The sequence below is a fragment of the Haemorhous mexicanus genome, chromosome 1, assembly GCF_027477595.1.
Source record: "Haemorhous mexicanus isolate bHaeMex1 chromosome 1, bHaeMex1.pri, whole genome shotgun sequence".
Lineage (NCBI taxonomy): Eukaryota > Metazoa > Chordata > Aves > Passeriformes > Fringillidae > Haemorhous > Haemorhous mexicanus.
This window is the reverse complement of record NC_082341.1, coordinates 10,786,955-11,363,670: the sequence shown is the minus strand read 5'-3', so window position 1 is coordinate 11,363,670 and position 576,716 is coordinate 10,786,955. Positions and strand designations below refer to the sequence as shown.

Below are 576,716 nucleotides of genomic sequence, written 5' to 3'. Positions count from 1 at the left end.
CCTGTCCATAGTTTTAGACTGTTTTTTTTGGCTTTTTGCTTATTCAAATGCCAGTTTTCTTGGCTGTAATTTCAAGTGTGAAGTGATATAAGGCTATCTTCATAAAGATTTTTTTGTTCTTGGAAGCAGCCATGATGTTGTTGATTTGCTAGATCAAAGCTGGGTAAAGGGCACTGCTCTGTCCTTGACAGGCAGTCCTAGAACTTCATACAAAATAAGTTCCCCAGGTAACCCAGTTCTCTGAAACAGGATCCTGACCTGTGGCAGGCAATAATGACAGGGGTATGCAGCTTTTTTGCCAGGCTTAAAGAAACATGCCCACAATAGGTCTACACATAAAGATTTGAAAAACACTGAAGAAGGAGTTCTACTTCTGATTCTGCAGTCCCATTTACACCAAACTCTTCACTTTAAAGCATGAAAGGAGCCACCCACCCGTTGGGTGTAACAGGCTGTGGCATGCAACAGGCTGTGGTTGCATGCTACACAAATGACAGCAGGGACACTTGCCTTTGAAGGTGCCTACTGCCCTATTCCCATGAATGGTTACTTTTTTCCATCCACGTCTTCTTGTGGCCACATTATCAGTTGTAAAAATTGGATGCCTAAAATAATCTGTGTTAAAACAAACAAACAAAAACCCTCCAAAACAAACAAACAAGGGGAAGGGAGTGCAGCAATTTTTATTTTAATCACTACTTATCATTGTGAATACAGGTTTTGATATGAATCATGATTTAGAGGTTGTACAACAGTCTTGCTAGAGCTTCTTCTCTGTGGAACATCCACAACCATAGGTATACCAAACAAAACCAGCTCTGAGCCTTATGCAATACATACCCATATAAAGCAATGTACATTTAAATATGTTCATATAAATATGTACATGTCCTTGTAGCTGTGTCCATAAGTCCTGATGATTACTGCATTGTTTCCCTACCTCAGGAGAGCCCATAGGCTTTTCTTATTATCTGCTCTCCAGACCCTTGACAGCAGCAAAAGTTCGTGGCCTATCCAAGATTTATGGCTGATATTTATCCAAATACATGCTAAATACACTGTTCTTCCCTGGCTGCATGAAAGAATGCCTAACTGTAATTATCTCTGAGGCATGATCAAGATAGAAAAAGTAAATCATAAATTTATAAATCATTTGTTGGTAAGTGAAGAGCTTAGGCAGACTCTTCTACACAAGCAATAAGTGAAATCTGCCACTTAGTCTATGCATAGGAAATACTATCATTCTCCTGGCAATAAAGCATAACAAAGATAATCAATGCATAAAACAAAACCACTCCACATAATACCTAAGGCTCAAAAAATGTAAGAAGAAAATCTGAACGTATCATTCTCCAAGCACTTTGCCTACACTGCAAATTAGAAATGCATGCAATTCCTGCAGCCAGAAAACAGTTTAATTATGAGAGCTGAACACAAAATCTCCCATTGGTACAGATTGGCTTTGAAGTGTTATCACATAAGGGAGGATTTTGAAAATACCCTTGACCAGTTTTGTTGGAAATATATCACACTTCTATTTGTGTCAGCCTTAACCATGTATCATGTCACTCCTTTTCATAACATTAGAGAACCTGATCACAGTTCCAGAGTATTAAACTAATCGTGCATATTTTATGCAAACATTAACCTTTAGTGTTAATCCAACAGCATTAAACCCAATCTATAATGAACCATAAAGGTGGTTTATAACATACTGTGGTTGCCTATTATGAGTATTTTCATTTCTCTCACCAAAGTATTTTAAGCCTTGGAAAGAAATAGTACCCAGATTTTTACAATGGAGCTTTATGTAAATAATACTTGGCCTCTTTTCTGAAACAACTGAGTTATTATTTTACCTGTAAGCAGAGTAGATGGACTTTCAAAATAATGGATTCCAAAAACTTTAGTACCTCATAAAAGTGAACATTGTTAAGCTCCTTTCTGTGAGGTTTTACTTAATTGAATGTTTAATCTGTCATGTTGCAGTTCATTCTAATAAGAAAAACAGTTGTTCCTGTACAGAACCTTTCATGTTACACATCCCACAGCACTTCACAAGAAATGCACATCTCATATCAATTATGAAAGAAATAAATTAGATGCATAAAACAGAAACATTAAACTGAAAGTACTATGAAATGTTGCAATAATATTATGGGGCTGATCAAACCATGAGAATTATAGTTATCTAAGCTGCAAAATAATAATAATAAGTTTAATTTTCATCAGTGTCCAGCATCTAAATTTCTACATCATTTGGCCTATAGACTTATTTTGGAAAACAGCTAATAAACAATACTCCTATGATAATTACTTTGAAACCTGCAAAATAAATGTAGATAATCACATCAATGGAAAGAGTGCAAAAATACTGATGTTTCATCTCTTTCTGCTTAGACATTACCATGGCTTCCAGCACCGCAAGGTTTAAGGAGCTCATTTGCAGAAATTTCCACACCCCTGAGAAGAACTGTTCCTTACTTAGTAGTGGGAAAAGGAGAAAAACATAAAATCCTTGTTTTTTCTGGGTCAAACAGAAAATCTGCAACCTAAAAATGGCACATAAATCCCAGACTAGACAAGATTTCATTTTTTTTGTGATTTTCCATACAAATGAATGGGAAGGAAAGAATGGTGAGGGATGTATGACACTTTAGGATATAAAAAAACTGACCCTTGCCTGCCCCCAACAAAATGAATGAAACCTTCCTCCCATTGTCTTCTGGGTTGATTTTGGGGCTGTACTGTTAAAATAAATAAAAAAGTCTCCAAAATTTCTATTATTGGGTGCAAATTCTGGAATTATGGAACACTTCCTATTATTTCTTCTGAAACACACAAAACCCCATAATTTGAAGAGCAGAAAACATATCACTCACCTCAAGTAACACAAGAAAACCTTCACACTTCCATACTTGTCCAGACTGGGAAAAGCCATCTCACTATAAACATAGTCAAATTGACATGGCAGTGAGCTGATGTTCCTCTAAACAATGGAGAACTGGGACATGGGATGATTCTTTTATATTCTCTACAATGCCTCTTTTACCCTCAAGTGATTCACTAACAAGTTTTCAAATGTTTTCTTTCCTTACCTCATTCATAACTGTCAGATTCCCTCAAAGCCCCTTCTGGCAATTGATGGCCACATGCAATGTGTTAGAAGGTTAGAAGTCTAATACTTTATTTTTGAAAAAAAGATAGGTTAGGTTCAAAAGATTGTTGTTGTGGTGAAATGAAGTAGCATGTCAAACAGACTAAGCATTTTTTAACATTTTGCTTCCATAGCTAGACACCACCATGTAAATAAATAATATGTCTCTAGGACAAGAACTCCTGTTCTAAGGAGAAATGACATTTCCAAGAAAAGGAAAAAAGAACAAAACAAGCAGAAACTGGATACAGATTTTGATGCAAGGCTGTAGCAAATAGCACAGAAGGCAAGATTATTTTTTATGGGAATTTCTTTCCTTTCACTTCCTGGTTTCTTATCTCATAAAGAAATTGTAAGTCATTTCCATGCTTAGCATACTGGGAAGTGAAATGGAAATCTTATAGATTTCTATAGAATCTACAGTATCATATGGATGTGCTTGGGCAATGTAATATTAAGTACTGCTGTAGTAGCAGAGGAAAAAATTGTGACTAGCAGAGTTGGACTGATGGCTCACAGCATAAAGTTTAATCACTCAAACACGCATAGAAGAACCATTCTTGTCCATTTATCCATTACCACCTCTCTAAAAGTAATAATTTAGAAATACTCAAGCAATCTAGTATCTGTGACTGTCAGATGACTGGAAAAAAAAAGGAGTTGTGGAAGATATGGCATATTTTTTGTTAAATGGTATCAAATGGTTAATTATATTTTGTTCCTAGATACAGAGTACTCATCAGAAAGGCATGTGTGATACTCAACCTCACGTACAGGTAGCATGAACTCCTGCTACCTGGAGAATCTCAGATTGGCAGCCAAACTCTTATACAGAGGTATTTTATATTTTCAAAATATTCATCCACAAGAACTCATCAGGACTGCTTAGAATTAGGGTCAAAGACCAGTTGCAGGAAAAAGAGTTGGTTTTGTTTTTTTTAAGACTGTGGCTTATGCTTTGCCCTTCTAAGTGTTTACCTTTATTTGTGCTTACCTTCATTTACCTTCCTCTGTGTTTGACACACTGCTTTAGCTGTTCTTTGACTTCAGGCTGCAGCCCTGTCCCTTTGGTCTTTCCTTCTGTCCACTTTCCACTGTCCACCTGTTATCTAAATCCTCCTCTGCTTTTTTCATGTCATGTGATGGTTCAGTCTCATCACCTCCTTGGAAGTGTTCTTTTCCTGTTCTAAGCAGCTTTCCTGGACTCAGTGATAAATTCTAAATGACAAAAATTTGACTTTCGGGATGAATTATTGGTTTGCAATAAAACTAGGTTCAGTATGAGATTTTCAAAGCAAATGATCTCTCTGAGTAACATAAGATTTATATTAATATTGGATATCATTAAATATCTTGCTGACACTAATTTAGCAATTTGGAATATCCATAATGTAGATCAGTTAAAGCACTCTGATTTATGAGCAAATTGGCTTGAGGACCTAATTTTGTGGTACTCAAAGGTGAGATGCAGTAGGCAATATGGAATGAGACTGTGTGAAGACTGAGACCAAAATTCTATGTCTGAGCCATAGCTACTTAATTTCTCACATCTCAGAACAGAAGATCACAAAACAAAGTGAGCTTACAATGCAAATTTAGGGGCAAAATTATTCAAAAGGTATTATCAACTTTGAAATATACTAACTAGTTCCAAATATCACTTTAATTCAAAACCATTAACATTTCCTATTTAATAATTTGTAAAGACACAGTTTATCTGATGGACTAGAAAGCTGGAAGAACAGTCAAGATTTAGGTTATTTTTTATTAAATAGATGATCCTGCAGATAAGCAGACTTGGGTGACTACATAAATTCATAACAGACTAGCTTGGCACATTCTGTCTTTGGACTGCTGTGTACACGGTGTTTGAGCCACTGATGGCAAAACAAATAATCATAGCAATAACATCCTCTCCACAGGAGGTGATGAAAGTCAGCCAGAGCTTTCCACAGAAGCAAAAAATGCACAAAATCAAGGTATAACCATAGATTCTTGAGAAAAAATCCCTGAATTTTATAGGCTAAAAGATGGTCACCTGAGTCCCTTCAAGAGATGAGAATTTTGTTCACTCTGTAAAATGAACTTTTTTATTGCCAATATTTGATAGCTGTATGCTTAGGGCATTGTAACAAAGAAAAAACTCTTAAAAACATGGAAGCTCATAAAAGGAAATAGATTGAACTTTGCAAAACTTGGCAATATGGTAATCAGAGGCAGGATAGAGGGGAAAATTTCTTTAGAGGTAAATGTCTGTGTTCCCTTTACACTCATTCAAGACTAAACATGACTAAACTTTATGCAAAAGTTTAAAATCAGCATTTTATGATAATTGGAAAAAAAATTTATTTCTTTCAATTAGCTATGGACATTTTGACTATAAATATCTAAAGAGTGGTAAAAGTGTGACCACTCACAGCTTTCTTATATACATATATATATATATGAAAACCAAAGAATCTGAAATACAATTAATGCTGTAAGGCTGTGAGGTCAAGGCAAATATAGTCTCATTAATATTAATACATACATTGTTCTGTCACACTTAATAACCTATGTCTTGCTCTCATTATGAATTTTGTATGTGGGTGAAATGGCAATAAACCAAGTTATTTGAGATATCTGTATATTCATTGCAAACACTGATCTCTATGAGCACAGCATGCTACTTTTCAACCTTCAGCATTTGAACATTTGAAAGGCAATTACACACAGGAAGCTGGGGATTTCAGTACCAGATCAGACTGCTAATCAGCTCTTATTTGGAGACCTGAATCCTTTTCCAAGCTAGTTTTATTTCATTCAGAAATCAACTGTGAGAAGTCCAGACAGGTGTGTCATCACTTCTAAAATGATTTTTTTGTATTCTCACCTGCTGGCTGAATCACTCAATTTTCCACTTTACTTTTGTGGGGTCTAGAAGTCTCTTGAACTTACATAATTTACAAAGTAGTATCAATTAAAATTTCACAATATCTTCTCAGAAATCATTCAAAATAATATTAAATAACAGCTTGCTTTCTGTGCGAGTAAAGTCACTTCTTTCCCACCTCTCTGAATCCAAGCAGGTAGTCCTGGGCTTGGAATATGTGAATGGTGTTTGAATAGAGAACTAAAAGTTGACTCAGGCTCCCACAGTTTTCTATCTTAATATAAGACAAAGCAAGTGAGTATTGGTAAGAAAAAAGAATGAGGATGGAAAACAATCCAAATGTTTGATAATGATCATAACATATCTGTAAAGAATGGTTCTGCAGGATGTTGAAAACCCAGTTTTTAGGTGATAAAGGGAAATTCCTCCCTAGATTTAGGAGAAAGCAGCATTAAACAACACAAGAAGATGAAGAACATTGTTTCAAAGATTTATCAGAATTGTTGAAGGAGGCTGGCACCACAGTCCATCCAAATGACTGAGAAATGATGGGTGGAGTAGAAGCAGGCCAGGAAGGACCATTACTTGTGCTTAATGAGCCAGAAAGCAGAGCCAGTGGAAGGAGGGAATGGGATAGGCTACAGGAGCAACGCTCACAGCAAAACTCTGAATTGGCATTACCAGGAATGTCCAAATTTGTTAATCCCAAAAGAAAAAGGAACTATAGCGAGATAGGAAAGGATAAAAGACTGTTAAAATTTTCTGTGGGCCTTACCTCACCAGTGAAGAAGTAGAAATTGATCGGCTTGAGACAGAACCTGAGAAATTAAACAGGCCAGGAGGTGCTGCAAGTGACATAGGTGGGAGTGGCCATCACGATGAGCCTGCTGTCCACAGAGACCAACAAAGAATGTGAGACAGAAAATCCTGAAGGGAGTCCTAGCTATGGACAGCAAGGCCTATATTTAACAAAACAAATGGGACTCAAGGGCAGGACATTCTCAGGATTTGTCAGAAGACAGTTTAAACACAGGGAAACAGGACTGAAAAGAAGTGTAGGTCCATGGATTTTATCCTAGAGGTGGCCATTGAATACTAATGCTTTATGTCTCTCCTTCAATCTGCCCATTGCTCAAAAGAAAATTTTAGCTTTCATCCTGGTACCGCTTTTTCTCTCTAAAGCTTCTAGTCTGGATTTTAGTTCAGTATCTAAATAAATTAATGTTCTTCATGTGCTAGGAAGTCTTTATCATCCAGGAGGAACAGTTCTAAAGCATGTTGAGGAGCACTTGCTCGGCTCATGGTACAGGGTGCTCGCATATCCCACAGTAATTAGCTGAGGCAGCCTCAATGTTTAACAGGAATTGCTACTGAGCTGCTCATGAAGGATATGGAGATCAGGAATTAACTGCAGAAATTATTCAGCAAATAATTTTGAATAATACTAAATGAAAGAAAAGAGTAAACTGTTTGCAGGCAATTTGCAAAAAGAAAAGTGAGGAAAATTCAAAGAATAAATTTTGCATCCAGTTCTGGCAGGCTGGGTCTGCATTAACCCTCTCATCCCCCTTTAGGTTTTCATTATACAGAGTGATGCCCAGAGTTTTAAAGGCAGAAATGTTTTATTATGATTGTCTAATTCACACAATTAGGAGAAATATGAACCAATGGGCAGTCCATGGTCCTTCCTTGTATTGTAAGGACTTTTTCTGCACATTTCCTTGCAGAGAAGTCATTTTCCTAGCTCAGGTAAAATTGATTTGAGCTGTGGTGGCATTGCCCTCCTGACCCCACAGCTGAGAGGATGGATCTGCAGACAGAGGGGCAAATCTGGTCTTCTGGGAGCAGAATGGTTTTAAAGAAAATACAAAAAAGAAAGCCTCAATTTTTATTCTTTCAGACTCAGGCTTCAGAAATTGGGTTTCAAAACACTTTTTATCCTAAAGAATAAATTGTTTGGATTGCTTACTTAATAAATGAAACTGCTTGGTATTTACTGCCTTAAAATGTTCCTTGACACTTCCTTATTTTGTTGAACCTAGGAAAGTAAGATGGCACAGGGCATAACCCTGATCTTTTGAGATACCATGAAAAAATTGATGATTAGTTGTATTTTTCCTTGAAATGTTTTGTGTCTCTGCTTTCTTGATAAGGGCTTTATATCAAAATAATAGATAAATTTTGCTTTTAATAGAGATTTTAGACAGGTGTGTTGATGAAACAAGTATGCAGCATTTATCCAGGGTAATTAAAATGGTTAAGCCTGAAAAGACAGCTCCTTATCTTAGTATCATATGTAGAAACATTACTGCTTTTCTTAGTTATGTGTATAACACACCTAATGAATTTTGGGTTTGGTTGTTTGGGTTTTTTTTTCCCTCTTTCTCTTTTTAAAATGCATTCAAGAATTGAACAAAGCAGAGAACCATTAATGATATAAAGGCAACTACCTAAACCTGCACTCCAAAAATACTCTGGTCTTCATAGACCATATTTTAGTGTGAACTGTGTGAATGGAAATCAAGACATCAGAAACATCCTTGTCTTCCCTTATTTTCCAATCAAGAGAAAATAATTCATGCAGTTCATGGGGACTGAGGGTAGCAAGGATATGTTAAAAATGCAAAAACACTGAAAAGATGAAAATTCAGTTATAAAGTATTGTTGTAGAAAAGAAAAGACAGGTAAGAGAATCAGGGAAACTTTTGCCCTCGGAGCAGATGTGATTCTAAAAGAGATTATTCTGTCTGCCTGATCCAGAACAAAACACTGTGGTTGTATCTACTGAGATAAAGTAACAAACCTGCATCCAAGCAAAATTACACCAGGATTTATAAATTCTGTACCTGAGCTTCCTAACTGAAGTGCAGCATCTCCCAAAAGCAGATAGAATGTCTCTGAATCAGGCTGGGTGACACATTAAATTCAGAGACAGGAAGGCAGATGGAGGTTCTCTGCATCAACAGTCCAAGTTCATCTGCAACTGAGGTAACCTTTTCATGAATAATTGATGGCCAACTCTCTCTGAATTTGAGGCTGCAATATGAAACAGTAACATGTTTCACAGGAAAGGACACAAATCAGACACTAAATTTACAAAGCCTACTATACAAGGTCTCTGGATTATGGTGCATGTGTAGGTTAATGGACAAGCACAGAGAAAAATTACTTGCCTTCACTTTTCAAAGCAGTCAGAGGAGCCTTGCAAACAGTGAGGTACGATGAGCCACACTGCAGAGTTGAATCTTTGCAAAGCAGACAGCGTTCTGACTGAAAAACAGATCCTTTCCAAAGTGATTTTCAAAGCAGTTACTCTTCCTAGGTTACCCACATTCCAAAGTACATTGCTCATTGCAGAGAATTTTGTTTGGTGGATCCCTTCTACCCCCTGGTGCAACTGCACAGCCCAGGAAGTGTTTGAGTGAATTCAGTGCTTCACCATGGGCTCTAATTGCCACTTGCTGCTGAAGAGCTGCTCAGGTCAGCCTGTGTGCTAGTAGAACCTAATAAGCAGCAAAACTGCAAAGAAAACAAAAATGGGGGAATTTTCATCTGTAAGATTCTTACTGTAACTCCAACCACACAGCCACACAATCACATGCACCACTCCAAAGGATGATACACTTTAGGGTCTAAGAATTGTCTGAGGTAACAAGGAGAAAAGTCTGGGCTTTCTCAAGCTGGCATTGGCAGAGAAAAGTGTTACTTAGCCTTGTAGGAGATTCTTCCTTACCAAATAACCAGTCTCCATTGGATCTGTAAGTGAACTGATGTTTTTTTTTCCTGGCAAGTAAATTCTGATAGCAGAGATTCCCCTCTATTAGTGCAATGTCAAATTGAGTACTTACATTATTAGGGATAAAGCACAACAGACAACATAAGACCAGAATCAGCCCTTCTCATTTTTGTGTGATTTGCAGACACATTCTGAGGATATAATTAACACTGATTTTTTACCATATGAGAACAAAAAAAATAAAGTGTAAGTTTTATGGAATGTGTCTGTAAAGAGGAAGCAGTATTGCTGTTAAGATCAAAATTTTCTCCACATCAGGCTTTTCTTAGGGGAAAAAAAAAAAAAAGGATAATTAAAACAGCAGAGAAACATTGTTTTACTCATGAATGTAAACCCAACTTCCATCAGCATCCAAACTATTATCTCTCTTAATTACCTTTCTCTTCTCAGGTTCATACCAAAAATCATCTCTGGATGTGGCTGAATTTTCTGGTCTTCATGCATGTTTCCTTGCTCACAGCATGCTCACAGCAATCCAAAACCAGCACTTTGGCACCTTTCTTGCACTCACACCACAGCAGAGCTGGCAGAAGTCAGGGCTCCTGAGTTGGCTCATGGTTTAAGACACTCTTGTGTTGTTTCAGCTACTTCAAAAAGAGAGAATCCGTAATTCACTCTTTCATTCAGCCTGAGAGGACTAAAATGTGATATTCACCACTTTTGAGGAGCTTTATTGTATCTCCAGGTCTAACAATATTAATTGCCTATTGCAACTCTTCTGTAAACAAATAAATCACATGTTGCAAAGGCCATAGTAAGGAAGGGCTACATCCTGGTTTGCCAGTTCACTTTAGAGCTGTCCAAATCATATATGCCTATTTTAAAGTTCTGGTAAGTTGTGTGCACATTCATTTAAATGACTAAGTATCTAACTGTGAACATAAATCATGTGTATTTTAGGGTCTCTACCTGCCAGTGAACCTCAGAGAGAGATGTGTATAATTTCAAAAGTTTTGGGTTTGATTTGTTCCTAAAGAAAGCCTTCATTTGTTGCTAAACAGTAAAACTGTTTCAATATGTTTTTTTGTACTTCATATCCTGTGTAACATTCTATAAAGGCTATAGATCTGATCCAATCACTGCTAATGTCATTGGCAAAACTCCCATTGATTCAAAAGACTCTGACAAAGTCATTCTGAGAGTAAAAGTAATGAGTGAAGAGCAGGAGTATTAACATCATTTGCTTTGTAAGTACTTCTCATCTCTTTTATTTACATAAAAAGTTAACATTTCCATTCTCATAAATAATTGAAATACCAACACAAGCCATGGGTTTTACAGCAGCCTCCAGCCATATCTCTGTATGTGAACTTGCTCTTCTATGGGGAGATTATAATTTTCTAAGGCAATGTCTCCCCTGACTCTCTTTACTGAAATGAATTGGTCTTGCTGTTTTAGCAGTGACCAAAAAATGATAGTATCTGTCAGTCTTCATGAAAATCTCTGTGTTTTTGGATCCCACTAACAGTAAACAATTTTCTGAGAAAAGTCACTGTGGGATTCACAGCAGGGTTTGACAGCCACTTGTCTTTCAAGAGATTTCCCTCTATTGAAGTTAACAGTATCAATGCCCACAGAACATAAACATCTCCCATTAAAGAAGCCTCAGACATCTGGGTTTATTTCATCAGAAGGGCCTTCAGAATGAACTTCTCTATTTATTTATAAGTGCATGACTGCTTCAAAACAATATGTTGGCTCTGCTGATTCCTCTCTTCATGTGCCACTTTCTTCTAAATTATGTGAATATCAAAAGGGATAAAAATGCATACTTGCTTTTTTATTGATTTCCTCTTCAAATTATTTTAAGGTGTGAATTATAATAGTAATGTCTTCTAAATAACAAAGTAGCAGCAAGCCATTAATTACCTGCTGCAACTCAATAAATCATTAAATAGATCCATTTCAATGACATGATACAGTGCAATTATTATTATTATTATTATTATTTTGTTATTAATATGATTATAAAAACCTACATAAAACCCTGGATCTAAATAAATTTCAGATCCCTCCACTCCTTTTACAGTGCTTACCCAGTTCTAAATTTCCTATCGTTCTTTGCTCCTTAACACACCAAATATTTATTTTGGTACATTTTTTGAAGAGCAAGGTTACCTACAGGATTTAGACAGACCCAGCCAAGTTCTGGGTTTGATACATCCACAAGCAATTTACAAGATGACCAGCTCTCATCAAACATACATGAGATTTTAGAGCTTAATTTTGTGACACAAATTCAAGAATTTCAAGCATGGTAAAGGACACCTGATTACCTAGTTTGCATTCTGACAGAAAGCTTATAGACATCAAAGGTATGTCAGGAACTTTAAATAGCTTGCTCTCAAAACATTGGATAATACCTGCCTCCCTTACTTAGACAGTCATAGTATTGATGAACACCAGATGAAGACCCTGTACAGATACAGCTAGAGAAACAGAGAAGATCAGGGCAGAATTATGCTAAATGCCAGTTGAAAAAAAAAAAAAAAGAGAGAGACAGGAAAGCACAAGAAAATGTTGGGAGCAGAAATATGAACCAAATAATAAAGCAAAACCAAAGGTGATCATCATTTGTCAATTCTGTTGAAAGAAGTGATGCACCAAAGTGTTTGCATGCCCAAAGTGAGCTTTAGAGAGAGAAAAAGAACCTCCCAGATGATGTGCCTGCTCTGACTCTCCCTGACTCTCCTGTGACACCCAGCAAACACAGTGGAAATGAGGCAGCTGCCACAGAAGAGGCTGAACAAGGGAGGCAAGTTCCTGACCCCAGGTTTTTACATCCCAGTGCAGTGAGGAGCCATTTGTATCTTCTGGGATTGGTCCAGTCATTCATTCTTAAGTGGATTCTGTAAAAAAGGAAAAGTCAAGCCTCACATCTGTTCATCTTTTAAGGGAACAGTTTTGTTCAGCCAATCACAGTAAGCAACAGAGAGAAGCCTGAAGCAGGAGGTGAGCATTTATCAAACATGTATCACATTTTCTTTTAATCTTTCTCCAAACCTTTGTCTAGGTCAGGTGAATTAGCTCTTAACAGCACCCTCAGTTTAAAAAGGTAAGTTTCACTAACATTGTAAAATATACATAAAATACAGCTCCAACACTTAATCATTGATAAAGAGAATGAAATTATTCCCTTATAAAGGGCTCACTCAGTAATTTTTACATCAAGTATCTAGACTGTCCCCTTCTGTTTGAATATACTGCCATGCTGGCAGGGCAGTAGGCAGTGGTTGTTAGAATTTAACTGAGTTTTCCAAAGGGAAATATTTATTTCACTCAAAGAATTTGTTACTACATTTACCATAAGAGGTTTCCATCTAGTCTGTATTTTGAACCAAGCATCTTTGCAACATCTCATCAATTCAAGCCACATTTTTTCAGAGAACCAACTGAATTAAAGAACATGGCAGTTTTAGCTTTTAAAAGGGAAATAAAATACCCAGTCAAGGGACTTCACAGAGATGTAGAGTGATTAGAGGGACAACTTAATTCAAATACAAGGGAAAAACAGCTCTTTGCCCTACAGATTAATTTTAAGGATGAAGACTTCATGTTTTACATCATATTAAATGCAGTTCACTGCACCATAGAAAGCAGAATTTCTACATGAAGTATCTACATAGATTAAAAACTGCTGGTTTACTCTTTGTATCTATGAAAACTTTAAAAAGCCCATCATAGTTCCTTTGGATGAAAATTTTAGCCACAAACTTGCGCAGAACACTTTCAATAAAAAAGGGTCTAAGATTCCACCTAAAACCACCTGATGTGCCTGTGGTATAAAATTCAGGAGTGAGTAGGAAAGCAGGAAACAGAAAAAATAGTCCTGCAAACACAGGGGTTAGTGTGGAAGGAGGAGGAGGAGATACCCCAGGCTTTGGAGCAGAGAGTTCCTCTGCAGCCCAGGGTGCAGATCGTGGTGAGGCTCAGGCTGGAGAAGTTCATGAAGGGAGGAACCCCACACTGGAGCAGAGCAAAAGCCTGAGAAGCCCTTCCCCTGAGGCAGAAGGAGTGGCAGAGACAATGTGTGATGGACTGACCACAACCCCCAGCCCCTGTCCCTGTTTGCCTCTGTGGGGGAAGAGGTAGAGAAAACCATGAGTGAAATTGAGCCTGGGAAGAAGGGAGGAGTGAGGGGAAGGTGTTTTAAGATTTTTGTTTATTTCTCATTATCCTACTTTGCTTTGATTGATATAAATTAAACTATTTTCCCCCAAGTTTTCTGGTTTACCTATGATGGTAACTGGTGAGTGATTTTTCCCTGTCCTTATCTTAAGTCTTTCATTATTTTCTCTCCTCTGTCTGTCTGAGGAGGAGACTGATAAAGGGGCTTTGGTGGGCACCTGGCATCCAGCTAGGGTCAGCCTACCACAAAGTGATAAATGCCAGGTGTTTATTTCAATCCTTCCAGGATCTTTCTGTCATGGTCATATTTTCTGAAAAATCCCTTTGCCAGGATTTTCTCCTGAGAAGGCTCAAAAAAAATGAAAACAATAATTATCTGGTTACTTCTCCTGTGTTTGCTGCTTTGGAATGTGTTTGGACATCGTTTACCGACAGGTGGTTCTTTCATTGGTTTCATGTGAATTGTTTTAACCTAATGACCAATCCCTGTCAAGCTGTGTCAAGGCTCTGGCGAGAGTCACAAGTTTTTCATTAGTATCTTTTAGCCTTCTGTCTGTATCCTTTCTGAATTCTTTAATATAGTTTAGTACAGTTTTAGTATAGCATTCTTTAATATAATATAGATGATAAAATAATAAATTAGCCTTCTAAGAACATGGAGTCAGATTCATCATCCCTTCCTTTGTCTGGGAACCTCAAAAATACATCTTTCCACTGTAGTGCTAAGACTGCACCAACAATAAAATAAAAAGGATTGGATCTACATTACTGTAACATCCCCCAGACTAATTTTAGAAAGTGGAAGTCACCCAAGCCTCTCTTCAGTTTGTATATTAACAGTTCAGACAAGTTTGATAAGTACAGTTAAACTATCTTATCAATGCCAATTATATTTTATGTCTGAGAAGATTAATTTGGCTTTACGGGTTATCTCAGAGCTGCTGTTTTCTGAGGCTGTTATTATTTAATAGGCTTCATACCAGCATGTTACTGCAGCCACAGACATGTTGCCACCTCAGAACAACGTGTACAAGAGAAAAGAAGGCAGTTTATCAGGTGGAGAAATGGTCATGGGACACACTGCTCTGCTTGCTGGGAATCACACCCACTGTGATGCTGGGAGTAGTGCAAAGCAGATTCCACTTCAGTCCCAGGACAAAATATAAGCTAAAGACACTGGAAAGACCTCACATGCTCTCACTGGAACTGGCCTATAGACTGAAAAATCTGTTCCTTATCTACCAGACAGAATACTGCTTTTATGCCTGATAGAACTTCAGGCATTAATGCACAGCAATCATCAGTCATCACCATCAATCAGTCATTTAAATGGTATACAAGAATTTGGTTAATACTTCTGTACTTGAGTGATTTTGTTCATACACAAGTGCCCTTGCAATCAGATCTGAGGCATCTTTTGTGACAGAAAGTATGACACTTCTTTTCAGACAGATGTTCCATATTTTGAATAGAAGTGTATTTCTCAGTCTAGGGGGAAAGGGAGCCTTTTAATGGTTACATGAAAATAAAATATCAAGTGGTGTTGTCATCTTATCCCAAGGCTCAGTGGAACAGCTGGAACTCAGAAGAAAGCTTACCATTCATCAAGAATTTCAGTGAGAAACTGGAGGAAGTAGTTTGAGACATCTAACCTTTCTTTACCTTTCTGAATACTCAGTATGGCTGGGATTTGCATTACTCTGCTTCTAGCAGTGCAGGAAATTATTTGTACTTGTTGGTTTTCTCTTCCCTCTTGACAGGAGCCAGGACAGCATCAAGAGCAGAAGCAAGAAAACTTTCCTATTTTTTATGATTGATATCAATTTCCTGGGGAAAGGCAGAATCACAAGAAAATCCCCTGTCTACTCAGTAGCCTTTACCTTAAAGGTGTTTGTGCAGAGGTGGGAAGCTTGTTTGCCAGAATAAAAAATATCTTCAGTGAGTAAATAGGAACAGTTTAAACAGCCAAACATCAGCATCCCAACAAGACATCTAGAAAATATCATGCTCCCTTCTTACTTGACCATGCCAAATTTCACCTCTGAATCTGAGGTCACTGCTTGCTTTTCCAGAAAAGGGCATCACAAGCACCCATCCTGGAGGACAAGTCCTGCAGATGCCAGGTGAAGGTGAGATCTCTGCATGTAAGCTGGAGCCAAACAGAAGTAGCATGACAGCAGCTATCTATAAATACAGAGAGAGGATTTTCTGACTTCCAGTTTATTTTCAGGACTGTTCTTCTACACAAAGATAAGAGTTCAGGCTGTGGTTTGTACACTTCAGGCTGTGCCAAAGGAGTAGAAGTGCTGATTTAGCTTTCTGCAGAAGGAAAGTGGCTCTCAGTCTGGCCCAAGTGAGACCATGTCCAGAGACTCGAGCACTGTGTCCTTCCTCCTCAAATCAGTGGGGAATGCAGGAATATAATATACAGCAATATCTGAATTACCTACTCTTCTTCTTTACAGCAGAACTACTGTATGTTTATATTCTTTTGTGACTTTTAACTGTTCCTCAAAGCAATAAAGTTCCTATTGAACTTGGGTTTTTTTTCCTCAGATAGGAAGACTTGCAAAGATGAAGGCACAGAATCTATATATGACTTGAAGATGGTTTCTGGTAGGCTGTTTCTGGCCCCAGATATTAGCAGTGTTGTGGGAAATATGGAAGGGGAAGGAGTGGATCCATTACTTAGACCATGTGTGTTCAGCAAGGAGCTGGAGTTTCCCTCCCATTGTGCAGTTAAAGCAGATTTCTACAGCAAGGTTCTTGCCTTGCACCACATGCACACAAGTCTTACCTCTTGTCTGAGGTGGAGAAGGGACCAAAGCCACTGCGTGCCACGTTTCAAAATCTCTTCATTCTGACTGCAGCAAGTTATTTCTGTGATTCATACTTATGAGACAAAAAGGGCACAATGTAGTAGGTGTCCGTGGTAAACAGAGAAAGTAGAGAAGCCTGAGAATTTTTCTAAAGTAACATGTAATTTGGAAAATCTTGATTTATATCAGGAAGTGAAGATAGATTTGGGCTGTTGTCAGCCTTGTGCGGAAAGATGTGGGAGACATTTCTAACTTTTAAAAGAATTCAAAAGATGCAACTGAAATGCATAAAAACACAGCTATTGAACAGAAAGATTCTTATTCTTAACCTATTATTTAGTTTTATGCAGAAATATATTCTCTATGTATAGCATATATACCTATCCACCCATTTATCTTTCTTAGCTATCAAATTACATATTTAATTTTATAAAACTCGCATAAAGCACCAAGAAATTCCTAGCCTGCATTTAATATTTTAGGAAAAAATAAAAATAGATACTGGAACAAATATAATCTTTTTACTGTCTTTATGTTTCCTATCCATAAATAAAAATAGTAAGTTTTGCCCATAGCCATTATTTCATCTTCTCCATATAATTAACTAGAGATTTGATATAATTTTGAGACTAAAATTGAACTTTCTCACTGTTATTTGTTACTGTTATTCATACCTTCATTATATTCATCTTCCAAGTTTTTGAGAACATCAAGTGAATATCTGAATATCAGACCACAGAAATTGATTTATCTTTATCTCTAAAAATGACAATAAAATTTACCATGATAAATGGCATATGTGGACTTGATATTTTAAACTTTGTATGCTTGCATGATTTTATTCATTAGGAAGATAATTTCAGAGTATTTTACAGGAATTAAAAATTGTGATACAAGGGATAAAGAGATGAAAACTAGTTATTTTCAAGAAAACCCTCCAGCAATACAAAATAGAGGGTAGAACAGGTTCCAAAGATTTCTGCAGAAATGATTTTATGAAAAAATATTTTATAAATTATACTTTCTCAAGTAATGTAATGGCTGAGTATATGTAATGATTTTTCTTTCCACCTTGAAAATAGGAAGAAAAAGAGAGTTGGAAATGCACAGAACACGAGAACTTTGGAAAAAAATAACTCTCAAGAGATGGCCCATGTCCTGCTCCTCCTGCAGCATCAGAAGAAGTGTGCCCACTCTTTTTCTACTTTTTTTTTTCATACACAAGAAGCATACACCAAACAAGCTGTGGAAAACAGTAGGAGACATTTCAGGACCAAAATGTGGTCTGGGTATATGGGCAGAGTTCTAATGTTTTAAGAAGGAAAAAACAATTTTAATCCAATAACGACAAAACTACTTAATTATAATCTCATTTACTGAGATTATAACGCAAGTCAGTTAAAATACTTGGTGCAATTTATTTTCACTGTCAGGCCAGATTCTGCTAGTTGAGCTATTAAAAGTAGTCAAGCTAAAAATCCAAAACTCTCTATGTGAGCACAGAACAGAGCAGTCCACAGCACAGGCAGTCATTGTAGGGAAAGAGAATATAATTTCTTATGCAAGAAGGGTAGAGATCAATTCACAGCTTTTACAATCATGGTGTCTTCTGTGTGAATTGGCACAAGATGCACCTCATGGAATGACTTCCTGGGGCTTTCCAAGTGTAGCTAGCATCTTATCCAAACCAAAACTGAACTATCTTTCTACTTTAAAAAAGTCTCCAGCAAGACCAACCAAAAGGTCAAACTCAGAAGAAGCCACTGGAGAGCGCATGTGTGTGAGAGCTCCTGGAATTTTGCTGCTCAGTTTGATTGCTTATCTTTTTTAGTAGGTTTCTTTTGTAGTCACTGCTTTAACTACTGGTCTAGGTAACTTGTTGTCTAAAATATTTTTTTCCAAAATAAACACAATTCCAAGTTCCCTACATCTCTTCTCAGAACTCTCACACCCTCATACACAGACACAAGCATTTTTTCCAATCATCTAACTTAAAATATTCAAATATTCTCCCACTGTCAAAGCCTAACTCTCATGCTCACATAAAATATCTTTTATCAATTCTGTAGTTTTGCATTTACTTCTAAGCCTACCTTGTATTTTGACTGCAACAGTCAAAAAAACTTTCAGAGTGTAGGAATCCTAAAAAAGCCAATGTTTTAAACATTATGCTTGCAAGATCATCAATGGTTAAAAAAAACCTAAGGAATATCCTATGCAGTTAAGATGTCTATAGGGCAAAAGCCCTACAGATTCACTTAGATTTACATTTGACTCAAAGCTCTTTAAAAGTACATGAGACACAAGCTCAAGCTTGTATCTGACTTAAATAAGCACATTTGAAATTCAAACATGTGTCTTGTCATGATTTTGCTTCAATAGCTAAGTGTCTGAAAAACTGTATTTGCTTTAATTTTGTAATATCATCATGAACTTCAAATGGAACTGTTTCACAATATTTAAAACTTCTTTCTAGAGTTTTTATGAGGCAGGTAAGATCTTTCAAACTAGAGGTGGAGATCCCATAACCAAAGGTCTACTCTGTTTCTAGCTAAGCCCACAGCACATTCTTGTGCTAGCCTCATGGTTCATGAAACTGCTGTTTCTGCCTGGGCAGAACCAGCACACAATGGCCTGCTTCACGTGTTGCTGTTGAAGAACAATTATTTCTGAGGTGTTAATGTAACACAGAACTGTGTGCACAGGTGAAATAGGATACTTCCAGTCCCAGCACACCCACCATCCCAGCAGAAGGCGAGGCACAGAAGGCCAGGACTAGCCAGACTTCTTTACCAGCAGCATAACATGTATTTCAAAGTGCAAAAATCCCTGAGGCACAAACTGTTTGGGAGCAGAGGGAGCCAGGAGTGCCATGAAAAGGCCAGCTCTTACAGAGTCCTATCCCTCCACTGCAGGAAGCTCTGGGAAGGGGCACCTCTAGATACTAGTGCCAGCCTCAGCAAGGAGTGGGTATTACCTACAATACAGGCACTGCTGCCGTTCATCTTGTATGACTGTTATATTTTGAGACCTCTAGAACCAAACATTTACCATCTTTGGCATGCAGACTGTAAGGGGCATTGCAATTGCTGTTGGTGTCCAGAGAGACTGTGTTCCATTATTCTGCACTCCACAGAAAGAATGCTGAGAGAAGAATATGAGAAGGACACAGGTACATGGTCATGTCTCACCAGTATGTTCAACATTTGACCCTTGTGAGCACTCTGCAGGGTAAGATCAACCTCAGCTCTTCACAGAGTTCTCTACCTGAGGTTCCTGCCCCAGGTTGTCTTTGCACACTGCCTTTCTCCTGACCTATTTAGACATTTATTTTAGGATGAGATGAATTGAGCCCTCACTGGCCTATTTCTCCCCATCAGTTGTGACGGGTGTTAAGATGAGTGTCTCAGATGTCATTTGATTAGATGTCACAACCCATTGTGCTTAATAACCCCAAGGTTATGAGGTTATGTCTTTCTCAATTCAGGCAAAACTATGGTTCCCACAATTTCCATAGCAAAAAATTTCACAGTTTAATGAAAGACTGTGTAATAAGGGACTTCCTTTTACTTGTTTATCAGTTTGCCTCAGGTAGAGAACAGGGAGAAAATGAGATAATATTAAATGATAACGACTTCAACATACCAATAATCAGCTCATCAAGGGTTTTAGTCATTCTAGAAAAAAGTTTGAAGTTTCTTGTAATAAGCCAGTGGCATATAAACTGAAGAGCCATAGGAAAGATTAAACTGAAAGATAAATGCTAATTGAATGCTAATTATCAATGTTATTTTTATTCTATAGATTATTAATTATTATCATGCAACAATTTAATTTTAACCATTTCCATCTAGGTAGAACATCTGCTTCAAAGATTTCATCCTTAAATGTAAAAAGCAATTTTTAAAATTTTAACCAGTGGGTTTCTCTTTTCTCGTCCCTCCCTTAATTATGGAAGGAAAAATATATCTTAATACTTCTACAAACTCATTAAAAAATACTCAAAGTAAGTAGTGGGCATAAAGAAAAGAGAGTGCCAGGGACATACTACTTCCACATCATCTTTATTAGGTAATGATCCTGCATATTTGAGTGGCTGTAAAAAAATGGATTAAACATGGGAGGATTTCAAGCATTGTAAATGACTATGGACAGATTGTACCTTAGTGAGGGAGCAATTTAATAGTGAGCACATGAAGAGCTGAAATTGAGATTTAGAAGAATTAAGCTCCTAATGTTTATTTTTCTGTCTCTGGATGGAAGAAGTAGATGTTATTGCGCTGTTTTATTTCTTTTCACATATCCTATTCCATATGATTCATTAGTTGAGTGCACAAATTGTCATGTTGACCTGCATCATTTCACAGTTTCTTGAGACATGGGATGTTACCCTGTGAGTTAATATTGACATAGACTCAGGCCAATGGCTCAGCTGATTTTACCAAGAGAAATTTCATATAAAATTCAACAAATTTTGTTCTATTTAATACTTTAAATTTGAATCAGTTTTTATTATAACATCATGGTCTTTAACCATTTGGGTCATAGTAGACTAATTATTTTACTAGGTAAACAAAATTTAGAGTGACAATGATAGCCTTCTGTTGTGACACACTTCCAGTCCTGTCATCTACATGAAACATTATCCACAAAAAAGCCTTTTTAACTGTTTATAGTAGCTTTCACACCCCATGCTTTAACGTGTGCCTTCTTTACCCAGCTTACCAGCTGTATCTTCTATCCGGGTGCTCACCCACTTCAGTGCAGCCCTGGAATCAGCTGGGATAAACAACAACTGTTTGGGGACAGTGGGAATTGTCTGTATGGTTTTTTCTTTGGTTTGTTCTTTAACATCTTCTTATCTGACAGGAATCTCCCAGGTTTGTTGCTAGTATATCTGCAAGGAAATGCCCACAAGCAAAGCTTTCAAGGAGGTGGTCAAAACTCTGGATATAGGATTGCTGATCCCAGAGAATGTCTTCCCTAAATATATCAAGAGCCACCTTAAACCTCACTACGTTCCCAGAATTTCAATTAGGTTTTTCCAGGCCTTCCTGACTTTGCAATAACAAAGCTTTTTATTTTCAAGCTAATATTAAAATCAGCCAATTAACACCCATTTGTTCTTCTGCTACACTCTCTGTTGCTTCAAATCCTCACATCTCCTTCTGGGAGAATTCTAATTGTTTTTGCTTTTTGTTCTCTTTTGCTCTGAAATTAATGCCTTCTGATCCAGAAGAACTGTCCTTGATAAATACACTGAATTTATTTCCAAGAACACAAATTATAACTGGAAATCTCTGAACACACTGGACAGCTGCTTCTGCAGTGGCGATGCACGGATAAACAGAGATGGGTCCCATTACTGACTAAAGTGCAGACTCAGGTTGCAACAACACAGATTTAATTGTGCAGTGTCTCAGTTCCTTGATTCAGATGCTGAGTAGACATAGATGATCAGTGGCATCTACAGTGCCTGAGGGAGGTGGGCATGGGAGATGCCACTGCAGATTTCTGTGGCGTGACATGAAATGCAGCTCACATGGCACCAGGGAGATGCAAGGCTCTGGTCAGCATAAACAGAGTTGAGAGAGTTATTCAGTAAGCAGATAAAAGCACAAATTTAAGGATAAGCTAATTGCTTTCTAATCTGTACTGCCTGATCTCCATATATGAGCTTACAGACAGATGCTTAATCTTAAGCAGAGAGCTTCTTCTAATACTTCTAATTCAATGTGACTCTGTGTGATTTGGACCAACCTCTATGTGCTACCAAAAGTCAAGCAGGCGAGAAATTTATAAGCTTAGCCTTATTTTCTTAATTACATATCTACTCTGAATTTTACTAATTGCAAATGAGTTCTCTGGTTATAAGCTTAATTACACTGCCTTTTCAGGAGAGGGTGCTTTCCCCTTTGAAGGTCTTATTAGAAAGGCCACAGTGATGCAAGCAAGCATCCCAAGGGATGAAAGCAAGTTAGGAAGCTCCAGGTTTTCTATGATACATTGCCTCCAACCAAAAATGCTGTGCATCTCTTTCCAAGAAACTGTCATAGCATAGGCATACATGGAATGGGGGAAGATCCAATGGCTCTGGAACCAAATAGGTTTAAACTGTACTTGAAGTCATGTGGAAAGCAGAGCAGAATTTCAACAGGTAGGTGGAACACCTCTGGGAAACAGTGTGAATCTTTTTATTACAAGAGCTGAGATGAGAAAGCCACCGGCATACTATGGGTAAATTGGGTACGTAATTTAAAAGATAAACATTTTTCAATCTTTTCTTCTTATACTTTTTCAGTAGTAATGTAAATTAAAAGTAACACCATCATCTGAGTTACATAAGGTAGAATCCAAACAAGGAAAGAACACTTTTAATTTCTCAAACGATTTTGAGGGCATGGTTAAGTTTATAGAAGGTTTAGTTGGATACCATTGAGAATGGCAATGTATTTTCTTTGCATATTTAGTGAATTTAAAGACTAAAAACTTAGTAGTTTCTAGCTGATTGCAACCAACACCCCTCTTTTTGAGGAGCTGTACTCTCCATACTCCCTGTGTTCAGCTACTCCCTCACACACTGTGGAATGCTCTCCAGTCAGCTGAAGCATCTCCGTTCATGTACAACCTACTTAAACTCCTTAGTGAAATGTTCAGAACATAGTCAGGTTTTGGTTAATGCTTTCTAGTAGTGCTTAGACATTTATCTCACTTTCAAATCATCAAGCTGCTCCAGATCTGATTATCAGCCCCCACATCTTTCTCTCAACAGCTATTCATACTACTTTTTCTAATGTGTATAGTCATGGAAGTCTGTAATAAAACCTGAGATGCTGCATATTTATTTCTATTTTTCATGGTTTATTATCCTGACATTTCAAATTGCTCTGCTTAAACTTTAATAAGGACTGTATGATGGAGAAATCAAACTTTTACATAAGAAATTGCTTCAATTAAATGTCAAAAGAGACATAAAAATTAGTTTTAAAGCCGTCTATGCTTCTTTCTAAATACCCTGTGCAGAGGCAGAGTCAGGAGGGAAAGTTCTGCTCAACATCTCCTTCTTACATTTGAAAATTATTTTCTAACATGAATCTTCACTGCAAGATTTTATCATTTGCTGTATGTTGAATTTTATTTGTAAGACCTACAAATTACTGTTGCCTTTTTTTTCCAGTGTCAAAGGTTATTTAAATATGCAATAGAGTGTGTAAAATCAAGTTTTGTACGGTGCCTCCTCCAAATATAAATGCTTTATCTGTTCCTTTTTTTCCCTTCCTCTTTTGCAACACCATTCTTTTCCCCTTACATTCCCTGTGATGTATCCACATATAAACTGCCTGCCTCACTGCATAGGGACATTAAATATTTATTACCTGTATAATCTTTTTCAACTGTGTTTCTTTGTTTTGATTTGGATATCTAAACTATTCATAAAATTATTCCTGCTACAACGATATGCTTCTTTTTACCATATTTCTATTTCCTATCAAACTGCTTTGATCTTCTTTATTTTCATACATTTTTTTCCTAAGTTTATATCCTCTGGCTAATGGCACCTTCCCTCACAACACAGCACTCCTCTGGCTGATTTCTTTCCCCTGAAGCTCATTCCCAACATTTTTCTCCTTTTCAAACTCCTTTGTTCCTATTCACTGCTAATCCCCTGATTCCCCCTTTAACTCTCCACCACATATTCTCCAGTCCCTTGCTGTTTTACCACATCCCCTTCAGCAGACTGATAATGCAATTTTAAGAGAAACTAAGAAACTTCAATACTGTTCTGATCCTTCTTGGATTAAGGCTTATGGATAGAGCCAGAAGCAAGATGGGAAGGGAGCTATGGTGGGGAGGGGTGGGAGGGAAACAGCTGAGAAGAGACAGAAATGCAAACTTGATAGCACTTCACAGGCTGTTTATTTCCCAAAGACTGTCCTCTCAGCTGGGTGGCAGAGCAGTGTGAGCCACCAGATGTGCAATTTTAACGCTGGTGTCAGCAAGAGCTGCTCAAGCAGCTTTTGGCCAGCAAATGAAGTGGGACATCATTGCCTTTCTCTGCAGCCAGGATGCACCCCAGTAACTTAGCAATGAAAGGAGCTAGGAAACGGAGCAGGAGAAGCAAACAAAGAGGAGAACTGTCGTTTATGAGGACAAGCATACTGGGGAAAAATCCACCAAAGCTAATATGGTGGCAGAAAGGTGCTTGTCAGGCTTGCTTAAGGGAAGCCAGGTATTTATTGCAGGGCCAGGCTGCAGTGAGTGGAGCTCTGCTGGCAGACCCTCCTCAACTAAGTCCAGTGCTGAATGGCCCTATTTCTGCAGTGCCCTAACCCCACCCACAGACACAAAGACAAAAAGCCAGGCAGTTCAGGACCAGCCTCCCAATTTTCTGCCTAAGTTTGAATTTACCATGAGCATCACCTCAGGTATTGCTTGCTCATGTTCTAAAACACAAATGGCATTGAATTGTAGATTTGTCTTTCTGAGTTTCTAGGTCTTGAGCATGCACAAGTGGTATGGACATTTCCAATAATCCATGGCATGAAAAATAAGTTTTTTATTGTATAAAATGCTGTTCAGTGCTGGTAGGAAGTTGTTTTCCCTGAAAATAAAGTGCACTGCAAGAAAGGAAGAATATATTTTTTTCTTTTATGCGGGTGAATAGTACAGATGAGAGTGTGGCCCAGAAAGAGGCTTAACCCCCATGCAAGCTACTAAAATTTAAGGATTACATTTATTTAGCAGAATTCAGACAGAGTGATTACCCACCTGTTCTTCCTTTCAAAAAATTGGCCTGCTGTGTTTTATGTGACACAATTAGCAAAAGATTACAGCCTGTTTCAATGAATCCAGATATGTGCAATTTTCTCCAAAGTTTGATTAAAAAAATGATTGGAGGGCAAATGGAACAGCTTTTACTGACACAGATAACAATAAGACATATTGGGCTCTTATTATCTGCTATTAGCTTTGGCTTTCAGGTAGGAGAAAAGCATATTTTAGGAACCATTCAGTGTCCTCTTATAATAATTTCTGAAACACACCAGTTGGTAAGAAAGTTGACTTTTTGTTTTATCTTACTTAATATTTTCACAAAAAAATATGGAGCCTGTGGAAGGCTGTGACAAAAGCTTTGTTTAAAAGTTCAGCTCAAGAGAAATCTCTGTATATTCCATCAAGGAGCATGTATTAGCAATACATGGAGCTGGCCTTAATGCCCCAGTTTAGGCCTTGAAAGCTGGGATCTCATTTTGACATAAGAGTGAGACACTTATAAAAGTCTTTGGTAAGTCTTACACAGCTTTAAATTCTTTGGCAGCTGAGCACCTGCTTACTTAGTAGTTCTTAGTCATTGTTTTCTATCTGCATGGTTTTCCAGGGTCCATTTTGAGTGACATGTGAGTTGAGTGCTGAGGGCACTGATGTCCCAGCCAGTGCTGTTCACTGAGGATTAGATGGCCAATTTCCCCTATGGCAGTTTACCTGATGTTTTATGGCAACTATTACCATTTCCAGATGGCATTCAAGGCTTTCTTCCTCAAATATAAGAACCTGAGCCTGTTGGTAGGAGCTCATAGGAGCAAGGAAGCACAGGCTCTGCTGAGAAGAAGCAAGCCTCTGCTGAGCAGCCATGTCACATTTCTGCTGAACTTGGACCTTGAGGAGAAAACCTCTGTCTGCCTGGTCTTTCACAGGAGCTGGTGTCCCCCAGCTCTGGGCTGACCCAACCTTACACCACGGAAAATGGACCAGCCTGTGGCACCAAACAACAGAGAAAAAAATCTATCCCAGATCCTATCGTAACATAAATCACAGGAAATGTGCTGTGTAAGCTGTGATGTGATCTCCCCCTGGAGTGCTAAAAGCCTTTTGCTTCCCCACATTTTTCTTGGAGGTGAGTATATCCAAAGTACAATTCTAGACAATTTGCTCTCCATTTCACTCCTGTTTTGTGAGAACACTTGTCTCTCCCTGCTTTCAAAACTCAGCTTTCTATCTTCCCTTCTACTTACTGACTGCACACTACTTTCTGTTGAGCTGAAAGCTTTTGTAGCTGACTGACTAGAGCTCTGTATTGGTGATAGGCCTGCAGGGTTAAGGACATTTCCCTCAGGGAAGAACTTAATAGTATCTCCTGCCCCAAAAGAACTTGAAATCCTCTCCAGGAAATTAAAACTGTTTATTTTGCAGCACTGAAAAATCTGTTGTCTGACAACAGTCAAGAGCCAAAAAAAGAGAACCATTTCCCTCTATCTAAAATCTCAGCCCTTCTCCTGGAAAAGAAATCAGTCCTGTTTATTCCCCTGACCCATTAAAGAGACTACACTCAGTCTCTATCAGCTTCTTCTTAGAACATTTTTTAGCCTTTGTTTAGTTTTTCACTACAGTTTTCAGTATTAGAAATAGTATACAGACTCCCCACAGAAATCTAGAGGGTTTTAGCAAAGTTCTACAAGAATGAGACAGATGTAGGTGTGTTAACTTCCACCAAGTATGTCAGCTTTCACCTGCTGAGTCCAGCAGCTATTGATAGTAGCAAAGAACTTGCTTAGGAAGAAGCGTCTGCAGCTGATAGTGTGTCTTCCAGACAGAGTTAGGAATGGAAGATTACTGATGCTCAAGTTGCCAAGGAAATCAGATTTTTTTGTTTCACAGCAGCCAATTTCACCACTCTGCACCTATGGCTCTGTCCACACCTATCTGCATTTGAGATGTCAGTTTTATTTGCATTACCCTTGCTATTTTCATACAGTTAAAGATCCTAAGAAAATCACAGGAAAAAAAATATGACTGGAGAAAACCATATTTCTGTACAGGTCACACTCATTGCCTGACTCCTGGGTCAGAAATTATATCTTCTACAGAGCTGGTTCACTACCACTTATCCCACCATTTCAATGACTACTGATCATTTTTAAAGCTGCCTGCTTTTTGTTGGAATAGCCAGCAGTGGTAGAGCCACTGGGCTTTGATTTCCTCTTGCAGGGAAGGCTCAGGTCTCAGTTGCCAGCTTTGATGTTTCCTGCACTACTAATGACTTCCGTGGAGCTCTTCTCTGTGGGAGCTATGACACAGAGAGCCATTTCACTACTGCTGTGAGACACATTCAGTAGAGTTCCTTGAGTGTATATATATATATATACCTCACTGAAAGAGTGAGCCCAGATAGAGCAAAGCACTTAATTCCATACAGATTTCAGAAAACATTTTCTATTAAGCTGTGTAAAAAAATGCATCTGAAAAGCTGCTGGTTTAAGGGGGGAAAGTAGCAGGAGCCATTTTATGTATCAGCTTGCTACCAAGAGAGCCAGGGAGCACTGCAGAACTACACTCTCAGACTCATGCATAAATTAAAACAAGTGAAGACACCTATTATAACATTAAATACAGATTTATATTCTCAATAATCAATTATGAAAGCTTTTTTGAAGCATTTCCTTTTTGTATAGGTGATCTTAATAGTTATCAAATTTTTGTAAACTCCTATTGTCGAGAAAAACTTACAAAAGTACTATAACAAAACAACTAATATCTCAGGGCTGGAGCACATATATTTTTAGATGCATTACAAAGTCAAAAGTTTTACTTCCTGGCAAAACCTTCACTATCACTGACGTCCTTTTTTTAATATCAGAATAGCACTAGAGGTGCTGAGTAGTCACAAAGCAGCAAGAACTAGACATTCCCTTCATGAGCTTTTGGAGCTGGATTTAGGTGCCCAACTGTAGACACATGTGACAGCTTTAACCATCACTTCAAACTGGTTATTTTAGACCCATCATCTCTCTTGGATACTGTAGACCATGTGGCTCTGCTGACACATTGTGCGAATGTTCTTGAAATAGATAGATACACTCTTAAATCATTATTTTCCTTTCATTCCATATGGTCTAGGTGCCCTTGACATAATTTAAAAATACAGTGCAGCAGCACAATTTAAGATAAACCACTACCAATAAGCCAAGCAATTTAAAATCTCATATCCCCTTCACCTTCGAACAAATCCCCCCCAACTTACCATTCCTCTCAACCTTCCTGAAGGGAAAAAAATAAAATAAAAAAAATGAACTCAGCAATGTAACTCAAAAAAACATTTGAAATTTTACAGTTATTCAATAGTAAAACAGCTACTGAGACACCAGATCTATAACATCCTGTATCATTGCAAACAAGTTGCAGAGACAACAATCTTTCAAATGCAGATGAAGAATTAAAGATATAATTTTGGATAAATACATAGCTGTGCCATTCTGGGTTGTTGTCTCTTCCTTCTGCCTCCCTGTACCCCTCCGTAATGGGCCCTATATTCCAATCCCTAAATCCAGATTTTTTCCCACACAAAGTTCTCTAGGAAGCTGCTTTGTCATTTTTTTAAATCTTCAGCTTTACATGAATTGTGTCCTTATCAAAAGTCACTTGAGAGGCTCAGAGTGTGTGCACAGGACGGGCTCAAACCAAGCCCTTCCTGGGGAGTTACACACTGCAACTCCTGCATCCCCTGACAGCAGCTCTACATTACTTCCAAATGGCCAAACTGCAGCAGTCAATCTGTTAGCACTTTACACTTACTTTTCCTAGGTGCAAACACCAAAGAATTGGGCCTTCCATCACTTCCAGTTTTTATAAGGCTTCAGCAAACCAAGCAACGCTTTGCCCCTTGTTTCACCCCTGCCACAGGTTGACAGCAGTGTAACTGAGCACAACACCTGGCAGAAAGCCCAGAATTTGACCCAGCAGGTTTATGGCGTATGGAGATGATATTAACACACACCATGAGCCAAATCTGCACTCTGGGCTGCCTAATAAAAACCCTACCACCTCCATCATTGCATTTAACCTCTTATATTAACAAGAAAGCAGGCCAAACTGACCACTAAGAACAATTTAGCCTAGAAAATTTGCTATTTATCAACCACAAGCATTTGCATTTTGTAACCCTTTTTCACTATTAATAGCTTTTTGAGTAGCAGGAACTGAACAGTAACAGGTTCACAACACTTCACTGAACACCTAGAGTATTTATTAAATTCACCATATGATTGCAGATGCACTTGAAAAATATAATCACAGAGTAAAATTTTCACTCTAAGTTAATACAAGGAGTTTAGCTGAATATAGACATCTCAGTAAACAACTGGTTATCAGTACCATGACTAACACATATTTTTTCTGCATAGCAATATTTATGAACTAATTTTCTCACCTGAAATACTAAAATAAAATAAGCTAAAATTTTAAAGAGCATTCCATTAAGATCAAAGGAAAATATTTCACTTTCCTTGGGACTTCTTAGCTGTTCCTGTCATTAAGCCTAAGCATTTTCATAAAGAATGTCAAGATCTTTTGAGACACAGGCAATGTAAAAGATGGAAAATGTCATTCATTAAATGTGTGGTCAGCATGCAGTGGCAGAATAGTCACAATTCATTTTCTTGCCTGTATTCAGCTAGTTGTAATTACACATGTAATAATAAATGAAGTGAAACCAGCACACCATACATTGAATTGATCCCTGAGTTTATCTATACTACCCTGCCAAGCCTCTACTGCTATTCCTTCAGCCAGGTTACAGTATATGACTAACAGCTGAACACTACTGCTGGGCTGAATTAACATCAATTAGCATTTAAATTGCATGTTTAAATGAGTGCATTAATGGGTGCATGCAATTTATAATTCTCTCCCCTCCACCTCCAGTCTTATCTAGTGCTAGAGATTTGTCAGACAGCTGGTATCAATCTGCCTAATCTCAGACTTAGAATGACTGCTTGCCTGCATACATTCAGCTGGCACCCACTGATTAGAGGAAAATTCTCCTAGGTTGGTTTTAAATTTACAATGTGGTGTGACTTATATCTTCTCATCTGTATCTGATTTTACAGCCAGCTTTCAGGGACCAAATAATATCTGATTTACAATCACTTCCCAGTGCACTTAGATGTGCTGCACTTCATGTTAAGCTGGGGCAAATCTGGCCCTGTGTTTCATTCTCTATCAATAAAGATATTGATAAATTGCCAACTGTGCCATGTCATCTCTTCCTTCCCAAGAGGTGAAGCTCTGAATATCAAACCATGGTTCTTCAAGAGTGGTAAGAGTAAACAACAAGGGAAAATTGCCTATCACTAACTGCTAGTGCCCTGAATGAGTTCATTCTGTACACCAGAAGTTTTAGTCAGGGATATTCTGGAGGCTTAAATTGTTCCGAATTTCTCCTCCCTGAAATGAATTGGTAAGATTGCCATATTATGAGAAATAACTAATGTGATTTATGGCTTTTATTATTATTATTATTATTATTATTATTATTATTATTATTATTATTATTATTATTATTATTATGTTTACTTTTATTATATAATTATATTAATATTTTATGTAAAAAAGGGATCTGTGAAGCCTTAGGTAATGAGACAAAGTGTATGTTGAGGTAAAACAAAAATCACTTCAAAATCTTTTTCTGTTTTGTCTGTCAAGTCTGACTCCAAGGTTAAAATCAGATCAGTCTCACCACAAAGACTACAAGCTTGGGAGCCCAACTGGAGGCTCATCTTCAGTGCATGTGTGCCCCATACACCCCCACAGCTCAGGCAGCAGACCAAGCCTGCTGTCCAGGGATGCCCAGAGACAGACTAGAGGGTGTCTGCAGGATTTCTGCATGGCAGCTCTGGGAATCAAAGGCTACAATAAATGTTAGAACAATAAATGTTAGAACATGTAATGCTATCAATATCAGACATAAAGGTCAATTACATAAAGATATGGATCCAGCTCTGGACCATACCTATACTGAAAAAGTAACAGTAATACCATATCAGGATAAAATTTCAAAAGTAACTTTTCATACCCGCATTGAAATATAAAGCATCAGAGAGAGTAAAAGCCATTTCAGACAGTTTTTATGGGAATCCTCTTAAACACAGTTAGCTGAGAAACACCCCTTACCACAAGGAATTTACAGTAGGTAGAGACTTGTAGGTATAGAACAGCAGCAATTGTGTGATAATTTCATTTTGTTTTGGGGTCTGCCCTCAAAGATGTGATGCTATTCTTTAAATATTTCATGTCTATGTACTGTCTTGAGATTTATTATTTATGCAATAGATGAAAGATCCTAAACTTTTCCTTGAATAACACACTACTATGGTAAAACGACTCATCAAGGTTAACCATCCCTCTTGCTTACTACCTTCAAAAATTACGTCCTCAAGAGGGATTGCACAACCAAGTCAGATAGTGTGGGCAAATTTAATTAACTAAATGTCAGAGTCCACAGTTGTTACAGATGACATAAAGAGAAAAAAGAGATAGGGCATAACCTTGAGGTACTGGTTATTGCTGCCAAATGCTTTAAAGAATTGTTCACTTGGACATGAAGCCTTCAGTCTGTGGCACAATTAATATATATGTGGATCACATAGTGTCACTCAAAATAAAATTCCAATATGATGTTTCTCACGCTCACTGAAGAAAGTCCAGAGTGTAAGGGAATAAAATACAAAGGCCTCTGCCAGAGCAGATCTGACATCCACACACTTGTTAAACAGGAGAGATCTGGACCCAGTGCTGCTCTTTAATTGCAACCACAGCAGGGAAGCCCAAGATTTCCCCAGCTCAGGCTTACACTGGCAAAGGGCCAGTGACCTTGGGCTGGCCACATGTTTGTATAGATGGTGCACCTGAAGATGTCCTCTGCCTTACATCTGAGCAGGGCTGCTGGATCGCTGGGAGCTGCTGCCCAAGCCAGGAGAAGCTGGGCAGCGAGACCCCAGGCATTGCAGGGAAGATCTTTTTGTATAGTCTAAATACTGATCAAATCTAACATTCACTCTTCCATCCCTACTGGTTTGGGGAAGAAAATTTACTGGAAAATATTTGTTCATTCATTTTTAATCCCAAAAGAGTGATTAAAAAAAAAATCTGCCGCCGACTGAGCTGTCATATCTTGTCTCTGTTCTTATGGGCCAGTGAAAGGTTGAGGTGTGAGCATCAAGTTCATCCCCTCGATTTGGGAGAGTTAAAGAAGACAACTAACTTTAGGCTTGCCAAATTTCAGCAAGAGGGGTCCTTCCTGGTCCCTTCTGGGAGCCCTTGGTGTCCATCCACTGCCATCCCATGGAAAGGGACAGAACAAGACTTGAACTTGCTATCCTTCATCTGTGCACACCCAAGGGGGTGCAAAGGTTTTACAGGACTGCCAGAGAAAAGAAGAAAATCTACTCTTCCCATGATGTCATTAAATAACCCATCAGCTGAAATGACCCAATGACTTAGCATTGTGAAGAAGAAACTTTTATGAAATTCCCAACAAACTTTTTTCAGTGCATCCATATTCATTTAAAACTGGCAGAAGGAAGCAGCAAGAGTAAAGAGCTAATGAAGCTTTCAGAAACAGAACAAGAAATGAAGGAGAAGTCACATAGAGACTTCTAGAAACATTTAATAGTACTTCTAAAAAGACCTGCAATAAACTAACCATCTCACAATAAACCCAAGAAAAAGATGAAGCTAGGGGAAATTAGATACAGTGGCTTATAAGAATAATTCTGCCTTAGCAAAATAATTTTAATGCCTATAAATGAGACAAATATATGAATTCTCAAGTATGAGCTATCATAAATAAACAGGAAAACACCCTTCAGGCTATTAGTTTTTGGAACCATGACATAAAGCAATTTTGTTTTCTTTTAAGATAATACTGGATATTTATAGAGTAACATAATGATTACAAGATAGTTATTAGTAAGGTTTAGCAGACAATATTCTTTATTTGATATTTCAATGAGATGCATTGGGGTAGAGGGATTTTTAGTTGTTGAAAAGTCCATAGAGCCATCTCTAAGCATTTATGGGGAATATAGGTGCTATTCCTAGCAGAAACAACCTTCAAAATTTCCCAGGCAGCCTTGAAATGAGAGAAATTTTCCCATACTGTAATCACTGCTGGGAAATTGCCCTTTCTAGACATCCTTAGGCTTTGTTCTGATAGGAATGAGCTAAAATAAAAGCATGAGAAATGAATGTGCACAAATAGAATTTGTTGTTTGATTCACATTCCCCAAAGAGTGTTAATGCCTTCAGAGATGTCAAATCATAAAGGCTGTACTGCACAGAAGCACTGTGTGAAAGAAGAGATGAACATTGTTAGAATTCAGAAATAATAAAATAACATGGTTGGCTGGTACAAGTGACGCTTGTGATTTACACCAGCTTAGGCTCTCTCACTGCTGGCACTTTGATATGTCTCTTGAAACACACTCTGGTTAAGTAGCCTTTTAAGGCCATTTTTGTGTACACATACCTTGCTTAAAGTATATTCTCATATGATTGACCAAAGGGTTATCTAAATTTTTTTTCCTGAAAATTTGGGCTATATATTAATGAGGAGAATCAGTTACTGCAGAGCTGGATCCCACAGTGGGCTCTGCCTCTGTTCCCTGGTAGTTTCTTCTCCTAGCAGTCTTACTACTTCCCCGATTTCTGCTATTCCCTTTTCACCTTACTTAGAAAAACAGAAAAGAAGAAGAAAGGGAGGACCTTTATCCCCATCTGCCTCACCTGGATTTAAAGTATCCTGCTGCATTGGAGGGAAGGTGCTGGAAACTCTTGGCTCTACAAGGATGTGGATGTATGAGTAGTACTGCACAAAAATACAGTCATTTTCTTGTGAAACTTTTCTTTTGTCAAATATTCTTAGAGATAATTATAAAGGATCAGAAGGTTGTTCCTCTTCCTGTTCAGAAATCCTTTTGTTTGCTCTCAGGCTGAGGTGCCAATCATCATACAATGATGCCAGAGGTGGTGCTGCAGTGTTGCTGGGCAGAGAAATTCTTTTTGCCAGTTGTCAAAGTGGTTTTGACCAGGGCATGTTGAAACCTGAGCACACAGAAGAGGGGCTGTTTGGGAGAGGGGTCATTAGATGGAACAAAAATCACACCAACACCAGGCTAATATTTAATGTGGGCAGTCAGTTTCAGGTGCCCTGGACAGTCAGTTTCAGGTGCCATCATATGGCACTTTTAAGCTACTACACCTCCTAGGCCAGGATCCTGTTCCCTGCGGTACCCATGTGAGTGACACTATAACTCTGTTTTACAAACCAACAGTTTACTACTGATGCTGTGTCCAACAGCCATGTTTTGAGGGGTTTTTTTTGAGAATTTTTTTAAATTAAAACAGCTCCAGTTGGGATCCACAGCACAGCAAAGTTATCCCAGTCTCAGCTTGTTGAGAATGAAAGTGAGAAGAGGGCACACTGCCTTATTGGACATCCCATCAGCCTGGGGTAATTGAAGGGAAAATTCTAGGTGAGCCTATCTGTGGACCTCACTCAGCAGACCAAAGCACAGCCAATACTTGATGAGCATTCCCAGTTAGGGATGCACCCATCCTCTCTAGGATGAAGAACAAGAAAATAACCAAATCCTGACTCTCTGCCACAGCCCTGCATCCCACGCTGCATCCTGGCCATGCTGGGTTAGGGGTTAAGCCTAGTGAATAGCACTGCAAGTGGATTTTAAGACTACATACTGAATGTAGCAAAAAGTCTAATTGGGATAGAACCTCAAGTCTGAAAGGGCTGAGTACTGAGCACCTCCATTACCCAGAAAGTAATTTAAACAGAATAAACAATTAACCTGCAGTCACTGATAGGCAGTGTCAAGCACTTAAGCACTCTCACAGACACTGTTCATCTTCTTCTTAAGGGAAAAATAAGTAAACCATTAAAACAAGAGATACATGTTGTGTTTAGCAGGGAAAATCAGACTTCATTGAAGTTGGGTATGGCAATCTCATTTCCTGCAATTTCTCTGTCCAAAGGCAAAATCATTCACTACTGCATCCCGAGTCCCCAAAATACAATATTAACAAAGAAACCCTTTTTATTACTGCATTTTGAAAAGGAGAAAATTCCTGAAAGATAAAACCTGAATGGGAGGGAGGAAGGAAGGAAGGAAGGAAGGAAGGAAGGAAGGAAGGAAGGAAGGAAGGAAGGAAGGAAGGAAGGAAGGAAGGAAGGAAGGAAGGAAGGAAGGAAGGAAGGAAGGAAGGAAGGAAGGAATTTTCATATCTCAAAGTACATTCAGGCCGACTTTATTTCCATTTATATTTTTCTACAAATTCAAATACCTGGAAAAGAAGTTTTATTTCTTTTTTAATGCATCTCTGCTGTTGAAATTAACCCTTCAAGGAGCAAAGAGACTGGATATTCCTGCATGCACTCAATGCCAATTGTGCTACTTACACCTTTAGATCAACTTCAAATCAAACCATAGTAGGCAAGCAGTTGCTCATTCCTAAGTGCTTATGTGGTTCTGCTGTTTAGCTCTCGTGAGACAGCTAAAGCCATCACTTCAGGCTCACTTGTAAGAGCGACGTCAAATTATTTTGTAACAATTTGAGCTCTTAGATATCTATTATTTACCATTTCAGTGATTTAAAACACAGTGGAAATTTCTTTGGGTTTTGCTGCTGAACTGAGCTAGATTGACTGGAGAATGGGGGAGAGAATGATGTGAGCAAACAGTGCCACCATACCAGTTAAATAATGCTGCTGATTATTGTGGTGTTGGACAAGTCTGCCACAACAGCTATTACTTGTAGCGAGTTTTGCAATATTGGTAAGTGCTGCTTCAATTATTTTTTCCTCTTAATCCTTCTCCTATACATTAATCCTTTTTCAATATATTCCATCTCTTTTTTTAATTGCTGTTTTGTAAGTCTCACAAAGGACAAGTAATACATTGCAGAAGTAAAAACTCAAGCCCTTTCCTGAAAAAACAGTGGGATATATTTGTAACTGTGCAAGTCAGAGAGGGACTTGGATGATGCAGTCCTCTCAGCCTCAGTCCAGAGCAAGATTTCCCTTCGCTGTAGGCCAGTCTACTCTTAGAGACCTCAAAAGATTCCTCCTTCTCTTCTGCCATAACCTCATCTTCTTCACTGAATGGATGCTGTCCCAAAAAGCTTAACCTGAGAGTCTTAACCTGATTTTTTATTGAATCTAACCACCTTTCCATTACAGCTGTGCATAACCTCAGGGTAGTCTGAGAGCAATCAGTGACTATTACATATAAATACCACTTTGTAGGAAGAGGTGCATGTGCTGTTAAAGTACATAATTGGCATCCTGCAATGCCCTTACCTTGCACCCAGGTGAATTCCTGGATATGCTGCAATAAGGCACTTCAGGAGGTATTCACACATCTCACTTCAGCTGCTCTGTGCAGCCAGTGATGGCAGAAGGGAGCCCCTGACTCAAGGGCTTCAGATTGCCACTGTTTCCATGAACTGTGTGAGGTGTTTAGGTGCTTCCTTTGGGTGTTTCAGCTAGATTCATACAGTTTGAGTTTTGAATACCCTATTTGTGACTTCACTATCTTAGATCTCTGCTGGCTATGCTATATATCATACTACTTGACAAATTTGGGCTTACAGGATGGTAATTACCAAGCTCACCTCCGTTCTTTTCAGACTTTCTCACCTAAATTGTCCTTTTACAGCAAAGGGCTGGGACTTATTTCTTGTGAACAGATTTGCCCTTCTCTATTGCTTTATCTCTGTTCTCCATGCTTCTGCTGTATTTCTCAGCCTATAGTAATTGTTTTTGTTTCCACTCAGTCTGATGTTTATTCAATTTGCATAATAACTTTCTCATTCCCAACCTGAAGCCAACAGTGTTATGATCTATGAGATTTGAGAAAAGTCAAAAAGACAAATATTCCTTAACCCAACAGAATATTAATTTTCTGTCTCATTAAGAATATCATACATGATAATATACTTTTTTTTCCAGATCGTGTAATTGTCATAAGAAGGCAATATTCTATGCTTAAACATATTTATCACCTCTGTTACTTTCCTGTCAGTGTTAAATACTTTTATTACACTGGCTAACTAAAATCTTATTATTTGCTACAGATCTTGCAGAGATGCTGACAGAGGTAATTGCTAAATTGCCACTGATTGTACTCTGGGTAACTTTATTACCAGGTTTGATGTCATCTCCAATCCTTTTGCCCAGAAGCTTTATAAGACTCTAACATTTATTAAATTTGACCAAACAAATTGACCATCCTGCTTCATGTGAGAACAAGGTTTAGTAATTTGACTGTATCTTTTACCTGGGAAATTTCAAACCAGCACATCAATTTTCAAAGGTCACTCACTTTGCTCTATTTCATTTCACTCTCCTTAACCCAATCTGTTTGCCTTCCAGTAAGTCATTCCTGCTTTTCAGTTCATTCTGGGGTGACAGAGCCCATTACCTCTCCAGAACTCACGAGAAGAATACACTGAAGTGTCAGGTAGTAATCCAGAATCACTAATGATATTCACCAGCATTTCCACGTGCTCAAAATCTTGACAAAACAGAGCATTCCTGAAGGCCAGCATCATTCTTCACTGCAGGTACCATGCAGTCAGAAATAATGTTTGTAATGCAGGCACAGGCAGAAACCCAACAGAGCAAAAAGATGGGGTCCAAATAATTAGTTATTTAAGTCCAGATAAAAAAATAAATTGAGAATTTATGACCTAAAATGATACAACTTTTTAGAGGCTGGGTTACACACTTTCTTTCTTTTCAGTAAAGTTACATTTTGTCTGGCTTCTTCCCTTACTTTCTGCTTCTTCCTAAGCTCTTCAAGTGATATTAAGTTTGTTATGTCAGCATGTTAGTCAATCCTATTGCAGCTTTTATCAAACTGGCAGACTCTGGCTCTGTGGTGTTTTTATGACATGGTTGCTCTGACAGATTGCTCCCACATGACACCGGAAAATACAGAGACTCAGAGGAGCAGCTGGGAGCACACACTTTCAGCCAGCTGCTTTGATGGATTAGGAACTCTCCCAGAGCCTATCACAGGGAGAGGTTTTAATGCTGCCTTCCAAACACATTCTCTTGCATCACACCTGGACTGAGAGAGTGTGCAAATCATTGCCATACTAATTTCAGAGATAATTAGGAAAAGCATAAACCCCAGGCTCCTCTCTGTTTTGGTGTCTCATACAAGCACATATAGGAAGTTTTTTGATCAGTACTCCCACAGTCCATTACCTTGTCTTTTGATAACAGACACTGGATGTTTCAGAAGACATGCACAAGTCAGTCCCAAAATAATGGGTCTTTAAAATTACTGGAGTAAGTTTACTGCAGCCCTCACTGTCTAAAGGCAGGTTTATGCCTTGAAGTAAGTGAGATTGCAATCAATGAAAACCTCTGTTAAAGTTTACTGTTCTTCCTATTGTAGATTCTGGCCATTTTGTTCAGTATTGAAAAGATGTATTTAAGAGTTCAGCTAAAATCCAAAGTGTCAGTAGTAGCATGAAGGAATCAAATCAATAGACTGCTCTTTGTGGGGAAAAAACACCAAATGTTTCCATCCAGGCACTTTGAGTTTGCCAGTTTCTAGGCTTGTTGTGTGCTTCTCTAACCATGAAAAAACCCCTAATGGTTTGCCTTTTTGCCTTCTCTAAACTCCTTGTTACCATGAAATATTTTTTACATGAGATTTCTTATTTCCTTCCTTCAGAACGAAACAAAGTTTAGCCTTCTTCCTCTTCTTCTTCTTTTTTTTTTTTTTTGTCCCTGTGTCTATATTGTTTTCCATTGCGTGTTTTCACACTCTTTTTTTTTTCTGCATGAGATTTTTTGCAGCTTTTAGCCATAAATCATACTCATACTGAAGGCTGAAGGTCATAAATCCCCATATAGACACATATGACAACAATTCAGACAGTGTCCATGCTCATACAGGAACCATTGGTGCTGCTTCTAGGTAAAGGATGTGGCAGAATGGGAAGGTGCAAGTAGGAGGGGGAATGAAACCAAGTGAGGTTCTCTGGTGATGGGAGAAAAAATGAGCAATAGAAACTTCTAAACTCTCTCGAGGCTGCAGGAAGCCCAGGTGCCTCCTCACAGGTTCCATCCCTTTGCTGCCTGGGCATTATTAGCAATCTCCAAAGGCTGATTTGAGTTGTGGTTAAGTTCCACCCCAGCAAAATTTAGTATTAAATTTGAAAGGAAACCTAAAAATAAGTTCCTAAAAATAAGTGTTTTTCCTTTTCTCATCAAAATTCTTTCCTTTTTTTTTTTTTTTTTTTTCTATGTCTATGCTGTTTTTTATGCAGTGTTTGATCCTTCAGAGTTCAACATGAACATTTGGTTTGTGGGAAAAATTATGTCTACATTTCAGGTAGCTATTAACATATATAGTGTATTTTTATATGTTACTTTTTGATCATTTTTACCATGAAAAAAAAGATGATCATTTACATTGCCTTCACTTCAGAACCCAAATCTTTTTTATTCTTGAACTCAGGCAGAGTAATACAAAGCATATTGAATTTTTGTAATGAAAAACCCATTCATTAACATGTTGGCCCATTAATGATTAAAGATTAGTTAGCACACCTTACACTTTGCTGTGTTTAATTGCTAGAATTTAAAAAATCAATGTGAATCATTTCAAGATTTTAATCTCCTTTATGTTATTATATGTACACATAGCATCTATGATCAATTTTCTATCATACTGAAAAGGGAATTTAAAAGTTTGGCATGATCCTTGGGCCAAAATGTTCTGGACTAAATTTTCTGAAATCAGTTTGGTGAAATTGAAGGAACTTTCCTCCTTAATACAGGAATTTCTGCTGTTGAATGCAAAGATATCACATTTATTTGTAAGTATTTGTCTAAATCACAGTATTAACCCTTTCAAAGACAGAATTCTGTGCATGTTGGTGACCACTTTAAAGCATTTAGGCATCTCTAATTGTAACCTGAAAGTGTGGCTCAGAATTTTTTGTTGTTGTTTCCTTTTTCTCCCTCCCTCTTCAATGTCTATCATGGCAAACGCCAGGAAAAGAGATAAAAAGCAGGTTTCCCATTATAGGACTTATGGCTTTGGGACTGCAAGGTGCACCAAGAGATAAGAATTCAGAATTTAAAAAGAGCATGATAAGGCTCCCTAAGACCATTTCACTCACTGAAACTACCTGTTCTAGGAGACCTTTTCTGGGTGTGCATTTTATTTATCAGAGAGCTGTGGTCACTGAAACAGTGGCAATTGGCTACTGCAACTAGACTGGAACCTGCAAATAATACATCTGCAAAGAGCTGTTCCCTGTGAGTCAAACTCTGGTGAACAAACTGTCATAAGTACTCCTCAAATATGTGAACTGTGAGAGGAAAGGAGAGAATCAGAGCATTTTTGATATCAGTGCTTTTTCAGGTTTAGGAATGCATTGTGAAAGTTCAGCTGTACACCAAATTACTCATATGCTAAGTGAAGGCTGGTGTTACTACAGTGCATCATTTGTAAAATGTTTAAATATGGATCAGAGTATGAATGTAAAAACCATGTACAATCCAGGCTGCTTCCCACACATACACCAGAGCAAATAATGATGTGATTTGAGAGACATAATGACAATATTGTGCCTATAATGCATTTGCCCAAAGGTACACTTGTGAATATGTTTTCTATTCATTTCTGTTCTCCATTGCACATTTCCCTCAACTTAATTATTCCATTGATTGTAATTAAGCTCCCTCTAAGTCTGTGAGTGTGGAGTGCATTTTCAAAATAAATATGAGCAAGCTGACTTGCTTCTGAAGCTTTTTAAAACTCTGTCAGCTCTATAAAGTGCCTAAAAGGCACTTAATATCTGAGAACACAAATCCATTTTAGAGACTTTCTATGACTCCATACATTTTAAGAGAGAGAGAACATCTGTTGATATACAAACAATTGAAATTAAAGCTATGGCAATCTTAAAATTCATTATTTCTATTATTGGTATAATATTAGCACTTATTAAAATGTGAGCACCCCTGCAGAGAATAATATTGCTTCACAGTAGTGGCTGAACAAACATGCATTAAGGAACACTCACTGGCCAAAAACAATGCTTGAACATGGATACCCTGAATGGGCTGGAGAGAAGAGCAGAAAGTATGATAGTAACCAGACAGTAGCAGAACTAACTGTGAAACTAGATATATTTTTGGCATAAAACTGTAGTCTCAGTTTGCCACCTGTCTAACCATCTCAACATTGCAACCTATTTTCATAACCTGAAGAAATTCCTAGGATTCTCAAATGTTTATATAATATTGATCTGCCTGAACTGCACTGTAGTACCCAATATCTGTTTTTCTTCTCTCTGCCTCTCCCTACTTTCCTAAAGCCACGATCTGTCCCAGAAGAGCAAATGGTGCTGCAGCAGCTTTTAAATATAAACAATAAATTATATGTATGTTTATTTGCTTCTGAGATGAAGGTGCTATAAGAAGCTTGTATGTAGTCTATTTTCACCTACCTTAATTAATGACCACTAAAATTCCCTAATACCTTAGCATTACCATGTCCACTACAGTGCATCAAGATTATGCAACTGCAATATGTTCTAAAGCAGGATAATTTGAAATCCATAGGTATTTAAAGATTTCTGGTTATTACAGATGCCAGATTTGAATTAAAAAAAAAAAAAATATTTAATTAGAAACAGCTATCAAAACTCACATACACAATAGGGTATAGATGTGGATACAATATATCATCAGATGCAGCATAACATATGCAAGACCATATTGCAGCAGGATGAAATCAGTTTCTTACATTAAGCCCTTTTGTGTTTTCTTAATATATCCAAAATAGAATGGTTATCCAAAAATATATTATTACAAAAAAATTATGTTTGATAACTCTTAATAAATATTGGTTGATACTAGTTGTGAATTTTTCACAGCATTCTTAATATTTTGTAGAGTGTTGCAAAGGTCCAACATGCCAGGTGGTATGGTTATCACTCTGAGTTCCCAGTTTAAGTTCTCAAGTTTCATAAGTTCAGTGCTTAATTTCATAAAAACTGGTGTCTAAAATAGATCAGGTGATCTGCACCACGAGCATCTTTCTTTATCACCTCTCAGGGGAGCATAGAGCAGCTGTCGAAACCCAGACTGTACAGATCTAAAATAAGGCAAGATAGCTCCCATCCTTTGCATCATTTGACTTGATCTTTTCTGGTCAATCAAGATGGTAACTATGAGGACTTAGCTCTGCATTGAAGCACATGAAGTAGTGCAGAAAGAGGGATTTACAATAAAATGATAAGAAATATGGCTCATCATTTCATATGTTTTTAACAGTAGATGAAATAATCAGAACATGAATTTTGATGTATCTCTGGTGAGACACATTCACTTGTAGCTGCCTGGGGTTCTCTTTACCGTACTCCAGCTGTTCATTTATTTCTGTTTATTAAGTCTGAGTGGAGGAGGATATGATGCTGTATTAGAGCCCTGTTCACTACTCACCTCACATACTGAAGTTTTTGAAAGAGGAAAATTAATGGTTTGCTCTTCCAGTGGTGATATTTTCACTGAATTTTAGCTTTAGTATTCCCAGAAAAATGTTCAGTTTCTCTTTCTGTTGCAGCCAGCAAGAGTGAAGTATCACTGTTATCTGATACACCACCTTGCACAAGTGGGTGTTGCAGCAGATGTAAGAGGAGCAGAAGATCATCAACCTGCAGTGACTTTGTGTCAAGATGGAACAGTAAATAAACTGCCCACCCTCAGTATTTAGCATTTCTGGGATGATGTGGGAAAGGTAACCAAATTTATGGTGGCAGATGCAGCATACCTGAATCACTGTTTTGGCATAAACACATTCAGCATTTTGCAGACCATATGGTAAGTAATGTAACAGCTTAGATAAACTGATGTTGATGCCTTGCATTCACTGCACCGTGGTGTCTTACAGACAAACTCATGTTGTTGCTGTGCTTGGATCAGTTGGTGGGTAGATGTAGGGAACAAGGGGAGATTCTGTGTCATGAGAGCTCTAAGGTGTTTCATTTCTGTACTGCCTTTGGCTGGGAGGGAGGTAGGTTTCTGCTTAGCAGCATTTACAGTGTTTCAGATTTGTGGCTAAAACAGTGCTGATAGCACACGGATGTTTGGGCCGCTGCTGAGCAGTGCTTGCACATTGCTGACATGTTCTCTTTTTCCCACTCTGTGTCCCAGACAGTAAACTGGGGGAGGGCAAAGAGTTATGAGGACAAAGAGCAGGGACAGCTGATGCAAACTGTGCAGAGAGGTAACCTATACCTGATGATATCAGAAATAACAGACTGAATTAGAGAAAGAGGAAACAGGGAACTTTGGCTTTCAGGGTGACCATTACTGAGAGTCTGGCTTGACATCAGTCCTCTTGAGGCAGGTGGTGAGAGATTTCTTTGTTTCAGCTGGTTTTTTTTGCTCTTTTCTTGGCCTATTGAACTGGTTTATCTTTACCTACAAGCTTTCTCCCTTTTTGTTCTTGCTGTTCTCTCCCCTGTCCCCTTGCACCTGCTACGGGTATGACATGCTTTCTTTAATTTGGACAATTACTCCAGAAGTCTCAAGTGATCAGCTTGGGTAGCTACTGTATGGTGCTGTGGGAGCAATCAGGGTCCTTGTAGGGACACTCACAACAGAAGGCCAGGATACTGCTCCAAATGCCAGCAGTGGTGATGCTCCTTTTTTCTCTGGTTCTGAGTAGGTTTCAGACACAACACAAAAGTGGATCATGTCTTGAATGCTCAGAAACACTGGCTAGAGTCCAAAGTGAATATCAAAAAGGTGGGCTTGAAAACCTGTGTATTTGTCCTAGTGTAATTATTTCCCAGTGGTGCCCACACGATTGAAATGAGGAATAGGATCCAGCCACAAACAGGATCTCTGCAGATTTTTTACTAGAGCCTGTCCTCCAACATTATGTCACATTTTTCTGTGAGGTTTTTCAGTTTGCCACTTTTTAATCCCTTCAAAATGGAATACACTAATTTGGTACAGTACTAATTTTCACCATTTTTAATTAAACCAAATATTTTCCAACCGTAAATTCACTAGGTCAATATGGTTACTTTAATCAGCTCTACATGTAATCTCATCAAAAGCAAACCAAATTTATTCAAAAGTAGTTGGTTTCATTAAAACTATATTCCCTGGTATTAAATGTATTAATCTCCTTCAATTCTTTATTGATCGTATCAATGTCAACTCCTTTATGATTTTTCAAATGATAATTTTTTGCTGACCATTTTAACACTTCCCCAGAAATCCCATTTTCTGTATTTTTCAATTACTGATAAGTAATTTTGCATTTTTTTGTCTTATAATATTCTGTCTTTTAATGTTTGTCACAAACTGATGTCAAGATTTTAACAACTCCACTATCTTTTTAAAATAATTCAGGCACAAGTTGTTTCATACTGAGAATACCTCTAAATATGACAGTTTTGGCCTGATATTAATCTAACCACTAGCAATAAAAAAATTAAATGTTGCATTAGCATCATTTGTCAGATATCAATGTGCGTCTGTTAAATATAAGACATATAAGTATTTTATCGGGACATTTCTATGTTTTTCCAGTAGGTATCTTACCTTGTTTTCTCTAAAAAAATGCTGTAGGGAAGTAACTGATGAATATTTGAGACTTTCTTCTACTGTGACACATAATTTAACATCTTTTTCTTGGGCTCACACCTGTATAAGACATCTTATGCTCTCTTGATATATTTAAACATTCTTTCTCACTGTATTTGCGAAGAAGTCAGTGAGAAGGGTGTAAGGGTAGAAAATCCTTAGAATATTTAAAGATACAGGCCTTAAAATCACCTTGGTTTTATGAGCCCTGGGCATGCTACTGCTTCTTCCTCTGCTTCTTCAGCAGATCATATCCTTATCCATTTACATCCTGAGGCTTTCATGCTGAATTTTTTCTACACTCATCCATGGTCTGCATTCTAACCTACTGATTTATTCCATTGTCTTCACAATTTCTCTATTTTCATTCTAAAAGCAATTCAAATGGGCTTTACACCTTTTTTGTCAGGCTTGATTTTTTTAGCAAAAAATAGCTTTTGTGATTGCTGCATTATGCTCTGGGGCAAAGGTTCATCATCTATTGCATGCAATGCCCAATTAGTATTGACACGAGTATATCTCATTATTTTTTCCTTTCAGACTGTGCTTATTTCTTTCATTTCGTAGAACTGGCCATTCAAAAGAACAAACTATCAGTATTACTGGCCAGAAGTAGGGTTTTGTTTAACAGTAGCAAAATAAGTCCATAAGAACCACCAGACTTTTGAGCAAGGATCAATTCCTGCTCATAGATCTACTGTAGAATTACTCTGAACTCGTTTCGCCAGCTTTTCTTTTAGAAAGTTTTTAATGTCATTGATTAGGAAGATATATTTCTTTTCTAACAAATAAGAAAACCCTAACCAACAAAACCCTAAAACTGTCAGTGATCTGGGATCAACATCTCCTCTCCTGGATCAAATTCTGCTATGACCAAGCACTTTCTCTCCACAGGTGTCACACGAAAGGTGATTATGCCCTCTAATATATTAATTTGTTCCCTAAAATTAAATTTAATAAATATATTCCTCTGTGATTTATTGCTCTTAATACTACTCCATACATTTTCTGTTTCCTGTCATTTAAAACTTTTGATTACTTTGAAGTTGAGAATACCTGTACACATTTCATTAATACCAACCCAGATATCATTTTTAAAATGATTACTTATTATTCTTGTTTATTAGTACTCCTAGATAGTAATAATTTAAAGACCACAATGAGAAAGAATTTATCTCTCCATATCCTGATATCTAGACTATTTTTATCAACTTAATTTATAGACCCAAGAGCAGAAGATTGCATTTTCACAGTTCTTTGAAGGTCGCTGCAAGCTTTCATAAAATGAGTTTTGATTTGATAGGAATTATTTTAGATTAAAACCTTCAATATTGTTGTATATTAAAAAAAAGGAGAAGTGAAATTGAACAAATTAATTCATGTTCTGCAACAAAAAAAAAAAAAAAATCAAGTGCTACTAATATTGATAATTGAACCTACTATAATGCATTATAGTTATAGCAATCAACTTGCCAGTCTGAAATAGCTATAACATTTTTAACATTCATGAACAATGATGTAAATTATGGTTCCCTAGTTATTAACTCTGCAGAAAAACTAACTCCCTTTCAGAATTCACTATAGTTTTTCAGCTGCAAATTAAGGGAGAAAGCAACATAGCAACAATTTTTCCACAGCCGAATTTAAATGTTTGAATAGTCTAGAAGGAAGAAGTGATCAAATCAAAATTTAAGTGAACACATTACTGTGAGAAGTCTGCTCACTTCAGTTCATATCTCCCAGAAGATCACTTTTAACATCTTTTTTTTCAAATGGATTGCTACAATGAGAAATATTTTTAAAGGATTTTAAAAGTTCAGCATGGTAGGTCTTCACAAGACTGAGATCTGGACATTCCCAATTGCAATTATTCTTTTTCAATATAGGCCAGTGGATTACTTAAACATATAGTTTAAATAGTAGGTGTTTAAGTAGCTTATTTCCTCTTAAACCAGAGGAGCAAGTCTTAACAGTGTATTACTTTTAAGAGGATTTTGTTTCATGAGTTTCAGTCTTGCTACCTGTTAATTTTCCTTATTTAACTGTAAAGGGAAACAGGAAAAATGCTGATCTAAATGCTAAAAAAAATTGAATACAGAAGTTTAAAATGACATGACATAGAGGTGAATATTTAGAGAAAGTCTTTCACAAGTCTTCTTTCTCTTCAACTCTTCCTCTTAAATCTCAACTTAAAGGACAGGCTCAAGGGTCTGTCAATAATTTGTATTTCATAGTAGAATAAAATTAAGGAATTAAGAAGACCTTACCTCCCCCTAAGATCAGCTAAAAATAAAATAGATTTATTTGGAATTCTAAATATGTTTCAAAAATCAATTATCTCCAATCATGTTGTGTCTAAATGACTTTTAATAAGTGTCGTCTTCTAAAAATCATGATATTATGGCCAGTACTTCACACTGAATGTCCAGAGGTTATTTGACTTATAATTGCCCAATTGCATGCATAGCCAGAAAAGCTCCTGTCTTTCCACACCCATCTACTTGTACATCTTCCCTTTAGAGATGAGGAGACAAAGGAAACTCTCAGAGTGTGTAAAGAATCAGAACTTGTACACTGACAGTAGTCCTGCTGTGGGATCACAGACTGGCATTTCCTCTATGTATCATCCTGAATGAGCTCTTCTGAAATTCTGAAGGAGCTAGCAGATGTTATGGAAGGATCCCTTGCTATCATCTTGGAAGGCTGGGGAGGTTCCTGCTGGCTGGAAGCCAGCCAGTGTTATTCCCTTCTGCAGGAAGAGTGTGAGGAAAGACCCAGGGCCTGTCTGGTCTGGTCTGATCTGGTCTGTTCTGTAGCTTGGGATAAATTACAATACTTCAGATCTAAACACTGTCTAAATACAGAGTTGGGGGTAAAAGGGGGAGGTGGCTGGAGACAACAGAAAAAAAGAGCTTGAAAAAAGCATATGACTGGATTGCTATGAAGTCAAGATTTGATAACCAAATTTCCTTTCAATCTCTCATTGATATGTGCAATAGGACTAATGATGTCGATTTCTGCAAAATGTTCTTATGATGTGTCCGAGGCAAAATGTTGCTTTGTCTTCTTCAGTACATTTGTAATCTGCTAACCTTGATTTAAGGAGTGATGTGCACGACAGAAGCTGTGGCCAGGATGGCCAAGAACTGTTCACTTCCAGGAACAGAAACTGGTTTCTGTGAAGCTGAGTGCCCAAGATCATAAGCCATGCAGGGTGATGATCAAGAACTACATAAAGGAATTATCCCACTTATAGACCCAACAGTAGACAGGACCAAAATGTAAAAAATGTGATATTTTAGATAATGTCAATATTTAGAAAAGATTGAGAACTGAATTCTTCTGCCTTGTTGAACTCCTAGCAAAGTTGATATTCATACTTTGTAGGGGGAAACAATTTTCACAAATTGCAATTCAAGCATAAGAAAGTTTGATCTCAAAGAACTGAGATTCTTACTCCCTTTTCTTTTACTTCTCACTCTTTCTTAATGTTCTTAATAATAAAGGTAAAAACCAGCCATATCCATGTGCAAAGATGTATTTATTTTTTTCCTGTTGAAACTTAGACCTCCAAAAAATACTCATGCACTCTCCTCTCACTTAGAGATTTTTACAGAAGTGTAAATCAGCTGACTACACACAGGTACTTTTACCTATTTCTATATATAAATGAGATAAAATCAGTGTCATAGTTTCTTACAGTGGCATGCAATGTCCCATGTTTGTGAATGGGAGACTGAAAAAGTAAGAGCAAATATTTTTCATTTTAAAGTATGCTTTTTAAATGGTAAGGAATATTTACACATACAAATGTACGTTCAGGAATCATACTGTAGTCGTCACAGAATAGCAGTAATTAAAAAAAAGTGGGTTTGAATTATCTCATATATATATCACATATATAGGCTAGGTTTTGATCCGATTGGGAGACTTCTGGTTTTTTGTAACCTTGAGAAAGTAGCATCATGCTTTTCTTATATCAGATGCGAGTGAAGTTCAACTTGAAACATACCACTTTAAAGGAAATAACCATCAATATCCACTAGCTACAATTTCAAATTACTGACTATAATGAGGTGATTACTATCCAGGTTTAGAAGCAGAACAGTTTACAACAAAGCTGTCTTTTCAGTACATTATTCTCAAAAGAAGATGACAGAAAAAAAAAAAGATAAAATTCTAGTTTTTTGGAGAGTTTTTATGGTTTAACAGGTTCACAGAAAATAAGTTGGTGTTTCATTGCTAGTTCTTCTCCTGTCCTCCTGATACTGAGAAGTTCAATTTCCTGATTTTTTTTTTTTCCAGTTAAAAATCTTAACTGTCATATCTATATAGATTTAAACTTTTACATGGTAGGACTTGTCCTTTACCCATTGCTGACCTCTGCTCATGTTCTGTAGTACAGCAGTAACAGCAGTAGCAGTGGCTAATTTGGGTTTAGTGGCAGAAATATAATGCCAGTGTTGCAATCTACTTCAGTGCAGTCAGCAACGTTTGTCCAAACAAATGGATCTCCAGGTCTGAAGCATTTCTCATTATTCGTGCACACTGCCAGTAATTTGTTATGCAGCAGATTCCGGATGAGAGAATGAGCTGTGCTGCTGGTTTTTATATGATTTGTTTTTTATTACAGTAGCAGTGACTGATAGAATTATTCCCTTATCTACAAAAACATGGGCAGATTTATGCAATATTAATATCTACAGCTAAGTCCAGGCAGGTAGCTCAACAGAGAAGTCCAAACATTCTTATGCAGCTCTAGTTATCCAGAGGTTTAGAACATCCCTTCACTGTCAACAGCAACCATAAAGGTAACATAAAATGTTTAAATTACATTTAAACATTTACAGGCAATAAGAACCAGCTTTCCTGACCAATGTACACCAAGCAAGGTAATAAATTCCTGGGAATTCAAGCTAGTACTTTGTTTTTGCTCCTGCTGCTTTGTATTATCCCCTCACTGTAAACCAGCCAGGCAACCTGCTTACTCAAGCTCATGCTTTATCCTGACCCACTGCATTTCTTAGCAAGACCCATAACCTCTGGCAACAGGAATCAGCTGCAACTGTGCTCTGCACACTGTGCTGTCATCACAGTACTTTTCCAGTGATGTAAGGAAAATTCCATAAAGACCTCAACAAGCTTTTCTGAGTTCATCCACCTACTTCTGATTTCTCAGCTCTCCTTGGTGTTAAATTTGTCTTTCTTAACGTCTTCCTTCCACCATCCTATTCCTTCCTATTCCCTAGCCCAAAATCAGTTTTCTAAATGCTTGCATGATGCCTGCAATAGCTCTGCTTATCCTTGCTCACAGCTCCAGCCAACACCATGAGCATAGCAGCATTTACATAATTGTACTATATATACTGCAAAAACAAATGTTTTAAATAATTGTGAGTAAGATTGATTAGATCAGAGCAAAAAAAAAACAAAAAGAAAAAGCCAAAATTCTCATGATAGATTTGAGAGAAGTGGTAAAAACATAATTTTTTATCTCAGTTTTGGATGTGATACTGAAAAATTATATAAGAAGTAATAAAACATACTTATCTACTTATCAATCTGGATGTTCCCAATCTTCTCAAATACTTTTTCTATCTGTGGTTCTAAGACTTTCACAGTACATCAGAAACAATTTTTCAGTACGAGATGTAACTGTGCAATATAGGGCAGGCTCTATGCATATTTAAACTTTAAAAGGTGATTGCCATTTTTGAGGGAATGTCAAATAAAAAGACATTTGGTTTTCAGTACTATCTTATTAGCTAATAAATTATATTGTTCTTGTTATATATACTGGGGTTCTTGTAAGAATCTTTTGTGCTGTGTGCAAACTCATACACAAGTTTAGGAAAAACCCTCCTAAAATTTCTCAAGAACTTCAACAAACAAAGGCATGATCATTTCAATTTTCTCTAACAGGGCCAGAGATATCTGGCTTCACTTTAGATTTTCAGTAGATACCCAGTACCTGTCTAGGACAAACTTTATTCTTGAACTCTAGCTAATGGAGAGAGATAAATAAATTCATCTTGGTTTATACTTTCTAATTAATTAAGTGCTAGTGCCTATTATGACTGATAAATTTGGTGGAATGCTATGGTATGTGCCTATCAACCAAAGGTTTCTTTTCTCCATTCCTTCACTGATGTATAAATAGTTATTTTTATTAAATCAAATGGTGAATATTTCATGAAAAATTAGTATTTTCTTTCATGTATTACATCTTGATGATATATTGCATTAATTTATTTTTTCCTAGATAAATCTTCTAATCTCAAATAGTTGTTTGAGATCAGTACTGAGTTATTAAAGATCAGCACTTTCAGTTATTCACTTTCAGTAATTTTTGCTAACAAGTGTGATTTTAAATCTTCCTTATATCTATTCCTATCTTATTTATCCTTTATCATAAATAGCATAGCAGTCAAATTAAAAAAAAAAAAAAAACAAGTCAAAGCATAATAGAAATCTAAAGATAAATAGTCTAGTATTTCGCTTCACCAACTTTCTGGTAATGATAATGTTTGTTCTACAAGTTTAGGGGTTTTTTTCAGGCAACCTATATAAGTATTATTTAGCATATTCTTCAAGTATTCTTTAGCTTTTCATCAAGGCCTTTTATCTATTACTTTGCCAAGGAACAAGGAAAGAAACAGGCAGAATGTTTAAAATTTGAGAAAATGAAAATATCTCCTCAAAGATTCTTTATCTTATTAGACATATGTGGTACCACAAAGGAGATCTGTTTTCTTAAGGAAAGTAATTTTTTCAGAAAAAAGTCACTGTTACAAGACAGAAGTTGTGTGCCACATCGGAAGGTTTTTGAAGATGGGAGAATTAATACTTTTGGCAAGTCCTTGTGTAGCTTTAACTACTGCTGAGTGCTGATTTTGACATTGAATAATGTTTATTTAAAAAAAAAAAAACACAACATTTTCCTTTCAATACACTGCATGATAACTGCACCCACTGATGTAACTTCTGGTGTGAGTGAGAACTTTGAGCCACTCTGCATTCATACACTGCCAAAATGCACAGTAATACCCTGAATTTTGTCCATTTACTTACTAATGGACAACATCTGCATTGTTAGGAACTTGCTGTGATTTATTCAACTGAATTAATCAGTGTTCCCATTTGCTTGGTATTTAACATAAAGCCATTCTGGTTTAAAATAAGAAGGGGAAAGACATTATGTTACATATGTGAACAGGTTAAAATAAAACCCAAACAAGTAAAAAAAATCACCATAAAATCAACTCTCATTCTGTCTATAGCCAAGATAGGGATCAGAAGTGATCTGAAAAGCTAAATGTTTAAAAAAATACACTGTCTGAACACTATCTGACTGACCTTTTAAAATAATTTCTGAAAGCATATGAGAGTCAGTGCTCTTCACATATGTTACTTAATTTTATTATTTGGTCTTCTTAATACAGGGAGGATTCAGTAAACTGCAAACTGTACCTGTGGATGTTTCAGAGCTTTATGACTATCATAATATCTTTTGCAGAAAGGAGAAAACAGAGCTGCTTCTCTGCAGGCACTGATACAGACAGGAAACCTATTTTCATAAATAAAGTGTGCCAATATTCAAAATGATAACAAAAATCTGTCAACTGACAGGAACAGGAAGTTTTGAAGAATAATCTGCACATCTGCTAGCATCCTTTAAAATAAATGCTTGGTTCTATTAACAAGAGAAAGAACGTGCTCAAATAAAAGGATAAAGAGTATGTGGAAAAAAATCAGTGAAAACTAGCTTCTCAGTTTTCTAATTGCAGTTGGAAATGTTTATATTCTTTTTGGGGTAGGAAATATGAAGACTAATTACACCATAATATGGACAAATCACTTTAAAAAAACAGGAATATAGTCCTGAATTAAAGTCCTTGTGCTTCTCTTAGAAGCATGAGAAAATCAAAGAGGAAAGAAGATATAAAATTGACCAGTCTGATATGTAATAAAGACTTCTCCTTGATCACGATTAATGTCAATTTTATTATTATTACTGTGATTTAATTAAAACCAAATATAATTTTATTTATCAATTTTGTTATCATCATCATCATCTTCATCATTTTAACCCTGCACATCCACTGAACAGTCAAGAAACTGAAATTGGTTATCAAGAGCTTCTATAGTCTATTTACATGGAAAAGATTCATTCTGTTATTTTCAAACATAGTCCAAGGAACTTTCAAAGAAACTGGAGATGCTCATAGACCATTCTTTTAGTTTGGGATGATGCAGAGACAACTTCTGGAAGAGTTGCTCCAGAATTGATAAAGGCCACTCCTCACTTACACAGATTTTACATTCTTCCCCCGCACAAAATAATTTCTGGCACACATGGAGCCAAGGACTGCTGGAGAGAGGATACTGACATTGTGTTGGACTTAAAAAAGCTGTCCTTATCTTCTTCTGTGATAGTTATTCTTTAATAGAAAAATGTGAATTTTAACATCTTTTCCAAAGACCCCAGTGTTAAGAGACTGATAAATTTTCATACAAATACTCTGGTAGGTTCAAAAATGAATTTATAAACCATTCCAGTCGTACATATATGTAATCAAAACTAATTCACCACTATATTAATGGACTTTTTATGTGAGAATTCAAGTTCTTTATAACTGTTCTTTAACCTGAACCTGGTTCTTGGATTTCTCTGTGCTTTATATGAAAGCTTGAATATAACCAGAAAATTGCTCACGATGATTCATTTGTTTCAAAAAGATATTTCCATCAACACAGATTTAATATTGCTCTATGTTCATCAATAACAGCTGTATTAAACTCAGTCAAAAAACTCTGCAAGCAAATGGTTTAGTACAACCTTACAATCCTCAATTTAGTAACAAAATCCAAGGAGAAAATTACAACAAAATTCTGAACCTTGAATATGTGCTTTATTACAACAGACAGTCTTTAGAGTCCCATTTTTCTCCTTTAAAGGCACTAAAAATATGACTTTGAGGAAGAATAACCTAAGTATGCACAGAGATGTGAATAAGAAAGATCTTCTCAAAGGCATTCTTAATGTGTGATGAAAGAGACACAAATCAAAAACAGTCACAGAAGACAAAGGAGAATGAAATTTTAGACCAAGATTATAGTCAACTTTAATAAGCATAATTGATTTTTCAGGAGTGGGAGATTGGAGGAAGAAAACTCTAAAAAAAGGTTTCCATTACACAGAATCAAACAGAAGAGTAACTCAGAGAAAATCAAGGTGACTGCAGTGTCAGAGAGCAAAAAGGGTGAATGAGACACCATCACTTGTGATACACAGGAAATCACATAAATATGGGATATAAAATTTATCTCACCTTATTTAGATATCTCAAAATTATTTACCAAGTCTAAATCACTTTATCACAAAAGAATAGGTGGGCATCTCCAAAGACAGATTGATACCCTGAGGGGGCTCAAGAGGTTTCACAGCTTGTAGAGACTAGACTTAGCATTTTACTTCTAAAATAGCTCGGTTTAAATGAGGAATTAAAAAGTGGTGCAGTAAGAGAAGACACAATAATCAGATAAGTAACCAAGTATTATTGGTTTCTTCAAGGCCAACTGCAATTTGTCTCTCCTGCTGTGAAAACTGACATTTCAAAGGCCACTCATCTTTTTGCATACTAGCATTCTCCCAGCCAGGCCGATCACTTCAGAGCCTGTTTCTCCCATTAACAGCGTCTCCCAAATATTTCAGTCCTTTTAAAATACTGGTTTATGTAAAGATCAAGTTTGCAGCTTAAGGTTCCTTTATTCCAAATTTCAGTAAGGATCAGACAAAAAAAATCTTTAGTGAACTTTAAATTGAATCAATAATCAATACATTCAGCAACCCAGTTCCAGAATCCCCAAAAGATACCAGCCTTCAATCCTAACTCTGTTCTGTTATTAGCTATTATCTGCCTTTTAGTCATTGGCAGTTTACTGCGCCTTTAATTGACCATATGCTAAAATCATAAACATAAACAAGCTGGACATTTTTTTTTAATTCATTAAATTAAATCATTGCTATATACCAGTTCACCTGTAAGGCATTTTTTAGTACACACATCTACATCATAAAGTAGCACCACCCAGCTGCAGACTTTCATTGACCTTGTGGAGGATTGCAGACACCCAGCTTGTTAAGGTGTGTCCAGCAGTTTAGCAGTCCCATTTTCAGCATTCCAGCACTCCATTTGCACATTCACACTGAGTTTGAGGGGTATATAGTGGTATTTCAGAGATTAATCACAGCAAATATATCTGAGTGTGTTACAGTGCTCACTAAAAACCAAATTAAGTGAAGAGGTCTTTCCGTGACTGATGAAGATGAATCAATAAATCAAGACAAAAGAACTCAGAAAATGAAATAAGATTTTTGCATCTACAGACCATCAGCATCAGTGCTGAGATCAACACACAGGAAGGAAAACTGAAACATGGGAATCATAGAGAGGGGGTAGAGAGAAAGAAAATATTGCTGGAAGATGACAATGATAGCAGATGTATCAAAGGCAAATCAATGTACAAATTAGGAGAAAGCATAACTAAGAATGATACAGACTAAGGAGATTTAATCTTAATGTCATTCAATGTCAGTACAGGATTCTGTGTCTAAACATTATTTTGAAGACTTTTGAAAACATGTATTTTTATATTTGATCATTTCCAGAGCACTAAATTTGAAAGATATTTTGTTTACTAGAGGTTTGAATAAGGACTTGACCTTTGAGCTTTGTGTCATACAGAAGCACTCCACAGAGCTTTTCCTTTAAGCATTTATCACATGGAAGAAGTGGTTTAAATTAAGTCACCTGCTCAGTTTGAGTACTTAAGCCAAAATAAGGCTCATTATAGGCGACAGCTGAGCTAAGAATTTCACAACATAGACAATTGGCAAGGTCTCTGAAATATCCTTCTCTAATTTAGAAGTAATCAATAAAATCTATTGTGAGAATTAAAATACAACTTTTCAGCAAGAGCACAGAAAGATGATAGTGAGTCCAAGCAAGAAAACAATTCCAAGCAAGAAAAATTACCATGTTGCAAAGCTCCCTGCTTTTCTAATTTTCTAAACTCTAAGTTCCTAATTTCTAATTTCAGATGTTGCAAATATAAAAGAAGGGAAAAGATCTCTTTGAACAATTTCCTATATTTTTATCAGCTCTCCTGCAGTTGAAACAGCTTTGGAGGAAGCAGTTGTGTCTGTCAGTGACAAATAAATGTGGTTTGGTCTGCTTACACGAGTCCTTATGAAGTGGAAATTATTTCAATGTGATAGAATAATAGGTTCTAACTAGATAAAACCTGACTTATTAGAATCAAGGAATCACAGATTATGCTGAGTTGGATGGGACCCATCAGGATCATGGAGTCCAGCTCCTGGCCTTGAGCAGGACACCCCAGAGTCACACCATGAGCCTGAGACCACTGTCCAAATCAAACTCTATCCGGCCCAGGGCTGTGACAACATCCCTGGGCAGCCTGTTCCACAGCCCAGCAACCCTCTGGGGGAAGAACCTTTTCCTGATATCCAGCCTAAACCTCCCTGACTCAGTTCCATGCCATTTCCTTGAATTTTGTCCCAGGTCATGAGAGTGAAGAGATCAGCACCCGTCCCTCCACATCCCCTCTTGGGATGTTGAAGAGCACAATGAGGTCTCCCCTCAATCTCCTCTTCTCCAGACTGACCAAAACAAATCTTAAAATATGTATCAGATTATGAATTAGGAGGGTTTTCATAAACTTATATTTCTTTCTGTGAGGTCTTAAGACTGCTAATTGCTGAAATCTATCAGAGATCAAAGGTGAAAATAAGCTCATTTTTTGATAATGTGGTCAATGATTTTTTTGAAGGGGCAATTTTATATTAATGGTTCAGTGAAATCTAAGGAAGCCAAAGGAGTGTTTTTATTGAATCAAGCATACAGAAAAAAAAAAAATAAACCATTTAAAATAAGACTGAAGTTTGCAAGATTTCATTTAAAACTCTTTTTTTTCCCTTCCTTTATAAATTAAAAAAGAACAAACTATAATAAAAGCCAAAATCAAAATACTTCTATTTTATAAAAAATAATCCTCTTGTATTGACCCAAGCTGAATTACTTCTGAATACCTTGTTTCCTAACAAACTTCATATATAATTACATTTTTATGATGTGAGGGGAAAAAAACCGATCAAAGTGAAGAAATCAACTCTGTGATGGGAACTCAGTTACAGCCAGTTCTCCTGCTTACCTTCTTCTCCACCTGGCCAAGCTCCTGATCAGCTTCAAATGAAAAGTTTTCTTTCACTACACCCCACTAGACACCACCTAGAATATTCCATTTCTGGGTAAAGAACTAATGCTTCCTGGAAGCAAGTCTTCAAGGTTCCCCTCTAGAGTCCATGGGCCACCATTTCTTACTCTGCCAGAAGAGACAAGTGTTAAAGTTTTGCTTCAATTCTCTGAGAACACTGTAATGGCAAGTGTGCTTCTTCTGAGGTAAATATCAGTATCTAAATGTTTTGGCTAGTCATTTTCTTCATGTAAACATGATCCTGTTCGGGTCCCAGCCCAAAAGAACTCCCTCAGAAGTGGCTGCAATAGGAAGTGGATGATCTTTCTTTAAATTGGATCATGGAGTGAATGTATAGACTGAGAAGCAGAAAAGAGATAAATGATCCTGTTGCTAGTCGTCCTTTGCTCCTAAAGGCAGTTGTGACATGGACACATTTAAATCAACTTGAGATCTAATGTAGTGGGTGGATGAGGGTTAGGGGCAGTTACATTCTGGCATAATTTCAAATAATCTCTGTTTGACAAAACGGAGATTTTTGTAGATATTTTCATTAATAACTTGGTTACCCCAATAGCAGAAAATAGTGTATAGTGCTTCTCCAACTGTTTAGTATGTGTTGGATTTGTTCAGGTCCATGTTCTTAACTGACCTGAGAGCACCTGGCTGTTGCTTGCTTGATTAGCCATGCTTATTATGCAAATGAGAATCATGGCTGAAAAGGTCTGAAAAATCAGAACACAGCAAAATACAAAATACCGTAGAAAAAACACCACAGAAAAAATGTGGTGCTCCAGAATCTGGCAATTTCAAACCAAGAGGTTGACTGCAACTAGAAGCAAAATTACAAGAACCTGGGGCCCCTTGTGGACGCCAGGCTCTCTCCTTTCTTGATCATAATATTCCTTATGCACCAATCATTTCCCTTCTGAGCAGGTCCAGATATGTCCTGGACCAGTGGAATTTCCTCCTCGCACATGATCCTGGATCTCAGAAGCCAGACCTCTCTCTCTTCAATTCACAGCAGGGTATTAATCTTCTGCACATTCCTAACAAATCCACATAGGATTGGATTTCTCACAACCGCAGTTACAAGTTCCCACAACAGAGCCCATCTTCAGTATAATTTCTGTATGTACTATGTGCTATGTTCTGTTCTGTTCCCCCATCATAACAGGGAATTGCTGGTTTCAACAGTATGCTGAATTCATTTAATAATAAATTATATTGGCCAAACTGAAAAACATTTCTAAGATTAGGGGACTAAACTCGGGGTATTTCCAGCTGAGTGTATTGAATTAACCTCTTATGTACTCCCCCATGCCCTCAGACATGTACTCCAACAGAGGGCTGAAGAGCTACACTCTGAGTAAATCATTGAAGCCAAGTCTCTGAACTTTGACTAGTCTTTAGGCATGAAACAGATGGGCAAATTATAAGCACTATTCCAAACCATGCCTATGCTCAATATTCCCCACTGTCTTCTGACGTGGTTGATCTATCTCTCATAGGAGGTAAAATAACTGTATATATTAAAAAGTGAGTTTTGTCCTAAGATGATATTAAAATTTTTTTTAAAACCACCCTTATTACAGAAATATTTATTATTATAAAGTTACTTTTAATTATATGACCAACCAATCCTTTGCAAGTGTGTGTTACAAGTGAATTTTACTTTTTTTATTTCAATGTATGTGCACTGCTAAAAAAGGCCATAGAAATATTAAGGTTATTTTCCTAACATTTTGGTCCAAGACAAAGTCCATTACAACACCAACAAAAAGATTCAAATGTTTAAATTTCCTCTAGACTGAATTCCTATCACCATGAAGGATTCATGAGGCAATTGCATGGGGGCAGAACCTAGCTGTGCTTCATTCCAGGCCCCACTTCATCCACACTCCCACTGTGGAACCAGATTCCTTCAAGTCCCCAGACTTACCTGTGCAGGACAGAAATCTTCAGATTTTCTGTTATCTGTGCTGAAGTGAACACTTTCAAACCCTGTATTAGTGAATACAGAAATTAAGACTATAATTTACTGTAGGTTTGATTATAGAGTCGCTTTGCTGATTGATGGAGAATGAATCCTCTCAGGTAAGGTATAAAACTCAATAAAATTAGGGGAAAAAAATCCATCATAAAGAAGGCATAGCAAATCTTCATAGTGAAAAATATGTTTGGTCATAAAATAACATTTTTTTTTAATTTCAAAACACTCGAGATTAATATTTTCACTTTCGAAGACAATGTCAAGAAACATAAGGGGAAATATTTTCTTTTAAGTTTTGTTTTTGTTTTCAAAAATTTGACTACTTTTATTTCAATTTTTCTTCTTTAAGTCATAAATAAAATGAAATAAATTAGGATTCCCCTCCTTTTTTCTTTATACTGTCTTCCATAGAAACTTCTCAACATTTTTCTCTTTTGCTAAAATCTAAATGGTAAAATAGGCACAAAAAAATTTCCAGACATCTCAGATTCTAATGGAGCTACAGATAATGAGGAAAATGTTTTTTTGTGACAGCAATCTAAATTTTTTTTAATTAGAAATATAAAAATGTATTAGAAAATCCTAAAAGGAAAGAAGTATGAAAGGAAATTTAGAACCATTTCCTAAAAGAACATCCTTTCTTCACAGCTTTTTCAGTGAGTTGTTAATTATTCTTTGCAACCTGAAAGTCACATATTTTTCAAGCTTTTAAGTGTGAAAGGGTACAGATAAATCAGCAGGTGCCTCTTTGCTTTTCCAATAATATAAATAGCTTTAGAAATCCACCTATGTGTCCCAGGGACCTTCTCAATTTTTTGAACATTCAGACCGTATCAGTTTTGACGTATGTTTGAAGAATGGGCAAAGGTTAGGGCTTGTTCCTATTTCATCTGAGTTAGTTTGGCCATGATGATTCAGAAGGAACTCATTCGTTCCCATGGCAATACAGTGAATTCTGTAAAACTCTGCTTCTGTCATTGCAAATAAAGCTCTTTTTTTTGGTGAAAACATATCAGTTGAAAGAAAATACCAGGTAACAGACAAACCTAAGGTCCTTGAAGATAAATAATTAATTTCAAAGGGATTTGCAAGTAATTCATAAACTGAAAATAGGTCACAAGAAATCTGAGAGGACTCCAGTATGAAAAAGTGCAGAGGAACTCCAGATAGGAATTCTTAATAAAATTAGAATTTGAAAAGTTCTCTTCTGGGACAGATTCTGTCATGTAGCCACCCTCGGGTATCATGAAGGGTTTTCAAAGCCAAAACCAAATAGCTACCAAAGAAACAGCAACTCAGGTCTTTGCACCTCCATCTCCTCCAGGGTGCAAGACTATTCCCCAAATTTCGCTTTGGTAGGACTTTAGAGAAAGGAGGACACACCCCTAAAAGGGTGGCCTGTCAGGGAGCATGAATCTTCTCAAAGAAGGCAGGAATAGGTTTTTGGTGGAAGTACTAGGTAGGAGGGCATTTCTCTCTGTGTAGTGTTTCCTGACAGCATGACAGGGCATTACCCAGGTCATTACACCAAGAATTAACGCACTGCAGATCCAATTCTTTAAAAAACATATTTTTTTAGGAAACCATGAGCTATTCCTTACAGTATTACATTTTGGCTAAGTTGACATGACCCTTCAAGATTTTAGAACAGTGATGAATCTAGTTCTCAGTTATCTCTTTATTTATGCGCCCCCAGGAAGAAAAATCAACAAACAAGTCCAAACCAAACAAACAAACAAAAAAAACCCCACAAAGCTAAATTCTAAATTGTCACCGGTCATACAAAAACAAAACAGTCAAGACTTAATTGTGAATATCAGCAAGTCTACTGGTTAACACTGACATATCACATTTCATGGGGGTAAAAGGAATTTTCACTCTATAAAGTGTGGAATTATTAGCACTGTCTTTCTTATTCTAGAGCAAATAAAAATAATTGCATTAATCAGAATAAAACTTTGCCAAATAATTTTTCTTCCAATTCAACAATAGCATGTTAATAGAAAAGAAAAACATATAGGGTTGTGTTTAGGGGGATTGTCTTTTGCCCCCTCTCCCCCACGCAAAACTACATTAAGTTTATTTCGCTGAAAGTGATTTAAGATGGATATCAGTCCATTACCTGCTTTGTATCTTAGAATAAGGGGCTTATTAAACAAACTGAATATGCCTTCATGGTCTTCCTAATAGCTAACTAATGGCATATTCAAAACTGTTACCATCTCTCTCATTAATTCTATCTGAATATTTATGTTTTAGTCACTAGTGCTTGATTTCTGTTTACTGTTTCAAGCATATGAAGAGCCATAAAATCATGGAGTCATTGAACTATAGAATGGTTTGGGTTGGAAGGAACTTTAAAGATCATCTTGTTTGAGCTCCCCTGCCATGTGCAGCAACACCTTTCACTAGACCAGGTTGTTCCAAGCCCCATCCAAGATGACCTTGAACACTGACAGGAATGGGGCATCCACAGCTTCTCTTGGCAACCTCAGGGTCACCATTAGATAATCAGAATTTTAATTTGCTAAAATATAGCAAACATAGACTAGCATATGACATGAAGACAGTTTTCAAGTCAAATAGCTTCACTCTAGATAATTCCTGCTTCAGAATCACACCCCGCTTTTAATGTTAGTGGTGAAAAAGAGGGAAAAACTATGCAAACTCACTCTTTTTTTTTTTTCTTTTTTTGGTTTGGGATGTGAAATATAGGCAAGTTCTCTGCTGTACAAATCAGAAGTGAGTTAATCTAGGTAACGTCTTGAATCTTCAGTTATACTCTCGTTCTTTCAGGATTTGAAGATATGTGACTGGGCCAAAAAGATCATCAATAAAATGTGTAAATTCCTTCTCCACCTATATAATCTGTGGATTGATATGATGGACCTTTATTTATTATATACTTATAAAACAATCCAGGGAAAATCTACTTTCTAGATTTCCTCCACATTTATCCTCATGCTTTTGAAGCTCTGCATTAAGGGTTTGGGGTTTTTTACCTCTGCAAGGATGTTTTATCACTGTAGACGGACAAAACATGATAACAAATGTCTCTGAGCATGCTGTGTCTCAATTTCTGGATCATCTTTCCAGACCCAGTTCTCCCCTGCTCTCAGAGGTTTTAGCACCTTTTGGAAAGCAGCGGAGGAATTTTGTTCCTGTAGCTCTTCTGCCTCAGCTCATCTTGTAGTGAGTTAGATTCTGCTGTTGAATAAAATGGATCTCCTGCTGCTACAGACTGTGACTTTTTCTCTGTGCAGAGCACAGATTTATTTTACCATCCTTGTTGCTGTGGGCAGGGAGAGGTACAGGCACCTCATGGCAGGTGTTGGTGAACCACCTCAGTAAGCTCAGTCAGCTGTCCAAAAATTGAGTTCTTTCATTTTTTTAACCACTTCAACAAATTGCAGTGTCTTAAGGCATAAGCCTGAGAGTGAAGCTGCTGCTGGGGAACCCAACACAGACAATCCTTGGGCAGGTCAAGGTAAGCTTTGCTTTACCAAGGTGTGGAAGCAACACAGTTCTGCCAGTACATCCACACAGTAATGATAAACTGAGGGTTATGTCACTCTCAAATGGAAAGACTCTATGTGGACCCTTCAACTAAAACTACAGCCAGAAGGAATTAAGCTCCTCAGCCATGACAGATACAGCCAACACTTATTTTCCGGTAGGGAACAAATGGTAACAAATTCTATATGCCATGAGTGCAATTCCAATGTTCATTTATTATTAAAAAAAATCTATTTTAACACTGTTTGCATCCTACTGTAGCCCTCATAAAGCAAGAAGACTGGAGAGGTTATTCAGACAGACCCTACACAAAGGTGTGTAAGATATACAGCACCTACACTGCTCAATAACTCCACCAGTGAGAGCAACAGTCCTCATGACCTGGTGAATATTTGAACTTAAAAATGACATCTGGTGTTGGCCTTCTCTCAAAAAGCAGCACAGATGAATGTCACAACAGTTGCTCAGAGGAAGAAGCCATCTCACATGCAGATTTATGAATTCATGAATGTTTCACACATAATGTCAGAAACAGGAATCCAAGTAATGGCCACTCAGTTAGAAGAGCTCTTTGGGAAAGTTCCCCTGACATTTAAGAGAAATGCCAATCTTGAACTGAGATTCTTGAATCTGTCAAACGTCATTAATAGATTTTTTTATTTTAAGCTTAACAATGACCACATTTCAAACCTTGTCTTGACTCTTGCCAGCACAAGAAACAGAGTGCTCAGACACACCACTAATCTGAGTCCCTTGCAGCACCTTGCCATAGCACTGCTATATGGCATTGTGATAGCGAGAATGGGGAAAACAAGCTGGAAAGTGAACAAATCTTAACAACTTCAGGTGGAAGCACATTTTATCACACTGTTCCCAATTTTATCACTAAAGATATTGATCTTGTTGTGGAGTCCTCTGCCTTTTTAACAGTTTGTCCAGTATAGACCGTACGTGTGTTTCTATGCTCTGACAAATAGGCCAAGTTAGCATTGCACCATCCAACTGTTAGAAGCCAGTTTTATATACAAATAAAATAACTTTTATCAAATAGCAGTATCTGCTTGGGGGAACATGATTTAGTTTGTCAAAGGGAGATTGGAAAGCTATCTGAGAAGAAGGATTTTAAATACTTTTGCCAGTATAACTACCTGGCAAAACTGTTTCCCATAAGATTTTCATGTTTAGTTAAAAGGTGTCTAAGGCTACTATAGAATATCCATCTTCCTAGACAAAAATATCTGTATAACAAAGAGTGTTTTCCTAATAAATGTAATGATAACTCATTTGAAGGTGATCCGTATTGTTTTTTCATCATTGGATTAGCCGAAGTTAAGATTGGATTAGATTTTCAGTTAAGATTTATATTGTTTATTTAAATAAATGGTATGAAGAGAGGCTAAATACAACATACAATGGTTTGCAAAGTTGGTATTTAGTTTCACTTGAATTTGAAGCATCACCTTCTCACCTCTGCCACATTTTTAATGAAAAATTAAAACCAGCAGACTACAGTTCCAGGCAACTCCTGACCTAGAGGTTCAGGGTAAGCAGCTGAACTCCAAACATAGAAATTTAGAAATGTCTGTGCCCATGATTTTTGACTCAGTATGACAGAGAAGTGATAGCCCAAAGACCTGACATTTTTTGTTAAGTGAGCTGCAGAAGACCTGAGCCTGACAAACTTTCAACTTTTTCCATCTGGAAGATTGGCAAAACTGGATTATACAATTTTGCGAAAAACCAAACATTAAAAATGGAACCCACAACACCAGTAGAGTTCAGCAAGAACAATGCCTCACGACACCCAGAGATTCAGCAATATTAAAATATCACCGTGATCACTATGCAGTGTTTCATAGACTGTTGGAACTCATGAATTAAAGTCCTTCAGTAAAATCATTGTCAGTGAATTTTCCTTAATATGCTTGTCTCCAAGTCACTGATGTCCTTTGAAAAAAAAAAAAAAGAGAGAGAGAGAGAGAAGCAGTTTGGATCATTCATTGATTTCAAAGCAGATATGAACTAAAAGTGAAAACCTTCCAAAGTCAGGTTGCTGGTAGGAAGGTAATGATTCATATGGCTTCTATTATAGCTCAGAAAAATGAACCTATCTGGATATGAAACAGAAATAAAACATCAAGACATGTGGGTTCTACCAGTGAACTATTAAATCGAAGTTAAAAAGTTGGCAACACAGCACGTAAAAATCTGGAATTGTTAGATCTGCTGCCTGATTCTGAAACCAAATCATTTTGGCCTAAAGAAAAAAAAAAAAAGTGAGAAGGGGAGAAAGAAAAAACAGGAGGGGTTGAAGAGGGAGAGACATTTTAGCTGAACCACCTTCAAATCCATCTGCATTTATCCAGATGAAACCACAAAACTGCAAAACCTTTTGAGGTCTGCTAATTGTTACCCTGCTGCTCAAGTTTCCCTGTGTCATCCAGCAGAGATTTTAACCTTAGTAAGTATAGGATAATGAGTGCTTATATGGCACAAAGGAACTACAGTGCACACTAAAAATAACGATTCTGTCAGTTACAAAAAAGTATTTAGTCCATAAAGTGATTTTTCCAGTGTTGCAGTCAACTGCCTTCAATGTCTGTTGTCTCCAAGGCTGAGTGAATCACCTTTTAAATATATTTAAAGATCTCCTGCGAAATCACTTTGTCAGTCGCTCAGCTGCACAAGGTAGAGATAACCTACATCAAAAATTCCTGACAGGGACTGTGCTTCCTTACCAGGTCTTTGAAACCTTCCCACTCAGTGACCTCAGGCTCCAATGAGTCACTGTAAAAAAGTCAAGCTGCTCTATGTAGGTAATGAATGCACAGATTCATACTGCTGCTATTACAGCTATGAAAAAAATGAACACTTCTCAAAATGAAAATCTGTGGAGTTTATATTTGGAAAATGAAATGTAACAAAATCTCACTGATTTCACAGTGTGCGTCTATACTGTCAGATGAGTTCAGCACCTCTTTCACTCTGTGACACCAATCTCCAAGTCATCTGCACTGCATGTGTTTTGCAAACCAAGTTCTCTTCTTAGCAAAAGGAGCCAGAAGAGATTCTTGGTCAGGAAGTTGCATTGCCCAAGCAATATGGATGCGGTGAGCCTTGCCCATTGCATAAGGCTCTCCCCTTGAGTGGGACAGATATGTGCTTGCTTGTCTGGAGAAACAAAGCCACAGTGAGTGTATTTGTGCTGGAATGCAGCATTAAGAAGAAAAGTTCTTTCATTTCCACTCTAATCACTATTTGTGGCATCATTCCACTGTGACAGATACATGGAATTGCTCCTTCTACCAAGGTCTAGCATGGAGCTTTGCCAAGACACCGTGGCCAGTTAGAGGAAAGGGTAGAATGAGGTTTTCTCTTATTGCTTTCCTTTTTTTTTTTTTTTCCCAATATAAAACCTTTACAGCTTAGATTGTAGACTAAATGTAGTCTTAGGTGCCAAACAGCACCTGGCATTCATTGCAATGCATATGCTCTTATAAAAACTCAGTCTACTATACAATTCATTATATAGTCTTTAATTTAAAAAAATCACTAGAACCAGTGTATTAGAAATGAGCTCTTTCACTCCAGTCTTTCTTATAGGTTTTCATAAAGAGAAAAAGTTGCAGATGCCTTTCTTAAAATTCAGCCAGTGGCCAAATTGCAGGGCTGCATAAGTGAGAGCTGAATGAGTTCTCCATTTTACTAATTTAATTTGAGCCCATATCCACCTCACCCAATCACACCTACCAAAAGGCCTTAAATCAGGAGTGCAATCTCCCTGAATTTTCCCTTTGGTTTTTCTAAAAACACAAACACTACAGGGAATGATTCACTCCCTATAATTCCCTATAACTGATCAGTGGGGGATCAGCTGTCTGAATTCAGCAGCTGCACAGAAGGGGCATGGCCCATGAGGCAGCAGTGTGTCTCCCTGGAGGTGTTTTCAGTATCTTACAAGTGATTTAATTGGCTTCTTCTGCTGTGAGTAAGGCTGAGGACATACATCCATGTTGCTCCCTCACACTTTTTTGAGCAGATGCCCACATCCAGACCTGGCTGTGCTGAAAGCCATTGCTATCCCCCCCCTGCCTATGTACACAAATACACAACTCACTCAGAGTTGTGCAAATTCACCCCAGTAGCACGTGAAGCAAAAGCCATGTTCCCTCTGTGCCACTTCTTTTGTCTAATTAGTACTCCATATGGTCTCTCAAGGAGGGAACAAGAAATCATGAGAGAAATATATTTTTATAAACCCTCCATGAAACTTCAGAAATGGTCCCATCTTCTAATAAACATCAATTTTGTTTGTATGCATCTAGATAGGTACTTGCACACACGTAGAGATTTCTATTATCAATCACATCTTGGAAAAGCACAAAACAGGGATTTGCAGTTAATTACAGGTCCATCTGGTCTCTGTGGGTTGTTAGCAGGGTAGTTAGTAATATAGTCGCAAACTCAGAAGCTCAAATTCAAATCCAGCTTGTGGGTTGTGGATCACACTCCAGTGTGTTGTCATTTATTGCTCTCAGCCTCAGGGCCATCCTCCAGCTCCAGGGCAATTCTGAAGCACACTCTCCAGTTTTAGGGTGTGGTTTTCCTATCTTTTATTTTTCCAGATATGTGTATAGGATTTCTTTTTCTTTGACACCTGCTAATATGAAAACCACATACAACACACAAGGACGTATAGTTTACATATTACCACATTTTATGATAGAACTTGAACTCAGTCAGATGAAATGGAGTGACTAAGCTCATTCTAAAGTGCTAAATATATATATAGGTACACATGGCACACATCACTATCAGGACAACAGGCCAAGCAGGATAAAGTCTGCTTTTGCCATTTGACAAACTGGGAATTTTTACTTAAAATGGATGAGAATTGTATGAATAACTTTGGTTTTTTCCTAATAAACTGGTCTGTGTTGTCATCTGTTTTGAGACATGTCCCGATATAAAATATTTGTCCCAATATAAAATAGTTGACAATATTCCTGACAAAATTCATTAAAAGTTATGGCAATTGATATCACAAACAATGAAGCTACTTCCTATTGCCCATATTCCCCATAGCAATTGATCCTCTGTATGGTCTGGATGGCATGGCCTTCAAAACCTGAAAATTGTAACAAACTAATTTCTAACAGAGGTTTTACTGGTATTCCAGTCATTAAAATAGGCAAGGATACAAACAGGTCAATTTGAGGGAATGCATTCCTTTAAAACTCGTAATTTCCTGGGATTTTTAGAGCAGCCCATAATTCCCCCTGCTGTTTTGTACATTGACTGATCAGAGTGTGATCTGACTGCTTTTTAATAAAAAGTTATGGCTATGTCCTCACTGCTCTGTAACCAGTTTCTAAGGTTCTGGACAACAAAGACAGGGGATGAAATATCTGAACCCATAATTTTCTTGCAAGCTGCTTCATGTTTGCAATTCCACTGACATTGTTATGCCAGATTATCACATCTGTCAAATAATACTGAAATAATACTGATTTGCATGAACACAGCAGTTTAATTTCCAGGAAGACAGTCCTGGGGAAGGGAGAGCAACAGTCAAAGTTTTGCTTATTAGTGTATTTTCTCAAGTGCAATGCAAGCAGGTCTGCTTGTTTTATTCTGAGACTGGTCATTTCCATTTTTCTGGCCTTGTTTTTTTGTTTAATTTGACCAATATGTTTTGCTAAACAATGAGGTTTAACTTTGCCTTCAATGCTGTTATTTACATGAGATCAGTATAAAACATTTCTGTGCTTTCCCTACATTTTGCAATTCTGACACAAGGTGTATGTTTATCCTGTTAATGCCTTCAGAATGGCTTGTACATATCCCTTTGGAATTACATTTTCAGAAGTCCTGCATAATATTTAAATACAATTCCGACTGAAAGCATGGCCTTGGAACATCGTGTCCCAGCAATATTGTGTTAGCAGATCTGCTCTCAGTGTAAAATGTTGTCTTCAGCCATTTCAGTTCAGCTTAGAAAGGTGAACATTTTCTTCCTTGAGAAGGCAGGTAGATACTGCAGCTCTTGAACTGACTGCACCATGCTTTAGCCAAATGATAGCCTGTATTTTAAAAGGAAAAAAAATCTGTCTGTTTTGTCTTCAATTAGGAAAGCATTTACTGTAACTATAAAAGTGATCCCAGTGTGTTTGTGAAATGCACTGGGACTTTTAGAAGCAAAATTGGAGCTCTGTAGTCTCTTTTAGATATTTTTGAAACAAGAAATTAACATTTTTCTGACATACAGCCTCATTAATCTTGGATGGCAGCAGATATTTGAAACATAGAAAAATGGTCTGGTATCAACCACAACTCAAAAAACTTCTGTCCCTTTAGAGTGAAGAGCATTCCTATTTTGCATAATTTAGCCCTAAAACTCTGCTTAAGAAGTATTGTGACACCTTTACTGACCAATGTGGTTTTTTTCATTCCAATTATACTTATTCTGCAATCTTCAGAAAAATATATCAATTCAAGATTCAAATTTAGAAGGTTGATAGTTTCTGAAGTTCCGTTGACAGTTTTTCTACAACCATCTTGTAGGGCATCTTGTAGTCTTCTTTAAAGATTTGGGATTTCCACCTGATTGCACCCTGCCTTTTTCTCACCTGCACTGGATTTTTCTTTTCTTAATAGTGAAGAAGTAAATAGATCTTTTTCAATCTATTGTTTTCCACATTTTTTTGTACTCAGATTAATTCCATGTGATTCCACTTCCTAAACTTCACAGAAAGATCTGTGTGAAGTTTCTAACCACCTAAAGGTTCATTCACAGTTAAAGAAAGTAAGACAGAGCAGGATACTCTCAAGATCTGACTTTACATGAGCCTAAAGATTAGGAAAGATTTTTACAGAGAGAGGACATCTGTCCTCCACTTAGACTTTGATTATTTGTCTAAATTTAGACTAATTCAGTACTAAAAACTGAACTCCACCCATTTACCTTCTTGGTATGACTGTTTCTTCATTGTTTTGACTAGCAAAGTTCTGTTAGAATCTAAATCTATATATTTTCCATGTTAATTTAAATTTACAGTGTATTTACCTCACATTGTGCCAATGTTGATTTTGCTGGAAAGGGTTCTTCAGAACTGACAATATTTACCATTATCTTCTTTGTTTAAGCTCCTGTCACTTAAAAAGTCTTACATACTGAGATAGTTCACCAGAGTAGTTTCTGGAGTCTTCCATCTCCTGTGAGCTACCATTGTACTCTTAATTGTGAACTACTGCACGTGTCTTCATGCCTGAGGTATCCGTCCTTGCAGTGCTTCAGATCTTCCACCAACTCATGTGCACACCCTGTGGCTCAGGGGATTCAGCAGACAATTTCTTTGGCCTGGAAAAAATTATTTTGTCAATGGTGAGCTCTGAACCTTTTAGTAGCTTCTTTCTGAGTGCTTTGCCCTAGATGGTCTCATAATTTAGTCAGATGTTAAGGACCAAGTTAAATCCAAAACTGAAAGATATCTTTGTATAGCTTGAAATTGTACAAATTCCTCCACAATTCTTGCAAACCCTTTTTTTCTGTCTGTCTAACAATTGTTCTGATGATTCATTTTTATGTGAAGTGTGAAGTACTCCTTGAATTTTTTACTTCACTTTCAGAGTTGGCCTCTCTGCTTGAGTTACTAAAAACCATTTAAAAATCAAGCAGTTCAAAACCACCTACTGTCAGAAACCAGGCTGCCTTCTGTCTTCCTTTTTAGTCGCTGCCCATTCCTTGTAGTTCCTTTTAAACTTCCTCCAGTTGTTCTCCAGGTTTTCCAAAGTGTTTAACTCTGCTGGGGTCTTGAACAGCTCCTTTCTTCTATTCAAACATAGCTCAGTTGATTTTATTCCTGTTCCACTGTTTGGCTCAGCAGCCACAGAGAACAGGGAGATGGCAGAGACCACCAGCTCTACTTCACAAAGGCATTCTTAAAAGGCAGAAAAAATTAAGTTATCCTTCCTTCACAACTAGTCATTTTCTTCCTATTGTCACAGACAAACACAGCTTAAAGGGGGAGTTTCCCAAGAAGTGAAGGGGTAGCAAGAGACAGGACACAGAGAAGATGGGATGAGAAACTCTGTGGAGAACCCAAAATTGATGTGGCCTACTGAGAAATGTCAGATTTATTACAAAGAGAATCAGACACTGATGAGCCTAAAGAGCAAGCACTACCTTTGCCTTTGCATTCTTCCTCTTGTGTCTTCCTAGCTGCTCGTGCAATTAAGATCTTTTGAGGCAGAAAAGAGCAATGGTATCTCAAGGAAGCTGGCAACCTGAGCTGAAGCTGTTGCTCTATTCAGGTTTGTTCTACCACCTTTGAAGACCAGCATTAGAGAAAATGGACATATCTGAAAGAGAGGAAATGGTATCATTTTTAGCAAAAGTATAAAAATAAGTTGGTGTTGCTATTCTCATCTTCACCTTTTTATTCTTCTGAGAGTTTAGAAATAGCTTCATTATCCATATAAAAACAACTCCACTCAACTGAATTTTTTTTTCTTCTTAACATTTGGTTTTGTACATTATTGGCATAAAACCAGAATATTCTAAGTTTTTCAATGAGGGGAAAAAAAAGAAACAAACCAAGAACAAAGAGAGATGGAATACAGCCAACACTCCAGCTAACTAGGTCACTTAGTAGGGATAAGAACTCTCCTTGCATCTCTTTGTATGTTTCTCTCTGTATAAATAACTAAACATTCCCTGCTTTACAAAAGGGTGGACTCACTATCTATGGCCTGATACAAAGTGCCATGGCTGGGCTATAAGACACTAATTGAAAAGCCTCTTTTCTTAATTATATAAACCAGAGATTTTATCTGCCCATACGATCCAAATAAATCTTGTAATGACTGGCATATTGTTGTCCTGTAATGAAGGTCACACTTTTTGTGTCCCCAAAAATCCTTCCCTGATGCCAAAAAAAATTATATACATCACCTAGAAGACACTAGAATACCTTGAAGACATTTTTTTTCCTCTAGAGATTTTAATGGCAAGGCTATTCATTAAAAAAATTGCAACCAGTTTTGGAAAAAGCTGGGATTTATGTGCAGGTAACTGATGAAAATGGGCAAATGTTTCATGAGAGGAACATTTTTGCAATATATATATTTTCTTCAAATGTAAATTTAATAAAAGTTAATCACCTTCCACAAATTACAAAACTAAAAATATTTTAGTAAAATAGATTTTTTTTTAAATTCAGAATTGTAAAAAAAGTATTTGCAATATTTCACTGAGAAATATTTCTTGACGTTTATTTATAACCTTTCCATCTCTTATTCTATTTACAACATATACTGGACTTTTATTTGAAATTTTGCTAGTTTTTCATTGATGGCAATAGAGTTACTTCACCACCTCAGTATTTCAGTTGTCTGCTGACACGGTTCAATGGAAATAACATAGGTAGGCATTGGAAAAAAAATGGAGTTATGCAGGAATAATCAAGCTTCCATAAATGGAGGAAACTTGTTTGCATACAATACATTTTTTAAAGGGTCATGTGAAAGAAGATTAGATTTGCTTGCGAGGAATTGGCACTTAAAATCACTATAGAGGGTTCAGTGCTCACTCTTCACCACGGTGCCGGGCTGCAGAGTTCCATGCAAACCCCTGACCCGTGTGCTTTGGATTCCAGCACATCACAGTAGCCTGTGGTTGTTTTGATGGGAAAGAAGGAGTGATGAAACAAACTGGGCATTTCAGTCTCTGCTCTACCTCAGCTTAAAACACAAGATGCTGTGAGTGCTGCTCTGTTGTACGCTGATCAATGTGATTGCACCTTTGAAGCTGGCTGTACATCACGCAGCAAAGATATCTTTGATTAATCCCCTCCTGGTTAGTTTAAGTGATAGAAAGCCCCCTGAGGACTTAAACTTGCTCTCCGTCTTTTCAGAGATCAGAGACAAATAGTTTCTTCCTGTGTTATTCTTGTCTTGTGTAAAGAGGATTTGTACAAGGAAATCCCTGGTGTAAACAGTATTGAAAAATTGTTCTAAAGGATTAAAGCTTCTCTAACGATCTGTCCCAGGGAGTGTGTCTTCCAGCAGCTGCTCTCATGTAGAGAGGTTTGGGCTTCAATAATGAGGCAGTGCCCTATACATAATGTTTTAACAAGATGTGAAAGACAGAAGGCTCACCCTATTCTATTTATTAGAACAAAAAATAATGATAATTCTTGCTGTTTAAAGTCAGGTAATTTTGGTCAATAAATTATACACTCAAAAGCACACTAGTGTAGCATCAATTTTTTGCTGCTTTCTATGCCTTGAGAAAAAAAAGCAGGTGAGTACTAAGGAAGTAGGATTAGGATGAAATCCTACAGGATCATCTGAATTCTCAGACTTCCCCTGTACTGTTACTTTAAGATGAAAAGCACTAATTTTTTCCCAAAATCAGAATGTTGTCTGATTTCATTTCTAATTCAATAAGGAGAAATGCTTGTACGACTGTCAAAAAAATCTCTGCAGCTCACTAACCTTTCAACAACTTTATCCAATATTAATTTCTCTTCTCTTTAGACACTGCCAAACAGACCATATTTGTACCTGAAGTAGAACTTTAGTCAGGAGTTAATGCTTTGGATATCTTTGAATTCCTTGGCTTTCTCTTCCTAAATGGGCATTTATTAGTTTTTCTGTTAGACCAAAGTTTTTCTGTTTACCCTCAGAAAAGGTAGAACAATTCCATCTCATGGGTAGAATTGTATAAACATCCTGCCAATGTCTTATTTTTGGAAATACAGAAGCCAATGGAGTCAGAGAGCTATAAGGTTATATTTGCTTAGAGCATAATCTGTGTCAAAGATTTCTGTCTGCCTATAGTTATTTTCTTACAGCAGGGAGACTACAGAGGAAAGGGAGATATAGACTGAATGCCAAAACAACAATATAAAGAATTCTTTTTGTTCCACAAAACAACTCAGAGAGGAGACATAAAAGGAGAAGAAAAACAGTTGATGTTTCTCTGTATAAATTGTGACTCTGGAAAAAACTACTGTTTGCACACATGTATATGTACACTGAGATCAAATTAAAATGGCCTTACAAACTCAATTCTTTCTTTTTTTTAGATCTTCCTAAATATTGACTGAGCAATTTGAATGTTCTTTATTGATCCATACTTGTTTATGTGTGAATGGGAAATTTTTCTCATTTTTCACCAAAAAAATCTATATGTGAAATATTTATGATGATATGAACCAAAAGAGATGTAATTTTTAAATTTACTACGATCTGTCATGTAAGTCACTGGAAGAACAGATAACATCAGTTATCTTCTTAATGAACTACTTCTTTAGTCTGTTTTAGTCTCAAAGTTACAGAAAGAAATCCAGATACTTGGGTGTACATCTGCCCCAGCTCCAGGGAGCGTGGCCTGGGTCACAGATCCCTTGTCCCTCTCCTGGCATCATTCAATCCCCTCTCCCTGTGCTGGATCTGTTACCCCCACAGCTCCAACTTCCCTCTCCCTTTCCATGGTGTCACCTCTGCTGCTCCCTGCCTCAGTCCACACTCAGGAGACAAGAGCTCTCATAGGGATATCCAATTTGAATGCAATATAGCAAACTGATAAATTCTTAACAATGACACTGAAAGAATTAATTCCACCTTTTTACACTTCCCATTTATCTTACTCCTCTTACTCCTCTACACCTTGCCAGACTTAGAGCCTGAATCTGCCTCAAAGCAGTCCTGATTGCAGCCTGCCCATGCATCTTTGGAGTCTCCAACTTGCACTCCTTATCAGGGTTTTGCATCCTGGTCTGACCAGCGTCCTTCCCAAGGAGCAGCTGTTGTTTCACAACTCTTCTCCCAGCCCATTCACACCTCTTGCTCTCCCCTCTGACCACATTGTCTCCATTTCCATTCTCTACCCTACTTTCACTGCTGGCTGGGAACCAAAGTGACTTGCTGCTGGGCACCAGGGGCAAGTGCCAAATTAGTCCAACATAGTGAATCAGAGGTGCCTGCAGGATATTAATATGGAGAAATGCAAAAGAGAAGTTCCTTAGTAGAGACAGAGGTGAAACCAAGTAGACTAGACAGGATCTTTAGTTAATAAAAATCAGCATAATTCCATTATTTTATATTTGCAAACTCCCCATCCCTGTGTATGAAATGAGAACATTGCTAACACAGCCCCCATTTCATCAGGGCACTTAAGCATATATTAATCATCTATATTTGTTCAGCAAAGTATTAAGCAGATGTTTTACTTTAATTCTCACAGAGGTCAGCATATAAGAGCATATTTAAATGCTTACGATAATAGAATTAGGATGGAGCATCTGGGCCTAAGAATAAAACCACTCTGCTGCACAAAAACTAAAAAAAAAAAATTTAAGAGATAAAAATATCAGATTCATTCTTTTTTACACAACACCAGCTTATCAGATACATCATCTAACTTCAGTGTACTTCTGTAAATTTGTTACCTTCCATAAATTTATTTTCTTAGATGCATTTCTTGGTCAGCTAAAATTTTTCATATAAAGATTTCATTTACTTTTCCAATCTATACTTCCCTACCTCCCTTTTTTTTCCATGCTTAATATATGATCAAGAGAAAATTAAAAAGAGAGAAGGACTAAGGAAAGCAATCACACATTTTTCTAGTAACTGCTGAAATAACTCCCTGAAGATGTTGTGCTGTGCTTCCTTTCCATTTTTAGTTGGCAATGCTCAAAAGCACATCAGATGAGTGACCTCTTTTGTCCTCTCCTTGTCCTCAAACATTAATTAGTTTATGCTTTGTGACTGACTCCTGCTGACTAGTATCTCTGAAGTTAATCATGTCACTAGGGACATTTGTGTTAGCTTAGGTTCTGTGTAATAGCACTAATTATGAAAGGAGATGTAAGGTTATTTGGCTACAGAAGTGTGATTTTTCAGAAGGTTACAGAAAAACAAGAAACATTTGCAGATATCACTGGTAAGAGGAACCAGTCAAATATGAACTGGCTTCGTGTTGCTCACCAGTTCATTAACACCTCAATTTGTCTTTCTTCACTCTCCTTTCCCTCATCCGTGGCAATGTCCTATGGAATTAGCCAATGCTGGGGGAAAAGGAGTAAGGCTTTAGTGCAAATTTCTGCAGAAAACCTTAGTGCAAGGAAAAGGTGAGATGGAGGACAGGTTGTTTGAGATAATTTTTATAGGAATAGAAGAATGTACCTACCCTTTTTCATTTATCCTTTGAGAGGGCCATCACATCACTATGAGGAAGCTCAGTATCCTGCTCTTTGAAGTGAAATTATACTCTGAAAAGCTCCTGAAAATGTAGTTTTGTATGTGGATTTTATTTTGGAATGGAGAGATCTGGCTTTTAAAAGGTTTCCATTGTCCTGAAAGGCTGAGTGAAGTCATCTTTTGTCAAAAAACTGCAGTTTTGACTGGTAAAACCATTGGGAATTCTTACAAAGTTAACACTGGTTGTTCTAGCAGTAAATTACAGTGTTTGTCCCTGTTCTCTGACTCTAGAGGGATCTTCATTTGGGACAATAGTACAAATACAGATGAACTGAGAAGCAGTTTGAAAGTTTATCTATGATAGTCATTACATTATTTTCACTTTGTACATACAGCAAGAAACCGAAAAACAAAACCACTAGAAAGCAAAAGTATCAACCACTGGTATGAAAGGAAAATGGCATAAAATTTTACCAGTGTTCAGTGGACATAAACTAGAAATTCTGATGTTTTTATTTAAGTAAAGAGGGTAAAATTAACTAATGTACAAAATTATGTCTAAAATTAATGGATGATTCTATAATATTTCAGATAGGATGGGTGAGGACAGGACAGGACAGGACAGGACAGGACAGGACTGAATGTCTGCATTTTATGTTATATAATATGCCACTGGAAGTATGAAAGTGCCAGAAAATATGTCCTGACTATAAAAAGACTGCCAAGGAGGATAAAGATACCTATTGAAATCAGAATAATTCTGACCCTTGCAGAACACCTCCTGCAGTAAATGTGGATAACAGAACAGCTGTTTCAATAACTAACACTCCCCACAAATGACAGCTTGAAGACTTATGCCAATGTCAATCATTCCTCCTGATGCTAGATCTTAAGTGCAAATGAGATAACCTCACTTATCCTGCCCTACCAAGAACAGGAACCAAAATGTCTTCATTTGCAAAGCGCTGGTGGCGCGATCCAAGCCCAGCAGAGAGCCTTTTGCAGAATGGCAGCCAGTGACAGGCTGCGAGACTGAAATGTTCTTCAAAGTTTCAATCACCCAAGGTGAGAAGAGACAGCATTTCACCCATATGTTCCCACTGCACACATTTTAAAGGGACAGTTCAGCAATTTAAATCAGGGACAGTACCGATCACATAATTATGCCTAAATATTTTCTGAATATGTGCAATGAAAATGTAATTTCTGCCTAGGACACTGGTTAGCCTATTACTTCCTCCAGCTATTTGTTTGAATGCAGAACAGACTGAATTTCTGGGAGCTATTGTGTTTCAGTATGCTGCTATTTATTTTGAGTAAAATACATAAAAAGCTTTATTCCAAGGTAGTCCAAAACTATCAACAAAACTAGGAGTTGAACCAAGCCCAGCTCTGTCAGCCTTTCCTCATAAGAGAGATGCTCCAGTCCCGTAATCATCTTTGTAGCCTTCTACTAGACCTGTTCCAGGAGCTCCACATCTCTCCTGTACTGAGGAGTCCAGAACTGGACACAGCACTCCAGAGTGGCCTCACCAGGGAAAAGGAAAGGGGTAGGATCACCTGCCTCAACCTCTTCCCAATGCACCCCAGGATCCCATTGGCCTTCTTGGCCCCAGGGTACTGCTGGCTCATGGACAGTTCATCACCCACCAGGACCTCCAGGTCCTTCTCCACAGAGCTGCTTTCCTGAAGGTCAGCCCCCGACCTGTACTGGGATTATTCTTCCCCAAGACCCCGCATTTGCTTTTGTTGAGCTTCAGATTGTTCTGTTCTTCTCTACCCATCTCGACCTGTTGAAGTCTTTCAGAATTGCTGCCCAGCACTCCAGGGGACCAATTCCAGCTTTGTGTCATTAGTGAACCTGCTGAGGAGGCACCTGCCCCTTCATCCAAGTCATGGATGAAAAAGTTACACAACACTGGAATCTTGGGGGACACCCACAGTGACAGGGCTCCAGCTAGCTCCTGTGCCATGACATCTCAATGCACCTCACTGTCCACACATCCAGTCTACACATCCTAAGCTTTTCTATAAGGATCTTGTAAGAAATAATGTCAAAAGCATTGCAAAAATCAAGGTCGACAATATCTGCTTTCACCTCTTCTGTCCAGGTAGTAGTTTCATCAGAGAAGGCATCGAGGGTTTTTTGGTCACTCTGTTCTTCACTTGATCCTACAAATCCTAAAATCACTAACCTTTCACCAAACTGTCTGTAAGAAGAAAAAGGTAATGTCTGACATCCTGGAAATAGAAAATTCTCAGTCAGGTAGAAATGGCATTTTGAGGTGGGTTTTATCTTACTCAGTTTTAGCTATGTAAAGAATAAGCTTCTCCATTATCTGTCATGAGAACCGGCAACAGACAGCTATCCTGAAACAAATATTCCTGAAGGTTTCTGTCACTCTTTATTGACTGTTGGGAAAGCCTGTGAAGAGCCTTGGCCCAGACATCGAGGGTTTTATGTCTAAAGCTTGGATAAATTAATTCTCTCCATGGCCATCATAATAACTGTCACAATAATCTTTAGTTATTACAATAAGTCCTTCAGCATAGGAAATATCTTCGTGGATCAGTTTTCCTGCATTTGATTAATCACCCTTTTCTCAGTGCTGTGCTCTGTCTAGAGCGCTGAATAATCTCCAGCAACGTAAATCACTGTAAAACTTCCAATGCACCTCAGTGTTAGAAACCCTGGTATTTCAAACTCCCTATGTTTTATATGAGATACCAGATTCATCCCATCAAAAAGAAAGCTGCTTCTGCAAGGGCACTGTACTGATTCAAAGAGAAGTGTTCAGGAAATAAAACAGAGTGACACTAGCTACCTAATAGGGTTCAACAGAAAATTAGATTTAAAATATTCATGATACTAGTAACAATTAATAACAGGAATTATCTATTTGAAATCAAGCCCAATCTACAAATATCTTTTATAGAACATCATTCTTGGTAGTGTAATGACAAAGTGATTTCCACATCAAGACAGGAGAGTAATACACCCCAGGGGCATTAGCATTATTTTGTCTGTGTGTCTTCTGGTTTTTATATTGGAATGAAAAACTGCATTTACTCTTCTTATTGGAATAAGGAAGGCAGGAGAAGTCTGTGTTTTCTTGAATAAATCCTTGCTCCTGATAAAAACAGGGGTGTTATAGACCAACAAACTTGAAAAATAGCAATGCTGGCTCTTCAAAATATTTGTGAGCTGGGACATTGCAAACAGGGTTAGACATAAGCTAAAAGAATTTGTAAAATGATGGCCACTTGATGTGTCTTTCACAAAAAGCATCAATCTCTGAGAGATTGTACTTATGAAAAATCTGATGAGATTCATGATTTTTAAATACAATATAGCATAATCTAAACTGAAGACACTCTAAAGGAACTGTTCTATTTCTTACTGACTCCAGCAGAATCAGTCCATGTGCTATGATGGCAAAAATGTCTTTAAAAAGACAAACACCTTGAGGCAAATGGTGCTACTAAGTCTTCATCCCCATTTACAGGATTTATTAAAATAATATAAAAAGGCAATAATAGAAACCATCATTTTATCAAGGTGACCTTCAGAAAGGACATTCCAAAAGAAGAATCTGCAATTTTTTACACATAATACACAAAGCACACAGTCTGCAGCCTCCTAACTCTGAACAGACTGCACTTAAAGCTTTCAGCATGTTAGTGGAAAGATTAGGTATGTTAATTGAATAATTGAAGCTTTATATAGTGGTATTTATTCTAGATGAATTTATAATTTACTATTACAGAATGTTGTAACAGATTAATATCCACTTACCAGTCTCTGAAGAACCCTGTATCCCTTACAAGGAACTCACTGAAAGATGGAATAATCACACTAATAGAATAAATGTACTGTTCACAGGGCAATCTTTTTATTCAAAAGAACATGTGAGGCATCAGCAAGGACAGAAAATCCTTGGAAGGTGCATCTGTCCAATGTTAGCCCAAAGGACATAGCTGGAGATGTTCTAGGCTTCCACTGAAAGCCAGTTTTAGCCTGGACTTCAGTAATAGGGAAAAAAACAGGTAATATGGTTTGGTCTTTTGGATTGCTGAGCATCAGGAGTGAAGCCTTTCAGTTTCACAGTCCACCTGAATAATGAGTGTGAATAGTCAATTTAGTTAATAAAGATACAGGACATCAGTACATTCACATCAAGGTGATGTATAAACTACTATCTAATGAATTTCTGATAGGTATATCTGAACTTAATTAACCCTTATCCTGTTCAAAATGAGAGTTTTAAGCACCTTACTGCTAGACTGCCTGTATTTGTAGCAAATTGTCAGTTATCAACACTTACTCTCCTTCTAACTAAGCCTAAAATGCAAACAATGCAAGAATACTGAAGCACAATACCAGCAGGAAGTAGCTTCAATTTATTAGATTTAAAATAAAAACCAAAACCAAAAACCTATTGCATAATTCTACTGTACTATTAATGTTTGTACAGAACAGCTCATCATTTTCAAATGCAGATTTCCATACTGTATCACCCCAGAAACCAGGGTGGCATGCCATGGTTTGGTCCTCCAGACTGGCTCTGTGGGCACACTGGTACAGGCACATGAACAGATTGGTATCATATAATGGGAGATAGAGGGACTGCACAGGGGTTCTTTTGTAGTTTGTCTACAAGAAATTAATTCAGCACTTTGACTTACTTTGAATATTTGAAGTCTAACAACATGATGCAAATACTGTGTAGGACTAATGTTTGAGATCTGTACCTGAGGCAGCTGTGTCTTTTCCTACCATACTGAGTGGGCAAAAATAGGCACTGCTTGGTTACATTCATTTTATTCTAAAATTGATATCTAAAATATGTCACATCTGTAACATTTATAACATATATAACACCCAAGAATTGTCTATGCTCCATCGACAACAAAGGTAGCCTAAAGCTAGATCTAGAATACACATTTTAGGCATTTCTGGTTTTATTGAAATCAATTGGAACTTTGATGACTGTTAGATATCCAAAAAGTGCTGATGGTTTTTGTCCTGTTGTCTTTGGTTACAGGTATATTTTTTTTTAGTCAACATTGAAAAGAAACAGCAATTCACAGTGTGAATAAGCTTCCAGCTATACTGACGAAGAATAGGGGCCATAAGAAGTACAAGTCACACTTACAGTGCATGAAGATCACAGAAAGCATCAGCAGGATAATCCAGAGAGCATCAAAAATGTATTTAGGATCTAGCCCCAAGTGCATTTCTGGTGTGTGCGTGGGATTTACTACTGAGATGACAATTTGGTTTGTACCAGAGCAGAGCCCTGGTAAAAACAAGAGTTATGCTTCTAAATAAAAGATATTTCTATGTCTTAGAAGACAAATCTTAATCATACCTCTTTGAAATATTAGCAGCAAATGCTGGCACTACAAAGAATAGCACTGTCACTATCTATAGGTGTCCTAAGATGAAGACTTACCACATTTCAGTGGTGCTGCCTACTGATGTGGCTTTTGCTTCTGTATGCAGATATGAAGAAATGGGGCTTTAATAATCAGTATGTGCTTTTTTAGTTTAGGAATGTGTTTTATGAGAGATTATGTATGTGACAACCCCTCTGTTTTTACCTTTATATGTATTTGAGACAGGCACAATCTATTTGTTTGATAATATAAGATTAGTTTTATGAATATCCCTTCTCAGTAAAAGAGGTGAGGCAGAGACCACACCTCCTGGCAAATTTTGTGCATATAAATAGAAACATTTTGTAATTTATTTTAGATTGTATTTCTGTTCTGATGTGCAGTCCAGGGATGTAGCGCCTGGGAAAATACAACTCATTTAACATTAGGCATCACATTCTGATATCTACAGGATCGTGATTTTCTCCACTGAAAACATACTAGTTTTCTTCTCAATGTAACAAAATATCTCATCTGTGCAGAATGCATGAGTTGGTCAGAGTAACTTGAATAGACAAGGTACTAGACTTGGTCACACAGTGCTATTTTCATGTCTCATTTCTATTATTAAGCAAAATTGCAGCAGCAGTTCAAAGTTCAGACATACCTAGGAAGGAAGATAAGAGAAAAAAATAATAAAACAAAATGCACTTTGAAAGTGCAAAAGACACAAAGTATTGATCAAGAAAATAGTGACTGAATGAGAGTAGCTATAGCTGAAAGCCCTCTGCCAGAGTAGCTAATGGCCATTTATGCAGGAAAATAAAATTTCTGTATGCACACAGAGATGTCAAACACAAACGTAAATGTGAAGAAATTCTTCAAACAGCACTATGAGACCACAAGCTTCCATGTCTGGGCACTGTATTTTAAAAGCAAAATGACATAAATAAGGACTGAGAAGAGGAGAAGCACAACAACAGAGAGACTCAGAAACTCCTTTGGCAGCTCAAAATGTTTAGAGAAATTGCTAGGTAGGCTTTTAAGAGAGACAAAACTGTACTGAGTCTAAGAAATAACTCGTCCAGAAATTAAAGTGTTTGAATGGAAATTGCAGTCATTCTAGCAATGAAAGTAAAACCTACAGTATTAAAGTAGTCCAGAGCTTTATGGCTTTTTATTTTTAAGCAGAGAGAACTTCTTCCATACCTGCCTCCTACTCCAGCTCCTGCACACACAGAATTCTTCTTAGCAAAGACAAATATTCAGAGACAGAAAGAACCCCAAAACCTAACAAAAACTTCATCCATATAATTCAAAGTTAGGTTAGACAACTGAAGTTAAGCTGTTATGATTTACATGACTGGCAGCTCCACAGAGAGCAGTAAACCACACTTGACATCCATGTGTCCTGAGAACTTGTCCATACACATGCCCTAAACAAGACTGAGATTTGCACCTCTGGTTTACAGCAGGATACTTTAAATGTGCTGCAGGCACATGCCCACAGTGGGGCCAAGTGTGCCATTGCCTGCCCCTCAATGCTCAAATTATTGAGGAGCAGGCAAAGCCTGGACATAGCTCAACTTCCACAGGGACCACGTGGAGTGTTTGCTCATGCACAGAGACCAAATGACTTACAGTGGCCTTCAACATCTGATTTGTGCTTTAAAAGTGAGTAATTTGTGTTCTTTCTCTCACTTTAGACCAAGACCAGATGCAGTTATTCTTTTTAGAGTATCACATATCTGAACTAGGGTAAATGAGTAAATTTACCTGAACTAGGGTACATTAAACGGGTTAGTGATGCCTGTGAGATGCTACCATGGAAAATAAGGATTTACAAATTAGAAGTTCCTTCAGAGGTAGTGATATGTTGATAACAGAAGACAATTTCCATCTCAAATTCAAGGAATGAAAAACTGAGTAATCCTGTGGATTAGCTGAAAGCCCAAAGAGTCAAGGTATACCAGGAGAGGGCTGAAACTGGAAAAAAACTCCAAAAGTACCAAGGAAAATAATATCTATGCAACCACTGTTAATATTTATTTCTTAAAAGTAAAATCACTGCAGTGTTTCCTAAATTAGGAATAATTTTTAAAAAAAGTACGTCTCCAGCCTTCATTTTAAATCAAGTTTCAAAATCTCATCTCATTGTAAGTTTGTGTTGCATCAAGAAGCACATTCATGACTAGGCCAATATCAAGTCTTTGAAATTTTTATATCTTATTCACATAATTTCTATATGTTATTCACATAATTTTATATGGTATTCACATAATTTTTATATGTTATTCACAAAGTGTAAAACAATACATCAAGGAACATGTGGAATATGCCCTCTGCCCCAGCCACATTTTTTTAACAAAGGTGTAGGGTGTAAGGACATTAACCATCCCAGAATGTGTTCTACCTTCTCTACTATCTAGTTTTCTGAATTCATGCAGACATCTCCAAAGGACCATATATCCCACCTGGAGATAGGCCTGCAAGGCTGAATTGCTCTTCTGAGTTACTTCTGACCTCTCACCAAGATTAGTCTGGACTAGCCAGTGAACCATCAGATGACTCCCTTGAAGGCAGGGAGGGCCTAAAGAGAGACATGAACAAATTGGAGGGCTGGGCAATCACCAGCCATATGAAGTTCAACAAGGGAAAGTGATGGTTTCTGCACCTGGGATGGGCCAAACCTGGATGTATGGACAGACTGGGGAATGAGAGGCTGGAAGCAGCACCAAGGAAAGGGACCTGGGGGTCCTGGTTGATGGCAAGTTGAACCTGAGCCAGCAGTGCCCTGGCAGCCAGGAGGGCCAACCCTGTCCTGGGGGCACCAGGGACAGCAGGGCCAGCCAGGCCAGGGAGGGGACTGTCCCCTCTGCTCTGGGCTGGGGAGGCCTCACCTCGAGTGCTGAGTGCAGTTTGGCATGCCACAATATAGAAAAGACATTAAATTATGAGAGAGTGTCCCAAGGAGGGCAGCAAAGATGGTGAAGGGCCTTGAGGAGAAGCTGTGTGAGGAGCGGCTGAGGGCGCTTGTTCTGTTCAGCTGGAGAAGAGGGGACTGAGGGCAGACCTCCCTGCAGTCACAGCCTCTTGTGAGGGGAGGAGGAGGAGCAGGCACCGATCTCTGCTCTGTGGTGACAGAGACAGAACCCAAGGGAATTTGGGATCTGAAGTTGTGTCGGGGAGGTTTAGGTTGGATTTTAGAAAAAGGGTTTTCCCCCAGAGGGTGGTTGGGCCCTGGAACAGCTCCCCAGGGAAGTGGTCACAGCACCAGCCTGGCAGAGCTCCCGAAATATTTGGACAATGCTCTCAGACAAATGGTGTGATTCTTGGGGTTGTCCTGTGCAGAGCCAGGAGTTAGATTTGATAATCCTCCTGGGTCCCTTCCAACTCAGTATATTCTCTGTGGCTAATGAAATCAGATCCCCATATCTACAGTACACACTTTCCATGAATGATGCAGAAAATAAAGGCAGCTAAAGATTCCAGGGCTAAATCATAACTTCTTAATGAAAGTGTAGGAAAAGATGCAAAGCCTTCATTTTTCCTGTTACTAAAAATAAATTTTAAAAATTACATTTTGTTTAGCAACAAAAAATGTTCAGTTATAACAGGTAAGTGAATACTTTAGTTACCAGTAAATACCAAGAAAATGCCAAACAGAGCTCCCTGTGTGGGTCCTAGAGAAAGTGTAAAAGAGGCAGGATTATCCTAAACCTTCTTATTGTGCTGGGATCTGTACTGCCTACTCACTCTGACTTTGCAGATCAGAAACCCAAGCAAATGAAGAGCAACTATTTCAATTTGTTCTTCCAGGTTAGGGTTATTTAGGGTCTTAATGCAAGACATTCCTGAATAGTTTGGTAAATTGACTTAGGAATGAGCACACATTTTCAACAGGTTTACTCAGCATTTAGTTATGTAGATTGAGAGAAAAAAATATAAGTGGAAGTAGTATGAAGAACATATTGTTTCTTTCAGATAAGAAATGTTTTATGAATTCCTATGAAGTGTAGGAAAATGCATAATGAAAAATTATGTCATCAATAATATAAAATGGAAGGAGAGAAATAGAATAAGTTAGGCCTGCAGCACTGTATTTATGTAAAATAGCACTTCTATAACCTTGTCCTGATAAACAAAGAAAAAATATGTAAAACTTTTTTTATATAAGTCTTTATGGTTTTGCTCTACTGTTGAAATAAGATAGACAGTAATTAGTAAAAGATACTGACTGCAGCACCATGTCTTTGAATGCAGCATATATGAAATATTTACTTTGAAAGTGCTTAAGTCAAGGGTGTAAAAGGAAAAAAACCTACAGCTTATTGCTCATTCCATTATAATACTTCCTATCAGTAGAAGCACAGTGGGAGATACTTACCTTTACTTATCTCTAGCAGTAATACTGTTTGCACAGGTGACATAACAATTTTTATGCTCAAAGGCACACTTAGTGATACAAACAATTGTCTTAGTGCTATGTATGAACCTGCCTGTAAAAATTGTACTCAGTAAATGTGCAGGAAAAAAAGAAATGAATAGAGGAAAAGTATGATGTGGTCACCTTCTGCAGCAGAGTGCAGATGCTCTGTCATAGTTATTAGGGAATTCAGTCTCAGCATTGTCCTGCCAGAGTCTTCTATGAGATAGGAGGCAGTTCCCTGGGTGTAACAGCTGTTGTCCTCAGAGAGGGATCATTTGAAAGGAAGGACAAAACCTGATCCAAGGTCATCAGCTCAGAAAGGTTGAACAGGGCTCTGCCAGCTTGTAAAAGCAGAGGATCAAATTCAAGGGAATCCCAATTATCTGCCATGGCTGTATTTGTGCAATGGCAAGCTACAATAAAAGTAAAATTAAGAAACATAAGGCAGAAGTATTCAGAGGAGGAAAAAGCTTTCACAGGGTTTAAAAAGAAAAAAAAAGGTGCTGGCCTTCATCACATTTAAGGACTGTTTTAAGAGGACATTATGTTAAAGGACACATTGGAGTTACTCATAATATGATAAAATTAATGGTAGAAGCAGGATCTGGCAGTGAAGACTGAATCTTTCTTGAAGCTAGGAGTCAAGAAGATTTCAATAGTTCAGAACTCTGTAGTTATTTATATACTGCATTTTGAACATCACTTTCTGTCTACAGGAGCAGAGAGTGAGGCAGTCTGCACTTTGGATAGGCCTCCAGAGAGCAGGGGAAATGGCTGGAAGCTGTAGATTTGTAAATCTAAATGTGGTTTGCACCTTTATTTTGCTTCCTGTGTAAGATGGGAGCGATCCCTGTGAGCTAAAAGCTGTTTTGTGCACTGCTGTTTTGTGCATTGCTGTGCTCAGGTAAGGGGCTATGACTAATGCTGCTATTGACCTCTCTGCATTGGAGCCCCTCATGGGGGGCAAAAGGCATTTTTGAGTTCTGTGGAGCAACCATTTTACAAATGTAACCTCTTTATAATTAAATAAATAAACTAAATTTAAGGTATTGTCTAAAAAAACAGATGAATTAAAAGGTGTCTCAGTATTAGCTGGACTTCTACAAGTTTAGATAAAGGAAGAAAACATTTCTTGGAACTGTGAGGATGCTGTTAAAAATGGTCAGTCTGGCTGCAAACTCCAGATAACTGCCCAAGGACAAAAAAACTGCAACACAGTTCCAATGCTAGTGTTTAATATGAAATTATATATTTGGCTGGAAAAGAGCTCTTTGTCTGACACAGAGCATGGAGCTTTTGTTTATGATGTTTATTAGGGCTTACCAGGAAAGGTGGCTAATGTAGGGTGATAAGAGCATTACTAATTTTCTTTGACAAATGGCTCTCAGATATTTTCCATTGTACATTGGTACATTAGACTGCAATTTCCTTCATGAATTTCCTTTCCTTACAGCTATGCAATACTGATTCCATAGCAATTCTAATGCTCATACACAATGAAGTAGTATAAAGAGTGCTAAGAAAACAAGATTATAATAAATAAACATAAGGCTAAATATTTTTGCAGTCGTGCTTCTTCAAACAAGCCGTAGCTATATGAAGCCTGGAGTAATTCAAAAATGCATACCTAATACTGATATGTAAAAGAAATTATTGTCTTATCTTACCAGTATAATTTTCAGTTTCCTCTTATTATAATATCTACCAGTATTAAAAATACTGCTTTCAGCTAAGTTAAAGCTGAAGGACCTGTTTTTCTGCATGAGGTGAGACCAGTATAGGCTTCTCTGCTTTTGCTCTTGGCAGCAATTTCCTGACTAGAGTGAAAGACGGACAAGTACTGAGATGAGATACTTTTGTTAGAGAAATTATCCCCTGTCATTCTCAGAAAGGACATTTGAAACTGTTTAGTTGAAAATACCTATGATAAAATCTTAATTTCGTGGGCATTTCTAGCTGTGATAACTAGTTAGAAAATCTCTAAAACATGAAAAACTCTCTGGTTTTAATCAACTAAACCAAAAAGTCTTGAACTGAGCATAACCAAACCATGGAAGCTGTAAAGGCAAAGCAGATGAAAACTGAAAGCCTTAGGAATGTGGGGTTACGGTTATTTTTCAACTTTCACCAGAAAATATTACACAATTGTTTTTTGGGGTTTTCTTACTTTGACAGAGAGTCTTGGTCTGAGGGACTGTGGCATCTTTCACAGTGATCCCTTTCACCCAGACAGCCTCTTGACAATTTTTTAAAACCTAGAGATCACATAACTGGATATGAAACTCTGTGTCTGTACCATGTTCTCCCTGAAGACCAGCAGCTTTCCCATGTAAGTGCTATTTCCAGCTGCCAACTTCATTACTTTGGAAAGAGAGACTGAGAGTAAGGAGTAATATCATGTACCCCTTGAGCATCCAGCTCTAATCCCCAGAGCACAGCTCTTCATTACTAGGTTTAGTTTAATGGTACAAGCCCTTCAAGGTGAAGGTCTTCATTGTTGTGTTCAGTGCTGCAGGATCTTTTAAGAAAATCAAGTTCATTCAGCTCTATATGATCATAAATTATTTAAGCCATGTGTATTAGTAACTGCAGTAACTTGGTCCTGCAGCAAGAAACAATTCATGTGGATGTCATATTGAATTCTTGTGAGAGAGGTATTGCTTGTGTTGTGAGGCTGGACAATGAAAATGTCCAACTTTGTTATTTGATATGAAGGAAAAAGCCTTTTCCCCAGCTCCAGAGAGGAAAGGCACTGAAATGGTCTCAGGGTTTGGCAAACCTCTGTCTTTTCTCTTTGAAGCCAAAGACATCTCACCTTTCACTTAGCAACCCTGCCAATGTCCCCAGGCAAGACTTTTCTGCTGCTGGCATGGCAGAAAAACTCTCTTGGGCTTGTGCTTCCTGGAAGTAATAACAAGAACAGGACCAAATCCTTTTTGTTCCACAAAAAAGCATAGTAAAGGAAGAGAGATTCCAAGGATTCAGGATAGCAGAAGGGAGTCTTTGCATCGGAGAATATGCAGAGATGGAGCAATTCTTGGTAATTAAAGCCAGAAAATCTGCCTTCAAGGAACAGAAATGGGAATCATCTGCTGTGGAGAACTCTATTCATTCCTGCCCGAGAGATTGTTATTTCTCAATGTCTGTGAGTCTGGGGATTTATTCCCAACAACTAAGGCCTTCTTTCACAATTTGAGTTGATTCATCACTCAAGGATTCAGTGCCTTTTAGAAATCAATACAGGAGCACATATGCTCTTGAGCACTTAACCCCTGCATAGTTTTCATGTCCCTCATGACTTCTTTGATTTTTTGGCATTTCTCTTCAATGTCTTTTACTTTTGACTGCAAGAGAGATGATTGCTTGAGGTGGAACAGACAGTTTTTCAGTATTTTTCTTTTCTACTGTTCTAGTGTAAGTATAAAGCTTATCTTCATTTGTGGCACTTTAAAATGCTGATCTTCTGTTTTTTGTTACTTGTAATTCAGGAATGATACTGGGAATACCAAAATACTGAGTGCAGAGCACTGAACTAAGTGTTCACCCAAGAACCACAGTGTTCATGAAATTATAAATTTGGTAGGATTTTAATGAGTAAATTCTGGAAAACTCCAATCATTGGCATCACCCTGTCACCTCACTATATGTGTCCCTACAAAAATAATCATAATGTATGGATGAAGGAAGGTGTGGTGGGTTGACTGGGGCTGGACCCCAGGTACCCACCATGGACTTCCATGGGCTGCAGGGGCACAGCTGCCTCACCATGGTCTTCACCATGGGTTGAAAGGGAATTTCAGCTCTGGCACCTGGAGCACGTCCTGCCCCTTCTTCTGCACTGACCCTGGTGCTTGTTATTTAGTATTTCCTTTGGTCCAGGGGTTTTCCAGATGCCTTCTGTCCCTTTGTGGTTGCCAGAAACTGATGCCTTGAGAATGCTGACCTACAACAGAGTTAAATAATAAAGTAGGGATTTATTAGAAGGCCTCAATGGATCCACCTTGGGCAGTACCAGAGCCCAGCCAGGGCTACACCCTAGGTGAACATTAAATTGTCACAAAATGGACAACCAGTCCTGCGGTCTCTCACTTTTATAAGTCCTGGTCTGTTAGCATATTGGAGCTAATTGTCCATTTACGCTTCATTAGCTTATGAAGTCCCATCCTTCTTGTTTTCCTCTCTTCAGTGCACATTGTATATGCTCTTGGGCCTGAGATTTGTGTGGTTGACCTTAGTCTCAAGCTAGGAAAGGAATTGTCTTGTCTAGCTACTCAGTGAAGAGAGCTTACCATCCCTTAATATGAAGCTCAGAACAACAAACTAAAGCAGTACTTTTCAGAATCAGAATAATATAAAAGCTAAAACCTAAGGTATAATTGCATCTGCACAGGGATATTTTCCCCCCTTTTTAAAAATGCCATCCCAGAGTTGCTACCGCTGTCATTGATGGGTTCAGCCTTGACCAGCAGCTGGTCTACCTTGGAGCTGGCTGGCACTGGCCCTGTTGGACATGGAGGGAGCTTCTAGTAATTTCTCCAAGAAGATACCTTGGTAGCCCCTGCTACTGAATCCTGGACACATAACCCCATATCCACTTTTTTAACCTATTTTTTGCTTTAGTATTAAATACAACATCAACAAATCAAACAGAACCTGAGCTGCAGCCACAGGAGTATTAATAACAGAGACAGAGCTGTCATCATTCCAATCAGGCAACACCTGGAGTGATGTGTGCAGTTCCAGTCCCCAGACATCAAGGAAGGCATGGACAGACTCTCAAGGAAACAAAGGGTCACAATGATTAGCAGAGGTCCAAAGAATCTGTTCTACAAGGCAAGACTGAAGGAGACAGATTTTTTTTCTCCCTGCAGAAAACAAGGCTTATGGGCACCTCATCAAAATGTTCCAGTACCTGAAGCGTGGCTACAAAGAAGATGGGAGGCTCTCTCCCCACGCGTACCCACATGGAGAAGACAAATACACCAGGAGGGGTGATAACTCAAAATAAGAAAGACTTTTTTTTATACTTCAGTGAGAACAATCATTACCTGGAACCTCTCCAGGGATATGGCAGAATCCCCATAACCAGAGGTTTTCAGTGGGCAATTGGAGAGGGTGCCAGAGATTCTCACATAGTCTCTCTTTCCTACAAACAGCCAGATAATCTTTCGAGGTCCCTTCCAACCTGGCTGATTTTATGATATGGCAATGATATAACATTTCTGTGGCATGTCTGTGGCAATGATTCTATTATTTTACCATGCACAGTGAAAAAGTATTTATTTTTGTTTGCTTTAAGATTGTTACCTGCTCATTTCACTTGAACCTCCTTTAGATCTTTCCTGAAGCAATGAATAAATATTTCCCGTTTACATAACTTATGAATAATTCATGACTTTATTGATCTCTGTCTTAATCATTTTTTTCCTGTACAGAGAGCTCTAATCAACATAAGCCATTCCTTACCTTTGATCTCATCAGTAGCCTTTCCATCTACTTTTTCAACTACTCCATAGAGTTTCCTATATGTTTTTAGTGATAAGGGACACCAGAACTGTACTCAGATACTCACAGAGTGGGAAAATCATTGAGCTGCATGTGACTCCATAATGTTTTATGGTTGGTGTGGTGGTCATATTTGTTTGATGCCTCTTAACAATTCCAAACATTTGTTTTGCTCTTTTGACGGGCTGTTCAGTATGGAGCTGTTATTTTCAAAAAACTGTCAACTACTTCACTGACATTTTTTTCCCACATTGCAATCTGCAATATAGAAACTGAGTTTATTTATAATGCTGGGGTTTTTTTCTCCACATGTACTACTTTGCATTAATGAACACAGGATTTCATCTGCCATTTTGTTACATTTTATGCATTTACTCAGTAACATAAGCAGTCAAATTCCTTTCAACCAATCTGTTCTCATAAAACACACATTTTGATAACATAAAAAAAGCCGTTTCTGCCCTCTACACCCACTATGTCCTCTGCCTGGGGGATAAGAGCAAGTTGAGAAGACTGTAGGAAAAATATCTTGAGAGACAAATATGTATGTCTAGGTTTTTCCAAAGTTTCTCTTCATAGAAAATCTATTTGTGACTCCCAAGCTGGCATAAAGATAACCTGTCAGTCTCCCTTGTGACTGTGAAGATGGAACTACTGAAAAGTACAGATTCCTTCCATTAGGATCATCCTATACAATATCTGAAAGGTATTTTTGGATAGAATTTTATATATAATCCAAGTATGAGAAACCATATATATATATATATATAATTTTAAGACTTTGGATCACCCAGTTTTACAACACCCATTATGTCATTGCCTGCCAGGCCTCCAAAATCCTAGATTTAATAGGCAAATTACATATCTGTGGTGAGGTTACTCTAATTGTTTATCACCATTAGGAATATCACAAAGAAAGTGCTAAATTTTGCATTTTGACAAATTTTAAATTCATGCTAAGAATTATGTTTTCTGGATTAATACACCACAGAAATGGATTAACCTAACCCATTCAAGACATTCTTAGAGTTGCCCAAGATGGTAGAATTCCTCTCACATAGTTTTAGATAATTCCATTAAAGAAGCAGACTTTAAAAAACACCAGCAAATGTTATTGTCGTGAAACAGGTGCATTTTTAAGATATGAATTATCTGGCCTACTTTAGCAGAGGGTGAATCACCCTTACCTTCCTTTAACTATACTGAGCAGATCTTCAGTGATCATAAGGGCATTTAGGTGATCAGCTGGGTTGGACCACATCCCAGAGTAAAATGAAACCAATATTCTGCATTCAGATGTTATAGGCTGTAAAGTATACTGAAGTGCATTCAAAAATACCATATTTTCCAATCAAAATAAACAAGACACTTAAGAAAGAAAGAAGCCACTGAAGCAAGAGGGAAAGCTGTCAAAGAATTAAGCACTCTAAGAATGCCACTCCATTTTGCATTCAGGCAGAAATCTGAAATGCTGGCAGTCCTGGGCTGGAGTTTAGGATGTATTCATTTCTTGATAGTTCTAATGTGCTTGTCTTCCCTCTCAGAAGGAAAGACATTACTGAAAAACATCAAATGTGGCCTCACTGGAGAATTAGTAAAATTAGTTTATACAAAGATCAAATAATATTGAGGGACTAACAAAGACAAAACCACTATTGGAATAAAGTTTCATTTGGTAGGCTGGGTAAATTACAGGAGGATTTTACCTCTTTATTTCTGTTGCGTAGATTTTGCAACTTTGATTTTGTGTTACAGTTTTGCCTCTGGATTTTCTGTTTGACTGATTTTGGTTTTAGCATGGCTTCTGGAAGAATAAGGACATTTGTGTTGACAGTTTGTTTGTTCTTTCTTCCCACATTTTTCACATAAATATAATTGAATGTAATGAAAAGTCAGTGAAGTTCCTAAAATCTCTCTGAAGTCAGAGAGAGAAAAGAGAGACCTTCAATGCTTGAAACCCTGCAATAAGATTGCAATTCTCATTAAATATGAGAAAACTGATACAAAAAAGAAAGTACAAAAAAGCGTCATAAGACTTCTTCTTGTGTAACCACTAATATGTGTTTAATTGTTTCATTATTTTGTTTAATATATTGCTTTTGTAACTGATATGAAATGTCTATGGATTTTCTGTATCCAAAGTAAAGTATTTTTAAAAAATAATAATGCTTGATATCATGACCATTTTTAATCCTGTAAAAACAAAAAACTGGTTTCTGTTTGAAACATTTTACCAGCAGTCTAAGATAACAATTAGAAAGCTGAGAATGATGAGCTGACAACACATTTCCCAATTTCTTGGGAAATTATGCATACACATACACACAACAAACAAATCTCCTACCCATTCTATAAGACCAATGCATATGTTACTGTAAATGTTCAAAAGCTGAAAGTAGTACACTACAAATCACAACTGGAGAAAAATTAGAGCAATGTGACTTCCACAAATTCCTCCATAGTAAAATTGCTACACAGCTTGTTTTAGGGCTTTTTATTGCATATATTGCTTAATTGCTTCCAAAAATCAAAGTGACAGATTAAATTTCTCTAAATTTTCAAAAATCTCTTCTAACTCTTCAGATGAGCTTCAGTGTCTCTTGTCAGATTAAAATTTCTTAAAGCTTGAAAACCATGAAATAAAACTGAGTGACTCTGTCACTGTGAGGACTTACCACAGTCACTAACATCAGTCTTGGTCTGATAAAAATTCAGACAGGCAAGGACACTGAAATATCACCTGCTGTTAATTTTTAGTCATTATAAAATGGTTTACATTTTTAATTTTCATTTTTGTAAGTATAACAAGGCAAAGCTGATCCAGAAATAAGGAAGAGGCCTCTTGAATTCTGATAATTTTTTTTAGTGGGGAGATGATGTATCGAAACCAGCTCAACAAGAAGTACTTTCCCAGAATGAAGAACATCTGCTCACATCCCCAATGCTTAAGGAAACCTGCAGGACTACATCAGTGTTCAGTGCCATTAGTGCAACTCGAAGTATCTGAATCTGTCCAAATTGCATCTCCCTTCTCTAAAGAATAGAAATTTGGATGGACTAAGATGCAGAAGCAGAATTGTAAGATTTTATGAGAATAACTCAATGCTAGTTTTCCACTGCAAGTGTTTAGTAGCATATCTGCAGGCTTATTAAGCTCTTAAGATCCCATCCCATAGTCACTGTAAGACTGCATTTCAATGAAATCTTCAGTGGAAGATACAAAAAATGGAAATTTCATGTGTTTGTGTTTCTTCTTCTGTCCAGCTGAGGACAGCAATCAAATCAATAATCTGTAGTTCAGAAGAAGTAGATGAAATTTCTCTTCACGGGAGATGGAGAAACTTTTACCAGCTAAAGATCTGACCTTATGTCAGACGACATGGTAAAAGTAACAGGGAAGTTGGAAGCAGTTGAGTCTGACACAAGCCCTGTTACCACAGAAGGTTTGGGTGTCTTGTGGGCTCTACTCCTCCATGAAGCCAACCCCATCAGTTGTTTTAGTATGTGACTTTGTGCCAGCCCAGGCTTACATCATGCTTGCTTATCTTTAAGGTTGCTTTTTTCTCTATTATTTTTCAAGATTCCTACTGAAGTGCCTGCAGGATTGATCCCCTTTTTCTATTTGAAATGCAAAAATAAATGTAAGAACAAAATCAAACAGGTCATGGCAGCTGACAGAAAGGCAAAACCACAGTCTGTATAAAAATGACTGGAAGGATATTTCTGGTGTTGTCACATCACCAAAAGTCTCATAAAGCTTTCAGATTCACAGTGAGCAGCACCATCTGATGCCAGATAGATTCCTGGGACTGCTCTTCCTTTTTCTGGTGTAATTCAGAGGCAAGTTAGGCATTGCTCAAAAGATGCCAATTTGCTCTATAATTAATTGCCTTTCTCCAGCCAGCTTCAATTCACAGCAGACAAGGGCCTCATTCTTAACGATTTTGCACATTTTATCCTCTCCAATTGTTTAGCAAATCCTTTATTCTGTCATAAGTTTTCCATTTCCCCCCTGACATTTCACCCGCTATATTATAGGCATCATCTGAGGATTTAAATCCAAAAGCTATGCTGTGTTTCCAAAGCTTCAAATCGACATTGAAAGATGTAGTTCAGCTGCTCTTCTATAAATATGCAGCAATTATAAAGAAATAAGGGTCAATATAGACTCCCAGAGCGCTCTGCATTAACCTGCACTCACTATATTTAACTAGAGACATGAAAGCTACTTAGTTTCAAGGAAGCATTTAAGTATTACAAATTCATGAATTTACAAATTCATGAATTATTGATGAAATTGAAACCTCTCTGGAATTTGAGCAATTTTTATTTGAACATATTCCCCATATTTATGTACAGGCATCTTAACAACATTTTTCAATTTCAGTTTTGGGTTTTGAATATACAGCAGGAGGCTTTCATTTTTTAAGCATCTGGTGCATTTGCATTACAAGTATGGTTTGTGCCAAGGGTTGTGAGCTTGTTGTCACCACAGCCTAAAATTCAACTCACAACCACATCCAGTTTCCCTCTGTCCTTCCTGCTCTGCTGGAGAAGGTGGCATTTGGGATACAGAGGAGTCCCAGGGGTGTGCCAGCATGGGATTCAGGCAGGTGAGACAAGCATCATTTGGGAAGGATTATGTGGCTTACTGTCAGTTTGTCTTTCCTCTGCTTTATTCCAGAAAACACTTCTGTTACAATTTCCATCTACAGGATTGACTGAAGCAAATCAGGCAGCTCAGAAATTGCTGGTGTGATTGACAAAGTAGCAGGCCTAATTAGCAAATATCAGCAAACACTTAGAAATTTGCAAATGAAAAATTATTCTCTTTGCAGTACCTACTTAAAATATATATGATTCATCACTCTCAAAAAAAGATACATCCTGTGACTGCAGTTCTTTTGTCAGCAGAATTTGGAAACAGATAATGACCCTGAGATTAGGTCACTTGGTAAAATGATAGTGCTAATAACACCAAGATTGTAGATGGTGCTAACACCAAGATGGTAGATGCACAATGCCTGCATGGGCCATTTAAGAGCTGGACTCAATGATCCTTATTGAGTTGGTCTCTTCCAACTCAGAATATTCTGCGAATCTGTGAAAACCTGTCCCTTGTTAAATTATGAAAAGAATTCTGGTTTTGTCCTCCTGCACAAAAATCTCAAGGTCAGATTTAGAATGCCATATCTAGGGAGGTTTGGGGTCAAGATTTCCTCTGCTGAAATAACTTCATACGTCTTCAATTTCATAGAGAGGGAAGGTGAAGTCACTCCTGCATCAGAGACACTGCACTTCGCATCTCAATGACATGACCACAAAACCTGGACAGAAACAGGTGGCCCATGAGGAAGTTCCTAGATCCTAGAAAACAGTCCTATTCATGATCAACACACATTGGTGCTGGTCCCCAGTCACCCTTCCTTGCTGATTTTCTGTAAAAAATACTCTTTCTGGAGATCATCTTCTTCTATTGGAGGAAGTGACCTGAAAGGAAAGTGAGATAGAGATCTCGCAGCCAGTGTTTTAAATAATTATGGTTTCAACCACATGAAATCAGACAACTTTATCAGCTCTGATTTTCTACCATCTCTCTTCATCCCTGGTCATGTAATAGTGCTTCTTCCCAAATGTAATTTGGAGCTTTAGCCATTAAAATGCAAGACCCATACTGTCTGTAACAATTTGGACATAACAGTCTTAGAGCCCAGATTTGTATGTTTGTCCTGTCAGGCCAAAGACAGACAGACTCTCTTTGATTGGTGATAATTATCATAAGTGAGTCTGCAAATCTACCATCATTGTCATAACAGGGGCATCACATGGGCAGGTATCAGTTAGATTTCCAATTGCAACCTGCTGTACACCTCCCAGGTTAATCTTTGACTGAGTCCTGAAGAGTCTGCATCTCTTCCCTTCTCTTCAGCTTGATATCATTCCATGGAGATTGTTTTCCATTATTTCTTCTTCAATAGGATGGTTTCTCCACTGATTTTCTTTCTGTTTGACTTCACTGCATTTTTTAAATCAAGACTGATGTTTCCATCTAGGATTTTCACTGCTGAGTTTCTAAACTGTGTTTCTTTCCCAAGAGAGAAAGAAGCTAGGACAGGAAGACCAGGACTGCCAGTCCAGGCAATACTGGTTTGGTACCTTTTCACACCTACAATCTTTACTATTTTATGAACCACATGACACCTCAGACTCTGCCAACCAGATGGAACATGACTGCCCAAAGCTGCAAGGACACTCAAGGCTACAAATGAGTTGTGCACACCAAGGGAAGAAACTGCCTCTTCAATGCCAGGGCCAGTAGCACTGGGACATTTTTAATAAAAAAAGTGCAGTGATACGCTGTAAAATCCAGTCTTAACATTTTTCCCAGTACAAAGGTCTGCTTACAACTCCTGCCTGTCATTTCTGGTCCCTTTCACTCTCCATAACAAAACTCTTCTGAAGTGGAGGATATGGAGATTGTCCTTTGTGTCCAAAGAAAACAATCTCACTGACTGTACCAAAGGACTTCTTTTACTGCAACATAAAGACAAAAGGGAAAAAGATGGGTTTTGTGTCTGGTTTCACATTATAATTCTAACTTGACGCTTAGTAGGAGTCTTAGTGAATACTTGCTGTAAAATGCGAACAACCTCTGCATTAATTCTGAGACAACTCTCTCCCTTGTGTCTTTTCATCCTCATTGATGAATGGACTGGTAAAATTTCCCAATTTTCTTTTGCATTACATGTTTCAGCTAGCATGTGATGTATTTCTGTTCCACTGGGGCAGCCTGAGCATTTGACAGCTTCCTAAACTGCGAAGGAAGACCAAGGTTTTCACCATTCCTTTTGTAGTCCCTCAGTCCACCCTTGCCAGACATTGGGAGCAAAAGAGATGGTGTTATTTTGGTGAGTCTATTGAGACATACAACAAAAACTGAGGAGACATACCCAAAATAAAAAGATAGTGCTTTTGGAACATAGCAGCAAAGTTTTCTTGACAGGACAGAATGAGGACAACAGGAGATGTGAGAAGGGGTGCTGTAAGGAGGGGAGCAGAACATTGATTTGGTGTCTCATTTCTGTCTCCCAAGAACTAGAACAACAGTTTGCCATTTCCATCCCATGAGTACCTGACCACCTGCAGACCTCAGCGATCTCAGGACTGGCTCAAACTATTTGCAGAGCTGTAATTCTGTAATTCTGACCAGCCAATCTGTAAAGCTGACTGCAGGTTGTAGAGCTTATGTAGGGCAGTGGCAGCAGGCACAGGTGCTGGCAGAATGCATCACCTGAAAGGTGAGTCCTTCAACTGTCCCTGTTCTATATTTTTCAATTATTTACTCTGCTTTTAACATTATAAGAACTAAACCTTACAGGAAAGTGACCTGTTTTCAAGTATTAATTAAGAAGAAGAAGAATGAATCGAAGAAAACCAGGTGCATTACAAGGGTTACTTCTTGAAAACATGATGGCTGCTGGTCCATTCATTCTTTGGTCTAATGATGTGCAATTTATCCTTTTGTCCCTCATCCCTTTGCAAGATGATTCCCATACTGTGTTTACAGAGGAAAACAAGACTCCACTGCATCACTCAGTCCAAATTGAAAAATTTCCAAGCATTCAACTTTAAAACCCATCTTATTAAATGAAATTTACACTGAGTACTATTTATGGAATAATGTTTGCTTAATTTCTGGTTTTATCATATGAAGAGGAATTCTGTAGTTCTGTTCATGATATCAAATGCTCTGATTTTTCATAATTAAGAGCTTTGTTTGTCAAATTGTTGATGTTTGCACATCACATTAATGGAGAGAGCAGTGTTGTGTACACATGGAAGATGTTCACAGAGAATGCAACTGCAGGCTGTTGGTGTTTGTACAAGCTGTAGCTCTCAGCAAAACCTGTTGGTGTTGTGTGTTGGGACATCATTGTATAACACGCATTCATCTCAAAATTTCTTCTCTACTTGCACTGGGGAAATCTTTCATTCAAACAACGACCTCAGAACTATAAATCCATTTCCTGCTTGACTTAACACTGTGGCCTCATTAATCTGGTGTCTAGGATTATCCAATTTGCATGAGAAGCAGGAGTACTTTCATTCTGGCACCTGGATGAAAAGTTTTGCCTGTGAAGTGAAAATGACCTTTCCACTCAAAAAATACCAAAACAGATCTGTTTAGTCTGTTACCACTCCATGATCAGGAGAAAGGCTTACATACTTTGCATGATTCTTAGTTCTTTACAAGGAAGAGTGGTTGATACCTTTCTGCTCCATGCTCTTAGAGAGAGAAGTTGCTTACACTGATGTTTTTGTTTTAGCTTCTGCATGTAGAACTCCTGAAGTAACACTATTTCTCTACTGGTTTCTAATACAGAGAGTTGTATGTATGTATAAAGATGTGTTGGTTACAGTCACTGAACAGCACAGGATGTTCCTATTGGTTTTCTTGAAATGTGGCAAAAGTCTGCCTAAAACCTTTAAGCGTCTAATTAAAGAAAATTACTTTTCCTTCCTGCTATTATGGAAGAGATCTGGTGAAAAGTACAGTTGGTTACAGTCTCCCACGCATGTGTGACTGCCTTCAGAACTGTCCATAACAAAATTCTTACTGTCTGTCAAAGTTTTGAAGAATGTCTAATTTTTTCTAGATTCTTTTCTGTCAACGACCCTTTCAAAAAATTAAACAGCTTTTATCATTTTCTCCAACATCTCTTTGTGATTCTTGTCAATGCTTATTGTGAAGACAGCATTCTAAAACAGAAGTCAAAGCTGATCAATCTAATCCATCCTTTTTTTTCATGCTAACAAAAAACAATCCTTTTTTCTTTTTGCATATTTCTTTCATGTAGTTTTTAAATATATTGGTGCACAGATCTCTCATTGTTCATGGAAGACAGATCTGTGGTCCACTATCTCAAAAAATTGGAGGGCTGGGCAATCACCAGCCATATGAAGTTCAACAAGGGAAAGTGATGGTTTCTGCACCTGGGATGGGCCAAGCCTGGATGTATGGACAGACTGGAGAATGAGAGACTGGAAGCAGCACCAAGGAAAGGGACCTGGGGGTCCTGGTTGATGGCAAGTTGAACCTGAGCCAGCAGTGCCCTGGCAGCCAGGAGGGCCAACCCTGTCCTGGGGGCATCAGGGACAGCCAGGCCCGGGAGGGGATTGTCCTGCTCTACTCTGGGCTGGGGCAGCCTCACCTCAAGTGCTGGGGGCAGTTTTGGGTGCCACAACATAAGATATTAAACTGTGAGTGTGTCCCAAGTAAAGCAACAAAGATGGTGAAGAGCCTTGAGGGGATGACACATGAGAAGTGGGAAGGGGTCCCAGCACCAGCCTGACTTCAGAAGTGTTTGGACAATGCTCTCAGGCACACAGTGTGACTCTTGGGGATGGTGCTGAGCAGGGCCAGGAGTTGGACTCGATGATCCTTGTGGGTTGCTTCCAACTCAGCTCACTCTATGATTTTGTGATTTTTGAATAGCTAAAATTTACTAAATTTCTGGTTTTATAGCTATGACTCAGTGAACAAGCTTTGAAGTTCCTCATCCTTCACTGGAGCATTAAAATTCTGATCCTGTACTTTATCTGACGAAAACTTCACATGGTGTGAATTTAATTTCCTTTGGTTAAAGTAATAATAATTAGGTTATAGATAGAATGAGTTAAGCCTACTAAAATGTTTATGTGGGAAACTTGAATACTTGTGTTTCAGAGGGCTGATACATAACACTACTCTGTTTTACATTTGGGGACTGAAAGAAGTTCATCAGGGAGAAACACTACTTGTCCCTGAGATGATACACAGAGTTTTTGCAGAAGAGAAAATCAAATCTGCTTTTACAGACTTTGGGTTAGTATTAGAAATAGCTCAGTGTTTTAATTTGGTATAAAAATTCACTTTTCACTTCCGCCATAGAGATTTTCTGTTAAAAATTACTGATTACCTGAAATAGCAGTTTTTTACTGATTTTGACAGCAATGGCTGTCGTTGCCCAAACAGTTGTCCATGGAATAATACTGCCTCAATAAAGTTTTTGTTTCTAACCTGTTGCTCAGACCAGAGTATCATCTCAAATAGCTGAACTTAAAGTATAGTGCCTTTATGTCGGAGATGTTGCCTGTGCTGCAGTTCCCACTCTCAAGTAAGAAATCATTGGTTGACTGATTAACTGTTCAAATATATTTCTTATGCTATATTACTCTTGAAGTTTTGTTTCTTGGAGATAACATTCTGAACTGATGTGTGAATAGTGGCGGCACAGACATGGTATCACAGATATGTTGAATTTGCAGTAAAGATTCTTTGCTGCAATTACTCTAACAGCTTTGTCATAGACATATGCATTTTGTAGTAAAATGTCTTTTCATAGATACATTTTAAGAAAATCACTTCATTATTTTTTCTTATTTTGCATTCCATCCTACATGTTATCTTAGTTAATAGGTCAAATTTTATAATAAAAAGTTGAATCAATTTTATAACTATAATTTTAATGTTAAATTTTTGGATTTTGCAAAAGTATTGTTCTGTAGAATGTGTATGGGTATATTAAAATGTCAGCATAGCTGTCCTGGAAAACACTCTGACTTTTTCTCCTTCAGTGGACTCCCTATCTCCTTGTTTTCTGTTTCAGTAATCTACTGTTAGAAAAATACTTTAAAGAGATGGTTTTATCTCTGATAATCACTAAAGCATCACTCTTCAGGAAATTATTGTTTAACAAGCTTGTCAGAAGGACATGTGTGAGGAAGTTTAATTAGTCAATATACAATGTATTGATATTCAGTGGTGCAGAAATCACAGATCAGAGTTTTACCTTCACCTACCAGAATTTAAGGCTGATGGTTCTGAAAAAATATGATGCAGTTCTGTTCTGCTCTACATGGGAAAGACAATTTAATTTATTTTATTTAAAATCTTAATTTGCCATTTAATTTTTTTTTTGATTCTTCAACGCTCTTCCCTTTTTTCATTAGTTGATGCCCAAGTGAGTACTTGACTGAAACCTGAGCTATTTGAGCTGCTTCTGAAGTGGCTGGCACACTTGTGCTACTTTGTGCATCATGAGTGATCAGACACTAAGGGAGAATGGGCTGTCACAGGGGAGGAATTTGCTCAGTGATTGCCAGTTCTCTGGGTGTATTACACTAACTGCTGGCTTTTGCATTCCTGTGTAAAGTGAGCCCTAATTAATCCAGCCGTGAAAGTCCTGCTTCATCTTCTGAACCTAGCTCATTATGAAAAATGTAAACAGCTCTCTCAAAGCACTCTGAGTGCATAATAATTTCTGCTCTAATGATGCTTATTGTCCGATTTGTCTTATTTTTTACTGCAATGCACTATTTCTATTTTTTGTTCCATCTTCATCTTTAGCATTCAGATTGGTATTTCCCAATAACATGCCTTAAAGTAAACCTTCATTTTTAGTACTTCAAACAATCGGCATCTCCCTGGTACACTCCAAAATGATTGCTCTAATACTGGCATGGAGTGCTCCTCCCATGGGCATGCAGTACAGCAAGGATGTGGCAGCAGCTCCCAGTGTGGGAATCAACAGCCTCAGGGAAGACCCAAAGAGCAATTTACTTCTTCATTGTTATATATCTTTAGATTAAGTCATTTATCTAATAGAAATCATGCCTAGGAAGCAACTTTAATGGAATCAATACCAAATTGTCCTTGGTACCTCCAAACTCCTTGAGGATGTAGAAGCCAAGTCACCAGGATAATTGAAGCCCCTTAGAAAAGGTGGGGGCTTTTCCCCTTTTTGCCTGTGAAGGGCTGAGAACACAAGGTATTTATCAGTGCAAATCAGGATACCCAATCCTTTGACACACATTTGGTGGATCTCCTTTCTATCCCATGAAGTAGGCCTATTCTACTGCACAGCCATGTAAAAAATAATTCATGAATGGAAGGCGTGGGAGCAGGCATATCATCTCTTTCCACAAGAATAGGTCCAATGTTTTGACTCCTTCATTCTGTGATTATTCAAAAAAAAAAAAAAATTAAGAGAAAGATTAAGGATGCTAGAGAAAAGAAAATGCAACTGGGAGAAGGAAGGAGGCAGCACAAGGTCCCCAGTTCTAGCATGACTACTTGCTATGGCCTTCATTTTGAGCCCATCCACTTGCCTTTTCCACTCTCAAGGATGGAAGCCACTTTCATCTTCCTTCTCTCTTACCCATCTCTTCTAGAGCTTGTTTGTCCCAAAAATATAAAGGACTTTGATTCAGAGTGTTGCCAACTATATGCTGCATTATGGATCATTTTGATCTTCATTTAGCTGTACCTCGTTAGAGGAGCATGTTTTTGTTTAAGTAGTGATGAGGTTATTCATAACTAATTCAGTGCCACTTAGAAAAAATCAATTGTAGGAACATTAAATTTTCACTAAACATTTAAATACAACCTGACAGTCAGCTGGTTTCCAATCTTACATGTTTTACTGCAATATTACTGTGAGTAACAGACTGAATGCAGGATAAGGTGGTAAAGAATACTTTGCATGCTTCAAGATAAAGGATAAAAGTGGGGTATTTTTCCACTAGCATTCACTCTGTAGGGATCCTCACTTACAGGACCATCTGCACTTCTGGAGATGCTGTGAGTTTGAAGTGAGTCGTGTGTGCAAGATAGCAGATTGGAGCTGTCTGGGCAAAGAAAAATCAGACACACTGGGTTTTGTGGGAATATGACACATTTTGTAGCTCCTGTAGGCCTGGGAACATCACACACTGCAACTTCTTGCACTTCATTCTCTCTAATCCTCACCTTTTTCTGATGATTTTGACATGACTTCCATGTCTTCCTGTCCCATAACATTGATCTCGTCCCCCTCAACACAGAAATTTCTATCTGTTCTATCCCAAACCTCTTTCTCATTTCACACCAGTGTTTTGCCTTCCCTCTCCCATTTGCTACTGCTCTAACTCTCTGCTAACATACCCAGTCATCTAGTCCACAGTCCATACTTCCCCCATAGCTGATACACAGCTCATAGTCCTGTGAGAGAGCCATCCTTAGCCCACATATGCTTGCACCCTGGTCCCACTCCTGCCCTCTGACTGTGCCCTGTTTTGCTCTCCTCCCAGCCCCTTCCTCCCTCCCATGCAAGTGCCCATTCTTCCCCATTCTTTTTTCCACTCCTTGCATTTCTGCCTGAATTCCAGACTTCTCCTCCCCATTTCCCTCTCCAATCCTTTTCTTTGCTGTTCTTGGTCTCCAACTTAACCAAGTCTTTTATTTTTTGCCAAAGAGCAAGCTGCAGGTAATCCCTCCTGCTAGGAAGTTATGATGAAGCTGCTACTGGGCTGTAGCAGGGGGTAGTGAAACTTCTCCCCAGACTACAGCATAGAGGGCTGTGCCAAAGTCACACCAAGAGAGCCTTTCAAACAGAGCTTTATGGATGGAGCACAACCATCATTCAGCTTGTGCTGACTGGTATTTATGACATTCTGAGAATCTCACAGCTGGCCTTTCCAACTTTAGCATGTAACAACAGCACGGCACAACCCTATTCATTTAAGTGCAAGGTTCACCTCAGCTGTTTCTGGTGATGTTTCATTTCTGTTTATCTATCACAACTAACTGTCTGCTGCTCAGAATGGGATGTACATATGTGACACATCTTTCTCTGGTTCCTCTGATAAGCCAGTGTGTAGCAGTCAGCTGGGCACTGGTATGAGAAGAACCTGAATTTTACTTTACAGTTGCTGTCTGTCTCTTTTGTTCTGATACATCTGTCTAAGCATAGAAAATTGTGCTGTAGAAGTACAGAAAATCTGATTAGATATATGACTGCTTTTTCTGGTGTCACAGATAACTACAGCAATGCAGCTATACCATAGGATAGCATTTTCACCTGTTCCAGCCTTTGGAAAGCATCAGCTACTGCTCTTCAGAACAAATCTATACTCAAGTTTGCTCTTGAATTCTATAGCAGAGAAAGCAAATGCATATATTTTGCTGTTAGTACCTTTAAAGACTTGTCTGCCTGGAAAGTGTCAGGAAAAAATATTTGATCTTGATCCACCAAAATTAGAAAGAAAATCTTAATGCTATACAAAAGACCTCCACTGGCTTATACCACCACTGGGCTGTGGTAAACACATCTCTTTGCTTCAGAATGGTGTATATTTAACACCACTGTCACTTTAAAAAAAAGATGGTAAAATGACAAAACAGGTTGCTTTCACAGAAAAATCACCTTCAATTAACTTTGGAATATAAAAAGCTGCAGTTCAAATACAATAACAGTGCAATAAAAGATGTTGATCATTGTATTTTCCAAGGTTCCACCTATAAAAATATGAAAGTAATTTTCAAAAGAATGGTCTCTTGCACTGATACCTAAAACTTTTATGGAACAAAAAAATTTTATTTGTATGTGAATACTGGCATATTATCAAGATAAGTGGTCTGAGGAATTCAAACTAGATTATTGTCCTTATGATGGTGTTTACATCTACCTACCAGGCTGTTTCTCTTTGAAAAATATAGAATGATATATATATATTTTTCTATGTATTTCTAAGATGTTCCAAGGGTTCCTGAGAATTAACTGTTTCCACTGAGTAACAAACCTTTGAATTTCAGAGGACCTCTACAAGTCAACAAACAGCTGGAACCTGAGTGTTAGGTACTGTACTTAAAACACAGGAGGATATGTGGGCTCATATCCTTCCCCTGCTGAGCACCACCTCAGCTGACCAACTGAGTAACACTATTAATGCACTATTGCTAAGGATGATTGCATTTACACATTAAAAATAACTATTTTATGCAGTCACCAGTTTGAACAGATTTTTCAATTCAGGAATATGTTAGTTTGGCTCCTTCCAGCCTGTTTTAATGCTGACCTCCCTGGGGAGTTTCTAAATAGCTATATGATTGGCAATTTAGGAAAGCAACAGAATTTCTAGCATTCTAGAGGCAAGAAAGATGTCACAGCAAGTTCAATCATTAATACTTCAAAAAATGTTGCTAACTTTTGATGGATGACATTTCAGAGCATGGGGTCATGCCACTTTAATTTCTTTTTAAGGATAAATAAAAGGGGGCTTGGTTCTTGTCCCCTTTTTGCTGTTGTTTAAAAAGTAAGCTTCTGGTCACGTGCCCTAGATTTCAGTGTATTTCTCTTTGCCTTGGTGAGGTGATGCATAGATAAAAGCTGATTTCTTGCTTATATTCAGAAAAAATGACTTAGTTCATGCAGTCCTCAGCAGAGAAGAACATCTCACAACAGAGAACAGTAGTGCTCTTCAGTACCCTCCAATCAGCAGAGCCTTTGTGAGGCTATCCCTTTGTCTGCCACAATCTGGACACGTAGATTAGTTCACAATTAGTTTACAAACTGCAGCAGCTCGTTCCTCTGTGATGAGGGGAACAGAAAGGTGCATTGCATCCATCTTCTGTTAAGATAAAGAACTGCTATTAGTCAACTCTTCTGAATATTTTCTTTTTCAATGTGCTCTAAAAGTTTTTACAATTCTCCTAATTAGGAAAATATTTTCTTGAATTTCTATGGGCAGTGAGTAAAAACTGAGTGATGGTTGTGAGATCTGACTTGCTGTGGAGAATTAACTACTCCTCTACCAAAGACGTACATAAACTGTGCATGTTTTGTAATGCCAGAGAGGCTGTTTTGATAATAAGAATGTTGGAGAGTTTTTTCCTAAGACTAGACAGGCATAAAAAGGGGCATTTTAGGCTGCTGCAACAGATGAAGCAATTTCATTTGGGCTGACAAAGCCAAACAACAGAATAGCTGATTACAGAACATGGTTTTAGAATATACAAAATATGCTGGAGCAAATATTTGTCTGCATTGGTATGACATCAAATAAAAGTATAGTAACATTTCTTCAGATTTATTTATAATTTGAGTACATCCCAACTCATAAAATCATACATGGTACCTAGATATTTTGAACTAAGCCTTTTGGCAATAGCTTTTACTTGAGTACAATTGAAATGGGATTTTATTTCCTGCTTGATAAATTCTGAACTATTTCAAGCTTTAGAGTGAGATATATGTTCAAAAGAATATCTATGGTATAGTTTCTCTGTTACCTTTAGTTTATATTTACCAAATAGTGCTTAGGACAAATTTACAAATCCTTGGAGATGTATGGCTGTGGGAGCTTGACACTAATCCTTCACATTAAAGACCACTCTCAAAGAAAGCAAATTATTACCACCAGGCTCATATTTGTGTACAGTGAGGGTGAGGGTGTTTACCAGCTGTTGTGAAGCCTTTGCAATTGCAAGGTTTTGCTCCAAACTAAGTGCAGGCACAAGGGATCCCCGTATGAACATTATCAGTAAGTCACTCAGGATAGCAGAGGATTTGACTTTAGTCTATTACTTTGTATTTCCCTGTCATGTGGATTTATAATTCAACATTACTATATGTTTCAGTCAGATTCATTGCAAAGACTTAGCTTTAATTTTTTATATTAAATTGCTATAAATTCATATGGAAAAATTAGACTAAGCTTTAGAGAGGTGATCTGTATTTAAGAGCTCAAAACTTTTACAATGACCATTTAAAATTTTGATACCCTAAATTAAAAAATGCATTGTAGAAGTTAAACTTAAGACTTGCTCTAATACAGGAAACTGCAAGAATGTTTTGTTCTTATTATGTGTATTATGTATTACTATGTGCAGTTATGAATATATCTGTCAAGTCAGATCACACTAGCAACACTTTGTATTTTATGGTAGAGATTTATGAGATTTTTCTTGTCATGTCATACTTTTGTGAAGCCTTAAAGGGTTTGGAATTTAAGTTCCAGTGCTCCAGAAGTGCCTTTGTCATCTTCAGGGATTTCCAAATTGGAATAGTGCCCATGAGACAGATGGAGGGTAGAATAAAGAGTGGTTCTGGGGTCTTCCCAATTCCACTTACTTTCCTTCCATTATATCGTTCTGCTTAGGTTTTGATTTAATTTTGCATTTAATACATGAAAATGAGGTTGTCTTCTTGGGATGAGAATTCAACAGGGTATTTTTGTGATTCTCCATGGAAGATGGAGGGCTGGGATCTGGACCCTATAGACTTTCAAATCCATCTCTTTTACTGCCAAGAAAACTGCTTTTGCTGTTTATTGTGACCTTTTCTATTGAAGCAAAGATGCTGTGGAAAATTCAGGAAGGACCTTTAAGAAGAAAGGAAATCTACATCCCAGCAGATAAGGTGGTTCCTAGGGAGTTATGGGCTTAATTTTTTTGTGTCCAGCACTATTTTCTCTCTGGTAAAACCCTCTGTCCAGGACATAGATGGTGTAACTCAGTCTTTGGAGTCCTGCATACCTCCTCTCTTTTGGTGAAGACCCTTATCTTGTAGGTCTATACTTCTGTCTTCCAGCTGCCTTTTCTACAGCAGGTATGATGAGGTCTTACTCTGCTAGTGTGTGACAGACTGAGCCTGAAAGTATGGATCTCCCTTCACACTTCCTGTCTGCATCCTAATGAGGAACAGAGACATCCAGAGCCCATCACTTGGGGCTAAACTTGTAGGTCCCAAATAAGCAATGAGGGAAGTTTGAGATCAAGAGGCCAGTTACAGTAAATACCACCTGGTCAGTCTATATTACACTGCTCCTGAATATTTGGGTGTTTTGGGCAGGGTGGGGTTTTTTCCTCTACGTCAATTCCTGTGTAGCAGCTCAGACCAAACAGAAACCAGATAGCCAGGAGAAAACAGTTTTGAGGAGTGAAACACTGTCAAAACAAAATTTTTTCGGAATTGCATTAGATTATAAAGTGTAATTACTGGAAATTTCTCAGCTTACTTTATTTGGCCCTTGATTTCCTTTCATTCGGAAGCGCTGTTCTGACACTACAGACTGGCTTTAATGCACAAAAATCCTTCTAATAAATTTCAGTCTTGTTTCAGATAATGCTACTGTGCTGGAACTGCTCTTGAGAGAGTTTGTAATGAGGATCTGTTGCTTCAAGCTAACTGAGAAGCTCCTTCCTTCATTGTCTTGATTTATCAGCTGCCTTTGATGCTGTTGATGATGGGGCCCCATTACATTGCCTTCAGCACCTCCTGGGTTTTCCAGGCTCCACGCTGCCCTGGTTCACATCTTACTTAATGGAGCCCTGTCTCTACAGTTATATACTGCAGTTCTCTTGTCATACTGATGCCTGAAGCTGGGTTGTGCAATTGGATTTTGATGGTGCAATTTGCCATGACAGCATGGCAGTGTAGTAAAATTCTCACTTCTGTTTGTTAATTTTTTATATATAACACACACCAGGTGTGCAAGAGCGATAATCATTTGAGAAATTATGCAGCTGCTTGTTTATGGGTCTGTATGATAATGTGATCTGTAACAGTACTTGACACTTCCATGTAACTGACTTAGGTTCTAAGACCATATGGTGTTAAACTTGCAGGTCTTGTGTTCAGGAAAAGCTATTTTAAAACAATTTTAAAAGATTTATTATATTACTACATTAGGTTTTTTTCCTTCTCATTACCATGCCTTGAAAGAAAAGTGTTCTTCCTGTTATCAAGCAGTGTCTGTTACATACAGACTTTCCTATTGGCATCATTCATTGATTTTAATGTGGAGCCAGTAACTTGGCAATGGAGCTTGGACATCAGAAGGGTAAATATGGAAAATGTCACAAGGTGAAAGTTTACTCTCTCTCCCTCTGCTTCTTACATTCATAGGCCAGAGATACCTTTCTTTCTCTTCTGGATTTCCTGCCATTCATCCATTTCATGCTGTCCTGTGCAACAGAGCAGATTTACCCCTTCTCTGATGCACGGCTTTTTCCAAAATGACCAAAAAATGCATGTGGAATCCTCCTCATGCTCGATGTGGAAGTTTCTCCAGTGCATGAAGAACAGCCTTCATTTGGAATGCCAGCTTCAGACCTTCTTTACATATTTTTTTCCCATATAAAGTCTAATCTCTAACCTAATGGGGTATTATGCTCAGGAAGCAAGATGCCTACTTGTAATGACATGATAAAATTTCCTGCTGCATGGTTTTCTGATGGATTCCTACAATTTTTCTTTGCTAGTTTAAAAGCCAGTGGCTGTGGAAGGCTGCTTTCAGTGGACCAATAGGTATGGCATGCCTGCACTGCTAAATAAAAGTGCCAGATAAAAAACCTGAACTCTGCATCCCAGACCACTTACTGCCCCAGTGTTAGCATTTCTGAGCTGGAGCTTGGCTGTCCACTCCTAAGCACTTGGGAGGACTGCATGAACACAGGACACTGGGCTCTGAAGGGATGGACACAGGGACAGACCCAGCCACCCAGTGCCAGCCAGCCTCAGGGCCAGTGCATGGCTATCATTTATGCTTTGTTCATTTTAGACACAACTAATGAAGCTGAATCTTACTAGAAAAAAGCCTGAGGGGACAGATGGTAGCTGCTACCAGAGAAAGCCAAAGGCAGTTTAGGGTTAATAACTGGAAACTTGCTGAGTCAGACCCATTAATGGGTATCTGCTAGAAAAAGAAATTGAGCAGATTAGGGTGTATTTCTGCAGCACTGGCAATTGCATTTGGTTTTCTCTGAGAAGGTGTAAACAAATGACACCAACCAGCCTCTTCTGCAATGACCTTTGCATCCCTGTGGGCAGAGCTTCCACCCTGGTTCCTCACCCTCAGCTGGGCTAACTAAGCAACTGCTGAGCTTATTGCAAATTAGCCCAGGTTTCTGGTTCTTTGGAATCCTTCTTCTGTCAATCTGACCTTCAGCATGCTAGGACATTATCAACATCAGGGTTTTTTCCATATTAGAGATGCACTTACAGGATAAAATTCAGTGAGATTTGTTAAGGTATGTAGCTCCAATGTTTTGGTTCAGCTTCATTTCTGCTGCATTATACTTTGCACTTTCCATTAGGTGAAGTGTAATTTAAAAAAGTGGGAAGAAGCCCCTTTTTGAAAGCACTTGCTATCATCTTTGCATGGCCTTCACTTCCAAATGTGGCAAAGTAAGGCAATGTGGAATCCATTCATTAAATGACACATTAAGCAGCCAATGCCTTTTTTCTATATTGCCTGCAATAAAATATATTCAAAGCACTTCATATTTCATTAAAATTATCAGTGAAATGATTTTCATCTAATGTTATTTCTGCTTTTAATAAAAAGGCCCTGCAAAATGAATAACTGAACATTTTTCCTTCCTTTCTTTCTCTTTTTACAATTATGATATTGAAAATATCCCACAAGTGAAGGAATGACCCATAAATTGAGTTATGAAGGTCATATTCTACGAAGAGCAGATATTTTCCATCTATCTTTAAAGGCATAATCATTGTGTATAAGCTGGTTTAGTTCACAGTGAGTCTTTAACTGTGCTCTGAACATGATATAACTGTTTACAGTAGAACATGCTGACTTTGAAGTGTGTTTCAAATACCTGTATGTACTCTATTGTTGCTCTTTTTGCATGCACTGTGGCCATTTAACATTCTAACAATAGGTTTTGACAAAATTGTCAAGTTTAAAGCAGTCTTGAAAGCTTTTCCTGAAAGTCAGAGCTGTGACAATCAGATTATTTCACTGTGATGGTGTTCATTGTTTACTGATTAGAGACTTTGAAATCAGAAAAATTATTAAATCTGAAATGGTCATATATGAAAAAAAGATTTCACAGACAGAATAATTATATTTCTTTTGATCTTAAGCTTATTGTGAATATAGATAAATGAAAGCTTTGCTGCAGGTGTCTCAGATGGGTGTCAGATGCCCTGGAAAGCTTGAAAGTGGAAGTATAGCTCACCCAGGAGTTACAAAGAATATCAAATCTATGGGGTTATTGGAAATAATCTGTATTTCTAGAAACAAAGATAATTCATAGAAATGTGTTTAAAATAATCGTACAACAAATAAAGGCAATGGTTTCCATTTAAGCAGTTTTAATGTTACAAAAGAAGTACTTTGGAAGATTTCAATAAGGCAGTTAGTTGTCATTCTCTCTAATTTTGAATGTTAATGTAATAAGAACAGGTCATAACATAGAAAGGAAGTTATGAGAAACTGTTTGCCCTGAAGCAGATCAACAAGGATTAATATAATGCACGCAGGTTAATCACACAATAATGCACTATTTTTTAACAGCTTTAATATGATCTTTAATTATAAGTATCCCATCTGCAGAATTAGGAAAGAATGCTCAGATAAAGACAGAAAAGAAATTAAAGTTGGGTCAAGGAATTAAAAGAAAAGAAGCAAAGAACAGGCCATTATTTCTTTGCACTACAATTTGGAAAGTCACAGCTATATTCCATTCCAGATTCCTGTGAGGAAAAGCAGACAATGCAGTACAAAGCTGAAGTAGTACAGAGGAATTCATGCACTGGAGGAAATCGTACAATGAGACAAATTATTTGTTGGCTTCTTCTTTTAATGACCAGAAACTAAATCTTCTGTGTTGAATGGTCTTTCTGAGCTAAAAGATGATCTTCTCCATGTGTTAGGATTTAGAACAGCAGCACTCCAGGGTCAGTGAGGCTGATGAGCCCCACACTTAAGCTGCCTGGTTTGTTCTGTTTGAATGCTGTTTATCAGATTTTTTGCAGGCCACTTTAATTCCTTTCTCTTAGATCAGCCTGCTTAGCTTCTGCATCTCACATGCTGCAGGTGTCCCCTTAGAGATACCAGGGCTCCAGCCTCATCAGTGCCCTGCCGGGACCTTTATCAGCTGCAGGCAGAGAGATTTCTGATTGGATTAAAGATTGATTGTACACTAATCACAACATCTAGACAGGCAAACAGGCAGCTTGTGGTCAATGGAATCTTGTAATCAGTGCTGGGATAATAACATGCATGGAGCTGAGATTGTTGAACAGCAGGTTTCAACACACAACCTCCATACTCAGGAAAAAAAGACCATTTACACCTTAGACATCTTAGAGAAGAAATGGATAGTCAATTTGCCAGTGGAAACATTAGTTAAAAGTATTTCCCAAGCCATTAAACCTGCTATTCTAGTAGTCTAAGTACCTTCATTTCCAAAAGCTATCTGTAAAGGTCTTCACAAAAGACCTTTACAGACAGCATTTGGAAATGAAAATAGCAACAAAAATAGCAACAGCCCCACTGGCTGCACGTTTGTAACAGCCTCAGAGGGGCTCAAAATCTGCCAGTTCCCAACTCTCTCAGCCAAACACTACAGTGAAGTTTTACTTACCTTGGATTGACTCGATCTTCACTTTTGAGAGCAGCACATCTCCTTGAGGTGAATGTGCCCCTGATGCCTCAGCTCACTGTGGAATGCAGCCCCTGCATAAGAGGACAGGTGAGATAAACAGAACCACAGAGCAAATCGTCTCGGGGGTTGAGTTAAGCAGACATGTGTTCATATGCCTCTGAAAAAGAAATCATCACACATATAAACACATGCCTCCAGAAAATAGATGGTTCTGCAGCTGAGAAAGTGTGCTGGTGGCTCGCTGTTTGAGCGTGGGGAGCAGTGATGGATGAGTAGCCACTGGAGTTGTCTTTTTATGCCATTAAAATCAGAGGTCTAAACGTGTTTTGACACTACTGACTGCTGTTTCTCACACACATGTTCTGTTTTGGTGGATAAAGGCTTCCTTGCTTTTCAAAAGGGACAAGGGTGAGCAGGAAAGAATCACCTAGTTTTGTTCCTGACTGGATTTTTCACAGAACAGGTATTCAACAAATATGAGAATTAGGGGCCACTTTTGGAAAAGTCTGTTCTGCTCACACGTATTTTGCAACTGCACTGATCAATGAAGCAAAACAAGGCAAAACAAAGCAAAACAAACAAAACACTTTCTTTCTCCCCCCCTCAAAAAGGATGAGGAAAATTACATCTTCCTTAGGGATTCTGGCAGCATTACCCAATGTATAGGCTCAAACATATCAGGTGTTTTAGGATTTTGTCAGCAAACAGTAATAGGGACATGGGCAACTGGATGGCATTTCTGGAGATCACTTTTTTCTTTCAACTTCAGCGTGTTAAACAGAGCCATGCTTCAAATTATGTGCATTTGAAAACACCAGCTAGAACTGTAAAAATTTGCCTTGCCTCTGCTTCAAAACCAAACAGAACTATATGTTGAAAAACTTATAACAATCCATAGCATGGCTTTTTCTTACCTGCATATTTAGGAGTATCATCTGATTTTTCAAGAAATTGCACAAGAATGAGTTTGGATGGGAAGTTGTGGAGCCACAGCAAGTATCACTATAGTGCAGTGGGATAGCAAATACACATTTGAGAACATTTACACTATCAGGGAGGAGTGGTAAAATATATTTCAGCATTTTCTCTAATGTGTAAACATGTGCAGATAATGATTATCTTGTGCTCTCAGTTTGCAAGTTATAATTACAATACCTGAAGAAAGGCAACAGTGAATAGAATCCTAATCACAGAGGATGGCTGCTACCTAGCAGAAATTCAAGTAATATTTATTTCATTTTTAAAATTGAGCATTTCCTTAAAAATTTACAGTATGAATACAATTCAGAGCTAAGGGATACTCTATTTTCAATTTTTCATTATGGAATAGAAAGCTTTAAAAAATTTGTCAAAAAACTTTAACATTTATGTTAAAGTAAAGAACCATTGATTTTTTTATTTTACATCTGTTTTTTTCTAGCCAGCAAATTATGAATTTTTTTCTAAAATTAAATAAAAAAGAAAGCAACAAAACAAAGCAAGAAAAAAACGCCAATACATCCTATAGGTTTAACTAATTATTTTGAGTAAAACTTGTGGAACTCAGGCTTGACAGTAGGTTTTGTCACAATTAGACTCTCTTTACTACAGGAAGATTGCATGCAGTGCCACCATAAATGCTGTATCATTTAAAGACTCAGGATTTTACCTTCTCTAGGTAAAGATGGGTGAATCAGACAAGTTTTGCAAATATTAAAAAAACTTAAGAGTTCTAGCAGTTATTATCTACATGTAAACACTGTCTCCATTTTCTCTTCACCTAAAGCATAGTTTGCATTTTATTTTGCAATTTTGAATGTTACCTGGTCAATAACATTTAAAATTGCAAAATAAAATGCAAACTATTCAGGAGCCCTCTTTCCCCTATCTCGATGACCAAGTGGCAACCCTGGTCAGAGCACAGTTGCTACATCACCTGCTCCTGAGATTGGGCTGAGGCTTAGTGCTATCAAAGGCAACTTAATTAACTTGATGGTTGAATGACATAGTCCAACAGTACTTCTATATTTATAGTGTGACTGTGAGAAACCTGTAGTTTTTATAATGTCTGTCCATTGGGAGTGCAAGTTTTAGATCAGTACATCTCTCCTTCCTTCCTTCCACTTTCTGCGCTCACTGAAGGAGAGTTGGATTAGACAACTTTTAAGGATCCCTTCCCACCCTGAACTTTCTATGATTCTGTGATTCCTTCCAAAATGGGAGGGAAGACTGTCCCTCTGAAATGTAAAATTTCTTCCATCCAGTTCCCTGTAAGGAGCTCTGCAAGGGAGAACACAACATCCATTGGGTCTAAAGGCAGAGACAAGTGGCATCTCCTCCTCCCACATGGTGTCCCAGGTATAAGTGAGGATGAGGTCTTCCTTCCTCAGGACCATGGAGACCAAGGCAGAGAGTGTAGAGAGGAGATGACAGAGCACCAGCAGACTTCCTGAAGAGGATGGCAGAAAAAAAACTGGTGTTAATCACATCCTCTACTTCCTGAATGATGACACAACAGAACTGAAAATCCAGGAGTTACCAGTGACACTAAACCTCTCCTGAAATATTTAATGTCATACGTGGATACTATACAGAAGGGAATATATCTAATAAGAACATATAGAACTGCAAAAGCTTTTAATTTCACTTATTATTTTAGTTTTGCTTCAGGAAAAAAAAATCCTTGTCAGTTGTTTCACATCTGGAAGTAATCTCCAAAGTGAAAAGAGGCATTGGTTTTGAAAATTAAAATAATTGATTTTTCCTTTTGGCATTTTGAAAAGCCTGCATAAGTTTGTTCACATTCTTATTTTCTTATCCATTTCTGTCTCCCTTGAATTAACTATTCTTATATTATTTTGTTCTATTCTCTTAAATTGCAAATCCAAGCTTGAAATTAAATTAAAATTTTTCATCCTCCTTGTGGTTCAAATACTGTCAGTACAACTATTGCAGACTAGTAAAATCAGGGAAAATCAGACTTTTTGCCCAGTTTGTGTTCTACCCAAAAGCCATAAATATGCATGACCTACCAAACATTTCTAAATAAGGACAGTTTCACTCTAAACTATGTAATATCATGCATACATCCTATGTTTGCCCAGGTTGCTCCTACCAATATTAAGTTCTAATAAATCCCATTGGGTAATTTCAAAAAAATCTAATGAAATTCTATATAGAACATTTACATTAAAATCTCATCTCCTGAACAGAAATAACTCTGATGGAAATCTATGTGAAATTCCTTTACACAGGGAAGGTACTGTCTTAAAACAAGACCTGTCTATTTACCCTCATTTAGTTACAGATTGCCATAAAGTAATTCATATTTAACACTTAAACTCAAGTTAAGGGGGAGAGGGAAAGTTGGAAGTCAGCATAAGATATGAATATATGTGATAGAAATTCTGTGGCAATGATCACTGCCTTCTAATAGAGTCATTGAAGGCAAAGGTTGTCAAAAAGAGAAAGGTTTCCCATCATTTAATGTTCTGCTGATTAAATGATAAAATAATAGTTTCACTCTGTTGTGAAATTGGTATGAAGTTGGAGAAAGAAGGGAAGATGTTCTTCAAAAGAATAAAATATCCATTTCACTGCTAAAGATGGAAGGGCAAAGGCTTTCAACTCAGTGGATGCTGAAAGTAAAGTGGCCTCTAAGCATGAACCCAGCAAGGAATAAAATTGAAGCCAATAAGGAGGTAAGTTAACAAGTCCTGAGAAATCAGGGGAAATTCCTGAAGTGATACTGAGAGTTGGACAGGATGAGTGAGTGAGCCAAGAGCTCCATCAAATATAAGTGGAAAAATTCTGAGTAAGGAAGGGTAGTATTTATGAAGGGAAAAAAGGGAAGTTTTGAGGGTGAAATGAGGTTTGGACCTAGGGTGATATCCTACAAAGAAAAGTCATAATATCTGCAGGTTTGGATTTGAAGTGGGCTAACTGAATAAAACCCTTAATGCAATTCTCTTTAAAAAGTAGATCATACTCTGCCCTCAGATTAATATCTCTATGTAACACAATATACTTAGTAAATACAATGAATAATTTATAGTTTCATTTGTTTCTTTTATATCTGAATGCAGTTTCCCTAAGCAAATCACCAATGGTCATGGCTTTTTTTAATAAAGAAATTGCTAGCTTGTACACCTTGTGAGGAGTTCAGAAATGCTTTTGTTCCCTGGGAAGAAAAAAAAAATAAGGCAAGTTCAGAGTCAGGATGTTATATGTCTTATTTCAGACAGTTAATGTTTCTTGATTATTCCCTACAGAACTGAGAGCAGAATAGAGTTTGGTCCAAGGGAGGCTGAGTGCAACTGGGAAAATATCTTTTATTATTCTTAAGGAGAATTTTCACTGGAAACAGAGTGCTTGGGGTAGGCAGCATAGGAAAAAAAAAAATAGCAGGATGCTGTTTCAAAACAAAATCAAAATATGTTGTAAATAAATAAATAAATGCCATAGGGATTTTTTGCTCTCTAGAACTGCTGGGGGTGTTGCAGACAAGAGGATCTGGTGTATGAATTTGTTTCTTAGTATATTTGTTTGTTGTCTTGTTTTTAAGCTGAAAAATCTATTTATATCCCTTAGGACTTCACGGAAAACTCTTCTTCCAAAAATTTTTAGAGAATGTCACAAATGGAGCTCTACAGCATAGTACAGGGATTCTAGAAGCCAGAGAAATTTCTTTCCAATCTCTAAACACAAACGACATTAACTTTCTATGCTTTCATTTTTCTCCTGTTTTCATTGAAGGTTGCTCTGTGCTACCTGTAGTAATCCCAGCTGGTTTGTAATAGGGCATGCAAGGTACTAACTCACCAGGGCAGGGGGGGGAATCTCACTGATGTTGAGCAGCTACATTAGGAAAGACTTCTCTCAGCTAGAATACCAAACTGAAGAGCTTCTTCTTGGATAAAATCCATTCCCACACTAGATAAACAACTTTGAGGAATAAGTAGTTCATTTTATAGTTTAGTGATAAAATGGAGACAAGCTAACTTTGTTTACTTAAGGAAAAAACACTCTAAATTTTCAATGTTACAATTTTCAGCATTATCTCCTGCATTTGGAAATAAGAATAGTTAACTAGGGGATTTTTAAAGATCATGGCAGTTTCCTAGTGCAGTCTGCTGTGATTGTAACTTGAGAATCCACAATGGCCATCAATAAATATGTAGAACAATTAAATGAAATAGAAAAAATTAATTATAGAGACCCAGATCATGAACTATGTAGTTCTTACTGGATTTGGACCATTATGCTTACACAGCACACATAGCTGACTAATTAATTTAGGGTTTTCTTCATTGCTTTTTTTAAAAGCAGTTATGACACCTAATTATGTACCATTTCCTCTCTTCACTGCTGACATAAATATTGTTACTTGTCCTACAGGATGGCATGGTTGTGCCTTACTAAGCAATCTCTGACATTAATGGAGGGAATCTAAATAAATATATAGGTTGCATGGAAATAGATGTGTTTATAATCATGCAGCAAATGACAGTCTTCCTTATCAACAGCATCTTGAGATTATTGCTGTGTTTCAATGAAAGAGCCAGCTTCTACTAATTTGGAATCCCATTTTGCAGGTACTCCTATTTGCCTGTATGTTTTGGTTCAAAGAAACACACCAAGGTCAGAAAGGTTTCTTATATATAAAAATATATATTAAAGGACTGGGATCCTTCAATCTCTATTATATAGAGTATATTTTAAAGGACTGGAATCTTGCAGAACTATTGCACCTCTTCCTGTGGGAAATGCTGCCTCAGTTCCTGTAATGTAGGAACAAGCCCTTCTGCAAAGGTATGTGCTTGTGCATAAATGCAGATAATGTTGTTTATGTCTGTGGCTGGATGTGACTCAGATGATGATCCCGGGTTACATGCAACAAGCTTCTGCCTGTTCAGTCCCTGTTAGGTCCAAGTGACTGCTCAATTCCCATCAGTCCTGACAAAGCCTGCTCCCTTTCTGTGCCTTTTGAGTGCTCAGGCACAAGATGAAACCCTGACTCCACTCCTGCACACAGGGCACAAAAGAGAGCTCACATGTTGAGCCACAAGGCTCCAACTGATTAGCTGTGTGAATTCCCATGTCTCCTACATGAATTCCCCTTTCTGTATCACTTAAGACAGGAGAAATAGCCCAGCAGTAAATATTGTTCCATAGATGACCTTAACCTAATCAAATGCTAGGGGAAGTAAGGGGCCTTCAGTGGGCTGTGATTCAGGATTGTGCTTTTGTTGTAAATGAGCCATCTTGAGCTCCAGAACTGGTCTTGTTAAAAAAATCTCAAATTATTAAGTCTCTCACTTAGCTCCTTCCCCCTGAGACAGATCTCTAATGCTGAAGTATTAACTGGTAGAAAAGATGCATTTACTGCTCTTCTCTCAGCCTGCTCCTTCAATAAAAGTTTTGCCCATTGAAATGTAACTGGAAACACTTCAAATGTTATATCATATCATGGGATCTAGATCTGATGTCAGATGCTTCACATTTCTTTTTCTTCATTGAATCACTGCAAATACTTCCATTCTTTCAATGTCAGGAAATACATATTTTTGGAAATAGAACTATATGATGTGGTAATCCCATCTCCAAACAATAAGATGACTACAGAAGACTTAAAACTAGACCCCAAGAAGTCTTTAGGGTCGCACAACCATGAAAAAGACAGAAACTAATGGGGAGCCATGAGTGCAATTAACAGTGATTCCTTATATCATGGCATTCTTTGACTACTTTATTAATTGATCTTTTTTTCCTATTGGGTGAATTTTCTCTCTAGAATAAAATTGCATGGGCCATAAATAAGAATGATTTCTTCCTAAAATCTGGACATCTGTACGTCAGGACAAACACAAACCTGTAGTCATGCAGACTGCCAAAATCAGTTAAATGCACTTAATTTGATTTTGGACATCTCAGACTCCAATGAACTGAACCCTAATAGCAATGGATTTTATGAGCAACCCTATACATAGGGTTTATAATGTTGCCTTAAAAACAAGACAATTTGCATGAATCCCTTTCCTTCAAAAACTTTGGATGTGTTTCCCTAAAATCAGAACCTGGCCTTTATCTTTCCTGCCCTACCATACATTATCTCTACTTAAAATTGGTTGAGAAAGACACATACAGAAATAAGTCTGTAAGCAGCAGAACAAATTGTATTGGATTGGTTTTATTAATGAAAAGGCTTTTCAAAAACAAGCATTCAATATTATCATTTTCAACTGAATGCATGAATAGGCATTTAACAAGATAATCAGATTTTATTAAAGAATAAAAGTAGTGTTATAACACAGGCATCTAACCTTTTTTTTATGTGATAATTATAAATGAAGATTCTATAACAAGCACCAATAAAGACATGGAAAATTGAAGTGTGATGGTGGAACTTCAATATAGGAGCCCACCGTGTGACACAGGTAATCCTTGTTGGTTTTAATGCACTGTGCAAACATCAAACATAGCAAAAATTTGATTTCCTCTGGGTCTGTGACTCATGGTCAGAAATATACTCTGCTGTGCAATAAAAGGCTCATATTGCTGCCCTTTTGCTTGCTAGCACAGTAGTAAGGTCCTCGAGCAGTAGCAGCCACCTTTTCCCATAAAATATGTAGGTACAGAATATCTTTGAAATTTCTGCCTATTAAGTTCGGCTGAAATTGGCCAAAGAATCCCAGAAGTTTTAAAGGTGACAGTTAAAGGAGTAAATACATACATAATTCTCGGGAAACTGGGTGGAAGAAATGACTGCCCAAAATAGACTGGGTCATACAAGAACGAGATGAAGTTTGTGCCAGTGTCAATTACTACATAAATTTAGTGATATGATTCACACTGACACATTTTATATTTGTACTGGTGATTTTCACTGACATTTAACTCAAATATGTAGCTCCATAAAGGCAAAGAAAACTTGCACATGTAGAATAGTGAAATCCAGATTATTTTTTTAATACTGAGTGATAAGTCTGAACTACTTATTTTACTGTTAAGGATTTGGCACAATCAAATTCAATGTGATAAATCTATCTCCCAGACAAAATCCATCACTGGCACAAATTCCTCTTTACTTTGAACTCATAGTTTTATTTATGGCTATAATTTGATCAATGTTTTGAATAGGAGGCTTTATACTCTATCTGTTAAGCAAAAAAAAAAAAAAAAAAAAAAAATGGAACATGATTTTCACTGTGTGATGCATGTGAGGAGCTAATACCAAATGCTGCCATCTATTACTCAAACACAGCTCTGCTCACTGAAATGCATATGTGTAAATTTAGTGTGCAGTTCCATTTCACAACTGAGGTATACTGCTGCCAAAAGGGGCTGCTGATCCACTCTCTGCTGGTCACACATTCTTCTTGTCCTTGCATTGGATGCAGAAGTTAGAAGATAAATGCATAGAAATGAAATATATGTGTCACAGGTTATTTTTACGTTGTGTAAGCCAGTCAGCCTCTCCTACAACATACTAAATGTTGCTTTCTGGCAAAAATCCTCAACGCTTCACTGAAAGTAACATGTAACTGGAAGCTGGAAAATAATAATAATAAACTCTTGCTTTCTTTCTGTTCTTGTTTTCAGAAGATAAAGGAAAGGGAAATATCTTCTTAGAACACCCAAATATGAGACAATTGCAGTTCCTGTGTCTGAGCTCTGACAAATTTTCAGCTTGTTCTATCAGACCTTTTTGACTTAGCAGAGTGTATCTACCTTGGTGTGGCTCTGTCCATATGGAAATAAAACCTGACCTGGTCTGGAGATATGGCTGGGTCTATACATAGGCAAAGCAAATAAATGTGTAATGCAGCAGACAATTTGGAGAAAAGGGATAAGTTGTAGCCTCAAGGACAGAATTTCCCAGACATCCTTTTAAGGGAATTTGATTCCCACAAATTTTAATGAGGTCAGTAACAGAAATTGAGGACTATCATGTGCTGTTGAGTTTTAAATAAATGTAGAAATATGTATGTAGCGATACATCAAAGCATGTGAAATCCATCACTGGCTGAGTTTTCTGTGTGTGCTTGTTTGTTTGCTTGGATTTTTTTTTTTTCTCCTGGAATTTAAAGGCAGATTGTGCACTGTTCATTTTTGTAACTGAGATGGAAGAATATGAAATGTAATATTGGCTCAGGATCTAACCAAGACTCAGTTTGGTGGGAGCAGCATTGAGAAGGTGTTGCTGTGTGCCTGCCCAGTTCAGATATTCTTCTTCTAAGTATCTTTACTGAAGAATATATAAAAAAGGGTTTGAGGAAATCCATACTGAATAACAAAGAGCCCTTGAAAAGGAAGTGGGAGTCAGAACTAAGAATTGATACAAAAAAGGACAACAACAAATGAAGGAAAGGACAGAAAGGATGTTCAAAAGAAGGAATCAACAGAGTATCCCCAACTAGACAGCACTCCCTGAGAGCATCTAAGGATCCTGTGGGTGCCACCCAACAGAGCTATGCAAAGAGCTATGATATCATTGAGGACCAGAATTAGACTGAAACCTCCCTATTAAGTTCCCTCTGCATGGCTACAGATGGAAGGAGAAAAAAGAGAAGTCCTTTGCTTTTCTGGAAGAATCTTTAAGCAGAAAGCTGCAGCAATAAATTCATCTAGAATATCAGAAAATCCAGAGAAATGTAAAAGGGCTGAAGTCTGATGGAGGGAGCCTAAGTAAGTAAAATTTCCTCTTGCTACAAGATGGAGCAGAAAAGTGCAATGAATTCAACCTGACCCACGGGAACATTTTCCAGTGGAAGAGTTTAGAATTAAAACAGAATGAAGTCTACCCAAGGAGGACTTTTTTGAGCATTTTTGGTGATAAGATGCCTTGCTCTTTGGTGTTTAGGTGGGGCAGAAAGCTGTAGAAAATGAGAGTGTGAATGATGCATTCAAAATGCATCTGGAGTTATCTGGCTGAACAGTGTTTCTGTCTCTGCTAATTGCTCATGTGACCTTATGGGATCATATTAGAGTGATCTCTGTTGGATTGGGAACCAGGAGCAAATGAAGGCTTCTCTTCCACAGAAGAGCATCATTTGCCAGTCATGGTCAGAAACAGGGCATAGAGGTGTATTTTGCAGGTGGCACACTAGGACAGTTCCCCTTCTAAGTGAGAGAAAAACTCAGAATGTATCTGACTAGTTGCCTCCTGGGCTCCTCATATCACTGCACAAATCATGGGAACATCCAACATACATTAGGGCTCTCTAAATGAAACATCTCCCACTAAAAGCAAGCCTTGGGTTAAAATGATTGCTCCTAGCGAGTTCTCATTTTCTTACACTGGATGGGAAAAGGAGTATTTGATGCTTATTTCTTTTTAAGACAAATCTGTTGCAGAGACTTGAGTGGCTGAAGTTGCAAATCCCCAAGGAAATGAGACAGGAGAATGTCAAGTGTACAGAGACACAGCCATATTTGAAGGCTGTCATTAGCTTTATCATTAGCTTGAGATTTATCAGAAGTCAAAGCAACCTGAATACAACATGGAACTGTTTAAGCAGCCAATAAAGCACAAGTATGCCTGCCAGTGAAAGTACAGATTTTTCACTCCTTGAAACATTATCTGAACGTAACAAATATTTCTTTTAACTTCCAATGAAACTCTTTTCACAAAGTATCATGATAAAAAAATATAATCACCTTATTGTTTTGAAATTCCTCATTAGCTTACTTAATAATAATTTCCACAGACATTTCAACAATGAGTTATGTCCCTGTTGAACCCTGGAACAGATGACCTTGGAGTGCAAACTGTCAATAATAATGTCTCACACCATTTTTTTCCTCACTGTTCTGAATTACAGCACTGATTTGAGAAGGTGAACCACCCTGCTGAAGTGCACTGATGCTGCAGTGCTGAGGATCTGAGTGTTGAGGAATGCACTCAGCGCAGGCACCCCAACGTGCAGCTGCTGTGGAGCTGCTGGTTGAGCTCTGGGTGGCAGAGCCCAAGGCAGGGGGCCATGAACTGCTGTCCCTTGCACAACAAAGGCACAACACAAAGGCACAAAGGGACCCGTGGCCAGCCAGGTGAGGGACACCCAGAGATGCAGCAGGAGCTGAGAAGCACAGACCTCCACTTATTTAGACTGTTAGGGTATAAAACCCCAGGGGTTCCTTTGTTCAGTTTCCTCTTCAGAAGCACCAGCTTGAGCTGTTACTCAGTTGATGCACCATTTTAAGGATCCAGACAGCTAAAACTCTGATATGGGAAACCTGGAGTGGAGCCAGTAAGAAAACCTTGTCAAACTGCAAGAGATTGCGGGTACGGCTGCAAAGGAACCTCAGTCTTAGCTCGAGGGGGTGAGAGTGTGACTGTCAGAGCTGCTCCCAGATGGTCAGACAGGACACTTTCCTTAACATTTACTCTTGGCCATGCATGTAAAATAAACACACTGTTCAATATTTTGATCCCAGTTTTAAAGCAACTCTTTGGTGGCACCTTCTGCAGCTTTTTTTTATTTCCTTTTCAAGATTTCTTCTAAAACTTCTAAAGGAAGATTACTTGGAAAATGAATTTCCTTTAAATAAAGCAACACCTTTTGTTAGACATGGAGTGAATTTAGACCCTGTGTGCATCCACATTGCTAAGCATGTGTTGTGAAAAGAGCCCTCAGCAGTGTACCAGTTTTCTGGGTCTTGTCATCTGTGTGATACACCATCACACTCAGGGAAAAACAGTTGTATAATTTTGCTCAGAAAAAGTCTTCGGGGATATTTCATATAAAGAGATTTTATTCACTGACTATGATATGAGTCAAAATCTCTTAGACTTGTTACCATAGCTATTCTTGACTGCTACTGCTGGTATTTTCTATACATATAAAATGTACTTTCGTTCAGAATTCAGGGATGAATTCTTGTAAAAAGCTTCAATAAATGATAGAAATACATTTCCTGCCTTTACATATAATTATGCAAAATAAGGATCTTCAATTTTAAACTTACTCTTCATTCTAGCACAGAAAATATGCTCTAAGAAAGGGTAGATTATATCATCAGTTGGAGTACTGCTGTATAACTAAGAATAAAAATTGGGGTTTGAAAAGATGTCTATCATTTATTGAAAAAGCAGGGATGTTCAGGGACTCAGTCTATTAAAAATTTCTGTAGATAGTGTTATTCTATGCTTGTAGCAAACTCAAGTTTTTGCTGCCACTCCCACATCTCTAAACCAGGAACAAGCTGAAATATGGAGAGATTCCACAGATTGGCTGGCAAAAGGAAGCAGAACTGCCCTGACAGTCTGCAACTTCATGAACAGTTTGCAAGGGAAGCTGCTCCATCAGGTAGTACTTATTGAGGTCTTAAGATGAGCAGATATCTGGATAAAATACTTCCAATAAGAACAAGAGAGTTTGAGTTTAATTTAGACAAGAGTGAAAGTGGGTTAGAAGAGCATATATGCTGAAACAAATGCAAGGATCCATTAAGTCAGTTAATGTTGTCCTTAAGGTTGCCACTACTGAGACTCAGCCTGAAAGATTACAGTGCTTATCATTCAACAGAATTGGAAAGAAGCTTCCCCAGATACTTACTATAATCAAACATGAGCATCAAGATATGTTTTGGATTGAGTGCTCGTATCTTTCTCCCAGTCTCTGATGGGACTGGTGCTGTTTAACATCTTTGTCAACAACATGGACAGTGGGATTAAGTTCACCTTCAGCAAGTTTGGCAAGGACAAGCTGAGAGGTGCAGTCAGCACTCTGGATGGAGGGAATGCCATCCAGAGTGCTGACTGGATGGCGTTCCTGGACCTGGACAGGCTGGAGAGGTGGGCATATGCGAACCTCTTGGAGTTCAGCATGGCCAAGTGCAAGGTCCTGTACCTGTGTTGGGGCCATCCCAAGAGAAAATACAGGCTGGGCAGAGAATAGACTGAGAGCAGCCTTCCCTCAGAGGAGGAGGACTTGGGGGAATTGATGAACATGAACCTCAACAGGCCTTGTGCACTTGCAGCTAGGACGCCAAATGTGTCCTGGACTACGTCCAAAGCATCATGGTCAAGAGAATGAGGAAGGGGATTCTCCCTCTACTCCACTCTGGTGAGATCCCTCCTCAGTTCTGTGTACAGACCTGGAGAATCCCAGCATAAGAAGAATGTTGAACAGGAGTGAGTCCAGAGAGGGTCACAAAGATAGCAGAGGGCTGCAACACCTCTCCTATGAAGACAGGCTGGGACAGCTGGGGCTGTTCAGCCTGGAGGAGAGAAGGCTCTGGGGAGAACTTATAGAGCCTTCAGGTACCTAAAGGAAGCTACAAGAAAGCTGGAGAAGAACTTCTGACAAGGCAAGTAGTAATATGTGAAGGGCAGATGTTTTTTAAACTGAAAGGGTAGGTTTAAATAAGATTTAGAAATAAATATTTTACTGTGAAGGAGTTGAGGCACTGACACAGATTGGCCATAGAAACTGTGGCTGCCCCACCCCTGGCAGTGTTCAAGGCCAGGCTGGATGGGACTCTGAGCAACCTGGTCTAGTGGAAGGTGTCTCTGCCCATGGCAGGGGACTTAGAAAGAGATGATCTCTAGGGTCCATTCCAACCCAAATCATTTTATGATCCTGCAATTCTAAGATCTGGGTTTCATTTAATGCTGCTGAAACATTTCTTGTGGTTTAAATCATAACAGTTTTCTCACTCTGTAAATAAAAATGTGAAGAGGGAAAAAATAAAAAAATCGTTGATGAAAAATAGGAAGAGAGCAGTGGCAAGTGTTTCATGAAACTTCAGGAAAAGATGATATTGTAAGGTAAAGGAGAAATTTTATCTTTGGTGGAGCTTCTCCTTTGACTGTTACATACTTTTGACAAAAATCTGTCCATGATGAGAGACTCTGGCTGCTGAGACTTTTGAAACTCAGTCAAGTATGCTGCTTTCTGAACTGTTTTGAGCATCAAAGTGAGCTCTCTACCATTAAACTCATTCCTCTGCTCACCTTCCACCTTTCCCTGTATTCCTGACCTGTCCAATAATTTTTTAGCCCTCTGGACAGTTTCAGACAACTTGGAGATTGTAGCTGAAGAAAATTAAGTTCCTACAAGTACTGTGAAAAGCAATGGCAATATGACACTTTTATGAAACTGCTGCCACACACTTCTAAGAAAGCCCTGCTTTCTAGGAAGCTTTATCTGATTTTGTACTAGACATAATAGTAAGCAAAAACCCCTAACTGTTTAGGATGCAGATTTGTAAACTGCTGAAGGAAGTATCTGTACACATCACTGTGCTGCTGTGCTGTCTGCTTCTCTTCATGTTCTCATGTGAGAGATTGTAATCTCATTGGATGAAGCCATGCTGCTAACATAAACAGAACTGGGACCCCAATTTGCTTTGATACAGAGCAAAAAGCTCTATTACACAAAGGCAAGAAAGCAGCTCAGAAACAAGAGTGCTCAGGCCCAGCTTAAATAACTCTAAAAAATTATGATGAGTATCCAGCAGCCCGCTCAGTAATGTGACCATTTATTTCCAACTTCATAACGTAAAAGAAAGCCTGTTAATATCAGCAGCTAATTACAGCGCCTCCTTCTCTCTCCAGACACATAAAAGAGGCTGTGAAGTGCAGAAGGGAGAGACTGCAGCAGCGGCAGATTGAAGCAATTCTGGTTAAATTAAATCTGGCTGAAGATGGAATGCGTTAGAGTGGACGGCAGTGATAATGGGTACTGTTTCTTCCGTGTGTCTGTGTATAAATTAACTACCTTTCAGTGCTATCTGGACAATAAAGCTTCAGCAGTTTTCCTCCTAGTCTCACATATGCTGCAATAATTACAAGCATAACTTTATTTACCTCTGGCAGTAAAAGTATGAATAAATGATGTCTCATTGCTGTGGTCATGTTCTTTTTGGCCTCTTCTCTCATTCTGCTGCATGGCAAATCATGTCCTCTACTCTGGTAATGCTAAGAAACACAAAGCTGGCAGATGTCTTGCTGTGTGACATATTTCCCTTGCACTTAGGTCTTTAAACATTCAGTCTATTTTCTGAAAGGAATGTGAAGCTGTGATAGAAAAAGAGAGTGCCTGTAGTGCTCATGCAATGCACTGGTGCTGTGTCATGGCCCATGTTATTTCCAGATGCTTTAAAAAATTGCTGACTTTTACCTTTTTCTTACTTTATTTGGCTTCCCTTTAAAATCATAGTATCTTGCCATCAGTGCTGAAACTAATTTGGCTGTGACCCTTATGTTTGGTGGCTAAATTGATTTTTCTCTTCCTGATTCTTGTTTTCCCTTCCATTACAACACACCACCAGGATTCCCATATGGGTAATGCATCAGAGTTTTTGGACAACTGGGTAAAAAAAATCCAGTATTCTCATGACTTGCAAAAAAGTCATTGAAAAATAACAATAACAAGCAGAAAAAACCCAGCCTGGGAGTAAAATTTAAATAGATTATGTCTTGCTAATTCTGCACAGGGAAATTCAGAGAGCTAGTTGCATTCGTGTTTTATTCCTGTAATGCCTCCAATTATGTTTTCAGTTTATTTATAAGATTCGCATTATTTAAGAAGCATGTTAGGCCAGCATTTGCAAATAAATGAATTTTGACATGAATAGACAAAATACAGGGGGGAAGATACTATAATGCCAGTAAAATTGTAAAGCCATCTTTATCTGGAATACTCAGGTACTATAAAAATTAGATAAAGGTATTTCAATCAAGGCCAGGGTTGAGGTTCTGGGTTCTGCAAGTGAGTGTGTGTGTGTGTTGCATTTTCTGCTTTTAATTCATAAGCTCAGAGCTTTACAGAAAAGTATTGATATATTTTGACAGCAGCAAACCTTGATTTTCAGATATCCTTCATATTCACAGGTTGAAGTAAATTTGTTTTTCTCAAAAAAAATTAACTAAGTTTCCCAAACATCAGGGCTTACTCCTAATTTTAGACCTCGAAGGTGTAGTTAATTGGAGTTTGGTGTTGCCTTGACATTAAGTTTCACTGCACAGGGTTGCTGGGTCCTCCCCTCCTTGTAAACCTGAACATCTCCCACCTCTTATGTTAAACCACTCTTTGACAGAGGTAGGTGCATTCAGGAATGTTGCAAAAGCAAGGCAGATTTTGGAATTTTTTCAAGCTAGGGTTCACCAAAAGAAATCTCTTTTTTAAATAAAAGCCAAAGTTTTCTTTTTTCTCTGCTTTGGAAGACTTGGTGAGGGGTCATTTCATGTGGCACAAGAGGAGCTGGATCCCCAGAGCCTTGCAGGGTGTCTCTCTGCTCCTGACTGCTGAGCCTTGCTACAGGAAAGCTCCTGGGACCATGTCCTGTGTGCCCCAGTGGGGTGGGAGCTCTTTCCCAGGCCCCAGAGTGCCTTAAGGAGCTGGAAGAGAGGAGTTAAGAGGAATAAAGTGGATATTTATTGAAGTGCTTTCAAAGGCCCTATCCTGGCAGTACCAGAGCTACAGCTGTGGCTCTGCCCAGACAGCTCCAAGATGGAAACAGAAGAGGGCTTGGTCATGAGATCTCACATTTTTATAAGTTTTAGTCCATTTGCATATAGGAGTTAGCTGTCCAATTAATAGCTTCAAATTATGAAGTTTCATCCTCCTTGCTTGCTTGCTTGCCCACCCTCCTCTTCTCATGTTGTTTATGCTTTGGGCCTGAAGTTTGAAGAGATTGTCCTTGAGTCCCCATCTAGAATAGAATTGTTTTGTCTTCACCACCCTGTGAAAAGATCCTAGCAACACTTAATATAAATCTAAAAGCTACACACCAAAACAGAACAGAAAAACTTAAAACCCAAGGTATCAAAGGGGCAAATGGGATGTTTTGAGTTTGAACTCCCATCTGGAGGTTCCTTTAGTGGCACTGTGCATCTGGCACATGAACAGCAGCTTTTGCTTTCTTTCCCAGGTGCTTTGTGGCAGCTGGCAGGAGGCCCATGACTTGTGCCTGGGTATGGCTGATGCCTCAGGTTTTAGCTTTTATATTTTTCAGATTCTGTGCTGCTTTAGCGTGTAGTTCTGAACTTCATATTAAGGGATAGTAAGCTCTCCTCATAGAGTAGGTAGACAGAAGAATTCCTTCACTAGCTGAGGGCCAAGGACAAATTATCCAAATTTCAGGCCCAAGAGCACAAACAACATGGACAAAAGAGAGAAAAATAAGAAGGATGGGACTTCATAAGCTGAACCTGTAATTGGACAATTAACTCCAATGTGCTAATGGACCAAAACTTATAAAAGTGTGAGATCCCATGACCAATCATCCATTTTGTGACCATTTTGGGTTCATCTTGTGTGTAGCCCTTGCTGGACTCTTGTACTGCCAAGGTGGATCCATTGAGGCCTTTTAATAAATCCCTGCTTTATTCTTTAACTCTGTCTGGCCTCTGTTCTAGGTCAGCCTTCACAAGGCATCATGGCCAAGGAGAAGGTTGTGGTGCTGCTCAGAGGGACCCAGACCTACCAGAGCAGATCACCCACACCAAGAAGACAGGAAGTTTTGTCCACCCACACCATCAGAAAGAAGGAAAATCCTGTCCTTTCCTGACAGTGTAAAGAGGGTCCACCTCTTGCATCCTGTCAGAGAATAGCATCACATCTATAACAGCAACAGATATTTGGGCCTAAACCTCTCTGTATCTTAATTTCTTCCAAGTCAAAATAAGTTTACTGCCAGCCTTACAGCACATGCTGTAGTTCTTTGATGAAAGATATTTCACCAGTGTAAATTATTATTTTATTACTTTTGGCAGACAGAATGTTTGAAATGTATGCTTCTTCAAAACACACTAAATGCAGTGGGAATCTTTACACAGAATCTTAATTTATCCCCTTATACTTCAGTTGTTTCTTTAATCTTTCTTTTGAACCACTGAGCAATTTTCAATCTGAAAAGAGAATCTGAGGAATGATATGCAATTGTCACACACATCAGTCTTTAAAAAAAACGGGTTTATGACTTTCATGTAGTCTAGACAAATGAACATATTTCAGAAACTTCTGAAGCTACTGACTGACTCATGGAAGTACTGCTTAATATTTTAATAATTGGCTCTTCTAGCTTTTGAGATATGAACATCTGCAAATGGGAACTTTACACAGGAAGTCAAGTCAGCTTCTACATTCCCTTGCAAAGCAAGAGAGCAGATGCTGCTCACCAACCCCTGCTCTGCAGTCTGAAATATCTCAGCTAAGCACTGCAGTCCTTTGCCATTGATCAGTAAAGGTGGCTGAACCACAGGAGTAACAGGGAGATACTAAATGCTGTGTGAACAGGGGTCTTGATACTAAATCTCTCCTTAACATCATGAATATACCCATGTGTTTATAATATATATTTATTTAAATGCAAATGCATTTTATATAGGAATGATCTTTTGGCAGCTAGGGATTACTTTTTATCCTTTCCTGTATCATAAGGCTAATGAAACAGTCAATTAAATTAATCCTCTGTAAATTTAAAGTGGCTGAGAAATAACACAGCCATAAGCTGTAGAATTTGCAGCCATAAGATATTGACAGGGAAACAAGTTAGTGCTGTTTGATAAAGAATTAGATACTTAGGCCAAACTGCAGATGCTCTGTGCAGAGATCCTCTGCAGTCAAGGTAGTCTTTCAATGGTTGCAATTCTTTACAAACCTTTATTTATCTCTTGTTTATCTTCCTATTGACTCTTATTCTACAGAAATCACTTTTTCCTCAAATTAAAAAGGATTCTTTCTAGCCTGGAGAAAAGTAAAAGTAAGGCTTTCTGTCTTCTCCACATCCACACCTTTCCATTCCCAAATTTTGTGATGCTACAATTATCCTTACCTCTAAGATGCAGTTCTTTTTGGGAAAAAATTATTGCACTGGAACAAGGATAAGCATGTGGAATTTCCAGTGCAGTTCTCATGAATCCTTATAACAAAATAACCTTCATCACTGGATTCTGAAATAAGAAATGCAATGGTGCCTCCTTTATTAATTAGTTGGTGGAATTAATTAACTGCTAACTAATAACTAAATAGCCAACCCTGCAAACCTTTGAGCATCTGCATATCTTTGGGCATGAGAGTAATGATAGGAGAATTGATGGGAGAACTGTATGTTTAAAATTAAACCAGGTTGTGTTAGCAAAATAGAGCTTTGAATATTTCTCTATTTAAAGCCTGCATTGCTGTCTAGCTTCTACAGCAGTGGATTTCATATTAACCTGCAACAATATTTGCCTATCTGAAGAAAACATTATTTTAAAGTAAAAATGTACATGAAATAAGAAGGAAAAGAACAAGCATCTTCTATACTGGGGCAGAGGGGAAAGATGTGTTTCAGTAATTTATAATTAGTGAAATAAATGAAGCATGTATTGGTTAACAAATTTCTGTCTTGTTATGATAATACCCATATTTTAAAAACACAGTGTTCTGGGAGTAATCCCAGAATCCAATGCAGAATAACACTATGATTTGTTGTTCATTCATATTAATATGTTACACTCAGTTTTTAAACTCCATGCCTTTTCTCATGCTGTTCCCTTAGTTTCAGATGTTATAATTGCCAATAGCTGTCTGCAATTGTCATTGCTCTGTCACAGGACACTCATTGTCACAACAGTAGATCCAGAAACCAGGGCACTCTGCAGCTTGTTGATGCGATGACCACTACCAGCAAGATGGTTAACATCACCAAGAATATTTATCTTCAAAATTTAAAAAATATTTCTGGTACTGTTCCATGAATGCCATGGTGAGTATTTCAGACTTTTTACAAAGAACCAACAGCAATCAGTGACCTGCACCTACCTTGCTCGTGTTTTTGGGTTTGGGGTTTTTTTTGTTGGTGGTGGTGGTTTTTTGGTGGTGTTTTTTTTTTTTTTTTGTGCAAGTAGAGAAAGTAATAAGGTGGCCACTTTACTCTGAGATCACTGATGAGAAAGAACAGCGTGAATTTTATTCAGGGAATAAAAATAAAATAATGTAAACTGCAGAAACTGTCTTTTTCTTACTCCTGGAACGATTTGTAAAGGAGCAATCCATGTTCTCCAGGCTGTGGAGTAAACAGGAAGGAGGGATTTAATGAGCACTTTGTGAGTTACACATCTCTGTACATGGAGAAAGGATTGCTGCAATTTTGCAGTGTTGTGGTTGCTCTGCTCATTTTGTTTTCATTTCTGTTTCTTATATATCATAGACCAAGCTTCCACAGATAACCTCGAATTCACCATATTTAAGATATCATAGAATCATAGAATAGTTTGGGTTGGAACAGATCTTAAAAATCATCGAGGTCCATCACTCTTCCCATGGGCAGTGACATCTTCCACTAGACCAGGGGCTCAGGACCCCATCCAACCTGGCCTTCAAAACTGTCAGGAATGGGGTATCCACAGCTTCTCTGGGCAACCTTTTCCAGGTACTTTGACACACCCTCAGCTGTAGGCCACCTCCTCCTACTTTAGACCACAGAGGCATGGCCACTGTGTGCCATACATAGCAGCCAAGGCTCCTGAGATGAGCTCCATATTTTTCATGCAGTGTTTTATTTTAAAAAGCTTCAAATGTTCAAGTTTCCTTATTTGATCAGTTGAGATATATCTTTTGCACTAACACAAAATGTACAAGACATGTCAGTGCTGAAGTTTGCTTTGTGCTTAATGAGAAGAGATAGATTTGTGTAAGGTGTCAGTTGAATAAAGAACCTTTGGCAAATGAGTAGATACTGATGAAGTATCATTGCTGTGAACCTGTTATTCAATGTTTCATGAGAAATTCACTTAACATGCCTAAAATTTCTCAGGAAATGTAGCCTTGGTGCTGAGGAGTCAAAGATAGCTGCAATGGCATTACACGTTTCTAATATAATTTAATGGACTGCAAAAGTATTTCATATCATAAAAAATTGCCTCTACAGTGTCCCTCAGACTTTTATTCATAAAATATTATTTCTTTACATGCATCTGGTTACCAGTGGTCTATCTTGCTTTTTCATGCTTAGCCTTAAGCCTGGAAAAATTTGTTCCCTTTAATAGAAGCAAATTTGTAGTAGGTTAATATGGAGAAGTATAAACTGTCCTCTGTCATTAGGATTGTTTTAATTCTTTTTTTTTTTTAAATCTATCATAAGGGATTGTAAACCAAAGTATGAAAAACATAACAAGCAACACAGAAACAGGCTGAAAACTGAATTTTGCAACTTTGGACTTAATATTCTTTTAATGCCCAAACAATGCCATGTCTTAGGAACAAGATAAAAGCACTAACAGTGTATCAAATTCCTGTGAAATGATTCCCCTACTTTGCATCGTATAACATCACCTATTGAGAAATGTATTTGTTTAAGATGCTGCTACATCTGATTATGAGATTATGTTTAAGAAGATAATATATACTTTACCAAGCATTACTTTACCACTTATTTAGTGCTGAAATATAATCCTATTCTATGTAAATAGCTAGAATACAAAATAGATCTGACTTAACAAAAGGCATTTTCCCCCCTCAGTTTTTATGCTTCTACAGATGTGGGCTTTTCTGAGCTGGAAATGCTTTTTAGAGTTCTTCTTCACACCCTGGAGGGGCAAAAAGCAGATTAGGATTTTGGGGGTTTGCTGTCTGTTTGGAAAAGAAGTTTTTCATGAATACCAAAATGAGAAGTGTAGCATGAAGAATAACTTAAATGGCTTTTCAGCATTGTATAAACAAACCATGGAAACCTGAAATAAATGAAAAATATTGAACTATGGAATTGGCACTCTGGGTGAAATCAGGTGCAGTATGAATTTCATATCCAGGACAGATCTTCTATGTGGGATTACAAAGGTCACCTATTAAAAAGTCCAGATTTAAAAATAGCTACACCTTGCTCTATGTGTGTTTATGTGTATATTTCACATGTTCAGTAATTGTTACTGCAGAAAGTTATTCATTTTTCCATGAAAAATCATTTGTATTTTGCACTGTGTTCACAGACTACCCAAATCACTCAGTCTGGGGAAGAGGCTGACTGTCTATTAAAGCACTGAAAACTCAGACTTCCAGGCTTAAAATGTGCACCTTAATGAGGGAGCTGCTGGAGACAGCAGCAAGGGATGGAAAGGCACATTGCGTTGATTCAGCAGTATTTTTTCCTTGCTTCCATCCCCATGTGAGTTCACACAGACTGACACTCCTTCAGCCCTCAGCCCTGATTTTCCATTCTCCTTTCTGCAGGTTGTGCCCCTCAAGGAAATTATATTCTCATGGCTCCAGTATCCTAAAGCCAAATTCCCTGAGAAGGACTTTACTGATGTCAAAAGATAGTTACATCTAGAAGGTATAAAATAACAAAGAGTACTTCAGAAAAGATGCTCTATGTATAGACCCTGTCTCACTCCTGTGGGCCAGCTCTTTCTGCCAGCCAAGCTTTCCAAAATCTATGGCTTGTCTTGGGGCAGACGTCTGCAGAGCATCTGACAGCTGGGAAACCCAACGTACTTTTCCAGGTTGGAGTGGTGGTGTGATGCTTTCCACCTGGGACTGAAGGAGCATTACAAATGAATCCATGTGAAAATCATCCAAGCAGATCCTTTCCTCCTCCTTGGCAGAAGACTGTTCTGGAAGCTCTGTGCTGCTCAGTCTGCCCTGAGCATTCTGCTGTCAGTCGTGAAAATTCAGTACTTGAACTAAATTGGGGTTAGGTATGATCTGACATAAGCTTTGACAGTCACATGCTAACTGTGTTACACTTCCAAGTCCTGTAGTTGTGAACTTCAGTCATATGGCCTCCATTTCTCCAATTTCCACATGTTCAATCTGCAATTTTATCCATCTTCACCATTTTTCCCAAGGGGCTTAACCTTCCCAGTAAGTAACAGCTGACAAGGACAATTGCAAAGTGAGTACTAGATGCTAACAGAATCAGTTTATCCCTGTTTTGGGAATACACCCCACAATAATGAAACAAGGTCCTGGTTTGCTGTTTTCTCCATTCAGGATCAACTCAAGAACCTGGTGGATGGTTGAACTGAGAACTTGTTGACTCCTCCCATTTTAGGAAGCATCAAAGCCTCACATACCATCATAAAACACCTTTGCATGAGGAACTTTCTCAAATAAGACAATCCATAGCATATTTTGATTTTTTCCTCAGAATGAGAAAATATTAGAAAAATATATGTGGCACTTACTTTTCTACTCTCTACTCAGCCAGTGCTCTGTATCAGGCAGTAATTTATGTAAGGTTGTGCTGAGGCAGGTACCCCTTGCAGTGGAGAAAGGTTTTGATTCTTTAATATTATGAACGTCAGCAGCTTCAGTTTTCCCCTGTGCATGACAACTTTATGCTTCTGAGTGATACACATAGAAACAGAGAATTATTTAGGTTGGAAAAGACACCTAACATAGAGTACAAACACTAACCCAGAACTCTCAAGTCCACCACTAAAACAGGTCCCCAGGTGCCACATCTACATATTTTTTGAATGCTTCTAGGGATGTTGACCCCACCATTTGCCTGCATCATGTTTCAATATCTGACCACCCACCCTTTCAGTGGATAAATTTTTCTTGATGTCCAGTCTAAACCTCCTGGTGCAACTCTTGTCCTGTGGCTTGTTCCTTGGGAGAAAAAGCTGAGCCCCTCCTGGCTCCAATCTCCTTCCTCTCCTGTGGAGAGGGATAAAGTCCCACCCGAGCCTCTTTTTCTCCAGGCTCAACACCTCCAGCTCCCTCAGCTGCTCCTCATATGTGTGCTCTATCTCTTTCACCAGCTCATTCTTTTAATAAGACACTGTTTAAAGGACTAACCAGGAGCTCTGGTTTCTGCTGCTTCTATAACTGCATTGGAATTTAGACTTGCTAATAATATCTTTGTTTTAGTCATTTAAACTCTTTTCCAAAGAACTGTGAATTTTTCTCTTTCTGACTTTTCCTGATAAGCTTACATGCTAAAAAATACAATTAGTGCAATTTGCTGAGCACATAATATTGTATGATGTTAAGGTCAGGAATGGTGCTTGCAACAGGGAAGATGGTTAAATTTAAACAGAATATTACCCATATTATTGGCCAGTTACAATGCTTAAAATTATAAATATAGCAAAAAATTCTCTTTCTTACTAAATTAGCTTGAATATAAATGGAACAGTGGAAAAATATAATCACAGGTATATCTACCTGGTAGATCTAAAACTAGTGATATTGTATGTGGGAGGAAAATGCACAAAAAAATATTGGTTTTACTTGTTATGACACCAAGTAAGCCTCAAAGAATTTTAAGAAGAAATCTGGGAATTATTTTATATTAAGACAGTAACTGTTTGGACATGGTCTGGATCTTACATGTATCTATCCATCACTTTCATTTCCTTGTACATGCAGCACGCAAAAAGAGGAAGGTTGTACATAATTTGGCACTCTCATTGGCACCATGAAAGAAAACTACTTTGTCAAAAGCTTAAGTCTAAAATTACCTTAACCTTACCTAGGGTGGCTGTGCCACTGCTTGACAGGTTTTAGAGAGGTAGAGGAGAAGCATCACTGTTTCTTCCCTCAAGATAATTGCAGCCTCTCTAATTTGTTTTTGACCCAAGATGACAAATAAAACTTGAACAAATCCTATTTAAATTAAGATAATTAGGTGAATAATGCCCACCCTGGTTCCACAACTTTTTGTGAGACAAAATAGACTAAAAACCTTTGGTAGACACTAAAGGCCTACTCCTCTAGAATATGCATCTCTATCCCACTAGGTCATATTCCCTTCAAGACCACAGGGATGCATTTGAATTCCCCAAATTTTCAGATATATATATTGTATTGCAGATAAGTAAGACTGAGAGTTAGTATTTTCTTTCCCAACAGTCAACTTTCCTTTCCTGTTCCCCACCACCAGCCCTAAGGGCTAGTGCAGATTGATTAATGAGCTCTACATTCTCATAGTTGCAGTTTTTATCATATTAAAGCTGTAGGGGTTTTTTCCCCCCTCTGCAATAGGAGCAGGTCAAGAATTATGTATGACTGGTTATAGGCTTTGCAGACAATTTTTTTCTGTTACCAGAATCCCCTCCATCAGGCACCCATTTTGTTTTAACTAGCTGTTCTTCATACCAGAGCTACATGTAGAAAGAATTGCTGTACTCTACACGATGTGGGTGGTATAAATGCAATATATAAATGCAGAAAATGCACTTGGAGGACAGAGGAGATGTTTAATTTACCTAAGCTTTGCTTTATCATGACTCTTATTGCCAGAGATTCCGTTATCAAGGTCATTTATTCTGCAAAGCAGGGTGCCATTTCTCTATATTTTTTGCAGTAACCCATTAAGGCTTTCTTGAAAGAGGAGATCTTTCTGTTATATAACAAATTGTTTTTTCATAAATAGTCTTGACTAGTTTGGAAGTAGAGTTTTCTCTGGCATCAATAGCTTGCGTTGCAATTCTCTGTTTTAAGTTCTGTCATGCTTCTGAAGTTGAAGGAAAAATAAAACTGAGCTCTCTTAAGCTATTCTCTTTGCCTTACTATAACTAGATTTGCACAGACCTGTGTATTTCTAGCTGGGCAACCACTTGCAGCATTATTCTTTTTGTTTAGGCACACAGCTAGGAAAAAGTAAGAGAATGAGCTTTCAACAGCCTCAGAACTGTTCCCTTCTATACTTACAGCAATGTGGTAGAAATCTGTTTTCAAATGTTTTAGAGATTCAGAGTATTTTTAAATTTAATTAATGTTTAAGTTTAATAAAATAATGCACAAAATCATTATTTTGTGACATTAATGAAGTCTATTTTCTAGCACAGTTTGAATAGGCTGTACTAAAATAGCACTAAAATGCATTAACATTAGGTCATCTGCTTTGCATTTATAACAATAAGCTCACATTTTCAGAAAGGATAATCTTAAACAATGTTTTTTCACTGCAAACTGCACATCTTTATCTTAAAATTCCAAATGTTCCAACAATAGATGATGATTAAGGCCTAGACAATTATTCTTCATCTTTCAATGATTTATGGCACAGAGAAAGACCTTTTCTCAAGAGTTCAAGGTGCTAAAGAGGAGGAGTACATTTAAGTTGGCAGCTCCCTGCCTTCCTCCTTTTTTACTAGGCACAGGATTTACTTCATTGTTGCCATTACACTAGAAAATGAGCTTATTGACTTTATTGCAGGTTTGGTCATTGGTGTGGACATACATATGGCTGAGCTCTCCAGCATTTGTATAAGCATATGCAGAAGATGGAAATAAAGGACACACATTCCTCAAGTAGCTAAAACAGGAAGACAAAATGCAATGGCAGGACTCATCTTCCCATAATGGGCTTTAGTATTTATTTTCCTTAACCTGCACAATGTGATATGTGATTTCCAGGCATTGAAATAAGCACTTTGCTTGTCCCAAGGAGTTCAGTATTTAATCAGGGGAAAATAAACAGCCAGCAGGAAGAAGAAAAGCAGTAAATATTTGAGAATGTTGACAAAACCCTCTGCTCCTTTCTTCATGTGTATGTAATTTGAAGTTCATTGTTCTTTAAATTTTGCAATAGTCTTTGGAGTCACTGGCTTCAGGATTTTAGTAAAGGTGTATTCAGTATGAATAAAAGTGGGGAAATTGAGTGTAGTTTTGTCTGTTTCTCTTGATATAGAGGTCAGTGAACATTCATCACTTACTTGAAAAGGACTAATATATCACCTCAAAATTCTAATTGAATAAAAAAACCAGGAAACCAAAAAGCAAAAAAAAAAAAAAAAAAGATTAAATAATCTACCCACCCTCTGAAATAACTACCACCAAGCTGAGAGTATTTTAAAAATTGCCGTTAATATCCTGTGTATTTCCTCCACCTACTTTGGTTCCTGTTGTTTCTTTTCACATGCCATTTCTAACTCAATAATCTCCCACAGTGGTTGTCATACCGAGGAAGGTAGTTAATAATAACTAAAATCATGCCTGCAGCTCTTAGGTTCCCTGTTAATAAGTTGGTATATGAGCTGGCTACAACACCTTAGGCCAAAACTGTCAGTCCTTCATCAATTTGAATTATACAAGACATCTCTCTGGCACTGGTGTGTGGACTGGCTGTTGAAGTAGCACAGGACAGTTCCATCCCGATTTTCTCTGACCTGGTGCTGTACTGCCCCTCACCCTGGTGTGTGGGAAGGCTGGGGGAGAAAACAGACACATGCACTGGCCTTGGAAATTCTCATCTGTTTAAGAAAGTTATCCAATACAGGATAATAGTTTACATATAACTGCTGAGTTTGCTATGGTGAGTATTAAATCAAAAGGCAATGAAGGAGATATTACTGTGCATAATCTGTGGGGTTAACCTCATGAAGTGGTGTAGGAGCAATCCTTCCCATTCTTCCTCTTTTCATCCCATCTTTAAGGAAGCTGTTAATGTCTTTTGTGTGTTTCTGTTTGCTCCTTTGCCTTCTTGCCATAAATGCTTTTACTTCCTCAGTTGTTCCCTAAAACTACAGCTCCTACACTGATCAAGGATTGACCACTTGTGTTGACACCCTGCAGACCTCTGTTACCTTCTTGGCTTTGTGTGCTCAAGCCCTCTGTTCTTGATCTAGGCTCTCCTCCTGGGGACCTTTACAACACCTATTTCCCCCAAGGATTAGTCACTATCACATGATACTGTGTACATAAGGAACTTCAACTTGCACAACCTCCCAGGTCTCCTCTTTTTTTTTTCCCTTCATGATTTATTTGTGTGTCCCAGCATCTTGAAGAGCTGTACCTGTCATTTGGCTTTCTGGGAAGAGCTGAGATTGAAGAGCTGTTCCTTCTTTTATTCAGATTTTGGGAGTCATTAAAACAGCCTAAGGTGGACAAAAGGGCATTCAGATGTGCTGTTCCAGGAAACTTCTGTGGCCTTCCCAACCCAACCAGTGTGCTGGCAGAGCTGGAATGGCTGGTAGAAGTTAACTGATGTCCATTTCTGCAGTATTCCTCTCAGAAGAAAAAGAACTATTCTGTGTTGTTTGGGAAACTGAAGATTTAGAAGATTTTCCACAAAATTTCCCAGCCTATATGAAGGTTGTCAGGCAGATCTCCCAGGTGAGTCACTGAAATAGATTGTTATAGATACATACTCCCAGGTGATTTCTAATCTGTATGTGCCTTTTATGCATATCTGGCATCAAGGATAGAAGTACAAAAAGAAAATAATTCTTAAATTGTATTAAATGGACTAAGAGTTATCATTATTATTATTATTATTATTACCAAAAAGATTTTGTACTTCTATTTTTAAACCCCATGTAATTCTATGATGCTTCTCCATTTAATTAATGTGCCAGTACAATAAAATAACACACAAAATCATTATTTTGTGACATTAATGAAGTCTACTTTTCGAGCACAATTTGAATAGGCAATTGAACAACAGTGCACTAAAACACATTAAAACCAGGTCATCTGCTTTGCATTTCTAACAATAAGCCCATACTTCCATGAAGGGTAATCTTAAACCACATTTTTTTTCAGAGCAGCCAGTACATCTTTATCTTAAAATTCCAAATGTTTCAACAATAGAAGATTGTTAAGAACTAGACAATTATTTTTCAGCACCCATTGATTAATGACTTAGTCTATGACACACAGAGAAAGTGTAGAACAAAGGAGTGCATTATAATAATGCACAGGCATTAAACCATCTTCATTAATAGGGCCTTTTTGGATTTGCTTAGCATGAAACAAAGTATGCCATAAAGAAAGTGAAGTATTAGCTTTAAATATCTCTTTAAACACGCCTGATAAAAATAAAGCCTACATTTGTACCCTTAATCTTAAAAATATTTTGTTTTCTGGGATTCACACATTCTCCAAACTAGGTGAACTGCAGCAGGGTTTCTGAGCTATCGAGTTCAGCTCTTACAGGCCACATTCTTCATATTTCATGTGTTACATTTGGGCATTGCAAAAAATTTTGACTGTGTCATCCTTCCTCTGCAAAAGAGAGTTTTAAGATACTGCTCAGCACTGCCAGCAGGAGCAAAATCTGGATATTTTAAATCAGCTAACCTGTTAAGATTTAGTCATGCAAAACTATTAAATGGTCCTGATAAGAAATCAGAATGAGCATAGTGAAACTACAGTTTTAGCTACAAAAGACTCACCTTTAATAATGCTCTGTTTCAAATAGAACTCTGTAAGTGCTTTCAGGTTGTAATCCATGAGATGGTTTGGTTTCTCCTTTTATAAATATCTGTTTAACTCTGACACCATCCCTACTCCCACTGATCTTGTCAAGGCTGCTCCTTGGAAAGCACATGCCCACATGTTTGAGAGACTGTCCACTGTGCTCTCCACTTTTTCACAGCTATTGGTACTTAGTGCTTGTTTGTTTGTTTGTTTGTTGGCTTGTTTTCAAGCTTTTAGGTTAATTTTAAATAAAATAATATTATCTTTCCTCAGTGCTATTGTGAGTCTGTGTTAGTAATCTACATCACTCACAACTCAAAGAATGAGGCTAAAATATGAACTAGGCATAGACCATGTTCATAGCACTTGGAAAGGACAGAAGAAGATGGATTATGAAGAGGTTGCTGGAGCTAAGTGAATAATTCCCAGTGAATAATTAATTTGACAAACTTAGCCTCTTTGTGCGTGCAGACCAGATAACAGTCTCTTTCATTCACTCATTATTCAGATTTATTCAGTAAGTATCTTTTGAATACAGCACAGTAGCTAAGGCATCTCATCATGGATCCAAAAGCACGAATTAAAATCTCTGCCTGGATTCATATTTCATTGAACTCCCTGGAAACTGGGACCTCCCCATCTGGGACAAGCAGGCAGCCAGAAGAATTGATGTGGTGTGGGCCAAAAGCCCATCCACCCCAGACCATGGAAAGCCCCAGCTGTCTCCAAGCAGTCCATGTGTAGTGGGAAAACACCCTAACAAGAGAATTGCTGCTCAGGGTGTGGCTGGCTTGGATGGAGGACCACAGTTCCCTGGCTGTTTTAGAGTCCCAGGCTGGTGGAAGAACAGGGCTTTTCCCCAAGTTTTTTAAGTTTTTAATGCATCAACAGGTGTGAAGGATGAAGTCCAGTTCACATGTGCTGCCTCAGACACTTTTTGCTGCACATATTTTCTGCACACACCTAGAGCATGCAGGGCTTGTTAACTGGGATGCTGCTTTGGAGGAAGATCTGTACTCTTGAGTTGAGATTCCTGACATTTAATGGGAAGTGAGAAATACTGGGAATCCCCAGCTAAACCCATATATTAGGTGGCTGACAATGAAAAATGTAATTGATGCTGACTATAAGTTTTTCGGTTGCATTCATGGGCCCAAAATAAAAGTTTTCTGCCCCAAAGGCCTTATAACGAGACAAGATGAGAGAAGTACATGGGAAAAAGTGAAATATATGAAACATAATATATGAAATTATGTAGCAGGAATATTGCCAGGCTAGCTTTAATTCATAAGGCTTTTGTTCTTTTTCACTTGCCTAAGAAACCTCTACACACAATTTTTTTTTAAATTTGGATTCTATTTGGTGTAATTTCATATATTGCATGCTATATCTAACAATGGTAATTACTGTTGGTTTTGTTTTCTACTCAGATGTAACAATGCTTTGATGAACTGCTTTTCACTTTAATTGCATTAATTTAAACACGTGTATCTGATAAAATATTTACTGACAACTTATCAGGCAAGGACATGCATGGTTCAATAAGCCCAAATCACACTGTACTTTGTACATATTTTATAACATTAATTTGTTGGTCAATGTTTAACAGCTTAACACTAGAACCATTTCATCACACATTCTATTAGTTCATCAACAAACATTCATATTCTCTAAGTGGTAAGCTGTAAAAAAGAAAGAATAATCCTCCCCATCTCTATTAGCATGTGACTGATAAAAATAAAATTAATGTTAATTAAAATGTATTGATATCACAAAGCAATCGTGATTTTGAACTTGCACATGAAAGAGAAAGTAGTTTTCTGCAAAAATTTAGAAAATGCTTTCTTCATATTATCAGAGATACCCCAAGTAAATTAATTCAGGAGAAGCCCAGAGTCACAGGTATGGCATTTTCATCAATTGTTTTGATGAAAAAGAAAGCTAAAAGCAATAATTAAGGTTTTCTTCAGGCTTCTAGGCTTTAATTTGCTTAATTTTATGTCATTTCAATGACAAACTCAATGACTTTGAGGATTTTAAGTAGTAACATTAGATAGTCCCATTTAGGTCATCACTAGACAGCTCCCGTCTGCTCTGGACACTGACCATCCTTTAAGCCTTGTCTCCTCCAAGTGCATACTGGAATTAAATCCAAACTGAAACCAGAGAATCAAGGATTTGAAGGACATTTCACTGGATTCTGGGTCAAGGCTGCTGTTCCTGCTCTTCTGCCTGATACTCTGAGCCTTATGGCAAGTTTACACTGCAGCACAACACCGGGACATTGCAACAACCACAGGGCCAGATTTGGTGTTGAGTGAATCCCACCCAAGGCTCGCAGGTAACTTGGGAGTTTGATTTCTGTCACAGCCACAACTGCATTGCTCTCATCACACAAACTATTTCTTGTTAGTTCAAGTTTCTTCCTTAGTCAATCTCACTGCAACTTTTTTCTTCAGTGACAGTTAGAGGGAGCTTAGAGGAAATATTTTCCTTCACACAACAGGAGATGATTTTAAGAACTGACCAAAACAATGTCTCTTTGACAAACTATGAGTGCCATAATTTACACAGAAAGAGACCATCTGCAGGATATATACATAGAGATGGCTTACCCAAATCCTCCTCACCCTTGGCTTATTGGTTTGTTTACTTAAGAAGACAAATTAAGTTTTGATAAAGATTTTTCTCTTCTTGAACAGTTTTGCCATAATGTTTTTGCACTGTACACATATTTTTGTGATTTATTTTAATGGAAAATAATTTTATTAAAGTGTTTTCATATATATTCCTTGGGCAGGAGAAGTGTAGCTACAAATATCTTTTAGTGGCTGATTTGAAGACTCAAATCTACTCTCAGCAGGTTGAATGACTCCTACACATAAGCAACACATGGTCCAGGGAATATTTGACTTATGCAGCCCAGAGGAAATCACAATGAGGCATAATCCACATGCTCAGCTTGTGCCTCACCTTCCTTCCATACTGTCACCTGCAGGGAAAAAAACTAATGCTTTTATACTGAACTGTAACATTTGTCATCTCTTTGCAACATTCCTTTTTGTACAGGAAGAGGGATCAAATAATGAGAAGTGCACCAAGTCCTGATGCAGTCATTTGGAGGTCTTGGAATTTCATGAAAAGTCATCCTGCTCTAAGACTGGGTTTTGGTTAGATGGGTTTTTTTTCTCTTTCATTAATTCCTCCTCTTTTTAAATCCTTAAAATCATGATTTATTTTACTTCAAATGGTCTGTTGCTGAACAATGCTGGCCTCTTTCTCATGCAGTAGATTCTTCCCTTCCTTGGAGTATTTGCAGGGGACTGCCTGACACAGCACCTGTTTTACAGAGAAAGAAAATATCCACTGCTGATTTGTTCCTCTCAATAGCCAGCCCAGATATTTGTGTGATTTCTTTCATTAATGTAGAGATTAGTCCATTCACACTGGGTGCTCTTTTTCAGAAGGTAATGGCAGTGCCTAGTAAAAATGGGTCATGATTTGTAGTGGATTCTGTGGCAACAGAACTAGATCCTGACTCTCAATTTGCCTTGTGAGTTCTGTTCATTACAGATGAATAAATGTCCACAGCATGAAAACAACAATGAAATGGTCTCACTAAATTTCTGACAGTTACCAAAATTCTTGATAGTCCTTAATGGCCTCACCAATGTCTATTCTTGTCCTGAATACCACTTGACTTTACAAGCTGGTAGCAGTTGTTGAGGCTATTCCCATTCTAGCCTACAGCTCCATTCCATGTCTTCCCTCATAAAAACCATCCTTTTCTCAGGCATTCCCTACATCTCTCTTCAATTAGGTAGTCTTTTTCTGCCCTTGGTCCACAGTTTTCCAAATGTGCATTGCACAGAATCACACACACTACCTGTGGACCTAGCAGTGCTGTGTAGGGCAGAGGGATTGCTTTCTGAGCCCAGTAGATGGTACTCCTGTTTAGATAGTTCAATACAGTATTTGCTAGTTTTGCAGCAGACTGATGTTGCTGACAAGCACAGGCTGATTGAGCCAAAATGCTGCAAACACAACCCCAGAAAATGATCTTACAGTAGGCAAAAGAGATGACCTAGACAAGCTCATTGATATTTGTCATATTTTTCCCCTGTATGATGAATACATATTCATTCATCTATATGAACTGTAACTATATTCAGTATTAGAACTAATCTTGTTCATATTAAAGTTTTGCATTAAACCCTTATTGGCTTCAACATCAATGGGAATGGGTTTGTCATTTCTGTTGATTATATAGAGGCACTCAGTTATACTTTTCTTTTTATAGTCTATTTGCAATGAACCATAGATGCATTCATAAAAGATAAGAAGACATCAGACTCAGTACTTTCAATGCCAAAAATATAAGTTGATGCTCTTTCAACTAAGCAGATTGCTGTCAATAGAAATTAGCAGTGTAAAAAAACACAGTTCACCACAGGGAGATGCAATCAAGGCTTTCAGAGACAGACCAAGTGTTCTTGGAACACTTTTTATTTTACATACTCTTAAAACTTAAGCAAGTTAACTCAAAGTGCCTTTTATGAATTTGTAAATATTATCTCACTGCTGTATACATGCTCCAAAGCATTTCCCTTTCTACTTGGATGTTCAGCTCTCCTTTCCAGCAGGCTAGATTAAGCTTCAATGCAATCTGAATCTTTGTGATTAAAAGGCTGATTTATCAATTTCTAGAAAGAATAATCATGCTGTCATAGGGGACAGTGGGTTGATTTGAAATACCTGCCAACCATAAAGGAAATCCCTGCAAACAGTTAAAATAATTGGAAAAATTGCAAACCTATTTACAAATTTCTTAGCATTTTGTCTTTACACTAACACAACGATGATTTTTGACCTTAGTAGCTTTCCCCAGTACAGGCAAACAAGCTTTGAATTATTGTTCTGCTGCAATGTAACAATCCATTGCTCTGACCCTTGGTGTCTTGCAAAATACAATAGAACAATAATTGTCAATCCTTCCTATACAATGTGCTAGATTTGACAGAGGTCAGCATTAGCTACAAGACCTTTGGCTGATGCTCAAAGAGGTAATATCTCTTCTCTAGTTCAGTTGATAAAATGTTAAATAGAATCAATTTTTGCCATGCTTTTGTGGAGACAAAGATAAAAACAGCTTTTACACTGTAACACTTTTTAATAGACAGAAAATAGATGACAGTATAGCTCAAAGTGCTTTGGTAAATATACTATTTAAATGTCAAAAGTTTTTATTCTGCTAAAGAGAAATGCCATAATTCTTCCTTCCAATTTGCAGTGTGATGAATTCTTGCTGTGTGCAGAAAATAGAGGATTTTGTTGCAGATCTTACATGAGTAATACATGAAGGAAAAGACTGACTCATAGACATTTTGTGTCAGCATGTGATTTGTACAAAGCAAGGATATAATCTGACATGGAAATAAAATGTGTGGTAGATGCTCCTCTTTGGCACCATGGAGAAGCTGGTGGCAAGGTCAGCAGCTAGAATGTCTAAGCTCCTCACATTGTAAGCAGTTGTTAGTTAAAATTTTGCTTCGGTCCTAGAGCCTGAGTCTTTTGTCTGTCATCTCTGAGTGTTTTGATCGAAAAGGCTTAAGAGAAAGAGACATTAATGGCACGAGGCAGTACTCCATATCTGAGGGGGAAATCAGACTTCCAGACCAGAAAGAAGAACTGGCATATGAAAAGAAAGGAAATATTTCTCATAATTCTATTTAGTAACATTATTCCTTTTGGTATATTTCTAGACTGGGCACATAAAACTGTCTAACGTTGAAATAAACAGCAACAAACAAATTGTCCTTGAGATTACTTTAAGTGTACTCCCTAGTCTTTACCCATACAAAACATGAACCACACAAATCTTTTCTTCCCACTCCTGTTGCTTAATGCTGAATACACTATTTTGAATATGCTGTTAGCTCAGGTTCATAAAGGCTGGGGCAAAAAAAAGCACCATTTTTCGATCAAGAAGCCGTCTGCTAGAAAACAGCTATTTCACAAGACCATAATTTGATGCTTCAGCATCTACTGTGATCTCCATGAAAAATATAAAACCAGAATGTGCTTGAATTACAGGAATCCCAGCCTTTGCAAGATTTTCCTGCAGTGCATTTGAGAATTTTCTCTGTGCTGGGATGCTGCTGGTCCCAAGAGTTCCCTGTTACACTGTGAAGGCATGCACTTCTTCAGGGCAGCAAATGTGAGAACAAGGGAAACAAGGTGGAAAACAACCACTTGGAAGACCTTTCATCTTTTGAGAAGCATTTGTCTTATGCTTATTCACACAGAAACTATGCTGCCATACTGGTGACATTACACATACTAGTGGAGTCAAGCACTAACTGTGCTGAGCCTGTGTGGCAGGCATCACTTCAGATCTGTTTGCTTCTCCCACCTCACCCCATGCCTCTCCCTGCCTGTCCTCACCCCCATTCTGATCCCTGTCTTTGCCTCTGCTTCCTTCATCTTTGTTTCCTGTAAACCCAACAGTGACTGAGGCTCTGTCTGCTGATACAGAAGTGGTTCTACAGCAAGATAACAAAGGAGATAATCATCTAACTGCAACATGTGATGGAGACAAAAGGTCTTTGCAAAACTTACTGAAAAAAGCTTGCTGGAGTTCAGATGTCTGTGTCCTTCATTTCCTTCCTTGCCCAAAGTTGAGCTCACCTAACTCTACCTTGCAACAAACCTCCCATGTCTTCAGTGCGCTGTCAGTGATGTGCTTGGTTTCAAAGCTGGGACAGTTAAAACACTTTAATTACGAGGTTGTCCACTCTTAGTCTTGGTCAGGTGGTCCCTGGATGTGAATTTTAAAAATTATTGTGAAACATGGTAGCAATTTGGAATAGTAATTATCTTGTACAGAAATTAAATGCTGACCTACAACTCATGGGACAGAAGGGCAGCAGAAGACTGGCCTCCACAATTCCTAAGGAATTTGTGTTTCAGAGATTCCTGATTTAAACAGGAACAATCAACAGTACATTTTTCACAACTGAGTTGGGATGCAAACAGAGTTATCCCTAATCAGTTTGATTTCACTTGATACAAAAAGGAGAAGTGAGTTATACTTCAGTAGAAGCACATTAGAGGGAGCCAGGATTGGTAAGTAAGGGAGAAAGCAGTGAGAAAGGCAAGTAAGGGGAAAACTAGCTGAAAATCTGAATGTACCTGGAGAAAAAAAATGCCTACCTCTTGACCTTTGGTTAAATATGTTGTGTGGAAAGATGTAACAATGACGATGAACATTTATTTTTAGACAGTCTGGGAGAGAGGTTTATGGAGCAAAGCAATCTGTAATCAGTCCTTTTTTACTCCTTCCTACATTTCCAAAAGATTATCCCAATGCCAAACCAGCTATCTATCCTGCCTCTAAAAGAGGCACCTGGCAATTACAGCTCTGTAAAGGTACAGGGTTCCCTTTGTGGCTGTGTGTGAAAGAAGCAAAATACCCACTTTCATCTTTGCATCTAAGTGCATTTGTACTACACATGCACACAGGATTTCTCTACAAAGACAGGAAGGCAAGGTCTATTTTTTCATCATGCATTTAAAAGTGAACTCTCACTGCAGGCATGGGGCAAGCAGCTTGCTCTTGGCTTCACACATTTTCTTCTCAAGAACCCAAGTGCACTGAGCAAATATGCACATTTTATTACTATTACTACTAGAGAGTGTACTCTGATGGTTGCACATACATATTTGTCCATTTAGCAGCACTACTGCTGGAAGGTAGGGAGAAGAAACGGGGAAGCAAAAAAAAGTCTATTACCAGGAAAGGTAAAAATTTAGTGACACAATTTAGTAAACTGTATGAAGCATGGCATTCAATGCTCAGGAAAACCCCAGATATTCAGGTCCTTATCTAAAGTATGTCCAAACTATCTGCACTTCTTGAGTCTGCAAAGCTGAACTGGAAATTGGACAAGACAGGCTTTTCTGGTATTGCCTGTTTCTGGCTTGGGCAGATAGCAGATGATAGCATCTCTCTTTACACACTTCTGCAGAGCAGCAGCAGTGCAGGGCTAACCAGGAAGCACAGTGATGTGAAGGAGAGATAATAAAGCCCAGGATTAACTATGGCAGGCCCTTGATTTTCCTCCCAGTGGAGGTCACATCCCACGTGCCCCTTTGTGTGAAGAGTGCTGCCAGTCTGAACTCCCAAAATGCCTCCTTCCCACCCAGTACTGGGGTGTCAGAGGCTGCTGTGTGTCTTTCTCAGTGCTGCCTCTGCAGAAGATGGGCAATCCATTTGTGTCCTGCAAGATTTCGTCTACATAACCAAGGGAAACAAAGGAAAAATAAAAGATTCCACAGACACTAAATCCACCACACCTTGCAAGCTTAACAGCTTAACTCCTGCAGCACCTTCCTGTGTCAGGAAGAGTGGGCACCTGTCAAAACTGAGATTTTTGTGGCATTTTGCTCACTATTTGAGGATGCAAACCCCACTGTGGACTCCACATATTTTAGGAAACACACCTACCCTGATTCACCTGGAATCTGTTTGGCCTAAATAAACCAGAAGAAAAAACAACAGAGCTTGTTCAATCTATTGGGAAAAAAGAAAAAAAAAACAAAAAACAAGAGCTTGTGTTTTTTTGCCTTGAATTATTTTCATTTGTAGGTAGGTTCATTTGCAAGAACCAAACTGATTCTATATAACAATGCAAGCAAGCATCCATAGTGAGTGATTAAAGACAAGGTTACAGAATAAAAACTGATCTACATTTGCAGTGTATTAATAACACTGAGCAAGTGTTGTGTTAAGTATAGCTTTTACTTCAACTATAAAAATGTACATTTCAGGGCTAAGGTGAAGAAAAACATAAATAAAATTGCCTGGTATTATGAAGAGGGGGGAAGAGATGTATGGAGTGTTCATAAATAGCTGAAAGTATCGATCAGTGATGGTGAAATACCAGTGAACTGTGCAGAGCACTTTGAGTTACCTCCTTGTCTTTGATTAGGTTCAAATGTTAAACTTAATCTGTAAACCTTTAAATGGGATTCTGAGCCAAGAGTCTTGAAGACCCGAGGTTTCAAAAAACAACTGCTGATTTGATCCAAATGTCAGAACAAAATGCAGAGAAGGACTTCATATTGGACTTGGAAATTAAATTAAAAATCAATGAACACTTTTTAGACATTCTTCTCCCCTTGAATATTAATAAGCAGGTAAGAGCAAAAGTAGCATCTGGAGAATTGTCTGTATTAAGACTCTATGTGGTCAAAAGCTTTCTTGCAAGTTTAAAAAAAATATTTCATATATTATATTATAAGTATTTTTTAACATGAAAATAAGAAAATTAAAGGCTTTTCTACTTTCTATGTACGATTTTTTTTTTTTTTTCTGAAAGAAAATGCGTTTTGCTTCTGTGTTTCTTTGAGGCAAAAGCAACACACTTTTTTTAAGGAAAACAGAGAAGTTTCACCCTATTTCCTACAGGACACTCTCCGCTCTTCCGCGCGGTTCCAAGGACAGCCTTGTTTTAACGACAGCCTTCCTCATTCTCAAGTAAATTGAGTTTTCACTGTTTTCTTGGTCCACTTGGGAGGTGGGCACTGACACTCGGGATCAGCTGCTGGCGGCGAGGGCTGCATTGTAATGCAGAACAAATGAGGGCTGGATACGTGCCCTCCTCGCATTCAGCCGCCACTGCTGCCACTTACAATTACAAAGGACAAGAGCAGGAGACACTCCAGCAGCGGGGAAGCATGACCTGCGAGCCGCAGCTCATTTCGCACTGCACTTATTCAATACAGCGCTGCCCTATAATTTCCTACAGCATTGTTATCTGTTCGCCGCTTACACACTCACACCTTCATTATGTCCCCGGCTGCCGGCTGCTTGTCACATCTATTGATTGCACTGGGGCTGCAATTTGCATGGATCGCTCGGGATTGTCCTCAGCCAGACCGACACCGCAGGGAGCGACATCCCTGCCAGGGACCGAGACCTCATCTAGGGACCGGTACCTCAAACAGGGGCTGATCCCACTCGGAGGGATCGGGGTCCCCTAGAGAGCCCGCTGCTCCTGTCAAGGCTGGTACCCCTGCAGAAGTGTGACACTTGCGGTGACTGACATTCCCGCTGGCTGCGATGCTCCTGATAGGCACTGATGCCCCTACGGGCATCGGTGCTTCTTAGAGGCACTGGTACCCCTGGCAGGGACTCTGCCAGGACTCCGCCAGGGAACAATGTCCCTTTCGAGGGGGCAGCAGCCAGCAGGGTCTCGCCGAGGGCTCTGGGCAGCTGCACCCAGCTGCTGGCGGCCCCAGGCAAGGATTCTGACAGCCCCATGGGAAGCCCGATGCATGAGCATCTGAGAGAGACTGTGCTGGCTCTGCAACGAGCACCATGCTTGGGAAAGCCACATGGAAAGCCACAAGGAACTGGATACCCAAATCCCTCTGCCAAGCGTTTGGCATTAATTTCCACAATTATTGGGTGGGTGTTTTAGCAAGAGGCTTGAGGAAAGACTGAGATACAGGGAACAAAAAAGGAAAATTGTATTCGATGAATGTCAGTGTTGTCTGTACTGCACTAGGTTTTCTATTTCCCTGTCATACTGAATGAGACTATCAGAGGGTGCAAGCATGTCTGTGAGTCTGAGGGTGTCTCCTGCAAATGCAAGCTGGTATGTCAGCAATCACAGCTGGCACATGCAAGAAAGAGAGCATCCCACAGCCGGGGAGTTGTGAATTTGACCTGAAATTGGGATGCTGCGCTCTGACCAGGTCTGCAGATGTGCAAACCTGACTGAGATGTCAGTATTTAGCAGGGACTAATGAGATCCAATTCTTAATCTCATTTGTCTGTAAGTCAGTAGGATAGGTCTGATGTCTTTGGCTGGAGGCAGGACTGGATCTGATATCAGAAGTAGATGAAGATCTCTGTCTAAAAACTGTTTAAGTGGTTGCACAAGCAGAAGACAACAAGGTGATCAGATGGGGCTAAGAAAAGCACTAATTGTGTTCCAGGAGGAATATAAACAGCCTCCTAAAAGGTTTGGTGAATCATTTGTCCTTTCTCTTCTGCACTTTTGTGTTTCAGGGAGAGGTTTTGTGAGATTTTGGCTGCAGAAGGAAGGAGTCCAAGCTACCTGAATGGTGGTAGCTCAGCGGGATAACAAAATCCTCACATTACTGCAGAGCAGGCAACTACGCAAACCTTTTCAAATCCTCTCCACAAGTAGAGTGCAGATAAAAGCAGGCAGCAAAATGTTTCTGAAATTATCTGTGATGGAGTAAAATCATGCATCATTTCATGAGGGATGCTGAATCAATGCTTATTACTTACAAGTAAGGTGTTTAAATCTTTCAATGGGTATGGGAAGAAAAGAAAGGGAAGGGAGTGTCTGAGATGAGCACAGTAAATTGTACCATGAATTTAAAATAAATCCATCCTAATTATTCTTATTTTAAATTGTTACATATATATTCCTGATCATTCTCTATCCTTTCCTTTCAGTTTATGACATTGTTTAATGTACTGATCCATTTGCTTCATTTTGTCATCTTCTTTTCTCTTGCTGTCACACACAGCATTTTAAAGAAACTACACCAGTGCATAGGAAAGTCACAGTTTGCAGGAAAACAATCTGATCCCACTAAAATATTTGTAAATGAAAATTTTTTCTTTTTTTTCTTGATGAGAAAAATCAAGTTTATATTTCTAAAGAACAAGAATTATCACAGCTATTTTTGAAAATTAGTTCTCATAAAAGGCAATCATGCCTCAGCTTGGTGTTAATGATTTCAAAGTTTCGGCATTAATACATAACAACTCTCAGTTCAGAAATTTTCAGTATCTATGGTAATGCAAAGCATTTTAATTTTATTTATTATTGCATTGAAATAGATGATGCTAAACTACAGCTTCCTACACACAGCTGAGTCTGGAGCTGTTGTTATGGATTTTTTGGTGAAGTACTGTACTTCTATTCCCAGTCGGAAGGTCATGAGAATCATAATACACCCAGACATTTACCTTTCACCATTCCTGCAGTAAAGAACACAGTGTCACTTTAAAAATTTACAGCTGAGGTCAAGGCCACAGGAATAAAACAAGCCCACACAGGCAGGGGTTGGTGAGGAGAGGTCATCCCTGTGTCAGCAGGACCACAAAGTGCAGGTGGCGGAGGCAGGGCAAGCTGCTCACCTCTGCTTTGAGACCCCACACAGACCATGCTGTACATGGTGGCCTGAATTTTGATAGTCACTAATATTTGTATTTTTAAAAGGAATCTGAAAATAGCTAACTTGTGACATGATTGGAAAATGTGCTGGAGTGTGTGTGGGCTTCTCTGACAACAGCAGAGTTCAGGCTGATACAAATCAGGGCACCATTTCCACCTTTCTGCATGGGCAGAGTCACTTCCACAGATGAAGAGAAAAAGAGGAAGAATCCTGCTTAAACTTCCTAAAGACCTGATGGACCATGTTTTCTACCCAAATTGTCCTCTGAGCTCAAGGAAACTACACTCCCAGCCTTCTACCTCAGTATGATTAAGGAGGCATCCTGTACAACAAACATCACTCTAAATTATGATTTTTCAATGTTTTTGGTTTTTTCCCAGAACTTTTTATGTGACTTGTTTAAATCCAAGAACAATGGTGAAGATAAAAGAGCAAGAAAGCTTTCTTGTGCTATTTCAGTATTTGCTGAACTAATAATTCAGTGTCATATATGATGATGTAGTAAGTCAGCAAACGTGACATATCTCTAGGGAGCTCTTTGTTCTGCTATTTTTTTTCTATCCAGTGCTTCTGGTTGTCAACATAAAAACATAAAATAAATTTTCAGATTCTAAATAAGGCATCTTACATATGATCCTAATACTTCTGGAAAAAAAAAAAAAGAAATACTCAAGCACTGATGTATAATTTTCTTTAACTGTTTCCCCTTTAATAAGATATAATGGGAATTGAGCATTTGAAAAGGATGTTTATTAAACTGATTCTATAAATGGAAATGTATATTTTAAACCCTAAGATTCAGGAGAATACTTTGTACTTTATATTGGTGTCATTTCAATCTTACTCTCCTTTATCCCACTAAAAAAATCTAGGGAGAAAAAAGTCACAGCCATAAAATTTTACCTATTTTTTTAAGGGAAAGTCTACTTTTCCCAATTTTGGCTAGTTTTAGATTCAGAAAAACACTGCAAAATCCCACGTTGCCATAGCTTCACTCAGAGAAGCTATCCAATTTGCTTGTGTTTAAATAAGAAAGCTGTTTCCAAAATAAAGCTGATGCTACTGTCTGAAGGCCTGTCTATCTCCAGTTGTGTTCCAAGGACTGCAGGGTGACAGGACTCTTCACTTAGGTCTTCAGTTGAGTCGAATATAAAGAATAAGTGGGAACAATCCAGGCTTAGGTCTCCAGTCTTAAGGTTAAATGACAGATTTAAAACTGTATTCCCACTGAATCTTTCCCTACCACTAAGCATGGCAGAGTTCACATCTGCAAATTTTATTCCAAAGCTGTCCAGCAGTAAAGAGAAGTTCATTATTTTAAAATAACTCTTGTCAGTTTGGCTAAGGTTTTATTTGATACAGCACTTGTGCATCAGTGGCTGCCAGTCATTGTCATCCTGTAAAACTGATCTTCACTGGTATGATACACAGAAATTAATGCCTGAATGTAGATTCAGTGAGCAAAACTAAGGGAAGAAGGATTTGGACAAGGGACAGAGATAAATCTGAAGGGTTCCATAGCTACTACTAATTAACATGGGAAGTGCAGAGTCACCAAGTCACTCTGGAGGAAATTGTTATTAAGTACAATGAGTTTATCTATTTCTTATCTAAAGGAAAGGCTCAGGATTCACCACTGAGATGAACACATTGGGCTTTAACAGGTTTACCCAAGATCCTAAAATAATGTCTTTGACTTGCATCTGTATGATAGGATTGAAACTTTTGGTCATATGAATCATCCAGAGATAGCAGGTGGTTCTTTGGGACTTCTAGGGTAACGAAGACAAATACATTAATTACTGTTTCTCTCTGTGTGTCTTGATACCCCTGCTTCCCCTGCTGCATGTTTTGGATCTGTCATCTCTCTTTGCTACTGCTCATGTTTTCCTGAGCTGTGGACACCATTCTGCTCCAAGAACTCAGTTGTTGTAGGGGACCTACACGCAAGTACCCCTAGGTATCTCTCTTTTCTGCAGATAGAGACTTCAACACTGCTACTTTCCTGATGCCTATCTGAGGACAAGGAAGGAAAATCAGCTGTAATTCAGGAGAAAAAAAATTAAGGGGAAATTGATGTAGGGGGTAGAGGACAAACCTGTAATATTGACTACATTGCATTCTACCTTCCCCTCTTTCACGATAATTGAAGGAGTTTATTTTGTAATTCAGTAACTGCTATTGTTATTTCAGTGGTGCTGGTGGGTATTTATTTAGATCTGTGATGGCAATCATAGCTCCATGACATTTCCTTATCCACATTATAATATCATCCAGATATCCCGAGCAAGAGCTGGGGATCCATATTTGTAGGAGCTGCATCCAGACTCAAGACAAAGACAGCATTTACCTCAATAGTTCACTGACAACCAATGAAACAAAACTTCTGGGGAGCAATATGGCTTGCTGTCATCTTGACCAACTTAAGTACTTAGGTCAGGCCTTTCGGAGTGAGTTAAGACCTGGCATCAGACCAACAACATCCAGACCCTGTACTTATTCCATAGGATAGTCTGGTAGAGTAGGAAAGTCTACATGAGCAGTCATCAAGGGATGTCCATCTGCATTTACCAGTTACACATTATAGTTTAGAACCATCTGTAGGATGAAAAAGGACCAAGAAGCTGCTGGGTGAAACCATCAGGAGAAACCAGAGTCAGAACTTAGAGCTAGACTTAAACCACTCTACACCAATTTGCTATCATAGAGGAAATAAAATGAAAAAAGTGTTTTAAAAACTACAAAGCAGCCTTCATGTTATTTGCTTTTCTCTACCTGCAGTATGTATCCTCTGTGATTCCTGAATGGCTACACTGCACACACAGCAAACAACCTTCCCCAGGAAAACCATTGTATCAGATGGTTTATGAGAGGGTTATCCAAGGATAAATAATAATTTTTATGAACTTCACTATAGAGTTTATAAGTTAGTTCTTTCAAAAAATATATATTTTATTTATTTTCTCAATGACCTTACTCTGCTGTCTGCTGTAGGGTGCTCAGTAGGGGCTGTGGGTCTTACAAATACCAGAAATTTGTAGCTGTCTGTTGCTACTGCTGGCCAGCTGTTGGAAAACATATGCCTCTACAGCAGCCTTCTTGTATTCCCATACACATTTCTGCATTTACATTCTGAACTGTTGTGTTCAGCTTTGCAGTGATTATATATCACATAAATCTCGATGTCTTTTGAAAAGTATGTTTAAAAATAAGTTGACTGAAAATTGCAGTGAAATTCCTTTTGTAAAGTGATTGGATATCACAGAAACTTGATGAATCTGAGATGGGATTAACCTGTTAGCCAGAGGTAAATACAATTCAATAGACTTTTCCTTTACTGACTATTATTACACCTTATCCTCAGCTACTGTCTGTAACAAGGTCAGTGACTGCTGCTGGAGGTCTCCAGGAAAAGGCTGTAACACTAAACATATGTCAGCCTGCAAATGTAAACTTTAGTCAAATTATACTTCCATAATAACTTCTTTAAACTGTAGCACACTACATTACTGAAATAATAGCAATAACAATGCTGTAGCATTTTTCAGTACTGCCTTAATTCTCTACAAGGCAGCTACCTCAAGATTACTCTATAAAACATTTTTAGAGTCCCAGAGAAGTTGGTTAAGGTTTCTCATGACATAGGCTTGCAGCATTCATTTTAGAAGATGGTAGACTTTCATCAAAAATTCTGCAAGTCTTTGTGATCCACATGGCTGCTATGGGTAGAATTTATTCATCATTTAATTTTTGGAAGTTTTCCAAACTGAAAAGATTAGGGTGAAACATATATTGTGTGCAAGCAGCCCATGGTCATTTCAGCTTTCCTTAATCCTCTGCCATAAGTATTTGCATCTGTATTTTACTGATGAAAAAGCTGTCAGCACAGAGAAATGAACTGTTTTGGGCAATTCTCTTCTCAGGTGCCCAATTTCCCAGCCTGAGGCAACTGCATGATGAGGGTGATGCTGTGGTTCAACCTCCTGGGAATTCCTTGCAGCCAAGACACTGGGTGGGCTGGGGACCCACCAGTGACACTGCACCCCTGCCCCATCAAGGGCTGATGAGGTGTCCCTCTCCTCTGTCCCAGGGTGTTCTGCACAGCCCCACTGCAGCATGGAGGGCTTTCCCCCAGCAGCCTCTTTGTCTTAAAGGCTTTATTCAAAGGATGTTGAAGACAAAAATGTGTTTTCAGTATTTCAATATCAGAGAATTACTATTGCAAAAGAATAACAGTAATAAGAATTATAATCAATTAATAATAATAAATTACTGGTAATAAAAAATTAACAATAATCTGTTACAACTTGATCCATTTCTAAGTGTTGAAGAAAGTGGATTGGGATACTGGGCACAGAAAGAAAACTGTATAATGGGAGCCTTACAGAAGGCCTGTGAACAAGTTAATCTCACATGAACAAACTGTCTATGACCAGTCTGGGCTGGGATTAAAACATCTGATGACAGAATGAGGTTTCAGACATCTCTGCTTTTAGGACATTTTCATTCCACATTTTGGTTCAGTTTATTACAAACACAGGAAACACCATTAAAATCAAAACAGTTTCTGGTGATGAGCTGTACCTCTACTCCCCTGAACAGTCAGACCTGCTGAATTATGTTCTAGTATGCCCATACAAACATCTTTTTAGGAAGTTTTGCTGTATCTCCAGTGACTGCTGCTGGTTTGTGTGGCATATACACGCTTAATAATTACAACAATTTGCAGTCTTTGGCATTTTGGTATTTTCCCCATTAGAGACTATTGTCTAAGGAGCTTTGAATTGTTTTACTCATTCTCATCAGGGAGTTGGACATCACCTGTTGTTGGTACATTGCACTAAAGCCCCATCAGAATAGATATGGGGTTCAGGGAAATGGGGGGGATAGGGGAAGCTTCTCCTGTGGGAGATGAAACTTGGCTGCAGTGGCTTTCCCAGAATCCCAGATCCCTTCAGTTCTGTTGCAGCTTAGTGAGGGTGCAAATCCTTTTAGCACTGCCTTAACCTCCAGCTATGCAATACCACAGTGCTACCCAGCCCGGGATATTTCATGTGCAAGAATATGCAAAGCAGACAGGAGGACCTGTCTGCAGTGAGGCATTTTTCTGACAAACTTGATACACTGAATATGGATCCCTACCCTCATTGCTTCATCACCACCCTGCGATGTTTGGCCCCAAAGCTAAAGTGGTTTTTTGCTGCAAATAACCACACTGGCAGCTCCTCGTAAGTAGGGCAAGAGTGGATTAGTGCAGGCATTTTGCAGCAGAAGGCTCTGGAGTCTCACCTGCACAGCCACACGATTGCATTCATGCCCTGCTTTAACGCCCTTGAGCATCTTTTATCTTCCCAATTCTAAGGGCTTTTGTTTTTTTTTTTTTTTTTCTCTACCTACACAGGCAGGAGGAAGCAAAATCAAACAAAAACGGGATGGAGAGGAGGGGAAAAAAACAGATGGTGGCTACTGCATCCCTGTCCCCTCTCAGGAGCCTACAGGGGGTGTCTGCTCCCAAGCAGTAAATTGCAAAGATTTCTACCACGGCCTGCTGCTTGCAGTGTACATAGCTCCTTAGGAAAGGGACAGTACAGCTGCAAACTGTGGAATAAGGCAACCAGATGGCCTCTTCGTCAAGGGTTTGTGCATATTCTGGGAAGTGCAGAGTCTGGAGCTTGCCTCTCCCACTTGCTGTGCTGTTCAGCAGGACCCTTCTGCTCTGAGAGAAGCATCCCCTGCAAATGCTGCAACACTTGTGCACGGCATTTCCTGAGACACCTTAGATGCTCAACACCATTTTACATATTTGCATTTTTGTATGTTCAATATAACATTTAAATTGTTTCAACTGCAATTTTTGTATTATCACGTCACTGAAAATCAAGCTACTCTAAATTTTAAAAAAACAGAGGGATAATGAAAAAAGTTGATTTCATATTTATTCTACTTCATCTAAATATGTTTGCAAAGAAAAAGTACTGGCTACCCATAATACACATGGACCTAGCATTCAGATTTGTAAAACCTTCTCAAAGATTTTTTCCCTAAAGTTGCTCATTTGAAGTCCTTAGCTGAAATGAGGGTGGACTGCTTTTTCCCTTCACCCATTTTAATTTTTTTCCTTTTCTGTTGATTACTAACTCAACACTATATTGCTTAGGCACAGAAATTTAAATGGTAATGCATAATTAAGGTGTGCAACCTGTCATCCAGTTTCACATACTCTTTCCTTGTCATACTCTCCTAGTCACCATCAGTCTCCCAGTTCATAAACTATTTGGACTGCTCTTCAGCTCTCCTCTTTTGAGAGAACCTGAGTGAAGTGAATTGTCACAAATCCTGCAAAGCTTGGACTTCTTGCTTGGGTACCTCAAGCACTGAGAGAGACCTGTCTATCTCACAAGAACAGGACAGAGATTTTTGATGTACCGGCTGGGATCAAAGGGTTCATGAGAGGAGTCACAGCTCCCAGGCAGCACAGGGGAGAGGCATTTTCATCAGGACATGCACCTTAAACTCTCCTACCTGGCTGACTCACCTAGGCCTGGATAGGTGACTGTGCATTGGTATGATGTGTATTTCTTCACAGGCTGTAAGTAAAGGTGTGTGAAGTTATGCCTTTAAAACAGTCTGAATTACTTCAGTTTGAAGATAACAAAAAACAGTCTGAATCACTCCATTTTGAAGGTAATAATGGCAACCTCCACAGGCTGTTGGCCCATGAAGATGAAAAAATCCTGAGATGCTTTACTCAACAAAAAGGAGCAAGGAACACCACTAACAATCGTTATCAGGGCACTGAGGAACAGCCATAACTTCTGTGGCATGATAAAACTGTCAAGTGCATTGGTTAATGGTAGACATCAGCACATAACTGAGAGAGATGGTGTTATTTTATGATTTAGCTTTTTCCCACCTTATTGATACTGGTTTTGTATTTCCTAGTTTGAGTTTATGTCACTTTACTAAAGTGCTTGAAAACATGTACATGTTTTTCTGAGCAGAGAGACAGACTCAGTTGAGTGGGACTGGTAATCTTGCATTCAACTTAAAAAAGGCTGTTGAGACAGGGCACTTCACTGGGTGGAGAAGCCAACTCCTTCCATTGAGGGGAACAAGAGGAATAAGCACAGCACATTTAAGGAATTTTACTGACCTTGTAGCTGGACAGTATAAAAACATGACTGCCTTTCACACCTTCTTGAGGCCAAGGGACACCTTTCACCAGGGTGACTACAGCTGCCTTCCTGCCTTCTTCAGTCCTGAAACCAGCTTAGGAGGGAGCTATACCACCAGTATAGATGTGTCATTGCTAATGTTGCCTCGCTGATACTTTCTTAGAACTGTGCCTAGAAATGAAAAGCAGTTCTTGAATCTGTTAGCACTGAATAACAGTTTCTGAGAATTGGTGGCTTTTCACATTGGCTTGGTAGCATGACTTCTCTAGGGACTGGCAATGCCAGTCTGTCTTCTTAACATGTTAGATTCCAGTGATTTTGAGAGTATGTTAACAAAATATTATCAGAAATAAAGCCTTCAGAAAATCTAATGAGCTGAGCCTGAAGCCACACCTTAAAATGAATTAATGTCCCAGGATGCTCATTTTCCTTTTAATTGGATCTGGCTTCCTTTTTAGATCCATGATGGAGAGAACACAGATTGGTACTGAAATACAGAAGACACTTTTTAAAATCTGGTTTCTAAACTAAGCGACTTAAATACCAGACTAATCAGAACTTTGATGTACACTTGAACATGAAGTTGTGTTTTGCTGCAGCAATCACTGTTTCAAAGTTCTTGCCACACTAATAGATAGAGTCAGCTGTGGTTAAAACAACAGAAACCAGAAGGAAAAGGGGAGGAAGGTTAAAGGCTGAAACTGAAAATAAAAGCTACTGATAGCCTCTCTGTTTCCCTGCAGACAAGTTTTTACCCCTGAAACAGACAGAAGCACTTTAAAGAGATGTTTACTTAAGCTAGGTAGCAGTTTGGGTGATGTGTATAATGTAAAAAACTCAGCCAGTAACCCGTAAAAACTAGGCAAGCAAGAACCTACTTTTATGCAGAGCTTCCTGAACTATATCTGACATTCAAGCAATGCAGGTCTGGATTCTCGGGCTCTCTTTCTTTAGCAGTTGAGATGGGAGGGCAGTTCTCCCCTGAGCCACATAGCTGAAGGCAAGGGTACATAGGCCCTTCTTACCATATGTGACCTGCTTTGTGGAGCACAGAGGGTCCAGTGGGTGACATCATCTTGGCACACCTGAGTTATCCAAATCCTGGTTTAAATGAGCACCTTTAGAAACTTTTATGGAAGTGGTCTTGTTTATTTTATTTGAAAATCTGTAACGTGTAGCTCTGCCTTATCCAAAAATTTCAGAGGCCTATATACCAGCCAAACACAGAGGGTTTCTAATAGCTGGGAGGGTTGCAGTGGAAGTGGTTAGCAGCAGGAGCCAGGTAACCTACATTCCAACAAGAGGAAGTTTTAGATTTAAAGGAGTTCTGATAAACAAGGGTTTGCTGTGCTCCTTCAGCCAACTGAAAATGCAGTAGGCACTAATGATGACATTCATTATTTAACATAATTTTTCTTGATATTCTTCCATTTTCCAGTCAACACCTAGGTTTCCAGATACGTGTTTTTAAATGAGATAATATGTAAGGATGATAGAGCACAGAAGCAGTAGGTCTCTTATAACTTAAAGCAGTATCTTATCTGTTGTGTACCCTGGCTTTTTGTAATGAACATGTAATGCTTTGTAGTCAAGCTTTTCAGAGGATTGCTGTTGTCATCTTTCCTCTCTGTAAAAGCCCCTCTGCTCCCGACACTTTAATTGCACAGTTGCCGAAACGAGGCACTGCAGAGTGTTAATGTGTGAGTCTGAGCGACAACACACTCCTCTCTTCACAGAGCTTTTGCCCTTGATCGTGAATGTAACAGAGCACGTACCTTAAAAATAACTGGAGATTCAAGGGGAATCGCTACACTTATCCTCTTGCATAAGGTTTGTTGACACAGGGATCCTTAAACACTAACTCATATTCTTTCACTGGGAATAATAAGCACCGCAATTAGTGAACTAGTTAATAACTGCGTGGTTGGGGAGGACAGCAGAGGCATTTCTGCGTATGTGGAAGCGGAGTGTTCAGTGTCCACATGGTCTAAAGCAGACAAAAAAAAAAAAAAAAAAAAAGGCTTGAAATCCTCCCTGCAGCCTCCCTTCTTGCGAGCTGCCCCTCCGGCTTCTCCAAGACGAGGCGGCAGGATGTTTTTATTCCCTACGGGGCCATTCTCCCTCGCCTTCTCCCGGGAGCCGGGCACAGCCGGCAGCCCCGGGGGAGCGGAGTTTGGGGGCGAGGGCTGGCGGAGCTGATGTCAGCGCCGGGCGGCGGGAGCGATTGGGCTGCGGGAGACTTTGCAGCAGCAAATCCGCCCCCCTCGCCCCCCCCCCACCCCCGCACCAGCGGCTTCAAAGCGGCCGGTGCCCGGCAACTCGCAGAGGTGCAAAAAGTGGGCGCGGGGCCGGCAGAGCCGCGGCGGCGCCCCCGGGCATCGCCCCGGCCGGGCCCGGCACGTCGGGGCGGAGGCGCGACCCCTGAGCGGCGGCAGCGCCGAGCGGAGCCCGGGCACAGCCCCGGCACAGCCCCGCCGGCCCGACCCACCGCCCTATAAAAGCCGCCTCCAGAACGAGCTGAAACTCCGCGGGAGGAGAGCACGTTGGCGCGGTGCTGTTTGCTGAGGTACCGGCATGACATCCGTCCTGGGCAGCGGCAGGGCGTCGGGAGGGCCGAGCGGGCAGCTGAGATGCAAGTCCAAGAGAAGGAGGAGGAGGAGATCAAAGAGGAAAGGTAAGAGAGATGTAATTTTCTTGTTGCTTTCTTTTCCCACTCTGTCCGCCTGCCATCTGCACAGCATCGGCTGCTCGCAGCTCTATTGTCAGCGCTCTCCGGCGCCAGCCCTGCGCTGCCCCGACGGCCGCGGCGGGCCGGGCGGTGCCTTGCTCGGGGCCAGCCGGGGACGGTAGCGGCCGCCCTGGCCCCGCGGCCGGGCACAGCTCGCCGCCGTCCCTGCGCTGTGCCGGCCCGAGGCCGAACCCACGGGGGTGCGGCGGGGGGGGCTCGGCAGGCCCCGTCCGGGGCAGTGCAGGGCTGGTGCAGCGGGGCCGTCCCGGAGCTCCGGCCTGTCCCGGCCGGGCGCGGTGCCCGCCGCTCCCGCCGCGGCCCGGAGCCCGCCCGAGCCCGCGGGCAGCAGGTGCCGCTGCCCGGGCGGAGCGCGGCGCGGAGCCCCTGGGGCTGTGGCGCCCTCCAAACTACCGCTTGTCTCCTTTTCTAGACGAGGTCCACCAAGTTTTTCTGTCTCGATGCTATTCCCCGTCCGTAAGCGAGCCCCGGTTCGGAAGGCGCTAACTGCCGTAAGCAGGAAAAGTGAAGCTACAGGATGTCATTGCGAACAGGGAATATGCCCTAGATAACAGCTCTTCGCAAGGCTGTCTTGCTTTCTCCTGTAGAGGGGATGACACACTACCGCTTGATTTTTGATCTTTTGCCTGAAAAAGACGAAGTTAACAGACTGTGAGCACTTTAAAGTAAAATAAACTGATACGAGGAGCAGAGTGCCAGAGATGCCCTGCTGCAAGGCATTCAGCTGCAGAGATGTGAAGTCCGAGTGTTTATCCAAGCAGTAAATATAATGTAATTATGTACTCTGTGTGGTACTCACACAAGTTTTACTCACCTAGCACTTAAGCTGATGCTTTGGATATACTGTTTCTCTTTCAGATTCTAGAGAACCTGATTTATAGGTGCCATTAGCTAAGTGTCTCTTAATTATTGATTATGTTGAAGTTAGTAAGTGCAGTATTTGATAACTTTTTAGGAAGATGTCGAAAGCAGCTTTTGTATAGTAGCTGTTAAAACCGGGCCAAATGCTAGATGCAAGGCTGTGTCATTTGACTGTCATTTGTCACTATTTTTACTTTCATCTCTTGACTCTGTATTCAAAATCATAGTAACAAATAGTGACCTGCACACAAGTAGAAACAACAGACGTGCAGATATATCAGGACTTCAAGTAGGTGTGCAACCTCAACTTGTTACTCTGGGTTTTTAGCAGGTTATAACACCTGGTGACAGAGGCTGCCTTTCACTTGGCATTACAGAATAAATTTTAAAACTCTCAGAAAGGAGCACCTGCGTACTCAGTGCCCTTTACATTTCTCTGTAATTAAGTTGTACTCTGCAGACTTTTTTATGTGATTTGTTCTAGAAAAACTATTTTTCTATGGAATTGCACACTTAGCCTAGCTTTAGTGACCTGTACTTGGCCAGGAGAAAAGAGTAAACCATTAATCTATGCAGTGGAGAAAAGGTACTTGGTTTAATTTTGTTTTTAAGAGCAGACGAAAGTTAGGGTCTTTCAATAAGACTTTTCTGATGCATCCTTTTTTGCTTTGTTTTGCCAAAACAAGGTGGAAATTGAATGTGTTAAAATAAACAAACATGAAAACTTGCTCAACAATAGCTTGGTAGCTGACAGCTATTTGCAGAATGCACAGCTGGAGGTGGATTGTATTCTAGAAAGTGCTTAACTGGCCAATATCAATAGGATGTGCACTTGAAGTGTTAATTTTTATGCTTCCAAATGTGATATTTGTAACCACTTTTCAAATAATGTAGTTGGTTAGTATACTAATTACAGATTTGTATTTTGGTTTTCCTTTCTTTGTAATCACAGTATACATTCAAAAAAATACACATTGCTATGAAATCATGCTGGCCAAAAAAAAATCCTGTAACTTAAAGCATGCCCTGTATAAAATCCTGTGTGGATTTTACTATTATGATGCTTTATTTTTATTTAGTGACCATCTTTTTTTCTTTTAATTAATGGTATCGCATAAGGACGTGTTATTTAACAAACAGACTATTCAGGAAACTAGTAAAGAAAATGTTTATTAGGTTATTAAATTACTATTTTTTTTAATGAGAATTATTGTCAGCTACACTGTTTTTCAGGTTTGATCTGTTTAATAGATTGTGAGAGTCTTTGCAAAGAGTTAGACCAAAGACACTTGCTTTGAACTATTCTCCAGTAGGTATCTTGTTGTTTATAGCAGGAATGTTTTTAGTAGCCACTTTAAAGTGTGTAACTACACACAAATGTTTACACATCCATACACAGGGATACCTATGAACACGAGGAGGCAAAAAAAATCGCTACAGTCTTAAATTTAAATTGGGTATTAGACAAAGAAAGGAAATGAATTTATTTGTCACATCCCCAGTCTTTAAGGAAATGGACTCAACAAATTATTTATACAATTTACTATATTTTATTACACATGTTACTTAGAACTGTGCTTAAAACGAGGTTGAGACATTGCCTAATAGAATATCTAGGAATGTAAAGCAGCAGAAACAGTTACTATTCTCTATTTAGCAGTGTTGCTTATCTCTCCTGTTTTACTTTCCATGTTTTCAGTCATCTTTTTGCTCTGGTTAGTGTGAATTATAAATTTGTGTGTGTGGGTATAGCACTTCACTCCATACCTGGATGCTCTGTTTTAGGAGTTTCTTGGGGGCAGAAAGCAAGTTCAAGCAAGGAAAGCAAACAGCATTCTCTGAATATCTGAATTTCCTGGTGCATTTGGCCTAAAAAAAAAAAACAACAAACAACAAAACACATGCAGTAAGAGTCAGAGAGCAAATATCCATATATGCAAATCAAGCACTGATGAGTGTAGGACACTGAAAATCATTCCTGTGTACAATATTATTGTCCAGTAATTAATTTGCATGCATCTTTTTTTTGTGCTTATGAAATCCAGCAACCCTTTCAGTAAGAAGGTCCTGCCTTAACAATAATTGTCTATGCAGTGAAAATCATATTGCAAACCTAGACTTAGAGTGGTTTTATTCAGTTTTACACTCTGTGCAGAATGTGTGTTAAAAAGTTAAAATGTGGATACTTAGACCTATTTTTTAAATTATTATAGGTAGAAATATTTTCATTGTGATTTAAAACACTATGATAACTCTCAGTGGGAAGTAAATATCTTAATTTTTCAAAGATCTAATTAAAAATAAATATGGATGCTTGACAGTTTATCTGCATACTGATTTCATGTGGCAGCAGTAGTGGATATTTTATATTTCTCTCTATTTGCTTGGTTTTGAGTTGTTGGGGTTTTTTTTTTTTTTAATTGGTGTGTATAAAATGACCAGAGGAGAGAAAATTATGCCTATTGATTTAGAGAAACCTGTTTAAAATTTTTAGGGGTTTATAGGCGGTTACAGTGTTTGCGGGTTCTTGTGTTTTCTCAGGCCTCTGGAATATGGCAGAGCTCAGCATAGCTTGTGCCCATTTCATAGCCTGTGGTATAGATTTTGAAAAGAAGGCTTGTTTTCCCAGATAAGTCATTACAAGTAGACCAAACAAAAGCAGAGTTGCCGTTTTCTGATAATACTAAAAAGGCCACACTTCAGCAGCCTCCAGCAACTTCGTAGCAATCAACACACCGAAAGTAAGTATGAAATAGGGGATCGGATAGATAACCCTTCTGAGTTATTTTCCAGTCTAAGACAACAATTAAGACCCCTTATTTGCAATGCCATTTATAGGGCTACTGAGTGAAGTTAATTACTGGAAGCAGGAGGGCATCAGGTATCCCTGATGTGGTAGAAAGCCATGGCCAGAGTCACTGCTGATACAATGGGGCATGAAATAAAAGTTGACAGAATAAACTAAATAAGGGCAGCAAGTGGGTGAGAGAGGCAAGATGATTGTGAAATGAAATTCCATGAAAAATTAATGAAATAGAAAGATTGTGCTGAAAGATGAAGGGAGGAAACCAGCTTGGTTCTTCATCATCCTGCAATGGCAAAGTAATAAATGAGCGTGTTTCATCTTGGCGAGGTTCAGGGACACAACTCCTTCCCCACAAAAGGATTGTGTTGTGCTTCACGACGTGTTCCGCTTATCTCGTGCCCTGACAGCTCGAGAGGAAGGGAATGGATTTGGTGATAAAATTAAATTGATTAAACCTTTATCCATCATCTAATTTGGTAGCTTTCTTTTTTCTTTTCTTTTTTACTATTACCTCCAATTTCTAGTGATCCGTGTAATGACAGCAATTTGAGATAGCATCAAGGACATTAGCTACGATGACTGAACTTAAATTTAGAATAAAAATATGGGATTCATGAGTCCATATCTAAATAGCAGACGATTAGGTTATAGCAGAGTTGTAACTTCCTAGCAACAGCATGTAATTGTGAGGACAATAGAATGGTGTATTTTACTTTCAAAGAGAACAGCATGTAATTGTGAGGACAATAGAATGGTGTATTTTACTTTCAAAGAGAACAAAATACTTCAACTTTATCTTGAAGTATTAATTATGTAAGTAGAAAAAGCACTGGTATGAATATTGACCACATCTTACGTGAGCAATAATGTATATTGTAATTTTTACCTTTCTGACCACAGATATGTCAGAGGTTTTGCTTCCCTCAGTGGCAATACACAGGCATATAAAGCTAGTGGCAAGGAATCCTACTGTTGGAAATCACTTCATATTGCTTAAAATTTTGTAGGTTCTCCTTGGTGACTTGTGTAGGAAAATTCTCCCAAAAGGTGAGAGCTTTGCTTACAAGTTCCACTTGGGAAAATACTTAAAGGCAGCCCCTTCTGAAGTGATAACCTAAAATGGAAAATGCTGCACTAAAAATTAAAGGTTAGATGAAATTGCTTTGTGAAGTACCAAGTTACTAAAGTCTGTGGAAACTGTTTTCTTAGGCTCCTTTAATGCCTTATAGGTTAGTAGTCTCAAAAAAGCGAACATGAGGGTATCTGTCTGATCTCTGTTAATTGTACTACTTTTGAATTACTGCTGGCCAATATTGTACAGGTTTTGCAAGTAGTAATGAACGTGAATTGATCCCTGTGTTTACAGCTAACTATCTCTACAGCCTTTCAGGCAGTTTACCGTTTTTTCCTTGTAAGTGATTAGTTATCCAGACAAAAAAGGCTGATATGCATCAGCAGATAGATCATTCTCAAGGCATCTGTGATGAACTTGACGTCTGCTGTGTGAACCAGCTTGTTTTGCCTGCAAATTATGCAAGTTTCAACAGTAAAACGAAGCGCTTACCTTTCTGCTGTGGCTGACCTTTGTTCCCTGCTGTATGAATTTGAAACGAAGCAGCCAACCCGGAGGAGTTTTAACAGCATATTGTGATATATAACATATTAAAAAGACTGCTGTGTTAACTGGCGGAAGCAGCTTGTCAACCCATACTAATAGCAACCCTCCCCGAGTCATAAAATAGCCAAATTTAATGCCTTAACAGAAAGCATGAAATGGATGGAGTTATTGTCGTTCAATCAGTCTCAAATTTCTTGCTTCTTACAGCAGATTTGAAATATGAGGATGTAGTTTTGGACCCTGAATTAACAATATGCACTCTAGACTAAGGACTGGACATTGCCAAGGCTGGTTTAATGAAAATCTCTGCTAAGCAAAGTGTGATAGCAAGGGAAGCACAGAGCAGGGCACAGTGCGTAAAGAGCAGGGCGGCTAATATTGAAGATATTACCGTGACATTAATGAATGAAAGGTGTATTTTCACTAGGTATATTCTATTTCGTTCTGGCTGTTCTAGCTCCCAAATGTGTACTAGAAATAGTGAGGTTTCAGAGATATATAGCAAAAAGGATTAGAGATGTGTAAAATTTTGGTAGAAGAAAATTGATAAGATTTATATTGTTTACTTTGGAGACAAACATAAGAAAAGATACAGTAAAATCATATTAAAGAAGAATGATTTTAAAGAAGGTAAACAGGCTACTATAATTTATTCCTGATTTTTTTATTTACTGAGACAGAGGCCTTTAAGGAAGGAAAATTTCAGCATTTTAAATAGGAGTGGAAGGACTTTTTCTGTTGAGACTGTACATAGCTGGCCTGGGAATTTTGTTCATTCAAGGTACGGAAAAACAAAACTTATTTGTAGGGAGTTTGAGGTATTTGATTAGCTCAGCTGAGACTCATGCTACTAAGTTTGATGCTCAATTCAGTGACTGTAGGCTTTGGCTTTGGGTAGGATACATTAAGAAGGATTTCATTTTTTTAATATGAGATATGAATCCTCTTTTCCAGGAAATTATCTGACTCCTGACTTGCTTGGATTAGGTGGAAAGGTGATTTGTAGGCAGTTTAATCGCTCCTGCTCACTGTGAGGCTTTTTGCACTCTGGCGTTTCCCCAGCGGAGGCCGTGGCGTGGCAGCGGTTCAGGAGGCGCCTTCGCGCTCGGCTTCGCGGCAGTGGCGATGCACATCCCTCTGCCCTGTGCTCCCAAAACCAGCAGCACAGCTGGGAGGGAGACAGGCACATTTCCCCGGAATTTTTCTGACAGCTTTTTAAGTCGCCTTCCTCTCTGTTCCCACTCAGCACCCTTTGTGATGTATGTAAAAATAGACCAAAATTGAGACTGATTCCTGGGCTCTTACTTTGATTCTGTACTGAGGTTAGGATGATTACAATAAAATTAATTCACCCCACCCATTTCTTCTTCTCCTGAAAAAAGAAACAAAAGAAATGAAAGGGGGTGAAAACAAATTTTACAAACACAAGATGATTTGTTAAGCAGAAAAACCCCACAGGTACTGGCATGACTGCCAGTGCATTGTCATCAGATGAATATTGTGTCATAGGGGATTACCTCTGCAAGCTAATCTGTGGTTTTGAAAGTGTTTTTGTGCTTGGTTCGGATTTGGTCTCAGTGCTAAACCAACTACTGAGTCTGATTTTGGAGCTGTGCCACTTGTGAGTGCTGTTGCTGAAACCTGCTCTATGTGCTGGTGGCATTTTTTGTGTGAGTCTGGAATGAGGAACGAGCAATAAGTAGATCTCAGCAAAATACTTTGTGCTAAAGTGTGACTTTTTTCCCCCCATTTTTTGTTCCTTGCAAGAGAAATGGTGCTCAGAATTATTAATAAAATCACCTTTCTCCAAATGCTAATGAAACATCAGTGTGAAGACTCAAAGCTGCTGGGAAGTGTGGGAAGAAATAAGTAGAATTTGACAGATATTTTATCTCCATCTTCTTAGGGATTTACACACAACTGATTTTATGCAATTGCTTGTTTTTTGCCCCTTCTCAGAGACTGTGAAATGGCTATTTACTCCTCAAATAGTGGGATTTAACAAATGTAAAATGATGGCTTTCAAGCCAACTCTAATAATGTGTTACCTTTGTATAAGGCCTAATTCTGCTGCCCCTACTCAGAGTAAAATTGAAATTGAAACTTCTCAGTATCAGTCAGGGTTGCAGAACTGTGTTTCTATGTACATATGCGTTTGTGCCTTAATATATAGCTACATATAAACATTTTTGTGTGAAATATAGTTGTCTAGCTGTATGAAGTGAATGACTGTAATAAACTCCAGGTTATATGAGACAAAGGGTCTTAAAGCCTGTAGAGTTCAAATTATATGAAGAGTTTTTATATTCCATTCAAGTATTTTGTTTAGTGATGTAAAAATAAAATCCTCTTACGTAATTTGTGTTTATTCACATTCATCCATCCAGACTGTAGGCGTTTGTAATTTTAAAAACGTATGTATAAAATTTCTCATACTATTTGTGTGTGATCTTTCTCTATGCTATAACAGTCGTCATATAGACAAATCACAAAGGCACAACTGCAGAAGGATTATGATTTTTTTGTTGTTGTTGTTTTTAGAGTGAGAAATAAAAAGTGAAAGACACTTCTTATAACCCAGACTTTTTAGAATATTCCTGTGTTTCATTTGTGTAGGTATGTTTTTTGAGTAGTTGAGTAATTCAGCATGGTGAAGTCAGGTGTGTATGCAGGAATCCATAATACTCATATCAGGAAACCTCAAACCTTAACCAAAAAGGTGGGTTTGTTGTTACGTTTCTTTGTGTGCTGATCTTTCTCCAGCTGAATCCTACAGAAGCAGAAGCCAACTTAGCTGGTGCTCTACATTGCATCCATGCCAGCAGCCCTGCCGCAAACCACCAGACAAAATGCCCAGGGCTTCCTGAACAAAACTTACCCAAAATTAACTTTCATTAGCTGATTTCCAGGTTATAATTTCCCTTCTTCTTGTCAATCATGCATTGCTATTTACATGGCCATATAAATGGGGATTTTGGGAAGCAGGCTGCAGTGGTCGGCAGTGCCTCATTGTTGAGCAGCGCAGTAATTAAAGTGGGGCTCAGCTCTTGCTGCTTGTGGATTTAGGAGTTTAAAAGAAACAGTACAAAAAGGGAATGTTCTTTAATATCACTGACAGCAGGTTTCTTCCACTTGCAACAGCTTCAAAGATTATTGATTGACCTGTGTTTATCATTTATTTATGCTAAAGCATCTGATGCGTGTCTGTTGTAAAATCTGTTGTTTCTAAAATCAAGATACTTGACTTGTTTGCAATTCATGTTTATAATGATCAGTTTTTACAGTTGTGTAACAGAGAATTGCTTTAACTGGTGCTGTGCCTACAAAGAGGACTTTTTGTGCCTTTAACTGGAATCCATAATCACAAGACATTTGATGCTGTGGTTTTTTGGTGGGGTTTTGTTTTTTTGTTTTTTTTTTTAGTAAAACTGTTTGACTGTACAAATTCTTTAAATTTTCTATACAAGAAGAAGGAAAATACAAGAGTGTTCAAGAATAAATGTGAAGCATTTCAGTCAAAAGCTATCTTTCTAGGTTAACTTGTACCCTCTTATATTCTTTTTTTAAAAGACTTTATCTCTGCATTAATTTTGTTTTAAAAAAAAAAAAAAAAAGAGAGATCTTTGAAATCTTTTCATGTTGCACAAAGAGTAAACTGCAGGGTAAAAATGGGCAATAAGTTACTAACAGGACCAGTTACCAGAAGATGGTTATTAGGTGTCAAAAAACCCCTGGGAATTTAAAAATATATACAGTTTTTGAGTAGTCAGAAATGAAATAGTCTTTTGCAGTTAGAAGTCTGGTTTGTAACAGAAGTAGTTTAACAGAACAGTGCTTTATAGATTGGTTAACCCAGGCACATTTTTAAGCAAGTGATACATTCTGCTTAAATGTGGTAAGAAGCCATAGACAAAGATGTTTTGTCAGATTTTCCTGAAGGCTAACGCTGAATTCCTTATTAAATTTGTGCTTTTATGATGTAAGGCACATTGGACTATTTTTCCCTGACAGTGGTAAGATCATCCTTCTCTTCAGCTAGTTCCAGCTCATCCCAGACAGCAAGGATTCTTATTGCCCAGAGTTAATAAAAATGCATCAGTGTAATCATGCTAGGTACACTCTCAAACTACTTATGGAAAGTTATTAACTCTCACAGGCAGACAGGCCAAATTCACCCCTTTTACGGGAGGTAAACTGAGTCAGAGCAGTTAATCTCTTGCAGAATTAATTAGCAAGAAGTAGGAATGCAGGAGTCTGTGGCTCCACTTTCAAGTGTCCAGGGAACCTGGCTTGTAGGAGTCCTTGCAGTAGCTGTGTCGCAGCTGGAGCTGGATGCCCCTGCCGGGCTCTGTCCCTGCTGGGCTCTGTCCCTGCCCGTGTCACACGGCAGCCCCCGGAGCTGCTGGTGCCAAGGTGAGCCGTGTGCCAGGCTGCAGGCTGGCAGGGCACCGGGGCTGCTAGGCAGGAGAGGGCATGGCAAAGCAGTTCTGCCTGCTGCCGGTGGAAAGAGGGCTTCGTGTTTACTTATCTGTTTTGTATTTGACGAAGGTGTGGGATCTGGTTCTTCTGTGGTGTTAAATCACATTTGCTCTTCAGCTTCTGTTTCTCCCAGAATGGTTTGTTATAGGTGCTGAGGGTGAGGTTTCTAGGTAGCAAAGTTTACATCTAAAAGACAACTCTTCTTTTAGTATTGTGCAGCACATTGTGGACAAGTCTGCAGAATAACCACAATAACTCTGATATTGTAATATTGTTACTTCCTTCAGATGCTGAAATTTGCTTATGGAATTCATCGAAACTGTTACAGATTACTTTTTTTTAAAATGAGATTTACCCTTTTAGATGAATGACTTAATTTCACAAGGATTAAATACTAATGTCTAAATTTCATCACTTTCATTTCCATTAAAATCATAGTAACAGTCCCTACATTTGTACCTTGACTGCAGTTTGTCAATTTCATTTATGCACAAGCTCTTCAGAAGACCAAAAGACTATTCCACTTTAGCTAAAACCACTCTAAATTCACTCTAGTTTTAACAATAATTCTTTGACTAAAGTGTAGCAGACACAGCTTAAGATGAAAAAAGAACTAAGACTCATTTCTGAGTCCAGGAAAGTAATTTATAAGGTTAAAAAGTAATTTAAAAATCTTTTCCTCATGCATAATTATCTTAATTTTGCCTCAAAACAGTTGTCTCTGAAATTAACTGAAATCAAGCAGCAACACATTACACTGGTTTGGGTCTTGCAGAGTGCTGTTTTAACAGGAGAATAATTAAGCACTACAGAAGCCATCTCAATAAAGATAATCGCAAATGTTCAAAAAAATCACTCCTAAAATAAAAGAGTATGTAACCTTGAAAATCCACATATTTTCACTTCTTCAGTTTGTTTCTTATTTACCAAAACACCCATCTCCTCCCCTTCTTTTTACTATCTTACTTCCCTTGTTTGTATCCTCACCTACTGAAGCAGCTGCTATTCATACAAATTATGAAAAGGAAAGTATATATGAGATTGGTGCCTGGAGAGGACCAATATATCATCAAAGGTCTTTGGGGTAACATATGGCCTTGGTTCAGCAAAATCACTTCTTCAGTCATTCCACTGCTGCTCAGAAAAGCAGTAAATAATAAGTAACAAGATCTGCATACAAATGTGCTGGTGCTTAGCTTTTTTCATGGAATCAGAAAGTGGATAAGAAGTAACTATTATTTTGCTAAGGATTTTCTATATACAAAAATAATAATGCAACTTCGTACAGCACATATTTCTTAGGGCTTGTTCTATTTTAGCATGTCTAAACTGATTTTGCTACCAGTTCCTGAACTGAGTTGATGTTTCTCTGATGCTGGCAAGTAAAGTTGCCTCCTATGTTCTTTAGGCAGAAAAGGGAGACAGCAAAAAACTCAAGATAAGAGGCTGAGACTATTCTTAATGGCCATTATAGCAAAAGCAATGTGTGCATCATAGGTGGGCAGTTGATTAGGAAGAGTGGCTCATTAATCTTGGTTAATTTTACAAATCTTGTTAATCTTGGTTAATTTTACAAACCTCTTTAATGGTGGTTTCCAGAACCTTTCCTGTTGCTGGTTTGCCCCATACCTCCTGTTGCACTGCACTGTCAGGCACACACCTGCGTGCAGGTGCAGTCACGCCCAGCCCTTGTGCAGGCAGACAGCTGAATTTCCATCAGTCCTTTCCCCAACAGGTGTCAGTGGGTTTGCACGTTGTAGAAGAGAGGATGACTCACAGAAACCCACACGGCAAAAAGAGGCTTTTTAGTCATGATCAGCTCAGGCTTTGCAGGGAGGGTGCAGTACAGGTGGGCAGATATGATAAAGGCACCAGGGCATGGGATGCTCTCAGCACACCTTGGAACAAAAGCATGGCTTAAGGGTAGCACAAAAACATCTCCCTGACCAAATGTAGGAAACTGTTTCCATCAGCCCTTTCTGGCAGACAGCTTGTCTTTGCTGAATGTTGACAACATATTATATAAATTTCTCTGCAACAGCTTGTTTCAGAAACTTTCCCCAGTAATATAGATTAAGATAGAATTTGTTTTGACTGCTGTAATGCATATTCATTAGATAAAAGCCCAGACAATTACTATGATAGTTTCACTAACAGGTGGAGCATGTTTTAGGATTTGTTGGGCATGGGATTTGGTGGAATAATCTCAGACAAATTTGGGGGATTATTTTTGTGATGAAAATAATTTTGTATGGGAAGTGAGAACGTAAGCAGATTTGAAGGTGATTTCATTATGTTTTTACATTAGTTTGCTCTTAAAATTTTAAATCTAGAATAAGTTCATACTTTGAACAAATGCAGGTCTCTCAGGGCAAGCAATGAACTACACAAATAATTGGTACCTTCGTAATACAGTTTAAAATTGCATAAATGGTAAGCAAAGGAGTTTCTAACAGGGTATCACTTTGTTGGATTCATTTTCCAAAACTAGAAAAGAGCTAGAAATTATTCTTTTTCTATCCTCACTTGTGTCATACCCACTTTCATCCATTAAAGTTATCTATTAATTTCAGTGGAGTAGATAATATTACAGCAAATATGCATTCATCAATGTTTTTGAGAAGTTGCAAACTAAAGCACAATTTCCTTTTCTGTTTCCACTAGAAAAAAAGAGAAAGATTGAGAGCAGAATCAAGAGGAAGAATATAGGAGCCTAATCCTACCCTATTACGTGGGAATCTGTGCTTTTGAGGAGCACCAGGCCCCACCACTTACAGGACCTGCACCTCATAGGACATTCTCATATGGGAGGTGACACTGTCTTCAGCACAGATTGGTCTTGGTGATAATTTTTGTAGGAATTGGGGTCATGCTAACTGGCACTATCAGGAGTGGATCACTGCCAAATTAGTTCATAAAGTAAACAAGGAAGTTAAAACTGCACACTCAGGAAAGGATCTTAGTTCATCCCTATAGGACAGCATCAGAATTTAATGGTTAAAGGAGGTTTAAAAATACACTTGCCTAGCACAGAAGTTATCAGTCTAGACTCCCCATCTGTTGAATGCCTTGTAAGTATCAATAGCATTTCAGTATCTGACTTAGGCAGAAATCATCTTGTAAAAATGCTAATAATTTCTCTATGCTGTTTTGTTACGAATGGAACTTCAAAGCTATGAATGCATATGTTTATATTCAATTTCTGTTTATGTACTTAAGCACAGACTCTCTTGTACTATGCATATTAATATGCCAATATGTGCTCCAGCAAGGTCTGTATGAATGTACATTCATATTTCTGTAAAGGGCTGGACTCAATGGAAGTTTTGTCCTAGGCTTCATAAGGAGCTTGGATCCAACCCTGTATTTTTTTTTAAATAAACATTGGAACAAATTTCCAGGAATTAATTTAGTTTATAACATTGTCTTTTTGTTGTAGTTTGATTTTAATTCTTAAACACAAGTTTTTTATGAGCTGCATCATTTTCAGCTGCTTGTGTAGAGATGTTTCTCTGTTGACAGAGCTGCCTCCATATCCCCTTCTCCATCCTCCTTTGTCATTCTTGTTTTCAGTGTGTTTTAATTGTGCTCTCTAATCCCCTATACCATTATAACTGATTAATTAGCAAACCTTCACTTTCAGGCTCTGAATTTTTCTCTTAGGCTCAGACCATTTATAATCTCAGCTGAAAAGACAAGATTGAACATCTGTCTTGTATTTAATCTCTTTGCATCTTGTACTCATCATGATTATTGTTTATTCTTTATTATAACTGGGGGGTTTAAGGGTGAATGTTACATTCTGCATTATCTGGGTTCTTCGCCTGAAAATAAATCCATGCAGATGGACCATGGGGAAGTACAGAAATCAAGGAGTCCACAACTTGTGTTTTTTTGTAGAATTTTAGACTTCAGATGTCCTTTTGTTTTTTTAAGAATCAGCCTAAAGAAACTTTGGGTGGAAAAAGGCAGTGATGAATTGTTTCTTTTGCACAGCTTCCATCAGTTTATATTTTCACAATTTTCTTTGCAAAGATGTGGGATAGAAATATACATATATTTGTACACTTGCAGTAAGTAAACAAATCCAGCATTTTCATTCAGTTCTCAGATGCCAAGATCTGTGCTTTTCAGAAAATCCCATTAAGGGACCTGCAGCTGTACCAGCTGCTGGTGACAGTGAAAGGACCGTCCTCCTTCAGAAACTTAGGTCTGAGCTTCGCTCAGCTCCTTGTCAAGATTTCCATGTGAAGCCTGTTTGTTCATAGCTTCTGCAGGAAATAATTTTCCCTGCTGCACTTGCTTGCATCTTTTTTTTTTATATAGTTGGGGTTAAGATTTTGAGGGATCAAGTACCTGTTTGTCATTAACTATTTCCAGCTGTAAATCTTGGGATGGCAAGCTCTCTCTTCCCCCTCACTGACTCACAGCATGAAGAGATAGTGGAAATTTTCCCAACAAATTGTACATTTGTCAGCACAAGTAGAAGAGCGGTGAATAAAATAATTTCTTTGCTCATCCCTTGTACTGTCCTAGTCACAATCTCAAACATCAGGTAGCATCACACAGAGAGGTTTTTTTTCTCCAAAAGGAATTACCTGTCTCCAAGTGTCACATAATTTATGCAGAATTGAGTTTGCTTCTCCTTTCTGCTGGTACCCGTGTGTCATGTCCACCCAAAAGACCCTGTTGTCTTTGGCCTGAAATGGGCTATGGGGTGTATTTGGGCTCTCCCATACATCATTTCTTATATTAATTAGATGGTGCCACCCAGCTGCTGATGTCTCTTGCAAATACGCTTTTCTGTTATTCATGCTATCTAAGTCTTCCAAAATCTGCAGCAGCTCCAAACACTTTGCAGTAGCGTTAGTGCAGGTTTGGGAATGATGCAGTAATATAATATAGTTTAAAATATTTTCATTCTGGAATTAAAGGAGAAACTAAAACAGCTCCATTACTTTTTGAACTGATTTTTTTATTTCTTTCAGAACTCTCTGTGGTCTTTGTAGGTATTTAATTAAAAAGTAATTTCAAACATGAATAAGAAATAACATGTGCAGAAAGCTGCATTTCAGCTAGAAGTAGCAATGTGAAGCACCTTTCTGGGGCTGTGGCTCCAGTCTGCCAGTTTCCCATGGAGCACAGAGCAAGTGTGGCTGATACCACAGAGCCCTGTTGCATTTTGAAATAGTCTTTAGGACTCATTTATTTTCCCATGAAGAACTACTTTTAAATATTCCAGGAGGCCTCTCAGAATAAATGGCATGTTCCTGTTCCGACCGCCTCTGTTTTTAGAGATCTCTTTTGCAGGTGTTTTTTCACTTACAACTTTGCATTGTTCAGATGCATTGCTCTCTTCTCACACAGGTGCAATCTGGCTGTTGCCCTTAGCTGGTGTATTTGAACAGTAGTGTATCAGTGAGGAGCAGGTGAGGCTGAATTTTTGGGCAAGTGTTGATAAGACTTAGAGGAGATGCAAGACCTCACCACGAACAACCTGTGCTCCAGCAGGAAAGCTGATGTGATACTTGCACCTGAGACCCATGCCTGTGTCACCTTCTGCACATGCTTTCCATGGCCAGAAAACTCTGTTTTATGAAGAGATCTATGAAATGTGTGTGTGTCTGTTCAGGTGCAAGTCAGAGCCTTCAGTTTGGTGTGTGCTAGAGAGCTGTTAAAGGGTTGGGATCGGGATGACCTGAGCAGCTCTGGTTCTGCTGGAATTGCTCACACAGACCTGTGAGAGCTGCAATTGCAGCAATGGTAGAGGATGCAGTTACAGCCGTGGTTGTTCTACATCTCCTGGTGGAATGGTAGGAGTGTAGTGGGCTGTTGGTCCCCCCAGCCCTATCAGCATGGAAGACCTTTGTCTTACCTGATGATATTCTGAGCTTTGGGGGCAGGTTCCCACACTTGCAAACTGGATTTCCTCTAAATGAAGCTCTGTTCTGAAAGTGGTGATGCTGAAAGTTAAAATTAGCTTCTCCTTTATTACTAGGACATATTTTTAGGCCCTAATTCATGTCTCATGTGAACGCAGTCCTCCCACTCCCACGTTGGGAGTACTGAACTGGAGTCTGCAGGCTGTGCATTATATTTTCCAGAAATAGGTGCATCCCAAGATTTTGAATATTTACATTCTCTCCCTTTTAAAAAAAATGCACTTATTGATTTTAGGTGCAAATATGAGTTTAAAATAGTGAAAAACTAAAGTAGAAGCTGCTAACCTTTGGGTTTTTTTGTCACTCTGTCCTATTTTTATTTTGGTTGCATGAAGGAGAACTTACCTTAGTTTGCATCTAGATGCTGCAAAATGCAAAAAATCCCCACAGAATATAAGCTCAATTCCTACGAAGATATTTTGGATGTCTCCTGTTTTCTGCCTTCTCCTTTGGAGCTCTGGAGCCTCTAAGTCCAGCTGCTGGTGTGAACCCTGGTCCAGCAGCACACCAGCATTGCCTTCCTGTCAGAGCATCTGCAGCTGGTGTTCACAGAGGTCATCTCTGCTGAAAATGGGAGCTCTGATGTGCAGCAAGGGCAGGGCCTGGCCTTCAGAGGAGGTTCCAGCTGGTGCCATCAGGCGGCAGTGAAGGGATTTTGGAGAAATTTGACCTGGCCACAGCCGGGGTGGCAGAGATGGCTGAGCAAGCTGGCAAGCCATGGGAAGGAGCTGTAGCTGCCTGTGATGCTGGAGCCCCTGCCCTGCAAGGCCAAAGCTCCTGTCCTGCTGTGTGACTCCTTGCCAGCATCCCTGGGGACACAGGCAAGGACAGCTGGGTCAGCACCAGTGGCTGTGGACAAGGAGTTCCGAGGAACCCTGCTCACTGAAAACCCTGCCAATGCCACTTAGAAAACTGTCCAGCAGGATGATGAACTCCAGTGAGGAATGGAGTTTATTTACTGTGGAAACACAGCCCCTGTTCCCATTAGGGCTGCTTCAAGGGCAGGGGACAGTCTTCCCCTGCCTGCTTGTGCCCTGCTCTGCCCTCTCCAGTGTGGTGTGCTTTGTGTCTGCTTCCAGGTGTTGGTGACCTGGCTGAGTGTTTCTGGGGTTCATGCTGTGCTGGCAGACAGAGGGTGGCCTTGCAGCCTGAACCAGGAGCTGCCCTTAGGTGTGCATGCCTCCCATCCAAAGGGGTGTCTGAGCCCAGGTATTGCAGGGATGGGCCCTCGAGGCCGTGTCAGAGCAGCCACAGGCTCTTGATGGAGGGTGCTCTGATCTTGGAGGTGTCTCACCATGTGTTCTTACCAGGGAGATCCATTCCAAGGAGCAGAGAAACAGGATTTTAATAACCCCTCCCGAGGGCTGTCCCAGCAGCTCTGCACTGGGAGGGCGACCAAGTCCAAAAGACTCTGATTACTGCCTCTGCACAAATTATAAAAAGTGTAAAATATTTCTGTTGCCACCAAATATTTGTATTTGTGTTACCACCAAACAGGGATGGAATTATACATCACATAAAACCTAAAGTCATTATTTTCTTTAAAGAAATAATAAAGTCTCTTACTCTGTCAACATACTCTGCAGACTGATGTAATCAAGTCTGTCTTGAAAAAGAAAAGAAAAAAAGTATAGAGAGTTTGGAAAAGATCTGTTTCATACTATTTTATAAATAAGGTAAAAATAAATGAGACATTTATAAAATGCAAATCAAATCTCGTCTTTGTTTTTATCTATTATTATGGGAGCTCGCAATAGGTAGGATTAGAAAATGATCATTGAGAAACGTTGGGGTACTGAATATTTCAAGTCACTCAGGACTCAGTTTAAAATAAAACCATCAGCTATATCAATATATGAATGGAGAGGAATCAGATATTTCTGCTCCTGCAAAAAATTAATAACATAGGTCATTAGCATTAGTGCAACTTGCTTCTCTTTCTAATTTACAGGCACATATCTAGATTAACTGTAAAATATTCCTGGGTTTAGGACACACTGTCCTCCATTGAATGCTTAGCCTAGAAAGGTTATTAACATTGAATGGGGACTGTTCTCTCAGGAGAGCTGCAGATAAAATGACCAGGGAAAGAAATAGCACAACTTCTCAAATTAGCATAATTAGTAATTATCTCTTAATAGCCCCACTTGGCTTTGGAGACTTGGCACTTGAAATTCCGCTTAAAGTTCAGTGAGGAAAAACAAATTTCACGCTGAAATGTCTCAATAACACAGCTGAGTTGCTGAGGTAATCGTCTGGTTTAGGTAAAGGAAAGGAGATGAACATATGGATAGGAAAGATCTTTGCTGTAAGCACTGTGTTTGTGTTTGCATATGTAAAGCACTCCAGGCTTAATGGTACAATTGCCACTTTCTCTGGGGGGTGAGGGGAGGGCAGGAGTATGAGTGGAACTTTTCTCTCTCCTTTAGTGGAGAGAAACAGATGAAGATAATAAACTAAAATGAGCAAACCCCATTCATTTTACACTAGAATAGTGTAATTTCTTTTGCAATTCTAGCTGAAATAAAAAACCCAGAGACAGACAAGCCAAGCAGTGGATAGAAAAGCAGCCTTTATCGTAGCCAGTGGCAGAACTAAAACCTTTCAAATGGGGACAGTTTTCCAACATTTAACTCAAGGTAAAATTGGATGAATAAGCACAGGCAGCCTGGTAACCCTAATTTTTTTTTCTTTCTGTGGCAATGAAACAGATGGCTCTCTTAAGATGCTTTTGGCTGGGAAAGAACAAAAGCAGAAGAGAAGTATTTACCATTTTTTACACACCTAAAGCCCAGTCCTCTTTATCCTCAGGCAGAAAGCAATTTATCCGTCCATCCCGATGGAAACAAGCCTTTGTTATTAAGTAGGCACATTTTGATTTACATGTTGCACAGCTGGTTGGAAGCTTTCCACTAGGAAACACATACGCAATTGATAAGCCTTCCTCAACTAGTTTGAAATAGAAAAAGAAGTTGTTTTACTGTGCCCTCTTTGGCAATTCATGTTGGGTTTCAGCAGTTCAGCAGTGGATTTATTGTGGTGATGGTTTGGGGAGCTTTGTGTTTAGTGTAGGTTCATGTTTTGGTCTGTTTTTTTCAGGGGTGTTGGGGTCTTTTTGGGGATTTTTGGGTTTTTTTGATGTTGCTTTGTTTTTTGGGGAGTGGGGTGGGTGTATATATCTATATACGTGTGCGTATATATATGTGTATGTGTATATATATGTGTATGGACATTTAAAAACATGTATGTTTTGAAATGCCAGACTGCAATATCCCGAAGGTGCAGGGTGTCAAGGCTTGCAGTGGTTCATGCCACACACGGCCCCTCCTGGTCTAGAGTCAGATGCCCTCTAGAAAAGGCACTTTTTGTTCTGTCTGCAGAGTGAAGGACCCCTTGGCTGCAGGAAAATTACTCTTTTGGTACTGTGTCAACACATAAAATAGGAAAGATGAAGACAAACTAGTCAGAGGAGGTTGACAGCTGTTATAAAACTGATAGGCTGACACACTCATGGTCAGAGGAGGAAAGGGTTTGGCTTAGAAACTCTAATTAAGGCTGGCCAGGGTCCATTTGCTCATCTTCACTAGTAGCTTTGCAACCTCACACCCTATGTATCACCCTTTTTATACAGGCTCTAGGTGAGAAACGTGATTAAGCAAGCTGCTATACTATGTTTCCAAGGCCCAGTCTCTGAAAGCAATTCAAATGCCTCTATCAACCAACAAAATACATTTCAAAATTCAGAAAGAGCATGAAAGCAAAGAGGGAGAAGGGAGAAAAGAAATGGAAGCAGATCAAAAGAGATGAAATGACATTTGAAAAGTATGGAAATGAGGAGAATATTGAGACTGAATTAATTGCAAAAAAAAATCCTAAAAGATGCAGTAATCCAGCAGGTCTGATGTAAATATTTGCAGGCTGACAGAAAGCAGGGAGATGGGCCAGTATCATGATGAAACGAACACATTCCTCCCTGTTCCCCCCAACCAGTCCTACTCCCAAAGGAGCACTTGACAAATAAATTAAGCTCAAGCACCAGCAGTGGAGAGAATGCAGAAGAATATTCTGATGGACACCTGAGATATCTCCTGATAGAGTGTACGTGGGCAGCTGCTGAGAAGAAAATGCTACAAAAGAAAAATACTCACTCCCTGACAAGCCTCTTTGTGGAGTGATTGATATGTTTCTGCTTTCCTCCTTCCCTATAATATTGGGAATGTGAGCTACTGCTTTGAGGCCAGAACTATTAAAAAATAATAATCTGTAAACACTAGCTTGACTTTTTTTCCCCCCAAAGCATGTAGCTGTAGGTAGTGAGTGTTGATTTTTCTTGGTACCTCAGACTGGATTTTTTAGGGCAGATTTTTCAGAACAGGTCTTTTGTATTTTGCTCTTAACTTTCATCTTATCAACTGCAGTAGAACCAGTTGGGTAGTTGCACATGTGTCTTGTTTGCTTGCAAAACTCATTAGAAAGATGATTTTGTTAAATTCAGGAAGCCCAACCTTAATTTCTGGCTCTGCTGCTGTTGTTTGTGTGACTGTGGCAATCTGCTCTCCTCCCCTCTGCACTGGGTCTGCCAGGACAGACAGAGTAACTGTCATCACTGTTATTTCTAATCTCTTAGTGCTCTGAGCCCTTTGGGGACCATTAAATTATGCCTGGGATGATGTGATACTGATCTGATTTGGGATCTCCTGGTTGCTATTGTGAAAGAAATAGCAGTATTCCTGTGGCATTAGGTGTTACTGTCAGGCATTGCAGAAGGTGAGCGTGCAGCCTGCAGGTGAACATCCAAAGGCTACTTCTGTGACGTTAGGTCTTGTCAGACAGCAATTAATTATCGGGTCTAACTGTCATTCTTGGGAAACCTTAGTGAGGTGGTTAAAGGGCATTTCTATTCTGCTAAAACCAATGCTAGAGAGGAATGCTCAGCATTTCAGTCGGGATTGGACCTTTAAAATTGGTCACGTGAAGAAGAGAAAGAAGCAAAACCTACTTGAGCAGAAAAATGCCTGAGGGTATTTCATTCTCTTAAAAAATGCTATTGGCTTATACTGACTTCATAGGTTGTAGGGGGATACAGTATGTGTAAATGAAGGTGGTGTAGAAGGCAATCTTATCCCCCAATGAGTTGCAGCTGGACCAATTACTAAAGATTAGACTCAGGCCTGATCTTAACAGGCCACACCTGTAGCCAATAAGAACAAGGGGTATAAAAGAGGGAATTGGTGGGATCAGGAGTCACATGAATGCTGCAAGGACCAGGAACAGTCAGTGCTTAGAGGAGCTGTCTGTGAGAAACATTGAGGAGGTCTGATGCTCTGGTGATATGAAATCCTTGCACTGTAATGATGTTAGAACTCATGCTATCTAAGACAACAATAGGTGGCATTTAATTGTGTCAAGGTGGTGACCTGCTGCCTTGTTCCATTTTTTTTCTTTCCCTTTCCAAATTTTGGAACCACCTGTTTTGGCTATTTCTTGAATTGCTGGTAATTCAGAACAGGGAATGAATAAGAACATATTGTGTATTATATTTGTGTTGCTTTCAAACAGAGTTAAGCATAGCCTGTATATATAGATCATGGCAATATTTTTCAGTGGAAGAGTAAAATGGATAATCTATCAGGCCTATTCGCCTTCATTTAATAAAAGTAGGTCAATGTAGGTTTTATGCTGTTCATACTAGTGTTATTCATTTTAGCTTTACTAATAAAAGTGAATGGCTGGTTGAGCATTACTGGAAGAGGATGTCAGAAGAGAAATTAGAAAAAGGAAAGTGGGTAAAGAAACATTACAGAAAGTAAAGCCTTACGTCATGGGGATGTTCCTATAAAATGTGTTAAATAACAACACCCTGGTTGTGAAACTCCCATTTCTAAATGATTACAGTTCAAATGAACTGGAACATGAGAAAAAATATATCTTGTGTGCTTGTTTAGCTTCAGATTAGCTATTAAATAGTCAGGAGATGCTGACAGTGGGCTTCATGCAGTCCTGTCATGATTCCCATTTAACTCTTGAAGTGTTTATCAGATAGTTGAGTATGCCAGGATTTGCTCTGGCCTCTGCAGTTCTGCTTGAGCTGTGACTTGCTGGTTTGGTTCCTATTAATTTCCATGGCCAGGTGCCTGCCTGAGGGGATCATTAGTGGCATGAGGAAGGCTGGTTGGTGATTATAAGATAAAGATAGGGAGAATGTTATTTTATCTGCTGCTACCAGCATAAGGCTGTTTATTGAAGCAGATCAAAGAAGTATGTAAACATGCATACACATGTGCACACACATAAATCCCATTGCATTTCTTTAATTTGCTTTTTGCAGTTTTTTAATAATATTGCAATTTTTCATGTAGCTAAGAAACAATCATTTTAGTATTTCTCATAAGGGCCTTGAAAAGTGGTGGGTGAGAAGAGAAGGAATCAGGATTCTTTTTATTTGCTTTTCAGCTTTTATTTAAGGCATAGACTATGCTTTCATATCTTTCCTGAAAGAGTAAAAAGCTTTCAAAACCCTTCAGAAAGGGTGAAAAAGTTGTTCAGCTTCACACAAAAAAAGCACACAGATTTCCTTCATATCCTGCACCTTAAGTCGCTCCTTTTTTCATAGCCATTTCCTAATAATACTTGAAAGAGACCATTTTTATGTGTACCTAAAACTAGTTCATGTTAAAATTCTGCATCTATCATTACAGCATTTGAGGAACCATTATTTCTTAGTGCATTTGTTTTAGATTCTTTCCAGGGTCTTGTGAACAGTCCCAGTCTCAGATCACAAGTTCTGTTTGGGTTATAGTCTGGAATTGCTGCAGGATGTGGGAAGTCTTTTGGTGTCTCCCTTGTCCCTTCAATACCCTCCTTTCATAAACCACCCTAGGCTTCAAAATAAAAAAATAACAAAAAAGCACATCAGCAATAACAAAATTAACTAACGTAACAGGTTAGCATAAGAAGATTTAAGGTATTTTAAATACTTGACCTCTAAACACTGTTTCAAGACATGTCTTAGATTCAGTTTGGATCCATACAGACATGACATACCTTAGGCTTTACTATTTTTTACGAAACTAAGAGGGAAAAATTCCCATTCTTTTACATGTAACGAAGTCAAATTCCCCATTGCATGCTGAGCTAAGAATATCTCTTCTCTGTCCCCAAGCAAAATACTGTAGTGTAGGCGAGACTGGGGGTAGCACGGTCGGGACGGATGGAGACGAGAGATCTCTGAAGCCAAGTCGTGGAACTTGCAGTTTATTGCTAAGGGCGTGGGTACAGGGCCCTGCTGGGAGCTGCCAGCTGCAGCTCGGAGCAGGCCCGAGAGAAGAGAAAGGATGAGAGGGTAATAACGTAAAAAGGCAAGAGCTAAGAGCAAGAGTAAAAGCAAGAGAACAAGAGCAAAAGCAAGAGTATAAGAGCAACAGCAAGAGCATAAGAACGCGAAGTTCCCGTTACAATACAATAAATCATCTTCTGTGTTGAATATTTTGATTCTCACTAACTAATCTAGTACAGCATACAAATCTTATAGCATTTACATACAGCCTATAAGAATCACTACATTACTATATTGTGCTACATTTTAAACTCTAAAACTTACTCTTCGGACCCTTTCTGCCAAGCTGGCAGGGTCTGCTCTGACCCTTGGACCTGCCTGCTTGCAGAGGGTATTGTTTCATCAAAAGGGGATTACCTTCAGCCGGCCACACTATTGTTTTCCTGTTGTTCAGTAACTAAGGGATGTCAAAGCTTGCTTTTATTTCAATCTCGCTTATAGTTTCTATATTCTCAAAATCTTTTGCCAGGCAATCATATTTGTAAGGCTTTCTTCTTTCATCCTCCCCAACACTGTAGTAGCAACAGGAAGCCTTATAATTAACAGAAATTGGGAGAAATGAGTTATTTCAGGAGGTCATAGTCTAGTAAGTGGAAAATGACAAGGCCTCTGTGCATCTCACATAGTGCTAAATTCTGTTCAGGTGCTCTAGGCTGTAAATGGTCAGGAGACCAATGAGAACAATTCTCTTAGTCTGTCATTTGCTATGAAACACAGAAAGCCACAGGCAGATGTCAAAAAGAACAAGAGGCATAATTTCCTACAGAGCAGCTTTGTTGTAGAATAAGACCAGTCTCTAGGTAAAAGTCATCAGTGGCTGACCTAAGACAGGGTTCAAGGTAACACCTGTGCTTTATGTGAGGTACCATGGAAAGCAGAAATGATGTTTTACTTGTTTGGAGATGGCAAAATTTTGGATTAGCTAGAAACTGACTAGATTCTTTTATAAAATGGGAGAAGGCAGTCTCTGTAGGAGTACAAGTGGTATTAGACCCTATTAGTGGTACTGTAGAAGGCATTTGAATTTATTTGACAATAAGTGAAATCAATCATTTTAATTTTACCCCTCAGTATGACATTCTATTCTAAAAATTCTTTGAATTCAGTTTTGATGAGAAATCCCAAACTTTTGCCTTCACTTCTGAAGGAATTGTTGTATTTTACACTCACATAGATTGTATTTTCAATTTGGGGTTGTTTGTAAAAAGAAACAGAGAATTCAGTAGAGTTCTTTTTCTCCAGTCCCTCAGTTTAGTAAGAGAGCCATTCCTGAAATAACAGTATTTATGCATGATTTCAAGGAGGTGCCCAACCACACCTGGGTCTGCATCAAAAGAAGCATGGCAAGCAAGTCAAGGAAGGTGATTCTGCCTTTCGACTTTGCTTTCTAGAGATCCCACCAGTAGTGCTATGTTCAGCTCTGGAACCCCAGCAAAAGCAAGATGTGGATGTGCTCAGGCAAATCCAGAAGAGGGTCACGAACATGATCAGGGAGCTGGAGCACCTTCTGTGTAAGGACAAGCTGAGAGAGTTGGGGTTTTTCAGCCTGGAGAAGAGAAGGCTCCAAAGAGACCTTCTAGCACCTTCTAGTACTTAGAGGGAGCCTACAGAAAAGACAGGTGGGGGATTCTTTATCAGGGAGCATAGTGACAGGAAGAGGGATAACAATTTTAAACTGAGTAGCTTCAGTTTAAATATTAGGGAGAAATTCTTCACAGTGAGAGTGGTGAGGCAGTGGAGCAGATTGCTTGGAAAAGCTGTGGCTGCCCCATCCTGTCCAAGGCCAGGTTGGATGGGTCTTTGGGCAACCTGGGATAGTGGAAGGTGTCCCCACCCATGGTTTGGGATTGGAATGAGATGATCATTGATGTCCCTTCCAACCCAAACCATCCTATGATTCTATGATACACTGAATGGCAGAATCAAAGAATGAATCTCTCACATATCTTGAAGGATGCCCAAAGTTGTACACCAGCATTGCAACTTGCTCCAGGTTGGCAGCTCCCTGATGAATTCTACTAGCCCAAAGGTCACGTGTAGTTTTGGCTTCTGCAGTACTGTCTGAACCATCTAAGGCATAATGCATTTGTGCCTACCCAGCATAACTCCCAAATGGCAAATACCTAAGGTTAGTCAGCAGTATTTTAAAAGTGTATTTATCCTGATTCCTTTAAAAAATTTGATAATAAAATCTATTTCTTCAGTAGTCAATCTGTTGCTTGCCCCTGCCTTTCCCCCAGACATCTGTGGTCATGCAAAGGATTTGGTGGCATCACAGAGATGAATTGTCCTTGCATACTTAACTTTTAAACATAGCATTGCTCTTTAACTCCCACTGACCCCAGATGGTTTTGTGTGAGACTTTGTGTTTTGAACTTCTAGATTTGTTGTAACCTATTTAAAGAACAGGGGACAATAAAGCCTCAGTTTTGGAAATAATTTTTTAAAAAGCTTGAGAGACAGGATCAAAACCCAGAAGATGTCAGCCTAGATAATTATATTGAGGTTTTATAACCAACAGGTTGATGCAGTCACAGTGAAATGAATCAGAACAAATAGTAGTTCAGCTTGCTGTGGCATGAGCTGCCACTTTTCCTTCTGTCTCCCAGAGAGGAAAGAGCTGTGATCTGCTTTAAATTCTGACATCTAGTAAAGCATAGTGATGTATGATCCAGCACACAAGCTCGTACATTGCACAACAAAGTATGCCATTTATGAGGCTCTCTAAATATAGGGAAGCAGTTTATTTAAGTAATGCAGTAAATAACAGAGTAGATATTTTAGTTCAAGGGAATGTATAAGCCTTGAGGCTGAATTCGAGCAAGGACATTTTTATGTGGATACAGATCTTGGATTATTGAGACTACATGCCTACCTGTCTATAGTTTCTGTATTACCCAGTGATCATTACTGCCTGGCACCTTGCAAGAAATGTTCATAATTGGCTAGAGATGATGCAAGAAACAAATAAAACTAATTTAATTTGGCCTCAAAATTCTGAGCTTTCAATATGAGAAGTTTCTTATGCAAATGTCACTGTGGGTCTGTGTTGTTCAAATTGGTGGAAGTTAGGAATTTCAGGATCATCAACACTTTTCCCTGTGAAATCTCAATTTTTTTTTATTTTTATTTTTTTTGCTCATTCCTTGGCCATTGGTCTTAGGACTAGGATTTAGATTCTTCAGTCCAGAGTAATACTTGCTGTGTTAGCTCTGATCTGGGAGACAGAGTTTAAACAGTGTACAGGGTAGGCAGCAGATCTTCCATTCCTGTATGTTTAAAGGAAGAAGGTTATGGGAATGCCAGAACCAGAAGTTATATTGAACAGCTGTGTTCAGTGACCACTGGTGGGCACAAATCAGTTCAATCCTTTGGAACGTGTATAATTTAATACATACACAGTCTTGCTTCAGCCAACGTGTTCACTGAAACACATTGAGTACTTGCAATTACAATTTTCCTATAAGGTACCTTTAATAAAGGTGTAATGATGATTAACATCTATAATTAACTGCTCAGTTCTTTATTTAGCAGCAAAGCAAACCCCAAAGTCTGCATGTGTGGCACAATGTAATAGAGATCACATTCTGAACCCCTCTCCTTTCACCTGCAAGCTGAAGCCAGCACGTGGGGGCTGTTCAGGTTTGGTTTGGGATATTCACTCTCCTTGACCTTCCATCGTGGCCCTGAGGGGGGGCATCCCGGTTTCCCCATGTGGGGCCCAGATGCCAGCACAGAGACCCAGGTGGAGGGCGAGGGGCACCAACAGTGGGAACTGCAGGATGCCCCACGCTGGAGCAGCTCTGTCCTTCTGCCACAGTGACAGCCCCAGTCTTGGATGAGTTTCATGGGCAGGAAGGACACCTGCTTCTCTTCCATTGTTCTTGTGCCCACGAGCATTTAGGTGAGGGATCAGTGGGATCACAGAGGAAGAGTAACCCCAGTGGGGTCAGTGGATTGCATTGAATTATGTCAGTGCTGCGCTTGCCCAAAATTCCTTAATTTTTAAAAAGAAGCTCTAACTCTCTAGTTTTACCATTAAGAGATTTTAACTTTTTTTTTACTTTACTATTTTACCACATTTTGCTATTATTTACTATTATGCTACTGTGTAGTAGGTTTGCATATATTCATAGGCAAAATCCTATTTACTCTGGAAGTTACTGCTCTCATGATTCCTGTTATTTAATACCACAACATAGTGAGTGAAGAAAAATAATACATCTATTTCTCTTTTTTATATCAGCTCCAGAGTTTTACAATCCATCCAGCTGGCAAGGCCCAAAGAAGTCATTTTCCCATAGAGCACAAGCAGCGCAGAGTCTGCAGCTCACAGTGTCAGGGGACCTGGTCTCCTGTACCTGACCCTGTATCCAATTATTCTTGTAACCTGGCTGCTTAGCTTTTTCATTGCTGATTGCAAGTTCTCCTTACCTTGAAACTATTTTTTAAAATCTGTTGGACAGAAATAAATGTTTTGTTATTGCCAAAAATCTTAGATCGGATGCAGAGAGTTGACTATAACCAGCTGCATACATGCATCCATAGGTGCCATAATGTGCTTTATTCTTACCTGACTACATTCATAGACCTGTTAAAATAAATGGTACACTGTGAATCTAAAATATGTACATTTCTAACAAGCTGTGTTGGACTGAGGTGAATGCAAACACTCCTAATGGCCACAGGCAATAAAAGCAGATTGTTTCCTGAGCACCTAGCTGGCCTTTGTGCTGCGGGTAGTGCTTCATGAAGCCCTGGAAAAGCAACATCAAACTAAACTAAAACAAGTGATGGCACCTCTCAATTGCTGAGTTTACTCAGCAATTCCTGCACTGCCAGGGGCAGCGTAGCTGCCCCAGGTGATGGAGGAAAGTGAGAGACATTTAACACAATGTTGTATCCCCACCTTATCCTGCTCTTTCCAGAGAAGCTGTAGGAAAAGCACAAGGTTGGAGAAAGGAAATGTAGCCTTTGAGTTTCCAGTTCCCTTACTAAAACCATCATTAACATCTGTGAGAAGTTCTAGTGTGTTGCAGTGAGGCAATGGAGGTACTTTGTGCATTAGCTGCAGACTCCCGTCATAACCCAAACAACATTAACTTGCTTTCAGTTTCATACAAATGAGCTGCTCATCAGCCCTGTTATTACACAAACATGCAGCAGCTGCACTGCAGAAACAGATTGCTGAGAAAGTGCTTCAATTCAGCTCTCTTATGCAACCTTCCTATCATTTTGCTCAATTGATTAACTCCAATTTTGCTATTAACTTAATTTCACTGTTGTCAAAGTCCTCATGTATTTTTTCAAATGTTTGCATCTTTTGGTCCTGGCTATGTCTAATACACACTTAAATCAATTATTTAAAAGAATTCTATTAAGCCTCAATAATTTATAATGTCCTCACAGGCAGCAAGTATCCAGTAAAAAATATTTTGATAGGTATAAAATCTTCAATGTTTAATGGTATGACAACATGCCATTGTTTTTTCACTCATTCAGAATTTTATTTTCTACCTGTATTCTATTTTATTTTCTACCTATATTATTTTTATTTTCTACCTGTATTCTACCAGAATTTTATTTTCTTGCTGTATTCAATAAAATTTTAAGCTAGTTTGTGAAAAGCTCAGAGAGCAGTAAATAAATAAAAAATAAGGCTTGAAGAATTTAGAACTGGCATTTGTGACTACAACAATTGTCAGCTATTGTGAAGTTTTTCTCTTAGGTCTGATGCATTCTGGATGCATGCACTCAACAGATGAAAAAACTTGGTTTTTTTATTTGGGAATGAAATGTGAGTCAGTTCTCTGCACACTTAATTCAAATTAATTCAGTTTTACAAAACCTGTCATAATGGTCATCACTAACTAGTATATGACTGAGAGAACTCTTTTTCTCCTTTCCTACTTCTGTTTTTCTTTTCCTATTGCCCATCAATCACACAAACAGTTTTACATAAGACCACACCTTCTGTAATGATTCTTCTCCAGATTCACCAGGTTGTGTGTTATACCTCCATCATCCATCAAACCTGTTAGTACCTGGCTGTTCCCTAAAGAGCAGTGTTTTTTCTATCTATGTATTTTATCCTACCAACAAATCTGAGTCTCAGAGCAACTTGATCTCCAGCATCTGTGGGGTTGCATTAAGATCCTCATCCAAGATGCTGAGAAAGAGTCACTGCCAAGAGGCAGAGCCCTCTGCATGGAATGGAAGGATTGAGTTGCCTGTGGTGGGGGGCAGCTCAGTCCTTCCACTGGGGGAGGTGGGCAGTCAGAAACTGATTTGTTGCCAAAATAAATATGGCATTGTGCTACTTGTATTGTTCACCAGAGCTTTGTCTGCCTGAAGGAAATGCTGAGACTCTTCTGGAAGTCAGCACAGGCCAGCAATGGTGTTAGAGCTCATGTCATGGAATCTGCTTGGAAAACACTCTTAAACATCACTGAGTTCAGCTGTTAACCCAACAGTGCCAACCTAACATGTCAAGTGATTGTGCCCACACCCTTTTGACATCTCAATTTCTATTAGGCATGTAGTAAAAGGCTAAAGAAAAGAACTTACTGCTTAATGTTCAGTTTCTTCTGCATCAGAGTAAATGTGTCTGTTTCACTTCTGCTTTTTCTGTTACTGTAGGAGACCTGTACTTAATTACAACTGCCCCTCTGATTTTTATCTCATCCAGAGGTCTTTTATTAAATAATATGAAGCATGTTTTTATATTGAATCTGCCCTCTTGAACATAATTAATGGACAGATAAGTTTGAAAGTGAGAGATTTTTCCACTCTAGTTTTCTGATGGGATATGCAGCAAAATTGTCCTGCATTTAATTTTGTTCTTACACCATTCTTACCTTCTCTGGAGGAGAAGTTTTCCAGGTGTGAGTTTCCTACTTCTCTGACAAGCCCATGAGCATGACAGCCATGGTCTGACTGCACAAGACCTCGAACACAGGCCTTGCTTTTCTGGTTTGTGTTATTTAATGCCTATTATTACAGATTTCTTGCATTATAATATGATATAAATGAAAATAATAAAGTATGAAGATTATTTCCTAAGTAAATCAGCAAGCAGTCAGTTCTAATACTATGCTGCTATTTGTTTAACTTGTTCTGGGTAGATAAAACCACAGGTGTTTTTTTTTTTCATATGAAAGGTGACTTATCTATAAAACAAATAAGATGGGCACCAGCTGCCCAAATTGCTCTCTAATGCTGTTCAAATAGTGAGCTTTGTGTTTCCAGGAGAAAATCCTTCCTTTTTCAGTCTATAAATGGCAGTATAAGTTCATTTAGGTGCCCAATAAATGTTCTGCTTAGGAAAAAAATTGTTCAAATTACTGAATGGGATAAACAGAGTATTTTTCATCAGATACCACTAACATGGGTCCTGCTTTTAGGAAAGTTCTCATTTGGGGTTTCAAATGATCAAGATGTCGATAAAAGAGACTCTAAAGGGCTCAGGAATGTATCTGAACATTACTCACATTTTGTGTGAGGCATAAGCCCCTAATGTCCTCTGTTCTTATCCTGTGACCCATGTAGGAGTTCTGGAAAGCCCTTCTAGCTTCATGGAGAGCACAGTGGCCCAAGCAAGTGCGAAAGGAGAAGTTTTGCAAGAGGACTTTTTAAATGTTGGGGCTTTCAAGACGTACAGGGATATCTTGGGAAGTTCACTTGGGAAGTTATGTATTGTGCTACTTTAGCCTATGGGCCATACAGACAGATACCAAATGTTAGTTTTTCTCAATCAATAAACTGTTCCTTTTCTTTTCTAAACTACTGAATCTTTCTCCTTCTTGCCCCTTTCTTGCTCTTTCTTGCCCCCTCCCCAAGCTAAGCAATAGGAGCAGATGAAATGCTGACAGAATGTCCATTGCAGAGGGCAATTTCCACTGATGGATGATATGTCTATAACAGGTGGATCATCATTCTCACTTCTGTCTTTGAAATGCATTAGTCACTATTAGCCAGTGTTATCACTGGACTTGCCTTTGCAGCAGCTGCACTGCTCTGACTGCTCCACTTTGTCACTGTCTTTGCCCTTTTGCTTGCCCAGCATTTGACTTCATGGACATTGACCTGCCTTGGCCTTCCTCTTATTGGTATAAATTATGCTATCCTAATCCTCTGGATTCTTTTCTCACTTCTACCACTTTTGTTCTTGTTTAATTTGACATATTCCAATTTCTCCAGGCACTTTTGGGTAGCCTGAATCCACTCTATATATTGAGTGCATCCAGACTGTGAGGGAGCTGAAACCCAAATTTCTGAATCTTCTGGCTCTTCATGTTAGATGCTGAATATCCCTTCATCACCCTTGATGTGGTTGTCTGTTTCTTACTAGAGGGCTCTTTGCTTCTTTACAGTATGAAATGGTAATCAATAAGGAAGGAAAAGAAAAGGAGCTAAACAGATGTGGTAAAAAAGTGATCATCCAAATATCTGAAGTGAAAGCACTCAAAATCATCGGCTGTCTTCACTGGTTTCACTAGGCTTAAATAAAAGGCATACAATATATACTCTCATAAAGTGGGAATGACTGGGATCAGGTATTTATTAATGTCAGGTTCCTTAAAGTTTAATACTTAGAACTTCAAGTGTCCATGAAAACCTTTTTCCCACCTCAACCAATAATAAAAATGTAATAAGCATACAAAAATTTGAAGGTAAAATGAGATTGCATTTCAAAGAAATGTTGGTGATGATGGCAAAAAATTGGTTCTTAGAAAGCTCAGGGCATAAAATTCAACAGGAATCAGGATCCTGCCCTCATCCTGGAGGCTTTTGTATTCCAGGAGCTGTGGAATAGAAGCAATAGAAGTTGTAGCAAAAGGATGCAACATGCTTGAAGCTCCTTCTCTCTTTGGGTTTGTCTGTTGCCTGCACTCTTAAGTAAATAGCCAAGCCACAGAGAATTAATCTTGGAGAGGGCACAAGTTCCCAAGCATTTGCCAATCAGCCTTTCAGTGTGGAGCACAGATTAAGCAACCACAATAGAGAGGGAGCCTGGTGAAATTGATCATTCATCTTGGGAGAAATCATAATTAGCTTTCCTGTAAAGCAGCTCCACAGAAATGCAGCTTCTGAGCCTCCCTGAGACCCCGACAGATCTCCTGGAATCTGGTTCACTTGTTCCTTTTGAGATTCAGCTCTTGTCTACTGCATTATGAGTGTGAGATCTCTAAGTCCAGGGTGCTGTCAGGCAGGGTTTGAAGGGTACATTTTTGTGTAGTTACCACACAAAGGCTTGGTCCAGTTTCCTTTTCCCAGGGGTAGCCTCAGACTGTGCAGTGACCAGCAAGGCAAGAAACCACCAAGGGAACCAACAGAGAGTCCACTTGTAGCTTCTTACCTTCCCAAATCTTTCCTAGTTCTTCTACACAGCTGCCCTGTTCCTGAGCATGTATTTGTAATTGTACTCCCTGCAGTAAGAAAATATACTGACTCTCATTCCTGCACCAGTTCCTCCCTTTGGTCCTGCTGGAATAAAAAATTATTTCCTGCAAAGTCGCTTACACTTGCTGCTAACTTTATTGTAATGAACACTGACCTTTTAAACCACTAAGCCTATAGAAGGCTAAATTATAGAGTTTACCTCCCTAGATGCTCCTTAGCTGTCATAATGAAGGAAGTTTACAGTGGGAAAGTGAATGAAGCAAGCATGTTTCTAACCATATGGTAATTATCTGCTATCCGTGCCAAAGACATAAAGTGTTGTTTACTTGATGTGAAAAGAGCATCTGAGAAAGGATTCCCTAGGGAGGGAGTGAGGGAGATTTGGCACAGTGGCTGCTCTTCAGATGGCTTGTAATAGACCCTATAAATTTGGAATATGCTATTGTTAATCAGTGGGGATTGGAGTTGCTTGGCACATAATTTTTTAGTTTTAAGGGGCAGGTAGGTGTCTTGCCGAGCAGATTATTTTTTTAACTGTAATGGAATTATGCAAACATATAATTGTTTGTTGAGCTTTGAAAGTAGGAATAAAGAAAAAAATGTGTAAAATTACATCCTTAGCTCTTTGCTGTCAGTAGCACATAAAATAAGAAGGAAAAGTTACTCTTGGAGTAGAGACCAATAAGATACAGGCTGTGTTCACTCTCCTAAGTATAATTTAGTTTTAACTCTCTCTTCCTGCTTCCAGTACCAAAGCATTATATTATTTGCTTATTAAAAGAAGGAGGGGGGAGTGAGGGGCAGGGAGGAGAAGGGAGAATCTGTCCTAACTGCAACCACACATGATTGCAAATAATTTAATATTCAGTACATTAAGTTGCCCGGAATAACTGCCAAGGCTGATTTGCACCAATGTCCTTAAACTGCTTTAGCACTTTAATACTAGAAAAATCAGTTGTGAAAATCCAGCCAAATCATTTGCACTGTAGTGGCTGAGTCTGATGCACACTTAGAATCCCTTAAATCTGCCCTGAAGTGCACAGACTCAGCCTCGGACATGTGAAAAACTTTTTTTTTCTTTTTGAAAACTGATGTGCTAAGTGCTAGATAAAGAACTTTTATTTCATTATTTTATTTTTTGATTGATGGTATTCAGCTTTGGCCATAAAACTAAACAATTTTTTTTCTGTGCTGTGTGGCAAAAATATTCACTACATGGTTAATGCTTATTTTTTATGAAATTTTCTTTGTATTCAGAATATTTTAGAAGATTTCCAGGCTAAGCATGCCAAATTTAAGCAGTGAGACCTTCAGGTGGAGATTTCAGAGAGATAAAATGAGAAGCTGAGTTGTATAGATGGAATGAGCTCAGAAATAAGGATATAGGAAATATAAAGAAACAGAATAAATCATAGAATATCCGGAAAATGATATGAAGAAAATGGAGATAAGATCCTCAGAGTATGATCCTTGGACAAGAAATGAATGAGCTGGACAAGAAGGGTTTAAGAGCAGAAATCTGGGAAAACTATGGGAAGGCAGGATCATGTAACCTGCAGGTCCAAAGGCAGCAAGAAGGAAAAACACAGCCAAAATAAAAAACCTTTTCCACTCCATGCTGTCTCTCAGCAACTCTTGAAGATGTAGGATGTTTGCCTTAAAGCCCTTCCTTGTATGAGAAGTCCTTTGATATCTGTCAGACTTCCAGTTGTGTTAGTCACTTGAGTAGGTATTTCAAGGAGCAAGTCCTTAAGGTATAAATTTTTCATGGCAATTTTTCAAACCAGGCTCTAAAGCCCAGTGCACATTTATGGTACCATTTAAATGAAAAACAATAATATATGATATAGCCTGAATATTATACTTAATGAGCTATATTTTCTTTTAAAATAAGGTTACAGACTATAACCAGAACATTATGCTGCCATAAATTTCATGAGACTTTTTTCTAAACACCTCAGTCTATAAAAGTCAATGACTCACAGAGTAGACATAATCTAAGGGAAACTTTGACCTTTTGCATAATAAGAAGCCTGCCAGCCTGTCGTGTCAATGCTCTGATTCCTCTGAGTGTACTCTGAAAGCATCGCTAAAATAACAGCTACGGCAATTTCCATCTGGAACTTGCATTTTAATAATTCTGCAATTATGTTTAAGCAGTAATCTCCTTTGTGCAATTCCTTTCTTTTTTTTTTTGCATTGTTACTCAATGGCCCACATGATTATTCACCCCTTAACCCACAGCAGTTCACCTCGTAGAGTTTGAAGAAGCAGGTTGCAAGCCATATGATGGAGATGCTTTGTTTCTTATGGCAGTCAGAACAAACAGGATGTCTTTACCTAGATGTGAAAAGTGCCTATTCCACTGATACACCTGGTTGTGTGTTATTTAAAGCTCACAATATTCAAAACCTCCTGGTTCTGCCTGCATACCAAACCCCTTCAGTTGTACACAGTTTCCATTTACAGCATTTTCGACTGGTACACAAACTGAGCTCAGATAACATTTCTTTTTAATTGGAAAGAGAGATGAAACTTACTTCTGCCTATGAATTATCCCTCATCACTTTGCTCATGTCCAGGTTTTACTTGGTACTTGCAAGAATACAATGCCTGTCCTTACTTCTCAAATTGTTAATTTTTATTCTTCTACATTTCCCATACTGTAGAGGTTTTTTTGCTCTCAGGTAAAAACAATGTACATGGACTTCACAGAAACAGCTTTGGGGATTTGATTTCTGTTGATATTTTATGTGATGGAGAAAGCAACCCTTAATTCCACTGGCAGTAATGGTGGCAGAGGATCTGTGCTGATTTGCCAAATAATTTTATCCTTTACCTTTCCTAAGCTCAACAGGCATAAGCCAAGACTCCTCTGATATAAAGTAAACACTGGTAAAATCAACTTTCAGTTAGTAACAAGGCATTCCACAGGACCTGAAAATTATTTTTGTGACTATTTTTGTTGAAGTCCTTGGGTCTCTTGAAAATGTTTTGTGGGACCAGACTGAATGCTATTCTAAAAGGTCAGGCAAGCAGCTTCCTATGTCCTTCATCCTGTTTTGACAAAGTTCTCTTATCAGGGATCTGCAAAGGATCTGATCAAAAGGATATTAAATAAATAAGTTACGCAAAAATGTGGGTTGAGCCCTCCAAAATACTTAGCAATCTATGATAATTCTATGAGTTAGGTGGGGGAAAAGGTGAAGGATGAGCAAAGAAGGAGAAAGATAGGAATTTAAAAATAGCTAAGTGGAATATTTTGAATGATTACTCCCCTGAAAAAAAACCCAGCGTATTGTTTTTGCTACATTTCCTTGTTTTTCAGAAGAACCTATGTTTGTACTGAACTTTTCTTCCTATACTGGGTTACATATTTTACTGTGTTCATGGTTGTGTCCTTTCTTCAGCAAACAATTAAAAAAAATGTTCTTCTTTTCTGTGAAAAGGACACACAAAAAAGCCCATTGTGAATATTTTTTTCTTCTGACTTATCTACTAAACCCATCATGGAGCTGAGCAAAATTCTACACAGAATCTTGTGGGTTCCAGCATGTCATCTCTTTTGTATTTGTGTGGAAGAGAAGACATGAACTAGAAAACTCCATGAGGAGGGAATGGAGACCTCAGGTAGCCTTTTTAATTGTTATGCACTCAAATATCTACATTTAGTTCACTGTAGATAATCTGTGAGCTCCAACCAGCAAACATCTGGTGAGGTCCATCAGCCTTCATGGTCTTGGCAGCTCTTGAAGTGACTTGAGATTGGGTTCAGCACTGTCCTGTCTTGTGACTTGTGGTGGTTTGAGGTTGGCAGAATAAAGTGGACATCTAAGAGCAAGGTTTATTATCTGTCCTAATACTAAGATGCTGACCCTGAAGCCCTGGGAAAGCCTTGTTAGGTGTGTTGTAGAACAACAGGAAACTCATCACACTGGAGGTGTGACCTGCAGCAGGACATACAGACTGCCCTCCTTTTGCCTATCTAGGCAAGAAGTGCCTCACCTGGGCTTTGAACTTCATTCATCTATATTCTGCTTGTTGCTCTCCTGTGTTCTTTATTCATATTTTCTGATTTATTTGGTATTTTATGCTTACCGACCCTCACTGTTTCACTGGGAGCCTTTTTCTTAGCTTTTGATTTCAGTCTATTACTTGATTCTTATCCCCAGTCCAAAATTCAAGATAGTATTTTAGTTCTTGGATGCATACAATCAAACACAAATGCCTGATTTAATGCATATTTCTAGTCCCTTTAAATTCACTGCTACTTTCACTTTAATTTCAATGGAACCGATGTGCAAAGTACCTGCTTGAAGTTAAGCATGCAACTGATTGCAAAAAGAGGAAATTCAGCAGTATGACTATTCAGTTATGTAAGAATTACTGTAAGTCTGCTCTTTTTATTTTATCATGTTCTCAAATCACTTATTTTTTCTTATCATTAACAACAGAAAGATTTTATCTTTCCCCATATGCTCCTCACTACTGCTTTTTCTAGTTTATTCATGAAAATTATTTTGACCTCTAAATGATGATGTAGACAGGTTAGTAACATTTATCTTTTAAAGTTCTAACCTTCAGGTTTTGTACAGAACATCAAATAGGAAGGTAAAGAACGAATACAAAATGTTTAATTCTGCTTTCCATGCAGAGGATTCAGGAAATTGGCAAAAAAATAATTGCAGGGGGTTTTATTTTATGCTTCAAGTGAATAAGCCTGACTTTGTGATGTTTGTGCTCTTCCTGTATAAAGACCAAGTGACTGAAAATACTGGATGGATTGATGGGGATTTATTTTGCAGTAGTACAAGTCTAGTGTGTTTTTTGAATGTGAATGGGATCTCATTGGCAGGGTTTGCACACAGATGTGTGGCATTAACACAGTGGATAATTGGATATTGCAAATGAATTATCTAAACGTGGTGACTAACAGGATAATGTCCCTAGCTGATGTATTCAATGCTCCTTTAACATTAAGATGCAAAAATAAAAGTTATAAGAATAAATGTGCCTCTTTACATTTGATTTTTTAATCAATAAGAGACCAGATTTTCATGATGTAATTAACTATATATTTATGTGTACACATATATTCTTATATGTGGAATATATCCTCACATCAATATACATGTGTGTATAGAGAGACATGTTTAAAATATTGTTATGCTGTTTTAGTAGATATATGAGATATATATATAGGAAAATAAAAGATTCTACCAGAGGGCCTCAACACATTAAGAAAAAAGTTGATTATATGTCACAATGACAGAGAAACTCCTGCTACATCTTTCAGACTTATGAGGACAATGTTTAGATAAATAAGTAAAAAAGCCAAAAAAAGAGATTCAGCTATTAGGGACATTATACTTTGTCAGAGATAGAGATCAGTCAGGAAAGATGCACTGGTCTTACCAGATAAAAATCTAAACATGATCTTTTTCTTCCACTTTTTAAATATTTAATAGCCTTATTTATGTTCAGTCTTATTATGTAGTGGTCTGCCTTCATCACTGCTGTACCTTGTTTCATACAAAACTACATTTTCAATTTTTACTGTAAAACAACAATGTCTACTGTATTTGGTATTTTTCCAAGTTTTATTCTTCCCAGTTGAAATTAAATTAAAATATCATGGTGATTTATCCTTTTACCTCCTACTGAAAATGAAATCTCTTTCCTCTCTGAATCTTTATAGGTAAAATATTATTCATTTTATTTCCTAAATGAGCCAAGGTTTCTGAAATCATGATTACTATCAAATGGTTAAAACATAGCATAGCATTATTCATATAGTGTGACCTGCATCCTATTTCTTATTTGTCTAATGTTTCTGGAATGATTATTTCTTCTTTTTATTCTGAGGGATGTTTTAGGTGTCAGATTTCCTACAATACTTGTGATATTTTCTTTAAAATTTAGTTCTGGAACCAACTTGGTGTTTATCTCTGTAGGTAAAAAAATTGCTGGGTCTTCATTATCCAAATGTAAAATTACTTTTCTTGTCACTATTATTGTCAACTGAATTAATTTGTTTCCAAAGTATATGACTGTGCTGCTGCTACCTTAAAATATAGACATGCTGGGTAAAACTTAAGACACATTTCCCTGTAATATATTTTTTAGAAGCAGCTGCACAACACATTCAGTGATTTCATTTCAAGCATCAGAGTTCAGTTTATTTAAGCCAGGAAATAAATTGTATATTACCTTGGTCTTCTGTTGTTTGTGCTTTTAATGTAATTTTGGGGGGCTATTTAGTGTGGAATTTCAGATCATAACAGTGTCATCTGTGATATCAAATTAAATTCTCCTTCACTTTTTAATGGATTAAAATAATGTTTTACAAAAATGCTTTTCAAGTTTCCTTGCTAGGCTGTGCTTCAAATACAAATTCAGAAAAACAGATAACTTGCATTTCTATCATCTTGAAAATTATGCACAATACTGGGCATGAAGGTCACAACATTTTTAACTATTTGAATTCATAAGATGTTCAAAGCAGACTAAATCCATCAAAGGACTCGCTTCTGGCTGACTTATGTACACCAGATGGATGTACATGCTGTTACATTAATTTTAATGGGTTTGCCTTAAAAGGTGTGTGTTTAGGTGTGCCAAAGACCTAACATTTGTATGCAGTGGGGAAAGAATAATATTTTACTTCTGGGGTGTTGTGGTTTAACCCCAGCAGCAGCCAAGCCCCACACAGCAGCTCTCTCCCCCACCAGTGGGACTGGGGAGAGAATGAGCAGGGTAAAGGCTGGAAAACTCTTGGGTTGAGATAGTTTAATAGGGAAAGCAAAAGCCACATATAGGCAAAGCCAAGCAAGGAATTCATTCCGTGCTTCCCATGTGCAGGCAGTGTTCAGCCATTCCCAGGAGAGCAGGGCCCATCACACATAACAGTGACTGGGGAAGACAAACCCCATCACTCCAAACCTCCCCCCTTTCTCCTTCTCCCCCCCAGTTTGTCACATGGTCTGGAATGTCCCTTTGGTCACTTGGGGTCACCTGTCCTGGCTCTGTCTCCTCCCACCCTCCCAGCCCCCCCCAGCCTCCTGGCCACTGTGAAAAACAGAGAAGGCCTTGGCTCAGTGTGAGCCCTGCTCAGCAATAACAAAAACATCTCTGTGTTACCAACCCCTGTTCAGCACAAATCCAAAACACAGCCCAATACTCTACCCCAGCCAAAACTTCTCCTCTAAACCCCCACAATGAGAAGGAAGGCAGGATGGGGGGGATAAGGAGGCAGGGTAAGAGGAGAAGGCAGAAAGAGTAATGAAAAGCTGCCAGGCACAAGAAGGGTTTTTTTTTAAGGCCTGTGGGGCTGTAAAAAATCCTGTTTTATTATGGGGACCATCTTTTGTAAGTAACAGAATCTTCAAAAACAACTTTCCTTAGACATTTTGAACACTAATGTAGTTAATAACTGACTTAAGACAATGGCTGCATCCCTGCAAGTCAATGAAGGAAGTTTCTGACAGTACATGTAAATGGTGCATGGTTGAAAGTGGAAATTTAAGACATGATATAAAAAATGATTTTGCTTATTCCAGAGTGGATAAGGTTATTATTATGTATGTATTTTTACAGAGTTAGCAATTACTAATGCTGATTCCATAAATAACCAAATTTTGTACTTCTCTTTGACATGAAAGTCAAACGACTTTCTTTACAAAACTAAAATAACCACAAAAAATATGGAATGCAGGCCACTGCTGCTTCCTATTTACAACAGGGTTACAAGTAGAGCACACTGAACATTTAAAACAATGCCTGGACACTTTGTCCAGCCTGAAATTCATGACAACAGGATTTGAATGTGTGTGTGAATGTGTGTGTGAGTTATGAAGCAGCAATTTCTGTGGGTGTCCTGCTTCTCCTGTACCAGCTCTCCCCACCTCTGTACTGTAAAGCCTTTAATTTTGCATTTGATTTTACGAAGAGGGGTCTCTTTTTGAGGAAAAGCACAACTACCAGAATCATTGCCATAACATAATACTTGTGAAAGTATGCTGAGTTTTGAAATTGACAACATAATCTGATGTATAGACATGTAAGTGAGGTTCTGATTTACACTTATTTCTGGTTTGGTTGTAGACTGGTTTTGAGTATTTTTTTCCTTTTGCCCCTCTCTCCTTGAGTCTACCCTGATTTTACCATTACCTTTACATGAGTAAAGGACTAGCTTTTTTTTTTTGTCTTTGTACTTGTCCTAACTCTCTCTGAAGCTTTTAGATGAAGCCATAATTGTAAAATGATAAAAAATGCCTTATAAAACTTAATGGGAAATGAAAACATGTTTTAATGTTCGAGTGGAAAGGGGAATAAGAATTTGAGGAAGCAAAACCTGATCAGAGAGATAGAATTTCATCTTCATTTTTACCTGACTCTTTCATCACAACCAGCAAGTTAAAAACAGTCTTAATATTAACTTTGCTGCAACTTGATAACATGCTGTGAGAGCTTTGCAGCCTCAGAAACACATAAGAGACCTACTGATGAATTTTATCATAAATCCATAAAGTGCCCAATCCTTCAAAATGTGCTTAAACAGGAAAGGGAAGCAGTGTTACATGCTGGAAATGTCACCAGAAATGAAAACCACTAGCAGAACATCACGACAGGTTTGGGGGCAGAGATGGCAACTGCAGCCACGCTGCCAAGGACAATAGGGAGTTCCTGAGTTCAGGAAAGGCACATAGCTGGGAAGTGTGTCTTGGTGGAGATGAACAGGAAGGAGTATTACAGTTAGCCAAGAGGCAGCAATTTATATTATGTATCTGAGAATCCTGCAGACAGCAAAGGATTCTCAGAGGATGTATTTCTCAAACTCTAGAGAGGCTGAGTCCTTTCCTGAGATGTGTATCCTCATCCAAACTTTGTTGAGAGCAATCCAGGTTTTCACAGAGGAAATGACAACCAGTTACCTAGATTCCCCTGCTCATCCCAAAGAAAAAAAGAGCTGTTAGCCATTAGAAGTTGTCTGCAGTTCTCTGTAAAATATACAAATGTAAAACCATAACTTTTAATGCCATCTGACTTTGAGGAATTGAGCAGCCACTCTCTAAAGCTTTGCAGTTCTTTGAGCTAAATGGTGTTCTGGAAGACAGCAGTTTGGAAACACTGATGTTTGTTAGTAATATTTACTAGCCTGTTAACTACAGAAGTTCATCATGTGTCTGATCAATGTAAATATTTGAGGAAAAAAAAAAATTAACTGACTTCCAGCTCTATAGCTCTTACTAAAGGAAGTCAGTAGATGGGAATAATTGGACTTGGTCCTTGATTTTTTGTCCTAGTTGATCAGTGCATTTAAGTCTGTCTAAAATAACCTTGGAAGGATGAGGAAGATTTGCTGTCTATGGTGTGAGAAAATACAGGAAATTTAAAAAAAAAAAAAATTCTGTAAAGACTATTCATTTTAATCATCACAAAGAAGGGAGGAGATATTATATACACCTTAACATGTTTCAATCAACTTCTTATCTGATGCTAGTAAAGGCAGGATTCTAAGTCTGATTGGCAGAAGAAACCCTAGGGCTAGCCACTAAAGATGGCCATTATCATTTATTAAACAGGTGTTGAAATGAATTGGTCTTTTATCGTAATGCAGATTTACAGTGCATTAGGCAATCCATTTTTCAATTTAGTGCACTGCCTCTGATAAATTACCAGATGTCGATTGATTTTTTTTCCTTCAGTCCCCCTGTTTACACCTGACAGCCAATGCTTTATAGCTGAGCAGTTATTTGAAGTTATAAACATTATAATTAGCAATTTTTTAATTAGGCTGACAATTAACAAGAGATTTGCAAAGCTGCTAATTTGACATGTCATACTCTCCACAGTGTTTATGTTAACCACTACTTGAGTGAATTCAATTGAACAGAACTACGGTGTCTGAAAAATCAATCTCAGAAGAACCCTTTTCCCCACTTGGGTAACATTATGGCACTTCAGGCACAGAAGTGGGACTTCAGTGAAATTTTACAATGTGACAATTCCAATACTTGAAGTTTAAACAACATGCCCATGTTAGCTCAGAGATGCAATTAAATGTGATGTGCCAAACACATGCGTGGTCTGGGCTCTTTTGCTATTGTTAGGCTTTAAGGGTTTTATTTTTATAGACTAGGACCAAAAGAAAACTAACAACTGTTCAGCTCCAATCAACAGATCCTCAGCCCAGAACATAAGCTTAGCTCTTTGAGATGAACAAAGAAAAAAGAAAATGCATCATTCTAGAGTCTGTGTGGTCATTGATGTAGCTTTTCCAGTAGCATTCTGCATATCCCATACAAGCTGGGGTAGTACGTGAATAGAAGTATTACAGAGGTCCTGCTGAAGCAGGTGGGAGTTTCCTGGCTCTTTCCAGTCATCTGACCTTCCTCAGAGATTGTACAAATGGCCTTCTTAGGGACTGAATTCCTGTGTGGACTGTTACCCATGGAATGTCACTGCCACTCCCGGCACAGAGAAGGGGGGGTGGATGCAAGGCAGTGATGGGTTGGAGTGCTCAGCAAGAGAAAAGGGGCTTGGGTGTGGAAAGAGACAGCTGCTAAGAAGTTGCCTCCCAGCACCAGGGTGAAGATAAATCAGTGGGGCAGCCTGAGAAAACATGTTTCTGGTTGATTTGGGTTAAAAGGATGTGTTCTTAGGTAATTTCTGTGAAGATATTTAATCACATGCACTTTGTAAAGGAAACAAGGCCAGCTTTTAAATGCAAATGGACCTGATTTTGACTGAGAAAGCTCCCTGCCTCAAAGAACATGAGTATTTCTTTCTCTAACATAGGCATTTTCTTGGTTTTATTTTACGAGGGCTTTTTTTCATCAAGTCATGTACTTTCATCAGATACTCGCTTCCTTTGTATTCAGTTTCTGAATTGTCTCATTCTTTCCACTGATGGCTCATCTGGTGGGAGAACCAGGAGCCCTTTACAACACAATAACAATAAAAAGAAAGAAAAAATGTGCAAGTTCTTGCATACCTTTTAAAAATCTCCCTTCTTTAATCCTCTGCAGCCATCCAAACACACCCCTTTTCCATGTGAGCCTTTCTTCTCTGAGGTGCTCGCTTGTAATGGAGGCAAGACACATCCCTAACTTGGTGAAGTACCAGGAGGAAACAGAATGTGCACCCCTGTCCAAAATAGTCACACCCTGCTGAATTCCCCCAGGAGCTCAAAAGAAAATCTAGACACAAAGTTATTGAAATCTTTCATTCTAATGCTACCTCTACTTCCACATGTCTGTGATTTTAGTCACTTTCTGAACTCATCTGCTTTCCTAAAAGGTGCAGGAGAATGAATGAGGTGAGGGACTTACTCAGAATTCACTCCATTGCAATAGTAATGTAAAGAAAATGGCCTCCTTTAGGGGTGATCTCAATAGAAGTCTCAGGAGTTGATGGCAACATGCTATTGCAGTAATTTCATTTGAATGGTGAAGAATTTTACTACCTAGGAGTTTTTCATGAAGTCACTGAAGAACAGGTCCTTGGCTGGTACAAATTGTCGCAGGATCTGCCTCTGAAATATCCTGTTTTCTCACATAGTTAATGACTGAATTTTTCATTTTCTTTGCGTGACTAAATAGACACAGTTTTAGGTTCACAACCCAATATGTTTTAAAACTTAGAAGTGTAAATACTGGTTTCTTTCTGGAGCAATTAGGCAGTGTCTTAACCAAATGAGTTAAAATTAAATATGTGAAGCTGTGGTGCTAGCATCTCACTATTTTTTGAGCTCAAACAGTCCTAATTAGTTACATGAATAATACGATGCTTGAGATGAGGTAGATTGAGGAGTGTGTCTGATACTCGTTTGATGTAAAATCCTGGTTGCTCATTTCAAGCAGTCAAACACTGCTGCCAAGGAGTGCTATTAATGGGTGAAGTATCCAATTTGTTTCCTGTGGTACCAACACCCACCCCCGAAGCAGCAATTCTCCTCTGAGAATGAGTCAAAAAAAGTATTTAATCACGACTAGCATTCACTGCAGAGCTCATCTTCCCTACACTGATTGGGCAGGAAAGAGAGAAAGTTCTGGATTGTCAAGGTGTCCTTGGGAAACTAAAAATCAAGGAGAATTCAAGAAATTAATAGGCAGGGCCTTTCACAGGGAAATTTTTGAAATGGAAGAAGAGAGGGGAAGAAGCAGTTTAAACCTCAAGTAAAGATTTCTAGATAAGATACATCAGGTCACAAGTGAGTCAAGAGGAAGAAAAGTAATTTTAAGAAAAAGTGGAGGGAGGGGAGGATAAAGGTGAAGGACACTTACCAAGGTGGTAGAAATAAGTTCTAGGAAGTAATTAAAAACAAGAGAAGAAGAGGTTGTCCCTCTGTGCCAGCATGGGCTGTGAGATCACTGTTTGAGGAGATCTGGAGGCAGTGTAGGGTGCTGCAGGGCTGGTGCTGAGTCTCTGACAGGCTCCAGCCCATCAGGGCAGCAAACCCCACAGGGTGAAGCTACACATCCTCAGGGAGAACAAGTCTTTGCTGTAAAGTTCAGTAAAATGGTGCTCTGGGAGACGTGTGGGAAGGGGTTTAACTCCTCAAAACAAACTGGTTGATGCCATTATAACCTTTTAAAACCCTTGCATAGTGTCAAGAAGGCCCCTTTTTCCCATTAGGAAAAAGTAGACAAAGGAGACACTCTGTTAATGAACATGCCAGAAAAAGATGTGATAAAAACTGTAATTGAGAAAACTATTTATTTTGAGCTGTTTGTTTAAGCACAGGAGGATTCCTAATGGAGCCATCAGACCTCACTCATTGGCTAATAGTTTAATTAGGCCCATCTGGTGGAGGCTGTGGAGAGAACTGTCCCAGCTCTCATATTGGCAGAGAGGTAATTTGTCATCCCGTGGCCCAGTGACTGGCACGTGAACATCTCTAAAGCCAAACAGAAGCTCAGCAATCTGTCTCACATGAGAATAGCTGAGAGCTATTGTAGGCATTTGTGTGGTTCACCTTGGCACACAGAGGAGAAATGAAACAATTGCACAGTATCCTTCAGATAACCTCAGCAGAGAAATGCAGGCAGAGCCCCTGAAAGCCAAGTCAATCTTGCCATTGTCAGCCAACCCAAATACAAGGAATAGATTTTTTCCCTTTTTTTTTCTCAACATCTGCTTTTCTATGTCATCCTAATAAAACAGTAGGGTAAGATTGTTTTCTGTTTAGGAGCTTGTATACTTCTGATACAAATTTCACTCCTGTTATGTCAATAAACAAGATAATTTCCCTTTTGGATAGGAGTAACTTGCTATTTTTAAGAAATCCTAGTTCTACAAAATTCTATCCAAAATGCTATGGAGCTGCAAGTAAAGAAAAGCACTGCAGAGACTACATACAACTGTAACCAGTCTGTAAGGTAAGTTGATAAAACTATGGGTTAATTCATCTAGAAAAGGAAAAGAATTCAGAATGCTAACAGTAACTGCCTTAAAAGCTGAAATCAATATTTTCTTCTAAGTCTGAAGTTACTGTTGGTATTAGCATTATAAGATGTTAAAACCACCACTTTAAGAGTAATATTTGAGAAAGCATGGGACAAGATGCCAACAAAAGTTGTATCTTGCTGTGCCTATCCACTAGTATTTATGTAGCACTTATTCTTAATCTATTACAACCCACTGCCCATTCCAAAACCCCCAAAGCACTTAATATGTGAAATATTTTACCAGCTCTTTTTTTTACAGGCTCCTATCAGGTGCTCTCCTGCTGAGCTGTGATCCCTCTCCAAGCACTGGGTATCTATGCCATCCTACTGGTAGGAGTGGGATAGACTGAGGTTCCCCTCCCCAGAAACCTTAGTTTAAAGCTCTGTTCACCACCTGGGCATGCCCACCACCTGAGATGCTTTTCCCATCAGCACTGCTTAGACAAGGTTTCTCAAAGAGAGTCCCTTGGTCTCAGGAGCCAAACCCCTGGCTGTGGCACCAGATTTGACTGGCCCTTTCAAACCCTTTTCCTGTGACTAGGAGGATTCAGGAAAAATTACCTGGGCTCCAGAGTCCCTCACTATTGCTCCATAGGTTCTTGATACTCCCCAGACTGCTGCTGGCTGTATCAGCCCACATAAAACACCTGCAGTGGATAACACTCAGTGGATGGTGTGAGGCTTGGTGGTCTCAGGGTGGCACTCCTGGTACAAACCCCAGGTAAGGAATGTACTTCTCTAGAGAGTCTGTCAGGGTGCCTCTGTACCCCTCAGAAGGGAGCTGCCTACCACTGTCACCACCTGTCTTTTCTTAGGTGTGCTAGTTGTTACACAGGGAGTAGATCCAGCTTCATTACTCAGCCCCAGCATCTCTCCTGATGTGACAGGTCTTGAGTCAATAACACTTGAAGAGTCTGAGTAGCCTCAGAGGAGGCATCGTGGCTTTAAAAAATCTGTATGTCAGTAAATCACTCTGCTTTGTGTATATCAGACATTTATCCGTACCTGAAGAAGCAAAACATTGAGAAAATACAGAGATTGAAAGGAACTTTTTAAGAACTGAAAGCAGCTGAAGTGATTGTTCAAAGTACTCTCATGGGCAAACAGTCGATTGTGATCTCTTAATATTAGCTATTAATATCTTTTAAATTACTTTTCTGTGTCTGGTGGTATCACCATCATTTTCTCAGTGTAAGGGGTTTTTTAATAGAATGATTTTTACATGGCCTAAACTTTGCAGAGCCAAAGTGCTGTGTTTGAAAACCATAAATTGAGCTTGAGCCGCCTGATCTAGAGAAAGGTGTCCCTGCCCATGGCAAGAGGTTGGACTAGATGATCTTTGAAGGTCCCTTCCCACCCAAACCATTCTGTGATTCTGTGAAACTGAATTTTGCTGCACTTCTCACCTTGTCTGGATGTACATGCCATTTCAGATGCACAGACATTCATTCATGGTTCATGGAGGCTAATTTCTGTGTATAATTCTTACAATGAATAGACACATGATTTAAAATTCACACATGTGAGTTCAGAGTCTCAGTCTGCAGTTTCAAACCTAGAAATTAATGCAGTTCACAAAAATTCTGCCAGTCTAGTTGTCCCTTTAATTAATTTTGCTTCGTATGCAAGTGCAAGCATCATTAGTTTGTATCATTTTTAGCAACATCTCGAAAGAATCAGCAAGTCAGTTTTGTGCTCAGCCTGATAAACTGTCAAGACAATTTTGCCAGCAAAGCTAACTCACACAGTGCAAATATTTACTAAGAGATTATCTAGTCTTAAAACAAAGTCACTAATCCAGGTTGTCTCTTCCAGACATAATTCTGAACATGTATATTGAGCGAGCTAAAAGCATGGTAACAAAAATGTTTTGCAATGTAAGAGCTTTGTGATCATCTGCTGCCTTCAGCCAAATCTCTTCTGAAAGCTTGTCGTGTTTCTGGCTGCATTGTGAATTCTGCTATGTTTACAAAAGTGGAGGAGGCAGTGGGTAAAGTGGAAATATTTTTCAGGTTTTATCTGCACTTGACTAGTATTAAATGGTATTTTTGACTCCTGCTGATCAGATTTCTCCTCACTCGTCTGTCTCACTTGTCAACGCCATGTGGAACAAGTGACAGTCTTGTTCTTGTTCCTTGTATTTGAGCTCAAGTGTCTAGATTTGAATTTGTTTTGGTACTTCTATGATACAAATACTTCATAATAAATAAAATGCTACTAAAATTGCTCAGCCTTTTTGCTACTGAAAAAGCAGAGGAGTGCTTCATGTTGTTTGCAGAACTTGAAACAGAATTGGTCTGCCATCATTTTTTGCTGGTAAAGATGACACATAGAAAGGAGGCCAGGAAGGTGAGAGCACTCTGAAGCTATGGCATGGAGCTCCATGAGACACAACAGCCACATCTGGCTTGGATGGTGCAAAAGAATGGCTTTCCAAGGAGGAGTTTTCCACAGGAACTGCACCCCTGAGTGAAAGAAGAAGCAAGCAGGGCAGATGCCCAAGACACAGAACAGCCTGGCCGCCCAAAAAAGGGGGAAATAAAGGAATTGTCCAAGTCAGGCAATGAAAGGCAAAAATGGCAGCAGGACAATAGATTGCTTTGCTGTGACCCAGAGCAAAGTACTGGATTACTTCAGGGAACCCCAAAGTACATTAAAAGGATATTTTTCTTATGAAGAACGAGAATAAAGGTATCAAAGGTTTCTTCACTCTTTTATGTTAGAAAAAGGCAATCCAATTGGAAAAGGCTCGAGCTATCAGTTTCTCTTTGTTGGAGACTGTATGGTTATTTATCTTTTTTAATTATGCCTCAAAAGAAAGATGGCACTGCAATAGATAACATTAGGCAACAATAAAGGGAACAGCACAGAGAGCTGCTTGTAACGTGTTCTCCTCACCCTCTTAGTTTTAACCTCCATAAAAGTCTGGGGTTTTCCATGTTTGAGGTATTGAAGATGGTGATATTTCCAGAAGCAAGTGAAACACAGCTGCTTGCTGGTTAAGGGGATACAGGAGATGGCAGGATTACATTAGTATGATGCATGTGCTGCTACTCAGGGACCAGCAAGCTCCCAAATTTAGTGCCAGATACACACACACAGTTGCACCTGAGCACATCTAAAAAGGTGGCCCTTTCACCAAAGCCTGAGCAGAGTTTACTAGCATGTGTGTACTAGTGAAGAAAAGAAAAAAACAAACAAAACAACAACAAAAAAAGGCCAACAACAAAAAAAAAAAACCAAAACTACAAAACATAAAATTCCTGCATGAAGATTGGGAAAGCACTGATACTTCTTTTAAAAGAATTCAGGTAACTTTGAAGGATCTTTTTCACTTTTAACTCTAAAAAGACACCATCTAGGAAGGGCATGTGAGCTACAGCATTTCTGTTGGTCCAGATTTTCTGCACGTGAAAACATTTTCAGAAATAATAAATTTTACAGAGCTTCCTTTGAGACGTTTTCCCTTAGGACTCTCATGAAGAGATTTGCTTTCCAGAAGGTCAAGTGAATGGCATCTATCTGAAGTTTGCACCTTTCTTAATGTTTGACACAGCTTGGGCAGTCAAATTCACTGCTCTTTAGTGTTGTTTAGTATTTGAAAGCAAATTAAAGGGAATTAGTTAAGACTTTTTCTTGTATAACTTGGGCCCTGAAGCTTTTTGTAATCATGCTGGCAGTAATGTAACAATTTATCTTACAGACAAGTCTAACAGCAATGTCATAATTTCAAAAGCCAAACAGTCTTTCATATTTCTTTCAGCCGGAGAGAACTGTTGGGATTTTCATGTATGTTTTGCCTTTGTAAAAATAGAAGTTGGAGTGTGAAACATAGATCATCCTTCACACTCATTAGCATTTTAATGGCTTCTCAATTGTTAACAGATTTGATGTAGCTACTAGAAAGATAAGACTGGGTTGTGATTTACGTCTACACTTTCCAATCCAGTAGTAGTCAGTTATAATACATTTTACTAAATGTAATGTCAGGTCTCTGAAATAAATTTTCAACCCTTTAAAAAAAATAATCAAGACAATGACAAAGAAAAATGCCAGCATGCCCCTCCAATGTCTTTGCAATAGCCATAGTTCTGATTTGTTATTTTTGAAGAGCAAAAAAAAAATACCCAACAGAAATAAATAATAATTAGTTATATAATTTGAAAACTAGAGATGGTGTATTCTGCCTAATATAACCTTATAGAATAATAGAATAAAGCAACATAAGCATACAGAGCAGAATGATTTGCAGAACTTCTAATACAGAGAAGTTGTTTGAGGGTTCATTTCTCGCTGTATTTTCTAGTATGATTCTGTGTTTTTATCGAGACCATTATGGCTTATTGAATCACAAACTCCCTTCTGCACATGTAGGATGTAGCTATTACAATTTGCACACATTTTAACTTCTCAGAAGCTATCAGCTCCAAAAAAGAGCTGTCAAACCCAAGGGCACCATGGCATTATATTTAGAAATATTCTTCGTGTCAGGAATGATTTGAACTATCCAAATTAAACTACAGAGCACAAATACACAGAGCCTGGCTGACAGAAGTACAGGATATGTTCAGATGGTAAGTACACGTTCTTGCCATCTGAACACAGTCTGCTGTAGCCCCATCAGTCATTCATGGCTTGTCCCTCTTCCTTTCCCCCCCACTTAAGACGGGGCTGAATCAAACCCTGAATTTAATACAGATTTTTAGGATCTAAACACTGTCAGTGTGTATTTGACATGCCTCTGTGGTTGGAATCCTTTGGAATCCATCATTCCTTGCCCACTAGTTCCATGTCCATAGCGTCAGAGGGAGCCAGAATCTGGAAGATCACAAGGATCCATCACCAGAAGGTCCAATAGAAGGTGTTTGGTTGGCAGGAGCTTCGTTACTGACACAGCTGAAGCAGAGTGAGGGTGTCTGAATAAACAAAAGACTCTGTTCTGAGGCGTCATTATATCAACCAAATATATCAAGTAACAATTTGGGTCGGGGTTTTTTTCCATTTAGAATTTTCCATTCTTTCTGCCATCTCCTTCTAGGCAACAGTCTATAGGGAGTATTGATGGGGAAATAGACACCACTGGCATTTTTCCATAGGATATTAATGTCCTAACGATTCTGTTGTCTAAGATTTTATCTGTACTGGCTGTGTTATGGCCTAGAAAGTCTCCAGCAGAAGTTGAACAAAACTCCTACCTACATGGTTCACTTATTTCAGCAGTGGAGTTGTAATACAGCACATAGAAGCTTTCAGTGTTATTGTCTGTGCTGAGCTTTCTGTATCGAGGGAGAGGATTTGAATTTTCAGGTGTGCTACTTCAGTGTATCATGACTTTTGGTGGACTGTAGGCAAAACTGCTTTTTGATAGCTATTTTTAAAAGAATGAAAGTAATCTGAAGGGTTCCCTTTCATGACCTGTCCAGTAGGTTGATAATCTAATGGCTCTTTTGGATGTAAACATCTGCTAATCTTCCTCCAACTAAGAGGGTGACCTGAATGCACTAGGTGCAACTATCTGAGGATACCTTTTATGTACTCAAAAATCGTTCTGGATTTGAAGATCATCAGACTGGCAAGGGGGCAGGGGAGTGGGGGTGCTGGGGCAGCAGAGAATTAGGGAAAGGGGGTAAGAAATGAGCCAGGCAGTTTTTCTCAGGACATAGCTTGAGATGATGTTTGCACAGCACTGTTAGTGAGGGCATTGAATGCACTTTTCATCACATGGCATATTAGATCTTTTCCTGTCAGAAAGTTAGATTCTAAAAATGTAAAATGTCTGTGGCAGAGATTTCCAGCTGCCAACAAAAGGCTCACTTTCATGAGGAAAATAATTTAAAATGCTTCTGAGTCATTGTGAAAAATAGAGGCCATGACTGTGTCTGCAAATTCCCATTGAGTCGAGACACCGGAGACAAGAAAAATTGCATTCATACCACTGTGATCATCATCTGTCCATTCAGCACAGTGCTCTCCAGGAAAAGACAAAGCTGGAGTGACAGCACAAGGAGCATCCTCTGCCTTTCTGTGTCACTGCTCCTGCTGACCTGTGGCACCTCCTGGGAGTGGGCGGGCATGGCAGTGTGAGAAAGGAAATGGGGCTTCTTTTTCCTCCACTCTTTCCCTCATCCCTAAGTCTTGATGTAAACTTGCTGTGATAGATGCAGGTGGCTAAAAATAGTGTGGGTTTTCTGTACCATACTAGCAAGTGAATAATTTTTTGCTGTAAGCAGGTGCCAAGGATAGCAAAAACCTGATGGTAATGGCAGGTGAGGTACAATGATGGAGTGCAGCTTCCAGCCCACTAAATCAGTGGCAGGCTACTTGGCACATTTGCCAATGCTGCAGCAGCCAGAGAAAAGCCCTGGGGAAACTCTTCCTGCATTTAAAAATTATGCTTGAGATACACTTGTTTTATCCTAGGAGTTTGATAATTTATCCTCGCAGCGTGGGAACCCTGCAGTAACAAGTAAGAGTTTTTGTTATATTACTTGTTGCAGCTTCTGCTTCCTGGATTTTCAGATTCTCTGCTTCTAGCTTAGAAAATATCACTTGTATTTCTGCAGAAGTGTAATTGTCTTCAGGCATGAAAGGTTAAAAATTGCAGTGAGTGCTGGACTGCATCTAGGAAGGCTATCATGATCTGTTCAGGCTTTTTCCATTTGTATCTCTCATACCACCAGTACTTAGTTAGAATGTTATTTTATACAATTACAGCAGATGGGACAGTTCTTTTGTACAGGCTTGTGCTATGATATTTTGACAAGTAGGAAATCCTCTATAAAGATTTGCATTTTGAGACTGATGAATATAAATCCTATTATTATTATTTAATGTTCTAATGTCATACTGTCTATTGCTAGGAGGAGTTTTCATCATCTGAAATGAAATCCTGATCTTTTGAAGTCAAGTGGCAAAATTCCCTTTGACTTCCTAGGTAGGACAGATTTGACTCCAGAGCAGTGCAAGAGCTTAAGTGATTTGCCACTAGCCAGATCCTTCAGCAGTGGAGTATTTTTATCAAGTCAACTTCATAATGGAGTTGCCTCAGAAAGTCTACTTAGACTCCAGGAAGATGTGACTGAAATAAAGCAGGTGCCTTCCTAATTGGAAAGTGGAGGAGGCTGAGTTTTACAAGAAGTATTTAGTGCTAAATAAGGAATAGAATTATTTCCCTAGGGAGCTTGAAATACTTTTAAAACTTTTATAGCTTCCTATTTCTTTGCCTCTCGTTCCCACTGCCAGATGGAGCATTTCATGTCCCATTTCATGTATCCTCACCAGGCTTGCCACACTGGGGACCATGGAGGGAGCAGCTGGGAAGCTTCTGCTATTTGAGGGGTGATGGCAGTGATGCTGCTCATGGGGGGCAAAGAGGCAGCACAGAACAGGGTGTCTTGTCCCTCCTGGGCTCAGTGTTATTAATTGTAAGAGTATTGGGGTGTGAATTGCATCATTACTGCACCAATATGATGTAAGAGAGAAAAATTTTCTACTCAGCATGTTAGTTTGTCCCACCATTGCAAGAAAACCAGATTTTGGAGGATGCTTAGATCCTTTTCTCTGGATAAGGAATGCAGTCTGTAGCCAGGCTCTCCTCATTATGCAAATAGTTAAGACAAATCTCCCTTCCCTCCATTTCTCTATTTAAATGTGGTACCACTGCAAGGACTAGTATTAGATTGTTCACATCATTAGTTGAGATGAAATTGCAATTATAGCATCTGCATTTGGTTACACTTCATTCAAACCTTGTCATTGCCTTTGCCAAACTCAGCATCTTCTGGGGTGTTTCTTTGAACACCATTTGTCTGTGTTTCAGCCTATTCAAAGATGCCTCACTGCCTGTAATGACTGCATTTAATTTCCTTTACTTACACATTGCTGATTTGCTGGGTCTTTATGTCAGATTTCCCGTTCCACATTATTAGTATTTAAACTTGCACCTTTTTAAAATCGGATGATAAATTAACCTCACATTGCTCTTTTTCCAAGCATTAGTCACTTGCTAGAAGCCCTGGAAATTAGCTAATTTTCTCTCATGCCTGACACTGGCAACCAGATATGGAAACCAACTTAATCAGCTGGCAGAGTTCACCATCCAGTGGTTGGCCCTGCTGCGCACACGTTGGACTCAAAGCAGAAGCCCTGTGATCCCCTGGCAGCAGATTGGTGATAGGGCTAGCTCCCAGATAGCTGTTAAAGAGAGCCATGTCCTGTGCTAGTGAGCTGAGCTGCTGTGAACTGGAAGCAGCAGTTCCCACCTCTGCCCCTGCCATGGAATGTGGTGCCTCGCACACCAATGGTCCCAGGGCCAAGTGACACCTGACAGCCTGCAAGTGCTGAGCTCTCAGCTGCTCTTCAGTTCTTAACAACAGAGTCCTGCCAGTCTGACTGATATCCCTCCAACAGCCTGCTTTGTGTACAGGGGGACATTTCCAGTGGTACTTCCAGTTCTTGTGTTAATGTTTTTGTTTGGTGACATTTGCCTGTCAAGGGAGTCATTCCCTGCCCCGGCTGTATTTGGCAGCTGTAGTGGTGGCAGTTCCCCACTGCTGTGTCCTTCCTCAGGTCCCTTCTCAGGATGGGTGAAGGTTACCAGGCACACTTGTCAGCCTGCTCTTGCTCTGTGCCTTGTCTCAATTCCCTCTCATGTGAGGGAGCTGAGGAGAGGTCATGAGTGATCATCTTTTGGCTGCTAGAGGTGGCTCTGCTGCCCAGTGATGAGGCAGCTGGGTCATCCTCTCCCCCTGCTCATCTGCCTCATTTCTGATGTGTCTTTGCAGGGACAACTAAGGCTTGGGGAGAGGATGCTGAGATGCTGCTATAGAGAGAAAGAGGCACAAAACCAGCCCTTTGCTTTTTATTTAAACAGGCTGCAGCCACAAGAGCTATCTGCATCTTTCCCCCACCTTCCAGAATAATTTGAAGGCAGCCTGTGACATGTTCTGCATCATTTCTGTCATCAGAAATAGAACTTTTGATTGTTGCTGCATCCAGGGTAAGGTTATGGCCATAACAGATTACTAATAACATATAACACAGATCATTAAATTTGCATAAAATTGCACAGGGAGGACAACACAAAGTGGCTGCTTCAAACAAGATACATTAGAGAGAACAAAAGTCCAGTTTATGTACATGCAGAAATTAGTTCCTCTGATTTTCTAAGTCTTTCATTTGTCTCCTTATTAGAGAAGTATCCATTGAGTGGAAGGATTTTATTTTCTGTATATTTTAAGGCTCTGTGTGTTTTGGAGGCTTAAGAAATAGCAATAGCCATACAACAACACAAAGTTACAACATACATGCACAGTATACAACACAAATCTTTTATTAAAGGGAAATGAAAGATGGCCAAAGTTAAATTATTGACCTTTTCAGGAAAACTGAAAAATTCTCTGAAGTTTATGTCATTCCTCAGCATTTTCAGTTTCCCTAAATTATTGCCATAAATATTTAAACTGTAAGCTTTGTGTACTGTCTTATGGCATATATATTGTCAGTGCTTAGTTTGGCCAGCTGCAATCTTTTACAGGACCCCTAGATGCTACTAAAATTTAAATTACAAATCAGTAACCTTGCAATATTTCCTGTCACATTCACCAAAGATCATCCTACTGAGGTTTGGAATCCCACAAGTTGATTTGACAAGGTTTTAAATGTCTGCTTAAAGTGTCACAGACAAAACTCACCAATTCACTTTGCATTTGTTTCATTAAATAAAATTACAGGTATCTGTAATTAAGAAATTAAAGTAAAATCAAATTTTAAAAAGGTAGCTGGCCTCTGTCTGCACTCAGATTTTAAATGCAAGGAGCAGTTAGGAGATGAGTACAGGACCCTGAGCAGTAGTTTATTACAGCTTTTGTGTAGACCACTATTAAATTTGCTTGTTAATTTGGATATATCTAAACAGCATTACTGGTTTTACATGAATGCTTTGCCAACATGAATACTTAGAAAATTACAGAATTTTCCAAAATGTTGGACTTTTTGTTATTTTCTAAGTGAAATCGATATTTTAAGCTGCTTTCCTCAGTTGCAATAGAGTGCATCATTTTTGACATAATTTTTTTTAGATATTTGTTCATTTTTTTTACATTTAATTTCAAGTTTAACATAGTCCTTTGAGGATGGTAATGCTGGCTAATGAGACTTGTGAAGAGAGTCTTCTGGTGTCTCAAAGTGCCTGTATAGCAAGGAGTGGAAAGCTAAGATTCCTTTATTCTGTTTATGACCTGACTCCAAATGATCCACACTGTTGGAGAGAAGGTAATTTAATGGCCATTATTACTATACAATCCTGCATCTTCTTTGAAGCTGTCAGCTTGAAAACCAGCTCCAGTCATGTGTGTTCATTTGAAACCTTTGCCTAGCTTTTTATCAAAGCAGGACACAGAGATGATTCCTAAACAGCTTCCTTTTCTCACACACCCAAATTAACCATTTTCTCCTCATCTAACCAAAGGCAGAGATGCTTTGAGGTCCAGGCATGTGTAGTAACTGTTGAAACATGGCATAAAGAAAATGAACATACTAATTAGATTACTGAAGCAGTTTGAAAGGAATTGCTCCCCTTATAAAGTGTGCAACATGGCTGGCAAATTAATCCAGTTGTAAAATAAATTATTTAAACTAATAAATCATTAACTTGGCATATTAGTGAAGTGTCTCATTAAGAAGCAGAAACATGGAAATTTGATGCATTTATGAAAGTACAAGACAATGCTCAGGTTGTTTGTGAGGTGGCAGGTTTGGCTCCTCCTGTGCTGAAGTCAGAAGAGCAGATTCCCAGCTCTGGGGTCGATATGTTCTACAGGGGTCCTCCAGCCCAGCTCCTTCATCTGCTGACCTTGGTACCTGATAGATGGGCACATCACTCACAACCTGGCTGCAGGGGGTTGGACTACTTGTAAAGCTTTTACAAGCTGCAAAGAAATTTGGTATCTGAAATAATTTCTTTGTGGAAGGACACAGGGGAATATTTTATGACCCTGTGCTTTTTTTATAAACTGAGCCTTCCCTGTGAGTTTAATCTGTCTGCCCTTCCCTGCTTCTCAGTTATGATGGGCACGATGCTGGTTCTGTCTGCTTGGAGATGTTTCTCTTGGATAATGTTGTGTTCTCTGCTGTGGTCTCCCTTGCTCCTTTGGGTCAACAGTGGCCAAGTACACCTAGAATATGGTTCTTGATGGCTGGGTGTCAGGAAATACAGGAATTTTTCATCAGCAGGAAAAAAAAAATTGAAAAAGACTGTGGTATAGATTAACTGTATTTTTTTCAAGGAACATGTACAGTCCTGACATTACCCCAGAAAAATCCATCCAATGCCTGAGGGAGTCATAAAGTCACCCATGCCCAGGGATGAACCAGCTGGCAAGGAGGTTAGAAAAGATGACAACAGCTTGGGTGCTGTAAGAGGGAAATAAAGACTTTGCCAGTTTCTAATTTAACCTGTTAAGTCAAAAGGGAAGAAAAAACTGAAACAAAACAATATGAAAATTAAGGAAGGAATCCTCACAGACCCTGTTATTGTTCTTTGGGGCTTCTCTTTCACCTGAATGAAGGCACACAGACTTTTATGCAGGTGGAATCCATACAGAAATCACCTTCCAGGCAATGCAGCAAAATCAGTGTATAACTCAGGCTCATTTCTTGATGGCTTCAGAGAGTAAATAAGTGTCAGGAAGCCAGGGAACTTTTCTGTCATTGTGAAAGTCAGAGGAACAAGGCATCTCTATGGATTTGGACTTCAATTTCAAATCACCTTGAGCGTTAGTAAAGCACTACTGGATGTGCTCTTTCTTTATCATACTCAAGTCTACTATTAATAGCAGCTGTACATACACTTCAAGGAAGATTGTTTCTTCATGAAATCCTAGAAGAGATGAGACTGACTTCAAAATTACTAAATAGAAGGAGGGGACATTGTTAATATGTACAAAAAATGTTATTAAGTGCCTAGTGCTGCAAGCAGAAAAATCTTACAACTGATCCATGAAAGTAAGGTGAATTCTGGAATCCTTGATAACCAGTTTCAAATATTTGTCAGAAAATTTCATTAATTTATGTATTCCTGCTGTGCAAAGAGATTATAAAACAAATTTCAGTAGAAACATCACAGAACAGTAGCTACCTTTGTGTGTGTGGCATTGGTATGCAACTTTTGGTCATAAAGCAATGTTAAAAAGCAGTGAGAGATAGCCAGGAAAAACCGAAATAAAAAGAATGCACTTAGGATGCTTTGAAAAGAAACTGGGATATCAGGACACTGTGTTTCCTGCCCTAACTACACACAAACTCTGCATGAAAACCTGTGCATCACTTGGAAATCATACACAGGAAACTCCTCCACAGTCAGCTTTTAGTACAGATGCCAGTAACTTATGAGAAGTTGCTTTCAAAGGAAGCCCAGATATTTAGGCTGCAATATTGGATCACCTCACTGGGACAGCTGAGCTGTCCTGAACAAACAGTTTGGCACTCAGCTATACTGCACCCAAACTGCACTATGAGATCAGGGCAGCACTGCATGCTGTAAGGCATTGTTGTCTTCAGTTCAGATTGTCATGACAGCTTTGTGATTCTTTGAGCTTTACAAGCAAGCATTTCTTACCTAAGCATTGCATTTTAGCACTTGTGTAGGAGTACAGAGTGTGTCCTGTGCTGGTCTGTCACCTCATAGGAAAGTGGCTGTACCTCTGCCTTAAATCCTGAACTCCTCAAGTTGCTGTCCTGTTGATACTATACATCAAAAACCAAGTGTTGCTGATGTGTCGAGTAAACTTCACATGGAATTGCTGTCTACATCCCCACCATCACTGAGGATCATTTTAGTGTCCCTCAGCTCTGGCTGCTATACTGGAGATTCCTGGACCAATGGAGACTGCACACATCAGAGAAAGGGAAGCACCAGCTTGGTCAGAATGTCAGGGAGTGTATGTGCAGGTTTAAGTTTGATATAAACCTTAAGGCCAGTCTGTCCTGTTTACAGAATTGGTCTGCTTAAGTCACTGGGAGAAAGAGAAAAATGAGAGTGCCGTTAAAATAAGATCCTGTAGTCGTATCAATAACAAGTCCACTGCATTTCAGAAATGTGTTCGTTTCAGTTAATGAGCAGTGGGTGCTAAAGGAATGTTTAAACTATCTTTCAAGGATTTAAATGAAAATTGGGTCCTATAAATACCAACTGGTTTTCTTAAATGTATCCAACTGTGACAAAGAAGTAGTAAATAGAAGGAGAAATAAATTGTAAGGAATTAAAATGCATTTGTTTTGAGAAGTGACTACTGATTTCAGTGAAAAGCCATATCAGGTTGAATAAAAGTGCTGAATATTTGCTCATTTATTTAAACCATATTATTTCCATATATCAGTATCAGTTCCACTGTTAATGAAACAAATTCAATTAAAAGGGTTTAGCAAAACCATATCAATTAGAAAAATTAAACTGGCAACAGTAATGGTAACACCTAAGTCTTTGATGCAAAAAGAATAATCCCATTGAAACTGATAAAATAAGCACAGAATTAATCCCAGGTACAGGATTGAATATAAATGAAGTGAGGATAAATCTTGGATGTACAGTTTGTGTGTGTTTCTACTATATGATATAACTGTGAGCAGCAATTAAACATCATAGTTGAACATGGCTGTGACTGTTAATAGATGTGTAACTGTTCTTTAACAAATCCAGCCAGAAGATGCAGGAATTTAGAACTCTGGGATAGTGGAAAAAAAAAAAAAAAAACAAACAAAACAAATAAACCAAACAAAAAACCCCATCAAGAATGACATTAGGGAAGATCAGAATTATACAGCAAGGCATGTTCCTGTAATATTTTGTCATATAATTATCTTGTTTCTTTTATGTAGTTTTAAACCTGTGCATAGCTTGCAGTGCATTAGGAATTGGATTTCTGTGTTACAATAGAGACATAACTGAAATTTATTAGAGAGTCAAAGATTTAATAAAGAGAAGAGCTGATCTTCTGTGACCTTCCTGCTCTTTGTCCTCTTCCAGCCACAGCTGTGACTGAGGCAAGGCCACCCTGAGGAGAGCTCTGAGCAAACAGGTGCCATCCTGTCACTGCCTGAGCCTGGCTTGCCCCAGTCGTGTTTCCTTGGGCACCCAAAGGAGCCCAAAGTCCAGGCAGTACTCAGACTTTTGGGAACTGTGCTCTCAAATTCAGGAAACCCCGTGTTCATCTGTACATGTAGGTAGCTCAAAAAACTGGTGGGAAATGTGATTAAATACATTTGTTCTCATCCTCAAAACTCAGCTCCATAATTCTGGAGCACTCCACTAATCAGAAGCTTCCAATCCCAGTTCTCACTTTGGTGGAGTTTTTGCAATGGGATTTGTAATTAACAAAGGAAATTAAAGAGAATGCATTTTTCTCAAGCTGAGGAACATTCTTGTTTTGTTTTGATTTCCATGTGTGGGATCATTTGTTTAGGATCAAGACATTCTTACTTTGAGAGGTCTCTGTCTTGTCTTAGTGGAATTCTAAAGCACATTTTCTTATGTTTAAAGCCATTTCCTTCACCCCTCAAAAAAAAAAAAAAAAAAAAAAAAAAAAAAAAAAACAAAAAAAAAACAACTAAAACCAAACCCAAAATCTGATTTATCTGCTCATATTTTTAGCATACTTCCTAAGCTGGGATTTTACCCATTGAGGCCAGTGTATTTATTCACCAGGAGATGAAACTGTCAGAGATGCAAAGAAAGTTAAGAGCAATAGTTTCCTCTAGTTCTCTTACGCATGGCATAAGTCTACAATTTTACCCCAGGTAAGGAGTAGCTCATAGGTTGTGCTTTATAATAAACATTCTTCTGCTGCCACATCTCTTTTCCATAGCTTAGCAACTCCTTGCTTCCACAGTAATAAAATTACTGAGCAGATATTAGTGAAGTGCAAGTACATTTGAACCAGGGTCCCTTTGCATACCAGAAAAAATCTTGGTCTGTTCTGTAGCATCTTTTCCAGATGGCTACACAGAATGTGCTGCTGGTTTTGTTCACTAATGATTTTATAATGCATTTTAATCTGACACAACAATTGCCTAGATCATTCTTACAGATATATTTCTTAAAAGCCAAATAGATATATCTAGGAGTACCACATCATTGAAATGTAATTGGAGGAAGCCACAGGCTTCCTACCTGCATTAATCAACTGTTGATGAGCTTAATTAATCTCTCAGATCTAAATGGAGGAAGAGAAATGAGAGCTATTTGCTTGAAAGACAGTATAGCAGGCTTTGAAAACATAAGAGCTGTCTTGTTTACAGGTAGAGATGTGTAATGATTGGTGTCTTGCTTAAAACTGTTCATCTCTGTGAAAGAAAAACACTCAAACCCTAGGGAATTGGTTTAGTTCCAAAACATAGTTTCCCTCACAAGACAGACTTTGCTTTAAGCTCTACTCTTTTATAGCATAGAAATATAGAATCACAAAATTACTTGGGTTAGGAGGGACCTTAAAGATCATCTAATTCCAACTCCCTTGCTATGGACAGGGGCACTTTTCACTAGACCAGGTTGGTCAGAGCTCCCCTGCTCCAACCTAGCCTTGAACACCTCCAGGGTTGGGGCATCCCCAGCTTCTCTGGGCACCTATTCCAGTGCTCACCACACTCTCAGTAATGAATTTTTTCCTAATATCTAATCTAAACCTTCTCTGAGTCTGCAATCATTCCCCCTTGTCCTGTCACTTTGTAAAAAGTCTCTCTCCAACTTTTTCACAGACTCCCTTCAGGTACTGGAAGGCCATAAGTAGGTCACCCCAAAGTCTTCTGAAGAGAAGGCTGTTCCAGGATGAGCAATTCCAATTCTCTCAGTCTCTCCTTGTAGGAGAGGTGCTCCATCCCTCTTATCTTCTCAGTAGCCTCCTCCAGACTCGTGGCAACAGGTCCCTGTGCTTGCTGTGCTGGACACCCCAGAGCTGGACACTGCTCCCGGTGGGATGTCACCAGAGCAGAGCAGAAGGACAGGATCATCCCCTTTGATCTGCTGGCCACGATGCTTTTGCTGCAGCTCAGGATGTGGTTGAGGGTCTGACACTAGTACAGTCTGTATTAGTGACACACTTACTTAGTTAAGTACTTAAGTTAGTACAAGTTAGTACACTAAGTTCTGTGTGCCACTTATTAGTGACACGCAGTACTTATTTTCTGCACTAACTCTTCATAATTTCCTAGGAGAGTAAAAGTAAATGTCTCCTTTTTATTAATATTTTATGAAATTTACTGAGGCTAAAAGAGCTAAAATAGTTACAGGCTGCCCAACTACAATCTCCTTTTGGGCTGCTGCATTTTCCAATATGTTTAATAGATTGCTAAAAGGAATTTGTTCTTTAGGTGTAAGGCAAATGTGCTCTATTTCATAACTTCTTAGATTTCTCTCGTATTTTTAATGGGTAAATCTGCCAAACACTGTTACACAGTTGCAGTCTCAAATTTTTTCTTCTGCATCTTCTTCCTGACAGAGTTGGTAACTTCCTGGTGCTAGCAGGTGCACGAAAATAATTCCAGGGGGAGAATTGTTTTGTCCAGCCTGGCCCATCTGTTATGAACTGTTAGATCCCATTGACTCTGTTGAGCTCTGCAGTGTGTGCTTAGCCAATGCAGCAAGGCCCTCTGTGGTTGCTTGGGAGTGACACAAAGACAGAAACTCCACCGCTTCCTTTAACAATTTTTCCAGTGGTTAGTCAGGCTCACTGTTGCAAATTTGTGCTTTATTCCTAATTAGAACTTGTCTGGCATCAATTTCCAGCCAGTGGTGGTGCTCAGCACAGAGGTGGATGCCTCTTAGGTCTCTCACTCTTTCTGTCATGTAATTGATTTTTCATGAATATCATAAAGTAAAGCTGAAATTAGCCCAGCAAAGCAATAAGAGACATGTTAGATCAAGAAGTCTTCCTGCATGAGATGAAGGTAATTTTTTATCCTATTTATTCTAATATTCTATTGAGCTTTGCATCAAGTTAGTGGATACTCTTTAACCGTGACTTCCTCTGAGGCAGCACATTGTTGATGCTAATACTGAGGAAATATATTAATCATTTGGCCTCTGGCACACTCTGCTTTTGGTCTCTCCCCAGCTCCTTCTTCCATTTCTCAACAGGATGGTAATTGACATGCAATTTCTCTGTATCACTGATGGCTCAGACATGTATAATCCAGATTTCTGCTCCACAAATGTGGGCATGTAAAACCTGTGTCTCTGGATTGCTTTAGGCTCCTCTGCATGTAGGTACACATCTCTTGTATGTGTAATCTCATTGTGCAGGCATAGGGATGCATATGCAGATGCTCTCAAGCACTACATCTCATTTAGATAACAGCATTAGCTGATAGCAGTTGATTTACAAGGTCTCTTGATGTTTTCATTAAGTGGATCATTTATGAACTTTATTTATTTTTAAATGTTTGCAGTTTAGGTCTAGTTGCAGCTCTTCCCATATGGAGCTGGCTGAAGTTTTATAGTTCAGAATCCAAGGAATAAAAATGAAACACAAGGTTCATCAGTTTGGACAGTAATTTGGTAATTAATGATACTCAGTGCTTTCCCATACACTTGAAAAATCCAAATTGACAGAAAGTCTCTAAAGTCTTTTTCTGGAGAGAGGCCAGTGGGGCTGTAAATTTGATCATGACAGATTTCCTGGTCCAGGATGCAGTTTGTCCAGGATCTATTGATAGATAGACTCATACCAGAATAAGCAAGTACCAGAAAGTCAGATTGTGTGCATCCTTCATATTCCAGCATTGGTTCTTCCAGCTCTCCCACACCTAATGTATGTATTTCAGCAGTCTCAGTGTGGAGTCTATTTCTTTCAGTTGTTGGATCTGTTCCACTTGGTTTAAATAAAGGTCCTAACTCTGGAAATGTTGGCATGTCAGAAATTTCTTAAATGCTGGATCAGAAGAGAGCATATTTCAATGTTTTGCAAATCAGAATTAAAGAAAAATCCTATTTTGGAAAATTTCAGGAGAAGCAGATTTAAAAGTGTTTAAAACATATTTTTCTCTTTTTTAGATTCTTTCTATTATTAACACTGTTTCCTAAATTTAATCTTTCTTTTAATTATCAGAGATAATTACTAATACAGATTACTACAGGGCATAGCAGCCTATTACTGTTATTGCACGTAGCACTGCAATCCTGCCTGCTTTCTACTTGACTGCACCATGGATTAAACTTTTAAGGCTGACCATTATAAACATAAGAACATCAGCAGGAAAAGGTATGTTGTGTGTTTTTTGATAATGTTAGCTATGAAGTAATAGCATGAGATAGAACAAGTGGGACACCTCATATCAGCTTTTTTTCTAGTTTGCTACTGTAGTATTTTCTGTCCTATATAAAGATCATGAGTTCCATGTTCATCACCATAATAATAATAAAAATAATGTGAGGTGGGGTGGGCTGGGGTTTTTTCCAAGTTACAAGGGATATGCTAGCAAAAATTTGATTTAAATATTCACTTCAAGAAACTGGGAATGTGAGTGCAACCCTTTTACTCTTCTCACTTTTCTTATGTGCCAGAAGGTATTGCTCTATGTGTGGATTGATGAAAAAAAAGTTTTAGTGAAGTCTAGATAGAATGCCAAAAGCCAGTGCTGCCTTGGAAGCACAGTTGTGAACAGTGATAGCTTATCCAGTCTCAAATGAAGCAAAACAATTCAAAACATTAATAAAAGTATCTGTTTGTCTCTCCTCTGCTAAAAAGCTACTTATTGATTTCTTTCCTCTGCTGTTACAGTAGCAAAATTTGAAATGTTTTGAAAACATCCCTTAGAGCCACACAACAATAATTAACAGCATAGCAAGTGCTGAGCAGCAAGAAGCTGATAATGACAGAGTCTAATGTCGACTGAATGCAATTAATCATTGATACTACCCATGGAGCTTTGGATTTATGCTCAGCTATTACAAAGCATTGATGGGGTCTCCTCTCAATCTTTCACAATGTATGTATTAAGAGTAACTCTTCACATAAGCAGAAGAAAGCAGAAGGAATGCTTTGAGACTTGCATTGCTCAATGTGTTTGCTATCACTCTGTTGTGCAGTGAGTGCTGCTATTCTCTGAGGAAGGCACTATCATAGAGGAGCAGGAGCAGTTCATCCCTCTAATCTTTCCAGCAGACAAGACAACTGCAATATATATGTGGTCCCAAACTGGGAAGTGCCAGTGCAAGATACAGGATACCTTTACACAACTTTAGAGCCACCTTTGTACAGTTTTGCTCAGGTTAAGCAATGATCAGGGCTGTATGCATAGCAGTGACTTTATAATTTGTATACAATCCTTTCTTTTCCTTCTGTTTTTTCTGCCATCATCATGCACTTGATCAGTCCACACTAATGGCTGTTTGGCACTTGAGAAGTGACTAGTCTCTTAACCCTGAAGTGAGTTCCGAGCAAGTGAAAGGACACAGGAGTTTGTCATGTTGCAGCACACTTTCAGTTCAAAAGTCTTTATGGGTGATCCTGAAACTCTTCATGGATGAGCAAAGAGGATCTCAATATTTCTAACTGGATCTCTTCAAACTCAATTCAAGCACAACTCACAGTCTTTCTCCCCAAGAAAGGTAACAAAAGGAAATAGTGACTTTTAAAACTTTTAAACTGAAGGATGCTAGGTATGCATTCCTAGACCACCTATATCTCCTGTATACAAAAGTCTGCTTTAAATTCAAAATTGAATGCAAAGAAAATAATTGGTCAAAAAGAGGAGTAATGATTGTTGACATGGAGGGAAGGGTTTTTCAAGACTGACTTTGAAGCTGGACCCTCAGAACTCCTTTGGTGATGAACACACAGCTACAGTCAGAACCCTTTCTTATTGCTGCCTCTACTTCTTGTTTAGAGTTCACAGTAAGCCTGTGGAGCATGAACATGAAAAGTTGCCTAAGGTGAAGGCTTAACTGGATTCCATACCTGACCTGATACTGCAGCAAAAAGTGAAATCCTGCACTGAAGTGTGGAGGGTTTTATTTATTAATTTATTGATTTTGGAGCACGTGAAATGAATGTACTTAAACTGAAAAAGATGTAGATTTCTGGGTTTTAGGCAAAAAACAGTATTAAACTGAGGGAATGGAAAGGAAAACTCCCATGTGGCCAGAATTCCTCAGCTGAATTTCCTCAAAACTGGAGCATATGAGATGAACAGTTGTTTTCAGTAGGATATTATAAGATATGCAGCTTTTGTCTAATTTTCTGAAGTACCTCCTACATCCCAAAGCAATTTCATAAGTCGAGAAAACAAAGCAAGAAATGAGATTTACAATATTTCTTTCTAAAGAATGCTTGGTTTTGGTTTTTTTTTTTTATTGTCATTTCTCTTTCAAGCCATTCCTCCATAGTGCTTTGGAGAGTGATAGATAGCCATTGCTCTCCTAATGCCTTGCTTTAAGTGAAATGTGATTCCCTTGTGCCTGATTTTCACAGCTAAATAGAAAAATGCAACTCACTGGAAATTCAATTTTCAGACAAGACATAAAACTTCAGAGCATGGGTGGTAATTACAGAGTCTACATAACTTTCCACAGAAGTAGAGAGACCTTATTCCAATTTCTTAATCATCTTGTGTTCATGATTTTTCAGTAGTCCTGCATATTCCAGTGAGTTTCTTTAAATAACATCTTTCTGAATAGAATGGTCTTTTTTGGCAAACATGAAACAAAGGAAATAGTTTGTTGGGAAAGTACCATATGACAATAAACAAGCAGAATAAAAAACAACCAGTAGAGAAGGCTGAAATTTCAGTCTATTGAAATAGTGTTTTCACAGAAAAATAATATTTTTTAAATCCCCTGTGCCCCCATAAATAAATAAATAAATAAATAAGCAGCAAACCCAATAGAAGTCAGCCAAATAATTAATCAAGGTGTTTTGAGTAAAGGGAAAAATTAATTATGCAAGTTTGTTGGTTTTTTTTTCAAAGATGGTATTTGTCATGTGTCATTCTAGTCTAATTAAAGTAGAAGACATCTTTAATGCCAAAGATACCTGTAAGGTGAAATGTTCATTTTCCTTCCTATCACCTATCCTTTTCTGTCTTCTTCAGATTTTTTTTTCATGGAATTCAGTGTGGCACTCTTAAAAACAAGTGGGCTATCCAAACGTTTTTTCTTCTATGCACATCTTCTTGATTTTACTCTTTGCTGAACTGAAATCTATAAGTTTTGTCGTTGGTATTAGTGGAAGCACTGACAAGAGATTTTTTCAGATCAAATGTCTATCTATCTAACATGAGCATAGGATTCATATTTTCCCTTTGTTTGCATATCAAGAAGCATAAGAATGGAACTGCTTGTTCAAGACAAGGAGTTGTGAAGTATCAGTGACATACCAGTTCTACAACCTGGATTTTTTCTGTCTTATCACTAATTATCAGCACTTATTTCACTTGTCCCCACCACAGAGCAAATGCCAGACAAGCTTGAGACTTCTGCATCTTTTTCTGTCATACCTAAAACCATTTTCTTTTCACTTCTCTGAGAGTGGCTGCCATGAGTCTGAATTAATGACTCCATATGTATGTTAGTTTCATGATGGACATTTAGTCTTCCAGGTATAATTTCCTGTAAAGAAAAGTAATTTTATTTCCAGCTGAATAGGCACTCTATCATACTACCCAAATCAAACAAAGTTATTATTTGGCTTTTTGCCAAGTCGTACAGTATAAAAGGTCATATTTTTAATAGCTTTGTGCTCCATGGTAATCAAATTTGTAAGCCTGGAGAAATAAACAACTTGAATATTTCAGAGTTCTCTGTGCACATTTAACCATTGCTGTTCTGTTTGTATGGCTCCCTCCTATATTAGCTTTGTATGGTAAGGCATAACCTCCTATTCCTACAAGAGCAGGGCTAGCTGATTTGAGCTATTTGTTGCTAAACTCCAGTTTTGGGGACTAAACCAAAAGGTACTCTTTATCAGGAATCTGCTGACAGGCAAGCAAGATTTCATTAGTGTAAACCTGGGAGCATATAAGTGTTAATAACTTGTTTGAATCAACAATAATTAGAAAGAACACCTGCTTTTAAAAGTCATTTTTCTTCCAGTTGACTGGGCATTGCATTTGTGGGAAACGGATGCTGATTACATGTAAATGAAATTTCTAAGGTTTCCTTGTATTTAATTTTTAAAAATAATCATGCCCTGTTGTGCATCAAGAATAATCCAGCTCAGTTATTTTTCGGCAACACCTGTATGTCAAAAAAAAAGAGCTATGAAAGCTGTGAATCCTTGAAAAATCCAGAGGAAAAGAGAAAATTTTGCATCAGCACTCAGTTATCTATCTTCTTAAACATTAGATTAACCTGAGGTTTTTGTGATTTTATGATATCGTTTGTTATGAATTGGCTTGGAGTCAAGGTACAATCTGACTGGTGAGAGGAGATGAATTATTTACCTGTAACACAAGGGCTGGGAATTGAGGCTGCCAGACAGGACTGTTAGTGCAATGGGTATTGATGGCTCCTTGATGCAGGGAGAGCTTTTTGTCTGTCTCAGAATAGCTGAGGCCAGTTGCAATTGCCACACTGCTTTGGTAATGATACCTTCCTTGGTCAGTGCTTTCATTCACCTTTTCCAGTTTCTTTCCTGAATTTTACCTTGCCTTCAGTTTGGTGGTCAGAAGTTGAAGTCTACAACCTTTGGCCACATTTCTTAATCTACAGAGTAAGGCAAGACTCCAGTCCAGACCAGTACTTTAAATAGTATCTCTTGCATTGAATTGCTAAAAATAGTACTAAATACCATTTAGGATTTATTCAGAAAACCTAAGCAATATTGTCATGGAGACAGAAATCTTGCTCACCTGTTACAGATTTCATTGCTGCAGTGCACTGCTAGAACTGCAAATTGTGTTTTGCCTATACAGCATTCACTACAAAATTTGAATTCAAATTGCCTAAGAGTGTTAATTTAAACTGCATTGTTAAACCACATGATGTTGACCCTTATTCAAAGTGAAAGAGTTCTTCACTGAATTTAGCTTACTTCACTTTGGAAATGTCCATATAGAGCTGCAATGCTTTTTAATTGGTCAGTACCCTGTAAAAGCTCCTCCAGTGTACCTTAGCTGAGTATTGCTCAGACTGTTCTCTGTCTAGAGCAGGTTCTCTGATAAAAAGCCTCTCTGTGCCAATCCTGTTCTTTAATGACTTTAGAGAAGTAGCTGTATGTTTTACCTCTGTTGGGCAGTGCTTGCCTCATGACTGAGATTCACAATAAAATACTGTAGTACTCAGGACTCACCTCACAATGACAGACATTGCTCTCTGCTCCAGTGTGATCCAGACTCTCTCCTGGAACTGCAGTCCCACAGCAGGAAAGCCAAACTCAGCCTGCCTGCTCCCAGCACAAGTCTGTCAGCTCTGAGAGCAGTGGCCAGAGGGCCCTGCTTTGCATTTTCAGTAAATAGGTCACAGAAGAAGTGGCTTTTGTGAGGTGAGCCTGCATAACTTAGAAAATCATCAATGGATGCTTCAATTTTTGACAAAGGTTCTTCAGAAGTAGGGTCTTCATTTGTGCATTGAGAAATGAGTAAAAAGCAGTGCAGTTTGATTTTCACTCCTTTTTCTTAGCTCTGAAGTTTGTAACCATCTTTTTCTCCAATCAAGATTTTTGCTTGTCTACTGAAGCTTCATAAAACAATGCTTTGGTTCAGAGGTGTTTTTCCCTTTCTTTGAAATTAAATAAATTCTTCCTGTGTCAACTTATTCTAATCTACATTTTAGTTTCAACTAATTATCCACAAGTAACTTGCATCATTACATAGAGAATAGGATTTAACTGAACAGAAATATCAGCAGATTCTTGATATTTGAAATAAGGCATCACAAAAATTTGTTGATTCTTGATATTTGAAATAAGGCATCAAAAAAATTTCACATATAGAATGGGGTCATGAACGTGATTACATTCAAAGTTCTGTGACTTCTTGTTGCCATGTTCATAAGATCACCATCATTTTGGTGCTGACTGGGTATTGAGCTTCAAAAATCATTCTCCTGAGATGCAGTTACAAGTATTTACAAGACAAGATTTTTTTTTTGCCTGTAGATAAATTTAAACATGCACAACTCTGTTCCAACAAGAGATACTAAACTGAAATCTTTGAAGAGGTAAATAATATTTCCATTAGGGGTAAGTTGCCTTCTGATGCTTTTAACAGAATGAATTAAATCTCTGAGTGAAGACTTTAATTGACAATAGGCTGATTTCAAATACTTCCTCTGTTTTGTCAGGAAGGCTCCAGGCTGTGACTGCTCTGCAGGCAGCGTGGTTGTGTACAGTCAAACAAACAGCCTGTGACACTGACACATCACTCGTGTGGCAGCTCCATTCTGGATGAGGTGATTGATTGCAGTCCCCTTCCAAGGGATGCTGTGGATAGACACAGTGTGGCTGCAGTCAGGCAATTAAAAAAAAAAAAAAAAAAGATAGCTTCAAAAATTTTCTGTTTTAAGAAGTGTAGACTGTGACTTACTGGTCAAACTCTGACAGAATGATTAACACTTGATACACCCATCCTTTTGTGAAGACAGTGGTAGGATACCTTACATTTTCATATGTTTTGCTGCTTCTCTCCAAAGATATCTGTGAATCTGTTCCTTACTGGCCCATGTACCAAAATGTTACATGATGTCACTACCTTTCCCCCTTTGGCTTCTATTTCTCTTCTCCTTGGACTGGAGATACATGCATATTAAATCCATTTCTAATGTATGGCACACAATTACATTAACAGTTTCTCTGGACAGAAAGAGATGGTGCAGTCAAGTGTCAAGCAAGCTTGTTCCTGCTCCCCCAAGCACTGGGGACAGAGGTTACAGCACCAAGCAGCTGTGCAGTTAATTGTTGCCTGTAAAAGTCTGATGGACTGCATGATTCTGCAAGTGGTATTTATCCAAAGCAAAAGAGAAATCACTTTCTGTTACCTTAATTGCAATCATTTGTATGGCTAAAGAAATAAGTTGTTCCCTTAAGACTTCAGGCTGCAGTGTGTTACTTTGGGCAGCCCATGCAGGCGTTTTGTAAGGGCACAGGCTCCAGACCAGTCAGAAAATGAGTGTAATATTTGGTGAAGGAACTGTCATCCTCTGAATTAAAACATTTCAGCTAACAAAGGAAAATATTAATTGTGCTCTCATCCAAAATCCAAGTCTAATATTGTGAATGTGCTTCTAATTGTTTGGGTCACAAGGTGTTGCTGGTAGAACAGCTGTCTGGGAAGGAAGTATTTGTGTTTAAAGGCATCTGAGAAACACAGAGAGTCACAAAATGGAAAGGTAGAACAAAGAGATGGGTGGGGAGCAAGGGACAGGGCAAGGTTTCTTTTGCTTGGTTTCCCTTCCTGTTCTACCTAAACGTTTGTGTTGCAACAGGGAGACAGCAAATGGTTAACAGCCAAAGACAAAACCCACTGTGACCGTCAGGTCTCTGTGCAATCATCAGCAGAACTAGCTATTCTAGCCAATTTAATAGCTTGAAAATGAACTCATTAGTGGTCTTTTATCAGTGGAAAAAAGTCTATTAAATCCGGATGTGTGAAGAAGCAGTACGGAGGCTCATTTCCATCCCACTTGTGACCTGAACAAATCAGAGAAATGCTTTTCAAGGAACAGGGTCAGGCTTGACTGCAATAAGATATTTTCTACGCACAGCGCCCAACTTGTATCTTTCCTTCAAGTTTCTGATGCAGTTAATTTTAATTTACAGTCTATTTGTCACTCCCCACATCTCTCCCTCTCACCTCCTTCCCAGTACCACTGTCATCCATAAACATGTGGGCTGTTTATACTTTATAAAGAGAAAATGTACTACAGTCTGTTGGATTTTTCGATAAACCTGCCCAGTGATGGCCCTCTGACAGCTCTGGACTTCACTTCTCCCTGTGTGAGGGAGTAAGTATTCAGATCCTCATTTGGGAGGTAAAGACCACAGCAGAAATGCTGATTTAAATCAGTTTGTGATCTAGCCAGAGCTGTGGGCAGAGGCAAAACATAGTCCAGCCTTCTTTCTGCCTCTTTGGAGAGCAGAAAACAACCGCGTGTGAAGGGTATGAGATGTGCTTCCCCCAAAAGAGGCTAAAGCAGTGTTTCTGTCAGGATATTCACTTTGCTCTGGAATCGTCTCAAAACTCTCTGTGCCAAGCTTTTCTACAGTTTTTGCTTCTGGCATGATGCACAATGTTAAGTGGCCTAAGGAACCTGAGACTCAAGTACACATTGCCCTCAGGAGGTGGTAAATCCATGGGATAATAATGACAGTCCACAGTGAGTTTTAAACCTTTAGCCTCCTGAGGAGACAAGCATTTAAGGACTGTCATTGGCAGAAGTATTCAAGAACATCTCATGTTTTGTCATGAACGAGTTAATTATCTTTATAGGAGTAAATAAATCTAAAAACAACTCTCTCAAATACTTCTAAAGGAATTCATTTCCACAAGGAGTGATTCTATTGTTCCTGAAGAGCTTATAGCTTTCCCTGCATACATAGTGGAATAGCACTATCTTCAACACTCTGTGGGAAAGGCTTTTATTTCACTTTTTCCTTGCAACTGTTTGGTCAAAAGTTAAACTCATAATGGAATTAATTTATTTTTTTTATTTAATTCCAGACATTTTATGCACATGTGTTTAAACTTACATTACTTAATAATATACTAGGATTACTTAATGGCCTCTCATCCTGCCCTGAAACATAACCCTATTATTCCAGTCTTAGCTCTCTTATGAATAGAAAATCCCAGCTATGATAAATTCCTTTAAAATGATGCTGGGATTTTACAGTGAGTCTGTGGGCTAGTTTGAGACCACCAAACTCATTTACTGCTGTCTGTTAAGCCAAGCATAAATCAGAGATCTCTGGGGTGGAAATTCGCTTTATTAACCCCCTGGGTCACCCAGCTACCAAGGCAACGGCTTTCTGCAATGAGTAACTCCATAACTAAAGCATCAGCCACATGAAACCCAAATCCCTTGATTAGAACAGGGGCTGGTAAACCTCAAACCGGGCACATAAATACTTTCCAGAAGTTTGTTTAGCTCTTAGCAGAAGCTGTTCTCCTTCACTTGGTTTGAAAGGAACAAAATTGAAAATTGTTTCCCAGCCTGCTTTGCCAGCCCAGAGCCTGTCTGATAACTTGATTCACATCTCAGCCTCACAGCACTCTGCAGCAATTCTCCTGTCATTGCCTTGTGTGCTCCTTCTTGCATGCCCTGGTCCTGGGGGATGCCCATCAGTCCAGGATATCTGGCCATGATATTAGCTTGTCTTGTAGATGCTGAAAGAGAACCTATCATGCATTTTATTGTGTTTCACAAGATGAGACATAGGGGATGCTTTATCCCATGCAGTCCAAACTTAAATAAATTTGGAATTAAGACTAAGTATTTATTTAATGTTCTAAGGTAAGCAAAAATCTCCTTTACCTAGGAAAAATGATCCACCCTGTTAGAACTTCTTAGGTCTGGTTTAATTGTTGGATCTCTCTCCAAAGCATAAAATAGGTCATAGAATTACAAGAATATGATAGCCAGGTAAATTTTGTTGAACAGATAAATTTCTGTCTGATTTAAGGTGTTAAGATTTGTGTCCTTGTGTAGCAGCAGCTGTCCTGCAACACAGGCAGAGCGCCCTTGGACAGGTACCATTATTACAGAGCATTGCTCAATCTGCTTTCTCACTGAAGCTTTTGACATGCTGTAAATTTGTTTGCAAAATTCCACTGTGCTTTACTTAGCACATCTATAGACTGGCAGACATGTGCATTTGTTGCTGAGAAGTAATTTTATGTTGTCTGTACCCCCATTTTTATGTTTCAAAGTCTTTCTCCACACATCACTGGCAATGTTAAGCTCTCACAAAGCAAGGGGAGAGAGCCATTTAAATAACATGCATACAGATAACATGCTGGCTTTTATTCTTTGTTCCCACAAAGTATGCACTGTACAAGAAAGGAACATGGTCACCTATCCCCTTACTGGAGAAACTGTCATTTCTAATTCATTTCCACAGGATGCTCAAGATGCCTTGAGCATCTTAAAAAATAGGTTTAAAGGAAAATTAATCTAGTTTGACTGGAGAAAACTAGTAATTTTTCTGGAAGTGTAACACATTTGTTAAAGAAATAGGTTGTGCTGCTTTGTGCAGGACTCTGAACAGAATCTTTATCCATGCTTTCCCCTGCCCATGGTGCATCATTGACAGCATAGGCAGCACCAAGCCAAGACACAGTGATGGGCTGGATGCTCTTGATGCTAGTTTTGGATCTGGCTAGGGCCATGCAAGGTGACAAGTGTCCTTGCCCACTGTCATGAGGGACACCTGAGCCACCCAGCCCAAAGGTGGCAGGGCAGTGGTGCCAGCTTTGGATGCCTCCCAGCAATCAAACTGGGAGGAATGAAGGGGCAGGACCTCAGCTGCCAAGAGGGAGGAGCAGTCTGCCAGGGTGGGCACTGCAGAGAGGCAGAACTGCTCCGGAGTGAGCTGATCCCATGCTGATCCCTGAGACATTGCCTGTCACCCTGCCTGAGCCAGAGGTGTTGGACTTCCTCTGCTGCAGAGTTGGGGAAGAGTGAGTGTTGGCTGAGAAAAACTTCTCAGTTCTGCCTGCTTTCCTTCTCACATCTCAGGGAGTCCCATTTCTGTGTCTCTTTGTGTTGAAGGATTTTGACTTTGCTGCTCTGTGAATAGGGACCCAAAGCAGTGGTTTTTCTTAGGGCACTAGTGGAAGTATTTTGTAGAAATTAACACCCTATTTTCCATTAAATTTATCAATTTTTTTTTTTTTTTTGGAAGGAGAGAAACACAATACTGACATGTTCTTCTGATAGGTGCTGCTCTCTGTGGTGGCAATGTTCATGTGCTGTTCCTCAGAAAAACAGTTTAGATTAATCAATGGCTAATGTATCAAAGTAGCAGCCCTTCCTTATGTGGACAAATACTTTCAAGAATACTGCAGCTGTCTTTCTAAAGGTTATATGATGGTATTTAATGATGTGTAATGGCAATATCACTATGTGTAGAGTATTTTTATCATAGAATCATAGAATCATTTGGGTTGGAAGGGACCTTAAAGATCATCCAGTTCCAGGCCCTCTGCCATGGGCAGGGATGCATTCCACTACAGCTGGAGAATTTTTAGAAGCACAAAGTGGTTTTTAGGGCTGATTTCTGTCCTTTGTGTTCATGGACTTGATGATCTTAAAGATCTTTTCCAACCTTAATGAATCTGTGTTTCTATGGAAAGTATTTGGACTTCTCTCCTGAAAATGTATTCCAGGAAAAAGTTAGGACCACAGTCAATTTTGGAATTGCAAATGTGTCTAAAAAAACCAACCAACCAACCAACCAAATCCCAAGATGTATGACTAGGTTTTTTTTTTTAAAAAGAGAACTACAAGCTCACATGATTTCTCGTAGAAAAACCTTGAGATGTTACACTGGTTGTAAATAAAGCTTTTTAGAAATAAAGTAAACAGACTTCAGTTTTTATTTATGGACTACAAAAATATTCCAAAATTTTTTCCTGGTCTGTGAAGAAATAATATTTGGAAAATGTTAAGGTAAAAACAGTTTGAAGAATAAAGAGTATTTATCCATATACATTTTTTTTTTTTAAATCTGTACTCCATATATATTGCATCTCCTTAATTTTCTTTATAGCTCTGCAAATCACCCTGCCATAGAACACGTTATGGATATTTAGTATTTAGAGCTAGGCATTGCTGCATAGCTAAGATATTTGTTCTGGCACCTCACCCTGAAAATACATTAAGTGAGCCCTCACAGATGTCCATGCCTGTACTTATCCCTGCAATGTTGTCTTCTGTGCAAACATAAGGGGTCTGTGTGTGCTAAAAGAGCTGCACTGTTACACTGGCTGCACAGCACCTGTTGTGCAGGTTAGTGGGTGTTACACAGCAGCAACACCAAAATGGATATATGTGTTACACAGCAGCAACATAAAAATGGATATTTTCCAGGCACAAGTCTTTCTGGGTTCTGATTTGAATTCTCTAAGATAACCATGTTTATGCATTGTTGTTTTTAGAGCATGAGGCTCTTAAAGAACCACATAGGTCATAGGTTGGCATGGTCATCCAGAAGGTCACATCCTTATTTTTGATTACTGGTGTTGTATGCAAACCACTATTTTAAAGTGGTTATTATTAGGTGTGGTTTTATTTTATTGTTTTATTAGAATCTCTTTATTACAGTAGTGCATTAGATTCAAATACCTTTTCTCTGTTCCCTGTTCTGCTGACCAGCTGCACCTGAACTTCAGTTCAGGACATGCTCAAAAAAAAAATTACCTTTTGTTCTGCTTTGATGGGTAATGAGGGAAAAGAATTAGACTGTCTGATGAGATGGGACTGAACTGTTGAAAAAATCCCAAAAACAATGGTAAATTCTACCTCCTTAAAAAAAAAAAAAAAGTGCATCTCATTAGTCCTCTGCTGTCATTTCCTGCAGGTTATCAGCTTTAGAGAACTCCTTTGAAGTGTCATATAGCTGGTTTTAAAATAGGAAGAAATTATTTTGGAACTTTTGAAGAATATTGGCATTTTTCCTTTAATGAATTAGAAGCTGAAAGAAGACAATAGAAAAAAAAAGTGTCTTGTCTCACCTCCCTGCTCCATCAGAATGCTGTCCTTTAGGCAACATCTTTCAGGGATACACTGTCTTCTGACTGTTATGGCTTATACCATAGAGAAACACCTTTGAAAAGCTGAGAAAAGCAATGTTGTTCCACCAGTCTGCAGACTACTGTAAGTATTTATATGGTCATGTAAAGATTCCTAGATAAATTACAATGATACTGAAAAGATGACTGTAGTATCTGATAATGACTTATCTTTCTGAGACCTCAATGTCAAAATTTTCTTGTTCAGACAGATGAATTTCATGCAACTGTTATAGACAGACAGAGAAAATATAGTAGCTGTAACTCTTGTGTTGCTCCTGTCTAATAAGACTGAGCTTTGGCAAAGTGATTGCATGATTATTTTGATTTAAAGGAAAGAAAGGTCATATTTTTCCTGAATAGAATTGTGTCTGTGGAGGGACATATTATGTAATGCTGCCTGCATTTAAGGACCAAAAGGATCTTAAGATAGTACTGATTTAATCTGATGAGTAGGTTTTCTGTTGCAGCCATTATTAATTGGAGTTATCACTACAGCACTGAATGTTCTCCTTATTCCTGAAAATTATTCTGGCATAATTGGTTCACTCTGACTTCAGTCTACCTTTTATAGCAACTGTGAGTCCTGGGCAGCAGTCTGAGAGGTGAGAGGTGAGAGATGCTCACCAACATGTATCCCTGTACCACAGGAATGCACAAAGCACAAACATTAAAACGTGTGAGTGACAGGAAATCACTCAGGCACCGTTTGAGCTGCATCTTTCACCATCAGAGTCCAGCTGGTAGAAACCACACTGGGGAAGACCCATCTCAGAGCTGCTGCTGCTGCTGCTGGCCACCAACAGGGGCAAGCACAGCACAGCTTTGGGGGAACTCAGCTCCTGGAACAGAACTATAACTGAGCTCCAAGGCTGCTGTCTTCAAAATTGTTTTTTCCAAACCGGAGTGGGTCAGCTTTGAGGTGACTAAAAATCACTCAAGTACCTCACCTGTTCATTCCTGTTGTGCTTTATATTTCCATTCTGTGTTTGCCACCCCACAATGCAATGAATCTCTCTAGAGGACTAATATAAATAAGTTTTTTCCTGTGATTGGAATCCCACCACCAGTTTGTAAGGTGCAAGAACAGATGAAGTATGCTTCACTTTCTGTCAGGCCTTTGTTCCATTTATTCTCTTTGCTTTCCTTCTCAGTTAACTTTTAACAAGAGTGAACTCTTTTGAACAAGCCCCTGTTCATTCATTTTAGTACTTCCATTTATCTCCTGATGCTCACTGTGGACAGGAAGCCTAAAGATATTTCATTAATGAAGCATGTGAAAATGAACCAGATGGACAGAGAAAGTTATTAATTAATTTTCATGTTTCTTGGGTATCATGGTTGTGCAAAAGAGTTTGGCAGATTCAGAGCTCATTTTAACCTTGTACTAAATGCTAACTGAATGAACCTGGAAGTCAAAGTGTTAGACTTGAGTATTTAGCAGCCTCTGTAGCACACACAGCTCACACCTGCCTGCTGGGAGTTGAGAGCAACATAAGAGGCTGGATTTTGGCTCACCAAGCACAAGCCACAAACGCTCATCTGAATGGGGAATACTCACTTGCAATAGAAGAAGAGTGTCTGTAATCTCAGATACACAACTGTTAGCAAGCAGCTTGTCATAGTAACATTTGAACAGGTCTTTTGATGTACACAGCACGGAGCAAAACTCCAGTAATACTCCTCTGTAGTATAAAAGGGGATGTATACATGAGAAATATTGGTCTGTAAATGAAAAGAGGCTGAGGTTTGTGAGTACTGTTTTTACTGTGAAATACCAGGAGTGGCTGCGTGGCTCCCAGCAGAGGTGTGTCAGTCCTGACACACCAGAGGAGCTCAGTCCTGTGTCTTTGACAATGGGCATGAGGGCAGAGCACTGCTGCTCTGAACAGTCTCTCATCAGCCACTCACCTGCAGCTGAAGCATTTCTTGAGCTCCACATAGTGATTTCCACTGCAGGAATAACAGGGAAGAAAGAGGCATTGGGTAAATGACTTGATTAGTGTACAGAAATTGTCCAGCTGAAGACTATTTTGTGTGATAGCATAAAACCAGAGCCCATGGATTTCAGAGTGCTTTTAATTTACTGTATATGAGCTTTTCTTTCTAGAGCTGCCTTGGTGTAGCTTTCCCAGGTTTCACCTGATTTATGTGCCCATTCCTGTAAGTGCTAAATGTCCTTCAGTCATTGTTAATTGAGCCTGAGTCAAAGTCACCCACCATCAGAAGTATTTAGCTGCTAATCTCAGTCCCTGTGATCACTATTTTTTTATTATTCAATGTAAGTTTCATCCCTTTGCCTAGGTTCAGTTTCAGAAAGCTTCCTGTTCTGTTCCTCCCATCCTACCTCCTGATAGACCCAATGTGTCTCAGCGTGTCATTCCTCTTCATTACACATTACTTTTAGAGCACTGATCAGACCTGCAGCTGTTCACTTACCTAGAAAGCTGTTCCTATTTAAAAATCTTTCTGGATACTGTTTTCTATCTCTTAAATGTAGGTAATGTTCCATTTTCTGTTAGTATCTACTAGTGTATCTTATTTTCCTTAAACAGAAGCTTCACTACAGGTCCCTATTCCCCTCTTTCTATGAGTTACCATTTATTGAGATTAAATAAGCTTAGATGCTGAGATAGATAGATAGATAGATAGATAGATAGATAGATAGATAGATAGATAAATAGATAGATAGATTCTGCTTCTTACATTTAATATAATGTGTTGCCATGGAGATCAGTTCTCTATCTGACAAGTAACACATAAGCCAAAGAAAGTATTGCCAAAATAGTTCAAAGATTGGAAATGTGATATTAAAAAAAAAAGAATTCCACTGAGCTAAATTATTTATTTCGTTACTCTTTTTACTGTTCCATTTTATCTCTTCTCTCCTGAACTAGCTTTAACATCTCCATTTCTAGTAACAGGACTGACAGGAAAGTCTTTCCCAGTTTTGCTCCATGAGCTGGATTATATGTTACAGAGAAATGGAACTGGCATTTGTCTCCCTTGTCCTGCTCTCTGCTCCCTCATCATCAAAATCTGAAAGACTTTACTTCATCAAAGATCCATCAGTTAAGGGGTTTTTTTGATCCTCCATCTCACATTTCACTGCAGATATTGCAGCACTGTGGGAAAGGTACCAGTTGGGATAACTGACAAGCTCCTCTCCTTCTGGGGTTTAGACTCATCATTTTAGTTGTCCTTGGTACTTCTTCAGAACTCTCTTCCATTGTGTGAGTAACTCTTCTGGATTAGCAATTTAGGGTTTTGTTCTTGGGTTTTTTTGATTTAATTGGTCAGATGCTCTGAATAATCCATTTAAAATACCCACTTGTCAGGGCAGAGCTCAACAATTTCTACCCCGTGTGTGTTCGGACACACACTGAAACACCAGAATAAAAATGTATTTCTTACCTTATTAACACCCTTGTGAGCACTGCCACTTAACCCCTAACAGGGCAGTGAGGGATGTGCTCTCAGAAAGAACAGAACAAAGTCACCTGTGCAGTGGAAACGGCACAAAGAGCAGGAGCAGTGCATGGAGCTTTCCCAGAAAAAGGAGAGAAAACGGTGCTGACCCTGAAAGCTTTCATACTGAAAGAGACATTTTCTGAGGTAATAATTAATTCATCTTTAGTTTGCAAAAGGCTCCTGTGCAGAGGGCTGTGCCTCACTAACCAGTCACTGCAGTCTTTGGTGAATGCATGTCAGCACAATTTGTTTCCAAAAAGAACTGACTGACTTTCATGTCTGTGATGTAAATTACAATGGTCTTAAGAAGAATTCTGGCTGGCAGGAAAGGACATGGTAGATTTTTCCTAGGAAATCACAATGAACCACTAGTTTGGGAAACCTGAAATCCCCTCCTGCCCTGCTAGGAAAACTCATTGCATTGTTTATTAATTTATATTTGGAAGGCAAACATTTACAAGTTACAGAGAAGTGATGCTCCTTTAAGTATAAAGGCATATTTTTCAAATTCATCAGAAATGTTGTGCTAACAGAATTTAAATTTATAAAAAATTTGCAAACTCCATTTTTTGGGGCATTTACTCAAAGACTGAGTACTCCACAATCATATTCTTTTAATTAGCAGAATAATTTTTCACCTCACAAAATGTTATCTTTTTCCCTAGCTTGATGGTCTAAGAAATTTGGAGAAGTCATAGCCAAATTGGTTCCCCTATTATTCTGGTCTCCAACCAAAATTACTCTAATTTAACCAAATAATTTTATTTCATTATTAAGTACTCCTTTAAAATTCAGTTGATTAAAAAAAATCTAAGCATGTCTCAGGAAATCAAAATTCAAAGTAGGAAAGATGGAACTAAGTAGTCAGTGGAGTTCTGAATTTCATGTAAGTATCAGCAAAAGCATTTCTGGTGTTCCCCATAGCTGAGAACTCAGAAGCAAGGGGGCAAGACCAATAGGATGAGTATAGGTCATGTGAGTGAGAAAGAAGAACATTTCTGATATTTGCATTTAATAGTTCTGGATATTTTTTGTTTAAAATTAATTAGTCACATGAAAATCTTGTGATCCACATTATCAGCTATTGTTGTAATTCTTCCTTCAGTTTTTAATGTTCACATTTGGCTGCACACTTAGAATTCCTGTTATTATCTCTCTTTGCCATAATTTGGAAGAGATTTGGGGAATATCCAGTGCAACTGAACTTAGCTTCTAAAAAGAATTTGATTACTTCAGGATTTCTTGATAATGTTTCACATAAGAATTTTTTTAATGATGGCCTAATATTTGGGTGGAAAATATTCTCATTTTTCTTCATTGAGCAGTGTTAATATGCCAGAATAAATCATGCCTAACCATTCCCACATAAAAAAGTCAAGTTAGTCAACTGAAGAACCACCTTAATGATGAAGCTGCATCTGACTACAATAGAGGGTTCTCACTTTACCATTCTTCTGTATATATTAGAAAATTACTACATTAGGATATTGTTTTAGGAAAATTGTAAAAAATGTGGTTGAAACAAGCCTCATGAGGCCTTCAGTCCAACCCACAGTCAAAACAAGCTTGTGGCCAGCACAGGACTAGATCAGCATGTATGTGTAGCCAAGGACATCATCATCACAGCCTTCTCCTGTCTTATTTTCCTATCATGGAGAATTTGGCTCTGCCACCATTGTAAATCCCCTTCAGGTAGTCATAGGATGCTGTGAGATCAGCCCTGAGCCTTCCCTTCCCAGACCAGGCAGCCTCAGGTGTCAGTGCCCCATGCTCTGGCTCCTGGACCATCTTGGCCATCTTGGCCTCTCCAGGATCGCTCCTGAGCAGGGGGACAGAAACCTGGGCACAGAGTTCCCTTGTTAAGCTCCACCAGCACCAAGTGGAGGTGGGCAGTAACAATTGACCCTGGCCTAAGGCCCCAGTTCTCCAAATTCCTCTTTTGGAAGCCTTGAGCATTTTGCTTTGCTTGCAAATTCTTTGCGACTCAATATCCATCACTGTGCTGGGTCCTCTCCAGCAGGGCTGTTAGTCACCAGTCACCTCCCAGTGGTTAATCCTGCCTTGTACAGAGCATTTCACTCACTGAACCCTATCACATTCCCCAGGTTTCCCAAAGTCTGGCTTCTTCAGCCTTTATCTGCTGGAGGACAAGTCAGTCACCCTAATCTAGAATCATTTCCAAGGATGCAATTCTGTCTGAGTTCTAGAGGAAAATATCAGGCAATCTAAGCCCCACAGCAGTCCCTGGTATATTTTTAACAAAGAAGTTGCTGTCATACAGTCTACATGATGTAGCACATGACTTGATTTCTTTTTGCAGAAAGCATAATGAAAAAAACATATAAATGAGATAATTCATTGTAACCTCTTACAGTAGGGAAGAATTGTTCTTTGTATAACTCTTCTGGATTTGGACATTATTTTCCTCCTTATTTGCATGAGTAGATCATCTGTTCTTTCACAGTTTAACAATAGCAATCAATATTATTTAAAAGGTTTCATTTTTTATATCAAGAAGTCATGACTTTGAGAGAGCAGGATTGATTTCTTAGAGCCTTGCCAGCTAATAAGTATCATAATTTTCTTCTATTTTAAAGAAATTCCTTTCTGGTCCATCCAGGTACCAAAAAGCTTCAGTGAAACATTTTTTGTGTTTAAGAAAAAGCACTGGACATTTGTCAAAAGCTTTACTGCTAGCAAACTGCAGGGTTTTACTTCAAATTTCTACAGACTGTGTATTTTAATATTCACCCTGTGCTAAGAAAGTGATCTGGCAAGTAATTAACTGAATAACTTCATGTCAACTCCGGTGCACATTCAGTGAATATTCAGTATATCTGTTCTGAAGTGCCATAATTCAGAGAGGGACCTACACAGACCAGACTGGAGCAAACACAAGGCTGGGGGAAGGCACCATGCATGTTCTTTCCCCTGTGCTTACAGTCAGCAGACTTTGGTCATGGCAAGATTCAAGCTCATCTTTTCTTTGCACTTTATAAAGAAACAAAGGGCTTGCATAATCAGAGTTCTCTTCAGGAGTGGAGGTGGAGTTCAGCTTCTCCTCAGGGCATGGATATGCAGATCCCGGCTTGGAGGAGAGATGGCAGCTTGGCCAGGTGCCCATTGTGAGTCACAGGAGACCTGAGACGTTCTTGCTGCCTCTGAGGTTACCATTTCCCAGTAATACCCCAGGGGAGCCTCAGTTAATGAGAACAAATTGAGTTGCCCAATCTTTTCTGGATCTCTCTTTCTCTCATTCTCTCTCTCTCTCTCTTACACACTCCTGCTCATCACTTTCCGGGAGCAGAGCAGGCATGCTTGACATTTTACCAGAAGGAAACAGGGCAAAAATCACCTTTGACTAAAATAATTTTTTAGGTAGGTTCTTAATATGAAGTGTTGAGTGCTTGCATGCCAGATGATTGTCTTTTCCTAAGGGTTTTGGAGAGCGAGAACACCATCCTGAGGGCCTGCACAGTCAGGTAGCATTTCTTCTTTTGTGTCTTACTGTTGGCTGATGACAGTAAGGGATGGACTGCCTTGGTGCTTTCACCAACACCACAGCCACGAGCCAGGTTTACTTTTAGATTGTTAAATCTGCTGGCAGGTTGCATATGTGGAGGGAGTCTCTTGGAGAGCGAGCAGGTGGACTTATCCATCGTTGTTTAAAGCTGGCTCAAGTCCTCCTGCAGAACCATTGCCATGATGTTATCCTGGGTAACTCGGTAGCTTGAGGGCTGGTCAGTCAGTGCATGTGATCCCTCACAGGATTTATTTGCAGACTCTTTGCTGGTTTACATCCACCTGCTTCCTTTTGGAAATGTGGTGAGACTGTAGGACTAGAGCCGTGACCACTGTGTCAGTGATGAATTACCAGTGTGCTTGTCATTCTCCCTGATCATGCCATGAATGCTTTATGCTGCCTTTAGCAGATGTTCTTAGATGCAAAACTTGCAAACTAGTTAGGATAAAATTCTCATCTGAGACAGTTTAGTAAACATTTCTAATCCCGGCCTCAGGATGCAATCAAAGTGTGGATTCTTCTGTTTTTAACAAACAGTGCTGGAAAGCCTGGAACACTTCCCTTCCACTAAGTCTGAAATTTCTTCCTTATATATCAAAATGTCAGGAAAGACAAGTTACTATGAAAAGATTTTCATCAGAAATGTTTGTCTCAAGCCATCCAAAGTAAGGCTGAAGCATCCAGTGAGCTGCCAAGGGCTTTGATTTGGGTCCTTGGCTTTGTTTCGGGCAGTCCTGATGCCTGCTGCTGGCATTATTTTAGATTTTCAGAATTATTTTAGAAATTACTGGCAAGATCAATCAACAGTGGAAGAAAACACCACCATAATATTGCTGTACATTCTGAGTGTCTCAGTGTCCTTCATGCTCTCATAAACCACTTTATCCAAATACCCCATCTTTGTCCAGAGTCTGCTGGACAGTAGGAGAATACTACACATCCCTCACCATATCTTTGAAACATTTTCCTTCATCAGCATCAAAGGAACCTTTTTGTGCATTTGAATCAGAACAAGAGATTTCTTAGCCACCTTTCCTTTTATTTATGTAGGTTTTATTTGAACACTTGAACAGCTATCCTTTTTTACTGAACACTAATATAATGAATTAATCTTTTGCTTAATTTTATTAACCCTCTTTTATCTAATAGTGTTTTCTCATTTCTCTCTATTTAAAAATAAGGATGGTAAGGATTTTCTCTGCTGTCTCAGGTGCAGCACTTATAAGAAAGGTTTTCACACATATCACAGAATCATAGAACAGAACATAGAACATTAGAAGGAGCCATAAAGATCATCTAGTTCCAGCTCCCCTCAATGAACAGAGGCATCTTCAACAAGACCAGGTTGCTCAGTGCCCCATCCAACCTGACTGGACACCTCCAGGGGTGAGGCACCCACCACCTCTCAGGGCAACCTGTTTCTGTTTCACCACTCTCATAATAATTTTTTTTTCCTTATATCTAGTCTAAACTGACATTCTTTTAATTTGTAAACAGTAGCCCTTGTCCTGTCATCTTCCTCATGAAGTCTCGCAAGGCATCTGCCATTCCTAGAATATAAATGTTTGAGGAATTTTATATGTTTGGTAAATATCTTTAAAAAAATAAGTGAATGTTAGCTGTGATAAAAGGACCAGTAAAGAGTGTGGGAAGTGGACAGTGTTGGCCCAACAGTGCAGGCAGATTCACATCTCCATGCAGATCTGCAGGGATTACTCCTGGGGGTGATCTCCACAGGCAGCTTCTCGTGGTTTCTGTAGTCAAACTGCCAGCTCATATTGCTTGTGGCACTGCTTTGTTAAGAGAGGATTCCAAAATATGGTGAGCTGAACTCAAAAAGGACTCCTGAATTTTTAGGGTCGTTGAGAACCAGGAGAGTGTAGCTCCTTTGGAAACTATGGAGGAGGAACAGAACTGAGGTTATCAGTACCCTCTTTGCCATCTGCAATCATCCCTTCTGAAACTTTAGCTACCAAGAGGCAAGCAAGCCTGGTCTCTCTCATGCTACTTTCAGATCCTTGTAGTTCTGTTGACTTCCCTTTCAAGTAGTGTGAAAGAAAAATTGCTGCAGTAATAAGGAAATATTTTATTCTCTGTAATCACACAAAGAGTAACAATATTTTAGAGTGACAGGGTAAGACAAAGAGGAGTAGTGTAGCTGAAAGTCAGATTTGAACATTTAGTAGAAAAATGAGTTTTGGGATGCATAGAATTTCTGTTTAGGCAAGTTCAGACTAATTTTATGAATCGCTCACCCAGCTCAACTTTCTTTTTCTATCTCATTTTCCTTTTACAAGCTAAAAACAAATATAGAAAACATCAGTAGACCTTGAAAAACGCATTAAGATTGAGCACAGGGCTCTTCCTTTTTTCAATATATCTCAGCTAAATTGAAACACTACTATATTTTTAAGATGACAGCTTTCAAGAAAATATGATATCAAGTTTAACTTTAAAAAAAGACTGTGTTTAGTTCAGGAATTACATTCAATTAGGAATTTATGTAATGATATGCTATAGAATACATTGCAAAGAACTATTAAAAGAAACCTACAAAAATGGAGTGCAGCATACCAAATTATTTAAAGCTCTGCATGTGTATTGCTTTGTCTTTACAGGTTGTTAATTTTTAAGTTATAAACCAGAAAGAACCTACAGCCAAAGGCATTCATATTGATGTTAGATTGAAGAATGTGCTACTGGATTTGTGATCACTTACTTCCTTTTTTTTTTTTTTTTTAATTTTTCTAATTGCTTTTGGGTATTAATTGACATTTCCATCCCCAAGAACAGAAGTTTCAAACAAATTCCTTAGTTCAGTAGCCACACAGCTCTGTGCCAGCACTTCAGCTATGACATGGCCTTTTGTATAGGAGGATCTGAGTTAGAAAAGTAGATATAATTATTGGCCCCAAAATTCAGAGGTGGGAGTAGCTGGCAGTTTGGTCAGACCAACTGATACCTCATCACATCATCCCGATATCTCCTGAACCTCTGTGGTGCTTAGGAATGAAGACAAACTTCACCTTCTTAAATGAGAAACGTGTGAGGCTCTCCAGTTTCTGGGCAGGGTCTAAAACCTCCTGTTCTGCCTAAGGCACAAGGCACTGTGGACTGTCAGCACAAAATCCTCATCTTTATGTATTTTTTGTCCCTGCTTATCCTGTCTGCAGGACATAGGAAAAGCAGATTTTCCAAAACTCACCTTCTGCAATGCTTCTTCCATTTAGTTCTGATCTTCTCACAAAAATCTCTCTTTTTTTCTGAACTCCATAAAACTTGAAGAATTGCTTAGGTTAATTTTCTTCTTTCCAAAAAAGGCTGAAATCTAGCCTTTCTTCCTGTCTGAATGAGGGCTTAGGAGATTTACACTTAACTGAAAATTGTTTGCTAGTTACTGTTTTAACCAGATACAAACATAAGTTTCAGCCATAAATTCTTGCAGAGTGTTGCTGGAAGTTACTGTCTAAGCATAAGCCATCACAATTTCATTTCACTTCCATGAACTTTTACATTTGCTCTTTCCAAAGCAATTCAGTGAAAAATGTGACAGGATCGTAAGTACTGAGAAGCAGAGATCTGATAATTCAAGATGCAAATTGTTTCTGCTAAAATTTACTAAAGTATGGCTTTGATTGATGTCATGACTGAAAACTGCCATGACTGATGGCATTTTGATGGTGTCTGTGAAATGGAACGACCTAAGGCTTTAGATCATCCATCATGTGCAGATGCTTACTTTACTGCAAGGGCTCCCCCTCCTAAAAAGTGGTTTGCCTGGATGGGTTAGAGTTGGAGCAGCAGCATTCTCCATGGCATCCTGACTCATAGCTAATTGAAAAAACTTTGCCAAGTCTGATACTCTGCAGAAGTTTTAAGTTTATTTTAGAATTTATCAAGAGAAATAAAATATTGACACACAGGCATTGCACACAAGTCTCCTCTTATGTCAAAAATCTGCAGCAGTGGAGATTTAGAATTTACATTAGAAACATTTACATTTACACCTGGCATTTAGAATTTACACGTGGTTTAGTCATAGAAGGATTGTTTTCTGGACTCGGTGTTGATATGAGGTTTTGGACCTAAAAGTTAGAAGTTTCTTTTCTCCAGCTGAAGTTCTCCTGTAATAAGAGTATTTCTTTTACTGAGGAGTAAGGTGCTGTTAAGGAAACATCAGTGATGCTCCACGAGGGACTTTGCTGCTCATATTGATACACGTGTAAGGGCTTAGATGACAATGCTGATTGGCACAAGATAACCAGGTAATATGAGAGTGCATAGATCAGATAGTGTATTGTGCATTGTTATTCTGCTATATAGTGTGTGTGATAAGTTGTGTAGTGCTATTTATTTATTTCAAACTTACTGTGTATGAGATTGATAGCTTCTGTTTATAAATAGCCAAGTACACTGACACAGCCAGTCTTAGATTAAGAAAAAAAAAAAATCCAAGAGATTGTTTACCACCTTGCAGGCCTTTTCAGCCCATCAGGACCATTTTCCTAACTAGATTATTGTGTGGTGCCTTACCATATACCCAATTTACCTGTCATATCCCTAGGAGGGGAGAACTCTCCTCTGAAGGTGCAAAGGGTGACCAAAGAGGCAACAGCTGCAGAGAGGAGGGGTTGCTCTTATTTTAAAGTAGAGACTAAGCTAAGACCTTTGCCCTTAGTTTGAGACATGTGGTGGCAGATTTGAGAGGCAGGAATTTGAGGTGTGATGGGCATGTGATAAGGGATGGGAAAGGGAAGAAATAGGGAGACAAGTCTTAGATTAAGGACTCAAGCACATTCAAAAGAAAGATAGGTTGGAATAGAGAAGGGGAGACTTGACAGCATGAAAGGAGAAGACAAATTTTCATTTTTAGGACCTAGCTAGGTCCAAAATGTCTAAACCCTAGCCTAAAAGCAATTTTCAAATGTTAGCTTATTTTTAAAAGTATATGTATGATATTCCAGTTCAGTAATACTAGATGTCACCTGGGGGAAATTTAAGATCACATGTTAAATTTTCATGCTGTCATAACTTGACTGTTATTCAAGAAATATTTTTACCAAGGGGATTTGTATTTGCCTGAGTGACTCAACATGCCAGGTGACTGAAGTATCTTCAGTCACATCCTTTTCTCTAACACTGACTAGATGCAAGTTGCTCACTCTTTTATATACCATGTATACTTAAGAAAAAATATTTCTCCTTAATAAAAATATCCATTCTTGATAAAAAATACCTATGGGGTTCAGCTGTTTGTGTCTGCTCCCACACACGCTCAGGATGGTTCTTGCATACTGGGCTTCAAAAGATGAGACTGGACGCTAGGTTTTTTCGATCTTCAGAATTGTTTATTATTTCTTATCTAAAAAGTCCTTTCTCTGCCCGAAGGATCTGACCAGCACGGCAGCCAAAGGCACTCTGCCCACCCCCAAGGCGGTCGCATCTTTTATAACAAAAACTACGTATATCATATTTACCTTTTGTCTTCAATACTTATCACCCTCGTCACTAAGTACACCCTCACCCTAGACCAATCTCCAAATGCCAACACCACTCCAGAAGATGGAAGATGGGAAGAAGAAGGAAGAGCCTGGTGGCACACCCTGATTCTTCCATCTTGTCTCTACAACCCCCCTGTACCAAAACCCCAAAATTTGTGATTTGCCCTACAATGATATCTTCCCTTCACCATTTACACCTGAGTGATTCTCACAGGTTCCATTTCCTCATACATTGGTGGCACATCCCTAGATGATCAAAATCAAGCCACCAAGTGCTTTTGGCAACATTCCAAGACTCCCGAGCCCCCCAAGGGTTCTCTCGGTAGCTCTGGACATCAGGAGTGATGTGCTGAGCTCCCACAAATACCTTTTAAAAAAACAGTGTTGTATAAATTCAACAAGCAGAACATCTCACTTGATCAGAGCATGTTTCTGCTTCATGCTCTCAAAACAAACATCTCATCAGGGTCCAGCCCTCATCATCTCCCTGTGTTATTGCCCCATTCTCCATTCAGAGCCACCCTTGGCCCAGCACAGTTGGATGACACTGTCCATGTAGCCCTGTAACAGGTATTGCCATGGCTAAAACAGACCATAGGCTCTGTATTGAGTGTTTAAGGCCTCAGGATTGAGGCTTGATAGGTTTACTCCATCTGAACTAGTGACTTGCCTGCAGCTATTATTTCCCTGGTTTATCTGTGACAGCAAATTCTTTAATGGAACAGGTAACTTTGGCTAATTTTTTAAATTTGTTTCTCTTTGTGTGGTACAACCTACAGCCTGATAGAGTTATCAGTAACAAGCAGTTATAGAGGTACAGAATAAGAAGTAGCAGTTGTATAGCAGTGTAGAATGAGATATTTATGGGTCTAACAGAGCAGTGTCATACAGAAAAATGCAGACTTGGAATGGCAGCAGTGGCCTTGAGAGATGGAAAGAGGATGGGCAGAGATACATGAAGGCCTGGAGTGATAAGAGATAGGGCACAGGTGAACACTGAGCCCCCCTGGTTATAGACAGCTCAGAAGTGTGCAGTTAAAGAAATGCAGACATGGAGATGGAAAGAAGAAAGTGGGTTTGAGGGTAACTCAGCACAGAAGTAGTATCTAACATATGCAAAAGTCATCTTGTAAGAAAACTTGGATGCGTGGAGCTGCAGACCTGTGAAAAATGAGCAATGCTTCAAAAACATGTTACCAGGCATTTAAAAATAACCTGAGTGCATTCTGGAGTGAGGAAGAAGAAACTACATGGATATCATGCTAGTCCTAGTGCACAATGTCTAACAAAAGCTGTGTGTCAGAGCAAGGTGGGAATGCATTACTTTGTTTTGCTTGTAGTTCTTTTTGAGCCATCCTGGCATATTCTGCCCTCAACTTTAAAAACATAAATATTAAGAAGCTGGTTTGGTTGAAGGTGATCTAGAGTTCTGTTCTGCTTCAGTGTTACACTAGCTGGGAGTAAAGTCAGGTGAAACAAATGTTTGTTCTGTATTAATGAACAAAAATGTACTCTACCTTGGCATAAGACAACTAAACCTTAATGACAAATAGTTGCATATTTTTGTTCCTAGCACACCATCATATATCTACCACAGCTTTAAATTCCTGTGTTAGTCTTCATTATGTATGAAATGACATAGTTCTGTTGATAAAAGTCTCTTACCTTTAATAAGGCAGCAGAAATGAGAAATTTGCCACAATTGCATAGTTTTAAGCCAGAATGGGATTTATAGCATCTAAACTGTGTTTGTCAAGATATCTCAGGATCTGAAAGAGCAGAGGAGGCTATTAGTTTTTGTTCTGGGCACTAAATTGGTAGAGGTGTGAGATACCCTGGTGTAGTTCAGTATCTGGTGTCTCTGGCACGTCCCTGCAATGTCCCCACACATGGGTGTGCACACAGCTGGGCAGGCAATGTGGCTCCAACTGAACCATGCACTAATCAGGCTTTCAAATGAAGATGGAGCATAATTAAAGTCAGTGTAAAATAACCCACAAGGCAGTAACACATTTCAACAAGCCCTTGCTCTTTTGACATTTATATCATAAAAAAACATATTTTCTCCTCAAGGGTGGAAACCCCAAAGGTGTTTGATCTGACCTAGCTGGGGAGGCTCATGACCTCCAAAGAGATGTGCCATGCCTTGCAGTATTCAGCTGTAAGACATGAAAACATGTTCATGTTTCTTTCTGTTTCCCTGCCACAGACAGCAGCCTGGCTCGGGGCCTCAACTCACATGCAGAGAACAGCAGCAGAAAATAACAATTCTGTTCTGCAGAGGCAGCAGTGCTTTGAATGTCACCTCACACATCAGCTACTTTTTTGCCTCTCATGCATGGAAGTGCTTATGTTTCCCAGAGTGGTAGAAATTTTTTGTCAGCTCTGTGAACTCATCTGTTTGAACCAAATGAGCTTTCAGGTGGTAAAGGTGTCTAAACAGTAGACAGTAAAGGCCACCCAGGAGTTTTCAGACCACAGGTAGGACATTTCTCCAACTTGGGCACGAACAGAACAAAAATTATGGCCAATTCAGGGCAACTTCTCTTTCCTCCATGAATGCATAGTAATGGGATTCCTGCTGTCCCAGAGGAAAAGGCTGGTTTGGGATAATTAGTGAACTGGTGTGTAGGTGTTTCAAAGGGTTACATCATGTTCCTCTGTTCCACCAGGACTGTGTGGTCACTGTGACTGAGAGAGAAAAAGAAAAAAATCAGTCATTTCCTTTAGAGTGGCTGCTGAGGCAGAAGTTACACTACTATGTGCATAAATTCACTCATTATTATTTCTCCAAAATGAGAGTAGTCTAGTGGATCTAGAAAAATATTTGTGGTGAGTCAGGAAGAAACGAGTAGGTATCCTGCACTAATACAGCTTTCTGGTATTAGTCTGATTGGTTTGGAGGAAAAGTGGGACTTCATGAGTAAAACCCCTTCTGGGAGAGATGGTCCCATCTGCCAAGGTCTGTATGAACTTTTGTGGGGTGCAAACTAGGAGCAGGGTGGAGGTGAACTATTCAAGAGAAGCCCCTAAATAGACAGCAGAGGCCCTGGGTCAGTCCCTTTGCACCTAAAGTGTTCAGGGTGTCTGGAGGCTCCATCATTTTCTCACTGTCCCAAAGTGATCCGCCACTACTTCTTCCATTTTCCCGTCTCATCATCGTGTAAATGAATGTGGCATGTTTCTCTGAGAGGCTATGGGACTGCTAAGGCAAGCAAGTATTTTTGGCTTGACTGGAGAGTTGGTATAAAAAGGTAAATAACTTGGTAATAATGCTAGTCTGTCAGTATTTCTAGATACTTTTCTTCTCAGGCATTCCTAAATCTCTGATGAAAAAGCAATTGTCTCAGAGCAAAGGAACAGTAGACAAAATTTGATATAATATTGTTTAAGCATTGGTTTTAATTTGAAATGTTTCTGGTGTTTTCCACTGTTGCTTTGCTCGTCTTCAACAAAAAAAGACAAATAGTTTTATAAAGCAACCCCAAGGAGGTAAAAATCTCTTATTTGAGCTCAGCTGTTCAAATTTAGACTCCTCTGAGCTGTGCATTTTCCATTTTCCCTCCCTCTGTCATGCTGGGATGAAGCAGGAGGGAAAGCTCGGAAGGAAGGGTCTCCTTGGCTGCTCCTGCTGCTCGCAGCCGTGCACGTGGGGCAGGGCCCTTCGCTCGTACCTGACCTCTGAGCGTTTGGTTTCTGCTGAGAAAATGCTCTCCACATCTGTGCATCTGCTCATGGGCATCTGTGAGGCTGGCAGTGTCCTGGTGGTGGTGTGCAATTCCACAGCCAGGCTGAGCTGCAGCCCTCCAGGTGGGCAGTGTCCTGCCTGTGCTGCTGGTAGGACACACCTGGGCAGCTGGGGCCATCGCTAGGTGAGCACACGGAGGACTTGTACAGCTTGTGTGAGGGTGTAAAGTAGCAGCTGAAGCAAAGGAAGAGGAAAAAGGATGGAAATGGTGCATTAGGGCTTTAGTTTCAAAGCATAATTCTGTTATAGGGTACTAAATATAGGGTATTAAAGAGACTGATGGCATAGACATGTTTTCAGAACTGCATGTTGAACATATTCTGAACTACAGGGGCATAACTGAACAAGACACGAGTCAGGGGCATGCACCTTTAGACACCAAAATGCCTTTTAAAAATTTGGCCTTCAGTATTTTACATCTATATTGTAAAACTTCAGCACCTCTAAACTTCTAAGAATTTCAGCCTTTATATTCTTTGCCTACCTAGACACTCTTGGTATTTTTTCATTGGCATAATTAAACAACAGGAAAATTACAGGTAATTCTCTAACTGGGATATTATGATTTGATATTTTCTTAAAGTAATTTTTAAGAATTATAAAACTGTGTTGGGCTTCATGGTCTGTAGTTCATAAAGAGCATTGAAATAACAGATAATGTTAATTAATTCAATCAAATGCTTATTAGCGTGTTTTACAGGTAGTTTCAACGGGTTTGACTTTATTAAAATAAAAATGGATGTTTTTTTCTTGTAATATAAGAAAGTACAATAAATTAATGGTTATGTTTCTTGGCTCATTGAAGAGGTAGCAACTTGATATTGCATTGTTACTGCTGATTATTTCTGCAGTGAGCACATGTATCACTGTTCCTTTGAAGGAGTAATGGCAGATAAGAATTTATTCTAACGATACCACCAGAAAACCTCAGCCAGTGGAGGGAGAGAAACAGTTCTAGAATGAACAAAAGAAATAGATTATTCCATATAAATTGCTATGTGTTATAAAACTACTTCTGGACTACGTTCGGACTCTGTGCAGAAAATCTGTTGTTGTCTTACAAGCATATTAAGAACACTGATAAGAACAAGATTCAGTACAACATTTACACCATTCAAAAGGAACATTGAATAATTAAGCAGAAATTAAGATAAATGCCACCAGAAAGAAAATTTCTATTTCAAGTCTAACTATATTTGCTTGCTTCTTCTGGGATCAAGTTTAATCCAATATAAAGAAGGGATGGTAGTTGTGGAGGTGTCTTTGGAAAATTGTAGTTCTATTTCTTATGGAAAAAAAAATTTGTTTTACAGTAGACTATTCCTGGATGTTGCTTTATTAATTGAATTTTACTTTGTGCACTATATTAGTTCCATAGGTATATCATTCTTCCCTGCACATCTGTGTTGCTGTGGGAGCTCTGAGAAAACGTGTAGAGAAGGACTGCTGCAGGTTGTCATTTAGGGCTATGGTGAGACAGTATTTGGTTTTAAAAAAAAAAGAAATAATTCTAGAGATTTTTAGGGAATACTTCAGGGTTTGTACTTCATAAGCTAAATAACATTAAAAAAAAAGAGACAAAGCGATTTTACAGTGGAATAAGAGACCCTCCCCCCAAGCATTTTTACACAGGTTTAACCAGTATATCTGTAATTATATCACTGAGTTGGCCAATTGGGCTTAACAGCAGTTCTGAACCAAAAGACAGCCTGTGGTAGCTCATGTCTCTTGAGAGGACCTGAGTGAACCGTTTTCCTAAATTACAGGTAATACAGCTACAAATTTACCATCAGGGCCCTGAATACACAGCAGTGGCATCTAAACATGCAGAGCTGGTTTAGATCCAGCCTTCTGAAAAGAAAACATCCTTTGCTGCATCAGCTCTCAAATTTATTTTTCATTGAAGTCCCTCTTAATGCCCACATTTTCAAATTCTTGTACATTAATTTGAGATCCTCAGGCTTCAAAAGATGTGAGCAGTTTTGGATGTGTCCTGAGTACCACCAGCTCTTACTAAATTAGTTAGAGCCAAAGTCACTTATTTTGCAGGCAGAGTTTAGTTTTATGTGTCAGGGTGTTGTATCCAGGTTTTGAAAATAATTTCTGGATGAACAATGTCAGGTTCACCTGCTTTTATTTTCCCCTTCCAACACAGGTTCCTTGGATATTTATTTTGTCATGATTACAGGAAGTACAGCAAAATTGCATGTTTTCTATCTTGGGAAGTCTTGACACTTGTAATGGGAAATTAATTGGGAAAATAATGGCCATTTAAAAGCCTGATAAACTATGAAATGTCAGAGAGCCTTTCATTTCTTCCTGGTTTTTAATACAGATCTAGAGTGAAAATACTTAAATCACTATAATTTCATTGTTTTAGAACATAGTATGACATAGGTAGCCAGAAATATCTTGATATCTAAGTGCAACAGATAAAATATCTAACAAGACCAATTTCTAGACCTGATGTATAAAAACTTCATTAAGAACTTCCTACAGATCCATAACAAAATATCTTTGTTATTGACTAAAATAATTGGGATAACTATCACACCTTCCCAATACTTTTGTCTCTCATCTTTACCAATTCAAGTGCTGCAGTGGGCATAATCCTGGCAATTTAAAGCAAGGAGAAGTTTTGCTGAAGTCATGGTTTTCACAGCATAATTGCAATCTCTAATTGTATAAAAGCAGACTGTATTTTTGCACTGCTCACCTAGGCAAGTATACCAACTAAAGCATTTAGTTCCTGGTCACACAGCTGACATTTTCCAAGACATTTTTGGTGAAAGTGTCTCTTTCTACAATAGTTTTTGACACAATGGGATCTTGATTACATCTGTGATTACTGGCTGCTGTTGTAATGCAAAGTAGTAATGACCTCACCTCCAAGAAAGGACAAATGAAAAACTATCAGATAAAATAAATTAAAGGTGAAGAAGAGGTCTGAATTTGCTTGGAGAGTCATCATCTTTGGAGGGATACTTTCTTTTTTTTTCTTTATTGTCAATCTCTCTTGGTTCTGCCTGTACTACATATGCCTCTCATGTGACTTGGTGCTTTTCCTTTAGAAATCAATGATCAGTCAAATTATGTGACACTTATCCTTAAACCAATACTTTTTTTTCTCTGTTCATAATCAGTAAATATTATTCAAAACAATTTCTCTTTTTTCCTTGGTACATCTTTTACTGAAAATTATTTCTATTTATGCATCTCTTTGCATGAGGAAACAAACATATTTACATGTTCTTGAGTTGTTTTACCACATAAGTTAGATTGCCATATATACACAAGAGAAAGGAAAATTAAAGAATAGCTTTGAACTGAGCAATAGACCAAGGATTGTGTAATGACTGTTTTTTGGAAATGGGGTTTGTCAGATTCATAGTCATGATAATTACTCTAGTGTTCAGTGTTCTAACTATTAGTTCAAAATTGTGACATTCAGGGGGATTGCTTATGTTAATAAACACTCTCATCATGTAGTGACCAATTCTTCCATGGTACAGCACTTAAAATTTAAATTCTCCAGATACAGAATAATTGATAAATTTAAAAGAAAAATAATAATAAGCCTTAGAATTGAATATTTAGCCTGTTCTGCCTGCAGAGGTGTCTTGCTGAGTAGCTAATTTGAAACATAGCATATTACAGCATCCAGTCACAGCTTTTTACTTCTGCCACATCTTCCTTGAGGAGGTTTCACAGTATTTTGCAAATGTAAGGAAAGTTCTCCTCATTACCAGAGGCAGACAAGTGTCAAATCTGTGGTACTAATTATGAAATCAATGTTTCATTTACATTTTTAGTCCCATTAGAAAGCAGAGTTGAAAGACACTTTCAGGCATTACACCTGCCTGTTGGTGACACTGACAAATAGAGGTTTTACAGTTGAATCATAATCTTTAAAAATGTTTGCCCATCTTCATTGTTCCTCAGGGAGGAGCTTATGTGAAAAGAGAAATGATAATACCAGAAGAGAGCAAGGCAATACAGGCGACATGCTAACTGCTGTCTAATACACTATTAAATAACCTGAAAAGATGGGTGGGAAAAAAAAATGTTTTCTGTAATTTTTCTCATTACAAGTTTTAAGGAGTTATTTAAGAGAGAGAGACAAATTTCTCATTCAGGGTAAGGTGATTTTTTTTGTGCTCTCTGAACCACCTCTCAGGTGCTTTGGTAGATACTTCCCATGTGGAAGGATCCGAACCTCAGAACTGGGAGAGGCTGTCCCTTAGTTTAAAAGGCTCTGAGCAAAGGGTCTCTCTCCTGCCTCCCTCCAGAGGCACTTGCTCATGTCCTGAGGAGCCCAGGGCTCATCTGAAGCTGTCCTTTTGCAGCGTAAGTGGCGCAGGCAGTGCCGCGTGCCAGCACGGCGTCCTTAATGGATGCGCCACAGAAAGAGAGTGACTCCATTAAACCCAAGTACAGCCTTTTAATTCCCTTTGCTCCTGAGCACTCACTTATCACCATCTCACAGCGTCCTACATCCAAATCAAACCTGCCAGCTGCTCCGAGCTCCAGTTGTATTTAATTTAGTTAGTTTAAGCTGCACCTCCACTTCTCCCTCCCAACTGCAGACAGGTTCTTTTCAAGCGATGCTGAGTGGGCGTTTTCGCTCCTGACATGAAAGGGCAGCCAATTTGTAAGGGGGTAAATTAAATTTAGGACACTTAGCTCATATGAGAGGAAGGAAAATCAGGCAGGGAAGTGAGTCAGGGGTATAACATTTATAATGTGCGTTCAACATACTTGCAGAAACAGTAAAGAAATTAGATTTAAAAGAGGTAAAAATTTTTGAATAAATGGTAATGCTGTGACTCTTTCCACAATAGGCAATTCTGTGTCTACTGCTAAGACTTCATGAGTTTTATAAATTCTTTTTTTTCCCCAGGGAGAAAGAAAAATCAGGTATTCTTCTACCCCTGGAAATCCACCAAAGCCCTAAACCAAAATATTTTACCCGAAATGTGAGTGGCCTGAATTGAAATTTTTGTGTGCTCAAGGGTTCCTTTATGTTTTTGAGCAAGTCAGTCAGTAGTTACCACTTAGAGTGTTCTACTCCTTCACCTGTGAAACAGGACTAGGTCATTTTTCTTTTAGGTCTCCATTTATTGCCATCACTCAGGAACATTCTGAAGCATGCAGGAACATTCTGAAGCATGGATAGACTATGGGTATGTGCAGAACCTATCAAAATTAACTCTGAGGTCTATTTCTTTTTCATCCTGCCTGCTTGAATCCCCTTAATGCCTCTATAGAGCTGTGACCCTGCAGCAGGAGGTTATAAGGGAAGAATTAACTGTGGGAAAAAATTAAAGTGAATTTGTAGATGTTAGAAGATACTGAGTGATTGTTCAGCAGGAGGGCAGGCCTAGGCATATGCTGCATCCCTTAGGAAAGGCAGCCAAGAGTCCTGCTGAAGTTTTACCATTTAAGATCTGTTCCCTAGAGAATGACACATTTGCAGAGAGTAGATGAGTGCAGCTTCCACTTATGCAGTAGAGCAAGCCTGTCTTGGCACACAAACTTTCTGCATGATGGAGAGACCACTGTTGTGGAGGCTTTTGCATCACTAAGCTTTCTGGATGCCCTGAAGTGAACTCCAGTAATTCAGATTCACACATACATTTCTCATATAGGTGTTCCTCACAAAGAGGAAATGTGTTTCCCTTTGCCAATTCACACTGAATACTTGCGGTTTATCTCTTTGAAGACAAGTTCATTCATATCCTATCTCCCATCCCATGCCTTCCTGCCATGGAGCACTGGCAGCCTGTAAAAGCAAAAAGGCAAGGGGTTCATCCTGGACAACTTCTCCTTGTCCTGTTAGCTGTGACTGACAATAAGGTAAAAACATCTCTTCCAAAAGGGAAAAGCAGATGGGCTGCCTTTTTTTCCTAAAGAAGGCAGAGGTGACCCTGAGATTAGCTCAGCTGGTCAGAGCATGGTGCAAATGCCCCAATTTGTGGGTTTGAACCCTGTATGGGCCATTCACTTAAAAGCTGGACTCGATGATCCTTGTGGATCCAACTGTGAATATTCTGTGAATATTCTGTGAGCAAAAGGTCTCTTGGCAAAGCTCTGCTGGCAAATCCTTAGGCACCACTGCTGGAGTATGAGTAACCAGGTCCTCTTGCATGCAGACTTACAACCTTAGGTGATGATTCTTGTATTAAAATCTTACTAACTCTGCAAACTAACTTGAATGGCAAACAGGTTTTGTAACTTTTGCTGAGTTAGGTCTGTTCTCTTTATTCCTGTGGCTGTATCTTGAATTTAACTGATTAGGTTAGAGCTTCCCCATAGGACTTTGGGATAAACAGCTTTGTATTACTTAAAGTTCACAGAATTCAATCTGCTGGTTTGATATACGAGGTCAGGAAATATTAAAAAGATTATGCACACAAAATACAGTATTTGATGCAGATTGTTCTTTTCTCCACGATTGATTTGCCATGGTGTCTTGTAATTTATTCATGCAAGGGAGCTGTGATGGATGATGTAAATTATTTTGCTTTTCCCTTTTGACTTAAATAATAATTGCCAATATCGTTGTGGAATATGGAAGTATGGAGAGAAGATGTGGAAAAGTGTTGAAAAGGTACTTTTTTTTCTTTAAGGTTACCCCAATTATAAACATGAGTTCATTATTCAGAAATAATGTGCTTGTAAAATTGAGTGAAAATGTCACAGTTTAAGAACTTTGCCTAAATATTGAGATGAGGTGCTGTCAGACATATTGAAATAAAAGATGATCAAATGGAGATACCTTTGTGGGGGATTTTTTGAGCCAGTGGTACTTTTTTCAACCTTAACTCATTGAAACAGATACAAAATTAATAGGTTCTGAAGATGAAAAAGCAGGTTCTGTCATATAAGTAAGCATTTTGTAAAGCTGCTTCTCATCCATCTCTCTAGGGATGGAAGCCTAGAAATACAATTTGGAATTGGAAAATGGAGTATAAGGCAGCTGAAAACAACTGAGCTGGATCTTACAGAGCTTCTCCCAGTCCCAGTACAAATCACTGCATCTTTGTGAACCTAATCTTATCTTCACTGTCATCTTGAGTTTAAAGAACTGATTCCTAGCAGAGTCCTGTTTGATGTGTAAACTGTCCATAAAGTTTACCAGAAAGATTGCAGGAGTGTCCACTCAGGCAGGAGTGTCTCATCCAGACCTTGTCATGCAGGTCAGGGATGACCAGATGCTGCCTTTACAGCAGCAAGTGGGACAAGGGAAGCAGAAGGCCCTGAAGTGACTCAAGTGACCTCAGTAAAGAGCAGCAAATCTGAATCCTCATCCCCTGCTGCAGTATCCCATGCTGCAGGCAGAAACCACACTGCTGGATTTCGTTCTTCATTGTACCATGGAATTTGAACCTTCCCAGAGCTCATCTTCCTTTGCTGCTTTAGTCACTGTTTTATGGAAGATACCTATTTAAAGGCCACACACCTAATTTCAAGTTTTAATGTTAAGATTTACTTCATGAGATGTGAGTCCTACAAGGTTATGAAATTCTCACCCTTAATGCTGACTGGATTCCACACTGCAGGCAGCCCTCTGTGCAGCATGATGGAGCGTTCCTGTTCATGCAGAGTCACAAGGTTTAGATGATTAGATCAAGGTCACAGTGATTAGATGCTCTTGGTGAAAATGCCTTCCCAGAGCCCATTCCCATGTCTCCTGTTTTCTGCTGTGACTGCCAGGTACCACTGAGGGAGGAAGGACCTTTAACAGCATCATGCTTTTGTTGTTGTGGCCCCCAGATGAAAGAGGCTGGTGCTGGGTCACTGCAGGAAATAGCTTTCTCTGTTGGGGTGTTGTGTTTGGAGCAGGGCTTTAGACTGACCAAGAGGGTGGAATTCAAATGGGCTCTTTTTCCTGGAGGAGGTGATGCTTCAAGTGCACAAAAGGAAGCTGTGTATCTGTATCAGAAGGAGCTGTCTGCCAGCAGTACAAAAGGTATTGTCCCTGCTGTTTCCCATGGAACAAAAGCACACGTATGGGAATCACAGGATGTTATAAAAAAAAAGAAGGAGGAGGTAGCTACTGGGAAGTGGTAAAACCCTTCATGTACTTTCTCTTCCTGTAAAATCTAAATGCATTGCCTCAGATACAGAAAGTGCTCCTTTGGCCAAGTCAATGATCATAAGATCAAATTCAAGTATGAAAAATAAAAAATCATTTGTTTGATGTCTGATTCTGCTGTGCAGTGGAAACATGGGACTTTCAAATAAAAATCCACCAAAAACAGGGGAGCTAGCAATGCATTGGAAAGTGTGAAACCACGTATTATTTGGATAAACCTGTTCTTACACTGCTTTTGCAGATAATGTGCATGTGCTTTTACAGTAATAAGCATATCCCATGGATTTCTGTATTACCTGCAAAGCACTCAGGCTGATTAGGACCAAGTTTAATTTGGTCCTAATCAGCTCCAGGCAAGTGGACCGCGAAATTAGCTTGACACATTAATTTTTTGTTTTATAGTAGGGAGACCTGCCCAATTTGCCTGACTATGCTAGACCAATTTTATGTCTCTCTATACACACATGAATCTATATACGTATTACATGTATTTTATATATATATAAAGCATTTCATTTGTCTCAGACACAGGCACCAAGATGTGAGATGTCCCATTTTTTCTTTGGACCACAGGCAATTCCTCTTGGGCCTCACATTTGAAGCATCACACTTTCTTTTAGTTCCAGTCTGCTGATGGTGCTAATGTTTAGTGACAGTTACTCAGTACTAATGATCACCTTTGGGGATTTTCAGAGTGCTTGCCTTTTGCTGGTCATTGGTGAAATGTAATCAATAAATCTGCCAGCCAGGCTTTTCCTCTTGCCTTTCCTATTTGAATTAAATGAACATCTCAGTAACAGATTCATGATGGGGACCCTTTGCTATCCAGAGCCATTCCATGTGCAAGTAATGCTGGTTTAACTGGTCTATGAAGTGTACCTTAACATTATAAATACAGACAAATATTGCTCATACTAAGATTGTTCTTAGGTACAATTCTTGCTTAGAAGAAAGGAGGAAAGTTAAAAATTGTTTAAAGACTTGTTCTATTTTGTTCTTACTTCTTTTGTGATGAGGTGTTCCTATCAGCTATTCTCTTTCTAACTCACATCTGTATAGGCATGAAAAACTACTCCTTATTTTTCTTCTCTGACAAGTTGTTCCAGACATTTTTCTTTTCATTTTATGTGGTTCATTACTTATTTACTGTATTTTACTTTCAGTAACTGCCTTTAAACTATTTGTGCATTGGTTTTCATCACACAAAAGCTACCTGTGTTTTCTCTATAGGGAACAGAGGATGGCATTATGTAATTTATTATCAATTAAGAGTCATCTGGAGAAGTACATTGTTTATTTTAAACCACCTTCCTTAGTACAGTGACTTTATTTTCTATTTATGATTGTAAGAGTAATTTCTCTTATCTTTCCATCTAATGTAGCATTCAAATACATGCTAAATGTTTTCCATGGAGCTGAGAGTACTGGGCCTTTGACCTGAGGTAGAGCAAGATCCTGCAAAGCACCATGATGAACTTCCATGGAGGATTAAAATTTTCTTCAGATTGTTATGCTAGACAGACAACTTCTGGAGGACAGAGGTCTGTCTTCATGTGCTAAGAAGTAGTATAATTGTAGAGATGCTCAAACCATTGATTTGTCTACCTTCTGCTTTGCTTCACCAGTGGAAAAGCACAAAGTTTATGTCCTTCTGTAGCTCATTAAGCTTTTCTGAGGGCTTTAAAAGCTGAAATCTGTACTTAAATGGTTAAAATAATTACAGTCTAAATGTGGTCAAAACTAGCTACACCTGGGGAAGTTGTGAATTAAGAAAAAACGTGTCCTCTCATGGCATTCCCCTGTTTATCTTGGCTGATTACTTGCTACTTTCTGGGTAATATCGTGAGCACCCAAAAGACAATTGGCTCAAGCACTTGCTGTTCCTGTCAGTAACCTTTCCCATGCAAGCCCTTGGGAGGCTTTTTGTTTGAGAGCAACAGCAGAGGACTGGGGGAGTGGCTGCTCTGCCTGAGCATCACCTGCTGCCCACAAGGCTGAGGATCTGCTCTGCTGCAGGTCTGTGGCCAGGACACCTCTGCTTTGGCTGCTCATGGGCTGCCACTTCACTCCTGCTTCAGTAGCCTCCCAGAGAGTGCTATAATTGTATTAGGAGTTTCAGTAAGTCTCAGAAAATCACGGAAATTATTCACACTCTGCTTTAGTCCTGGTAGGATGAGGGTCAGTTTTTTTGCCAATTAAGAAAAGTAAACACTATCACCTTCCAGACGATCTGCAGTTTCCTGGGATTCATGAGTTGTGATCACCAGGAAAAGGAAATGAAGCACAATGGAGATGAAAGAGGGTGAGCTTGTGCTGGTTTATGGTGTTCCAGTCTGGTGGTGGCCCAACTCATACAAAGATTAATTAAATAATCTTGAAAATTTAGTCCTACTTTGACTTCATTTTCTTACAAGAGCTACTGCTTTAATTCTGCCAGTAAGCAAGTTTTAGATTCCACATATGTTTGAACAAGTTCATCATAAACAATATATTTTTCTTAAGCCAAAGGTAACTAAATACTGAACTTGAAAAAGGTGTACATGTAATGAAGCATTTCAGAAGCTGAATTTGGGAATAGGCTATGAACATATGCACATATGAAATGTTCAACACCTACGTTTGTGTTCTGTATCACTCCTCATATATGAGTTCTGTCATACGCATGTGAATAAGTGGCATATGGCTTTCAAAAAATACTCCTGTGGATGCTCTTAAAATACATCTCACAAGAAGTGATACCCCTCCCCTATGGAAAACTTCCACAGTTTTTCTTCCCAAGTGCACTCATATTTTAATCTTTTTTCATTAGCATGTTTGCTGTCCAAAGAGGTGAGCATGGGGAGGGTGCTCAGCCCCCAGAAAAGCCGGGAGAGAAGCCAACATGAACCCAAGGGCTGCATTTTACAGTGGGGAGGACCTGCAGTGTCCACCAGGACAACAGGAGCCTGCAGGGATCAAACAAGATCAGTGGGGTTACATATTCTCAGCACCTCCTTCTTCTCCTCTGTGTATTACATGGAGGAATTTTCCTACTCCATAAGATTAGAAGAAAAAAGAGGTGAGGTTTTAAAAGCCCAATGAGAAAAACATTGCTGAGGTTATTCCCATTGATTCACCCTGTTGTGAAAACTTTAAGGAAACCATGATAGCCTCACTCTGAGATGACTAAACATGGCCAGCCCTGCCTGCTCCTTTCTGCTCCCACCACAGCCTTCACTCTGGATTGGCCATGCCAGCCATCTGGCACAGTGGCTGTCCTGTATTCTGAGTCATTTACATGGTCCAGGTTAGAAACACACCTCCAGGGAAGGAGAGAGGTTGTGTTTAACTCAGAGTGTGAGTAGAGCAGACTCTGCTGTGGGAACAGCAGCATGAGGTAGGGACAGGGAGCCCTGCATCAGGGAGAGGTGAGCATGGAGGGCCTCAGTGGGAAGGGCATCAGCTGGGCTTGTCCCTGGCCCTCCCACCCTTTGAAAAGTTGCTAAAAGAAACTGTAAGCACCAAGTGATTTCTACCTTGACATAAAAGTGTTTTTGTTTAACAATTCCAGTAAATTACATGAACAGCAAGACTCCCAACCAGACCAAAATCCTTTGAGCAATGCAGCACTCACAGTTGTATCAGGGAGGAGCTTTGGGTGGGACAGGGCAGTGCTGCTCCCCAGCAGCATCCCCTCTGCAGCAGGCACACCAGCTCCAAAGGAAACCTGCCAGGCTCACCTCCAGGTGGACATGTCCTCAGGAAGTGAGATGGGATTGGGATGAGGAACAGCTGCAGGAGGCTGGGCTGCTGTGTGACAGGCAGGGCTGCTAAGGCTGCTGTCCTCTGGGTTGTCACAGTTGGGTTTTGTTAAAGCACAGAGTTGTGTTGCCAGCACTTCCAAACGGGCAGAAGGAGAGCAAACTCAGCTGCTCACAGGGGTAAGCATCATGTCCAATAGAAAACACTGACAGGATCAGGCCCAGGCACTAAATAATTCCCATTAAAAGGTTTTCATTTTTTATCACTTCCATTCAGCCCTGTCAGCCCAGTTTGATAACTAACACCATTGACTTCAGCTGGGCAAAGATTACATGAATACAGTGACTGATGGATGAGGCCATGACATGTGAGACATATTTTCTATTTCCAGAACATTTTGCTTTGGTCTTTTTACAGATGACAATTATAGCATTTGTGCAGGCTGATAACACCACAGTGCTGCAAATACTAAATTAAATATTTGCTCTGGGTTTTCTCCCCATTTCCAGTAATTGCATGCATGCCAACATATTTTGAATCCAGTCCAGCATTTTTTTGCACTGTATAACTTGCAGATATGTAGCAATTATAAGTCATTAAAATGAAACTATTTATGAAATGCAGATGCCAATTTATAACATAAATCAGTGCTTCAGTTATATTACTGAATTGACATTTATTATGTAATGAATAATTAGAACAGGCATTCCTTCAAGCCATCCACCATTATGTAGGGCTACATTATGTCCCTAAAGGGTTACTGTAGGTTAAGATACTGCAAAGGTGCCTACCTTGGGGAACCCTGGGAGGCTGGGAATTTCAGGTGGCGTTTCCTGTATGGAAAATCCTTTCTGCAGGAAATGAAATCTGGCCATGGGTGCAAGAACTGTTTGAAGCAAGCTGGAACATTTTTCTGTAGAAAAGGACATACAGGTCCTGTCTCCAAGGACATACAGGTGCTGCCTGCTGTGGTTGTCTGTTTAGGGGCAGGACGTGACTTGGGACATGACACAGAAAATATGCATAAGAAAATAATTTTCTATGAGGTGTTGCTCTTTTAACATGTGTGTTGCCTATTTCTATCTGAACATGTAGAGCATCTTTCCATAAGCTCTACAATACACTCACAGTTCTGCATCCTGAGGCCATCTGCCCAGACCTTAAAGGACACACACAGAAGCTAAGAATGATTTGTTCTGTTTTGAGGGAGTATTCTGTATGGGACCTGACTTCATATAAACATGCCTGTGTTGTTAACAGAAAAGCCAGTTTCACTGTAATCTGACAGCCACAGAGAGAAAAACCTGTCACCTGCCCATCCTGGGAGGGCTAATAACACCAATCTTCATAGCATCTTAAAAACTGTGCTGAGGGATAAGGAGGGAAATTAGCACACTTAGGAAAGGAAAATCATTGCTGCAAGTTATTAACATGTAAATCAGCTTTCACTAATGTGTTCTGCCAGGACTTTAATCTAGAACCACCTCATTCCCTTGTCTGACCACATCTCTGAGGGCCCAAAGTGACATGCACAAGGGAAGGTTACTAAATCCGACTTCCTTTTTCTCATTTTCTTTTTTTTTGTGGTGTATAGTTTATTTCATATAGAAACCCATCCCAGCCTGGAAGTGAAGGCATGTAGGAACTTTTTTGTGCATCAAAAAAGCATTTAAATTTTTCTATGTCACAAAATAAAACCAAAAGAAACTAAACCACAAAAAAATGCTCTTAAAGTAAGAGTGTTTGGATGAAAGCAAGGGGTTTCAGAGTTAAGTGCCTCGTGTCCTTTAACTCAACCCCATTGTGTCTAGAGAGATTGCATTTTGCAGCACTTCAGTGTGTGATCATTTCCATCCCTGCAATCCCAAACACAATGGGCTGAATTAAGACTGCAGAAGTATTAACTACTTGTTGCTGTGGGTGCTGTCAGACAATCTGGCTGGGTAATAAGTTGCTAAAAAAAGAGATTCAAACTGCTGAGAAATGTCAGGGCTTGGTAGTCCCCAGGGGGTCCAGTGTGCTGCTTAAGACCAAAAAATTAATATGAACAACTGTCAAAATACTACAGCATTGCCCTATTTCTGCTCTTTTTTTTTTCCTTGAATTGCATCTCTCATATTGCCATCCCTCAAGCAACAGAAGTGTGAAGTGAATATTTTATACATAGCCTTATACACAAAAAATTACATACATAATACATTATAGATCCTTTTACTTCCATACATAATATCCCACGTGGTGATTTCTTTTCCAGAAAAGGACTTGTGAGAAAATGGCAAGTCTATTCTGGGTTGTGACTGTAGGCAACATGTTACTAAACCTCTTGCCATCACAAATTGAATGTAAAAGAAGCTGTGCACCAGCTCCCCATAATAAAGTGCATTGTTGGTTCTGGGGTTTTTAAATAACTCTCACGTGTGGTTTGTTATTTCTGGAGCTGTTCACTGCAGTTGCAATTCTCCATGATCAATTCTGGGTTGCTGACATAAGGAAACCAGTGTGGATGTGGTTCATCAGAGATCACAGTGGTCCTATTGCTCACCAAAACTGGCTGCTTTTTTGGTATTGCTCACCAAAACTGAGTGCTCCCAGTCTGCAACACATGGCAGAACATTTCCCTGATTAGATATTCCTATGGGCTCCAAAGGGGCTGAGAATGACCCTGATGTCTCTGAAGACCTCAGTCAAGAGATTTCTTTTTCACAAGGATGGGCATCATAAAATTGTACATTTGGGGATGTATGGAGGATGTGATAGTGGCCATGTGAACTCCAAGAGGTGGAGAACAAATCAAGGCTACACATAGCCAGAGAAGACACCCTGTAGCCTGGTTTTTACTGGAAACAGCACAAAACATTCATGCAGCTGTTCCCAAAGTCTGTCTCCTCAATGTGTTTTTAAACACATTGAAGCAATGGCTTGAATTTCAGCATGTACCACTCACCCAGAAGTCCTGCCACACTCTCAGAAAATCAGACTGCAGATTTGATGTCAAATCTATTATTATATTTTGCATGAGGCATAGTTTGAGTTCTCTCTAGCCTTGAGACTCATTTGTGTGACTTTGGATACTGAGGCATGGGGAGATTAAGTGACTTTGTCAGTGACTTTCATTACTCAGGTGGGTCTTTCATTACTTTCATTACTGTGGTAGGTCTAGGAATTAGACCTTGATGTTGGGCATTCAGAGGAGTACTTTTCTTCCCTAATAACTGAGTGGTAATACACTGCATTCTTATTTGGAAGAATCACATTTGATTTTCTTTTCTTTCATCTCCAGAGAAAGGAGTGCTCTGGAGTCTGAGCAGGCAGCCTCTGAAAGCACACGAGCCACTATTTCTGTCAATTAACAGAGGAATGGAAAATGTCCACTCTGACTTACACATTTAAAGCAAGGGGTGAAATAGTAGGGAATATTGCAAGCTAATTATTCCCATGTGAACTATTTTTCCCAATGACTTTTTCTTGTGCTTCTATTACAGGTTGAATTCAACTGCTCTTTAAGCACATGTCCTATAAAAAGGGCATAATGGCTGAGCTGAGAATAAACATAAAAAATGTGAATAATTTTAAAATAAGCAGTCAGCCATCATTAATTCACTTGGCACTCATTACAATAATATTAATAATGACTTATGCATTAGGTATTAATATAGTTTTCAAATGAAAAAGCTGGCTTTTTCCTAATTTTATTTCAATAAAAATAATTGCTACTTTAAACTTCACCTGTCCTGCCAAGTTTACAAATCTTTTAAAGGAAAATAAATCATGTGTAAGGTGAGCAATGAGCTATGAAGCTTTTTAGTCTTCAGCTTACATCCCCAAATGTAAACCAGAGTAAAAGCAATGAGAACACTTTTATTCAATGTAAATTCTTTGGGGAATAAACATGTTTAATAATGAATATTATCATCTGTATATTGCTGAAGTTCTTAATTGGCCTCCAATTAAGGCTCAGATTTCTGAGAATACTTTAATAGATCTCACTTTCAGGCACAATAAACTATTAAAAGCCAAAAGCAAAACCAGAATTCTGCTTCTGGACATGATATAAAATCAACTGGAAATTGCTCAAAAGGGAATGGCCTGCATAGTCTTCACTCTTTGTCTGGTCTGACTAGCCCTCCAGGAAGTCTCTGTGGTTTTATAAAATAGGTTTATATACTCATTAGTGTTTAATAGACTGTATTTTTCAGCAATGGTTTTATTTTACTGTTGAGATCAGTAATATACCTCCTTAAAATTCAGCCACGGATCAGCATAAGTAAAACCTGCTGTTGCAAAAGGCTCATTGGACTGAAAGAACAGCTATTCCTCTTGGAAAAGGAGAATATGAAATAGCTGGGGCATCATCTTGCACCTTTTAACCTGAAAAAAGTACCCTCATTTTTGGCCCAGGTTTCATGTTTCATGTGGCTTGAGATGGGCTGGGAATCCACCTGAAGGGTGTGACTTGTGGGCACTTGCCATCACTAAGCTGTGCCTTGCCCCTGTTTGGGTGAACATGTGCTGTCAGTCTGTTCCTCCCTCTCCCTGGCAGGACTTTTAGGGATTTTGACAGCATGCACCCCACAGATGTGTCCCCTTCGTCCTGCTGTGCAAGCCCCAGGCTGAGGCAGCACAAGTGCCACCAGTGTCCTGCCACTGACCACCCTGGGCTGGTCACCCCTTCCTGTGCCCTAGAAAGGCGTGCCCTGGCATGGCTGCCAGTGCCCTGCCCAAGTTTTTGGGTTTTTTCTTACATTTTTTTTCACATGCACACTCTTCAGGCATTGTCCTAGTGCATAACCATTCTCCATGTTTGCACTCTGGGGGGGGCAGTGGCACACATGAGCCAGGATAAAATATCTTGGTTTTCCCACTGTTCCTAAAAAGAAGGGGGGGAGGGGTGGCAAGGGGGGAAGGGGAGGAACAGGACAACAAAACACAGAGCTTTGTTTGGTCCCTAAACAACAACATGAAAAAATCAAAAGAAGTAGCTGCCACTGCTCAGATTAAATCCAAACTGTCTGTTAAACCTCTAATTATCAGCTTGCCTTGTGGGTAAAATGGTACCATTCAATTATTGTTTTTTGTTCACTTGTCAGCTGAAAAAAACATATTATCACTGCTTTTCAAACTGGCAAAAAGAGCAGAAATTCTGCAAATTGCTTTCTAAACATAGTTACTTTAAACCTAATACCTCTCTGCAGCATGTCAGCAATTGTATAATGTGATGTTGCATGCAAATTGCATTTAATGTAGGTATTCCAACTATTTGTTTTACATTATGTAATTTTGGTGAAATTATTTCCTTTGTTGCCATGTTACGTGTGGCATGTTAGACTTAGCATGTTAAAAATAAATACACACATACAGACTTGCCTGCACACATTTTATCAAGCTGCTGTAAAAATAAGCAAAAAATTGTCAGATGATAATTCTCTGCAACCATGGTGAGGTGAGAAAGAAAACCTCTTTTTCAAGAATAATCTCGGGACTGATTGCATTTGACAGTTGTTCTATGTATTTATTTACTTGCTTACTTAATCTTGGAGGGTGCAAGTGTCTAGGATATCCTTGATCAATTTATTTCCCCTTTGCTTGTGTGTGGTGCTGGCAGTCACTGAACACACCCTCCCAGCCCTGCAGGAAACACGAGGGCTCTCTTGTATGGCTGGAATGACTGAAGCACTGCTACTCCTATGATAAAACACATGACACTTTTACATCCAAGTTGGCTGGCAGATTTTGGATGTTTCAGTTCCTCAGCTTTCCATTTCCCCATTCACATCATGTGAAATCTATTTGACTGAAGCAGAGGCAGCTCAGGAAATATTTCTGAAGGAGGGTGTTAAAACCTCCCCTTCCCCTCCCTGGCTTTTCCCTCTACACAGCCCTGTGAGTAATCTCTGCCATAAGCTGGGATCTGTAACACCATCATTGGTGGCAAATAAATACCAATTTTTGCTGAGCTCCTAACTTGAGAGCAATTCATCTTCCCAAGGTGAGCTGAGAGCTGGCTCTAGTTTAGCCTATTTGTGTCATGTATTGCTTCTGCCATTCCTTAGGACCCTGCAGGCAAGGATTCCAGGGAATTGCTTTCTTTGACCAAAATGGAGACTTTCAAAATATAAGGGCATTTCTTAAGATAGAGTCTGGACATTGCAAAAGGTAAGCAGCATCTTCCTGCTCCCAGTGGAAAACTTCCATGGGTAATTTGCAAAAATAAAGCTACACCTATCTCACACTGCTTAAGCCAGGTCTTACTCTCCCTTTCTGATGTTAGAAACAGTAATTTATTTACTTTGAGATTAATCCAGCATTCTCCTGCAATACTGCTTTTAAAAGATACCAAGAAAATTTTCAGTAAAGGACATAATCTATTATTCATCTTTTTTTATAGGAAGAAATACTTTACTGCAAAAAATCTCAATGCTTGACTTGCTAAAAAGAACATACTTGCCTTAGGCAAGTGGTTTAGAGAGTATTTCAAGGTTGGTTTAACCCCCAGGTGGGCTTTCTTTCAGCTCTCACAATGCTGAGATGTATTTTTCCTGGACAAAGCACAGCAAGGCAGGAGTACACACGGAGTTTCCCCAAAGTTTCCTGCTCTGATGCTGCCTGTCCTCACTCCAAGACAAATGATGGTTCCAGTTCTATTGACTGAGAAGGGGTCAGAGGCACTGAGCTCCACCGAGGCCAGGCAGGCAGGGCTGGGCAGTCACACCTCATTAGTAGGCATGCAGGTAGCAGAGCTTTAGATTTGTTTCAGGCCCCTTACAAAGGTGCCCTGACAGTTTGAGTTATGCTGACAGCCTCCCCTCAAAGGGAAAGAGAGTGTCAGGCAAGAGAGATGAAACATGTTTCACTGTCACCCTCCACACAGCCTAAATGGATGGCCCAGCATCTCGCCATCAGCGACGTTCCCATCTGGGGAAAAAATGGAAGAGTTGAGTTTGATGTTATAAATCACCATAATTTGTTACAATTTCCAAAGACAAATATGACAGGGTGGAATTACTTTGCAGTGCTGAGACAGTCATTTGCAGAACCCATAAACTGCCAGTATAAATCTGAGGACGAGATCTATTTAATCTGAAGAAGCAGATATCATTGCAGTATATACTGTGTTTACCAAGAACTTAGCTGCAATGATACCGTGGTATTGCAGGTTGCTCATTTTATTTTAACCTTTAAAACAAAAAACTATTTGATAAAAACCCTAATGAAGTAGAAAAATTCTTTTTTTTATTTTGTACTTCCTCTGTCAAAAAGCAGAAATACTTATAATGTCCTCAAAAAAAAAAAAATTACGCCATGCTCGTTGACAACAAAGCTTTTGTGGGGTTTCAGGTGGGATTCCAGAGAGAGACTATGCATTGCTACATGTTCATGATGCCTCTTCACAGTTGCTTCTGTTTAGCAGCTCTTAAACTAACAAACCCCCCACCTGGTGTTCCTTTTGGAAGTGTCCAGATTACAAGCATTACTTCCAAAACCTGCATCTTAGAACTTTTTTTTATCCCTTTATTGATGATGGCATAGGCTGAAAAGACATTTTGAAGACAAACTGCTGTGAAAAAGCAGAGCTGAAGTTGTTGCCTTGCGATATTTACATGGTCACAGTCTAGGTCATTGATTTTGACTCCTCTATAACAAACACCATTTGAGGTGACGCATGAAAAGGAATGTGAGTGTTCAAAGTGTAGAAGCTGAAGACAAATTTGCTAATCATTGCCTTTTGGGGGTGAGTTGCTTAACCTGTCTGTACCATGATTTACCCACACGTAAAACGAGGACATTGCCAGCCTTCCTCACTCTTCCTGTAAAATTATTTCAGTGGTCCATGAGTAAAATGATCTTCAAAGAAAAGTGTAAAGTCCTTTTTAACAATATACATTTTATTAGCAATATTTTTATTTCCCAGGGGAAAGAATGATGGCATAGCATGAATGTTTCTTTTTTTTAACATCAGAAAAAGAGATATATAGGTCTAAATGCAGATTTGGCACTTACATAGATAACCCTCCCCAAAGGCCTGGCTTTTTACTTTCATAAATCCCAATGTTTTTATATCAGTGAGTAGCTGATGATATGTTCACCCATTCTGCATTCGGGTGTTATCAGGAGAGAGATGAAACACATTTTGGTGTTGCAGTTGCTGCTGAATAAATCAAACCTTGGTGATGCAGTGTGATGGTATGAAAATCTCACAGCCTGTGAAGTCAGTCATTCATATGTGAGGAAACTGGATCACTCTCCTTAAAACACACTCTTAGCCGGAGCTCTCAATATGTCAGCTCGCTGTTCTGGAGGGAACTGGCAGGTGTTTTGAGCTTGTCAAAATGAGAGTAACTTTGGTATGGTTTAAGGAGAAAGGTTTTACTGCTGCCTTTCCCTGTTCCTGCTGTCCTTTGGATGGGGTTAAGCTTGTTTCAGCCCTTCAGGATGTCATTAGATCTAACACTGCGCTCTGCCTGCAGTGACTGCCTTCAGCAGTTGCACCTTTGTTGCTAATTTTCTGAGCTCTGCACTTGTCAGTGCATCTAATACATAGCCATGATAATGGGAGGTTTGTTTTTGTATTTTTGTTACCATTGTGTTTTCATTTTTGTTTCTTAAAAGAGGAGCTAATATGAGTGGCTGCTACCCATGAAAAGTGAGGTATGTTTCTAAAAGGCTTGTGTGTCAGGAATGCACCAACTGGCATGTCTTTGCCAATGCTCGGGGGCTTGCAGTGGGTTTGTAATCCTGCTTTAGACAGAAGGAAAATCACTTCAGCAAAAGGGAAGAGCGCCTTTTTCCTGCTGAAATGATGTTTAAATACTATGGGAAAGCTCCTTCAGTCTGACTGTGCAGGTAGCTTCTGCACCACTTCCAAAAGTGATCCCGGATGTTTTTCACACCTTTTCTAAAGACCCACTGTCTCTGTTTAGAGGAAAAGTTAGAAAGCACTGTAGAAATAAACACCTGAGTTCCATCAGGAGGCAGAGTTCAACACAGGAGAGGTTCAGGGCTGTTTCCTGTAGGTATTCAGTATAGAAGGAAATAAGCAGTTCAGCATCTCAGTGGTCAGCACCAATTTGCTAGTTCAATGAGGAGAACTGTGGTGTGGGTTGGGTTTTTTCTTTCCTCTTCTTTCCTTGTTACTTGTGGAATTTTTTCCCATTGAGTTGCTAAGAAGCACTCATGACTGGGTGCCTGAGATGATGGGGAGAGGGAACTCCTCTGGTTTTGGGGAGTTTTCTCTCTGGGGTGGGGACAGATATACTGATACTGCGAGAATGGAGGCAGGTAAAAGATGAGGGCTGAGGAACTGGGGAGGACAGCCAGGCTGTCGCTCACTGTGGGGAGAATTCACCAGCACTGCTGGAGCTCAGCCCTGAGGAACAAATCCCCATCTGCTCGTGTGTCCTGGGTATCCCAAACTTTGTATGCCCAGGAATCCTGAGCCTCGTGTGCCCTGGGAATCCCGAACCTCGTCTCTCCCATCCCTGCTTGGAGCCGGGCCGCCGCTGTCCTGCCCCCACTGTTTCCTCAGTGCTGCTCTGGGTTTCCCCACGCTGTAGCCAGCACCATCCCAGAGTTCCAGCTACCACCATGGAACTTCTGAGACATCTCATCCACCCCGATGGGATTTTTGCTCATTCCTGCCGGCAGTGGCAGTAACTGCACCAAAGGGGAAAGTGCCAGCGGCCAAAATGGCTTTCACTGGGTGCCTGGTTCTGTTTGTTGTTAATGCCATACTTACTGTTGTTTTGTTTGCCTTGCTATACATGCTAGCAAAGAACTGTTATCCCTATATCCCTTGCTATACATCCTAGTAAAAAACTGGAATCTTTGCTTAAGAGCCCCTTAATTTCAAAATTATAATAATTTGGAGGGAAGAGGTTTACACTCTCCATTCCAGGGGAGGCTCCTACCTTCCTTAGCAGCCACCTGTCTTTCAAACCAAGACAAACTGGAAGGAAAATTAAGAAGGCACTCACACACACAAAAACATACTGTGAGCACAGAAACATCTGCTCAACTAAAGACCAAGGAGCCAGGAGGACAGAAGTCACATCTGGTTTACTACAGCCTGGTCTAGCCTGCCTGAGTGAAGGTCAGTGAGTGCCTAACCCCCAGTGCAGTGGTGAGGGGTGAGAGGAGCAGTGAAGGTCTGTAAGTGCCCCCAGCACCTGCAGACTCCACTAGCAGGGGGACACGGATGAGGGCTGGTGAAGAGCAGCAAGGGTTTGCACAGCAGATTAGCTCCTTTCAGGAAAAAAAAAAAAAAATTATCAGAGGAGATGGGAGGGCTGGAGCCTGGCTGTGCCTCGGCCAGGGGGTGTGGGCAGGGTGGGACGGAGATTCGCAGTTCTCCTGGTGTGAACTAGGAGTGAGAGAGACTCAAAGAGGAATGGGAACATTAAGTGTGTTTGTCTAAATTTCCTCACTGTTTTGCCTCTGCACTGACCTTCAAGTCTTACCAAAACAATCCCGAAAACCTTTCAATCCATTTTGCTGTGAGTGCTCCCCAAGGAAAGTGGCTGGACATTTCTCTGTGCGACGGGAGGGAGATGTAATCACTGGCTGGAGCACCCCGAGGTGCTGCACAGCCATTAATGGAAGGTGATAAGGGCAGCAATGCCTTTCTCCAGCAGAAAATGCCACTTTTTCTAAGTGCCACCAGCCAGCACACTGTTGTGCAAACTGCTCCCCTGCCATGCCCTCCTCTCTGCCCCCCCAGGGCTCAGATAACCTTTAACTCTCCGCCTGTCTCTGTGGGGTTTTTTTTGTTCTTGACGTCTTCAGTATTTTAACAACAACAACAAAAAGTCCTTGCAGTTGTATCACTTCCTGCAAGCTGTTGTGAGACCTTGTAAAGCTGCTTCAGGCGTGGAAATGGTTCACAGGCAATGTCAACAAGGGGAAGAGGGAGCTGCAAGAGAGACTGGGGAGAACATGCTGCCGGCACTTTCCGGAGCAGCCGGGGTGAGAACGTGTTGTGAAGTGTTGCTGGTTGGTGTCTGCTGCTTTACCAGCTCCTGCTGGTCTTGCTTGCAGGGGCATCGTTTCAGTGACTCAGTCACCTGCTTAGTGATCTCCTGATCTTTTTGCATTTCTGTGTTCCTGTGCCACCATATGTTCTGCTTCTCTTACCAATTCTCACCGCAGCAAGCTGTAATATGCCCCAGAGGCAGTGTGCAGTGTTACTTCTTAGGACTTATTAATCTTAAAATATTTGGATAATTTTTGGAGTAGGAATGATCTGCAGGATTAAGCAAGGGCCTAGAATGACAGCTGGAATTTTTTTTCTCCTTTTTCTGTTGTGCCACTGTATGAACATGAGTAAGCACATACTCTGTCTGTGCCCTCATCTCCTATGGTAAGACAATTGTGACCATCTTTGTTGTGCTCTGGCAGCTCTGGTTAGTAGAATGGTTAGGGTTGGAAGGGACCTTAAAGATCTTCTAGTTCCAACTTCCCGCTTAATAATATACAATATTTTGTATATTATTTTTTCCTGTGACCTTAAAAGCAAGAGTAGTTGTGATTTCATAGTGTGGTACCCATATGTGACAATGTACACTTAGCCCAGAGAGGATCTGGAGCTGTTCAGGTTCACATTGTGACCTGTTGCAGCTTCCAAGTGCCTGGGGTTGAAGTAGTGACACTTATCCATCACCTCTCAATTTGTGCACACTTACAGACATTTAGGGAATTGACCATAGCCCCTTGACCTAGAACAACTCACCACAATGAAAATTAGAGCAGATGATAGACATTTGCAGCATGAAAAATAAGTTTCCTTGTGTTTATTTATCTGCTGCACCTATTTCTCATCATCTTCTTCAGAGCTGAAAGTCCTTGGGTTTTCTTCTCTTCCATTCCACCCTTCTTTCAACAGCATTACCCCAAAAAAATTGAGTTCTCTTTAAGACATTTTTGAGCCAATTCCAGCCTTTGTGAAGGAAATTGAAGAGAGAAAAAGGAGTATCCCAGCCTTCCAGATGCCTTTTCTTGGTTCAAGGAGAGAACCTGGTGAGTTTGTCTGCTGGTAGAGCTCTCTCATCAGCAGAAAGCCCCTATGCCCCAGGGGAAGAATGGCTGCCCAGTCTCTGGAAGGGAAAGGAAGAGCAGGGGTGCTATGGCCCAGCTCCCAGATCTGGTGGTGGACATCCCATTGCTCACCTGTTTCCACCAGTCCTGGCTGGGGAGAAGGCAAAGGGTGAAAGAGAGACCTGCTCATCTTTCCTGTGCTCTAGGGACAAACTCAATTTCACCATAATTTAATTTACTGCTAGTTCAGTACCTAGCAATTTTCCAGCCATTCTGAATGTGCCCTCTCATTGGTGTGATAATAAAGAGCATATTCTGCTCTGAAAATGGCTGGGAACCTGAACTTCATTAGTGTTCATTTTCCTTGGGAATCCCCTGTTTGTGTGCTGTCTGTCCACACGAGTTCTGTAAAGAGCAGAATATCCATGTCTGAGCTACAAGAAATGTATTTTGGCTCTGAGAACTCTGACTACAGAGACATAAGCACCTTTTCAGAGGACTGCTCTAGTGTATCCTTGGCTTTTCACTTCATTTTACAAGTGCAACACTTATCATAAGAATGTTTACCATACAGTGAATAATTTCTTGTGAGTCAGTGTGTCTGTTTGTCCTGCAGGGCTTATTGCTTACTGTTTTATCATGTGCTTTTACTGTCCCCAAAGGTGAGATCTTCCCCTGGCAGATCCTTCTCCAATCCAGCAAATCTTCCAATTAACAAAATGCTCATTATATGCAGCTAATGCAGTATGGATTTGTTCATTCACTTTCACTGCTGCTTCTTGGGACGTTCTGAATAATAAGATATTCCATCTCAGAATAATTCATAGACTCTTTGCCTGAACACAGTATCTTTCAATAATCAATCTAAATTGCAAAATACATTAAGCAGCAGCATTGTTTGCCTGGCCCTATTTAAAAACCATGAAAGCAGTGGAATGAAGGATGAAGGAGCAGATCTATTCTCTACTCAATACAGTATCATCCTTGAGAAGGGGACATTGAGAAGACATTGATATATAAGTCAATGATAAAAAATTGGTCTTTTATGTATTTGGGAGATGAGGCTGAGGTGTAAATCATGATCAGTGATACTACTCTGGAGCAAGTAACAGTGTATATTCTAGGGGAGCATATAAGGAAAAGGAACATAGTCTAAAGTCAATTCAGTATTCTTTAAAGGTGCTATACCAAATGTAACTTGTGTATCCATAGACTCAGAGTATTAGCAGTTGCCAGGTGAAATTATATTTTTACATGGTTTATAAAAGGCCTTTGCATCTTACAGTCTCCTCATTTTTCTGCAGTTCCCAGTGGCATCCAAATTTCTAGATATGCTATTCTCTGTATATGTTAGAAATTGCTTCTTTGCTATTTTTTGTATGCCCAAAATCAGTTTTTTACAGTTCCCAAGGAACTGGATCAGGGAGTACAGGTGGGTTTTTGCTGCTGTGGGGTCCCCAGTGCCAGCCTGTGCCCTGTGCCTGCACTCTTATGTGCCCTGCTCTGTGCTTCCATCTCTCAAGGCCTCTGGTATCATACTAAGACTCTACTAAGTCTCTTGACACCATCATTGTAATAGTCATAAAAATCCCATTCTGCACAGAATAATTGTTTATTTCTGATATTGACATAAAACTATGGCTGTCCAGTGCAGAGATAAACATAAGTGAGACAAATCAGCAGTAGACACCTGATCAAATAGAGCCACTGCAGCAGGGGCAGGGCAAACAAAGCTGTGGTGAGAAGTTCACACAGAGCCAGCCTGACAAGCCTCCCCTGAGTCCTTGCAAGCTCAGAGCAGAGCCCATGTCCTGATGCAATGACAGGGTCTGTTACAGGGCTTGGGGCAGTGCTGTCACCATGGGTGGAGGCAGTGAATGCATTTTGGGGTAACTCAGCCTCTGAATTCCTCCAGCTGGCCACAGAATGAGCTGGAAAGGTGATAACTTCCTGTTGTGCTGCAAAAGCTGCTGCACATCATTGTGAGAGACATATAAACTCCTAAAACTGTTTTAACCTTTAGGAATAAACACAACAGATGAAATGTGGCTTACTCCTGTAGAAGTGTAATCACCTTGCTGCCTACCATCCTCCCAAAGTCCTTATCTTAGTCCTAAGGAGCCAGGTGTTCCTAAGAGTTTGCAAATGGTAGGATTTTATTCCATCTAATACTAGAAATCTCTGCAGCAACTTTTCTGCTAGTCATCATAGACTCTCCTTCTAGTCTGCACAAACAACACTTTCAGTGCTAGCCATTTCATCTCTGGATTCTTTGTAAATGGAAAAGGCAAAATGGTGAACTTGGTTTTATAGACTGCAACAAAAGGAGGCAACTAGCTCAGATAAAGACCACAGATGTCTAATTTTGAGTGGGATAAATAATTCCCTAAACATCCACTTAAAATGTATTCCACAATTCCTTCATTGTTCTGAGCTTTGTACTGTGAAATAAAAGAAAAGACACTTGCATAAAATTAATAGAGGGCAACAGAAAATTTCAGCACTCACAGTTCTCACAGTTCTCCATTGCTGTCCTGTTCAGTCAAAGAAAATTTATTGTGTGTATTTTCAGTCCTTCCCTCTGTAGCAAAGATGTGGATGTACTACCAAAGGTGTGTAGGGGTTAAATTTACAATATCAACCTAGGCAAAAAAGTAGTCAAATACAGAATACAGATTCTCAATAGGAATAATGGTGGAGGATTAATAATTACACCTCATATTTCTGAGTTGCTGAGGACTAAGCCCCCTGTAATAAAGGATGCATGGAGCCAAAGTGATTTAGCACAATTGCATACAGAGCCAACATCCCAAGAAAAATAATCAAAGCAAAGGATAGCTGGAAAGCCTAGAGGGTTCACAGCTGCAACTCAGCAAGCCCAGGAACTGGCTAAATCCAGACCTCATATATCAGTGAAAGAAGGCCAGTAGGACAATGTGTCCTGTCTGTGACACCCCTTTGTGAGAGACTTATGGCAAAGCCTCGCTTTTCATAGATTTATAAAGCTCAGGCCAGAAAGGATCATCTAGTCCAATATCCTATATATCACAGGATGTTAAATTTCTTCCAGTTAGCTCTGAGTTGAGCCCAATACCTTAGGTCAGCCAAATACATTTGAGACTCCAGGATGATAAGTTATATTGTGCCAAAAAAATATATTTGGTAGCTTGTTAATTCTTAGAATTATTTAACATTTAAGTATGGACCAAACAGCACTGCATGTGATTATAACTGATTTTGCAGATCCATGAACTCTGAAGAGTCCTGCCCTTATGGTGTAGACATAAATTCATCTGCATGGCTTTATTTCAAGGTTTAAATATTTTCACCATACAGCTACTTCTGTCTCCTATGAATGAATGCCTCACACTTCATCAAAATCAGAAAATATTCTCTGGGATCCCTGAGACAGATTTGCCATGGTTGTCTGCACTTGCACAGAAGACCTGTGTAGAACAGAAATTTCACAGAATGTTTTTCTTTTTCTTTTTCTTTTTCTTTTTCTTTTTCTTTTTCTTTTTCTTTTTCTTTTTCTTTTTCTTTTTCTTTTTCTTTTTCTTTTTCTTTTTCTTTTTCTTTTTCTTTTTCTTTTTCTTTTTCTTTTTCTTTTTCTTTTTCTTTTTCTTTTTCTTTTTTTTTCTTTTTCTCTCTCCCTTTTTCCTGTTTCTCCTTCTCCTTCTTCTTCATTGTCATCTGACAAGGGGGTTTTAGTGCTTTTCTGTCCTCCCAAAGCAGGAACAAAGCAGAAGATTCGTGTGATTTGTAACAATCTCCCAGTGTTCTTGCTGTGTTTCACATTCTGATCCTAATTTTACAGCCTGTGAGTCATTCATTCTTCTTTAGTCTTCAAACCATTTCTGGGCTACATGTGATTGGGTAAATTTCCATCCAAATTGCAGCTATTGACAAGGATATCAAGGATATAAAATAGAATGGACAGTACCCCATCTTTAGTGTGTTGCTGCCAAAATAAATTCCTTATCATGTCAAGGTGGTGCAAGAACTGATCTTTGTGGGATGCTGAATGTAGGAGCTGTTTGCAAGAAAAAAAAGGTGGAGTGTGGTTATTCATAATGTAGTGGAAGGGTGGTGTAGAAACCTGGTGTTCCTGCACTCAGTGTTCCCCTGTCAGTGTAACTGGGACAGCCCATGAGGAGCAAATGTGCTGGAGCTTGCTGGCACAAGGGTCATTCACCTAGACCTGTCACCCCAACTTTACTTTTCTTGGGAAAATGAGGGATGCATTTGTAGATCCGACCCATGCTTAGCTTTCACCAGTTTAATGGAGCAGCTGTATAAGTGCTCACATTCCCCATATGTGCAACACAGATAATGAGGTGCCCCATAGGCATCCAAAAGGAGCTCCTTTCCACCAGTTCTGGGTAGGCAGGCAGGTTCTGCCCCTTGGATCCTCCTAAGGTAAACACAGTAATCTGTTTCTCTCCATTGGTTAAATTAGAAACTCACTGTATGTAGGCTGCTTCATTAGATTCCTAAAATGTAATGAAGCCTGATGTTTAAGTGAGGTGGACAGGCTCCTATAATCACTATGTCCTTACCTTCTGCTAATTACCTCATGTCACCTAACTCTGGTAAGAGCGCTCTTCTAATGAGCCTGCACCTTGTCCACTGGAGTGTGGAAGAAAACTGTGAAGAATGCTCTCTTTTTCTTGAAAATGGACTGTGCTGTGCTAGCCATAGGCAAAGCAGAAAATTGTCTTGGATCCATTACTACAGAGTACTGACAGGCTTCATAACTTCCTGTCCTTTTCTGAACCACACAGTGATGCTGGGATTGCAGAGGTGCTGCAAAGTAAAAGGCTGCAATGGCTCCTTTTACATCTGACTCAGTATTGTTCACAAAACCCAACAGAGAAATGCTAATTAGTAGGTAAATTAGATGCCTCTATTTGCACTTGTCCTTGGAGAGATGGTAGATATAATTTTCTAGCAACCTTGTTAGCCTTTCCTCATTCAGTGGGCTGGATTGAAAAACAGTACAATAACCCAATGGTTGTATCATATAACAGAATATCTGGTATGAGTAAAACTCAGCTTAACAGCCAGCCAGTGCAGACAGTGATGCTTTACCCTGTGTAATAGAGCCACATAGCTGCTTGGTGCTGTGGAGTAACAAAGGATGAGGAGACACTGGAGCATTCATAAGTTTTCTATTTCCACACAGCCTCCTGACAGCTAAACAATATAATCTACTTTGTGGTATATTGCCTTATTGTGAGAAGCATACCTCAGTATATTGCAATAAAAAAGAAGCATTTGAATGTCCTACATCTCCATTGCACATGCCTGTCAAGTTTCAGGTGGCCATTTAGATGATGCTATTGCAGTGGCTAAGTTAATAGAGGAAGCAGCTTAGACCTTTGTTTTTCAATCTAGTCCTGCAGCTGAAAACATTCAGAGGCTGGAAATGGTATGTTCAGACTCTCTAAGTGGAGCTGCTATTACAATACCATGAGAGTTGTTTAGTCTGACATGTTTTACTTCACACTTGCCATTGTCTTGGTGCCTGCCCCAGCTGGTTATGACAGCTCATTTTATTTACAACAGCTCTCTGAACAACAGTGTTTACTTGATCATATGCAGGCGCCTGGGCATAGCTACAGTAATATCTGTCTTCTAAAGAGGACCTAGTTTTACTAAGGAAAATACTCCCAAACCATGTCACTGTCACAGCTTTACCCCATAACAGGACAGGCAAGGGTTCTGCCTTGTCACTGCACTGCAGAGTCTTCTCCATTTCTGGAAAATGAAAAATTGCTCTGGGAATCTGAATCCCAGTGGTCTGGTGACAAGGCAATGTATTTTAGGTCCAGAAGCTGCAAAAAGTTTAGGAGGATTTAGAAAAGATTGTAAAAGTAGAGAAAACCCAAGTGATTTGTAATGGCAGGCTAAGAGTTTGTGATTGCAGTGGGAAAGGGATAGGCAGAACATCAGAAACAGGATTTTGTTTTGAAATGAGGAGGGGTTCTGACTAAAGCAGGAGAGAGGCTCATTTAAAAGGAAGTCACAGTGCTGATGAGGAGATAGATGTTAATCAAGAACCTACTGAGTGACTCCAGGCAAATCACTGATTCCCAATTCCTCATTTGTGAAATGAGGTACAGTAATACTGTGCAATACAGGAGAGATGTGTGCAAGGTACATCCTATATATATATACAGGCTCGGTGCTTAACCACAGAAGTACCTAAAAAGGCAAGGAAGAACTTTTCTAAAAATACATTTGATCCCACTGCTTTCATGAGGTCAGGACCTCTTAAGAATCGTGACTGTAGTGTTTTGCCCACTGGTGTAAGTGGCATTACCTCACAAGACGCTGATGCAGAGCAAGCCGAAACCGTCTCAGTACTTAGCTAAATGCTTGCCTGGAGCAAGATCACTTGGAACTGAATGATTTCCATACATTTTACATGGCTGTTAGTCTTCAGTGAGGAATAGGAACCTCCTTAATTGAAGAAGATAGATGTATGTTTTATTAATCTGTCCGTGTAAATTGTTATAACTGACTGAAAGGAGTATTTTTAACTCTTCTGAAAAAAAAAGTTTTAGGATTACATTTGCAAGATATGTCTGCTATATAACTTTTACTCCTGAATCACTAAGGTACTCATAAAATGCAATACTTTGGCTACTTTTCTTTACAATCCCATATAATAATTAAAAAAAAAAAAAAGCATATTTCATAAGGTAAAAAAAAAAAAAGATAAATACTGTGTTTCAGCTATGACAGGTTAGTCTGTAAGACTCACTGTCATTGTATCGTTTTGGTCAAGATTATATCAGGATTGAAAAATATTGTATATATATATATTTTAATATATATTACACATGTAATATATATCATCTATAATATATCTATATTATAGCTATAGTGTGTGTGTATATATATATATATATATTTGATATTTGTACAGCTAAGACAAATATCCAGCAATATTAGAAGATTTTAGAATTAATTAAAATCCCTCTGCTTTGGGCTACAAGCCAGTGTCTAATTAATCAAGGTTAGAAAGAAATCTTAAGAAAAAATTCTCAATTTTAGGGTTTCTACAGGAAGTTTTTAGCTTGCTATTCTCAAGTATTTTATGTTGAAACAAGCCCAGACTAGAAAGACAAGTGATCAGGTTCCATGTGGGATTTGCTCTTCCTGTTCCTCATTTTGTATCTATCACATGCACATTTATATGTCTCTCACTCAACATTTCTGCTTTGTTCTCCATTACCTGGTGTCACAATCTATACAGGTTCTCACTGAACAGGATATTCTCTGTGCTCTCAGGAACACATCAGTTCTTCCTAACTGCATGACCCAGCTGTCTTCATTACACATCTGATCAATAAATATCGAAAGAACTAAAGTGGACAAATGAAAAGCATTCACTAAACAAGGCTTTTTTTTCCCCAAGAAAGCCCCAGTTTCAAGCATTAATTACTATATGTATACAATCCATTGTTTGCTTAGACGATGGAAGAATGGAGAATTTGCAATTAATTGCACTGGGCTTCCAGCACCCCATGGAAACGACTTTCATGTTTCTAAAATCCTGCAGTTGTTCTGCAGAAGAAGGAAGCAGTGCTACCCCCAGAAGTGAGTGCCTGTGCCCTGTGCTGCAGCTGAGCTGGCAGGAGGGAAGGACTGCTGCTCCCAGGTCCCAAATCACAGCTCAAGAACAGGCTGTGTGCATCCTGCAACCCTGGGCATTTCCCAGCTGCCCATTTTTGTCTCCTTCCCCCACACTGCAGTCTGACAGCCAAAGCTCTTTTGAAGCATTTTCAACTAAATTATTTCCTGTGTTGTGGTTTCTCAGTTCCAGAGAGAACTTTTTCATGAAGAGGAAGGGTTATACGACATTGATCTGGTGGTGAGAGCTTCAGCCAGAGTACTGGAGACACACATTTAGCTACTTGCTTTGCTTGATTTAGATCAGGGGCCATGACCCTGGTTCTCCCACGTTTTAGATGAGTGACCAAATCACTGAGCTATCAAGGCAATCACTCCTGCTCCCTGGCCCTATTAGTATCTCATTAGTGAATTAAACAGAGCGGCACATTGAAGCAGGGTCCCCCACTCCCCTGTGTGTGTCAGGCTGCCTGATATACAAGGGTCAGGATCCCTGGCTTCTGTGAAACACCTCCAGCAGAACTTGGCTTCATCTTGCTGGTAAAGAGGAGGAGTTCTGAAATCTCAGGAAGAATAGGATAAAAAAAATCTCATCCTCAATCAGCTTCAAACCCAAATCTCCCCTAGACTTGCACCCATCAAAATCTGTATAAATATGACTAATGGATAATCTATGTGTGTCTCATCCTATGTAGTGATTTTTGCAGAGCTAGAACTAATGCTCTTTCATCAGTTTAAACTGATGGATGGGGATGCAAAGAGAAGTGTGTTGTGGGGTCTGTAACCACTGCTGGGGCAGCACAGTAACATGCCAGACCCATATGAGAGCAGTCAGCCAGGCCCACACAGCCACAGAGGTTTGCTAATTCAGTTTGGAAGAAAAAGACTTAAACACACAACAGAACACTTGCCTACTTTGGCTTCCCAGCTGGGGCAGAAGAAAATGGCATGAAATGAATGACAAGGGTGTGGTTGGACGCCCTTGTGCTGAGCTGTAGATATTCAGGGAATTGTGCACAGGTATGTGCTGACACGTGCCCTCTCCAAAGACAGAAGATGTAAGAGGAAACAGAAAAGCTTTTTTTTTTAACCCTTCTGTGAGTTTAGCAGACCTATTAACTTTGTGGAATTGCTGAAGCAAGTTGTAAATGATGTATAAATGATCCTTGGAATATATGGCAGGGCTGTGCATTCCCAGCACTGAATTGTGCTGTTTGCTGAGTTAATAATTTCAGATAGAGCCACAAAACCCCACCAAGCTCACAAGTTTTGGTTAAAAGAAACTAAAAAGACAGAACACAAGTATTGCATTTTGTGGGATGATGTAGTGATTTATGCAACTGATTTGAAATACATAGACTCCATTAAACCATTAAATCCCAGCTAGGTTAATTTTATCCTTTTTATCACTCAGAAAGAGATAAATTCAGTACTCTGAAGTACCTCTGAAGGGTTTCCACAGACAAAATAATTTTAAAACAAAAAACTCAAATTCTTCACACTTTTGAATCTTTTTCTTCCCTAAGTTTTAAAAAAACATTGTGTTCATCTTGTTGGCAAAATGTACATCTTCTCTCCTGAGTGCAGTAAAGAGTTAGGGGGGTTTATGCTGATACTTGTCACAGTGCATCTCTCTCTGGCAATTAAGATGGTTAAAACACTTCAGGGTTACTCATCACACTCTATTTCATCAGACCTCTGTGGTGATCAAGGACTAATAACCACTTGGGTAGCACTGAACCCAACTGGGCTCTTCCAGAAATCAGGATTGCCACAATGAATCTCTTTTGGTCTGCCAAAATTTCCCCTGCTGTAATTATTTTATCCTGTTATTCTCTATTATAAATTGTCCTACTGACAGAAAATACAGTTATGTGAACCTGTTCGCCTGGTATTTTCTGTCCCTGTTAAAAGGTGTGGCTTTCAGTCAAGTGCAAATATAATGTACAGCACTATGGGTGATGGTTCTGGATCTGTTACATAGATATTTCCCTCTCCTCAGTTTCCAGCCAACACAAGCAGCTGGTATTTTTGTGTGTTTGATTTTTTTTTTCTTTTAAACAGTCATTCCCTATATGAAAACAGTTTTCACCTCTATTCCTGTTGATATTGGTTCTTTGAAAATGGCTTCAGTTGCTCTGTTATTTCACATTAAGCCCAGGTCAGAGCTGAGTGTGAACCCTTAACTCAAATTACTCAACACCCAGCACAAGACTCGGTGCTCCATTGCCAGGCTCTGGAAAGGGTGCTGGACCTGTCCCAGTTTCTGCCACAAACAAGGTTAATATTGTGCAGGAACTGTGAGGGGGCTGAGCCTGGAGCTGTGTGGGCATGGCCAAGCCATTACTGGATACCATCTTATATCATGGCCAGAGATGAAGGGAAGGGATGGACTGGGACTTTCTCACATTTCCATGGTTTCCAGCTGGGAGCAAGCATGGTGGACAAAGCAGTCAGGATGTGATGCCACTGGCTGCAGTCACATAATGCTGTGTCAGGTCAAGCTGTTCAGTGAGCAGTTTTGCATGTAAATCACCCCGTCTTTGTTCATTTTTGTTATTAGTATTTTTGCTGTTACTGTTCCTTTTCTTATCTCATTGCTGATTCCAGCATATTGCTCTTATCTCAACCCAAGACCTCTGCCTTCTGTCTCCCACTGCTAGGTGGGGGGTTTGTGGTTCTGCTTTGATTTTTAGTGAGGGTACTATATGGGGGAATACCATTCCTACACCATGACAGACCCTCCAGGGTGGGAGGAAATAATCTCAATCCATTCAGCACTGGTTGAAGCCCAGACAAGTTGCCACCAGCCCCCCAGAAAGACGTCAGTAGAGAGCCTAGTCTGGCGAGCCAGCTCCAAGAAAGTTCCTCCTCTCCTCAGTTTTGCCAGGGCCGTTGCTGTTCCTCTGGGTCTGGATCCTGCCATCTCAAGGCCATCACCCTAGAGTGGTTTGATTTGGAAGGGACAGTAGAGATCATCTAGTTCCAACCCCCAAAGCTGCAGCCCAAATGCATCTACAGCTCTCATCACACCAGCAAAGTTTCACCCGCTCTGTCTGATTGACAGGAGCCCCTTTGGTTGAGAGATAATTTCTTGCTTCGCTGTATGTGTAGTAACAGATCCTTCCCTCCATGGAAGGGAATCAGCTACCTCCAGGCACAGCTCCATGACTGACCAGCTCCATAACTCACCTCAGAGGTTTCTGCTCTCACATTCAGAGCACATATTTTTGAATTCCACCGTGTTTGCTGTTACATCTTGAACCCTTTGCAAGGATGCAAATAACAAATGAAGCCATACACATAAAGACCTGGTAATTGCAGCTGAGGCCTTCCTGTGGGTGACAGAGGCTGCCTGCACTGAGGATGAAATAAAAGTACATCCTTGTGTTAGCACTTCAGAAGTTTTCCTTGGGTGGAACACCTTTTGTCTCGGCCAGAAGCAGTGTCATCCCCTAGGAAACAGTCATCCTCTTGGAAATAAAGACATATTTAGATTACAGAGACTTCCAACAAAATAAAAAAAGAGGAAAAAAAGGAAAAAAGGCAAAATTGCAATACAAAGCGTTAAGGTTAGAATGTGATGTCTGCTTTGAAAAAAGAGGATCAAATACTTAACAGGGCTAAGAGTATTCTGTCTGAAAGAAATGCCTTTACGAGAGATATAAAAGTAGTAAAAATAGCCAGTACTCACAAGAAACAGTAAAAAATTAGGCTCTTTCTGGGAGAAGATCTAGCTGTACATTAGGTTAAAAAAAATAGAGTGAAGAGGATTTTTCCCTCCAGTGTGTATTTTTCTTGGCAGTTGTGCTCACTTGTGAATAGTGTTAAAGCACTTTAGTTTCCATTGTAAAAAATCAAGTCAGAGAAAACAAAAGTGGAAGGGACCTCAAAAGGTCGTCCAGTCCATCTCATTTCCTAAAGGCACATTTGGCTGTGCTAACACCATCTGGACAGATGTTCTGCTCCTTAAATGGGCTTTTCACACATCCATAAAGACTGGTTCAAAATTAAACCACATCAAATACCAATTCTCTAAGAGACAGCTTGTAGCTACACTGTCCTAGGAGCACTTCAGTGAGAGAGATCATTTCAGGTTTCTGTTTCCCTTCTAATTTCCTGCTGTGGTGTCAGGAAACAGGTGTTAATTCACTGCCTGTAAGCAGGAGAGAGTGGCAGGGATGGGAAGAGCTGTCCTGTTGCCCTGCCAGCAGCAACAGGCAAAGCAACCAAGGGTTTTCTGGAGGGAGAACTGCCACTGCCTGCAATGACAGTGTTGGTGGCCATGCAGCCCCAGATCCCAAACTTGCCATTGTCAGGACAAATCATGAACCCACCACAAATCTGCTCTGAGAACAAGAAGGGATCGCAGGGTGTGGGGGGTACCATTTGTTGGTTTTTCTGGGTCTGGATTGAAGGCATTTGAGACAGTAATTTGTGTTTGGACTCAGGTGTTTATTGTTTCTTGTCAGTAAAACAGTCTCACTGCTTTGAGTTGGGCAGCTTTTCATTAGAAGGCACAAAATGGCCAACAATCTCTTGGTACAAGGTCTTTTAAGACTAAACTATCCAATTAAGATCTGACACCTAGATTATTTTCCCTTTTAACCCAATAACTGATCCAACTGAGCCCACAATGTGGACTTTCCTGCCCAATTACAAAATGCCACCCAAACCCATGGAGAAGAAGGAAGAAGAAGCATGAAGAAGAAACCCAGGAGGACACCTTGTGCCCTCTATTCTTGCTTCCATCCACAACATACTAAAAATCCCCAAACCTAAATTTCTCACCAAGTGACACACCTACCCTGCTCTCTATAATCTATTTCACACTTTTGTGGATTCCAGTCTATCTTGAAGTCTAGGAAACTTTCTCCATGAATGAAGGTCAAAGTCAGTGCTCCCCTGGGGGTGAGGACACCCCAGAGCAGAGAGAGAAATATTCCCAGTGCCCTGGGTTTCCACAGCAGGGGAACATCACCAGCTCAGAACTGAAACATGAGATTATGCTTTTGAGACACTTGGGAAGGAGATTTCCAAGATGTACTAAGACTAAGCAAAAGATCAGGCAAGTGCACTGTCATAGTTGTTCATTCACTCTGGTACAATTGCAATTTATCTGAGTGTCGTTTCTGCTGACTTTAATTGAATTTTGGACTGTATGCAAACATGTACAGTATTTGTCCTTGTCCTTTAAATATTATACTTCCCATTGCTTTTCACAGGCTTTGTGAAATAATTGGTTTAAATTAGATGTGAGCAAAGACATTTTGTAGAATGAAAACAACTCGATATGCAAGGAGCAGAAAAGGGATACAGTTATATGTTTCGTCCAAGTTCAGTTTTCCTAAGTGAAATTCATTAATTTTGGTAACAAATCACCAAAGCTGTGAGAGGATCTCATGCACACCCTTTGCAACTCATTCAAATTCTTAAAGTTTGAAGAGAAGAAGACTTCCTTGTCCACTTATTTTAGAACCGTTTAAAATTAGTAACAACTGTCTAAAATCTTAGAAAATATTCAGATGGACTCCTGGAGAAAGGAAACCTTAAAAAGGTTTCTTGAAGTATGACATTCAGGCACTGTATAATGAGATTTCAGTATCAATTATGCAAAGGTGTAGCTGTGGCTCAGCCCATGCACACACATGGTGCTGCAGTCATGGCTGACAGAAGAGTAGGGCTGCAGGGTAATGTAATTTGTTGCAGCATTTGTATTTGTTGCAGAAGCACTGTGGTCTTTCCATTTCAGCAAATGATTTTCACCTAAATTCATGAGTTTGGCACTTGAGGTTTGGACCTCTTCAGAGCATCTTGCCTTGGCTGCAAACATTGTGAGCTGTACCAGTACTGAGCAAATGTGTAATGGCAATTTTCAGCTGGTCACAGGTCAGTCACCATGCACCAGCTCTCACCAAATTTTCATTTCTTCAGTGAGCACTCTCTTTCAGAACCAAATTTCAGCCCTTGGGCATTTTCTTCTCTATAAAGGCATTGTAACTTTCTATGGCAAAGGTAATGTTTTTTGCCTGTGTTTGGGCAGAAGGTCACAGCCACAGTGGAGAGAATTTCTCCTTGTGTGCTGTAAGCCCAAATTTTTTATTCAGATCTTTCAGCTCCAGCTCGTGTGTGTCTAATGTCTGCTTTAATGAGAAAGTAGCCCACAGGATGGTATTTCCCATCTGTAACGTAGATAAAGCTCTATCTTCATGACACATTTGTTGCTGCTATTGTTTTTGGTAGGACATAACCAAAGTCCTTTTAAGTCACTGTGAAATCTTCAATTCCTCCCCAGAGATCAGAATTCCCCATGAGGAAAAATGCCACAGGATTTTGAGTGAGGCTCATCCTTTCTAGAATTGTCATCTTTGGGAGTATCTCCACACATCTTCCTCTTTTATTTTCAAGACCTCCCTGAATGATGATCTTCCTAATACTCCTTTTCAGCGGAAAATCCTATTCCAAGTCAAGTCCTCTAGCAATAAGCAGTGTTTCAAGGACAAGTTTTATTGTTGATTTGCACTTCTAGAGCATTATGGTGCTTTTTGTGTCACCACAATACTATAGCTCATGTTGTCAAAATTTGTGTTTAGTAAAGTATAATAAGGAGAGAGTGTTTCCAGTACATATTCCAGAGGTGGGAAGTTTGGATTTTATTTAGGAGATCATCACTTCACATTATTGCTGTCAAGATGAGTTAACTGAAGCATGATGTATACAGAAATTACTTTTTCAGTTAATAGAAGTAAGGAAAAATGGACATAAGTGCCGTATCACCAGTGAAAGATTTATTGCACTGCTGTTTAGGATCCATGTAAATACTGGAGTAGATTGAAGATGTGGTGCTCATGCACAGATCATAGATCTCAGAGCTGCACAGGCTCCCTTATTTCAGCCACTGTACTCAGTTTGAGGCTGTGTTATATTTCACTCATCAGAGATTACAGGTTTTATGTCAATACTGGGTACTAATGAATGATTTTTAAAATTTACAGCATGGACTTTTCCAATACCTTGCACATTTACTGGTGAGGAGAGAATCCCTAAAGATTAGGAGTTTCATTTCTTTCAGTCAAAAGCTTATCAGTACCTTTTGCATTTACTGAGCTGCTTGGAAAAATAAAAAAAGTAATTTCTAAATTAAAAAATTAGAAAAGCTGTTGAACTAGCATTTGTTAAGGTGTTTTATCTGGGTTCCTAGTGCTACCTTCCAGGACATCTGGGTTGAGGACAAATAACCTCAACTGACCTCATCTAAAACATGTGTAGCTGGATTTCACACTCATTTTTCTGTCAGGTTTCACAGACCATGCTCCTCCACATTTGCATAGAGAGAAGTTGCATTGGCAATAAAACCCTTGCTTCCTTTTAGTCCCCATAACCAGATATATACAGATATAACCATATCTTCAGGACAGCCCTACCTTCTTGGGTTATATGAAAATAGAACTATGGATGCATTTTAATCTCTTTCCAAAATATTGTAATTTTACATGAAGTTTCATTAAAACAGTCTTTCAAAAAAGGAACTTCCTCTTTTATTTTTATTTTTTTTGCGTGTTCTTCCTGAGATTTTGCATTGGATTTGAGTCTCCAATGATCATATTTTCTACTGATGAAAGCAGAGTCCCATTACAGCTGAACTGATTTACTGCAACTAAGAGTCTGTCCATAAAGCCAAATCAACCTTTAAATTAGGCTCAAAAGAAATACTACCAATTAAATTTAGTCTGTGACCTCTAACATAGTTTAACAAGCTCAACATATTACGGATTTCAGTAGGGGGAAAAAATCAATTAAACTTTAAGAAAAAAATAAAATCCCCAAAGTCTAAACCTTGACAAAAGTAGTTCAAAAATCCTGTCGCATCCAGCTGTTTCCATGGTTTCACATCCTGTGTTCCAGTTTTTAGGGTGCTATATAGGATATGAAAGCAGCTTGGAAAAAAAAAAACCTCCATGAGAAAAACCTTTTTTTCAGTTCCCTTATTTGTTTTGTTTCTGTTAGAGCTGGGGAGTTTTGGTTTGATTGGGTTTTGGGTTGCTTTTTCTTTTTTCTTCCCTTTCTCTGAAAAAAAAACCAACAAACCCTATATTTTAATTTTAATTTGAACACTTCAAAGCCCTGAGAGATCATGGGACTGTTCCTGCTGTAGGCAACAGCAAAAATTTCATTGCCTTTGGTGGGAGCTGGGTTGGACCCCAAGAAAGAAACTGAGGGAAGAAGCATCATCTTTTCTCAAACTCCCTTTTCCCCAGAAATAAGCTAACATAACCACCCTGATGCAATAAGTTTATTAAAAGCAAATAGTCATCTTGTGCTACAAATCCTTCTGAATACAGTGTTTTGACTAAATGACATTTAACAGTGTTGTAGCTTTAATGGTAAAGAAAACACTAGCAGCTCAGTACTTAAACCCCTGTCCCACAGTGAATATCATTTTCAATATCCTGTAAAAATTCTTTGAAGTGTTTGTATCCAGTCTGCCCCAATGGATTTACTCAGAATTAGTTAATAGCGAGAAAGCGTTGAACTAAATTTATCGGTTACTGTCTCTCATGATCGCATAAAAAATAAAATTAAAAGAAACCCTCTACAGAATACTTTATCAGGCTTGGTAATGGCATCATCTCTGACAGTGAGGCAATAAAAGCATATTAGTGACCCCCTGATGAAACATGTTTGCAGGCAAAGTCAAAGAGATTGATCATTCTCTCTGGATAGTGGCATTTCCCTTCAACGCACTTACTGCTAGTCACAGAAGCATACTGATGGGCTAATGCATGACAAGCAGGAAATGTATGAAAGGGGGTGCAATTATCAAGTCCTGCTCAGCTTTTTGAGGAAAAATCTTTTCTGCTTACAGCCTGAACTTCCTTGTTGTACCAGCAGTGTTGCCAGCACTATGTAAGAGAGCCAAAGGTTGTAGCTGAGGCTCCAGGTGTTAGGCTGGGTTCCACACAGGTGTCATTTCTCCCAGAGGTGTTTGCAGTAGGTGAGAGTGACAAGAAGACTGAGAATAGAAGGGGGAACAGTTAAGGAAGAGACTCTCCCAAAGTCATAGCAAGGCCCAGAAAGAATCCCTCTTTGAGTGCCATGAGACCATGCTGGGCAATCTTTCTAGGTGTGATCTTTGGGATATATTCTATATGTTCATACTCTTCAAAATCCCAAGACCTGGTGACAGACATTGTTTCCTTCAGTTGCATCATCTTGGGGAGTTCTTCTATTTTGTTGCAGTTTTTCTCACTTATAAGTATTTTTTAGTCTGTCACTCCAGCTTCTGTATTTCTACTTCTTTTTCCAGTTTCTTCATTTATTATTTGGATGAAAATGGCAAATTTTGTTTTGCATACATGACAGTTCAAATTGCATTCTTTCTATTTTAATAACTCACCTCTCAAATGATGGACCAGTGTGCTACTTGTTCAGAAACTGCTGTGCTCTCATTTACTCCCATCTACATTTTCTGTAAAATGAAGGAAAAGCAAAGTTATGCATCTCTGAATCACTTTTAGCCCTCAGCTCATCTCCCATCTTAATAAGACAAACATCACCTGGAGTGTGTCACAGTGCCTCTGAGCACAACCCAAATCTTTTCCCAGTCCCTTTTCTGTCCTGTCCCCCATTAACCAGCCAGCATGACTGGCACGGCTGCAAGAGAGGGGTCTTAATGTAAATGTATTTCCCAGTGTAGTTTTCACAAATTGTAATTGCTCAATGATTAGCCAAGTGGATCTGTTAGTGCCATAAAGTTCTCTTCCTTGATTTCTTGAGTCTTCCTCTTCCCTGATGGAGAAAGTGTCAGCCATTCCATGTGGGCATGGGGAGGTGGGCAGCCCGAGCTGCATGCAGGACAGGGAGAGGTTTGGGCTCAGGGAGGCTGTCCTTGGAGGATGGTGTGGGGATGGGCACTGGGAGCAGGACAGGATGATGTGTCTGCCAGAGCTTGGAAGGACTAGGGAGGAGTCAGGTGTTGAGGGATGCCTTTGGGATTTGGGGTCTATTTAAAGCCTTCTCTTTCTCTTAGCTTACTTGATGGTATTAAATGTCAAAATAATCACAGTTCTTGGTTACTCACTCCTGTGTCATCATCCATATTTCTGCATTAAGGTCCAGCTGAATCATTGCTTGGCTGAAATAAATAAGATATAAAATATGAACTACATAAATGCAGGTGAGAAGGAGCAAAAACTTTAAAGTAAAGACTGATTAAGACGAGTTTTCCTTGATGTTTTTCCCATCTCAGCCAGGTCCCATGTACTTTGCTGCCTCTGAGTGCTCATGCCTAAGGTAGAAAGGCCTAGTTCTAGCTAATCCAGAGACTGCATCTTTTCCTGCCAAGAGGCAGAAAGATCAACCAACTGCCTGTTTGTCACCTTTTCAGTAAATTACTGAACATTACTGTAAGAGGGGTTGCTGGAGAACAAGATGAAGAGGATCCAGATGGTTCAGCACATGGTGACCTGTCACATCAGCAGCACAGATTTATAAGAGCTGATCACCCTTGTCTTCTTGTTCAGTACAGTGTTTTATTATTAAGATCTTTATTTTGGTGCCTTTCCACTGTCTGGATTTCTTGACCCCATTTTTGACTGTGCTGATTACCTGTGGCAATAATCATCTTTGGCAAGAAGTTCTGTGAAACAACAGCTGACAGATACCAGAATAAGACTTTAACAAAGATGACAGGACCTTCTAAATAGACCTTGAACCTGAGTTAAGGATGAACATCAAATCAGCCTAGCTCCCAAAAAGATCTAGAATTAGGTGTAGAACCATATAAAATATTTGTTTCAAGATGTGGCTTCCAAAACTCACAGTCTGGAAGGAAATGAGAGAATAAAAATGAATATTATTGAAAAACAGGTATGCAAAGCCAAAGTTCTTCCCAGGGGGAAAAGAAAAAGTGCTTTAGAGGAACATAGGAGAATCTGCTGCCTTCTAATATTAGCAGTCTTAAAGCTCAAGAGGTGAAAACCTGCATAAGAGTGTCTGCGTAGAGGAGAATCTGGTTTGTATATCTTAATAAAGAGGATTAGAAAATATAGACAACATTAGATGTAAAAGGGTTTTTAAATAGAAACTTTCCAAAGGTTGTCATGAGGCTTTTGCTTTAACACTTTATTACTGCAGCACAGTGTTGTGCTGTGGAAAGCCTTTCATCATTTGCACTTCAAGAGGTTGTTGGCTCAGACAAGTGTCATTACCAAAGACAATTTCACAATGCATTCAAGAGCTTCATTAACTGCCCGTCCGACAGCAGTATTGGCCTTGCTGTGTTCAGGTACTGGAACACAGATCCACAGCTGGCTACAGTTTCAGGCAGAGGAGGTGAATATCCATCTTTGTCCTGCAGATTTCTCTGAATTCATCACATTGTCTGCAAGACAGAGGTCAATGTTCCTAGGTCTGTGTGGCAAGAACTTCCTAGTGCTGAATTCCTTTCTGGTTAAAAACAAAAGCACACACAAAATTGCATCAGAACTGGAAAGTAAATTGATCATTTTGATAAGACTTCTTCAATCAGAAGAAAGCAATGGGAGACAAGATAAAGGCAAAGCTGTTTAAGGATTAATGTAACACAATAACTCAGATCTTAAATTCTTTCCTCACCCCATTCCTCAGAAAAAGATGACCAGAAATTACCAGAAAGTTATTCCCTCTATTTAACTGGAAGTGACTGCGATGATTAGGGTTTGTGAGAAATAAAAAAAAAAATTAAAAAATGCTAAGAGGAGAGCAATATAAGGGAGTTATATATCCAAATTCAACATCATTTTGAGGGCCTTTGCATGCTATGGAATTTGTGACTGTGAAACAAATTAAACATTTTCTAAATATGTGTTTAGCTGGGACTGTGGCAAGTCACTTAATCTTGTGTCTCAGATGGACTGCACAGGATAATAACAAATGAAGTCATGTGAGCTGGGCTCAGCAGGGAACTAAAACATCCAGACTTGTCCTCTGGAAACTGTGAGCAGCAAAAAAAAAATAAACAAAAATATAGGAATAGGGGACAGGTTTGAGTGAAAGGGACTGAGGACTACTTTTGAAGGTTCATGAAAAAGAAAACTGGTTTAAATGTTAAAAATTTAGTTGATTAAGCCAGATTGGGGTCTTAATTTAAGTTCCATGAGGTAGAAATTTATTGTTCTTAGTAAGACAAATTCCAGTATGACAGTACTGGTATGACAGTACTGAGTGGCTGAACCAGAGTGAGGAGAGCTTCTGAACCCATTTGCAATCCACCTTTCCCAGCATTACAGGTCTCTGCTGTGCTTTCCTGGAAACAGTGTTGCTGTTTATTTCAATGGTCTGGAAGCCAGGAACTCCCACTCTCCTGGCCTCAAGGCTGGGATGTCAAAATGCAATCATGGAATCACAGAATTATTAAGAGTGGAAAAGACCTTTAAGATGATCAAGTCAACCCAGCACCACCACCATGTTCACCATTAAATCATGTCTTCAAGTGCCATACCCACACAATTTTTTAATAATTCCAGGAATCATGGCTCCAGCACATCCCTGGACTGTATGTTTCAATGCTTAAAAAACATTCTTATGAAGAAATTTTTCCTAATATCTAATGTAAACCTCCCCCAGAACAACTTGAGGCCATTTCTTCTCATCCTGTCAAAAAACTCAATCCCTTTTATCAGTTTGTCCTGAAACATAGTCAAGAAAGTCCCTGAGAAGATGTATCTAAATAAAATCTTCATTTAAATAAATGGCAGTGTTCCAGCCAAGCTCTTGTTTTCATATCATAGCAGTTTGCTTGAAAAATACTCAGTAGAAAGAGTTGTCATTTCAACAAGTTTCCAAGCCCTATGTGAAATGAGATATTCCCACCTCCATTCTTCTCCCACCTCGCCTAAAGACTTGTTCTGGCAACAGCCAGCTCTCTATTCCAGCTCACTGCACAGCTGAAAGGCTTGCATTCAGTCTGCAGGAGGGATTTTCCTTCTAGCCCAAAGAGAATTCCTACTCCATTTGGGTTATAGATTATATCTTTTGCTCAAATGTGAGGTCCAAAAAGTATTTTCTTATTTTAAGGTACCATAAATATGTGAAGGGATCATATCTCCTTCTTATATATAATTGCCCTGAATTTTATCATGCTGTAGAAATTATACTCTGCACTCATTTATTCCCAGTACTCTGGGATCTTAAAAGATAGATAGGAAAGACTCTTTTGCTGATACTAGGAGAGTCAAAACACATTGGAAGAATTTCATTTGGATAATTAGCCCTTCTGAGGACCTGAAACTCCCCCATGAGTCATTCACATTTTGACAATTGACGCATAAAAAGCATGCCCAGGGCTGCACGAGTCCCCTGGCAGGATGCAGGACACAGCTTAGAAGATATTAGTCATTTATGCCATAGAAAATGCTTCATATTCTCCTACCTAGAAAGCATTAGACAGTTCATCACACTCATCCTTCTTGTGGTTTCAAGAAAGCTAAATTAGCCTCATAATTAAAAAACAGGGGATACAGAATCCACTTTGTTTCGATGCAAATAAATGCATTTAGGAAAAAATGTTCTAATGCTCAGTACCATTGATGCCACCCAAAACCCATGAGTTTAGCAGACCAGCCCTCCTCTTTGTAGTTCTAATAGTAGCAGTTCCCTCTTTATTCATCCAGCTCTATTTAGAGCATGTCTTGCCTTTGACTCCATCTTTTGCTGTGAAGTCTGCAGTGTGATGGGGGCAGAGAATGGCAGCAGCACAGTTGATGACATAGGCAGAAAGCTGTGGCAGCTGATGTGACAGTACTAATCCACTAAAATGACACCAATTTAATGCCCTGTTTTTCACAGGGTATTACCAGAATAGCTTCTGCTACCATTTGTGAGCAAAAAAAGAACCCTACTCAAAAAAACCTACAGGAACAGGATGTTCATGGCCTTTGCAAATCTTTATAAGCCCGGGTTTGTTTTCTGGGGCTCAGGAATAAAAGTACCAGAGCTTTAGTCAGCTAAAGGTCATCTGTCAGCTAAAGGTGCTGGGCCTTAACTTTGCTGTCACACTGCCAGAGGTCAGCACTGGGGAGACTCGTGGTTGCAGGGGAGTACAGTATTTCAGCATTTTATGGCTCAGACTGGCTGAGACAATGGAATATTTCTTTCTAGACTTGATTTTCTCAGGGGATGCCTTAGCAAGTGTCACCTGTACTAAACCCAGCACTAAACCCAGCACTGTAAGTCCTGGGGGACATCTCAGAAATGCTTGTTCTGCTCATAGTCAATGAAGGTAGGTCCCAGTGGTCACTCCAAGCTGCTTTGAGATAACATTGGGTAAAAACCATTCTGGGTAGCCAGGAGAAATCTGGGTTGTTACCCATGTGCAATTGCATAGCAATGGACACTGAATGTGTCACCTAACTTTAGATATCCACATCAGGAATCTTGAGATATAGTGTTCCCTTACTTTTGGGTGACAGCTCACCCACAGCCCCCTCTGTGGTCAGTGAAAAGAAATAGTCACCTTCCAAACAGAATTCATCTTGTCTCCTTTAACTGACTTCTTTGAGAGGAGACAAATCATTCCCAGCTCTGGTTTGAGTATATTGACTGGTGAGTTGAGCCAGTTGAGCTCAATTCATCTGCCTGGGATTATGCTGGGAATGAGGCAGGAAATACTTTAGTGCCCACAGTGACACTGGACACCCAAGGTTATCTACCTCTGGGAGCCAAAGCTGTCCTCCTGGTCAAGCAGCTAATCAGACATCTGCTCTTATTCTCACAGCAATGAGCAGGAGGGTGTGGATGCTCTCTGGTGTTGCAGTGGCCTCTCTGATGATCATGGATTTCCAACACTGCTATCAGAGCCTGATAATTGTGACCTCATTTTTTTTTTTTTTTTTTGTGGGGGCTTGAAATTGAGAACATCACCTGTGAAATTCTCCACACAACTGCAGATATTGCAGAATATTCAAAGGACAGGAACACATCTATCTGTACACACAAATTTGTGGTTTTCTGTCTCTGGTAAACAAAAGTTCACTTTAAAGGAGAAAAAAGAGGAAACATGTAGAGGTTTGGGAGGCAAGCAATGAATCTTGGATGCCCAGCATGCAGAGTTAGAGTGCTAAATTCAGGGAAAGCAGCTTGCATCTCCCAAGCATATGCTGCTGTAACAACAGCTACAGTACAGAGAGCTGTGCTTGGAGGCACTGTGGAGTGGCAACCCATAGGGCTCCATCTGTCCCATTTCAGGCAAGGAAAGCTTATCTTTCCACAGGAAAGCAAGCTGCAAACTGATTTCAGTCATCTGGGGCTGGGGTTTCCTTGCTGGTTTATATTTTTAAGAATGAGTGGCTAGATAACCCACTGTTTTGGATCAAATTATAAATGTTCACAGTTTGACTACAATGTTCATATTCCAGCCATCAGCATCATGCAGGTGCTGAAGTGCTGTTATGATCTCTGTGGCATTATGAGAAAATCCTGCACAGGCAATGTGCTCTGGCTTTTTGGATCAGTCTTTTAAAAATAATTTGAGAAAAATACTATTTACTCTGGAATAGTAGGTGGCAGAGAAATGCAGTAGGTGACCTCTCATGGTCCATCCCTCCTGCTCCATGATTATACAATAGTTAGAGTTCAGAGTTAAAGCTCCTCCATTTTTTTTTCTTGAAAAATCTCATGAGGCTCTGAATAAAAAATTATAGTGAATCAGAAAAGCAGAATTCATGCTCAGAATGTAGGTGTTATGACATGTTCCTGTACCAGTACCAGGTCATCACTTATGATGAACCTTCACAAGATTTCCTGACTCCTTTGCAGAACCTTGGTGTATTCAGCAATCATTAAGTGACTTCCCAGCACCCTTGTGGTTACAAATCCAGGGTGCTGGTATCAAAAATAACAGAAAAATCAAAGATTCTTTTCAATTTACTCCCAAAGTAATAGGAATATATTTAAAACAGGATTCATTTTCAGAGTTGTGGTATTGTTGCTTTAACTGCAAACACTGTCTCCCAAACCAGGTCATCTGAATGTATAGAAACATGTTCTTCCTTATGGGATACAAGCAAGTGGGTGAAATTAAGGCACAAAGATAATAGCAGACACCAGAGCAAGAGAACTAAGCTTTTGCTTCAAAAACATTCTTCACAGAAGGATCTAGAGGGATTTGAAGTTTTCTCCTGAAAGTAGGTAAAACTTAGAGCTTTCATTTGAGTTTCACTTTATATTTCCAGTTCATTTCAACCCACAGCTCAAAGTGAAATTTTAGGATTTGGGAAAATGAGCAAAAACCTGAAGATGTGCTTTAAAATGTCACATGCAGAAATATTCCAGTTGGGGCCTTAAGGCACAATCCATTTTAAAGCTACAATGGAGTTGTGCAGTTTGACCTTCAAAGACTTCCTTGAAATTCCAGCCTTAAGCATCCTGTCCAGTACTGGGTCTCCATGAGGCTGCAGGACTGACTCCTTCCTTTCCTACTGCAGATCTGTCTTGTGTACATTGAAATTGAAGAAGGAAATGAGATAAATGCTAAAATACCTGTCATTCTCTCATGTTTTCCAGTAGCAATACAAATGATATATAGGCATGAAGGAATTTTTTTTTTTTTTTTTTTTTTGCTGTATTGTGATACTGGTGACAGTGAAAGCATATTTGAGCATGACATCCAGCACCATGCTAAAATTCATATCACAATGAATATGGATGTGGAGATAAAAGGAAAGGAGAAAAAAGTCTGTGGGGGAGTATCACAGTTCAGCAGCAAGCAAAGAATACAAAGAGATTTGAAGAATAATGTTTTATGTGTGTTGGGTTAAAGAACATAATGGCCTAGTTCTAAAAGCAAGAAGATCCTGTTCCAGCTCAGGATCCAGAGTAACCACCCCCAGGAATGACTTGGGGCTAAGGAGCTGTGAGGTGGGCTGCTGCTGAGCAGGAAAAAGTGTCTTAAAGGCTCTTAGATCTTGGTCCTCTTCCCACATTTTGGTTTTCTCAAGGCAGCAGACTTTTGCCTGAATAAACAGGAAGATTTCTTAGTCTTGGGTATGCTCCTGTTTTTTTGAAATGTTCAGGTGTGTGAGAGTTCTGTGCCTTTAGCAAGCTGAAGTTCAAATAGAGGAGTGTTCTTTCTTACAGCTTAAAATTTCATGTGCTCGTATTGCAGTGAGAGCTTGATGAAACTTTATACATCAAAAAGAGGAAAGGCTTTTCCTTAATACTGAAGTCAGATTATGATTTCCAATTTAAATTTTAAAATAAATATCCAAAATATGTCCATAAACACAAACACAATTTCTAGTTTTATTTCTAACTATTTAGAAGGTGGCAGAAGCTGGGATAATTTTTATTTATGTTTTCTCCCATAAGCTGAATTTAGAAATGGTTGTGATTTTATCTACAGGCTTGTTTTGATGCAAAAAGATATAAAGAGAGTAAAAACTTTCTGCAGGAAGAGCTTCTGAGCTGCAAGAGGGAGGTTCTGGTCAAAACCAAATATAATAAAAGAGTACAGAAAGCAGGAGACACAAATCCTGCTGTGCTGCACTTGACAGATTTGTCCCATGTCTGAACAGAAGCATGATCTACCCTCTGATGGCAGCAGCTTCCAGCAGATCAGTGCCAGGCACTGCTTCCTTCTCTCATCTTCCCTCACTGGTGCTAAAGCTCCTGGTCCCATTTTACCCTAGACCTGTCTTTCCCTGTCCTCCCTGTCTGCTTCCTACAAAAAACAATATTGGAAACTCTTTGTCATTACTGGTTCTTTTATTCCTTCTAATTTGGGGTGGTTTTTTCCCTTTTCTCTCGTTCCTCTGTTCAGACAGATAAAGTAGACCCAAGTCATCAGAGGTTTGGAAAAGGAGATTGACACACCAAGGAAGGGCCTGGTCTACATCATTCCCTCTGGTAACCCCACTCCAGCTTACAGCATTTGAATTATTAGCTCATAGCTCAGAATTATTCAATGAACAAATATTAATTATTTCCCTCCTAATCAGAATCCAGTGTTGTAAACGGGAGTTGGAGTCAAAAAGAGGGTTCAGCACTTACCAAAAATGAAAAACCAACGTGTCCTCCTGTTTAGTTTAAAGTCACTAGAACAGATTTTTCCAGGTGGAGCATCACTACAGCCTCTACCAGAAGCTTTTGTGTCTTTGGTGGAGCACAGTCCTGTTCACCTGTGAGACCAGCTCCTATTTATAAACCTAAAACCTCTTTGTTTGTGCAGTTACTTAATCACTGTGAAACAGCACATTACTGTTGTCACATGGTTATACTAAAAGGAATATTTAAAAGGAAACAAAGCTTAAGGGTAAGCTAGGGTTTGGTGATCTGCCAAGCTGAAAATAGCATTTAACAGGCTTTTAATCTATTTCATAGGTTATTGTCCCCATGAGTGCTGTTATAGTCTCCAGATAAGAAAAATGAGAACAAAGGGTTATTTTCACTTACAATTCAGCAGCTGCTGGTATTATTACTGTGTCATTGATAATCAAACAGAGGTACACTAATAATTGGATCCTTTAGAGTGCAGTATGCAGTAAATATTTGTTGTTTTGAAAATAAGCAGGCAGTAGAAATTAGACTGCTCTTTCTTCAAAGTTAGCTGATTAAATGCTCACAGGGCCAAGCACCACCACGAGAGAAATGCCTGGCATTTGTGGAAGATTTTGTTGATCTCTGCAAGATTCCTCAGGTCTGTTTGCACCAGGGAGAAAAATAGATGTTTGAAGTTAAAAGGCAATTAAAATCAAAATTAAACACATGTTTTTGCTTTTGAATCCTAATTTGTAGATGGTACATAATATACTGTTTTATACCTTAGAGATAGGCAATTACCAAAATAACCCTCTACTTGCATCCATTTGACTTGTTTTAATTACCAGAATACACAAGGTATGAGAAGAAAATCTCTCTGCTCATCCCTCTCTTTCAGGATGGAGAGCAAGGCTCTCTTCACACACTGCAGAGGACAGGCAGATGGCCCACCAAGATGCTTTTCTCCATATTCAGCAGCACAGAGGAGCTGCTGGGGGCTTTGTTTTGCCTTGTAAGGACAGGAGAAAGGAAAGGAGAATTTCCTTTACTTGCAATTTTGCCTCTTCCACAGAAACAGTGATAGAGTGTGGGTTGGGATGGCAAAATGCCTTGTCCTTACTGTCTGACAGGACTTGTTCATGCTGCTTTTGAGTGCTGTACCCTGGAGAACCTGAAACAAGAGTGGAGCACACATGGTGCAAACTTACAGGGCTGGACAGGCCTAAGCAGAGAAGGAGGGATGCTGAGAAGATGAGAAGTGTTTTATCTTTGTTGCACAGCAGGACACAAAGTGCATGACTGCATTTAACTTAATATTAGATGTCTGCAGTGCAGACTTCACCACTGGAGCTGTCTAGAGTCAATGAGAAGAATCTGGCACTTCTAGTGCCTATGATGATTCTTTCTCCTTCAAGAGAGGATGCAAAGAGCAATCTCAGGGAACACAGATGCATTGTGTTTGTACTTAGGCCCTGTTTCTGTCCAGTAACAGTAAAGACAGAACAGCAAGCTCAGGTGAGGAAATTAATTTTTGAACTGTCCCCATTTTCTAGGAGACTTTGTCTCATTTTCAGATAGGTATTAAGCACATATAAGCCTATTTTTTATTAGCAGTCAGTAGGATTTATGTTCTGAAAGGCACTAGGTACTTATAAAAATATTACCTTGGGTAACTTGCACTAGGCAAATGGTAAAACAGGCACAGCTGTGAGCCATAGCCCACTGCTTAAACACTGGCTTTGTTCTCCAGGGGGAGCCACACTGACCCTGAGGCCAGCAAAATTGGTTAGAGCATGGTGCTAATAACACCAAGGTTCTGGGTTCAATCCCTCTATGGGCTATTCACTTCAGAGTTTGATTTGATGATCCTTGAGGGTCCTTTTCAACTCAGAATGTTCTGTGATCTGTGACTTCTGTGATCTGTGACTGTCCAAACAGTGTAATAGTACAAAAGCCCAGCTATCTTGATTTATGGGGTTTCTTTTAAACATCTTGAAATATTTAGGGGGCTTTTGAATAATAATAATAATAATAATAATAATAATAATAATAATAATAATAATAATAATAATAATAATAACAACAACAACAAAAAGGTCCAGAAAGTCTTTCTGTTTTCCTATAAGCTGCATGCAGTAGCCACTACAACTTTCCATAGACAGGGATTTTTTCCCCTCTTAATCACTCTTTGGTTTTGTAAGTGAGGAAGGCTCAGACAGTAATAAACTGAATCTGAGCTACACATCTGCTTTTTCAAGTAGTGTTTGGTGCAGGGGCAACACTGACAGATTTCATTACAGCCCTGTTGATGTATTAACACTGTCATCTGGGATGCAGCCTGGATGAGAGAGCCCTTGAGTGAAGCTGAGAGCCTCTGATACCAACGTGGCAAATGATTCAGTGCAGATCATTATAGGCATTGGTCTGTTATCTCCTCCACGACGTGTGAGGCTGCCAGTGAGCTGTCTGCCTGCTTCATTATTTATTTTTTCCTTAGCTCCAGGCTCTGCCAGTCAAGCAGCCTGGAGCAGAGCTGAGGAGCTGTTTTGGTGGAGAAAGCAGTGTGAGATCACAGCACTGCCAGGGTCTCCACTCAAGCTGGAGCTCTCACCTTCTGCATCTCTGGTGGGAGAGGTCAGGGATTGTCACTGACATGTTCTATGAAAAATCCTTTCCTTAAGATTTTTCCCTCCTGAGTTGCTGAGAGGCCTCAAGAACAAACTGTAAACAATTCTTATCTGCTGCTGTGGAATGCAGCAGGTGGATCTGTGATTGGTCTCATCTGGTTGTTTCCAATTAATGGCCAATCACAGTCCAGCTGTCCAGACTGTCTCGGTCAGGGACAAACCTTTGTTATTCATTCCTTTTCTATTCTTAGCTTAGCCTTCTGATGAAATCCTTTCTTCTATTCTTTTAGTATAGTTTTTAACATAATATATATCATAAAATAATAAACCAAACCTTCTGAACATGGAGTCAACTTTCTCGACTCTTCCCTCATCCTAAGACCCCTGCAAACATTGCACCAAGGGACGTCACAGGACACCCCACTGGGAAGGGTGGATGGCTTCCCATCTGTGTTTCTCTGCCAAGGCTTTTACTGGGGCCATTTGCAGGCTCTGGAGTCCAGTGTTTCAGAGAGAAGATTGGCTGTGATGATCCTGATCACCTCTTGCATCTTGCATCTGAGCAAGTTTAAGCTCTCTGGCAAGGATTAGGCCTTTCCCTGCTTCCTGCAGATAAGCACAATTATCTCTGCTTTTTAGACTGGGAAACTATAACAGGGAGATGAGGTTGTTTTCCTCAGGTTGTGTTTGAAGAGCAGCAGCAGAACTGGGAATAAAAAGAGAAATCCCACCTAGCTTTAGTCCCACCTAACACAGAAACCCAGGCACGCCAGGAATGAGCCCTCCTCCAGACTGGAGACTCCGGGACCTACAGGTGAACATTTATTTATGGGAAAGTGTGGTGGCAGGAACTGGGAGGACAGGACATTAGAAGTGTTTCATGCAAATTGCTTGGACTGGAGCTGATGCTCAGTGCACCAGGCAGCACACTGAGGGCCACCCACTGGCTGGTGCCACCAGTGTCACACTGCCCAGCACATCCCCACGGGGACTGGAGCAGGGGTCAGCTCAGGCTCTCTGCCTCTGCCATGCCCTCACCTCCTGGACCCTGGCATTCCCTGAAAACTCATCATCATCCTCAGTCCTGCCAGACCCTCAGCTTGTGTAAACTGATAGTGCAGTCTTATTTAAGTCTGTGTGAGTCTAGCCAGGAGTCTGGTTTGTACCTCTCACAATGGGCTTTAGCTTTAAAAAGCCAGAGTTTTTCTGCTTGTCAAAAAAAGCAGACAAAAGCTCTGTCTCTGACAAGAGCTCTCTGTAAGCTTCAGCAGCTGTTTCATTTCAACTTTGCCCATGAAGAAAGCTGTATTGTAGAGCAGGGTGGGGATAACTTGTGTCAAAAGCTTTTTAAAAGTTACTTTGAAAGCATATTTCATCTTCGAAATTTAAGTGGCTTATCCAGCTTGTGGTAACTGGAGTCAGCTTTCCTTATATTGATGCACGGTGTCCCTCAGCAAGTCATCAAAATACAGCTGAGGCAGCAGTTTGGGGACAGCAGAAGAGCCAGCACTGCTGAGAATGTGTGTGCCATGACATGCCACAGCCCTGTGAAGGGTGCAGGGATGCTGTCACTGCATGCCTTCTCCTGTTGTCCCTGGAGATCAAATCTGAGCCTGGACCTACAGCAGAAGGTGAGGTTGGTGGGCTTATCTCAGCCCCTGTGCTAGCAGAGCACAAACTGCCAGGAGGTTTGGCCCTTTGGTTTGGGTGGGAGAAATGAGAAAATCCATGTCGGGCATCATGAGTGTTTCATCTGAGAATTCATAGTGAAACAGCCTGGAGACACTTGTACACATCCCACTGCAGCCTGCATGGCTGTACCTCCTGTCACAAGCCCTTTATGGTGAGTAGGGTTTGTTTGCTTCCTAAGTGCTGTCTGCAATCCCTTCCTTTCCCAGCCAAACCCACCCAGATGCCAATGTGTGCTGGGTACAGAGGATTATTGACGAAAGCTGAGCAAGACACCACATGTGGCCAGCTAATTAGAGGGATCCCAAAACAGTGAATATCCGTGAGCATGGTAAAATTTCAATGAATAGAGCCCAGGGGAGTAAATTCTCAAATCAAACGTGCAGCTTGCATTGGAGCTGGAGGAGAAGCTGAGTAACTGAGCTCTGCACATCAAGTGGGAATCTCCTTCTGTACACATTAAGGCTGATTGTTTGCTGAAAACGCCTCACAACTCATTCGATAAAAGCAGCAAATATTCATTGTTTGTGATGAGGAGATGGGGAAATGTGCATTTAACACTTTCCAACAACTCCCCTAATGCTTTTAGGGCATTTGTCTATTTTTACACCAATTTTAAAAATGCAGTTCCTGAAGGTCACTCTTTAGGAAAGGCCTTAATTAAGATTTCTGCCTGCAGCAAATTGTATGAAGTATAATACATCACGCTGTAGCAACCCAGATACAGATCATTGGCTACCTTGATCCAGTCATGTGGTATGAGCAAATATTACCATTTTCTTATCATCAAGGATCATTTTACAATGTGAATAAAAAAATTAGCAGTATCTAGGTTTTCTTGAAATGCCCATGAAAAGATAGAAAAACATCTACCATTCAGGCTAAATAAAGCATTTCTGTCAGGCAGTGAAGGTCAAATGGAGACATATACTTTACTGAAAGAAAAATGCAAATCTTCTTTGCATCATAAATATTAAAAACAATACTGTTTAAAAGGTCTAATTTATTTTTATTGAATTAATTTCCTTCCATCTGTTTTTCTGCTCTTTCCCTCTGGAGCTCCAAGGGCTATCCTTCCCAAACCAAGGACAAATCCTCTCTGCCTGCCGAGCCTGAAAGTTCAGCGTGGATGCATTTCCAATTCAGAACTTTTAAGCCCTTTTTTTCCAAACCACCCAAATCTCTGCCTATATTCAAAGGCAAAAGACTCAGCACCACATTCCTAGGTTCATCTCTTTAACCCCTTCACTCTCACTGAAAAGCTTCCCCCACAGCTCATTGAGGGAGAGCCCCTCTGCATTCCAGAGGTTGCACACAGACACAAAAGTTCCTTCTTCAGAGACAGCTGCAAGATCATTTCCTTTCTACAACCACCTCAAAGCGAGGTTGTAGCTAGGTGGAGGTTGGTCTTTTCTTTTTCCAGATAACAGAATGAGAGGAAATGGCCTCAAGTTTCATTAGGGGAGGTTTAGACTGGATATTACAAAAAAAATCTTTACTGAAAGAGTGGTTAGACCTTGGAACAGGCTACCCAAGGGAAGTGGTGGAATCACCACCCCTGCTAATGTTCAAAAATAATGTGGATGTGGCATCTGGGGGCATGGTTTTGTGGTGACATGTAGCAGTGCTAAATTAACATTTGGATTCGATGATCTTAGAGGTCTTTTCCACCTCAACAATTCTCTGATTCCATAATCAGTACCCTAACAGACACTCCTTTCAAGTTTTCAAACTTCCATTTCTATTCAGCAAAAGATCTTCCATTTTTCCTTCTGTCCATGCACCATTATCCAAATAAATATTTTAGTTTCTGCCTAGATAAGGTAACTTTATAGTGAAAAGGAGCCTATTTTGGATGGTTCTTACTTCCCAAGAATAAAGTATTTTTAGTTCAGATGTATTTAAGAATGCTTATAAGTTGGGAAAATCTAAGTACTCACCTGTTTTTAATGATGGTACCTGTGAAACCTCAATCCTATTGCCAGGAGTGAGGAAGAAAGAGGTTCTTATTAGTGGAAAGGGCGAGTGATGTAATTAAACATGAACCAAACACAGACATTGTTCTCAAGTGGCAAAGACTGACTTATTGGGGATGCTTGAATTAGGGGCAGGAGACTAGAAAAAATCATTTAACTACTGATCCTCTTTCCCCCACACAAACTACAAGGCAGATTCAAACCAAGCCCCTGGCAGGTTGATCATGGAGTTTGTTTTCAGATGGAATTAGCTGTCAACAAGACAGGAGGATTTCTGTCTCTCCATTTGGAAAGTGGCAGGTTCGAGGGGGAGGAGGAGTGAAATCAAAGCCTCAGTAGCTGTGATGTTTCCCTCCACTCTCTCATGTTTGTCCTCAGCACTGCTGATGCCCTGCCCCATCCCAAAGCAGAAATTACTAAGAACTAAGGGAAAAAAAATGTTCTTGCAGATTTTCCTTCATAGCCAGAAATATCCCTGAATGATAATTTTCTTTTAAATCTTCTCATGGGTAGTCCCACATTACCTCGGTAATACTTCTGCCCAAAGATTAGCATTTCCCAACTACCTGTCCTTCCTCTTTCCTCTACTGCATGGCTGCAGTGGTTTGGACTTTGTTTTCACTATAACAGCTGCAGTTACAAGGAGCTGGCTCCTGCAAGCACATTCCTGGGTCACGTCCTCAGAATGCCTCTAGAAAATGCATGGCAGGTTTTGGGGATAGGCATCCATCTCTCACAGATCACACCTCTCCTGGGAACACCTGGGATCACAAGTAGCCAGAGTTGGCCTAGTGTGCACAGGAGCACAGTGCTCTGGAAGGGCAGCACACACTGAATTTGTTAGGAGCTCAGCAGCACATCTTCCAAAACATCTGATATTCCCAAAATATCTGGGAGAGGCAAGGAGGAAAGCGCATTCACAGGGACTGTCACTGAATGGGGCTATATCCCAAGTTAGAGTTTATCACTTCTCTGAATTGCAGAGAGATCACTGCTTACTCTGCATGATATAAGCACTTGAAAGGAAAAGGAAAATGGAAAAGTATCTTCTTAGTCTTTAAAACTGGAACTTGTTCTAATGTTTTCCCTTTTTATTTCTGTTGGAGGAATGCATTTCTCTTTAACAGCTGTCAAGTCAGTGAGGAATAATTTAGTGTTTTAGCCTTGTGCATCATAAGAGGCCAGTAATCAACCACTCCCAGAGTCCTGGTAGCACTTAATATTGCATCTTTTTAGGGCATGGCAGCACAGGTGGCCTTGAGAATGTGAATGTGAAAAACAGCAGTGGGTATTTAAAAGAGGCCTGTCTTTAACAGAAGCAGACAGAATTCTTCCTTTCCTGATACACAAAATGCCCCTGTGATACAAAGCAGTCAGAAACAGATGACAGCAGCATTTCAAAGCAGTCAGGAGTGCAGTAGCCTAACTACCTTCTTGTCTTTCTTTCATTATTTAACTTGACTGTCATGTTGAGGGAGGGTTTTAGTAAATGCCATGCTGCCACAAAGATGAATGATGGATAGACGGATGGATAGATAGATAGATAAATAGATAGGAAAGTCTTCACATGAGAAAGAGGCAGTTTACCTATGACTTTCTTGCATGTCACTTCTCAAGCAGATTTTCAAGGATTTTTTCTCCCCTTTGCAGCCGAGTGCGAGAAATATAGCCTGCACATGAGAGATAATATTGTCCTGGGAAATATCGAGTGGATTAATGTATTTCCACTGAAGCTAGCAGGAAATTGTGTTTCAGTTTGTGCTTATGTGCTTATTGTGAATACGTCATATTGAGAACAATTTGTTAAACATGAAACATAGGGTGTTAAAAAAAATCAAAAGGGACAATAAACTGGACTGTCAGGTTCTATAATAGACTTGATGTGTATCTGTATTGTCAATAACCCTGATGCCAATGCTGACTCCCTTCATTCTTGTTTTATAATGAAACAAAGAAGACTGTGATTTTGCAAGTTATTTATGGTCCATCTCTAAGATTTCCTGTACTTGTGGAACATAACATTGATGGGACCTCAGACTTACTCACTACTGCAGCTGGCTATTTCCATAGCCACCACCTGCCTCTGTGCAGGAGCCTTCCTAGGATTCTGAAAGCAAGGGGGCTTGGCAGCATGCAATTAAAGCTTCTCCTACTTACAAAAGTGGACCTTGTCCTTTTGGTGTTATTTCTATGTGTGCATATGTATATATATATATATATATATATATATATGTATTTTATATGTGTGTGTGTGTGTGTGTGTTTGTATATATGTGTGTGTGTGTGTGTGTGTGTGTGTGTGTGTGTGTGTGTGTGTGTGGATATACATGCATACACACACACACATATATATATACACACACACACACACACACACACACACACACACACACACACACACACACACATATATACAGCCAAGGAACCAAAAGTAACTAAAGGGCAGAGGGTCTGGTTCTCCCTGGTTCTCCTCTTTTTCCTTTGAAAGCTGAATATTTTGCTTCAAACCACTGACAGAGGATCTGTACTGACACTTTGATCTCTCAGAGTGTTTATGCTGGGGTGTGTGTCAGTGTTGGGTAGTAGTTCCTCTCTGTAGGTGACACCTTTAAATGAGAGTTTTTCCTCTTACTGAAGTGTCTGATCCCGTTTCCATGGAAACCAAGGTCAGATTATGGGAGAAAGGTTTAGGGGATATTTTTTCCTTAATTACTTTAAAACCTCACCTTATTTTCATCTTTCTGCTGTCCATTTTTTACAGAAGAGAAAGTAAATTTGTCCTACTCCTGTCTGTTATTTATGTAGCACCACCTCCATGTGGGTGCATGCAGACACGCATGCCATAGTTTACATGTCATTTAACAGAGGGAACCTTAACTGAACCTCAGGTTGCTTACACATCTGTTTTCAGCTTTAGAAGCACAAAAAGAAATAGGATTCAATGCAACATGAGCAGCACCAAGTTATAAGAGTGCTGTAGTTTTGACTGCTCAGTGGCAGAGAGACAAATTCCTCTGACATTGGAAGTAAAATAATTACTCCAGACCAGGGTCGTTGCACCACCCAGGGCAGTTGTTGGGATCACTTCCCAGCTGCATCATCAGTTAAGTTCAACTTTTGGTCATTTTTCCTTCATTCCTTCCTTCCAGAGAAAAAATGGCATATTTCTAAGGGGCCAGAGAAAAATAAATTCTACCTGCTACTCAACAGTTTGAGGATATGGCATTGAGAAAGTGGCCCATGTCACCACTGGAAAATAGACTGGAAAACTTGTCACCACAAGAAATAAATTACTGGAGCTGATAGTGTATGAAATTTTATGTGTTTGTGACGAGCTCTGCCTCAGCTAATGCCAGGCATGGGGTCTGAAGAAGTTCTTTCTGCAGTGAAATGATAAGGGAGACAGACACTTCCAGAGGGAGTCAGCCCTGTCCTGAGCCAGAGGTATTCAAGGCAATTAGCTTAAACACTGACCTTTTAGGTGGATAAGGCTAGAAGGATAGGCTAGGTGGATAAAACAGTAGGGTAGGATTTCAAAAACAGACACTGAGCAGTACAGAAAAGAAATGGATAGAGATGGCATGTACACTGAAAAAATCCTTCTTACAAATATATCTGTATTGAAACCAGTGCTAAATATGAAAACTGGCCTTCACAAATGTAATGTCTCACATTAGCTGCATTTCATATTTATCTTTCTCATATCCTTTTTTTAAAAATAAAAGTATTTTTACAGATTTAGCCATACAAAATATTTATCTTTCCTGAATAACACAGCAAAATATATTTTTCATTAAAAAATATCAAGTGATTTTTTTGGAGGGAGAAAAAAGAAAGTTTGTTCTCTGCTTTCCTGCTGGTTGGCAGGAATTTTTATTTTGTCCTGAAACTCATATTGCTATCAAGGGCACACTCTACACTGCAGTCAGTGTATAAAAAAGCAATTAAATCCCTCCTGGGTGTCAAAAAGTAACCTGGCTGTCAGCACTGTATGTGCAGACAATCCCACATCAGTCACTGACATCAGAGATCGGATCAAGGGAACAAGGTAAGAGAAATGAATGTAAGAGCTTGACTGCTGAACCCGTGTAGGTTCCTTAAATTTGTACCCAGCCAAGGGAATGGACATTTGGATAAAATTTTTGAGGGAGAGGATAGAGGCCCTGGGTGTTTTCACGTGCCTGGGATGTAGCTGGTGTGAGGCCAGAGAGACAAATAGTGCTGGGCCCATCTGTTCCAGCAGGTAAGTGGTTCACCTCTGCAGAGTGAGTGTGTAAGCACACAAGAGGCTTCCTCTGTGCCTCTGTCCTTTATAGATCCAGGGATAAATGGAGACAGTCACAGCAAACAGGAGGGGTCAGAGTCTGTAAGTGTCCATTAGCTGGCTGTGGATGAGGATAAACCATCCTCACTGTCTCTGGGTAAGTGTGATGGACTGCCAGCATGTCTTGTCAGGCTGCCCTGGAGACCCCTCCCTGTGTTTCAGCTTCCTCCCTGAAAATGCTCAGCTGAGTCAATCTTCGATACAAGAAACTAGTTAAGGTGAGTGTCCTCAGCCCACTGAGCTGGAAAAGCACAGCAAACCCTCTTGCCTGCTGAATGAGCATTAGGCTCAGCCTGAGCCAGACCACGGGAGCAGTGCAGAGAGCTTGTGCTGAAAACTGCATCACTTGAATGTGGAGCTACTGTATTAATTAATTGGGTATGCGAGTCAGGGTTTGCCAGACACTAAATCAACTTCATAACAGGTTATTCATGAATAATTTCAACCTGGTTTTCCATTATTAATAATTATTTGTACAATAATATGACATCAAAAGCCCTAATAAATGTAAGGTTTTATTGTGCTGGACACTCTACAAACAACATAATAAGTGGCAAGCTGATAAGTCTTTTTAGTGGGCTGAAGGAATTGATCAGCATTACCTGGAAAGACTGTCTATCCATAATAGGATATCACTGTAGAACTGCCTGAGAGTGAAGGGTCCCAACCCTATCTCCAGAGGAGCCATAGGCCTTTCCAAGCTGCCCAAAAATACTGAAAAGAGGACAACATGACACTGCCATGAGGGCAAAAGGCAGCTTTTGGTAAAAGGGGAGACATGAGATCCCAAAGCTGTCAGGTGTGGGTGCGAGGGTCAACACAGACTAGAAGGTTGGAAGGCAACATAAGGCAGATATTTTGCAACAGAAACATTAGTTACTAGTGATAGCTTCCTTGTCTTCCATTTATTTTTTTTCTCTCCTTGTTCATAAACTGCACTGAACCCAAGAAGTCATACCTGAAGGAAAGTTTAGAGTGACCTAATTTTGTTTGTCCCCACAGAAATCTTTGATTTTACCCAGGTGATGGCTTTATGCACGTGATGCTGTCTTAGAGCCAAACTTTAAAAAACAGAAGTAAACATGGCTTTCTCTAGAGCCTAGAGCACACTGCCTGACAAATGTCATCTGTAACACATATTTCATCTGAGAGAGGAAAGGCCAGGGATCTGGGTAGCTGGTGGGTGATCAGATCAGAAAAAACAACAAACCCATCCCTGAGACTCAGGTTACTACTGCAGGAGTGTAGCCAAAGTATTGTATTTGAAGAAGAGAATTTAAAAAGACATTTTCAGAGAGGAGAGTGGACCAACAGAATTGTGTGAAGTGCCTTGGCTTGGTAGACTGACCTTGAACCCAAACCTACTGTCTTAGTTTCATTACATGCCATGGTGATTTGGGTTTTGTGGTTTGATTTGAGGCTTTTTACATAAATATCTTATTCTGATGTTCCTTGTACCTTATTACAGAGGAAGGACCAAAACTAATCCTTTCTAATCCTGGTAAATTTCACACGATCTTTTCTTTTAAAAGTACTATAATACTGTAAGCTTTAAAAATAATTTGCATTTTTCAGCCATTTTAGGGAATCTGTGTTAGAAAAAAAAAAAAAAAAGAAAGAAAAAGGATTGTTCTTGACAACCATACCATCCTAACATATTAAAAACATATTGCCTGAGAAGTGATAGTTATAAATAGCTGGCATTGTAGCTCAATACATTAGTGTGCTACTCTTTGTTTCCTCTATAATTATAGAATGAAAGCTTCAATCCCTGCATTGGGTGAGCACTTAAAATTACAGCTGAGGTTGTAAATTGCTGGTCCTCAATGTCCTAGTCAGACAGATTGCTTTCAGTTCATAAAGAGAAATTCAGTGTTGTGTCAGAGGCAGATTTCCCAGTGAGCTTATTGTCTTCTGTTTAAAACTAGTAAGTGAACTAAAGGAAATGCTGGAACATTTTACAATATACTGACATAAGCAAGAATTCTTATTTTCAAAAACAAGCAGCACCTGTGTTGCCTCAAAATGTTCACATTGTTGGTATTGATTTTCATTTTATACATCCCCAGGAACAAAACATACCAGATAATAGATTGTTTTTGTTAGTTTCACTGGTTGCTGTACCAGTAATGGGTTTAACTCCTTTGTGAAGGTAACACGTTGGGTCTTTTGAGGCTGTTGATGGACATTTGATTCCAAGTGCCTTTCTGTCAGTAGGAATCCTAATAAGAACAACCCCACTCCCCCCTTCCCAGGAAATGCTGCAGTGAATTCTCATTCTCACAAGTCTAGTCTTCTAATAAAATACTGTCTTCTTTGGATTGTTTCTGAAACAAAATAAAGCCGGGTATTAGGCCCAGAGGTTAATTTCACCTTTTTAGAGCTGTCTGACTGAAATCCTTTTGCCATTGTCTAAGGCAATGTCTGACAATAATGTAAGTACACATTGGGAAAAGTCCTGTGTGTACTGTGTCTACTCAAGATCTGGGCATTGATACAAAAATGTACTGTTTTAACATATATTATACCTAATACACAACCTAATATATAACTGAGTACATTCAATGTGCAACTTCCCATTGAAAATCCTGCATTTTGGCATGAAGGTGAATATGAGATCAGCAGCAATCAAATGGCAGAGGATGAGGTGACCCTGTCACCACTGGATGCTCTGTCTGTAGCTTTTGGAAAGGGGATCACCAACCCAAGCCTGTGCTCTTCTGCCTTCAGGGTGCACAGGCTTAAAATGATCCTGGGAGGCAAATGTGCTCTGGATGTATTTCCTGGGAAAAGAAGTATTTCCACCTTGTTTTAATCATGATTTTGTCTCAGCAGAAAGGTAAAGAAGTAACTGGGCAAGGAGATGAGCTGGTTCAGGCACAACTAAGTTGGTGCTGTCATGACATTTGTGCAGCACTCTGAGGAAACATATTCAAAAATTCTTAAAAGACACAGGAAAATCTTAGTGCCTGTGGACTTGCCTGTGAAAATAGAAAGTTTCTTGGGAAGTTTTGGCCAATATACCAGGACTTAAGTAGTCAGAAACCTGTTTTATGAAAAAATCTAACAGATAAGGTTAGATGGAAGCTCAGCTAAGGACACATGTTTATCAGGATGCCTGGTGTTTTTCATTGTCTTGTAGTAATATGAAGCTTATGTACAAGAAGCAGTAGTTGCTAAGGTCAGTCATTACCTTGGATCTTTCACTAGAATTATTAAAAAAAATATATATGACTGCAGGTTTAATACAAAACATAACCTAAAAAGATGAAATATTCAGTTGTGAAACTGAAGAGGTTTTAGATAGAATTTTAAATTTGTGGGATGATGCCTTTTAACAGGAATGAGAGGGAAACTTATTTGAGCAAGAAAACTGGAAGATGAAAATGGCCAATCTGTCATGAGATCATTTCAGCCATGAAGAAGCTAAGCATCAGTTCAAATCCTGTGAAAAATAACCTTGTAGTGTATGCTATACACTCTTCTCTCCACAGCTGAGTCCAGATGGGCAGCTGTGTCAAAAACATCCATGCCAATAAACATAGAAATTTCCTTCTTTAGTCTTCCCATTCAGATGCTTGTGGACAAATGCCACGCTGAGAGACAATAGATATAGTAATTCCTGATAATAATCAGGACATGTATGACCAAGATGCCTGTTTTCATACAGCTGCAGTGGTAAAAACAGGGCATGGTGAGTTAATTTCCAACTGCTTTGATGGAGAAGGTTGGCTCTTTTCTTTTTATGCAAGCATTTTCTGTGGTGTATGGAAATGAAAAAATATTGTTCATCTGGATAACCTTTCACAGGAAAGGTCTTTTGATATTTGTCTGTCAAAATCAAAGGATCACAGCATTATTGTAGATGTAGGTGGCTGCTTGCAGTTTAAAGTACGTCTTTTTGCCTATAAAAGTTAAGTTGGGAATAAACCCTAATCCTTTTAAAATAAATACATATTGGCTTTAAAGGTATTAAAATAGGCTTGGGAGCTTATTTCTTTTGCTCTTAGATTGAATTGTTTTATGCAGTGTGCTCCTAACCTCATTGTTCTATTAATCTGGCTTTGTTGGAAGAAGCAGAGCAAAAGCTGCTGCCTTTCTATACAGAAAAACTACATTTGCAGGAAAAAAAAGCATCTTTTCTCTAGATCAGGATGTGTGTAAAAATGGAAGGAAGATGGGAAACCTATAGTTATTCCACAATATTCTGAAAGTGCAAACAATTATTTGATTGTATTCCAGGCTGTTGGGATCTATGCACTTTTTCAAGCTGGGCAAAAGAATTCTTACTGCTAAAATAACAGGACTAATGCTGTTTCTGAGGCCAGTGATTTTGAATTTGCTTTGAATTTATAGGCAAGAGCTTGCTGGGGAAAGGAAGGAAACAGCTGAGTATTTTATTTTGTTGCTAATACGAGGAAAATGTCCACTTTATTGCAGCATGTCTTATGGAATAGGTGAGTGAGATGAAAATAATCTCCCTACAAGATGAATGACATTTTATGTATTAAAAATACCTACCTTTGATGATAAAGAGCATGAGCTAATCACTCCATATGGCTAAGCCTGAGTTTGTATTTAAAACACACACCCCAAATTAATGGAATCTTAGCAGAGAATAATTTAGATTTAAAGGGACTTCTGGAGGTCATCTTGTGCAAGCTCCTGCTCATGTTGCTCAGAGCCTTGTCCTGTCAAGTTCTGAAAATCTCCAGAGACAGTGTTTCCACCGTGGTTCTGTTTTGTTTTTCTCTTTGTATAGGGTCAGAAATGCTGTAACTTATAGCCTTTGCTGTCCATAATTCCTTCTTCTCTTTACTTAACCAAATAATTTTCATCCTTTAAATAATGTGTAATGCAGCATTCTTTCCAGTCTTGCAATCATTTTCATTATTCTTCTCTGAACCTGCTTGAGATATCAACCATGTTACACCAGATTTTACTGAAGTTCCCTGGCACCAGTTGTACCATATCAAACACCATGCACTGCAACCTCCTACTCAGTGTTTGTGAATTATCCCTGGTAATTCTTTAACCCTTGCTAGTTAGAAGCATCAGCGTACTGATGGCTTACACCAGATGTTTTCTTGACTTGCAGTTTCTGAGGACAGAATCCCCTATCCTGTTAGCAGAGTTCCTTCTTTCTCCATGTTACATTTGAGCAACTTCATCAGAACAACTGCAGCCATCAACAAATGTCCTGAATTCCATTTGCAGCTGGTAGAGAGAAATTAATATTTTCAGGATGCAGCTCATGTCTTCATAAGCCCTTTGTCTTAATTGGCTGAATGAATCACACGCTCCAAATTCCTGTATCTCTCCGTTGTCTCTTCACATGGCTAATGTGTTCCTTTCTCTGAGGAGACCAAGAATCTGTTCCATTAATTCCTGTAGAATCTTTATATTTCTTAAATGTAAATGTGCAGATACATAGGTGCACATACAGACAACTTTCTGAGCATGTTTGGGTTTAAAGGTGTTGCTATGTCCCATTGCTGAATGCAAAGATAAATAGTTGTTGTGCTGAAGAGCTCCTGTACAGCTTCCCTGGATGCACCAGCAGCACAATCTGATGAGATATTATCTGTTTCATACCCACACTTACTGTCCTATGAGCAGCTTGAGCTGATAAGATGCAGAAACAACTGATCCAAAAAATATACCATAACCTTTCTCTGCTCTCTTTTCTTTTCTTTTTTCCTTTTCATTTTTTAATGACCTTTAGCTAAGCATTTATTAGTTCATTTTTCAACTTTCAGTAAAAAAAGAGTAGGGGAAAAAATAACATCATTTTTAATCCAGATTCTCTAATTTTTGAGAAATTAAGTTAATCTTCCATTATCACTCTTCAGTTCTGCACATCTCTTTCAGTTTGGTTAATTAGATCTCTGTAATTAGGCAGCATGCAGAATGAGCATTGGAATATTTGAATGAACTTACAGAAAGAAAATGCCTTTAATTTTGTCAGAAACCACCAAAGTTTCTCTTACACTGTTCCAGTTCCAAATAGTGGAAAAAAATACCCCCCAGTAACTAATTTACTATACAGCTGATTTCATCTATTAGTCCCTATGAGGACCAGTCCTGCTTTTTCTACTAATTTATTCTTACTAATGACTTTGGTGGTAGCAGAAACAAACTCTTTAAAAGCAGAGAAGTGGTCATTATAAAAGGACATATGGAATAAATATAAATGTGGGCATAAAAATCTAAATTGAAATAAAATTAAGTGTAACTTCATGATTGGATTTTATGAGGAGAATGGTAGTCATTCATTCCTTACCCATTTATGTTTAGCAATCAAAAATAAAATGGTGCAGTTCACAGAAAATACCTGAAAACTTAAAAAACCCAACTTTTCCTCTTGAAAAAAAATTGAAATTAGGGAAAGGGAGACATGACACTATGTGAAGCTGTAATCTTCAGTGGAGTTTTCACTTACAGCCTTAACATTTTTTTGCTGTTAGGTGGTTTTTGCCTAGCAGCAGGTGGGTACAAAGTGCTTGCTTTTCCCATGGGATTTACTTACATGAAACCTTGAGTGTAGATGCACTCTGTTGTTGTTATGGAGAGTAGCAAAGAGTCACAGGAGTCTACTGAGGACATAAGAGTGAACCTCAAAAGGCACTGATATCTTACTCTGTCTTCCAACCTGTGGCTAGCTAAGGTGTTTTGTAATGGTAGCATGTGAAGGAAAGGAAATGGAGAAAGACCTTAAAAATCCTTGTTAATCTGAACACATTCCTGGCTGCTGCTTTAGAAGTGCTCTGGGTTCTGCCTGGCCATTTTCAGGTATCTGTGTCAGTAGTGCCCAAATGTGCCACCTCACAGTTTTGAGAATATTGAGCCATCCAGCAGCTCAAGGCTTGGTGCTTCTCATAATCCTCAGTTTTAAATTCTTAATTTCTTCTGTCAACAGCAAGCTTTAGGCACAGACAGCATTCTCTTGGCCTGGGAACTGGGAATCACCAGCTCTGGTGTTTGCTGCTTTGGCAAGAGCTGACAGGCTGGAGAGGAGTGGGGGCCAAGCAGCTCCTCACCTCCATCCTGTCAGCATTGACCAGCCCCCACACAGCCACACTTTGCACGTCCTCCTGCCCAGGCTGGACCTGTACCCACTGCCATACTGGGGTTTACAGTCTCAGCTTTCCTCAAGCAAAAGGCCTGGATGTCGTCAGAAACCTTAGCCAGACTTCACTTTTCCTGCGGACATAAGGGTTTTTTATTATTTTTATTTTTATAAAATTTTTAATTGGGTTTTTTCGCAGTACGTAAGGACTATGAGAATTTTGAAAGGAAAATCCATTATTTCCAGGAAAATATCATACATGGGAATCCAACACCGTGCCTTTTATTGTGGCACATGCTCATGAAACCTGCAATCCTTTTCCTCTTTGTGGCAAAACTAAGATTATATTTTCTCTTGTATAAGGAAAGATTTAACACAGGAAGGTTCAGTGTGTCTTGAAAACCTCAGGCAAACCTTTTCTTTTCACTCTCCCTAAGTTTTTTCCCTTGACTTCACATCTTACCCAGCTGCCTGCTTGCACTGCTGTGGTGCAAGAGCCACATCTCTCTAACTTACAGGAGGTGTTGTTTCACCTTCAGGGGTCAGAATAAAGAGAAAGGAGACAGGATCAATATATTTAAAACTTCTCATGGACTGAAGCCCTGGAGCTACACTGCTACTGTAAATAAGTGATAACAGAAAGTCTGTGTGACTTTACCCACTTTCACAGAGTGCATGTGACATCGTTAGAAAATAAATGGACATGAAGGTTTCTGTGCAGTATCAATTAAATAAAGAGAAGGTCAAACCAAAAAATACTTCCTCCTTTTCATAATGAACTTCCATTTCATAAAATACTAAGTCAATAAATTAGATTGAAACTCTTTGGTCCTCCTGTAATTATGTATTACAGATTATCCCATCTATTAATTATCCAGGAAGAGATCTAGTAATATAATAATCAGAACTGAATTATATTCTTTGGGAGCTGAGTCCCAGTCTTGTAAATGAACCCTTTTCCTGAAATTATATTTTTTCACTGTTACTGATATATGGATTCAGATCAGCCCTCTGGGAGAGAGGATTGTTATATTTCTAAGAGGCAAAGGAAAGGAGAACCTAAACCATTAATGAAGTGTGTTCCTTTATTCCAGTTTGAGTACCTTATATGTGAAATGCTTCACTTAAACCCAAATGTTCTGTTTTGAATAATTCTCCATGATTGGGTTTTATAACTTGGATGAAATTTCCTTATGCTGCAATACCTTTTTTTTGCTTACAATAAACTGGGTAAGGACAAGTAGCCTCATTAAAAAAACAACCCCAGGAGGGTAAAATGAAGGCATTGTGAGTAATTCCCTAAAAAGATCTTCAGATTGTCCCTTATAGTGAGATAAAATGTTAATACAAGGAATATAGGAGTTTTCTCCAGCTATCAACAGGAGCTTAACTTTTTGTCAAAAGCCTGAGTTTAGCTGGATCTCTGTGACCTAGAATCCACCATGTCTTTTATTTACTAACAAATATGGGAAAGGATTGTTGCTATTTTATTGTTTCAGAATGACAATGGCTTTTTCATTTGCAAACCTAGAAAAGTAATCAAATATTATAGCCACTAGCAATACCAGTCACAGCAAATTAACATTGGATTTCCTCATCAATGACCTAGTCCTTAAAACGTCCCAAATTAACATTTTAAATGCATTTCATTGCTGTTTTTTAAAGTAATATCTAATGAATAAATTCCTGCCAGGTGGTGTCTGATATGCAGCTGGCAAAAAATATGGAAGCAGCTGCACTTTAACAAGTAGCCTTCTTTTCACCTGCTAACAAGCATCAGCTGGCTGTATGGATAAGCAGGACGTGGATTTGCTTGTAAATAAATTGTACCTGTGAAAATCATGTGGTGCAGCTCTTCCCTCTACAGGATAAAAAAGAAGGGGAAGGACCCCTTCAGGAAATTATTTCCAGAAATGTTTCAAGTTGGATATAAACTAAAGTCATGCTAACCTAGAACTTCTAGCCTCTCTAATAAGTAGACACCATTTGTGTTAAAAAAAACAGAGGCCATTGGAGAATTTAGAAAAAAGGGGGAAAGGGAAAACACAGATAACACAGGGGTTTTTTAAGGGGAACTAAGTGCTGTTTAGGCAGGACTTATAGGTGTATAAATGGGCGTGCTTGTAATCATTGCAAAAGCAAAAAAACCTTAAGTAGAGGAAAATGGATTTGGTCCTTCCTGCAGACCATCTCAAAGCTTATTCCAGACTGCACATTTTAGGATCTAAAAAAATCTGACTTCTAAATAGATCAGAAATTTTCCAGAATTTATTCAAGGTTCCATGTCTAAACACTGGTTCCTGTTATAAGGTTATTGTGGCCCAAACCCAGATCATCTGCTGCCAGTGCCAGTGTAGTCACCAGCCTTCTCCTCTCCCTCTCCTGACAGCCTCTGATGAGAGACAGCCCTGAGTGCTCTTTGCCTTCTGCTACTGGCTGCTAGGTTAGTGGGGAATCAAATGTATCCTAGAAACTGGCTTGGATGCTGCCCTGAGGCCCCAGACTTTTCTACATTTTGAGGGGACAGAAGAAATAACTGGAGCAAGGACTGTGCTCGCTGGCTCCAAAGGCATTATTTGTGGTTTAGGAAGGCCTGAATGCTGAAGAGAGCCCAGAAATTTAGTGTCCAAAGGAGGAGAAATTCAAGTCCTTCCTGCTTTTCTTTACCCGACCAAAATCTGAGGAACATCAACTACAAATGTGTACATCTAGGGAACCACCATGAGAGATAAAGAGCAGGGGCTGCTGATCCAGGTTGCCTTAAACAGCAGTGACATCATGTAAACTCTCCTTGTTTTCCCTCATCCCAAATGCCAGCATGCAGTCAGGCACCACTGGCTTCAGCCTGCTTGGGACAGCCTCCTCCTCAAACCCCAGAGGGAGCAGGCCCAGCCCTGGAACAAATGTCACATTTTTTCAGTGATTCCAGCAGTCTCAGGGCTGCCAAACCTCTCACAGCCTGATCTTGGGCAGGGGAGAGAGACAGCATCAGGCTCTTGAAGTAACAAAACCTGTGCCATGGAGAACATGTGCAAAACAAGAACAAAACAGAAGAGAAAAAAGTAGCTGGAGCACAGAAAGATTCCCTGGTAATTTTCAAGTGTGAGAAAGGGCTGGGAAAATCTGGCTGTGCTCTCCCTATGGCTGGTGCCCCTCTTCCATCCTGGCACCACTCTCTACCTCCTGCAGCCCATCTCATTGTTGTACCATCACTCCAGACAGTGATGAAGTTATGATTAAAAAGCAAGACAACAGGTTTCCAGCACCTGGTGGTGCTCCAGTGGGAAGCTTTCTCTCTAGGCACAGAATACTTCCTCTGCAACTTAGGAAAATTCAATCCCATCACTAATACTGAAGCAATCCCTGTGAGTCACTGCTGAGTGGTATCATCATTAGTTGCAAGAAATGTTGCAAAAGTTCATGGCTAGCTGAGGGAAAAACAATTATATTCCGTTTTTATTTCATTTAAGGAGCTTTTCTTTCAGTGGATAATGATCAGCTCTGAAAAGATAAAATGCTGTCTGGGATATTGAGAAAAGACAGATTTGAAGTCAGAAATCCAGTGTAAGCTTTCTTGTCTTTTTGCATAATAAAACACTCTGTGGTTTCTTCCTTCATGGCAAGCTGCTAGTCAACAAAACAGATGATAATAAAAATATTTACACTAATAAATAGGCAAAATAGCTAAATGTCCATGTATTCTCACTAACCATGCAACTTACTTCTCATGATAAATTATATTCAGGCAAAAGTAAATATCGGGTCTTGAAGGTTACTTTAAATAAATAGGTAATTTAAATGCAGCAGTAACTTCCTCATTGCTGAGTGTTTATTTTTAAAAAGACCCCTTATCAGGAGATGAACTCTCTCTCTCTTCTTTCAGAACATCTAAGGGCACAGATCAAGGTCGCTAACTTCTCACAATCTGAGTCAAAATCTGTCCAGCCTTTTCTAAATCTATCCTAAACCAAAGATTACTTTAAAATTATTCCCCTTTTAGGGGGAAAATCAACTGAGTTTGAGAAGTTAGTAAGTTTAGATTTTTGCTTCGAGAATAAAAGCTTTTCTCGTCTGCATCCATGGATGCATGGTTGAATATTCAAAATTCAGATAGATAATGATGGAGATTTAGAAGAGGTTTTGATAGACTGATGACCCTTACACAATTGCCATCATCCATTTCAAGCTGTTTTCTACCAAAAGTGGGAAGGGCAGCCTTCAACAGGACATATAAATTCTTTCAGGCTTACATGGGCTATAATTACTGTGGGTTTAGTGCTAGCTGCTTACTCAGGGTATGACAAGACTGTATTCTCTTGTATTAAACAATGTTTTATATAGATGTAGATCAATAGACAAATTTACACACACACACACAGCATCATGTAACTTCTTACATGGGAACCAAGCAGTTTTGCCACTGGTTGAGCAGGCTAACATAATCATCCATCATCTTTTGAAACACCTTGTTAAAACCACTGTGGAAATGAAGTGGGAAAAGTCTTTGTAGAAATGAAGTTTGCTGTCTTGTGGAGGGACCAGTCTGAGCTAAATCTCCATTCTCCAACTAGGGGAAGCCTCTTTCCTTTATCTCAGCTCTTCTTTGTATTTTTTGGGGGGGCAAATGTATGTATTGGAGGGGGGAGGGTGTTGGGTTTTTGTTTGTTTTTTGTTGTTTGTTAGTTTTTTTTAAATTAGAAACAGATCTGTGTTCAGTAGTACAGTATATTTGCTATTCAGATACTCATTTGCAATCACCTATCTAGCAGATCAGCAAGCTATAGGCATAGTTTATCTATAGCTTGTTAGCAAAACACAGTGCTGATACCCTGAGAACGCTTTGCAGATTTTTTAGCTCTCCCAGGTCTATTATTTAGCTCTCCCAGGTCTATTTTTCAGCTCTCCCAGTCTCAGAGTCATCAGAACTGAGCAGGAGGCAGGAGAGGAGAGCCATCCTTAGGTGGCATGTGAGAGTGGAGCAGGCTTCATCCTTTGCTGTGGCACTTTGCAGTGTCCCTCGAGACAGATGGAAACAAACTTCAGGGAAAGCCTCCCACGTTCAACGTGGCCTTACCAGCCTCAGTCCTGCACTGGCAGGGTTCTCCCCCTGGTATTTCAGCATTAGAGAGCAAGCAAGGTGATGGATCATCCTCTCAGGTGGAGCAGGATCCTGCAGGGACCAGCTGGTATTTGCAGCACACGCTCCTTTGACCCAGCAACATCATCTTACAGGAGTGCAACACTTGGGTCATGCTTGGCCTTTTCTCACAGTTAGGACTTCAGAGGTAACATTAAATTTTCATCAGACACTTCAAGGAGGTGCCATTTGTGCCTTAGTGAGTGTGAATTACCACATCCATGGCAGGTCAGATCCTTGGGGTCATTTGCAAAGTGAAATGGGAACTTGTTTTCCAATGCAAGTTCACTTTGGTTTTTATTTTGCCAGCTATTCCAGAACCCAGAGGCTTCCTGGGTTGATTTGTTTAGAGACAGCATTATCAATGGCTCAGGGTATGCACCACTTGCTTGTTGTTATTTTAATTGTTATTTCAATTGTGGGGGACTTTGCCATTCCCCACACAGGCTGTGGATGAAAACAGCTGCATTACCTGAGGCTGTGCCCTCCTCACTCTGCCCTTCCTCTTTTTAAGCCTTTGAAGCTCAGTAAAAACAGAGTTTAAACCCTACAGTTTAAACATTACCTATGTTACCAACAGAAGCTTCATTATTATTTATGAACTTATAACTCTACACTTCACCTCAGATAATAATTCAACATGTTAGATAGGTTTTCTAAGGCTGTTTTTATATAATTTATTGCAGTTTTGATATTATTTTACTATTAAAATATAATATTATTCCCTGCTTTGATTTTAATGATTTATATTTCTGTTTTTAAAGGTGCCTGTCTGAGTAAGACTCGGAAAGACATGAGCAGAAGAACAAAGTGGTTTGTTAGTTTCATATTACTATTAGGAGTTTACCCCATGGAAAATCAGTAGACTTTCCTTTAAGAAGGTTTCCTGGGTAATGATTTGCAAGAGTGCTCTTGATGTAGCCAGTTTTTATTCCCCCAGTGTTCCAGAAGATGAAATAAGAATCAGCACATGTCATTTCAACTCTTTTGAAGGAATTCACAACTCCTTCAATCTCTTGTCTGCTACAGTTTACTTCTGTGCCCAACTGGGAGATTACCAGCTACTCAGTTTCATGCCAGAATGAGTTCCTCACTCTTTACTGGGTTAGGAACTGGCTGGATGGCCGGGCCCAGAGAGGGGTGAAGGGTGCTGCATCCAGCTGGGGCCAGTCACCAGTGGTGTCCCTCAGGGCTCTGTGCTGGGGCCAGTTCTATTTGATATCTTTATTGATGACGTGGATGAGGGGATTGAGTCTTTCATTCGTAGATTTGCAGATGACACTAAGCTGGGAGTGTGTGTCCATGTGTTGGAAGGGAGAAGGGCTCTGCAGAGAGATCTGGAATGGTTAGATGGATGGGCAGAGACCAATAAGATGGAGTTTAACAAGTCCAAGTGCCAGGTCCTGCATTTTGGCCACAATAACCCCATGAGTGCTGTAGGCTGGGGCCAGTGTGGCTGGACAGTGCCCAGGCAGAAAGGGACTGGGGGTGCTGGTTGGTAGCTGAACATGAGCCATCAGTGTGCCCTGGTGGCCAAGAAGGCCAATGGAATCCTGGACTGTATCAGGAACAGTGTGGCCAGCAGGAGCAGGGAGGTCATCCTTCCCCTGTACTCAGCACTGGTGAGGCCACGCCTTGAGTGCTGTGTCCAGTTCTGGGCCCTCTGTTTGGGAAGGACATTGAGATGTTTGAGCACATCCAGAGGAGGCAACGAGGCTGGAGAGGGGCTGGGAACACAAACCCCATGAAGAACATCTGAGGGGCTGGGAGCACAAACCCTGTGAGGAACCCCTGAGGGAGCTGGGGGTGCTCAGTCTGGAGAAAAGGAGACTCAGGGGTGCCCTCATCACTCTCTGCAGCTCCTGAAAGGTGCCTGTGCTCCGCTGGGGCTGGGCTCTTTCACTGGGCAGCAACTGACAGAACCAGAGGACACAATCTTAAGCTGTGTCAAGGGAAATATAGGTTGGATGTTAGGAAAATGTTTTATATGGAAAGGGTGATAAATTTCTGGAGTGGTCTGCCCAGGAAGTGGTGGAGTCACCATCCCTGGATGTGTTTAACAAAAGCCTGGATGTGGCACTCAATGTTATGGTTTAGTTGGGGTGTCAGGGCATGGGTTGGACTCGATAATCTGCAAGGTCTCTTCCAACCCAGTCATTCTGTGAGTCTGTGGTTCTGTAGGTGGCATACAGAACTCCTGCTCTTTGTCTCCAGGCCTGACTCAGAATTTAGGCACGGCAGGTTAGGATGAGTCCCACATACCCTACATGGCCTGACTGGCCCTGGCAGGGAGTGCTGTTTCAGCTCATGGCCTCTGAGCTTTACAAAAACTGCACACAGGGTTGCTGAGTTCATGCTTCTTACATTTTGCAGTTTTTCCATGTCAAAAGCTGAACAGTGGTACATCATTTTACCCCAATTTTTTAGTCTGAGCATTCAGACTGCTACCAGCCCTCCTTTGTGCCTTGTGGGATTGAATTCAGCAATTTGTTCTTTCCTCTGTCTGCAGTTAAGGATTTGTGGCAGCTGCTGGAGAGGTAGTGCTTCAGCATGAGCATTTTTTTTGCAACCTGTCCAGCAAGGCACCCCTAGTCTGTCAGAAAATGTGTGTTTGTGTTCAGAAAAGTGCATCCACCATTTCTGACTCTTTTTGACATGAGAAGTTCTGCTAAAACCTTTCATGGGGATCTTCTCATTTGCTGTGTCAGTGGAACTGCTCCTCTTTCTGTCAGGGTTCTGGCAATGATACAATAAATATCCAGGCCCAGATGGGACAGAAGGCTGTGGATGGGAGATGTCTGTGAGATCAGCAGGATCATCTCTTTGGGCACAGCTCGTGTCAGTGCCATGTCTGGAGGAGCTGCTGCTCCTTGTCAGGAGGACATGGTCCAGTATTTCCTCTGAAGGCAAACAGAGAATGATGTCCTGCACAGAAAGAACTGCTCTGATATTAAGTTGGACCACTAATTCATTTCAAGATTTCTTGTGTTTTTCTCTCATGGAAGGAAACACCCACAGAAATCAAATGAAAAAAGAATGAACTTTTATGAAGAAGGACATAGTGTGCAGGGCTCTGAGAGGTTCTGTCACTGCTCCATGTGATACTACTATGTAAGATCTGGTTAGAGATATATCCAGTTAATTGATAACCCCTTCAGCTTCTTAATCATATAAATAACAATTCTCTCTGCTGCACTTGGAAGGCAAATTAAAATTTCACTGTCCACATCTCTGAGATCCAAGTCCTCCACAATTTGTTATGCACATTTCTTTTCTTAATTATGTAGTGGTTTTTGAAAATGAGCCAAATCACTTTTTGCAATCTAGGGCACCTGGAAGCCTTCCTACTGGAGTTTCTGCTCCATAGAGTTTGTCGGAGTGCCTCAAAATGTCCTGCTAGTGACCCAGATGACTTCTGACCTGCAACATGATGAGCACCTCCTGCCATTTGCCCTACTTAGCAATGGAAGGGAAGGCAAGGCACTTTCCTCAATGATGGGAGGGAAGTAAAGGCAATTTCCTCAGCTGTGGCAAAATTACACTGATGAGAACTTGAGGATAAGTGAGACAGAAGTCCAAGACAGACGCTCATCACCATCATCATCATCTCAACTGCTGTTTAGGTTAAGATACTTCTTCCAATTCAGAGACAGAGGATATGAATGTAAAAGAGGATTTATTATCTGACATATCTTATAAAAATAAGAATTGTATAATAACAGTAAATTAGAAGCAGCAGCCTCTCCTAAAATTACCCATCTCATTTTACAGAAGCACTAACTTGCTTTACATGTGCTCTTTTAAGTAACTGGGGGAAAAAAACACCCATTAAAACAGTTTATTGTAAGGGATATAATAGGATTCATACTAGGAAAAGCAAATAATATAAACTGTACACAGAAGGGGAGGGATGTCATTTTACATCCTTCTGAATTTCTATAAACACGGGGAGTCCCTCCCCTACACATCTGGAAAAAGTGATGTATGGGATTTATATTGTTAACTGGTCTATAACCAATGGAACCAGGTAACAGGGACACAGACTCGTGCTTGTCTGCTAGACTTGACAGTTTATGTGTAGCAGTGATTCAGCTGACACCACCAAGTAATTTCAGAAACCAGGCTGTCACACCACGTAGAGAGAAGTTTTATTCTTTAAAGATCTGTAGAGATGGAGCATTTGTAATGCCTGCCCTATTCAGCATTTTGTAGTATTTGGCCTGTGTTCACAGCAGAAAAAAACCTTTTTTATTTCAGTGCATCATATTTTGCTAACACTATGCATAAAAAATGTCGAATATTGACCCTAAAATACCATGGTTCAATATATGCTGTGCTAGAATACATCTTTTTAGAGAAATATCCTATTACAGACATATTTTGTTTGGAATTTGTATCTCATTTATCTTTTTTAATTTTTTTTCTTGTTCAAGCAATAAAAGGAGAAAATTGCATCTTAGCACACTGGTATAACAACATTTTATCTTAGAAAGAGCCTGGCCTTATTCCAACAACTAGCTTTCACAGGGAGATATTATGATTTTAAATTCAGGTCTCCAGGTGAAAGTGAAAAGAGTGATTTAGTTAAAATTAGATTGTTAATTTAAAATGGCAGCTAGGAATCTAAGGCTTGTTTAAGTTATGTTTCTCTCCCACCATTCAGCTGCTTTTAAGCCAAAATAGACTTTGCTGTGAGCAGGGAAGGAGTTCTTTTATAATATTGATCCTGCAGTAACAATTGATGCATCCCAGACCATTATGTTGTACAGACATATTCAAAACCCAGCAGCTTGATAATACTGAAAAAGTCTTGCTATTTATTTAAAGCAGGGCTGTTCTCTGAGGTTGCTGTTGGAAGCAGACCATGCTGTGCTCATGTGCAGCAGTGAGGATGGCTCCCTGATTTCACCCAGCTGATGATGCTATTAACTGCCTGTATCCCATTTTAGCTTTTCTTGTTAAATATGAGCATGAATTTCAAACTGCCCCGCTGCAGAAAAGACCTCAGGTCATTTGTGTAACTGCATGAATTCTCCTCCTGGGGGAAAATGGGATCCAGCAATGAATCCTGTGCCTGCCCAGTGTGAGAAGTCACACTCAGCTGTCAGCCATCCCTGCTCAATTCTTTTGCACAAAGTGCCTCCTTCAAAACAAGAAAGGAAGGAAGTGGTGTCCAAGAAGAACTAGTGGATTTTCTTTCTAATTCAGTTTCTGTCTCCTGGTCCTGAGCAGTGCAAGGAGGCACAATGGCACCATCCTGCACAAGCAGCAATCAGATGGTTAGTACCCCAGCCTGTACCTTGATTTTTGGTTGTACATTCTTCTTGTGGAACAATTTTAGGCATTAGGGAGTATTGACATAGTTCAGGTTCAGGTATTTATTTAGATGTCTATTGGTCCCAACAGTCTGTATCTAACTTATATACCAGATCCTGTGGCTCATGGTCCTTCCCTGATGCCCAAGACATGTAAAAGTTTATGAGTCTATGCAACCTTTGCTTCAGCATAGCTGGATCTTTTTGAGCAAAATATATTTATGATTTGAGATAAAAAAGCTTCCACCTTGTATCCATCACAGCAACATTGATTTTGTAAGTATGTAGTCTTAGAAAACTTCTTCCTTCTTTCTTCTCTTCAGAGAGCCATACTCCACCAGCAGCCTCCATCTCTGGTTCACTGTTGGAGCTCAGCTCAATAAGATTTTGACTGCACATTAGCAACAGTGGAACTGTTAGGAGAGACACTTCCTTAAAAATTGATGTGAGCTCCAGATATGGGACTTGCACTCATTCCACACAAAGACAGATTTTGCTCTGTGTGCGTGTTTGCTTGTTGGAGTTCACAAAGTGGAGTTTGTGTGTGGACAAACTTGGTGCAAAGCTATGTGAGCCATCCTTGGGTGAATTCATCCAATTTTACTGCATAACAGCCCTTTGGAATCCATGATTGTACAAAAGTAACATTATGGCCTTCAAGTTTTAGTTAAACAGAAAAAGTGCAGCTGGGAATGTTTTTTCATCACATAAAAAGCAAATGCAAATAAATACTCTCCTCAAAAATAAATGGTTTTTCCTTCAGAATTTGTTGGGGTTTTTTAAGGTACATCCTAAGCCTAGTTTTACTGACACAGTTTCATAAAAGTAGAAGTGGAGACTTTTCATTTCTCAGTTTTTGCAGAAAAAATCCTTTTCAGATATATAACTTTACTTTTAAACATCTCTTAAACATCTCTAGCAGATAGCTGAGTAGTTTATTCATGTGAATACAGAGCATTCTGCAAATCCTGCAAATGTATTTATCCCAATATGTAATTAACTTATTTTCCTTTTTTTTCTCAAACATCATGGATGCAGATATGGTGAGATTAATATAAGAGTTGTGTAGCAAGAAATATGGAGCTGGATGTGGAATGTCTTCTTAAGGAATCTTCTCCTTGAAGGAGTATGTAGTCAGTAATAAATCACCATGCTGCAGGGCTACCTGAAGCAGCTGCATTTCCATCCCAGAATATAGAACTTTTTTATTTAAATGAAATAGCTGATTTAAAGGAAGAATATAAAACTTGAAATGACAGTTAAGTCATCCCACCCCCAGGGGAAATTTAGATGTACCTGGATGCATTAAGAGTTCCAGCACTGATTTTTTTACCCCCTCAAAGCCACTGCAATTTAAGATATACAGTCTTGGAAGTTGCAAATGAAGTGTTACTTCCCATCAGCACACCTGGCTTGAGAGATGGTAAAAGCCTGTCCACACTGTTGTCAATAAAAAATTTCATGTCAGCTCTGATAAGGACAATGTTCCCTTGTGGCTGCTCTCATAAGAGCCTTAAACCTCAAGTCTTCTGTTTCCATAAAGACCATAGCAAAATTGCCCAGGAAGGGACATGGCAGTCCCAAAGAAGCACATGGAAGTCGTAGGAGCAGAATAAGTTTAAGTGCCTGTGTGCTACATTCCGAGCAAGAAATCACAGGATCAGCCCCCAGGTTCAGAGATACAACTTAGGAAATGTGATATCAACATGTACCTTCCTCTGAAGACTGTCACCCATGTTGTACCTGTCAGCAGAAGAGGCCAAGTGTTACCTACTGTGGCTTATTTTTCACCTGCCTTTATCAAATGGTAAATGGGGTTTCACATACCAGTCCTAGGTAGCTCGTGGGTGATCTCTGAAGCAGGAAGAAAAATCTTAAACTATAGGAACACATAAAGCTTCTTCCAAAATAGGTCTCATGTTTGTCTCAAAAATAGAGATCAGTATTATAAAAGTTGCTGGTGGCTTGTTGTTGTGTCCTGGTGCTGCCAACCTTCAGGAAATTTATGGGTGTTTCATAAAGGTAAGTGACTTCAGCAGAACAGCTCATATTTGCCTAAAAGTATCCATTCCATTCATAAAAGATGCTGAGAGTTTTTCAGGATTTATAACTGCCATAAACTGATGTTAGGTCAAAAGAGAGTCTAATTGGTGCAGTGAAATTAAGATTTCTTCCTGGCTTTCCATGGTTAATAAATCACTGCAGCCAATTCAGCTGGCACTGATTTGGTCAACAGGACATATGCACCCAGTCAAAAAAGGAGACCCATGGGCAGAATGAAAACCCACCAGCCCCTGCCTAGAGCCTTTCTGGATGGCCATGGCAGTAGAGGCAGGCAGAGCCAGCCTCTGCATCCCTTCTTGTTGAGATGTAGGGCTGCTTCTTGCAACGAGCATTCAAACACCACTTCAGGGTAAAGCTGGGAGTGGCATTCAGGATAGAATCCCTTCAGAGGTCAGGCTCAAGAGTTATAGATTGATTCTTGTTATTGTACACTCTCCACTCATCTCCCAGGTCTCCCATCTCTTACTTGGCCTGAAAGAATGAAGGTGGCAGTGAAGTAGGAAACTGCAGAAATGTGGCAGTTTTGAAAAGAAAATAAAAATCCGACACTGAGTTCTCCCATCGTGCACCTGTTTCAGTCTGTGCTACTTTTGACTTTGTATATTGACTGAAAACTGACAGAAGCAAAGGGCATGGTCATTTCCATAGGTGTTATAGTCCTTTTTCACAGCCAGCAGAGATTATAAAAAACCCTAACACACACAATAACACCAGAATTAATCCCTGCAGGAAGAAAGGGTTTTCAGAAATCTCTGTCACATCAGTTTTACACTAAGGCAAACAGAAGCAGACAAGTAAGGAATTTTCAAATAAAGTTTTATTTGTTTGACCCTGATGGAGTCAGTGTATGACACAGGGGAAAAAAATCTGCCCAGCTTTGCAATGTCCTATGAAGTTTAAATCAGATGATGCTAAAATTGGGTTGCCTTTCAGGTACCTGGCTTGTGCTATCAAGCTTTGGCTTTGATTATAAGTAGAATCAGTCAAATTGTCTCTAAATTGACTCTGATTTTCTGTTTCACTGAATGTAAAACATACAGGAAGTCTCCTAGTAAAAGCTCTTCTCATCAGATTTCCTCCAAGTCTCTGCAGTTCTACAAAAATGGGATTTGGAATAGAAAGAGTAAAGAGTAAAGAAGGAAAGAGAAAAGTGAAGTTTCTGAGTTCCTGGGGTTCCAGCTGCTCCACTGGGGTTCTCAGATGAGATAAGATTTTATTTCTGGTGTATATCCCTGCTGAAAATCTGAAGAAATGTAATCTTCCTATGTGAAGATCTCTCTTAAATTAGTGGATAGAAATCAGAGAGCCAAGGCAAAATATTTCTGCACATCTTATGGCCTTGTGCAGTTCTTCTCTATCAGCTGTCTGCCAAAAACCTCTGCCTCAGACCCACGATGCTGTTTTGGGCACTTTCTGCTACTGCTTGAACCAGGTTCAGTTCTGGAGCCTCTACCCGTGGACATATCCAAAACCCAACTGGTCACAGTCCTGGGCAGCTTTCTGTGCCTGCCCTGCTTGAGCAGGGGAGCTCAAGGTCTGTACAGTCACCAGAGCTTCCTATCAACCTCATCCAATCTGTAGTGAATCCTGCCACTACAAAGCTGATTTTCAAGCCAGGACCAAAAAGCAAGACAATCCGTTTTAATGTCAGGGTGGAAGAGGAAATAGTCAAAGCAGTTGGTTTGTTTTGAGTGTTACAAGGAATTAATTTTTATATGAATGCAAGGTGCATCGCCCTAGCACTGCTCTCCACAGCAAGTACACGTTCATTGCTGCCATTTTTAGAACATAATCTCATTTAGTGCACACCACACCTCTGTGTTTAAGCAGCCATCTGAAAAGCCTAAATTGTGTGAGAACACTTCATTATCAAATTAGACTTTATGTGAAACCAGCTACATTATGGGCTGTTTAGTCCTCAAATTATTCAGCTCAAAATGTGCTTTATAGTCATGAAAGGCTGTCTTAATTTTTAAGGATTCCCTCAGCATATCTATTCTAGTTTACAAGCCTGCTTGATTTATGGGTTTTTTTCCATAGCAAACTAAATGTCTGGCATACTCAACTTTAGCAAGGTTTATCCCACTAGAGACATGAAATGGATTTAAGAACACAAGACACACTGGCAGTATTCTCACATGCTGTAATCTAGGTGTTGGCAGGGCTGAGGAACATCCTCTTCCATCACATCCAAATGCCAGTTCTGGCCCCAATACATTCAGTGTTCAGCCACAGTGGGGGGACCTTCTTGCAAATAGGCACAGACAGGATTATGAGGCATCTTTAGTTTTGTTAGCTGTCACTCAACACCCTCCTGATTTTGGTTTAAATCTTTCATATGTAATTCAATAATTAGGAGAGAAAAAGAGTAAGGACAATTACAGAGTACTCTGAATCACAACACAGTATTAATTTAGGCAGAACTCATGTGGGACTCATGTCCAAAGCTTAGGAGCTCAACTTAGGCACTCAGAGCATTGTGAAGAGCTGGGAAACACTCATGATGTTATTATTGTTCCCATACAGATAAGGTGCTGGTTGTTCCTTTCATAGCACTGGAGAAACAAGGTGTGGCTTGTTACTCAGATCAGCAGTTTCAAAGGATTATATGTCATGAAGTAGAAAAATATTTCCATTATTTTGAAATGGCTGGCATTAAGTGTAAATTATGCTGCTATATTGCAGGTCATTCAGATTAATTGTAAGAATGCATGAATACTTAATTAGCTACAAGCAATTCAGTCCCGTATTTCTGGAAGTTATATGCCCATTGAATGGCCATGGGACTCTTTCCACTGTGTTTCATGGTCTTTCCTATATATTTCTGGAAGTTCTTTATGTGTATCACTCAGCCATTAATAGAATCTGAAATTCACACCTTCAATCAGATCTGCACTCTCATGCCAGAACAGCTCCTGACTGATGAAAAATGGTTTAAATTAGCCACACAATCAGAATTTAATGCAATAAAGCATTTACAATAAGAATGTACAACAATGAGGCTGGAAGAGAAATGACATCCAATATTTTGATTCATTGGCAAGGAGATGAGGTAAAATAAACATAACAAATCATAAATCACAGGGCTGTCTTTCAAGAAGATGATCAGCATGAAGAACTATGGGAAAAAGCATTCTCAACCTTTATTGATTAACCCGTATAAACTCCAAGGTTCCTTTAGGAACTTTACTTTTCCCTGACAAACCAATCTATTTATGATCAAGTTCCTGACATAAAAGATGTAGCATCCAAAGGTGGTTGTTAAGATCACCCCATGTACACCAGCAGCATGCACTTTTTCTGCCTGCTGCATCACTCCTGCCCAGACAAAGAAAATTCAGCCAGCTGCAGAAACAGATTGGAAATGTGCACACGGCCAGTAAGGACAAACAAACTGTTGGTGGCTCAAGTGATTTGGTTTCTTCTTGCAAACACGAAATGTCTGAGGAGAGATTGCACTGAAATTTCCACTCATAAAATGCAAAAAAAAAAATTCAAAACAACAAATCCACCACTGACAATCTTTGGAACAGCTGGTGGTTTCTACCAGTTATTCCCCAGTGGCCAGCAGTCGTAATTTGTGACTAGTCTTGTCTTCAGCCATCTCAGGGCAACCAAAATGCGACAGGATGACAGATAGTCCTTTCAATAGATACTGACAAACAAATTAGTGCAAAGATGCTTTTCATAGCATACCAGATGTGTTGAGTTCTATCATATGGAACAAGGAATGAAAAACTGTCTACATCCCATCTGTGCTTTTTCAGTAATCAGTGATGCACTTGTTGTGGAGTATAAGGTACAGTAAACATTTGGACGGGGCTTTACGTGTGAAATAAATAGAAAACGCCAGGTCTTGGCCTCATCACCGTTGTCTGAAGCTTTTATATTAGCAAGAATACCTTAAATGCCTGGGAGAGGGATGTTCAGGAGTTAGAGTATTGTCCTGGTGATTAATTGAAAAATTATGCAAATTCCAAGAGAAAGGTTTATGCAAATGAGAATAGACTTTGCTTCCGATCGCACGCAGGGCTTCCAGCCTGTCATAATAAGCAATAGGTTAAAGAATTGCCATTTGGATTTACATCATTTCCTCTCTTGGGGCTTATCTGTCCTCAGACTGTTAACCCAGATTTAATTCAAAGTGGCTGCAATTGCAGCTGCAAGAGCAGCGTTAAAATGGAAACAATGAAAAGTGAGTGCTCTTGGCGGGTGATTGAAAGGCCCAGGGCATGGCAGCACATGCATTTCTAGCTCTCTGTAAATGAAACCAATATCTCTCAGGAAAAGGCCCTTTGTGAGGGTTGTCCTTCCATTCAGAGCAAAAAGCCTCTGGCCCAGTGTAGGAGCAGGGCGACAGGGGAAGAAGTGCAATAGCATGTGCCAAATATCTATAATGAGAGAGTGTAAATAAAAGGAGCAGGAGGTCTGCTCCAGATCCTCAGTGTAGGGCTGAGCTTTACCAGCTTTTAGCTCCTTTACCTTAGATTGAAAGGCTGTGTGTTTTCCCTGCAGTTTCCTACCAGAAAATAATTTCCTAACAGCTTACTACTCAGGGACCCACTTTTGACTGCCTGTGTCATCATCCTGTGTCATGACCAGCCCTGGTCCCCTGGGCCTTAAGTGAAGATGTGAGAGAATGCAGCCACCCTGGCCCCCATCCCATCCCACCCCAGATGAGGGCCTGCCTTCAGGATCCCCTCTCAGCACTGAGGGCTGCATTGCAGCAGCCCCTTGTCCTGCCTCTCCTCTGCCCATGCCCAGGCACCCCAGGAGGCAGCTGTGCTTAGGGCACATGCAGCCAAGTCGTGTGGCTCTTCGTCATCCTCTTTGCCTGAGCCCAGGACACCAGAGGACCTCTTCTCCCTCTGGTTATGCTGCCTGAGGCTGCTGATGCATACTCACCCTTCTCTCTGCAGCCATGCTCAGCTCTGCAGACACCCAAGCTCTCACCTCTCTCCCACCATCAGGTTCAGTCTCCCTCTCTTGTCACTGCCCTCCCTTCCTCCTTCTGCTCTGTTGCACAAGCCCCTTATTACTGCATGAGAACTATTCTCTGAAAAATCCATTTTGCTTCCTCCTTCCTTTTTGGTTGGTTAGACAATTATTAATCCACCTCCTTTTCATAAAATAGCTGCAGCCATAATAATAAAGTCAAAATATGATTTCCCCATAATATAGTATAATCTCTCCCTTATTTTATTCCTTGCAGATGGTACACCTCTTAGCATAAACAGCATGTTAGCATACTGATTCCAGATGCATAAAATACGTACAAATCTTCACATTTTCTCTCTCCCCAGAACGAGTCTGTATATATATATTATCCTTGCCATTTAATTTTCCCAGCTTTTCATTTCAATTTTTCTTTCAGGACAGCACAGACTTGTCATAATCCATCTGGGATTTTATTCTTCATCATACAAAAATGTTGCTTGAAGGCCAGTTTTTACTTGGCATTAAGAGACTGAAGATCAGCCTAAATCAGAATCAGAGTATTATAAACCTCTTATAACAAAATCCCTTCAGTTGTAAATGTGTTGTCTCAATAATTAGATAAATATACCAGACCACTTGTTACCAGGCTAGCACAGGAACTAATTACATTATTTCCTGTGACTGCATTTTAGGCACCAATTCACCAGCAAAGAAGAGGCTCCAGAATCTGTCTTTTACTGAGGTGGTTGTAAATAATTCTAGTTCTAAAAAGGGGTTGCAATAAAGGCTCTCTTAGAATTAAAAGGCATTCAAACAAAAGAATCTAGGAGCGTGCTGTGAGGACCAAAGGATAAACTGGATGTATTTTGCATTGGTAGGTGAGGGGATATAAAATTCTCATTTGATCATTTACAAAAAGCTTCAGACTTGATTGTGAAATGTTTTCTCTTGTGCTTAAATTTCATGCCACAGATTATTAAAAATTGACTTTGCTGTATTTATTTTACTTATCTATCCCAGCCAGGCTGTGCTTAACCATAGATTTTGTGAATTATTAAATTTTAAAAGCAATTTGTGTTGGATTTTACACTCCAGTTCTGTCTGGAGGGATGTACACCTCCAGTTCTATCCCTGAAGCTGATTTGCTTTGATTCATCTTTAATCTGAACAGCCTTAAAAGTGCATGTTCCAAGTTGTAAGACATGATGATGGTCTCCAGTGTAATGCTTAACTAACTGCTTGTTAGTTTTAACATTTAACATACCCTGAAAAATAACTAGTTTCCATAGGTTATCTGAGCCATAACAATGCTCAGCATAATTCATCCAGTCAGATAACAAGAACTATTTTCAAACATAATGAGGAGCTAATAAAGGTCACTGTGCCCACAAACACATATATATCACCACTAATTTTACAGCACCAGTGCTGAACTGATGCATTTCAAGTACAAATCTCTTTAGCTGAAACTGCTTGGTGCTGGAAGAAGGAAGGCAACTGAATAAACCTTCAGTATTTAAATTAAAGCTAGGCCCAAGTGGCAAGACTTAAATTTAAGTGAGAAATCAGACTGGTACTGGAACCAGACTAGATTTGGACTAAGAAGAGTGAAGTATGCAGGTGTAAGGTCTAAAGTTTAAAATAAGGTCTTTAACATTTCTCATGTTAAAGTTAAGGGCAAAGATGAGAAGTTTGCTTGTAAGTTTGGGTGCTTCCCTTTTAATTTATGTAAATTGATTTCCAGAAAAATATCACCAATTTTTCAGGATATCGTCAGACACCTCCTGTAAACCAACCCCTGTATGAGGTGGGAAATCTGAAATGCTAGTGTTGAGATTGAGAGCTGTTTTTAAAATTTTGTTCTATCACTGCCTAGAGGACAACAGCAACAAATCTCTTCAGTGCTGTTCACTGAATGCAAACACAAATTTGGGATTTACTTGAGTTTTGTTGGTATGTTGATATCAGTGCTTTTGTGATGAATTTTGCTGCCAAGTGAGATGCACTGAGGTGTTTCCTAAGTCGTACAGGTGAAGCAACAGAAACAAGAGACAGCTAATATGTAAAAAATAGCATAAAATAATTGCTAAATGGATCAGAAGCAAAAAGACTAGAATATATTTCATGTACAAACCTCTGTTCTAGCTAGGTCCATAAAAACAAACTAAAATGCTAAAGACTGGAGGTGCCCCATATTATTATGAATGCCAGATTTCAAGGTGAAATTGTTTTAATTATACAGAGCATTGGCAAGATTAGTACATTCAGTGTTGGCCACACCGGATTTTGTTTGTTTGTTTTCTGGTTGATTGCAAAATTGATGCAATTATTTACATGAGGATTTTTTATTTTAATGCTTTTTTGTGTGCCACAGAGCAAACAGTAAATCCCCATCATCCTCCTGAGCAGCCTGTCAGAACAGGGCAGCAGAAAGAAATAGGGAAGAATGGTAGGAAGCCTTCATTTTCCTGGCTCTAAATTGTTTTGGGAAAAGCCATGATATTTTTTTTGCTCTATCAATAATAGTGTAGAGCAGACCTGCAAAAAGAAAATCATCCTTGTGAGCCAGGAAATCCTATTCTTCTATGGGCTTATAGACAATATGTGTGTGCATCTTAAGTCGTAATGGGATTTCTTTCTAAAAATATATTCTGTGCTATTCCTTATAAAGGCACTATTCATCTAGATCTACCTCCCTCCAGATCTCTGTCCTTGCTTTCTTTTCTACAAGCTTCACCATAATGGCTTTAAAAACCTGTGAGTCTTCTAAGCCTCATATGAAGATTTGCTCTTGGACACAGGGAACCTTGTTTCAATCATGAGTGCCTCAGATACATGCCAAGAACTCTGAGGTGTAGGTGGCTCCTGTATGTGTTTAGGTGCTTGGAGGCTCTGACTGACAAACTCGGTGCCTGTGTTTGGAAAATCACAAAGGTTCCTGTAAATGTGTGTCTGTCTGTATGCAAACTTGATGTGTATGTACATTCTCTCATAGACAGCAGCCATAGCAGAGATGCCAGGCTGTCCTCAAGAGCTGGGAATCATTGTTGTCATGTGCTAGAACCTTTTTGGATGACATTGACTCTGTTTTGAAGGTGGGAGGCAGTTCATGGATGAGATTTGCCAAACTGTAGAGGATTGCATGCGTATCCATTCAAACTGCAGACATGCACAGCATGGCTTTGAAAATTTCAGAGTGTCTTTTTGCCAGCTTTTTCTGAGTCACACCTTGAAACTGGTTTACAGTATCTTCCCATTGACAACAGTGCACATTGAAAGGACAAATCTACACAAAGAGCTATAGATAGAAGCATCGAAATTAGAATGATACAGAAAAGCCTCTGTCAGCAGAGTACTCAAAATAACAGCAATGAATGACCTTCCTCTACAAAAATGCCACATATTTTAGGTCAGACATCTTTATTTTCAGTTTAGTTTTACCACATGTAATGGTGTTCCCACAAGGAGTCATGATAAATTGTTTTGGGTTATGTCCAGTCTGAGTCAGATTTTGACATTTGCAAGAGGGTGGAAGCCTTTGCATGTGACCCCAGCCTGGCCATTAAAAAATGCAAAATTCTCTGATCTATAACATGTGTTTTTAACCAGGTTGTCAGAAATTAACATGGCCCCAGGAGGTGCCTGGGACTTGAGTGAGCTGATGAGTGACACACAAGTGACACACGTTTAGGAACTCTGTTCAGCCTCTGAAGGCTGTGGCCCCTTTGCCCACAGATGTGTCATCAGCAGTCAGATTTCCTCTGCAGTTCATTCTGTAAATCCGTGGTAACTAACCATAAAAACAACACACTTGTTCCATGGGGGTGTCTGAAGAAAAGGCAGTGTCACCTCTGTACTAATGCACGAGGCTTTTATCAGCCTGGCACTGGGAGTTGTTTCAAATCAAAACAGTCAGAGTGGGGTTCATCTCATCTAACCTCAGCCATTACTGAGCTAAGCATCAAGCTGACCGCATGAAAGGCTCTGGGGCAGTCAAGAGATTGTGATTTAGTCTTGTGAGGCTCTCTGGTTTCATTCTCTAGGAATGTATGTCCACTGCTGCTCATCAGGAACAACAATCACATCTCATTTTGCAGAGCAAAAAATGGGATATTGCTATAACATACCCAAAGGATTCAAACTGTGGGTGTAGTTGTGCAGTCCAGACCTCCAGGTCTCTTCAGCAGCAGTCTGGAAAGTGCTATGCCAAGCAAAGATGCATCCATGTTAGAAGTTTTATTGGGCTTATTTTCAATTAAGAATTCTGCAAGCAAGCATTTGCATTTTTTATTAGCTTATGAAGAGATTTGGAAGTAAGTTTTACATATTAAATATGTCTGGGTTAAAAAGAATCGTGAAAATGTTCCTTTTCCAACTCATTTTGTGTGTGTGCTCATCACTTTAATCACTGTTTTCACTTCTGTCAGGACACTAAGCATATCTGTTGAGACAGGAGACAGTGGCACTTGTTATGTGACTGAAAAATAGCTTTTGGTAACCTTATTGAGTGACTGGAGACAGATTACAGCAGAGATTTGCAAAAGGAGTTCAGGGCACTTCAAGGATCAGTCATCTGCAAAACCAGTGGAAAACTGCAGTTTGCCTTAGGTGGCTGGTTACACAGCATGAGTAGTGAACAGTCAAAACAAATAGTTTGCATAGGCTAAAATATGTTTGCAAAGTGCACTTGAGTAAATTCTACTGACAAGTATATTTGGAAAAATCAAAGTCTGATACAAACAGAAAAGCTACTGAACAAATTAGATACAAATCGTTCTCTCAGCAGTAGACATAAGCTAGACAGATCTTGAGGTCTACACATATCAATGACACAGACCTCAATCTACTGCCTAAACCACCTGACAGTGTCAGGGCCATATGGAGCATGACTTTATGGTCTTGTTGTCCCTTTAGGGAGGGAAGATATGGATTTGTTTTTCTCCATTTCTTTTTGAATTGAAGAAGTTCATTTCTTGCTAGTAAGTCATTTGTGGAAGTGGCAGAGGTCACATTGCACTCTGAAGTTTTGTCACTCAGAGCCAAGGAAATGAATGATTGTGTTGTTTGTATTTAAATCACCAGTGTTAGATAATTACCTTTGTTCTGATAACCATCTATAAGGTCTGGAAGCAGAATAGTGGAAATCGACCTTTTCCCATAAAACTCTTCCCTGAAGATTTACTGTGTGGCTTCCTTCTGGAGACAAATTTTTCACCTTTTCTTTCTCCCTCTCTCTATGGTTGTAACTCCTGTTAACAAATATGAAGCAAATCTATCTGTTGAAACTCAGCTAAGGCCAAAGTGCTCCAATTTTCTTAGCACAAATGCTCCTGGACATTCTCAACAGTCTTGGACAATCAAATGCCTTGGAAAAGTTAATATATATGGTTGTAATATCTTGGTCTTCAGCCATGGCACTACAGGTGTGACCCCCTAATATATCCCACCGTCCCAGATTCCACATTTGAATGCCTTGAACTTGAGCAACACTACAAAACTGAACAAATCAGAGCACAGCCTATTTCCAGTAGGGAAGACTGAGGTTAGAAGTATTGTTAAGCTACACTGGCCTAGCATTTACATACAGCTGCACAACCATCCACCTGCAGGACATGAGGCCACAGAGTGGCCCACTGGGGCTTCTCAGATGAGCCCCATGGCAGCATCATCCCTTCCCTGTTATGGCACTTGCTGCCAGCAGAGATGTGCCAGCTCCTTGGGGGCCCATTCAGTGCCACCCATCAGGCAGGGGCTGTGCTCAGGACAGGGATCCTGTGCCAATGGAGGTGGCTGTGTTCCTGTGCCTCCAGCTCTGCTGCAAGGTGCTCAGGGGGGAAATTCCCAGAGCCTCTGCTGTGGATCAAAACCTGGCAAATTTTAATCAAAAGGCTTGGAAACCAAGCAAGGCCTCGTTGAGCATGGTCCTTAAGTGTGTTTGATGCAAGGACTGGTATTTTGGATGGATTTGGGCCTTCCAGTGGCACTAGGGAAGAGCAGGATTACTGGTAAATATCTGTTACTGTTTCTTCCCATATTGAAAACATGCTGGTCAAATTTAAAAGTTAATATGTGCGTAGAGCAGCGTTAAAATATACATGGAAGTGGAACTGCATGTGCAGGTAGCCAGACTGTGCTAACAGTGTGCTGACTGTGTGCTCCCTGAGGGCAGGGATGGGCTCCCCCACCGTGCTCACAGCCCTTCCAGGGCATCAGTCCAAGTCCTGCTCTGGATAAATGCAGTGACTGCCACCTGGGTACAGGGGTCTACCCTCACTGTCACCCACAGCTACACCATTATAAAGACTCTGATTCTTGTTCCCATTTCCCACCAGTCTGAAAAACAGGGCTTGGACATCAGTCCTCAGGAAAAATTCCCAAACTGAAGGGGTCCCTCCCAATAACCACAAGCAGGCTCCCCAAGCCGTGAAAGGGGGAAAGATTTTGGATTCACTCTAATCTTCAGTGTTTATTACTGAATACTTTCATGAAAACCACACTAAGAGGGCTGTCACCTGTGTTTCTCTTTCTGAGGCATCTGATGCTAGATGGTCTCCAAACCTAATTCTTTTAAGCTCTGATACAGGGTTACAGGATCCACTTTGGAGGCCACAACTGTGTGGCTCTATCTATATTTCTATGCCCTCCAGCTATAGATATGACCCTCAACCACCTTCTGACACCATATTTTGTCCACACCCTGGTGCCACTTTCCCTTCTTGTATCATCTTGTGTCTGAGCTTTCACAGGAAGAAAACCCAGAATACAGCCAAGGAGGATATTTCACAGATGTAAGTGTGAGAGAGCTGTGGATGACCAGACATATGATGTTGGTTTTATTTGACCAAATGTTCACTTCTGTATCTCAGCCAGGCACACATCCCTTTGCAATCAATGGAGTTTAAAATGAGTCATTTTATCCTAAAATTAAACTGATGATTATTAAAGTTTGCCACTTGTGGCAAAACAAACAATATAGAGCACCGAGAGAGTAAGGTTTTGCTGACAGGGAGTACACCCACATCTGCAGTACTTTCAGCCCTGCAAAGAGGTAGCTTTTATTTTCTGGTGGTTTAGGAGAGGACTGTGGTCATGCTGCCCTGTCAGCACACCCCTGGCTTGCCTGGAGTTCATTAACTATGGCAGATACTGCAGCCTTTTGAATCAGTGAAGTTCAAATAACTCCTGCTTTACCAGAAAAGAGGATTTTCTTTGTTGTTGTGGAAGGAGGAAAGATGTTTCATGTGAGGGAATAAAAGAGACTGAATTCACATGACTAATGGAGTTAGATACATTTGAGAAGTGTGAGCTATACATTTTCTAGTAAAGGGCCCTTCTGCTCACCAGGATTTCCTGTGCCAGAGGGAAGAAAGTTACTGATTGCTTTGCATTTTAAAATGAAAGAACAGAATATGGGAGCTGTTTTATAATCTCTTGCTGAGATCAAAGGAGAAGGGAGGTAAATGCATATGTACTCCTTTCTCTGGTGCTGCACCAGCTATTTAGTAGAACTAATGGAGCCTCCAGTGTAGAAGAGACAGAGATTAGCTTCTTCATCTCTACTAACTGTAAAGAGTCCAAAAGGATTAATATTATTGAGTGAATTTCAGCAAGAAAGTAGGAAGGATATTCTCTCTCCCCTCTTCATCTTTTAATCTTTGTTTCCAGAAATAACTCTGAACCAGGTTTTCAGCCTCCCACCCTTTCCTTATGGGTTTTTTTCCTTATTATTTCTTAGTAGAAACAGACTTGGAAATATGTAACATCCCTAAGAAGATTAGGCATGGTTGAATTTTTGACAAGTTTGAGAGAGAGCTGAAAAGGACTAATGAGACTGAACAGTCATGACAGGTTTATGGGATCAGAACCTTAACTGGTTTGAAACAGTGTTATTCCACTGACCTCAGCTGGCATGACTCTGTGTATGTTCATGGAGTTCAATAAAGCCACAGAAACTCACTCCAGCTGAGGATCTGACCCCTGAAATGATGGAGCCTTAGCCAAAGCAGACTGAACTTTTGTCATGAATTGGTCTTCAAGGGAAAATGAATGCTAATTCAATGACTCCCATTGTTTTATTGCAGCTGTTGGTCATTCTGCACTGCAGAAAATCTTTACTTTTAACTGGTAAATCAAGAGTTTCCCCAGCAGCTTCAATACATGGGAGATCAGAGGTGCAGAAGTGTGTACACAGTCCTTCAAATGTTATGTATTAGAAGGCAAGGTCTACAGTCAGTTTATGAAGCAAAAGTGAGATACTCAAGAGAAACCCTCCCAGCTAGATATTTTGCCTTGCTGTCCTATTTGCTTTACCAGTAAATTGTGAAAAAAACATCTAAAATCCTGGTTTAGATGGCACTTATGGACACATAGGGGATTCTCCTAGTCAGGGTTAATTTTGTGTAGGAAGAGCCTGAAAGAGCTCAGTGGGACCTGTTTTCAGTACACCAAAGCAGTAACCCTGGCATCTGTATTGATGCTACAGCACTATCCAGGCAAATTAGTCCTCAGAATTGCAGAATTTGGAACTGAAGAAAGCAAGCAACCTGCTCAGGAGGTTACAGCTCTTCTGTTCCTCTTGGCAGGCACTGAAGGGAGATGAGAAGGAAAGAAACACGATAAAAGTAAATGGCACTTTCCTGCTAAGCTAATCAGTTCTGTTTGAGAACAGAGGGCTGTGCCAACTGCAAATCAATGCACTAAATCACTTTCATTCTTGTGCAAGTCCTGCTGCCATGGCAGCTGCTAACAAGGGAATAAAGAAAACTGTTATTGGATATTTAGTGGACTTTTTAAGTGCTTGTGTAAAATAACATATTTAATTTAATGCAAAGTTATAAATGTAATTGGAGTTTATGGACATTATAGCAGGGAAGAGATTCCTCCTCTTTCTGCACAAAGAGCTGGTTTATGTTCCCAGACTATCCTTAGCAAACTCTGTGTGCAAGGTAAAAGAGCAGCCTTCCTGTAGGATTTTAACACTTCATCATTTTATTAAGGGGTAAACACTGAGATAATAATATGTCTGATATTCATGTGTTTTTTAATATGTTCAAGTTACAGAGCAGAACTAACACATACTTACCTTAGGAGAAAATCAATGCTCTTTAATGCCATAGGCTACATTGACTATTCACTGACTATTAAAGAAAGCCTACAGTGGCTGCACCAGATGTTGATATGCACAAAAGCATGTGTAGATTTAATAAGATAATCCCACTTAAGACTACTACAACTGCACCAGGGGATTTATTTAATGGTGTAATATTATTTTTTCTTTTTCCTATTCTTTTCCAAATTATTCCCAAATAATGATCTTACTTGTCCCTAGACATGACTGGGACTACCCCTTCCTGGGGCAGGTTTCTGCAAGTTTTCAGTGGTGTTATCCATATAATGGTTTGGGTTGGGAAGGGTCCTTAAAGGTCACCTTGTTCCAAACTCCCTGCCATGGGCAGGCACACCTTCGTTGCTAAATGGCTCTTGAGGAAGTTGCAGTTTTCCTAGAAAGCTCTGTTTCTGCAGCACTCTCAGAATTTTGAGCATAAAACAGAGGCTGCACATCCCTGAATTCATGGTTTGAATCACTGTTGCCCATACAGAGCAGCCCAACTTTGTCATCATTTAAATCATCAATTGTAACTGTGCAGTGAAATGCTTAATATAAAATACCCATGGGCAAGCAGTAGACTGCCTTCTCTTTAATTACATCAATCCTCAATCACCCCAAAGCAATGCCAGCCTTGGAAGTACTAACTCTGACAGGTAGTACTTCTGGGAATGCCATAAAAATGCCAGCAAAGCAGCAATGGCAGAGAAAATAAGCTGCCTCATCTTTGGAGAATTATTGAACTGTACTAACATTCAAGGGTACAATGTCAGCACAATGCAGAAAGAGTTAGATGCACAACCCCCATTATTATTGTTGATGGGAGTCAGGTGTCAAGTTCCCTTTGCATCACTCTGAAAACTTGGCCTTCTTTATAAAGCTTTAGCAAACTTTTCCATTGTCATTGCTCTTAATTGAGAAAAAGATTTGAAGCCATTTTTCCTAGGATTGAATAAAGACTGAAAAAGTAAAAAGAAAATACTAACAAAGTATCAGTGACGAACCTGAGACGTTAAGACTCTCTACAAGCAGTGATGGAAAGTTTAATAAATATTGAGGGGTCATGCCTTAACAGGTGAAACTGAAAGAGTTGCTTTTTAGTCAAAGGCACTGTAATACCAGCAACACCCAGGACAGACCCAGGACAGCCCCTAACTCCTTCTAGCTGTCTCAGCCCCCAAGGGGTCAAATGAGAATTTAAATGCCTAAATACATAAATAACTGGCTCAATTAGCAGACCTGACTTCTCTGAGTGGCATCTTTCCTGAGAAAGCCTTCAAGTCTCAGCCCTCTTATATCACCCTAAAGTGTAATGGTAATGCCTTTAACTTTCTGCCCACAGACAGATTAGTTAACACAAGACTGCCTCATGTTGTCAAGGATAAATTGGGGCAGGAATCAGGTTAAATATGCATTATTATTATTATGGAAGTACAAAAGGGAGAGGTCATACTTGGCTGCTTACAGCAGACAAACAGAGAAGAGATTTTAAAAAGCCTTTCACCACTAATTGCCAGCTGGAGCTTTCTGATGCAGGCCATTCACCTCCCAGTGTTTAGCAGATATTCAGTTTGGGAGGGAGGGGGTTACAGCTCACAGAGGAGCTTTCACAGCAGTGTCTGCACTCAGCTGGGGCTGTTCCACATCAGTCCCATAGCCAGTTTTGGAAAGGAGATGGACAGCTCTGCATCTGCATTTGTGGGCTTAACTGCAGATGAAACCTTAACTGCAAGTGAAACTTAAAAGAACTGAAAGAGCTGTTTGTGTTGAGGTGAAGCACATTGCTATGCCCATGTTGGGTGACTCACTTTACAGTGGAGCTATCATTTTACAGAGTATAAAATATATACTTAGCTGTTAATCCATATTGCACCTATACAAATAACTTTACTTCTCCATGTAGTAACTCATAGTGTTTGCAGCTGAGTGCCTTGAGTGGGAGCTCTGTGAGCATAAAGGAGTTTTGATCCCCTTTTTAGTAACATACCATTCAGTTCATTACCCAAACCTATGCATAGATGAAGGACTGAAAATATCAAGAAATCTGGTCAATAGAAGAGCCTTCTTGCAGGGGCTGCAATGCTCAGGGAAACAGGACATCCCCCTCTGAACCTTGTAATGCAACCACAGGCAGTGGTAACACAGGTCAGGATTTCCCAGGAAGGTAGTGTAGAAATCACATCTCCTAGCTTTGGACATCTACTAGTTATTCTTTTAGCCTAAATCCCAGGTAAAATCAATAGACACCTGCTGGAAGGGCTTTATTGCATGTATCCCATTGGCATTTATTTGTACATGTCCATGCCAATGAGATCAGTCCCTCCTGGGGCTGTTCAGCCTTTCTTTCAGCAGATAATGGCTGAACTTGGAGACAGAGATTGGAAAACTGAGACTTGGTGTTAGCTGCTCAGACCCACCTTAGAATTTACCTACCTGAGTGGACAGCTGGTTTCAGAAGGTGGCAAAACCCTTCAAGATCAGGTAGTGCAGCACAAAGCTCTGTATGCTCCTTGTCCTTCTGCATGGACAGTGCTGAGCCTTAGTCTGTACTCCTGCCTGCAAAGGCAGCTGCCTTGCTCCTCAGCTCCACTGGCTCCAGGCATCCTTTTTAATACCTTTACTAACTTTGGGTACTCTTATTTTGGGTTAGACCACTCATGTTTCACATAATCATAATTTAGTTGACAGGTTTAAATTAGTGATAGGCAAACCTCTCTTAACCCAAATCAAGAACTTTCATACAGTTTTCTGTTCCAGCTCAGCAAAGTTTCCTTAAATAGTGCAGATTTGTACCTAGACACAGGCTGGTGAGAAACTAACCCACTCACCCTGGTGCTGGCCAAACTAGTTGCCCATATGACTGAAGATTTTCTCTTTGATAATACTGCTTGGCATACAATCAAATAGTCATAGTTAATCACACTGATTTATTATTTGCTTAATAAATCCACTGGCTATTTTTGTGGTCTTCTTGCATCTCTATTCAGCACACATTGGGAACAGGTGGGTTTCCTGCTATTATTTTCTCTGTGTTTCTCCAATTTTCTAAAGTGATGACATCCCAAAAAAACAGGGATAAAAAAAGAAGAGGAAATAAAAGCATGCCATAGTTTATAGAGAGCAAAATAAAAATATTTCCAAAATGAATGTTCAAACAGCATAAGAAGCTTGCTAAGAAGTGGATTTTAAACTGCCATTTCCAAGCCACAGCCAGATCACTTAGAAATACATAATACAGTACACTCCACAGGCAGACAGATTCACATAAACTGATAATAACTCAAGAGTTTTTATCTGTATGTGTCCTCAAGCAAGGCATCAGGAGAGAGAAACACTCTAGCAACAAAATTAAATAGTTTTAGATCTAATTTTACTAGGCTGAACTAGATTTCAAATTGATTTCCAAGGAATCTAACAGAGAACAAAACACAGGCACATTGCCTTTCTTATTAAAAATCCATCAACCACCTTGTGTTTTTACTTACTTTGCTCTTTACTGGAAGTAATAAGAAACTAATATTTCACAACACAACACATTTCATTCCATAGAGTCTTCCATGGCGAAGGAGCTTGCAGTGGGCTGGTATAGAACACCAAAGCACAGCCCCTGAGATTTGTCTAGGCAAGTGCCTATTTGAATTCATGATAAATCTGCAGCTAAACCCCTCTGTCTCCATTCCAGAAATGCAGGAGAGCTGCAGGACATGCCACTGTAGAAAGAAATTATGTCCTAGTGCATGATGTGATCAATTAAACACATCCCTGTGCACCTCAGACCATATTGAATGGATCCATACAAATCACATGCACAGGGCTTTTGCTGGTCCTTTCTGCTTCCTAAGTGATAAGGCAGAAGTTACTTTGGCCTCAGAGTAAATGAGTGCAGCCCTGTGTGGAGGCACTGGTGGGCTGCAGAGGGACCAGATCACAGGGCATGGACCTGCCACTGCCTGTTAGGTGTTGGACTGGCCCTGGGAAAACATTTCACACAGCTTCCCCAAAAGCTTCCCAAGGTAGCAGTTCTGGGTCAGCAGACAGCTGGGACAGGATGCACAGAGGATTAGCCCAGCTGCCAGGCCCCTGAGCTAACTGATGTTTCACATTCAATGTTCTCTGCAGTATCATACTGCCATAAACTGTTCCTGCTACTTAATATAATTGCATTTCAGAGCTCTCATCTTGGACACAGAACCCATTTTGCTAAGCACTGAACAAGAATAGAGCAAAAAGATATTCGCTGATCCAAGAACTACTTAAAAAAAAATTATACAGGCAGCAAGTAGATCTAGTTACAGAAGACCCCTGCAGTTGGCAGGCCATGTTCCACTTCCAGGCAAGGCAGAGAAGCAGGTGCTTGGGCACAGCATCGTACCGAACAGCTTGCTGCCCTGTTTCAGAGGAAGATTTCATGGCTCCAGGTTCACACCTCTGACTTCTAACTTGAGGCACAACCTGCTTTGAGAAGCTGAAAACCTTCTCCTAAAATGCTGACTATCAAAATGTTCCCTGGTTTTGTCTTCCCTTTTGTTATCAGACTAAAAACAATGTGCTCTGATATTTTACATCTTTGTTTTAGGTCCCTGCTGAAGCAGAGAACAAACAAAGCAATGATGAATATTTTTTTTTTCCTTTGAAAAACTTAAATTCCTTAATCTGAATGGTCCCTTTTGTCCCTGTTTTTAAGAAAATTGTTCCAGTCAAAAATCATATTCAACCAGAAGGTTTTTCTCTCTGCCTATTTCTCTGCTACCCCCAAGGAAAGCCTTCCTTAACAGTTCCCTCGTGGGCCAGGGTGGGATATCACAGCCAATGCTCTGGATTAAAAACCAATTATAAAAAGCAGACCTTTAGTAAATGTCCACCTCAAAGACCTCATGCTCTCAGGGGTGCCAAGCATCACAGCTACAGACAGGAACAGTCACACATTCTTTAACCCTTTCATATTCTCCACTTCAAAGGCTCTTTTCTCCCCCTTGGACTGCTCAGCCAGGTGTGCTGTTCCATTTGCATTGGCTGATGGCTCTCAAGGGTCCATGAGGTCAGGAGAGCTCCAATTTAAGACTGCACAGTGTAGGGCTGAGAGAAGAAAACTCAAACCAAGCAGGAATGGGCATGTGCCAATAGCCTCTTGCAAATATATGCAGGCTTGAACTTATCCCATGCAAGGCACCAGACTGGAGCTCCTGCAGCAGCCAAAGCTGCTGCTCTGTCTGTAGAAACATCAGCCCCTTTGAAGGGTTTTAGAGCAGCCACATTTCCAACTTGAACATGGCTGGAGGGGATGCACAGAGACCCTCCCAGCCCCAGTGGAACTGTGGTGGTAATTCAAGGGGACAGCTTTGTCAATGTGGATATAAAAGCATCACACAGAGCCTGCCTACTTGCCTGTGAAGCAAAAAGCACTTGGGCAGTGCTACTAAGCCCTGCACACTCAGAAACCTTTGCTTCAACAGCTGGTTCTCAAACTCAGCTGTAAGGGCTGATTCTGACACCATGCAAGTAAATCCCAATCTACAAACAGCTGCTTAAATTAAATGATGAAGCATGGTGGCAATAAAAGCCATAATTTAGAAGGCTGGGAGCCTTCCCAATAAGTGCTGTGGTTTAAAGACATTGTTATTTTCTTCACAAATCTGCTATATTTTTCTTTTGCATTAAGAATCTCTTCATCCTGTACGTCAGTGTCAGCCCAAGCCTGAACTGACTAAGATATGGGAAGGAAGATAAAGAATCATCTCCTGATGAGCAGGCTCTCTTTTCCCTGTATCCCCCTCCCGAAAGGCTAAACACAACTGTAAAAATATAACTATTCAAGTAGCTGTAAATACTGCTTTAGAGAAATAAAAAATAAGTTTTTTTCCAAGAGATAGTGCAGCTGAGTTTACACTATTGCATCTTATTTGTCCCTTCCTGAGTAATTTCATACTCTACACAAACCAAATTAATTCCTTAGGACTGGTTTCTAATGTCTGCATTGTGTTTTTAAAAAAATACTATTGAAGGGACCTCTGACAAGTAAAGTAGTTTATGGCAATCAATTTGAATATGAGAATGAAACTAACTCAGTAAAATACTGTTAACACTGATCTGGCAAACCACTGGTATCCATCTGTCTAACCCTTCTTGTGTTTGAAAGTTGCATTTTTGAAAAACAATTATTAATAGTGCTCATTAGCTGCCAAGCAAAAGAGCATGCCACAAACTTCTGCAAATACCAGCAAATGCTACTCACCTTTCCAAGTCTGAGCTAGAACTTGCTGCAGGATCTCATGGTCAGGGCAAGTTTTTCTGCTGGAGTCTGTAGGGATGGGAGAGTATAAAGGATGGGCCCTTTCTATAAGGGAAGTGCCACCCCCTACAGATTCCAGCTGTCCCCCTACAGCCCTTCAGCACCTCCCCACCAGAGAAGCTATTCCAGCACTGCTCTATCCCTACTGTTAGGAAGGGTTTTTTAATGTCTGAAGTGAATTTTCCTTGGTGCAATTTAAGTCCATTACTTCTGGTTGTGTTAATGCACAAGGAACACAGTTTACTCTGTTCTTCCATGCAGCAGCTCTTTATGTGCTTGCAGGCTGCTGTTATGACCCCACTCAGTCTGCTCTTCTCAAAGCTAAACAATTTGTCCAACATGTATAAGGGCTGATTTTTAAAAGTGTTGAGCTCCTGCTGTTCCTGTTGCTTTTATTCTGGTGATTGAGAGTGAAAGAACTTCCCTAGAGTTGATGATCAAGCAGTATTGTCTGGTGCCCTTCAAATACTGATAGGTATGAAGGGCACAAAGGTGTTTATAGCTGTATATGTGCATTCTTGTCTTCACAATAAAAGTGTATTTACAGGACCTGTGACCAGCCTTCTGACTGCATCCCCAGGGCAAGAGCAACTTCACAAAAAAAGCAGGTTTTTGTAGAAACTTGCCTGCCTTATGTGCCAGGCTTTGCTGAATCATTTGTACTAAAGCATTTTCTGTATTTCATGCAACACATATCTTGCTCCGTGGGGTTTTTTAATTTTAATTATTTTTATGGCTATTGTAAAAACACTGTTCATGATTCCATATTAACTATTTACTATTGTTGCTGGAAAATATATCCTTGGAGGAGTGAACTGAAATTCTTTTCCATCCCAAAACAGAAGATTGAGGTTTCCTTCCTGTAATAGGCTCCTCTTCAGAAGAAGTTATGATTTTTGTGCTTACAGTACTGGAGCAGATTTCCACTTGGAAAACTGTTTTTATAGTGAATGCACTACAAAATATGATGCTATCATCTTGCAATAGTGTTCCAGGGCAGCTAGAGACAAATTCCACTATACCTGCTCTTTGTCTCTCAATTTCCATTGTAAATAAAGCTTTCCTTGTGTCCATGTAGGCCCTTAGGAAACCTCTTCTTCATGGCATCAGAGACTTTGGGTACAACTGTAATGCCAGCAATAATACCTTCATGTATTACTTCTCATAAACTTAGGGTTATATGGTCTGCATTTCTGTAGAAGAGTTTTTAAAATGTCTTTTTTTTCTGTTTAAACCCTCTCTCCTAACCTTGAAAAATAACTTCCTCAGACAATACAGAGAGCATTTACAATTATAAAGTAAAAATAGCTGCTCTAGTTTTGGGCTACCTGTTATTGCTTCTTTTTGGGGAAAAAAAAGAAAAAAAAAAAAAAAAAAAAAAAAAGCAAAGTCATGGAAGGAAAAGAGAATGAGAGGAGGAGGCTTTCATGGTATTTCTCTCTATGATTTTTTCAAATCCAACCTTGTCCTTTATTCTTATTCATAAGACTTCATCAAACTGCTGGAAACAAGGCTAATTATGATGGACATTAACCTACACAGGGGCCATAAGTTTGAATAAAGAGATCTCTTAATCTTGACAATTAAAACTGAATTTCACCATTATTAATAAAGCTGAAGTGCCTCATGGTCTGTACAGCAGCAGGCAATAATGTACAAAAGATGGACATGCACAATAATGCCAATAATTTTAAACCTAACCTGACTATTTCCTTGTAAAAACCTTCAATAATTATTCTGTCATTTATCTTTTCCTCCTTCTCTGGGTCAATAATTCATCTGTGCAGTGTGTATACTACAGCTTTTCTCTTTTTACAGAGCTTACTCAAAACCCTGCCCTCCTCCTCCTCCCATTTAGATACACACTAAATGTTGCCTTGCTTAGCCAATGGATTGACATATTGAATTATAATCTTTATCAATGGTATTGATAGAAGTATATCCTGTTATTAAGACCTGCCTGTGTTTGGTTGACACAATCCCATCCATTGCTGCACTAAGCATGCAGCAAATTTCACATTCTGTTTCCCTGCTACACAAACTGAAGTCACCAGCAAGGGCTTTGGGGACAAGTGGAAAACAGTACCAACAAAAGCTTAAGATGGTTGAAGGATCCTTTAAGACAAAATAAAAATGAAATTGATTAATTTTAAATCCACATTGTAAATTTCACCTATCAATTACACAAAATTAAATAATAAAATATCACTTTACCCAGCAGTAGTATAGTATAAAACTAAATGGATTTGCATTTTGATTGGGGGCAGGAGTAAGCATTAGCCACTGCAGCAAGAAAGCACTTCCATAGTGCTGGGTTAATGGATTACCTCCCTATGAGAAGTGAGAATATTTTCTCAGCAATGATTTTGATTTGTGTGTGACATCAGTGTCCTGAGGGTTAATCCTGAAGGTCTGACAGCTGTCAGCAGTCAGGCACAGGTGCAGTGCACACACTTTAGGATCTCAGTACCCAGACACAACAGTCACTGCTGGTACTACAGCCAAGGGCTGCCCTGATCTTGTGTCTATCATCTGAAGCATTTCCCTTACCAAATGCAGCCTTTGGATTAGGTCCCAAAAGCCTACGCTCTTTTCACTTCAATCAAAGAAACCAGCTGAGGAAGTCAGGAGTGAATACCAGCCTTTATCAGGATCACAACCCAACAGTCTCACACACAGTGAGACGTCGTACAGAGACACCACATTTCTCAGTGAGAAATGCCTTAGCAAAAAAGTGTCAAAGAATTCACTTAGAAAAATCTTCTGGCTATAGCATTCATAAATAGCTTCATTCTTTTGGTCCTGACATCACTGCAATCCCATAATGAAATTGCAATTGAAGGAAGCTAATTTGTGCTCTAATTATATATTAGTCTGGGCTGAAAGGTTTCTGGACGGAAAAAGATTTTCTTCAGGCAATCTTTTATTCTGCTTATTGTATTTACTTAACAAAGAGCAGTCAGCTTTTACAGTGAATTCCCGAAATAGAGTTGAGCTGGAATATTACCCAGCCAAGGGCAAATATGTGCAGTCATTTTTGATGGGTTCTGATAACAGTCTTTTACAAAAACCAGGATTGTTTGCAAATGTAGGAAGAACCAGGCCAAAAAGCTAACAGATGTGCTGCTGAAAAAGTTTAAAAGGCTCTTCAGCTGAAATACCTTCTAGACCAGTGGTACTTTAGCAGGCACATAGTTTGATAAAATTCAAAGAAATACTTTGTCAATGATAAAGAAATTTCCCATGGAAATATTTTTTTCTTGTGTCACTTGAAAGAATACATTCTTGGTCTGATTTTGATGCTTCTGCCACAGGATGAGAGGCCAACATTGTTCACAATGTGCAGGATGAAGAGCATTTTCACTGAGGAAATAGGTGAGGCTCAGCTGCCTATTTCCTCAGCCATAGCTGAGGCTTTCTAAGCAGAGAAGTACTTAAGGATAACAACAAAGTTCTTCAAACCTGTGAATCACCTTTCTTAAGTGTGTTTCTGTTTCTTCTGTCAAGTATGCACTCTGCTACTGTTGGTCCTTAATAAAGTCTCCACAGTGTGTCAGAAGGAATTCAGCCTAAACAAAATAAATGTTCAGCCAAACAAACTAGTTATCAAAGGAAAAAAAAACCACTTAAATATATATCTGCTTCTAATGTTTGTGTTAACTTCAGCTTTTCCGTATAGATAAATCCTGAGCTAAATATTAATCCGGTATAAGTCGGTATGAGTTCTCATTTTGCTGAATCTGCCCTGGCCTCTAATGCAGAGTCTGATCATGGCACTGGAAGTAAATGTCTCTGCCATACACTATCTGCAGGATAAATAGAAACTGCTGTTAAAAGCACTTAATATGAACACACAAGAGGGATTTCAAATAGTGTTCTTATTGAGTGAACAATAGCTTTCTGGGCACACCATAAGGGTTTTCCAAAAATCATATCAAAAACTGGTCAAATAACAAGCCATGGAAGTCTTTTGTGCCATCCATCACTGAGTTTTCTCTTAAGAATTCTGGTTCAGCCTCCACTGGGGAGAGGAAACAAGTGAAGTAGATGATCTTGTCCATTAGAGCAGTGCTCGTGTCCCTTCTTCCAGGGCTGCCTGCCTACCCCATTCCCAGATGGACCTTCCCCTGGTCTGCAGTGCTTGGGCACCACTTCTGGGAAGCACAGTCAACAAACACTACCTGGGGGCAGAAACCAGGAGGAGTATATGTTTGGTGTTTTCATGTGCCAGCTGTAAAAAATGCATTGAGGTTCAGTAAACTGTGATGGTACTGTAGAGTCACAGAGTATGCTGAGCTGGAAGGGATCCACGAGGATCATTGAGTCCAACCCCCAGCCCTGCGCAGCACCATCTCCAAGAGTCACATCAAGTGCCTGAGAGCATTGTCCAAACACTTCTGGAACTCTCTCAGGCTGGTGCTGTGACCATTGCCCTGGGTCAGTGCCCAGATAACCTCAGGGGGAAGAAACTTTTTCTAATATCCAGCCTAAACCTTCACTGACACAACTTCAGACCATTCCTTAAGATCTTAAAACCAAACAGACTTACCAAGATGTTTTGACCTGAGAAAGTGTGAAGTAGATGTGAATGAGTATCTATTTTATGTGAATCTTTTCTTCTGTTTTCTTCTAGAAAAACTCAGCATACTGTCAACCTTCATAGCACCCTTCAAGTACCTGAGTCCTGGCCCAACCACCATGGAGGATGAAGACAATTTAAGTAAGCAATCTCTTTTCTCTATAGATGAACAATAAAGTTCAAAAATAAAATATCTACAGTGGGGGAGCAATTGTGGAAAGGAGGTGGTTTTGAAGCTATTGGCAAGTCCTCATGTGAAATCACAGAAGGGAGCTGGAAGGGACCCATGAGGATCATCAAGTCCAGTTCCTGGCCCTGCACAGAATCATCAAATTGAAAATTGATTAACCAGGCTTAAATAAACCAGTTATAACCTAAAAATTAACCACTCTTGGCAAATTGGTGTTCTCTTAGGCCCTTACACCTCAGTCATGACCCCATGACTGTACAGCTGGAGGAAAGTCCTGCCGGGTTTGAAGGAGTTGAGAAGTTTTCCAAACACCAGGAAGCCCAAGAGTGGCAGTTAGGAATTAATAACCCTCAGTAAGCCCTTCCATTTGTCACCTAGAAGCAATTATTGTGTGTTATCCTGTCTGCTTATTGAAACACAACTTCAATCTTAAAAAAAAAAGGAAGGGAAGCTTTCTGAACCAAATGAGCAATCTTTTAGTATCACCTACCAGATTGGTTTCTTTTCCAGCCAGACACATGCTGCCATGTTGCCCTATTAGAGCCACTCAGTGGGAGGAATTTGGTGTTTTTCCCTTTTTGTTGCTGATCTGCCTTGGTTTGGTCATGGTGCACCACCAAGGGGAAGAGCTGCTGGAGGAGTGAAGAAGCACAGCCTGCTATTTTCTGCTGCTGAGCATCACATGGACATCGCACTATTCTGCTGCACAGCAAAGGCAGGCAATTACAGATCTTAGCAAAGGCAAAAAAAAATCCTGAAAATCCTTTAGAATGGCTCCCAGGAAGGCTGTATTTTCAGGAAGATGTGTGAGGAGTATACACACACACAGAGGAAACATATTATGCACACGATGAGCTTGTGCAGGCACCTCCTGCGTAATAGTTCCCAAATGTGCTACTTAGTTATTTTTAGGTAATGTAGGAAGTTTGTACAAGCCAAACACTGTAACACCATTTTCTTATTGCTACTGTAACACCAAGACAGCTTCGTGCCTGTGTGGGCTGTGAAACAGCTCGCATGGACAGGGTAAGCTATGTTTTCTGAAAGAGAAACAGCAAATGTCACTGTTTTCAGGGTCATCCTACCCAGTTCTCCCTTTGGTCAAACATATGCTCCAGTGAAAAGGCAGCTATTTATTTCTTGGTACACAGAAAATGTTTTAGGTGTTACTATTCGAATCTTTAAACATTTTTTTAAAAATATGAATTAATTTAAATTCATCCATATTTCTGTTTTCACTTGCAGTATAGTGGCCTAAATCCCACTAAAGCCTATAGCACACATGTACCTCTGGAGTAATTCCATATTTGAAAGAGCTTCAGAGATTTGCTCTGAACAAGTGGAAAAATCTTTTTCTGTGTTAACAATTTAACAGGAGCCCAGGAGAATGCTGGCAAGGTAGAAAAGTGGGTTGCTTATCCCTGTAGTTTTCTGCTCCCTGAGCATCCTGTGGGAGCACTGCTTCCCTGACTGTGCTGTATCAATGGGCAGAGTTCCACCAGCTGAAATGGGTACAAATCCTGTTTCACTTTCCCTTAGGCCTTCTTTACAAAGGGAGCCATGCAGTTTAACTACACCTGCTTTTTCAACAGGTGATTATTAGCATACAGACATGATTTGTGGGGTTTGTGATCAATTAATTAATACTGGAAAACCTATCAAAGGCACTATGCCCCTTTTGAATGGAATTGTGGGTAAAGTAATCATCTGTCCCTGGTGAAGGTCCAATCTTGAACATGCAAGGAAAGGACCACCCTATTCATCCCCAGAAGGCAGTGCCTAAGGATGTAAGAAATTGTACATAAGAATGTAAGAAATATCACAGAGGATTAGAAATAGGAAGCCTAGCCCTGTACATGGTCTTTAGCACTTGTAAATGATGCTTTGAGAAAAAGGACATTAAAATGGGGATCTTCCCCTTGGTATATCCTTCTAGCCCCTAGCAAAAATTTACTCTGCTAGAGCTTGCACCTGAATCATCGTATTTCTTAGGCATCAACAGAACTGTCTAGTCCTCTCCAGAGCCCACTGATACTTCTGGTCTCAACAACAGCCAGGAACAAGGAGTGATGTAGAGTGTTGTCAAAAAGTGCACCCTTTTATTGCTACAAGCCTGCTGTCTCTAGTGCTGGGATTGCATGAAGCAGTGAATAATCATTCCCTGTTCACTGCTTAAACCTGTCTGCCTTTCATGGTGTAACAAGCCTATGCCTGTCCCTGATCTTTAAATGTGCCATCCCCACTTTGCCATTGGATCAAGGCAGATTATCACCAGCCACAGGTACTTTTGAATCCAGGTTCAGCTCTAGCAGGAGCACATGATTCCTGGGGATCTCGTTATGGAGTGCTGCCACAGGCACAGGCCCGGGGCAGCACACACCTCCCCAGTGTCTGCAGAGGGAGCTGATGGTCCCCAACACACTGATTTCAACCACTGCAGCAGTCTGGAAGGACACATTCCAGACTCAGATTCAATGTAGTGAGGAATGTTCAGTTTTGAGCATGTTGGTCAAATTCCTCTTCAGAGAGCATGAGGCCCCAGAGCTTTTGTTTCCAGTGTGAGATACAGCCTCACACTGTGAGACAGCCCTGTCTCTAAGAAAAAAGTGAATATCTCATTTCAGGAGGCAGAGCTCCAAGCAATCCCTCACCAAAACTATTTCCTTATTTTTGTTTTGAAAACTGTGTCTATTGCTATCATTTGTATTTCTTCAGGGCCTAAAATGTTCTGGCTCTGATTCAGGAAGGCGTGTCCTTAGGTCTGTCTCAGCCATGGGCTGCCCACATTTTCTGCTACATGCCATTCTTTGCTAACTTGGGCAGAGAGCACCAGAATTTGAGTATCAATCTAAGTGATTAGATCATTTGAATAATATCCCTCATTGGTAAGATCAGTAGTAGACATGGATTTCAGAGTTATTTCAGAGAGTTAGGTGGGCAAAGTATAGTATGTTCATTCTGGAGCAGCTAAAGACAATGGCAGTTACCCTTCACAAATTTTCATCTTCCTTTTAAGCGAAGTCCTGTACTTTTCTCACTGGTAGTGCTTCTCTCTGCAGTGTGCTGTTACACACCAACAAAGTCTAATGACACTGATTTTAACCACCTGAACCCTGTGAGCTGCCAGGGAGTGTTCACCAGCAACAGAGAAATCATGGCTTACCTAGATTTTTACATGAAGATTTAAAAACACATAAGTGTGTTTTCATGTGAGAGAGAAAAGAGTGATTTCCCTTGTTAGCTTCAAGTGTATCATTCCAAAGTCAAGAATATCAGCCTAAAAATCCCAGCAGAAACGTTCCCAATTCTTGGTTGGGAAATCAGTAAGTGTATGAAAATGCCATCTTGCTTGCAAGAGGAGACTGCCCTACATTGCCTTTGATGTCAGAGCTGTCGTTGGATAGGTGTACCATGGTTCTGGCTCCTGGGTTCATACCTACTACTCCTGATTCAAGATTTTTTGCTTTCAAGTATTCCAGGAGTTAGGGAAGTCAATCCTTCTAACACCTGCAGTCAATGTGATATAGATGAACAGCAAAGATGTACTCTACATAAGCAATCCATGTTTACTAAACATTTCTAAAGACAGTGACTGCCTGTCTCAGTTGAATCAGGACTTGGCTATAACACAGATATTGCAAATTCTTTTTTTTAATATCACAACTTTTTGATAATATGTCCATTGTGATTCAGTAGTAAAGATGCCAGCAAAAATGAAGATGCCGCCCACCACCTCTCCTTTCCCATCCTCCCTAGAAGTTGGCTTGGCAGCAGAATAACCTTCAACAGGAACAATATTATCTCTTCAAATGTAGCGTGGAGTATCGGATGGTTAGTTCTGCAGAGCCCTTAAGACCCAGAGACACAGTCACTGTCATTATTAGTGATGCATTATAGTTCTGAAATGCTCTTGATGATGCAAACTCTCTAGGTTAACTCTACTGTGCATAATGACCAAAAGGAGAAAAACATGAAAGAGCAGTCAGAATATTGAGGAATAATGCATAAATAAATGTATTTCACTAGCTGCTTTCCTTTCTCCCATTCAATTACTGAAGCAAATACAAGATCACAATGTCTCCCGTTGCCTGTGAAACTGCAAAAATCAATTAATCAAGTTACCTGGGGAGATATTACAGAGCAAAGCTGCAGGACTTTTTTAGAAATCTTACTAAATAAATTAGAAACTATTGCAAAAAACCTATATTTTCCTTCCTCCTTTTTTTTAACTCCATCCCCTTTCAATGTCATTATTCTCCAACCTTTCATCATGGGAGAGCCATAATTTATTATCTTTTTTTTTTTCCCAAATGTAAAGAATATATTTGGGAGAGTCAAGAACAAAGACATTATGAGAAATAACAAGACTGAAAATGATCCACAGTTTTGCATTTTCCCGTGTGTATCCTCTGACTTACCCCTTTCCTTTTAGTGCTCTTCATTTCTAAAATTGCTTGTGATTGTTCTATTACAGCTGCTTACAGTATTTATCTTGTGTAGTTTGGTGTCATTTGCCTGCTTTGTCTGATTTTCACAATAGAAGTACATGTGCCACCATTAGAGAGGTAATCTTATGTCTGCTACACAGAGGTCTCATAAAAGACACATTTCAAAGACTTCCTATTTCAAAGATACCTGAAAGTATAAAGTAATTTCCCATTTCCTGGCAGCTGCCAGGGATCACACAAGTCCATCAGGCTCACAGACTTTCTGAGGCACTCACTGAGTTTAGGCTGCCTCTGCTTTACAGGCCATGATGACTCTTGGCTGCTGCAGCTCCCACTCAGGTCTGGGCAGAACTGAGCTGTTTCCTGGTGTTTCAGGACCAGGTGCTCTGGTTGGCTGTAAGGACACTTGCACAGATTTTCTTCATTGTTACAAGGCTAAAACACACCATAAACACAGGCATGTCATCACTGTGCATGCCTGACTTTGTCCACACATCCTTTTTGCTTGATCTCTGGAAGTTTTACACTTGCATCTCTGCTTTTTTTTTTTCACTTCATCAAGGCAAACTCTGTTGGCCAAAACATGAACTAGACAATTTTATAGACCCAATTTAAGACAAATAAGTAATGATTATTTTGTGGTTTTAGTTGACCATTGTTTTATTGAGGGTGGTTAAGTTAAGATATTAAGGTCACACATTCACGTTCACAAATCCGCAGTTCTCTGGCCATTAAAGAAAAAACAGATGGAATAAGACAATATGAATGATAAACACAAATAACCTCTTGAGTTTTCCCATTCAGTGGTGCATAATCAATACAAATTCTTTTCAAAGCTGAATATTCTGAGAAGCAGGAGCTATCGTTCTTTTCATGCTTCTTGACTACAGTATCATTATGTACCATAATTGGCTCTGTAAAACCCTATTAGGTTAAGATGAGAGAGGAGGTGTGAAATACAGAACCAAACCTGTTTCCTGCTAAAAAAATATGTCTGCGTCAAAATATTTTGCCTTTGCATTACGAAATACACACAACTAAAGAGATATCTTCTGAGTGGGATGAAAATATGAGAAAGGGTCAGGACAGAAAATGGCCAGAGACACTGCCAATCTGGATAGAGGAAATTAAAGCTGATATTCCCTTTTCCTTCAGAGCAGAGTCTCTATAGATAGAGTTGTGAACTCAATGAGAAAACAGCACATCATCCTTGTGCCGTAGTTATCATGATCTTTTAAATGTCTTGTTTCCAGAGAGGTTGATTAAAAGATGTCATATTTTATACAGCTGAATACCGTATGATGAAACTTTTTTTTCTCTATTATGTAGGTCTTTTGCTTTTCTTTCCTTCCTCACCTGTCTTCATTCTGTCCCCTTAGCTTCAGAAAGTAAAAATTAACTAGTCACTAAAACCTTAATTTGTCATGTTCTGCCTCAGCAAAGCACTGCAGAAGAGAGCTCTTTGGTGATAATTCTGGTTAGACATAGACCAAGGCTGGAAGCTCAGTGTGTGCTGCAGAGCTTTCAGGAGAGGGAGCCCATTTCACTTCTGCAAATGGGCCCCCACACAGGCATTTGTGCCACAATTATTACTCGTGTCTAAGCAGTGGCCCTCTTTCTCTGGAACAACTTGCATGAGTGCAGACTTAGTGCTCCGATGGGAAAAAGTCTTTTGATATTAAATACAAGCGTAATATTTCAGGATACAAAGGAAGTTTTTAATCATGATGGCTGGTTCCACATGATCTCCACAGGCTCCTGTGCGTCTGTTGGCCCAGCCTGACCCTGGGGTGCAGCACAGACAGTGCTCCAGCAGGAGTTTCTCAAAGCTTAGCCAGCAGCTCACCCCTTACATCCTTACCAACTTACATTGTCAGAGTAGAGAGAAAACCAAACGTGGCCATGCCCCTACGGAAAGCGGGAGGACTCTCTGTCCCCTAAGGACCACAGGGACCTTCTCTGTGCATGGGACTGACATATCCTGTGCAAGTGGCATGATAGTGTCTGACAATAACAAACCAAAACCTGGGAAAGGCTCCATGCCCAGCAGTGTCTGGAGTAAAGCAGGCAGCTGCACAGTGCTCTGCTTGGAAAGGGATCAGATGCATCACTCCTGGGATGGGTTGCCTTGTAGGTTGGTTACACCCATATTCACTTTCTCCATTTATCTCTGTCCCAAGAAATGCAAAGGAGGACTGGAGGATGTGTCAGAGATGCAGGACATTTAAATAAACTCATCAGAAATTACAGAAATTTTACAGGATGGTTATTTAGCCAGCAGCACATCTTGTGTCTCATTCAGGACACCAGTGGGATGTCTCTCCATGCTCAGCCATGCCTCTGCTGTGGCACAGAGCACTCACTGCCTTGCAGCACACTGCACAGGCATGGTCCAGGGCAGGGAGGATTCATTGGTTCAACAGAGTGCTCCCCCTTCACAGCTCCCTACTGGCATTTCATTCCCTTCCTGGCACTCCTGGCAGTCACTCTCTCTCTCCTGTTGCTTTTCTTTGACACAGATCATCCTTTACATCAGTAATTGCTCCCATCATGATGTTCTGGCTTCTCCTGCTCTCACTGGGATTTATCTACAACTTTTGCAATATTAGTTGTTGCTGATGCAGAAACTAAGAGTATCTGCAATTGAGTTTGACAGAAAGGCACTCACTAAACTGCGATTTGAGTCCGGACCAAATAATTGTTTCAAATGCAATGAAGATCAGTCAGATCATTTCCTAGTCTGGATTCATTAGGTTGACAATGCAAGAGGCTATGGTGTGAGCAGAGACAGTCAATGTATTCATTGCAAATAGATTATTCAATGCATTGGCCCATTTTTCTGTTTGTGAATCATTTCTGATTTCTAATAATGTGTTCATAAGCATTCAGCCACATGGATTATAGAACAATTGTCATCCTAAGGGAATTTTGCAAACTACTTACATTTTACTAGCAATTATCAAGCAGATCATAAAAGTCACATGGCATCCATTATGCTTCATCTTTGAATGATGTAATCTTTTCTTAAAACAGAAGGCTAATGACTAATAGAAGCAGACCTTTAGGGACTAGTAAACATTCAGAACATGTGAAAAAACTGTGCTAGAAATAATAAACCAACCATTATACAGATATTTAAGGAAAACTTCTAAAAAGGGCTTGGCAACTATTTCTGTTTTTTTTTTTTCTTTTTTGGCTATTCTGACAGCCCTAGGCATAATGTCAGCTACGATGATGACAATTGTAATGTGAGTTGTTTCCTTTCTTTACTGACAGGTACCAGCAGTGCAGAAGTAAAGGAAAATCGAAACATTGGCAACCTGGAGGATCATCCAATAGCATCTACTGATAGGGCAAGAGGGGGAACAACTAGCAGTAAGAGGAAAAGACCCTTAGAGGAAGGCAATAGTGGCCATTTCTGCAAACTTCAGCTTATCTGGAAGAAAGTTTCATGGTCAGTGACACCAAAGAACGCTCTGGTTCAGCTACACGAACTCAAACCAGGATTACAATATAAAATGGTGTCCCAGACAGGTCCAGTGCATGCTCCAGTCTTTGCTGTTGCTGTGGAAGTAAATGGACTTACATTTGAAGGCACGGGCCCCACAAAAAAGAAAGCCAAAATGCGCGCCGCAGAGCTAGCTCTGAAGTCATTCGTTCAGTTCCCCAACGCCTGCCAAGCCCACTTCGCCATGGGAAACTGCATCAGCCCATCCACGGACTTCACTTCCGACCAGGCCGACTTCCCAGACACTCTGTTCAAGGAGTTCGAACCATCCACACACAGCCAGGACTTCTCGGTCTACAACCCCGTCAACAACGAGCTGCTCTCCACCGCCTACCGGCACGGGCGCCTGCTGTGCCACACGCTGGACCTGGTGGGCCACGCCAAGCCGGGCAAGCACCGCGCGGCCAAGGCCGAGAGCGAGAAGAACCCGGTGGTGCTGCTCAACGAGCTGCGCTCCGGCCTGCGCTACGTCTGCCTCTCGGAGACCGTGGAGAAGCAGCACATCAAGAGCTTCGTGATGGCCGTGCGAGTGGACGGGAGAACGTTTGAAGGCTCAGGACGTAGCAAGAAGCTGGCCAAGGGGCAAGCGGCGCAGGCGGCCTTGCAGGCCCTCTTTAACATTCGTCTGCCCAGCCACATTCCCAGCAGGAGTAAATGTCACCATTTGCCACAGGTGAGAGCTCCTGGGTAGCTGCCACCACATTGGAGGAACTCTTTCAAGGAGTGGGATCGGTATCGCTGTAGCTGTTGCTGGTCTTCCCAGTGGTTCCTCTCATGTTACAGCAGGTGTCATGCCACAAAACCACCCTTTTCCCATAGAAAGACTGTTCTGGTTTGAAAGCAAAACCAGTGAGAGACTCCAAGTCAGAAATACAATTTATTAGGAAAAGGGAAAAGGAAAGCCAAAATACATGCAATAATACAAAAGAAAAACCACTGACAAAGAATACAACCTGACACCCTGTTGGTCTGGGTGTTGGTAGTAGTCCAGTTGGATTGGTGGCTCCTGGAGTGGCAAATGTGGTTCTGATGGAGCAGTGATCCGGTAGAAAGGGTGTAGTCTTCCTCTGAAGATCCAGTGGAAAAGACAGCCGTTCCTCTGGAAATCCAGTGGAAAGACCAACTGCTCTGTCCCAAAACACAGATTATATCCAGGTGGGGATGCTTAGCTCCTCCCCCCTGGGCTCATATTGTTCTGAGTCCTGCTGTGGGTCCTTGATTGCCCATTAAACAGAAATGGCTCCCAAAGTGAGTTGTCTCTGAGTCATGCTGCAAGACATTGATGGGCCCATTGACAGGAAATAAGGAAAAACAATGCCCCTCATGGTTTCAGCAGCTCTTGAGGGTGGGAATAGAATACATCTTTATATTGTAATCTAGGACAAAGACCCACAGGCAAAAGCTTGGAAATAGTATCCTGAAATCATTGAGTACAATTTGAAGCTCATTCCATGGGAGGCATAAAGGAGAGGGCAAAATATCAGGGGAAATACCAACATTTCACTTTGCTATAGATAACAATAATAGTGATACAAGCAGAAAACTCAAGTAATTCTGTGGTACTGCGTCTTTCTTGACTGAGAGGAGCCCATATATAAAGGGGTGCTTCATCCCATCCTTTTGGAGTTAATATTTGATGAGGACCATGCTATTCAGAGGAGGTATCACTGATGAGGAATGTGCCTGTGTCAGAGAAATTCTGTCACTGGAAAAGTTAAGAAATTTTTTTTATTATAGTCTTACTATTGGGGATTATTTTTTGTTTAGTTGGTTTGATTTCAGGGCTTGGGTATTTTTGTTTTGTTTTTTGTTTTCCCATATGCCTCCAACAGCACAAGGTATACTGAAAGTTCTGAAGATTTCCTGGAACAAATGTAGAGATTACTGCTGTATTCATATAGAAAATATAGATCTGAGGTGCATACTTAGCACATGAAAATTTTGTAGTTGGTTGTGGCTTTAGAATCGGTTATTCCTTTTGTAACCCAATAATGGTTTGGTCCTCGGTTCCCCCCATGTACTTCCCTCACAATGGTCTCTCCCTATTGGAGCTGCCCACCCCCTCCCCTGCCTGTCATGGTAACCACCCCCCTTACCTCGAGAATTCTCTGTGTCAGTCATTCCTTAATTTGATGTATGATTTGCCCCTGGGGTTTTTCCCCTCCCCTGTGTGATCCTCAGTGGCTTAGCTGTAACCCATGCTTCTCCCTGGGTCCTTGCTATTGGTAAGCTTTGTGTCTCCTCCTATCACACCCACTCCCTTTATCAGCATCCCCCCAGGACCCAGCCTTTGTCACCTGACCCTAGCACCGCTTGGGAAGATTAAAAAATCCTTGGTTCCTATATGGGTGTCCCTCCTCCTTCCTTTGCTTCGGTACCTCGTAGCCAAGATCCTGCCTGCGCCACCCACGCCGCAGACGGTAACCACTGCCAGGGTTCCGGAGGGAATCCGGAGTGGCACTTCATGTGGCCATCTTCATCCGGGCCAGGGGCACCCAGCCGGGCTCCCGGACAGCCCCCGCAGCCGCGGGGAGAGGCTACAGTTGGTCATACACCAAAGACTATCTAAGCGTTACTCAGACTTGTGTCAATTTTCTGAGTTCACAGGAAGTCAGGATTTGCAGACGCTGGGAAGCATTACATGGGTTCAAGTAATTTATGGATTTGTTTGCACTACCAGAAAAAGTTTGATTCATCAGCACCAGGAGGTGATCTACAGCTACAAAGCTCCCTTTATGAAGGGAGCTGTTAATGTCCAGGATTTAATGCAAAGCACTAGGAGCACTAAGAGTCATTCTGCTGTTGGCTTGCTGTGAGACCCTAGGCAAGTCATTTAAATTCAATATGCCTGTAATAAAAATGAGCATATTATATAAAAGAACACTTCAAGATCCTTAACTAGTGTGTAAATGCAAATTATGAGTAGCAATTCTCATTAACATTAGTAAAGATGGTCATTATATGTTCAAGGAGTTTGATAGGAGATTAATCCTCTAGGTAACATGACTGCCTGCAGGACCCAGGAATTATAGTTGGTGACCCAGAAGTTTCCTTTCTATGTTTCCAAAAGGAAAACATGTTAAATGTGAGAAATTCTAAAATACGCCATAATCCTCCACTTTTCTTTTACTTCCAGGTTGCAAACTCCATGGACCATTGGGATAATAACATAGTTCAATAATAACAGTGATCTTCTAAGAGAGTGCTTTGCAGGCATTTTGGAAACCTTAACCAACATGCCGGTTTCACCTTTCCAGTGCTCCTTCAAAGTACACACAGTTTTAAATGAGATACCGCTAGTGTTTCCTACCCAAATGAATTCTGGTTATAAGTAATCCCGTTCTGGTGGTTGCTTTGCTGCCTCCAGTGAACTTTGCTGGGGGTGTCAGCAGGTAAATACCATGTATTTATTGACCTCTGGTTTGTCATGTTCTGAAACTATGCCACAAGGATCATTGCCTCAGTTCCTGAGCCCTCTGAAATATTCCCTGGTGTCTTGGCTTCACCCTCACCTTCTGCCTGAATATCACATTTTACTTCAGTCTCCAACTGTTCATTAAGTGATGTTCTCCAATGTATGTTCCCCTTTTTATGGCCTTTTCTCCTTTCTGTAGACTGCTGCCCTCCTTATCTTCTCCTCTTCACTGTTCTGGAAGTATAAATGTCAGTGAAAAGGTGTCACTGAACTTTCTCCATCAGTACTTCTTGAGTGGTTATGTATTGTCTAACTAAAAGATTACTTTTAATGCCAGCATTCAGCACATTAATTGAGAGATAAGCCTTAACACTGATTTCTTCTGACCTCCATACAAGCTGCTCTCATCAACAGATATAGCAGCTGTGACACAAAACCTGAGTTTGTGTTACTCGCTAAATCATAATTCAAATTGCACAGAAACCAACAGACTTATTTCCACTGACTTCAGCTTAAGCATTAAATCCAGAAGCATCTTCTCTAATTCTCACTCTGTAATGCTCATCAAGTGACTGCCTTTGCTCACTGCCTCAGTCAGATGTCCTTATGAGCTGGGCATCCAAACCATTGACATTTCTGCCTTGCTCATCAGGGCTCCCAGGGACCTGGTGTCCCTCAGCCTGGCCCCTGGGTGTGCCAGACAGACACTTTTCTGCTGACTGAGGGAGATTCAATGTAAAATGTCCAAAGAGGAACAACAAGAGGAACTACCCAAAGGAGAGTGTAGCCAGGTGGCGCTTGGCCTCTTCTCCCAAGCAACCAGCCGCAGGATAGAGGACACGGTCTCAAACTGTGCCAGGGTGGTTCCAGTTGGACATCAGAAAGACTTCCTTCCCTGAGGGGGTGGTTAAGCATTGGAATGGGTTGCTGAGGGAGGTGGTGAAGTCACCAACCCTGGAAATGTTCAAGAAATTATTGGATGTGGTACTTAGTAGTGTGGTTTAGTTGGCATGGTGATGGTCAGTCAAAGGCTAGACTTGATGATCTTGGAAATCTCTTCCAACCTAATGATTCTCTGACTCTGTGATTCTATATTGTCCAGTTTGTCCTGAGAGGTGCTGTCTACACAGGAGGCTTCCTGAACCACCAGGAAATGCACAGCATGGATGTAAATCCCTGTCACTTTGATCTCTTCTGATTCACGTGAAACAAAGGGCTACAAGAAGGGCAAAGCCAGAAATAGATAAACTCCCTGGGTCATCTGCAATCCAGCTTGCTTCTTCAGCTGCCTCTCACCATGAAAACTCTACACTGAAAACACACCATGAAATTCTGAGCACTTTACAATACCAGTGTTTTCTTAAAAGACCATTGCTGTGACTCTGACTTTCTTTCCCGTGATTGCTGCACAATGTGTTTGGGCTAACTGCAAAATGATACACAAAAGGTGAACAAAGGCATATTACAATTTACACCAGAAAAAACAATTAATCTCATAATTTAAAACCAAGGTAATTGAGATCATGCCTTCTTTACTGCCATCAGCAGTGCATCAATCCACTTCTGTGAGTCTCATGCAAGTATAACAGTAACTGGGAGATATGTGCACATGCCCATGTATAGGATGAAGAGAAGGTAGCTGAGATAACACAAGAACCACCTGAAATGGTAACAAGATTTGCCCGTCAGCCTGACGGTTCTTCTTCAACCAGATGTTTGATCTGTGCTAGGCACTGAAATGCAAGATATATATTATTGATGGTCAGAGACTGGGCACACAATGTTGATTGGAATAGCTAAGACAGGAGCCTGGAGAGCTACTAAACTCATGGCAGACATAAAGAGAATCAGGAGAATGGAAATTACAGCTCTTCACTGTACCTTGTATAATTCACTAAATATTAATCCTTGTTTCCTGACATAGTTGGTCTGAACTCATATTCTCCTCAAATAAAATGCAATTTCTTCAATTATAAGCTGTCATGGAAATCTGACAATTGTTTCTTCCCACTTTGCAAGCTCATGTTCTTACATTCCAGTACAGGAGGCAGCATCAGAGGGCACTGACCTAACCAGCCCTAATGAGTCTGCTCTGGTAGAAATTCATCCATACACTCCCAGGCTTTCCAAGTGCAATGTGCTCAGTTTAGGAGATCTAGGTGGCCCCCAGCTGCATCTGACCAACTTGCAATTCTTTTTCTAATCTTGCAGTCCTTCTAACCTGTCTTAGTCTAAATGGCATTCTTACTGCTGTAGAGCAATACCATTAATTAATACTGCCATAACAAATTAGTAAAAGAGGGATGCCTGGATTTCAAAGGAACCTAAATTAGAAAAGAATAGGTGTGAAAATCACATTCACTCTGCTTTGAAATGACTTAACACTGCTGTTGCTTGTTCACATCCAGCCTCTCCAGAGCAGTGGTTGTCTATTTATTTTAACAAAACCTCATTGTGTTTTGTGTGTGTATCATCAAAAAGAAGCAGGATTTCTCTCTTTGGCAAATACAGCTAACCTTTTGGATCCAGTTAAATCCCCTATTTGCCAAAAGCTTCATCTGCAGGCTAAAACAACCTCAATCCCACATTGCAGTGATTCTTTACTTTGATCAAGTCAAGGATTCCCACCAGTTAACTTCAGTGCCACCTTGGTGACAAGGTGGCATCATCATGGGAAGAGCAACCACCATGTCAGGGAATGCCACATACCCCACACTTCTCACCCACTCCCCTCCAGAAACCTGTTTCCCTGTGTTGCAAAGCTGGTTCATTTTCATGCACTGTCAGTTGTTTCTGTCTCCTTGATTTTATTTCTCTCACTATCCTCATTCACCAACTTCCTGACAACTGTGGTCTCTCGTCCATGTCACGGTTAAGCCAGGACCAAGGTTATATATATATGGCAGTGATATATTTGGCTCTAGTGTGAAAAGCAGCAGCACATGGAGCAGGCATTGAGCTTTGAGAAGCTGTTCCAACAGGTTTCTGTGAAAAGCTTTGTGTGGTTAACTGAGCAGGTACATAATTTTATAAACTTCTCTGTTTTCTCTGGCACAAAGAGAAACAGCTGGTGGGGTGTGTGTGTACCTCCTGACAGGAGAATGCTAGAAAGAGAAATGTTGGGGACCAGAGAGATGCAAATAACATTTGATTTTCAGCCATCTATTTCTTACTCTGTAGGTGGGGAAAGTTGCTTTTATAATCAGAGCTACGGGCAATCAAGAAATTTATAGGATTAGAGTTTCTTAAGCAAAACAATGGCAAAAGAACCAATTTAGAGGCACAGCATTAGTTTACTGGATACTGTTATTATCTTGGCTGCTAATTGGATTGTAGTCACTTCTAGGCTCACAGCTGAGTAACAAGGACCACCTCCTCACCCTTCATACAAGAGCAATATAAAAGATATTTATTGCCCCAGAGAGATTACAGCTTGAGTCTCAGATGAGGAAATTACTTTGCTTTAATATCTATAATCCATGCAAGATCAAACAGAGATGCAGAATGGCTACCTACATGGAATTACAGGAAATAAATTAGCAGGGTAGGAAGAACTCTGATCACTTGCTCTCACAGCATCAGCACACATATGTAGACACATTAAGGGGTTGCATATAAAAACCACTCATCACTGCCAAACAACACATAACTTTGCATCAGCTGGGCTCCAATAACCTTGCAGTTCTCTGCTGCAGAAAGAAGTTGGAGAAGTATCCATCTCCACGCTCCCTTGCCTCTCTTTTTTGCTCCTAAATTGCTGTTCTGTGTAACTCTCAGCCATAGATAACTGCAATCCCCAAAAGATTCCCCTGCACTCCTCTTTAAGTCCTATGTGATGTAGAGCATGCTCAGGGCTTTCAGAGCATTGGGTATGCTAAACAAAACTCTCCTAAATGAGATGTTAAATACTAAATGTACCACTCACCTAATTAATTATACTTAGAAGAACTGCAATAATCATGGTAATTACTTAATGAATGGCCAATCTTAATTTACAGAAGTGAAAAAATAATTGTTATATCTTCAAGGAAGAAAATCTATAAGGTTAAAAGGTGTTTTTCTGTGTAATTTAATTTTACAAGCAATCCAAACCTCTTCTTCCTCTTAAAAGAAAGGAAAATCAAAAGTATCTAATTTTCCCTTATAAAGAGTGTAAGGGTCCATGGTGATTACAGTGCATTCAGAGTAGTGTAAATCAGATTTAACCATCTAACTTGGCTGCTGGGTGCTTCTTTAGCTTTTTAGTTGTGTAAAATACTTCATACCATCCATGCATCCACAGAAACAGCACTTGATTTCTTCCCTTCAGATTCTAGATTGCATATTAAACATGTCCAGTGAGGCCCAGCCTGGATTCTGCTGACTTGTGCTGTTTACCTCAATAAACCAGCCTTGTCTATCCATGAAGCTGATGGTGTGGATCTGATTTGTGAAGAATTATTATTTGTGCAACTCATTATGTTGAGACAGTTTGTGCAGAATGATTAGGGCTCCAGCAACCAGCAGACCTAGTTGGTACACAAAAGCTGAATCCCAGTCTGGGGTCATCCAGACATAAAACATTCTTCTAAACCAGACACTCTTGCAGCTGTCAGAGCTGCTTCTGTTGTTTTCTGGCTTTGCAAGTGAGCTGGGGACACTTCAAAAAGCTCCCAGCAAGCTGGACCTTGTTAAAGCGGCCACTTAATCTTGGACTTGCATTCTGACTTTGTTTATGATGCTTCATTATTACCTACTAAATACAGCCATGATCGTTCTGCTCCACTAAATGAAGCTGTAATACAAGCGCCCAGAGTGAATTTTTCTTTGGTTGACTTCCATGAAAAGCCTTTTCTGTTTGAGCTGGAGTGTTAAAGTCATGCCAAAACCACGTTCTTTATCTATTTTTGTCTGTATTCACATCTAGGAAGTCTGTCTTAATTATTCAAGCAGAATTTTCCTTCTATGTAGAGTACCAGAGGCAAGCTCCTAGCATTTATTTTACGATGACTACCTCCCTCTTGTGGTCCTTGTGCCAGCCCTGTGGCAGGCAGATCCACTGTCCTGTGAAGGGAAAACTAACAACACAAAATGCCTGTGCACCTTGGCAGGGCCGTGGCTCAGAGCCTCCCAGAGATGCTGCTGAGAATCCCAGTGCCACATGTAGCAGAGGGACCACTCCCTCCCACTGAAAAGGGAACATCTTTTTCCACTTTATTTTTCTCTCAAATGCTAGCCTTTAAATAGTGAATTTGTGTAGTAGTCATGGAGAAAACCATCATTTCTCCTGCCCCTTTTTCTCAGGTAAAATGTCCACACATAGTGCTATGTGAAATGATTAAGTATACATGCACACACATGCAGAATAGTATGCAGGTCATAAAATTCAGTACAGGGAAAGTATTTAGGGCTTAATCTTAGGACTGCTGAGAAGTAATGGACAGAACAGACTTTGGACTTGTTATACTGGATGTAAAATTTGATTCATGTGTTTAGACATTTATACTACCAGAGAGAAGAGGCTGAAGTTCTTTGAGATAGTAAAATCCTTTGTTGTTCGCATAGTCTCTTAATACAAACATCTTACTAGTGAGTTTGGATTTTTAATGGAAGTAAAACTTTAAAGCAAGAGTGCTGGTTTTTGTTTTTTTTTTTTTTTGCACATACATGTTGTATGATGTGAACTTTAGTTAAGATAAAATATTTTTACAAATTTATGAGAAATAGAAAGGGGAGATAAATACATGTAATCACTAGAAAAGTGGGTGAATTATCCATCTCCATCATATTTTATTCAGTGAAAGCAGTGAACATTGTCTATGTCTCATGATATCCATCAACTTCTTAGACTGTATTCTAAGATATAAAATATTAAAGCATCCATTAAAATTTTTCCTCTACCTTTCATGCTGCAATATTATTTTTTTAAACAAATTCATGTTCCTTTTTCAGCCTTCTAGTTTTCTAATTGACAAGTCAGAGTCTAGATCCAAGCAAGCAGTTATTTCCTATTTGTCTTCTGAACCAGGGTAGGCATTTGATATGAAAATACCTAAGCATGATTGCTCTTAACCTACTTGTCATCACGTCTGCTGCAGACACCAGCCCCATAATCAGACCTGAATTCACACAATGGTACCTTAAAATCAGTGCTACAATGAGATGTCATCCAAATGCTACTGAAGCCATGCTAATTTGCAATTCCTTTTGTGCTGTCTCTTCTTGCTCTCTTTATCCAGTTCATCTTTAAAAACTAAAGGTGGAAAGAGTACATTCTCTGAGCAAACATAGTCAATCTACAAAATGAATGCAGTTTGGTTTGTTCAGAAAAATAATCTAAGCATCCCATGATCTCTACGTTTTCTGTTCCTGATGAGTGCTCTTCTTATTGAGTTCCTATTTTTGGGCCATCTTCTATGAACTGGGCACTAATGCTCATAGAAACAATTACAACCAACTCCTTTCCCTCCTATGTGGGTCATTGCTTTAATAGGTTGAACAAGGAACAATGTGTGTCCCCAAGGTCTGGTGGGGAGGGTGGAGACAGCCACACTGCCTTCATTTCTTCTTTGATAATTAGTTCTTATCCAAATTAACTCTGCCCTGTACTTTTAAGGAATAATTCTCGCAGGGATATTGGAGAATAAACTCATTACTCCTGAATGAGACCTCTCTTTTCTTCTACTCTCCTTGAAATGCACACAAGTAATTCTAAGTCCCAGTGCCTAATGCCCCTTGAGTATCCATCCCGTGGAGAACAGCTCAGAACAGCATCACAAAGATACTGCAAGGCCTTGGTTGTCCTGGTCTTTGCAGAGAAACTGTGTTCAAGAGAGGAGTAGAAATGCTCACTTAATCCTGACCCAGCTACACAGAAACCCTCTGCAAACCAAGCCAGTGGCCATCAAGATGGAGCAGACAAAAGAAAAAGCAGAGAGCAGTGGTTGGTAAGACAGCAGTCAAGTTTCTTGAAGGCTCATGGTTATGGCAGCAATGAGGGGCAGATGTGCTGGTTGATGCACACTACAGGACACAAATCAGAGACACTGAAGTGTTTGTGCCTGAGTATCAGCAATTTGCACAAAAAGATAAACATATCTCATAGCTTTTAAAACTGTTGTCAGAGCCAAAAGTTAGCAGGCACTGCTTGGAAAGCAGCATGAAAAGAGTGTCCAATAATAATGTTTATAGCAGCTCATAAGGCAATCACATAGAGAGAAGAGGAATTATCCATGAGGGTCACTGGCCTGGAAAACAGCTGCTAAAGGCAGTCATTAGCTCTTACCAAAGAAAACCTAAAAAAGCCATGGCATATTGATTCCTGTGGATAACTGAGCTTGCAACTCTGCCCAAGAGTTTTGCTATTCCCAGCAAGGAGTGACAACACATTAAAACACTGTCATATTTTGCTGGCATTGCCTGTTCTCCCTTCAGTGCTCAATTAAATCCAATCAGGAATTTTTCCTGTATGGATTCACATGGACATTAGGACAACAGGGGCATGAGTTGTTGACATAAAGATATCTCCATGCATTCTGTGCCTGACTTCTTCAAAAATGTACCTGCAGTGCTGAAGCAAATCCCTGCTGATCATAATTCATGGCTCTGTGATGGTTTGGCATAGCCTAAACTATCAACATTTACTCTGGCAAGTATCTCATCATGTCCAGAGGAGTCTGTGGACTGTATTTTTCTTCTACTTGTTGCTGGCTATTAATTAGAGAAGAGAGCAAGACATCTTAAAATTTATTTTTTTGCTAAATAAGCTATTTTACTCAAATACAAAAAAAAAAATCTAAAAACAAAGCCACAAAGTACTGCCATATGAACTGTCAAGAAATTATTATTTTCCCCTTCCTTTGTTTTTTCTTTATTTAATGGATATTTTTGGTCATGATCATAATACTACTGATAGGACATGTCCTCTGCTTTTGCAAAAGCCTTCAGCTGCATATTTTATATTTTGACTTTGAGAGAGATAAAAGTACAAGAGGAACAGGCTGCTGCTGCCACCATGCTCTGGAGAACACTGATGGGAAGAAATTAATAGCATTCCCCAAAACACTGAAAAGCTACAGTGCATAGATTTTTCTTTTAAATCCTAGATTCATGAAAAAAAAAAGTAACATGACTTTCAAATTTACTAGTCTTTGATATAGATATTTTGAATTTTTTCCCCTTATGAATAGGCAGGAGCCTAAATTTATATCTTTGCCTGCATCTCTTCCTGGACATTTGTGAACTTAGAGAGATCTTAAGCCCTCCTCTCTCCAAAAGAAAAAAAAAGTTAAAAAAATAACATTCTCCTTTATATAACAAAAATCAATCAAGAAGGCCAAACTAGATAGTCTTTACAGGCAGACTAACATCTTGCAATGAAACAGAGCTAAAATCTGGCAGACATCTGAGCAAAGCAGCCCCGTGGCAGACCAGGAGCAACTTGTGCAAATCCAAGGAAACTGTTGGGGAGCCCTTGATAACAAGAGGTCACCAGATAAACCAGCCAATGAGGCTGAACTGAGCAGAGGGAAAAGAAGGAAACTTTGCAAAGACAAGCTGGAGGGAAAAAAAAAAAAAAGAAAAAAAGAAAGAAAAAAAAAGAAGAAGAAAAAAAGAAGCTTCCAGGCTGCCTTTGGCAGAAATTGATCCAAACAAACTAAGCACTCCTATGTAGTGGTTAGCAGCAGTTGGTTTTTTCTCCTCCCTTTCAAACCATGAGATGCCAACAGGGGGATCAGCACGGGCCACTTGCCTCTGCCAGGCTGTTACCCACTGTGCAGGAGCAGGGCTGCTCCCAGCTGCAGATATGAGGGCACTTGCAGGAGTCAGGAATAGAAGCTTATAATAAAGAAATTACTCCCTTGAGGACCTGGGAACAGTTTTTATGAAGTGAGGGGTGGAGTTTAGCCCCTTGGTGAAAATCAAGCAAAAACCACAAATGTGGGAAGGAAACTGTTGGAGTTACAGCAGTCTTGAAGTGAAATCCTTGCAAAGGCAAGCATAGGGAAATTCTTTGACAGTAATTTGAGTTGTGTTTTGCTACCTATGCCATGTACTGTATTCTGGGAGCTTTTTTTTTTGCACATATACCTGCTACCATAGCAAATATTAAAAGTCCTTTTTGTGGCTGGGAGATTATGGTGAGTAACTGAACCAACATAAACTAAATTTTCCCTGAAATATGTAGAACAAAACAATGTGGGCAGATAATACCTTTATTCCATATTCCCACAGGCATAAACCAGAGCAGAATTTGAACCTGTGGATTTATAGCAAATAAAACTTACACTGAAATATGTTGCAGCTGTTTCTCATTCCATCCTGCAGCTGATAAATAGCTAATCTCCAGTTCAGGCCTCTCTATTTAAATAAGCACACTAAAAAGTTGAGCTATCTCTGACTGAACTGCTTCTGCTGAATATCCTTAGCTCACTGCTTCTGGTCTCTATTAAATGCAATTCAGATAAATTCTGGCTTCTACTAGTATTTGTTTCTCTCTTGACACAGCTGGTGTCAGGTCCCACTTAAAGCTTTCAGACCAGAAGAAAAATCTGAAAAAATACATTATTTAGTAAGCATAACTAAGCATCACTAATACTAGGAGGACAAAGGATTTCTTCTGTATTAGCTGTGAACAAATTGCTCTCCATGGGCAGCCTCACCCCTGCCATTAAAACTGATGATTTTGCAGAGCAGTGACCAAAGAGGGACTACATCTTCCCTGAAGCACAGCTGAGACACCAAGCAAGAGCTGTCAGACACCCTCGACTTGCTCCATATTCTGCTTACCTGCTCCTCTGCTTCAGAGCTGCCTCTCTCCCTGCTGGTGTCAGGCAGCAATCTGGCTGCAGGCAGGGAGTGGGCAGCTCTGCCCCTGCCAGGGCACAGGCTCACAGGTGTCTCCCAAAGTGCTCTGCCTTATTTCCCTTCCCAGCTCTGCTGGTTCCCATTTTCTGACACTCCCTTTATCAGGAGCGATCTCTCTCCCAGCACACCCCAGCCAGGCAGCAGCAGGCTGGAGCTGCAAGGAGGCAGCTGTGAGAACAATTCAGTGTGATTTTAGGTTAAATGTCAGCTGCCCCATCCTTGTGATAATAGCTGGCATTAGAGCACATTAACACAATTGCACTTGCTGCAAATTAACAGCGATCGGTGCAGAGGCACAATATCGAGTGCAATAATAATACACATGTATGAAAAGCAGCATGATCACTACCTAATTAATTAATAACAGGTTACTGATTAAAAGGGGAGCATTTGGAGCTAAATGTGTCCTTGACAACACTAACAGGATTGGTTTAGCACTGATTGTATTTTCCAATAAGACACAGAAGTGCAAATAATTGCTTCCACTATATCATGGAATTAGTTCCATGACAGTTCAGCTGATTACTTCAAGGTTTTATCTGTGTTTTGTAGCTGCAAGATCAGCTACCATTTTGCACCTTACCAGCTGGTAGTGAAACACTCTTCTGTTTACATGTAGTGCATGTAATGTAGCAGGAGGAGCAGAATCAATACTGTAGATATACACAGTACCTGCACCACAAAGGTTACCACGCTCGGAAAACAGCTGATGAAAACTTGAGGTAATGAGCTGAAACATCCTGCAAGTAATTCCTAGCAGCACTAAAAACAATAATATAACTTTGCCTGACGTGGGTAATCCTCCACAGAGTGAGGGAAGCATAATTTTTTCTGGAAGGGAGTTTTGTGGTCCACTGAGGGTTTGAGTGAGATATGGGATATACCTTATAAGTGAGGAGTGGCTCGTAACTCAGGAGAGGTGGAACCTAAATGAAGTCACAGAGGTCATTCTTATTTTATCACTGGGGAAAATGTGCCCTATATATCACAGCTTTTTCATACATTTAGTTTGTGGGATAATTCTAGGTACAACAAAACGTTCTCATTTTTTCATCTTGTATTTCATGAACAGAAAGCTTTTAAAACAACTAAAACAATTGCAGAGGGACCATTTGCTATGCAAGTCCAAAGTTAGGCTTCTTTATGTGAGTTTAATGAAGTACATGGGAACTCTGTGGTTTGTTTAGGGTATGGAGCTATCAGTTAAATATTTTTGCACATTTTTCCATACATTTTTTGCAGCAACTGCAGTGCAGAATCTAGAAGGGTCAACGAAGCAATCAGAGAAGTTTGCTCATCCTTTTATCTCCTTTCATGGTAGCAGCCATTCATGTGATGTGAATATTCTGCAGAAGAGATTTCTGTGCATGTTTTCAGGCTGCTTTCCAAATTAGTTTTCTGTGATCAGCTTTCTGCTGCTCTTAGCAATCCTTGAAACTGTTCAACTGTATTTGATAGCATAAGATATCTCAAGGCATTCATTCATCTATACAGTTTAAAAATAGGGACTTTGAAGGAGCAAGAGCAACCCAAACTTGTCCTGCACAGGGGTCAATGCAGTCACCCCCAAGGCAGCAGCAAGCAAGCCAGGCAGCATGGTGGCAAGACATACAGAGACATTATGATATCTCCATTTTGTCTTATTTCTTATCTTCTCAGGAAGGGGGCCTATGCACTCTCTTTTTTAGAGGTATGATTTAATTTGAGCCTGAAGAACCACAGAGGGTGATGGGTTCCTGGTGGATGGAGAGGCTGAGCCCATGTATTGGTCTGGGACAAAACCTGAAAGTGCAAATATGAGGGCAGTCATCTCAGTGCTTGCTTGGTGGGGCCAAGGAAGCAGGCAAGAAAAAAAAAAAAACAGTGCTTCTTTTATTTGTACCTGTGTAGGTAACCCAAAAGTGATCATCAGAGTTTAAATGTAGTGTAGTAACAGCTGTGAACAATTTCACTGTTTCTCAATGCAGAGTGTTCCCAGTTCAAAAGACTGTCAGTAGTCATAACAAAGCTATTTCTCCTTTTCTCAGACAGTAAGATAAATTCAGACATAGAATGGTTACATTATCCTTTTTTTCTAACATATCTAGTTCTGATTGCTGACAGGCTTTATTAGCAAGAAGCAGAAAGGTTGAGAAATGGTTGATTAGAGGTTCAGCTGTAAACTGGAAAGATCGTTAGTCAGATGTCCATTGATGAATCTGTTGTGGTACATTTGTTATAGGATAGATGGGGCAGGTGTTAAAATCCTTATTTAGCAAAATTGAAGCCAATCAATGTTGACACTGGATTAAACAGGAGTACTTGTTGCATTTGGCAGCTGTGAAGGGGGTTGCAGTTTCTTAGGGAAAGGGGGAAGTCCACAATGCATCTGCAGGGTTATGAGGTTATCTCATGGTACATGGGGTTATGAGCCATGTATCATGAGATGAATGAGCCAGTGTTAGGAGGAAAATGAGTGGGTGTCTGCTTTTGGCTGGGATAGGCTTAATTTTCTTCAGAGCAGCTTTTATGGTGCTGTGGTTTGAATTTGTGAACAAAACAGTGTTGATAAAACACCAGTGTCTTACCTGTAGCAGGGCAGGATTTACACAGCATAAAGCTTCTCTGCTTCTCACCCCACCCTACCAACAAAATGCTGGGGGTGCACAAGAAATTGGAAGGGGATATAGCCAGGACAGCTGGCCCCAACTGACCAAAGGGATATCCCACACAATAGCAATAGCAATAGCAGCCTGGGGAAGAAGGAGGAAGGGGGAAAACTCAAGAGTTAAGGCATTGCATTAATATTAGACCAAATAAACTGTCTTCAACTCAAGCCATCAATTTCCTCACTTTTACCCTTCTGATTCTCCTCCATATCCAACTGGGAGGGAGAGAGGAAGGAAGCAGCTGTGTGTGACTGAGCTACCTGCCAGGGTAAACCCATACCAGTAGCACAGGGACACAACTGTGGGAAGTATATAAAGTCACCATTTATAAATCTGCATTGACATGCTGGCTTTCACTGAAGATAGTGGAAAAATTTTGTTTGGTACAGGTTCCATGTTAAAAAGCTACACTTTGGGAATATTTGTCCAAGAAAATGCTGAGATAGTGTAACTTAAAACCTGCATTGATGGCTGTTCTTAGAAAGCTGCCTGGTTTCCATTCAAACCTTGAGGGGCTAATCAATAAAGCATAATTATCTCCTCTGTTTATAGGGTGATGTTTGTTCTCAGTTTGAATTGAGAACTATTGAAAGGACATACGAGGAAGACCTGAATGTATGTGTCAGGATCAATTCAGAGTTTAAATTGCTTATAATGGCTTTTTAATGTCAATGCAGATATCTCTGAGTAGCCTAAAGAGAGGGTGACAAAAAAAGTAACTGGCTGTGTCACCAGCTAGTTTTGCTTTTTTTATTTAAAGGGATATTGTCAATAGGAAACCTAGGCACAGAGCTTAGTATAGGTCTAAATATAGCACTTTGCATCTTGGTGACGCAGCCTGTGATTGTTTTATTAATTTTAGCTTTCTTTTCTCCCTGATTGCTATTGGAAGACTCAATTTAAAAAAAAAAGAAAATATGATCACTAATTACACTAGTTATGGAATTTGTTGAAAGTAGGAAGTGGGTTATAAAAGGTTTTGATAAATGGGATCACAAAACAGCTGAGGTTGGAAGGAATCTCTGGAGATCATCTAGTCCAGTTTCTGCCCAAGCAGGACCAGGTACAGCAGTTGTTCAGGCTCATGACCACTTGTGGTTTTGAGTATGACAACAGATGGAGACTCCACAACCTCCCTGTGCAGGCTTCTTGCAGTCAAATTGAATTTAAGGTTTTAATTTGCGCCCATTGCCTCTGGCCCTATCTCTGGGCACTATCAAGAAGAGCCTGGCCCTTCATTCCCTCCCATCAGGTATTCTGTACATTAATGATATCCCACTGAGCCTTCTCTTCTCCAGGCTGGACAATCCATCTCTTGCAGCCTCTCCTCCTGTGAGAGATGCTCCAGTCTCTTGATCATGGCCCTTTGTCAGACTCAGTCCAGTATGTCCATCTCTCCCCTTTTCTGGGAGGCCCAGCTCCAGCCCCAGCACTCCCAGTGTGCCTCACCAGTGCTAAGCAGAGGAAAGGATCATCTCCCTCGACCTGCTGGCAGTGCTCTTTCTAATGCAGCTCAGGAGGCTGTTTGCCTTCTTTGTCAGGAAATCACACTGCTGGCTCATGGGCAGCTTGTTATCCACCAGGACCCCAAGGTTCTTCTCAGCAAATCTGTTCATCTGGTCAGCCCCCAGTCTATCTGGGTACCTGGGGCTGCTGTTCTGCACATGCAGCACTTGACACAGCTCTTTGAGAAATTCATGAGGTCCTTGTCAGCCCATTTCTCCAGCCTGTTGAGCCTCCATCCCTCTGGATGGCAGCATGGCCCTCTGATGTATCAGCCACTGCTCCCAAAGCTGCATCACCAGCAGACTTGCTGAGGGTACACTGCCCCATCATCCAGATGACTTATGAAAATGTTAATAGCACTGGACCTAGTGTTGACCCTTAGGTACACCATCAGTGATATGCCTACAAGTGGCCTTTGTGGCCCTGTTCCTACCCCTCTGGTCCCAGGATTTCAGCCAATTTTCAGTCAAATTCACTGCCCACTAACCACTTAACCAATATGTTGTCAGCTTGTGCATAATGGTGCTGTGGAAGATGGTGTCAAAGGCTTTAATAAAGCCAAGGCAAGCAACATCCACTACTCTCCCCTCATCCACAAGCCAGCCACTTCATTATAGATGGCTATCAGGGTCTCTCAAGCTCAATTGCCCTTTCATAAATCAATGTACACTGTTCCTCAGTCTCCTTCTTGTCCTTCATGTTCAGAGAAACTTTGGAGGAGGATTTTGTCCACTACCTTCTTGGAGGTTGATGTGAGACTGCAAGGCTTGCAGTTCCCAGGTTCTTCCTTCTAGTCCTTCTTGAAGACAGGAGTAACATTTGCTCTTCTCTAATCTTCAGGAAGCTCTATCAGTTGTCATGAGCAGGAGCAGGATAGAGCAGGTTATTTTTGGTTTGGTTTTCCTCTCAGCAGCATGTTACTGAGCTACTTTCAATATGACAACACTTCCATGGTCAGTGCTGTGCTGGAAGCTGGATGAGGAGATCAAAACAGCCCTCTCTGACTTTAAAATCTTTGGGTTTGAAATTACTCATAATACTGTCAAGTCAAAGGCAACTGATAAAAACACAGTGCCTTTTTTGTAAGTGGATCATGTCCCTTTAGCATGGTTATTCAGTAGTCCTAAACACTCTTGTTAATAATGTGTGACAGGCAACTGTGATGGGAATGCTTCATGATTGCTCCTTATGCGATATCATGCTGGGATTGCAGACCCATGCTCTGCTGTTTTGTTATCTGTACTTCACTTCAGACATATTTTATTATAGTACTTTAAAAGGAAGAATGGAACATTTTATATTTTCCTGCCAAACCCCTTCTGTCTGGTTTTTTTTTCCCCTTAAAGAATTGTTTTTATCTTCTATCTTTTCCTGTGTATCATATCATTATCTTCCCCTGTTAGGGGGAAAAATGAATGGACTTACAGTGTACAACAGACTGACAGCAAATCATAGCATGGATGTTCCCTTCAGAATGACAGTTGTACCCTAGATGGCACAGTGACAAAATAACTCATTGTGAGAAACTCCTTCTCACAGACAGTTGTTAAATTGAAGGTATTACCAAAACAGAATGCAAGAATTATTGCTTGTTTTATGGTCATTTTTCTCTAGGTAAGGATATAAGCTTCTTTTTTTTTCTTTCTATTAGAAACAAACTGGAAGAACCAATCCAGCCCTCAGCATCATTACAGCACCATTATTGTTCATGCTGGCCTAGTATTTTCACTATAAATCCTGTTTTCCACAAGACTCTTGGGACCAGGGCTCATTTGCAGTCCAGACTTGTTTCAGGGAAAATATTTTTAATGCACTTTGAGGGCTTAGCCTGAACCTTTTAAAATTTTCAAATGACATAAAAACAAAAATTAATTATTTCAAATATTTTCTAGAATTGCTCTTTCATTCCTGTAGCAAAGAACCTAGAGCTCAGTTTGAAGCTGAGACTTTCCTAAAATTTAATGGGGCATTACTATAGGTCTGAGTGATCACAATCAACCCAGTAAGATGAGTATCTTAATTTATCTAGAAAAGGGCCTATTTTTTGATAAGGCTTGAATATTCAGAAACTTTATAAATACAATACAAAAACACAGGTACCCCTGGTACTCCAGAGACTCACTGCAAGGTGTTTTGTTTCATTAGGAGATCAGCAGCAGACTTGTAATGCAGATGAGCAGATCTACCTACTTTAAACCCAGTACAGACACAAAAGATTAACAGAACAGTGTCCACTCAAAGAGGAGAAGAGCAAACACATCTTGTTCCTGCTGAGACCCACAGCAGGAGTGCACTAAGTGTCTGCAGTGGAGGAGACAGAAGGCTGTGCTTTGGGACAAGGACTGGTCTGCTGTCAGCAGAGCTGGCACTGCTGGGGAGCTGCTGGGGACATCTCCAGCCAGCATGGCTGGCTCTGGTAGAGGAAGCCTGACCATCACTCCAGCTCATGTTATGGCCCACACCGTGTGGCTCCTGGGAGGAAAAACGGGCTTTAAGCCTATTTCCAACAGAGTCCAGCATTTGCCCAGCAGCTCTGTGGCAACTGAGAGGGGCTGCAGTCCCTCTGTGTCCCTGTGCCCAGCAGGTCCTGGCTGAATGCCACCATGGAAGTGTGTGTGAGCGCCCTGGCAGCAGACAGGAGCAGGCTCCTACCACAAACACCAGCTAAACCAGGCTCCAGCCCAGCCCACTCCCACCAGGACAGGAATACAGGTTGGACAGGCTCTGCCAGGGTCCTGGCTTAGTCTATGCCTCTGTATTACCTAGCAGAATGCCTAGCTAAGGCTGTGCTGGATAGTGTAAGCCACCTGGATTTAGTCTAGCTTGTTCCTGTTGCCCATGGTGTGCTGGATCAGCAGTGTCTGTCTGCAGGGACAGGAAGGGGACAGGAGGCAGTTTTGCCCAGTCCCTCTGTGCTGGGAGAGCTCCCACTGGGCAGCGATCTCTGCTTCACGTCTCACTCTAATCCTCAAACACACAGAAACCTGCCCAGCAGCATAACTGGAGTCATCCTCTAGGATAACTGAGCCTTGTCAGCCCAATTCCTGCTTTCCAGAGCCTGAAGGTGAAATTATGATTGACTCTTAAAAAATGAGAAGGGGAGGGGAGAAGAGAGCTCCCACTCCTGTCTCCCCACTGGTTTGTAAGTACATGACAATAACACAGCCACACACAGGCGTACACTGGTTTTGCTTCACACAGAAACTAACAGCTGATTTAAATTCAGCAGGTGCAAGTTTTCTGTGTGGACAAGACTCAAGTTGATAGGAAATCAATGGGTTTAGACATTTCTGAATTCTATCCTGGCACCAGGCAGTATGAAATTCTGTAGCCTTGGGGTAAGTGACTATACAATGTGCAGGTCAACACCAACTCAGGCCAGCTGTATGTTTCTGATAAAATCAGTTTTCTGCCTCCCATTTCACATCTCCTTTCTTTTTATTTTATTTTCAGATACCAGCATTAAATTTACTTCAGGATCCTAGTTTTATCTGGCAAAGATTAGGGACAGAGAGATTGAGAGGGCTGTTTGCAAAACTGTCAAGAACACAGAACAGCCCAAGTGTGAAAGCTATTCACCTTCACTTTATACCACTGATGGGTATAATAAAATATTTTTCATTCATCCATCAAAAACTTTTGAGCTATTTACACATATATGTGCAGAATGCCCAATGTGATTTGGCATAAATGCTTTAATCACATGAATTTCAGGTGTAACCGACTTGTAGCTGCACAACTGAGAGTGTGAGACATCTGTCTCAAGTGCCAGCTGATAATAAGCATCATGAATCTTCCCTCCAGATCCCGCAGCACTTCCCAGACAACAGGTTTGATTTGGTCTGGGCTTTCATGCAAAGCTTTCACTGAAGGCAAAAGCAATTCCTCGTGCAGAAGAGCCCACTGCACTACACAGACAGTGACTTCTGGGGGGTGAAAAACTGCAGGTTGAGCCAGAGCTTTGTTCTTGTGAGAACAGTCTTTTCTCCCCTAAAGTACTTGAGCCAGAAATGTTAAAGAGTCACGATAACATTAATGTTCAAACAAAGACAGAGGACATATTCTATGAGACTCCTCTGTAAAGTTTGTATAGCTTTATCATGCTTTTAAAGGAAAGAAAAAAGGCAGCTGCTACTCCAGCACACTGCAAAAAAAACATGTGGAGGATGATACAAAAGCATGGAATAGTCTTTTGTGATGTGTACAATGGACAAAAAGTCAGTAAAGGAAGAAACAATGCCCATTTGTAAATGGAGGATCATTTTATTTCCATGTATTTATATATATAAAATACTTTACTTTCTGTTTCGGCACTGAAAGGGAGAGGTAGCTTAATTCTGATATGGTGTTAACCATATGAAAAGCAGCTTTGTTGTAATTGATTTTGCTCAATTTCACATGTACACACACACCCATACATATGCTTGCAAATGCAGAAGGATACAGCGGGCAAATTAGTGAGGTAAACCCACTTTCTAAAATAAATCTTTTAAAACAAGTTTTTTTTAATAAAATCTCAAACAGGAAAAATATATTATATTTTCAGGAGCTGTCTGAAAATAAAATTTTGAATTTTCAATACCTTCCAGATATATTTGTAAAATTATCAGAAATGTTGCTTGAGTCTAGCCAGAGAGTGATTGGAGGGAACTTTTTCATTGCTGCCACTTGAATTTCATCTGGCCATATTTGCATGAATGGATCACATTTGAAGAGGGAGACATACATTCGGTTTTCAAGATTGTCGAGTTTTGATTTTTTTATTTTGTCTTAGCTTTACAGATATTTATGTAGAAAGATTTTTTGCTTGAAAATCATGAATATAAAATTTGATATATTTACACATTCTGAATGAAGCCCATGGAAGTAAGTGCTACAAAGTAAAGTTCATATACAGTGAAAATCTCTAGCATTAATTACTCCTGAATGTTTGTGAGTACCCAAAATCCTGACATAAAAGCTGTAATTTCTATGCAAAGTAGATAGGATGATTGAGTTATAATTAAAATGGTAATTATACCCTTAATGCTCTGTATTTGACTTTTCAAAAAAAATGTTATGCTCCAAGAAAAGCTATTTAAAGATCAGAGAAAAATGTTTGAAAAATGAATGTATTCAAGACAGTCTAGATCTTTTAAAATCCAGTTACTGATTTTTACATGCTTTCATGTATAGTCTGAAACATTTTCTTCATTTATTTTGGTTCATAGAAATAATAAAAAGTCATTGGAACGTGAAAAGTTTAAATGAACGCAATATTCTCCAAGTTGATATTTAACATGATAAATATTTGAAATGTTGGAGGGCAGGCAGCAGTATTCACTTGCTGACTAAAATCCTGGCCTCCATCCTCTTAAGTGGGCAATGCCAAGGAAAGAGCTGGTGGGAATTTGGCAGCCCTGTCGTTCCCTCCTGGCCATTTCAAACACATTGACAGGACAAATACATTTCCTTCAATCCCTCATTGACCCTTTAGAATTAAAGCAAGAGCACCTAGAGCTATACATTAAATGTCAGCAGTGGTAGTCTAGTGGAGCTGTGTCAATATTTGATGATGTATGGCTTGCTGGGAGGCACTGGGAACGCTGGCCCTGGCGGAGGTGACACCTGGCTGCTTCGCGCTCAGCCAGCCACGGTGCGTGCCCAGGTGTGTGGGAAGGGGTAGGAGAGCACCGCCCACGGAGTGGGATGTGCCTGCAGATCCAAGAGGATCCATGCAGCAGAGCAGGGCCACTTCCCAGCTGCTGCCAAACTCTTGTTATTTGCACATGTGCACCCATCTGCCCGTGCAATTGGAATGTCCATGCTGGGACTCTGAGTGTCTTGATTCACTCTGCAGTTGGTACAGCAGCCCCTTCTGCTCCTCAGCTAAGCACTCCTCAGGGAAAAGTAAAAAGGTCTTAGGAAGCTGAAAACAAAGTAAAATTGGTAAAGTTGTGCAGTCTTAATACCTGTTTTTTTGTAGCACATCTCAGCAAAGCCCCTTTGCCTCCATCCATCTATCTAACCCACATACACATCACTTATCTTGGACTTCAGGACTTTTATTTCTTATTAATTTTCAATTATGATTGAAAGTTTTTCCTTGTATCCCACAAAAAGCACAATAGGGAGGATTTAGGACATAATTTACCAATTTTTGTAAACTATAGAGCAGTGATTTCCTAGTTTCTAGCCAGCTTTCTCTAGCATTAAAAAATAAAATAAAAAGGGAGCCAAGGACTTTCCTGCTGCTGGTCTATTTTCTGCTCACCAAGGGGTGTTGGTGAGCAACAGTGAGCAGGCTCTGAAACTGGGGTAAAGCTGAAAAGTCACTGAAGGAAATGAGCTTAATTCCTGTTACATGCTGTCCCTCCTCATCCAATATGTGATCCAAAGCCAGGGCTAACAGGCAGACCTCCTCTGAGGACCAGCTATACCCACGATATCAATCTGTTTGGAAATGTCTTGTGCCTGATAACAGGGATGATCACAATCTCCAGTGTGTGCTCTGAGCATCATCCTTGGCTCCATGTGGGGCAGGCTCTGTCTCTGTCCAACAGCAGGTTGTACCACCCAGATCCAGCATCACAGCGTTCCCCTCTTTCCCATGTATCTGTAATGCTCAAGATCCTCCTCTACTCCAAGCAGACTAGAAATGGTAGCAGGAGGAAAAAAAAAAAGAAAAAACTCATCTGGAGGGTAAGAGGGGAGTTTGTGTGTGGTAACAAGATAAACCTTTGTAAAGAGCATCAGTGTTATTCAGACAAAGCAGTAAAAAGCTGTAGAGGAAGAAGAATCGTAGACAAGCAAGTGCATGAGGAAGAAGGGAAAAATCTGTAAGGAAAGGTAGGGGACAAGGATTATTGGCTGTCATCTCCTCCCACTTTTTTCAAGAGACGTTTGTGAAGTCTTTTCTTCTGGAGTGAGTCTGTTTCAATACCCCACCCCTTGTTCCATATAGTGGTTTATAGTCTCTCTGCAATCTGTAATTGAGAGCTGCTATTTGCAATCCCCTGCAGTAAGTTCTGAGTCACTGATTTTTAGTCATTGAGATTTTTAGAAATAGTATTAGTTAGCAGAAGACATGGTACAGGTATTTATCAATTCTAGTTGGCCTGAAAAAAAATATATTAGTAGGCATCACTGATAGCCACTAGCTATTCCAAATTTCTACCACTGTAAAATGAAATAAAATGCACAAGAAAAAATTTTAAAAGCATTGCATAAAAAGCTGAACTCATAAAATAGCAGAAGTGTTCAATTTTTAAAGACACAGGAAGTCTAAACCAAAGCCTGCTTAAGCAAAGGTAAAAGTCTCAATAGATTTCTGAGCCAAAGTTGGGCACAGATTCTGAATTCTTTCCTTAGTAACATGACTGCTCTCTAGCAGAAAGGCTTTGAGGGAGGGGGAAAGGAAAAACTTCCTGAAATTATTGGTGGTGGTGGATTTAGGAGTTGTTTTTATAAGTGCTTTCTGCACTGAAATTGAAGCATGTTGGATGGCAGTCTCAGCCACATACAACTGGGCTTGCCACATGCAAATGGATGTGGCTCACCCTCTTCTTACTAACTGAGGATGTCAGCAGCTGCAGTTCCTTTGCCAAATGTGGCACAAACATGTGCCAGTCCTTAATAAGTGTTTATTTCTTCACATATTGCTAGTCCATGGCTTTTGAGCTGGGCTTTACTTAAGGATTCTAAACTAAACTTGTCAGCACAGATAGTGTCATGTTTCTTGGCTTTGCTAATCTCTTAAGAGATTGTTAAAAAATTTTGTGCTATGAATGTTCCTGCATCCTTGACTTTCCAGGGGGAAAAATAAACCAAGATCAGCAGCTAAAAGGGTTCCTCCTGTATTCTGGATAATGTAGAATCATAGAAGCATCTAATAGTTGGGGTTGGAAGAGACCTTACAGTTCACACAGTTCCAACCCCCTTGTCATAAGCAGGGATGCCACCCACAAACCAGGTCCCATCCAACCTGGCCTTTGACACTTCCCTCTATGCCTGTGAAGCTGCTGCAAGCTGCAAAAACCCTCTTGCCAGGCACTAAACCAGAACACGAATCAGCCCACAGTCTCCTTTAGGCCAAGAAAGCCATTTTCTCCTTAAAACAAATAGTCCTCAATGGAAAACAAGAAGTCCCCAATGGCACTGGTTGCTGGCTGTGATGGAGCCCCATGCCCAAATACTGTTACTGAGGGGCTGTCTCTGAGCAGTGACATCTTGTCAAAGTCTGCTGTATCTCTGGTAGGACAGCTGTGGAGCTCCCTGGGGAGCTCACAGATGATTATTTTCTACCATCCAGTACACAAAGCCAGTGGCTACTGCTGTAGCTACATAGTGAAAAGTGGTTGTCCCCTCTCCTGTAAGGTGTTGATAGCCCATACAGTCCTCTGCTTTTCTTGCAGGGCAAGCAAGAAGGCAAAATTAGCACCATAGCCCATTTATTTTAAACCCAGGAGGACACAGATAGAAGGACATGTTTGGGGTGTTATCTCCCATTGATGCTGAATATGTTGTATTACTGGTTTTATAGCTGAATTGCACCTGCAAAGGAAATAAATGTTTGTTTTGTCTCTTTGATGGCCTGGCCCATGTTGCTGACATGCCAACACTGCAATTACAATGCTTTGCTTTGCCAGAGATTACTTACTGAGGCCACGAGAGAGGTGATCCTTGGGGAGCTGCAGGCAGATGAATGCAGGTAGAGAAACTGAGGCACAGGAGTTCCGTAGCTGTTTCAACTAAGCGATTGCAGCTTCTGTCCTTTGTCATGCCTATACCAAAAAGCATTAGATGCTTAACATCCTTGGCATCTCATAACATGAAAGGACAACTTTATATCTCATTTGTGCCTGCAGTGAGAATGAGCTCTTCAAAGACCTCCAACCATCTCCCTTTGCAAGCCTGATACTTAAAAAACACAAGGGAAGCTCATGTTTTGTCCTTTTCTGTGGTATGGCAATATATTTTGCAATGACAATAATTTCCCTCATGGCTCCCAGTTGCCCTATGAGAGATTTGCCATCATACTTGCCTTGAAAAACTTCTCTGTACCTCTTTGATTAGAGTTCTTTTGAAGGTTTTTTCAGTTTTAGCTAGACAAAAAATATTAAGGACAAAAAACAAATAGTAAAGTCTGAGATGTGAAAGTTTGGTTAGAGAAAAATGGTAGCACTTCTACATCTCTGTTAGAAGCTGGTGCTAGTCTGCCAACAGTTAAACCCTATATGTGCTAAAGAAACCATAAAATACATGATACACAGCATAGATTTTAGCAAAACATTTGCTGAGATGTGATGGAAATGTCATCTATAAAAAGCCTCCTTAACCACCTTAATATATATAAAATGGCAATCTACAATTTGGCATGACATATGCATATATATATATATATATATATATATATATATATATATATACACACACTCAGATATATATAAAGTATGTGACAAAATACAGCTGCACCACATCATTTTTAGCCAGCAAGGGTAAGCCTTGCTGTTTGTTTTTCAGGTCAGAGGGTCTGTGATAATTTCATTAGCTGCTGAAACATATTTTTACTATGTTCCAAGGACAGTGTTAAGTGCACAGGATTCCTGTTACTGGCAATGAGAATTAATATCTAGGACATTGCAATAGGATCTGAACATTTCACTACAAAAGATGGCAATGTGATGAATGTAGAGCTAAATTCTGTGTAGGTGAGGGGATTTGATTCCATTTCCAGGTGTAAGGAGATCACTTTATTCTGATCTTTTACCTATTCAATATTACTGCAGCACTCAAAATGAAGGGGTAGACAATCAATTTAATCTGCTGCTGAGCCAGTAGATCAGGACTCTTCCTGCAGTCAGTGGGAGAAGTAATCTCTTATGGGAAGAGATGACCAAAATATGGCCATCACTCAGGGGTCTTGCATGACTCTATGGACTGACCACTGGAAATGAGGGTAGGTCATAAATGCACACCTCGAAATAACAACCCCAAACATTCAAGAAAAGGTGTAGAATGGTCAATTTTCTAAATCCACCTCTCCTAACAAGTTTGTCCCAGGATAGCCTTCTCCCTAGGGATCATTGCTCTCCTTTTCCATCAGGGCACTCTGCCCCTCCAGACTAAAGCCTGCTGTCTTTGACAGAGACATGCTGCAGTTCACCACACTGTTTGTATTACTAATCAAGGAGACAAACATTTGTGACATAAATTGCATCCTTTCACAGCACAATCTGAACTGAACCATCTCTTGATTGCCTATGGCAACAGAGGGGTGTGGTACCCTAGGACTCGGCTGAAACAATCTAATATGCAGGCTAGGTTTTAAGAACATGCTGGATTATAAGAACAAGGAAGAAGAAATCTTAAGGAAGAAGGAATTTAAGATATAAAGAAAGCCTGTGTTGGCCATGGGGGACAGAGAGACTGAGATACAATTGTGTTGTCCAGCCATGTATTACCCAACCATTTGTCAAGACAGGTATCTTGGGGCACAATGTGGGAGTGGTGAGAAACCATCAAAAAGAGCAAAGTGGTTCTGTGATGCTCCGGGAGGGCTTGAAGGTGTATGTCTTTGGTGGAAGGATGACTTGGTACTGACACTAGACCCACAGAATCACATTTCACAGCTCAGTGATCTTGTAGTGCACTGTCTGAATTGCATAAAGGAAAATGTGCTTACATGTTATTATTACTGCATTACTTCACAATTACCTAAATGTTAAAATGCAGAGATCACCCACCATTTCCCTGCCAAGACATACGACTTTTCTCTCTGTCTCTCATGGTCTCTTTTTGCTGTTTTTAATCACTTTCATTTCTAAACATACAGAGACATTGTTGTGTGAATCAGACAAGCGGTGTTCAGGCTTGCAGAGAAATCCAGGGGTTTTTAATGTTTTGTCAGTTGTAATCAATGAGAGCAAGTCTGATGCTTTTAAATTCTTGTCTGAGGTTTCCTTCCATTCACCTTGCAAAGCAAAGCACAGGAGCTGGTCCTGCAGCATACAACTCTGCAGTGAGAAAGGAGCAAATGACTGGCCAGGTCAGCGTGGTATGTGCCATATTCATACACACATATCAGCACACTTTCATACCCACACTGCCCTGAAAAGAGAAAAAAAACAAACCCACAAACCACTGCTAGAGGAGATTGTGCCAACCTGCTACTCACCTGTGGAAGTGAACTACCCAGATTAATTACCTGACAAAGGCTGGACTGCAGCTGTCAGCTCAGAACAAGAATAGTGTGTCAACGAGAAACAAAACTGGAGACATGCTGGAAAGGCTTTTTGCACACCAGGTTTTTTCTTTTTTTTTTTTGCTTTTTATTTCTGAGAATTTCCCCACTGTTTCTATCACTTATTTTTGCCTTGCTGTCATACCAAGGTGCACTGGAACATGCCTGCCTTGGGATAAACTCTGCACAGCATGGAGCAAGATTGCTGCCAACCACAAAGCCACACAATTCTAACAGAGTCAGGAATACCAGTGCAATGGCTCCAGGGTTAACCATATCACACCAGTGGTGGTTAAAATTACAATAGCTGCATGAACTAGCAGTTGGAGCTTTTTATTTTTCCTGGTTCCCTCTCAGGACTCAGAAGTGGTACCAAGAACAAGCAGTGTTTCTCCTGGTGTAGGCACCTTCTGTGCTTGTCTTGTTGGGTGCAGGATCCAGCTGCTCTCACTGGCCACACAGCCAGTGCTGGCTGTGGCTTTTCTGCTTGTCATCCTGTACTGCCTACATCTAAAGCTAGGTGCTGTGCAGAGTGGAGGGGTAGGCAGGACAGAGCTGGGCCATAAATTGAAGTAAAACAGTATCACAGACTCACAGAATCACTTGGTTGGAAGAGACCTTCAAGATCATCGAGTCCAACCCATGCCCTAACACCCCAACTAAACCATGGCAGTGAGTGCCAGCCACATCCAGGATTTCTATAAACACATCCAGGGATGGTGACTCCACCACCTCCCTGGGCAGACCATTCCAGAGTTTTATCACCCTTTCCATAAGAAATGTTTTCTGAATATCCAACCTAAACTTCCCTTGGTGCGATTTAAGCCTGTGTCCTCTGGTTCTGTCAGTTGCTGCCTGGAGAAAGAGACCAACCCCCACCTAACCACAAACACCTTTCAGGAAGTTGTAGGGAGGGATAAAGTCACCTCTGAATCTCCTTTTCAGTACTTTGACCCTCACCTGTATCAAAGAAGTCAGATGCATGACTTGTTGAGTGTTCCCATTTTACAGACTGGAAATTGAGGCAGGGGCTGGTGGCATGCCTGGCATCATCAGGCTGCAAGGGATTCAGGCAGAGGGGCAGAAACTCACCCCATATCACTGAGCCTTCGCCCTCCCCATTCCCTGCCTGCCATTCATCTCATGAATGCTCCTTTGTGCTAATTTGACCACAGCAAGAACAGCATTAGGAGGTGCTGCAGTCTGAAGCATATACAGACTCAGGAAGGGTCCTGATCCTGTAGATGAAATACTTGCAATGCAGGCAAGGGTGACCAGGCCAGCAGTGAGAGTGTAAATCACTGCTCACCCCAGAGCTGCCTGAGCTGTGACCTCATCCCTTACACCTCCAGTTGTTTGCAAAGCCTTTCTCCACCCAGAGGGAACTTTCAGTCAGATGTGTGTAGAAATTCTCAGATTAATTTGATTTTTTGGGAGGAGGCAGGGGGATTTAAGTGAGAAGGTTTTTTGTTTGTGTTTATTTCTCCCCTCAGAGCTGCCTTTCATTGCCCATTTACTAGTTCTGGAAGACAACACCCTGCTGACACTTAGAGAAGCATCAGTGAATAAAGTCTGTTGTACAGGCTGCAAAGCCATCTGGACTTTCTGCTGAAAAGGTTGGACATGGTTTGAGGCAAGATTTTATCACATCTGAAAAAAAAACCTTCTGTACTCAGTACCTCTTCCAAGGTTCATGTCAGGGTGTTTTGTTTTTTTTTTCTTTTGTCAGTTGCAAAGCAAAAAAAAATGACAAACAGTTGGAAGGCAGTAAGGATGGAGATATAAATCTCTAGAGGAAGCTTTGTCAAAGGTAGTGGAGTATAAACAAAAAATAAATTAGTTTTGGTGTTATCAGAAACTGGACAGCCTTCAATTTGTATAATAGTTTGTCTGGGTTTCCAGACCACCTATGCAATGCCTCTGTGAGGCAAAGCACAGATTCACTTGACAGAAGAAGTGAAGAAAATGGTTAAACAATTATAGGAGGAGAAAGGAAGAAGAAAGACAGGAAGACAAAGGTGCAATGGCAGACAGCTTTGAAATCCTTCATTTTTTTGCTTGTATTATTTTCAGAAATAAAGCAGAACGTTTTACCTTGCTGTCCATATTAATCAATTCTTGAGTCCAAGAATTTTGTGTATCCCTTGTGTTCTACACCCCCCTCCTTGCTCAGGATTTGGCAGGACAATTTCATAGACTGAAAAGGATAGCACAAGGCTTGTGTGCCAGGTCCTCCTGGCTGAGGATCCCTGTGAGCAGAGCAGGAGAGAGAAACGTGCTGAAAGTAATTTATTGGAGTGCCCTTTAGGTGATGTGCAGCTTAACAAGTGAGCTAACAACCAGTGATTACCTTAGAAACACAGATTGGTGAGACAGTTTTATATATTCTGGGAGCTAGGTGTGGAGCTGGGTATTCCTCTTTTCTCACCAAAATTGCTGTCTGAATTCAGGAGATTTTTTCTTACCCCACAGCTGTACAAAGGAGCCCAGATGTGTAATGCCAGATCCCTTAGAGATACTTTGAGGTATCCTTCCTCAAGTACAGTGTGCTGGTAAAAAGAAACATTTTTATATTTGTGTTAGCCTTTTTCTTTTTCTCTGTAAAGGATGAATTGTAGATTTTTTGGCTTTGACACTGACTTACCTGAGCAAAATATTGGAGCAGATTGTCTCTCAATTTAATGATCAATTTATGGGAATAAATATATTTACATATCTTACATAAATTTTATAAGGTTTGGTCAATTTGTAGGTAAATTGCTTTGATATTTTTCTGGAAGTACATAAATAAATAGAAATAATAATTTTCAACTTAATTACTGGTTTTATCCATTTATTCCTTTTCTTCTTCACAAAGAGCTCTTATTTTATTGCCCCAAGAATAAATCACTTAAAACAATTTTCCCATGATGAGAGATTCTTCAAAAATGTTTTATTTGCTGTAAGAAATCTGAGCTCTAACTGAAAACTGTGACCTTGCACTTAACTGCAGGCAGATATTTTACACCTCTCTCAGAGGAATGGTCACAAGGGAAGGTCAGCCTGTGGAGGACAGCCCACACAGTGCCTCATGGCCTCATGCTCCGGAGTTCTTGTTTAAAGGCAAGTCTGCTGAGGCAACAGGTTTTGCCCAAGAGTATTGTCACAAGTTTTAAAAATTGCATTCTCAGATTTTAGGTATGAACACTTGGTTAGGAGTTTCTTGAGTGGAGGGGAAGGTGATGAGACAGCAATCTTTAGGATTTAGAACATGGGCTAAAAGATTGATTTCTTGGCTTCACATGCATGTTCTTGGCAGGTATTAAAAACAAAACAAAACAAAAAAAAATCCCTCTTTATTTCAGCATTGTTGTGTTAATTACTTGTGTTATCCAGTAAGGGACAGCAAATCAGGGAAGGGCAGTTTTAACTCTAGTGCCAGGCACACACCACTCTCAAATGGCTTGGAGGGTGCCTGAGTGATAATTGGGATTATGGGGAAATCATGGTTCTGCATCTCCTAGCACAAGGCCACCCTGGATGATGAGAACTATCCCTGCTAGCCACACATTTGAGAAGAAGCCCAGAGAAGGGTGAGGTAACTTGAAATGCAGCTTCCCTTACCACCCCTCTCAGCCAAGGGGAAGTTTATTAGTAAGATTACAGCCAAGTTTGAGAATCATTAGCAAATGACAGCAAGATCTTTAACAAGAAGAAAGGAAAAAATCCAATGTCTGTATAGCAATTGCCACATAAAGTATTATATGCCTTGCTCTGCAGTGGTTCAGAAAGTTGACTCGTGCTGTGCCTTGCTGGGATCAGCAGTTCAGAATAGATTAAATTTGTTTTAGACACTGGCTGCTCCCTGCTTTATCTAACAAAGCACATGTGTGACGGGCAAGGCGCTTAATAGCACAGACCATTAATGAGAACCATAAACACACAGGCATAGATTTTCAAAATGATGGTCAAGGGATTTGAGCAAGCACTGTTCTCTCACCCAAGAGCTCAAAGACTGGCTAAGCTTTGGGAAGAGAGTGGACCTGGAACAGCCAGGAGAATTGTATGTGACAAGGGCTTTGCCACCGTCAGTTTGCAAAGGATATTCATTTTAATGCACCTAAGCAAGATAAAGGAAGGAAACTGAAAACTGAAAAGACATTTCTCAGATAAAGGATTGATTTTATTAAAGAGAGGCAACTCATACTATTCATCTAAAATCTAGGGTTTTTATAGAGACCATAAAAGTGTTTTTACAGAGTTAGCCTTTCGTAGACACTGGTGGCTTTACAGAGCTTTTATCTAGTTAAAGAAAACCCATTGGTGCTAATTTAATATCTGTAGTGTACAACAGCTTGACACCTGAGGCTTGTCCTAAAGCAGGCACAAGGCTGCAAAGTGAACACTACTTCATTTTTTGAATTATTCAGCACTTGCAGCCAACCTTATGTGTGCCTCTCTAGGAAGAAGGCTTTTGGATTAATGATCAGTAAAAGTAAAAAGGCAAACAACCAACCATTCCTTTCTGGTGTTTGTTAGCAGGTGCAGTATTGACTTCAAGAATGATTCTGCAAAATTGCTGTGGACATTCTTCATTACCAGAGCAGTATGCAGAAGGAGCAAAGCTGGCAGCCTAGCACGGCCTCCTTCAGGGAACAACTGCTCATGTCAGTGGAAAAGCTTGTTTCCTCTAAATTCATTGAAATGCTACCTATTGGTAGCATCTCTTTAGAGCAAGATGAATGCAGACAGCAATGAATCAACCTCAAATAGAGGGGGCCCATGTATTAGCATCCTAACATTAGCACACTCATGTAAATTTAAAGATTCTAATTAAACCTTTATGCAAAATGTTTTCCTACTAAATAGAAAACCTTACTTTTTGGAGGAGCTGAGGCATTTGGATTTGACAGCGTTTCCTTTTTCAATAGTATGCTTATTTTATGCGTTCTGTTTTCTTTCAGTCACTCCAGGGGTTTCTGAAACAAATAAAAAGATACATTATATTGTTTGATTGATTCCCTGTAGTCAAGGGATATATTGAGAAAACAGACCAGGTTTTTTCACTGAGCTTGTAGAATAAATTTCACTTTGATCTTTATACTTCCTACTGTGACTACACATTTCTTTTGAGATATTTAACACTGATTAATCTCATTTACAGGATCCCATAGTGGTACTCAGGTACGAATTCAGAAAGTTTTTCGTTATGGAAGAACTAGTATCACAGCTTTTGGTTTCTAAGTTTGTCCCTTCCCATTACCCCCAAATGCCCCAATAAAACTTGGGGTGTGTTTCCTCCATTTTAAACTTGATCTTTGTGTATAAAAATTCAGTCTTTAAAAAAACAAAATCTGTGAACTTCCAAACAGTTCCTCTTTGCCAGTTATGACTAAAAATTTCACTGAAAATATTTAAAACAAATTTTATAAGGAGACTTTTGTGGTCCCTAGTAAAAGAGTTTCAGATGCAGTGGAGGTCATTCAGCTGGCATTTAGCCACTCAAGAAACATAATAAGTGAGAAACCTACCACAGTCTTTAAACATTGCTGGAGCATATGCTGGGTGTATGAACAATTCAGCAAAATCTGAATATATGGGTTTTTTTAGCAGATCTCCCATTCATTAAAATAGGGTCAAATCTAAAACCTAAAGAGGTCATTGGGAAACCTAATGCCAGGTTTTACCAAAGAGGGACCATAATCAATCCTCCCATTCCACCCTTTTCTCATCTTAATTTTTTCCACGTTATTCTGTATCCTCCCAACTCCAGCAGAGGCAGTGCTATCGTTTTCTTAAAGCCCTAGGTTTACTGTGAGGCACAAAAGAAAAATGGGTGAGAGAAGGAATTCTCTTTTTTTAATCCCATTGTTGGATCTTTTGGGGCGTTTCATCATTCTTCTGTCTGCCACACAGGGACTGTGTTCAAAGTCTGCTTCACACAGCAGCCAGCACAGTGCTGATATTTAGTAAATGATCACTAATGACAGAAGCAACAGCGTGGAGGCAAATATGTTTTGTGGGGCCTGGGAAATTAGCAGAGCAATCAGCCTCCAGCCAGGGTGAGGGAGGAGTGGGAAGTAGACAGCAAATAATCACTCTGAGCCCAGGAGCCTATCGCACAGTCTGCATAAGCTGGCCAAGTCAGCCCAGGTCAGCTAAGCCACTGAGGAGCCTTCATAAATGCAAAGCAAATCTGGGACATTTGATGATCACAGAAATCAGGAATTCATTGAGGTAGCTCAGCATCATATGTAGCTAAAGCATTTGTAATATGACTGTGAACAGATGGGGGAGGGTGATGAAAGTGATTCTTTTGACTGAATCAATAGGACCAGTTCATCTTCCTCATCAATCTTGATAAGAAAACTGTGAGGATACTTAGTGTTAGGAGTGCTTTATTGGAGTTTTCATTAAAAGCTCCATGTGGAAATGTGTACCCAGCTGCTGCCACATGCAGCTTGTGCAGCACAAGCCCCAGCCCCCTCTAAACAGCACAACTGAGAAGACCTCTCTGAATCAGGATGAACACAGGATATATCAGCACAGTTCAGCTGAAATGAAACATACAGCCAGACAAAATGAAACCGTGGCCATCTGAGATAAAACAAAGCCCAGATCCAGTGACCCTCAGGGGTAAGCCAGATTCAGACATAATGATCAATACACTAGGAGTTATGATCAGTTAGAAATAATTCCTGTACATCTCAAGGAAAGAACCACAATGAATTCCCTGGCAGAGCCTTGTTCTTTGAGTAATAATCTGCAATGCTTGCACATGCTGAAGGAAGGCTGAGTTATGATAGGCTGTGGTCTGCAGCCTCCAGTCTGGCTGCAGAAGCCCTTGTGTGACTGCTTGGAGGGTCTCATCACTGACAGTGCCATTTGCCTCTCAGTTTCCCTGAAATGTGGGTAAAAATTTTCCCATTTTACCTCTGGATAAAGAGGGCTCATGGCAAAGCAAGTGGCTTCACTGGGGCCACCAGGAAGGAGGGCAAAGAATGAAACCAGCCTCCAGCTCCCTGCCTGTGACCAGCTTCCTTCCTTCCTTCCTTCCTTCCTTCCTTCCTTCCTTCCTTCCTTCCTTCCTTCCTTCCTTCCTTCCTTCCTTCCTTCCTTCCGCCACTTCCTTCCGCCACTTCCTTCCGCCACTTCCTTCCGCCACTTCCTTCCTTCCGCCACTTCCTTCCTTCCGCCACTTCCTTCCTTCCGCCACTTCCTTCCTTCCGCCACTTCCTTCCTTCCTTCCTTCCTTCCGCCAAGTGGCTTCACTGGGGCCACCAGGAAGGAGGGCAAAGAATGAACCCAGCCTCCAGCTCCCTGCCTGTGACCAGCTTCCTTCCTTCCTTCCTTCCTTCCTTCCTTCCTTCCTTCCTTCCTTCCTTCCTTCCTTCCTTCCTTCCTTCCTTCCTTCCTTCCTTCCTTCCTTCCTTCCGCCACTTCCTTCCTTCCGCCACTTCCTTCCTTCCGCCACTTCCTTCCGCCACTTCCTTCCGCCACTTCCTTCCTTCCTTCCTTCCTTCCGCCACTTCCTTCCTTCCTTCCACCACTTCCTTCCTTCCTTCTGCCACTTCCTTCCGCCACTTCCTTCCGCCACTTCCTTCCGCCACTTCCTTCCTTCCTTCCGCCACTTCCTTCCGCCACTTCCTTCCGCCACTTCCTTCCGCCACTTCCTTCCTTCTGCCACTTCCTTCCTTCCGCCACTTCTTTCCGCCACTTCCTTCCGCCACTTCCGCCACTTCCTTCTTTCCTTCCTTCCTTCCTTCCTTCCTTCCTTCCTTCTTTCCGCCACTTCCTTCCTTCCGCCACTTCCTTCCTTCCTTCTTTCCTTCCGCCACTTCCTTCCTTCCATCCTTCCACGTCCTGCCTCTCCATTCCTCTAGGTCCTCATTCAGCCCTCTCCACTGTGCTGGGGGAGCCCCTGGCACTAAATTGATTTCAGAAGACTGATGATGGAGGCCAAGCCACGACCCTCAGCTATTTCTCTGCTCAAGGCTGCATCTTGAAGATGATGTAGTACCTGGGAAGAGCCTGACTAATTAATTGACTTGAGGGTACAATCACTTATCAATGAATCTCCAACTAACTACAGCAAACTTATTTACAAGCCTGGGAAAAAGAAAATGTGTAGCAATTTGCTATACAGCCTGACCAGGAGCAGCTCTTCAGGATTGATCTCTGTGCTGTGTTTTCCTCCCCTCCCATTTAGACAGTGAGAGTTCCCTGCAGGAAAAACATACAAACTCCCACTGTCAATGAGTGTGTGTTTCCCTCTTGGACAGTGAAATGAACTAGGTGTGCATCTCCTTTTATCTGAAGAGAGTTGTGAACTCAATTGAACCTGATCCTCATTCATTGTGTTCAACATTTAGCCCCCAAATGTCAGTGAGATTCTGGAAATAAAGTACTTGGGAGACAGCAAAAACAGAGCCCTTAGTGATATCTGTATAGTAGAATATTTCCTCCCATCCATATGCAAATCTAACCTTTTTGATATTTGAACCCTATAAACCCTAAGACAGGATTTCAATAGAAAATGTTTACTAAAGGCTTTCTCCTTTATAATCTATTGATTTTAATATCCTTACTACTCCTGCTGAATGTCAGTTTTACCCTGAAGACTCCCATTGCAAACTTGAACACATTTAATTATTTATACCATTTGAAATATTAGTGCTGAGAAATCCCTAAAAGTTTTTGGTTCTGTAATGGTGTGATCTAAAGTTTGATTTTCTTTTGTGGATAACAGAAGTAATTTGATATACTAATCAAGGTTAGATGAATACTTCAGACATCACAATGCAGTTATAATAGTAATGACATCTATTTTTCATCTTTCCAGACTCCTTGTACATGTTAAAATACAGCTCATTAACTACTGTAGGATCTCTCAGTGAACAATTTAGCATTATGTTTTCTTTCTTCTGCCAGCAGCCTGAGCAAGAAACTTGTTTCCATCAGAGGCAGAGGGCATTTAGGCAATATTCAATGTTTGAGTGCTACCTAGGGCAGATTTGCCCTTGGATGTGGGTCAAGCAGTCTTCTTTGCCTTACTTGTATCACTCACTGTATTCACAAGACTGACCTTGTCTCTCTGAGACAATTATTTTTTGTACAGAAGAATATATGTGAGGACCTGTGAAAAGATTTTGATAGCAGGGAAATCAAAGCAGGGGATTTTAAAAAAACTCAGCACCAGCACCTTGAAGGTCAGCTCTTCCCGACTCCTGTTTTTTACTCCCAACATCCACCCAAAGCCAGAGTGATGGAGCTCACCCTGCCTGGCCAGGGTATGGGGCATGCTTGAGCTCCCATCCCTGCCACTTGAGCCTTGTCTGGAGCATGCAAGAGTCAGGAACACTTCCACTGGCTTCAGTGGTGGTCTGTACCACACCCCAGAGTTCCAAGAGGGTTAAACCCCTAGGCATAAGTCCCTCCTAGGTTCAGCACTCAAGAAGCATTTCAGCATTTATTCTCCTATGTATATTGGAAGAAAATTTCACATTTCTGAATGTCCATATTTTTCTATTTTTTTCACCCCGTCCCCCTGCCCTGAGCTGCAATTTCTCTGCCATTACAAGATCAGAGCAATTGCATGGATCTGTATTAATTGCACTGAATTCTCTTTCACAAGGTAAGTTTCTACTCTTATTTTTCCTTCATCTTCAGAAATTTTCACTTTTTCTTTTACCAACCTGATAGCTGTTCAGAAGCTGCCAAGATGTATTTGGCTCTTGTATTTACTCCAGATGGAGACTTTTATTTTCACTCATATCTGGCAGTAAGAACTGTGGTATCACCAAACACAACTTTTCTCTGAGATTGTTTTGATAGAAGAAAAGAACCATTCCTTTTGCAGATGGTTTATAAGTTACTTCTGATGGCAGATAATATAGTCTAGCCTGGATCCTTAAAGTTCAACAAGACTCACAATAGCCATAAATAGTTGGATTTTTCTGGTTTATATCCCCTCAGGAATAACCATCTGGATATGTATCCTTTAGCAGTCTAGGATTATTGTTTAAAAGTAAAGCTAGAAAATATCTGGAATGAAATCTGTGGTTCTACACTGAGCAGGGATAAATGCAGCCACTCTTATCTCCACCATATCTGTCCTGTGTGCATTAGATATGTCTGTAACCAGTTAAGGTTTCCTAAGAAGCATTGAGAACCAGTCTTAAGGCTCTGAATAGGCAGAAATGCTGTCACTGACTTCATTTCACAGAACTAGGTCAAGCCAAATAGCTGCTCTGGTGTGTGCTAGAGAGAAGGCAGGATGCTGCATGGATGGGTGTAGGTGAGGAACTTAATGCCACACCCAGCTCTGCCACTGGGCCAACTTACAGGGCCAGAGTATTCAAAGCTCTGAAATGAATGCTCCACAAGAAGGAGCAATCTTCAGAGTATCAAATCTCTTCCTTATTTTTTTCCATCTGAAAAAACAAACTGCTTCTTTTCCTGCTTTCCATTTCACTTTGGAATATCCATTTGGATATTTAGGGCAATATGATATCCTGGAAATGACCTCTCAGATTAAATGCTCTTTCTGGTTGTTTTTCCAGCATTCCACATGTAGTCATCTTTGTTACTCCTTTGCTTCCATGAGTTTCACTGGCATCCTTTTAGGCAATGGAATCAAGACAAAAAAATGTTCGCCTGAATTATTTTAGCTGAGAGGCTTCATATATAATGGATTTGCTGTTCTTTAATGTCCCAGGTCACTCCCTGAGATCAGCAAATGCTGAATTTCTTATCACCCTTATATGTTATCTGAAGTCATGTCGTTATTTCGCCTGTAGTGAGCCTCTTTGCTCTCTGGCTTTGGAACCCACTGCCAAATGAAGTAAAGAAAGCTCTGACTATGGGGAATTTCTAAATCCAAAGTTAAAAGTTATTTGTTCTGTTTAGCATTTTTAAAATTATTCTTTTAGGAATTGTATGTGCCTCTGAGCTAATTAACTCTTAATGAGCGCAAAATGCCCTGGGATGCAGATTTGGATGGTACAGTAGAAATGCAGACATGGATTGGACTGCAGTACTGCTGCAGATGACATTTATGATTTGATTCTTTTTTAAATGATGGTGCAGATATTTTTATTGAGATACTCTTCCCCCCCCCTCCCCCCACCCCATCTTTCTAGTCTAAATAAAGCTGATCAGATTTTCAGTCCACCATATGGGGCCCAGTTATATCAGTTCTGCAAATACACTTTAGTTTTTCATTATGGATGAAGTCACTCTTCAGCAGGGAAAACAAGTTGCGAAACAAACTTTCATATTATGAAAGACAGGCAGTGTTCCAGCACTGAGCACTTAACCAGAGCATCAGGAAATCAGAACACCTGGCTGTGCCCAGCTCTGTGCTATTCCCCTGGACCAGTCCCTCACCCTTTTAGTGCCTTCACTCATTCATCTGTAAAGCAACTGTAATTGCGTTTATATCACAGGGGTGCCTTGATGCTTGGCAAATGAGAATTGACCCAAAATTCATCCTTCAGAAGCACTGTATGAGCAGTACCTTGCTCACATGGTAATTGTGGACAATTAGATTAGAAGAGGTATAAATGCAGTGAAAGTGAAATTCCATTTAGGAACTGTCAAACTGTTCATGATAATTTTTCTTAGTTTTCGTCTAATTCCAGTGTGGAATTTTGCATGCATCTCCCAGAAAGGCTTTATATGCCTCTTTTCTTCTTCTGCAACAAGACAGCATATTTTATTCCGTGTTATATTAAACTGTATTTTGGGCGAATGGTTTGTTCCCAGAACAGTACCTTGGAAAGCTAGGTTTAGAGAAACAAAGAAAAAGTATTGTGTCAAAGAAATCCTATCCTCTATGTATTTGAGCAAATTGCAATCACTTACAAGGATTGTACGCAGAAAAAAATATTCCAGGTTTTATGAAAAGGGGTTTGCTCAAGTGTTATGTTTTATTTAATTAGATTTTTTTTATACTTACCATAATAATGTTTTAAAATTAAGCTGAATTTCCACAACAAACTGTAGAAACATATGGTGTACAGCCTGCAGAGGCACTTAATGGCACTAGCATTACTGATATTTGTGAGTTAGAACCTGCTTTCCTCTGAGAAATAACTGAGTGTTCTCCCAGTTTAAAACACTGTTTTACACCAACCTTTTTTCATTGCAACTAACAGTTTGGGGAGGAAAAGAATGAATGTTATCTCTTTAAATACATTTCCTTATTTCCATATGGCTGTGGATATTTCAGAATGAGGAAGGTAGTGTGTCAGGCTCAGGGTCTCCTCCATGTGTGTCACGAACACACCTAATGAAACCAAGTGGATTAAAGGGGGCCTGTTTTACCAGGACCTCCCCCAGGTAGCATATCCCAACACCAGAAGAAAAAATTGTGACTGTTGTTTGGTTGAGTCACTTTTCCTAACAAAGGCACAATCACTTGGGGCTAACCAGATTTCAGGATGCCAGGAGGTCTCTGTCAGGACCCCAGAGTACACTCCAGCTCCCAGGAACTGCTTCCAGAAGGATTTGTAGTTTTAGCTTGGTTCCCTACAAGAAGTCATTTATCTTTAAAAAAATCCTTTGGATGCTACTTTTTTATGTTCAGACTTGCAAAGCACTTTAAGAGCAACTCATGCTCACAAAGAGTGTTCCACTGACTTATCTCTAATGTATGCTTGAGAGGCTCAGTGCAAAACAAAATGCAGAGATTAAGTAAATGAAAAGATACCAAACATTGCAGCAGGGAATCATTCCAAGTCATGGTGTTCTCAGGAGCACCAGAGCTGCTTTATGTTCGTGCTCATCCATGCAGAGTCTGCAGAATTCACTTTTTAGACCTTATTAATCTGCTCTGTTTTAGTAACCTGGTTCCCAAGACTCTCCCTGATGATTGGACTCATTCATACCTGAGGATTCAGACCACACACTCTCCAGTGCACAGTCCATGGGAAAATTTGGCCCTTTAAAAAAGATGCCATGCACAAGAAGAGACATGGCAGACAAGTCCCCCCCAGACCACTGCACACCCATGAACTGCAAGCAACATCTTTGTCAGGATATGCAAGCAAAGATTCCCCATCATCCTGCCAAGATAGAAGCAGGACAGATCATGGTGCCCCTCTGGCAGATTCCTGAGCTGATTGCTTTGCCTTAATAGCTGTGAGTCATTAAAAACTCACTTTGAATGCAGAAATAGGTAGATTTATTGATAAACCAGGCCTCAACTCAGCTCTCAGTCTTCAGTAGGCTAATGGAAATTTTCAGTGGGCTCACAGAAATAAGTGGTTTTGTAGGACGCAGGTCCACCTGTTTATCTTACTATAAGAAAGTGCTTCAAGTTCCTGTGAACTGGTGATAAACCAATGTCTTAAGAGACTGGAAAAAGGCTCAACCTCTAAATCTTCTCCCTTTAACCCCAGTCCTAGTCAATATGGGTCTCTTGGCTTTCATACAGTTAATTTTGCCATTTGTGAGGATAATGTAGGAAGATGAAGGAGGGATACTCATTTTGTTGTTGCTCAAATAGGTGGTGTTTAATTCTAAACTGGACCACTCAGCAGCTGACATCAGGTGACTAATCTGCAGAAATGCCCAGGTTCCTCAGTCAAAGAAGTGAAACAATTCTTTCTGACTGTCTCTTTCAGGATTTTGCTGACTCTGTATACCAAATGGTTGCACAGAAGTTCCAGGAGCTGACAGACAATTTCACTTCCATGCATGCACGCCACAAAACTCTTGCAGGCATTGTGATGACCAAAGGTAAGATATTCTCTCATTTATTTTCCTCTGGCATTTTTCATGACTAAGTAATACATTATTTACCTGGTTCACAATACTGAAGGATGACTTTACTCCCACACAGAAAAATGAATAGTAATGCAGTGAAAAGAAGCATTAAATATTTACACCTCAAGTAAGTTCACACAAAAAATATTGGCAACAGAGTTGAAGATTTATTCATAAATATTTTGTTTACAGGACAAAATGCAGCCCTCTCTGATTTTTCATTTCCTTACAGATGGGGGAGAGAGTTATCAATAAAAGTAGTATTATTTATTAACTACTTTCTTAGGTCTGAATACACCAAGTTCTTGTAATACAACATAAACTTTGTTTTAGACTGGCAACAGAAGCAAATGTGCTTTCCAGTCAAAAAAAACCAAACCCAGAATATTTGTAAGTTTAGTTCTGCTCTTCTCTAGCCTTGAGAAATACTTACACTTACCAGCAGGGCCAAAATTTGGTATTCACTCCTGTTAAAACCTGGCTGATTGACACATACTGTGTGGAAATCTTCAGTGCTTTGATGAAACAGTTGCATAGATGGTCCTTCTCTGCAAGCACCCCTCAGGTGGGGCCCCTCAGTATTTATGAGGATGTCAGCAGTGGAGATGCTTCCATAAACTTCATTCTCTCTCTGACACATGGAGCAGTGGGTCCAGTACAGAACTGAGAAGATAAGCTCAGAGGGGAAAGGCATATATAATTCATCCAGGCTTGTCTCACTCCTTCCTTTCAACAATTACATTAGCTAGATTCAGCAGGGACAGTTGTGAATATTGCAAGACAGAAGGATGGAGATAGGATTTTCTGATGGATCTTTTCCAACCACAGAGCCTAAATGCAGATAAGATTTCTGTGCTGAGCATCTCCTTTCTGATGTGAAAAGAATAAGTAACCATATTCAGTATGAAGGAAAATAAAAAGGAAGTGTGATTGACTTTGGGATGTGAAAGATGCACACTAGACCCAGCATACCAGCTGCCTTGTCATTGTCAGATTCCTTGACTGTGGCTCTCATCAGATTTAAACAAAGTGCTATAGTTTATTTAGATGAGCGCTTCCCAAGCAGAAGCACAAGGAAGAACGTTTAAATATACTTTTTAGAAGAAACTAAGCTACAAGAGCCAAGAACTGTTGCTTTAACCACATGTAGGGGGAGAGCACAGGGGAGGTTACACTTACTCAGTGTAAGAATTGTAAGAAATGCTTGTAGGAATTTCATCCCATTTTACTTTGCCAAGGAGCTACTCATACATTTTTTAGCCCAAGTCTAGACCAGCCTTATAAAGCATGATTGAGCCACTGCAGCCTTATTTCTACATGTCCAAAGCAGCATGTTAAAGACCCACAATATATGAGAAGAACTGTGACTGGAAGGAGTCATAATTCCCAAAGTTATAGCTGCTGAGTGCATGCAGTGCTAGGGGAAGAAAAGGGCACTCCCAGGCTTTCTTAGTCTTTCTGGGCAGTTGGGGCTGTCTATGCCTCTTCTTTAGGAAAGGGCTAAAAGTGACCTTATACTGTTTCTTTTGGTGGGTCCCATACCCTCAGTGTGATTTTACAAATTTGTGTTTCATATTTCATCTTAGTCAGCATTAGGACAAAGTATAATTTTACATATGTTCACAAACTATTTCCCTCAAGGCTTGTTTTTCAATTCTGAATTCCCTCTCATAAATTTGTTCAATCTGTCAGCCATCCAATTTGTCAATATCTCACTGGTTTTGTGGAACCCAGAAAAGAAACTTGTAGATATAAGGTGATTTACAGAAGATGAAAATCTAGAAACAGCCTTATCTTAGTCTATTCTCCAGGAAGATTTGAGTTCTTTCCAGCGCAAGAATCTCAGCCAACCAAGGCAAGATGAATCATCTGTCATTTGTGTCATTATTTTCTGCACTAAAGTTGTAGATTTGTGGTCTCTTCTTCACCATCATTCCCAGAAGTAGCAAGGACCTCAACACACACTTTTCAAAGATGGCATAAGCAGGTTTTCCACATCAAGCACTCAAATGAGTACCAATTCCCTGTGCTTTAAAAAAAAAAAAAAAAAAAATTGGCAGAAGCTGTCTTAGATCTCTGCAAACAATTTACTAATGACATAAAAAAAAACAAATCTGGAAATGTCTTGTTGCATTTGGTACCATAAATGACAAAAACTGATTTGTTTTTACCTTCATTTCAATTTACTGTCATCCTGACTAGAAGCAGATTTATCTGTGCTTGTACAGTTTCCAGGCAAAGCTGGTAAAAAGCACAATGGGATTCTGTGATAACTGCTGGTAAGATAATGCAAGATCTCTACAGACAAAAAAAAAAGTGTGCTAGATTGGTTTTCTCTTTCTGAACTCTGACATTTTTTCTGTCATTTCAATTTCCCAGGGAAACCAAAGAGAATTACATTTGGCCACTGTAATTGACTTATGCTGTAGCACCCGGGGCAAATTCCAGTGTGTAAAAAAAGAAAAAAAATGTGGAAAATTGTGTTATTGACGGACTGAGAATGTTCTACAGTAATAAATTGCTAGTCAGTGAAACAGTCAGTCCAAAGCAGTTAGAAATGCTTTGCTCTGAATTGTGATGACAATTAAAATCTCCATGCTTTTTTGTGAAAGTAAGTTTTGTAGTTTAGCAGACATCAAGATAATCTTAAAAATACTGGCCTAGGCAGAAGCAATTTACCACACTAGATACCAGCTGATGTGATGTTATCTGGTGTAATACAATAATTGAATATAATAATAACTTAAAAACTCACATAACTGATCTTGAACTAAATGTTTCAAAAGATTGAAGAGTTTAAGTCAATTATTTAATAGTTATTTAAATGCTATAATGTATTTGAAATCTGCCACTCCTGTAACATATTCTAATTTTGTTGAAACACACTCAGAGAAGATTGTTCTCTCAAAAATTTTTTGATAGGTTCTAAGAAAAATCGTTTAACAAGTGAGTGCATTCAGGTCTTCCTCATGCAGCAAGCTATAATCCAAGACTATCTTCAAGTAGAACAATAAGTATACTTAATATTGTAGCATAATATTTATATGAGGACCTATGCTTTACTGCACATTGACTCTCCACATCACATCCATTGATTTCTTCTGAATATATGATGAATTCACACATGGTAAAATAAGAACATCAGCTCACCTGTGGAAAAGACATTCTGGATGACACCATGTCAAACACAAGGCATCAGCTCAGAACTTGTATCATGTGATGCAAGGAGTTATCTTCCCTCATCATGTTTTGCATTAGTGGCTAAAACACTATTGATAACACAACGTTTTGGCTATGTGCTTGCAAAGTGCCAAGACTATCTCTCTCTACTACCCCTATCCCCAGTAAGTGATCTGGAGGTGAGCAAGAGGCTGAGAGGGGACAGAGCCAGGACAGGTGTCCTCAGCTGATGAAGGGAGTATTTCTTGCCATAGGACACTGTGCTCAGCAGTAAAAATCTGGAGAGAGGGGAAGGGAGAGATAATTGGGTTCATGGCATTTGTCTTGCCAAGCAACCATGAACTCATTATATCAATGCATTTGTCTTGCCTTCCTTCTGTTTCTTCCCAGTCCCACAGGAGAGTGGAATGAGCAAGAGGCTGTGTGGGTGTTTGGCTCTTGGCCAGGATCAACCAATATTTCATTTCAATAGCAGCTGTTTCTTGATGTTTCTGGTTGTCAGGGAAAGATGACCCACCAGCTCCCCACCCTTCTGTCTCTCAGGCACTATTTGGACATCTTATTTTGACTCACTGCTCTGCTGTATCTTTCTATTGAAAAGTTTTCAGAGAGAAGCATTTTTCAATATTGTTGTTATTGTTATGTCAGTTGACACATTTGAAAAAATGAAGGGCAAGCAAGCTACTATTGACAGGGCAACAAATGCAAAACCAGAGCACTCTCACATACCTCTGAGCCCAATGCCCAGGGTCACAGATTGTGGGGTGACAGGAGGAGCCCCTGTGGTCCCACCATGGGTCACCAGGCAGGGCAGCTGTCTTCACCAGCACACAGAGCATTGAGGGGACAGCGTGGCAGGGCTGCCTGTTCCCCAGAGCTGGGAGGTAGGAAGTACCAGGGCAGGGCAGAGCAGGGGGGGAGGTGTGAGCCTCACACTGAGTACTGTGACCTGGAGACTGGTGGCATTCACATTGTTTATTGGCATCACAGAGAGAGTTTGGCTTTTGCTCTACCTGAAATCACCAGGCACAGTAAAGAATTCCTGTCACTAAAAGAGATGATCTATTATTGCTGAGGTCCTCTTTGCGAAAAAAACCCTGCCATAATCATTAGGGACAAAATGAAGCTGCTATTTAAACACAATTTTCCCATTTGTGTTTGACAAATCTTAGGAGTTTAAATACTGATAGGAACTTTTTGTCATGCTTTCTGTTAAAAATGAAGCATTAAGAAAGTTCAGTCCTTTTCACAGCAGTGTAACATTCATAGAAAAAGATTATGGGTTGATTCCTCGCTTCAATTTTCTCTCTTCTAGATATATATTTTTTTTTTAAGGCTGACAATCATTTTGATGTTAAAAGCAAATTAGGAGGTCTTCTCAGTTATCTTGTGTGAAATAAAGATGAACTGGACAAAAGAGCCCTAAATAGAAATTTCATGCTGTGATAAAAGATGGGAAATTATCATCCATATCTCATGGAATGGATCTTAATCATTGCTAAGTGGAATAACAGAAAAAAGTAAAGTTGACAATATGTCTCCATGGATCTTTCCAGTCACATTAAGATTCACAAAGCCTGGTTTTTAAGTACAATCAGAAATACTGCTGTCCAATGGATTTCTAATCCTCAGTATGAGTAGGAAAGTTGCAAAGCAGTAGAATACAGTAGAACATCCAGGCCGTGTGTTGAGTACCAATCTGCTCTATCCCATGCTGCACTCGAGTAGCCAAACCAGTCAGAGAAAATGTGAATGATTTACACATTAGTGTCCAGAGCAGATTCCTTCAGGAAGAGAGGCACAGGAGGAATCTGGGCTCCCAGATCCTGTTTGCATAGTTAGATGGATGCGAAAAGCCTGGTCCCAGTGAGAATCAGTGTTTCCATGAGAGTCTAAACTTCTGAATTCAAAACTGAGTGCCCAAACTGCTGACATCCCTTTGAAGATCTCAGGTCTCTTCACCTACTGCTGTCTGATGCTCTCAAGAACATGGCACAAATCATTTGACATTCTTGTAAACATTACTGATTTCTTACATATGCCAAGGTTGACACTTCACCAGCAGATTACAGTTTTTCTCAAAATAAGTTAAAATAGGTAAATAGATATGTAGTTAGAACCATATATGTCACTCTTTCTCAGAAATCTCGTTTCCTCTGCTTATAAACCCTAAACCATTAATCTTCAGATTCTCTCTGTATAGTTTTGAACCCTATAAGACCATCCCTTTTCTACAGCTGCAACTCTATTCCTGGATTTTTTAATGTGCACCTATAATGGGCATAATCTCATATTCCTGCAGCTCAAGAGACTTAGGTTTCCAAATTCCAGCTCAGAGAACTTTTGAGGTTTTGTAGTTAAAGCTCTGGCCCCACCAGAGCCATCACTTCTATTAAGATGTGGGTTTAGGCATTGTGAGGACTCCCCCTAGAAGAGCAACTTTGAGTGTTTCTTCATCATTTCTGCCAAACAAGGGCAAAGGAACAGAAAGTAGTTGAAGACAGAAATGGAAAATATGAGATGGGACACAATCTTGCAGCCTTCAACAGAGTAGGAAAAAAACAGCTTCAGGGATAACTCTCCAGGCCAGGTTATATGTTTTGCATAAAAAAAAACAGGGAGAAATGCAGGTGCCAGCTGGGAGTAAGTACAGAACCAGAGCTTCACTTTTGGAGATGAGCACCCCAACATGCACACACAGAGCCTCTCATTGCTGTTGCTGTCTAACCTAATTCCATCCTCTTAGCTGTTTGGTGGCACAGGTTCAGAAGGAACAGGACAAAACACCCCTCTCATATCAGCAGTTTTAGGCACTTCCACAGGAAAATGGGAAGGGAGCTGAGTTCCTCATTTCTCTCCAGCTGAAGCAGCTGTAGGTGTCTCCAGCACATTGCACTGCTGACCTCTGGGCAGCTTCAGCTCCCCACTGTGCCCACAGGTTACTCTGGTTCCCATCTCTTCTCAGACACTGAGCCTTTTTACCTCTTTGAACATTTACTGGCTCTGGATTTAGTTTTCCATTCCTGCTGTTCCAAGTATTTTTCTGATTGAAACACCTCTCAAAACCTGGATGCAGACAAGGCCTTGGCTCTGTGTCACATATAATTGCATTGGGCACAAGGATGGGTGTAATAATTAGCATAAAACATGGAAATTAAAAATAGGCACTTCTGTTTCCTAAGTGTGTCAAGCAAAGAGTTGGCAAGGTCAGACTTTCATTCTGCTCTGTGATAAGGCAAACTGGAAGCTGTCCCAATGTCAATACCAGGAGTGCATCTCACCCTAAAAAAAGAAATTTCTTTGGTGAATAAAGGCTTGGAAACCATTGCTTTCACTTTACCAACTTAGTAAAACACATAGGAAATGTTTTTAGACTCAAGCACACCAAAGAATATTAAAAAAAAATACAATTAAAAAAAAAACACATAAAATTAAGTTCCTCCTGTGCTTTACTGCCAAAATTCATATTCAGGATTTCATTCTTTCTCACTGTAATATTGAATCTTACTACATCTAAAACTGTCAATTTTCTTAATTCTCGGATATCAATGACACAACATTTATTAGAGAAACACAGATATCTGCAGTCAGGACATGACAGGAAAGTGCAATTCAGTCCTGCTTTAAAATTAAGAATTATGTGCAAGCTCTCTTCTTGACGAGAGTATTCAAATTCACATGAAAGGAAAAAACCCTCAAAAAAACTTTGATACTGCCCCTACGAATTTAGATTTTTTTTTTAAATCCTCAAGAATATGGTAAGGGGGTGAAGCATGCAGGGGCCTGGGCTGGCTGACACTCCTCCCTCTCAGGATTTCCAAAGCCCACACTGAGGAAAGGAAGGGAAGGTAAAGGGCACTGGTGCTCACAAACACAGCACTGTCTCCTTCCACACTCCTCAGAAGCAAAGCTGATGGGATTTCATCCTTTTGGTCCACTGAGGGGAGGGGAGAAATGGACCATAGAAATTAGAACTGGGAGAGACCACTAAGTCATCCAGTCTATTTCCCTGCAAGCATAAGATTGTTCCCCAGTGCTCTTTCCAGTCTAGATTTAAATTAATCAATTAACAATGGGGCTTTCAAGAGTACCTTGGGAGACCAATCTAGCCTAATGGATCTCATTGTTAATAATTTTCACCAGTTATTCAGCCTGACTTTTATTTTCTTTGATGTCATCTCAGGACCTCAGTTCTGCTGCTCTAAATTTAGGGCCCACTTCTCTCCTTGGGGTTTGTACCTTTCAGATGCTCAGAAACACGCACACCAATGTTCATAGTTTGCATATCCAATTTTTGTACTCTCTCCTGCTGGGTCACTCTTCTCTGCAGCCCCCAGCAGCCTTGTCTTTGTTTTCTGATTCCCTTCCACTTGGGCAACTTCCTCACCCTTCTTTTCCACACTGGAAATCCACCTTTAGAGTGACTTTTAAGGAAAGGCCTACCCAAAAAAAAATCTTGCAAAATGGATTAGCACAAGAATCCTTTCTCAGGCATCCCATGGTGTGATCAAACAGTACAAAACGGGCTTGTGACAGAAAGGGATTTTTGTTTCAGAGGAACTGAATTTGGAACTTATTTACAAGTGCACTCACCGACCCCTCCCCATCCCCGTGGGTTTGGGCAGAATTTCCTATGGCTGACTGTGAGAGGAGAGCCATGGCCACTGTCAGACAACACCCTGGTTCTTGTTTTCAGCACAGAGGGCTCAGAGATCAGGGCAGAGAGGACTGTGACTCTGTCCCTGCTCCTTCCCGGATGAAGATGAAGAGCTCTGCAAAGAATAGCCTGCCCTAGGCAGCACAGTCAGAAGGATGACTCCTTAACACATTAATAAGGGAAGAAAATATGAGGCTCTCAGAGGCCCCCTCTACACCCTTTCTTTCCACAGAAATACAATATATTCAGTTACACATAACCCTCATTTTGATGTAAGGAAAGGAAATCCCTGTGCAAGTCCAGTGCTTCAAAGACTGTTCCCTTTATACCCCTAAATATCTGTAACCTCACTGCTAGCCACTTCTTTGTTCCTATTATTTGCCAGCTGTGTATCTGCCTTTTGTTCAGACTTTGCAATTCCATTTCCTGAGCCCTCAATATGCTTCTTTCTTCCCTTATTTTAGTCAGCTACTTCACATCAGCTGCTCCCATCCACCTCAGAGGTGTTCTTTGGGACATCCAGTGTGAGCTAGGGGTTACAGCCACAGTGCTCACTGAAGTCACATCTTCCTGTTTGTCACTGGAGTTACCAAAATCACTACCACAGGTACAATAGAAAATGGAGAGAAAAAAATGAGCTGCAGCAGTCTTTATGGCTGGCAGATAAATGCATCCTGTGCATTGATATATGCATACTATTAATCATCCCTGCTCTACACAGTTCTTCTCTTATGGCTACACTTTTTTTTAAATTTTTTATTTTAGTCATGACTGTGGTTTTGCTCCCCATGCAGAGCTGGGGACAGCAGAGCTCTCTGTGTCAGGAATGCAAATCCTACATCAAAACTGAAGAGCAAGGCACACTGTGCCACACACCAGCCCCTCAATCCTCAGCTCCCTCCTTGCACATACATCCTGATTTCACTCCTCTTGAAGCCTCAGAATAGAGGGGGTTGTAGGAACATCACCAAGCTGTGGGGAAAATGCACTGATGGACCTGGGTAAACACATCCCTCACCTCTAACCATAGACCTATCTCTCATGTAAGCACTAACATACAGGGGCACTGGTTTCCATTTCCAGATAAATATGTCCTTTTCCTGGGTTTTATTGAGGGAGAAGATGGAGTGAAGAGCTCTTTGCCTCTTTGGCAGTATTTTCTGTGGGACATTGCCCATTCCTGCGGTGGCAGGCAGCAGCCTGGCAGCTCAGTGCCCACAGGGCTCTGCAGAGGTTCAAGATCTGCCTTGGGACAGTGGGGTGCAGGACTGTGCCCACAGCACACCCCTGCAGACAGCTTTTCCAGCATCACTGCCCTTTCATGTCTTGACTATCTCTTATTACAATATTAAAGCCATTCTAAGAATGTGATAGGGCTGCCAGGGAAGAAGATAAGAGAAAATAATGCAGGACTTGTCAGTGCTATGTAACATCAGAAATTTTCCTTCCCTAAACAAACCTGAAATGGAAACCTGAACTTATTCAGCTGTGAGTAGAGGGTATTAAAAAAAAAAAAATACCCTCCTCTGTGATCAGAGCTCAATTAAGCTGCCTTGAAAATTATTCCAAATACACTTTTTTCAGATAACAATAGACAATCCTTTTGACTGATTTGTTGAAAAAGGTAAAGAAAGAGCATAAAATTATTGCTTATCAGAGAGAGAAGCAGCACCATTTAAAATAACATGAAATTGTATCCCATGAATTATTCAGGAGGGCTGATGTTACACTATCATTATTTCTGGCTTTCCTTTTTACTGCATTGCATTTTGTGTAAGTTGTCTCCCACCCAATAAAAGAAGTGTGGGTTTTCTTAATTAATCAAACCTGATTTTTCTGATTTTTTTTTTTTTCTAATTTAAAATGAATATATTTCGAGCAGTGAGCTGTCTTCACGGTGTCAAGCTGAAAAAGAAGATGGATTTCACTACCACTAGCAGGGTCTAAAACATGCAGTGCAATAGTCACTTACATACTGACTGGTGCTTCTCTGTGTGTTGTGCCAGCTGCTGAGAAACCAAAGTGTGATCCCAGTTGTATCCTGGCATTAGCAGTTGTAAACTCCATCCTGTTCTGTGAGAGTTGGGCTCACTGAATTTCTCAGCTCTCTGATGTACAGCCCGTGTGATTTGCTGATTGCAGGTACCAGTCTACACCTCCTGTGATTTCCTCAGGTTCTGATTTTCTTTTTCCAACACAAAAATATGCAAGGCTGCAAATTCATTCTTATGGAAGGTCCTAATGATCACAGCCCATGTGAAAAATAACTCTTTTAAAATCAGTGGAAGCATTGTCTAGACTAGCCAAAACTCACTTGTTTTATTGGTAGAGCTGTGTCTCCAAGCAGAGTGTAGGCATTTTGTGTTTATGGCCACAACTGTCTTAAACACTCAGCTCTCAGCCACAGTCCATAAGATGTCAGCCAGTTCTCCACATCCAGCTTGTCTGCTGAGCAAACCTTCATATTTTTGCTTGCTTACACTCTTCTGTCAACAACTTTCTGAACCATTTCTGTAACAAGCTCTGTTTCTGCAGGTCTGGTGTTTTGGGAGGTCACACAGGGAAGACAGCCCTGTTTTCTTTCTGTGTGTAATAGTTCAGCTCAAGGCAAAATGAGCATACTTGAATATACTGACATTGATACCATTATCCTTAATTGTTGTGGGGGGAAAAAAGCTGAAAAAAAAAGAATGTCACGAAGTTTAAACATAAGGGGAAAAATTTTAAAGGAAATATTTGTTCTGCTTGCCCTCTTATTATCTGGGGAATTTTGATCTGTATTTTGCTGCTTGGGAGAGAAATTTTACTAAGAGCATCTCTCCACAGCACAAAAAGGTTTATTCTTCTGGCTGCCTATAGGTGTTCAGAGTTCATGAAGAGAAGCTGGCAATACTGAGATGTAATGCCAACTATCAAAAAGCAAATATCTAAACTAGGCCAGATGAATGACCTCCTAGGAAAATTCCTCTCCTTTGACTATAAAGAGAGTCTACAGCAATTAGCTCAGCTGTGGACATCTAAACTCTAGTTATCCAGAACAGCTGAAATGAATCTCCATTCTGGTGTCAGCAAACTGGAAATGACTTATAACAAAACCCAGTTTCTTTTCAACAGCTCAGCTGTGACATGAAAGTCTGCACAATCACTGACAGACAAAAAATGAACATCAGGGATTCGAGGTTCCCCCTGCCTGGCTGTGAGAGGAGTTCCTGCCTCTAGACTCAGGGTGGGCTCAGGCTTCAAGCAGAGCTCCAGAAAGGATTATTACCTCACTGGATCATTAGACTGGATATGTGGTCAAAGGCAATGTGTCATTTATGTGTACATTTCTGTTTTATAACGCAACTAATTAATTGACAGAATTTGTCAAGATAAAATGTAGTGAATTTCCTCCCTGCTCTCTCAGCTGTTCTCAACAACAAGGTGTCAGCCAGGACCCAGCCACTATGCTGACACAGCTTCCCAATTTCCTTTCCCCTGCTCCATTTCCTTTTCAAATTGAAAACTATTAGAAGTCTTTAGGCAAATAATAGAAACCTAATGCAGGTGCCTGTTATAAATTGTTCACTAGTTACTTTTAACCTAATGTCTCTTCAAACGTTACTCTGCAGAAGGCAGCGAGGGTAGGAAATGCCTCATGAACTCTGACAATCAGTGGGTCAAGAGTTAAGGTCATAATAATGAAGCCCATTTCTCCTTGTTTGTCAAATGACCTGCATGCAGTTACATCCCTGGATCTTTCACCTGAGATTGACTCCCCTCAGTAAGAACATGAGTCTTGTGGGGAGCAGTCTTTGTCCTGGATCAAACCCTCTGTACAGCCCCGAGCAGGGCAGGTGCCGTAAGGCTGGGGGTGCCAGTTACTGTTGATGCAGGATTCTGCCACTCACAAAGCCACAGCTTTCCTAGGCATGGCTGGAGGATGTGCACAGTCTGGATCTGCTGCATGTCTGAGGTTAAATTAATCAATGCTTATGAGGGAGCTCGACTTTCATAAATAGAAATTGCTTGAGAAACTTGAAGTATTCTGCAAGCAAAATAAAATACGAAGTAAACATTAATAACAACAGTTAGTAATTACTGGTTTTAATGCAAAATAGACAAATGTACAGAAGTGCCTATTAATTCTGAATCACTGAAGCAAATATCTAGGCTCCAGAGCTGAAAATGCTGCCTAAAATGCCAGTGTGATTAGTCAATGCTAAAATCTGCCTTCATCAGCTGAGCATCACGTCTTGTTCTCAGAGAAAAATTCCTCCCATGTTCACTGGCAATAATATCAAACATTACACAGGGGATAAACCTCCAGCTCTGTGTGTGTACCAACCAAGGCATGCAAGGGGACAATCTGTTAGCATGTAAGCTCCTGAACACAGCGGACAACTGTCAGGTTGTTGGAAGTGTTTCTCATCATGCTGGGTGCCCTCACAGGCAGCATTGAACAGTGCTACATTGGTCACAGATCACTTTCTCCATTTGGCTCCCCAGTGAGGTGTAAATATTTCAGAGCTAATGCATAAGTCATGTACACCTGGGTTTCCAAGTGCCACAGCAGCGAGACATAACTCTTGGGTATTTCTGAGCATGGAGGAGCATGGATTATTTTCTGACACTGCAAATGGAAAATACATGGAGATCTTTAATGTTTAACACTCAGACTGGTTCTGCAAATTCTTGGAAGCCATTGCCTCCCAGCCCCAGGCAACATCTAAGTGATGTTCTGCAAACACATGCACCTTGCCAGGACTGGCAAACACCCCAGGCTGTGTCCACATGTGGTACCCACTGGGACTCCATACCACTGGAAGCCAAAATATGGAGTTAATTCACCCAAACATGAACACCCCAAGCACACTGGCTATTGCTGTGCAGGTGGACATTGTGATAGCAAACAACATCAGAGGGATTCAAGTTATTGCTGCATCTGATAGGTGTTGGGTGCCTTTCTGTTTAATTTGTGAATAAATCCAGACCTTACAGAAAATCCTGAATGCATTCATCAGTTTACCTTCATCTGAGAGGAGAAAAGGAGTTAAGTTTATTTGTGAATAAAATGATTGAAGAAATAAAAGACATCTCACTGTGTACTGGGCTGACTCGGGGGGTGAGGAAGGTGTAGATCCCAGAGAGCAGGAGGGCTCACCCAGGTGGTTTTTCTCTGTATTTTCAGAGCCTGGTGCTTTGGCTATGAGGTGAAGGAGAGAGGAGGAGGCACACCAGGGGCTTGCTAATGTTAGGAGAAGGAAGCAGTTGGTCTCTCTGCCCTGAGAAGGAGTATTGACAGAGGTCCTCAGGGGCAGATAGAGAAGCCCACAGGTTTCTGTAGGAGGAAATTGCCTCTTGGTGTCCTCCTGCTGGGCTGAAGTAAATTAGGCTCTATCTACACTAGTAAATAAATAAAATAAAACAGAAAAATAGCTGATTCTTTTCATGGGCCTTCCAACCAAGGAAAATACTACATACTGTTGAGAAAAATATACACTGCTTTTTGAGAAGCTGAGTGGGACTCAAACACCTCATAGGCAGGCAGTGGCCCATGAAATGTTTGATGTTAGTCCATGTGAAAGACACTGTTAGCTAGATGGACATGTCACAATCTAAGATACCTATTATTTTTCTCACAAAAGCAGTGACCCTAAAGCAAAGCAATTTTAATGTACAGACTACAAGTACATTTCTTTGTAGGGAATGAGTAATTTTCCCACCTCAACTTTTTACTTAGTAATAAAACTGGAATAAACACAAAGGCTTTTTCTCCTCTCCATTTCTTCCACGTGTTCCCATCTTCATTTCTTGGGTTTTCCAGATTTCCAGCTCTTTTTTTTTCTCCCCAAAAAATACTCCAAAACACTTTTTAGGGCCACATCTATAGTAACAAATAGAGATTAAGCTCTCACCACAGGCACAAAATGATGTGTACTTTGTCACTAGTACCTGTAACAATTTCTTTATGAAACTCTCACAGCCAGGGGCTCAGATGGGATTAACTGAATTTTTCACAATACTTACCCCTCTCCTACAAATGCCACAATGCTGCAATGCCACATTACTACTAAACTTTTTGGATTACTGATGTAGCTTTTGTACTGATATAGGCATTAAATAATTTTGATATAATTTGCAATTGTATTCATTAAGCATAGCAACGGTGCTACAGCATGTTATCCACTACTAGTCCCAGTGCTAGGTGGAGATTATGAAGGGCTGTTGATGGTATTTACTAACTGGGAAATCATTGGCAGCACCAAGCCTTCTGTTTAAAATATTATTTCCTTCTCCATTCAACTCTTTTGTCATTTAACACCAATGGATTTTATAAGGGAACATGGCCCCAGACATGCCAAGCCAATAAAATCTCTGCAGTTTTTCTGCTATTCAGTAGACCTCATAAGAAGAAAAAAATTATTTTTGCTAACTTTATAAAACTATTCCTAAAGCTTTTCTAAAGCTAAAGTAATGCCATAGAAACAGCATCACCATGGCCCATGGGGAGATTGTTTCCATTCCTCCTATGGGTATTTGCAGTCTCAGACCTGTCCTCATTTGACTCGTCACACTTTGAGGTCTTAATTCAGTTACTTAAACATGGGTGTGTGTTTTCAGTGAGCCTCTTTATGGATTTCTGTGTGAGATGCATGGGGAGTGTGCAGAACCTCCTGGGCTTCCCAGGCTGCAGCCAGATGTTAGGCACGACATCAAGGGCATCTCAGGTGACTCTACCTGGGCACAGCCACACCAACACCAGCAGTCTGAGCTGCTGTGCTGTCCTGTGCAGGTGTTTGCCCACACACAGCCATCGTGTCAAACACAGCCTCACACTCAGAGGCTACTTTGTCCCTTTTAGAGGAAGCACCTCTCAGGCAAAAAAGTTATTTTTCCCAAAAGCTGCTCCCTTGTTCTTTGGCATTCAGTGAGATGAGTCCAGACGTGTTTCTCAAGAGATCATTTCATTTTGGGCTCAGTTTATTTTAAATTTTATTTTGAAATTGTCCATGGGGCTAAATGAGCTATTTTTTAGAGTGAAACCCAGGTCCTGTTGTAGTCTCTAAGCATTTTGCAACTGTCTCCAAATAAATAGGATTTATTCCTAGAAAGTATCTATCTGGACCAAGTAAGGAACATCTTTCAATTGCCATCACCATTTTGTAGAGAGGCAACAGGTGAACAAAGCTGATCTCAGTGATGAATGCTCCGTCCCTGAGACCACACTGAAAAGAGCACTACAGAAATGCAGCTGTTCTTGGAGATGCTAAAAGGAAACTGGACTGAAAGTCAAATCTGTTAGGGTATTTTCTTCATGATTTTTAAAGAGCAGCCCCAGAAGCATTACTTCCATTTTTTTACTACTTAAAATGCAACAGCAATGAAACCTAACATTACAGGGAGTATGTGCTCCCACCAGAAAATGTCTTCAACAGCTCATAAAAACCTGGCCATTTATCAGCACTGCAGGAGATCTTTATTACCTCCCTACAGCATATGCTCTGCTATGATGTAGTTATTGATTTAACAAGTAAACTTCATGGCGAGCTTTTATCTTGGAATTAGCAGCAAGACTGAAATATAGACCTTATTATCCTAATAACACAGAGATGTGAGATTCCTGCATATTCCAAAGGCCATATCATCACCTTAACAAGCATCCCATTAGGGCTATCTGGCTGCCGCATCAAAGTGTGTGCTGTGAGGACTTTAACAATCATGGTATCATACTCACCCCAAGCAATTTCACAGCACTTTTGTTTTTCTTCCTACAGGTTTGGACATCAGGCAAGCTCAGGTTATTGTGCTGTCATCGGGTACCAAATGTATAAATGGGGAATACATAAATGACCAAGGGCTTGCGGTCAACGACTGCCATGCAGAAATTGTGGCAAGAAGGGCATTTGTTCACTTCCTCTACTCACAGCTGGAGCTACACTTAAGGTAACTGAATTCTGTTGATTTTTGGGGGCTGTTATATGGCCTTCAGTGGAACTGATCCATCCTCCAGACAACTGAACTATTTGTTTCTTTATGTCATTTTTTCTGAGTGTTCAAGTGATGAAAGAACAACACACTGCACAAAAAAAAATTGAGAGTCAGGTAGTTTAAAGTGCTGGGTCATGAGCTGCTTTACTTCAGCTGATTCTCTTTCAGCAGCGATTAGATATGACTCATAAAGCTGGGCTTTATGAAGCCTGATGATTTTGTACAAATCTTTACGTGCAGGCTTATTAGCATCATTCACTGACCAGAGGCTTGAAGGGAGTCATTTTGCTTAATACAGCCATTTTCCTGTATTCCTTGCTACTGCTGAAAGATCTCAAAGAAGTGATTTATTGATCATTAATGTCTTCATTGACTCACTAGAGAACCAATGAGTGTTAACAGTGCAGCAAACTTTGTGCCAAAGTGTAAGATGCTGTCACTTACTCCTTCTTTATGATGTTTTAAAATGTTATAGCATGTAGAATCATTACAGTGGAATTATTGTTCTTGTCTTCAGCCAAATCCACCTTGTTACCATTTAAATGGCTAATGGGTCATACACTGCCTGGAAGATGTAATAAGTGGGATACCTCACCTCAGAATGCTGTCTTTTCTCTGATCCTATCAACAATCTGGAAGAGGTTACATAGTGCTTGGTTATAAGATTTGCAAAGGACACCAAAATGTGGGAAGGACCAGTCACTATGCTTGAGGGCTGGTCTGCCATCCCAGCAGGCTGGAGGGCTGGACCAGCAGGAAGTTTGACAGAAAACTTAGCAAGGACAAATGCAAAGTCTCACACCAAGGAGGAAAGAATGACCTTCCTCCTTTCCATCAAGAAGGAAAGAAATCCAGGCTGGAGAGCAGCTCTTCTGAAAAGGGAATGGGGCTTGTAGGCAGACAGGAACCAGGGCATTAGCTAGTGGGATGCCCAACAGCAGGAAGGGCCAGCAGGATCCTGGGAAGTCTGAAGAGTCTGTCAAAGGATGTGGGAACCCACCACTAATCAGCACTCATTACAGCCCATCCAGCCCATCTACATTACTATGTGCAGTTTTGGGTGCCCCAAAGACATCAATCATCTGAGACAGATTCTGCAGAAGCTGCCCAGAGTCTCAGGGGCCAGAGCACCTGGGCTGTGTGGAGGTGCTGACAGACCTGGCCCTGGTCAGCCTGCAGGTGGGATGGCAGAGCCAGCAAAGCAAGTGGAGCTGACACAGCAGCACAGTGGAGCTGGCATCTTCACCGAGGTGTGCAGAGGGAAGGTGGCAGACAAGAGGCACACACTGAAACAAGAGAAGCTCAGACTGAGTATGAGGACTGATTTTGCCCATGGGGATAGGCTAGCAGTGGGACAGATCACTCAGAAGGGTTGTGCAGTCTCCCTCCTGTCTTGGACATTTTCAAAATCTGAGTGCATAGAACTTTCAGCAATCTGTCAAACTACTTTGAGAAGGAGGTTGGGATAGAGATTTAAGGTCCTTAGCAGCCTGAATTATCCTATGATGTGAAAATTAAGCAGAAGTGAACATGAGGTGGCATTTATTATATGGAAGGAACCGAGAAATTAAGGAAAACAAACAATAAAGCTCTTTCTCTATGGGTCATTCTTCTGCCCTCCATTCTTGAGTGCATATTCATGTGGCTTTTTCTGAAGGCCATTAAACTCAGTGCAAAAACTTCCTTTGACTTTAGAAGGTTTTGCATCAGGTCACAGACACAAGGGTTAATCTAAGCAGGACTGTGTGTTCTTGTAAGCACCTGTGATACTGTTACACCAAGCAACCATTACAGGATAATGGCTATTTTAACTTCAGGCTGGAGTTGAAGACAAGAGAGTATATTGAGTACATGGGTTTGGCTAACAAAGGGGGACAAGAGCATTGAAGGGTTTAATCAAAAGCAATATTCTCTCAATTTCATTCTGAATTGCTTTCAAGTTTACATTAAATTATTATGTTTTCAGCAGTGTAGCAGCCCTAGTACTTGCTTTGTGCTATGGTCTCTTGGGAAACAAGTGCTAACACTGTATCTTAAACTATTGTATTGATCCACCTCCCTAACATGTTCAGTCATATTATTACTTTATTTGGATCAATGTTAACAGCCTTTTGTTAACAGAATCCTCAGTGAAGCACAAGCTCTGTTCACAGCAATTTCAAATCACTCTCAGTTCAGCCAAGACCAGGCACCACCACTTGCCTGACCAGCACACGCCATAAAAATCTCAACCAAAATTGTCAAGGCTAAGCACCTTTGAATGACAGAGCTGGAGTTACTGTCAAATCAGATTCTGCTTCCTTAAAATCCATGGAGAAGCAAAACTGTTTGTTGTGATAAATTGTTCAATTTTAATATTTATAGCTGCACACTGTTTTCTGCCATCATCAGGAGCTTTGTCCTGTGGTGACAAAATGGGGGGGGGGGGGGGTGTCAAAATGAAATAAAAAATGCATTTTCTGCACATTGAAATCATATTGACTCCTTTTTCTCTGAAAAAAGAGATACCTTATTTTCACAGAGAAAACACATGATGCTGCCACATACTATAAGGACAGAGTTTTTGGGACTGAAATGGTGACTCAGCTCCACTGGGACTACATGTACACCATCTCCTCAGGCTTGGGAGAAACACAAAGCTATTGTAATGCATTTGCATTAACCTAGCCCAAATTAAACTCCTCTCCTAGGCCAGGAAACTGTTGTACAAAGTAATAAGTGAACTGAAACCAAAAAGATGGTTTTCTTTTGAGAGCATCATTCTTGACTCGAAGAACTTAAATTTTCCATCATTTACTATGGAACAGGCAAGTTTGTTCTGTGGAGGGTATTTCCTATTTTCCACATACCTTCCTCCCACCAAGACTACCTGCTGAGTGTGGTCTCTGCAGATGGATTTCAAACTTCAGGAACTTCCAGTGCAATAAATATTTTTCTGTGTGATGCTGTCTTTGGAAAGGAAACCCTTTTCCAGAATTTACAAATACTACCATTGACCTCAGTGAGAGCAAAACACACACTTGGCGGAGTGTAGCATGAAGGCTTCCAAGAGCAAGGGCAAGCAGGTTGGAGAAAGCAAGGTCCAGGGTATAAAATTAATGGCCAAGAGACAGGGATTCACTGAATTGAATTTACTTCTTGGCAGTCAAGTGTTGCCCAGATCCCCAGGGCTCCTTTGATCACCAGTGCAGAGGGATGGGCATCTCTGAGGTGGAGCTCAGCAGACCTGTTCTGGTATCTCTTGGGGGTGAGATGAACTGCCATGGACTGGGGCAATTTGTTTTCCATTTCTCTAGAAAGAGAATACAGCAACTTCTTGACATATTTAGGCTCAGGACAGTTCCATCCACAAGCCAATGTTGCATCAATATGGAAATTACTTCTTTTCCCTTCTCTTCTTATTGTTAAATGTTAGAGGTGCAACTTTCCTGACTTTTCTTGGAAAAAAGTTCCAGAAATGGAACTTTATCCTCTCTAAGAAGCAAGAGTGACAAATACTTCAAAAGGAAACTTTCTTTCAACAATTCATTGTCTAGAGCTTGACTTAAATAAAAGCTAAAAGCACAACTAAAACCTGTCAGCTTCTAACCAGTGTGATTAAAGCCCTTAGCCCTCCCAGATTTCATTTTTATGACAACCATAATCCTCCAGTTCTCCAGACTTTCACGAAAAAGATGAGAAATAAGACAAAAATTTTCTGATGTACAAAAGAAGGACAAGAAAGACCTTTTGAGAAGCTTTTTCTAAGAATCACCATCAAAAAGCACACAAATTCGATAGTCTGGTTCTCTTGCTATGGTAATGGGGAAATCATTTTCAGTGGTATTATTTATATCAACTGGCCAATAGGGAAGAAAAGAGAATCCAACTCTTCTTTCTAAAGAAAAACAAAATTAATAGAGTATCCTTAAAATAAATCAACACCATAGTAGGCTTGCTGTTGTAGTGCACCCTTCAGGTGCCAGGGAGATGATTTTACCAGAAGGTAAGCTCTTTCAGCAAAATGAAGTTGAAAACCACTGTTTATTTTATACATAAAAAGCAATAAACAGTCTTAATCCAGTCCAGTTGAGTTGCCTTTTCAAGGAAAATCAGCTGCTTGTTACACATATACTAAGCCTACTGGTAGTTTCTCTAGGGCGCTCTTTTTTAGTATGTAGTACTAGAAATTTGCTGTAAATACATTAACATGCTAAAAAACTGTTCCTCTGCTTGTCAGGCTTTGTTTCACCAAAATGCTTCATATATATTAAACCATAAGCATGTGCTAAGGTATCTTCTTCAAGTCAGCTCAAAACATGGTCATGTGTTATGCTGAATAGTGAACTTAAGCAAAAGATTAGAATTTAGCACATTCTTAAATGTTCCACTTGAATGAGCCTCAAATCCTAACTCCCACAGAAATTTGTAACAGGCAAAGTTTTAGGGATGAATTCTGCTCTTTTAGCCACTGCCAGTACACAGAAATGACACTTTAATACCCCCCCTGAATGAATGGGATCTGCAGCCTCACTGTGGGCTCCCCTCTCCGTTTCTTTGTGCAGTTTGAGTGTGGCTGAGCAAAGGATGTTGTAAAGAACAGATGCAAAGTCATCTTCCCTCTCACAGTTCACCTGACCCAGAGACAAGGTACTGGTGCTGGAGTAGAGGTGACTTTGCAGAAGTGCATCTCATGCTTTACCTGGACCACTTTTAGCAGATCTCTGGGTCCCCCTGGGTTTTGAAATACACCAAACATCCCATGCACAATAATCTTACTAAGCCATGGCAGATGATGTTGCAACCCAAACTCTTTTCCAACAATACTCACTGAGTTTTGTTATGAAGCCTATTCAGCTACAATGCAAGAATGAACCACATGTTTGAGTTCAGCTCCTAAAAAACCATCCCAAAGGCAGGTCAGGACCCTTTGTGATATGAAGAACCTCAGCCTGCTGGAGGAGAGTCAAGCTGCCTTGCCCTCCAGCCCTGCCAACTATTTTTAGAGCAGCTGTCTATCATCCAACCTGGCAGCCACACTGGCCACAGACCCTTGTTGGTGTTCATGAAGAGGTAAGAGAGCAAGGTTAATCAGTGGAAAACAATGACCAGTGAAAACAGGATGGAAGCTGAACTCCTGAAATCCAGCCCAAAGCATGACTGCACCAACCTTACATAGCAACTGTCTCCAAGTACTGTAAGCTGCCCCCCCACACTCTGGTGAGATTTAATGTAATAATAGCAGGCATTTGGACTGCACAGCTTTGTATTCTCCCAGCTGATTTTACAGTGAATTATTTAGAACTACCTGCAATTGCTCTAAAGTCCAAGCAGCAGGACTTGCAGAGATTTTATTATTTCAGAGGCTTGTATCAGGGCGATAATATAATTAGTGCAGTTGGGAAGTTCCATCAGAGCCAGCAGAAAATGAAGGAGCAGCATGTGGCAGCCCCAGCTCAGCAGCCAGTGTGTCTCCCTGTCCCTGACAGGCGAGCTAATAATGTGCCTGTAAATTCCTCCTGACAGCAAACGCATCCTGGCATCAAGAAATGACAAAACACCCAAACCATGGAAGAGTGACAGCCAAACAGCTTCAATAGCACAGAGGCTGCACTGGGAGAAAACAGGCAGAGGCAGTTTGGATGAAAGCCAAGGACTCGCTCAAAGGCTGAGTAAAAAGCACTCCTGTTTGCACTATCAGGAGGCAGAGAGACAGGCAGAAATCGCCTTGGTTAATGGGCTGTCCTGCAGTGAATTAAACGGGTGGGATTCTGCCTTATTAGCAGCATCCCAGGAAAATCACTACCTGCAGGTGCTGTTCTGTTCAGAGATACTCCTCCAAAAAGACCCTTGAGTTTTTGAGGGAAGGACCAGGCCATCAGAGGGAAAGAGTCTCGTCCTAATTTCAGCAATCACATTTTCACTTTCAAAATTATAATCGTGACCATCACCCAAACACACACGTTAGAGGCAGCTGCCTGTCAGAGAAATCACCCATATCTTCCCAAATGTAACTCATGGGAGGAGCTGCACAGCAGCAGAGCCTTAATGCTGTGCTGTTGCTGCAAACGGCAGCACTGGGAGGGTTTGGCCTCCCGGGCAGCTGTTGCTAATGGATTATGTGCACTGCATCCCCATCTAGCTGCTGAACCACTGCAAAGATAAAAGCTTCATCTCAATAAGTATCTTTTTCAACTCAGCTGAGAAAATCCTTCACAAGTTTTGTCCACCCTTCTTAAGATGGCTTCTGATTTCCAAAAATGCCAATTGACCAAGAGGCCCCTGCTGGCCTAGGTGGAGCACTTGTAGGTGGCTCTGGTTGAATGGGGGAGAAGAGCAACACCTGGGGAGCAGGGGGGCTGGCAGTGGTCATAAAATTTGGGCGCTTTGTTAGAGTCTCTTTTAAGTGGAGCATATGAACACACATCTCAGCTGTGGTGATTGATGTTAATGGGATTCAAACATGTGCCTAGGCATCGTGATCAGCAGAGCTGATGTGTTCACATGAGAGCCCAAGACAACTGATTTTTTCATGCACCAGAACTACTTTAAAATCAGTGTGTTTATGCATCCGTGCATGTAAGGAAGGAGAGTTACCCTTCAAAATCCACATTTTATCATTAGAACATATCTTAGGTAAGCAAGCCAAAAGCCCTTTGGCAGTTTTGACCTCCTTCACAGATTTCTTCACCTGGAGAAGCTCATTGTTTTTCTTTTGCTGTCACTAGGCAAAATATATGATGCCGGGTGCTAATAAAAACAAACAAACAAGCAGAGGGAGAAAAGGAGAGAGAGAGAGAGCACAGAAATGTTTCTGATTTGGCATGTAACAAATGACCTGGAACCTCTTTTGTGATCATAGCAAACGGCGAGAGGACTGGGAGCGATCAATCTTCGTGCGGCTAAAAGAGGGAGGCTACAGGCTGCGGGAGAACATCCTGTTCCACCTGTACGTCAGCACTTCACCCTGCGGAGACGCGCGCCTTAACTCCCCCTACGAAATCACAACCGACTGTAAGAGAAAAACCTTCCCTCTCCTTTTCCTCCTTCTGTGCCTTTTGTCTTTTTTTTCTTGTTGTTTTTTTTTTTTTTTAATCCTTCTTGCTCTCTTTCTTTGCTGGCAGAAAGTGGTTCACTTGAGAGCAAAAATACTACAGGCTTTAGTGAGTGTCTGTCTGTCTGTGCAACTGGTGCTCACTCCTGTGTGCTGGGGGAAGGTGTGCAAGGAAAATCAGAGCTGGGAAAGGCAGCTCGCAAACCTGGGCCTCTGTGGCTCTGCTGGGGAATCCATCCCTCCATTTTCTGCTTGGTACAAACAAACCCTAAAAGTAAATAAGTGTTTTGAAAAGCATCTTTGTGGTTAAAAAGGTCCTTGAAGCCACAGCCAGAGGCTGGACCAGAGGATCGGGGTTCTAATTGGAGATGCACAGACTCTTCTCAGGGTTTACAGAGTATATATGGGTTGAAGAGCTGCATTTTCACAGGCTGCAACAGCTGGTATCTGAAGTAGAGCACTGATATGATCTGATATGATATGATATATGATATATGATATATGATATATGATATATATGATACAGCACATCTCTAGTGTTGATTGTCCATCAGACTCTCTCCAAATATCACCTGCACTTGCAGCAAATAATGGCAAGACCCTTATGGAAGGGATCCTTCTGAAGCCATGCTGCCTATGTCAAATATACTGCATGGCAGGTGGGTTTGTTGGAGTCCAGCAGCTCAGCCTTAGAGTCCCTGGAACCATACCTATGGCATTCCAGCAAACACATAATTTTCCAGGGATTTCTCCTCTAGAGGCGATCCTGAAAATGAGATGAACAAATCAGGGCTTGAGCCAGTGTGTGCCTGTTGGTGAACAGGCATGCAGAGCTTGTTGTCCATGATGACAAATCCCATCTCCACCATGACCCAGCACTCTCACCTCATCACTCCCCAGACATACCTGTCCCTGCCATGGCAGAGGCATGTCCTTGTTGCTTTCTCCTTGCACCAGCTTTGTCCCTACCTAGCCACATGGAATGTCCCCAGCAAGGGTCAAGGGACCCCAGAGATCTGTGGCTTGTTATCACATGCCTGTCACCCCATGATCCAATGCACAAGGCACTCTCTTATCTCTGCCCCAGCTACTGCTCCTCATACCTGTATTTTACAGTGCTGCAAAGCCCATAGTGCTAGCTGGCAAATGTGCACATAGTGAGAAATGGTCCTTGCCTTGACTACCATGAATGTGAGGCAGGCAAGACAAAAGAATGGATGGAGGAGGAAGCATAGACATGGGAATGTAAAATTAATCACCCAAGGTCACACAACAACCTCACTTCCTCACAGGAAAATCCATCAGAAAGTAGTTTCACTCCTTGGTGATTTCTTATTTGTATAAGTTATTTATTAATGATTAGGCATTATTCTGCACAGACTAGAATTTATTTTCACATGTGAAACAGCAGCTTGCTGGGGCAATAAGCAGAATGGACCTGTTCAGGAAGGAAATGTGGTCTTTGCTGACATGATTTCTGCATTGTGTCAGCAGGGTTTATAAAATGAACAACAGCAAGTAAATGCTTAAAACGCAGAATCAAGTCAACAAATTCCTGATGAGTTAGCAAAATGAAAAAACATAGCATCATCTTAAATAAAAATTAAAAGTAAAGAGGGAGTGCTTATGAATATCAGAAATCAATAGTGATCTTTGGCCTCCCACTGTATAGGTGTATCAAGAGATATCTGAAAAAGCTTTATGTTTGGTTAAAGGCACTCTTGTTTTCCAGAAGGCAGGTTTCCTGGGGCACACCTTAGCTGACATCACAATTGGAAACACCAAAATCTATAAATCTTTTTAAAATGTGGTCCATGCTCAAGAGTAACCAGAGGCTGTCCAGGCTGGATTCTGCCCTTCTTTGGCATGAGGAAGTCAGTGCTTTGGGCAGCTGACAGCCCATGATGCCTGATTATATGCAGCTGAACCCAGCCCTGGAGGTGAACCCTGCTTGGCTCATGGATTTCTTCACAGACCAGATAAATCTCCCAGCTAATGAGGGAATGCTTCTGTAGATAAGATACACAAGGAGCTGTGTTTAAAAATATATAATCACACAGTACATGACACAGACAGTAAACTTGTAGATAATCATGGAAATAATTTTCCTGTTGGCTATTACACCAGTTATTTTCCCAAGCAGAAGCTGAGGCAGAAAGGTCTGTGTGGCTTAGCCAAGGTTACACAGTGATTCACCTGAAGAGATGCTACACCTGGCTCATAATTCACTCTTATAAACAGATCCCTCTACCTTTGTCCTGTGCTCTTAAAATAATTTAGCACTGTGTAGAATGCCATGTTGCCAAAAGCTGTCCTTCAGAGAGATAAGCATTTCCTCTCAGCTCACATTATCCCAGAGACATCTGGGAAGATAAGTATTTTATAATGTTTATCATTCAGATCTTCTCTTTCCTCTTTTTTTTCCTAAAGAAGTAACCTTTCTTTCATCCTGTAATGACAAGAAACTCCAGATGAATGTTGTTTAATTTCTTAAACAACAAAGAGACCTCTCCTAGAGCTGGCACAAGCCATCAAACATTACTGATTATTCTCTAAAGATGCATTAACATTTAAAAACGTTGTCTCACCATGTGGTTCCTGGTTTTGAGAAGGAATATGATAAGCCTTTATCAATATAGGGAGTGAGTAAAATCCACTTCTCAAATCTCCTTCCAAAAATTTCTATTATCCACCGTGTCTTTCCAGCACCCTCAGGGAGGCCTCACATTTCCTTCTTATGAGCTTTGTTCTGGTAAGAAGGGATGTAAGCTGGCATGCTTTTGAAACCCAGTTTACTTCTTACTGGATAGAGCAGAGTACCAAGTTTGTGGCATGTGTAAAAGTCTGAGAGCTGCAATGCAGAGGAGAGGTCCAGGCAGCACACACCCATGCCAGCTTCATGCAGGAAAGTAAGAGATCAGGGTCAAGGAGATAAAATCATACTTTAATTTGAAGAAATGTTTTTCTTGAGTCCGAGGCAAAGTGACTTGTTTGTTGATAACATTTAGGCAGCTCTAAAAGAGAGACTAAATCAGTTGGATCAGGCTGCTTTGAGCAGGGAGGGGTTTTCTGACTCTTTTTTGGTGCCTGTAGGTCAGGAGGTTGGATGGGTTTACAGAAAGTGAAGTCAGAGCTCTGGAAGAAGGTACAGTCTGAGAGAGCAGGGGAAAAGGCTGGGGGGAAAGAGGCCAGAGCAGCTGAGAGCAGGAGAGGAGACCAGCCAGGATCAGTGGTGTTGCAGGAATATGAGACTGGGAAATGCCGCAGGGGTTTCAGATGCTTTTTATGGGTTTGTCCTGGTTCATTCTCTCCAGTCTCCTTCTCAAGACCCTTTCCATCATTTTCCAAGGTCAGCCTCAAGGTTGTAGCACAGCTATGTGACAAAAAGGCAGCATGTTCCTGGTGTCCTCACAACTCTCATTGCTCCTTCACAGATGCAGCTTCTTCCCCTCCTTCAGTTCAGTGCTGCAGGTCAGGGAGCCTGGGAATTCTCCCTTTCTGGTGCCTTCTCCCTTCATGGACATCTCAGCCAGGTGTGCCTGGATTTCTGAGCTCTCCCAAGGGCAGTACCACAGCATCAAGTCACCATGGGTTTCCTGAGGGGCCTAAGGGAGCTGCTGCTTCCCATTATGGCACACACACTCCTGCTCATCAGGTGGAGCCCTGGGGGCCGCTTACCCTGTAGTATTTGTTGCGTATTTTGCACTTTCTCCTAAATCTAGGGCAAACCACAGAATAATCAAGCCCTTGATTTGCTACAGCACCACCCTGGCTAATTTAGAGCTGCTTGACTCACTGGCTTTTTTTTTTCTTTTTTTTTTTGTTTTAAGTCTCTTGAAAAGCAAAATGAATTGCTTGAAAACTTGAGCAAAAAAGAATCCTCTACATCCCCCACTCCTCCTTCCCTGGCAGTATTTTACCTCATTGTCCATCTTTTTTCTAGAGATGTGCTCTCTCTTTTTCACTGCATGGATCACCAAAGAGACAAACAGAATCTGCCCCAGGGCTTGTCTCAGTTCTTCTCCCCTGGGCTGCTTTTCTATCTCTCGCTAACATGCTGTATTGCCTTGTGCCATTGACTCCCTGATAGCCCAGCTCCTGTTTTATCCCACACTTCCTTTAGGTCTGAAACACACCATTGCATCTGCTCCACATGGGGTTTTTCTCCTGCTTGTCTATTAACCTACAGCTGTGCTGAAGCTCTCATGCACACACATTTGACAGAGCTCTCATCTAAGCAGGACCCGCTCGCGACCACGTGAGCCACATCATTGCCTTGGTAGGTGATGTGATGAGGAGAAGATGAGCACTGCAGTTTTCAGAGAGTTGAGCAACTGAAGAGTACCCAGGAAGACACATTTGTGCTCTCTACTTCAAGTCTGCTTTCACTGGGCAGACCTGTGCTTTCCCTGCTTGTAATACTGGCTGCTGGATTTTGCATTCCATTCTCAGAAAAAAATGCTCTGTACACCCCCAAATCCAGGGCTGCTGTGAAGGGATGCCCTGCTCACAGCAGTAACTCAGCATTCCCTGTTCAGATGGGGCTGACCCAGGTTTTGTAATCCCCAAACCAGACTCCTGAAAGTCATATCCTGAGCAGCCTGGCTGGAGAAGGCCAGACTCACACAGAGACCTTCTGAGGAATCTGATGATCTCCTAAAACTGTCATGAGAGCCTCAGCCCCAGAAGTCAATATTCAGTGTCCTTCAGGGAGTTATCAGGATGGAAATACAATGAGGATGCTTTTGCCAGTAACTGGGCTAGAATCACTCCCCAAACCATTGGGTTTGGTGGACATTTCTGGACATGCAAGGGGGAGAAATCTCTGCCTTTCTTTTGCCAATCCCATGTTTGGTTAAATGAACAAATTTTGTTCTTGTAAATAGATGGTAAAAGGGGAAAGCCCTTCAAGAAGAACCATCTAAGTAACTCAGTGATCTGAAAAGAAATTAGACATCTGGAACTACAAGAAAATTCAGGTTCTGACAAAGTGATAAACTTGCCCACTACAAAAATTGAGGATAACCATAGGTCACCCCTTGGACTTGGGCACTATTTTTTGTTCCCATTACACAAGTGCTCCCAGGTATCACATCTGTCTGTCACAGCTGCTGGCCTGACGCAGCTTGGGAAACCATCTTGGAAATTTGTAGCTATTTGGTGCATGGAGCAGCTTCCTCCTAGGCTGTAAAGTTGATTTTATGCTGATGAATGGCCCATCTGTGGAACTAGGATGAAGGTGCATTATTTTCCTATTTTTCATATGACTGAGCAGAACAATACCTTGGGGGATCTCAGAAAAAAAATTATCATAGAGACCCATGCCCAGAAGTAAAAGGAAACTAAAAAACTGCACACACCACTGTAGGCTGTAGTGCTGAATACTGCCTCAGGAGAAATAATCCTAGCACTGGATGAGTTATTGTGGTCAGTCCAGATTGCTGTGTCATACAAAGGATGCTGCAGAAATTGCAGATACAGCAAGAGGCTCTTGCATTACTTCACAGGCTAGGGAATTAGCATTAAAGGAGGTGGAAGGAAATTGCCCTTTCAATTCATTAAGACTGGACTGGGTCTTATCCAAACGGATTGGGTTCAGGTGTGAGCACAGCACCCTTTGTCAGGCTCCTTTGAGGCCACATTCCATGGAAACAATGGCCCCTCCTGCTTGTGCCACTGACCCAGCCTCAATTTACCAAAGTAAGCAAAGAGGAAATGCAGCAACTTTCTACAGCTGACTAGAGGCTGGGCTGTCAATGAGCTTGTGTCCCTGCTCAGGACTGTTAGCAGGCACTAGGTTTGTATGTAATTGCCCTGTTTTCTAACTTGATCTTCCCAGGCTGCTGAAATGCTGTTTCAATGTGACTGCTTTCACTCAAGTTATCTCAGTAGGGAAAGCATGGCCACAGGACAGCTCCCTCTGGTTAATTCTCTCCTTCACTGACACACCTCACCCACAGCTGGAGCAGGGGTGGAGTGTGCTCCTGGTCAGGATGGGCTCAGATGAGAGCAGAGCCCAGCCCAGCTGTGGTGGTCCTGTGTCCCCACAGGTACTGCAGGGCTGAGCAGTGGTCTGATTTAGCTCAGGGTTTTCAGGTGTGGAAGTGGTGCTGCATGTAGTTCAAAGACTTCTCTCCAGCATCTAAAATAAATCCGTGCTGACTCTGTGAGGGAGCTTTCTTCTTCTGAGGAAGGTGGGCAAAGGAATTTCAGGAGAAGAAAGTATGGCTGAGAGGAATCAGTGGGACAGGATGGGAAAATTTGAGGGAGAGTGGGTTTGTGATGTTCAGCTGTGAAGTGGGCGAAGTGGGAAGTGGGCGAGAGACAGCAACATAAAGCCTGTGAGGGATGGGGAAACTCTCAGCATGAGTGAAGCCCCTCTGCTTTTTCCAATGCTCAGCACCTGCACAGGACCTACAGGCACTGGCTGGAGCCTTCTCCAGTGCTGCAAGAAGCTTTTCCTCCCCCAGCGTCTCCTACTCACTCTCTGCTCATCCAAGGCTGAAGGGGAGGAAAAGAATGGAAAAGGGGGAAAGACTCCTGTCAGGGGTACCAGAATGGAGACAGTGACTGGCCCAAGCCCTTTGCTGTCAACCCTGAGCCCTTTTGAAGCCACCTGAGAGAGAAGCTGCAGCAGCAGCAGCAGCAGCAGCAGCAACAGCTGCTGCATCTTGAGGCTCAAATGGACCCATTGCTCAGACAGAGCAGCAGTGCCAGAGGGTCTGCAAATACATGGTTCACATGTTCTGGAAATCCCGTCACTTTTGGTAACCCAAAGGAGAGGTCTGATGCCTTACATGACCTGTCATCCTAAACTTTTTGACAATCCCAAAGGTCAGTTCTAGACCTGCCAGAGAAACCAGTGATGTCCAGGCTTGGGAGAGCTGTGAATTCACTCATGATTTTATTGTTGGTATTTTCATGCTGGAGCCCAGGATGCACCTTGAAAAGAGGCTCTCATTTCACTACATTGGAGTACTGAAGCTTTCAGTACAATTAATCAATCTGTACAAGTTTGCTGTTGCTTTATATTCCATTATTAATCTCCACCAGGCTGGGTAGTTAGGTTCTTAGTGGAGTTTTGCTAAAGCTGACTGGTGAATAACAGCTTCACTTCATGGACAGATTTTAGGTCTCAAAGAACTGACTGGCTGGAAAAAAAATCAAAACCTTTCAGGCAAAACTTAAAGAAAATAATTGTGTGAAACTGAGATCACATTTTATATTTTTCATATCTCCTGGTCATCAGTAGCAAGAGGTAGGAAAACCCTATTTCATTTCCTCCCATGCCCAGTTCAGGGTAGGCTTTTTCATTCAAGGCCACTTAGAATCAAATAAAAACTTGAATCTGTGTCTCTCAACTCCTGGATCAGTGAATTCCCTCTCGGCTGAGCTAGACAGCTCCCTTTTTTAACTCTCTGTTTTAAAACTTTGTCAGAACTGACACATCATGAGAAAACTCTTTGCCTTCAACAATGCATTGAAAATGCCCCAGTTCCTTCTCCTTGTGATATTCTTGGCTGCTTTTGCTTATTTGAGTTTTGTTGTTTCGGGGGGAGTTTAAAGTAGAAAATAAGATTTTTAGAAGTATGTGTCAGTGCAGTGTGTGTCTATCCAGGAAAAGAGAAAGAATGTGCTGAAAACTATGGATTGCTCAGAGCCAGCATTGGCCACAGCTTTGAAAAGCTTTCATGTAAAGCAAAATGTGTTTGTCAAGATTCAGGAAAACAGGTTTCCAGCTATAATCAGATTCTAATTTTAACAGAATGCTTGAATCGCCAAAGGGCATTGCACTGTATTTATTGATTCTGCTTTGTTATGGGTTTTGCTGCTTTGTAAAACACTGCATTTGGATGCAATGTTCAGATGTGATAAAAAGGCTACATTAATCAGCAAAAGACCATGCCTGAGAAGTTTACAGAACAGCAGTAGAAAATTCCACCAAGAAAAGCTCCTTGTCCCCAGATTTGTCCAGCCCAAGGAATGGTGGTGTCTCCAAAGCCCTCTGCAGCAGGGAAAAGAGACCACATGCTCCTGGACATCCCCCATTCCACCCCAACATCCCATAGCCTACTACAGACATGCACCTAAGTAAGGCACAGATTTTTTGGGTGGAAAATATCAAACCATAGTGGGGAAAAATCTCTGTGGGTGAAAACTACACCCACTCAGGTCTAGTTTAGTGCAATTTGCCCTTCCACTGAGTGGGAATTACAGGTAAAACTCATAAACTGAGTTTTAGAAAGCTTATCAGGCAGCTCCAGGTCCAGTTAAGATTTTTGAGGGACTTCTGGAAGTCCTTAGACTTCTGGGAGTTTCTTAGAGTCAGGAGAGAAATTGGAAGACATCTGTGTGAGTAGCAAACAATTTAATTCTTACCATGATCCTGCAAAACTGCCTTCTCTAGCCAGACTGAGACAACTCACCTCACTCTGGTAATTTCTATTTCTATGCCTGTAAAATAGGACTAAAAGGGATCCAGCAATCCAGCTCTGGGAAAGGGTAGTTAGTGCTGAGAGCAGAATACTAAAATGGAAAATATTGTATGTTCTATGCACTGCTGTAAAATTATTCAGAGTAAATTAACAACTTTAATCCACAGATTTTGAAGGCCGACAGGAACCACTTTCTGGTGATCAAGATTTAATTTCTTCATCCAAAGACCAGGCTCCAGACAGGACTCCAAAGCTCCAGAAGCTGAATTAGAGTGTATCTGGTGGTGCATCAGGAACCACAGCCTATCTAGAAATAGACCAACCACAGTGTGGTTGAAAATCTGTCGCCGTTATTGACAGATTGCTCATGTTTCTGTCTCATGGGGTTCATTTTCTGTTTTCATATTTTGCTGACTTCTCCCACAACATTTTCCTTAAATCATCCTTGAAGATTTCAATTTCCAAACTGCAACAGAATCCCAAAGCCATATGAATAACAGCATGTTTTGTTGGTAAAAGAAAGAGGGTTATGATGAATAACACATTCTCTTTATGTTTGTGTAAATTTCTTGATTAAAACATGGCAGGAGAGAGAATTGTCACCAAATAGGAATTCCAGCTTTATTGATATATTTTTCACATAAAGTATATTTAAAGATAAAGCCTAGCTTTAAGAGAAAACATTTCTCATTAACAAAAAAAAAGTGAAAGATACAATGATGCACAGCTTAGGACATGGGTAATGGCTGCTTCCCCCTGATCTCACTCTCCACTGGCTTTGGTCAGGTGCTGACCAGGACACAAGCAGCACCTCTGCCCGCTGTCCAAGCTGGTCTGTGCCTTGCTGGAGACCCTCTCTGTGGCACTCTCTGCTTGGTGGCAAGCCTGATGGAGGCTTCAGAGGCAGAAGTCCTCCTCAGAGAGTTCACAGATCTGTCTCTCCTCTCTCCTCAGAGAGTTCTCAGCCCTCTGCCAGATCTCTAGACTTTGCTCTGTGGGAGCAGCTGCACTTTCAAAGCCACAGCAGGACATGTCTGATTTTAGACAAGAGAGCAATTAGTAATTAAAAATAATAATCTTGAAGTGTTTGAGTTGTGTTTTCCTTGATTGCCACATGCACAGAATCTCAATCCCTCTGATAAATCTTGTACTTTTGGCTTCAACATCCTAATGCTTTCCTACTCCAGAGCAGGCTGGAGTCCACAGCCTGGGTTTGTAGGTGGCACAAAGAATTTCCCTGACACCTGACCCAGTACTGCTCACTCCTCCTTGCCTGGAACAGTCATTTATAACTCTCAGAGGAAGCTGTGCGTGACTTTGCTGCCAGCAAATTGTTTAAAGTGAATTTTGTCTAGTTACTCACATTTTGATCCCAGGCTTTCCTAGAAGACAGACATGAGAGAACTTGTTTGTAGGCTTTGAGCTATTTCTCTCAGATTTTTTTCCTCTCAGGGTATTAAAGCCTGCTGAGAGTCCAGGCTTACTTAGAAGTTAGTCTGATGGTAAAATGGATTTCATGTGTTAGAGTGTCACACTCTGCTCTAGCATAGGTTCAATGAAGGTATTTTGGCACCTCTCCCTAGGATGAGCTTTCAATAAATTTCATATTAACCTACAAAAATAATAAAAACTCTTTGTAAAAGTGCTATGTTTTCTGGACAGATGATTTTTTTCCCCTCAGTAACCATATATGGAGGCATTTTGATGGACCAAAATGAAAAGTTTTCATTAAACCATTCACTGATAAACTTTAATATGCTGGAATACCATTCTTACACCCTTCCTACAATTACTGTCTCTAACATTACAATTCAATCAAAAAATAATCACTTAATTAATAGCTACTTAAAGCAGATAAAGAAAAATAATGCAGTCATTTCCTTTCTGTTCTTCTGGATTCAAACTTCAAGTTTTCTCTTCACTACTTCTTCTGGATTAAATGCCACATATTGATAATCTATGGATAGGCAAAATGACTTTGCTATCACACCTTGTCTGTATATCACTAGAAATAATTGGCAGATGAAAAATTGTGGAAGAAGTAGAAAGAGTGAAAATTGTTATTTGAAGGTTAGTGAAAAGAAGAAAGAATAATATGCAAAATGGAGCATCATTTATCAGGTCATGGAGTCTGTCAGATTAGGGACTACTGTCCAAAGACAGTATTTCAGCTAAGAAAGAGGCAGGGAGAAGGGAAAAGGTAAAGAAGTTCAATCTCCAATGCTAATTTCAGTTCCAAAAACTGCAGATGCCTCAGGTTTGTAATATTACCATATAAATTACATATTCATATTTTTATTTGTATATAGGGCTTAATTATATTGTCCAAACCATAGATCTGAACTGAAATCTGCAACAACATGCTGGGTGCCACATGGCTCTGGGAGCAAGCAAATCTCTCCTAGGACTGCCTTCAGATGCAATATCCCTCATGGGCTATATTTAAAAGTCATATCTTGACTTTTAGATCCATTTCAATATGCTTTTATCCTGTTTAACCTGTACAAGATAGGGTCTTGTGTTCCCTTCTGGGAAGGACACATCCCTGAAGTCACTGCAGCTCTGTAGACCATTATTTTCACAAATTCAGACTTATTTCAGAATAGTCCTAAAGTTTCTTGTTTTCCAAAGGTGGCCCATGGCATTTCAGCCTGGCTCTGTGCAGGTCACTAAAGCCCAGTGCAGCAGGAATTTATCTGCTCAGCAGAGCAGACACAGCCAAAGTGTTCACTGTGCTGTGATTCTCACTTCAACACTTCCAGAAACAGTCATGTTGCACTTTTAGTCAGGAACTGGTTGAGGAAAGTGCATCTCTAATAACCATCAAAATACAAAGGCAGTCAAATGTTAACACTCTTCTTTCCACCCCTTTGTCTCCCACTGCTCTAAGGAAGTTTTTAAACCATGCTGAGGAGGGGAGAGTCCAGCACTGAAAAAAATGCAAGATAGGCTCTTCTATTTCTTCTTTCCCGAAGAGAGAACAGCCTCCACTGAAGCAGGGAAACAGAAAATGAACCTCTGAGGCAGTCATGCAAAATTCCAGACAGATCCTTACTCGTGTGATTCTGTTTAATCGCCGTCCATTTCCTCTTCACTCTTTAACTAAATAATAAATATGGAGTGGCTTTTTTCATTACCATATGAACTAGAACTGGTCCTGGAGCAAATATGGAAATAAGGGGTGAGGCTTAAAATCAGAGGGTTTTTACTCATTTTAAATAGAAGGCACCTGTCTGTGTACATTTCTAATCCAATAATTAATCCAGCACCTTTTTATCTCAGGAACTCTCAGGAGTAATTTCCACATCTGAGTGTAGCACACATCATAAATCCACTCCAAATGATTTTTTAATTTGTCCTTTCCAATTCTGGTTTGAATTGACATTTTGTTCTGGTTGAAGTGGCATCCAGACGCCTTCTCCCCTGCAATTAGCTGAGATTAAGCAGTTGGAGAACCAGCACAGTGAAGATCAGAAATGCTTATAGTTACTGATGTTTTGATCATACTTAACAGCAGAACAGCAGTAGGCTGTAGTTGGTGACTTTAAGATGCATGAATAAATGTATTTCTGTGACTGCATTAAAATGATCCATAGCAAGCTGTGCCAGCAAGTGGACCATGTTTTTTACTGCTAACAAGCAGCTTAGTGCTGGAGTCTGTCTGCAGCTTCAGTGCAAAACTCACAGATCCTCATCTTTTCCTTTGGTTATATCTTCCTGTGCTGCTTAATGACATGCTAAAAAAGAACTCAGTGTGTTCCAGTTGCAGATTTTGATTTATTTAATCATTGGCAATCTGAAAGCATTCAGAGCTTTGGGTTACTAGTATTTTATATAAATGCCACAGATGAACCTTTGGAGCATGTGCCCCAACCACCCCAGCAATGTGAGCAGCCTGAGACATGCAGCACAGCTCAAGGTTTGAGTCACACCCTATTCATTGAATTTAATAGCAGTTGAGCAGCTAAAACCCCTTATCAGAGCTGTGGGAGTGTGTCCTGGGGTGAGTGTACCCTGGCCACAAATCCTGAATCCTATCAGCCAGCGCCGGCTGCTCGGCTGCAGCCTGGGCAGGGCGCAGGGACGGGGAGCAAAGCTGGACACATGGCTGAGCAATATGAGCGTTCAGAAACTGAGACTATCAGTGCACTTGCACACCTCAAGCACTTCTTAGAAACTTTATTGTTCAGTTTCTAGCACTTGCAGTCCAGGGTTGAGATGCTGTGAGAACAACCAGCTGTAGAGTGCTTTGGCCTTTGTACTTCCTGCAGTCCTGGGAAGATCAGATAGACAAATGACAAATTAAATAAACAGACACCCCCCCCCCCCCCCAAACTCACAGAAGTCTTTCATATCCCTCTCCCCAAAAATTTTTGGCCTATGTTTTAAATTCCCCAGCTGCTCAACAGTTTCTTGCAATCCTGCTGCTCTTCTTTCCCCTGAGCTCTCTCCTTATCTCTGTCAGCATATTGTGGGAGGCTTTGCCCCTCACTGAGGTAACATTTATGTACTGAAATCAAAGCCACATAAATGATGGGCTGCTCATCTTATCCTGCAGTCACTAAAATTCCCTGGCAGTTACATGTGTCTTTGCATGTATGGGAAATGTGGGTGCATCAACACAGTGAATTGCTTGAATAAGAGAGTAATCTAGGAGGTCAAGGCACCTACAGGGGAGGCTCAGAGCAGGAGCTGAGAAAGAGAGGGGAATCTACAGAGATGGGAAACAAGTGTAACAAGAGAAAATATTTTTCTTAAAAGTTGGAGAAAGAAATAGTAAAAAAATCATTTTATCTTTAGGGATTTCCAGCAGGTGGACTCCTGTGGTAGATCTTTCCTGGAAGGATAGCATCTGTTTTTCATAAATAGTCATTAAGCAGTACCTTTAAATGAATTTGCATAAGAAGGAAGCATCATTATCTTCATTATACTTGTGGGAAAGCTTAGGAGAAGAGAACTGTTTTGCTTAAAGTTACTCTTTCCACCAGCTGAAACAGCAATAGCCTCTTGAGTCACTCTTCACTGCTTCCTTGGCAGAGATCTTGCTCTGCTGTGCCATCAGTTCTCAGCATGTGCAGACAAAGGCAAAGTGATTTTAGTAGACATTTCTCACTGTTGTTCAGCTAGATCTGTTTGCTAAGTAGAAGTGATCACTTTCTACTTTTGTTGTCCAAATGTCATGGTACCTTTCCCACGACTCTGTGGTTTAATTATAAAAAATGCTGCTCACCACTGTTTCATGTTTTTAAAAAATGTTTCCTCACAGAGTCCTAGGAAAAACATGGGCCAGTTCCCGGATGGCTAATACAGTCCAAAGAGCATCCTCTGAATGACACTGCACTTAGCATCCCAGACAAGAGGGATGTCCAAGGGATCAGCACACATGGTCAAGGAAATGGTTTCCTGACAGTGTTGGCACAACCAGAAAATTTGAGAACAGAGAGATCTGAGACATTTCTGGGAATTCCATATTTTTGCTGATTAATTTTTTTTTATTTCTCTATTGGCTGTTCCCAGTTTCTCTCTCAACTCAAGTTTGAAAAGCCACAAGAGTCCAAGTCAGGTGGTTACTGCAGTGTCTTAATTTGTGAGGTGCAAACAACTGGGCACAAGGACCCTCCACATCCCCTGCTGCTGGGATGAGGTGGCTGCGGATGGGGATGGCAGTGCAACAACCACTTTTCCTCAAATTGAGATGTTGTAGCAGCATTACTGTAACAGTATTTGTAACAATATTTTGTAAGTGATGGAGATTGAGTTTGGGTAGAAACTGGTTTTTAAGCAATCCATTTGATACCCTTCCCAGCCTGCTGCTGACACACATGCACCTATCTTAAATTCTAAAACACCATGAATGAAGAGAAGAAGCAATGATTGCTGAGGGCCCCACCCATGTGCTGTCAGGTCACAGCTGACTTTGCTGCTCTGTGTGTGTTTGCTGCCTCTGCTAATCCCAATAGGCTGAAGCAATTGATTATTCCTCTCCCTATTTGCAAACCACCCACTGGCAGCAGCCATCAATCTGTTGCTGCCACCAGCGCTGGGGACTGTGCACAGAGCCAGCTGCTCACAGCCAGAGGTGCCACCAGCCCCACAGCCTCTGGCACACTGGTGTCACACAGTGACAGAAGCACTCAGCCCCACAGCCCACTGAGCAGTGAGGAGCATCACCTTCACAAGCAGAAGCCTTCTGGTCCAGATGAGGAGCTGGCATGGAAAAAATGCAGGACAGTTGGCAATATGGGCAAAAGATTCATGTCTGTAAATGCAGCACTCCTTTTTCCTTGAATGCAGAGGCCACCATGTACTGCCATCCATTATTTTCCTTGGGGCTAGAGGGAAACTGTGGAAGGTTCCACAGGGAACCTTCTGCTTCAGGGAGAAGGTGACCCCCAGTGAAACCCTCCAAGGATGAGGCAGTGAGCAGACCCTGAGGATTTCCTTGCTGCTCCTTCTTGTTCTTATACAGCCAAAATACCCAGGGATAAAGTAGCAGTGTAAAGAGTGTAAGAGTGATTTTGATAATGAACTTCAGTTTTTCTTTTTTCATAATAATGAAGGTGAAGTTCTTTTGAAATGTCATTATCTTCTGTATTTAGTGCATATCTGCAGGACTCAGTTCATCATGGTCCAGGACAAGTGCTTTAGTTCCTTGCCCTGTGCTACTCCAGACGCCGCTGCCTTGCACTCAAATATGTAATATTACAGAAGTGATAAAAGATCTTGGTATGGCACAAGGCAGGAAAGTACCTCATTTCAGGGAGACTGTAGAAGGAATTTCAGCCAGCAATGAACAACTAGCAGGTTTTGATTTGCCTTTGATCCAGAGTATAAACCTTTAGTTTTCAGAATTTTTTAGTGAAATGTTATGATAACAAACCAAAACCTCACTTCTGAAATTATTCAGCAAATGTCACTGAATATCACAGTAAAGTATTGGACTGGTCTCTGCATCATGCAGCTGACTCTTTGATGCACTCATTGAACCAAGCTTTTTCAAATATTCATCCATCACAACTCAATTCTAAAATGAGAAATTGTACAGGTTCTTAAAAAGACAGAGAACCTCTCTTCTTTTTAAATATATAAGGGAAGTGGTAGGGAACATGAGCTCAGTGTGTGCTTTGTGTAAGCTTTGAGGGATGCAAAAAGAAAACCATGCTAGAAGCTCCTTCCTTTCTGCACTGCGCCGCTTTCTTGGGTTATCTCATCTAATCTTGCATCCAATTTAGAGGACCTTCAAAGGTGGTTCTGTAAATGCAAGCTATGGCATCAACACAGCCTCTCAGGTCCTTTCAAAAAACACTCAATTACTGCCATCCTTGTGTTTATTTTGCCCAGTGAACAGCAGCAAGCACATAGTGAGGAAATACCGCGGGCACCTGCGGACGAAGATCGAGTCTGGCGAAGGGACCATTCCCGTGCGGTGCCACAACGCGGCGCAGACGTGGGACGGCGTCCTGCTGGGAGAGCAGCTCATCACCATGTCCTGCACTGACAAAATCGCCAGGTACGGGGTGGGCACACAGGGCAAAAGTCTTTGCATGTGGAAGTTGGGTGCCACAGAGGATTACGGGGACCAGGGGGAAGCAGCCAGCAGGTGCTGACCAGCCCTGCAGGAACAAAGACCTCCTTTGTATGCAAAAGGAGAACATTTAAATAGGAGGGAATGTAAACAGGACGTTCTCCCAAATTCTCTGTGGGTCGTTAGATACTTATTACAGTGTGACAAAAAAATAAACTGCCTTTGCAGGTTTTTTTTTGCCAATAGAATTTCACTGTGCAAATAAAATACATCCACTTCGCTGTTCTTGGATCATTTACCCCAAAACTTGCAAACCAACTATCCTACAGATAAACTTAGCTCATATTCACCAAATTGAATGAAGTGCCCTAAAAGCCACCAGGGATACTTCTACTATTTTGAATGTCATTGAAGAGCTCTCATGTCACAGTCCCCTCTGTGGGTTTCTGCTATGCCCTGTAAATACAACATATATTTATGTAGAATCATTTCCATGTAATAAATATTTCATAATTATTCCCTGGTGACAAATAAGATCTAAACACATTCACCATTCGGTTTAGGGTGTTAACTAATAGCAAGTGATGGCTAACACAATCCAAAATCAAAATGTGTGTGCTTGGTTGCAGAGTTATTGCATTATTAGTAGATATCTATACAAGTATGTGTATTTATCTTCATAATTTATACATATATATATATATATATATACGTGTGAGTTGTGTATTTTGAAAATAATCATCTGTTTGGGGAAAAATTTATTTCATTTAATTTATGTAATTTAAAAAATGTTTTCTTGGTGCTAATCATAACCTATATTAAACATATATATATATATAAAAATATATAAAATGTACATTATATATGTATATATGCAGTTCTACATATAAAATAAATCACATTATAGCCATAAAAACCTAAATGCTATGACCAAATTCTCTGCTGGAATATCATGCCTAAGAACTCAGTGAAATTACATCTGTCAAAAATTCGGCCCAATTATTAAAGGCCAACATAGACATAATCTTTAAAAAAATCCTAAAAATTTTGTTTAATCCAAATGCATAAATTCTACTCTTAGCTTTAACTGGATGACCTACCAAAGCTGTTAGTCTAATTAGCAAAGCCTGCCATTTTGCCACAAAAATGTAGAAGTGAACCAGCAAATGGAAATACTACCAGACCCACAAAATCCACCCTCTGCTAAGAGTAATCACCACAACTATTCTACTTGCATGAAGGATAAAGAGCAACTTCTGCTGTAATGTTTCCATCTACTCATAAGGAGATAACAGAAAACCCAAACTGTGTTCAGTAGATCTCCTCCACTCTGTGTAGATGCTGTTGGGTTTTCCAAACTCAGACTCATATGGACTCAAAAAACTAAACAATTTTAAGTTCAAGAATATAAATATTGCACTCTCCGTGGTTTTTAATGTCATTAGCCAGTGAATTAAACATCAGCTTTGCACATTCTATTACATTTCCTGTTGATGGGGATGTTGACAGTAATGCACAGTCTCAGGAGCTGGGTTTTCTCCAAGCACATCTGCTAAACACTTTGAGTGAATCCTTTCATTGTTGACACACATCTAAGGAGCACTGAAGTCTTTGAAGAAAAGAAGAATCTGCCACAAAGTTTTTCCAAGATAAAAAACATTTTGCAGCTCTCATCATTAACTGTATTACTTCAATATTGTAAGAAAAACTGCACTTTTTATTATTTTATTTTTATTATTTATTTTCAATGTAATTCAAAGGAGCTTGGGATTTTTATAGGTTAAAAAATAAACCAGCAATCATTATTCCCTGCTTTCAACAGCATATGTTGCAGTTAAAAAAGAGGCTGAGAAAATCTGCATTATGCTTTATCCCAAATTTCAGTTGACCAAATTAAATGCCATCTACAATAATTTTTAATCATTAATATCCTCATGTGTCAGGGGGAGAAATCAAAAGTTTCTTCACCTGTCCTTTGTTTCAGCACTTGTAGGAATGTCTTCTGCTGCCTTCTCCTCTGGTCATAGAGAGCTGAGCCAGGAAAGGAGTTCAGTGGAAAAGGAGATTTCTCCACGGGAGCCTTTCCCACTCCTGCCCCACTGGAGAGATCAGTGGGTGGTGCCCATACATCATTTCAAACTGCACATATTTGCCCTACACATAGGCAGCTGACTCTTTAAATGGCTGCAGGATGCAGGAATCTTGTTCCACATTATCTGAGCTTGTCTTGCAGTGAGAAGAAAAGAGATCTCTGAAGCTAAAATTCATGTCTGTATAAGTAAGATTTGACAAAAAAATCTTGCCTGTATGCTTTGGATTTTATTGCTTGTAAAAGTCCCTAAGGAGCACTGTGCTATTAGAGAATGTTTCCTCTTGAGAATCCAGCCAGTAGCTGCTAAAATATACATATTTTGCATTATTTGCAAAGGGCATTGCTATCAGAATATCAAAGACCCAAGAATGCACAGAGTTACTGAGAAAAGCGAATAATATTCTATAAATCATGTATCTAACGATTTATGTTCTTTCTTGCTCACAGGAAAGCTATAAGCAGAAAGTGGTTTAATCAGATTTATTTGTTATTCAAAGACATTTAGCCATTTTTATTACTATCACCACAAGTTTGAGAGAATTTGATGCTTGGCATGCATTATTTGGGCTCTGTGGCTTTGTTGAGATCTCAGGATAAACACCTTGGTATCATACCTGTTCCCTCACTGAATTAAAGCACAAGCTCTATGGTCTGAATAGTCATTTTATTTGGCTCAGGCAGGGAACTGTGAGGTGAAATTCTGCAACTTGGTTATAAAGAAGGTCACCCTAGATCTTGGTTGTTCCTTCTGGCTTTAAAACCTATGCATTTATATGTGTAAATTTAAAGTTCAGGGTCTGTGAGTCCCCAAAAAAACCACCCTAAGAGAGTGTCAGCTTTTACACACATGACTCCTGTGAGCCTCACAGTGCAGCTGAAGTGACTTCAGGCTCTCATTGCCATAGAATTTAGGATTAAACCACATTTTTTAGCCCACAGTTTATTAATTACATTAACACCTTTTGACCTTCATTCTCATCTGTAATGTACATTTTATATATTTGCAAAAAAGCAGCAATAACATGGGAAAAATAATTTCAAAAATAATCATCTGTTTTGGGAAAAAATTATGTCATTTATTGTTTTCTTGATGCTAGTCATAACCTGTATTAAAACCTTTATGTCGACAGAGACATTACAGCCCTAAGAGAATTTCAGCTTTTTGTGACAGCAAAATTCATACAATGGGCCAAATTAAACCTCTTTTCATCTCCCTGTCTCACACTAAGGCTGGATGCAGGGCTAGCTCATACCTTGCTTATTACAAGGTCAGTGCAAGGTTAATGCTGCTGCTAATGGAAGTCTCTGCAGTCGCTGTTTGGGACAGACAGATGTTAGAAGGAAAATTGTTATATGCACACACGGGCACACACAGGCATGCACAAACACACACACAAATATACACATTTAGGAGGGAAAGAAACAGGGATATCCTGAGAGCTCAGCTCTCCTTTGAGGCTCTAAACACTAACCAAACCCTAGGGAGGCTCAGCACTACGTTCTGTGTCTGACCCTCAGAAATGGTCAGGACTGATAAGTGCCAGCTGCAGGGGTGGCATTTGCAGCACCCCCTTGGTGCCCCAGGGCCTCAGAGCCACTGGCTCTCTGTGTCCCCTCAGTGACATGGTCTCCAGGTGCACAGAGCCAGCCCAGCACTGATCATCTCCTCCCTGCTGGCTTCCCTCAGCACACAGTGTGTATGTCTGTGCCAGATTTGCAGGTAACAGTCCACATGGCTGCATATATAAAATCAACATTTCCAAATGTCTCTACTTCTTATTCCTACAGCAGAAGAAATATGAAAGTCTGGGCAAAATATCAAAGATTTATGCACTTCTCTTCAGTCCATCACCCCTCTGGACAGACTTATAAGGGAAATTCAGAGTCTGTCACAGAGAGAAACCACCTTCCCTTTGACACACTTTGTCCTCTGACCCATGGAAACACTGTCTGAGCTTCAGGCCAGTCTCTTCCACCATGGCTCCTCCTCTAGGCTCACCATAACTCAGATTTAGCAGTACACACTTTCCTTCTGTCTAAAGTTTCCTGTTCCATGCTCTGAGCTCATCAAGTTTATTTATCTCATCACCAGCACCTGGGTTCCTTCTTCTTCCATGCAGAAAACTAGAGAAATCATTTCCCCCAGTGCCAAGCCTTCTGAAGTAGCGGGTGCTCTGCCCTGTGTAGCTGCACAGAGAGGTTTGGTGCTTGCCATTGCCAGTGCTTTGGCAGAGCATGGCAGTGGTTTGGCAGAGCATGGCAGAGGAGCTGGGAGCACAGGGAGGAGAGCACCACGGCTCTCCAGAGCTCGGCAGACCCGTGGTGTGAGCATTCCCAGATCCTGGGTCACCACCTCACCTTGATGTGTTCAAGTCATTTTAGGTTCTTGGTGCAAGCATTAACACTAGGGTTCATTCAAAAAATTAGTTCTTATCTGGGTGTCCCAGGAGAGAGTTCTGCATTGCACTGCTCTTCCCCAAACTCTCTTCCTTGACAGTCCTCGGCCAGGGGACTGGACACCTCACACTCTGGTCAGGGCAGAGCACATTGTGGCTCACTAGATGTTGAGCTGATGTAGTTATTTTGGAGAGATGCCAGCCTTCTGTGCAGCAAATTTGCCTCTAAACACACAAAGTTTGTATAAACTTATTCATAAATGGATGAGCAGCGGCACTTGTCCTCTGTCAGAGTCCCCTTGCAGGATCCAGGCTGAGGAATGTACTTTGCATTGTGCAGGATTTGCACTGAGAAATCCTCATAAACACTGTCTTTAAATAGCACATAAAAGCCAGAATTCAGAGTTTGTTTTGTAAGCTCTGGCCGTAAAATTGTTTTCTTACTACCACTTCTCAAAAGGTCACCTCTAAAAGACTGTATTTTCTTGCCACGAGGTTAATGGTCATCTACTTCCTCAAACTTCACCAAAAAAAGTGACATTCAGTCCAGAAGTAAAAAAAGACTTTGACTATCTAAATTACCTCACCTACAAAACAACACAAACAGAAACAAAGGACCTCCAAACATTGCATTACATCGTGAGCAGTCTACCCATGTCCTGTGGCTAAGATTTGTGGATTATTTGGGCCCCACAAGCTAGAGAATAGGAAGAAATCTTTATTGAGAATATGATCAGAGTACTGCCAGGTAGTGTAGCCTTAAGGCACTTTTTCAGGATTTATCAGTGGGAGTCTGAAGTAGCATTTTAGAAGATGAATTGAGCACATTAAGCTGTATTTAAATGTAGCATATAAAAATGCAAGACTAAAAGTCAGTGTTAGAAATTGGCATTCTTAGATCTATTTTAGTGTTAGCCTGTCGACCAGAGCCATTGTTAACAGAAGGCTGAGCCTGAGAAGGTAACTCTTAAGAAAAGCTACTTCAAAGGCTACATATTAATGCAAATGAAAATCAATTAACACAGCTAGATCTTCAATTAGAGATGATTTGTGCACATGGTTTGTAATTCTCTCTCTTAACCCCTTTCTGTGTGACTGAGAGTTCAATTTCAATCTTTCACCACAAGGTATGTTCCAGAAAACATATATAAACCACCCACTGTTAAAATACAGATCAAAAACTAATGCACTAGTTCCAGTTTCCAAACCAATAATAGCTAAATGGTCATATAAATAGGAACACCACAGGTGTCCTTCTGAGCACATGCCACCCTGAATAACAATTTATGTTGTGTGAAGCATAGCTGGAAATATTGGTAATAGAAACTGTGGTACAGGAGGTTAACAACCCACCGAGTGGATAAGACTTAAAGCTCTTCATAAAAAAACAAAGTCTTTTACAAAAAGCCTTATCAAAATGAGATTTGAAATTCCTCAGCAATGCTTTTTGAGGGGCAAGGTTTCCAAAGGTCCCGAGGAGACACTTCAGTCTCTGCGTATCCATGGCATGTGGACACAGTTCCCTGAGATGTTTTGAAGCATCAGGAGAATTTCTCCACATCCCAGTTTTACAAAGGGGTTCAAGTGTTGGCCTTCAGGTCTAACCATGTCCAAATCTATGCTAGAAACACCAGCAGAGGGGCTCCAGCTGTCACATCACATCTCAGCAACGGGCAGGGAGCCTTGTACTGACCTGAGCAAGGCTGCAGCCCTCTGCTCCCCAGTGGGTTTGCCTCCAAACCCCTTCCTCAGTGTTTTCATCATCCCTTTTTCTGTTGCTCCAAGGGAGGGGCCATAGGCAGCTCATGTGCTGAGCTGATGCTCCAGCACATAGAGGCTGTGGTGTGGTTATGATGTGGGGACAGGTTTCCCTGCACACCTTGCTGTGTCCTGAGCTGTTGGGAGCCTGGAAACTGGGGGAGCACAGCATTTCATTAAAGAAAGGCTGCCTGCTCTGAGATGACTCCCAGCTTGTCACTGGCATTTCTGTGATTGACAAACAGGCAAAAATATATTTGTTGAAGGATTATCTATATTGAGAACTGGACGCAGGATTTTGTCTTTGTAAACAGTGCAGTAATATCTGCTGTTTGAACAAAAGGAAGGGTATACTTTCCTTCCAAAGCTACAAAAGCTCCCATATTTGAGTGAAAAGGGGAGACATTCTGTTTTGTTTATCCTGCCTGCTGAAGATTTGGGGATTTTTAAATAAGATCTGTGGGTAAGGGAGCAGTAGGTTGATTTTCACTTTATTGGAAGGGTTATTACAGAGCACATAGCATGTGAGTTATTAGAGAGATGCATGTCCTTGAAAACAGCCCTTAAAATCTTGCACAATTAGGAAAATTCAGAATGATCCAGCATATTTCCTCATAGCAAGAAAAGTCACTTTGATATATTGAGAAGCCAAAATGTAACACTGCATTGCTTTGAATAATAATTTTATTTTGAAAAGCCACATTTGAAGAGAGCTCTTTGTTACAGATGGGAACACAGCTACTTTCATGGACCTAAATTAGGCTACAGAGAAATAGCTCCTTCAAAACTAACACCCTTATTGATAGTTTCACTGTTGCTCAGATGGACCTTTCCCTACCATCTACCTACAAATAGTTCTATAGATGTTCATATATCAAAGGATCAAGTCAGTACATTAGCCATGTGTGTTGGTCAAGGGATGAAGAATACACAGGATAAAAGACCTTTCCCCAAATATTTGTCAGTAAAATCTAACGTTTCTGCACAATACTGCAGTGGCAGTCCTCCAAGGCAGGACTTTTTATCCACAGAGCAGCATCACCATGAAGAACTGAAATTTTTCCTCAACGTTAAAGTGTTTTTCCTGTGCTCTGAAGAACAGCAGCAGAGCAAGGGTCTGATTTTGGCGAGTTCAGAACCCCTTTCTTCCTAGGACTTGTGCTGAGTTAGTGGGGCTCACACACATGACTGGGACTGAGTTCCAGAGAGAAACTGCCTAAACACTCTGACAAACCTGGACAAGATTGGAAAGCAAAGCTCCTTCTTTGCTTCTTCCCATTTCTCAGACCAGATGCTGCTAAACCAGTGCTGAGTCAGGAAGTAGCCACCGTACAGGTGGCAGTGCCATCACCCTCATCCCTTCTCACACCACCTGGGGGACACCAGCTCAAAAACACCCAGCAAGTGGTCCCCACCAAATATTGCCTTCTTGGTGCCTTTCCTGATTTCTCAGTCCTTGCTACCTTAGGATGCTCTCTGGTTCTGGGACAGTCTCTTTTCTCACCACATTCTACACATCAGGCAGGACTTGCTCTGATGCTGGTATTCTCTGATAAGTTTCTTTTCCCTTGTTTTGTTTTGTTTGTTTGTTTTTTAAATCTGGTTGCTCTGTCCAATTTGTCTTGGAGTCAAACTTATCCCCTGGGGTCAAAGCCCACCATGGCTGATACAGAAGCTTCATCACCCCTATACCTTCATGTGCCTTCTTTTGGAGTGGGAAAACAGGGTTCTCTCAAGGGACAGCTATTGCATCCAGAAGCCAAAAACTCTTACAGACTTCAGCAGATCTTATTCCCTTTCTGCCCTAATTCCCCAGGGTGCAAAAATGGGACTTCACCTTACTGGGCTACTGCAAGGATTAATTCATATTAATGGAATGCTTTCAGTACATAGTGGGTGACCTGATCATGTTTATATTGTGATTTCCAGTAGTGTAATTCCATTGAAATTCAAATCCCTTTTTACATGAATATGTCTAGAATTAGGTAGAGAAATATCTCTAAAGAAAAGGTAGATCCCTTGTGATGAATTTAAATTACCTTGTAATTTATGACCTGAGCACAATCCCTTATTTTGGTAAATAAAACTCAGATGATTTCTTGTGATGTGCGTAGTGCTGAAATCCCAATATTGTTGAGCATATGTTGTTTTCAGTTTAGCTGCTTTTCTTCCCTCCTTCAATCAAATATGTAAGGCTTTTTTAAGGAAATTTTAAATGCTGAAAACAGCATTGATATCTTACAAGTTTCCATCTGGACAAAGATATCTGTGTAAATTTTCTGCTTACCTTAGATGCTGGTTGAAGGCATAATACTGTTAGCTGAATTCAGCTCTGTTTCTTAAGCTTGCATTATTAATTTTGCACCATGATAAGTTATTTATTCAAAGAGGCAGCTAGTTCTTTCCTTTAAAAGTGATGTGATTTGCAGAAATGACCACACTTTTTTTTCCCCAAATGAAGTTATGCAAATCTGATCGACTAAAGTAAATGTTTCATAAAACCAATGACTGTTTAAATCGTGGGACTAAATTGTTTGTATATAAATATTACCTTTTATATTTCATTTGAGTTTTATGTAGATGAACATATTACTTTAATGGCCTGCATTTACAGAGGGAGACAGGGAGAGTCTGACTCTGAAACCCTCAGCAGCCAGATGGCTGCCTTTTCTTGCATGAGATTAAAAGATGTTTCTCATTCACAGCCCTGCTTTGGAGGCAAATTAATACAGCCAGCTAAATTGCTTGTGTTTTTGGAATAAAATTTAAAGAGAACTTTTAAAAGCAATTGGTGTCACAGGTTCCTAGAGCAGATTGCTCTCCAGGTACAGCATGCTGGTTTTAAACATTCAGTAATTAATGGAAAGTATTCCATGTTAATTGACTGCTTCAGGAAAGGGAAATATAATGACTCCTTATTAATCATGAAAAGAGACATACAGTACAGAGGCACTGCAATAATTGCACTAACGGTTGAGAAATGTTAATTAATGAAAAGAACAATGATGTAAGAAATTAGCACCATAATGCTTGCTGCTGATGGAAATTCTGCTTTAAACACATTATTTAGCATGGCAGCCACTGGATGATGCCTTATACAGCAGACACCTCATAGCCTTTGCTTCGGCAGCTCCCGAGTTCCAAATATTGCCGGTGTTTTGGGTTTTAATGAGCCAAAATATACTCTCCAAACTCCATTTTCTAAGCATTTTCTGTTTGAACTCCTGAACTCAAAACTACTCAGACACACTGACAGTGTTCAACTTACAGAAAAATATTATCCAAGTGTAAGAGAGCCTGTTATGTTTTGTGTGGTGGGAAACAACTTCTTAGATGAGCTGAGCTAAATAGGTTTGCCAAGAAGATAACTGCATCATGACTTCTTTCCCCTTCTTAATTTTTCCACTCATTAACCAATTAGCTGTCCCCTGAAGAATTTAGAGGCAAGCAGGCTGTCATATTTGTGCCTTGCTTGATGTAAAAATTCATAAGCTATTAAAATGCAGAACCATTCTGGCAACTACTCCACCAGCAGTAGCACAGAGGTCTCAGTCATCAACAGGTGGAAGGTCCCAAGGTTCCCACCATCACTCTCCTGCACCTTTAAGGCAGCAACAGGGTGAGGTGTATCCCTCACTCTGAGCACTTCAAAGAAGGTTGAGCTATCAATTACAAATAAATTTCCTAAAAGCTCAAGTCTTCTCTTCTTTTTCCTAATCAGGACCAGGATTTAATTCTCATGGATATCTTCATATCTTCATGGTCATTTGTACAAAGAAATGTCAGTCTATGAGACATTCAAAGATTTTGGGGGAATTTTGGCCACCTAAGTCATGTGTTAGCTTGGCTGTATGGCATGCAGATGGTACTTAAGTAGCAAATGAAGGTAGAATAACAAAAGCTCTCATTCTAACTCTACCATTGCAAGTGAAACACTATAGATGCAGAAAAAAAATAAAATTCTGCTGGAGAAATGCTAAATGAACAGCAGTCAAACACAAAATGCTTTTAGAAAGAAAACCTTTTGATAAGAAGCTTCTGTTTGCAGCAATACAAGGTGGAAACATGTCCCTTAAGTGAATAGCACCACAGTAATCTCAAATAGTCCTGGAGGGGCAATCAGCCCATGGGTGTATAATAACCCAACATTGCCTTCTGTATCATAGGACAGGGACAGGAATAGTTTCATCCCTTGTCCCCCTAACCCATGTGCTGGCATTTGCTGATTTTCCCAGGGTAGCTCCAGCATGGCCATCCCTCCATCCATGTGTCTTATTGCTCCTGAAATTTTTTTTCAGGTGGAACATCCTTGGGCTCCAAGGCGCTCTGCTCAGCTCCTTCATTGAACCCCTGTACTTGCACAGCATCGTTGTGGGGAGCCTGTACCACACTGGCCACCTGTCCCGGGTGATGAGCCACAGGATAGAGGACATTGGTCAGCTGCCAGCCTCCTACCGGCGCAACCAGCTGCTTCTCAGTGGTGAGCAAACACCTGCCTGCAGACAAATACTCCCCCCTCCCATCTCTAGTCATGCTGCTGACCAACAAGAATGCTTTTAATTTGCATTAACTCACACCCTTTTTTTTTTTTTCCTGAAGAATATGAATTTTTAGAATGAAGAAACCAATGTGTTTAAATCCTCTTTCATTAGCAGCGGCCACAAAAAAGGATCATTAATGGATACAAGCTGACTAGGAAAACAACCCCTGTACATTGAACACTCAGAGTGGAAAAAAAAAAAAAGTATGACTAAAACATGTCTAAAAACCAGAAGGAAGATTTCAGTAAATTTTAGGTTAAACTGTCTTCAGGTCCTCATGAGGCATGTGAATCTGCACTGGATTAGATCCTCATGTTAATCTTTGATAATTGTTCTTTGGGAGGATTCCCTGAGACATTAATATGATGTCAGTGTCACAGAGCTGGGAGATCAGGACATTTTAGTGGAGTACCCCATTACCTTTCAAAGTCCTCTAAGTTCCTCGTAAGGAGGGTTCTGGTTTATCTATTTCAAGGGCTTTTTTTCTTCAGTATTTCCTTGTGACAAAATTTTTTTGGCTGAACAAATTTTTTAACAAGGCAGAAGTGATAGTTTAGCCACTGGGGAAATTCTCAGGTTCTGTGTGGTTTAGTACATCTGGTGAGTGTAATGTGCATGCCTGTGTTATGAGGTGAACTGGTCAAAAGGCTTATCCTTTTCTGGACAGCTTATCTCCATTTTTTAACTCTTCTGTGCAGCTGCACAAAGACTGCAATCAAGTGAGTAGGAAGCTGTGATCCACACTCTCCCTCCAGTTTATGTCCCCACCTGTTCCTCCTGCCCTGGTCCACATGGGCATGGCTCAGCCTCCTCTTCCTTCCCACATGACATTGTGCTAGGGAGGAAAGAACTCACAGTTGGCCAGGAGGTATCTCCCCATTTCCCAAATCTGGTTGTTGTTTGGACAACACAGGCCTGGCTGCCAAAGCCACTGCATCTCCCACTGAGAAAGCAGATCTTATCCTGTGCCAGCCCTAACACACTGTGAGTGCACCCAGAGATTAAAATCAAAGGCACACACAATTTCCTTGTGTCTGCAGGATGTACATGGAAACCCACTTCAACTGTTGAAGGATTGAAAACACAAAAAGGGATGTTATAAGAGTTTTCACCACAGAACAGCTATTGCTTTGCTGGGTTGGCCTTGCAGAGTAAAAGCAATGGGTCATACTTGGCCAGAGTGTGTGTGTATGTATGTCCAAGAGTCATTACCAGAGATCTCAAGGGAATAAGAAATTTCTTCACTCTTTGGTTGTGTTTGTGGGTTTTCTTCAGCCCAGGAGCAGCAGTGGGAGGAATCTCTCCCTCTATCTCTGTCTCTGTCTCTGTCTCTCTCTCTCTGTCTGCATTGTTTTTGTCACTAACACCATTATTTGTAATCTTCCCTCCCTCCACAAATCCCAGGGAGGCAATGCTGATTAAAATTTACATTGCTGAGGCTTATGCCACAATTCTTCTTCCTGGGAAACCCTGCCAGCAGCATACCCAGTGACTAAGGAGATGGGCACCTAGAAAAAGCTTCTCCAAATGCATTAGAGACCACACCTACACACTCTCAGCCAGGCAACTCCACCTCCCACACTTGTCTTGGACATCAGACCAGCCCAGGACTGCAGGAGTCCTTAAATTATAAGGGTGTCAGTTATTTTGCCACTTGATCATAGCAGTACAAGCATTCCAATGGAGAGGAGAGTCATGGTGTGTGATGAGGTATACTGAGATTAACTCCTTGGCTCCACTGAAAAATAATCAGTGAGGTTTTCTGCTCAGTTTTCTGCCAGTCCCAGCCAGATGGAGCTACACTCTTCCACTGAGATTACTCTTGGGTGTAATTTTTAGAAGAGATGCCTATTTTATATCTTGTCCTCTTAAGAGTGAGGCTGTTTTAAAGGGTGTCCTGATGGGTTATGAGGTTTTGCTGGGAGAGAGAGGAGAAAGAGGACAGATTTCAGTTCACATCCCACAGTACTCAAATTCCTATTATTTGTGCAAAGACTTTTCTTTCAAATCTGTCTTCTGTTGTGCTCTTTGTTATGGGGGTTTTAAGAAGGATGTTTTACATAGATGAGAGAAAGTAACCTAGATCATTTGAGTGTTACCATCTAAATAAATCAAAACAGTTATTTGTCAAAATAAAAATATGGAAGAAATTGTTTTAAATTACAAAAATATCAACAATCAGAGAATATATCAATGCTCTGTATTAGTCTGTTATGACTCTCACTTTTTTTCTCTAAAACTTCTTCTTTTGCATTCAGAAAAGGATGTGAAAATATCTTTTATTTACCTAAGTAAATAGAGTAGAATAATAAATAGAATTCATCTACTTACATATGATAGCTGGGAAGAGAAAGCATGAAAGCCAAAGGAGCCCAGAGGGGTTTCCAGGCCCTGGGACCAGCCTGGGCTGCTCTCCCAGCCCCATCTGATGGGCACCCACAACCTGCTCTCGCCTCTGAGCAGCCTTTCCTTCTCTTCCTCTAGTCAGGGATTTCACAACATTTTCATTTATTTAGTGTCCTGTGGCAACTTTGCATGGCAGGGTGTTTGCTATCATGCTTTTTGGCTCTCAAATCCTCTAAGCTTTTGGGTGCTATCTTGACAGAGAGTGGTGCATAGTGTCAAACAGCTGATTTTGATCTGTTTGCATCTTGTTCTGCATAGGGACGCTCGAGCAGCGCCGCAGAGCTATCTGATTTTCAAGCTCTCAGTTTAAATCCTGTTGCCTTGGTGAACTGGAGTTTTAGATGCAGACTGATCTGTTATCTCTGGGGGGAAAAAAATTGAAAGAGGTATTAATACAACATGAATGTGTTTACAAATCCTGGGTGAGGTTATGACTTAGCTGTAATTCTCTTCTACACACGGTAGCGAGTTCAGTCCCGGTGACTGAGATGATTTCTGCAGTTCCAGCTTTGTCACCAATACAAAGTGAGTTTGCCGTATAATTTTTTCCTTTCAAAGGCCATCTTTCTTTCTTATTTGGCTCTAGAAGCTCCCTCCCAGGGCAGAGGGGACAGGGGAGAGAAGGGGCATGTCCCTCAGTGGCATCGCTTCTCATGTGCTGAGAGGCTCATGGCAGGATGCAGCAGCTGCCTGCAGAGGCAGCATCCCAGCCAGACAGACCCTGTACAGCCCTCTACTTCTTCCAAGGTGTCTTTCAGGAGCTTTCCAAGCTCAACAGTGATTGAGCTTGGAAAGCTCAGTGGTGGGTTGTGGGTGCAGCATTCCCACCAGCTCCCATCTCCTCCCTTTCTGCCTCACACCAGCAGATGCTCGTGGCGTGCATCTGTTTTGAAAATGAGATCCTGGCCAAGAAGGGCACTTTGGAAAGGAGGGGCTTTGATCTCTTTTCTTTAATCTCCTTCTCTCTGAACAGCCCATATCAGTATTTCTCACTCTCTGCAAAAGTTCTTTAAAACCCTCTCAGCAGATAATGCAAGGGTCCTCTCTCTGCTGCCCTCCACCCAGGAGCAATGGAAGCAGTGCAAACCATGAGCTGTTGCTGAAGCTGCTGCAGGCAGGAGCTGCCATTTGGAATCACAGACCCAATCCTGGCACTGGCCTCTGCTGGGGTGGCTGTGCCAGGCAGCTCCTGCCCACCAGCACAGTCCCCACCTGCTGCTCACCACAGTGGTTTTTGTGGTCCAGCTCTGCAGGCTAGTGGCCCACACAGCAAATTAGCAGAGAGGGACACAACTACTGGATCCAGACACATTATCCAAGGTCCATGTTTTCAAAAATATTCAAAGTGCTTCAGGTCACTCTGAGTTTTTCAGCCTTGGAAGCTCCCACAGTTGATTCTTCGCTGCAAAAGCACTAATGAGCAGGGCAAGGCAGAGCTCGCTTGTTTGCATTTGTACTGTGCTGGAAAATAAGCCAACCACTTTCTTTATTCCTCTTATTTTCTTGCAAAGACTAATCCTTCCCTGGTTTCAGCTACAAGAAATGAAAAGGCAACAGGAGTCATGGAAAGGCTGAGCTGGACTAAATAGTTAAAAAGAGACAAAAATTTACCTGATTAAAAATAGCTCATGTACACACCCATCCCTGACCTTGTAGCCCTGGTCTGCATTTAGAGCCAAGGAGATCTCACCCATGAAGGCATTGGCTCAGTATTGGGCTCAGATGTCCAAAATTGGCCATGTGAATGACTCTAAGGTCATGTAGTCATCCCAGGTGACTGTAAACACAATTAATGCAGCTGTCTAAAATTACATATGATGCATTCCACTTAAATATGTCCCAGATATCACCATTAGGACACTAACTAGCTGTTGAAGGAATTGTTGCTCCAGTACAGGGTTGGAATCTGGCAGGCAGACACAAGGTGAGGACCAAGAGTGTTCTGTGCAGGTCTGTGATGTCTGCAAGGTCATTATTAACTTGGATGTAATAATCTCTCTCTCTGTGATGATGAAGTGTATTGTTTTGCATTTTCTTATCTCCTGGGGTCTAGACATCCCCTCACAGCAAAGGCCCCGGGATTAATAGCAGATAAATATGCAGGACTGTGGGAAGCTCACCTGAAAGAACTCATGGCCAAAGCACTGTACTGCTTAGTTCCTTGTAAAAACATGTTATCCCATTGGAGCCTTTGGGAAAGATTTCACTCAGCAACCATCACACTGCTGTCACCAGCTCACACTCCAATCCAAAGGCATTCCTTAGGCTAGGTGGGAAAAATCTATAGGAATTGCAAAGTTATGTGTCTCCAAGGCACTTGTCTGGTAACATTTAGCAATGGTGACAAGAGCATGTGCAGTGCACGATGCCAGCGGTTCACTGGGGGCGTCTCCTGTGCCACCACAACCCAGGAGCAGCCTCCGAGTGAGCCCTGGAGCCTCTCTTGAGCGCTCTGAGCACTCACTCTGTTGAGCACTGGAGCTTACTGGTGTCCCTCTCCTGCAGGGGTGAGCCACGCGGGCGCTCGGCAGCCCGGAAAGTCTCCCGGGTTCAGCGTGAACTGGGTCACGGGGAGCGCGGAGCTGGAGGTGATCAACGCCACCACGGGCAAGCGCAGCTGCGGGGGCCCCTCGCGCCTCTGCAAGCACATGTTCTTCACTCGCTGGGCTAAGCTGCATGGCAAGGTGGGTCTGGGGCACTGAGAGCCTTGTCACTAGCTGTCCTGCAGCACGTGGACAGTGAGAGATGAAGGCAAGAAAAGGATTGTTTTATTAAGTGCCAAAAACTCTTTCCTGCTGGGAAACGAGTGGAAACAAACAAGACAGAGTGATGGTGGGGAGGGAAGTTGGAGACAATTCCACCAATAAAGTCAATAGGGAAGGCAAAGGAGCCTGCAGGGTGGGCAGGTTTGAGCACAAGCCCAATGGTGTTGTTCTCTTCTGCAGGACACCACAGGGGAAGGTGGCACTCATCACATTGCAGGCAGTGCCATGGTCTGTCCTAGCAGTGACCCTGAGCCTTGTGGGGAGCAGAAGAGACCAACTGGTCTCTGTGCCCAGGGCTTGGTCACAGTGTGGTGACACAGGTCCCAGCCCATTTCCTGCACAGCAGGTAGGAAAAAAGGCAAGAAGCACTCCTGCCACCCCCAGAACAGAGGGGTCCTCACAGGAACAAAACTGGGGCCATGTCTGGAGCTATGGCTGGGAGAACTGGGTTGCTTCTGGCACACAACAGGGATGAGGTTTTAGTGGACAGGAGAGAGGACCTTGTGGCTGAGCAGGGCACTTTGCCCTTGACAAAGCAAGGATTTGATAAAGTCATCACTCTACCTCTGGGGAACAAAGGGAACAAAGAGAGAAGCCACTGCCACCAGGCCAGCTTGTGGCCCGCTGACACCCGGGCTGGCAATGTCACCCTCCCTTGCTGACTGAGCCAGTACATCTCCAGCCAGTACAGCCCCATAGAGTGCTGGCACACAGACAGGAGCAGCTCATTGCAGGCTGCATGTTCACCTTCTCCTTTAATCTGCCTCTCAGCATCTCTCCTGTGTAGACACAAGGACAAGAGCTGTTTGCTCATCAGGCTCGCCTTGAGGATGCCTTTCCCTACAGACTTGGCATGGTAGAGTCTTGGGCAGGTCAGAGGAATTTGTTTAGTCTTTCTGCAGGGCAAAGGGTGCTCCCTCCTGCATGTCCTTCCAGGGGCACTGCACGTGTGGTATTGCTGTGGGTAGCTCCAGGGTTCCAACAGAGCGCTCAGTTTTCCCACACCAGCACAAACCCTGATGCCTGATTTCTGCCCTGTCCTGGAAAGGTTTCAGAGCATTTCCAGCAATAACAGACTAAAGAGGGGAAATGGGAGCGTGTGGAAGACAACCCTTCTTTTTCTGTGTCTGGGCATTACTTGGAAGCACTGAGCTGCTCCACTTCCCAGGCTAAACTTTCTTTAAAGGAGTACGTGCTTTAAAGACCTCCAGAAAGGATTTCTTTGAGTTTTGTCCATAACAATCATGTTAATTGAGAAGTAGCATTCTGCCTTTGTAGAATACACCAAGACCAACATTTGCTTCTGCCTATGCCACTCCAAGGCAGAGCTGTTCACCCCTTTCCTGCTCACAATGGCTCAAAACTGTGTCACCAGCATTTATTGCTTCCCTGGCTTTTTGGTTGCTAAACCAAAAGCAAACACACAAAGCACAGTGATTGCTTATGAAATGTAGACAGGAAGATTATACAGCTACTGAAGCCTCCTGTTTCTTTTGGCTCATAGGTTGGGTTTTCTATTTTTTTTTCCCTTCCCTGATTTTTGTTCTGCAGCTGAGCACACGAGTACCAAGCCATGGAGAGATGCCATCAGTGTACAGCGAGGCAAAGCTGGTGGCTCAGACATACCAGTCTGTTAAGCAGCAGCTGTTTAAAGCATTTCAAAAAGCTGGCCTGGGCACCTGGGTGAAGAAACCCCCAGAGCAAGATCAGTTCCTACTAACTGTGTGAATCGCTCCACACCTTTTCTACACAACTGGATCAAACCAACTGGAGAGAAGGCGAGGCAGGACGAATGAGCGGAGAGAACTGAAGCAGTTTGAGATTTAATAGCAACCTCCATGGGAATATTTGCTTTTAATCCTGTATTGGAAATACATAAGTAGAAATGTGTCTGATGCACTGAACTCAACTTTAGAAAACTGCTTTTTCATGATCCCTTCCCAAGAATGTACCTGCCCAAATTATAATGCCACCCCCACCAAGATTCTGCTTTTTGTTGTTTATTGCTGTTGATTATTACTGATTTGAGGTGTTAGTGGGCCACCTGTCTGATCCAAAGTAGACCTTTGTTTTCCCTCACACAATCAGTGCAAAAGTCATCACTGAATAATGGAAAATAGTGAGCAGAGATGGAAGTACCCCAGGCACACAGCATGACAGCAGGTCTCAGAGCATCCATAATCATCCACAAAAAAAGGTTCCTAACCTCTATGCAAAAATCATCCTGTAAACTGCCTAAATCTGTGACAAAAAATTTGGACTTCAAAGAAATGCAGCATTTTAAACTGAATTTCCCACTGCTGGCTCTGAGCACAAAGCCAGGCATCAGGATGCCCTTGGTTTTCACATTTATTCCCTCTGACACCTTGGACAAACCACTTCACAACAAATCTTCAACTCTAGTCACAATTTTCATGCTGCAAATTTCACTTGTCTGGCCCAGTTAATCTCACATGCCTTTCAGAGACCAGCCAGGATGCAGATCCTTGTCAAGGGGGCAAGTCACCCCTGTGCTGCCTGCAGGGGTGCACAGCTCTGCAGGAGCTGCCAGTGAGGAGCAGCGTGTCCATGCTCCTGGCTCTGCATCTTCAGGAAGCTACCTAAAGTCAGGCAGGATGCAGCAGGACCCAGAGCCTCAGATCTCCAATCTCCTGATGACCCAGAGCTCTGAATTAAGTGGGTGTGAGCTCAGGATGCTCCATGCATCTGAGCCATCACCGGGTTGGGTACCCACAGGTAAGACATCCCCAAACAAGAGAGCACATTTATTGCTTGGCTCTTCCCTGCCTCAGTTTCTCCACCTGTCAAATGGGGATAACAACAACTGCTTCACATCTAAGGAACTTGGCAGGATCAAAATGCTCTGGTCGTATGCAACAGCGTAAGACAGATTTTGTCACTCTTGCAGTGAGTTTTACCTCTCCACACAGTCCAATTGACATAAGCACAGCAGAGGCAACCACAGGTTTGGGTAAGGTCTTACTCAATGCATGAGCTTTCAGATTCTAGCTCTGTGTAAATGCCAAGTGTTATTATTACTCTTCATGCTCATCTGCAGCCTGAAAAACAGATGGGGTTTTTCACTAAGGAGACAAGTATCACCCAACATTTAAATATTTTCTTCATAACTGGGCTGGGTCTGATACAATCTCGTCTTTGAACCATCCCAAACCTCATCAGAATGCAGAAGATACAGTCATGGGAGGACTGAGCTTTGATAGTCCCACTGCAAAACCAACCTTCAAATGCTCTGCACATTTCTCTAAGTTCCTGGGTTTTTAGATGACAGGATTTGCGGGTATGTAACTACTGTTTTCTTTTTATTCCTGTGATTGTCTTTAAATCTGTATATAACATGCTGCTACTGATTTGTGATAATTGTCTTGGTATTTTCTCAGAACTGTCAAGCTGAGTTACTTTTCAAACAACACAAGGCTCATATTTTTCCATGTAATTTCCTTTACACGGGAAACTGTTCCTATCAATAAAGATAGATGCTCTTTGTATAGGGTTTATCATGTTTGGAGAGCCATATACAGTAAATACATTGTTTATTGATGCCCACAATAGAATAGGTACAGTATTTTGATGAGATTTTATTTTTAGATTATAAACTACAAGATGTATCTATAGTGTCTTGTATAAAAACAATTGTGATAAACTAGAATTTTTAAATTAGGTAAAACAAAGCTCTCCCCTTCCAGAAACCTTTTCAACAAAATAATACATTCCATATTAACTACCAAAAATATTTTAAAAAATATCCTTAGAGTAGAAATAGCTTAAAAGAAAAAAAAAAAAGCAACCAAAAACTGAGTCTTTTCAATAATGGAAATACTTTGTGGTAACAACTTTGTCAATACTTTGACCACTTTGACAGCTCTTCTGATTAACATTTGAATACTTTTGGCACCTTCTGGAGCTTCCAGGTACTTGCACGTGGTCCAGTCCTCTAACAGCTGTTGCTGCAGACCTCCAGTGTGATTTGGGCAGCAGACATGCCCAGAGGGCTGCAGGCAGGGGCCAGCCCAGAGCTGGAGGTGTGGGAGAGGCTGCAGGGGACAGTGGCAGTGGTGACCCCCAGAGCTCTGGCTGTTTCCACTGGGAAGAGAAACCACAGGGCAGCCAGAGAGGAAGACAAGGTTTCTCCTGCAGAGATCCACAGGGCAGGGGGGAGCATGTCTTCTGCTTTTCCTCTCTGAGTCACTCCTTGTCTAGCACACATGAGACCTCAATGGCTCTTCCTTACAGCTCCCTGCCCTCACCCATCCTCCTCCAGCCATGGCATGATTTCAACCCAGCTAATGCATTATAATTCCACCAGGCTGGTGTTGCAGCTACTGTGACAACAAAGCACCATGCCTGGTTATTTTTAAGGACATATGAAAAAGTGTGGCAGGATAAAATGATCCTTTATTGCAGGAAATACATAAACGTGGCCCTGGATTCAGCTGCCAAAATGAGTTTAGTGGTGGGGACAAAACTGAGTTCACACTGCAAGTGGGCATCAGCTGATCTCAATGGAGTTGCACCTACTGGCACTAGGGTTGAGTATGACCTTAAATATCTACTTCTTCTCATCATGTGCAACAACAGTGTGATGGGAGCCCACCCCAGAAGCACACATGACCTACACACAGCATTTCCTGAAGCAAAGGAAAAATTGCTCAGTAGTAATTCTTTAGTGAAGATTCTGTACATAACATGCATGAGTGAATGGCAATACTGTACTAATGGATGTACATTTGTAATATTTGTAAAAAAAAAAGAAACAAAAAAGATGACAAAAGAAAATAAATCTGAATTTACATATGTGAATTTGCTGCTAAGTTCTGTAAATTGCACTTCAGTGATACCTGATAAGTGAATGTTTCTGTTAAGTGAATAAAATGCCAAGTAAAATTGTTCTTTCACTGTTTATTGACCATTTTCACTACGACTTATCAATCAATTAGAATGTGCTCCAGAATGCTAGTATGTATTTTCACACACACCTACTGTAGTTCTACAGATATCTTCTTGGTCAGTTTGGATGTGATGCATTGTGGGAGCCACACATTTGTGTTGAGAAAGGGATGTGCCTGCTCATGTAGATGAAGCCATAAAAGGACACAGTATTTTCCTGGAAGAAGAGTGAACTGGATTTATCTCTAATTTGATTCTTCCAGGTTACTCTCAAAGATCTTTCTCAATAACATTTAATATATTTTTTCAAACCCACATTGCATGGCACTTGCTGCACGAAGCTGCTCAAGAAAACTCAAATGATGAAGAAAAGGTCACAACATCTCTGCAGATTTCTGCTTCATTGATGGAGTGGCTTTGGATTGTTCTTGCTTTGAACAACCAGTATTCAGCCACAGCAGACTAAACTCACACTGAGCCCAAACAACACCATCCCCACAAATGTTTAACCTCCAGGTGATTTCCCTTTGCCAGTCCTTATAGAGATCACTGGTGTTACCAAAACATCCAAAGATTCTCAGCAGCCACTGTGAAAATATGAATACACCAACAGCAAAAATTTTCAAGAACAAGATTTCCCTGTCCATCTCCCTGTGAAGATGTGGTTCCAAGATGAAATTGAGCCTGACAGCTCACTGGCCCCACAGGTCTTTGTTTGCTCATGTTGAAGAAGTCAGTGCCAGGCCCTCACAGACCACCCCATGGGTTTCCTTCCCCAGCAGGTGCTATGCATAGCTTTATTTTCAAACTAAATCTTTCCTGCAATTTCATTTCCTCGGCTAGGATCTATGTCACTGAGGCAGGATAAAGTGAAGCAGGGAGAAGAAAGCATTGGCAAGGTGAAGTTGCTTGTGTGGAATAAAAGTCTCTGTGAGCTGACCCAATTCCATCACAGCCATGGTGGACTTTTGCCTTGAGCTGTAGCTGCTAGTGCTTGACCATGGCACACACCATGGCACAAACTACAAAACAGTCATTAGGGCAAACTGTAGGGATGGATGCCACAATTAATCTCATTAAGTTTAAAGGGTAAATACCTGAACTTCATTTAAAACTTTGCAGTGTACACCCCAGCATCACGAGGCACAATTATTTCTTTTTCAACTGTACATTGGAAAAAAACGACAGAATAAAACATGAACAAGTTGACATATTGACTAGTAGAGGACTTCAAAGAATGCTTGCTTCTGAAATAAAATAAATAAGTCCTTCTGCTGCAGTTAGGCCTTGATAGCCATGCTCGTGTGTTGAAGAATGAAACAGCAACCAAGTAAGAGCTACCTAAGAGCTTTTAAAGCTTTTTGATTCATTACCATTGTGCCTATTGCCCAGCCCTGAGACCTGATTAGTTTGACTGGTTTCAGCTTGATCATGTGGATAGCTGGAAATCTGAGTAGATTCTGAGATTTTTTAAAGGATAGTGACAGTCTGCTTGGAGGGAAAAAAAAAAAAAAAAAGAAAAGAAAAATCAAAGAAATCAAAGATATACAAGCAAATGCAGACATACAGACACATGGCCTCTTACTACTCCAAGGCCTCCTGAATAAATGACATGGCTTGGAAAAGGGGGATTCATAATTATTGCCTTTTCAGCAGTGAAATAGTTCTGCTCAAATGCTTTATTCGACCTGGCTTTCCTGGTAATTAAATCCTCTATTAGAGAAGTTTATGTTCTATTTTATCAACTTCCTTTGCAATACAGAATTACTTCCACCAGACCATTAAAGCCTTGTTCTGCCACAGAAATGGAAATGTCCTGTTCATTCTCCTCCAGCCCTGAACATGTGTCTTGCAGCCTATAATGCCATTAAATGGTCCAAGCGAAGAGGAGACAGCTCCTTCCTTTACACACAATGTTACCAAAAAATACCTCCTGCAAAGAGAAATATGCATGTGAAGAACGGTAGGTGCTGTCAGGTTTGACTGCTCTTCTGACAGACTGACTGGTGCCCTCCATCTCTCACAACCTCAAAGCCAAGCTCAGGTGTTGGTGTGTTTGACACATCCTGAAGGAAGAGATGTAGGTGCAGTTCCCTGCCTTCCCAGCATCACCAGCCCAACTACACCCAGCCCTCCCTTCCATGGCATGAAATTTGCTACTTATTGCTTTTATTTAATTTTATTTTAACAAGTAATTTAAGAGGTTTTACTCACTTAGGAGTTCTAACTATTTGATCTATAAAACAACACATTTCTACTGTGGGTTCTAAAGTGAATTGTTTTTTTCTAAAGCAAATGCCTCGTTCATGTCCTGGTCTCAGTGGTAAAGAGAAGTATTTTCAGGAATAACAACAGCATCCCTTTGACACCACAGTCTCCTAAAATCCTGACCATGACATAGAACAGTGGGACTTGCTCCTAAATCTTAGGTTTCAGTGGGGGATTATCAACTGATAAACTCCTCAGGCTGCTGGCAAAAGGGACAGGCAAGAATTGTAATCCCCAGAAAATTAGCCAGCTGTGTGCAGAGGATGTGTCTCATGTTTATATCATTTTACAATATACAGAAAAAGCTAAACTATTTGTGATTATAATTTAATAACCTTTTGGCATGAGAGAGAACTAAAAAGTCTTGATAACACAGCTGGTTTGGGGATGCTCACCTAGGAACAGAGCAGACTTAGGCTCTTGTCTAGATTCTACCCTCGGAAACGAGGAAGAGATGAACAAGTGAAGACCCCCAGAGGAGGGAGCACTTTCCCTCCAGGCAATGAGTTCACAGCACAAGAAAAACCTCCTTTGCTGCAGGATCATTTTTACCTTAACCATTTCATCCACCTGGAGGATAGGTGTTTAGCTTGTATCCATTTCCTAAATTCCCTGCACAGAGAAAAGTGTCTCCATAAGATGATTTGTGCCACTTAAAACTGTGTCAAAGAGATGTGGAGAACTTTCCTCCTCAAGGGTCTGGTCTCTCCTCACTGGAGGGAGGGAATCCAGGCTCCTGCACTGAGAGGTCTGTGCATGGGCACATGATTCCAGTATCTGCAAGCCACAGGACCTTGTGTTTCTCCATTGTAAAAACCTGTGACTATTCCTTGTCACAGAAAGATGTCTTTTGAGTATTAATACCACCAGGCTTTAACAAACGGATACAGTACAGATAGATATATATATAGTATTTGCCAGGGACCCCCTGTGGCAGGGAGAAATTATGAATCTGACTCCATGTTCTCAGAAGGCCAATTTATTACTTTATGATACTGTATTATATTAAAGTATACTATACTATACTATACTATACTATACTATACTATACTATACTATACTATACTATAGAATACAGAAAAGATACTTACTGATTGCTAAAAAGATAATAATGAAAACTCTTGACTCTTTCCAGAGTCTGACACAGCTTGGCCCCAGTTGGCCAAAGAGTCAAAACAACTCACACCAGAGTCCAATGAAACAATCTCCTGTAAATAAACCATCTCCAAACACATTCCAAAGGAGCAAAATGCAGGAGAAGCAAATGAGATAAGAACTGTTTTCCTGTTCTCTGAGGCTTCTCAGCTTCCCAGGAGAAAAATATATATGTGGTTTTAGAGCTAATGTGAACATTTTCAAATTCTGGAAAAAAAGCTGTTCCAGCCATAAGTTTTAGTGCCTGACTAAATTAACATATACTGTATCTGTTTGGATGTTTGTTGAAGAAGTTTGTTCATAACATAACTTTGTTGCCGTTGAAAACATTGAAAGGGTCCTTACTGGCAACAAGAGATAGGTAAATACCAAATTCATGTTTCTACCTGAGAGCTAGGAGTATTAAAGCCATGTGAATCTTTTGTTTGTTCCAAATCTTCATTCCTAGCCCTGACACTTCTGTACACACTGGAAAACCAAAAGCATACATCACTGCCATCTGAGCCTTTGCAGTAGAGTTTCCTTGTGGTGGCTCAGCATTTCCCAGATATATTTCTTTCATCTGACCCAGTACCTCTTCGACCCTCTAACAAGGGAAAATACACTTGAACCTTTCTCATTATTTAGAACATTTGCTGTACAAGTTCACCTCTGTTTTCTGTGTGCAGCTTTCCTAAAATATTCTTTTATCTTCTTTTGCAGTTACTTAAGGGGTGAGGCAGAGATCAGAAGTAGCTAAATTGTACATCTATTTGGCTCATCACCTGCTGGTCTTTCTTGAAGAACTGTGGCAAAAGTGAAGACTGAATCATTCTGAAAATAACCCCTTTCTCTCTCAAGGAGGGATGTGGAGATAACACTATCCCAAAAATATCGTTGAAATGCATAAAAAACTATTTTGGCTCACTACACTATGGGATTGTTCATCTGCCAGCTAAATGCAAAGGATTTCAAAGGACTTAGTAGCTGCAACTGAGTAGTATTCCGTTCATGAAGGCACTTGGGGGTTAAGGTCACAGGATAAAGGTACATGAAAATATTTCATCACCCCCTCTCCTTGTGCTTCCACAGAGCAACTCAATGATTTGCACCACTGGGCACCGAATCAGCCTGCGAGTGTCTCCAGACAAGGCTGCCCTGAAGATTACCCTGTGAAATGACATTAAACTGGTGAAGCATTTTAGTGGTTATGGGATTGGCCAGGGAGTGCCATATTATAGTCCTGCTGCTAATTTCTCCCCTCCTTTGTCATTCTTCCCACAGTTTTCATGGGAAAAAAAGCTCTATTCAGTCACTGCAGGTAAGATTAGACAAAGTTTCCAGGGAAGACAGAAAGGAAAATTCAGAGTGGTTCCCCCCACCATAGAGCAGTGCAGCAGCTCTGTCCCAGGACCAGCTCCATAAAATCAACTTAATTTTCCATAAACGTGCTCAGTTTTTCACTGCTGAGTCTTTCTCCTTGCCAGCTCTCATTACAAATTTACCTGGCAGAAAGAGGCACAATGATGTCCCAAATCAACTGTTTTCAGAGCCGTGGTGCCACTGAGGTCAGGTGCTTTTGTGTTCCCTGCTAGCACTGCCAAGTGCCTGCTGCTAATATAGATAAATGTAGAACAACACATGCAGAAACAGTAAACCAAGCTAAAAATACACCTCAAACAGAGCACTTCTCTGCACCTTTTACAGGGAGGTTTGCAATAGTTCAGCTGTCACTCTCATTACTGGTTGCATAGTTTGACACTTTCTACCCCCTAACCTGACTTTTTCACTGCCAGAGGGGCCACACAGGCACAGGTGGCTGCACAGGGGCTGGGTGTGGAAATTACTTGGGTTGCCACATTCTGCTGTCTCATGCCTGCAGCAGCTGTAGAGCTGAGCAGGGTCCTCTGCCTTCACCCACCCCGTGTGGCAGCTCCTCACCCTGCAAGGGTGGCCTCCACCAGAGGTGATTAAAGTGTTATTGCCACCAGTGACAAGATAGATCGTGCTTATGAGTCATAGTGGCCTTTAATATCTGCAAGCCAGAGAAAACTGCATCAATTTATATTCATTAATATAAATTAACAGAGGAGAGCCCTTCAGTCGTTCACATCCTTCTCCCCAAGCAGTGGCAGCAGCAGCCTGAGCAGGGGAAATGGCAGGAGCTGCCCAGGAAAAGTGAGCTAACAAACCAGCTGCCTCCAGCTTGGCAGGGCTGGCCTCTGGTTTGCTTTCCAAAGGGAAAAGCCCTCATTGTCTCCAAGGAGCTTCTGCTGCCCATGGGCTGGTCGCTTTGGCATGTATATAAGTTTATATGTGCATGTTTCTATACCTATATTTATGTACTTTTGCTGAAGTACTCCACTCTATGTGCTGAACTAGGACATCAGTGCTCAGTGGCCCATCAGCTGGCCCAGAAAAGGGGATGCAGGTCTGTATGTCCTGATGTTTAAGCACTAGTTTTACCTACTTGAGCCAGCATTGCCTCTGTAAAATGTACATGCCCCCAAATCCCTGACACTGGAGTCCAGGCAGGTGCCCAGTGATGCAGAGCAGGAAAGTTGATCCTGCTGAACACCTGGTGCCCTTTTGCTTCTCTTTTATCCTGGGATGTGCTTTCAGAGTAGACAACATGTGGAGGGGGCTAAAAGGAAGGCAGGCAGGTGAAGGGACCACCCAGTGCAGTGATGGTGACACTGCAAGCACAGGCCCCCTTGCCCCTTCTGTCTACACTCAGAGCATCCACCTGAGCCTCCCCATGAACACACACAGCTGAAAACCACTTACAAATAACACTGCAATAACCCATGTTTGTTGTTCCAAATAGACCCAATTTAGCTGTAGTACATCCAATGTCCTTACCAGAGTCATGAACAGTACTGGTCCCTTCCTGATGGGAAACTGAGGCACAGAGTGCCAAGGTGGCCACAGCAAAGTCCTGCAGGTGAGAAGTGCCTCTGACAGGCCATGCACCCTTGGGGCAAGCACCTTCCTCCTCCATAAGCCTTCCTGAGCCACCAGTGGGGAACCTGGTGAGGAGAAGGGCTCTGCCCTGGTGAGCCATAGATGGTGAGCAATGCTCTGGATCAGCTCAAGTACCATCATTCCTTTAATTGCCCTGAGGAATCAGTTGCCAGGGAAGGCTGTGGAATCCTGGTTTTGCAGCAGTTTTAGACAAAATCCTATGAGAAGCACAATGTCTGACTCAGCCTGGTGGCAAGAACACATTGGATCATTTGAACTGCTGGCCTCAGTTTCTTGAGCTAAAGCACTAAAGTACTTCCTTCCAACAGAAATTGACCTGGGAAAGAAAAAGAAGGATGGCAGCAAGCCAGAAAGGGTTTAAGATTAAACATATTAAAATACATAGTTGAATATTTAACTGTAAGATTTATTAATTTGTCATATTGTGTTTTGTTATGTGATAGCTACAGCACACTAATAACAATTGGATTATCAACATATGATACATACACATACCTTGTAATAGGCACAAATATTATCATGCTATAACCCATATTTTTTGGCATATCAGAAAAAAAAATACTAAAACCCCTGTTGTGGTTTGAGAAGAAATGACAGCCATGACAACCCCACAAAGATAAAATCCCACAGAGTTTCATGGCATTATATAACTGTATATATAGGTGCATGAGAACAAAGCTAAGACTGGCATGTTCCAGTTTCTGCCCAGTGGCAGTTCAGCACTTCATTCCCACCACACAGGCAAGCCATGGGGGAGCATCCAAGGTGGTGGGAGCTGGTCTTGACTCTCAATGGTTCCTCAACACTTCTAGGCTCAGGACTGATCTAAAATAAAGCTTCTGGTTGTACTTGGCTCCTACATCTGCTAACAGCACCACTGTGGGCCTGAGGGGCTGAGACAGCTTGCTCTGATCTCACAGAGGGATTAACAGCCCTACAGTGCAAGGGTTTAGTCATGAGAAGAGATAAGTTACAAAGAGGCACCTGTGCAGTTTTTCATCAATATTTTGGATGATGCTCTCACTCATATGGTTTAATTTTAGGCAGCCCTGCAAGAAGCAGGGAGCTGGACTTTGTGATCCTTATGGGACAATTCCAGCTTGAGGTCTTTTGTGATTCTACAGTTCTCTGTCTCTCCCTGCCTGCCAGTAGCTCTCTGACATCCTCTGTGTTTCCAGTGTATTTAGTACACCATGTATTTTCTCAAAACTTTCTATCCATCATCCATAATGTATAGCTGAAGTGTTTGGCTTCAGTACATTTACATGGTAATCAAATCATTAGCCTGGGGGAGGCATAACACATTAATGACTTTAGAAATGTTGGTTAAACTCCAGTCCTGATCAAAGAGACCAAAATTTATTGTCATTCCTCTAATAGCCATGTGGTAACCAAAATGAAATCAATTTGATGAAGATAATTAGGTTCCCATCTCCATCACCACACACTTAGTACAATTAGGTGGAATGAGCTTTCCCTCCCAGCAATATGATACTGTTAGCACAGACAAAAATACTCCAGCAGCACCAGCCAGGAAACATTTACTGAAACAAATATTTTTCAAAATAGAAACTGCTGGTTCATCAGAATCTCAACACTCCCAGGAGTCTCCACACCACACACAGGCCCAGGGTGTTGGAATGTGCTCCCTGTTGATGGAGTGACCAAACTATCTTTTGTCTCCTTAAAAAAAAAAAGCCCAGAAGTTTCTTTCCTCAATTAGGTAAAAAGATACTTCATGGGACCTTGGGGACTTCACCTCAAACTTAAGGATAGCTAAATGGACAGGAGCCAAAAGGTTCTGCCTGAGCAAATTACTAGAAACAGAAGAGAACAAAGGAACAAATCTCTTTTTTGGGGTGTTTTACCAGGAGCAAGAACCTCTTGCACCTGGCTCGGGTTTCTCTGTAAAGAGTTTTGTTATTTTGCCTTTTATTAAAACTTTTCTATTTCCAACACTACCACAGAAGCCATCCTGCTGATTTTATGCCTTCTAAGGTAGCTGAGCTATCTTGGGTGTGATACAGATCTCCAAGAGCTTGTGAGACCTGGCTCGAGGAGACCATACATAACAGGGCAGAGCTCACAGGCAGACACTAGCAGAGGTCTGCCCCAGAGCAGGGCCAGCATTTGAGGACCTTTCCTGGGCTGTTGAACATGCACAGTTGGGTCCTGGCTGTCCCTCTGGAGCCTGCTCCTGTTCCTGTGGGGCTGAGGAGATGGTGCCACCCCAGGGGCACTGCTGGTCCCTCCTGCTGAGCCAGGAGCAGCCATCCCAGAGAGTGGGCTGGGGGGTGTTCCAGGGGCTCTGCTCACGAGTCCAAGCCAGGTGCAGGAGAGTGGTGAAGCAAAGCTCTGCAGGCAAGGTGGTGGCTGCTCTCAGCAGGGATGAGGCTGGAAAGCTGGATCCTCTCCAGGCATTAACATCTCCCACCAGCTGGGATGTTTGCACACTCTACACCCTGTGCCTCCATATGCCAAGCCCTAAGCACAATTATTTTTCTCACTGAGAGTCCTTTGTATCAGCTTGGTGCTGAGCAGGAAGAGGAAATTAAATCTTTGCTTCTTCCAGTGCTGAGCTGACTGGGCTCAGCATTCCTCTTTGCATCAGCTGCATAGGCAGAATATATTAGTGCCCATGTTAATCAAATAATGGGAAACCTGATTTGTTAACATACTCATTAAAAAGGGGACAAAGTGCATTTCCAGTCTCCTAAAAAAGAAAGGATTCTGTGTGCGAATATTCAGGAGTTACTCATTTAATTTATTCTGAATGTTTGAAAACTTCAATAATTGCATGGATTTTAGCAGGAATGACCCATATCTCTTCAGTGCAGACCTTCAGCTACACAATAACTGCTGTCAATACTTTGAAATAGAGGTAAAGATTAAGTGACTTAGGAACCCAAGACTGATTTTTGGTCAAAGCTGTTGAAAACTGCTCTCAAATTTTCCTCCCCCATATTTTAATGAACACAATATTTTGTCTCTGATATTATCCTGCCACTTGGAAATAAAAGTCTTTGCATTTCCTCAGATTTTAAAATCCTACAGAGTACCTATATATCTTAAAAGCCAGCTTTCCAACAGAAAAGTATTTACAAATTTCCTATGCAATTTCCCTCTTCAGATTTTCAAAACCACCCTTTGCAGAGTCACAGTCCTGTGTGGTGTATGACAGCTGGGGGTTTGCAACAGCACCCACTGACATCACAGTGAGAGGATTTTATAGGCACAGGAGAGCTAGTTGCCCAAAAATTAAAGCTATCCAATGTTCTTTTCTCTTCTGGGTGCGTCCCTCTTTGTTGTGTTTAGAGTATTCCACAGGCACATCTTGGACAAAGGCAACCTATGTCTCCATGTCCAAAATTTCCAGCAGAGTAGGTCTAGCTTCTGAGAAGTGAGATTCTGCAGTCAAGTGGAAACTGATGGGGGAGGAAGATGGGGACAAAGGCAAACAGCAGCTCCAGGACAGACAGGGCAGTGATCCACACCAATCCCACCCAGTAACAGTCATGGAAATGGGCCCAGCCTGCAGGCTGGAACTGTGGGCAGAACATCATATTTTTCCTTGCAGAACTGAATATTGCACATCACTCTCCTGGCCTCAGAAAGAACTGTGGATTACTCCTCTCGTGATGTATGTATTGAACAAATTAGTGTAGGAGAATTCTGTCTAAAGCTGTGAAATATAAAGAGGTTGTAAACATCTCAGGAAGGTCCTGCTGCTGGAGCCTGGGATGGTATGGCTGAGAGGCATCACTGTCTGCTTGCCCTGTTCCTACTCTCTTCTCTGAGGGCATCCATCTTCTGCTGTCAATAACAAACATTGGGGTAATGGGAAGGGTCTTAGCCTAATATAGACATCCTACAATGTTTTTACATTAATCTTAAGGATCAGGACCAAAGCAGCTATCCCCTTGGGCTCACTCTGATTTGTTTTGTGGTTCTCATAATGTTTTATTAGACCTTGCTTGACCTTGAGGCTGTAGCTTAGAGGTTTTTCCAAGTGGAGCTACTGGTCTGTGTTGGAGGCAGAAAATAACCTCAGCCAGAAGCTGAAGAGCACAGTTTATGTGCAGGGCTCTGTGCAGATCTGCCATAAGTACCCCAGGAATGAAGGCTGTAAAACAATTAGACCCCAAAAAGGTGATGGAAATCTCAAAGAAGAAACTACAGGAATTATTCCTGCACTTAATCACAGTCTCTGCTATTCTCAGAGGAAATACTATGATGAATAAGCAGAGAAAATGATCAAAATCCCTGTGTAATGAGCCCTGTGTTAATTGCCCCACTGTCCAATGGAACACAAAAGGTACTAATGAAGCTCACAGTCTCACCATCCCTGACTGACTTTTGCTAAGCCTCTGCCTAAAGTGACGTGCCCAGGAGAAGCTGTGGGATACACAGACAGCCAGGAGGGATTCACCTCTCACCTGGGAGTGCAATGTCCTCTCTGGGGCCTGGCTCAAAACTGGCCATCTCAGCCAGGCAGAACTGTCAGCACCCTGTGGGCTAATGGCCAGAAGGAAATATGGAATAATCCTCAATCCTTTCCCACAATAAAAGGTGGTGCACAATGCCCCCAGTCCCTCCCCAGCCATCACTCCCCTGTGTGCCACTGATGCTCAGGATTCCCCAGCAGCAGGAGAAACATGGATTTTTTTTTTTTTCTCTGTGCTTGTTCTCTATGGGATAAGTTGTTATCACTGCATCTTTGGGGGTTTTGCTGGTGTCACAGCACATAGCCACTCTGCTGAATAAAAGTGACACAGACATGCCCCTGTGGCTCTCACCAGGGTTACCAGAGACCAAGGCAGGGGAGGAGCACATGCCTTCAGAGCAGAGGTTTGACAACAGTGTGGCCCTGGAGGTGCAGAGCAGTTGCCATTCATTCACCATGCCCCAGGGTAGGAAGGGAGACCCCTGGAGTTTCTCTGGACCTGCATGGAGGTTACCTGGATCATCTGGACTGGAGCTCACTCTGACTGAGATTTCCTTAATGAGCCAGTTGTTATTTTGACACAGCACCTCTGATTCTCCAGCCAAATGCCCTAAAAGACACCACAAAACCTTTGTACTTTTCCCTTATCATGGATCCAAGCTGCAGTGGGAGCTCACAGTGGGGAGGAGGACAGGGAAGGCTGATGTGTCCATCGGGTGCATCCACAGCTCATGGGATGGACATCCCAATCCCCACAGGAATCAGTCTGGAGGAGCTGCCTTGAAAGACTCAGCCACCTGCTCTTAGCTGGCAACAGGCAGTACCATCAGTTATTCTTCCCCCTTGCTGTAAAATGCCCTGATATCCCCAGGTGAAAATGTACTTCAAGTGCCACGTATTTTTGCTTATAAAGTATTTAAGGCACATCAATCCGACTCACAGAACTCATTTCAAACAAATGAACAACCCTTGAAAACATTTTATGGACATTATTTCCTCTCCAGCTGAACTTCATCTCTTGAATTTAGTCTTATGTTATGGTCTGATTATTCTCAAAAAGAATTAAATTGGAGGATGGAAGAAATGAAGGTATTCCCTGGAAATCCTTTCATTTTATTAAAGCTTCTGTTATTGCTTGTGTTGTGTTTGTCCAAACCACTTGTCAAGATTTCATTACCCCAATTTAAAACAGCAGCACTATGTCTAAATGTGGTTAGGACTGAAAATGAAGGTATGCTGCAATATTCCCAGGGAGAGTGGAATACACTGCTTTTCTGGGCTGAGCTTGGAGAAAATAGGTTATAGATAAGACAGACATTCATCCACCAAATATCACAGTGCAAAACAGTGCTAATGTGCTAAAAGAGATTTTACAGCCCCAACACATTAGTGATTCAGACAGAAGTTACCCTTTTTAAGCCAGGAATGACCAACACTAATCAGTACAAAATTGATCAAATGCTATTGACCATTAAAGACCAAGAGTGAGCTTGGCCCTCCACAAGATCAATTAGCAACAGCAACTTCTCCAAAAGAGCCTTGAAACAAAGACCCAGTACAAAATCAGTTCCAAAATGTGCTGGGCCAACAAGTCACACCACCTGCCCATTGACTCTGGGGTGGAAACCACCTGTGGAAATGGGGCTGGGGCTGAGAAGGACTAAGAAAGAAGGGAACACCCAGTTCACTCAAGGTAGGAGTGCAGAAGGCACAAAACCAGAAATATTTAGGGGCAGAAAACAGGCTGCCTGCCCAGAGAAAGCTCTCAGGAGCAGTGGTCTAAACCTTTCCCCCATGTGACCACTGGCTTGAGACCCACAAGAGGGGAAGCTGAGGCAGAGCCTGTCACCTTGACAGGCCATGGGTGCTGGCCATGGGCTGGGCAGAGCTCTGCTGGCCCTGCACCAGCTCCTGGACAGCACACATGGAAAAGCCAAGCTGTGAACTTCAGAGCCTCTGGGCTCTGAGAGGGTCTCCTTGCCATCATGTTATCACTGTAGGATGAGATGCTGCACCAGAAGTTTTGAAGCTCAAAAACTGGGGAAAGAACATTTTGGAGAAGTGATTTGAAAAAATAATTCGTTTATATTTATTAATTTACTAAATAAGGTGCCCAGTTTAAAATAGATTGCTGAACACTTTTTCAAAATATACCCAATATTCATGCTTGATCTCTGCAGACCAAAGTTGATGCTTCTTTAATAATTACATACTTCAAGACAGACACTTAAATTTGACACACAAGTACACAAAGTTATATTACTGCTTGGGATGATGCATATTTCAGTGCTATTATTATTAATTTCTAACAACTGTGTGTTCTTGGTATCAATCAAAAGCAAAATTCATGACTGCAATTCTACTGTGCCCATGCAGTTTGTCAGTCATAATTACTGCACTTGTTATCATTCTTTCTCTGTAGGAACATATAATTTGTATTAACCATTTACTAGAACTCCATATATATTTATTCCAGCTATTTGAGATTTACTGAAAATGTATATCAGCTCAAAAATAACTACTGCAAAATTCTGAAGAGTGCACAATATCCAGAGCACAGTCAAGGGCTCATTCCAGTGCCACTGGTGCATTCACAGTGCCCCTGGTCACTGTCTCTGTACTGAAACTGCAGCACTGCCAACCCAGACCTCTCCATGGCACGGGTAAGAAAGACTTTCAGGAGATGATTCCCAGTTTAGCCTAAAAATTTATTTAGAGTTACACAAAGTGCAGCTGACTGCAAGCTTAACTAGTTAGTTTATGGCTCCTAGGCATAGAAGCTATAGGGCACAGGACATCCTTTTTTCAACATGCTAGTAATTGTTAAGATATAATTTATCTTCAGCACCTAGTGACAAACACAAATATTTCTACATTTTGTGCAGCTTTTGTTACTGACATTACTGGAGCCTGGTGTTGATGGCAATAGGAAGCATTCAAATCCCAAATGATTCAGCACCAGCTCCTGGCACCAAACCCAGCCATCTCTGATCAGCCAGGGGTGGCAGGACCAGGCTGCTCCCCTCTTACACAGCCACCAGAAGGGCTCCAGTGAGCACCACCTTTGCAAACACAGTAGAGGGAGCAGAAAAGGTGCAGACACTTTTTTATAATAGACCAATGTCCAGAAAGGATTTAGAGATGGGCAGCCAAAGAAGGACATACACCCTGTGCCTCTGGCCACCCTCCCCAGCCCTGACAACACTGCCTGGTTCCCACCTCCCTCCACCCAGCAGCAAAGTTGGACTGTTTCAAACAGCATCATCCTTGTAAAACAAAACATCAAATTGTTGCCCACCCTCAGCACCAAGTATTGCCCATCCCCTCTTCTCTGCCTGAAACCTGGAAGGGGAATGGCTGGCTCCTGCTCAGCTCAGGCCTCTCTAGCACGAGCTGGGTCTCCATTTAAACCCTCACCTGGTGTCCAGGGCAGGCAAGAATGCAGGTTACATTCTAGAACAGCCCCTCATGCCTCCCCCTTGGGAACCAGCCACTGGACTTGAAAGTGTGACCTTCTGAGGGCTGAAAAGCTAGTTACAAGTGTCGGCTTATGAACTACTAACTTATATTTTCTCTTTCTAGGATCTTGCATGATTTGCCAGCCATAGGTTCATAAAATAGGCCTAATAATTGTATTCCAAGTTTTCTAAGTTCTGTTTTCAGAGATCTGTAATCTGTAAAGAATATGGGATATCTTAGGTTAATAGCATGTAGTGGCTTCCACTCAGTCTGGGACTAAGTTGTGATAAACACAGATCCAGCTCACAGAGGAGAAAAGTCTATGAAGGATGAAAAAAATAAAACAATTATAGGTAGATACTTTGCTTCTTTAACCTTTCTCCTATGCTGGAAAAACCACAGTAGCCTCCACCACTTCAGAATTGGCACTTTTTTGGATTCTTTGCTATAATGGGAAGAGACATGAGAATACAACAGGCTTTTTAATTAAACCTTGTTACTTTTCAAATGTCTCATAAAGGCTTCCCTTCCTCCCTCTTTGGGAACAGCATTCCAACTTACAACTTCACATACATATCTCTGCAGTGTATGTGGGAATTTATCCCCTGTGGCATTTGCCATCCACAAGCCCCACATTTGGTGTAAGCTGGGTGCAGGCACCTCTTCCTATCACACCTCCTTTTTGGAGGGAGAGAGCTGAGATGAATTTTCTGTCAGCACAGCACAGGCACAGCCCCTCATTCCAAGCAGATCCCAGGTGCCCAGCACCAGGGCAGAGCAGCCTGGCAGCAGGGATGGCCTGGGGCACACAGGGAGTGCCTGGCAGAAAGCTCAGGCAGCAGCACAGGCTGCTCCCCGTGCTCCAGTGATGGCAGGGATCATGGAAAGCAGGGATGGAAGCAAGCTGGAAAGCAGGGATGGAAGCAAGCTGCAGGCACAGCAGTGATGGAGGTGGTGGGGACTGCTGGTTACACTCAGCTGCTGCTCTTCTGGCTGCTGGCTGAATGTTTAGGAGTTTATCCTGTTTAGGGAATTACAGAGCAAGAACTTGGCAGAGCAGACAGCATGAGACAAAATTGGTCCATAAGTTTACAGGGCAAGGTTTAATGAACTCTTGGAGTCCACGGAGGGTACCAGTGCCTTAGGTGTTAAACATGTTTATTTATTGCTCCACCACTTCTCTAGGAGAGTTTATACATGTTTTGGCCAAACAAAGCAAGCTTTTTGAGCATTTTCTGTACTTCTTGTAATTCAGCTGAAGGCATATATTGGGAGATTGATCAGACACCAAAGGCAGTATTGGAAATATTATTGTATCTGAAGAAATCTTCTCATAAAGTGCATGATGCCTTTCACCTATGCATTCCTTTTACAGGCATTTTAAACTATCCAAATATATTTGTCAGATTACTTTCTTTCTGGAAGAGAAAAAAAAGAACTGACTGGATTGAAAAAGATGTTTTTGTTAACTTCAACCTTGTTTTATTTGGGAGTCTTTTTGCTGCTTAGGTAAAAGGACCAAAAGCTGCTTAAGTACTTTGTAAAAACACAATCCTTCAAAGCAGTGCAACTTTCCAAGGGTAGAAATTACTTGATGTATTTGCAAACTATGTTGGTCAACCTTAACTACAACAGGTAGTTTTGGATGGCAAAGTATTTCTCAAAGAAATATTGCTTTAAAAGACAGAAAAGACTTTACACTGGTCTTGAGGGAAATCCTTAATGAATAATGACAAGCACCTTGAGCTGCTTTCACCCATGGGCTTGTGACAATTAAAAAATTCCTGAAAAACCTAAGTCAGTGTATTTTGTATCACCAGCACCCACCATGCTTAGGTGGATGCTACACACAGGCTGCTTTACCTATTTACTCCTGCAATAAAGTCCTCAGTTCAGGCCCATGTCAGTCAAAAAGAGCCAGCAGAGGTTTTGGAGCTGCCAGCCCCCAAAAGGGCTGTACCAGCTGCCTCCAGCTGATTCCAGGTGTCCATCTGAGCACACCTGGCTTTTCTGGTGGAGGGCTCTCACTCTCTTGAGAGAATTTGAATTTTTTACATGATTTGTTCTCCCTTAGGAAAGCTCTCAGTGAACTCCACCCCACCAGACAGGGGCAGCTGGCAAGGGGCTGCCCTGGCCATCCACTGGTGGGTTCAGCTTCCTGCATTTGGGCACCTCAGGGGGGCTGCAGGTACCACCTGTGCACTCTGGCAGGGATTGCTGATCCTGTTGTCAGGCAGGGCTGGCACTGCCACCATGGCACTGCCACTGTTCAGCCCTGGTGAGCAGGGACTGAGCAGGGAGCTCCGAGCCTGGCCCTCCCCTGGGTTTGCAGCATGGCCCCAGGCAATGCAGCTTCTCCAGACTGGTGTCAGCTTGGTGCAAGTAACAATCAACCTCCCTGTATCCACCTGCTCCAAAATGAGAGTTGTGTTCCTAATTTATGAGCAACAAAAGTGTAGGAGACTTTGAATATACAATTTACCTGATTAGCTAAAATACTTTATTGCCTTTAAAAACTTGAGAGAATAAGCTTACAGTTTTCTTTTTTAAGTGCTGCAGGCTTTTTATTCTCTCTCCACCCTCATCAGCTGCCTTGCACCTGGGTTGATCTGGGCCATGGAGATCACACCACCACCCCTTCCTTGTCCCATCAGCAAACATCAGCCTAGAGCCCCTGGGCTGAGAGGGCAGGGACAGCCTGGGCTCAGTGACTTTCCACAGGGTCCTTAAGGCAGGGTACCAATGGATGGCATCAATATTTCCTTTGCAGTTTATTGGTGCTGGGTAGCTGGTAGCAGCTGCTGCTGGACAAAGGCCTGAGGATGTTCTGTTCCCCAGGAGGATTCACATCTGGGAGATTTCCACATGCACAGTCCCACCCAGACAGCTCGAAGCTGGAAAACAATGCCCACCACAAAGCAGTATAAATATAGCCCTGAAATGCAACAGAAACAAGAAATTTAAAAAAAATAGCAAAATAAGAGATGTAATTATTAAAAATCAAAAATGCTTTTGAGGCTTTAAAACAGCAAAACTGTGCTTGCATTGTTGCCTCTAAATGTGGTGGGGAAAAGGTTAATGGAAGGGGACTGGGTGAGCCAGGGGAAAGGAGCCTCTTTTCTTTCCATCAGCACATCTGAAATCATGTTACATTCATAGATGTTTTAAGAAATTTTGCTGATTGCTTTTGCAAAGCAAAATACCACCACTGCCCTAAAAGATCAATTATATTCCTTTACAATGTCCTACAGGCACATGAATTATGAACCAGCAGAGTTTCGCTTAACTCCTCAGACAAAACGGAGACCCAATTTTATTTTTTTCCTCTCTGCATATCTTGGTGTGCCCTCTGCTGGCATTTATTCCTAACAACACATCCCCGTGTGTCCAAACCCTCCTCCCTGGGAAATACCTGGGACCAGCAGCTCTGCTCACTCAGGCACAGTTTTTGGTAAACACACACGATAAGAAATTTCTGACAGAAAACGAGGAAAACAAAGGTAGGAGCATTAGCAAGAGAGCAGGACTTGTGTAGAGCTGCGAGGTGAGAGCACCTGTCCTGTGAACACTGAAATTGCTCTCCCCAGCCCTAAGACAGAGGCTCCAGGAAGAGTGGGAGGGTGGCTGGAGCTGGTGGTCCCAAATGTGCCCGTCCCAAACGTGCCTGTCCCAAATGTTCCTGTCCCAAATGTGCCCATCCCAAACGTGCCCACAAATGGTTTGGCAGCAAGTCTTTGACACGGGTTTGGCTATGGTTTGGCTGCCACTGGCAAACACCATGTTCTGGCACAAATCCAGCCCATACCTGCTGCCCTTAAACAGCCAGAACATTTCTTTCACTCTTGCCACAAGTTTTTACAGAGCTTGGTGCTGATTTATAGTTTGAAAACCAGTTAAATGGGAAAGAAATGGAACACAACAAAAATGAAGAATTCATTCTGGCAAATTGTTTGTTGAATTATGGAGCTCTAGGGGCAGTGTCAGAGATGTCCTCATTTAATGTCTTTTAAGTGTATGCTGACTCCTGAATTTTTACATTGAAAGGGCCTAGGACCACACAAGCAGGAAAGTCCATGCAGAGACATTACTAATGGAGCAGAAAAGATTACTTTTCTTCCAAAAAGAAAAAGAATCTGTCTCTGCTCTCAGATGCCTCATGCAAAGCAGCTGTTGTTAATAGAGGAACACCAGTATAAAACCAGTCCCAGGGAAGAGGTAGGCTCCCTTACAGGGAAAAATGGTGCAGCCCTGGAGCAGCACTCTTGGCACAGAGCACCTTTGCTGTGGAAAACCCTTGGACAAGAGTTATTCCCAACACATTTCCAAGGGGCAATCACTCAGGAACCACATAACATTGTCCCAGTGCCTGCAGCTCCCTGGTAGCCAGAGCTCACCTACAAGTCTGGCAAGTCACTGATAACTTGTGGACCTGAAAAACAAGGGACAAGCCCCTTCCCTCCCTCCCTCCCAGCACTTGGGTGCTAAAACCCCCACATTCTCATTCATCTTCTAACTGTGACTCCAGAGGTCCTCAGAGGAGGATCCCAACCAGGTTTGCATGTCCCAGTCCCCAGATCTGGGCTGACCCACATTTGCACTGACTGCTGGAGGTCACCTCCAGGAGAGATGCCACTCTTCCCTGCCATGGGAGCACAGATAAGCACAGCCCTGCTCCCACAGAGGCAAAGTGCCTGCAAAGGAAGCTGCTGCTCACCAGCCTCACCCAAATACACAAAGGGGTTGTTCCTGTGCAAAACTCAGGAGATAAAAATAAGGATAAAGGTGTGAGGGATCAGAGGGAAGAGGCAAGGATGGGCAGCAGCAGCACATTTGTTACCCTTGGGCTGAGCACTGGGCTGTGCTGCCTCTAACCCCAGCAGAGGGAACAACCGACCCATGGTACTCACAGAAAAATCATAAAATAAAATATGAAAAAAACCTAATATTTCCTGCAAAATACCCACATTATTGGCAGTTTCTCCAAGTGAAATCTTGCACATTTGATGGAACTGCAGGACTGGAAATCTATGCCTTGATAGGGCTCCACTGAGCTCAGCTGGAATTGCACAATCGTTCAGCTTGCAGGATCAAGGTCTCCCTCTGTATTTTGACATTGTTTATTTCCAGCAAGAGCTCTGAAACTTGTTGGCAAGACTAATGGTGTTTAGAGGTCATTTGTTCTGTTGCATCTGGAGAAGAGGAGATAACTTTAAATACTTGTAATCAGCTTATTAACAAAGTGGATCAGAAGTCAGATACCATTTCTCCTACGATTTTATACTTGTAAATTTCAGGAACACAGGTTAGAAGAAAAAATCAAAAGGATATTAACTAAAGATCGCAATCAAATTAAGCTGTATTAAAATAGCTCTACATGTTATCAAGTATAACACAAGGCTGTGTTGCAAGGTGGAATGGACATCCAGATAAATTAATCTTTGGCCTTCATTATGGGAAAACAAATATAAAGGCTATTGACTGAGCAGCTTGGTTGTGGCATCACAGAAGCTGCTTAGGAAAAATCCTGATGAGGAAAAATCTTTGTTTGTGCATTTGGCTTTACCTTTCTCTGCCCCCCTCAAGTCACTTTGAGACAGGAAGGTGCTGAACACAGCGAGGAAAAACCCTTTTTCAGGAGGCAGAGAGAACAGTGGAAGGGACATGCCAGTGTTGGTGGCTCTCTAGTGGGAGAGCAGAATTAAGTGATGTTTCAGGGTAGGTGGTTCAAGGTAAAATACCAAACAAGCAGATGAGGCTCTCACAAACATTTGACTGCTGCAGGTTTGTTGGGGCCCACAGCACAGCATGGAGGGATGGGGTGTGGAAAAACCAGAGTGCATTTGGACACCTAAGAGCCCAAAAATAGGATGCCTGTATATCTGTTACACTAAACACTATGTTCCTGGAGCACTCAGGGCAATGCCCAGCACTGCTGCAAGCACAGTGTCTATGCTTGCCTCAAGCATAGAGAGGTTACTGGAAGGAATGCTTGACCTTGTGGCAAAGCCCTCTGTACCCATAACACAAACTGAGGCCTCTCTGGTAAGGAAGATACTATTCCTAAGATATTATTCCTATTATTCTTCCTTAAACTTCAGCCATAAGGCGAACCTTTAGGGGTTCGAGGGAGTAGATATTTTTTAAAACTCAGATGAACTTGTTTTCTCAGCCTGTGACTCCAGTCAGGATCCAGCAGAACTCGCTCCCAGAGCCACAGCCAAGTCCTCAAATACTCAGTGTTCCTGCTCACTGCCCTGCATCTCCTCCAAAAGAAAAGTGGCAAACCCATGATGTCACCTTACCTGCTCCTCATTTTACTCTCACAGACACTGACTTATGTCAGTTTTTTCATCTCCTCAACTCCTTTGCCCACTTTAGGGACTAAAGCCCATCGCCTTCACACCCTGTCACGCTCTCCTGTGATTTCATGGTTGAGCTGATGTTCCCTTCCTCGGGGTCCTTGTCCCAGTCCCCTGCACAGCCACTGCCACCAGCCCCAGCCCTGACACTCCCACAGAGCTCCTGGGGAATGCTGGAGCCTGGACTCCTGCAGCATCACAGGTCTTTGGTCTCTTTGCAAACACCAGCTGAGCTCAGGTGCAAAGCTGCCTCTTTCCAAACCTATTACTTCTACCCAAATTCCTATTTGCCCAATCTCCCCCAGCACTCACCTGATACTGAAGTAGGGCAGAGCTGCTTCTCCTTAAGTTCTGCCTTGCTCTTGGATGTTGTGTTTATTTCAGGGTTTAGTTCTGAACATTTTTTGTTTATGTTATTTTACACCATCAGTGAATCACAACCATTCCCTCTTCAGCCAAACTGGAATGATGGTTCTGGTCACACCCCAACTTCCTGCAAACTCCTTTACTTTAGTCTCACAGTTGATTCAGCTGAAAATGACATTCTCCTCTGACCATACCAAACATCCCTTTAAGAGCTTTGCACATCAAGTGTTGCTTACTTTTTTTTTCTTTAAGGCTACACTACCTCACAAGATCCTTGTTCTCACGGCAAAGGCCCTTTGCAGCTGCTTCCTCCCACCTCTCTCTCAGTTCTTGGAGGCCCACCCTGACCAGACACTCAATATCTTTCCAAGCAAACATTTCTGTCCAGTGCCTCATCCTGGCAATTCTCTTCACAAATCCATTGTAATTCATCTCCACCTTCCTCTGGCCCCATGGTTCCCACACAGCCTGGCACAGTGAAGAGCTGGAGTGAAGAGGTGGAAGGGGAAAGAGGGAACTTGCAAAGTTCTGAGAAGCCTGAAAAATGTGAAGGTGGAGCCTCCAATATCTGTGGGTATCTGTGAGCACCCACTTGCTGTCTAACAGCTTCATCTGACCCTTGGCATGCTGTGCTGGCAGGGTTTTGCCCAGTATTCCCTCACTGCTTTATTCTCCAGAAGCAGCTCTACCTGCTGGTCTCTCTTTCCAGCAGAGCAAAACTTCAGGATTTTGGATGGTTCTTGCCATACTTATCTTGCCATACAGCATCTTCTTATACTTGTATTTTTCTTGTGACTGCTGGCTTTTTGTGGACCACAGCTAACCTCCATAAGAGGCCATTAGAGCCTTGTTAAACTTTCCTTTAATTCACTGTTCACAGCTGATCTGTTTATACCTGTTTTTTTCAGACCTTTGCCAGAATGTTTCCCAAAAGCAAAACTAGTTTGACAAAATAACTCATATCATCAAAAATACTACTGCAAACATACACCTGCATGGACATGAGGAAGGTGCTGCGGTTGAGCAAGAAAAAAAGAAGAAAAAATTCAGGGTTTAAAAGGTGTCTCCATCTCTTGCTGGCACAAAAAAGTTACAAGCAAGTTTCATTTGATGCCATTTCAGGTGCAAGGTCAAGATCAGGCTCTTGTACCTGTATCAAAGTAAGTAAATACTGTGCACTTGCTTAATTCAAGGAAATTGTATTTTCTGGTCAAAAACCATTTGGAGACAGAAGTATGTACCTCCTCTGTTACCTCCTGTTTTTACATTTGTTTCTGGACATCAAAGATCCCCCTTGGTAGCTCACCTGCAGATGGGCATCCAGTAGTGCCCGCAGGTAAGCACAGGAGAGATCTACTAAAACATCATGTTTTCACAGCATCAGTTTGGATGGTCAGAGCCATACACATATAGTCAGCTTTGATTTCCTCAGTTTTGCTGGTAATGGCAGAAATGGCTGGGATTTTTATCATCTATCTATCTATCTACACATTTATAATCAGCTAATCCTTCCATTTCCTTTGCTATGGAAAGCTCATGCTATGATGTCTGCACTGGTGAGATTTTTGCAAGATGAAAAATGAGCATATGAAATGAAGTGTTTGTTCACTGAGCAGTAAGTAGTTATATCTGCAACTGATGCAATGTAGCTTCAGTTTCCCAACAGTAAATTCTAAGCAGCCTTATATAATTTGGGAGGGAAAATAATTTCTCTGCTTTTCTTATATTTCAGTAAACCATGCATCTGTGGGCAAGAACTTTTCAGCTCATTAATTTAGCGGCAATATAAAATATATACAAAATTAGGGTATCATTTTCAAAAACAGGCTCCAAAAATGAAGTTTCTAGATCCATATTTAGGCTCATGAATCTGATTTTCCAAGCTAGCAACCACCCGCCAGACTGCGCAGAACGCTGATGGGAGCTCAGCACCTTTGAAGATGGCACCACTCAATGACAGCATCCAACATTCTGACAGCCTTCTGGCAGAGACAGCTTTCACAAGCTTCATAAAACACGAGAGGCCAAAACAACATGTCCTGCAATTATCCACACTGAAAAACAACCTTAATTAATAATGATATCATCACTACGCCCTCCACCCTTTAAAGTGCTGCTGAAAAGTTTTGCCTTTCCTTCATGTCTCTCCCTTCTAATGCTTAATACTGTACTTTAGGTTTTTATTATACCATCAGCCTGATTTCAGTGGTGTTTGTTGTGTGGTGTGTCAGATTTTACTTTCTTAGCATTAGGATTACTCACCTTTCTATATGCTCAGACATCACAGAGGACATACACTGCTCCACAAAATACTCAGGTTCAGTTCCGTGTCTGTACAAGGCTGATCTCAGTCACAGAGCAAAGATTTAAATAAGGTTTAAAAAAAAACTAACAAAATTGAGATTTCTGCCTTTATCCAAATTAAGCACGCTAAGGAGTAACATGCTTTAAAAAAATCATTAACAGTATTAAAAATCATTAAAAGTCAATCATTAAAAGTATTAAATGCTAAACCCACATAAGTGTATTTGATGAAGTCAGACAGTTATTTGATGAAGTCAGACAGTTATTTCTTTTCCTTGCTGTCAAAATGCCACCTCTGTGTAAGACTGATCCTGTCTGTATTTAAGATTTATACCTTGACCAAAATCAGTGGGGCCAACAGGAGTCAGACTTTTGATCACTGAAGTCAAAATCTATACATATTTTCACTTGGATTTGTGAACGAGACTGTCAAATTTTGACAGATCAACAAGGTGAAAATTTGAAGGAAAGGCCAGTTCTGCCTTTCCCAGAACTGAGGCACTACTGAAAACACAGCAGCACCTCCCTGATGCAATCTGTATGTCTGGATGGTTTACTTAGAGAGATTCCCTAGTCAATTCAGGCTGTTCAGGCCTAAAATACTGAACCTTCCAGTGCTTGAATGGGGCCTCTAAGAAAGTTGGAAACAAAATTTTTAGAAGAGCTTGTTGTGATAGGGCAAGGGGTCACCTTAAGTAAAAGAGGGTCAATTTAGACTAGATATAAGGAAGAAGCTTTTAATAAAACTTCACTTGTGCCAATGTTCCACAGGATGCCCAGGGGGTTGTTGGATGCCCAATCTCTGGAAATATTCAAGGTCAGGTTGGACAGGGCTCTGAGCAACCTGGTCTAGTTGGAGATGTCCCTGCTCATTGCAGGGTGGTTGGACTAGGTGGCCTTTAAAGGTCCCTTCCAACCAAACCACTCCGATTCTTTCTGGACTGGCAAAATATTCTCAAAGGGATTGTGCAAAATATCATCTCCTTCTTCCAAATCAACTATTCACCCATGAAATTTCCAGTCTGGGAGTGACTCCTAATTAACCTCATGCCCTGCTGCCATACCTGGAGTTTGTATGTAACATCTGCACTTCTCTGCTAAGATTACAAATCCTTGTAATTTTTAATCCTAGTAATGCATCAGCTGTTGAATGATCTCTGCACCATTGCAACACTTGAAATGAAAAATTCAATGTATGCAAATGAATTTGTCTCTATACATGCAAAAAGCTTTTCCCCCAAAATCAAGGATGTAGAAACCAAGAACACTGATTTAAAAAATGCAAAGGAACCTTAGCTTCCAGTTGTTTCCATTCTAGGTTCTAGCCATAAGCACATCCCAATATCCATGCTTCCCCTGAGCTCAGCCCTGCTGTTTTCCCCTTTGCAGGCTGGCCCTGCCCTGCTCCCATCTCTGCTTTCCCTTCTTCTCACTAAGTCAGGGGCATTCACTACACACTGACTTCCCAGCAGTTTATCCCCAACTGACCAACAACTTCCACCTTTTAGACACGCACTCCTATGAACCACTTTGCATTTTCTTTCTACCTACATCCCACAGCTGTCCCAATTTTATTCCAGTTTCTCATTCCCTTTCATTATTCTTCCTCTGTGCTCCTCATCTGCAGTCTAAACACTTCTACCACCAGATGTGCCTCTATGTTTCTCAAATGATCTTAATTCCTTCTCAAAGGCTGGGTCACCCCTCTTGCATACAGCACAGAAGCTCAAACTAAGGGAAAGTCTTTCTCCATAACTCTTCTGCAGCACTTGATATCACTGTATGCTCCTTTCCAAAGCCTTAAGTCACCTACAACATCCCTGCAAATCTCTTTTTTCTCAGCAGTTAAGATGCACAGACTTGATTCAGCCTTCATTAACCCCAGATCATTAATGCATGCTATCTTCAGGCAACTTCCATTACTAAAAATTTTCACCCAAACAATTTAAAAAAAATCATGAAGATGAAAAAGTGCCCATTGAGATCATTCAGCTCTCTCCTCCCAGCACAGGACTGCTGGATGGTCTTGTTTCATTGGTATGGGGCTTTTAAATCAAGATGAAACTAAATTTGTTCTGCCCAAGGGAGAAGAGAAATACCACAAATACAAGTGGGAGAGGAACTGCACAAAATAATGTCAAACTTACACAAATGCCAAGTATGACAAGTTTCAGTGGAAGGAGGCAGAACTGTAGCAGTTTCCAACAAATGGAAATGAAGTTTCAAGCAGAGTCAAGCAACACAATTAACATGCAATGGTGTCATTGCACGGCACAGCAGTCATCAGCCAGGCTGAATCTTCTATTTTCAAAACAATTCAAGGCAGAAGCAGAACTTAGGGGTTTTTTCTACATTAACTCTCTTCCATTGTACATGCCAGCACTGACATTTTGCACCATTTCCATTTTCCTAGACTAAGTCCAAATGCTTGAATTCCAACTTCTACATGGCATGCTGAACCATGCCAGAAACTCCCCAAACCTGTTACAAAATATCCAAGCTGCAAATTCAGGAACTTGGATTCAACGCTGCAAACACTCACCAACCTCAACCCTACACCTGATAGAAACAGCCCCTTGTGGTAGTACTGAATATTCTCCCTTGGAGGACATTGACAAGCAGCACATCTACAAAATCCCACACTGCTCCAGTGGAACATCTCTCCCAGTTAATGGTATGTTTTGACCAGGATTTACTGTTTGAATTAAACAGGATTTCCTCTGTAAGCTCCTGCAAATTACTTATGTTCAGAAAACTCTGACCTGTGGGAATTAGAAAAGGTAACAACACTCCTTAAAAATAAAATATCACAAGGCTGAGTAATTTTTCAGTGACATACTAAGGTCTCAATAGAGCATTAAATAAAATTTCTATGCCGGTCTAAAGAGCAAACTATGGTGCATGACAGAGCAGTTCTCCTGCAGCTCATCTTCAGGTTTAAACACAGACAGACTCCTGAAACCACTAGTTGTACATGATATTTACCCAGCAGTTTAAAATGATACTAGAAATACTAAGTTTAAGTCAGTCGGCAGTAAGGCCTGATTTGGAAGCCCTCAGCTAAAATCAACTAAAGCCCAGGGTTTGGCATTCTGTCTCAAACCAGCCCTTATGTCACTTGTGCTACCTTGGAACACCAGTCTCTTATTTTTGGTCCATTTCACCAGCAACTCTGACTAATCCCAAATGCAGCAATGAGGGATCATAAAGCACATTGAAGGAGAATAAGGTGCACTCAGGTACCAGCCAAGACTCTGCCTTGGCTTCTGAAACCCATTAAAAGTATTTCTACAACACCAAGTGCTTTAGGTTTTACTCCAACACTACAGAGCTTTGGTTTGAACACAGGTGCAACAAGCAACCAGCCTTTAACTTACAGAAAAACTGAGGGAGGGTTCTACTCATCAGAGTAGTTTTGCAATACTTTCGCTGTATTCTAAACATCAAAAAATAGTTTAGATTTAATTTTAAAATAACAGTTTGTAAAGTGGGGTGAAAAGTCACAGAAACTTCAGCATAATCTGTATAATAAGATGCAATTACAATTTCTTTCCATACAGAATGGGAGACGACAATACAAATGCAGTCCTGAACACTCTTTGCTAGCAGTGTGACCATTAGTGCTACAGAAGACTTACTGTAATAAACAGACTTGGCCTTCTCTTCCATACTGTGCTCATCAATGCCTCAGAAACAAACTTCTTTAGTAGAAAAGAGTGGAAAGTGAATAGGGAGATCCTTTGACTACAAAAAATTGTAATATTGGCATCAATAGTAACCTTAATGCAACACAGAAAAACAGCAAATTGCAAAAAAAAATTGTTGAATGTTTTAATGCATTTTGAATTGTAATGAAGAAAAACATTTTACATCTAAAAACAAATTAGCAGAATAATAAAAAGTGGTTCCACATAACTTATAAATTCTTTTCCCCAAAAGGTAGTTTTCACAGATTTAGGCAACAAATAAGATGTTTCATTCCAGATCTTTCTGATTGTAAAGTATACACAAACTTTGTGAAAATTGATGTGCATTGCTTGAGAGAAAGACACAGAAGCTTGGTTTTGCCTGGTGATGAGTTTTCTGTGAAATTCTGCACAATACTGAAACTGTAACTGCAACTCTGCTCCATTTAATGAAATGCTGGACATTGTTAGTGCTGAAAAAACACTCCTTAGAACACTTAGAGCCATGAAATGTTTTCCACATATTTAGTCAATGTAGTATATTCACTACCCCTGCTCATATGTTTAGCTTCAAGAGGAATGGCAGTTTGGCTTACCCTTCACTACAGTATAGAAAACTAAACTAAGTGATAGTTCAGTGTTCAGCTGATTTAAGTATTAGCCTACTCATAAGAACGTGGCTCTAGCACCTTGTTTGGTTGATTCTTTTCAAAATGAAACCACGTAATCACCCATTCTGGTGCCAGAGGATGGTCCCTCTGGTGATATAAAAAGTTTGCAGCAATGATGATTAAACTGCATAGAGTCCAGTGGTTCTGTACTACATATGTATGAGAGAAGCTTAGACACTTTAGTTTAGCAGGACCAAAACCAGTGACCCTCTCCTCTGCCTCAGGTAATAAAGGAGAGCCATTGTCCAGATCCTACTTGCAGGCCATGCTGGAGAAACTGTTTGTACTGGCCAGACATTTTTCTCTTTTTTTAAAAACAGCATAAACCTTTGTAAAGTTCTGTTACCAACTAAAAGAAAGTGAGTCTTGTTTTCTTAAGGAATAAAACCTGTAACCCAACATCAAATGGCTACTACTCAGAGCAAGAAAACCCAGGAGAAAAAAAAAAAGTGAAAATAAACATTGTCACCATCATTTAACTCTTACCACCAGAAGACTTAAAATTCTGCAGCTACTTTCTGCAACCTCACTAGTTTTAGTATTTAAGATTACTCCAGCGCATTGTCCATCTTGCATCTCCAGAAAAAAAATCCCAAACCCCACAATAGAAAAAAACAAGGGATCAAACCACTCCGATGACATGTACTACAAAGACACTACATATACTCGCCATTAAATATTTTGTGTTTCCTTATTGTTACAGTCCTAAACAACAATGCTTAGGACCCCCATTTTCCTTCCATTCCTCGCTGATGCATTCATTATCCCATCCCAACCCACTATACTCCCATGCCACACAAATGTTAGTTAAAAAGAACCAGCTAACACATGTCTTAATGTCATTATAAACAGTGATGCAGAGGACATGAGCACAGCTGTAGTTGCACAGAATCATGATGATGAGATAAAGAGCTCCTAATACATCTGCCAACCCACCATGAACCCCAAGATTCCCACTGTCAGAGTGCACCCTTCCTTACCCCCACCCTCCATCTTATACTGTGATATGTCAAACAATTAGGGCATCTCCCTTCAGCCAAAAACCAAGTGTCTGTCTGAAGCAGCCCTTCCGTTCTTTCCAAGACATCAGCTGCCACCTGCATTTACTGATAGCAGCAGCTGCAGAGCAACACCCCACTGCCAGTGCAAAAACAGCTAAACACAGTGAGGAGCAAAACCAGAGTAAGATCATTTGGGAGAAAGAAGGGAGAGCTATGCTAATTACTCCCTTTTGGAACAGGACAGAGACTGCAGTGCCCCTGTCATGGCTGGGTGACACATGATGCTGACAGTGTATTGCTCCACTAGCTTTATGTGTTAACTACCTTAAGGATCACATGTATGATTGTCTTTCCTCTCCTGTCAGAGATAGTACTTCAGCCAGAGACCAAAGGTGCTTTTTTCTAGGCTACAGAGAGATTCGATGCATCTTGACCAACATTCATTTTTGAGGTAGTACTCATTTACTTTGTATTGCTGGCTCAAAATAAAAATATGGGAAGTGAACACAATTAAAAGTATGCTCACTGTAGGTACATAAACAAAATCATCAACACCCAAATAAACTATTTCCTTTCTGGGCAGATCACCAAAAGGAATTAATCCTTCTTACAAAGGTTAGCTCACATTCACTGGTAAAGTCAAACTTTCATAAGTGGTTTATAACAATAGCTATAAACTAAAGTGCTTCAGAATTTGCTTGACTAGATTTCAGTGATTGGAATTGTAATATCCTGGATTTTTGCTAATATGAAATGTGATGAGGTTTCAGAATCACTTTATATAAGAAGGGCAGAATGAATCTTTTTCTTTTTTCAAAATAAAAAATACAAAAAAAAGATTACAAATAAACCTGGCAGTCTATACTCACTACAAGTTGCTTGCATTTTCCGTCTCAAATCTACTATTTGTCTAGTAACCAGAGTAAAAATGGAGTTGAAGTTGCACTATATGGCAGCACTAAAAAAAGTATTCAAATCAGATGCAAACAGGAAAATGTTTACAATCATACAACTAGCGAAATTCACACTTCATTTCAAAGTTTTAGCCCTGCAGGTTCCTTTTAACACAAGGCAGATATGTAGAGTCATGGAAAAACATAACAGACTGTATACACTCTCTACAGTAATTACATACGTTTCACATTTATGTCACAAACATAATGCCCTACTGTGTAACTATTAAATGCTAAATAACTTATGAACATTTATGTGCTCTACGCAACAGTGAACATATTGACCAGTGGATGCCAAAATATAAAATTTCATACACAAGACAAACTAATTCTTAAAAAATCACATATTTCTGTACAACCCATGCAAACTGTGCACAATGTGGTAACAAGAACAACACTTGCTCAAGTCTCCCCTCAGGGAAGAGTTGTTACAGCAACAGCAGACCAGTGTTCAGAAAAGTCTGCCCAGGTGTAGAAGTCCACAGCGACACAAACGCAGAAACTCCCAGCACGTCACTTCTCCTGTAGCAAAGCAGGGATGTTGATGTTCCAGCCGATGGCCTGGCGGTCAAACCCACACGTGAAGAGGTTGCAGATGGGATGGTCCTCGCACCAGGCAGAGCAGCAAACCATCCTCCTGTGCCCCTGCCACCGCGCGGGAGACAGCGCCGTTACTGACACGGACCGGGACTGCTGGGCAACAGCCCACTGTAACTCACACTGCCACCCCGCCAATCCTCAGTCTATTCTCTGCAAACAGCCCTTGAGAATCCTAAAGGTCACTGCTACCTGCATCTGTAAGCTAAAAGTCTTCACAATGATGTGACTCCTCAGCACCAGCACTGCATCCATAAGGACAGATGCATACATACAAAAAGGTGCAAAATTTTTTGAGTTTTCCAAGGTCTGTTTGCTATCTAGTTACATTTTCTTCACAAAAGCAAATCAAATTTTGATTTTAGCATTTTTATTTTATAAAAGCAGTCCTAAAATAAGGAACTACTTGCTGGCAACTACTTTGTAACAAGCCTGCAAGACTAAGTGAACATATCGTCCATAATTCAGGAGTGATAAAACTGCAGCAAGAAGAGTTTCATACTGATGAAAATAGCTCAATAGCAACAAAAACGCTCAAAATAGGGTTCTGACCAACATTCAGGTTAAAAAAGAAATAAAGTCATTATTTCAGTAGTGTCAGCTTCGATGGATCTACTAAGGAAAAAAGGAAGATGTGCACACATACACAAAAAATCCCCTCAAGACTATAATTAATAAATTTTAAAACCTACCTAAATTAGAAAAAAAATCTAAAAGAGATTAAGTAAGTCTTAGAAGTCCTTCCTAAATTCTGTCAAGAACTGCTGAATCAACCCCCAAAAAGGCCGATTTATGTGACATAATCCAATTAATTTTACTTAGTCTGATTTGCTCCATTAGTGATGCTTGCCATGCCAAATAGTGCCATAAATGCACAAAACCTGATGGCTCCAGAAAGGATGGTTTATTACATGGTAGGATGTATCTAGAGTGTATGTGAATAAGCATAGAAGAAAAAAATTAAAATTTATCACCAAATCATACAAGGTGAGCTCACAAAACTGACCCTCACTTTTTCCCTCTATGTTTCTATGTCATAGAATCACAGAATGGTTTGGGTTGGAAGGGAATTTAAAGATCATCTGGTTCCAACCTTCCTGCCATGGGCAGGGACACTTTCCAGTACACCTGGTCACTCAGAGCCCCATCCAGCTTGGAATATATAAACCAGCTAGACACTGTGAATTTAAAAAAAAAAATCACCATGAGAAAAATCACCATTTAACCTCACAGTGAGCCATTTTTGTGACATGACTCACATCCAGACATTAAAGCACATCAGAAGTGCTCTTACACACTTTATCCATTTCATAGAGAAAGCAGATATGTGTTTCACTTTAGCAAGGGGAAACATCATGATAAAATTCACTTGAAACACCATCTCCAGCTGCAATAAAAAAGCTTAAAACGCTTCACATAGGCACGTTGGTTATTTTTAATAACTAACAGCATGTTTATTCAGACCAGTGCCGCTCAGCATTTGCTCAGCTGTAAGCCAGACAGACCAAATGCCGTTTGTCCTTGCCTGAGGAAGGACAGAGGCAGGGAGGGTGCAGGTACCTGTCTGTTGCTGCGGGGGAGCCGCGCCAGCCGCACCCCGGACATGTCGAACAGCCGCACCTGCCGGTTGTCGTGGGGAAGGGCGATGATCCTCTGGCCAACGCACACGTTAATCCTGCAGAGAAGGGACAAAAGGAGGCTGGGGAGCAAACAACGAGCCTGGCAAATAGAAACTGACAGCACAAATTTAAGCTCACGGGAGGGGATGCAGATGAATTTTTCCAGGCTAGAAGTCACAAATGGAAAGAGAAAAAAAAATTTGAACCATTAAGGTATTTTCTGTTGTACTAGATCCTCAAATTGCCTCAACATCTGCATTTTCTTACAGAAAATTTCTTAAAAGCTTACTAAAAATTAATGTTGATCACACCTGCACTTTATAAAACCATTTCAAACCTTTTTCAAATTCGTATAAATCTCAAGTTTAATTTCAGGGGCAAAAAAATAAATGTATATATAGTGAATTAATAGAATAGACTATTTCAGTTGAAAGGTACCTGCAACAATCATCCAGTCCAACTATCTGACCAATTCAGGCCTGACCAAAGCTTAAAGCATGTTATTAAGGGTATTGTCCAAATACTTCTTAAATACTGGAAAGCTTGGTCACTCACCTCTATCTATCAATCACCTCTACCTGTTCCAGGATTTGGCCACCCTCTCAGGAAAGAAATGTCCATTCTAAACCTCTGTGGCACAGCTTTAAACCATTCCCACATGTGAAAGAAATTAAGAATTAATTAAGAAAGCATGAATTCAGCAAAGCAGTTACCTGGAGATCTGCTCACCTGTTGACTGCAGAATCTGTGCGGATTGTTGCAATAGGACTCCTCATGTTTTTCAAATCCCAGACTTTTACTGTACGGTCATCACTACCAGAAACAACGTTGTCTCCCACAGTGAAAACTGCAGATGTCACAGTGCTAAACAACCAGGAACAAAGACAAAGATGTCAAACTCTACACTTCTTAAACTAGCATCTGATTTAAAGTTTTATTTTCTGTTCTTGCACTTCCTTTAGCACATGTAGCTTGCCTTTTTTTTTTTTTTTTTAAGCAGAGTAATCTGAAATTTTAACATTCCAAGCAGTTATTTTTGAATCAAAAAATATTCTTACAAAAAAGCTATGACATTTAAGGTGAACAGGGCTTGAGTGGCCCGAGTGATAATAGAAGCAGCCCAACAATAGAGACTCACTCTGGAAGCATCTTTCATATTCCACTTATTCTGACACAAGCTAAACAGGCCCAGTCTTGAAACCTGAACTCACTTTTGAAGTTCTGCACTAATGTCCAGCAGGTTTATCCCACAACCCCAAATGAATTAGCACCATAGAGTACAAATCTTCTGAAGTGATTTGAGATCAGTAACAAAGCTTTTCTTTCCATCCAAAGATTTCTGTAGAACTATCCCAGACCTTTTCATTCACTGCACAGATACTGAGGAGGTCCCAAACACCTGAGATGTAGCTAAAGCTGTTCTGTACACACACATGAATATGCTGTAATCCACACACAAGAGTCTCCAGTGTAGCTCCACTACCAATAGCTACAGCAATTAACAATCGGTATAGAAATCACAATTGAGATTTCTAGTCCTGTTTTACAAGCAGCTAAAGTCTGAGAGTCAGATTAAAAAAAAACAAGAAGCAGTAAGAAGCACGAGCATACAGTTCTTCAAATTTTATCTAGCATGCCTAGAAAGGCACAAGGGCAATCAGAGAAGACTCATGGGAACATTTCTAGCAATTGAAGTCCAACATATTACTTACAGCACCTATTTTATAAAGAATTTTATTTTAGAGTTTTATTATCTTTGTATTTTATAGCTTCAGATAACAGTATGTCATCAATATACTGGGCTCAAACAAATAATTTTCATGATGATTCTATGATTATTTTTAAATACTTTACCTTTATTTCACATTCACCAATTAAAAGATTTTGTACTACAATTTTCATTGTAATTGTGTGAATTCCCAACTAAAAACCAGTTATTTTCTGCCCACATAATGTACTAACAAAGCATTTTTAGGGAAGGCTTCTCAATTCTGTCTCTACAGATTTGATTTAATGACCTACCTTGTAACTTGGGTCATGCACATCAATTTCTTAGAACTTAGTAATTTTAATTTAAGTTGTCAGTTGTTACTGTCACTTTAGTTGTTCTGCAGAAATTTGAATTCATGTCCTATCCAAGCTGCTGATTAAGATTAGCACAAGCCAGGTCACAATGGACCAGTTTATGCAAGCCTCTTAATTTAAATTGACACCAAATTAAGTTTTAATTAGGATGAAGGCCCACTTTTTTCATGATACCAAGTTTCCTAACACATTATTAGAGTGCAACTAAGCCACCAGGGAGATGATTACAGAAAGAACCAAGAGGTCTTCGAATAATCTTCTGGACTATATGAACAAAAAGTCAAAAAGTTAAAACATACATGAAGGCCACAGCTGCTGAGTCTCTTTCAAGCACCATCTTATTTGGGAAGAAAATTCACTCATGCAGTCAAGCTGCTGCACAACACAGCTGGCATGTTCTCACCACCCAACTTGTCTCCTACCGGCCCAAACTCCTATAAATTTACCAACATCTGCACTTCTCACTAGTTCTCAACATAAAGAAGCTCATAAAAAAATCAGGCTTTTAATAATCTCTATACTGCTGCAATACATTTGAGGCAAAGTTTACAAGTTTAAAATTCTCTGTTCAATCCCCATAATTTCCACACACATTGGGAAACTTCCTAGCACACAACAGCATTAAGAATTCAAGTCATAGAAAATCTCCAGGTGAATGAATATACTGTGCTTTAGTATTCTGCTGCCAACAAACAAATCTGATCTCTTTCCCCGTCATACATTTTATTCCAATTACAGCTGGAATACATTGGGAAACTGTCTTAAAATAACCCTCCACTTTTGAGTGCTTTTTTTCAAAACTTTAAAGAGCTTTCCAGCTTCTTTGATCTCATATTGGTTTTGCTTTATCATTTATCACTTTCAAACATGGTTAAGTTTCTTTGACCACATAAGGTTCTCTAATCCTTAGATTTATCATTTTTAAATTAAAACATTCAAAACTATTGCCAGGAAAACAGAATGCCAACCCCAGGTTAGCTCAATCCTTCCTGCTCCTCCAAAGACTCTCAAAAGATAACAAAATCCTTTCCAGCTTAACTTACTCTTTCAGCTCAACTGTTCAGATATTACTGGGTACACCAAGCAAAAGTTTGTAAAATAAAAATGCATTTAAATTCTTCTGTAGCTCTCTGGAAATAGGGCAAGAGATAGAAAGGCAAAGGGAAAGCTGCTGGTCTCTTTTTAGTGACAACTTTAAAGGTGCTTGGTGGTCTTAGCCCTCCATTCACCCTCAGGTCAGTCCTGCAAGGCCCTGCAGGTTGGGACGTGCACTATCTGCAAGCACATGGGACTATGAAAACAATCTTTTCTATAAGGAGCTTTGAATTTAATGGCTAAATATAAAAACACTTCTTACTGAACCCAGTGTTTATGAACAAGAATTTTGGTCCCAGTTCCAAAGCAAACAGTATATGGATGTGTGCATGACATTCCCTATGCTTTTAAAAAACGAAGCATGACTCTTCTAAGGGAAACACTCAATTCAATTCTCAAAGGCATCTCCTTTTCAAAATAGGATTGCAAGGCTTCAAGTTTTAAGTAGCTCAACAACAAGTCCAGAAAGGCCAAAAGAGTCTCACAAACCTAACACTGGGGAGGGTTATCAGCACTTCATCCATCAGAGTAAAGACAAAATGGGTTTTTGGGTTTGTTTTTTCCTTTTCTACTTTAAAGTGGGACATAATGAGTTGATATTTTAAAAAATCACATGCATCTAAATTCAAAAGCATGCTCAACACTACAGACCTAAAATATGAGCAACTGCACTCATAGATCTTATGCAGTACAAATTACATTCTGTCTCCTCTGATACTACAACAGGAGCATCTCTTAATATGACAGATGCATCTCAGCAACTTTTTTTGGTTTTGTGTTTATTTGGTTTTTTTTTTAATTAAAACAAAACAGAAGAAGAAATGCCACTTCCTACATATAAACTAAACCAGGGTTTCAGCCGAACTAAAGGGGAATTGTGAGAAGGAAGAAAGGGACACAAAGTCTGTGGGAAGAAGTTAACAGAAGTAGCCAATAAACAAACAACCTTTCAAAAGTATTGCCTCCATAACCCCATCCATATCACAAAAATTAAAAGCCTTTTTCCTCTCTTTTCATGTAGCTAGATTTAATTTTTGTTTATATTAGTCTTCAGTTTGTTCTCACCCAGACAAAACTCTGGTTAACATCCCCTTGGCTAAATTAATAAAAAGTGCCAACAAAAGATCATCAGCCCCCATGGTAATTGAATGCTAGAAGACATTAGATTTTTAATAACTCAAAAAGATGACAGGTATTGTAGGACATTAAAGGAAAAAAAAGAAAGAAACAAGCAAAGAGGAAGCAATCTTATGACACTTCAAACTGTGGGTCCCACAGGGAGTTTGGTGCTACAACTATTCTCCAAAAAAGCTTCAGCCTCTGCCAAACCCCAGCAAAACTCATTTATCTTGTCACAGGGAGCAGCCGAGCGTGTACTTCCAGCTGACAGCGTGGCACTTCCTCAGCACACACCAGTGCCTGGCCTCCACCATCCTGCTCCCTGCGTGGGTCTCAATCACCAGAAATGCTGCGCTGCTCGCACTCCTCATTAGGCCCAACAGCTGTCTCCCCAGTCACACTGAGACACAAAACTGCTTTGCATAACAATCTGCTGAAATTTCACACATAGGGGAAGGGGGAAAGAAAAAACATGGAAAATGTTGGACCATGAAATGCTGATGCAGAACTCTCACTGGCAACGCACCAAAACAGAAGTTAACACTGCTCTTTCCGTTTTGATTTGCAACCTAAACTGGGATTTACCATTGAACTGGGAGACAACACATTTTCATGGCCTTGAACAGGCATCTACATGCATAAATCTGTGTGTGGGATGAAAATGGACTAAACCATTATGGCATCTACATGCATAAATGCCATAATGGTGGCATCTACATTTATGCATGTAGATGCCATAATGGTTTAATCCATTTTCAGAGCTTTCAGATTAATTTATTCAAGGTAACTGAATACATACAATTATCTACAGTTGTATGCAACCAGCAAAATTTGAGGGCTCAAATATGCCTGTTATTTTTAATAGTAAAACTGAGGAAAAAAACCTAAAGGAAGCTCACTTTGGTAACACATTTTCTGCACAAGTTTCCTTTGTTTTAGGGGAACAGAGCATATCCCCACATCAAGCAGTCTGCAGCCTGAGGGGAAGCCAGGAACTGTGTTTAAAACCTCCAGATGTGGACAACCCCACTGCCCATCTCAACAGGAGATGGCACTGGCCACAGGAGGCCCAGGTAAGGAACCCACCCACATTTGAGTGCATTCAGGTTTCAGAAATGCTAAAAGCACTCAATTCCAGCAAGAGCTACACACATCATTCCAAATAATTCCCGAAGTCTGTGGATTTATTTCCAAATATCAGCAGAGCTTTTTTCTGCAACGTAAGAAACAGTAAGAGCAAACCATGAAGGAATTACAGAAGCACAGAACCATTTAGGCTGGAAAAGACCTCTGAGGTCATCAAGTTCACCCTGTGATCGAACACCACAGTGTCATCCAGACCATGGCACTGAGTGCCATATCCAGTCTTTCCTTAAATACCTCCAGGGACCATGACTACACCACCTCCCTGGACAGCCCATTCCAATGTCTAATCATGCTTTCTGTGAAGAAATTCCTCCTTATGTCCAGCCTAAACCTCCTCTAGCAGCTTGAGACCGTTTCCTCTGGACCTGTCACTGGCTGCCCGGGAGAAGAGACTGACCTAGCTACAGCCTCCTTTCAGAGAGCCATAGAGAGTGGCACTTTGAACACTCTATGCCAGTATCAGGTTGGCAGAATGTTAGAAGAGAAATCTAGGAATTCAAGACAGCAAGAAGTGGTAACTTGGATGGGCTGAATGCATGTAAAACATGCAGGCCCCAGTCTGTCCTGAAACAGATCTATGAAGAAGCACTCAGCAAGGGAAGTGAGGCACATTCAGAGCTGGATCTCTGAGCTATTCATTATTAAGGCTGCTAACAAGTCTAAGAAAACCACTGAATTCTTATCATGCTCTGTTACATCTATGTAGTAAAAGCAAACCAAAAGGTTTTGTAAAAATGTCCAGAAGCACTAGAAGCATTTCAAAAAAGCTAACCCTAGAGCTTTGAGTCCAGGCCATAATCTTCATTTAAAGAATATTCAACATTCAAATGCAGGATCAGAACAGTGTGTGAAATGCAAGTTTGGAGCCTTTTTTCAATGAAATGCAAGAGGAAAAAAAGTCCCTCAGCAGACAAAACAAGGTAGGAATAAAAATAGCAATATCAGAACCATCTAGTCAATCGGTCAATCGGTGAGGCTTGGGAAGAAAACTGAATGTTTCATCACAAAAATTTTGCATTTCTTACAGAAGCTAGATTGAGATATCCACATATGGGGAATGCCTAAGGCATTCTTTGATGAGAAACAACAGGAAAATGGTAGACAAAGCATCAGTCAAGTCATTAATAACTGAAGCAAGAACAGGACTATCTTGAAAAGAACAGATGTGTTAGACTGATCAAACACCACTGATAGCATCCAACTGGTTACATTTTGTTTGGCACAAAGGTTTTAACTAAAATCCCAATTTAGTCAAAGGTGCAAAGCCTGCATTTTTAGGACTACATCTACACATGCTTTAACTTCACCAGGAAAGTGTGGTTGAATAAGAATACATAGCAGTGACCTTGTGATATTGGGCATATCTAGAATAAGACTGCTTCCAACAGGGATGTCTAATGGCACCGCTGCCTGGAGAAGAGGCACTTCTCCCCCTGACATGACTTGCTCTTTCAAGAACAATACATTCAAAACAGATACAAATAAGATATGAGAATTAAATCTTGCAGACCCAAGAATCTGAGAAAGCCAAATGACCTTGGCAAACCCAAGTGCCCACAAAAACTAAAGCAATTACTAGTCTCCTGAAAGAGAATGCCATTTTGACATTAACTCTCAATTCACTAAATGTCAGAATTCAGCCCAGCATCTTAATCAGCAGCTGCTTAGTAATTTTTGTATTTTTTAATAAATGCAGATTCTTCAGCAAGCACAGGAGTTGGAAAACAAAGCTGAAACAAGACATATTTGCAATTCTCCAATTTCAAAGTTCTCAGGATGAAGCACAACTCAACATTCAGCTGGCACATTCAGAGACATACAGGCAGCAAATGAACAGGAACTTTCCCTTCTGGTCTCTTAGAGCCACACAAGCAGAGTGAAAGGGAGATGGAATATGCTGCAGTCCAAAAGAGCTATAAGCTCTTTGTAAGAAATAACATAAGATTCACGATCAGCAATATTTTTCCTGAGTTTGCCCAGAAAGTAACACTCATACAGATTCCACAGCTAACACACATTCATGCTTGATACACTGGCCCAATTTAGCCACAAGGATCAGTAAGTTGGAAAAGTAGTAAAAAAACTTTTTCTTTTTTTTTGGGCTAGGACAAAATTACCCACTCCAATTTATGGGGGTTTTTAAAGCCGAAAATGCATTCAACTGCCACGGCAAAGTAGTGCATAACTATAAACTGAACACCCAAAAAGCATGAACAAAGGATATTCACGTAAGGGTAGCAACCCAAAGCCACTTCTGAAGATATCACTTTATTCTTTGAAGGATGCTATTTGCAAGTACAGACTTGGAAGTGCTGCATATTTTTTTTCAAGCATTTCAAGAGCAATGCTCCCCAGCCACTGTGTACCTCTGGCAGTCATCAAAGATAACAAAGCCCTTTACTATTTACCAAATAATTTTTCAGCTGCATATAAGCATCAGTATGCTTCAAATGTATAGCAAAAGCTGTAGTTTAAACACTGTACGTGAATTCACTAGCTAATAAACATTCTGTTGCCCATAGGGGATGAATTTATTTCCTGTGTTACTAAACTGTCAGAACAAATGTACAAAATCTGTAAAGTACTGGCTAGACCTGTATAGGCTAATTTTAAATTTTTTTTAAGCTACAAATGATAAACATTTCCAGCATTAACATTTTAGAAGGCTCCATACATCAAGACACACCCCAGCAAATGCAGAGTGCTTAAAGGGACAGAAAAACTCATCAAGCAGATATTCAAGAGCATGCCAATACCAGAGTTACTCAACTAGACCACTGTGTTGGGAAAAGCAAGGTCTTCACAGCTGGGACAAGATGGGCTGTGCAGGTGTCAGCAAAGGAAGGCACAAGTGAAGTGAAATGAAAACTGCCACGTAGATGCCAGAAGTATTTTACTCCACAAAACAAAACCTTAGCTCTGTTTGAAGAGCTCTAATCAATAACCTCTAAATTGAATAATTTCTCAAAAGGAGAACAGCTGTTATTATCAATCATGTATTTCAAAGCGGTATCTGCTGGAAAAAAGATATTGGAAAATAAGTCACCAGTATGATTTTTGGAGGGTTTAACTCAGGAGATCAATTTAGTTAAAGACCACAAGTTAGTGGCTGGATTATAACATAAACGTAATCTTTTCCCAATGCTCTGTTAACAAACTCTTCATATGGGGATGTGACTGGGGATTCACAGCACTAGCAAGACAAATTCCTAATGGTGCACATACAGAACCAGACAATAACAAATATTTACATTTATGCAAACATCAGTCTTATTTCCACACCATTTCAGATTTTTTTCATCAGTAAAGAATAAGTAAGTGAGATGAGCTGGGGGCATGGCAGATCTAAAGCAGTAAGTGAGAAGATACTTTTACTGCTATGTGAGTAGGGCACAGGCAAATAAGTCATTTATTGAACTGGAACAGTCATATTCATACACACACACACACACACAAAAAATGTAAACAAGCAATGTTTACAGAACTAGAAACTTCCATGGTAAGACACTACTTCAAAAAAGTCCCCAGCTGAATGAAGACTCGAAGGGCAAAAGTACTATCAATGTATTATACTTGGTCTATAAATGTCAAAATATATTGGAAACACACTTTGAGGCATATTAGGTAACCTGTAAATAAGAACAGTAAATACAAGAAGAAAATACAGGAAGTTTCCATAATTAACATAAAAAACAAAGATCTTGAAGATAAAAAAACCTGTAAGATGAAGCTGAAGCTAGGCCAACTAGGGAGGCCCAAAAAGTTGAACACAGAAATTAAACAAGTAACTTACAGAATTTGCCCAGAGGTAAGTTGAAATCTTTACCATTGGAACAACCTAACATAAGCTGGCAATTCTAAAATTACCTCTTAATTGAAAACAGTCATCAACACAAGCAGCTCAAGACAGGTTGATCACAAAAATTCCTTCTGGCCTCACTGGAAGAGAATTTATTTTTTTAAACTGTCTTAGGAATAGATGATAAGAAACACTCTGCTTTTAATAAAGCTATGTTCTGGACACTAAAATGAAAGGTGATTTCTTTTCTCAGTCCACTTAAGATACAAATAATCTCTCCCAGATGATGACATACCATCACTTTGACATACAGGACAACGCAGTGCAATCTTCATTTTTTGACATCAATTAACTCTATAAAAGCTTTCTATGCTCTGTCTGTAACAGGGTTCTTCAGTCTCTCAGCACATCAGTTTTAGTTTTCACACGATAACGAGGCACTGCGCGCCCAGCCCCAGCGCCGCTCATTAAGGCGAGTTAAAGGCGGCTGGGCCCGTCCCGCTGCCTCGGGCCCGGCCGGGCGCTCGCCGCGGCGCGGTGCTGCCACCTGCTGGTGAGCGGCGGCAGCGCGGATCCCGCGCCCGGAGGAAGGGATGGCTGGAAAGAGATTTTGGGCGTACGACACAATAAACACGGAATGCTGGCCTCGTGATTGAGATGTTTGGCATCTCATTATATTGGCATAGCGCATTAGGAGTTGATCTGGTGAAAACATAGCTGCTCTTGAGCAACAGACTCATCAGGTACTATTCAGCCAGAGGGTGTTAAAACTTATGGTTGAGGACTTTAAATCATCAGCGTTAACAACTGTAACATCCAATTTACAGAACTGATGCCAAGGGTCTATCAAACTATTAAATACTTGGCAAATTATTCAAACAGACATTCAGAAAAGCCAAAAAAAAAAAAAAACAGTTTCTTTTATGCTGCTTAATGTGAAGAGGTTGTTGCAGTGTTGATTAGAGGGTAATTTAAAAATATTTTGCCGGTAGGCAATACAATAAAACAACCAAAATAAAATTCCTTAAAGTATGTCTCAACTGCAAAAATATCACCCACCCCCCCCACCCCACCCTCACCCCCCCCAATCCCTGCCATCTGCATTCATCAGTGAAAGACCTTCTGTAACAAAATTACCCCTTCCACAAATGAGACCTCAGCAGCCCTGGCCACTGAAAAGTAAAATTTGAGAAAATTTGATTTGTAGGGTGTGTTTGGTGAAAAAGCCCATGTCAATACTAAAAACTCATATATTCAAAGTACAAAATAGAGATAGGTGATACAGCAGACAAACACAAATATAAAGATGATAAAAAGCTAGAGTTAGAGTGACTGAAGCGGTTGCACAAGGTCTATTCCATTCCTAAACTATCTGCTAATTTATAGGTCTCAGCAACAGAAGCCAAAACAGCAGCTAACAGTTTTTACAGTGTGCACCATCACCCAAGGTCAACTTCATTTGGTCTCAGCAAATATACAGGAAAACACAAATGTCAGTCTTGGTCATTTCTCTGAAAAAAAACATCCTGAGACAAAGCAATTAATCAGCATGGGGAAAAATGCAAGCACCAATGGATACAAAACTTCCTAACTTTATACAACATTCTAGGAAAAGTGATCGAAGAATACAAAAGTGATGAGATGAAACAATTCTAGGATCTAGGCCACAAAATCAAGCTTACTGCTTGATCAGGAGAAGACAGCCACTTATTTATCAAGCTCAGGAGTCCAGGGCAGATGGGGTTAAAGAGGTTTTTGGTTATAAGTAGGCTAGTCAATAGCTGAGAAAATGAAAAAGAGGGTACTGCAACTCAGTTATCATGTAAATTACCCCATTAACAAAAAACAGAAATGTGAATAAATACTTAGGGTTTGTATTTTGAGCTAGGATTAAGAATCATCTTTTATTCTGAAAAAGGGAGGTGAATTTTTTTCTGAAACAGTCAAGCTCACATATTCACATGTGAAGAAAAGATTTGCTTCCTTGGGTAAAGTATTTCCAAATTACACCTGCACTTTCCATGTATCAGAGCTCCAAAAACCAGAAAGTTAAGTAAACACCAGAACACAAATTCTCAGGACTACATTTGTCCATATTCAATAATAGTCAGTGCAACAACATTAAGCCTAAACTGGTAACTAAAAATGTTACATCAGAATCACTGTTTTGACAGAACATGGCAATCAGAGCCTGTACTTTTATTTCTTATTTTATGAAAAATTAGAAGCTTTTAAGAGAAAAAAATTAATCCTTTTTTATCCACTGGTTTCAAAGGAGTAACCTTTACTTCACAGTGAGTATCAAGACAAGCAGAGGCAATCTGCTTGATCCACTGCATTACAGCAATAACCCCAAACTGCAAGCATAACCAATGCCAAAAAGAACCTCACACCCTAAATCACCTTTAATTGTAACAATTTTTATCAAGACTTACCATATGAGCAACAGCACACCAAGAGCCCTGGCTGCTGTTTTGGAAATTATGTACTGCTGTGCTACATTTGAAGGAGGACAACTGGGGGTTTCTGTGAAAATCAGTCTCACAAAACAGGAATGAACTCAGTACCTCAAAAAGCACAGAGGAATAGTTCTGGGCAGAATTGCAACTTTTCAGACTTGAAGCAAACCTGTGAAGGAGCTGTCACTTACTCTGTGTGGCCCTGAAAGACATTCACAGAATGGATAGAAGGATCTCTGAAATCCCACAGGCGGAAGGTGGTGTCGCGGGACGATGTCACCACGAGGCGCTGGGTGGGATGCGTACAGCAGTGCGTGAGCTCCTGGTCGTGCCCTACAACAATGAGAACGTGTAAGGTAATGAAAATAAGACTTTTCATTTCCACATACACTTGAAATGAAATGCTGATGATTTTTTCTCTTTTTCCCAAACAGAAAGGAGTAATGGTCATTCTGAGCTTTAATCCTGTTACTGCTGTAAAAGTTTGGGAATGTATTTGAAGGCAAAAACCATGCTACTTATTTCACATTAAGTAGTGTAGGTTATTGCTGCTTAACACACCATGAACACAGCAAAAGCCTTTTGCAAGAGCTAAAATTTGGGTACATTCAATTTAAACAACTATTTTTTCATATGTTAAATCATAAGGTAGAAAGAAGACAAATTCATGCTCAGGGGATTTACAAGACTGCACTTTTAAAAACTATTACAACACTGAGCAGTAGATGGTACAAACTCACATCCTGCTCCAGAGAAACGACTTTCTTTTCTCAATGTTTTAGTATCTATCTCATAATCCCTCATATGAAAACAAACCAGGCATTTAATTTTTTTTGCAAGTGAACAAATACCTGTAAGAGAATGGACAAGTTCAGAAGTCTCTACATCATACAGATTTGCTGTCCTGTCCCACGATGCTGTCACAGCTTGCTTCCCCCCCACAAGCCAGTCAGCTGCTATGACCACTCCTTGGTGGCTTTTCAATGAGGTTAATGGGGCTCTGACAGTGGGGCAATCACTGGAACCATCTCCATCTCCATCAGGTTCATCTTTATCTGAGATTTCAACTTCATCTTCTCCAGACACTTGCTGTAAAATGCAAGGTAGAAAAAGATATAGAATAAAAGGGAAAGAATGCCTCTAAGTTACATTTTGCAGTGTAAATGCCTCCCAATGTGAATGTGGGTAAATTAATTCTGCTGCACCCAGCCTATTCCACTATCACAAATTTAGCTGAAGAATATAACCAGTAAATTAGCTGCAGTTTTAATAACTCCTCTGCTGATGCGCAGCTGAGGGAACTGGAGTTGTTCAGCCTGGAGAAAAGGAGGCTCAGGGGAGATCTTATTGCTCTCTACAACTCCCTGAAAGGACAGTGCAGCCAGGTGGGTGTCAATCTTCTCCCAAGAAACAAGTGATAGGACAAGAGGAAGTGTCCTCAAGTTGCGCCAGGGGATGTTTAGAGTGGATATTAGGAAAAATTTCTTCACCAAAAAGGTTATCAAGTCAGGGAAGTGGTGAAATCAACATCCCTGGAGGTATTTAAAAGATGTGTAGATGTCACCCTAAAGGACATGGTGCACTGGAGGGCTGTGACACTGCTGGATTAACAGCTGGACTTGATGATCGTAAGAGATTTTTTCCAATCTGGATGATTCTATGTTTCTATTTCATTTTAAAATCTCCTCCAAATTCTTTAGCTCTGAGTATCAGTCCCCTTTACTATCTGATAAGTGTATTACCCTAGAGTTTCATTGCAGCACAATATCAAGGGACTTCTCTCCTTTCAATTTTTAGAGGTAGGAAGCATCTAACAAGACACTGACAACAATTTACAGACATATTTTTATCCATTAAAAACCAAATCATTACAGCAGTATTTGTCTGTTGGTCAATACACAGTCATCATGCAGCGCTGATGTAAACTGGACACAAAATAAATTCTTTTGCTCATCACTAAACATAATTCTCTGAACTCCCTTTACACTTACACAAGACAAAAACATCTTTCTTTTATGTTACTTGGGGGTGGAAAAGTTAACATTTGTATTTTCTTTCAAAATGGAAATGCCAAATCAAATAAACTGAATCAAACATTTTCCATTCAGGAATCTGTCTCTTATTGCACAGGCAACTCTTGCCCCTACTTAGCCTACTGAGAAGCTCATGCTATAAACTATGTTTTCTTCACAATTTAGTAAGGGTGCTTTTAAGTAAAATAAGCATTTGACAGGTTTATTCTTTAAATTAAATACTGACTAAATAACAGCCTGGGGACAACAAAATCAGACAGTGTGATGCGTGCTGGCAAGGGCTGATTAGAAATCAATGAAGACTCAAATAAATGCCAAAATTACAAGTCTTTACCATCAGTTTTCAATCCACAGCAGCTAAAGCTAATAGAGGTGCCTCAGTAAGACGGGCTACAAAAATTTAACCAGTTTAAAAAGAACTTCATTATTACAAAAAAGAAGTTATTTGACTGTTCATTTACAGTTCATTTACATATTTACTACCTTGAACAAAACGTCAATTTGTCTACTTGAAGCTGTAAATTCTATTCTGCACCAAATGCTTTTGAAAACATGAAGGGACTCTATTTTCAAAGAAAAGCTGAAATGCGGCTGATAAACTAAAACCTCAAAATCCCACCTTTGGCATTCCTGAAACCATGTAACTTTTTAATTATGTATAAATTTAACATTCAGTCATATCATAAAGCCTGTATCTGATGAAATTGCTGTGCAATTAGGTTAAGTTGCAGCAAGGTGATTGCTTACATTGCTGTCTGCAGTTGGCTGAGGTGTAGGCAACTGTACTATGTATCTCCAGATGTGAGCTGTCTGGTCTCCAGATGCTGCACAGGGGAAGAGAAGCACAAAAAGAGAGAGAGAGAGAACTAAGAATCTTTCCATGGGCAATAAAAACAGGCTTTAATATTACATTTAGCAATACTGTCTAAGTTGTATCTTTTCCTAACAGAAAGCAGAACTTTATGGTAAACAAGTCTCAACATCTCAAACATAACTCATTATGTAAGATATAAGCAGCTACCAAATTAATCACTCCTACAGTGAAACATGCACTTGAATACCACACATGAGAACATGAGTCTCACCACTGCTCAATATGTAGCATTTGAAGAAGGCACTTAATACATCACCAGATATGCATTTACTGTTTCTCAAAATCTGGGGTTCTTTATTCAATGATTTCTTCAATTAAATATTTGTATCATGGTTTTAATGAGAAACCCAAAATAGTCAAGTGTGAAGCTATTCCTCTTCCACCTTAAAGAACTCAGCTTAACTAGTGGCAGTTTACAGCTCAGAAGGCACCGTGTGATTTTAACTCCATCTGTTTTAAAACAGACTTATTCATTATTAACTAAGGACAAACTCAAGATTGTCCTTGCTACGGTCAGAACAAACATGTTCTAATCCTGCAGGATTAGAACTGCTCTCTAACCACTCCTCTCCCAACTTATACTTGTGCTCAACATTACTCTGTTTTAGCTGCAGCATCTGGCATTGGAACTTGTTAAATTTCATCCCATAAATGGGATACCACCCAGTGCTCTCACTTATCTGGATCCCTCTGAAAGGCCTCCTGTCCCTCATGAGAATCAGCAGCACCTCCCAGTTTGGTATCACTGACAAACTTGCTAATGATGCATTCAACTCCTGCATGCAGATCATAAATCTATTGATAAATCTATAGAACAGGGCTGGCCCTTGAATTGATTCCTGAGGAACATCACTGGTGATCCTTTGCCAGGCAGACACAGCCCCATTTACTGCAACCCTTTGAGCTCTGCCCTTTAGCTAGCTGCCCAGCACACCATGAACCAGCTCATCCCACAGCTGGACAACTTGTCCAGAACAAGACTGTGAAGGACAGCACCAAAACCCTTACTAAAAACCAGAAGAATTTAATCCACCACATCTTCATCCGCAAGGAAGGTGACCTTATCCTACAAGGATGTCAAATTAATTAAACAGGACCTTCCCTTTGTGAACCCATGTTGACAGTGCCTGATAACTGCATTATTCTTTAAATGCCTTTCAGCAGTACCCAGTATAATCTCCATAATTTTTTCAGGAACTGAGATTGGATCAACAGGTAGTTCCACTTGTCTTTCCTCATACCCTTCTCGTAATACTGGAGTAACACTAGTCAGAAGGGACCTCTCCAGACTCCCAAGAACTTTGGTAGGTAATCAGGAGGTATCCTGCCATAACACCCACTAGTTCTTTGAGTACTCTGGGATGAATTCCAGAACATTCACCTGATGTATGATTCCAAGTGTCTGGTTTGGAGCAGACAAGTACAAATGACAATATGACATGAAAAACACAGATGGCAAGATCTAGCTCTGATTTGTTATGCCTTCAAATGTAAAAATAATTCAATCAACAAGGATGCTGACAAGCAATAGGGAGAGAGGCTACAACCAGAACAAACTAGCAAATCACCCTTATTTTCCATAAAGATTAACATACTTAACATATGAAAAAACTTTCCGTACCTGTAAGAGCCACTTGCTCAGTGGGATGAAACTTTATGGAGTTTACTGTATGAAACAAAACAAAGGTTTAAGTTAGTATAGTAAAAGAATTCTTTCACAATGTTTTATCATTAAAAGCATTGAAAAATCAAGTAGTCTTAAGTTTTCAGCAATTTTTGGTAGTAATCTTTTAGGTGATATGAAAGTGTAGTATCAATGAAAGCAGCAACAATTGAAACAAATGAAAGCAGCTACGTACAACACATTTTCTAGCAAGTTACTTCCTGAATCCAGTACAAGTGTTTCATGTTAGAGAGGATAGACAAACCACATTCAAATCATATGTAAGATGACAGGATAATGCTCTGGAATTCCATACAGAGAATTTAAGCATTCATAATTATTTCTAACTCAACGAAAACTTACTATATGTTACCATCAACATCCTGCTTAGCATTGCAAGAACAAATGCCTGAAAACCTGATGCAAGTAACACAAATCAGATTTCAGTCCTGCAACCATATGTAATCAAAACAGGATGTCCTGCAAGAATTCTATCAACTAACAAAGATCTTCATTTCATTTCAATTAATTTCATTTCATTTCATTTCAGTGCATAAGATTCATTCAAGACAGAACTTAGAACTCATTTCCATCCATTATACAAGTAAAATAGATGCATATGTTGTTGGGAGAGCGTGGTGTACTGAGTCTAAAAAAATACTCCTTAAACTGAACTTTATGGTGCACCCAACACCTTTGCACCACTTCAAATCAACCGTCAAACAAAAAAGTTTTATTACATAAAAAATACATTCTTTATATTATAATTTATAGATGTATGTAGTTATATAAAATGTATATACAATACTATTTACCTTTTGTTTTTGTTCAAACACAATTGTTTAAACACAGGTTAGAATTTCTTATTTTCATACTTATCCAAATACCAATTTTAAAAGAAAACTACCAGCATGAAAGTTCAAGTGAGTGAAGTTTTCAAACATGACTTTATAGAACTTAGAGGTCCATGCAGCAAACAACCTGAGATATCTGAATGCATTAACATGTCACCAGTTGTTTCTATGCATTTATCTTTTTGCTGTAGGAGCTAGAAGTCTCGTAGCAGGAAGCAAAAGTACAACTCACAGCTGAAGCAGTTCTAGAGAATTTAATTCTATTTGTACCCTTGCCACAAAGTTCATGTGATGTGCTGAGTTACTTAACCAAACAATCCTGGTCAATAAGTGGGTTCCTCACATTCCCAGGGTATGATCACTCAAAGTGCTCAGGTAACAACAGCAAGTTAAAGCTATGGAAAACCTCTCCAGTTTTGGTCTTTAAAATCCTATATTCTAACTCATTAAGAGGCAGAAGGGCATTAATCAAGTTCCTGTCAAATTGGACACCAAAAATTAACATCAAAGATATTCACTGCACTGCACCTCCCCACCCAAAGAAGGGTTTAAAAAACAGTTTCCACAACATTCATACTGGTATAAAGAAAGAAAAACACCTATATTTAATTAACTGTCTAAAAAACAAGATCTTTGTTTTTTAGACAGTTAATTAAAACAAGATCTATGCAGCAGATTATATATGAGATCTTAAACAAAGAAGTGCAAAAAGATATTCACCTAGCATCTGTAGTTCTAACCCAAATATAACAGAGATCCTGCAAGACAGCTAATTTCTGATTATATAAGCTTCTTTTGTTCTCCACATGCACAAGACCACAATGAGTTATGACATTTAACTTGAGTGTCGTAACTGTGCCTGTAAATTTCTTTATATGGACTTGTTTATTCATTTAGCATTTGCAGAACTGTCTTAATGTGCCTCTCCAATAAAGAATCACATTACAAAACGTTCTCTGTATGAAAATTAGTGGAACTTCACGATTGACTTGTTAATGATGCTGGTAAACCTGCAAGTGAAACCACAATAAACATTTCTGTAGCTGGCCAAAACACATTTCCCCCTCCCATGCTCTGTTCCCAGTTTTCACAACATGCCCTTATCTTACCTGAGCCAACATGCCCTACATACTTGACAAGGCACTTCCCTGTTTCTATGCTCCACAGCAAAGCAGTGTGATCTACAAAGATTAAAAAGCAGCTGTAAATAGTTAAAAACATATGTTTTTCATTTTTACCCTTTCAACAAACAAGTTATCTTCCACTGTAGCACATACCATATGAAACAGATTTTAAATATAGAACACTTGACTACCACCTTATATACAAAACCTTATACATTTTCTTATCATTGTACACATCTCCCCAAAAAAGTAAAAGTGCTGTCCTAATCAGATTAATTTGCAGCAAGGCAAATTGAAAGGCAAATTCTGTATAATGCTCCAGCTGTGTATCATGAGACTCAGAAACAAAAAGAGAAAGCATTCCATGGTGAAAAAGGCAGCCACTACAAACAGGAATTCTATGCACAATCTATTTACTTCCTGCATGGAAATCCCAAATGCATACAGGTCACTGCAGTGCACTAAAAAAAAAAAATTTAAAAAGGAAATCACTCCAAATGCCACTCCTTTATCCTGCCACACCCAAAAATAAATAATTAATTCAAGTATTTAAGTGGGTAGTACCTTAAAGCTGAATTGGAGAGTGGTTTCCAGGTAAAATCAGGACAAAGACAAGATGTCCCACACAAAGACAAAATGTGCCCCCTCAGCAAGCCCATTGAAATTGTAACAGTTCAGTTCAAGAAGCAGAGATTCCTGGTCCATAAATATTAAAGCCTAGTCAATACCTTCAGATTCTCTTCCAGCTTCAAAGAATGTCACTTCAAATTGACTGATTCTATCTGATTATGATTTATTTTCCTAATAATTTTCCAAAACTACACAAGTCTCTACATTGATTTTTTGGACTATAATAGATTTAGTGATTTTTTTCATTAGTACTTGTACCCCCTCAAGCGGAAGGAATAAATCTAATAAAGTAAATAGAACTGAAAATTAAGATTTTTCTGCCCCTGTGTTCTGAGGCAAAAGACAGAATGCAAGAATACAAGAATATGCAAACTATGACCACATGTACAGCTTCTATAAAACAAAGACTAAACAATACTAGGATAGAAAGCCTGCAGGGATCTCTGCATCCAGCCATATGGAATTCTGTGCCAGAGGCCTCCCCAAGCAAGCAGCTCCCCATCCCACCCACCCACGCCACCCAACATGCCAGAGCTGACTAGGGAGAGTGTGACCTGCATGGAAGTGAACTGGCACACACTTTAGGAAGACCAACAAGTATGCTTGAACCTTCTAAAGGAAAGGAAATTCCACTTTTAAGAATTTTTCAGCTACAGAGCTTCTTTAAAAAGACTCTTGCAGTGTGAAGCTCAGTTTTTGAGTACGCTTTGGATCTGTATTTGCTATAGCTTAGGGACTTAACCAGAATTTTCTAAATATTCAAGCAACACAAAACTTTACCAGCAGATGCAGTTCCCAACACCACTGGCTGAGTTTTCGCGACACTGACATCCCAAATACCATCCCTGTGGCCAACATATTCCTTTACCAGCTGACAGATTGCCCTTGATGTTGTAGTTTTAAAACTGGATACAATCTGAAATAGCAGAGACACCAACATTTTTTTTTCCACATCGATCCAAGATTAGGTAATTATCTCACAAATAAAAATAGATATTAACTTTTCCATGATTCTTTAATATTCTGACAAATCACTGCTGTCAAAAATGTGACATTTGATGGTAGAAAAGTGAGTTTGGATGCAAACATACCTCTCATTTATTTTTTCTTCTTTTTTAATAGCAGCTCTTTTACAGAATGCAAGACAAACTATGTTGTACTACAGTGATGCAATCTTATTGGAATAATGAGTTGTACAATTCCAGAGTGCATTTCTCATTCAGTCTGGGCAAGGATTTTAATGGGAAAAAAAAGAAAAAGAGCAAACCCAGCAAAAGACCTTAAAACTTTCCTTGCCTACTCCCAAACAAGTACATCTGATAATTCAGACAGTCCCTGCTAGCCAGTGTAATGTCTTTGAAAAAAATGTACTTACTATATAACTCTAGTAAAACCCAGAAACATTCCAATTTAAAACACTCACAGCTGTTTTTCTTTAAAACTGTATGAAGCTAATCAAATCAAACATCAACCTGAGAGCATATGCCTGTTTATTTGTGTAATGAAGCTTTTAAAAATATATGTTAAACTCATCTAAACATTTGATAAGCATGCTCCCTCAAAGTGAAGCTATTAAAGGAAAAACAGAGAAGGCTCATTAAATCCAAATTACTATGTGCATAAGTAATATCAAACAAAAGGAAGAAAAGTGTAGTAAAACAGTAAAACTACAAGTCACTACAGTGTAGGAATGCTCAAAACACTCAGCATCTACAGAAAGGATGCAAATTGCAGAAATTCTATATTTTCAGATAAAGGGAAGTGCAATATTCAAAAAAAAAAAAAAAAGTTTCTCTTGCTGAACACTTCCAGAGACAATTTAAACCAAGAGTTGTGAAAGATGGCTTAAAAAAGTTAAGACCACTGTTACAAATATCCAGTTTTTACCCCAAAAGTCTTGAAGCTCATAACTCTTCTTTGAGAGTTTGTTAAAAGCATTGTTAAACTGAAACAAAAAGCCAACTTCGATTTATCAGTGTTTTCTCAGCATGGAATTACAGGCAGGTATTTGACCAGTTAAATCAAAACCTTTAAATACATCAACACAAATCACATTAAGACTTATCTACAGCTTAGTAAAAGTTAGAAAGTTAATTAAGTCTACATTTCAGATACAATAAACTAAGGTAAAAATCCCATTAGTCTCTGGTATTAAAATAGAAGATCTTAAGTATGTCACTAAAGCAAATTACTTCAAAAAAGATTTTTAAAGCTAAAAGAAAATCTGCGAGAGCATTCCAAACCCTGAGTATGTCAACTCTCCAATGATGAAATGATAATGCCCTATTTGAATTCCAAATTATCAGCTAATATGCATTTTGGTTTCACAGCAGCAGAAGGAACAGTCATTACAGATGCACTGAAAAGAAAATGGGCTAATGGTAAAGATTATTAGTTCAACCATACTGCAGAGTTTCCTAAATTTTGAACACCATCCTACAGATACAACTTTCACATTGTATACAGTCCTCAAATTAAATGGACTCGTGTATGAGAAGTGGAACGGCTGAATTAAGTACTAACAGGAAAGGACTAATACAGCATTCAGCTCAAACTCCAAACTTGGTATTTTCCAGCTCAGCCTGTGCTTGCATTCTATTCTGTCTTTCTAATGTTCAGTCAAGACCTCATGTAAAAGTTTTCTAGGAGAAGCTATCCCCTACCCATCAACAAACACAGAATTTCCAAAACTGATGGACAGTTGTTTCACTGATCATTTAATGGCAAGAATGCAATACTCCTTTTGAGGTATTAGCAGTCTTTAATTAACACACAGAAGAGTTCAAGAACACTATCCAACAGTAAACATCCTGATACAGATATTTACTCAACACACACTTTTTCCAAGTTTTTTTTCCTTTCCTTTTTTGCTGCCCTTCACCTCACATACCATTAACTGGATAAACTAGACAGGGCCTGGAGTACTTCCTGCTTTGCTAAACACACATAAACAATGTCCCAAGTCAGGAAAAGAAATATTTAAAGAACATGCAACTCGCTAAAAAGAGGTCTCTGTAGTGCAGAAAATTTCTGAAGTAACTTCTGTAGATCATCATACACAAATAAATGACCAACCACATCCTGAGTGTGTTTCACCTTTGCCTGTCCTCTTTCTTAAATTGATATAGTTTCATGTACTTCCTTCTACAAAAAGATTTGTTACTAGGAAAACAATTGTTTACTATGTGAACAAGTGAAAATTGAATTCAAACTGAAACAATTGCATGGCAAGCAGAGTGAGGCACCCTGTAACAAATTTCTTACACAGACAGGCACATTAGAAATAAGAATGAAAACCTGACCAACTCAGGACCAGTCCAGCAGCATTACACTGCGCCTGATGAACAGAATGTCCTGTGAAGCAACTTTAAGCAGCGAGGGCAAAACTACATAGTCAAAAAAGTTTTATTAATTTTAAATACTGGTTGCATAAATACTTTTTTAAAAGAGTCTTTATCCTGATCTAGACAAATCAGAGATCCTGGTATTTAGTTTGGATGGAGCAAGTTACATCATTTCAGTTTATTTTAGGACTCTGCATAAACAATTGATGTTTCCCTGATGTTGTAACAACTTCCACAAGCCAGGCATCATTAACAGCAGCCATTACATTTTGTTAATATCAAAACATGGATTTCAGATTTCATATAGTGATTCCTGCATCCAAAACCAACTGCAGTTAAATTACAGAATCTTGTCCATTAACAAAAAATGAGTTTTAAGAGTACCAAGCATTAAATCTACTCTGCCTCTTCAGGATTTGGACACTGGTGGATAACCCTTGCTGCTAAAACCATGCTTTTCTGAAATGAATTTTGCCAACTTGATATATAGCTAAGTGATGAAAAATATTCCAGCATGGAAATTTCATATGAAGGGCTTGAATTAGAATGTTCACTTCAGCATTTTCCCCAAGAGAATGAATAGATTGCTTTAGTATTTCTTACCATGTCCCAGTATTTATTACCAATATTAAAGCCGTCAAGGATCAGCCTTCTCATTAGATTAAGCAAATAGTGAAAGGCTTTTTTCAGGAAAAAAATTCATTCTATATGCACTGCCAATCTGAAAAATATAGTTGTGTGCAATTGCACAAAACAACTGGTTTGTAAAACTTAAACCTCTTCTAATCTTTCACAGGGGAAAAAAAAAAAAAAAAAAAATCCAAAAACCACACACCCAAGGAACTCCTGTATGGTTGTAGTATAAAGGCAGGGCTGAAGAGAAAACTTGTGATCTGCTACCCCAGGGAGTTTGGAACACAACCATTCTGGGAAACAGCATTGTTCATTTAATGCTCATAGAAAGTACAGCCATAAAAATTTCAAAGCTGCCAAACTCCTAAAACTCTAAATGTGTTTTTCCTCAGACAGGGTATTGGGGAACTACATCCAGTCAGGGTACAGATGGAAAAATCATGCTTTGTTAGAAAGTTATGTTCTTTCCTAACTCTTTGCTATAGTCTCTCTGTGGGTCAAGAGGCAATAGTTTACAGCTTTGACTCTTCTGTGTGGGGAGGAAGGAGAAGTCAAAATAAAGCACCTCTGTGAAGTGCATTAAGGTTTCAAAGAACACATTGGACAGAGATATTCTCTGTGTTGTAACTTCCTTCAGCTCCTGTCTACTCCCCAGTACATTCTGACTCAAAGTTGTGAAATACATCAGCACTTGCAGATATCTGTTGGCTACCAATTGATACAAGAGATGAGCATAATGTTCAGGTATTAAATTCTTCATGCTCCACTACTCATGGCTGCTTTGCTGTGCATGCATATCAGCTGCCCAGGAGTCTCCTCCTCATACTTCCCAGCTCCCCATGCTGAATCTATGAGGAAAAAATACAAGTGCTACATTGCAAGAAAGTAAAAGAAGACAAGCACCTGCCTTAAAAGCCTAAACAAAAAAAAGAACCCCACAAATAAAAGAAACTAAACAAACAAATAAATTAAAAAAAAACCAAAAAAACACCACATTACACTAGAGGGTACTAATTCATAACTACATAGTAGGTGTACCAAAACTATACAGCCCCTATTAATATTATGTTGACACTATTTAAGCGGTCTCATTAAAGAATTTTCAAGTCTTTAAGTCTTGAAAGAGGCATCTTTATGCATCAAATTGGCAAGAATAAAAGTTTGAAAAATAACAAAATAAAAAGGAAACCAAATAAACCACAGTAGCTTCAGTCTATCTCGTTACCCTATTCTTACTCTCAAACTTTCATACTTAAGAGAAGGCATTTCCAAGACACCTACACCACATATCAGCCTGCAGTACAGGTCACCACAGAGCTGATTATAGAGCTGATTCACATTCCAGATTCCACTGTGGTTTCTTCACATTTTATTCAACCTTAATAATGTATCATTAAATGACTGATATAGAGAAAAAAGAGCAGCAGGTAAACTCTCTGCAAAAATTGAAAAAGAGGAGAGAGTGAGGAAAATAAAAATACCAGGCTGATGCAGATATACAAAATGAAAAGCATCAGAAAGGTTAACTGTGCCAGTACACCAAGCCAAAAAAACATGACTAGCTACTGATGAGCAAGACTTGCAACATTAAGGAAATAAATTGTTCTAGTCTCATAGCTAAAAATAAAAATTATTTTTAAAAGGAATGTGTAATAGTACACGTAGAGGCGCCTACTTAAATCCCCATTTCAACTGCAATACCCAAATCTTTATTCAGAAATCCACTAGCAAGTTCTCTATTTCCCTCAGAAACAGAATTATTTTTTTAGTCCTGTTTACAAAACATCACTCCCACAAACACATGTGCACACTCTCTCCACTCCAACATCCCTTCTTCAAAAAAGGTGAGCAATTATTGCAACAATATCATATGGTATGGTTGAAGTAATAGGTCATTAATGAATCCAAGATAAACATACTGCTCCTTAGAAGGCAGATTTATTTACAGACCAGCACTACCCAGCTTAAAGAAACCACAATTTACAACTTAAAAGACAGTCACACTAGTCTCACAAGAACACATGGATGAGTAGAGATCAATTTGTCTCATACCTTGCTAGTAGATGCCTTGTAAGTTGTCTTTAATTTCTGAGAAAGCTGACTGGTACTATGACTGGCTGTGGAGACAAATAAATACAAAGGAAGATATTTCAAATACAGCATTAGTTTCTTTGTATAAGTAACTGGTATTCATTCCCTTCAGTAACATTCTAAGTTTTGGTCAACAAGGTACAAAAAAGTGGATTCAAAAATACTGGTTTAGGATTCTTTGTGACTCTCTTACCTTTTGTTTTCAGTTGTCCTTTGCTCAGTTCAGCACCATCAACTGTCTGTCCTTCACCCGCTAGGCGCTCATTCAGTGTATCAATCTCCCGACGCACTAACAAACCCAGAAATTCACGTTACTACAAAAACTGACTATCATTAATAACAGCATTATCACACTATTTAAGAACTGTTATGGTTAGTAAGTGAGCTATTTTATCCTAAGGAGAGGAAAGGAGATGAACTGGGATTTTATAAAAGCAGGTCTCACCAAGACATAAAGCAAGACTTATACTGAATTTTCCAGAGATCAACCTTGATCCAGATTCCACGCAAAGTATTGGTGGCTTCTAATTACTCTTACTAATAAATAAGGCTGAGGTTTAACAAAACTATTTCTGTGAAATACATGGCCCATCTGTATGGAATTAAATCTGGCAGAAGACAGAAAACTTGTGGCATCATAAATATTTTAGCCACAGAATTACTACATCCTTTCTTAACACAGGTTTTATTAATCACAAAATAGCATTCTCCCTGAACAGTTGTCTACTACTAGAGTCTCACAGCAAAGGTAGTGCTGCAAATGACAATTTTTTTATACTTTGGGATTTATTTTCTTTTTAAATTCTGTGTACAATAATTCCAGCCCTAGTGCAGGAATTAGACCAAGAACAAAATATATTAGACTCAGCATGAGAAGAGAAAAATTTAGAAATTGTCAGGGGGGGTGAAAAGAGATCACAATCATAACTAGACCTGTGAGGTGAAGAAAGTAGATAAAGAAATGGAAAAGAAGGAAAATAATCATATTCTGGAGGGTACAAATCCACCACTTGTTTTCTGACAAGCATTTCTGAAGGATGGGGAAGGAAATTCTACTTTTCTTGCTACCAACCAACTTCTCAGCAGGAGTCTGAGAATTCAGTTGTGCAAATTGTCACTTAAAAATGCATACTTTTGAAGACAGCCTTTAACCAAAACAATCACAGGTTTCAAGAGAATAAAAACCCCAGACCATGTCATAAAAAGCAGGCAAGAAATTTTTTTGGGTTCTGGTGGGTTTTTTTGGTTTTTTTTGGTTTTTTTTTTTGTAATGTGAGAGTGTCTGGTTTAAATGCGGGAACTGATTAGGTGTGGAAAAAAACCTGACTTTGACACAAATCAGAATCCAAGCCAATGTAACACAGCTTAACATTCCATCAAGGCAGGCTTCACTGCATAGGCCTGTGTTACTTAACTTGGGATCCTCTTACATCACCTTGGATCACTTACATTATCAGACAACTGCACTGTTATCAAACAAATATCTTTTTAAGGTAACACCTGGAATTTTTATCTGACTGCTTGACTTCAAAACTCCTGAACAGCTGCAGGTGCTGGTTATGCAATGTAGTAGCTTGATCCAAAACCACACCATTTTACACTTTTTCAAGCAAGTAGCTTTTCCAATTTTATTTACTAATATTACACCATTAAAATTAAGCCTGTAAATATAAAACAAAGCCAAAAACTTCAAAGGCTGGATGGAGTTTCTGGAGATTAACATAACCAGATGATACAATGATATGGAGACAGACCCATCACTGGCTTTGACAGACATCAGTTCTCACTGCTTGCATCAAAGAGCTAAGAAAGTGATTTTTCTGAAAACATACAAACTCCATCTTTGGCTACAAGTTCAGAAAAACTACTAAACTGCTCACAGCAAAGCTACACCAATTATACTATATTATCCAATGTAAACATTTTAATTAGTATTTATATAACCTAAATATGAACAATTCCTAAGTTGGAGAAAAAAATAGATACTCACATTCCAAATTTTCAATATACAGGTTTTCAAATTCCCGCTCTATTTGTCCAAAAAGTTCAAGGAGTGTATTCCGGACAGCAGAGGGTAACTTAGAATCCTAGGAGGCAAAATACTGGGGGGTTATACTTTTCTTTATATATATATTTGATAAAATTACTCTTCAGTCTGAACTGATTTTAACAGTTATCTCAATGTGCCAACAAGGAGGCAAATTAAACCTACTCCTAGTGCAGAACACAAAACAAATAGCTCTGTGCATCACAAAGTTATTCATTTTATGTATTCTTTCTCTTTCAAGGGATAGAACTCAAATCACCGATGGTATTTGTTTTGGTTTTCTCTACTAGAGAAAAATTATAAAATCAAGATGCATGCACAATTCAAGATGCATGTACAATTCATTTTAAAAGATTCATTCATAAAAAATAGAAAGTAATAAAAAAATTCTTTTGAATATCAATATGTTTCCAGTTCAAGAAAAAAGAATACCTTTGTTTGATAAAGTAATTCAAAAGTTGACTATGCAATGGGTTGGAAAGTTGTGGACACAATGCATCTCATTACCAAAGCTTTAGACAAACAAAAATTTTAAATGTATTTTTGACATTTACCTACTTTTGTCACTAACCATAACTAAGTGTGAAGAAAACTACAATTTCTAATCCCTCCCTTCTCAGATATTACTGAAGCACTCTATTCTTCAGTTGCTGATAGACCACAATATGTAAATTGGCTTACTACATTTACTATTTACCCAGGTAGCCAGCTATAAACTTCTTTTTAAAAAAGTTTTCACTTAACTGAGTCACCTTCCGCCCCAGCCCCGGGAATTGTCTGCAGGCACAGCGGGAAAGGCCGGCCATGACCCTGGCTCTGCAAGTTATTTCCAAAGTTTAAAGAGGGAGCAAGAGAAACCACTCATGGCCATGATCCAGAGCACAGCACACCTGCTTTGTGCACAATTTTACAAAGGTTCACAGCTGATTTAAGCCATGGCACTGCGCTGGAAGAAGTGGGACCATGCTCCTTAAGCCCCTCTACATCATTCCTTTCTTCATCTGCCTCTCCCTTGATAGGGTTCTTTTGTTCAGGCATTCACAGACAACCAGAAGCACAACAGATCCTAATTTAAACCAACTTGAAACAAAACTGATTAAACAAAAATACTAAATGCATTAAACACTATTAAGAGAAACACCAAAACCAGAAGAATTATTTCAAATTCAATTACCCAATAACTTCACAAAGCAAGGTTATGGAAGAAACTAACTTATCCAATAATTTTTGCAACCAAAAAGGAGATGCAGAAAAGTTTTTCAAACCACTTCTCAAAGCCTGAAAGTATAAACAAATCTAAACTTGTAATGAAGTAACCAACATAGTAAAATGCATTCACTTCCTTTCCTCTGTTTAAAGTTGGCATTGTTTAAAACAGCATGTAATAATGTTATCTCTTTATCTGCAAAAGTCCTTAGCTAGATCTCATGAGGTTTACAGCTCCACTGTGAAGGGGCATTAATACTCAGTACTTGATAGAATCTGCCACCTAACTGATCAAGGTCAACAAAATCCAACAAGATGATAGATAAAATATTTTAAACATCTATGCATTACAGCCTAAAATACTTGAAACTGCATAACATTTTGGTTTACAGCTTAACATTTTGGGTGATACCATATCTTGACCTCTCAGTTGCCCTTCACACATTTCCTGAAGTGTAAGGCTGCAGTACTTACAAATACTCGAAGAGTTTTCTATCCAAGTACTTGATTCTCCAATTTCTAGATGACTAGAAGCAACAACTTAGGCTCTGTTAATTCCCAGAAAACTAATGCTATGATTTACTGAAAAATAGATTTAATTAAAATAAAACAGTCACAACACTGAGAAAACACCAGGTTTTCCACTCTGTGTTTCTGGAGACTTCAGTGTGAGGTTTCTCATAGCCAAACTCCATTTGTTTTTCAAACCAACTGTCTCATAAAAATCAAGTTTTGCATCATCTTTGCCAGTCTCACACTAAATCACTAACAATTTGACAATACTTTTAAACTAGTATTTGCTTATATTTGCCAGTACTGCTTCTGACAGAACCTACAGATAATCTCAGAATTTTTAGGTGCAACACTCCAAGTCCAGATTGCACCCACTACATTGACATGATTAAGAAAGCTACAGAAGCAGTGGCTGCTGTTCCTTCCCTTAAATTTAATCCCAGAATAGCACACCTTCATTTGAGCCAAACAAGAAAAAACCCACACAAACAAAAATCTGAGTTAGCTCACACTTCTGCCAGGCAGGCAGTATTTGTTTACTTTATGGAAAGGAATGCAGAACAGCTTTCCAACTAATATTTTCCCTATCAGAGTCATCAAAAGAAGTATTTGGTCTATTCATATTTCTGGATTGCTACTATTCTAAATGCAAACTTATGAAAGCAAGAAGCAATCTTGATTTTTTTCTTTTGCAGGTGGGAGGGAGAAGTTGCAATGAATAAACAGGCTGGGGTTTATGCTGTTTTATGACTTGATCGTTCATCTAAGAAAACACAGAAGTTGATAAACTCCACGGGTCTCAACACAACCTGAAACACTGTCAACATTCAAATCAAAGATCTCCAAAGGCAGTCGACACTTACAAGCAACAAAATCTGCTGTTCCTGCAGCTTTACTGGACATATTTCAACATTTAAGTTTGTTTAGCTTCTCCCCATAGGAAACACACAAAAAAGTGATGCAAGCTCCCAAGCATCACCTTACCTGCCCTTCCAACATGTCTCTCTGCAGTCCCGCCCGCTCCTGCTCGGAGCTGTTGGTTCTCCGGATGGAAAGGCTGTGTGATTTACGTTTCTGCTTTGCTTGGCGAGCAGATGCACAGCTTCCACTTTCTATTGGCATTACTTCAAAAAAACAGCTTCACAGAGGCTCCTATGATAAACTAAGGACAAGCATTATACATTACAAATTGCTTTGCCAAACGAACCACTATTTAAATATTTTTCTCAAAAGTATTTAGTTCTACTAAACTTTGGAGTTGTTTGGGTTGTCATTAAAAAGAAGAGATCCCTCTTACTTATAGCTGGTCTTCAAACAACATTAAGTTCAAAACCATATATATATATATATATATATGTAAATAGAATGGAGTTGCTTCTGCATTATTAATTCATTAGCTAACAAACCTCCACAAAAGGAAAATTAATTCCACTTCCTTGCTCATTTTGGAGAACACCAGCAGAGACCGCCCCAAAATGCTTCCAGGAAACAACTATTATGCAGACTATAGTTCACTGAAATGCATGCAAAATTAAAACCCAGCTGGAAAATGAAAGCAAACATGGTAATTTAGGGACACTGTCAGGTTAAAAATGTATTATTCAACTTTAAGCATTACTATACAAAATTTAAAAGACGTCCTTGTTCAGAATTAGGCAGAAACTAATTTTCATTACAGAAGTTCTGAAAACTACCTTCCACCATTTTTGGCAGCTCATGGTTTCACTTGCCTTAATAATGAAAATTCCCATGAATTTATGAGAGTAGTGAAAGTGCACCTGACTTAACAGGCTGCTGGTGATGTGGTTCATTTCTGTCACCTTGATAAAACCAAATATATGCATTTCAATGTGCCTAAAACCACCTGACAGTATCACCAAACAGTATTACCATGTATGAGCTACTGCTTCCCCTGTTTAAGAAAAATCAATATATTGATTTATTGCACAGATGTGGAGAATATATATGAAAAATCAAATTATGTTTGATTGCATAAATATGGAGAATATGTTCTTTACTGTCAAAATCTTATTTTTCAAACATTTAATTACTGGATTTTTTTAATTTAAACCCATCACTCAACAGAAATTAATTTTTGTTTCATGGGGTACCAGTTGTTACACATTTCAAATGTTTCAGGATTGATTACCCAAATTTTTTCAATCATGCACAATGAGAACAAAATAAAAATTCATTCTCCAGCATAAATCATTTCTGAAACAACAATTAAAACTTAAAATAGGTGCAATAGTCTGCAGAGAAATAGGAGAGCAGAGTTGGCAAAGCTAACCAGGCAACTGAGCTTCCTTTTACACAAGTTGATCAGAGAAAATTTAAACCAAACCCAGGGCCACTTCCAATTTAAGATCCGCCAACACGCTGGATCTCACGCTAGGAATGAGCACCATTGCTATGAACAAGACAGGCATTAACCAGTTCAGGGGTTTGCCGTGGTGTTTGCAGCCTTTTACCAGATCATAAAGCCAAGGAAAGCATTACTAAAAACACAGTATGCACTGTGAATAACATGAGCTTGAAGTCTTCTTTGGGTTTTATATCACAAAATGAAAATGTATAAAGATACAGATATTAGTATCAAAAATGAGACTAGATTTAGTTAAGATTTTAATGCACATCCATCCTTATTAAAAAACTTGGTATTTTAATTAGCTTTTAGAAGAACTGTGTTCCAGTAACCTGGCACCAATTCCATAGTGAATCCAAAATAAAATTTAGGTTGCACCAGTGACCTGTACTGTACTAAAATTTATTTTTCACATCCTCTGGATCCCACAGAGTCCTCCCCTGCACCTAATCCCATCAGAGCTTTTTATGTGTGATTAATCAGTAGTAACTAAATAGCTATATTCACAAATTAAAGAAGAGACTAGAAAAAACTACCATTGGGTACTTCCTTATTTGCCTAAATTCTGCTATTCACTGTGGCTAGATTCCTCTACAAAAATTTTTAAAAGTCCATCCCATAAACAGTTACTGCCAATTTTCTGGGCTTCACTAAGTATCTTCCTGCTCATGGACATATGGTCAAGAATAAGGAACAGGTTTTCCATGCTCATCACATTTCTATTTCTTTTCAAAAGAAGATCAGATCCCAAACACATACTTTTTTTTTTTTTTTTCCCTCTTCCATCCTGCTTCCTAGCTCCCTTGGGAACCACTCTTTCAATGGCTTTCAGTTACCATATTCTGCAGTTTGGGATTACATTTTAAGGCCAGAAGCATCAGTGTGCGCACAGGCAGATTTGCTGAGACGGTTTTATTCATACACATAGCTACATATAATCCCATAAATCCATTAACACCGTTTCACTTAAGATCTGGGGGCAGAGGGGTGTAAAAAAACCCAAAAGACAATTTCTAATCCCTGCCAGATGTGGCTCCTGAACTGTTAGACACAAAGATGTTAATGTGGCTTATGCCTTAGAAGCCATCGTTTTAACTATGTTAGTTTCCACTTGCCCTTTCTGCCAAGCTACTTCATTTTGGAGGGCATTACCAAGCAATACCCTTTTTTTGAGTAGAATGATTTGCATTGGAAGGGACCTTTAAAGGTCATCTAGTCACACTCCTCTGCAATGGGCAGGGACATCTTTATCTGCATCAGGTTGCTCAGAGCCCTGTCCAACCTGACCTTGAATGTTTCCATGGGTGGGGCATCCACTGCCTCTCTGCACAGCCTGTGCCCATGTTTCACCACCCCCACTGTAAAAAATTCTTCCTTCTGTTTAATCTCAATCTACCCTCTTTTAGGTTAAAATCATTATCCCTTGTCATATCACTATAGTCCCTGGCAATAAGTCTGTCTTTCTCCAAAGTTCCCTTTAAGTATTGAAAGACCCTGATAAGGTGTCCCCTGAGAATCGTCTTGGGCTAAAAACCCTACCTCTCTCAGCTTTTTTTTCACAGAAGAGGTTTGCAGCACACTGATAACTTCTCTGACTTTTCTCTGGACTAGCTCTAACAGGTCCACATCTTCTTGTGCCATTGCCTGCATGCACACATTTCTGCCTCATGTCTGGTTTTTCATGCCCCAGTACCCCCAGGTCCCTCTCTGCTGGACTGCTCTCAATCTGTTCACCCTCCAGCCTGCACTGATATCAGGGACTGCTCCAACCCAAGGTACAGGACCTTGCAGCTGGTCCTGTTGAACTTCATGAGGTTTGCATGGGCCCACTCCTGAAGCCTGTCATGATCCCACTGGGTGCTATCCCTTTCCTCAATTAATCAACTGCAGCACTCAGCATCAGTCCACAGATTTGGCAGCTATGCACTCTAGGACACAGAATTTAAAGGGACACAGTCATATGCATGAGATTACATCTTTACAGAGTGAAATTCTCACATTCACTACGTAGAAGTTTCTACTTTGGCAGCTCGTGAGCAAACGGAGCAGACTGGGTAGGAATCACTGTCACTGTCTCTGTTTGGCAGCAGCACTTCACCTGCAGCCAGTGTCACTGCCAGGGACTGCCCTCTCCTCATGCAGCAGCATGACACACCACCCATGCACGTTCTGGAGAGGGCAAACATGCAGCTGTTCCCAGGCTCGGCAGGAGGGTGCACACAGCCACAGCAAAGCTGAAACCAAAGAGGCCACAAGCAGGCATGTGCATACAGAGGATGGGAAGGAAAACTTCAGGGGAATAGCTTCACTGCCTTTAATAGTATTGTTCTGAATCCCACCAAACAGCCTGACAAACTTTGAGTAATGGAGCAATAATCAACATGGTTTTTTAGAACAAGGATTTAAATTCAGTTTTAAAATAGTGACAGTGTCCCTTTAAATATTAACTTCACTTTGACAATTTCAGAACTCTTCTGATTCCAATTGCAGCAGCAAGAAGCTATAGGTTTTTCAAGAGTAGATTTCACAAAACAGATCCTTGGCAATATGATGCTAAAAAAAATTAGGTGCTCATTTCTAGCAGTTACCTGATTCCCCTTATTATGTAAGGTTTTCAAACAATGAAAATTACCTGTCCAGAATATCAGTGTCATGTTACATATCCTATGAAAACCATATTAAATATTGATTAGTGAAACAGTCAGTAGTACACAAACCAGTCAAAGTCTTTCAATTCTTTGAAACTTTTGTAGTTAGAACACACCAGACAACAGGAAAGGGAGGGATGAAGGAAAACATAAACACAAGTCAAGGCTAGACACCAAATCCCAGTGAAACCAAGTAAGAAAAAAGTGCTTCAAAACAATCTATTATATATTATTAGCCAGATATAGTTAATCTTTACTTTCGAGTGTTCCAAATGGGTTCTGAAAAGAAAAATTCACTAAGGTCACTTTCCTTCTACTCAGTAATGCCCCAAGTAGGATGGAGAAACCACCAAGAAGTACTGGAATCTTGCTTCCTGAATCAAATAAAGCTAAATTCACAGAAGCTAAAAAATAGCAATCAAGCATAAAAAAAGCCTGAATAAAAGTACTTTCTGAGAAAAAAGGGAGAGGGGGAGAAAGAGGAAGCATATTGTATTACTAAACTATTTTCACTAAGGGTGGCAGTTCACAAGTACTGTATTAGTAAGAAGTGAGATTAAGAGACATACTGAGCTATTCTGCTCAATCGTTTTGGAAAACATTCCATTTGTATAGACTTCACACAATGATCTGTCAAAGCCTCAAGAGAACCTTTCTAGCAATATAAATCTGCAGAAGTAGGGGAGTAAAAGATGTCCCAGAAAACATCTAGACCACAGGTGGTTAGTACTTGCTGAATGCAAAGATGCTTCAGTATTTCAGATATGCTGTTTAATTAAACTCACAGGATATTTTACAGTGTGTTAAATTAAAGTTCCACCACCTACCTTTCTGTAACAGATGTACTCAGTCACAGGAAGTATTTCATCAGAGTAACAGTAAAAGAGCAGATGTGTAACCAATTACTGTTTTAGTCAGCTACAACAGAGAAACAGCACCAACAAAGAGTGCACACACTGGCCTTTCCAGACTTAAAAACTCACTGCAGCAGTAACTAATCATACTTGCCTATTTCTGCTCTTGAACACAGAACAAGAAGGCTGATGAAAGGAAAGAATTCCTGGGGTATGCATGTTGCTGAAGCCAGGGAGAAAAGCTGTGCTCTGCTGTCAGAGCACAGACAGAATGGCTACAGTATTGCATTTCCTTTTTTGTTCATACAAGGCAACACACAAGTCTGTAAAGGGAAAGCATCAGGAAGATTCAGCAACATCTTCCCCAACATCTCTCTGCTCCATTTTCTTTAGAGTTTAGAAATAGCAATAGTTGCTATTTAAATGATTGTGTCAAATGGAATAAAAAAAACCATACCATTTTAGTGTATTTGTGTGTGCTTAAATTTCTTCATCTCATGTCTCCCATTTTCAAACATGGCTTAGAAGAAAATTTCTGTGTATACTACACAAAACACAAAGACATTTTACAATAGTAATTATTGTCTAGTGCAGCATTAAAACCTTACAATACAAAGATGCCCATTAAGGTAGGTGAGTGTGTGGGTTTGGGGCTTTTTTTTTCCACAAAGCAAGGAGGGAAAACAGAAAGAGAGAAGAATGATTACAGTTATTAGGTTCTTAATTACACGGAACTCAGTTTGACAGCATTATTCATGAGTTAAGGGAATTTAAGTATCAACATATGCCACTACACTCTTTTATTAATATGCAAAGAAATCAAATTTAAAGGAGTAAAACTTTCATTTTGACGTCTTCAGTGAACAATTTGCTTCAGTGATGCTGTACATTCAAGTGCCATTAATTCAACGCAAGCTGCAAGACTACAACACACCTGAGAAAGATCAGGCTAAACAGACTGCTTTGTAAGACTAGCTGTTTTGCTAAAGGTAAATATTTAGGAAACAAAACCATTCCAGATCATCACAGATGATGCTAGAAACACTAATGAGCGTGCTCAAACCTTGTGAAATCCACTCAAGCATTACAGTATTGATTTTTCTTTTTCTAAATTTAGTGCAGCTTTCTTTCAAATGAAACTGGATGTTCCTCGAAATGTGAAAGGGGAAAGCAGGCATCCACTGAAAGTGACAACCTCCTTTCAACAGAAAGCAGAGTAAAGAAGCTGCACCAATAAATTTGAAGTATGTTATACAGCTGAAATCAAGGATAAAAACTTTAACACATTAGTAAGTACCTACTCTAAGCAAGCTTCTAACACCAACATCCAAATGTAAGCCAGCCCAGTTTTGCAGCTAGCAAGCTTTGATGTTGCTAATTCAGCTATGTCAGCAAATGCTGCAGTCACACCAAAATGCAGGGCTGACCCAGCATGCCATACAGTCTGCTAAAGCAAAAAATGTTACTCTCACCATACAAGCTTATATTATCTAATACTAAACAACAATCATTAGCAGACTTGGACTTCCTTTAATATAGTAGAAACCTTCCTGGGTCCACTAATAATCATCAGACTAAGACCTGAAAGCTTCCCTTTGAGACCAGTGCCACCTGAGGGTGCTCATTGTTTCAACTAGTTTAAATGGTGCAAGGTACAATACAATCTAATCTTCAACTCTAGCTAGTAACCTATCAGTATATATTGTACCTTCCTTTCTTTAGAGGTACTGATGAAATGACTTTATTGAAGAACTCAACAGACAGCATCAGGTCCATCTAAATCACTTACAGCTGGTTAACTCCTAAAATATGTTTGAAGGGTACTTTATTTCCTCAGCTGTCTCACAGACACTGCAGCTCCCATTTCCGTATTAGCAAATCCCTAACAGCCCAGAAGTAGCCTCCATGCAGGCACAGGGATGCAAATACAGGACCTGAGGGTGAGGAATCCTAAGGAAGTTCAAGAGCAAAGGCAATTTAACCAGGTGTTTGTTCAAGGAAGTGCTGCACCACACTCAGAAGCCAGAATCTTATTCTGCTAGTCCCTAAACAAATAATATTTGTGTACTTGTTATGGATGTAGCAATTAATTGCTATTATGGTCTTATTCAAGCACAGTGGCCTCTAGTATCACTGCTCTTCACGTGGAATATATAGTAAACTAAAATCTTTTAATTCTTAAGACTTGAACAAAAGCAAGTAATTTTGACTCTAACTGTAATACATCTACCAAGCTCTTCAGAAGCACCAATAAATAATCTCTGTACAGCACATTCTTGAAGCATTACCTCATGTGGTCTAGCACAGAGAACTACAGAACCTACCAACAGTCCATGTAAGAGCACTGCAAGCACCCAGCCTACCATCTTGAACACCAAGCCTAAAAATAGTCAGTACATATTGCTAGCAGATGAGAAAATACAAATCACTCTGGATTGCAAGAAGACCATCCTGATTCCTGTCCATTCCTCTGATGTCATTCACAGAGCAATAACCAACTCTCCCCCACAGGGCTTTGAAGGGTTGGCCTCCAAAATAAGCCTCTCACCCTGCATTTCACCTCACAAGACAACCTACTAGTCTTAGCTCCAAGACTTAAAATTCCATGACATAAAATGATCCTAATCTCATCTCAAATTTATAAAATGCAACACCACTTAATTCCTCCTTACTTGGCACATACTAGTTCCAGCTTGCAATTTCAGGATTTCATAGAAGTAAGATCTTCTCATCAGACATTATCACCACACTCACAATATTTGTCTTGTGACTGTACCAACAAACTTAAGCACTTCAGTCCGTACTAAAGACTGCATGCTTCAAACAAGTCCTGAATTAAAAAAAAATAGATGGTGGAAGGGCCTGTCTATATTAAAGAGGCAGTCTCATCTTAAAATCTTTAGATTTAACATGATAAAACCAGTTGAGGGACAAACATGCACGTAAACAACTGGTAATTAAAAGACAATCAATATTACAGTTGGTCTTAAATGCTAATGTTTGGAGCCAGCACCTTTTCTTCAAATAATTGCCCAAGTCCACAACACACAAAACAAAATCTAAAGTTACTACAAGACAGGTTAGAGCTGACATCATGCACAAAGATTATCTAATCTAAGCTACTCATTAGAAAACATACTTGTGGCTTCTTGGGGTTACCAGCTCTCTTTCAAAAACATCAAGAAACGCCAACAGCAAACTTGCTTGGAAAGCAGTTTCAGAAATTTGCTCAAGGCAAATGATGCAGTTGTAATGTTGCAAGATGGGTGCCTGAACAACAGACGTTTGTATCATGTCAAGGTGTACTCAATGACACTGAATCACTTCAAAGAAGCTGTTCCACCAGTTCCTTACGTAAACCTTCCATGACATTACTGTTATAGAAAGCCCACTTTAACAGCAATAACAAAATAAATTTGACAAGCTGGACAAGAAAGATAAAACCACACTTAGAAGTTTCTCTTTTCTCACAAACACCATGATGTCCTTGAGCCACAGATCAACACAACTTGAAAGAAGTTTTCCTTGTCTTTGCATAAGGAATGGAATCTAGCATCCAGTCAACCCCTGAATACATTAAGCATATCTATTCTTCCCTCAAACTTATTTTCACAGGGTTTTAGCTCAGAAAATTAGAGGACTACTGAAGATGGCTCTTTGCAAACAACTTTTACCCACCGTGGACACTTCCATGTCATCCTCCCATTGCTGAAGGCCAGATTCACCCATGCCACCACAAACGATGCTCCCCTCATCATTTAGCTGTGCCCCTCTTCAGAAATTTAAGGTTTCCATGTTTACTCCATTTGTACAGGTGTCAGAGGATCTGAACGCCACCTGTAAACTACTGGGGCTCTACGCTTGGCCTGTCCTTAGGATAGGCAGCAGCACACGAACAAAGTTAGCGAGAGGAGTCTGCTCACAGCACCCTCGGCTTCCCTACCCGCAGACCTGGAACCATCCCTACAGCCTGGGGCTGGAAGCGCTCAAAAACCGCCACACACAGAAGAGGAAGGAGAGCTTATTTTCGCTTATTTCGGGTTTTTATACGAGAACGTGCAAGTCATTTCACGAGGAAATAAAGCAGAATAGGACGGGCAGGGAGGGGGTGCCCGGGCAGGAGCCCCGGTTTGCGCCGCGGGCCTGGGCGGCGGCGGCGGCACGGCGCAGGTACCACAGCCACGGTGCCACCGCCGCTGCCCCGGACCCCGCCCGGACCCCCGCACCCCTCAGCCCCTCGGGCGGCCGCGAAGATGGCGGAGGGTCCGCGCCCCGCGTCCCCCGCACTCACCTGTCAGCCACAGCCGCGGCGGCGGGCGGAGAGGGGCAGGGCCGCAGGCGGCGTGGAGAAAGAGGAGGGGAAGGATGAGGACAACGAGGAGGAGAAGGCGGGAGGGGCAGCAGCGGAGGCAGTAGCAGCAGCAGCAGCGGCGATGATCGCGGCGCCGCTCGGGCAGGACGCGCCTCCCCGGTGCCGAGCCCTCGCGGCGACATCCGGCGGAAGCGGCGCGGCCCCCGCTCCGAGCCGCGATGGCGACGGGCTGGCACCGGGACAGCCTCCCGCCAGGCACTGCCCGTGGGCTCGGGAACGCCCCGGCCAAAGGGAGAGCCTCCCGCCCGGCACAACCCTGGGGTTCGGGAACAGCGACAGCCTCCCGCCCGGCACAGCCCGCGGGCTCGGGAACGCCCCGGCCTCAGGGAGAGCCCCGCGGGCTCGGCAGTGCCCCGGCCCCAGGGAGAGCCCCGAGGGCTCGGCAGTGCCCCGGCCCCCGGGAGAGCCCCGCGGGCTCGGCAGTGCCCCGGCCCCCGGGAGAGCCCCGCGGGCTCGGCAGTGCCCCGGCCCCAGGGAGAGCCCCGCGGGCTCGGCAGTGCCCCGGCCTCAGGGAGAGCCCCGCGGGCTCGGTAGGGCCGGGCCGGGCAGGAGCTGCCCCGGCAGCTCCGCACTCCCCGGCCCCGCTGCTGCCCGGGTCACCGCAGTGCCGGAGGTTAAACAGCGGAGTGTGTTCCGTGCCGAGCGCGGCCCCTCGGGGTAACGCTGTGCTCGCTTACCGTTACTGTTACCGAATTGAAACTGCTGCTGCTGCTTTGGTTTGGCAGTTACCTCCGGTAACACTGCATCAGGTGGACTGACAAAGGAGCTGAAACTTTGCGGGAACATCACTGGAATTCCATATTTTTTAATACAGAAGGGCTGGGAGATACCGAATGTGGAGTTTTTCTACAGTGTCTGCAGACGGAGTGACAGAGGCAGCGCATCAAAGCTAACCACGACGTTCTGCAAGCAGGCTGTTCACTCTGAAGCCTACAAGGCGTAATTGAAATGTGATTAATTCCTCTGCTGATTAGCACTTGGAATAAACCTCCACCTAAAATTCTCATTCATTGTAGCAGATAGTGAAAGTCAAAAGAGGCCTTCGCCTAATTATTTTCTCTCTTCCGGCAGATTATCTTAACTGCCTTAGAAGAGGTCTGTAAAAAGGCCAGAAGAACATGTGCCAGTGAGAGCTGGAAATATTACATTTTCTTTTAATGTGCTTCCCAACTACAAATCTGCCTGCAGTTCTCATTTGTCTTTTTTCCTTTCTACTCACTTCTGTGCTGTCGTGTCTTAAAGCTGTATTAAACAGCAACAAAAATAGTGGTTTACCTATTTACTAGCATATTTCTCATTATTGGAGGTCATTCTCCAAAATCACCAGCCTAACTGGTTGAGAACATCCTGTAATTTTAGCCTATTCCCTTTTTCAAAGCCACTAAAAGGGAGCAAACTAAATAGCTAAATGACTTCAAGGAGTGGAAAAGAGAAAAGATTGCACAGGCAAAAGGAGAGGGACAAGAGATGGAGCAGAGGTGCCCAGGAGGAAGCTAAACACAACCTAACCAAATGCCCCAGTTTGATGCTTTGAATTCTCTTTAGAGTTGGTGCAGTTGTGGGTGGCTCAGCCATCTAAACCAAGTGACAATTCGAGTTCTCAGCTGTTCAGTTTCTAACTAGACATTTTTAAGCTTTATAATCCCTACCAAAATTACTTTAACATAACAGTACTGTACTGTAACAATTTTAGCTATATGTATGAAGGAAAAAAATGTCCAGCAGGAGTACAAAGATCCACATTAGAGATTTCCTGGGGAGAACACCTGGCAGCTTTTTTTCTCCTCTGGAGCAGCACACTCCCCGGGAGGAGAGTGCATTACAAAGATGACCATTTTTTTTTTACCTGAAGAAATGCAAAATACTGAAATGAGGCAAGATGGGCTTAAACATCTTTTTCCTTGGTACAGGGTTCCTCACCTGAAAATGAACATGCCCCGTATGGATGCAGTTGCTTTTTCATGAGAAGAGAATGGCAAGTGGCCTGTTGTCACTCTAGCTCTGCTGCTGGTTTGGTTTTGTCATGGCACTGCAAGAGTAGCAGGCCCTGTGTAATGTGTAGGAGCAAGTGCAGAACAAAAGACAGCTTTTCACAAACTACCTGGTACAAAAGAAGAGACATAAATAGCAATACAGGAGCCTAGGGGAAACAGGGCAGTACTATTCAGCATCTTTTCAATAACTAAGAAGTTTTTTCAATAAGCATACAGTAAATAGATTAGAAAAAGTTAGGTTACCCTGGACAAATCTACTTCTGCACCCATGGCTGGACTAGAAAAGACAAGACAGGAGGCTTGGGAAATCAGCAACAGCAGAGCACTAGCTGAACCTCCCAAATTAGCATTTTTCAAACCTGCAAATGTAGCAGGAAAAGGCAAAGCCTTCCGTCCAGAGCTCAAACCAAAAGAAATAAAAACAAAACAAAACCAACCAACCAAAAAAATTTAAGGGAGAAAAGGACTCAAGGGTTATTTCTTGATTCATGTAGGAAACCTTCTAATAACTCCTTCCTAGAAGAGTGGTTTCCTATACCATTATTCATTCACCTTATGCTGTATAAAAACATTTGGAAGCCATCCATCACAGTACTCTCTCCATCAGCTTGAGATAGCAGAACAAATGCAAATACAACATCCTACTTAGATATTTAGCATATATGTATTACATTCTTACTACAAAGACATCTGTCTTCTCTGAAGCAAGCTGAAACCAACCCACTTCCCTGAAAGAGGCCTTTTAAGAAGAGTCAAGGGAACAGATTAGTTAAGACTGGGAAGAATTTACTTCTCATTTCAGATAAAACCCAGGTTGTTTCTCACTAAGCACCTGAGTGGATCATTTAGACAAATATTTTCTGAAGAGCTACAGCTCCAGGCAGGAAAGGACTCACAAGAGAAATTCTCTAGGGAGACCAGGAACAAGGTTAGCTCTGAAGCTGAGAAGGGTGAAGTGGAAGACTTAAACATCAGAGCAAGTTAACAGGTAGCTGAAAAAGAAGAAGTTTGGATGTGAAGGGGGGGAAAGAAGCCCATTAATTTTCCTTGGCAAATCTGAAAACTGAGGACAAGCATTTTTCAGGAGTTTATGCATTCTAGGCTGGGGTCAAATCTCAGGTTTGTTCAACATTTATTTCATCTTGTAACTTGTCATCATCTTGTTTAGCTTGCTGGAGAATTAAAAGATTTTTCTTCAGTTTGGTGGGGATTGCACATCTCTCTTAGTAGACACCAAAAGTATGTCAGGGGTTTCCAGCTGGTTGGCTTTTCAGGTGAATGAAACACTTTCCAGTCGTTACAGGAAACTGTCTTTCCCTTGGTAGCTGTGTTTGAAAACAGTCAGGGGACTTCAGCGGATGCAAAAATTAAGTCTCAAAAGCATTTGTACGTCACTTCAGGCATTCTGTTTATGCAGGGTGGAGTAGAAGTTCTGAGGTTACAGTGAAGTGCATACCATTACAAAAATTAGCATGCTTTATTTTCAACACAGAGCTTTGAAGGTAAAGAGCAAGTCTGTAGGGGAGAAAAAGGAAAGATGATACAGATGACATAAAATCCAGTATCTGGTTAAAGGCTTGGGAAGTCTCTCCCTTGTTTGTTTTGTGAAAATGGTTTGTTTTGTCTCTGTCATCCTTTGTCCCTGCTTCTTTGCCTCTCATTATCCACCAGGACTTGTCACTTCTTGCTGCTCACCAGCATTGACTCAGGTGAACTGCTTTGTTTGTCTGTGCAGGGCAGGAACTGTAATTGTTTCTGACTGTCAGGTTCTGAAGTGCCTGTATAGAAGGTTTTAGTAGTTATTGCTAAGAAGAAAAGCCTCTTTTCTCTATCCTCTATAAGCACATTTTTCCTGGTTTCCCTCTGCTGTGCAGCCTGAAGGTCACTACACCTGCTAATGTCTCATGCCAGCTGTGCCCGGGCACAGACACATCTCTGCCTCCCAGGGGAGTAGTTTCTATTCTAAAAGAGCTTCAATCACAGGAGAGCTGCTCGTTAACTCTGTTGTCATCATATGAAATGCTGGTTTCTATGTCCATCTCAGTAGTTATTTTTTTGATAGATCTGTGTAGCTGGTTTTGTTGCTTTAGGAAAATGATAGAAGAAAATATTACAGTTTGTTTGTTTTTTAATCTGGAACAATGAAACAAGCAAGTGATTCATGTGGTGAAGGATGTTCTCAGTATATTTATCAAGATATACCAGTATATCTCAGTCTCCAATTACTGTTCTTTTGTGCCAGTGACTCAGCAATAAGTAATCTGTAAAGTAATGAAAAGTAAACTCAATAAAAAGAAATCTGTGTACATTTCTGTCCTTTCTGAGAGTACATATTTATTTTCAACAGTCCTGTGATAACATTAAATTTGTAGTTTATTAATGAATAACACGATATTAACATTAAAAGATAATGTTATATTTTATGTAGTTAAAAGGATATGTAGCAGCCAACACATTGTTACAGACTTCTTTTTTTTTTTTTTTTTTTTCACTTTTGGCACTCGGCTGGTTTCAAGTGGCTTTCATTCAAATCAGCTCCAGTCTCCTTTCTTTCAGCAAGCTGTGCACAGGGGAATGCTGTAAGATAACCCACCCCATCCCCCCTCCATTGAAAAATATTAACTGTCCATTTGAACACTTGTGCTGTTAATGATATCTCCCAGTGACAGGCCATCTGTCCTGTTCACAGGAACATTCAAGCAAACCAGACTGAAATGCTGGAACTTGATCTGAGAGGGAATCAGAGCAAGCCATGCCTCCAAGACATGATAAATGTCATTTCTAGGCTTTTTATGGCATCCAGGCATAAACCCAAACCTGTGGACGACCAATAAGCCAGCAAAAGTCTAGCTGATAAGGTATTTATCTATGGTGGTGTGAAGTTTCTAGAGGCTGGTATTGAAGTTAGTTTTTCTAATTTGTTATCTGTGCCTATCTAAACTCCCCCATCTGACCAGTTCATCTAGACATCCTGCCTGTGTTCCAATTGCTGCCCAGGATGTTTGTTTGTTGTTTTCTCTGCCCCCAAGAGCTTCCTGAGTTGGGGAATTCCAGAGCTTGACTAGCACGGTATGGAGGGGTTTGACAGCTGGCCTGCAAGCAGAGCTGAGTTAATAGAAGAAATAACAATTGATGATTTTTGAGTGTATCCATAGCAAAGAAGAAGACAAGGCCGTCAGCATAGAAACAGATTAGAAAAGATACATAAAAGTTTTTTGTAAGCTAGACTACATGCATAAGTAGATGTGTATACATGCCTTAATAAATTTCTGTAAAACCTTTGCCAGTTATAATAATGTCAATTAAATTGTACCAATGAATATAAGTAGTTATTGTGATGTAGTTAATGACTTAAGATCACGCTTTGTTAAGAGTATATAAGCTAGAGAACACACAGAATAAACAACTTTTTTCTTCTTGAACCCTGATCACGTGTGTATATCACGTCCAACCTAACGCTGAGAGCGCAGGAACTGCCTCCCAGCAGCTGCGGCTGTCAGCGCCGGAGGGAGCCGGTGTTCATTCCCCCGCTCCCGGTGCCACAGGCTGATCTGTGCGGCACACGCCGAACTTCCTTAGCTCGAACCACAGATCAAAGACAAGCATCCAGGATGAGACGTGCCAAAAAGCCCCATTACTCTGCAGTCCCGGGCTTATGGCCGCCGACTGGAACACTCCCAGAACCGAGCAGAAATTCCATGCTGGAACTGCTGGAACACCGGCACATTTGTAGGAGCCGGGACCTGGGCACAGTCCTTTTCGTGAGTGGGTGAAAAGACCATGAGCAGTGCTGAATGTTAGAAATATTCAAGTTCAGACATTGGGATGTGTAGGAAACACATTCTTTGCTGTTCTTGTGAGCTAGCAAAGGCCTCCTGAAGATAAGGGGAAGCCCCATATCTCTCCTGAGGAAGACACCAAGGTTGTCACCATGGAGACAGGATGAAGGAGAGAGAGTTAAGAGATACAGACTCTGGCTGGCTCACAGAGTGACGCGGCTCCCTGATCACCTACTGGGAACTTTGTTTGTCTCTTATAACCAATGGGCAGTGAATGTGTATGTTGGATGAATGTAAATATCTTGAAAAAGAATAAAAGCAACGTTGCTGTAATAAATCTGTCTCTTGCACCTTTCTGATGGAGTCGTGGTACTTTGTGTTGAGTCGTGCTCTCTAACGACAGGACTGGGCTGCCAGGGAGGTGGTGGAGTCACAGTCCCTGGAGATGTTTAAGCAAAGACTGGATGCGGCACTCAGTGCCATGGGGTTGGCATGGTACTGTCCGGTTATAGGCTGGACTCGATGACCGCAGAGGCCTTTTACAGCCTCATTGATTCCATGATTCCCGTCAGAAGCCAAAGGCTTCTCCCTGCTCGGGAGCCCGACCCAGCCCCGATCCTCTCCGGTGCCGGTTGTGGGCACCGCCGCACGCCCCGCCCGCCGCGCCGCCCTGCGCCCATTGGCCTGCTCGCCGCTGCTCCCTGTGTCTATTGGCCAGCGCCGAGCCGGGGCTGTGTCGCGATTGGCAGCGCCCTCCACCTCCCCCACCTGTCACTGCTGGCACCGCCCCCCGCGCCGCAGTGGGGCGATCGGGCGATGCGGTGACGTCAGCGCCGGGCGGCGGCGCCATTGGCGGGCGAGCTGTGACGAACGATGTGGCGCGCGCTGCTGCGGGCCGGGAGCGTGGCCCTTCGGAGCCGCCCCGGCGTGAAGGGAGAGCGGCGGGGGCCGAGCGCACGGACAGCGAGGTGAGCGGGACACGGAGAGCGGGGCACGGGGACAACTGCCGAGCGGGCCCAGGGCGGCCACCCTGCTCCTCAGCCCTGCCGAGTGGCGTCCAGAACTCTGTGTCCGGTTCTGGACTCCTCCGTACCCGAGAGACGTGGGGCTCCCGGAGCGGCTCTGTCGGAAGGCAGCGAAGGTCGTGAAGGGACTGGCGCATGTCTTAGAAGTAAAGGCTGAGGGAGCTGGGTCTGTTCAGCCTTGAGGAGGGACAGCTGAGAGGAGACATCGTTAATGTCTATAAATAGCCGTGGGAGGGTGCCAAGGGAATGGTCCTCATTGCTGAGCAATAAGGCAGGGGGCAGATGCACAGGAATTCGCACCCGAGCGTGAGGAAGAGCTCCTTTCCCGTGTAGGTGCAGTGGAACAGGAGTCGCTGTGGAGCCCCCTCCCCGGGCATGCTCCAGAGCTGTCTGAATGCAATCCTGTGCCGGGATGAGCCGGACAGAGCAGGGAGGTCCCCAGGTGACCCCTGTGGTCCCTTCCGACCTGAGCCCTTCAGGGATTCTTTGGGCGGCCGGGAGCCCCGGCAGCAGAGGCTCGGGCAGGGCCGGTGCTGCTTTCCGTGTTCCCGAACCTTAAAGGCTGTGGAGAGGAGAAATCCTCGTGCTCAGGATGCCTGGCGTTATAAAGCAGCCAGAGCTGGTGCACAGCTTGAACTTTGGAACTGGAATTCCTGCCTCTGACAGCCCATAACAATGTTAGGCTCAGCATGGCTGTCCTGCAGCAGCTGCTGCAAGGGCTTCCCGAGAAATAAAAGTGTTTCAAGTACCTGCCAGGTGTTGCTGTGTGGTTTGTGTTGTGGATAAGAAGTTTCAGGAAACTAAAAGCATATAAACCCTCTCAGAATAAAATTGGTGTGCAATGTACACCATGTCAGAGAAAAAAGCCATTAGGTTATTTCTCACACTCTGCCCAGAACCTTATGGATGTTGTTTTTAGTGAATGACTCTTCATTGTCTGTCTTCAGTAGTGCTACCGTCAGGATGCCTGAGGTAAACACAGATCACCTGGATGAGCAGCAGGTGCAGCTCTTGGCAGAGATGTGCATCCTTATTGATGAAAATGACAATAAGATTGGAGCAGAGACCAAGAAAAACTGTCACTTGAATGAAAACATTGACAAAGGTACAGCTTGCTCATCTCCTAATTGACCCATTGAGTTGATTAAATATTTTCAGAAGCATAGTCATGATTAAATTAAATACTTGATTTCAGGTGAGTGTTGCATCAAACCAGAGCAAGTACCTCCTCTTAGGCCCTTTCTCCTCAACTTAAAATATTTAATGTTTAATTCTGCAGAATGGAGGAACACTCAATTAGAGGCAATTGCAAAGGAGAGAAATGTGTGATTGCACATACAAACTTGACTAATATTTTTTAATCCCATTTTGAAGATAAAGCAGTATTTTTTCCTATTCTGAATACCTAGTTCTATGTAGCTTTTTCTAAAGAATGCTGTTTGCTACTTTGCTGAGTTCTTTTCAAGTAGAAAAGGATTTCATTTTAAAGTAGTTCACCCAGAGTTCTACTTCAAACACTGCAAGTTTAACTGATTTTGGGTTTACTTGAGGTTGGTCAGATTCAACAGTCTCTCATGGTAGTGTGTGACCTCTTTTTATGTACTTAGGGAAAGCATCTTCTTGAAGAGTGAGGAATAACAGACTCAAAAAGTGAAGAAAACAATAATTATACTGTTTTTAATGGAGCCTATTTTTGTTCTGCTTTTGCAATTCTTGAAGGGTCTTGAAATTCAGTTTTTTAGGAAATTGAGTAATTTATTTTTGATTGTTAATTTATTGGTTCCAAGTTTTCCTTGGAAGCTTGCCCAAATGTGCACATTCAGAATGGTGAACTGACTGAGTTTAGAAGAACTCTGTTGTGTTTCTGTTCTAGGACCTCTTCTTAATTTTATGTTTTGCATAAGCTGACTTAGAAACCTGAATAATAGCACTTGAGTTATTTATCAAATCCCTGTTTTTTAACATATATTAATTTAAAATGGGATAAAGTAGAAATGAGGCCATTATAAGCCCTTAACTGTCTTCATATGTTTTTTTGCTCATCGATTAACTATCTGTTTTGTTCTTTCCTTGTGGTTTTTTTTTTTTTTAATTTTTAGGTTTACTGCACCGAGCTTTCAGTGTTTTCTTATTTAATACAGAAAATAAACTTCTACTGCAGCAGAGGTCAAATGCAAAAATTACATTTCCAGGTTAGTACTGAAACACTGTATTTATATAAATGTATTATTTAGATCAATATTTTTAAAAAGTATGTATCAATCCAATCCTGCAGTGTAACTCATTCTGAGGGTTTAGAATTTACTACTTTGGAGAGGACATACATCCAATACTTTTGAGAGTTCAAACAACCTTGTGGGTGAAGTAAGATAATGGGAATGCTTGTGTATTGCTATATATATTCTTGGGAAATGGTTGTTCCCTGACACATTTGGTCCTGTTCATGCAAGGGCAGAGGGTGTGATGTTTACCCTCTCTGCTGCAAGACATTTATTGGAGTTGAAGAAATGGCTCTGGTGGCTGTGAAGAGTGTCCCATTGCACTGGTAAAAGCTGATGTGCAGCAGAGCCCTGGTGCCTGGGAGATCTGTGGACCTTTGTGTTAGAAACATTTGTTTAACTCTGCCAGAAGTGAGGCAAAAGTGTGGCCAAACCATGCAGTGCATGACTTTTGAACACTCCTGAACTATTAGTGTGAAATGCAAATAGAGAGGCATAAAAATAAGAAGGGGATCAAATAGAAACAGCTTACATGAGGCGTGCTGGAGGGACCATGAAGTTGTCTGTTGCAGAATTTTCAATGGAAAACAATATGTTTCCAATTTGAGTAAGGAAGACCTTACTTTCCTTCTTTTTTCCAAGGGAATCTTTACTTTAGAGCTTGTTTCAACCTTTTGTCTATAAAAGTCAAGCTCAAAAGCATCTAAAATAGAGTTAGAATATCTACAAACCATGTCTGAGCATTTTGACTGGTTAGCAGAGAAGGAAAAAGAAAAAACAGTATAGATTGTTTGTCCTTTAAACACGAGTATAAACTTTGTATTTAATTCTACTTACTGCCAGCTGTTCTTGAAGCTCTGGGAATATTTTCATTATTCTGTTACATATGAACTCCCAAAAGTAATTTTAATTAGCATTTGAGATACAAACAAGGTCTTTATAAACTGGCTCTCTAAGTAGATGTGTTGGGGATAAGAATGCCTGTCCTCATGTGTATCAAACAGTAGCCTACAAAGTAGTGCTTGGCAGAGGCAAATCCCAGTGCAAAATATTTAAAGGAAAATAAGAGGTGTAAATGTCTTCTCTCTGTGACCCTTGTCTGCAAAACAGAAATGAAGCTGGGATGTGTTGAATAACTGGCCTTTGTCTTTGGGGGATTTTGGTGGTGTGGGTTTTTGGGTTTTTTCCCCACATCCTTTTATGTGTCAAAAATGGACTGATCCAAACTTTTGCAGATTGTTTTACCAACACTTGTTGCAGTCACCCTCTAAGCCATCCTCAAGAACTGGAAGAAAATGATGCCATTGGTGTTCGGAGAGCAGCACAGAGACGGCTGAAAGCAGAGCTGGGAATTCCCATGGAGCAGGTAAAGAAGGGAGGGAGAAACAGGAATTCTGGCCAGCATTTGCCAGCTTACAGACTGTGTCTGGCAGACAGAGTCAGCCTCAAACCTATAAATGAGCTTCTCTTTGGAGATGCAGAGAAGTGAGTGAACTTCCAGAGATCCCTGGAGAGCAGGGTTACACTTGGTCTGTCAGTACATGGTTCTGACCTTGACTTCAGGTGGTTGTCAGCTCTTTTCCTTGGGAGATGAGGGGTATGTGCAAGTGTTTGTGTTCACCAGTGCTCAGTGAGCGTGCAATAAAGTCTGATAAACATTATTTAAAACATCCCATGTAGGAGAAATACACTCCCAGTATTACAGAGTGAGTCTGGCTAGAGAAATGCTGTGCAATTCATGCCATCAAACTGCTTGAAATTAACTTTTTTTCCTAGTAATTCTTTGTGAAAAAGTGCATTGCAGTTGTACACTTGGGAACAAATAATTTCTAAGGAAGAGGATAATAGCTGGTAAATTGTACTGCAGTGCCCAGCAGTGCAATTCTCCTGGTCTGGCAGCACTTCTGACAAGTGTTTTGGTTGTAGGTTCCTCCAGAAGAAATCTCCTACCTGACTCGAATTCACTACAAGGCCAAGTCTGATGGCATCTGGGGAGAACATGAGATAGACTATATCTTATTTGTGCAGAAGGATGTGACCCTGAATCCTGACCCCAACGAGATCCAAAGCTACTGCTATGTGACACAGAAAGAACTGAAACAGCTCCTGGACAAAGCTGCCAGGAATGAAGTTAAGATTACTCCATGGTTCAAGCTGATAGCAGAGACCTTTCTTTTTAAGTGGTGGGATAACTTGAATAACTTGAACAAATTTGTTGAGCATGAAAAAATACACCGAATGTGAATAGCTGGGATAAAAGGTGCTGAAGGCTAGCAGCGATGTGTTGTCTCATTAACACTGATAAATCATGATGCATATGCAGAGAATTGCTCCACATGGAGCATGTTTAATTTATACAGATATTGTCATAGCCAATGTTTTTAATTCTTTGTCACCTCTTCCCCCTCGTCCTTGGTTCTCTTGAGCCTGTTTAGAGCTCATGTAAAATGGGTAACAGTAGCATGAAACCCCTGGGTTCCTCTTCCTCCAGTGCCTGGTGAAAGATCCTCAGCCTGTGTGTGCCCTGCACACGTGGGAGGGAGCCCAGGCACCTCCTGCCCAGCTCAGGCAGGAGGACTGGGGTGTTCCCATTGAACTCAACCACACATTAAATAATGATTACACATGACTGTGGGCTCTGCTGTGATGTTGAGAAGACCAGCTGCCAGAAGAAAAAAGCAATTCAAAGTAAGCAGGATTATTTTTAATTGCAGAAAGCAAATCTCTTCAGCTACTGTACTCTATAATTAACCAAACCCATAAAAGCTTAAGTAATTGGACTGCCTGTGTGGAGTAAGTTTGACTTTGAAGTGCTGACATATGTGTTAAACCTTTAGATAATAAACACTGTTTGGGGTTTTTTCCCCCACCAGGCTTTTTTGATTAGTTGATGGCTGAATACTGGACATCTCAAATTAAAAAAAAACACCTGTTAATTACAGCAAATTAAGTGGTACTTGTCAAATGTCAGTTGTCTGTCTTTGGAGACAGGATGTGTACTAAATGGCTCTTCTCCATTTTCAAAAAACAAGGCATCTTGATACAAGGGCTTTTCTTTTCCTGTAATAGCCATTCCCAGACAACTCCAACCCCCTGAACCTCATAATTCAAGACTGACAATTTGTGGGCTTACACTGGGTCTTGATGTCAGTTAATTAGAAATTGTACCAGAGCTAATCCTTTTTGATCTTGCAGTCAATCAATTGCTAGTAACTTAGGAGGCTTTTTCAGGAAGACAAATACTCAAGGGTACTTCAATTTCAATTATAGACTGGGGGGAGAGAGGGTCCTCAAAAAAGTGTGATTTCTTCTGTTGGCACACCACTCAAACTAGTTTTTAAATTCTCCCAGAGCCTGATGAAATAGGATGTTTGTCATCCAACTTATCATTAAAAGTAAACATGGTTGTAATGATTCTGTGTCTGGATTGGGGGTAAAATTAACTTTTTCTGTGGTCAAAGTTTCTCTTTCTCATCCCTGTTGTGACTGCAGCGCTGAAGCTTTCACGTACCAGCACCTCCAGTGGTTCAAGGTTAGAGCCAAGTTTGTTGTGTATTGGCCAGGACTGATGTATTGTTTCAAAGCAAATAATATCAGGTGAGGGGACAGTGATGTGATGTAGTAGCCCTTGAATTTAGTGCAATCAGCCATGATACCCAGCTGTAGGCAATGGAGAAGTTCTCAAATACTCTTAAAATCTAACTTTATAATTAAAATACCTTGCCTAAAACCTTGGACTGTTGTTTTCTTTCCAGATGTGAAGCCACGTGGAGAATAATCTCTGTTGTTGCCACATTCTAAGCAGCATCCTGCCCATTAAACACCACTGAAGCAGCATGATGTGGGCAGGGCAGCAGGGCACAGATCTACTGGAAAAAACTTTTTCTAGTTCAGCTTGGAGCAAAAGGTGGCAAAACAGATCCTGAAGTAGAAGCCCTGTGCATACAAAAGCTGGAAAGAAAAGTTTTGCTTAACAGTTCCTCAAGGTCCCTCAGTTTTTCTTGACATTAGTCTTCTTTACAGCATTACAGTATGCTTTAATTCTGAATTTATTTATTTATTTATATTCTGAATTTATTTATTCAAAGTAGATGAGAGAAGCTCTATCAATTTACACATGCTGCAAAAGCTGACATTGAAATTACTGGCTGTATTTTAAAAAGTAGTGATTTGAGGGTTCTTTCTTCCCCCTTTTTGGGGGGGGGGGGGCATGTGTTAATTTTTAACATGGATTTGAAGTGTACTGTTCAAGCATAATTTTACAAACCTCTATGTAGCCATTGACAAAGTAGGAACAAAAAAGAAATTCATATTTGGCAATATGTTTTGCCTTGAGCAGATAGAGAATTTTGTCTAACAGGTCCTGAAGAGAAAATGTCTTGCTAAGCCAAGGATGACAGCAGCATGTGCTTGGCACAAAATTTCAGTCTGATTCTCATTCTCTACATATCTGAAATGTTAATATTATTCAAGGTTGTAAGGTGTAACCTTCCCTGCCCCTGCTGTTTCAGGTTATTACAGGCAGCAGGTCAGTACTAGAACTGCAGTTTCTCCAGTCACCCTGTAGCTCAGTGAAGTGGCAGCATTGCTCCCGTGCTTTGGTGCACAAACACAAACTTTGTGTAGTTCTTAATGCTTTTTTGTTACTTCTCCACCTGTTTCAGCCTTCACCAGCAACATAAACTCATCACAAAGGATTACCTGCATGCAACAATCCCAACCATACTGAACCCAGGCATTTTTTATTAATGGTAGTTCAACAAAGTGTTCACATTTCTAGATTTAACCTCATTTTAAATTAGGCTTGTATAGAAGTATAAACACTTTACTGATACATGAAAGTCAGGAATAAGAATATGGAAGAAAGTATTTTTAATGTCTGTTTATAAATGGTTTCTACCAGTAGAATTGGGAAATTTCTTTCATGGTATTTCTTGGAACTGCAACATCAAGATATTGAAAAACTGAGCTTGAAGTATCTTAACCACTAACATAAAACACACACTTAAACACCAAGTATTACCAAAAAAGATGACAGGACTAGAATGAAGTTTTAATAAATTTAATTTTGATTTTAAATTTGATTTTTTGATTAGTTTTTAATTTTGATTCAGAAGACTGCTTATCTTCTCTGTGTTTTGCCAGATTTTCTCTTCCCAGTCAGCAGATGTCTTGGCTTCAAGTTAAATATGTGCCTGTCTGCCTCTCCTTTCCTGCCCAGGCGATTCATTTTCTTTTGAGCTTTCTTTGCCATGATCTTGACCTTCTTCACCATCTATTTAAAAATAAACAAACAAACATGCAGAGTAACTTCCTCAGTAACTCAGGTAACAAGCTTTACCTTTAAAAAAACCCACTGAGCTTGATGGTTTTATCAAGAACATTAACACCAACTCTAGAGCAGTATCACTGTGACATTATCAAAGTGGCACTAACCCTCCTTAGCAAAACTTTCCAGCACACTAACACAGGATGCATGCTATCCCTGGAATTCCTCACCTACTAAAGGTGGAACCACAGTTTGCAGAATTCTTCCTTCAGATTTGCATTTAGAGAATAAAGAATTAAAATGTTCGTCTTTGGTCTGTATTATTACATGTTATTTGTAAGAAGGAAGTAGAGAAACAGAGTCCAAATGAAAAGATGATCAAGCTGCAGGGAAACCAAGCAAAAACTCTGGACAAACACAGCCAGCCTACTCTGAAGTTTCCCAGGAGCTGCTCTAGGTACAGTCCTGCCGGTTGAGCTGCCAAGCAGGTGAATAGAGGTAAATAACAAACCTTTTCATCCCGAAGGCCAGACACATCCCGTGGCGTGCGAGAGCAGCTGCGACTGCGCGACACCGACCTGGGCGTTTCGGACTCATCGCGCTTCCGTTTCCTCGTGGTGCTGCGTGACCTCCTCACGTAATGGGCCTGAAATTGGAAACATCATCTAACCTTTAAAGCCAGAAACAATCAGCTCACTTCTAATCAGAGTAATAGGAAAAACAGGAAGTGGATTGCTGTGATAAATTATATTAGATATTCCATAGTAAAGAAAGACCTTGACAGATATTGGTCACTGTGGGATTTCTGTGCCAAAGGGTCAGAAGACCCCAGCCCAGGATCCTGCACATTCAAATTTCAGTGAATATTAGCTTTTTTCCTCCATAATTACTAACTGGCTTTTTTCTTTGGGTGGAGTAGACTCATAACTAATCAATTAAAAGATACAAATTAATGGATAGTAACACTTAAGCAATTTTGCAACAGCAAAATAGCAATGATGAAGGCTACCCTGATTAATGTTCTGTGCATAGGGCATAACCCTAAAGAATTTCAGACATGAAGACTAATCATGTTATAGCGTAAGTATTACATTCCTACATTGCTCCTACATCAACATGGCATGGCAGCTCTGAGGACCATAAATGCTTGCTTCAGATGTGTAATGTTGACAGTTCTTGGTTCCCAACTCCTTGTTTAGCTAAAGAATTAGAGATCTCAAGATCCAGGGAGCTGTAAAAATGCTGGACTTGCTGTACAAAATGCTTTTAAATTTCTGTTTAAAAAAATGTCTCCTGAAGGCCAGTCTCTGATGAAGTACTTTATCTGCCTTACATTTAAAGATGCCAGCTGCCCTCAAAAACTTCAATTACTGCTCCTGGAATTAATGAACTATAAAAAGATAGGCCTGATCTGTTGCTATTACTATTTCTGACATAGTAGAGTCTCATCCAACAAAGCAGACTTGAAAATTAAGAAGTATGCTTAGCTAAATCTGTTCTTGAATCCTACACAAATTGCAAGAAAGCAGTGCACATGCTTGATAAATGTTAAGTTTTTCAGCTTACAACCCGTTTTGATCACATTACTCAAAAAATTCCAGTACCAACTGCCTCATCTGCAGTTCCTAATTCACCCTTAACAGACCCCACCTCTCTCTTGTGCCAATATGCATTTCAACTGTGCTCAAAGAAATCTAACTCACTTTTAGACAAATATTACATTTAATTAGCAAAAACTTACATCATCTTTATTAGTCATGTCAAGTCCAAGATCAGTCATTTCTTTCTCTAACACCTTCCTCTGGACCTGTAAAAACACAGTTAAGAAAACACACTTCTTTAAAAAAAAATCCTTCCACCTTACTTTTTGTCTCAATATACCAGCACAAATCAATTATATTCACTATATATTTCTGGCTCTATCACATCCACACACAGGTCATTGATGTCCTTCACATTTCATTTTTTACAACTTATTTTTTTGCACCCATAAATTCTGATTCACAGGACTCCAGTGGCCCAGCATTTCCTAAAGATCATATAATTAGTTTGCCTTTTTGGGGGGAAGCTGACAAGGAGAGGTAGTTAGGTCAAAAAAATGTTTCCTATTATCCCAAAAGGCACACACTCTGGAGAAGGTAAGAGATCTTGAGGGGAACAGCAGCTAGATTCATTCTCTCAAAATGTCTAGTAATCAGTTTATTACTTTGCAATTGTCCTGGACTGGTCAGAAAAGACTCTGCCATCAGAAAGAGTGATACCTGGCTACCAAAAAGACACATCACCTTTTCCAGCACAAATTTTATGTGATTGTGATTTTAAGAAATTATCTAATTCTTAGCATTATTTGAATTTTAAGCAAACAGACAATATACAATGAAAAAATCCAGTAAACAAACTGAATCATATTACTAAAAAAAATTTCTGCAATACATATGGAGTTTTACACAAGACTCACTTATGTGACACAAAAAAAAAAGGGTTACTATCCCTCCTAAGCTAAGCAGTGACCAGAACTCTTGGGAGAAGAGAAGGAGGCAAGCAGTGACAGGGCCAAGTATGAACAACAGCCTGCAGTTCCACTATCCAACAGTGATATACGCTTTCATGATGTTGTTACATAGCAGCAAGATTTTTTTACAGAACATGTTTTTACAGAACATGTTGTACACTCACCTTTTTAGCTGTTCTAGGCATCCTTGGACCATGAACATCTTTTTCCTTTGACTGCAGGATTTTCAGTTTCTTTTTTTCTCGTATCTTCCTTGCCAATTGTCTGATTTCCATCATTTCTTCATCTTCACTTTCTGGTTCACTGTCATATTCTCCAGCAGCTTCTCTCAGCTCTTCTTCTTTCTCCAATTCTTCCAGTTTCTTAGATTTTGAAGAGGTAAAATGGAGATCAGATCCTTGACTTACAATCCTCAACATTACATTTGTACATGGTCTTGGGCCATGACAGCACACAGGCCCTTCAAAGAAAGAACTACATTGCCTGATAACCACACTGAGCCACAGCTAATGGAGCTGGTGATACAGGTCACTGTGAGCCCATGGACACACTGCTGTGCAGACTAACTCCACCACTCCACATCATCACTTGGCTAAATTTGTGTGGCTGCCCAAAGCTGCCCAGTGAGTGAAAGCAGCTGTACTGTCCTGTGAGCTGTGCTTGCTGTGCCATTTCTGGAAACAGACTCTGAAAAACCCTTCTCTTCTGACATTCCAGATGAGTCCAGAACACCAGAAATTCACAGGAACCCAACTGCATAACTGGCAGGCTCCATGAGCTGCACTCACCACTCCTACTTAACAACCCAGCAGGAAATCCAATCAGTGATTGTTATTAACTAAAAATGTTACAAACTGAGCATTCAGTCCATTTCCTCCATAGACATAAATCTGATGAATGAATTTCATATTATTAAAAATACATAAAGTTTGACAGCTACATTCCTGTAGCTGTAGTCAAAGAACAAAGAAATACAACTTCTAGTGCAAACCTCATATTTTAGAATGGAACAGATAAGATCACCATCATTCTGACAAGGTGAAGCAATTTTCCATTCTTCTGAAATTCTGTCCTTTATCATTCAAAAACTAGTATCTTTTCCCATGACAAGTGCAGACAATGCAAAAAAGAACAGGTTCACATGATACATTGTTTTTAATCTACAAATGGTAAATGACATTAAACAAATAAGAGATAAAGAGGAAAGAAAAGTGTAAAGCAAAAAATGGAAAACTCACTCTCATTATATCAGGATCAATGTAGTCAAGTATATTATGGCCTTCCCATATCTCTGGAATCTTATCATATTTCTCAGATGAATTCATTAAGTCCCAATACTCTTAAAAATACAACAAAAATATAAAGAGGCAAAAATTAATATCAAAGAATGTTCCCTGACAAAAAACAACACTCAGAACACACACATAAAAGAAGGGCCGTATCCCTAAGGATTTGGCAGCACCTCTGCTATATTCACAATTATTTCTCATCTCCCTCCTACTGCCAAAGATTGCTCAGTTATGGCATGACCCACTGTCCCAAGACATGGCAGGCAACAAAAACCCAGCTGAAACACAATACATGCAGTTCTCTCTCATATTCATACTTTCTTAACAAAGAGAGCATCAGAAATTAATGAAGTACTATAATACAGAACGGAAAGAAAAAATCACTTGAATCATCAGACCAGCTGTTTCATGTCTGTTACTCCAAAATGGGAAACAACTGAGTAACATCACAAAACAGATCAGTAAAGATCTCCAGTTCTGGAACAGAAGGATAGTATGCAATGAAATGGGGCCACTGGCAATTAGTTGAAAGGAGCCAGGTTTAGGTATTCCCCCTTAAGGCTCAAATAGCCACACTGTACTGTTTAGTAATAATAATGGTAATACCAATTCTTATCTAATACTTACTCTGCAGATCCAAAATATAATCATCTCCCATTTCAAGTTCAATATCTCTCTCCTGCAAAGACATACATGGCTTTAGATACCATTTAACTTAGAAGCTATGGACTAACACAGCAAATTTAAAATCCAGCTGCTGATTTCCTGATTTCGAGATGCCACTTACCAATTTCCTCTTGGGAGTGTCTACTTCCATGCGTTTCTTACGAGCTACTACTCCTTCAGGTATAAAAGGCAGTCGCTCCTGGAATAAATCCACCCCAACAAAAAAAGGAAAAGTTCACATCAATTTTTTTACACTGCTATAAATCACCAGCTGCACTGTAGAATACAAAATCCCAAGTTCCCACCAGGAAAGGCACTTACAGATAATAAATTAGAAAACTTCATCATATGAATCTGTTTGCAGATTAACAATGACAGAATTCTTATCCTACTTAAGAAGTACTGGAAAATACATTAAATAGTGTAAACATGCAGCCTACCTTGCTATCTCTTTTGGTTGGCATGGCCAAGTGTAATCTATTCAGTACTTCATTCACTTTGTTTCCTTTCATTTTAGTATCAACACGATGGGCCAACAGTCTGTCACAGGCCTGAAAGGGCACATGGCAAGGTAAGGTGAGGAACAAAGCCTTTTAGACACTGCAAATGACACTGCAGGCATTCAAGCCCAGGCATCTGGCTTTACATCTTATTTTCTTTTTGTCTTAAACCTCTAACTCTCAAGAAAGCATCAAATTATCTTATATTAAAAGCATCATGGGAAGATGTATATGCAGATATGCATTTTTTAATAGGACTCAGAAAAAAAAAAATCACAATTTAAAGAAAAAAATACTACAACATTATTTTCCATTTTCACCCAAGCTCACTAAGGCGCAACAAGAAAAACACTTTTGAAATTTATCACTATAATGCAGTCTAACTGAGATTAAACTCATAAAGTGAAGCAAGATGGTAACTGCTCATTTGGGATGAAACTAAGAGAACGAACCTACCTCTGTTTTAACTTGGATTACACCTTCTTCAGTTAGCGTACTTGTCTCTATTACAGAAAATCCTTCTGCTTCAAAAGCTTCAAATATTTTCTAAAATTGAAAAATTAACCCAAATAATGACATCCTGTGCATTTCTTAATATATCACAAAACATAAAGACCAGAAATCGTAATCCAGTATCAATACATAAAATGCATTACTATTTTTTAGGTGTTTCTAAAAAGATGACAGGAAGTTTACAATTATAGTTCTATTTAATCTCTTTCTTATTTTATAAGCAAATAACTACTTTTTAAAAGGCCCATAAATAAATGACCTTAAGGGAAAAAGAAAAAAAGAGTGAGAGAGACACAAATTCTATGTGCTTTAGCCTGTAGGTACAATTGAATTAAGCCTGCAAGACCTTTTATTGCAACTATTCAGCAAGACCTGAGTCTAGTGCTCACTGTGCTTAACTGTCACTGAAAGGATTATTGAGTAAAGCTATTGTCTAACTTCCAATTAAGGCAGTAACTGAAAGTTCTCACAATATCAGAGATTTCTGAAACCATTAAGAACCTGCCTTCTGTTTGGCTTTTACAATATTCAGGCAAGGACTACATTACACAGTACTAAAGAAAGATGGGGTCGAGACCTGCAAAGCTACCTTCCACTGCACTACTAGAGCAGTTCAATAAAGAAATGATCATGCAAAAGATTTTGCCCAATAAAAATTATAACCATCCACAAAGCACACATAGTATTTTTGTAAACATCAGAAGACAAAGTGGGGAGAGAAGTATCCTGACCTGGCTCTCTTCAGGAAGCTCTGAAATCCTCTTCACATCACATTTGTTTGCAACGATTATAAGTGGCTGACAAAAAGGCAAAAAAAAAAAAAAAAATCTTAATTCAAGTTACCACGTTATAAACCCCTGGGGTTTGTTAATAATGTGAACAAAACTCACCTTGTTAGCAAACAATGGCTTAATATTTCTGAAGAGCTCCACCTGCTCCTCCAGGCTATGCCCACACTGCTCAGACACATCCATCACGTAGAGCACAGCAGCACGCAGATGTGCCAGGGCAGTGATAGCCTGCATCTCAATGGTGTTCCTGTCCTCCAGGGGGTGATCCAAAATACCAGGGGTGTCTACTACCTAAAATTACCATCAATAAGCCAGGTGTTACTGATCAGCTGTTGCAGAATACGTGTTTGATTGTTCATCTATATTGTCTTTTTTAAGGCAGCGAGTAGTTTTTCCTTTCAGTCACAAATAGAACTGTGAGCTCTGCAAAACTGAGAATGTGAAAATGTAGAAATGGAAGAAGTATGAGGTTTCATAACCAACACTCCAAGTACTGCAGAGGAAGGGAAAATGCTGTCCCGACCCAGCCCAGATTTTGAGAGTGATAAAAAGTGATCTGGCTTTAGTCAATAATTCCATTTCCCACCTCCCCTCCAATTGAAAACAGACCCATGCATGTACATTTTTAGAACAGGTTTAGACTGCTGCTCTCACTTGGCACACTGCACCTTGCACAGTAGCTGTTAGACACAGCATGTCTCATCAAGACACAAAAATGAAGCTCCCATGGCAAAAAGGCGAATCAGGCTATAACCAGATCACTCTTGCAAGAAACTGCAAAATAGTAACAGTTCTTACCTGCCAACGTAGATACTTATAATCCATATGTCCCACAAAGAGAGACTTCGTGGTAAAGGCATAAGGCTGCACTTCTACATCTGCTCTTGTAACCTTAAAACAAGATTTAGTCACACACTTTTATTTAAAAATTCCTGAAGTTGAAAGCAGCATATTCTAATTATAATGCACTGTCTTTGCTACCGGGTAAAAAATAAAAAGAGCTAAAACCTGGTTATTCTAGCTTCTCTGCAAATATTGGTCTATCAGAAAATATGCTAATGAGATACTATTTTTGGAAAAGATAAGGATTTTTAAGAGTGAAATCTATCAAAACTTTCCATTTATTCCTCCAGGAATTTCATTCAACTTCTACTCACACATTTGAACTTGCTACTGCTCACATCAGACACTGCCACAACTATATCAAGTTGTTTAGAAGCTACCTTAATTTAATGAAATTGTATCTCCATATTATCTATGGAAAAACCACTCACATACCTTATTTATAAAGCTGGATTTCCCAACATTTGGGTAGCCACACAGCAGAAGAGTTCGTGTATTGGGATCAATGGTTGGCAAACGAGACAAATGCTGTCGCACTGAAATGTGAAAAAGATTTTTAAGTATCTGTAATAATTTAAGTTTTACTGAGATGGAATAACTATACATATGCTGAATTGTTTACCTAAAAATTAGTAACACTTCTGATATATGATCATTTATGAAAGTATGTAATAATTTGCAGACTTCACAAGTATCTACATACAACAAAAATAAAATTTAAGAAATTTTTAAGAAAGAAGACCACTGTCTTACAGCTAGAATAACTTCACTGAAGTTATTCTAGCTGTAAGACAGTGAAGACAATGTAACCTGAAAGACTAATAAGTCTGAAGTAAGGAGCAATGTCTGCAAAATCTTTAGCAACATTTTTCACATACACATTAGTGAAAAGAATGGTAAGTAAAAGCATGCCTGTGACATTTAAACAAAGTTTTATCCCTGTTAGTAATAACATAACACTTAATAAATATTCAATGAGAAAACTCTTTTGTTGAGAAATAAGCACTAAATATTTGGGGATTTCAAAACCGTTCCTGTGCTTCCTGGGTCTGTAACCTGTACTTAAACACATTCTTCTAACTGCTACTAAGCCTAACAAACTTTCTATCCAATGCAGGTGCCTTTTTTCAGCCCATATGTAACACCAACCTTGCTCCAAATACTCCAGGCTCTGTTTCTGTCTCTTGATGATGGTGCACATGCGCCCCAGGGCCGCCCGCTTGAGCTGCTTGCAGCGGTACAGGGAGTCCCCGTACTTCATCAGCCGCACGTAGTCCTTGGCCACGCTGCGGGCACAGGGAAGCACAGGTCAGCCACAATCCCCCAGGCACGGGCAAAACCAGAGACATGAGATGATCACAGGTCAGCCACAATCCCCCAGGCACGGGCCAAACCAGAGAGATCAACAGCCCTTACTTGTCAATCAGGTTCTTGGCAATATTGATCTGCCCCAAAGCCAGCTTGTAGTGGTCTTTGTCATACAGAACATTCATCAGGTCCGCATAAAAAGGATGAATATCCTAAAACAAAAGCAGAATCTTTAGTTAAGTTAAAAGCACTAAGCTTAAAAAGCAGTTAAAAAAGCAGTTAAAAGCAGAATCTGATGTTAAGTCTCCTATTTTCCTATTCTAAGTTGACTATTTCTTGCACACAATGTAAGTTCTTCTTTTTTTCTCCACAACAACGGACTGGAGAACAAATGACACTAAAACAAATGACACTAAAAGCCAAACAATTTTCATTACTATCTTAAGTAAGAAAAATAATCTGCTTGGTCATTAAATGCATGAATCTTAATTGCTCTGAATTTCTTCTGCAAACATATTTTTGACTTATTCATACAGTTTCCAGTTGATCTTTTACTTTCTAAAATACTTCATATTATAACTTTGAAGTCTCTTTTTTTCAAATAAAAAACTGCAAGAAGCTAACAGAAATTGTGTCTAAAAGGAAATTCATATTAATGCAGAAACACAGCAATACTATTAATTCCTTTTCTTTTCTGAGTGCTGCATTAAATTCTATACAAGACTGGACAAAAAGGGTTTTGTAAATGCCCAAATAAATCCTTAACTTTTCAAGGAAGTGGCATCTCTGGAACAAATCTTTTAAGTGGAGTATTTCAGCTAGTTATATATTTACTTGAAGAAATTTCATCATGCGATGTTAAAAAAAAAAACCCCAGAAGATATTTCTGGGAATTCTGGACCAACTCTCACTAGATACTAAATTATCAAGAAAAACAATTTAATAGGTGAATAATTTCAGTCTGAGCAGAAAACTGCCCATAAATAAGTCCCACTGGGCACATCGATACTGCTGCAGTTGTTGGAAGTTAATACTGTGATTCTAACCCCTGCCTTTATGGGGCTGAGGACAACATTTATGTTGTCAAATTAACTCCTGAAGATGGAAAGCAATATGATACATTACATTTCTTGGTATTTCCTCGGGAAGATTAAACATAAGCAAAATTTCTGACAAACATATCTGATCCGCTAAAAGCTTATAAAATGCAGCCCTTAATGACTATCCACCAGCACAACTTAGACTTCTGTTCTTCACAGGAACATACTACTTTTGCAGTACAGGTTTTGCCCACTACTCACTGTAAAATCTACTTGAAATCAACCAAATTGTCTACACAGAGAAATCAGCAAATGAGAAAACACTTACATCTAACTTCGGGAAATCTGTTAAGATCTGAGTGAGTCTGTCATGGTAATTTTGTTGAGTAAATTTGACTTTTCGCATATAAAAGTGTCGAATCCGATGGATTTGATAATGTTTATGAATGACAGTTGGGGTCTTTCGCTGAGTCTTTGACAATGTCAAGTCTATGAAGTCCTGCAGTCGAGGAAACATGAATAATTACACAAAATGTCAAGTTCTTGTAAAGGCAACAATTTTATTTTGGAGGAGGAGCACGCTGATGAGTTAAGTACATCCACAATTGGACACGTATGTTTTAGGGCAGGCAGGAACGAGCAGTTTGCACATTGCCTGTCCAGTTTCTATTGCAATGGACGGCAGGCTGTCCCGGCCCAGCCGCCTCAGCCAGCCCGAGCCCTGCCGGAGCTCCCCTCACCGTGCTTAGTTTAACACCCCTTCCTCCGCCTCGCAGAGGACTTCATTTTGAAGTAAGAAAGACGCTGCGATGAGTTTCGGTATGAGGCAGGTTTGGAAAACAGGAGGGATTCTGGTGGGGGACACGCCCGCAGGGAGAAACGCGGCCTCAGGATCACTCTCAGGATCCTCTCTGACAGGACCCCCCCCTACACGGTACATGGTACGGGCCCCGGGCGCAGCAGCACCGGCCCGGGCGAGTCCACGGCTCCCGCGGGAGGGGGAGGAGGCGAAGGCCGACACCACGCCGGCACTGCGGAAGGGGCAGGAGGGCAGCGCGATCCTCGGAAGGCGCCGAGCGGGAGGAACGGGAGGGACGGCCCGGTGCGGAGGGCACTGAGGGCAGGGGCAGGGGCCGGGGCAGGAGCCGGGGAGCGCGGCCGTACCTTAGCAGACGGAACCACCGTGATCTTCTTGAAGTTGTAGAGCGCCATGGCCACCGCCACCGCCGCGCCACGCGCCGGAAAGGGAGCGCGCCGGGCGCTCTCGCGAGAGCTGCGCGCGTCCGGCACGGGCTGGCCGGGAGAGGGAGGGGGAGAGAGGGGAGCAGGGGAGGGAGAGAGGGACGGAGAGAAAGGGGGAAGATGAAGGGGGACGGGCACCTGGGGTTGAGTCTGGGTCTTGCCAGAGAAGCACTTGGCCGCGAGCAGGGTTCTGGCCACGGCTGCCTGATGTGATGATTCGGGGCAGACATGGCTGGTGCCCCTTAGGGCCGAGAAGGCAAAATACACCTTCAGCCTGTTGAGTGCTGAGTAAAGGCTGATTTCGTGCTAATAATAGAATAAATCCTTAATTCTGTTATTAGCACGAAGGAGCTAGTAATAGAATAAGGATGGCGGAAGGGACCCGAAAGCCTTTTGGGGGCCAAGGGGCGCACAAGTGGCCTCGTCCCCAGGCTATCAGGGCTGGCAGTCAGTGCTGTGGCCCAGCAGAGGCACCCACCAGGAGGATCTCCAGGAGCAGCTCTGGGTCACCCATGGGATACCTGGAAGAATATGTTGGGATTGTGCAAGAATCACAGAATCTGTTAGGCTGGAAAACAACCTCCGAGGTCATTGAGTCCAAACACCACCATGTCAACTAAATGCCACTTTGCCACGTCCTTAAGTCTTTCCTTAAATACTTCCAGGCACAGTGACTCCACCACCTCTCTGGGCAGCCTGTTCCAGTGTCTGATCATCCTTTCTCTGAAGAAAGTCTTCCAAATGTCCAACCTAAACTTCCCCTGGCACAGATTGAGACTATGTCCTGTTGTCCTGTCACTGGTTGCCTGGGATAAGAGGCCGAGCCCCCCTGGCTGCAGCCTCCTTTCAGGGAGTTGTAGAGAGCAATAAGGTTCCCCCCTGAGCCTCCTGTTGTCCAGGATAAACTCCCACAGCTCTCTCAGCTGTTCCTCATGTAACTTGTGCTGCAGACCCTGCTCCAGCTCCATAGCCCTTCTCTGGAAACAATCCAGCATCTCAGTGTCCTTATTGAAGAATGTCATGTCTCGGAGAATATCTTGAATGACAAATGGGATGTTAGGAGGCAGAACAAAAGCTGTGAAGACCAAGGGATTCATGTTGATAAGGGCTGGAAAAGTGTGGGGAAATGGAGAGAAAAGGGGATAAAGAGGCTGCTAGCACACCATGGTCAGTACAAATGTCTGATCTTACCCTGCACATCCTATGACTCCAGTCTGCCCTTTTTATTAAACTCCATTCCTGACCATTTTCCAGATTGAGGGGTCTCTCTGTTCTGTTCCTGTGAGTGAGAAGCCAAGTGCCTGCCCCAGGAAAAGAGCTCCATGGTGGCCATGTTTCTGGGGTGCCAGGAGCTGGAGGGAGCATGGTGCATGCACACTGTGTGTCAGTGCACATGTACATGCACACACACATACTCAACAGGCTGAGAAGCTTGGAGCTGTTCAGAGAAGGTTGTGTGGAAACCTCACAGGAAATTTCCAGAGTCTAAAGGGGGCCTACTGCAAAGCCAGAGAGAGACTCTTTGTCAGTGAGTGACAGGACAAGGAGTAATGGGTACAAACAGCAAAAAGGGGCCATTTAAGTTATATAGTAGGAAGAAATTCCTCACTGTGAGGGCGATGAGACCCAGAACAGGCTGTCTGGAGAAGCTGTGGCTGCCCCATCCCTGGCAGTGTTCAAGGCTGGGTTGGATGGGGCTCTGAGCAACCTGGTCTAGTGGAAGGTGTCTGTGCCCATGGCAGCAGGTTGGAACGAGATGACCTTTGAGGTCCCTTCCAAGCCAAACCACTGTGTGTGTGAGTGCAACTGGGAGAGCAGGGCCTCCAAGGGGCCAGAACGATCCCAGTGTCGAGGGTCTGTGTGGGTGGACACATGCAAAGGAATATCTGGGTGTGTGTGTCTCAGGCTTCCTTTCAGCTGGGTCTGCTGTCATGGGGCTGCAGCAGCCTCATCTCCATCAGGCTGATGAACTCCTAACCCCAAACAAACACACTCTTACTTCCCTCTTTATTGCTTTTCCTTAATTTCTTTTTTTTCTTAGTAACTTTCAGTGACTTATCTCATACTTAATTGTAAATTCTTTCAGATAAAGACAAAGCATGAGTGAATTCTGGAGCAGTTTATGAACTTGACTGTACCTTGTGCTCTAGGGTTTTTATGTATTTTCAGCAAACAAGAAATCCAGATATCTAAGATGCTTGAATGTAGACGTGTCCTGCAGTTTGCATGTCTATTCCTGTTTTCCACTTGACAGTAAGCTGACATGCACATCAGTTTAAATTTTAAATAAAAAATAATTTTAAATAAAAATTACTTTATACTCTTTGGGAGGCAAACTAGATTAAAAATTAGTATTTCCCTTGGCTTCCACTCTGGTTTGGGTTTTTTTGTCTCCACACAAAAACATGACATTTTTCACTTGAGAGAATTTAGTTATGTGTTAATCTGTGATTGCACATTTTTCTACACTACTAGAAATTTAAATGTATAACTCCTTTTATGTTTCCATTATTCAACTGTGCTCCTGGTTTTGCTGAAATGCTCCAAACAGCTGTCCAGTGCAGTGGAAATTTGTAAGGTATTTGAAAAGTAAGAATTAATTTTATCAGCCAGATGGTAGTTAATCCTTTCCAGTAATTAACTTCAGTAATGACTGCATGAGCACTACTGGATCATAAACATGCTGTTAGAGCCATTCCTGTCTCAGGTCTCACAGGGGGCTGCAGCTTCCCCCTTCTGAAGGGACATGCAGCTTCCTAAACATTTTGATATGACCACTTCGGTCTGCCTTCCTGAAGCATTCTTGAGCAGTGAGATTTGATTTCACACTTTATTATATTGTATTTTGCCTGCAAATACATAATTTTATGGAATAGAAGGTGCTTTTCTCTAAGTATATCCCCACATTTCCCCAGTTTCTCAGTTTCTGGAAAGATCCTTCCACGAGGTGGCCTGGGACACTCAGACTGCCCAGCAGCTGGGACCAGCAGACCCAGCCTTCCCTAGTCCATGGCACTTTAGAAAAGTGCCTTAAGTGCCTTAAAAGTGCCTTAATTTAAGAAAATTCCTTATCCCAGCTGGTTTTCTACACTCACACATTCTCATATTTATGATAAATTTCAGGCATGTAACACTTATTTTCTATTTTATGTTTAAAACACCATTCTAGTAGACTGTAATTCATATAAATTTGAAATTGAATGACACAAAATTATTCTTGTACGTTGTGCAAGGGTGACTAATGGCACCAGCAAGGCTCAGACCGTGCTGTGCCAATCTGCCAGAGAGGAACTTGCAAAAACAGGCACAAGAATGGACAAGGCCCAGGGAGCCACCCAAGCATTCCTCTGTAAGAAATGCTTCTGTAGAACACATGCCAGAATTTTTATAATGACTAGATGTGGCATTAGAGAATCACAGGATCAATTAGGTTGGAAAAGATCTCTGAATCCAACGTCTGACCCAACATCACCATGTCAACCACACCATGGCACCGAGTGCCACATCCAGTCTTTCCTTAAACACCTCCAAGGACAGTGACTCCACCACCTCCCTGGGCAGCCCATTCCAATGTCTAATCACCCTTTCCATGAAGAAATTCCTCCTAATGTCTGACATAAAACTCAACCAGCACAGCTTGTGGCCATGCCCTCTCCTCCTGTTGCTGGCTGTTTAAGGGACTGATCTGGCTGCAGCCTCCTCTCAGGCAATTGTAGAGAGTGAGGTCACCCCTGAGCCTCTTTTTGTTCAGGCTAAACACCCCCAGCTCACTCAGCTGTTCCTCATATGACTTGTGCTCCAGCCCCTTCCCCAGCTTTCTTGCTCTCCTCCTGTTTCTATAGCAGAAAAAAGCTTTTCAGAGGGGTTATGTGATAACCTGGTCTGGCAGCATGTTCCAGATTGCAAGGCAAGACTATTCTATTACCGTCTGTAGGGCAGTTGTCTTTTGTCAAGTGGGCAATTTTCCTTATCTCTCTCTCTGAGTGATCACAATCACTCCTCCCTTGGGGGAACATCTGCTGATAACAGGCTATTGAATGTCACTGCCTGGCTGATAAGAACGATGATATCCCATTGTGAGATGTGAGCCCAGAGGGAGGAGCCAAGCATTCCTACCCAGATATAATCTGGAGATTCTGACATGCCAGCACGGCTTCTCCACTGGATTCCCCAGAGGAACAGCAGCTGCTTCTACTTCTACGGATCTTCGGAGGAAGAATACACCCTTTCTCTACAGGATCCCTGCTCCAACAGAACCACACCTTATCCTCCAGGAGGGCTGCAGCCACAATTCCAACTGGACTGTTACCAACACCCTGACCAACAGGGTATCAGGTTGAGTTCTGACTCTGTCAGTGTTGTTCTAGTGTACTGCATTGTTTATTTTATCCTTTTATTTTTTCTTCCCTGTTAAAGAACTGTTATTTCCTGCTCATATATTTTTTGCCTAAGAGCCCCTTAATTTAAAATTTATAGCAATTTGGAGGGGTGGGGAGGGTTTACATTCTCCATTTCAGGGGAGGCTCCTGCCTTCCTTAGCAGACTCCTGTCTTTCCAAACCAAGACACGGGAATATGCAGCCCACCTCAGCTTTTGATTTCAGCAGCTTAAAAGCTAACAGGGTAGTCAGAAAATGGTATTTCTGGAAGCAATTTTGCTTCAGTTAAATTTCTTGGTTTTGAAAATCTCCTCCATGTCAGTAGCCAAGTTGGAGAAAAATATTCAGTCCCACTCTGGTCCTCACAATGAAAAGGCATGGCCCCAAACAGACCTGGCAGCTTCCCTAACCTTTTGCTCTGTAAATTGGATGCAAGAGGTCAGGGCCAAGGGGCACTGGTAGCTGCCAGGTACAAAAAGCTACTGTTTCTTCTCTAGCAACTCCTTCAGTCTTCATCAGAGAACATTGATCTATGAACTACCAGCCCAGAAGTATCACATTAAATACAGAAAATAAAGCTATAAACAGGCAATAGTGCTTACACTTATCTGCAGTATCTGAAATATCAAGAGCTCAATTTTATTTTGAAACTGTGCCATTTCATATCAGCACACAAAAGGCACATCACACACAAAGGGGAAGTTCCAAAATTGAATTATTAAGTATCAGGGTCTCTTACTAAATTATCATTACAAAGGGCATGCATGGTGACGGATCAAAGAGCTTTGGAGAGTGACAATACTGCCCCAGAAGAGTAATGCCATCTAATGCATCTCAGGAGCATGGCTGTGGCACACTCTGGAGTACACTCAGGAGTACAGTATTAATACCTGTAGTTACTGTGTAATCCTGGAAAAACTTTGAAGTTCTTTAGGTGAGTCTTCAATAAAGACACACCATGTTTTGTCTTTCCCAGCTACTCCTCTTTGTGGTTGTTGGGGGAGGAGACAGCTTTACCAAAATGGAGATGGGGGAGTATGTCCTTTTGTTCCATGATCTGCCATGGCAGCATTACAAAGAATAACCATGGTGTGTGGAGAATTTGCTCTGTGTCTGGCAGCTCCTGCTGGAGGCTACCAGGGGTGGCCTTGTGGAGGGAGCCCCTCATCCCCAGTGTCAGGATAAGCAGGGGCACGTGGTGCTGCTGGGGTAGGGGCAGAGTCATGGACAGGAAAGGGCTCAGGGAGAGCTGCCTTCTCCTGTGTCCTCAGGCATTCAGCCAAGAACACAGGCTGAGAGAGCCTCTAAAAGCCTTAAAGAGCCCCAGATGGAGTTTCTGAAGTGTCTTGTCTCACCCTCCATTCCCCAAGGAGTCCACAGCCAAACTGAAAGAGTGAGACCCTCAGCAGATCATACTGAAAGTTGCTGCACTATACATTCCTAATTCTAAAAAAAATCCCCTGGGACCATCTGAAGTTTGGTGATTCTTATGGTTAGGAAAGAGTTGCTTTGCTGATCTTTCTGAATATGGACACAATCTTTGAGCTGGCAGGGTTTTGTCATGCTTTAATGAATAGGTAATTCTTCTGCAAAAATAGTGCCTCATGTCAGCCTTGTCAATGCTCTGGCCCTGACACAGTGGCACCAGTGGGTTACATTTTCAAAACCAGCCAGGTCCAGGCTTCCTTTACTGGAAGAAAGTGCTCACAGTGTGCAGTACAACTTGGTGCCCTGGGCAGCTCCCCAAGACACCTGAGGGGAATGGTGGGCTATTGCCCAGCTCTGAGGTGCAAAAGAGTTATTTTTGAGTTCCACTAGCTCACTTTCTAATTTTTTATTGCCACCCTCATTTTTAAATTACTTTACATCCTAGGCTGCTGACCCAGTCGTGACTCATGGTAGCTCCGTGGAAAAAGGAGTGTTGGCAGAGACCTCACTGAGACTCCTCGTGATCAGAGGCTCTTGACATAGAGGCCCAAGGTGTGGGATTCATTGGCACTAAGGGTTAAACTGCACTCACAAAAGGCTAACCACTTCTGTGAACTTTCCCTGAATAGTGACAGCAGGAATCAGCCAGGCAGCATTTGCCATGAGAGAGAGAGGAAAGGAACAAAAAAAGAAGAAAAAAGAACAAACAATAACAGCATTGTTGGAAAGTTACACAGAGCAGGGCCATATTAAGATTTTATATAATTATTATTTATCCTGTTTAAGGCTTTAAAGACTTTAAGATCCAGAAATGTAAAAATCAGATTACTGAGTGGATATTTCTCCAGGGGCAGAAGCAGGATGTGCTTTGTACTCACAATAGATATTCATGTCCTACATTTTTCAAACTTCACATACTTGGAAATGATTTCAAGTGTTCTTAGATGTTTGCATCTACAACATCTTGACAACATTTGCAGGTGTCATTTTTGCTGGCACATATAATTGCGGGCACATTTTATTGTACTTAGATGCCTATTTTGTTTTGTCTGGCAAATGAGCAGTTTGACATCCAAATGTGCCTGCAATCAGCTATGACATAAACTCTATCTACAGATGTATTTTTGACATAAAATTGGAAATGAAGCTGATGTCCTTTCCAACAGTAATGCCTTCATCCTCACTTGCTACACAGAAGATAGCAGGTTTCAGGTTTTATAATAATACTAAATCTTTGTCAACGTGTAGTTAAAATGTATTAGCAATGACATTTTCAAAATATCACCCTGATATTGCTAAATCCATTGAAAAAGCCAAGGAGCTACAAGTAGATAAAACAATATTTGATGAAGGTGGCAGCTGGGAAAACTCTGTACAGTGTGGGCTCAGCAGGTGGGGCTTTGGAGTCATAGTGTGGTCACACTGCCAAAACCAACACTGCAATCCTCTGGGTAGTTTCAGGGTAGTTTCAGAGAAGATTTATGGCATTCTGCTGGATCTATTGTTTCAGTGTAAGGCACAGTAACAGTATTTTTGCCAAGTGCTGTATTTTGCCAAGAGCTGCTGATATTGTTACAATTTGCCCTAACGATTCATTCTTCATGGACCTAACTTCAGTGGGTGGTCCAGGATCTCATGTGCCTGTCACCTCACGTTTCTGGGTTGCCATTGCTGGTTATCCAGGTTCTGGAACACAAGTCAGTTGTGTTCCCTGGTGCAGATCCCACCAAAGGATCTCCAGTCTGCCACCATCCAGTGATGGTTTTGGCTCTGCAAGTCACCCTACCATGTCAGGCCAGCAGTGTCTGAAGACTCAGCTGCCCTAAGTTAGAGCATGTAAGGCTGGTTGCAAGCTGGTTTTAGCCAGCCAGCAATAGTTCTGCAGTCCCCTATTCTTGCAGCCACAGAGGTGAGACAAAAGACAGAACATTTCTCTTGATTCAAAACAGAGACTCCCTTGGATGGCAGGAGCTTCCCTCCTCTCAACACAGGTCACCAAACATGTCTACATTCCACTATTTTAATTTTGTATTTTCATTACCTTCTAGTCACTGACTTCCCTCTCCCACAGCCCTTAAGCTGCCAGTCTCCCCACCCATCACAAAGCCTTTCTTTTCACATCTTTCACTCCTGCCTATACAGATCCATACGTCATTCACACCAGCATTGTCCTTGTCAATCACATGAATGCTGCCTGGCTTTCTTTCTGAAGAAAAGCTAAAAATACCTGCTAATTACATAGCTGTAGAACTGCTCATTATTTTCAGAATTAATTTCTTTTTTGCTTTTTTTTTTTAAACCTTTCATTGATTCTTGCTCAATGAGAATGTCCTTGCAGTATTTTTTCTTAGCCATTAAATCAGCAAAACTCCCTGAGACATAAATGTGACTTGGTACTGAGCATTTTGGGCTTTCCTCAGCATTTTGGGCTTTCTTTCACTTCTTCTGTATTTG

At 40.2% G+C, this 576,716-nt stretch overlaps 4 protein-coding genes across 6 annotated transcripts; 2 read left to right on the top strand and 2 right to left on the bottom strand.

Annotated features, from left to right (window-relative positions):
* Positions 1 to 164,710: 164,710 nt before the first annotated feature.
* Positions 164,711 to 472,663, top strand: ADARB2 (adenosine deaminase RNA specific B2 (inactive)). Its single transcript, XM_059840017.1, has 10 exons — positions 164,711 to 164,909; positions 362,526 to 362,612; positions 370,386 to 371,290; positions 412,861 to 412,975; positions 428,597 to 428,765; positions 435,652 to 435,803; positions 451,620 to 451,788; positions 462,348 to 462,529; positions 467,502 to 467,680; positions 469,313 to 472,663. The coding sequence occupies exons 1-10, from the start codon at positions 164,810 to 164,812 to the stop codon at positions 469,487 to 469,489; spliced, it is 2,235 nt and encodes a 744-aa protein (XP_059696000.1). The 5' UTR covers positions 164,711 to 164,809; the 3' UTR covers positions 469,490 to 472,663.
* Positions 472,664 to 499,791: 27,128 nt separating this feature from the next.
* Positions 499,792 to 543,591, bottom strand: WDR37 (WD repeat domain 37). Of its 2 annotated transcripts, XM_059839996.1 has the most exons (15): positions 543,386 to 543,590; positions 538,225 to 538,256; positions 534,212 to 534,389; positions 531,452 to 531,548; positions 529,655 to 529,750; positions 529,423 to 529,487; positions 524,174 to 524,309; positions 522,749 to 522,820; positions 520,744 to 520,788; positions 518,996 to 519,072; positions 517,067 to 517,304; positions 516,407 to 516,548; positions 505,242 to 505,376; positions 504,454 to 504,568; positions 499,792 to 502,941 (listed from the first exon to the last, which is right to left on the bottom strand). In XM_059839996.1, the coding sequence occupies exons 3-15, from the start codon at positions 534,347 to 534,349 to the stop codon at positions 502,810 to 502,812; spliced, it is 1,488 nt and encodes a 495-aa protein (XP_059695979.1). In that variant the 5' UTR covers positions 534,350 to 534,389; positions 538,225 to 538,256; positions 543,386 to 543,590; the 3' UTR covers positions 499,792 to 502,809. The 2 variants fall into 2 exon arrangements, with proteins under 2 accessions (XP_059695979.1, XP_059695987.1); XM_059840004.1 differs by lacking the exon at positions 538,225 to 538,256 and having other exon boundaries at positions 543,386 to 543,591.
* Positions 543,592 to 550,068: 6,477 nt separating this feature from the next.
* Positions 550,069 to 556,213, top strand: IDI1 (isopentenyl-diphosphate delta isomerase 1). Of its 2 annotated transcripts, none has more exons than XM_059839985.1 (5): positions 550,069 to 550,207; positions 551,215 to 551,369; positions 552,364 to 552,456; positions 553,719 to 553,849; positions 554,410 to 556,213. In XM_059839985.1, the coding sequence occupies exons 1-5, from the start codon at positions 550,113 to 550,115 to the stop codon at positions 554,725 to 554,727; spliced, it is 792 nt and encodes a 263-aa protein (XP_059695968.1). In that variant the 5' UTR covers positions 550,069 to 550,112; the 3' UTR covers positions 554,728 to 556,213. The 2 variants fall into 2 exon arrangements, with proteins under 2 accessions (XP_059695968.1, XP_059695959.1); XM_059839976.1 differs by having other exon boundaries at positions 550,076 to 550,207; positions 551,212 to 551,369.
* A 1,316-nt stretch (positions 556,214 to 557,529) lies between these two features.
* Positions 557,530 to 568,493, bottom strand: GTPBP4 (GTP binding protein 4). The gene is made up of 17 exons (XM_059839962.1): positions 568,379 to 568,493; positions 567,543 to 567,713; positions 566,283 to 566,386; positions 566,016 to 566,152; positions 565,302 to 565,402; positions 564,822 to 564,914; positions 564,123 to 564,314; positions 563,964 to 564,029; positions 563,176 to 563,265; positions 562,660 to 562,770; positions 562,341 to 562,418; positions 562,181 to 562,232; positions 561,503 to 561,603; positions 560,429 to 560,626; positions 559,494 to 559,559; positions 558,264 to 558,398; positions 557,530 to 557,758 (listed from the first exon to the last, which is right to left on the bottom strand). Exons 1-17 carry the CDS (start codon positions 568,424 to 568,426, stop codon positions 557,606 to 557,608), a joined length of 1,896 nt encoding a protein of 631 aa, XP_059695945.1. The 5' UTR covers positions 568,427 to 568,493; the 3' UTR covers positions 557,530 to 557,605.
* Positions 568,494 to 576,716: the final 8,223 nt, after the last annotated feature.

Bases quoted from the DNA above. Each gene is read 5' to 3' on its own strand.
- ADARB2 (XM_059840017.1), top strand. From the start codon at position 164,810: ATGACATCCGTCCTGGGCAGCGGCAGGGCGTCGGGAGGGCCGAGCGGG. The intron at 371,291-412,860 runs GTGAGAGCTCCT...TGTCTCTTTCAG, and splicing joins AATGTCACCATTTGCCACAG to GATTTTGCTGACTCTGTATA. The intron at 462,530-467,501 runs GTGAGCAAACAC...CCTCTCCTGCAG, and splicing joins CAACCAGCTGCTTCTCAGTG to GGGTGAGCCACGCGGGCGCT.
- WDR37 (XM_059840004.1), bottom strand. From the start codon at position 534,349: ATGCCAATAGAAAGTGGAAGCTGTGCATCTGCTCGCCAAGCAAAGCAG. The intron at 529,488-529,654 runs GTAAGAGAGTCA...TTGTCTCCACAG, and splicing joins AGGACAACTGAAAACAAAAG to CCAGTCATAGTACCAGTCAG. The intron at 522,821-524,173 runs GTAAAGTTTTGT...TAATCTTTGTAG, and splicing joins GTTGGGAACTGCATCTGCTG to ATCACACTGCTTTGCTGTGG.
- IDI1 (XM_059839976.1), top strand. From the start codon at position 550,113: ATGTGGCGCGCGCTGCTGCGGGCCGGGAGCGTGGCCCTTCGGAGCCGC. The intron at 550,208-551,211 runs GTGAGCGGGACA...GTCTGTCTTCAG, and splicing joins CCGAGCGCACGGACAGCGAG to TAGTGCTACCGTCAGGATGC. The intron at 551,370-552,363 runs GTACAGCTTGCT...TTTAATTTTTAG, and splicing joins GAATGAAAACATTGACAAAG to GTTTACTGCACCGAGCTTTC.
- GTPBP4 (XM_059839962.1), bottom strand. From the start codon at position 568,426: ATGGCGCTCTACAACTTCAAGAAGATCACGGTGGTTCCGTCTGCTAAG. The intron at 567,714-568,378 runs GTACGGCCGCGC...CCTCGACTGCAG, and splicing joins CGGTGGTTCCGTCTGCTAAG to GACTTCATAGACTTGACATT. The intron at 560,627-561,502 runs GTGAGTTTTCCA...TCAAAATCTAAG, and splicing joins TTGATCCTGATATAATGAGA to AAACTGGAAGAATTGGAGAA.